Source organism: Calypte anna, chromosome 3 (assembly GCF_003957555.1).
Source record: "Calypte anna isolate BGI_N300 chromosome 3, bCalAnn1_v1.p, whole genome shotgun sequence".
In the NCBI taxonomy this organism is placed as follows: Eukaryota; Metazoa; Chordata; class Aves; order Apodiformes; family Trochilidae; genus Calypte; species Calypte anna.
Window position 1 is genome coordinate 27,843,597 of NC_044246.1, and position 576,716 is coordinate 28,420,312.

Sequence of the window (576,716 nt, forward strand, 5' to 3'; positions counted from 1 at the left end):
CCAGAAAGAGTAGAGATAATGTATCCTAATGTATTCAATATTTGCCTTTGATGTAAGCTTAAGAATTATTCCATATGTTTTACTCCATCATTAAATTAATTTTGGTTGGAAACCATCACACATTAATTATCAAACATGACTAAGCTCCAGTTCTCTTGTTTTCCTAGGTTATTTGATGTCTGCTATGAGAGTGTTACATTGCAGAATTTTGTTTATAATAGCTGTGGCTAACATGTTAACAGTGACTCTGCCAGATTTGCTTGGTATCCGGCATAAATACAGCTCAGCTGTCCACAGAAGGGACTGCATTAGAAGGGAAAGACGAGTCTCGTCAGACTGCACAGGGTCTTTGTTAAAACTTAATAGAATAAATCAGAATCTATTTTTACAAGGAAAGAATCAACTCATTTAGACCAAACATTTTATATACTGCATGGCAATTACTGCAAGCAAATATTAGCTGGAGTAAAGAAGGCAAAAAGCTATTTAAAAAACATTCCCAGTATTACAGACCACTTCCTGACCTAATGCTTTACTTTGTTTTGAACAGCTTCTATGTGAATTTTCAAGAACATCTTAAATAATAGATACGCCATAATTACAGCCCGTGTTTCTTGTGAGAGGAGGTTTTATTATTCAGATCTTGTCATTTTAAGATCAAAAGATTTCTATTTCAGAACTGTCTTCCTTGCTGAGCTCTAGACAGACAGAATGCTTCGTGAGTTGCCAGATCCTTAGCTATTGTAAGCTCTATTACCATTAAACTAAAGACATGTTCCTGAAAAATCCTTTATTAAACAAGCAGTTTATTGCAGTATTTTCCACACTTTTTAAAGTGAGAAGTCCACATTCCCTCTGAAAAAAACTATGGACTATCTTACATGTGTGAAACCAGAGTGTTTTTCATCTAAAGCAAACAAAAAACCCCTTGACTTAAGAGTAGAAGCTCAGTTTTCATCTATTTGCTTTGTATGCAGTTTTTTCCCAATGTTTCATTGCTGATCACCCAATACCTCTGAATGGTAAGCATATGTCTTTATAGTTAAAGAAACTAAAGGGGAAAAAAATATGCTTTTTCTGAAGTTTTTCTTTGCTAATTCATCATTATAAAGTACCAGTCCTATCAAAAACTAAAAGGTTCATAACTCTGAAATCTGTTTCATGAAAAACAGCTCATCCAATCTGCCTCATTGGGCAGATATAGAGAACTTGCCCCTACTCACAGGTTGAGTAGGCAGTGCTCAGATAGTGAGGAGGTAACATTCACAGCTAGTATTTGTCAGTTCAAATTCAAGGCTAAATGACAAAAGCAGTCTGAGTACAATGATGGCAAAAATCACACAAACTTCACAAGCTTCAGCCCAAATATTTTCAAGGGCAAAAATTTCTCAAGAACAATGACTTTATCCTACTATGTGTCACTTCTACTGTTGCTAAGAAAACAGACTGCTTCTAGTTTAGGCTCTCACAAAAGATTTTGGGTTAGAATGGAGATATATTATTTCCACTCACCACCTGTCTCTAGCAACGTGCAACTTTGAACCATTTGCTTATTCCTATTAAAATTCCTGGTAGATTAACCTAAGGCGTTAATAGACATTCACTTAAGAGGGTACTGCTGCAGGAAAAAGTAGCCCATAAGCCTCCTCCTCCTGCAACCACATTCTTTGCCCTCCCCTCACAGCTGAGCTAGCAGCATCAGTTGTGCAGCTGAGGGACAATGCACATCAGGAGGAGATTCAATCTGAAAGCCAGTTCCTCCCAAAAAGATCATTTCCCAGCTGCTCTGGTTCCCTGATCTAGTGCATCACACTTCCTCAGCTGGTGCTGCCACAGTACACAAGATAGGGATGGGATGGGGGCTATTTTGGGGCAAACTAACCATGATCTAAGTGAAGACAGATCTGGAGTCTTTGGCTGTAAACATCATGATCTTAATAAACAGTAAATGAAATTACAGTCCTGCATGATTACTTTCACATTGTGCTAAATTGTGCAGGCTTTAATTACTTTTTACCAAAACTTCTGCAGGTCAATGAAAGCTCACCGAAAGTCAGGTAAAGCTTAATCCAGTGAAACACAAAGCTTTAGAAGAAGGGTGAATGGCAAAGAATGAGGAAAGACATGACAGAGGTCCAATACTTAATTTCTGGAGAATCTTGAAAATAGATCTGATCAAATACTATGAAATAAGCACCACAACCTCATTTTGTAATACAATGTTTGGAATTAACATCTACCTTTTTTTAACTGTCCTGCTGGCCATCTGTTAGCATTCTTCCACTTTCTATTTAAAAAGCCTTCTTATCGTTCATATATATTTTGGTACTTCTCAACTATACTAATATCTCAGTACCCTCAGAGCTACAAGCTTTCTCATACTGCCTTCACCATGTCTGTAACATCCTCTGAAATGCTGAATAAAAAGCTTTAACTGACATTTCCCTAGTTTGAGGTAACAATGTTCAAGCATCCCTACAACTGCCTTTTCAGTTATCCCTAGTGGGCAGTGGCTGTAATCCCTGGAGTCCATTCTGAAATTCAATGCCAAAAGCCTTAAACATCTTTACTACACGAGAAATGGGTTGTCTGGTTATGTGGCAAGGTAAAGTTTAAGCATTGGATAGGTATCTGGTACTACTTGCACTAGACTGAAACACAGTTTTTCCACTGTTTTGAATCACATGATACAGGTCAATGCGTGTGCTTAATAGTAAATCAAGTAAAGGAAGCATCATACAGTGCCATTTGGTGTTGTGTCAGCCAAATGAATATAAAGGATGCATGCCTCACATGTGGTAGGTAAAGAGGTACAAAAGGTCAAACATCTGTATGGCATCTATTGCAAAGCAACTGCTTCCTGACATAAAGTTTTCTAAAACAGGCATGTACTTTTTTCCTTTAATACATGTTACCATTTTCTCTTCTCCACCTCTAAATTATCTCCGTTTTATAAAATAATTATACAGCTAGGATTTGTAGCTGTGTCTGGTAGAAGAAATAGGCATAGAAACAGCAGAGGAAAAAATGAACGTTTGCAGTGGTTGAAGAACATGGATTAAATGGTGACCCCTGTAAAATGAAAATCTTGTGAAAAGGCAGCAGGTCAATGTGAAAGATGATTGAACTAAGGGAATTATCTCTTCCTGAAGACCCAGCAACATACTAAAAGGGAAGATGTGCAGAGGGTGCTGTTCCACACAACACAGCCTGATCAGAGACATTGTTATGTTGGATAGCACAGCTACATGAGTAGGAGTCAGTCAGTTATTAGGTGGCACTGCTGATCTCTGAAGAATACTGCTTCTTCAGAAGGAATAATCCAGGGAATAAATGTGAATCCAGCACCAAAGGAATTGCATTCTTTGATGCATCATTGCTAAAAATTCAAGTTTCTTCAAAACAACTTGCTCCCAGAGATCTGCATGTTGTAGCTTCCCTATCTTTGCAGCTTTGTCCTTCTGCAGCCTCAATTTTTTATTTTCTCTACAGCTAAAATACCATAGCCTAAAACATAGCCGGCAAGCTCCTATCACCCTGCTACACGCTGGAGGGTTCCAGCCCCTCCACTTATTTCAGAATCTGTTTTTATCCCTGTTGCCACATCCATCAGGGCCATGAGGGAGGCCTGCAACCTGTCTCTGCACACTGTAGAGAAGTCATGAGGAGAGCAATTTTAGGCATGAATATCCTAATGAAGATCCTGTGCTGACCTTACACACTTCTGATTAAGCAAAAATGCAAATGTAAAGCAGTTCAGAGCTGGATTAGCATTCAAAGATTTTTAAAAAGCTACTGTGGCTACATGCAGAGTGACCTTTAGGCCTGTTCAAATCTGCTAGAATGCAGATGAGGAAAAAGAAAGACAGTATAAAGACAGTCTCCATCTTTCTTGTATCTTGCAGCCACCATGAAATGAGCCACAGGAGGAAATTAATATCCAAATCAAGGTTTTACAGCTGATCTGGTTGTGGGGCAAGAGATTATTCCGCATCATACCTGGGGATGTCTCTTACAGTGCCTTCCAAAACCAAAGTTAGCTCGGCGGTTGGTTTAATCACAATCCTGCAGTTTGTACTTTCAAAGATGACAAAGGAAAGCTGGTAGGTAAGAATCCAAACGTGGCTCCCAGAAATGCTACCAGGATCCAGGGGGGATCAGAGAATCCTGGGCAAGTAGAAGAGTTATCTCAGGGCCACAGGAAGGCCATTCAAGGCAGCTCTAAGGCATCTGCTTTCTATTGGTTGGTGTTTAAAAAGCAATTGTTAGAAGCAAAATCTTTAATTCCATTAATTAGAGAAAACTTCTATAATGAGGAGATGAAATATGGTGCATTTAACACAATTCAACGGCCTGATCTCTGGTTTGAAGGCTGTATATCAAGACACATAGGTGCCTGAAGGTTGTGTTAATATTATCCTATAAAGAGGAGAACCATCTTTCTCCCAGAAGATTTTCAACAACATTAACAGTCAACCACTCTCTCTACAGTACACACCTTATTTCTAGGAACACAGCAACTGAAGAGACCTCTTGGGTTCTCAAGACCCCAATATTGCAAGGACCACACTGTATTCTCCATTTCATAAATCAGGGATTTTGTTGCTGCTAGAATGGGCTTCCTTTATGACTGGGAACTGTCTTCTCATTTCCAGGCTAAATACATTCATAGCTACATTTCACTCATTTGTTCTGAAGTCTGACTTTGTCCAATTACTTAAGGCCTGGTCTGCATAAATGTATTTATTTTCTTTCACTGAAAAATACTGTTTGAAAAGATACTTAACAATGAAAAATAACGATGCAGGAGGATCCTATAAACCAGATAAGATCCTCTACTGGTATAAAGTGGTCCGACTTCTAATCATAGAATCATAGAATTGACTGGGTTGGAAGGGACCTCAGAGATCATCAAGTCCAACCCTTGATCCACTACCACTGCAGTTACCAGACCATGGCACTGAGTGCCACATCCAGTCTCTTTTTAAGTATCTCCAGGGACGGAGAATCTACTACTTCCCTGGGCAGCCCATTCCAATGTCTGATCACTCTCTCGGTAAAGAAATTCTTTCTAATGTCCAACCTAATGCTAATGCTAATATGTATTTCCTAGGACTTTAAAAGAAACTTTCCATGTCTTTGTTTTCAGGTTAGACATGAAAACAAATTTCTGTACTAAAACGCTATGGCTATATCTGTAGCAAACACACATGGAACTATACTTATGTTAACATTTCTGCCATTTTTTAATCAGAATGCATTAAAAAGAAAAAGTGAACACTAGAAAAAAAACCCACAAACTTCTTCTGTCCTGATTTCTTCATATATTTTGTTAAAAAACATTTCTTTATTCTTGACCATGTCATATCCCAGTGTCTTATGTACCATGTCTATTTTTGTTTATTTTTGCATCAATCAACTATATGTTTCCAAATTTTGGTATTTTTTACCCAATTCATATTTGAAGTTCCAGTATATCCTTATGCAGCTGGCAGTAAAGCATTATGGTGCAGTGTTTCATTTTCTTTCTTTGGAGATAAACAGTAGCTCCAAATACAATAAAATGTTCACAATAATTTCTTCAAGTTACAGTTAAAAAGCCTAAAAACTTCGTTTGTCTCTTAGAACCTACCACTCAGTTTTTAAATCTACTGATTCTTTGCATATGCTAATAATTTCAGAAAGGCTCAGGTACTTATTTTCCAGTACTTTGATAAATACAAGGAAAACAAAAACTTTTACAAAAATAAACAGCCAGAACATTTAAAACCAGTATCATAAAACTGTAAAATGGAGTAGAAATAAATCAATTTCATAATAGTACACATTTTTCCTGTTTTTTAATCCCTACAAAGTTTTATTTAAAATTTCAAAGAATAAAAATCCTCCATACTCTATGCCATTTTAAAATGACCGACTTCACACAGGCTCTGAGGCAAACTCTAAAATAGCACAGTCTGATTCAGAACCAGATCTGAGTCTTGCAACAAAGTTGGCTGCACTGTGCTCATCACAAAATATGAAAATGAATTTTGTACCTTTACATGTAATGAGTCTTCATACAGTAAATATCTTGCTTTATTTCTGCCCAATATGAGGAATACATATTGCGGCAGTGGGATAAATATGTGTGATTGTGATATGAGCCCTTCTGCTTATGAAGTCTGCAAACCAGAATCAAACATTCCTTTATGAAAACAGCCCACACTTTACGGAAAAAAAAAACCAACAGAGCTTTATGAGACATAATTGGGATCAACAGATATTACTGTAGTGCTGAGATACATTCTGTAGGTTTTTAAACCATCCTTTAGTATGCTGTACTAAAGGAAGAGTTACACATGAAGTTATGGTATGAAAAACCATTAGAAGTACCACTTGTAAATATATTTTGCTGAGCTTATCCATCAAGGTAATGAAAACTGGCATAAATTACACTTTCTTTTGGCTCCTTTACATTCTCTCAGGGTTCTACTCTTACCTTCTAAACTACATCTATAAAGACATCTTGCTTAAACTTAATTCAGGAACAGTGAAATCTCTGAATGTCAGAGCTAGATATCCCAGTGGCTGGTACCAAATCTTATACACAAGTCCACTCAGCTCCTCTTCCTCATGACCTAGTCGGTTCCCCTGAAAAGAGCAGGCTGCCAAGAAAACAGACTTGGGATAGACTTAGCTCCAGGAATGAGATGCAAGAAATTCAGTATTTGCATCAGCTTCTTCCGATGGTGCAGAGCAGAGATGAAGGCAAGAAGGGCTACGTGCAGTGTCACTGACATGTCACCGACACGTAGTGGCTCTTCTTGCAGGCACAGGGTAGTTCTCCTTGCCAGGACAGAGCTCAGGCAGCCACGTTACCCAGCTGCAGGTTCAAATCTAATCTGAGGTTTTGAAAATGGTCTGGTATGCTTTATTCATCTAGCAACCTTCTGTTCTTGCAGGTAAGTAAATAAACTTCCCATTATGAAGCCCCACAGCAGCAGAAAAAACCAGAGCAATGTACTTGAACTGCAGAAACCTACACGAGAAATAACCATGTATCCCTTTGTTCTTAGGGCCATGCAAGGAAGTCAGAGACACATCTCATGTTTTGCATCTTTCAGGGGGAGGGCAGCCAGGAAACACTGCAGCTGGTATTCCCATCAAGCGGAACTGTGAATCGGGACAGTAAAGCCCTAACGCTGTCACCTCCGGTTAGGATGGGAAAAGCTACTCACAGGAGCAGAGAATTAAGCTGTAACGTACCAGTCGTCCAGCAGAGAGCAGTATTTCTATATGGAAAAATGATCACACCTCTAACTACTATTTTTCCAACTATTTCTGCTGCATCTGTTACAAAACCTGGGAATCTCAGCCTTTTCCCCTCTGATTAGTTCATAGGTAAATGAACTCATCATCCAATCCTGAACACTTAATAAGATATGGGAAAGGATTATATTAAAAACAATAAATCAAGATTTAAGGCTACATATTTAAATGAAAATTATCAGCAATGAAATAATTGAGATTCCAGAAAGAAGCAACACTAACTTGAATTCTTTTCCTATCTTGCATTCTGCATATTTTACAGTACAGACAGTATTATAACATTGATTACTGTGATGAATAACATAGACAGTTTAGGAATGGCTAAATCAATCCATCATAATCAGGGAGTGGAATCTGAAGTCAGAAGGTGTTGAACATACAGATTTGCACCTGTGTGTATATGAAATCAGTGAGACAATGAGTGTTTCAGTAGACACACGTTAAGAGTAGCTTTAATTAGTACTTCTAGGCCCCTGGCTTTTAAAAAGTGGAGTGGGGAAACCATCTACCATGCAAAAGCAGCTAACTTAGTATCATTCTTGGAGCCTAGCTTTTTCTATAGTTTCTCTTTGCAGTTTCATTTTTTTCAGTAATCTAATCTAATCTAGTTGCATTTATATAGAGAACCTGCAAGATATATGCCCATTTTGGGAGGCTGAGCCACACTGGAGCTACCTTGCTTATCTGGCTTCTACCCTTCCTTCTAGGTTCTAGCTGTCTCTGTGCCTGAGCTTGTGTCTCTACAACGTGATACAGCTTGGATTCACAAACAGAAAAGCGCCCTTCAGTACAAAGATACTGGATAACAGGCAAGTGGCTTGGATGTTCCAGTCACAATACAGAGATGATTAATCTACACGGCTGCTACCCTCTCCAAGAAGATGACAACTGTGATTACAAGATCAAGAAAGAGTTTGGGAATGGGATGCTATGCAAGCAGAAGTTAAAGGAGCTGCTGGCAGCAACAGCTGCGTTTTAAGACTCTGAGCTGACCACTGGAGTTTTAGTGAGCCCCCATAACTGTGTGAGACAAACCTGCTTCTCTCCGATGGCAATGGGTAAAAGCTGACTGGATGAAAAACAAACTTGTGAACTTTATGTATTGTTTTGTGACACTACCATAGATACAAATCGTGTGGGTTTTGCCATACTGCAAAATTGTGATAAAACACACAGCCTGTGGAAAGAGAAAATGGCATAAAATGTATTTCTGCTCTCTGTCTTTTGCTAGAAGAAAGAAATTTGACATGAGAAACCCTCAAAAATTCGGTTGCCTATGTAGACAGCTCTTTAGTGGTCAAGAAAATAAAGGCCTATGCACTTCTAGCTTATCTGCAAATCTTTCTCTGAAAAAAAAATGAAAAATCTATCCATTCTTTTGAAAAAATAGGGTTTAATAACAAGTCAGTGACATTACGTTCCTAATCCTGCAACATCAACTATATTTATTTGATAAAAATACTGTTGGTTTCAATGTGAACAGTCTTATACAAGAGTTTGCAAAGCCAGGGCCTGAGGATATATACAGAAAAGGCAAACAGATGTTAACAAAGATGAGCAACAAAAACATGCAGAAAGAAAAAGAGAGAATAAAGCAAAGTATGAAAAATGGGAGAAAAAAAAGGATTAATAAAGGCATGAAAAAGAAAGAAGACATAGTTTAACTTTATATCTTGTGAACTTCATTCTTCATTAATACATGTAGTGCAAGAAAGCCATGTCGACTTAGTTGCATTTTCTGTTGAAAATAATAACATAATTGTTTTAAGTGTATAGTATTTGTACTGTCATCTAATAATCTAAGTACTTCTAAATGCTGTAGAATGATAAAGGTGAACATTTTTTAGCCTACTTGCTTCTTTCATACTTCATTGCTTCCTTTTCCTTGCACAAAAGCTCCAGTTAAAAAAACAGAAAAAATTACATGCTCAAATGTCAGCTTTTTCAAATTTACAGGTGCATCTGCACCCCCAAAGGCTTAACTGATTTGGTCCAATAAAAATAATAATTGAAATTTTGCCCTGTCTAAACTAAAGTATCCATGTGGTCCAACGTGACCTCCTTTTTCTCTCCTGCTGCAATTCAGTTTCTTATACTTTCCTTAGGCCTTCCTGCTGCCCTAAGGATTCCATCCCACATTGACACCTGGCTTCCCTTAAACCTTCTTTCAGCCTCTCCTTAATCCTTTTTAGATGCTCTGGAGATGCTCCCTATCCCAGAGCACTCTCAATTACATTCCAGTGCACAAACACCATCTCTTGCCTTGTGCTTCTCCTGCTTCCAAACCACTTCACCTCTTCATCACCTCCTTTGTCTTATCACACTCTGAGTACAAATTCTCAGAGGCTGAATATATTTTCTTTCTTACTAACCTGCACAGAATTGAGTGAACCCAGATCCTTGGTTAAGGTTCCTAGATATCATTTTGATAGTACAAATCTGGAAAATGTAGGGAGTTGTTCTTTCAGAGTCTACAATTAGTTAAGGATGAATGTGTTCTAGTGATAGGTGTTCTAAGTGATATGCTCATCCATTTAAGTGCTGGAGTCATATACACTAGGCTAATTCACTTGAGTAAAGCTATATTTAAGTATTTGTAGGATGGCAGCTACATTTCCACGGAGAACTCTATCTTCAACAATTATCACAAACACCTACATGTTGCTACAGGGGAAAGCTTAAGTTAATATACAATGTGTTACAGATAACAGAGACGAGAATGCTCCCAGTCCACAATTCTGAGGAATGCGAGGAAAAACAATCTGAAAGAAAAATATTAAATTACTCTCATATTCCCACAAAGGAATACAAAGCTCAAGAATCCCAGTAATTCAAGGGAGAAAAAAACCCTTTTCAAATTGGTATGCTCGGTGAGTCTGGCCACACATTCCAACTAAAGAGAACTCCACAGATGTTTGATAAGCTTGCCATGCAGTATTTTTTTACTCAAATTTTTGCTAGGTAGAGGATTATTTCAAGTTTGAAACACAAATCCCTTTAAGAGGCAGAAATAACAAAATGAAAAACAAAACTATGAAACTCCAGGACACATGCAAAAAAATCTACTCCAGCAGAAAAGGGGAAAAAAAAACAACTAACTCTTCTGATAAAATCATTTATCATTCTTTCCAGAATACTTTGCAAGAAATACAGGCTCTTGCACTGCCCACAGGGGCTCCATACTCAGTGAAGGTCATGGCTTTATTGATACCTTGTTTTTCCTTTCACCTCTGTAATAGCAAAGATTATATCAGAAAGTTTTAAAAGCAAAATAGAGGTTAGATCCATTTTCGATACTCTAAATTAAAAGAATAAATGAATCACCCAACTGTAGTTAATGGGCAATTAACATAATTCTGGTCCGGTGTAGCTGAAAGATAATGAAAAAGCTGATTGCAAATGAACCAGCAGTAATGTGGGAGGTCATAATAGTCCCATAACTCTGAATGAGAAACCAATTTCTCCTCTAATACTAGATGCTTTGATTGGTGAAGGGCTTTATCATACTATGAAATTTGCCCATGATAACATAAGACATAGAAAAAGGTTCTGCTGTGTAAAGGGTGGACGGCTTACGGAACAGCTACCCTGAGCAACTGCAGGAGCCTGTACTGACAGTCATAAACTAGAGGGTAATTAGGGGTGCAGTGGTGAATAGAGAGGAAAGAAGCAGATATCCAGTGAGTTCACAACAGCACTACAGCAGGGCAACAACCCATGAGGGGAAATGCAGCAAGGTGTCAGACTTTGATCCAGCCTGGAGACTGGATGTGCTGATGCCCTCTAACTTGGCCAACGTCCTCGAGGCAGCATAATATGTGCTCAATTTGTTCTTAGTTAAGGAAGGGGTAATGGGGTGGGATCAATTCCACCCACAGTGCTTTTCTCTTCTCTCCACTTACCATCTATGTCCTGATCCTATTAAAAGCGAAGATCTCGTTCAGCAAACTGTCATCAGATAAAGTAAATTACATTTAATGCTAGTGGTAATGCTCTCAAAATCAAGAGAACAATTGTGTCTAGGGCAAGGACCACCTCATTCCCTAGAATTTTAAGTACAACTGTATTTAGGAGTGTTGTGGCTTTTGAAGGGAAAAAAGGTAATCATGTTAGAACACTGAAACGGTAAATGAATCTATGTCCTAGCAGCAGATGGCACATTAATAGGGTGCAGGCACATGGAAAAGAACAAACCCTACAAAGTTGATTTTTTTTTTTCCTTGATATTTTTCATCCCTCTACCTGTGTCTTTCCTACCAGGCTGAATAAAAGTATGGTATATTTAACAGAGAAGACTTAATCCTAGTGCTAAACTGGTATCATGACAAATCAAAAGGTTATTGCTGCATTATGCAAAATGGAAAAAGGAAAGTGATGGTGCTTAATACTCAGAAATACTTAGCACAACACTTGGGGTAAACAGATCACAATTTACCATTTTAGACAGGCTTTTTAATTGTCTTTTGCACTACTATCTTGTTCTTAAACTGAGTGGTAAAAGAAGTCACTATTTCATATGAGATGACTTTGTCTTTTTGGTGTGTAGGAATGCACACAACCATATTTGTCTACTGAGAAAATAAGTAACAACCTAAGGAAGAGCAGGTAATAACTTTAATCCACTGAAGAAAGTCAACATGCTTTTATCAAAGAGAGCCTTGTCTTCCAAATGTACTAGAGTTCTCTACAGAGATCAACATCCATCTAGATTATGTTAATTCAGTTCACAGAATCTACCTGGTTTTCCAAATGTCTTCTAAAAAATCCTTAACAAATGTTTTAAGAAAGTTGATCAGTGGTGGGATAAAGGGAAAGATCATGGAGAAGTAATTGGTTAATGGACAGGTCAGAGAGAGGAAAAGCGAATGGATTGCTTTTGCCACAGTGTGTTCCACCCTTGGAGTTCCAGTGGGATCTGAATTGGCACTTGGGATAGTCAGTGTATTCCTGAATTATTTGAGAATGTGGGTAAGTTCAGGAAGCTGTATGATGATACAGCATTATGTCAGATAGAAAGGACAAGCAGTAACAAAAAATAAAACCTACAGGGAAACCTTATGAGGCTGAGTGGCTGTGCAATTAAATGACAAATCAAATTTTCTGTAGATAAATGGAAAGCAATGCACATGGGAAAAACAATTCTAACTCCATATATTAATATGATGGAGTTGATCATTACTACTTAGGAGATGGATATGAGCTTATGACAGATAGTCCTATGAAAATGTCAACCTGATGCTTAATAGCAGTCAAGAAGACAAGTCAAATGTTAGAAAATATTAGGAAATAAATGGAGAACAATACAAAGAACATCACTGTGCTGCTACAGAAAACCATTGCTCAACTCAATGTTGAATACTGTGTGCTAAATACCATCTGGTCCCCTTCCTTCACAAAGGATAGAGATAGAACAGAAATTTTCAAAGGACAGCAACAAAGATGATCAAAGCTGCAGAGAAACCTTCATATTAAGAAAAGCTACTCAGCAACTACATCAGGACACAGTAGCACACTTCATCCTGGAAAAGGATGACCTGTAAGGCAACAACAAAAGTCTAAGAATTGATAAACAGAGCAAAGAAAATGGATCTTGACCCTTCCCACATGTGAGCAAGGGAACATGAAATAAAGATACAAAAGAACACATTCAAAATAAACACAAGTGCTTCTTTGTACAAGAAGTCATAGACCTGTGAAAATCATTACCTGGTGATGCTGTGGATGCACGGACTGAAAGGGGAAAATAGACAAGTAGATCAATCATCTACTGAGAGCTACCTAAAATACAGAAACTACATTTATTCAAGATGAAAACAGTTGGAATCTAGGAAAGAAAGTATAGTGCAGAGACAGGAGCTGGGCTAGATGGCCCTTTGGCCATATTGTGATGGCTCTTGTATCATCTTACATTCTTCTAACAGATTGCTGCATCTAGGATATTCAAATGTGGTTGACTAAGATGTGGGAGGAACGATGAAGGAAATTACTAACACGTTATACAATTTAGACAAATGGTAGGTAGCTCAGACTTGATGTCAGCACAGATTAAAGATAAGTAGCAGCCAGAAGAAGGCAATGCACACTTTGCAGAAGCAGGCTCTTTAAGAGAATTATATAGCTTCACATATTTCTTCTTAACTCACATGAATAAAAAAATCTCTTTCTTTGATTACTATAACAGGACATTTCTTCTACCAGAGAGAGACACTTTTCCTCCTTCTTTTCTCAAATGAATTATGACAGAGATCACCTTATCTAGTGATCTGGGACAATTTGCCAGACTCTCCCATAATCTTCCAGTGTAGTCACTACCTTAAAGAAGTATTTATACTTTGTTCACTATAATGAAATCTGAATGATTTCAGATAATGAAGCCAACTGGGAAAGAAGAAAAGGATCTAAATTTGAAAGAAAGTTATATAAAAGAGAATTAAATACATTGTTATAAAGATGGCATCACCAGATGGAGCTGTTATTTGCACTCTTCTAAATTCTCCTTTGCATGATTTTTAAGTCTTTATATATTGCATAATTTTGTGAAATAGTTTCTGTGCTCTAGCCTATGGCATACAGCAGGGGAGTTTGCTTTCTGTCCTACTGTCTCTACCAGAATTTTTACTCTGGGAATTCTTTGGTGCTTTCTTGAGCTTCTGAAAGCAGACGTTGCCTGAACCCTAACTACTCTTTATTCAAAGACACTACATGTACAGTGGAAATAAAAGTATTGTACACTAGAACTACACCCAGTGCCTGTAATGGCAAGTTCTAACATCCACTGCTGTTGTAGCATCAAGACAAGCAGTTTCAGCTGATCCACACATAACCTTATCAATACTCTCTCCTTCCAGCCTTTCCAGAACAGCGCTTGAGACGGGAGCCTCTCTCCCATTTTTTCTTGGTATGGATCTGCTTATTTGTTATCAGCACTCCCAATATGCATTATCTCTGTGCATTGTCAGCTACAACAAAGCCAAAAGAAGAAAAGCTCTCACTGTAAAATATTAAACTTAAAACCCCAGTTATCTGATCAAAAGCTCTGGCTCTTTCCCAGGGAAGAGAGCAGCCTTTAGCTAATTGCCCACAGAGGTGCCCTTTCTTATTAATCAAAGCACCTGAGCATGCTATTCAAGGAATATCCCAGCTTGGTCAAACTGGCCTGGCCTCTGTGGGTTGATGCTTGCAAGGCTGTATTTAGACAAAGCATCACAACCTTTGCAGAAATCATCTCCTCTTTGTTAAATTTTTGTCTCTATCAGACACTATTACAGGGCTTTAAATTCCACTTTGGCATTCTATTTTTAGAACTCAAGGGGGATTTAGATCATGCTCTGACCTGACACAAGCTCCCTGCACAAGGCTGAATTTCATCTTGTGTGCACTCACTGCTGAAACTGCTGACTGTAATAAATTGAGAAGGCTTGTTCTACGTATGTCCTTACAACACGTACCTTAAATGCTGGATTTCCACTATGGCTAAGATTTCACCATATGCTTGTAGCACAATAAAAATGGCAAATATTGTTTGTAAGTTTCCCCTCTTGTCAGCAGCAACTGTGCTTCTTTAGTGACTGAAGAAAATTTACCAAAACTTTAAGAGAATATGTAAAATAAGGATCTCAGGTTATTTACAGCCAAGATGAATGTTTTCTTTTCCACCCTAGTGTACAACCACACTGTTATAAGCACTTCACTTGCATACATTTTTAAACCTTGGCCAAAGTAAACAAGCAGATAAAAGGGCAGAGGGAAGAGGTCTCATGGATATTAAGCTCCTCTGAGGTTCATTAGGTAGGGGAGAGAGACTACTAATATCCCACCAACAGAAATATCCTTAACTGGTATTGAGCAGTAACCAAGACAAACAGGAACATAGTAAGAGATAAATAACATGGAAACTTAGATGCTGTTGATATTGTTGCTCACAGGTAACATGTTAATGTGGGGAAGCAGACAGCCAGGAGATCAAGACCTATGTGCTCACACTGTTTGTTAGCTTTGATGTTTGTGCTTCCAAATACAGGTGCAAACTGGGGAGCAAAAAACAGAAACCCTTAATATAAAAATATTTATTTATTAAGGATTAAAGAATTGGTCCTGACTGTCTTGCCCAAGTTCAACCAGTGGTGGGAACAATTACATACACTGCTTCAAATTGTCTGGTTTAGATAAATTTGTGTGAAGCTTGAGCTGGAATAATGAAAAGTATTCCCAGGATGGTCTCAATTTCATAACTACACATTAGATACAAGCAAAAAAACCACAACACAAAATGAAGCCAAACTCACGGTAGTAGAATAAAGCAACGAAGAATGACAAAACCAATGAAGAAATCCACAATGTATTCGCTTGTGCCTCACAGTAATTAATGCTTTTTGAGATATTAGATAAACTTTTCTTTGTTGTAATAGAAACAGATTTCCCAGCTCTCCTATTTCAGCTCTCAAGCTCCACCTTTTCTCTGCTTTGTCTGAAATTAGCCACATTTCCTACCACTTTAATAAACGTGGAATAGAATTTGGAAATTATCTGTTTGCATCAGTGCTGGCAATGAACAATAGCTCAAATTTTGAGAGTCAAGGCTTCAATAATAAGGCCTGATTTTCTTAGCAATCAGATGCATACACATGCATACACACACACGCATGCAAGAACACCACATGTCTTTGTGAATAGGGCCCAAAACAGCTGCAACCTTCCAGAAATTAATTGGATTCTGGATCATTTGCATTTTTATATAGTTTGCCAACAAAAGATGGAGATAGCAAGTTTATTAATGTGGAAAAAGAGAGAGACACCAAGAGAAAGAGAGAGAGGGAGGGAAAGTGAATGTTTTGGTTGAGTCACTAATCCAAATTTTAATACACACAGTGCCTATTCACCTCATAATACTGCAGCAGATCCTTCAAGGTGGAAATTGATATGCAGGTCTAGATGGCAGGCAGCTGTTAAGGACTCCTCCTGATGCCTAGGGCCTTTACAGTTCCTCATCTGGGTAGGCATTATGATTTTATAATGGCCATTTTCAGACAACACCCAAGGCAATTCTAGGATTTGCTGTCACAATAGACACGCTGAAAATAAAGTCAGTGTAAATAGATTAAGAAATTGACAGAATAACAAGGCAGAAAGAATTAGAATGAATACACAAATGGCAGATGACAACTCAATGTGCTGTGCTGCAGAGATGGGATAAGGGAAGTGGAGCTGGAGGATTTATCTGCTGCCTGTATGCCTTCAACCTGCTTCCTGCCTGCGTGGATGCCTATTTCACTGAAAAGTGAAATCTTTATTAGAAGATTTCTTATCTCTCTTGCTGCTCATTGAAAAACTTCCTTTCTGTTCAATTGGATGTGAAAGCTCCTGATCTGCAGACATCCAAGACAGCTGCAGTTTTCACAGGTAGTCAACCAGTGACTGTTGGGTAAAAGTGGCACCCCCATTTTACTCAGGAATAGGAAGAAAATACTGATTTGATATTCAGAGGACAGAGTGATCCTCAAGTCCTGTAAATGTTGATGTGAACAGTGGATGACAGCATGATAACCAGGACTCTATATTATGTGATTAATTTACAAACCTCTTAGCAATGCTTGTGCTGAGGTGCACGTGAGGTTTAGTGCATGAACTTGTCTGTGGGAACCCTTATTTGATGTCTTCTTTTTGACAATAAAAAGATGGAATTTCATTTATTCACTTTTACTGCAACTCTGAGTTCATGTCTGCCAAAACCAGCTCCCAGTTCTGCTCAACTCAGCCTGAACAACCAAATAATACATGAGTAAACCAGGTACCTGACTAATTCCTGAAATTCAGACTACATCTTCATGTGCAGAATAACTATGAATAGCACATAGTTTGTTGGCTGGTCTCTGTATGATAGATCCAGAGCAAGAACAGAGTTGGAAAACTGGGCAATAACATCCCCAGGAACTTACTGGGTAAAGAAGGTCCTAGAATTGTTATAATATTAAATGTTATAAATGTTATAATTCTATCTCATTCTTCTCTTCATTTGGATTGAGTTACAATCTTTTTTTTCAGTTTTTATACTAAGCATCAATTGACTCCAGTCATTCCCCATAATCTGGCCTTCAAGAAGATGATGGCAGCTATGGCCAGAGAAAGTAGAAATCAAGCATCAAGAATGAAAAGGGCTGCATTACAGAGCCTTACAGCGTGAGGAAGAAAATGGTAGGGTAACAATTATGAAAAGAGGAAGAAGGTTTCCATTAACAACATGGGAAAAGGATGGAAAATATGGGTAGTGGGGGAAAGAACTATAGTGCTTTTGACTTTTTTCCCCAAGTTCAATGTTATCTCATTTTTGAAAGACCTGAAGCTGCAAGTAGATAGCTCCATTTAGCCTTAAATCAATCTTGTTAAAAGGAATACCTTAATTACAGTTAGCTTGCCAGCATTTAGAAACGAGACAGGAACATGGCCAACATTCTTCTGGCTGAATACACAGACACAGCAAGACACATTATGGAATGACAAAGTATCTAAGTGCACCGAGCCCGTATTTATCTAACTTTTGTTAACCTTAGCAGAAAGCCTGCCAAAGAGTTCTCGTAGTGCTGAAAACCCAAGCAAGTCATAGTCTTATACCCAGGCAAGATTTTTGCATGGCACAAATCACAGTATTTGTAATACCTAGGAACTACATAGTTTCCTGCTTCTGAGACACTTAAGAAATGTGAGAAGTGTAAACTTAAAATCCTGGCCTCACTGAAGTCAAGAGGCAACACATCCATGTAACTTCCATGGAGCTAAGAGTAGATAGTTTCCAATTAAAAAGGGAGCTGGTTGAATACTGACTCTCTGAATATGTCTTATTTAGATGGTTTTAAAAAAAAGCATAAGAGGATAAAAACACAGAAAGCTTATGAATATTAGGGCAGGAGTGACAGAGAAACTACAAGGGAGCAAGATTGTGAAAGGATCATGGCTGAAAGAGTGGAGGAGGAAGCTTATTCAGACAGGACTGTAAAAGGAACTAATGAGGTTCAAAAATGTTAAGGACTGAAGATGAGATGAGAATGAGAAAATGAGTATAAAGAACTCAGGGCTATTGTAGGCAAAGCAGCCGTTGTTGCTATCAAGCAGGCTGAACAGAGGGCTATGAGAGGACTGGGTCTTATAATGTGTCTTTGGAAACAGAGTGGTATTCTGTGATAGTGCGTGGGAACTTGGCACAACATTGTCATAACCTTGCATCTGTTCACCTTCTAGCTACAAAATATATTTTGTTCTCAAAAAGCATGAAACATATGTACCTCTGTAATATTCAGCACTTACAGCACTCATCTTCTGTACTTCAAGAGTGCCTTCAGGATGAGAAGGCAACAACAGGGGCTTCTCTGCTTACAGTGAAAAGCAGTATTTCACCTGTTAAAAACCTTGCAATGCTTCTCCAAGCAGAAATACAAATATTAGACTGCTGCTTCACTATGCAATAGAAATTTATTATTTTCTTCTCTGTAATGAGAAAGCACTAATGAAGCACTAATTTAATTCCCTCAGAGGCAGCAAGAGGGAGAAGCTGTTACATCACTAAAAACAAATTCTGGTAACAGAGAACAGTATTTGATATTACTTCTCCATTGTCTTATCAAAACTAGTTTAAATTCCCAATGGATAGGTCTTATGTTACTCCTTCTGGGAGCATCCTCTGTAATTCCTAATACCTTTTTTCTTGATTATGTCCTTGCTTTCAATAAGGTAATTCTTCTTTCTCCTTAGCATTTACATCCTATAAACATTTACAACTTGATACATTTTATCTGAGTTACTCTTTCACTAAGTTACCTACACTTGACTGTGATATTTTTTCTGTGGTAGTTCATCTTCCTGTTCGCCTTCTCTGGATTTGCTTTGGTTTATCAGCTGTACTCTCTCAACATGCTACATCAAACACAGACCTAGTATTGCAGCCAGGCTACAACAGAAGTACAGACAGGGCTATAAAGACAGGGATCAGCAATGCACAGCTTGTGCACACGCAGCCTGAAACGGCGCCACACTTCATTGCAACTGTGTTATGTTGCATATGGATGCTTAATTTTCTGTTCACTATTACCTCTTAACAATATGAAAGAGAGTAGTATAGGGCTATTCAGATGGTTTACATTCTTTCTGAGCACTACTTCAAGGCTAGTAATGATGCAATTTAAAAAAAATCTGAAATCTGAATTGGACTTCTGCCAACTTCACCCAGTTTTATTTTTAAGCTGTAGGTCTGAAGTGTAGGAAAATATTTACCTTTTGCAAGCAATGCTCTGCATACTTTGAAGGAAGGCCACTCAGATCTTAAGCTACCTGAACAGAAGGAACAGTTTTGCTCATTGGAAAACAATTATGATACACCTATGGACACAGCTAATTCAGAGAGGAACTGAAGCTAAAGACTAAAATAAGAATAGTGCATAGGCTTGATAACGAGTTTATACAGCACTCTCCTGGGACATCATCAATCGTACATTTTTGCTTGCAGAAGTGAAAGTTCTGGCACTAAATATGTACATAAGATCTTCAGAAATGTAACTTATCAGGAGAAAATAATCCATAAATAAATATATATGAACAATTTCAAATATAATCCTGTTCTCCCTTTACGTGCATAAGGCAGGATATGCCTGGAACACTATGCAAATGGGAAACATCCACTACAGTGCAGTATTAGTACTTCATCAGTACTGTAAATCATTCTGGGGTAAAAGATGAGAGGACGCCGAGAAGGAATATTTTTTCCTTTACTACCTTTGTGCTGTTCCTTTGCAAAAGAGGGATGCTCCAGCAGCATGGATGATTGCCTTGAGAAGATGTGACAGCAGCCAAGTGCAAATGTACCTATACTTCTGCTAAATTACTTTCCCTCAACAGAACGAACAACATAAGCTACACACATTTGCTTGAGACACATGGTATACAGTCAGATAGCTAGTTTACATGGAGGTCTAATTCACATTCCACTGCATTTCACTGCTGTTATTAAAGTTACAGTTGCTCAGGAAGCAATTAGTCCTTCTTGTTGCAATACACAGGCTGCAAGCACGCAGAAAGCAAAACACAGTCCTTGATCAGTCAACCCTTCCTTGATCCTCCTTGTCAAAGCTGCTTCTACACTGGCTTCCTACCCTGAACATGAGCAGACCAGAGGCAATGCCTTTCAGCTGCGTATTCTCTTTCTTTCAGATAAAGAATATAGGATTAGCTTGACGAACTGCAGATGAGAAACTTACAGTGTAATGCCAGCTAAATTCTGTAGTGTTTAGAAGTAATGGATGCCATAGAATTCACATTATTATTGGCTCTTTAATCTGGTTGGAATTGGTAAAGGTAACACAGTTTCACAACTCAAGCAATGCTCCCCATAGGCTTAGAAACTGGGTTTGTGCATACAGCAGGCTTCAACCAAGCTTGACCCAGTTAGTACCAGCAGCCCAACCCTCCTTTGAATCAAAACTGCATTGCACGGAGTAGTAAGTTTTTATGCCAAAATAATGAAAAACTATAATGAGACACACACATACACACATTCTCATCTCAACATACATACACTGTGTCCTCAGCTTTCTTTTAATCTATGTCTCACTTTTTTAATAGTGACAAAGCACACTTCAGTCATTACTAGAACCATTAATTTAAGTATCAGCATTGTCTCGATGTACTGTTCTCCTACAGTGTCTAGAATGTCCATGCAGCCGTTGATTTAAGAGACAATATCACTTGCTTCCAAGTTTATGAGGCAATAAACAGCTCCCGCATATTGATGAATGCAGAGGTGTTTGCTCAGCACATTTGCAGGGGACGTTTATTATCCAAGTGCTGTGCTTTAAAAGCAAATGAAATTGCAACTGTTCTCATTTTCTTCCGTTGGGGGGGAAGGGAGAAAAATACTGTTGCTTTTAATTTGCTCCTTTACTTTGCCTCCTTCTGTGACTCATTAGAACGACTGACACAGCCATGGACATCTCCCTCATTTGTGCAGTTGACAACTACAGTCATTTTAGCTTTGGTGGCTTTGCATGAAAACTGCTCCTGAACAGGGTGCAACTTCCAGAATACCAGAGAGACATCACTAAGATTATTCCTTCATGCTTTATTATCCTATTATCCCCTACCAAAGGATTAAGCTAGCTCATAAGCATAGCCACTTAAGAGTTTCTAACCCTACAATAATATTAATTCCTCTGTCCATACAGTAAAAAAAGAAACAATTTTTAATCTGCAGATTTGGGATAATTCAAATGTCAGGGATTAAAAGATAAATCTTTGGATTGTACATCTGGCAAAACACTTCTTGGAATCTACACTCCTTTTAAGTATATGATGCTGGGATGGAAGAGAGGGTGGAGAGATGAGATTGATTGCAAAGCTGCATGCCAACTGAGTTGTTACATGGATGCCAAGCAGCAAGAACAAACGGTGAAAAATGTATTAAATTATCAAAAACACAAAACTGATTTATAGCTGCTCTAATTTCTCCTTTGCTCTCTGTTCCCATAAGGCAGGAACAATATTCTCTTATAAGAAAAAAATATATTTCTAGATATTATTAAAATACATACAAGCATTTTTAAATTATTTTATTTAATACAGCTGGGAATGAAAACAGGAAGACAATTGAATGAAAAGTTGGAATATAAAATTGAAGAAGCAAATACATATTTTCCAAAATCCTCAAGATGAATGGATCTTTGAATCTTTTGGCTTGTATGAAAAGTCTTTAATCTGAATAGTAGTGTATCTGTTGTTTTTTAAAAAAGGATGTTTGAAATTTCTAGCAGAGATGATTCCTTGCTTACCCAAAGAATGTGAGAATAGGGGAAAATATTAACTTAAAATATTTTACAATGCTCTTTATCTTGGTTCATTGTTTTTCTCATTATGTTATTTTCTAATTTAAGACTTGGATATGCCAACCTGCATTCACTGACATAAACCTTTGCAGTAATGCCATTTAATTCAATGGGACAGATTTTTAGGACAAACCAGTCATTAGCAATGTTTTGCCAGTAGGCTGTATAAGGTCATTCTTTTTCCTTTAATTTTGAAAAATGCCCTTGATCCATTTGGAGGTATAAATATTAGACTATTAAGAAGTCATGTTTTTAAACCAAAAAACATTTTTTACACTTAACTAGCCCTTATTACTTCACACAGCTAGAAAAAAAAATTCTACTACACTTGATTTAATCCACAGACTTGGTCTTCTCCATTATGGTCTTTTTCTTTCCTACACTCTTTCTCCTCCTTCCTGTTGTCCTGACTTTTCATTTTATCTTGATTTTTGTCCTTCATTCTCATTTGACAGAGGGAATTTATTAAGGACAAGTGAAGGAACTTACGGTTGTCCTGACACCTGTCCAGCCTGCATGGCCTGTGCTGGGGACTGTTCACTGGAAACAGCCAGACTCCAGTTTACTCTGCTTTTACTGTCTCTGCTGTCCTACTGGTATAGGCTACAGGGTAAACCCTACAAATGAGATGGAGAATAGCAGCATCTGTTTAATTTACAAGTCAGGTGGTGAGATTTAGTTTACATCATCAGCTTGGTCATGTTGGGTTATTACAGATAATGAATTATAGAAATTAGAAGGACCAAGTTCAGCCTGAAGCAGGCTCCAGGGACACCTTATAGCAGTCTTCCAGTACTTGAAGTGACCTATGGGAAAGCTGGGTGGGGCTTTTTATGAGAGCATGTAGCAATACAAAGAGGAGTAATGATTTTAAACTGGAAGAGGGTAGATTTAGGTATTAGGAAGAAATTCTTTAGTATGAGGATGATGAGACACTGCAACAGGTTTCCCAGGCAGGCTATGGTTGCCCTTCCCTGAAGCGTTCAAGGCCAGGCTGAATTGGGCTTTGAGCAACCTGGTCTAGTGGGACATGTCCCTGCACATGCATGGGGGCTGGAACTAGGTGATCTTTAAGGTCCCTTCCAACCCAAACCATTCTGTGCTTCTGATTCTAGCATTTGACAGCCTCACTAACTCCTGTTTGAGGAGGTCATTGGGGTGGGACAGGGGTGGCCACTTAAAGTCACATACTTAGATTCTGCTATAACATATCCAAGCTGGCTGCAGAAAGTCTATTCCAGTACATCAAGCAATGAAAGGAGGAGTTGTATCTGACAGTACATACTGGTGATCAACTATAATACTGTAACATATGTATCAAAGACACAGAATTAAATCATAGTGTGTGATTAAATCTTTAAAGAGAGATTTTTTTAAAGACTTGCTTCTTTTATTCCTTACTTGAGTTGTCATTGTGGAAGAAAACAATGTAGCTTTGGTGTCCCCAAATTTTGAGTTTTGAGTTTTCATCTTCATAAATTCTTCTGTACAGGAAAGGTCAAGAAGAACTCCTTTCTTTTCAAAAGATGTTTTCAAAATTACTACTGCTTCCTACTTTTCTTTATGGTTACCCTATTTGATTTTTTTTTTTATCTCAAAGCAATAGGATCAAAGTAAAGTTGTCTCCAGGAAGAGTAACAGTAGCTTTTGACACCACACAGAGAGAAACATCAAGAGGATGCAAATGAGGACAGGGACTAGTTTTTGTCCCATAGTGAAAAGTGGGTGATGCCAATAATGTCAGACAAATCACTCTGAATGTGTGAGTAGGTGTCACTGTCCCACTGAAAAAAACCTAGGAGATACCAAAGATTTTGAGACATCAGGTTTTTTCTGGATATTATATGCCAGGCTCTACAGAAGAAGACTTCAGAATTGTATACTAACAAACAAGACTTTTCCTTCCATATTTTTTCTCTGCTAAGGCTCTAAAACATGAGGCTCTAAAACATACTTAGGAAGTTTTACTTGCAGAAGAAGTGTGGGAAAACTAGTATTCTGTGTCAAGACTATTTGGGGATCCCCAAAAGTCTCATGCTGAGTGACCAGTTCCTAGCAGCAGACATAGATCTCTAATTAATTTTAACACAGATTATTCAGACACACTCTTTTATTGCCTGACAATTTGTAAGTAAGGTCTGTCATTTGCATATGCTGTTTGGCCAAAGGGACCTGTTGGTGTTGGCAGTGATAGGAAGCTAAGAAACAGTTTTCATAAAATGAGAAAGGAGTGATGCAATCAGGTCTGTCCTCTGATGCAACCCTGTACCCCCAAACACAGAACAAACCTAAGTGATATTCACAATTGCCAAGTTTGTCTTCCCAGTCTGTCCTATGCCCCAGTAAGTCTTTGTTGGAGAATTTTTGGAGCAATCCTGCTCACAGGATTGACATGTGAGCAATCCTGAGTACTTAGCGTTAGCCAGAGTGAGGTAAGGGCCTTGAGGCCCAGCTGCAAGGTTTCTAAAAGATCAGCTATGGGCAAAAGATAAGGGAGTTGGCAGCAGAAAAGAAGAATAACAGGATGGGAAAGCATCGCATAGACAGCACATAAACATCTGTATTTAACCAGTCAGATAGTGCCCTGTGGCATATGAAGAATGTGTTGTACCAATCAGCAATATGCTTATATTATCAGCCTGTATATAAAAGGGCTACTGCTACTCTCAATAAACGGCAATACTTTGATTATATTAATCTGCGTGTTGTCCACCGTGCTCTTCCAGACAAAGGGCACCCGAACAGGGACCCTGAATTGCTGGTAGTTGCTTCACGCGAGGGTTTATGTGGACATTGGGAAATGTGGATGGGGTAGGCACTGCTTGGCAACCGCAGCAGGAGCTGGCAGTGAGCTGGCCACTCACCCCCGTGAGGTAGGCACTGCAAACCTGAGGGAAATGCAGACAGAGGCGGCAGTGCCGTTACTAGGAAGTACACTCTCTAAGAGAGGGATTCCTAGTAATCCAAAATAGATCCAGGAGCTGTGCTTTAACCATACTGGTGTTTGCAGCAGTCTCCATTTTTGCGCTCTTCCCGGCAAATGGTACTGGAAGCTCCTCCAACATATCCTCTCCAAGAGAGGGATACATTATGAGACTGGCAGTCTGAAGCAGCTGCTACAGCAGGCTAAAGAGAGAGCCCTGATCCCCACTGTGGGTACAGCTTTCGAGCTGGAAACGTCGGAAGAAACTGGGAAGTCCCTATGGGATGAAATTAGCAAAGGATCTCCGAGTCTGGAAGATTAGCCATGTTGTGGAGACTGATTCAAGACACATTAAAAGAAATGAGAAGTGAGAGGGCAGCAGTAGCCTCAGCATTCGCTGCCTTAACGCCTGATCTACCAGTACTGACGAATGCTGAAACTATAGACTTGACCCCTAAACAGTTGAGACACCTATAATACCCCCACCAGCACCTGCAGGGGCTATACTGGTTCAAGCTCAGCCAACTGGGCCATTTGACCCTGAGGTTTCGACGAAAAGTAAAAATGGGACTGAGAAGCAAAACCAAAAGCGACCAAAAACACCATCAGAATCTTGGAGGACCCACAGGGAGAGAAGCCGGAGAACACGGGCAAGGAATCTCAAGATGCAAACACCCCCACCCCCCCGCAGCTCCCGGCTGCTCTGCCGCCGCTGCCTTCCTCCCCACCTACACCGCCTGATTTATCTTCTCAATCATTGTTGCCATCAATCTGTCCTCTGCTTCCCCTGTCAACACCAGCAATGCCTGCTATAGAGCAACAACACAAGGAAGAGCTAGGATTCAGAGACAAGCAACTAAGGGAACTACTGAAAAAACTGAAAGAACGGGAGACCAAGGATGAGTATACCCCCGAAAAAAAAAAGACCCCTAGTTTTTGCTCTGGGGAACAACCAGAACAACCCAGGGGCACTAATCCATTTTTACCTCCTGATCCATTCCCTCTTCCTGCTCCTACTTCCCTTAACCCTTTAACACCCACTGCTCCACCTCTTCCAGATCCAACATGGGGAGCAGAAGCAGAGTGTGTGTAGATCCATTAACTAGATGGAAGGGAATTCTTCGAAATGCTATAGTTGAAGGAGAAATGGTTCCCAATATGGGTCCAATGGCTTTTCCAGTGATTGTGGGACAAGGAGGAGGAAGTCAAGGGGTTGCATTAGGTTGGAAAATAATAAAAGAAGCCGAAGTTGCCATTACGCAGTATGGTTTGAAATTGTAATTTACTCAATCTCTTTTGCAGCATTTTTTTACTGCTCAATTGTTGACGCCATGACACAAAAATGCTCATTAATACTCTGTTAACTCCTTCTCAACAACTGCAATTTCATCATAAATGGCAAATGCTGCGTGAAAATGTAGCTGCAACTCCTAGACAAACACCGGTGCATTATACAGAGCGCAAGCACAAATGTTACTCGGAGCTGGTCCTTTTGTACGTGCAGATTTGCAGGCATGGTTTCAAACTGAAGTGTTTCAACTTTCATGAGAATTGGTGTATAAAGCTTTACAAACTGTGCATGATCCTGCACAAGCAACCCCCTCCTTTACAAATATTGAACAGGGGGGAGCAGAGCCATATTCAGAATTTGTGGATCGCTAATATTCAGTGATAACATCACATCCCGATTTGTCAGAAGAGATGAAAACAAAGTTTTCTGGTTTGTTAGCATATGACAATGCTAATGAAAAAACCAAATGTGTGTTAGGACTACTCCCAAAAGGTGCTACAGCAGCCCAACTGTTAGAAGCTTCTGAGCGAATGCTAGAAGCAGATAAAGCTGCTTAAGAACCATAATTGCAATATGGTCCTCAATATTGATGTATATTGTGGTGTATGGTGCACTGGTGTTTCATATGGAGATAAAAAACTTGGTTGGTAATTACACTTTGTTTTGGTTTGGGATACTGCACCACTTCATCTTATTTCAGGTTGATTCTACCAGATTTTAGTAGCAGTAACATTTCATTTTTGAATCTTCTGGTGGGTGTTGTTAATTTTTCTCATGTATTGGTGAGGAGTAAGACAAAAACCACAGTCATGAGAATGAGTATGCCTTTTTGGAGGCCAAGAGCTGCTGTGCAGAGAGTGAGAGCTGCCTCTGGTAGAGAGAGCATCCCCACTCCTGTGTGTGTCTTCTCCTTTCTTCTGTTCCCTATTAAAGCTGAACAAGACCCATAACTAGAGAACTCCTTGTGGCACACGGCTTGGGAACTCCTCCTCTTTTCCAGCTATTTAATTTATATAAAGGGGCTTAATCAAGCTTCCCTTTTGCCAGAATTAGGGCTGTTTAGCACATCTAGCACACAGCTAGAGAGGCCATGGTCTAGAGATCACAGGCTTGACTGGCAGCCACCAACACTTCCCAGCACAGCAATACTGTATCCAGCTACAATGCCATGTATGATTTCATTTCAAAGTCCTTTTGCTCCTTGCAGGGGTCCCATCAAGCAATGCATACATTGAAAGTATGAATTCACAGAAAACACTGGCTCCCCACATGGATAAGAGATCTGTGTTAAGGGGGAAAAATAAAAAGGAATCATATCTGGCCTGCTGCTTCTGTGTGATTTTCATATTTATTAGCATAATCAGATTTATCTTTATTCTTATGTATCTCTTGAGAAGCACAGCTGAACAATTACTGTGGTTTTTTTTTTAGTAGTAAAGAAAATCAGATCTCTTAAGCACTAGGTGACAAGGGCTATAGCCCAGCTTGGAGCCTGGGCAGCACTTTGAAACCCAACCTCCTGTGCAAGCAGGACACTGCATGTGCCAGTACACAGGAAAAATATGTCTATACTGGAGTACACTAGAGGCCCTGAAAGGAGAGCAGTGCTTTCCTTAATGAATTAGTACAGGCAAGCTTTGCATGTTGGATTTATTCACTGCCTCCTCTCCTCAAAAACCACCACCACACCCCCCCTGACAACAGCTGCACTTTTGATTTGATGTGTTCTTAATACCATTTGTTATTTCCTGGGCAAAACTGAACTATGGCTCACCCTCCAAAAAAAGCAAAGATAGACCTATAAAAACTATCTTGCTATAAAGGACTCTATAAAACAGTATGCTTTAATTGCTTCCTGGTTTCATCAAACTGTTTAATACTCAAAGTTAACATCAGGTTCACATTTCTTTGCAGTTTTTATTATTTTAAAGCATAAATTATCAGAAGCTACTTATTTTAGCATTTGCTTTTGTGAATGGAGGTAGCATTTGTGTGACCGATTAAGCATTTAAAAAGCAGTACAAGCCACCACAGCTTTTAATTAGTTGCACAAATTATCACCAAGCACCGTAAATTTAATGCCATCTCTTTTAGGATAACAAAATAAATACTGAGCAGGTAATAACACATTTGTATGGATAAACTGAGTATCCTGTGGGTGGGTTATAGTCATTTGGGACTGAAGCATTTGCTTAAGGTGATACAGTCAACTGATAGCTTGAGTTCTAAAACAGAGAGACTGGCAATTCAGGAAATGAAGTGGTCTGGCTTTGTGTAGAAATGACCAGAGGTTTTTTTTTTTGCTTCTCATTCAGAACAGTTTCAGAATCACAAATAAGGTCAGCTGAGCAATTACTGCCTTTCTTTGAAAAAATACATGGAACAGTCTCTGTACTGTACATGTCTAAAAATGTTTTGGTGCTTAGCCAGGTAAGTCTTTTCCTTCAGAATCTGTCTTCTCACAGCCTGTAATATGGCTACTAAAATGTATTTAAAAGTTCTATTAACTTCAAGACTCTTCTGAAATCTGTGTAACAACAAACGGGTATCATTCAGGAAAGAAAGATATTGAGTAGCTTTTGTAGTGAGGCTCTGGCACTGTTTATCTCTCAAATGAGGTACCAGTTCATGAGGTTAAAAATCATCCAAGTGAATTTCTACATTATAGATTCTCACAACAGTCAGATGAAAACTGATGATGCACTGAAAGCCTGCATGCTGCTTACGGTACAATCAATAATAATTAATAACATACTCCAAGGTATCATGTGGTAAACAAAACCATGGCTGATCTCTATGCACAAGGTCAGTGAGTAGTTTAAATGTACCTATCTTTTGAAAAAACAACCAACCAAAAAACTAACTGCCACTGTACACATTCTTCCCTGTGGAGGAGAGGAACATACAAATTAAGGCACTACATTGCTTAAAGTTAACATGCTATGAAAAACAACATAGATGAGTCTGCACAAGCTGAAGCCTTCACCCCTTTTCCTGGAGCAGTCAGCAGTTCATAAGCCACAGCAGAAGCAACACGTGAAACTCTAAATCAGTAATGTTTTTTTCCTGTAAGAAGCACTCTTCCAAGGTCACGCATTTAAGGGAGCTGACAAATGAAGTCTGATAAAACTAGATGCAGCTATTTCGGATGTTATTTGCAGTGTTTGTCTGGACTGACTTCTCTGCCTTGGACTACCACAGAAAGCAATGCGTGCTCCCTCCCACTTCAGCCCATTTCGGCATTGTTACTGGAAGCTCCTCATTGTTACTGGGGAGCTGGGGACTGAGCTGGGTGAGATGCAGCCACACGCTGTTCTACTGCCCCTGCTGGACTGGCCGCAGCCTCTGTCCGGGCATCGGGCTACATCTATCCCGGTGCCTGCATTTGCCTGAACTTGCCCACTGAATTCACTAGGGCACACCACAATTCAGAGGCTTAACTGCAACCCCTGTAGGTAAGAGCTTCCAGATGCCAAATATTATGCAGGATCCCTGATGGGCTCGGCAGCCTATGTCAAACCCTGCGAGGTTGTAGTTACCATCACGCTGCAATCATGTATCTGAACTGCAGGCTACAATCCCACCGTAAGAGCAGCAGCACTGAGAAAAGGTAACAGAAATCTGTGTAGCATGCAATGCTGTCTCTGAACGACAGATGCCTAGAGCACTACAGAGCAACACAGGTACTTTTAAAGCCAGAGGTAGCATCACAAACTATTCTTGTAGGAATCTACCTAATTGCTTTCAGAACTCATATAAACTTCTGGCTTCTACACGAGGAGGAGCTCCAAATTAAAACATTTTAATAAAAGTTTCTCTTCCTGTTACTTTAAATCAGCCCTTTGCTAGTTGCAGCAGCAGCATCTGTTTCTTGGACTGGAAAAAGCCACAATTCCTTGCTCACTCACTTCCCTCTCTCATGGGGTCACAGATCTGGATTGTCACCACCTTCAGTCACCGCTTCCCCAGGCAGAACCATCCCAGTGTAGTTAACTCTCATCAGGAAATTATTCTCTTACTGTAGCGAGACGAACCTCTCTTAGGGCACGGCGCTCCAAGGTCCAACGCGTGTTCTAGCAGAGGTGCACAAAAAGTGCCCTGAGTCTGTTGCCTCAGGGTTGATTAACCTGGCTCAGTGCTACTGCTCCAGAAGCAACGAACCTCTCTACTGGCTTGCTGAGGAGTGAGCTGAGTCTGTGAGTTTGAGCCTCACCTTTTACTGGCCCCCTAATCCTGCTCATGCGCAGTTGGGGCCCACCCTAATCAGGCACAGGTGGGCTTAACACAAGCTCATGCCCACTACCTGGTAATTAGTGGCACCTGGTTGCCTCATTTCACTACACCTTACTTTGCTGACTCTTGTAATTTTTTCTCCACCTTTTTTACTCTGCAAGTTAGGTAGGGGTAGCACACTGTTACCTTTGCATCACAGAAGGCAGTGTCCTAAGATAGATGGCCACCAGCCCAGCAGCAACATGGGATAATGTGCACAACCTTCTGTGACAGGCACCTCCAGACTCCCCAGGCATATACCCTATAAAGCACGGGTTCATTAAGGATTTTCTGCTCCTCTCAGGACCCTCCACTTCTTACCTTTTGTAAAGGGGTGAATACTCCTTGCAGAGATGGAGGTTGTCAGTAAATAAACTGCTTGAGTTAAATTTTAAGTTTGTGCTGGTAACAGACCTATTAGTAGTTAGAAAAATTCTAAGAAATAGCTACAAGTGCCCATTTTTCTTTCCAATTGTTTGGCTTATTTGGTCAAATACACAAAATTAACACTATTATTTCCACCTAACCAAACTGCTGAATGTAAGGAAAAAAGGAAGGAAAAAAAAGGAAAAAAAAAAAAAAAGGAAAAGAACAATCAAACAAACAAAGAATATTATTCAAAAACATTCAAACATTCAGTTGGGTTCCAAGAAAGTATGAGACAGCACTACAGATTATTAGGTTAAAAAATAATAGTAACTTGGAATAAAACTTTGAGTAAAGAAAGGATTCTAACCATTATACCAGCCAAGGTCCAAGTCATACTTCTACAAAGCATTATCTTAACATTGTCCATAGTAATACTTGGTCCTACATTTTGATCCTACAGTAGCCATCTCTTATTAATGAGCTATTTTAGTGGTGGTTGCTTGGCCTTCACATGTCAAATCAAGCCATCACTAACCACTTTTGTAATATTACCAAACAATAGAGTTGCATGATCTAGAAGGCAGGGTGTGATTAGCTATGAATATTCAAAATGAGCCCAATCTTTTGTATTAGACAGAGTATACTTCCTTCAAAATATGAACTTTTCATACCCACAAATGTGCACAGGTCTTTGTCACACTGTGTCACAAACTGGAAAAACAGTGAACCTGCACTCTGTGTGGAAAAAAAGAAATAAGGTTTGCTTAATTCCCCCTACTCCCCTGCCCAGTGCTCTATGAAATACGAAGCAGGTTGTATTAGCTCACAAACTTCCCCAAACAAAAATATACTTTCAAATGTCTATCAAATATTAAAAAACAAAATATATTAAGTGAGGTACAAACTGCAGTAGTTCATTAAAACAAAATTTTTGCTCTTGTTCCCAGAAAGCTTCCGGGTTTTTTTCTTTTTTTCATTGGAACTGAGGGCAAACATTTCAGACTTTAATTACAAAAAGAGAAATTTAATTAGTCATAATAATTCTTAGGATCAGTCTATAGTCAGTCTTTCTCAATTATTTTTGTAATATAGAATTTTCCTGAAGAAGATCCTAGAACATCTTAGATCTAAGAAGACCAAATTCTGTATGTAAAAAAAGCTCCATAAAAAGACTGTAACAGAGTAAACCACAGGCTCTGTTTGAACTGTTCTTGAAAAGAACAAAGTGCAATTTTGCAGCCCGTAGTAGAATAACTTTCTTGTAGATTATGTGCAAAGGGTGGCCCACTTCTACTGCAGCCTATGCAGACTTAAAGAGGGAGTGCAGAGGGAAATGTATTTTGACTTGGGACCATCTTTATCAACTGATCTCTATGCTGGCACACCCCTCCCTCTACATGCAGCTAGCTTCCTGGACTGCTGATATCCTATCTTGAAAGAATTCTCTAAATATTTCCTTCAGTTCTAAGAGTAATAACTCCTTCTTTACTGTGGGAAAAGCAACATTACAGTGAATAAAAGAATAAAGTAAAATATGGTGGACTATGGGCCATGCTATTCTACATAGGCATAAAATAGTCAAAACCTTTGCACCTCTGATAAATACAGAGAAGGTTTCTTTTATCCTACCTCACATGTCAGGTTTGTCTGTATAGCAGAACTGTAACTACTCTCAGGAATATTTTCAAGAGATGTATTTTACCCAGCATCATATCTAATACTTTTGCTCATAAGGCACTTCTCAGTGCCTTACGCATTGAATTACATTTGAATTACTCCCCTTAGACCACCATCCTAAAGCATTACTTTTTGACATGTGGAGCAGGAAGGCAACACTGGACAACAGATGAGATAATTACTATATGGTGATCATTATTATGACCAAAGACAGCTATAGTTGGGAGTCTGAATTTGGGTGCAATGCTATACACCATTTATGTATGCTTCTCTAAGTATTTTAAGGTAAGTATGCTTTGATTTGCTTTCAAAAAGGCATACAGTAACATTTTGTTTCTATGCTTCCACCACCTTTTGGACAAACTGCAATTAGGCATTGAAAGTGCATAAACAAAATGAGTTAGAGAATGAGCTAGAAAGAGAAGCCACAGCAAGTAAAAGCAAGGGCATACCTAGAAGGAAATAAGTTACCATGCTGTCACACATGTAACTTCCATGTTACCTGTAAAATTCCTGAACCCTAGTCAGTACTCATGTAGCTAATATGTCTGTGTGTAAACAGTACAAGTTTATCCTGGAGTGCCTCTTCTTTAATAGTATCGCCCTTTTTGATCCCGCATAACCTCTCCCTCCTTTGGCAAGATTTGCGTTTGCCTCTCATTTTGGGCATATTACTTGGAAGTACAGATTACCCAAGAATATGGACTCTTTAAAAGAATTTTTTTCTCATGGAACAGAATTTTTAAAGTACCAGTTATCCAAAGCACAGTATGTGAAAGAAAATATGGCTAATTCACTCAATCTTGTATCAGTATGCTTGAAGTCTAAAAATCCAATACTCAGCTCTCTTGGTCAGGTTGTAATTTCAGATACTGCTGGGCAGCTATGTGAATCCTTTGCATGTTTATGTGGCCTATCCCCACATGCTGACAGGTTCACACCTGTACATCTGATTAGCAGAAAATGTTTGACTTGATTAGTCAAGTGCAAAGCTCAATGCAGTCATACATTTGAAATTCAAGATTTCCTGGAGCTGTGTTAATAGATTTGAGACCTGAGTGGTGTGCAAATGAAGCAACAGGAGGCACAGATTTTTACAGACAGTATTCCATCTTTTCATGCTCAGGGGGTACCAAATCAGGAACTGTTTGGAAGTGACATATCCCTCCCTTAATGCCTTGGGACGGACAGCAGTTGCAGTCAGAGCTTTTCTGGAGCTTCTTCAAAGGAAAAGTAGCAAATTCATGTAATACTGACAAATTCCAGATTCCTATTGACTACCATCTGTGCATTTGATGATCACTAACAGCCAAAAAGGCATCTTTCAGATTATTCCTTCACATGACTACATTCTCCTTTCAGCTTTCACAAGGCCTTCTATTTGCAGTCTCTAGGCTCATCCCCTCATTTTCTTACTGCTCATCCTTTCCTGTGACTATGATTTCTCCTCAAATTAATGTCAACACAAAGATCTTCCTTCTATTTTAACACTGTCTCAGTGGAGTATTTGTGGTACCACAGGTGTGGATGCTCTGTGAAGTTAGTTTCAGAGTAATGATACACTATTCATGCTTAGCAATGAACTTATGCTTCCGAATGTCTCTTTGCATATTATTAAGGTTAGTGAACCAAAACGATGAGCTCTGTAACCATAAGGAGACCAAGGAAAACACAAGAATACAGGTACAGACCAGATACAGTCCTAGTTAGTGTGGGGGAAAAGTCATGGAAGGGTTGTCACCTATTACTTCTACCTACCAAATATGTGCATGGTATTTTACTATCCAGTAACAAGTCACAGCTGCTTGATCCTGTAGGACCTGCAATATGAAAGAAATTCACACCATGCTGAAGTAACTGCAGTATTTCAAAACTCCATTACTGACAGCATTTCTAAGAAGCAAATCAAGATTTTATTTCCATGCAGTGTACTCTACAGGACATTACAACAAGTAGTCTTGGAAATAAGCTCCACTCTCAGGTACCACACTTAAATGTATTCAGACTTTCAGAATATTGTCCTAAATTAGGTCAGAACCGAGCAAGAATAACAGGACATTCTGGCAAGGCAAAGTAACAGTGGAAGGAAAAAAAAATCAATAAATACAAGGAAAAGTTGAAAATTGCTTTGAGGTAAGGGAGTTATTCCCACAGAAAGACAATTTGCATTGATTTAATTTCTGTCATACTTTGCTTTTGAGTCTTGTAATGAACTGTACTACTCCTGTTCCTTCTAAAGCACTGTCAGAAGGCCTGAGCAAAGTCATGAATAAGCAAGAATGAGAAATAAAGATTTTACCATCTCCATGCCATCTGCGAAATGCAGGAATCACCTACAGGTACTAAAACATGAGCTGGATAAACAGGGGCAGGAGGCTGGAGCAGAACAGAGTTCAGAGACAAGCAACTGAGGTGAGAATGGGGGACTTAGCAGGAAAATCAGAGTTCTTTAGTAACCACTGGCCTTGCAGTACTGGATAAAGCCAGTACTCCTGAGATTTAACACAGGACAAAACCAACAGGACCAACATTAAACAGATTTCTCTCTCATGCATTTTCCTGTCCATTACTCCCTGGGTCATATTAGTTCTTTACCTGCTCATATCCTAAGTCTACTCTCCCCTAGCCCCCTAGGGAAATGGTTGTCTCTTCTTCCTCTCTGCTCCCAAAACTCAAAGGCTTCTTTGAAACCTGCAGGGTACCATTTATATCCAAGCCAACATTTTCTTTAATACAAGAGAACTATTTAAGTGAAAATTCTTAATTTTTGAGAAGATATTAAAAAAATAAATAAATCAGACCTCTGAAATTACAGCACTGTATTTAAACTGAGAAAATCCTTGGGTAGCTGGCTTTCATTTGGTTGAGAATGCACAAGGATCAGTAGACTTTTCCCTGTACCATTTGCTTAAGAATAAAGCAGCCATCAGGAGACTTCACCAAGGTTTCAGTGAATCTGTATTAAGAGCAATGTTAGTTACACTATCATTTTGCCTAGCGCATGGCAATTTCAGAATTTGCTTCTTTTCAGAGCAAAGTAGTGCTTGCTCATGTATGCTTTCAAAATGAAGCCACATTTTTACAAAAAGACAATCTCAAGGACTGACCTTCCTCTGTTATTCACTTTCACATGTTCCATCTTCTTTCTCACATCTTTCAGGACACATGTGAAGGCAGTGTGGTTTGTAAGCATAACAGGAAAGGAAGCGGTGTACTGCTTCTGGAGAGCACAAGCTTGCACAGTACAGTGTCTCTTCCCTCCTGCCACCCCAGTAAGACTGCTTCGTGGATCAGAAGACCTTCCTCAAAAGAGGAAGCATGAGTGCTGTATGGTGCTCCATAAATTGATGTGATGTGGTGGTATACTGAAGCTTTCAGAACTGGAATGTCCTCTCAGGTCAAAATACTGGTGCACATTCAGTGCTGCTTTCATGATTAATCCTTCTCCTCCCATAGGTGATGCAGAGACTTCTCTCACCCAAGTGGTTGCCCTTCCTCTCTAAATTACCTAAACCCCTGTGTCCACTTCAGAAAAATCCTGCCTACCCTCCAGGATATTCAGGGAACACACAGAATCTGTGAAAAGGCATGAGGTAACCTACAGTCATACTGCACTCTCAGAAAGTGTAACCTTGTCAGGTCTCAAACCCTTTTGGCAACCCCTAGCACATCCTTAAAGGAATCATTAGGACAGCATTTAACACAGTGTGGCCTTCACATTGAATGCACTTACCAGAAGTAAAGAGGAGGAGCAAATCCCTGCTGCTTTGCAAAGTGCATGGCCTCCACTTTCCAGAATTTCTGCCTCAGGGAAGCAGGGAAAGTGATTGGTATTTAATGTTACCCGGGAAAGGAGGGGAAGATCACTAGGAAACACAGGTGGAAGTGAGCTAGGCAAAATCAGCCAGCCTAGTGTATCCCACTGAAATATGCAGTGTGCCCTTCCCTGGCTCATTTTATTTGAAGCAGCTGAAGCAGAGTTCACATAAACTGCTGCCCAGCAAAGCCACGGGAAAGGGGCAGCAACAGGCAACTGGTAGGTAGAGATGGCTTAAATCTGAGCTGTATGCAACATGAACATCTGTGGTTTGGTCATTTGTCAGTACAGTCAGTGTTTGCCAATGTGGTCAATGAGGTCATTTGTCAAAGCAAAACTCTGCTGAGTTCCCAGATGCCTCATTCTTTCATGTGAGCCTCCCTAACATAAGTGCGGGAATAAAAATAATGTTCTTGTCACTACAAGAATAAATTCATTAAAGGTTAGAGCAAAATCCAGAACAATTACAAGGAAGCATTTACCTCTCCACAGACAGCATCTCTCAGTTATTTTTGCCAGCAATTTGGAAAACTAATTAAAGTAATGGATTAATGTATTCAGTGTTTTAAACTAATCAGTAATGCAAACATGGTATGGATTTGCTCTTTCTTAGAAAAACTATTTTTAAAAGCCTTCCTAAATTGACACTTTTAAATAAAAATATTTTTCTTGCTCCTTTTAATTATTTCTAATCCAATGAATAATGAAGCTCAGCTTGCTGATACTTGCACGAGTGTGAGAGAGCAGAGGTCACTGAGCTCTGTTGCTGAGGAGGTTCAATAGCCCAGAGTATAATTTTCCAGTAGTTTGATCAAATTTGGAATTATATAGCAATGACTATAAAGCATTAGCATTACAGAGTGACTCCTCTGCTTTTCGCTAGGAAAAAAGTCAGATTCTGATTCTATGATATTGATGTACAAACACGGGTACATTGACTGATACAGAATCCCATTAACTTAAATGGGTCTTTACACAGGCATCTGCCCTGCTCGTGAGAATCAAAAACTTGATGACTGGAACCTAATTCCTGAACAACAGGAGTTCCCATCTCATAACCTCCTTCCTCCTCCATGGCCCATTCCCATGTTATCACACTGCCAACAGTTTCAGGGAATTTGGGAAAACAAAGATGCAAGAATTCCTTTCTTTCTAATCTACCTACTGATTCTTCACTACTGTGAGTGAAGTATGCTTATCGGTAAACAAAGGAACACTTAAAACCAGACTGTTCTGTGGATAAATCCTGGGACTAGATCCCCAGGAGAGCAAGATTTTCATAATGCTTTTTAGATACAAAGTATGTAATGTTTTAAAGTGGCTGACCTTCCAAAAGATTCCAGCACCTTTCAGATGCTGGAATTAAGTTATGCTCAAGTTAAGCTTTGCAAAACAGAAGCCCTTTAACCCAATAGCCAGGCTTGAATACTTTGTCTCAGGCTGTTTTTCACAAACACCACACCTGCACCCTGCTTATAAAATCTGTCTCCTCCACTTGCCTGAGAATGAAACTCAAATAAGGGAAAGAGATCCTCAGTGAAGCTGTAAATGATGAATAGGTATTCAGTGAACTGAACTTTGAAGCATAAAGAACAGAGCAGTGAAAGTCTGGGAAACTGAAAGATGTAGTTTTAATGTAGTGCTATGCCAAAAAAATCAGTTAAAACATTTAAACACCTTTCTTCACTTAAACTAGAATCTTCAATGGAGCAAAAGTGCCTCTGGGGAATGAGAACGTATTCTGCAAGATCTGAAGGCTATGTTGGAGAACTATATGCACTTCAAAGAGTTTCCTTCAATATCACTATTTCAGAAGGTTTACAAAATGTTTATTATTTATACATTTAGTTATTTAAACAAGTGTAATGTATTACTCAGATGAGAACAAAAAGAGTTTGAAAACTTAATTTTTATGCTGTAAAAATAATGTCTGTTGGACTGAAGTTCCCTTTGACGTTCCCTTCTCTTTTTAAAGAGTTTTTTTCACACTAAAGACAAAAATAATGTCAAGTTCTCACCTCTTGGTTGAGGTTCAAAGGATTCCCCCCTCTTTGTTTTAATAATACTTTGTATGGTAAGTATCTTATCAAATGAAGGCTGTGTTTGTCTGAATTTCATTGAAAAATAAGAGAAGAAGTCAGGAGTGAATAACCTACACTGAGTGCTAATTTCTACGTTTTTGATATAACTACTCTAAAGCCTGCAAAAAACCCAGAATCAACAATTGAAAAAATCAATGAAAAATCATATTGGCATAACTTTTCTGTTTCATTATGTCCCATAATTTAAAACTAGCATTAGAAAATAGGAACATATTTTCTAAAGCCAGGGTATCTAGAGGTGTTCAGTGGTCACAGCTGTTACATGTGGGTTGAAGTATGGGACAAAAATGCTAGGAATTTTTTTTTAAGTTTCTGTGTTCTTCAAAAATTCTGGAAGTCCTTTAAATCAACCTTAAAAATATCCTTAAATTTTGCTTCGAGTTACATAATTTTAGCATTTGCTTGACACTGGCCTGAGCTGCTCTTGTTTGCAATTATCACAATGTTACTTCTTTGACCTTCATTTCTATGCTTCATTTTGTACCTCCTAACTAATCCTTTCTCCTTGAAAACATAGATTTACTGTGCATGGGGTAAGCTCCAGTCAAATTAATAGGCTAACCTCTCAAAAAACCTGATCTGCCAGGTGAGACAGACTTAATAAAAAGTGTTAGTAAGCATCTCTCCCATGTCCCTTGGGCCTTTGTGCAGCAGGTCTTTCTAGAAGAGAGGTGGTGCAGGTAAAGCATGTACACCTTTGCTCTCAGTCCACCAGTCTTCCACAGTCTTCTGCATAGTCAGAGGTTCTGCCTGGTGCTCCTGGTTCCTCTGGGAACATCTCTTGTTGTAATATCTGTTGTGATGCCATGTTGTGTATTTAACATAACTCCAGCAAAACCAGAGGCTATTGCTTGGTTTTAAAGTTACCTATATACCAAGGCTGTCAGCTAGACATAGCGCAGGCCAGAACCAAGGCAATGTGCCAATGACACAAAGAGCATTTGCCAAGGCTTTCTTCAAAATTTGACACTGCTCTGGAGTATGGGAAGCAAACATAGAACCATAACAATTTTACAAAAATCTGTTATTGACATTTCTGTACTGAAAACTCAGTGCAGTTCTTTTTGTTTATTGTTGCTCTGCATTAGTTTGATTGATTCAGTCTTTTCATATTTCTTGATGAATTAATGAACTACAGAAGTTCTCTTATTTGGATGTATTTTCTGATTCCAATTCCGAAGAACCCACAAGCTCAATGGTGATGCCACGAGCAAGGATGGCTTAAGTTAACACATTTAATTTAACAATGGAAGCGGCAGTGAGAGCAAACACTACCATGGTTATTAGTAGCTGCCAAGCCACAGAACAAGCTTGTTCCCCACAGGCCTTTAAACTCTTGTCAACACCTCCTCCAGGTTACATAAAGGAAGAGCTGGGGAGAGGTTCAGAATACTGCAAACCTTTTAATTGGGTGGCAAAGAGCACGACAAGGCAGCCCCATTCATGCAGAGCCTTGTGGCTGGAAGGGACCATCCAAGCAGAACTTTCACCTGGGGTGTGAAGACTGATCCACAGCAGCTCATGATGTCTCAAACTAAGTTGTTGCCAAAGTTCAGATACAAAGCTGCCTGCTTTTTCACCTAGACTTAGATCGGAGATTTTACAGAAACCTTTGTTATTTTAGCCAGCTGTTATCCATTTATTAGAAACATTTCAATTGCTTTCTCTGTTGCATGTTGCTGTGGCTACATTAGTTTCATTCTAGTGAAAAAAATACATCAAGATCGGCTTGTTATCTTGGTCTGTGTTCTCAAGACGCCTTTACCCACAGAAACATCAAAATATTGCAATACCTTGTCTGTTACTACACAGTTAAAGGGAGAATGGGTTGTTATTTAGTTTATTATAGTCAAAACAGCCCTAAAGTGGCAAAAACATTTTTTCAAAAATTTTAAGATACAGTAATATCATTAATTTTTAAGTTTGACTTGTCCACAGCTGATAATGCTGATACTAGCTTTAGTATATGCCACAGGCCACAAACTAATTACAAAATAAAAATTAATGCTTTGGTGATTGTTTTGCTTACATTTCTTCTAGTTTACTACGGCAAAAGCATTGTTTGATCTTCGGTGTTGCAGAACAAATGTTATCAGCTATTTTATCAGCTAAATAATTTTGGAACAGAAGATTTTTTCAGCTTCATGAACATTAAGGACTGTGCCTTTAATCTCACCATGCCACTGAAAGGGTCTTAAAATATTATATATTACCAGATACTTATAAACATGAGGTAAGGATTGCAATTTTTAATAATTTAAAGGATGATAAAGTGGTTCTTTCAGTGAATGACTACTACTCATATTTCTCTCATTATGAACTAAAGTATCTTTTTTAAATTACAACAAACTGATGTACGCGCTTGAGTTTGATACAGGTTGTTAACTGCAGGGTTATCAAAGACTGATGACAAAAGCCTTGGTCATAAATAGAACCCTCATATAAACACATCCTAGTGAAAGGGAAAACTAATAATTCCGAGATAAACGTAGGCTTTTATACCCGCCTCTCCATTTTGAGGGCCCCAAACAAAAATTACCTTGATTCTCTCAGCAGGGGAGGGAGGCGAGGGGGAGGGGTAAGAAATAAGATCAACTTTTCAGAAAATCACCACTATTATTCAACTGATGATAACATTTGATTAAAAAGACAAGGGCTGCATGATACCGGCGGGTCAGGCAGCTCGGTGAGGTGCTGGGGGAGCCCCATGCTGCCCCCATGGGGGTCCCGGCGCTCCTCAGATGGTACTGGGGCCCCGCACCTCGAAATGGCCGCGGCTGCCTCGGCTCAGCCAGGGCGGCAAGGGCTGCGCCTCCCCTGTGACAGCAGACCTGGGGCAGACTGCCGACACCTGACACACACTGACTCTGCGAAGGCTTCCAATTAAAGCATTAAACCTAAGCACCATTTTAAGCTTGGAATAACTGAATTGTGTGTTTGAGTGCAGGTGAAATGTTATGAACGGGACCCACCTTGGGCTGCGGGCAATGGCGGCTTCCTGAGCGGCGTCCTCAAGGAAATCCACGATCCTGCCGCCGGGAGGGCTGCACCCAGCTCCCGGCCCCCTGCACTGAGGCCGAGAACCTTCCCGAAGGCGGGCGGGTGCCAGCCCCTGGGAAGGGCCCTGGTCAGGGAGAGCGGCGGGGAGGAAAGGTGGTGGCTGGGGCATGGAGAGGTGGGGGTCTGGCGGCGGTGCAGCTGCATGTGGAGGGAGAGAGAGAGGGAAATTTGGGGTGGTGAGGAAGCAAGCGTGGTGCGGGAGGACAGGTGAAGAGCTGGGCTAGAAGGAGCTCCTGAGCTCCTGTAGAGACTGGTGTGCCATGGGTTGGACCCGGAGTATCCTTGTCATCTCCTTGTCACATTGACTACGAGTGAAAAAAAAGTGGAAAAAAAAAAAAAAAAGTGAAAGCTGGGAACAATCCTCCCACCACCATTTCCAGACAGCAGATCCAGATGTTAAAACCCAGGTAAAGAGAGTGCAGGTTAGAGCAATTTAATAGTTGCACAAAGGCCTTAGTCAATGACTGATCCATATATTCTGTAGCGCCCTTCCAGCCTGAGTTTTGTCACTCCAGCACCACAACCTCTGCCTGTATCAGGGGACAGAAGCTTTTCTGCACTTTGTGCAGTCAGGCTGAAGGTCGGCTGCCTCTGACGCTGGATTTTGGGATGCTCTGGGAGGTAAATCAAATCATCCAGCTCCTGAAGAGTTTGCAGCCAGCAAGAAATCATTGTTCGTAGTGTAAGTGGGTGAATAACTCCATGAGTGTACAGCCATACAGCTGTCAAAGTTTTATGGGTGGAAAAAGAAGCAAACCAAACACATGAATGTTTTAAGCGCTTAACACACTTTGCCTGGACTAGATTAGAAACTGTACGACTAGCAGTAGTGCTGCCAAGTTTGCAGGGAGGTAATAACTTCTAGGAGGAACAGGCCAGGAATGGTAACCTCCTCAGGCAAGACCACAGCCAGAAGAATGTGCCTCGCTGTAGCTGAAGATAAAATGAGCTAATGAATTTAGCTTGAAAGTCTCTTGTCCAAAAGAATATGGATATGAGATGTACATATGCATTAAACATGGGTATGTTTTCTTTCTTAAGCCACATATAAGGGGAAAAAATATATCTCAGCTGATGGTTCACTGGTCAATATTTGGGTTCTGTGTGCACAAGGTATGTGTGCTGGGAGGCTAGCATATGCTAGGCTGATAAATACACATGAGCTGCTTGAGATACAGAATGAGCTGTGGCTGAGCTTAAGTTATAGAGGTCAGAATGTTATGTTCACAGTGTAGCATGGCCATGCATCTAAGTGCTTTTAAGTGAGCAGTTTTATTGATATTTAAAGAAAACTCTCTTTACTGAAAAGACACTATGGAAGAGAAGAGCTGAGGAGGTTATACTTGCTCACTGTAAAGGTTGGTTATTTATGCTTACATGCTCATCTTTTGAAGAGGTGCAGAAATGTCAAATGTGTAACTCAAAGCTTTTTTCTCATTTTTTACCTCTCTTTGACAGATGTCAACCACCTCCACACTGTTAAAGCCAGGAGCCCTTTGTAGTCACTTTTCCCTGCAGGATAAGAACTCTCAGGAGATCCTGCTGTCTCAAGAACTGATGATAAAATCCAGCACAATGAAGAAATCCCTCTGTATATTAAAAGATATCAATAAGAGACAAAACCCAGGCTATTAAAAAATAATGCCTCTGTATTCAGTACTAATGCACAGGAGAAACGAAGGAAGCAATGTGAGAGGCCTAGGGAGTAAATATTAAGAAAGAAAAATAACAAGAGAACAACTTCCCCTGCACTGTGTTATGAGATATGCTGGTAAAACATGTATGTGTGTATTTTTTAGGTGGTTATAGAATATTAGTATCAAATAACTTCTTGTTACAAGTATCTCTGCCCTAACTGCATGTAAATTGTATAGTGCTAGTTCTGCTGATGAAACCTTGAACTTAAATCTCAACATTTCTCAGATACTGTATTTCATTCTGTAGAGAGCTTCATCATTCATATTAAAAAAAATAATCTTCTGTAAGTTCATTGTCAGATTTAGTGGTGATACGACCAGTGGAACATTTTATTTTAGAATCCTCTTAAAGAAAATGAGGTTTAATAATTGACTTTGCATATTTATTATTTTTTGTTTAATATATAATCTGAAAACATGCTATATGTTGTTATTTTTCTTTGTTCTTCTCAGTTGCAGATGTAAATGTAGAACTGATAAGTTCTACATCATGGAGTGCCATAACTTTTTTTCTAGCACGTGTTGTTAACAGTTTTTCATGTTAGATAACCATCTATCTTTCTATTTGCATGGTAATATATAAACCTCCTTTTAGAAAATATTCCATAGCGTAGCTAAAGTCAGAATGTTTGTCCTTCAGGAGTCTCTTTGCAGACCTAGATAAACATTGCAGAGATGCCTGAGTCATCAGGGATTTTCTTTGCTAGCTAGGCAATTCCACCCCGTCACCCTTTTAATGTAAATAACTATCCTTAATTAATGGAAATACAATATATACTAAGTAATGACAGACTAAGTAAATTAACAAATGCAGGGTGAGACACTATAGCTCTAAAAGCACTGAAGATCTCAGTCCTTCATCTCATTAGTTTAGGCTGGTTAAAAACTATGTGAAGTATAAACCTACAGTTTTTTACTGTGTATAGCAGCATGGAAATTAAATACATTTTAGACTTTTGTTAGAAGTAGCTGGAAGAACAAATCAAGTCATTCAGTCATGTGAGTAGCTGGGTTTGGAATGCAGTCCCTAACAGCTGCCTCCTGTACCCACAGCTGCTGACGGTCACAGAAAGGAAGGACAGATGTTGGAACCCCCAGTTTCTGACAGTCCACAAATAAACAACTGAGGGTGAAATTAACAGTGAAGACAATATTAATCCTCCTCCATTTCTGCTGTCTTGGGGATCTGAAAGGTAAATGTAATTAAATAAAAACTGAATTTATCAGGCTGCACATGGAAAATTGTCTTTGTCTTCCCTTGTTCCCTCTACCCATTAAAATCTCTTTTTATTTCCTTTTTCTTTATACCAACCACCAATGAAATGACAACCTCTCCTACCTTGGTTTAATTATTCCTTTCTTTGGAATGACCCAAATGTAAAAACAGAGTGATGCAGAAGAGACATAGGATACTTTTCTTTCACCTGTCTTCATGTTCTGCATTCTGTTCTCCAAATGGCCCCATGTGTTCTCCATTTCCTCCCTCAGTACTTTTCACTCTTGCTCCTTCAGGCTTAATTATCATTTAAAAAAATCTTTGTGAGGGAAAGAAATTTGGCTTTGGAAGTGTAAGATTTCATAGTGAGAAGCCAGAAGGGGGGAGAACCCCAGAAATTTCACAGATTATCCTGAGGAAAATTAAACTTGTGGGTGGTGTGGGGTCACATTCTAGATCTACATAATTCTACTCTGCTAAAAGGGTGGTACCTTTGCCTTTTCAGTTTACTGTTGCTTCTCGTGCCATTTTCTCCTGTCTCCACCTTGTTCATGACAGAAAGTAAGCTTTTTGAAGCAGCGAAACAACTCTTCCTTTTAAACAGGAAGGAACAGAGATGAGAAGGATTTATTTTTTTCTTTGCTATTCTCTTTGCTATTAAACAACTTTGAACAGTCGCTTCAGAACATGAATGAAGCAAAATGCCACCTGTTAAAACAGTGGTTGAAAGAAGCCTACCCCCTGTAAGGGCTGAATCTTTTTCAGGTGGAAATGTTAGTTTTAAATAACAGCTACACTCGATTCTTTATTACTAAAAGGTATTTTCATGTAATTTGTAAAATAAGAGGTGTACCCTGCATTGCACTGTAAAAGTGTTGTATAGGAATCATTAATATGGAAGATAAGCATATGCTTTTGCTAAAATATTTTTATAAGTAAATAAATCTTTTTTCTGGATATAAATAATGGTGTCATAGTAGCAATGTATGGAGCACTGTTCACTGATTTTTTGTGTAAAACAGCAAAAACAGATGGAAGTGCAGAGGCTCTTAAGCATGAAGATGAATTTTTCTTCTGCATCCTTCCTTTTGTGTAGTGGAAAATGTGGTTTTTCTGAACATGTTGTTTTCATGTGTTTCCTTTTTCTTATTCCTTCCCCAAAAGTTTTAAATTCCTAATTGCCTAAAATCCTAATCGTCTGCTTTCTCCTAAATAACAGTGCAGTTTTAGAGTTTCAAATATTGCACCTTTTTTGATGGTACTAGTCTGAATTCTTTATATAGAGTACCTGTGATCGACTCAGCACAAAAATGTAGGATTTTCTTTCAAAACTGAAAACTTCATGTAGGAACACTACCAGCAGCAGCTCAAACTTGTTCAGGATTCACTCAGGACATGCTAAGTGCACATCTCATGAGCACATCTTCTCCAAAGACTTGAGACTTGTGGGAGAGGTGAAATCATATCTAGACAACAGAGGGAACTGAAGTTCTTACATGCTGCCTTTCTTCTGATAAATGTGTTGCAATACTAACCAGGGATCTAGATCATTTACTCTTACTGACAAAGCATAAAATCACATTCAGGTAGAAAACCTTATTATTAACCTTCCCCTGCCACTCTTCCAGTTACCCAGCCAGTTCTTGGCCTGACTGGAAAAGTGGCAGCAATGTTACATGCAGATGGACATGGTTTGGCTGGCTAGCTAGCTGGGTGGTTTTTTTTTTTCCACACCACATTGTCTAACAAGGCTCCAAGCAGTTCAGAAGGATACTATAGTGGTGCCTCTGACAGCTCTCAGCATTTTGCCACAGCTGTAGTTTCCCCCAGAGGACTCGGGGTCTGAATGCTGAAAAGGAAAACAGATGTCCTTTCTTGTCCTTAATAAGAAAGGGATGAGTATCACTCAGCAGAAGGTTTATTTAACAGCTTGCTTGTATCTATGGGGGTAACACCAAGCAGCGAACTGTTAGCAAGAGGTAAGTTTAGTAGGGGTTACTGCTTCCACACTGCTCAGTATCAGGTTGTAAAAGATCATCCCTGAAATGCACCTCCTGTGATGAAGAGGTACAGGTGTGTTATAATTCACCAGGTATTTCCAAATGCATCAACAGGCAAGAGAAAGCAAGCCCTGCAGCATGTGGTGTGGGAGTGATTACTGAATTAGAAAAGCTAGCAGGAGAAATTACTTTTCATGACGCTAGGGAGTCACGTTTCAAACCTGGCTTATGATGGTATATATTTTACCTGTCTCTGAAATTCTCTTACATGTATTAATGCTATAGCAATCTATATGAACGAGATGGGCAGTGTGCCAAAGGGGCTTGTAATTTTCAAGTACCTCCGTACTGTTATTGGAGAGAAGAGGAGGATATCCACTAACAGTGTAATTATGTGGCAATTCCAGGGAAATTGATGATTATTAGCTTTTTATGATCACACTAACAAAATCAATGATCCAAGAGGAAATAGCAAAAATTAGTGCTCGAACAATATTCAGCAACAAGGTATCACCAGGTGAGAGTGGATGTATCTGAAACCAGATAATTCCTGGAAGTGAAATGGCCATCTCCCACCAATTATAACAATGGATGTGCTCTATTAAAGCCTGATCCACTTTAATGGGGGTCTCCCAGGATGAGAGGCCATGTAAGTATGCAATGACACATACAGTATCAAGAAGTGGGTGGGTGTTTATTCTAAATACCCACATCACTGGGGTATTTGCACCTTTAACCAACAGAGAGAATTACAGGTAGTGAATACAGATCCATTTCTTCAAGTTGGTTATTGCTTTAACAGAATCTTTTATCACTTATTTCTAACATCCATCTTCAGTCTCCTGAAAACACAGCACGGAGACTGGATACCTGCATAGTCAGAACTATCATTTGCTTGCCATGTCTTTCCCTCTGAGGCTCCGTGGTTTTTATAAATAATTAAAAACACTTCTCTGTGATGCGAGAAGGCTTTTCTATAAGGACAGCGATTTGCTGCAATACAATAGTGTAATATTTTTTGAAGGTCATAATAATAAAGTAGGAGAAAGAGAATAATAATTATTGCTCTTTCTTGTAATTAGTTTGCTTTCCGATATCCCACACGGCAACTAGAACATTATTCAAGAACACCCATCACAGTGCTTAACAAGATTTAATGTACATTTATTCTTAACATGTGGAACATATAAAGATTTTATACTGAATAAATGAAAGTCATTAAGCCAGAGGAAAAGGAGGAATTTACATCAAGTTTTTTCTTTTTTAACTACATTATCTTGAAATACAAATGCAGATTCTTGTCACTGAAAAATCTTTGAAGTTGTGTTTCTTCCTTTTTTTTTTTTCCTGTATATATTTTTTTGTCTGTAGACTGGTAACCATTTTCTTAAATCAATCCATACGTAACCATTTCCACACCTTGATTTATAAAGCAAATTGTGATCGGCTGCTCTCCCGAAATAGAGCATGACTTTATACATACAGAAACTTGTACATTACCCTCAGTTGTTGGTTTTCTGTGTTGGGTTTTTTCTTTTCTCTTTTTTTTTATTTTTTATTTTTTTTGGAGATATGGCCCAAATGAAAGAAAAAAATAATTCTACTATCACTTTGTAGATACCACATCATGAAAAAGAAACTAAAAACTTTGTATTAAAAAAAAAAAAATGAGGGTATGTTTAATGTACAACTTCTATATACATCACGGCCCTTAGGCAATAAAAAAATATTTTAAAAAATGATTAAAGGAATTGTGAAGAACTGTCATTGCAGAAGGTCAAAAAAAAAAAAACAAAACCACAACAGATGTAGACAAGACAGTTCTGGTGAGGAAGCAATTGATGTTTATCATCAGGTTTTGTTTAAAAATCTCTAACTTGACTTTTTTGTTTTGTTTTGCTCCTGGCCTAATGTAACCATTTCTCCTGAGGAGAAACCAGTATAATTTTGTATTTTTACTACTGACTGACACCCTCCTTTGATCCCCTACACCTACATCACTAGAATCTTCTATTGCACAGAGCTTTGGGTGATGGTATACAAGTTTTTTTTTATTTTTTCCTTATTTGAAAAAATAAAACACACAGGAACTTGGTATGTTGGTTATTTCCACCTTTTTGTTTCAAAGTGGTGAGACTTTTTTTCCATCATACAATGGTTTGCCATAACATTTTTTTTTTTAAAAAGTCACTAGTTCGCTTCCCAAAAAATATGCAATACAAACATGGAAAAGAACATTGAAAAGGATAATCTATGGAAAAAAAAAGTGTGACCTTTGAATGTACTAGACAGCAACTTTGGTTAAAAAAAATAAAATAAAAAGATGTACTTATACACATAGACAGCAAATATTAATTTCATAACTGTTCAAATTAATAATTTCTTTAATTCCCAATTGGTAAGTAGTGAATGGGGCAGAGGAGCAAAGATTCTTTTTTTTTTTTTCCTTCTTCCTACGTTGGATAAACAAGAACAGAAAACAGCCAGTTATATGTGACCCTCTAATCTCCACTCACACGTGCTTGGCTTCTCACTTATGTCATAACTGCCCAATCTGAAAAAGTACATCACAGATGACAGATGCAACCAGAGAGTTCAGGACAGCAGATATTGAGATATCCAGCAAACGACCCTCGTGCAAAAGGAACTCTGAGCGGTTCTCGTCCACTCTCGCCATGGCCAGCAAGGCCTTGGCTGCCCTGCACATCATGTCTACGCTAGGCGGCTCCAGAGGTGGAGGCTGCATGTGCATGAGGTTATGCTGGCTCTGCTGGTACTGGGCCATAGTGACCCCATCCTCCAGGAAGCTTATCAAGTTTCCGATGCTTCCCTTCTGCACAGCTATTGCCCTTGCTGCTAGTGTGTCCCCCTGGGCAAGGTTCGATAAGAGCGCCATGGACATTTCTCGGCAGACCGGGTTTTTGCGGTCCCCAACGTACCTAACTAAAGTAGCGTAGAGTTTCTCCTGACGACTGAACGGGGGGGTGGCCAAGATAAGGTCCACATTATTGTCCTGGATACTGAGCTTACAGAGGGTCTCCAGCACAAGTCTCTGAGGCGAAAGAACTGAGTTGGGCCCCACGGTTGGAAAAGGATCCTGTGCCTCCGCAGACGGGCACACCATCCAGTGCAGCAAGCCATCCAAAATTGGCAAACAGATGCTTTCTGTATAAGCAGACAAGTCTAGCTGCCCAGAAATGTTGGCTAATGTGACCAATGTATTATCCCTCAAGACCTCGAGGCAGTCCCACCACCACTCATCCTTGCTGCAGGCCACCCCTTTGTCCTCCTCTTCTTCTTTCTCGTAAGTCTGAGGCGCTCGCTTTCTTTCTGGATGCTCGTGGTGAAGAAGGATCAACTTTCCCAGGATCAGCACCAAGCCTGGATGTTTGGACATTTCGGTGTCATTGCCAGGCACAAAAGACAAGCTACGAACGATATTTGACACACATATGCAGCGTTTGGCCAAGGAGTCTTGCCAGTGAGTAATGGTGCATAGAGGAGTCTCATCCCGGCTCCTTGGCTCATCCTCCAGCAGCTTAATATTCCGGTGGCTTTTGGCTTGATGGATCCCAAAGGGAAATTTACTGCTTTCTGTTTGGGAACCAGAGTTTGAGTCTTCAGGCAGTGCTCCAGGCCGAGCTGAGAGGACATCATCAATGGTTGCTGTTATACTTTTCTCTTGTTGTTCCTCAGATTCACCTTTCCCCTCGAGGTCCTTCTTTTTGCTTGGAGAGTTCAAGGGAGGAGGGACTTTCCTGCGTGGAGGAATCTCCATCTTGCTTTCAAAGTGAGTCTGGATATGCTCAGTCGTGTCCCCACCACCAAGCTGCCAGTGGAGAAGTCCACTATCAAATTCCTGAACACGTCCAAGTTTGTCAGATCGGTCAACAACAAATAGATTATTTTTCTTTACAATCTTTATTGGCAGCTTGTCAAATTTACTGGCTTGTTTTGGCCTCTCACTTGGATCAGCAATGGCACCAGGAGTGGAAAAAACAATGCTCTTTTCTTCTCCTTCTACCTTTTCATCCTCCCCCTCCTCCTCATCTTCATCAAAATAGTCAATACATTCATCGTTCTCCTCTTTTCCAGTATCCTCTGCCAAGGACTGGCTATCATCCTTCTTGGCTGCTTTGTGATCAAGTGCTTTGTGACCTGGATCTCCCACTTCATATTCCATAAGGATTCCAAAAATGTCAATCAGGCATTTTCTAAAATATTCTACTAAAAGCTCAAGGAATCCAGATAACTGAGGGAGAAGAAAAAAAACATGAAAAATCAGATAAATATTTTTGTCTGCATGGAATTTTAATAGGACCACTGATGCATGCATCTGGTAAATATTTCCCTTCTCCTGCTGTGGACTTACAGCTAGGTTCTACATGGCAGAAGTTAATCAAAGGAAATTCTTCTTAGCATCTCTCTAAACAGTGTATTGTGTCCAACTACCACAGCTCCATTTGCTTAAACTGTGACAGCTATGAGAGGTACAGAACTTTATTCCTACGTCTCCTTTATGCTACAGTAGACATCTGGCCTCTCCACTTTGTCCCCTTGGAAGTGTCTAGTATTCATTTTCTGTACACAGTACCGAAGCTTATAATACTCTTAGTTTTTCTGACTTTGATTATATGCCTTAAATTTACAAATCCTCCTCTCCTCTCCTCTCCTCTCCTCTCCTCTCCTCTCCTCTCCTCTCCTCTCCTCTCCTCTCCTCTCCTCTCCTCTCCTCTCCTCTCCTCTCCTCTCCTCTCCTCTCCTCTCCTCTCCTCTCCTCTCCTCTCCTCTCCTCTCCTCTCCTCTCCTCTCCTCTCCTCTCCTCTCCTCTCCTCTCCTCTCCTCTCCTCTCCTCTCCTCTCCTCTCCTCTCCTCTCCTCTCCTCTCCTCTCCTCTCCTCTCTCTCAGTTGGTTATTGTGCTGTAGGAATCTGCAGTTCAGGGTCTAGGTACCAACATCCTAGATTAATATCCCATCGCCACTGGAATAGCTCGATTTTTGCCTGGTAATATATAAAAACTGTTGTTGGAGCCTGGTGCTCTAAGTCACCCTTCATAAACAGTTTTTCATGTAGGTTTAATCCTCTTAATTAACTTGTAATCGCTTTCTTATGGAAAGGCAGTAGTTGGACTTGGTATGAATTTACCCTCAGTGGCTTTATTATTAATCATGCTTTGTTGTTATGATATATTCGTCCTGATTGTCGAGCTTTTAATAGTCTTTTTTTTTAAATTGTGGGCTAATAGGTTTTCAGCAAAATGCATCCTTTTGTCCATTCTGTATTCTCTTATGCTTGCCAAGCCCTTGAAGAATTAAAGCCAAATAGATGCTTATGAACTGCAGGAACTGTCAGTCATCATACAAGGTTCTGGCTGCCACTGGTAATAAGAGCTCAAGACAAAAGTAACAAAATATATATATCTACAATATATATATTTTAAATGAGTCTGGTATTCTGTGCAATTTACACCGAGTGCATTAATGCTATTTCTCAGAGAATTCAGATGAGATTCAGCTCACTTCAAACACCTGCAACAGTTACACAGCTAACCTCATCATCTAGATTATTTTTATTAACACTGGTCTTTTACAGGCCATTTCTAGGGTATGATTCATCTGACCTATTTTAGATCTCTACTTCAGGGTGAGATGAATCACGCTATAAATATCCCTAATTCTAAAGTTAGGTGGAATGAAATGTACCATTTGTGTCTTTATTTAAAAAAAAGGTCATTATATTAAAAAAATTATGAGTTATACTATTAGTAACCAAGAAATGAATGGAGCAGAGAAACTGAATATTTAATTTGTACAAATTTTAGATCCTGTTTATTATCAGCACACCATCTATTACTACCACCTAACAGGCCAATGGCTAGAGCAGGGCTGAAAAATGCTGGGAGGCAGTGAGACAAAAGCACACACTGCTGAATCCTGGGTTACTTGCATCCCGTGGAAAGTCAATACATTTCAGCCTTTAAATTGTCAAGCTGAATTTACTGGAAAAGGAAACCAAACAGAAAATAAGTAATTACAAAAAAAAAAAAAAAATCCATAGCCTAGTATGGAACTACTAATAAGACAAGTAGTCATCAAAAGATATCCTCAAATCTATTTAGTATAATTTTGAAACACAAGTTAAGCAGGATTAGTAACATATTGCTGTTTTCTGGGATTGTCCCTGTGCTATCATGAGTATGAATTAGCCACTGCTAAAATTCTCATATTCATCCATGTCCTTTCTACAAGAGATCTCCTTCTTTCAGGCTTATTATTTCCCCTATATGCCTAAAGCAATCTTTGGTTGCTTGCTGTTGCCAATCATAAAAAAGGATATGTTGTGACATTAAAATTTACTTTAGTTTAACACATTTTAAAGGACCTCAGCATTTTTGTAGGTATCTTATCTCACTTTTCTTTCTTTGGGAACTTGAGAAGTATACTGCTTTCCCCCCTACCTGAGAGAGGTTGAAAGTAGCAACAGTGCTGTCATCATATAGAAGAATATTAATAGTGTCTAGCGCCCAGGTGCTTTCAGCCAGAAGACCAGATTTAAGTGACATCATCACTCTCCAGGCCTCAGGAGTTACTGGAAAAAGAAAGGAAGAAGAGTAAAACAGTTTTAGTGCATCCTCGGAAATTGTAAATGAGTTCTGAAAGATGAAATTATGATGATCTGAGGATGCAGAATTTAAATGAAATAGTTACTTAGACAATGCTTAAGACCCAAAACCCTGTTTTCACCACTTAGTCCTCTTCAGCTTTTCTGTAACTGCTGCTGAGCCTTAATACTGGAGAATATCTTAACAAGGCCACTGCTCCCAACTTTGCTGAAGCAGAAATAATCACAAAACAAAGAAGTTGACTAAACCAAATAACTGGTAAATAAAGGTAGAATATCCTACACCAGGAGTGTGGGAACTTGAAGTATGTCAATTTGAATATAAGAAATGTAAAAGGAATTCACAGTAAGAAAATAACTTGGGAAAGAAGAGGGGCAGAAACAAACACAACAAATAATCTGAAATTAATAAATGGGCTGTTCAAGGGAAGCAGAGACTGTAACTACAACTGCATGATCTTCCATAGAACAAGAACACAGAAAGCTTTGCCCAGCTAAATGTTATGCCTGTTGTGTCTGGTTTAACAGACATTCTGAGGGATCTTCTGGCACATACCGTTTGGAAATCTGATGCAAGCTTTATTTTTAATGCATTTCCGGAGACCTCAGGTCTGCATATAAAATATTGCTTTCATTTCATTTCAGATTGTCTGGGATGAGTTTTACCTATCATCCTCACCGATAGGTTTGTTATTACATTTTAATTGAAGGTAATCACATTCTAGTTACCATACTTAGCTGTTTGTCAAAACAGTTTTAAAATGTAAGAGAAAATCAAAACTGAACTCCCTTTCACTCAGCCTATTTTGGTATTTGGCTTTTGTTTTGATGCTTACCAATATCTTTTGAGGTAATCTTTCGTCTTGGTTTTAAGACTGGTTGGGATGCTTCTACAGAGCCTGGGGGGAAGGTAATTTCTCGTCTAATCGGCGGTGGTTGGGGTGGAGGTCCTGTGACCTGTGACACTGGAACTGTGGGTATAACCTTTTGCATCTTCATGGAAGGTAGGAAAGGAGACTTGCTTGGAGACATACGATTTTCCAAAGAGCGCTGGAAGGATGCTGGACTTGGAGCTCTAGAGATGTGGTTTGGCATAGAGGGTGGCGTCTGGTAAGATGACTGAGGAGGTCTAGTGATAGGCTGCATGGAGGCTGAGGATGACATATAAGAAGGCTGACGTTGGTTGACATGAGAAGGCCACTGACTCTCGTGGTTTATCCTCTGGTCAGGTACCATCATATCATCAGTGCGATTCATCCCTGGATACGGCGGGGCCTGTGCAGGGCCTCCTGGACCTTGCCTGTTCTGGTAAGGGTAAGGCATATCATTTCGTGTTGGCCACATGTTCTGCTGAGGACCTTCGCTGGAAGATGACGACTGCATGGGGCCACCAATCATCTGGGGAGGTATTCCATGCTGCTGCATTTGTCCTGGGCCCTGCATCCTCTCCCTGTTATATGGATACGGATACTGTCCCTGCATGGGCCTCCTGTCAGGCCCTGTGTAAGCGTTGCTGTACTGGTTATACATTTCCTGCTGCTGGTTGCCATACTGCATGTTGTACATATCCCCTTCATGGCGTTTGGCTGGAGGCCCGTACATGCCATCCATGTGTCGTTTATAGTTCTGAAAAAAAATTTTGGAAAGAAGATGTGTCACTTTCACTCCATGCACAATATAAATATATTGGCTGAAAGCTTGTTTAAAGAGCTGAAGGCTATTAGTTCTGGAGGCATCATGCTGATCCCAGAGTTGGGCATGCAGTGCTGTGGTTAGGCTTGATCCAGTGCTTGCTTTTCAAGTCTCTGTTTTGAAGTGCTTATAACTTAATACTAAAAGGAAACCTATCCTTGGGCTAAATTTTCTTATACTTGCTCTCATTTTCTCCCTTTCCTTTTCCTTTCCTATCTGTCAGATTAAATTCTACTGGTCACTTCAGACATGCATGAAAAGGCAAAGGTTCTCACCAACTGAAATATTTTCACTTCTTTTTTATGGTTAGTCTACTGAAGAAAATCTTAAAAAAAATTCAAAACCACTCAGTGATCTTTTTCAAGGGGACAAGCTCTGAGTCAACTCTTAATATAAACAGGATATGCTGCAAGTATGCAATGTCTGAAACACTGGAACTTATGACAGGCCATAGGCTGCTCACGTAAACTAAATGTATTAGTAGGAGAAAACATTCTGCTGCATTTGCTGCTCTGTATTAATTCCCATGACCACGATCCTGTTTTGGTAATCATCCCTCTTCCCAAGTCATCCTCATCACATTTAATTTACTCTGAGATTATTACAACAAATGGTCACATCTGAATGTGCCATTCTATCTTATGCAGATTCTTATCCTGCTGATCAGTGATGGGTTAAGCAATGTAACTAAGAGCTGCCACCTATGCTTTATTCCCTTTTTGTTTCTCACCTTCTCAAGTGGGGAATGTTGTGCAAGGAGAAGTGTTTTACCCTGGGGGGAACTGAGTTGTTTTAAATCATAAAGCTTGTATGTATTTATGTTGAAGATGGCAGAACAAAAAAATAAAAAAAGACATGTTGCAGTTTGAGGGGGAGGTGGTAAGGTTTGCAGTGGTCCTTAGTTCCTGTGGGAGTTTGTTCCACAGTTCAAACCACACTGAGTGCTCTGAAGCAAAAAATGTGAATTAAATGGGTGATTTTTTGAATATATGATCTATGGCAAATTCAAAGTTATGTCTCCCCTGGAAACTGTAGGTCAGTCATACTGCACAATGTATACTAATGTACTAGAGTTAAGATCAGATAAAATTCTGTATGTATGCATCATGGATCAGTTAGAACAGCTCTGGGATTCATAAATTCATCTTCCAACTTTGGAGGACATAAAACTACAAATACTATATTGTATGAAAGGGTTTTTTTTGTTTTGTTTTGTTTGTTTTTTTAAACTCACTATAGAGCTCTCTGGCTACCTGAGAAATACCTATTTTCAGCCTTACATGAAGTACCTGCTGTTGTAAATTCGACCCTGGGGAACAATTTATACATTAAGAACTGACTTGGCAGTCACCACACCTCAAAAGGTGCTGTTTGTTTTGCCACAGCAACTAAGAGCACTTAAAGTAGACACTTGGGAAGGTAGTGTGTGCCTTCTGAAAGTGGCTCAGCACTCCTGTACAGGTAATGGCAACACAGTTAATGGTGACCAGCCTGGGGGACACCGATGCACCTGAGCTTCCTCCTCTCCTGTGTAAATGTTCAACAGGAGACTGAGGCTGGACAATGCGTGTCCCTCCACACCTAGCAGCAGACAGGGAGTCACCAACACAGGGAGACTTCCATGTTATTAGCTCTCGGGGTAGGAGCATCCCTACAGCAATTGAAAAACCTGGCTCAAAGTGCTTCGTTAGCTGCAGGAGTTCATGCTCCAAGTACCTCCTCCTCAGGTCATTCCCTAGCCTTCAAGTTGCAAATAAAGCTTTGAAAGGGCCATTTTTCACATTCTTCCTCACTATAGTGAGTTTGTATCACTATATATAATGATATTGATATAACTATATATAGTGATATAAACTCACCACAGAGTGAGTTTTAGGAAATTGAAAACGTGGCAGCCTATTCTCTATCAAAATGAAGAAGTGGAAGCCTCCAGGAGTCAAAGGGTGAAGTCAAGGCCAGCCAGGATTCTTCCCTTCATTCTTCACTGCATTTTTGCATTACTGCATTTTACATTCAAAAGTCATTGTACAAAGCATACAAACAGCACTAAGGATGGGGCCAGATATATTTTTACAAATTCTAGCTGTCTCCTTGCTTAAATGAACAAGTAGTTAATATATTCCCTGCATACATTAGCATGGAATATCACAAACTGTAATGTTATATATCTTTCCAATTTCCCCACTAAATCACCTAGACCGCTAGCATAAGCTCATCATAAAGAATAAGAAAACAGATTTTTTGATTGTGCTATTTTGGGGATGTTATGAACCAACTAGATAAGCAACAAATTCTGAAATGGAAATTTATATATATTTTCAGTACAGTGCAACTGAAGATCTCTTTTAAGTCCCCTCCCCACATATCTTAGTAAAAGTCAATCCCAAACTGAAAAGGACTATCTGAAATTGGCCGAAAACCAGCTTACATTTGAATTTTTATACTGTAAGGAAATGCTTTATATTTTTAAGCTAACTTCAATTATTTTATCACTAGAAGTGCATTAATAACATGCAGGATGAAACTCGGATCCTGTTGGAGTCAGTGCTATTGACTTAATGAGATTTTATCCACATGGTATTAATGATATACCTAACAAAAAACCATCTTACTAATTAATAAAATTTGTATTTTCAAAGTTATTACACAGATAGGGAGAATGGAATATACAAATGTTTAAACTGTTCTCAATACTAGTAATATTCTCTCCCCTGTATTTGTACTATATTAGTAGTAGAGTTAACGTGGGGAATGTGCTATCTGATCTTTAATAAAGACAAGTGTCTTATATGATCTACCTCAGCACACTAAATAATTGAGAGTGCTGCACATTTTACTTTTTTCCAGTCTATGTTGGGTCCAACTTGGCTTCATGGCATTAAGTTAGGTCCCTTCAACCTGCCAGCCTAGCAGCTTTCCTATTTGTTTCTGGAATGAGGCAGCATCACTTCACTAGCCTACCAATTATAGTCTCCCAGTCTGCCGGTTGGTAACTTGGGACAGTCACTTGATAAACATCCAAAGCCATAGAACATCTGTTAAAATTTACAGTTTTCCAGTGTAATGAACACTTTTTTGTATGGCTGCATAGCCACTGCTTATCCATATGGGCTGTGATTTTGACCAGAACTACAGTGCTTCTCTGTGCCAAAAGACATACATTGTATAAACATTCTGAATGTATACAGAATTTTGGGGTGACATTTATTAAACAAATGTTATGAATCCAGTTTTTTTTCCCCTCTCCTACCTGCTGCTGTGGATACATTCCAGGCTGATGTCCTCCATATGGTGGCTGTCCTGAGGGAGGTCCTTGTCCTGGATACTGCTGCCCGTATGGTTCATGCCTAAAATGAAGCATTCAAATCAACACTTAGAGCTGCTGGAATTTTGAAGCCATCAGGAACAGCAAAGGACTCTGATGACCGTGGCCCTTAAATATATTTGCCATTTGGAAACAAGGTGAAAGTACAGTGCGATAGGGTCCTGAGCCTGATGTAGTTAAGCTCTGCTGGAGCTAATGGTGGAAGGAAGGAAATAAAGCAGAGAGAAGAAAGGAGAAACTCTGAAATGAAACAGAGATCTGGAAGCATCAGTCAGGAATGCGAACAAGGTACGGTCAGTCAAGAGGTAGGAAAGGCAGCTGCAGTCACTGGGAACCTGGGTGGAGGAGTATCTGATGCACAGCTCAAAGGCTGAAAGTCAAAATTCTTGTGTTTTAATGAGTCAGTCTCCAAACAAGAATATAATCAATAGTTAACTGTTGATTTAAAGTGAAATCGTGATTTAGTCTGATGGTAGCAACAGAAAGTGAGTACAATTTCATTACAGTATGTAGCATTTAAATACATCATCACTGAGTAAAACCAGTACTCATAATTTTGCTTATGTTCATATAATTTTTAATTAAAGCTACATAATGAAGTATACACATAAGAGGCAGACTTGCATTGCACTTGGAAACTTACCTGTGGCTTTTAAGACCTCTGTGGAGCACTACAGTGCAACTGCAATATTTTTAGCACATGTGAATGAAACTTAGGTTGCTGAAATGAAGTACTTGGAAAGTATTAAGACTAATAAATAACACTGTATTGCAGACCAATATGTCAGTAATTCATCTCTGTACACTACTAGTGAGAACGTCCCTACACTTCAATTACAATTATGGAAGTAATATATCAGGGAGAGTCAGAGAAACAGAAGACTGGGGAGCTTGATGTGTTCAAAGAACTACTGGGACCTTATTTTTCCAGAAGCATAGAAAATTCACATTTTTTGAGAATTGATCAGAGTGAAAGCAATAGCTATTCAGTATCTCCTACAATTATGACATGGATCGAGGTAAATTACTTAATGGAATTTAAAAGAACAATATAACTGACATGAGAATAATCTACAGATGTCCAAGATGGTACATGCAAGAAACGAAAACTGAGCAGAGGTTCCTGTATGGTGTACATAGGGGAAAATTTCCTAAATGTTCAATTTGTTAGCCACAGGATAGCCACAAGCCAGGTGAAGTTGTGGAAGCTTCAGAACTGGTGTCATTTAATGCTGCTCTGGAGAACTTGCACCTATAAAAGCTGTTGGCAGGAAGATGCACAAGGCAGGATGTATACACCTCTTCTAAGACCTTTTGATTCTAAGGCTACACAAAGTCAACTGATTCAGCCAAGTCTCTGTCCCTCGTCCCCACAAGAAACTGAACCAACTTCAGTGAAAGCCTAAATGAGAACAACCAAAACAGAACACACCAAGAGGTCACATATTCTGTCTGTGTGCTCTCAGAGCTGGTTATTGCAGATATTACAAACAGAGAAATCGGTGTTCACCTTTGCTGGCCAGGGTAACGATTAGGAGAGTACATGCTTGGGTCACTGTTTGAAGGCACCATGTTGCTTTGACCAGGTGGTCCCATACTGCCTTCAGGACCCAGCCCATGATCCGACCTAAAAAAATGACAAAGGAAACCTCATTCTGTAAAAAGCACTTATTCTCCAAAATTGCCAACAAAATAAATCAAACCATGCCCCTTAAAAGAAAATATACTCTTGATTTATCACCTTCCATGGAACCCTAACTCTCCCTGACTCCCCAGCAATGTGACCTGTTGAACAATATGATTACACTAGTGTTACTTTACATATCTACTACTTCCAACTACTGACTGAAAACTACTCTGCTGTAACACTTAGAAGACCCACACTGTACCACTGTGGCTACCATCAGGAAACAAAAGCAAAGCTAAAGTACACAGCCTAATGAAAGTGAAAGCCAGAGCTGCAAAACCTTCCAGAATACTTAATATAATCTAAACATTCTGAAAGCATTCTGCTTGCTATACCAATGCTTAGACATCCATGATTTTACTCATTTTTTTTCCCCAAAGTCTTTCCCAGGATAAACATAAGAGGAACAAATTTAATTTGTGTACTTCACTGAAAGACAAATTTATCAGGGTACTGATGGCCACAGTACAAGATTGGTGTCCCTACAGCTCAGCCAACAAACTCCAGACTCTCCAAGGTCAGTTCACCAACAGAATACAAACCAGACATACTTTAGCTGTTTTGTTTTTCATAAAAAGCCCACCAACAACTATTTAGGTGAAAACATGGCCAGAAGACTAATTCAAGTGTTATTTATGCTATCCCAGCCAAGCTGCCAGTTGAAGGTAGCTGTCAAACACACTGATCTTTGCTGATCTGCTGCAGCTTGGGTGAATTCTACAGTGTGACAATTCCTCCTCATTTATTTCTGTGAACAGCTAGACTCAAGTCATTACCAGTGGCTGGAATTCCAGTGATTTAGCAAGATGCTAGGAGAAATGGAGGCTGCTGTGTTCTCTGCAAGGTGCAATGGGAAAATGAAAAGGGGAGAGAAAAGATCATTTTCACTAATGGGTTTTGCTTTTTCCTGAAGATTGACTCACCTCCTGTCATAGCCACTTCCATAGGAGAACTGCTGTCGCTGGCTCATGCTCATGTTGGACATTGCTCCAGATGGACTCTGGTTATACATATCTTGTATTCCACTGTTAGGCATTTGTCCAGGGGTCATGAAAGGCTCATTGCTTCCAGGCACTGCAACAGTAAGGGAAATTAAATGTATTAGGCTGAGTGTTTGAAGATATCTTTCTATTAAATGATGTATTTTAAAATAATGTTCAGATCCCTAACTCTGCCAAAGAGAATTAGCTGGTGTCTGACAAGCTCTCCAGGGTCTGATGAAAACACATGAAGCAGCACCACTACCAAGATGATGGTTATAATATTAAGGAGCTGCAAGTGAGGAAAGTAATCTCATCCTACAGAACTGAGCTCATCAGGCACCAGGCAGTTTCTTCCCTGCAGTCTTCATAGCTGAAGATGAACTCACTCTTAAACAGTGCTAAGTATGGACACAAACTGAAATCTTACAAACCAGATGAAAGCACATCTCATAGTCTGCACTACAAAGTTGTCAAAATCAGGCTCTTCTTTTTCCCATAAAGCCTTCATACACACATGTATACCATAATTCAGGTCTGGAAAGGATACTATATCCTAATGTAGCTTCTCAAGCAGGATGGGCATATTCTACAGCTCCAAGAAAGGCACATTGACCACTATCATTGGATATAAATCCCCAAGCAAGTAGAGGATGAGACTCTATCTGTTAGCCTTTCAGAGTAGATACTGCACAGAGGCATTTCTGTTTCAGCAGAATAAATGTGAAATATACAAGACAGGGCAATTAATTGAATCTCACACAGATATAAAACCTAAAGTGAAAGGCAGAGAGGGTTTTCCCCTCCTCCAACTGTGTCCATAGTCCTGGCAAAAGGATGTAAAGGGAAGGTTTTAAAAAAAAAATCACATCAGATTAACTATCTCTTTCAAAGCATCTCTGGACTTCATCACACATCTTTCTTCCCCCGATTGTTGGATGTCGTCTTCCCATTTCTCCCCTTTGCTCCCTTTCAGTTTCTGCTTTCTCAGTTTCATCTCCTCCATCTGCTCTTTTCTTTACAGCCACTGTGAGCCTTGCTTTTATTCTTTCCTCCTACTTTTCCATATACAAGGCATGCAAGACTGATTAATTTTTAAGCACATTTTACAAATATCCACAAAACCACCTGTAGGTTAAGTGGGGGACAAAAGTCAGGTTTGACATTAATTTTGATTTTTGCTTTCTAAAAATAAACAAACTTTGACTGTGTTTATCACCTTTTGTCACGGGTTGTCCAAGTGAGAAAAAAAATAGCTTTCATATTCTGAAAAATATGTAAACTGAGACAGAGAGCATTAGGAGACTTGCTCAGTTCTGCACAGTGAATTCCCAATTCAACCCTACCACAATCAGGCATGTTGCTTCACCACTTCATATTCCAGCACTGAAGTCCAGCATGTGATTTGCAGAGTATCTGTCCACAGAAACGCATGGTGTGGCATAAAATCGAACTCTCTGAATTTATGCCATTTGCTGAAATGTATTTCTACAAGCATTTTTAGGACTCTGTTAAGTCTAAAATAAACTGTGAGGCTGAGAGGGGAAAATATGACCAGACCAAAATGAAACACAATTGCACTTCACCTCTCTCTTTGCTACAAGGATACCATTTTACCAATGGCAAAATCAGCAAAGTAAAAAAGCTCATTCTCAGCAAGGGAACATCTTGAGTACACAGAAGTAGGAAGCAACATTTATGCTCCCACAAAGAAAGTACCTTTTCTCATTCCACCGAAAGGATCTTTATTCGGCTCATATGGCATCCTTCCCATCATATCTGGCATGTTTATTCCCTGCTGGTATGGTGCATTTGGCGTCATGGAGTTTCGCTTCGGGAATGCTGAATCGCTTACATCAGAAAAGGGATCATGGACACTGACTGCGCTGTTTCTAGCAGAGAAAAAGGAGGCATCAACATCATGGTGTGCTCATCAGAACTGTGAAAACAGGCTGGACAGTAACACACTCAGCCCATGATGCTGTGGCACTGCAGGATATGTCTGAGGAAGACACAAAAAACTTCCACAATGGACAACTATTTTAAAAAATCTACACTGTTTTCCCCAAGCTTCTCTGGCTACTTACCTTTGAGATCAGAAGTTTTAATCTAATATAAATGTGCATGTTCCTATTATTCATGTAGAAGTTTAAACACTTCTGAAATTTCAGTAAGCTGTTTTTCTCACTACCCAAAGGCACTGAACTCCACAGGTTAATTATATGCTGTGTCAAAATAGTATTATTTTTATCAGTTTTGTATTTATTACCTTTCAAATTTACCAAGTATCCCATTGCTCTCCTTCTAGAGGGAAGACTAAACATCAACACTTGATTTACCTCCTAAACACCATGGGAAGGGGCACTAACTTTCACTTTCATGGTTGTAGCCAGCTTTATTCTCAAGCCCTTAAAACCTGTCTTGAAAAATAGTTTCCCTGATAATGATCAGATATACCCGTAATGCAAAAGAAAATTTTTTACATAGTGAAAGAAAACTCAGTCTGAATTACAGATTATTAAACAACATTCATGTAACCCTTTCTTCACTATCACAAATAAAGAAAAAAAAGTCTTTAAAGTTTGAAGGGACTGTACAAAGTTTAGAACTCAGCTATGTTCCAGCTGAAGTCAACAAGAATTTTCTTTGCTGGACTTCAGTGGGTTAACAATCCTTAAGGAATGGTGAGATGGCTTCACTTCAGATTATGTTGGTGTGTGATTTACATCACATGGAACTGAAAGGGATCTCTTGATCCATCCAGTTGAATCCTTTGCTATCTCACCTAACCACTGTTACTACATACACTTTTCATAATTTGAATTTAAGTAACACCTTAAATCCACACATTTTTACTACCCTGTTTTTAGTATAAGTGCAATCTAGATCCATACCTTTCTAGTACTTAGACATGACCTAAGCAAATCTAACCAAACTCCTTTATCTTCCTGTTCCCTTCTCACCCCACCAATTTTTCTCTAGAATCCATTACAATTTGATTTCCTCCTTCCTGAGCATGAACATCAGATCTGTATACCAGAGGAGGACAGGGTATGCAAGGAAAGGAAGGTTGTGGTTCTAAATTGGTGCTGCTGGGTTCTACCATCCTCTCTACTCCTCACATATTCATGTCTGGCTTTGCACTGCTGCTCATCTGATCCTTTTTAGAAAGCTAATGCAGCTCCTACTCCTTCTTCCCTTTTCCTCTCTCTTCTCCCAAAAGAAATAATTTTCTGCCTATTTTAAGCCTGAGTGGTTCACCACAGAATCAGATGAATGCCCAAGCAGTCGGGGAAGACTGGCTTAAAGTGCTGTAGAACAAAAAAAGAAACTAAGTTATTTTCATACCTGCCACCCTGCATAGGTGTCATCTGTCCATGAGGTGTTGATGCTGGTGTTGGGGGCTTCAAATCGCCTGGCACTTCTGTCATGGAATTGCTACCAGTAGACTGTGGAGTCTGTGGGCCTTGTAAGGAACCAGAATTAGCTGGGAAGTTAAAGAAAAAGGAAATATTAAAGGGCAGCAGATGAATTCCTGTGGAAATAATAATCATCAAGGAAAGAAATTGCTTCTTTCCCCTATAAGATTTCTTATATCATGCATCTCAGTACTTTGTAACTTCCCAAAAATCCTCTGAGACTAGGATATGCTGTGCACTGATAGTCATTGTCTTTCCCAGAACCATGAATTTAATCTGCTGCCTGAAGCAACATGAATAGAAATCATCTGGATGAAGGATCATTTAAATCAGAGGTCAGAGATACAAAGTTAATTGTCTATAGTTTACAACAGAGTAAATGAAGGTTGTTCTTTGGCACAGCTTCTTTATATAATCCCTAGCACAACACATGTTTATAAGGCAAATTTCCACCAGAAGCTTTTCCTCACAAATGTAAGCTATTATATGAATATAAATTCAAAATGTCATTTACCACTAAGAGGCAGGTATTTCCATGGTGAAATGGAAAAGTACTATCGACATACTGCAACCCTGTACCACCTTTGAGACATCATGGCAAAAGACTGTATTTAGGAAAGCAAAAGGCAATCTGGGGTAAGAACAAAGCAGAATTTGAACAGGAGGCTGTAGCTAACACTCCTAAGAAAACTGTAAAACTAGCAAAGGACATCTTAACAAAACTGTTGATCACTGGAGAGTGTAGCAAGACCAGGTCAGTTCTGCAAAGCATCTACCTCATTTGCAAAAACTTCTATGTTGAGATCTCACAAAGCAACAGAGTACCTGCAGTACTCTCCCCCTTAACTGTGGTAAATAGCTATATTCATTATAGGACAAGGTGTGTAGCAAAGTGTGCAATGTTCTGTTATGATGAGACTGATTAGCGCTAAGGGCATTCATAGAATAGAATCATAGAATTGGCTGGGTTGGAAGTGACCTCTGAGATCATCAAGTCCAACCCTTGATCCACCACCACCACGGTTACTAGACCATGGCACTGAGTGCCACATCCAGTCTCTTTTTAAGTATCTCCAGGGACGGAGAATCCACTACTTCCCTGGGCAGCCCATTCCAATGCCTGATCACCCTCTCTGTAAAGAAATTCTTTCTAATGTCCAACCTAAACCTCCCCTGGCACAACTTAAGACCGTGCCCTCTTGTCTTGCTGAGAGTTGCCTGGGAGAAGAGACCAACCCCCACCTGGCTACACCCTCCTTTCAGGGAGTTGTAGAGAGTGATGAGGTCTCCTCTGAGCCCCCTCTTCTCCAGGCTGAACAGTCCCAGCTCCCTCAGCCTCACCTCACAGGGTCTGTGCTGGATCCCTTCACCAGCCTGGTTGCCCTCCTTTGGACCTGCTCCAGCACCTCAATCTCCTTCCTGAACTGAGGAGCCCAGAACTGGACACAGTACTCAATCTGTGGCCTTACCAGGGCTGAGTACAGGGGCAGAATCACTTCCCTGGACCTGCTGGCCACGCTGTTCCTGATACAGACCAGGATGCCACTGGCCTTCTTGGCCACCTGGGCACACTGCTGGCTCATGTTCAGCTTCCTGTCAATCCAAACTCCAAGGTCCCTTTCTGCCTGGCTGCTCTCCAGCCACTCTGTCCCCAGCCTGTAGCACTGCATGTGGTTGTTGTGGCCAAAGTGCAGGACCCGGCACTTGGCCGTGGATTAAACGAATACATCATAGAAGCTTATGATAAAATACATCTAGACCAGTCTTTACAGAAGACACTGTAGTTACTGTTTCCATATGACTGCTGAGGAGAAACACCCCCCCCCAAGCCCCAAAGATCTAACCCAGTAGTTTTCTAATTTATATAGACATGGCTTTGGCTTGAGAAGCCATGGCTTTGGCTGTCATGTAATCATTTTATAGTGCCTGGCTATCTGCATTCAACAACCAATTAACAAAACTTTTTAAATTACTATTAGATGTAAAACTGGAACAAGCAGTATGGGCTTTCTTCTGTATGTGCAAGGGAGAGTAATTTATAATTGACTCAAAATCATGGAACACTCATCATCTTGACAGGCAGAGCTTGTTTTTAACTGAAAAACACCTTTTTTATATGTGTTTCATTTATATCTGTAACACATGTTCCACTATCTGGAAATCAGTCTCAGCAGCAAGTGCATATGTAAAATCCACATTGTGTAGACCACACTGTTCTTGTCCTCAGCTTTCTGAGGCATGTTTAGATTATGCTCAGATAGTAATAAGGGTCAAAAAAAGTTTAAGAAAAGCTCTCTGATTGCATTAATACAGTAACAACAACATTTGCAACAACTTATGCTACAGCTGAATGAAGGCTATAATAAAACAAATCCATATGACAATAAAAAGATCATCATGTTCACATAAAATGAGCCCTTTATATATATTACCCCTGAGTGAGCCAGAATCATTCTCCTGCCCTTGAGCTTTAAACAAGCCTAGGTTATTTCTAAAAAGCTTGAAAACATTTCTGAATTAAGCTACGCATTGTCACATAACATCTTGTTATATTAGAACCATGTAAGTAAGCATCTGTGTACCCATATATAGCCCTGCATATTTCTCCTCCAGTGGTGTATTAAACAGCAACTGAGTTCTTCCAAATCCTACCTGCACATGAACCTAAAATTCATATGTAAAGTAAACCTAAATAAACCAAGTAAAATATTTCTCCTGTATTTATGGGCTGCATTAATACAGAAACTTTATTATGATTAACAATGTATTTTATATAATCATCTTAGGCAAGGAAAGGTTTGACACCAAAAAGAAGACATCCAGCTGAGAAGCTGCAAGTCAAATATCCACCTGGTCAGTGGTGATGATAGGGTTGGTTATTTTCCCCTTGCTTTTTTTCTAAATGACTGATTATAAACAGCTGAAAAAATGCAAAGCAAATGGTATGATGAAAAGTGCAATGTTTCTGCTTTGTTAATACACGTATGTCTTGATGCCCCTTGGGTCATGGACACTTATACAGAATAGGGACAGCAGGTGTTTAAATTTCTGGAGTAGGTCATCAGTTACCAAGAAGACCCCAGGTGTGGATATGACCTACAAGCAACCACAAAGACAACTATTTCTCTTATACACTCACAGGTAACTGAATACTCCATCTATTTTTCAGAAATAGCATCAATGTAAATAGCAAATTCCTTGAGAAACAATACGGTAACTTTTAGTGGTTATGGTTGGTAGTGCATGTACAGTTTTTTAAGAAACTCAACTTTCAATTGTAGGATGTAATTTTCAGGACCTTTGCCAAGTCTCAAGAAATAATTCTCATGGATATTCCCCTCAAGCTAATTTTGTTTTGCATGTTTGCAGCTGTAACTAGCCAGCTTTTTCTAAGAATATGTCTTCAAAAATATATGGCTCTCTTCTGTTGTCCTCAAGAGAAATATTTTCTGAGTTTTCCAAGCCAAGTTTATATCTGGTCACCTTTTCCACACACAGCACCAATGGTCCCTTCATTGTCTGGAGGAAAGACTTGGTGGTAATGCTGGGGACATGCCTGTGACAGAGAAATTACTCTTGCTGTTCCAGAGTTTATTATTATTTATTTGGTCAAATAAATTTGTGAACTAGCTTGTCATACATTCACTGGCTGGATTTCTGAAGATCCTGTTTGCACTTACTACAAGGTGGGAGTGAGGAGAACTCTCACTGTAGTTCAGATCTCAGGTTGATCTGGGCAATCTTGCACATGGAGCTGAGAACAAGAACCTACAACCCGGAATCCAACCTATACAAGTTCTCATGGTTACAACTGGAGTTTGGAAAACTGGTACCCAGAATTAGTGTATGCTGTAAATTTTCTGGTAGCTCAGTTACTCTTTTGTAGAATGGGAATCATACTGCTTTCCCTCTTCGATGGGTATTGCAAAAGCTGGTAAATGCTTTTTAAGGACTTCAAAAACAGTTGATGTGAAGATGAGAAAAAACAAGGAGTAAATTTACAACTCTCTGAGTCTGGTTGAAAACAATACGAATAAGGGCCACTTGGAAAAGTGAGGATACCGAAAAGCTCTGCATTCAGTGAGCACTGTTTATTCTGTGCACTGAATGACAAAGGCATTTCAAAGAAAAAAATCTCAACATGACTGTGTAATTAAGAGAGTACTGAACTGTATAAGCACAAGGAAACATAATTAAGGTTGCAAAGATTGTATCTCACTTCTGGCATTTCCTAACTTCTGAGCATTTGACTTTGCATCAAAGCAAAACACACTTCAAACAGCTCTTGGATATAGCATGTGCACACAGGTGCCTGCATGCACACATTAAATGCTAAATAGTTACATTCTCTTACACATACATTTTACACACTTTGCTATTACCAATTTTTTATGGTTAAAGAATATGAAAACAACCCTCTTCTCTGTAAGAAAATACTGTATTTAATTTTCCTGTTTCACCTTAATTCTTACATTTGGTTAGCAGCTCTGAAATTTTTACACCAATCTATGGTAGATATTTAATTTTGATAGTGGACATTCTTAAATAGAAACTGTATACTTTTAAAGTGCTTCTTTAGCTTCAGTATTAAACAGAGAACTAAGAAGGAAGACAAACAACCATGTTCTTTTAGAACGGGTAATCTCTGCTGAAATGGTCCTGCAAGTGACTTGGGGATGTCCAAGAAAAAGTACCTAAGTGTACATAGCTACTGAATTCTTTATCTCACATCAACACCTAAGCAACAGAAGTGTTGTAACAGATAGGTAGGGACATGCATTTAACAATAGAAAGTCCTTCCAAAATTAAATAATACTAACATCTTTGTCACTGAGAAGCTGAGTGAGGTCCTACAAACTCTTCCACAGCTCAGTCAACGACATCTGCTGTCCTTGTCATCATGGAATTACAGCACTGGCACAGCTTTTTCCTTGCAAAACCCACGTGGCTTTCAGGAAAGACCCTTTATTTACCAGAACAGTAATATGCAGTTAAAAAAAAAATAAATTTCTCTTGCCAGGAATTTCTACCCCTCAGGAAAGAAAAAAAAAAAAAAAAAGACAAGAAGAATGCAACCTCTTGAAACTCCATTAATATGAGGCCTGACATGCTCTCTAGGATATCCCTACCTTTTGCCAGAAGCTACAAAGGTATACTCTAAAGTAAACAATGGAAAGGTTACTGAAGGTTAAGTACATTCACATACTTCAGAGTGAACAGCCAGCCACCATGCTGGGAAGATAATTTACCCAGCATGAACCCAGTGCCCCAGTGAGGCCGGGCTGGGGGCCACTGGCTGCGGCAGGGCATCCCCCCCAGGGTGGGTCCAGGTGCAAGCATAGGAGCACCTCTGCCTGTCCTCCCACCCCGCCCTCCTAACCCCTCACCCATCCATCTTCAGTGGGGATTCCCTGGCTGTCCTTATGACACGCTCCATGACATCACCTGCCTGCTAATAATAGCTCTGCAGTCAGCCACCCGCCGGCAGAGACGGATGGGTTTGGTTACAGAGGAGCTCGGTGAATGGCTGTGTCGTGTCGCGTCCCCCCTCACCCCGCCATCCCCCTCCCCAAGTTGTTTCTCTGCTGCCAAGGAAACACGCCGGTAACACGCTCTTGGCCAGCTCTTCCTCCTGGATTCCAGCGCAAGCACACGATTTCCCAGGTTTGCTGTCATGAAATCTCTGGTGACATCAGGGCCAGCTGCTGAGTGTTACTCAGGAGCATCCTCAGCCCTACCACTGCGGTCACTCTGTTCAGTCAGTGCACAATAAACGCTCAGTCTGTCATCTCAAGAGCTGCGCACACATTATTGCACGCTGAAGCTAAGAACTTAGAGCACTGCATTGGGAAATAACTCCTTCACATTGATGCTCTTTTGAAATGTGTTCTCCAGCACCCACTAGTGCTTAGCATAATGGCCCCCAGAATGATTTTCAGCTTAGAACTTGCCAAATAATTTGTGCACATATTGGTCAAAACCAGTAATACGCATGATGAGCAGCGCATTTTGTCTTTGCACCCACTTCTAGAAAACACTGAAGACCTTGAAGGATGCTTACACAAAGACTTACAATCCCTCTTTGTCTTATGACGGATTTTCTGCGCAACAAAAGAGAAAACAGTTGACATGGGCTGCAGCACTGACCCAACAACCAGGATGTAAGGCCAGCAAGGGTCCTCTAACAACTAGTTTGTCATAACAACTGGGCATCTGTTGCTGGTCTTCACTGTTGTTCCTTACCCAGATAATTTAAGCTGTGATACAAGGGTCTCAGCTTACTACAAGTGTGTCTCCAACTTGCACAGCCTCAGAGCACTGCAAGCCACACCAGAACACACTCAGGCCACATTCACTTCCTCTGTTTGGGAGTTCTATGAAAGAACAGAAGAGGCTCTGACACTAGTATAATGCCAGAATATTTATTAAAATAGGCAGGTAATCCTACCCCTACCTTGGCTGCTGTACAAACCCTGTACTGAAAAAGTCAACCAGCATGCCACTCTGCTGCTCTACTCTCTCTCCTTTTTTCAACTTTTGATGATTGCTGACACTATCCTGAATTGCACTGTACATAGCATTTAACTCCTTTATGTACCATTTGCCTTATTAATGAGGTAAAAAACAGAATTAATGAGAGAATCAAAAATACAGTGTTAAAAGCAAATGGACTAACACATGGATCCAGACCACTACCTGGCAGTCCCCTAGATTTAACTTACACTTTACATGCTTTCCCTGGATGGGAATCTCCTCACCGTGGTTCTTGCACTGTTTTCTACCATTCCCTCTTCAATTGCATTCTAAAGGTCATCTGTGAGGCATTTTCCCACCTTGCATAACAGTTACCTAGGAGCTACATCCACCTAGGACCTGAATTCTTCCTTTGTACTAAGAAGGCTGCCAGTCCTTCTATTCTTATGCCAGTCCATATATATTCTTATGAGCAACTGAAATACCTAGTTTTGTAAGTTTTATGAAGATGAGGTGATTCTTAAACTCTCATGACCCTGATTTCATAGCACCTGCTGGTTAGAATTGGACAAAATACACCACCTTCCCTTCTGATACAAGTCCTACTTTTTAATCAGAATTAACTTCAGCTCTAATACTGTATCTAGTTCTCTGAAAATGGATTTGGCTTCAAAGTGGCTCTGCCTACCCTGAGCTAACAGCACAAGAGAGGCTAATGGTCGAAGCAAGGACCTTTGGAGGCTGCTTCTTGTTGTTCTGGGCTCCTGTTCCCTCTGAATGCGAAAGAGTAACAGATTATCTAACATACATCGTCAACTCTACTTCTTTTGTGCAGCTAATAGGTTAATGTCAGTATACACTAAAGAAAAAAGAGCAAGAAAAAAAGCTGACTATTAAAGACAACTGGCTTGTGCTCTCTGTAGCATCTATACCTCAGCGGGATTTCATGTACTAAAGCTGATACACACTGGGAAAGCTTTTCTCCATACAGAAGTGCAGTCCATTCAGCGACACGAGCTCTTTTCTCACCAACAAAACAAACCTTGAGATCTTTGCTTGCTTCCCTCTCTTCCAGTCTCTATGTCCTGCTGTGTTTTTATTTTAGAAAAATAGTTTCATTTCTCCTCATGGACAGCTTGCTTGAATGTTATGATAAATTTAAATGAGGATGTTGCCATTTTCATCTGGAGAGTCATGGTGCAAAAGGACCCTCGCAAAGTGCTAAGCCTGACATTTCTTTTCCTTTGTTTCAGATTTATGTATTTAAATAATAGTTCTGCATCAAAAAATTCAGCCAATTTACTGTGAGCATCCCTGAACCAAATACTGAGAGCAGTGTTGGAGGGAAAGGGGTAAAGGAGGAGAAACAGATGAGTTTCCTCTTCACTCTCTTTAACAAGTCTAACAGTTTCAGCTCCCCTTACCAGCCTTCTCAGGAGGTGTCAGGCACATCCAACGTCATAAATTTTTTTCAGTGGTGCACAATCAAGACACTCTATGTTCATTTCATTCAGATAACAGACTTAACTTTTAGTACCAAGTATTCCTCTCCATCTTCTAAACTGGCCTTGCTAAGTAATCTAGTTATCTTCTCTGTTAAATAAGCAACATTAAGCTGTTATAGTTATTGTTAATAACTCCAGGTGTTAACAATGTGAAGGAACCATTAAAGGTATTACACGAAGAGGTACCTAGGAATATTTTAATGAAACATTCCCCAAAATCTTTACAGTGAATCCATCAGACTGAAAAAGATTTAAGCCCTATCACCTTCACCTTTTCTTCTACACTGACAAAGTGCTATTATAACAAATTATCTTGTTTGATATAGAACTGTATTATATGATTATAAAGGTCTTTGCAATTTTCTGGTATCCATGATAGGAATTCTCAAACTGGAGCTATGCAGCTTGGAAACTGTCTATAGAGCTTGCTGGGTCCCTGACTTGCCACTTCCCACTTTCAATGAGTGAACTGCACCAACAGAAAATGAAGCATTTGACACCTTCCTAATAATGCTTTCTAATGCAGGAAACCACTGTAAACATTCCAGGAATTATGTTCTCTTGGCAATAAAGGAAGATGGTCTGCCTAACAGTAATTGTGAATATAGGTACTAACTAAATTATTTCATTGGTCAGAAAAACCTAATACCTAGCAAATCAAAGGAAATACTTCTTCTTCCATGGTGCTCCAGAACTCAACATCATAGATTCATATTACTACACCATTTCAAGCATACTTAGAATGTTATGACTGAAGAATTTTCCTGCTTTCAACATCACTCATAATTATCCAGTCTTGATCCAATCAGACTTAAGCTGACTTAATTTAGAGAGAAGACGAGGTAATTTCAAACACCTCTCTGCACATGCAAAAAACCCATCCAAAATCAAGCATTTCCAATCCCAGTTTTTCAGATGAGAAGACAAAGACAGTGATGCTAATGGCTTATCTGACATACAAGATTAGCAACAAAAGAACAGAGAGTGTGGGTCCAAACTACTGATCTGGCAGTAGAGATACACTCCACTCTCAACTCTCTCCATCTGCTACACATTCTACATGAGCTGTATCAGAGCAACCACCTGAGACCCACTGATCACTCCAGCATCTGCCATCCTGATGCCAACTGAAGCTTTGCTGACCGATAGTTGTTTTGAAAATGCAGCTTCAGAGTCATAGGAAAGAAAAGTTCAAGTTACAGTTCAAGAAAATGATCTTTAGACAAATGGATGCTCCTTTTAGTAATAGCTGCCTTGTATCTAGCAGCACACGGAATACGACTCTTTTTATTTTGTCAACATAACCCTGAATATTAAGGGTATACTGGTGCACATGTCTTTGTACGTTAGACAGAGCAATGACATACTGGACACGTGGCTGCAGATGGCCTTTCAGAGTTAAATCTGACTTGACTGAGGAGATAGTTCTAAGTTTAAAAATAAGATGCTAATGACATATTTATCCCTGTCCTTTGTCCAGAAGTAGAAAGACATGCTTCTAAATATATAAACTGCAACCTGGTATCTTTCGCATTCAAAAAAAATGGTTGTGTAAGAGGCTGCAGTTTTTTTTACTTACCAGGAGATGGCGGCTGAATCTTAGGTTGTTTCTTAGTGTCTCCACTGCTGAAGACTTCTGGAGGGGGCTCCTCCCCTCGCTCAATCTTGCACTCGAAAGCAAACAGGTACTGAATGTATTGTTTTTTCAGGGAGCTGGCCGCGCTACTCGAAGTGCCAACATTCAAGGTGGTTGCCAGCTCACGCCACTTCTTGTTTTTATTAACCTAGTAAAATAAATGGCAGAATCACTGGTTTGCAGCAGAGTTTTTTGTTTAAGTCATGAGAACAAAAAAGGCAAAAAAAAAAAAAAAAAAAAAAAAAAGCAAAAAGCAGAAAAAAAAAAAAAGCACTTAATGTCTTGGATTGCTTTTTTTATTTTCTTCTTTTAACTAATGCCCATTACTCCCACACACAGTAATGCATAGGCAGCATTTACACTTATAAAACCATTAAGGAACGTGCTGATAGATACATAAAAAGCTTTGCTTGTGGAGAGTCTTCTGCATGGTGCATCTTTTAAATGCCTTGCAGTCTTCCAGGGCCTATGCTCTTCAGCTAGCAATCCATCTCCAGCCAAATGCACACTCACTCTGCCTCTCTCCAGCACCCGCACACACCCCATTCTAATTAAAAAGCAGCTTCTAAAAACTAATTTAGAAAGCAATAACAGTGATACGCGGCAATTTAAGCGTTTGAGCATTGATAGGAAAAAGGAATTTTTCTCCAAAATAGCCACCAGCTGTCAAACAGTTCTGCCTGTAATTTGTGGTTCGAGTCCTTTCACTTTAGGGTGTCTTGCAGGGACAGATCAACGATCCTCTGGCTAGATGAGAGACAGAGTGAGGCAAGGCCCCTTAATTAATTAAGGCAGACTTCAAACACACAGGGCTAGTTCAGCAATACTCTGTACTACAGTGCTGACTGCACAACTCCGCTGCACGTCTTGTTTGCAGTGTAAGGCTGAGAATATTGAAAGGCTCTGTTCATGAGTTCCTCAAACACTGTAATAACAGTGATGTTCATTTGTCATCCTGGATAATGCCACTGGCTCACTCAGCTGTCCCACTTGTAGCAGCAGTATTTTTGCTGGAATACCTGATGCCCGGGAGCTCATTCAACCACTTGCGCAATCACTAGATATGATCCAAGGAGGGAAAGAAGCACCAAAATATCCTCTGAGCATCCCAGCTTTTGTTCAGGAAGAAGCTGGCTTCTTGCATGTCACGATGACTGTTACTTGTCCTGAGACCTGAGATTTTACTGACTCCAACATAACTTGTATTGGTACAAAGGTTATCATTAGCCATACTGTTCCTAAGCCTGTGTGCCAGCAAAGGAAACATTTCTTATGTTTCTCTCAGTGTTTAATAACACCGTAACTGCTGCCAGTCAGCAAAGATCTTTTGGGAATAGCATTAATAGCAGGCAGGTTGGCATGGCTAGATGAAGTGGTTTTATTTCTGCAATACATTCTGCAAGAACCCAGGACTTAAAGGAGATGAGATTTTCATAACAGCCCTTGTTGAAGATTGAAATCAAGTTACACAGACCTTTGTGCCTACGGACTTACAGTGGTGCACTTAAGTGGTGCATAATGAGCACATTGCACGATGCAAACAGAAACATTCGTGCCTAAAATGCCCAGTATATTGGCATTTAAAAGAAGACTGCCAACAGCTGCTCTATTCACATTGGGACTCCATCAACTGCAACTTTTCAGACAGAGAATATGCACTCTTGCTGCTCAGCCCCACTCCCTGTCACTCTGGGCAGAACCACGAGATGTGGAGTGCAGCCATTGGAAATGCAGCATTTTAGGAGAGCACCACACAGATGCATTTAAGTAAAACTCAATAAGGCTCTACAGATCACAGTACCTCCAAACAGATAAACACAGTGATCATCCATGTGGGCACATCACCAAAACCAGGAGTTTTTATCTTCTCTGTCAATTTTTACCAGCACTGAAGCACATGTATTTGTAACTCAAGAGATCAGCCTCAGTGAGTAGAGTCTATTCTTTGGCAACTCATAATGTCTGTCACTGCAAATCAACACCGAGTGTCCCAGAATAAAATAAATTTCCATAATAAGCAAACATGAATGACTCTCAAGAATATCCCACCTGCCCCCCATCTTGCTTATTTTTTGATGTTAAGAGTCATACTATGGGCACAATCACGCTGCATGAGGTAGAACAGCTGCAATTTACCTGTAATAAAGTTTCTGAGATAAAAGTAATCACATCTTTATGATGCTGGGGGGCATGAGCTGATCACTGAAAATGCCAGGATAGCATCCCTTGCCCCTATACAGCATGTAACAACTGAGGAGGTGAACTTTATTAGGTTTCTCCGCCTTCTTTTCATAAAAGGAATAGCTAAAATCTCTGGAATTGAAGAGCCAATGATCTAATTTGGTATTTAAAATCCTATGTAGTGAGCAGTACTATTCAAAACAGCACTGAAAAATGGTACTACTTAAAGAGTGCGTGTTATTGATTTTATATTAAACACTGCGTATACATATATTTATCTACATAGCTAAATTTAAGACCTCATCTTCCAAGTACCGAACACCCAGAAACATTCTTAAAACCACAGAAATTATGGGTTTCAGCACTTCTCAGAAGATTCCAGCACCTAGCCAGTTATCCTCTAGATGCAATGGATGCTTTGGAAAAGCATCTGGCAAGGACAGACAACTTTGAATAACAAATCTGAAGCTGCGAATACTGACCATTTTCTCCTGCTTTCCCTTTTGATGGTGCTTCACAAACATTTAGTTTGGGTCTGTGGTGGCCAGTCTGACAGAATTCACAAGTAATGTCTAAACAATCCTTTGCAGAACTTCCAGTCAACTGGTGAAATAACAAACCAAAATTTCTTTCTCCCATCTGACTTTTTTATTCTCAGCTCTTTTTGCTTTTATTTTTCTTCCTATCAGTTAAGTAATTCACCTTTTCCTTGTAATCATCATGTTTGTAAGGCAACCAGAAATATCCTGTAAGCATTTTCCAAACACAGGGAAAGCAAAGCCCTTGCCTAAGAAACAAATGTACTGAACAGAGACACTCAGAGATGAATTGTTTGAGATGATGGACTGTGTTGCAAGAATACATCTGCCACTTTCCTGGAGAGATGAATTGATTTGTCCTAGAGGCAATATCCCTATCTGGGAAGGCTGGATTTTAAAATCTCCTTTCTCTTTCAGCTCTGTCATATGTTTCTTACTCGTAACTTTGATCCAATGTCCATTTTCTCTTCTCTTTTCGTTACTGGATTCCCCATAACAGGTAAAAAATTTATCTGTGTACAGGAATGCCCGAATTTTATTTGAACTGTAGAGTTTTTGGGCAATTATGCAGCCCAAAATGAACTCCAGACAATATTAATCAAGGATGAAACTGTTTTCTTCAACAATGTTGTCAGAGCAGAAAACAAAATGCTGTAGCAGCAGAAAATACTCCAGAAAAAAACAAGAAAAAAAGCATATAATCTTTTCAAAAAGTTCACTTTCAAGGACTTCTCACCTGTGCTAAACCTCCAATCTCCTTGACACAGACATAGAGCCTGAACAGGTCCAGGGGCTTCTTGCCCACGGCTGGCAGACTGGCCACAGGTGTGCCCCTTTCCTCCATGAAGGTGAGGTAACGATCCACCCACATCTTGCGCTCTGGCTCGTTTCCTAGTTCATAGACTTTAGTGATCTTCTCTCCAGTTGTGGTAGAGGAACTTGATTTCTAAATTGCAAGAAGACAAAAAAGAGTTGGGGGAAGGGTGGGAGGGGGAGGGAAAAGAAAGTAAGAAACTCACAACATTGAAAAAGAGAAGATGTCAAACAAACTAAAGCTATCACACAACAGCCAGGAATGAAGGCTACTAGTTCAGGCAGAAACAGTACATTCTGTCCATATACGGAAAATTCAGCTTTTTAAAATATATAGGGGCCCAAACTCCCCATTTTCATATTTCTTTCACTGATCTTAACTTTGGATCCCAGAAGGCAAGTTTCTGATGTTGCCTCATGTCATTTTAAGAAGAGGTAACTTTCACACAGTGCTTTTCATCTGTTTATCTCAAAGTACTTAGTAAGCAATAATTTGAGTAAAATTAAAACCAAGTTTGTCACACACAAGTTTACATAATCCTAAAACCAAACCAAATCTCTCTCCTCTTTACCCCCTGAGAGGGGCTACAAAACCTGAAAGCGTTCCTCCAGAAAATGGAAATGTACAAAAGTAGCCTAAAGCATGACTCATGGCAAACTAGTGCACTGAGAAGTAGTACTCTCTTTAGAGAGTCACAAATGCTTTACTACTTCTTCGTACCACATCTGGCCAAAAAGCAAGGGGAGCAATAGTGCCTACAGTACATGGAGATTAGTGACAATACTCTGTGAACTGCCTATTACTAGCCTGAACTAATAATGCTTGTGAGTAGCTAATACTCTCTTCCCTTAAAAAGGAGAGATAGCTGTCCCACCTGCCTACCTTGTCCTACACCTTGCAAAGAGAATGTGTATCACAACCTGGGGAAAAGCAGGGATGCAGAGCAATTGGAGCTGAACCACCACCAGGAAAAGTGGAAGAGCTGGCAAGAACAAAATTCCTTCTCATGTGGCAGAAATGCAGGAGTGAACTTGCTTTCCTGCTGCTATTTGGGCTTTACAGCTACTGAAAGCTCGTTATCTTGATGCCCTTTTCTTCTCTACATGGAGATGGCAGAAAGCATTGAGGCTGCTATACAAGCTATAGCTTCTCACCATTATCTTTTTTGTGCAATATAACCCTGTGAGCTGGACTCTGTGCCACATGTGGATGGACTAGACTCTCAGCTGCCTCTGACAGCACAGAGTGGCTGTTGCTACTGCAGGGACACCCTCCTGTTTGGAGGTGAAGTGATTTTCTCAGCAGTGGAAGATGGGAGTTATTCAGAAGTGAATACAAGAGGAAAAGATTGATATAAAGCTTTGGGAAAGGAGCCAAATATAGGAAGGGAAACATATCCTTTATGCCTGTATAGTAAATCCTAAATGTCATTGTTGATCGCAGTAGACGCTTGTTGAAACTCATCTAGTCAATCATTCTTTCCCTCCTTTGTTTTTTCCTTACACTGAACAGCAGACAGCACCATTCTAAAGGAAAGAGGATTTTATTTCTAGCTGAACATTTCTACAGAAGACCTCAGCTGCACCTCAGGGATGCTGTAAGAATCAGCCACCTCATCCACGCACCCACATAGGGCTGTTGAGGAGTGGCACTCGACACTATGAAAGATGCAGTGGGGTAGCATTCAACTACCAATGATTTTAAAAGCATTGCCACCATTCATCTTGCATGTTAGCTTGAAAAATGTGTATCTCTGTATCTCTCTCCAGCCATTAGCTGGAACTTGGCAACGCTGGAGAAGAGTCAGGACAAAAAAGATGTGAAACCAAGGGGGGTGACCCAGCAGTTCCATGAGCTATTGCTGTTCTTTCCAGTGAACAGATACTAATTTTTAATAAATTGCCCCCTGTAAAATTTTCTGCCTTGCTTCCTGATACTGTAATTTATTCAGAGTAGTCCTTCCTGCAGACAGATATTATTACCTTTCTTACTTAGAAATGAGGTACACTCCTGAATTTACTTGAGCCAGCTGCAGTTGTGTTACTCCTCTTACTAAAGTCAGAGTCAAGGCTGAATTTGTTTTGCTAATACTAAGTGCCTGTCAGGAAAGTACTTTGACATAAGATCCACAGATTATGCAAGGAAAGCACAAAGTGATCCTGTAATGGCAACCGAGGTACTCAAAGCATCACTCGCTATGTATCTGAGTGTTTAAGAAAATCACTTTGATTTTTTTTTAACACATATACTTTGTCAGAGATCTTTTGGGGGGAGTGGGTGAAAGCAGGGAAATAGTCAAGTCATACCACTATAGTTTGATTTTGTAGTGGGAACAGATTTATGATCACATAGGCTTTAACAGTTGACTAAACTGGAGCTACTCCACTACCAAGTGCAGTTAAGAACAAAGTTACCCTACTGCTCACCAGCATTAATTTTTTAATCTGACACCTATGATGCCAGAGAATTCCAATAAAAACCAAGATAGGAAATTTCAGCTTTTACCCATACAATTTTGTATCTTCTTATATTCTAACATATAAGGCAACAAAATAGTTTCTATTTCACTTTTATTGTAGTTCACGGTTGAGAATGTTCAGATTTACCAACTTTATGGTTTCACTTCTAAATGGCAAGAGTCTCTTTTTCAAATCAGATCCAGAGCAGAGTGGAAACCAGTTAAGAATTTTTCATTCTTGTTTTTTCTACTATACATTTCAAATGATGCTGCTTTTCAGCAGTGTGGCAGCAGGCTCTGAAATGACAGTATAATCTGAAAACTTTTCACAGCTTACCGAAGGTAAGAAGTGTTTCTTACTGTGTGAGCTTTCAGGTTGTCATGCTTTGTAAAATGGGTGCAATTTTCTTCTAAAGTGAAATGTTAACTTTAGAAGAATGCACTGGAGGGAAGAATGTTATACCTCAAGAGTAAAGATCTTTTTCTATTCCCTCTTCACCTATTTTTATAAGTGTAAATATATAAAAATGACAGATGTGTGAAGCTACTCTACACACAAACAAACTTCAGTTCCACATGGGCAGGTTCAGCTGGCAGCTTAAATTTGCCTATAGGTTAACCCGAAACGATCTCATTAGTTGACTGTTAACTACGATGAGTGCATGTCAGGCAATGCTGGAAGAACATAGATCATGGTCTTTCATTCTGTTAAATTTGTTGATAATTTTGATTATAAAAGAATTCTGGTGCAAGCCTGTGACATGCATATGTTTTCCAATTCAGTTGCACCCTGCTCTGTCCTCACTCCCTAGCACTCTTCTACATGGTATGAGCACCCATGTTTAAATGGAAAATTAAAAAAAACCCACCAGAATATGTGGGTTCCAAGACAATGCCCGTATTAAATCTGATGAACACTATAATTTATTTTAAATACACCTACTACCTATAAAAACTGTATTATATACAGATCCTTCTATGGTGAGTCTGCAGATTCCTTCAGAGCAACAGAGATTTCTGTAGGAGCTCTTTTCACATTAAGGCAGTAGGTAGTTGTTTCTCTACATACCTTTGATCATCTATTTTTAGAGATCTACTGTTCACTTCAGTATTACACTCATTACAAAGACCTATTTTACTGAAGAACAGATTATGCATACTCAAGCAGCAAAAACTGCCAAAATGGAATCTCTAGCAGAGGCTTTTGCACGACACAAACCTCTGTCAAGATTTCTTCCTGAAGGACTCTGCAGACCCCTTGCAACTAGTACCATGGGTGTATCCACTGTCATCCTCACAGGTACGCAAGATTTTACTGGGTTTTCACAACCTACTGTTTTACTAATGTTGCAGTGACCCTGCAGAGTTCACACTCACACTTGAAATGTCTCTTAAAAATTTTAAAAGCCACCTAGCCACTGTCAGGGATGCACACTACATGTAAAATTAGCATAGCAGAAGAGTCTTTTTTTCAATGTACCTGAAGAGCACTCAAAACATAACGTTCACCAATTCCTTCTCCACATTTTCTCCAGCCTCACTTCCACATAAAACTGCTGAAAGAGAGGATCCACTTAGTAGGATCACAGGAATACTGAGTAGTGAATGACAGATTATTCACCTTTGCTTTTATTCTCTGCTGGAATGGAGAAGTTGTAGCACATGAAGTGGCCTTGGGATTTAATGAACAAATTCAGGCTGTTTTCAAGTGTAATGAACCACCTGCAATCAATCGTTCCAGTCTACCTCAAGCTGCTGCTGAAGTCAATGAAGTTATCCAGTACTCTTGCCTTCATAGGGAAAAAAGGATAAGCTAATTTCCAGCACTTATTTTTCTATGGTTCTAAAGCACTGTATTTTTCCATATCTGTGTACCAAGAAGCTAACTGAAGCTAAAGTTGCAGCAGCATTACAACAGAAGTTTGAACTTCCTCCATTTATTTTTAACAACCCTATATACTTTGGCATATTTACATGGGAAAAACTGCACATATGTTTATGATGACTCTAGGATTTGTTATGCAGTTCATGCACTGAGCTCAAGAATGCATTATCACTTGATAGCCTTATAGAGGAAGAACTCGATGTGCTGGACAGCCTGTACAATAACTCTCTTGAATCCCTCCAAAAAAACACCCAAAGAAGCAATACCCAAAACATTACTACAAATTGAACTAGCAGAGTTTTTGGTACCACGCTTTCAGAAATGCTGTTAAGAGAAAGATGAGACTTTGTGGGAACAAATAACACCAGCTGCCTTCTGAGACTCAAAGTCGCTGCCAAATAAACACAAAAGCATTTGAGGTAGTGCATTTCATGCCATGCTGCCCCTATGCTCAGGGGGTTCACTAGATGTTTGGTTTTTGGGTGGGTAGATCTTCTTCCCTCCAATTAGCCTTCCTCTGTTTGTCTAGAGACATATTACACATATCACTCTGTGAAAATTAAATTGTTATCAAAGAATTGTTGCTAATTTAAGTGCACATTAACATTGGAAAAAGCTGACATATTCCTCACAAGAATAGGTATCATTATTTCTCTATGTAGAAATTACTATTACTTTTGGTAAAAATAAGAGGAACAACACATTTTTTTTTAAATTAAAAAAAACCCAAAACCCCCAAAACAAATACACCAAAGCAGAAATGAGCAAGCAGATATTTGCTCCCCATCGGCCATAACAGCTTATGTCTGCATTCATTTTTCTATATATGTATATAGATTTTCTATGTGCATATATATAGATATATAGGTGATGAAAATAATTTTTAGCTCCACACATCTCTCAGGTTTTTTGTTATAACAAATAAACATAATTAATCTAAAAAATACTTTTCTAAAAACATAGATGGATCGAATTTTTTTCTACCCACAATCTGGGTCATGTCAAAGCAGCTGAATGAAGCAAATCAGAAACAATTTTGGTTTAGTCTACACCCTGATAAATTAATGATTATATTTCCAAACACACAATTCAAAATTTAAAATGTTTCAAAAATATATATGGCAGCTTTTCCGTGGTGCTGGCTCTACAATTTAAACTTTGATTGATATTAGTTTCAACAGGGGAGAAGATTTATCTTTTTTCTTTTTTTCCCCCTAAATAATCCTAGTAAAGACAAGTGCAGCAACCAGAGTGAAGTCAGTTGTGTGAAGGAGTTTGGGCCCAGAAACAGAAATGGAATTGTCCATAACAACACAGTTGGCATGCTTGGAAGCTGATGCACTACAGGAAGGATGTTTTCTTCACAACAACCGCTGTATTACCAGACAGCACACTTGCATGATGCACACAATTTTACTCAATCTTATTTCAAAGTACTTTTGGGACAAATTTTGCCCTTGGATAAGCATGCTCAGGCCCCACTGAAGCCAGGCAGTGGAACTTACAGTCATGTGTCCGAGAGCAGAATTTGTACCCAGTGTTATAAAGAAAGAAAACTGTTTAGTAGATAAATAATGAAGAAAAGGATTTTACAAAACAAACAAGCAAGCATTAAAATATAATTAATTACAAAAAATTAACAAAAAACAAAAAACCAGAGCCACTTACAGGGCTTGATGGAGTCTTTGGCCAGCCTGGGCTGCTAATGCTATCACTTTCATCTCCATGAAATGAGGAGATGCTAGCAGAGCTTGGGGACATTGGGGAAGGGACTGGCAGGTTGCCTGGGGTTGGGGGCTGAGAAATACCCTGAGAGCTGTAGCTATCCTGTGGTAGAGGAATAAAAAAAAATAATATGACAAAGGCAGGGCAAACTTTATTAAGAACAAAAAAAATACATCCAGTTTAACAGACTGACCAATTTTTATATATAAAATATATATAAACAGAGAGACACATACAGAAAACACACACATATATAAATATATTTATATATATATAAGGTATTAAAATGACATTGATCATTAGTATAATTTGGAAAGTTTGCTGGATGCTTGGCTAAGGTACTGAGCCACCATGCTTATTTCAAGCTCACATGGAATGCTAAGCATGGGTTTCCCCTTATGAAAGAAAGAAAATAAACAAGCTGTTCACCTTATTTTAAATCAAATAAGGCAGGAAAGCAAAATATTAAAGTATGTTGCTGCTGCTGAGGCGGCCAAAACAGAAAGCTATAACTGAAGGCAGAGAAAAATGGCTGCAAGTATTGAAACCAGGAAAGACCCTTCTTTCCCACCCACCTGGCACAGCCGAATCCCCACGCAAGTTTTGGCTTGGGTTGCTTTGCCCCCGCAAGTTAAAATGCCATAAGAACTAGTAACTTTCAGATCCACACAATGAAGGAAAAAAGAAAAACAAACAAAAAAAGAAAAACAAAAAAGAAAAAAACAAACAAAGAGATTGCACATGAATGGAAAGGCATGCAGGAAAGAACAGAAGTGGGTAGGCCAAAAACAGAAGATGAAGGACAAAACAGCAGACTTCTGTGGGCTGCACCAACACCACGTGCGGAGGTGGTAAATACCTTTGACTTGCTCTCGGGCTGGGGAGGTCCTTCTTCTTTGCCATCTGTTTTGAGAGGAAGGGGTAGTTTGGACTCACCAGGTGTCATCATATCTGCAAGACCCATAGGTGCTGATCGAAAACAGGAGAAACAGTTAAGCATGACTGTGTTTGGCTTTGTAGGAAAAAAACACGCTTCCTGCTGCAAGGTCGCGGTGACACGTGAAGCAGAGTAACGTTATCCCACCTCTGTCCTGTTATTCTAGCATCCGGAAACCTGGAAACCTCTTCAGTTGAAGCAAGGAAATGGAAGAGAATGGAGGAGGGGAGAACACAAGCATCATGCAAGAACAACAACCACCACCACTTTACAGAGTAAAAGTCATTCTTCATACTGCTGGTGGTCTCCAACTGTATCCGCATTTGACCACTGTATTTTAACAGAACAACAGTCTGGTTTAATAGCTACTACACCTTCCCTTCAGCAACAGACAAAAGTAAATGAAAATAATGCACATTTGGGTTGCAATGCTGAATCTCAGAAAAAAAGGCTGAATTTCCCAATTATGCTTGTATTAAGGCTGGTGTCCTGCAGATAATTCCTGCCCCTACCGACTTCGGTATGAATGGCTCAGCCACTGTGAGCCTTAACTACAGAATTACAAGCTCTAAACTCCGCTCTGCTGGAGAACCAACTTCTTCCCCTCCTGCCAGAACGAGGTGGGACTATAATGAACGCACAAATGTCTTTCCCTGATAATGGCAAGCAGTTGCTTCCCAAGGGTTGTGAGGAATTCAAAGGGTTTTTTTATTTGAAGATGGAAGTGCTAAGCATAGAATTACTGCTGCAGAGCTGCTGGGTTCCTGGATTTCTAGAACGATGCAAGAAGAAACACTGAGATAAATAGACAGAAAATAGTGGGCAGAGCAGATGCTAGGAGATGCCATGACACTGGATCAATGCAAATAACCAGAGAAAAACTGCAAGACACCAGGTGATTCTTTCCCTGCAGAAAACCACGTGCACAGCATTGCACAGCAAAGACTGGATTATCTTCCCTTCCTCTCCCTTTTTTGCTTCCCCTCATGCCCATCTTTCAAAGAAGATAAGAAAAGAGAGAAGAAGAACGCAGAAAAACCTACATGGCAATAAAAAGGAAATAGCACAGATCCCAAACTTACTAATTTTAAGAAACAGCAAAGCAGCATAGTTTAAAAAAAAGAGCAAAATATATGATCATTACCAGACTAGTGTGCCTCTCTGCAGCATGACAATGCTGGCATGCACCAGGCAGCAGGCTCACAGCATAGCAAACCAAAGACAGGAGAGGGAAAAGAAGCTTTAAAAATACTTCACAGATTGCCCACTACGAAACGATTATTGCACATATTCATGTATTACTATGTTTTAGAAAATAATTAGTTTTAATTACAGCAGTGAGAGCATGAGCAGGACTCTGGTGAATACGCTGGCAAGCTTTGCAGTGCTAATTTGCTAATATCTTTAGCATCACTGCAGGTTGAGACTACGGGTCTGCCAAAAAAACCTACCCAGCCATGTGCCATGTGAGTTTATAACTGTATGCTCAGTGTTCTCAATATTCGACTGCTGGTGTTTTTCATGGGCACATTTCCTTGTTTTTTTCAAAGCACATTTGTAGCCCAATCAAGCCCTTAAAGTCATCACAACACATAAATCATAATTGAGATTTAAAAAAAAAAAAAATTACTTGCAATACTTAAGACTTCAAGAATTGGAACAAAAAGCCTTTTTCAAGTGATGCAGCTGCAGAGAAAAATCTATTGGGATCAGCTAAAAATGCTGTTATTTTTATGTATGTGTGTGAAACCTCAACAAAACAGCCAAGCAACATGATTCTGGCAAGCCAGCATCCACTAAACATTTGACTGGCATGCATTTTGCCCTTATACTCTGTTTGAGGAGGTGGGGCAGCCTGTGACCATTATGAAGGGAAGGATGGCAGTGTAACACATTTTAGTTTTGAATTCCACTTAGAAAAAAGTTATTATATGTACAAAATGGTCAAATGTATGCCCCAGTCTGGTCTCAAATGGGGATGTCTATCTGTTACACAATATCCATTTTAACAGTTAACACATTTCATGCTGTGAAAGAGCTGAAGAAGAAGTCTTAGTTCTAGTTTTAAAGAAAGCAAAGATGACCCTTCTCCTTTAAAGCAATTTTAGAGAGGTTAAACAAAGCAAAGTTAACGATCAGGCTTCTCCAGAATTCTGCATGGCTAAGTTCCTCTGCTGACAGGTCACTGTTACCAGGGTTGGCACATGGTATTTCTCTTATCAAGAACACAGTAACTGTGCCCACTCCTGGTAGTCCTGTTTCCACCAGAATTCCATTATTAAATCTCTTCTCCATTGAGATTTTAGGCTGTCAAGTAAAGGGCAAGTAACTCCAGCCTGCAAATTACCACACATATTCTGACTACATTAATCATGTTTAAAAATCTAACAAACCTGACTCATTTTGACTTTTGAATATATCTTGTTGGCACATGCTAACATATCAGGATTTAGAGACAATTATGAAAAAAAAAAATAGTTTCCCAAATTCCGTTTCACTTCTTGTTCTAAATTATTTACTTCATCTACATCCTTTCTTCCTGGCAGCAGAACTGCCAGGATTTTCATAGCAATTTGCAAGGTTGTCTAGTTTCCCTGTAGCTTTTACCAAAGATGTTTCCACAGCTACTTTTCTATCCACTGCTGAAATGCTGTTTTGTAACTTCTTACAAACGTACTCTCCAGTGATTTGCAAACAGACATTCCTTCACTTTTTTTCTAGCAAAGCAGTGCAGTGAGAACATTGTTCTGACCCTTTTCTGAGCAGTGAAATACTGTTATTGTCATGAAACTGCTAAAATAAGATACAGGCTCTTTCTACGCAGGTACTAATAATTCTGCGTGTGAAGTGCAGACCAAAGGACAAAACATTTTAGAGAGGAGGATAACAGGGAAATCTTGACTCAAAAAGAGTTGGAGCGTACTGTGAATAGATGTCAAGTACTAGCCTCTGGCTTATTATAAGAATTTAAGAGCTAGAATGATTTCAAAAAGCAAGTATGGGTCAAGGTCCTGAATTAACTATTCCACATTGAATTTAACATACTCAAAGGCAGATATTGACATGAGTAAAACTGCAGCAAAGTATTCTTTTTTTTTTTTTGCTAAAGGCTGCTCTGTCAGTCCCAGAAGATGATGAAATACTGTAGGAACAGCAACACAAACATTGTTTTTCTCTTTATTGCTAGTGCAATAACAAATCACTCCACAAAACAGAATATTACATATTACATCCTTTGTAAGACATGCCTTCCTCCCTTCTACTCCTAGCACTGCCCCACTGAAAAAAAAGTAAAAAAAACAAAACAAAAAAGCAAAAAAGCAAAGCAAACCAAAAAGCCTCTGAGACTCATGTGGTGAAATGTGAAGCTGGCAAGAGGATCCCCACTGCTTTTATGCCCAGAAGAAAAACAGAAGAGGCACAACAGCATTTCATGCTGTCCTGCCACAAATGACTGTCCCCCTCGGGGAAAAGCACAGCCCAGGGGTCTCAGGCACCTTATTCTGACAGAGACAACAGGGCCACCTAGGATCTCAGTGCCACACCTTCTTTCCTCCTAGCAATTCTCATCCAAAGGATGAAGTAAGCATAAGTGGTCTGGGATGCAGGCATCTCTATGCCAGGAGCTGGCACACAATGACCATTGGATTACAGTCACTTCTTGTCTGGAGTATAGGTGAGGAGATACTCCAGCTGTTGCCAACTGCTGACATCCTCCAGAAAGTTTTTTAAAATGTTCATTATATAATAGGTCATATGAAAATATGTGATAGAGCAAAAAAGAAACAGTGAAATAAATGGAAGTCTCAATTTTTCAAAGAAGTAAAAATGTAACTAAGCTGCAAAACAGAGACAGCCAATCAACGTTTCTAAAAAATGCTTCATTTCAATAAATAGAATTCCTTTCTCTATCAGACGTTAATCCAAATAAAACCAAAGTCAAATATATTTAATAAATATGAAAAGGTAAGCAATGCATCTATTTTTATCATTATTTTTCAGAGCATTGTTTAATTACCTTAGGGCAAATTATGTAAAACACAATGTTCTAGGAAAAATTAAGTATTACAATGGTAAAAATTCATTGGGGTTAAAAACAATACCCAGAAAATGGAAGGTTTCAGTAGGGCACAGGTAGTGAAATTAGGAAAGGATCCTTGTGGCAGTAAGGAGATTAACGCTGCTTCATTGTTTTGTTCATCTCCAGAGGTAGGAGAGATTATGAGTGTCAGTTTCTGTGCAAGCACAACATGGAATTCTCAAAGATACAAACTCCATGTTACTTATTTTTAAAGATAATTTTCACTAGAATTAACAAGGCTCACAGCAGGAAATTATCTTATTTATGCTGGATTTTTTAAGTTTCCTTTTATTACACGCACACTTAAAACCTGCATTTGAAAAAAACTGGGAGAAGAAAATCTAAAATGTGGAAAATGTGAACTCATATAAGAAATGGATAGTGGAGGTTATACCATTTTTCTGATGGCACTTTGATAATTTTGAATGGATTCTGTAACTTTTTCTTGAAGCTTTCTGTATTGTTATGGATGGGATACTCTATCACAAAGGATATTCTATCAGAAGGATCCATCTGCTTTGATCTCACAATTTCTGTGTTCCTGAATTGCTCTACATCAGTAGAAGCTGGAGACCTGGTGTTTGATCCACAGTCATTTCTAAAGTACCAGGATGCTGAACTGCAACATGATCTTCTTTTCAATTGTGACATCAATTAAAAAAGCTACAGAATAAAAAGGATCCACTGGTAATAAGGAGGTACAAAGGCTAATAGAAGTGTGGCAAAACCAGTGTTACAGCTTTACTGAAGCTCCAAAACTATTTGAAACAGCATCAACAATCTTTCTCTATTTTAGAGTAACACCTAAAATTGCATTTTATTAAAATGAATATAACCAAAATATACCTTCCTCCCTCAAAACAGACAACAAAACTGCACTCTCCAAGACCCAGACAGACCCAGACAAACAAAAAAAAAGATCTTTCCCCTGTTGCTTACCTTAGTTTTTCATTGGCCTCAGATATTCGTGCTCAGTGCATGCCAGCAAACCAACCCATGCCCATATTTAACTCTACAAGCATCCACTAGGTTGCATTTGTTTTTTGCTCCTGCACATGAACTGAACCCTGTTTTATCTGAGGATGTATGACTTTACACTAGCAGGACAAATGCTCAAAAGCCAGACAGCTGAACTGGACTTTGTGTGATGGAAAAAAGCCATTTTCAAGCCTGGAAGCAGTTATCACCTGCAAGTTCTCCACCTCATCAAAAGCAGGGCCAGAGCTGACCGTGAAGTGCTCCCCTAGCTCACGACATTATCATTTTGAGTACTGTATTTACACTTGTCTTGAGCTCAGCCCTCCACTTCTTTGACCCAAGCAGAAGTGGAGTCAGGATAGGGGGAGATGCAACATTCCCAGTGCATGTGCCCCAGCAGTGTATTCGCACCTCATTTTCTCTTTTTGTTCCCCCTGTACCAACACTGTCTGTTTGCTCTTGGAGTCCAGCTGCATAAAGCAATATAGAGCAATCTAGATACATGTCTGCTCACACACAGAGGAAAAGAGGTGCACTGAACTCCTCTAGTTCATCTCACACTTCCTTTCCATTGGGTAATCTTTGAATTAATAAAACTGGAACAAAAGAAAACCTCACAAATGCACCAGCAGAAAAAAACCCTGATAAATGTTTAAATTATTAAAAATCCAATATTTCAGAATGCATAACACAATAAAAAGAGTATGACTACCACATACAAAAGACTGCCAGGATAAATGGCCTCGCATTGAACAGATTTCCACTGTACGAAATAACGAATGGCTGAATTATCTGAACAAAAAACCCTCTGTGAATCTTCCTTTAAACTGGTTATTCCTTAGGAATACATAAATCTTCTTAGGCAGGGCACTCTGCCATCTGTTTGCTGTTGGTTATTTTTGCAGCTCTGGGGGCCAAAGGAAAAGGGGGAAAAATTACTTCTGCTAATAGCAAAACAGAATTTATAGCACAGTTTCAATGCTCAGAAGTAATTTTATTTCAGCAAGCCAGACAAAACACATAACTACACAAACAAAACATAATATTACCTGGGACAGCTCTGGTGGGGAAAAAGCAAGCTATTATCTAATGGTCTTTTCAATAGCTTTTCCCTCGTCATCCAGATGGTGAAGTGTGCTGTCTGGACTAACCAATGGCTTCCAAGCCAGCACTAGAATAAACCTATTTTTAATTTCTTCTTTTTTTTTTTTCCTTATCTCTTATTGTATTTTATATTTTTTAAAATCTCCCTGATTAACAACTTCCTTTTTGTTTCTTTTGTGGATCAAAACCACTACCTTAGTATTCCTGAAAAAGAAGACACTTTTAAGTGTCTCAAGAGCAACTTCATTGCGGAAAGAAACTCACTGCAACACAGGCAAGATGCAATTTAAGTAGTAAGGCATTTCTAGAGAAATAAAAAAACCAAAACCAACTAAGAAAGAAAATCAAATCACCTCAGCACAACCTATCCAGCTTTCAGAAAACTTTGATGCCCCAACAATTAAAAAATGGCTAATGCAATCAGTAAAGCATGCACAAAACCCCCATGACTGGAGTATTTGGGAGGATCTGTTTCAGGGTCACTGAAACTCCAACCCCAATGAAAGAATCTATCTTTACTGAAGTACTGAAGTATTACTTTGATGGAAGATAATTGTTAGGAGTTCAAGCTGAATACCAACTAAAAAGCACATTTGCACAGAATTACATTCACCTGTCTTCACACACAAAGCTGCAAATAATTTTGAATCCACGAGTCATGACATGAAGGATAAATCCAGCTGCTACATTAAATACGCTATTTTTTTCCAAAAGGAAATTATGATTAATTTTCATACACTGATCTTTAAATAAGTAAATGAAGAGAACCTCTATATGGTCATATGAATTTTGAAAACAGTAAAGACGGTCTATCTTTTCAGAACACAGTCATTCTTTTAAATGCTCAGCTTCCAGCATCTTTAAGTCAGAGCAGGTGCCCATCTCTTATTTTTATCCCAGTACCACAATAAATATCTGAAATTGCAATCTTAGGAAATAAGGCACTGAAAAACAACAGTAGCCTGTTAACAGATGAGGTTTTTCTCCTTCCTCTTGCAGACACATACACACACATATATACATATACTTGCTAATCAACACCTTTGTCAAACTGGGGCTGAGCTCTGCTCAAGCTGCTCAGAACATTACACCCATCTACAAGCTGTGCAAAGGACTTAATGAAAAACGTATGAGTTACTGTACCAAAAAACATTAATACCTTAGCCTGGTTTCAAATTACTCCAAACTACACAGATGGGATGAATCAAATGAAGAAGGCTTTCCCTCTGCCACCAGCCCAGGGCTGGTACTGTTAAGCAGATTTATGAAGGAAGGCCACTGCTGAAAGGTTACCCACCATTACCTGTGGAACTGTTCACCATGTTAGATGCCATGCTGTAAGGAGGAGCCTGTGGGTTCATCAAGCCAGAGCTGTTGTTCATCGGCTGAGTGTAGGGGGAGCTGGATCCCATGATACCACTCTGATTCATGGCAGGGAAATTGCCTTGCCTACAAGAAGAAAAAGCAGACACACGATGCCTCATTATGTGCCCCATTGCTGAGGATGCTGTGGTTTGTCACAGAGTACATCTCCTGTTGTTTGCAAATAGCTACGGAGAAGGCAAGCAATTAGTTCATTTTACCTACATAGAGAGCTATTAGTCTTGAATTCATTACCTTATATCTGAGACAGACTTGGACCGAAAACAAATTTCAAGAGATGTATACAGTGTCTTTACACTTTTTCTGCAACCAGCAGAAAATTACAACTCGTATTATTTACCCTTTGAGTAAACATAGGATAAGTGTGATCAGGAGTCAAAATTAGAACCTAGGATTGACATAAAAATAGAAAAAAAAATTCTGTGACCTGCAATTTTAATGATGTAGATAACTTTGCCTGCTGTAGCTTAAAAAAAAAGTGAAATGACCAGAAGAAAAATAGGAACCATGGAACGTTTTAGATTTCTGTATCTGATGTAATCGCACACACCTTGATGCCTGCAAAGCACTTCCAGTGCCAAGGTGCAAAGGATAAATTCAATTGCATGTGAACATTTAGCTTGAGCATAACTTGTGACTATAAGAGGCATTCACACACACAACTCTCAATGAAATCATATACACCAAGCTTCCTGCTTCTCCATTTAAAAGAAAACAAGCAACAACACAAACCCCACAACAGATATCCCCAGTTGCTAGTTTTGATCTAGGGCCCAAAGTCATCGTCATTTATCAAATTCCACTGAAGTGACCAGAGATGTGACTGCAGCACTGAAAAATGTTCATCTTGTTATACATGCCATCTATGTCCAATCTTTCAAGAAAACATGTACATACTATAATTTGTTGAAACAAGAAATCCCATCAGAACTAATTTGGTTTTGAAAAATGATCACATATACATATAATGCTTTCATAACAGAGACTTCAGTTTATCTGGAACACTGCCTTGAATGAAGCCCTTTCCCAAATTATCCTCATCATCAGTTGTGAAGATCTGCAGACCAAGTATTTTTGAAGTCCAAGCCTGATGTACTCTTAAATTCTAATAAGTATCTAAGTAGGCTTTATACTTGACTTAGCAACGTCTACAGATTATCTGAGGCACACAGAAGAAAATAATCCAACCGAAGTTAGCAGAATAGCCCATTGTAATGCCTGACCCAGCTTCAAAAATAACTTCTTATTCTTTTAATCCATAATATAATTATCCACTTTTTACTGGCATAGTAGAAGACTGCACATATGCAGTAAGTATATGGATCTAGACATAAGTATGAAATAATATAAATAAAAGCACAGGCAAAAATATACTTGCTTCTACATACACAGCCTACATCAGCAAATACAAAACTGTTTCTTCAATGTACTCCCTGTAAGTCTATGCTGTTTTTCCTAATGAATAAGAAAGGAAGCAACTACCTCCTTACATACCTTTTGTACCTGTCTGCTTTTTTTCCTCATGAAAAACAAAGCTTTTTATGTTGTCCTACAGACAGGGAAAGCTGCATGACCTGGTAGCAAGAGTTTTGGTAAAAATTCTGTTTTTCATTATTATACAGTATTCAAACAAAACAGAAAATGCTCTAACCAACAACCCTGCATAACTTCAATGGCTCTTGTCTTCATCATATTCATGGCAGATTCTTGATGTAATTGGTAGAAATGGATTTCTTTTTTAGGAGGTACAGGAGAAAGACCATTAAAGCACTATTTGGCCTAATTTTTCTTGACACGTTGTGAAATAACTTCAAAGGAAAAGAGAACGTGTTATCTAAATAAAGGATCTTTTTCCAAGTCAGTTTTGTCCTTTGGTCTCTGAAGCCAAACTTTTCTTCACTCTTGCAAAGAGGCAAAGGCTTTTGTTTGATATGAAGGAGAAGACTGCCATACAATGTCATTTCCCTGATGAAGCTTGCTATGAGTAGTGGAGGGAAAAGATTTAAAATGCACAGTGGTGCAATGCTCCAAGGGAAAATTACAAAGGAAAGAAGAGAATAGCAGGACCATTTGGCAACAACTTTAAAAGATTTCAGTCACACAATCAAGCTTTTCTTATGTAAATACAGTATCTTAAACAACCCCTCCCCCCTTTTGCTGAAAATTGCTGTATTTAACAGATAAAGTTAACTGAAAAGTTACTTCTATGCTGGATAAGTGAGGTTCTTTTCATTACTGGGTGTGGGTACTAGTGAAGATGAACAAAGTGTGAAAGTGCATTTTTACCCTTTAAAAACAGAGTAATAGATTTTGAAAGGTTCTTTACGGAGGAAAGCTGGGATTCTGAAAAAGACAGAAGTCTCTACAGGTATCTATTTCTCTAATAGTCTTCTTTTGCTTTAAAAATACACAAGAGATAGGCAACTTGCAGGTAAGCTGAAATTGGTCCTGATCTGCTAATATTTCAATACTATTACTTCCTATACCATGTATACCTTCTACTATGGGGTAGTTCATTGTCTCAAACTGAGGTACAACTTACTTGACATTACCCACTACGGACATCAATCTCAATTACAGTTCATGAGAGCACACTGCTGTACAACAGCTTTAAATCAAAAAGTAGGAAACTATTGCCAGTTTAGATGGAGACTGGAAATTAAATAAAAGGAATATACCAGCTTTGGCCAGGACAGCAAGAAAATGACTGAAGTCTAAAAAAAATTACTTCCGTACTCAGAAAGACCAGAATGGCAGAACCTAATAATGAAATTTCACCTAGCAAGGCAAAACTTTTCCTTTCATCCTCCTATGTAATTCCACATTTGGAATGGACAGAACTCTCTAGCCCAGCAAAAGACTCAGACATCTCTGGCAAAACTTTGTCCTTCCCCAGCCCCCTGTCAAAGCCCTGACCGCAGCACATGTGAACTAATTCAGCAACACTGAAAGGTGACATCTTTCAAGAGTAAATGTTATTTTATCATGAGACTGGATCCAGTGTGCAGTACAGACCTCCTCCACGTACTGTTCTGCTCTATGAGGGTTTGGAATGGAAAGTTTTTTCAGGGAGAAATAATCAGGTATTACTTCAGCCTTTAATTCTCGCTCCACAGTGGGCCTCCTTTGAGTAAAGGCTGCCGACTGTGACAAATTGTGCTGCATCAGTGCTATAATATGAAGTGCAGTCCATTAAGAACAGAGCTGAGATCACCAAACTCATTTTGATTAACCTCCAGGTCACTAAACACTTATAAATATGTTACACAGCAGCTGCTAAACATATTTATATATGCTTAAGGTCACAGCATCATCTGTTGGTTCTTGGAGTTAAGTCAAAAATCTTATGTTTCCTTCTGTGCTGCTTTTAGTAAAGGCATATCTATCCAACATACTATTTAAGAAGTCGTTGTCTCAAAGCATTGTCTTCCTCCATTTTTATGGGAGGCTAAATAAAGCCCAGGTCTTACAAAAATAGCCTGGCACACATGTAGTGACATCTAATGGCAAAAATTCAACTGGCCAGCTATGAATTCTATACCAGAACCAACCCAGTAGAGTATACAATTTCATGGTATTTACCACATAAACACCAATGGCAGGGTGCTTAGGGATGACACAAGTGACAATTACGAATAATAGGAAGAAATTAAGAAAAGAAAAACTTATGCTGAGTGTAATGAAAAATATCTTCTTCATGGTGAGATGCAGTCAGCCTCTAAGGGAGCGAAAGAAACCTCAGTACTTGACACTTCTGCACACAGACAACACATTGGAACATGTAGTAGTTAAAGAAATCCTGCATCACATAAGAACTAGATGACCTGTCAGGTATTCTCCAGCTCTAACTCCTTCAATACTGTGATCCCAGATCATGAATGTTTCCCTGCTAAGAAGAAAAAGCAGCTGTGCTAATACAAATTTTGGATTATGCTGTCAATTTAAGCATCATCCTTAAGCCTACACATTTATTTTTTCAGCTTTACTGCTACACGTAGATCTCAAAGTACTGGACAAATGGAAGTGATTAAAAATGAGGAGGGGAGAATCTGCTTGCTTTTTGTGTTTTATTTACTCTGTTGGCAATTCAGTAATTCAAAGCACTTGCACTATGCCAGAGCCACTTGTTACACTTGATGAAAGGGCTGCCACCCAGGGGTACCTAGAAAGGCTGGAGGAATGCATGGAGAGGGACCTTTTGAAAGTCAACAGGGACCAGTGCAAGGTCCTGCACCTGGAAAGGACAAGTTCCCTGCAGCAGTGCCAGCTGGGACCTGACTAGGGGGAGCAGCTTTACTGAAAAGCCCCGGGGCGTCTTGGCAGATGGAGCTGAGTGTGAGCCAGCAGAGTACCCTGTCAGCAAAGAGGGCACACAACATCCCAGGAATTGTGACCAGGCACAGGAGGTGGAGGGAACTTTACTGGGTACTCATTAGACCTTATCTAAAGTTTCACGTCCAGTTTTGGATCCTCCAGTAAAGTGGGGATAAATTGGAATATAGCAGAGGGTCCCTTAGATGGTCACACCTTGAGCACTCACCTTGGGGGGCTGAAGGAAAGCTTTTGAGAGGAACCTAACTGACCCCCCAGCACCTAAAAAGAGGTCAGCAAGAATATGAAGATGGGCTCTTCACAGCGGGGCATGGTAGGAGGATAAGACACAATGGGTAAGAGTTAAAACATCCAAAGTTCAAACCTTATGTAAGGAAGCCTTTTTCCCCAGTGAAAATAGCCAGGCATCAGATCTGGTGGCCCAGAGGAGTCACGAACGTCAAACGCCTCTTTTGGTTTTCAAGACCCAACTAGATGAAGCTGTGAGCTCTCAACTGGGCCTGCTAATGAGGAGGTGGGACAATACATCTTTTTTCAAGGTTCCTACCAGCCCAAATGACCCTATGATTCTTGACTGTCAGTTTCATTGTGCTTTTGATAGCCTGGTGTCCTATCAGGTCAAATTCAAAACATTCCCTTTTGAGAAGGTTCTGTTCTGCTCTTTTGTTTTTCCTTAATTTGCAGCCCACATAAAGCCTAATCTGCATTTAATGTTTTCTCTGCAAAACAAGTAGAATCAGATCTAATTGTGTCTTTTGAGCTAATGCAGAAGACAATGCATCTGAAGAGAGGAGATGACACGAAAGAACTGGTCATCATTAAAAAGCAGAAGACAAACAAATTGTAAGAAAGAAGAGCACTGACAATACAAAGGTGCACACAAGTGGTAACAGCTGCCCAACAGTGTCTCTTACACTGAGCTGTCTTCCTTTAACTGGACATGAAATCACTACTAGGTTTCTGTGCTGTATCTGACTGTTACACAGAAGTTCCTCTGCAACCCTTGCATTTAAAACTTGTAGGTATGTGATTTAGTACCTCCTCACTGTTGCCATCTGATGAAGAACTGAACAAATCTGAACTACTTGGAAAACCGACTTCAGAGGGAGGTGTGGTTTAGCTGTGGACAATGGTAAAAGTGGATTATGCTTGTCAGCAGGACAAAAAATGAAGACATAGCTTTTCATTTGCCAACATGTTGAAACTCAAGTTTTTGCTGTGAACAGAGTGATCATGTTCTACAATGTTCTGTGGATTTTCTGGCATGCACCTGACACTGTTCTCATCTCAACCTAAACCTGTAAAATTGGTGCACAGCCTTTCATGCAATCAAAAAAAGTGATCCAGTTTCTGTAATAAGCCATGAGGCAGCCTCAGCACAGGCATGAGTGGAGCACTGAAAGGTGTAGGGAAAAGAAAAAGGGTTCAGAGGTGGAGAGTCTAAAAGGACTGCAGGTAAGAAGAGTCTGGGTCAGAAAAAATGGAAATGGAGGGGAGACCAAATAGAATTGAAGAATGAACAACAAGGGCTGGGGACATTCTCACTAGGTGCCAAAGGTTTTTAGATCAGGAGGATGACGATGGCTGCTCTGGAGAAGGGAGATGAAACAGATGCAGGAAAAGGAGCAGAGAGGAGCATACAGAGAGCTGCTACTCTCAGGGTAAACACAGGAAGGGTCCCTCCAGGAAAAACACGGAACCTCTCAGCCAGGTCTGCCTGAAGGAAGGGAGAGATCCACAGGAGAGCCTGGAAAGCCAGATGCTACCAGAGATGTGCCTTCCTGCAGCAACTCTACTCATGCACACAGCCATGAGGCAAGGTCAGGCTCTGAGGTGGCCACCTTTGCCAGAAGCTGTGTCAGTCCCAGTCCAGCAGTGTGGCACAGCGTGGCTATGCCAAAGGAGCAGTGCTGCAAGGATGAGAGCTGGGATGGGGCACACATCTGCCACAAAACTGCCAGTGAGACACACCTCACACGTCCTGGTGGCCACAAGTTTGCCTCAATTATTATTTGGGTACTTCAGCACTGTCCTTCCTGACCCTTCCTACAACACTCATGTAATGTTGAGGTTTCTCCCAATTATCCTGCCCTGAAAAATTCCCCTGTTACTATGAGCCTGCCACCTGAGCAACTGGCTGATGTGAAAAACAAAAGGCACACAAGCTCATGGAAGTTTGCCATTTCTGCTCCAGATCTTTAACCTACATCAGTTTTGCAGCGAATGCAATGCAGCACCTCAGGGGAGTAATTTGTGTAAACATTTTAAAAGGCACTTTTTTTTTTTAAATGCTGACATACTGCTAAGGTGGCTACTTGATTACAAGCTGTGAAAATGACTGCGTTAGGCTGAACTCACAAATCACAGTATACTGACCAAATTGCCCTGTGCTTATCTGTGCCAGGTCTGCAGCATGACAGTATTTCCTCTCTTTTAAATGTCAAAGTATGATTTGGGAGGTTGTTATTTAAACACACTGACCTGTACAATAACCAGAAGTACTTTATTTAAATCTGTCTTGAGCTGGACTAGCCTTAAGCACTTGTAATCTGTCATACTTTGACACCAAATGTGTTATTATAATGAGAGTAATAGACCCGTGAATGCTTTCTCCCTGGAGAATTTACACATAAACATGTGCATGCAGATACATACGCTCTTTTGTTACAGATTTTTCTTCTTGCTACATTATCAGCTCCCTTGGAGAAGTGAAACTGCTTATGTGGTCAGGTTATATGGGAGAACTGGAGAAGGAAGAGAGCAAGAGAAAATAAACCTCAACGCTGCTTACTTTGCTCTGATCAGAAGTTCACTGGTGTGCCTGTGCAATGTCCAAGACACACAAAATCTGAATATTGGCTTGAGTAGCTTTAAAACTGCATTAAAGAGTTCCCACATAAATAAAACAAACAAATCTAATATAAACATATCCGAAAGTTTAGGTATCCCCTCTCGTTAGCTGCTACTCTTAAAGTGTACTAACCTGGATTTGCCTTTCCTCCTCTGTTCATGGGAAAGCTTGCTACTCACTAAGTTGTTAAAAAGCAACCATGAAAGCTGGTGATATGACAGGTATTGGGTCTGCCACTGGGTTTCTTTCCATTTCACAAGTTAGAAGGAAAAAGAAAATTTTATACGTGTGTGTGTGTGTGTGTGAGTGTGAAAAGTGGAAGCCAGAACTCTGAAATGCAAAGCTTTTCTAAACACATTGTTTTTTTTCTGATTACATAATACTTATGTCTTTAGCATCATAGCTATTTCTTAGACTTCACTAAGAAACAATCGAGCAGGGAGAACAAACTTAAAAATCAGTCGTTCCTACCAGGATGATTCAATACTCAGCCTCTCAGAAAAGCAGCCACAAAAACTCACTCTTTGTTTACATGCTATTGTCATCACATTAACCATTTTTCTCATGAAAGTATATGCCCAATGGGCCTCAGAACAATTGGTGGTCATTTAAAGCCAAATAAAATGCAGGAGTGTCACACCACAACAAACACTGGAAGACAAACATAAGAAACACATGCAATTCATGACTATATTTATACTAATAACAGCACAACTACACAGCATTTGTGTTGCTGAAATCATGCTGAGATTAAAATAACGCTCCCTATCCTATTTTACAGGTAGCAAAAACTAAGGAAGAGATCAAAGATTAATAACGATCCAAACTATGGCCAGAAGAATAATAAAGTAGTTGAATATAGTGAGGAGAACATCGCACACGCCTGCAGAAAAAAAATATAGTAGGCTTTTTTTTTGTTTGTTTTTGCATTTTTTGGTTTGTTTTTTGGTTTCTTCTTTGCTTGTTTTTTAGGTTGCAGCTATTAAATGTTTTTATAAATCTCCTTTTGTGTTAAGCAAAGTTTTTTTTTTTTTGGTCTGCATTTTGTCACCAGTCTCCAAACCCACAGGGACTTCCTGAAATGCCTTTACTGCTCAGCATTCATACAACTGCAGCAAGCTCTCCGAATTTGAATTTATTTGCATAAGAACAAATTAAGCCCTTTGTACTCAGTGCAGTATGAACTGCATGAATACAATATAACACAGAACTAGCCCGCCAAGTCAACTGGCTGGTAGTCCCATCAAAACTCTGCTCTTAGCGACCTCTGTCCACCTTCCTGACAATGTGGACTTAAACAGGAGCTCCAAGGGCAGCAGCTTGTATACACTGTCCCCATCAGACAAAATATCTAAGCAGAGTAGTAATAAACAAAAGAGGGCTGCTGCAGTCAGCCTGGCAAGCAGGAGCATGCTTGAACTGGGTTTGTAGAGAAAAAAGAAATCTGTCCTGTATGGCATGATGCATCAATCTGAACCAGAATGCCAAGAAGGGTGATTTATCCTGGTGTGACTCGATAGCAAAATGGGAATGACTCATATGACTCTCTCACTATGCACCTTCTATTTTTGTGCATGTTTAAAAATAGCTATATAAGAAGTCGGAAGGCCCTATGAACTCTCTCCCAGACTGATTTCTCTAAAGTGGGTAAGAGGCTGTTCCCAGCACTTGAACAGCCAGGAGGTCACCAAAGCGTGGTGCTGAAAAGCTGCAGGAACTAAGGACACACTGCCTGTTTCATTAATTCAATTTCTTCCAGTGGGGCACTGCCTCTGGAGAGGCTTGACCCATGTGTTCCCTCCTCACCCACCTGGGCATGCAGACCTCCTGCCACCTCTCACCACGTTCTTACCATGTTCAGTCTTGTCCTCACACCATTTCTGAGCACCACTGCAGCTCCACGGAGCTCAGTGTGCTGGCAACCGACTGAAAATCTAATAAAATCCTGATCGTTTCATGCCAGCTCTTCAGTGTATCTTTTCACAGTAAAATGTCATCTGGCTGACAGCACACTGAATGCAACAGCATCTGCAGCAAGCATGGTGAGGAAGTTCTCCAAAGGGGTTTCCCAACAGACACATTTTCACTTACCTAGCTTTGCCCAATAGCCTGGAGCTGTTACATGTTTATCAATATTATTACTACCACAATTACCATGAGTCTCGTCACTTTGGCAACCCAGACAGTTTCACAAGAGCAATGTGGTGCATATGTCAGCATGGTTTCAGCTGGCTTTCTTCATCTTTGGCTCAGAGGGTGCCTGAAACCTACTGTGGCAACTGTAACAGCTATCTAATGTGTCAGTGAGGCTGCTGGTCATCAGTAAAAACATCTCATTCCTGTTATGTTACTATTTAATATAATACTTAAAAGGTTACTTGGAAGTCTAGTTAGAAACAAGGCTCCCATCTGAACTTGATCAATACAGTGAAGGGTTCTTCCCATTCTTAGAATCATAGAATTTTCAAGGTTGGAAGGGATCATCTATTTCCAACCACCCTGATAGGGGCAGGAACACCTCCCACTAAATCAGGTTACTCAGAGCGCTGTCTTTAAAAACTTTCAGGGATGGGCCTTCCACCACCCCTCTGGGCAACCTGTTCCACTGTCTCACCACTCTCATGGTGAAGAACTTCTTCCTAACATCCAATCTAAATCTACCCTCCCCTAGTTTGAAACCTTTGTCCCCCTAGTCCTGTCACTACCTGACATCCTAAAAAGTCCCTCCCCAAATATTCTTGCAAGCATTATTTCTCATATTTCACCAGGAAGCACTGCTAAAATTGTTTAATTTTCTCTCAACTATCCTTAAAAAAACTGCTTTAAAGCCTGAAATCTTCCTACCATTTTTTATTCCTCTCTCTTTCTGTCACAAAAATCTTAGGCTGCTCAATCACAGTCTTGTACTTGCACAATGCATGTGCCAGATCACACAGAGCAGTCAGAGAGTCAGAGCAGTCAGGGAATCTGCTTTCTTCAGGAGTCCCATTAAGCAGATGGCAATTCTCCTGATTTGTTTTGTTTTTCTGACTAGTGCTGTGATTTAAAATAGTAGATCTTCTGGCTATTAGGCAAAGAGACAGACAGTGTGAAAATCCAGTTTTCTCATCTGAAACATTTCATACTACCTGAGAAGGCATACACAATCTGAAGTCCTCCCCTTTTTCACTTGTACAGAATAACAATTAAGGAAGTACTGTATTATTAATGCTTTAAAGATCACCTTTTGAGATACAAAATTTCTACGTAACATCCGACGCTGAGGCAGATTGTCAATAAACTACACTGCAGCTTTGTTTCAAAATAATTAGTACTTCTGTTGAGTGCAACAGATCTCCAAAATAATCAAATCATGCTAAAAAATTATCCCGACACAATAATAATCACATTAGAAGTGTCTCCAAGATGAATGAAAATTCTCATTCATGACTGAAAATCACCTTTCCTTTCCAAAATACTCCAGCTTTCACAATTTAAGAATGGCTACTCTCTGAAGCAGGGAAGGAGTAGCACTCTTGAGGTCTGTGGTTAATCTCAAATGGCACGAACAGCATACAGCAGTCTACTTGATTGATGAGTAACCAAAAAAGAAAAAAGTGCCTCCCCAAATCACTGGTTGCCTGCACAAGCTCTGCAGCATGGTGACATCCAGGGCTCCAAAATGATGGATTTACCTTTTAGTGAAACAAAATTCCAGATAAAAATGTATCTCTCTTAGTCTCCCACAAGAAATGGCTTTTGTTAGCTCAGCATGCAAAGTTTCTTCCAATCCTTTTATGATTTCATCAGCAATTTTGAGCTGATCTTTGAAATGCATCTCCATTTAAAAAAACATAATCAGAAAAGTGTGATTTCCAGCTCCTCTCCCTTTACTATAATAAATACATAGAGGCTAAGTTGCACTTCACCCCTCCTAACACATTGTAGAAAAAAGCCAAATATGGTTCTGCTTTGAAAAGTGAAGCATGAGGAAAGGAAATGCCCTCTCAAAAAATCAGCTTAATATAAACTACTATTTCTCAAGAAGTGGGAAGAGGCATGGGTCCTTTATATCAAAATACATCAGTACTAGTTAATAGTTCCCTGAGAAATTATAGCTAGAGTAAGCATTAATATTTGGATTTTAACCCCTCAAATCACAGAAACTTGACGCAGAGAGAAAAAATTCCACCCATTACTGAAATGCTACCAGCCTCAAGTGCAGCAAGCAGGGCAACTATTTGGGGTTCAGCAAAACACTACACAGTCATTTAAGTCAAAAAGCAGTAACACTTCATCCAGCTGAAACTGTATGTGGACTTCTTTTATTATTCTGGAAGCTAAACGTAGTATCTTGGACCACCTGGATATTCGAAGAACACTAGCAAAACACAAAGTGCATCACATTTCAGGGTGATCCATCAGGATCCCTAAAGGAAAGCTGAAATCTAGGAATGTCTGGAGGATCAGGGTAGAAGGAAAAAGACCAGACACCTCGAGAATGGAGAATTGTGAATGGCCTGAATTTGAACAGGAGTAACTATTTCCCTGTGACTGAATGTTAAATAAAAGACCCAGCAGTAAGAGCCTTTCTGCTAGGGGCTTATTTCAAAGGCAACAGATAATGTACCCAGGCACTGGCTCCAATTATGGCTACCAGTCCTATCTTAGCCTAGTTTACTTTGGGGATTTCACAGTTGGCAGCCTTTCATCTAGAAGTAGCCTGGTTTGAATAAGCAAAGAAACTTGAATGGGTACTTAACCTTCCTGCACTCCACTGCACTTCCCAGCAGAGAAGAACAGCACCTCCAAGCTTAAGGGGAAAAGGGAAAACAATGGAAAATATATACTCTCTCCAGGGATTAAAAGACTGCAAGTTTTACTGTAGTGCTTCAAGTCTTCCAGCTACCTAACTACAGCTTTTAAAATCACAATCAGAAATTTAAACTCAAGTTTCAAGCTTAAAAGGGCCTGACTGGAAAATACTGCATAGAGATTGACAGGCTAGGATGTAAAACATCGAAAAGAGTTCTAGTTTGTATTTATATTATTATTCTTTTAAAAAAATTTATTCTCCATTTCCACCTCGTTCTTTTTGCTTGTGACATTTTAATGCACCATGTCCATTACTATATTTCCTCACCAGTACTTTCTAGTCCATCTGTAGTGCTGCATTACCCTGCTGTTGGAGAAAACAGCATGGAAAAAGTGCTTTGCTGGCACCAGCGACATGGACTATGAATTATACATACATAGCAGGAGAGAAATGCTGATGGAAAGTTAGTCTGCCTGCATGTGTGCAAGCATGCATGTAAGCACACACAGAGACTTAAAGGAAAACAGAATGCACATTTTAAATTCATTTACCCTACTTCTAATTGTTTCTCTGCACAACAGAAATTCTCTAGAATCAGTGCAGCTTTTATAGGTCAGTTTTAGAACAGAATGAAAATTTACCTAAATTCTTCTGACCTCATCACAATAAGGCTGTACTATCTAACCAGTGCTAAGCAGTTTAGAACCAGAATCACATTCTAGAATGCCTAAAATTGTGTTAAAGCAATGCAACACCACACATTACTATAGAGACTGAGCACCACTTCTCAGGTGGCATGGGGAGCAGCAGACAATAATGTAAATATCCACCTCAATTTAGCAGCCCAGTGACCAGGACTGAGAATGGTCTGAGCTTGCAAATAGATAAGCTGGATCCCAATTCCTCAGTAATATCCTTAATAAACTAGTATATAGTCTAAATTATATCCTCTAGAATCAATGATGCTCAATTCTAAATTCAATCAAACTGTCAAAAAATTGCTTTAATTTACAAAACTGCAACATGCCATCCTGAGAATCATGTTAAAGTACAGTACACTGAGGTCAAACATTCTGCCTTCAAAGATAGACTGCTCCTCATGTAGGCACATCAAAACTCATTTTACAGTTATCAGTTCAAGTATTGATAACTGTAGCTGTACCAGCAAGAGGCTCATTTTAACATGCAGTTAGATGTTTATTTACAGCCAGCTAGTACTGAATTATGTTTTCCTAAGACCACACTGCTAACAGTATGTAAACCAGCATATCTGCAACTATGTTTTTACTTTTCCATATACTTCAGTGACACTTTCAATGGTTAAGACATGCTCAGAATGGCACTCACTGATAAAAAAAACGATGCTGTTGATGACACATAATGACACATACCTAGCTCCAAAAATGCCTGTTGACTTCAGGAGTCAATCTATTAATCAGTTTTCAGAAGTGTGTACTGGGTACTTACTGTAGGAAACAAAAGCTCACAAAGACTGTACAACACATAGTCCTGAAAAGTTTTAAGTTGGGCATCAACAAACTGAGAACTCAAAAATGGGCTGGTACTAGAAGATACCAGCCAACAGAAGCTAAATTCACTGCCTTTCACATCAACAGGGAAAAATGCTTATATTATTCTCTTAAAACTGTTAGCTTTTACTGAAGGCTTTCTGTGTTGCACATCTGCATAGACTCGTAATACTTACCTACTACTATAAATAAATACATGCGTTGTTGTAAGAACTACAGAGTGATACCGACTTTTTTTCCTTTTTTTTTTTTTTTTTTTTTTTTTTTTTTTGAGCCACCTGGTCCTTCCGAGGCCTCTACTGGGTTCAAAGCTCCAGCAGTAGAATAAGTCCTTGGGTTTTTTGCAAACACAAACCTAAGTTATGAGAAGTCTTTCCCTGCAATTCAGTGGATATATTAGGTCTCCAAAACACAGTCCTTACCAGTCAATAGGCGTGTTGAGACCAAGACAGAAATAAAAAGGAAAACACTCTTTTACAGTTCCTTCACACTGCCTTCCTAAAAATAAGGGGAATTACTACAGAGGGCATTGGAGAGTTATTTAGCATTGCCTGGTGTAAACTGTTACCCAGAGCAAGCTTAAAAATCCTGGGTAGTGTGAAACCACAGATAGTGCCAGTTCAATAAAGAGGTCTGAAAAACACCTTTCTTTTCTTTAGCCTGACATGCTAGATACCATCTGGGAAACATTCGCCTGCATGTGTAACACAGACTAGCACATCTACCATTAACATAGAGCAGGCCTCAAGGTGAGGTCAAAGGCTAACTGAAATGGTGTAAACCTACTATCTTTCACAGCCACTTCTTTTATTTATATGATTTTTTAATCTTTTCTAATTAAAAGGGTGGTGGTCTGCAATTAAGATGATACCTAGGTACAACTGGCCAGCACTCAGATCTTGATCATTCAGTCCTGGGTAACAAACATTGATTTTTCTGCCCCAGTGGAAGTTATTTCATTCTAATGCATGTCATTTAAATTCATTTTCGATAGCTGCTTGGCAAGACAGAGGCAAACCAGTTTGCTATGTCTAAATGAGACCCCTGAGCTGGTGAAGGATGGATCCTGTGGATTAACAGCTGAAGATAAATTTCTCTCCCCCCTTGATACTTGGCTAATGAGTCAACAAGTTGACCTTGAAGAGGATCACAACTAATTTGTACAGAAATACAGCTGTGTAACCATGACTCTGACACAATAATTTAATTTTCTTCTTAATTGTACATAGAGGGGTGTGTTTTACAGTAATAAAAATCCAACAGTTTTCAATACCACAGCCAAATCTTATAAACTAAAGGGATTAAAGGAAAAAGGCTGGACACCACTGATGCCCTTTGGCATAAAACAGTGGATGTCTTTCCAGTTAGATGAAATAGTATGGTGCAAGTGCTCTCCCATTTTGCTTTTTTGCTTTTGAACAGGAGAACCAGTAGGCTTGTGTTTTTGTTTTGCTTTTGTTTTTTGTTTTGCTTTTTTTGGTTTTTTTCATATGCACATACATGAATGATGTTATTAAGGAAAAAACCAATCAACCAAAAACTGCTACAGAAAACTGGTAATTACAACTTGTTTATCATTATGAAGGCAGCAGTAATGTTGGTGTTACTGATATCCTACTGAGGTTACAAGTGAAATAACATGATGGTAGGCAAATCCATGAAACTTCAACCTCAGGTGCTCAGACCTGGCTGTGAGTGAGTCACAGTCTGAGACCTAGTGTAGATACTCTCTCCTGGTCCTTTAAGTTATGATATGGTTACAGAAATCACAGTGGGAAGGGCTATGGTGAGAGAACAGTAGCTTCATTTCAGATGAACGTTTTGCACTGGATTCATAGTGCTCCTAAAATTTGTTCTAGTCACTAGTTGAGATTTTTCAAACCCATGCTTAATTACAGTGTAATAAAACTTTCTTGCAAATCCCACTATAAAGCCCTGTCATCACTCTTGCAGTACACCACCTGTCCCAAGGGGATCATAGTTTAGGGGGCTGCAGCTAACCACCCAGGCAGCTATGACAATACCACCAACAACTCAAGAAAATGGTGTTACACAGCACTGCCGTGAGACAAGAACACTAACAGAGACGGGAGAAAGATGACGCCTGGGTCAGGGGGATGAGGGATTTCATTCCTCCTTGGTAATAAGTTTCTTCCTTTCCTTCTCAGGTACAAGAAAATAGCCATGCCAAAAGCTATGCCAGTGTGTGAGCGAGTGACATGGAAATCTGCATCATACTGTCACAGTGGTGTTAGTAAAAAGAAAATAAAAAACTAGAATCTCCTTGATGATGCAAGTATTTGAGCATCTTTCACATGATTTTCATATTTCTTCAGCAGCCTCATGGCATGTTCACAAACATTAAAAAAAGCTGCCAAGGTCTCACACCAAGTCCAGTTTAAACTGCTACCTACCCATACCAGTCAGGATGGTGCATCAAGGAACCCTGAGCATTACCACAGTTGGGATGTTCTGCAGAAAACACAGGGCACCCCCCAGCCACAGAGTGGCTGGAATAAGCAGATGACATAATATATGGCGGCCTAAAGCTGAATAAAACAACAGCCTCTTTGGATTTGCTCTGTAACACAAATAGGAATCACTGTCAAGTACATTCCTGCCATGTACAAGTATGGAAGAGTTGGAGAAATAGCCAAAAGCCATACACTTTCTCCCCCACAGTGGACTTGAGATCAAAGAGGAAAACAGTGTGCTTGCAATCCCCTGGCATCAGAGGTGTAATAGGTTTTGCTCATTTTAAGTTCATAAATAGTCCTTTTGTCAGTATTTGCAACAGAGAGTCTGCTCAGCCCTTCCATAGGGTACTGCTACACCAGAATGGGCAGTATATGAGGGAAAGGCTCTGATATGGTACAGTTTTGCCCAGGCAAGTCTATTCTTGCTGTATGCTGTAAAGACTATCAAAGAGAGTTTTTCCTTTCGTTACATGATTATAAAGTGTTCTTGCAGCTTCACTAATGGCCCATTTATTCCTTCGTGCCTGACCTATCAGCTTACACCCTAAACCAGACAGACAGAAGCAGATTTTCATAAATCCTACCAGACAGGTCTTTTAAAACAACCAACACAAGCAAGAGACTGCTGGTTCACAGATATCTGCTGGAATATGGCCTATTTCAAGGGAGAGTGGTACAATTTTACTGAACAAGAGCACAAAGTACACTAAATTTATTGTTATTGTTTTAAAAGTTTGCAACTGCTTAGCACTAGAATACACCTGCCCTCCAAACTTGCAAAACAAGAAAGCAACAGATAGAGGAACAGAGGAGCGATTTCTAGTTTTAGATTTTGTCTTGCAATTAGAGCAAATCTAGTGTCCACCAACGCTGGTTGTGAATTATAAATACCTGTATCCCTATACGTTCATCTGTGTATGCATATGCATAAATACATGCAAGATGCTTAATACACACACATAAATATGCCCACCAGAACAGAGCAACCAGCTTTGTGTAATTCTCAAATGTAATGGAACTTCTTGTAACAGGTAAAGATAATAACTACACCAGGAGTTATTTGAGTGTAGGGAAATGTGGAAACTACTTAATGTGAAAATTTTCCCAGAAAATACAATTTCATTGCCAAGTACTCAGGCATCTTCAGAATAACCATGGACAGAAAAGTGCTTTGCCCAAATCCATGCACAAATGGCAACATGCAGTTATGCTGCCTAAAGAGAAGAAGACAGATGATGGCTCCAACCTCTACAATCCTGTTTGCCTGTTGTCTCTTAAGGATGCGTAAGAGGCAGTTATGAGCTCCAGATAACTACAGATTGCTTTAATGCCTCCTTCTGCCTTTCTCCCCCAGCTGCTTCCCTCAGTCTACCCTCCTCTCCCCTTCTGCATGCCTGTGAAGAGAGCAGCCATCAGCACTGTTGATGACAACGTGGGCTGTAAATGCAGGAGTTGATGGGCATCTTCCTTACTCTCTGGCAGAGGCAAGCTGTCAAGGACATGCTGTCTGCCTCTCCAACAGAGCTAAAAAACATACATCCAGCTAAACAATTTTAAGTTGCTGAAGGCCTGTTTTTGATGTGTAATGTCACTGCAACCCTGTGGGTTTTCCTAAAGCCTACAGTACCAAGAACCAAATTGGAAGTGGCCATCATCTCCATTGTCACAGCTGCTTCTTCAGAAGATAATTCAAACACATGGTAACATGATGCCGCCTAAAGTTTAAGCAAAATATTCTTCCCACATGCCATCTTATCCCAGAGGTAAGGGCACAGACAGAACATGTATGCATATACATACACACACACATATATATAGTAGCATATATATATATGCTTCAGAAATATATATATGATTCAGAAATTACAAGAAAATAATTCCTCCTGGTTTAAACTCTTTTCACCTGGATGCGTACCTGCTCTGAGCGGAGTTTGCAGCAGCCTGCATCACTGCAGCAGCCGCCTCCTGTGCCTTACGGTTCACAGTTGGCATGGGTGGGCCCATCCCAGGGCCTCCCTGCTGAGCCATGCCAGGAGAATTGGGGGTCATACTGCTCATGTTTCCAGGAAATGGTCTGCTCTGCATCCCAGCTGATGGCATCCGTCCCAGGGGCATGGTACCACAAGGCTGGCTTGGCCCCTGCCCATGCATCTGGCTGTTGGCATTTATACCCATGCCAGGGCCTGGGCCACTGTAACTTGTGTTGGGCACGCCACTGTACGTCGGTGGTCTGGAGTAGTTTCCTGCACAAAATGATAAAAAGCACAGAGAAAAGCATTAAACTTTCGAGATAATATTCCTATTTAGGAAGTCAGCAGCTGCAGAATGTACACATGTTGCAAGTAAAGTGAATCATGCTGGCCTCAAAGTCAGAGCAACTTTTTCCCCGTGAGGACAGACAGGCAGTGGAACAAGCTGCCCAAGGAGGTTACGCAGACTCCCTCCTTGGAAGTTTTCAAGACCCAGTTGGATAAAGCCACAAGTAACCTGCTTTGATCTTACATCTGACCCCGATTTAAATACAAAGTCAACTAAAAACAACTCTCGAGCACCCTTCCAAACTGAATGATCCTGTGAACCTCATTCCCATGTATCCTCAAACATTTTCTGCCTAATATATGTCATGGGATAACAGCAAATACAGAGAAGTACAGCCTCCAGAGGGTTAACAACAAAACACAAAACCATCTTATGCAGTGAAGACCTATGTGGCATGTAAGAAATCCATTACATAAGCTCAAGGGAGAATCTTATTTTTGTAATTTCATGTTCTCATTCTTCATTCTCCTGTAATTGCAGCAACAGGCTATTCTCACCATCTTCTTGCTCCTTACCATTTATGTCAGAAATGCTTTGGCAGAGACTGGTGAGGATGGCTGCTGGGCCTTGAGAAACAGTCCTGCTTCCTCCTGCCCTACCTTGCCTTCCTGCTAAGTTCAGAGTTGCCTGTGCCAGCAGAAGGGGTGGTAGCTTACAGTGCACCTTCTCTGGAAAAAGCAGTACTACAAGGAGGCTAATATAAACAGGTGCCTTCTGAAGGATGGCATGAAGGTTGTCACTGGAGAAAACTGCTCCACTTGCAGCAGCTTAACTCATTTGGGTGTCAATTTTCCTATCGTGCTGAAAGCTCGAGAAAAACTGAGTGTATAGCATCCAGTGCTACAGAAGCAAACCCAAGCAGCCTGAGAAAGAGAGGGAAAAAAAGCAGGAATATGACAGAAAAGTATTTTAGGAAACAGATCACATTACACTACTTCAGTCATCAGTTTTGACTTGTCTTTATTTCCATCTCATCCAGATTAGTGGAAACACGACCCGTTCCCTCCCTGTGGGATGCCACAGAGCAGAGTTTCCTGACTGCTCTCAGATATTCCCACGCTCGTTCAAAGGCAGCAGCCCTTGGACTCTTCCTCTGAACGTGGAGATCAGCCACGACTCTCCTCAGGCCTCAGCTACCAGGCAGAGGAGTCGGTGGCATGCAACTCCTGTTTGTATTTAAAATAACTACATTCATCCATCATTTGAATGCACACATAATTAATTCATTTGCTCCTGCTGCTGTGCTTTGGCTAATCCTCCCCTCCTCCCCACCTGGTAACTGACTCACTCTGCTACAAGTTCTTCTCTGTAAGAACGTGCGAGACTTACGCTTCTCAAGGAGATGGAGCAACAATTCTCTTATGTTTTAGAAACCAAGTTTCTGCCTGGGGGTCTTGACAGAAGGATCCTGAGTACGTGTTTCAACAGAGATGAAAGGCTTCAGATTCAGCTTTATGCTGACTTCAGATTGCCCTGTCACTTCTCCTCCTCCTTTAGGCTCAGCTGCTGGCAGCTGACTATTTTCTGTTCAAGCCTCTAGCTACTGTTTTGGTTGCCAAGACCTGCTCAAGCCACAGTTCTGATCCAACATTAGTGGCCACGAACTGAAGGGTTCAGTACTTTCATACTGCTCTGCTTAGTGCTAAAGGTTTAACATGTAACTCTAAAAAAAAACGTTGCTCTGGTTTTCCAGTTGCTTTGTGCAAAAAAGACGCTGTGCAGCTCGATGGTGTATATGTGCATTCAAAGATTATGCACAGCCAGTTAACACATTTTATGTACATGCTATTAGTAACACTGCTTCCCACAGTGAAGCAAATTCCCTCCTTAGACAGCAGACCTGATATCCATAATCACTGGAAACTACTGTCAGTCCAATTTACATAAAGCCAATTTGTTTTGTCAGTTAAGGTCTATGAAGTATGGTTCAGCAGTGTGTTTGGAAGAAGCAAAGACCAATGCTAAATAATATTGCTGTTTTGAATCAGGACAAAAATGAAAAAAAATATCTCGTGCTTTGGCTTCCTCAGAATAAGCACAACACATTAAAAACAGTAGAATCTTCCCCACAATAATATATGGCTCAGTTAAAATAGCTCCTAATCATTTATCTCCAGGGATACACGTCTAAGAGCCGCGGGAAGTGGTATCTTTTCAGTAAGGAAAAGAAGTTTTTTCCATAGGTTGTTTTCCCTAAGCATTTCCTCAATACGTAAAGTACTAAAGTACTAGCTATTCTTACACCTTTCCCAGACCACAAAAAGAAAAAAAAAAGAAAAAAAGAAAAAAGAAAAAAAAAAAAGGCAAAATAAAAGCCAAACAAAATATAAGAGGAATTGCCAGGAATGAGGAGTGCCATCTTATTTCCATGTTTCTCTAATAGATTAGTAATTTGTTGGCAGTGGCTTTGACAGAAAACAGATGGATGCAGCATTAAACACAATGAATGCAGCAGATGCTAGGCCAGCCCACATCAGCTGGACGTGTCAGGCAGCCAAGTCCAAGAGCCTACACTTTTCAAGTGGGTACCAGCCTGGCAACAGCGGCTGTACAACACTACTGAACAACTCCTCCCCTCCAAATCCGAGGGATTTTTGATTCCAGTTCCCCCTCATCAGAGTAGAATTGTACCCAGAGATGACGTTTCAAATGCATGAGAAAAATCAAAGCAGTAACCAAAATCAGAAAGAAAGAAAAAAGTATAATGAAGATAAATGTAAAAACCCTACTAACGACCTGCCAAAGACAGATGTTCATACTTACTGCTAAAACTCTAGCCCACTTTGTCCAGGTTTGCTGAACAAAGTGCCCTGATATCTTGCCATTTGTAAGCAAGCTGACAAGAGGGAGATATGAGAACTATTTGTAGTTTTGCTCCATGCTTTAGAGACATAGGTCAGCTTCACAGTATTAAAAATAGGATCTTAAAGTACTTCTAGCATTTTCTGCATGTCTACTTACATTTCTGCATTTCTACTTACTCATGAAGTTTTTCTTGTACAATCAAACTAAATGTATTCTTTTGAATTCCTCTGAAACTATTTTACCTAGAGGACTTAAGTATATACAGCTGATACCTATGTCTTAACTCCACAGGTTGGTGCATATGTGGGTCTGGATTTGGAAGTCCAGGCTCAAGATACTTAGGGCATCTCATCCGTAAGATGCTACCACTCTAATTAAAATCTAGGATTAAAAACAGTGGGAGCTAGATTGCAAAGTGCTTTTGTGAAACAAGTCCAACATGAAAGGTTACCAAGCACAAATACTCAATTCTTATTATTTTAACAGAAACAAAATGGGGGTTGACTTACTGTGAAATTATGTGGTGATTCAAAAATATTCAGTAGTGTGTTATACCAGAACAGAACAGTTTTACTGCTGAACCGAGCAGGAAAAGTTAGGAAGACAGGATACATATCTGACACATTTTACTGAGCCACAGGAAGTTCTTCTCTGCTCTAGTCTCAACTGACTGCAGTATCTGACTCCTCTTCAGAGCACATTTAAGGGACATTTTGCTGTGGCAGCAATTTGATGCTCGGGTCATGGACCAGAGCTTCATTAGCCCCCAAGCTAAATGTTGTCCAAACACAAACCGAAGAGACTGTTTCTTTCAGTAACAACTTCCATTCTTGCTCTGCTTTTTTTTTTATCTTTGGGGACAGGAAAATGCTGGGATTTAATTCAAAATGAAAAGTAATGTTCTGTATGGCATGCTTCTGTGTTGTATCAGAGGCACACAGCCATTCTTTACTTTTGTAGGAAACCATTTCACAGGATTGGACTAGCTCCCCAGTACAGAACTGATTCCTGGGAAAAGATATTCTACTCTTATTATAGATCTGAGTGTCATGTAAACACATGAAAAGAAAATAAATCAGCCATATGCATGAAATGTATCATTCTGCTCTCATGAACTGGAGTCTAATTCCTCCAATCCAAACTTCCTGGTTTAGTCTTTACTATGGTGAGCAGTTCCACTGCAGAGAAAGGACTCAACCCTTAAGAAATTGTTTTCAGGACAGCACACAGGGAAATCTAGCATCCAAACTGAGAACTTAATGTCACAGAAAGCTTTGACACATATACAAAAAATACAAATAGTCCTGTAAAACATAGCCCACGCATAACAACATTCTTGAGGCTGGCCTATTTGAATAAAACATGAAAAGCAAATAAAATCCTTGAGAATTGTTTTAGTTAAATAATATTTAGTTAAATAAATTTAGTTAAATAGTTGCAGCCCAGGTAATTTTAATATACTTGTTATCTTGGAAATAAAAAGAAAATGGGGTAAGATTATTATATATTCATCAAGGCTGGCATAGAATTGTGCATTTTAAGATGCTGTGTTAAGAGCTGCAAACACAGATTACTTTCATTAAAAATGAAAAATGGTATTAAAAACTTAAATTCAGGTAAATACATTACTTTGAACTATCACCATCTTAATCCCCAGATTTTATTAATGGTCCCATTAGCCTGGGGAAAACATAGTATTCTTCTGCTCTGTTACCTGTAGAACTGAAAGTCTGCAGGGCCCTAATTTTATGATGACCAGTGCAAAGAATCACTGGTACTCTCCACGAGCTGGCAGAAAAGCACACTTCTCATCCGTCACACTATTCACCAGATCCTTCTGAAACAGCCTGCTAATGACAGTGATGCTCATTTTCTTCCTGCCCCTCAAGTTCACTTTTTAATAGCTGCTTCTTCCTGACCGCGACCCATAAAATCATTACATAGGCACTTTCATCTACAGAGGGAGGAAAAGAACTGCTGAACTCAAGGAAAAAAGAAAGTAGTATTCGGCGTGTTACTTAAATGCATTGATTTAGTACAAAAACCCTTCCATTCAATCAGTGTAGATGGCCAATGTTTTACTGCACTTGACACCCACTATTCCCATGGTTCGGAATCTCAGCAGCAGCAGTACAACTGGAAGTCAGGATAGCACATCATAAATCCACTGGAATTTTACCAGTTAAGCTAGTTGCTCACTGTGTAAATAAAAATAAGCACTTGGACAGCATTTTACGACCACAGAATGCTTTCTGAACAAAAGGACAGCACCAGTCAACTGGAGTTAGGGAGTTAATCTTCACACGTGGCTATAAGGCATTACTAGCCCCATTTTACAGTTAAGGAAAGCAAAGCAGAGAAATGAGTCTACTTGCCTAAGTTGAAAGATGGTGCAAAAAGGCAGAGCCAAAATTAGAAACGGGGAAATCTTGGCTTGTAGCCCTGTGTTCAGAACACTACAAAAAACACTACACAGAGATTAAACAGAAAAGGACATTGCACAGGGCAGCACGACTCCCTGTAAACAAACATCAAAACTAGTTCTCAGAAATTCTGGAGTCTAAAGTAAGCATTCCTGCTATCATGGGCAAGCCATCAAGTTCTTAGAGCATTTCCCTTTGCTGGCTTCAGTCCTTGCTGAGGATTTCAAGCAATGAAGCAGGCAGTGCTGAAATAGAAAAGCTTCTTTATGTACCTCTAGAAAATATTGCCCCTTATACAGGCTGTGGCTTGACTTAACTTCATTAAACCTCTAAACAGATGCACACTTCATAAAGGTTATCCATTCAAGACAAAACAATAGAAAAGTTCAAGGTTGTCCGATGGCAGAAACCGTGTATTCTATTTTTGTGTTAGTCCTCCAACAATTCTGTCAAACAAGCAAAATAAAAGGAACTGTCCCACTCAGTCTGACGACTTAGTTAAGATTCGCAAACTGTAGGCATCAGAGCTCAACATTATATTCCCACAGTAGCCACTGTATTATTATGCTTGTTAGACGACTTCAAACCCTCACAGTCACCACGCAATTTCAGACTGGCCTTGGGATTTCATCTAAGAAAAGAAGTCCTATTTTGGGACTGGTGTTGTGACCCTTATTCCATGCTTGGTCAAATGTGGTTCCTGAACAATGGCCCTGGCAATGCAACAGATTCATCATTTCCTTGACCACTTTAAGGTCACTATTTTTATACAGAGAAAGGTGTTACTAACAGAAAAAGCTTTTTCCACAGAGGTGCAGCTCCATCTCTGGATGACAGTTTTGTTTGTTCAGTTTTGGTTTTTCTTTTAGGAAAGGTGTTGTGTGAATGTTTTTTGAGTTCTGTTGTTTTGTTTTATATGTGTCGGTTTTTTTCCTTAGAGAAATTACATACCTACCTACATACACAATAAACATATATTCTACAAATATATTTATAAAAATTAAAATATATATTACCAGCAAGCATTTTACCTTGTGGTCCATACTGGCTCATTTGAGGCCCATAAGTACCGCTTGAATTACTCTGCTGAAAGCTACCAATTCCAGGATGTACTTGGCCTCCAGGTGAGGGGTGTGGTGACATGGAAGGTCCAGTTTGCTGAGGTCCATACTGTGACATTTGGGGGTTCCTCTGTATGCCTGCCATAAAACCTAAAGAAAAGAATTGCCAAAGGAAAAATGAACATTTAGGAAACTGTTCTCTCTTTAAGAAACCTTTGACATTAAAAAACACCTTTTTATTTAATGTCAAACTAAAGATATGCACAAACCCACAACAGAAACAAATGTATCAACAACCACAAGCTGTACACAAGGCTCAAAACCTTTTACTTCTATAAGGACAGACCTACTTAGTTACAAATGGCTGCTGATTTTAAAATTAAAGCAACCTTTAGGAAAAAAAATTAAAGGCAGCTATCTGCATTACCTAGTAAGTAGCGGGGAATCTGACTTACTACTTCTGATTGGAGTACTGTAACTTCAAAAATTACATGTTGCTACCAAAATGAATATAGAAATAAAGCATACAGAAATCCACTGTAAATACTCAACAACTCTCCAGCACTAAAATTTCCCTTCATATAAAGACTAGTCATACCAGACAAAAAAAAAAAGGTCTTTTTGGTATGTTTTTGTGCTTTAAGTCCTTCTTCTAGTCTGTCCCTCACACATCTGTACTGCATTCTCTCCTTTTTCCCTTTTGTAAATGTATTAATGAATGCCAATTTAATTTTAGGTTTTTAAACTGCAGCAAGAGATCTAGAGAAATGCTATAAACTCTAGAAGCTCCATCAAAAGGAACAGAACTAAGACTATTAAATAGGAGAAGAATTATTTGTGGCAGGGTTTTACACGTTTTCATGAACTGGGAAAAAACCTGCAATCCTGCCCATGAGAAGCCTATGCAGGAATGCTGGTTTCCTAACATTTTACCCTGAAAGGTTTTAGTGCTGCTTTCAATGTTGGAGAGGATGTGCTGAGGAGACAGCAATTTTTTTTTTTTTTTTTACTGCTGGAGGACATCCACGTTCTTTTCTGTTCTGCCTGAATATTAAATTTCATCTTTGTGCTTCTCAGTGCAGTTAGTATCTGTCGAAGGACAGCATTTGCTCCACTGCCACGGTGCACAGTGTGGCAGGAGACACGATGCTCTGCTGCCCAGCTGGCCACCATCCACAAGCAACTCAGTGTTTCAGCCCATCCTGCAACTAGTTCAGGCACCCAGGCTTTGAGGTCACAGAGAGATGGTATATTATTTAGAAAAGGTGCCTGCTTCTGCCCCTCTCCATTAATTTTAGTGGCATGCGTGTGGGGAGGTGTGAAGTTGAAAGCCAAGAGACACCTCGCCTGCCAGCATTAATTATACCTTTTCTTATGTGAGGGAGGGAACAGAGCTAAGGTAAGAGCAAAATCCACTGACAGTAAGTGGACAACTAGAAGCTGCTGAAGGGAAGATCAGGAATAAAAACAAAAAGAAAGAAAAAAAAAAAGGGAGAGAGGAAAAGATAAGCTGTGAAGGCAGAAAGAAGCACATGAGAGGAGGGAGAGGAAAGCAGAAGGATGACTCTCCCAAAGGGCCAGGATGTCTCCCACTGGTTAGCATCAAACATCACACAGACGAAACACTTGATGCCTCATTAATGAAGAGAGGTAATTTTTTCTGAGTCACATTTAGACACATTACCAAACTCCTAACTGATAAAACTGAGATGCTACAGATCCCATGACTAGACAGCTTAGAGGCTCTCTGTGGGAACCACAGCCCCAAAAAGCACACCCTGAACTCAGAGTACATTTCCTATACTAGAGCTGCTGTTAGTGACATGGTAGGTGACACCGGGTCAATGATCTTCCCACCTTCTGCAGGTTGTCCTCACTGAACATACACAGGTGACCAAGCACTGTATGAAGGAGAGAGTATCCATGATGTAGAGATGAATGGTGCACTTTACCAGAGATCAGGCTTTGAGTCCAGACACACATAAACACTTTTTAAGCCCTCCATAAAACTTTGCTATATAGCATACTTACCCACCCACTAGAACTCCATCAGAGCGACAAGCTCAATGCTGCAAGTTTTAAGGAGAAAAACCAGGAGCCTAGATGATACTAGATAACTGCACCCCCTTGTGCCCAGTTCTTACATGCTACAAGCAGAGTTCTCCTGATCTTTGTGCAAGCCCCCCAACACAGGATTTGATCACACCTGAACTGCAAAGTCAGTGTGGCACCCACTCTAGAGGAAGCCTGACCACACACTGGTACAAGTCATGGACAATGATCAAGGATGAAATGGCAGCTTGGAAACTGGCCTGTAGTGGTTGGAGAACCCTACCCTTCTGCAAAGGGAAGTTTGAGTGACCTTCTCAGATGTATTTGGAAACAGACCCCTCAATTTTTAAAATAGTTCCACTCAGTGCACAAGTCTTATTACAAAGCCTATGTCTTCTGCTGACAGTGCTGTAACTAATTTAGAAACCAAATACAATCATATGTCTGTAAATGCTTGCATTTTCAACACACATACACCATATATATCACACTCATGGGACCTATTGAAATGAAAAATCTTGTAGAGGTCACACACACTAAGGTTTTTATTTATAAAGATACTAAAGCTACTTATGCATCTAGTGCAGAAGCAAGGGTTTTCTGATCACCATGATCCTTTTAATCTATACGAGAGAACTTTCTAAACATTGTGTAATGATAAAGGTTTTTCAGCCCAGTTATTATTGCAGGCAGTACTTAACACCACAAGGATGGATGACACAAAGAAAAGTTTGTACAAACTGCAGTGATTTCCAGTGGTGATGCAGAAGGACTGCTGGTTGTTGAATTTAATGGAGAACATGGATTAGTGGCTAGTAGAGAACATGGGCAACATCAGCTTTTGTCAGCTCTGCTGTTGTCAGGACTCCTGAAGGGAATAATAGTGAAGGAATAGTAAGTGAAATAAATGCTTCCACTCAAATGCCTACTTCTTCAAGCACCACTCAAATGCCTTCTTCTTCAAGCAACTTTTAATTCTTTTCAGATGCTGTGGAATGGGCTGTGTAACATGTGAACAGTCACAAGTAAAAGACATCAGGATCATTTCTTGGCCTGGAGATCGGTGTGGCATGCTTGTGTCCATCCAGATACATTCCCATTCAGTCCTGGTAGTCTTATCTGTATGACTCCTGTGGGTGGTCCCTCATGCTACTTTATACATGTCCTGGACCATGGCTCAGGGAATGCTCACAGACATCAGCCAAAACCACTGCAAAAAAACTGGAAGCTGGGAAAAAACCTGAAAGCTGGACTGGGAAAAGCCAGTCTTTCAACAGCAGAGATAACTGTGTGAAACCACTCAAACTTATGCTCTGGCCTTAGATTACAGGAATTTTGATTAACACAAGATTGGAACAGACTCCCTAACAGCTTTTAATGTGGAACATGAGTTTCAGCATCACAGAAGGTGTGAGATCCCTCTCAAATGACATTGGCTTTGCTGTCTTCTCTTGAGCATGGACAAGCAAACAACTGAAAGAAAAAGGAAGCCTGAAATGCAGGAAGATTATCTGTGCCACATTATCTTCTGTCACGGTCTGTATGGTACACTGAAGCATAAGTTCATGCTAAAAATAGGACATGCTCCAACGTCATTGCAGGGAGCAGAACAATTATTTTAGCTATAGATGGGATATGGAGAAGAAGGTAAAATCAGGTCCTTACTGTGATCTGTATTCCATTACAACAAAGAAGAGTCTGTCCTCATCTATTTCTGTGAAAGCCCAGTGAACACAGAGATCAGTGAGTGAATTTGAAGTATTTCAAATATTTGCAGAGCTCAGATATCCCAGAGAGAAAAGGAGTTCCTGGTCAAGATGTTAACATTCTTGCATCATAAAGAGAAAACAACATCAACTCTAGAAGTTTTATCAGAAATGAAAGGGAGCAGCTGGCATACATTCATTTTTCCCTATTTACAGAGATTTTATATAGTGTTCAATTTCATTTTATAACTGATACAAAAGGAGATAAATTTTCTTTCCAGAAAATTAGATCTCAGACAAAGTTTGCTTTTGTCAAGGAGGGAAGCAGGATTACATTAGAGCTGCACTGGAGTAAAGGCAGTGGGAGTGATTAAGCAGCCAGAGTCCATCTGACATGTCAAACTCTGCGACAGGTTTTTGTCTTCTAAATAAATTGCTAGGGAACAGCTACGAGTTAAGATTTTAAAAACATGCTCATCAGTGAACAAATCTACTCCCTTCCCTGAATATTAGTGATAGAAGAGGTACAGATGACCCTTTACTTGCCATCACAACAAGAGATCACTTACTGAAAAAAAAGCACTTGAGTGGATAAGCTATTTCAGGTGTAGCTGAATGAAGTGAGTCAGCCAGAAGTATTCTCTGCCTTTTTAGTTTTTTCTTTTATACTACATTTAAGTACCTAAAGAATGGCTGTCTTTATTAAAGCCCAGTTTAAAGTTGTAGTCATCTTTGCATTTCTTTAGTGGTAAATTAAACAGTGACATGCTATTAACAGCACACCATAGCTGTAATAAAATATGTCTGCATGTTCAAATAGAACATACACGCAAGGTTTAAAAACAGTCAGGTGGCAGCAGATTTTTCTTCTTTCTGTTTAGCAGAAAGCAATCTCTTTTGCAATAACCACAAAAAAAAAACCCCACCAAATGTGCTGGATGTTGCCATAAAATCTGAAATGGAGTATTTCGATATTTGGCTTGAATACAAAAAAACCTTGCCAGGAAAGCAGGAACTCAAACACAAGGAAGTGACTGCTAAGTATCAAGTAATTCTGTATCAGCTGATGGACAGCAACTGTCTACTGGCACACACTTAACCCACAGTCAATGAGAGGTCTTTTGATTTAGCCAGAAGTAGTGCATTGATTTTCATGAATGAATTAAACCCGAAACCATGTGGAACACTTTTAATCTCAGGAAAACTTCGGAGTTTATGGTGCTAGCAGATCATTGTTAAATTACATATTTGATAAATAAAAAGATACAATCTGCAAAAAGTATTTTGTAAAAAAGAAGTTATATAAGAAAAAATATATCAGGCTATATTTTTTTCTAGAGAGGCATGCTTAGTAACAGAGCATGGGACCAAAAAAACTGAGGAACCTTTCGGAATAAGGAATAAGGAACTGTCCCTTGTTCAAGGGAAAAGGCTAAAGAAGGGGCTAGACTGGATTACTACTATGAAAGTCACAGGATAAGAAAACCAGAACCAGATTGGATGAATTGACTAGCCATAAAATACTTAAGAGAAAAATAATGTAAAATTCTCTACTTACAATTCAGCTCAAAATATTAAACATGAGAAGAGAGATATTCTTCACTACCTATAAGGGAAAACCTTCTGTGTGTAAGGAATCACAAACTTTCTATGCTTGGTATGATAGCAAGACACTGGCCAGTACCCTTGAGAAAAATGAGCAAATGTTTGCATGCCTATGACACAGTCTTTGGCAGACTTTCCCTCCTCAGACAGCCATTAGGGTTATATTCACCATCTCTGGATTTTCACCAGAGAATATATAAGAATTGAGACAGATATAAAGTGGCGACTCCCAAATGTAGCTTGTCCATGGGTAAACAACACTGAGACAGATGTGTCAGAGTAAAGTTAAACAAACAAAAACCTATATTCTGTGCAATGGATTTAATAAAATCTGGCAACCTGTTAGCACAGCAGGATGCTTAGGAAGATCACAGTGAGACTGAAATTCACCCTACCCCACTCATCTCAGATGGCAGGGACAGCTCAGGAAGTCACTGGACTGGTGAGCCACGTCTGGGCTTTTGCCCAGCTAAACATATCCACAGTCAGTACCTCAGAGCACTATGAAGAAACATCCAACAGAACAAGATTCCCACACCAACAGTGTTTCATTAATTGGAAGCACTGGTTACTCTTGCATAAGCCAGAGATACCAGGACTCTTAAATAAGGAAACGGGTTGTCTCCACAGACTGCAACAAGTATCTTCAAATATTGTAGGCAAACCTGGAGCTGAGTGGCTTACAGACTGTAGGAGCTAAAAAAATAGTGTTGTGCTATTGCTTATGGGGGACAGCACTACCTGGACATAATCTACTTTCTGGCACAGGCAAAGAAAGGCATGGTACCTCCCTCAGGCGCTACTTAAAATACACATTAAAAAGGTCATAGTGAGAGAGATTTAGATACTGGGAAAAAAATCTAAGCAGACAAAAATTATACAAATAACAGCAATGAAGAAACTGGGGAAGATTTGACCCGCACAACAGAATACAACCTGAGTAAATCAAGTGAAACCATGTGGGTGGCATAAGAAAATTGGCTCCTAGAGCAAGCAAGCACAATATTTCTTTACATTCAAGATTCCTCAGATCTTATTCTTATTTTCCAGAAGACAGCCCTATGAGTACATGCCCAGGTGGACTGGTGACAGCACATATGAAACTCAATATTCCTGTCTAGTTAATAGGCATGGAAAAAAACCACAAAAAAAACCAATAAATAAAACAACTTCACATGGATTCTGATCCATATTTAGCACAGCTAAGTTACAGCACTGCATGAAACAGTGTCTTTGGATGGCTCTGCTATGAATTTGTTAGATGTGCCCCAAGCAGCAGAACAACACAGTCAATGCTTAGGTATTAGATAAACCAGATGTTTCCTAATTTCCCTGATGATGAGTGAACACTTCTGCTGACAAGCAACTTGGGCAACTGAAGGGTAGTAGCATTAAAAAAAAAAAAAAAGTACTGAGACCACTGACTTATGACAAATTACTTCATAGGCTCTAACAAGCATTTTACTCATATAAAAAAAAGCTAAAAAGATTTTTAAATTCCCATTTCTTTCTCTAATCACAACCTATACTTTTTAAAGATCATGAAGAGTTTTTAGGAGAAATTTCTTTATTCCTTCCCTATTAACCATGAAAAAAACCCCATATGTGATTTCTACATTGAGCTTTTTTTTTTTTTCAGCTTACATAAAACCTTGCCATCTTCTCCAAGGCCATCAGCGAGCCATTAAAAACATCTGAAGTTACCTGGACCAGGGTAATGGTCACATAATTTCCCTTTGGTACCTGGACAATTTATTTTCATGTTGGCATCTGCTAATATCTACAGAACCACCATCACACCCATTCAATAAAGGATGATTCTTCGATTATGTGAAATAGCAGCTATGGAAATTATCACCTTTGCAAAATTGGTGCTTCCTGCAAAGATCACTGCAGTATTTCTCCTTTTCACAAAGGATCAATACTCCTTTTAACAAAAAACACTGGACTATTTTTGTTTTTCTTTAAAAGTATTTTCTTTTGTGCATTAATATCTATCTTACAGCTTCCTCACTGTTTATTTGTCTGACTGCTTCTCTTCTCAATGTGAATAGCTTTGGGGAAGATGGAAACTAATGACCTAGCTAAGGTTTTAACCCAGACCCCCTAGTGTTTTACCAGCTGTGCTATTAGGTTAACTGGCTGAATCTCCTCTGCTTCTCTCTCTGATATTACAAAACCCGGCCTATGTATAGCATGCAATAATGTTTAATTTTTTCCCACCCCTAAACCTCCCTCTGCTACTGCCTAGCCTTGAAACTCATATAATCTATCATTGATAAATTAGAATCTGGGGAAGGATCAGACAGATTACCCAGATGGTAGCTGGGGAAGAAATATCCAACCTTTCCTAATGCAAATCTTGTGTAATGCTCTGTAATGTAAATTTTAAGCGCTATACTGAGGGCTGAGAGGGAAAGAAAGTGGAGATGTTGATCCACAGGCAGACCAAAAATCATTGTTCATCCACCCCTCCTACACATACTTGTTACTGCTACATAACTTAAACAAAATACTTTTACTACAGTGCTTGGAAAATCAGGGTTCCAGTGAATTGCAGCACAAATGCACCCTACCCTGCCCTCCCAATTGCTCCCAAAGAGAATCCTCAATTCCAGTAGCTAGCTTGGGCTGCTAAAATTAACCTGAGCATCAACATGAAAAACCTGAGGAGTCCGTCTGCCTTGCACAATCAACATTTGTCTAAGTTTCCCTAATAACATGCAGGCTTATGAAAATCACGGAGGAGAGCAAAGAAGGAATGGCATTTTTCAATGTGTAATGTGAAAGGCCTGCAGGCTTAATGGTCTAAACTTCAGGTTTGAAAAATTTACCCTCCCTGAAGACTCCTGTTCAAAGGTTCCATGCATCAACTCAGATCTTCCTTTTCATGAAGTAAATATATTGAATCCCATGAGATATACATACATATTTTCTGGACACGACTAACATACACATGATATGTCTTTTCTGTCTTCCATACACATAAAATAAATCACAATATTTTTTCAAAACTAAAAAATTGGTATGTTGTCCTCAGTCCCCAAATGCCTTCATCTTGGTCTTCTTTTACCATGATGTATGATTTGACTGATTTTTTGCTTTCTTGATTTGCAGCTGTTCCCTGATGAGTGTTTATTCTGCAGCCTTTTGAGATCCTTTGGGATGGAAGGAACTATCCAGTGTTAGCTATTTATACATTATATAGATTCCAGCTCACTGCCTTAACTTAAAAACCATAAAAAAAGCATAAAGGCTCTTGTATCAGAACGATTGTTATTTTTAGAAAAGCTTCATAAAAAAGGTTAACTTAGGTACTGAGGGAGAAGAAAACCATGGTGCTACTGAACAGGCAGACCAAAGGCAGGTCCTAGTTTACAGGCCCTGATGTGAAGCTGTCCCAGGGACAGGGATTGTACTTGGTACTTTTACATTGCGCCTGGTGACAGGAACATCAACTGTCACTTTGTCAAGTTCTTCATCAGTGACTACTTGTGGCTTATCTTGCTCCTAGAGCCCAGAGGCAAGGAATCTGACAGCTGCCTAATGAAGTCAGTGGAAACTTTTCTATTGAGAAGTCTCTCTGCTGGCAACTATATATACTCCCTCAGAATAAGTCAATTCTGCTCCCTAATTTTAAAAAAAAGAATCCCCAATTTAGTTTAAAAAATGAAATAAAGATTCATCCCCAAGTATAACAAGATTTAACATCAGCAAGAAGAAAGCAATGACCAGCTGCTAGTATAACAAATTTACTTGGGAGACCTGACTCCGGGCTTTGATTGTACAGATATTATTATCTACTTCAAATCTTACTTCTGCAGTTCTCCTCCCTCCCAAAGTAGCTTATCACATGTAAATCACACCCTTTCTTCCTTTGTTTCTCTTTGCAGATGGCCACAACTAATCAGAGCAACCTTTTACAATCAAGTTACAAATACAATGCCAAAAATCAGTCATGGCCTGGTCCCTTTTAAAGACTTGTTGATAAATTTGGTGCTTATTAAATAGAGAAAACAATGTATCTTTTTGAGTCACCAAAGAAGTTTAGCTCACAGCTCTACCGCATGGCTCTGCCTTCCCATACACAACAGCTCTGTTCTTACGCATCGTGTGGCTCTTTCATCAAAGGACTTGAGATGAAAAAGAGATGTGCTACTGTGACAGTTTCAACTAAAACCTGCTTTTCCTACTTACGATGCACTTCCCTGCCTGTTGAGGACACAATTCCTCTAACCCCATTTTCCTGGGTATGAAGTTTTCCTCCCAGCCTGGCACAGTGTTCCTGCATAGGAGCCGGATGGAGCTCAGCTCCTCCTCACAGACTCACTTGGAGAAGTGCAGAAGAGGCACTCAAACAAACCTGTGGCTTTGCACGCAGTGCATGTCTCCAGCATCTTCTTAAAGAGCCTGAAACACTTCAGTCGACATCAAGTAAACTTATTACCAAGTCTGATTTAACCTTAAGTGGTGTCATCGTTAACTTGGCAAGCAGAAGAATTTTAATGACAAGAATAATTTTATTCTCTAGCTCCTCAGTGCTGTGAATAGATCCCAAATCCCCAAAAGAGAGCAAAAAAGGTATGCTCACAGAGGAAGTCTTTTTAAGACCTGAGAGCAAACTGCAGTATCTTTTTTGTTGCAATAAGTATTCTTTGATCTGTTTTTCTCCTTCTAGTTTCTTTTTTTAAAAAAGATGAAAACAGATTTAAGGGAAAATAATCTCTACCATCAAATGTCAGTATTAAACCATATATCTGATCAGGAATTGTAGGTGCAAAACATCCAATTGGTGTTGTGTCTTCCATGCAAGCAAAAACATTTGTATTTTGTTAGAAGATACATGATAGTGGAATTTATGTGATGTCTGTGTACAAATAAGCATGCCCAGAAAACAGTTAAAGAGGAGAAAAATACCTATATGAAATCTAATGGGCAAATTAGGAAACTGTAGTTACAGGAATTCAGTTGCCACTTTAGTGTTTATAGGGAAGCACAAAGAGAACATCAAAATGCCTGATCACATCCCATCTGTTACTACCTCTTGCTGGATAACATCTTAGCTGCCAAAAAAGCTATTTAAATTTACTACATTGCACGTACTGATAAATATCGCTTCTGTGAAGATCTAATACTAAATAAGGACTAGACCTGAGGATAAAGCTTACAAGCAGTTGTGTCAAAAAGATCCAAATTTTGCTTAGTATATAACACCTGTACTCTTACAAGCCTGCAGTTTCTTACTCCCTGTCCCTGTCTGTGATGTTTTTAATAAAGCACAGAACTGAACAACAATCCTCAAAAGCTGGATCATGTCAACAGTGGAAAGAAATAAAGTTAGAATGGAAAGGATAACATAAGAGAAGAAAAAAGAAAAGGTACTGGGAGGAGTGATGGGGAAGAGGAAGGCTGCTGTTCAACAATTTTGGAGGTGCTTACTCCGGGCACTTTTCACATAGATCTGACAGGCACAGAATGGTGCCATGAAAATGCCTCCAGCAATGGAATACATTTTCCAGCACATCACAGCAGCTGCAACGGCATCAATTCTGCTTGCAATCCATGTCCAAACAGAAAAGTTCTCAGTGGTCCTATTTCAGCATATCTCAAGGACTAATTAAATCCTCATTACTATCTTCTAATTATTCCAGTGCTCTGGGATTTCACTGAGCAAGTCCCCAGTGGTGCATTAGATGAAAAGGGTTAAATAACCTGTGTTGATTTTGAGACTCCAGATCTATTTCAGACCTTTAGCATATCATCAGCATTATCATGAATATTTAACTACACACCGCTGTGAAAATTATAAGGGGAAAACAATTAAAGATTTTTTAAAAATTAATTCTGACCCATATACATTTGCACTAATAAATAAGGCTTCTTTAAGTATCCCCATTATGAGAGTGCTTGCTAGAGTAATAATGTGAAGTCATTATCTATTTCCATTAAATTCAATGGTTTTCAGGAGCTCCCAAATCACTATTTTAATATTAGAATGAAACCCAACATGTACATATCCAACTGCATAAGCATGAAAAAGGCTACTTAAAAGTAGGTAAGTTTTCTAAGCTTTTTCCAAATTAGGTAAGGAAGCATTCATTTCTGCAGGGGTAAAAGTGTCTATTTCACCATTAATTTGACACATGCTCTCCTATTAGCATTTGCATGGGTGAGTATTCATGCCTACAGATGGACATCTTACAAAATAAGAGTGGGAGTATAAGCTGATGGGTAGTAGAGAAGGATTCTTTTTCATGCTGCAGCTTCAGGAAACTGATTTAGGGGGTCAGTTTGTATATGCTGAGTTTCTATTTGATCCACACAAACTATTTCTAGCCCACTGCACAGTTTTGGCTACTAAACATATCCTCAAAGTGCAGCTTCCAAAACCCAAACAAATGAGGTAATTAGGTATACAGCTAAATATAAGGAACTCAAGCAATTATGCACCTCTATTATTTGCCAAATGGTTATGGCAGCTGTGGTATCACCACTGCCTTACCTGTGGGGGCTGATGTAACATAAGTTTTTAAAAAGCTCTGACTTCAATAAACACGCACACAAAAAAAATCAAAGCCCTACTTGTGATCACAATAAAGAACAGCCTGGAGTGGCTGTTATCAGAAACAAACAGCAAAACATGCAGCCTCCTTCCCCTCAAAATCATACCAAGTTTCAATGTGTAGCTTAACTAGTTCTGACAACATTTGCATGTGGTATCCCCAGGTAAAGGTAATTGCTGGGACTCAGCAGCAGTTCAGGGCACGTGCAGGTGAGTGGCCATGGCCACTCTCCCTTCTCCAAGAGAATTCTGACCTCAACCCTGCACAATCTGCTCCCTCTGCCTCCAGAACTCTCTGGCTCTGACAGTCCATTAAGGTGTATGAGAGTTACTTCAAGACCCAGTACCCTCAAGGACATGTAAGCCCTGACATAGGTTATGCACACAAAAGCACATCTAAGTTCTTATTGTCTAGGCAGATGTGTATTGGTAGAACTGAAAAAGTTTTATTGATTGAGCATCAAACAACAGTGGCCATTTACCAATTCTAGGACAAGAACAGAAGTGGGCTGCCTCGAATAGCACACTCCATTTATGCTGAGCCAGGTCCAAATGTTCTACAACTTGAGCAGGATATGAAAATTTTTTAAGTTACTTTTGAAAGTAACTTACTTTGAAAAGTAAGTATATTTATGGTTATTACAAAAAGTATGAAATAAGCTACATAAAAAGAAGCTGCAGAAGACAAAAAATCCAATCCCCCCCCAAAAGTTCCTACGGCTGTACATATGCAGGTTATTGCTCCTCTCCTTCCACACACAGAATGTACATGTAAGAATATGATCCTTGCTTCAAGCTGAAATATATGAAATGAGATGTATATTCTTAGGCAGGCAACCATAAAAATCCCAGATCAGTGCTGAGGAACCATGAAACATACGGTAGAATATAATCAAACACTTCCATAAAAAAATAAGTGTAAACTTAAGGGTTCAAGGTAGTTGGTTTAGTGTCCAGAAGTACTACATATCAGATTCCATCTGTCAATCAAGTATTTGGCAAATTACATTTTTTTCAAGTACTGAGAGCAGATTCTGCTAACGAAGTGATTAGTAGTCTTTTGTCATTCAATTCTCAATCTAAACAAGGAAAGAAATGTTACACAATGCTGAAACAAACATTACCTTATCCTATGAAGGGTCTCTGGGTTTTTGCTTAAATTCTGGTTTTTGCTTTTTTTCTTTTTGAGAGAAAGTGTATCAGTAAGCCAAGAGTTTGAATTACTGTAACAGATGCCTATAGATCAGGTGTCCTTAGCAGCAACGATTTTCTGCTCAGGTTTTTATCAGTAAATGACAAGCACCTTCCCTTTGAGTCCCCTTGGCTCCCCCTCCTTCCTTTCTTCAAGTTCAGTGGAAACCAGTTCAAGCAAGCAAAGGAATCAACTAATGTAACAGCCTTTTTAAAAGGTGAAATTTTCCATTTCAAAGAAGCCTCTAATCAATGGCAGGGTGCAAAAGGGAATGCATGCATGTTTATGTGAGAATAGCACAGACTTTGGAGAAGCTTTGGGGAAACATGTTCTGCAAAATCAATACGACCTACCTAGTTACAAATTTCGTATCTGCTGCATAGAACAAATGGACTTACTGTACAAACCGGGTCATAAGGATCCTGCACATGAAGAGTGAAAAAACTGCAACATATTTCCTCTATGAACATAGCCACAATTCCCACTCCTCTTCACAGAGGAAGAACCAAACTAAATCAACATGTTAATTTTATTTCTCTCACGGTTACTTACTTGCTTGACTTCCCAGTTATGGCAACTGTCTTACCTGCCTCTCCAGACCACACAATGACCCCCTGTTTCCTTTACAGCAGCCACAGACAGGTTCAACACTTCCAGCTGTGTCAGACCTACCTAACTCATCCCCCAAAGCCAGGTGAGGAACACAAAATGCAGAAACAATTATTACTGGGCAGTGTAACATTTTGTGCTAATACCTAGACATGCCAGGAAATGCACAAATCTTTCTGAGATGCTTGGGTCTTTCTTCAAAGCCTCAATCTGATGCATTCCTGCTGCCTTGTTACATTCTATCCCACAAAGCATCATGGTTTTTTTGTACTGGGTACTGAGGCCATTCTTTTTTTGATGAACACATACATTATTCTAAAAATTTTTTCAGGGGAAAATAAGTCCCTGCAATTCTGTATAAAGAATGACCGAAAAGGGAGGAAAACAAACAAGTTGAGTGTGGAATTCTGTGTTTCATGTTCTCATTAATCAGTCTTCCTGGAGGAGAGGACATGCAACACAGAAAAACAGCAAAAATTAAGACTCTCTCCTCTTCTTTTGAGTCCTCTTAGTTCCTCCTGGATCTTATCCCAGAAATTTGTCATTCTGTGAGTTCAACTTGTTTCACTGTGAGAAAACTTCTAGTATTTATGGTATCTCCATATGGCGCTAGTTGGAATATTTCTGGTAGCAAGACATTTTAGGAGGGGCACTTCATAAATAACTCCATGTTTATCACAGTTATCATGTGTGTGTTTTGCAAGCTTGTCACTAGCACATGTTAACCACTGCATGGACAGGATGCCCAGTTTACAGCAGTTGGTCATATGTAGGGCCACACAGCAAAGCTGTGACAACTGTCATGAGCTAGGGAGGAAGCAGGCAAAGTTAAAGGGCTTAACATTTATAAATGGTAACACTGAGAGAGAAAAAAAAAAAAAAAAAAAGCAAAAAAAAAAAGCAGTGTTCTGTTTATTTTTGTGAGCACTTGCTAGGAAGCCCCCTTTTAGAACACTGCAGTTGCCTGCAAGGTTTTCCCTTGCAAGATTTCCACATCTTTGACATAAATAATTGATTTCCTTTTATACTTTAAGATATTTTTATTCTAGAACTGGCCAGAGAACTAGCTATTGTGTCCATACAAAGACTTCAGAGATGAGAATTTTAAGAGCAGTGGGAGAACTGCAGTGCTTGTAGCTAATACTATTCCCATACAACTTAATTCCAAGACAGACAACGAAAAGTTGAATTCTCTAGTACATGACACAAGTATTTACAGCAAACTGCCTTTATAATCTGGGCATTCACTGTATTTTGGAGAAAGCACTGTTTCCAATCACATTATGATAAAACCTGTTATTCACTTGCCCTTTCCCCAGAAAATGAAACCCCCCAAGCCCTCTACAATGAGGACTGTCATTATTTCCCTGGGAAAAGAAAAGAAATACCAGGAACTCTCACACTGCTAATGTGTGACTTAAAGTGAAAGCTGCATTTGGCACCTACTAAAAAAGCCCCAACACCTAACAAACCTCGGTCCTGTGGCATTGGTGACTGGCTCAAGGCAGGGTGGGAGCTGGATTCTGACTGGCTGCCAGGAGGCTGCGGTGGCATCTGACTGCCTGTAACACACAGAGAAAAAAGGGAAAACAGACTTGCTTTTAACATGGAAATGCACAAAACCAAGCCTTGCTGCATTTTTCACCACTCTACATCAAAAGAAAGTTCCAGCTATATAAAGACAGAGCTCAACAGGTCTAGCAATTTTCCCCCCCCATCCTTTTCCTTTTTTAAATTTTTTTTTTAAACCCATGGAATAATATTACATAAACATATTTAGCAACAGGCATGGCAAAATCTTCAATTCCGTATTAAGCGAATTCCCAACCTCACCAACATGATCCAATTTATAGCTGCAGATCTCCTGACACATATTTCTGTTACAGACTTTAGCAAAATCCAAGTCTGCTGAACAATAGGGCTCATCCTGCCTAGCTTAAACTGGCCTCCAGCCAGGCAGACATGGATTGCTGCCAACAATATTACCAATAAAAAATACAGTCAATACAAAAATGACTAACAACAACAGTTTAAAAAGTATTTCAATGAATCAGTGGGCTTAATACTATTAGAATACCCACACAGAATTAGGGAATAAAGAACAATATGTAGGTGCACATGGGAAAAGGGAACGATGTTTGAAAGAAGTCAGACAGAAAAGGTAAAGGTATCTTACTATTCAAATAAAGGCAAAAGAAGATACTTGATTATTAAAATATCCATCCAGAGCAGACACTCATTTTTATAGTCTCATTCAAAAGACACCCATCTGGTTTATCCACTGCTGTCTACCCACCCAAAGAAGAGCAGCACGCAGTGCTGTCTGTGAGGCTAAACACATGAAATCTTTCCTTTCAGTATGACTGGATAGTAAAGCAGTGCTTACTGTACTGATGAAAGTCACTCCTCTAGTTCACCATTCAACGTTATGTCAAAGTTATGCCAAAGCAAGGAGGTCCATGCTACCATCCTTGCACTGCCACAACACCCCATGGGGCTTTGTGCCCAACAACCAATATGCCACAGCCTAAGCAGGAGTAAGAATGAGACACGGATGTCCCCTGGGACTCCTCTCCCCTGATGCTCTGAGATGTGCCTGCTCCTGACAGCTCCAGTGGCTTGAAGACCACCTCAGGTTAGGCAGCGGCTATATACTTCAAGCATTTAGATGCTGTAGTGACGAGCATGGTATAAATAGTAGCAGACAGATTTATACCCTTCATCCTCAGAAACTGCTCAGATTGTTTTCCATTTGAAAGAAATGGAAAGAATAAAAACACCCGCAATAGATTTGTGCCTGCTGAGACTCATTTCCTCCTGCTCAGCAGCCGCCCCTCCGCAGCAGCAGGAGCGAGAATGCCACGACCGGTTCTGGTGCTGGGAGCCCGGCTGGCAGGGGGGGCAGCAGGGGCTGCTCTTTCTTTAGAGAGATGAAGAGCCCCAAGTTGGATACAAATAGAGGAAAGTGAATGTGTCTGCTCTACCCCGTCCACTTCGCAGCCTCAAAGCAATTGGCTCTCAGCACCGACTAGAGAAAGGTCAGGCAGATAAAGAACAAAAAGAAAAATCCACGAAATGTGGAGTATAACCACTGCCTGGCTATTCAGACGAGGTGCATTTGCACTAAAAAACATGACAGTCAACATTACTGGGAGCAGCTGTGACAACTGTCTGAGAGATGCAAATGCTGGACTAGAGGCAGAATTGCTCCTCCAAAAGACCAAACATGCCACTCAGCGCCCGAGGCTTTGGGATCCACGGCCCATTCACGAACTCTAAGGCATATGACAATAACATTCCGGCTTATGTTTTGATATCACTCAAGAGCAGGCTGCCGAGACAGTAAGTGCCTGGATTATAATGAACACTTTCTGCTTGACAGGAAGGATTCAGTGACTCAAGACTGTAAACAAACAGCAATTCCATGTTAACGCGGGGCACTGCCACTTCCACTGTGTATGCCCAAGGCACTGCTATCAGACAGAATGCTTCCAAGTAGATCTGAACCATCTAAGATTTATATAAATACTTGAAGGAAAAAAAAAAAAAGATAAAGGCAAGGGTAGTCCTGACTATACACAGTTCCCAGTGGGATCTCTCTTTAGGTGGAGGCTTGGCAGACTTTGAGACGTACTAATACTACATGGCAGATCTATGCTAGGAAACATATTTTTTAAAACCTTATTACAAGGTCTTTAATTTTTGAAACTGATAACAATTTCAGTTATCTGACAGATGTGCAAGCATAGATAGGGAAAGTGAAAGCCTGTAAGAGTGCATGTATGATGTGTTACAGAGAAATTGTTTTCTTTTGCATTCTCAGGGAATAAAGACTCAGTAGTTTTTAAAATTCCCTGAAATTATTAGACTCTGTAAACAATAATGCTATTTTTTTTGTTGATGTTTTTAAGTTTACTTATGACTTTTTTCCTACGTGAAAAAGAACTTCTAATCAATTTTTTTAATCTTGCAAACAAGACTTAACTCTATGCGCATTCACACAAGTAATGAGATTGCAAAAGATGTGGCCAATTTTCAGCGGCTGCTACAAATGATCCAGGTGTTGGACACAAAACTACCACATCAAGATGTTTTCAGTCTTACAGCCATTTAATCCTTAGAAGTAATCTGAAAGGTAAAAGGAGGTTAAGCACTCCAACACCTCTGAAGACTTGTATTGAACTCTTATTTTGGGTATCTAACTCCTATTGATTGTGAGCTCATGATGGGACTTTAAACCTGTGAGGATCCTATCTTCCATGCTTTTAAAGTTCCTTTGTCATGAGAAGAAATAACCTTAAAGATTTTCCATTTTTCTGTTAAATGATATTAATCCTTATCTTCCATGCAGTACTGTAGTTGGGATTCTTGGAAGTCACCTTAAATAATACATGAATAGACTTTTGTATTTTATTAGGGAGGGAAAACTACTACAAAAGAAAAACATCTTCTCTCTCTTAACATAAATTCCACAGCTTTTTAAGAGGGAATAATAACCCTGACAATTTTTTTCACTGACAGACGGTGGTCTCTTTTGACCCAATGATTCACAGATGGAAGTTCAAACATGGATGACCTTCTCCCATGTTTTGTTTAGTATCATTGCCTCACTGGTGACATACTCCACCTGCAAAAACTCATGCCAAGTGAAAACTATGGATGTTTCACAGTATTTTTTTAAGCAAAGTCACAGCAAATGCATTATTGGATGTAACAAGGACAGATGCTGCCATACTGGTTTTTTTCACCTAGATTTAACAGAGGAGCAAAATGGTGTTCAGATTTATAGTTATTTTTTAAAATCAGTTCTTAAAGCTACTAAACCCAGCAACCTATCTAATATCATGTTTGCTGTTTTAAAAAAAAAGTACAGACAGTTGAAGAGGTGAGAGAATTTAAAAACGCTTAACAGCGCAGCTGTAAGCTGGCTTATTATTTTTAAAATTATCTTAGAAATGCTTTTAAGCATTTTTCATGAGACTTTGAAAATCTATGCTTGAAATAGAAAGGTCTGCACTGCAAAACTGGGAAAGATGGATTAAGGAAAGTACTAAATGTGGATTGCATTTGGCCATGAAATCTGCAGTCAAAGTATAGAAAGTAAATTTCTTAGAGGTAATACAGCACAAAAGAGCAGACATTTGATAGAATATCAAATCCCCCCTGAGGAAGGGTCTTTATGATGAATTATGGTCCAAATCAGTGATGTTTTGAAGCATGCTGAAAGTTCTCTGTTCCCATCACAGTAATGACACTGGAAGATGCTCAGCAAAAATATCCTGTACCAGTCGGACAATACCTCAATAAACTGTGCCTGAACAACTGACTCAAGAAAGAATTTCAGTGCTAATAGGTTCCCCCGGGGAAATTACCAGTTAAGGAGGGAAGAAGGGATAGCAGCACAGGAATTTTAGGACCCATGAGGAACTGGGAACTGGGGGGGAGCAGGGAACTATTCACAGACCTTGTTGAAAGGGGTAAGGCTAGAGGAAAGCCAGAAGTTAAAGATCTTGCGGGTTGTCTTTGGGTCAGTTCTCAGTCTCATGTAGGAATTAGGACGGGATCAACTGCACTGGCTGATTACACAGTAGGGAATCTTAGACAATACAGAAGATGATCAAAATACTGTCTAAGAAACTAATCACCTTTTGGGTTGGAATACCAAAAAAGCAAACATTTCTACTCACAGACCAGAAATACACCTTTTGTAACTGAAGAGCTTGTAGGGTGAGAAATGATGGAAGAAAAGGAAGGAAAACCTGAATATATCTGTTGACCTACAAACGGTTACAACCTACATATGGTTATAACTAACCATTTGATGTCAGTCTGAATCAAAATTATTATTAGGAGGAATCAGGAGAACTGTTTCCAGTAGAGGTAAGAAAACAACACCATTGCTAATGTATCACTGGTGAGCCTTCCCACAGACAAAACCAGAAAGGATAATTCTAGCTGGAATGGGAACAGTGAACAACTACTGGCATGACCTGACAGGAGGCTGAAAGAGTATTATTTCGCATGGTAAAAACTAAAGATGTAATTTTGAGATTTCTTTAAAAAAATATATTTGCAGCTAAATGATGGGGGTGGGGGGGAGACCATGATGTTTAGGGTGATAATCAAAGCATTACTGGAATTTGAAGCAATTTCCTTTTAGGAACAATGAGGTCCAGGAAAACTAGTGATTAAGGTGAAATCTGATAAAATAATGGAATTACATCACAAAGCCTATGTGATAATAAAGGTTCACAGACTGGAAGAGACACTTTGGGTCTTGGAACCCTACATCAGAAATGAAAGATCAAAAATAGGCTTCTATATGGGACTCTTTTAAATGAGATTTCAGGAAATTGGAAGCGAGGAACAAATGATCTCAAAGGAAAGATTTTTTTCTATGGGTAGCATAAAGGGAAACTGGTCATGTGGTTTGTGCTCTCTTTCATCTTACAAAGCCTATAACCCTGTAAGAAGAAAGATTATTTTCTTCCTTAATTCATGCATTGTAACTGAGCTTCCTGTTTTATCAACAGTATTGTTAAACGACTTACTTATCTGAGTAAAAACCAAGGGTTGCCTCCATAGTCCCTCAAATTAAGACGCAAATAATAATTAAACCTTCCTTGTATCCACATAGTAATGTGAGCACAGATGCTTTAAAGATCTAGCAACAAGAGGACCCTTTCAGATACAGCATCTATGGCCTTGCTGGGACACTCTGGGGGAGATATGGCCCCAGAGCCCTCCTGGCCTTAGGAAGTTTTTGGTGGCTGGCTATGTGGTTTGCTGAAGGTGAGATCACAAATGGCTGATTTGTTCCACTGCAGCAAAGCATCTCTATACATGAATATTATCCATTTAAGCCACACTTAGGGATGCTTCCCATTACAAAAAGTTACCAAGATCGTTGCTGGAGCTGTCCCTGATTTTCTCTACTACCTCTTAAAACCTTTGTAGTCCAACAACATAAGATTACCTAATGTACACAAGTTATCACTCACAACCCATGTAAAATCAACAGAAGGTAAAAAACCCAATTTGCTTCTTGTGAAAGTATATAATTCTCAGACTACTAATCCTTAAAAGTTACGCTCCATTATCTTTTTCATATATGTGTTACATTTACCATATCAAGGACTGTGAACAAGTTCCAGAGATGTCACTGTAAGCTAGGTGCTAAATTGCTTTCAAATCTGCATTAAAAATGGGACACTGTGCTAAGGTGGCCTGCTCTGGCTTTTCTCTACACACATGCAAGAGCACAAACATGCTCATTTCATGACGCGAAGCTACCTGTTTGACATGATATAATATTTCATTCAAAGCAAAGTTGACAATGACAGGATGAGGTAGTTATTCAGTATTTTGTCTCATCCTCATTCCCTACTTACAGCACACTACCCAAATATCACTCTCTCTATAGAACAATTCATTATATTGTGGACTTTTTAAAGAGAATTAAGTAACTGAAATTGGGGTCTGCCAAATTAGACATACAATTTTTATTCCCAGGTTGTGTAACCTCTGAGTAAGGTATGAAGACTTTCAACAAATACTCAGGATTATAAAGTGAAATAATTGTTAGTATTGCCTAAATTGACAACAGGCTCAGTGACAAAGTACAGGAAGCAAATATTTTGTGTGTGTCCCTCAGGCCAAAGCTCACTCCGGAAGCGAGGGGCAAGTAGCAGCAGCCACCCCAATAGGATCTGTTTTAACCATACCCATCCAGAAGTTAATTCTGTGTTTGAACAAAAGTAAGGCACCACAGCACTTTTTCCTGAGATTGTGGCAACAAGCCCAAAGCAAGCCATCCATGGCAATGTTCAAAAGGCTGTGACTCACCCAAATAATGAATGGATTTCCAGTAGGCCACAGCAAGCACCTCTCTGCTCCATAACTGTTCCTCCCTGACAAAATTCAAAATCCTACTGCAAAGCACGATGGCAATAAAGCTCCTCAAAATTAAGCACACTTCATTATATAAGTGAAGGCATACATCAGTGTAAATCTAGGGATCACTGCCTCTCTATCTTCAACAACACCTACCCCAGACTTGTAATTTCACCATATAGTTACGAGAAGTTTCATTTCAGGAGATCAAATTCTTTCTGCTTCCACCTCTGCCTATCTCCGGGTTCATTTAATGCATTATTTCCATTAAGCTCAGCAGAGTTCCCAGCCCAGGGTATTTCTGCTGGAGGCTGATCCAGAATGGCGCAGCCCAGGATAGCAACCAGTTAAATCTTTTCTAATCCCTGCATTCAGAAATGGTGGCTCACAGTGGCTGGCATGCAGGAACTGAATAGAGCAGGCAAGCTTGTATTCCTCTCACCAGGCTAAATTAATAAAAACAAAACCTGATTTCTCCTTCTTGTTTTCCTATTCTTCCTGCTCCCCAATATTTTTCTTCTTTCAAACAATTTTTTTTTTTTTTGGGGTTTTGTTTGAGCAGCTTAATGTTTGGCTGCCTTCTGAAGAAATGGGCACAGTGACAGATGAAAGGCCGTATTCATCGCCTAATTCAGAATAGGGAAAAACCGACTGCTGTGCATTTAAGATTCTAACAACCTTGCAATTTTGTATAGCCGTTTTCCCCAACCCGTTCTTTTGAAGAAATCTGCTTTTATTCTGTTAATAACTAACCACAGTTGCAGCAGCATGGATCCGATTAGCAGTTCTTACGCTACAAAGGAGGGGGGGGGAGGGCTGCGAACAGGGTTGCCAATTTGTCCACCTGGGTCCCCAGGAGAAAGATTAGATGAGGCGCTTGCTCCTTTCTTCCCCACTCGCTCGCTGCTCTGCACTAGACAGACCTCTTCAAAGCTCAGCCACTGACTTCATTTTTTTTTTTCTTTTTCCTTCCCAAAGTCTCATTTAACCACCCCTCCACATGTTTTGCACTCTGTGTCACCACATCCCTCCAAAGCGACCGTGTGAATTGGGATGAGAGGGGCTGGGGAGAGGCTGCGGCTGCAGCTTGCCCAGTGCTTTCTCTCGCACCTCAATGGGGCCTCTGAATTGCTTTTAGGTTTTGTAAATTACATTTTCTTAAATTTGAGCAAACTGTTGGAAAAAAGTGAGCATGTTCTTCAGGGAATGATCCAAACCCTGTAACCATACTGTATTTTATTACTCTGTCCTTTTAAACCTTTCATAAAAACGACAGTTTTGCTTGCATTGAGACTGAAGTAGAAGGCTGCAAAAAGCTGCATGGATTTAGTAATTCATAAATACTTGAGACAAGACATTTGTCAAGACATTTGTTTGTTAATGCAAAAAATATATGCTTCAACCACAGAAAAAATATTCTGTAATTCCTTTACAAAATGTCAATTAGCAGAATACAAAATTGTAACTGATGCAAGTGCCAAATATCTAAAGTCTTCTAACAAAGGACAGGGTAATATTTCTTCCTTAGATTCAGCTCATTTCTTACTTCCAGAAATGAAACCTACCCTGCCACACACCTGAAACTTAAAACCTTCAGAATTCTATTTAGGGAGTTAATACAAGTTCCAAAAGGAAGAATTTTTTGCTATCAGTGCTCATTCTCTAGACTGCATTTAGAGAGAGTTTTTCTCTAAGCTATTCCTCATTGCATCTACTGTTTATAAGAGCTTGAGAAGTGCAACAAATGTAGCAGATATACACTTCCAGCACCTAATAAAAACCTTAACTGTTAATTTTAACATTGCCAAATTCTAACAAAATCATGTATCAACTTCCCTTTCTAATACTTGCAGTGTGAAAACTAAAGATGATACTAAAGAAAGGGCGAATGTGAACTGATATTGCTATTTCTTATCCATATTCCTTTTCCCTTAATACAGCTACACATAAGAATTTCTCTGAATAAATATTCATCATCTCGTGGCATTAACTCAAAAGACTAGCAGCAATAGAGTTTCACTCCTCCCTGGCTCCTCCCGACTCTCTCAAGTCCAGGCAAGCAGGTGGAAACTGGAGCAGAGCTGGTATGTGGCAATGAACTATTTTACTAGTTCTGCCTGCAACGTCTCATACTAGTCCATTGCCTGTGATTAACAGGCAAAATCAGTAGCAAAATGTAAGTGCTTTCATTAACACTGTCCTCAAAAGAACAAACTCTCAGATAATCTATTTTTTTCTCATTGCATATTACACAGTTCTGGTCTCAACGGTTCTCAGGGGCGGGGGAGAAAAGGGCAAGCTGAATGCATAAAGAATAAAAGCACCTTGAGGCAAACCTGCTTCTAAAAACCATTTGGTGGGTCTGATCTTCCTGAAGACAAGATCTATCATGCCACATTTCATCTCGCCCGACAACGATAAGCTCCAAAGACCAGTGCAGAAGTGGAGCAATTCTTCATGTATTTTTAATCAACTGAGAACTTTCATCCAGTGAGTTCCCTCCACAAGGTCACACACACCACACACGGCCACGTGCCTCTCGTGCAGTTTGCAAATGCTAACTTCTATGTCAGCTTCTGTTTGGAAGGGGGAGTATCAATGTTAGCAACTCCTGGTTATATCATTTATAAACATGCAGATGTGGATTATTAAAGATTAATGCATTTTGGGATTGGTGTCGGCATTCCGTTTGTCTCACGCCGAAACCAATTCTGTTCTTCATTAGTCAACGACAGCCCACATCACCCTGTTGTGGAAGAGAAATCAAAGGTGCAAGCATGAATTGAGAATAAGTGATGAAACTGATTACTAAGAAACTTAACGGCTGTAATCAATCAACACATCACAATAATTTGAGTCCAGTGTTATCTAGAGATGGGGAACAAACAGAAAAGCTCGCCGCTTGAGTGAGTTGTTCTTTTGTGTTTGTTTTCTACAAACCCATTTTGCAACTGGACTTCCTTAGCTATCTATCAAGCTGTGCTGTCAAAGGGCTGAATCTTTCCACCCACACCTCAGCCTCCATGAATTTAGTCCCTAAGAAGGAGAGTGCTTTTCATTAATGCTTTTCATTATTTAAAAAAATAATTATTACCTGGAGATGGTGAAAACCTCTTCTTTTGAGGTTTGAGCTACCTTTTAGCTGGCCCAGAATTAATCCAAGACATAATTTACAATTGTTCAGGTTCTTTCCTCTAAGGAGGGACATACCACGTACCTGTCTAGTCAAGTCTGACACTAACCATGAAGCATGAAGGCCACTTTAAATATCTCTAATGCCAGTGATAATGGCAGTCCATTGAAAAACTGAAAACTGCAACAGCCTATCCCATCACAGAAAACAGACCACTTACTACATTTATGCTCTGTTTTATCTAGGTATAATAACCATCTGTCAAGAACAACAAAAAATTAATGACAAAAATGTGAGAGACTTTTCCCATTCGCTCATCAATCACTGCTTAGTATTGGAAAGGACAAAGAAATGACAACCTTTTAATTTATGATAACATGCTAATTCATGTTCTATTTGGCAACACAAAGAGCGAAAGAGAATCTATGTTTGTGCAGCCAAATAATGACAGATAAAAGCTCCCAAATGTTCAAACCCAAATATACACCGTATTAAATTTCTTGACAAAAACCTAAGGTCAGGTTGGACCTGAGCAACCTGATGTAGTTGAAATTGTCCCTGCTCATTGCAGTGGTGTTGAACTACATGACCTTTAAAGATCCCTTCTAACCCAAGCCATTCCATCATTCTATGAAACTGTAAGTGGGTTGAGCGAAAAAAAGTCAGAAACAAATGCACAGATTAATGGTTAAATGTAAACAGTAATTGTTCAGTAACAGCCTTGAAGTATATATCTAAAACTAACAACAAACATACCCATCAAATCTTGGTGGCTGTGGTTAAGTACATTCGAATTTTGTTACGTGAACCAGAGCACATGCATAATTATGCAAAGATTTTAATTGGATTTCAACAGCTGTCATACTCTAGTACTGGCTGTTGGGCAATTGCCGGGATGGTGAGAACAGGCCTTGCAGTAATCAACAAAGCTGCCAAACTGGGTATGGGGCAGAGCTCAGCTGTGGGGATGCAAGTGTCACCAATCTGTCAGTCTGGGGGAAGTTTCCATGAAGCACTTCTAGCGTGCTGGAGGACCTTCAGCACTGTGCTCCACAGACCCTGTAGGATCTTCCATCCATGCGACAGAAATACTTGTGCTGGCTTTCACAGCAATGAAACACCAAAAACTAAAATGTGTTAATGTGAAATATAAAGATAGAAAACCCAGATATTAAGCAACTGAAAACACTTAAAACTATAAATCAAAAAACTGCTCATAAAAAAATAACCAGGACACTTTGATTTTGGTGACTTACTATTTATTCTACCTGACGCTTAACTTGGCACTGATGAGAAGCAGTGAATTGATGGTGCTGAAATCTGAGACTGTTCTCACGAAAACCTTACAGGAGGAACTCAAAAAGCGTGGCCCTGTCTCATTTCATCTTCTGCACCTGTTCTGGGAAGACCAGCTCTGCAGAGAAGGATACCCCCCTGATCTCTAGGGCCACACTGCAAGTATGATAGCATTTTTTTGATAAGAGCCTTTTGTAGCATGAGCTTTCTTCAAGAAAACTAGATTGAGACTACTTAAGACTATTCACAAAGCTCTGAGACAGCAGATTATTCATCAGTTGTGACCTGGGCTGCATTCTAATCGGTATCACAGGTTAGATGCTCCATATGCTAGAAGCAATGCCTCAAGCCAAAGCATCTTACAATTTCCTTGTTTATCCTCATGTCAAAAGACAGAAAAACTCTAAATGTTGTTTAAACCCTTTGAAGAAAGGGTTTTAAACTACTGCTATGTGAAACATTAATATATTTCATTTGTAAGCATTCTAGATCTGCAAAACTGCTGAATAGATGTTTTGTGCACTAGCAGTGATTAAGAACATAGCTACGTCAATGGCATTCTGTGTTTTGTTTTTTTCTGGTCCGGATGCCAATGAACAGCATGCATCTTCCTTGCAACAAGCTGTTGCAAGATTTTTGCCTCCGGAGAAGCCAAGGGGGAAATATTGATAAATGTGTTAAAATAATCTTTATAGACAGAGGGGATCAAATCCCTTATGCAAAGATCTTGTTTTGCAATTATTTTAGGGGATCTCTAAAACTTAAAAAAAAAGGAAACAAAAATGTTATGAATTCACTTTTATAAGGTAGTCTTTTAGAAAAGAGTCCATGCCATACAAAATTCAAGTTAGTGCTGGTCAGTGGAGAAATTATGTAGAACAGCTCAATCCAAAGCAAAAGATTTTTCCAAATTCTTATTTAAAAAAAGATGAGTCTGATCAGCTTTGTCTTAACGCAGCCACTTCTGGAAACAATCCAACTTGTAGGTTCTCCTTTTATAAGGCATGAAAAAAAGCCTCACTCCTATTCAGATTTTTGCATTAAAATGTCTTCTGGACTATCACAGACTATTGCTCTTTTTTTTTTCTTCTCTCAGCACTTCAGTCACTCTGTCCACACATTGACTAATATGCACACCAAGACAAGATTTCTGGTTACAGCTGTCTCTAAGCATCCCATTCCCCTCTTGCTCCTTTTCTGCCTGGAGTATTCTGCTGGAATTCTGACAGGTCCTGGATTTCAAGCTAGCTAGCTGATCAATACAGGAGGGGAAGACCTCCAGGTTTGCAGAAAGTAGAGCTGAATCACATCATCACTGAACAGAACATATCTATTGATTTGTATCATTAACAGAATTTAAAAATTGGGGTCTTTTTACCCACAGGAGGGTGCTGACCACTGGTTATCATAAATTCAGATGGCTGGCAATAAGATTTCTAAGCAAGAGTATCCACACATGGAAAATTGTAAATCCAGCTATATCCAAGCTCCTCGTTGAAAGAAGACATCAACACAATTGTAATAAAAACAACAATGCAGGTGATGCTTAACCACGTGAAAATAAGCTTTTTTGATCGGAGAAAAATTAATGCACTAAAATTGCGAGTCAAAATACTAATTTATGTGAAAAAAACTTCTTTACATACTTCTAAAATTACTTATTGGTAATCATTATTAGTACAGCAGATAAAACTGCTGTAGAGGTTTAAAAATAATGGAATCTTTTAACTCATACAAAATCTGCTTGTCCATCATGGGTTAAGAAATTCCTGGACTATCAGCAATCTTCCACAGTACTCTTAATACTAAAAATTTTTGCTGCTTACACCGCAATGGAGAAAGAGCTGACAAAAGCCTTTGGCCAGTGAGATCAAAATTGGGGATGGGGGAAGAAAGGGGAGTTTAGCTTATTTACATTTTTGCTTTGTTAGTAAGCTGGAATGGTTGGAGCAGGAGAGGGGAAAAAAAAAAAAAAAAAAAAAAAGACAGAAAAGTGAAATTAACAGCCACTAAATCTTCTGGCAATAGCAGTGCATTTTGATGATGTGCTGTGTCAGCTTCCACTAATGGTTTAGGGTTGAATTCAGGCACAGTTCAAGACCCAAAGCAGCGCAGGGCTTCACATCTCATTCTTTGGAAGAACATGTACCCTAATTATGAAGATGGCTACAAAATAAAGAGAACAGGATTTCAGGCAAAGCAGAATAACGATCTCCACAACAGGAAATCAGAATGCCATTTTGAATCCCTAAAAATCACAAAAAATAGGATTTCAGTCCTGTAATGAATGTATGTCTGAAGGAGAAGTGTTACCATTTTGAGAGAAAACTCTCCTGAACAAAACCCATTGAAGTTTCTTTTTCTGCTCTTAGGGGTTAATCTCCCTGGTCTATTCCACTAACTCAAATGGAAACAAAGACTGTATGTGTGTGTGCCTTACCAGACAAAATATCCGTCCAGTATTTCAGAGAGCACAGGAAGGAAATGCCCACTGAGCTAGGGACGTGCCAATGTCACTGCTGCCTGTGCCAGTCCATTCCCGTGAAACTCACGGTGTGCGGCAGAAAGCAATGCAGAGCAGGCAGGCTTGCCTTGGGGTGGGGAGACAGCTTAAACAGGCAGTGGAAGGGAATCAGCCATTTGGGAGGTTTAATAGGGGGTGTTTGTTTGTCTGCCCTTCTGATGTTAAATTAGTCTTCAATTTTGTTGCAAGGAAGAGGTGTCGGGAAAAGGATTCATCGCTTCCAGTAAACCCTGGGAAAGCAACACCTTTATTTTAACGGCCTTCCCACCAAGAACCCCCTGCAACATTTTGGCTTTCCCTAGCCATAGCTATCAGCAACACAACAGCTGCTCATTTTACAATGACTTGCTGGAGAGAGAATGATTGAAAGAGCCAATCTATGTCACATGGAGAAGCTGAGGCACAACATCGCAGGAGGTAATAGGAGAGGAATGAGGTCAGAACAAACAAGGGTAGGGCGAGAACGGAGAGGAGAACAGCAGTGAATAAAATCACTGAAGGCGAGACGCTGTACCAGACAATATGTGTTTAAAAATGGCCACAACCTGAAAGCTGCAAACAGCCCCAGAAATGCAAACAAGCTCTGTATTCCTTTTTCACAGGGTCTTGCAAATAGGAGAAAAAAAGCTACCAGAGTCCTAATAATGAAGCCCAACGGTGCAAATACACTTAGGTTGAAAGCACAGTCTAATTCATACGGCTTGAAAGCCCCAGCACCCAGCAGTGTCCCACCAGTAGCAGAGTTTTAAATAGCAGCCTTGCTCATGTCATTTTGTAGCTTGAGAAACACAGCAGCAGCAGCAGCAGCCACACTACTGCAGCTGCCCAGCTCCCCTCCGGAGAGTGCTGCATCAGCTCACTCCTGGGAGTTCACCTTTAGAAAAAGAGCTGCAGAGACCAGGAACTCACCCACGCTGGGGAAAGAGCAGCAGGCAATTTTGATTTAACACCATTCATAAAAATCCTTCCTGAGGAAGAGTTGCTTTTGTGTTACTGCTACTGCAGCAGACCAGAAAACCACCATGCAAAATGGTGGCATGGCTTGTCTCAAGAGGCAGTACTTTTCACTAAACCAGTCACAAAACTGAGCTTTTGGGCTCAGCTGAAGTGATGAAGAGACTCTGACCCTGATCTTTGGGCCCAAACCCCTTCTATTTTTACCCCACTGGGATCAGTTGGTTTTATAAATGTTATTATTTTCCCATACACACTCTCCTGTTCCCATCCTTATCTATCATGGCTACAATAAAGCTATTTTCAACATCACAACGTTCTTTCCCTGTTCAGCAATCGGGCTGCTAAAATGCCAATCCGTTTACTTGTTTGAATCTGACTGTGGGAAAATGTTACCTTTCCAGCTAGCTGGACTATGTGGCTTCACTCAACAACAGGGATGGGACCCCTACTGCTCCTGCCCCACCAGAGCAAGTGCTGCTGGTCAGAACAGCGGGAGAGGGAAGAACTAACTGGAGGGCTCAGGCCATGGTTTAGTATGCAACATTCCTGCATGCACTGAGCTCACTCCCCTTTGCCTAGCTAGTTTAACCTCTGTGTACTAACAGGCATGTACTTTTTACACAAACACCTTTGTATTGAATACTGCAACACATGCTACTCACTTAACCTGCATTTAGTTTACAGCACATCTAATGAAAAGGCATCACTGCTTTTGTTTCTTTTAACTGAGCTCCACATTGAGTTTTCTGTGGTTTTGTAAGCAACTGATGTTATCCCTAGGGTAATGTCAGCACTCGCCTACTCTTAGGAATTCCTCCAGTGTTCAGAATGTCAGAAAATACTAAAAAATTTGAGCATCATCTAAAGTACACACTGATGCCTTACCTCCTGCAAGTAACAAGCCAGATGGGCAGGGACAAGGTAAGAACTGGAGTTACTGCATTCCTTTCTTTTCTTCTGGGTATATTATCAGATTTCCACAAATTTCTGAATTTACATGAATTTACTTTGTGTGACATACTCTGTGGCACAAGAGAACAAGTAGAAAGCATGCCACTGGCATTTCAATTATAACTGGTGAGGCTGGATTCCTAGTAACTTGGTGACCTTTGCAAATATTAAGAAATATCTCATACAATATTCTGTACTCATGTCCAAAATCACATTATCACAACACAGGGTTGGAAAATATCTGCTTTTTCCTGTGAGCCTGACACCACCATAAAAGTCCAAGAGCCAGAACCAATGAAAATACACAGTAAAACACAAAAGGGACCCTCTAAATAACAGAGAGAAATATATGACAGACAATGACACACAAACCAAATACAAAAAATACAGTCAAGTATTAGCATTGGTCAATGATAAAGACATATAAGAAATACATATGTGGAGTCAAGCTCAGAATTCTGAGCACTCTGAGGGCTTGGCAGCTAAAATTTAGTTGGAATTCACTCCTGCTTTAAGTATGCATTTTTTGCAGAAAGGGCCCTGAAAATAAGAGGATTCTCAGAAAAGATATTTATTTGGAGCACAGGAGTATTTTTTACTTTAATAAGTCTGTCTATCAGCTTAATTTTGTTTTTTGGAACAAACTTACCTGGAATACTCGCTGGAGAAATGGGACCAGACCTTGACTGGTTGCTTCCCACGGGAGAGCCAACAGGGGAAGGTGAGGGGCCCCCAGGGATGCCAGAGAGATGTGGAGAAGCATGTGGGGAGAACGGAGACTGTGCAGGGTTGCTCTGCTCCCCTTGGCTGCTTGTAGAGCCTGATGCACTAACAGCTGAGCTCAGGGTTGCTTCAGTTCCAGTCGGCAAGTCATCAATGGATCCAGATAAATCCTGATGAAAAAGGAAAAAAAGAATATTAGTAATCATATGAACTCAGGCCACAGGACTTGAGAGCTGGCATGGCAATGAGGTCCATCTGTTTACTTATTGCAGCAGATAGCTGAGAGTTTGTCTTTAACACTGGTTCACGTAGGTAAATGATGGCAGCAAACGAAGACAGTATGTACAATTCTCTGCTTAATCTCTAATTCTTTCGAGAAAAAGAACAAGCGAGGGCAACAGATGAATTGGAACCAAATTCACTCAACACTGAATCTAACCTTTTCCATCTGGATTAAGCTTTCAAAACTAATCCCACAAATTCTGCCTGAGCATACTAAAACTAATGAGAATGATACATCAGTTTCACTTTCACATCCTATTTCATTTTGGAGTTTGCTACCATTACAGTTTACAAACTTGACTCTTCAAGCCACCACCAAAACAAGAGAAGAAGGGTGTAAAATGTGCCACCCTTCTAACACTGGCATGCAGTTCCTTCACCTTGCAGAAGGGAAGAAGCCCTGCTCTCAGGAGCAGCACAGGACCCACCGGCCACTTTGCAGTAAGAAAGGTTGCTTCTCTATTTCTATCCAACACCAATGTACAACTCACAGTTTCTTTCCAGTTTCATTTGAATACACTGCTAAACAGTTGCTCCCTTTCAGCTCATAACTGCTTCATTTTCCATCAGAAATTTCCTTTGCAGGTCAAAGTACATCTGAATACTAACTATGAATTGCTAGGCATATTTCCTAAAGCTGCAACATGGGAGTTACACTTATTTGGATCTGTGGGAGTAATTTGTTTTTAAACTGTAAAATCAGACATGAAAGATCAAGAATGCTGTGATAATGCAAGTGGGTCAAGGAAAATGTTGATTCCTAAGCATCACAGAAAAATCTCATAAAAACTGAAAAGTGCAAAGATAGCTGTGCTTCCATGACTACCGGAAAGGCACACATTAAGGATCAAGTTACTATTTCTGTTAGTGAATTAAGGTGTAAATGAGAGGCAGAGTTACCTCACACATAAACCAGGTCATTAAATGAACACTGGGGCTTCCAATAACTGGGATGACAGGACGTTACTGGGGCTGATACTGGCTTTGCTTTCCTGGCTCATGTGTTTGCACCGCAAACAACAGAACCTGTTGCCTGAGTAGCACAAAAAGATCTGGCTTCTGCCTGAAGAAAGAGCTCAGCAACCAAAGCTTTACTGTTTTTTGTTTTTTGCTTTTTAATGTTATTTTTAAAGTTGCAGAACTTGGACAAAACAAAAAATGGCGTATTTAGAGCAAAAATACAGCCTGACATGGACTGCCTTTATTAAGTGGGAGGCTCACGGTGAGTCTACCCTAATAGAGAGATATAGACATTCTTCCAAGGCATGGAAAGAAGTAGGATTAACAGTTTAAACACCAATAAAATTCATTAGAAGCCACCTGGAATGCTACATGTTACTTACTCCTTGTGAATAATGGTAGCAAGTACAACTCACTCAACTAAGCTCTCTGATGGACACCTTGCAGACCTTATTTCCAACAAATTTCCACAAATCTCAGACACAACTCCTCTCATCACAAGTTAATTTTGCTTTTTCTGACAAGCACAAAATTGTATGTGCATTTCACTAAGCATATGAAAACGAAAAACTTCACTCTATGCATGGACTCTGCTGAGTAGACTTCCAAATCTTTGCAAACTGAAATTTAATTGTGGAATGGGATATAAACTAAATGTTTACTTTTTTAAAAACTATTAGCTGTAGAAAATGTAACCTTGATTTAACACGTTATGATACTGTATAGCACAATGTTAGAGATTTTTCACAGTAGAATGTATTTGGCAAACAGGTAAGCAACCCCTGTTCTTCCATACATAATGCAATATTCTTCTAAATGGAATCACATTGCCACTGTTGTGATGCGTTTCAAATTCTGCAGGAACTGCTGATAAAACAAATGCTACTGAAGAGCATATAATAAATGCCTGAAAACCAAATGCAGCAGAATAGAATCTATTCTACTACAGGAAAACAAATTTTGCATAAAAAACCAGACAGGCACCCAACTAATAAAAGATACAGAAAACACAGGGCTTTATGTTTAGAATAACAAAGATTTTAAAAGGGTGTTGGGATTAAAGCTTTCATTTGTTTTGGTGAGCCAGGAAGTACTGGAAAAACAAACATGCCAAATAATGAATACCCAACCCATGAAACATTTAGCACTGTTCATGATAATACTGTAAGCTGTTCAGAGACCAAGGCAAAACCTGACTGTTCCCCACGGCATCTCCCCAGATGTCCAAGCACTTGCAGGGACGACGGTGGGGAGAAGGAGCTTTGCTTTTCCCACCAGGTGGCACCGAACTTCACCAGCTTCCTGCAGGAGTGGAGTGACCGACGAGTCCAAAGCATTTCCCCAAGCGCCTGCGTTCCACGAAATCTCCTCACTAACCTGGCTTAAGTCCTTCACAGAAGGGGAAAAGCAAGAGGAGAGGATGCACGATGCCAATCTGTTTAAAGAGTAAAGCCACACCACGCAGCTTGTGCAGGGGGAGGAGGTTGCTGGGCTCAGCACAGCTGCAATGCATTGTGCTCCCCAGTGCAATCACTGTGATTCCCTCCCCAGGCTGGGGAACTCTGCAACCAACTCATCTGTTGAGGGTGCTGCAGCAGCATTCATTCATGAGGCCCATCAAGAAAGCTGAAAACGAGGTTGCTCTCAGGATGACACAAAAGGCTACTGCCTATCTGATGCCTGGGCTATGCAACACAACCTTTACCCCGTGCTACAGCGAGCTAAAATAAGAAATACCAGCTGTCTGGGCAGGGTGGCTTGCAGATCATTACTCTGCATTTTTTGTTCAAATGCTCTTCATGGCCTTACCTAGTCTTCTAAAGGAGAAAGCCTGAGTAGGTGAGCAACTGGGAAAGCTGCAGCACACAAAGGCTTTAGAAACACCTCTGTTATCCACAAAAGCTAATTGGGAAATTAAAGAGAAGGAGAAAAAAGACTATGTGAAGCCCCCGGCCAGAAAGAGCAGAAGTCGACTCACTGTTCTCCTATTATCAGTATTTTAACGCTTGCTTTTACCTCAGTGGAACAGAATAGTAATGAAGGCATGTGCAATTTCCCATCACAAACATTTATTTGTATATAAATACTGTACACTTACACATTATATACGTAAACTACATGGATATACTTGCATTTACTTAGCATATCCGTATGTAAAGCTATTAAAAAGCCTAGTAATAAGAGAAATTCACTGTGGTTTAAGCATACAGCCTAGTTAACAAAGAAGCTCTGTAACTAATACTCCTCTAGAGGACAATTTAGTCAGCAGGACACCAACTCTATTCTTCTTTTATAAGTACTATCAGATCTATGATGCCTGTAAAGAACAGAGAGACCTTACTTACTGCATCTCATTCAAACCAAGGCACCTTCAAGCTACAGTGCTTCCATTTATCTTGTTGGAAAGTTGGCAGGTTAGGTAATTGCTGGGATTCGTTTAAGGGGCTGAAGTCCCCATACCCTAAGGCATGCCTTAAATTTTTCTGGAAAGCCCTCATTTCTTCCAGTAAAATGTAGCAAGTCTAGAACTAGAAATTTCTTTCTATCATGTAAACTGATTATTCTTGTCTATGGTATTGGTATGATTGTATTTTCAAATATGGCACCAATCTAAGAAAAAATGAAAGTTAAAAGTATTTTTTTTTCACGTGTCATGAATCCTTATCAGTTCTGTACTGCCTATGACAGCTTTACATCCCATATTATTCAGGACATCCCAACAAGCTTTTCAAAGTTCATTTCTAGATAATACCTTGATCACAAACTCACGTGTCCCTGCACAGGATTTCTCTCTTTCAGAAAAGTGTTTTATCTCTATCTTCACTTTCAGCCTCACCTTCCACCCATGCACAGCCTTTATTCTTGTCCCTCTGACAAGTACAAGAGCTAAAATGAACAGGATCACATTGTGCTTGTGATTATAATGTTATGCTTTCTTGGTGGTATGATCTTATCAGACTGACAGGACAGCTACTCTTGAATCAGCACACCAATTTACTTTTGCAACATGGCCAGCAAGGGGTAGAAGGAAGCTAACTGCTTATATAAAGCCAGGAAACACATAGTTACTTACAAAGAGAGCACAGGAAAAAAAAATACAAACACCAATCTATAATAATGTTAACTTACTCAAGGAATACACCTAGATCAAATAGAAAGCAAAAAGAAGACTTGAGGAACTTGATAGTACCATCACAAACTTACACACAGAGCATGACAGGATTAGAGCATTCACTGTGGAGCAAAAATTTACGCTGCAAATACTTCACGCAGTTGCCATTTTTGCTCAGGAGTGTTCCCAGCAGACATAAAAATTTTACTTGCTAAATACATACAGTTGGAAAATGATGACTACCTTCTCTGAAATCAATAAAAAGGGAAGGTGTGGAGCAGGTCTAATATGCACACAGCACCTTGCTAACCTAGCTTCTATACTGCTAAATTACATCTTAAGTTCACTAACAGGTTGTTGCGGTCTGGGGTTCTCTCGCAGGGACTGAGCAGGGCACATGCATACAACCTGGGACTTCCTTAAACTACCCAACTATTGCATGTCTGTTCCTTTATGCTCAGCAAGTAGAAGAAATGCAGAGATAATCTGTAGATATTAAAATTAAAGACGCACAAACCCAGCTGGCCTCCGAGAGGCTGAAAACCCTCAGCTCTACCCCATGACCCATTTTCCTTGTGTGACTCCCAGCACTCCACATGCAAGGAACTGCAACAATGAACCCGGGCTGCAGGATCAAAGCCCTGCTTACTCCATTCAGGCCTTCCTGCTGTATTTTCAGTAGGCTGGAGGATGGTGCTACTCAAAAAATGGGATCCTGAATGACATATCCATCTCCCTAACACAAATCACCGCTTTAGAATTAAACTAGTATATACACGCAAATATATTTTACATGTAAGTATGTAAATATGTATTCAAGCAGACATACACTCTGCTATTGTTTTGGAGCCATAGGGGATTATGAACAATATGCTCTGTAATTGAGATTAACTTTGAACAAATGATTTGGCTGACAAACACACATACACACACAAAGGGAAACCCCACAATAGCTCTGTTTAAATTTCAAGATATTTGTAAGACCTCTTTTCATCACAAAGCAGCCTATAATAGCATGTTTCAAGAAGTCTTCCAAAGGCCCTGCTGGTCACATTGTAGAGGCAGTGAGTGAGCTAACAGCCTCCCCAACGCCTGTGCAACTGGAAAAACACATGAGCACAGCAACAATGGGGACCACGAAGAAAACCCTTCAATTTTCTAAAGGCTGCTAGCCCTACATGGGTGTCTTCCTTCCATGCCAGCTCCTTCGAAGCACATCAAACATACTTCACACACATCCTTAAAAATTTCTTTTTTTATTATCAGACAGCAAGGCTGCTGTTATATTTTTGCCCAAGTGCCTTTTAGAACCCTTAATGAAATGAACTCAAGGACAGAAAACAAGGTTCATTCTCTGAATCTTGTCAAGTCAAGGTCTGGAGAAGGAAAAGTAGACAAGACCAGTCCTATTTCAAACACCTCCTTGAGGTGCTGAGCTTGATTTTTAACTAACTTGGAACACGCTACTGTAAAGAGAGGATTTACTTCATAATAAAAGCTTACTTGCAAGAAAAATCCAAACTTGGACAAGAGCTGGGAAGGGGTACGTTTTAGCCAGTCATGGTACTTTTCAGTCTTACTTTATTCCACTTACTATTTAGTGTTTTTAAACAAATATTTAACTTCAACTTGTATGTGCTAAGCTATTCATTCAATCTTATAGATGAAGGAAATTCTAAGTATATGACAAAAACACTAGCTTCTTGCACTAAATTAGGTGACAAAGCACCACTTGCTGGGGAAACAAATTCCCTTCATTCTGCAGACCTCAGATGCTTCACAAAATAACTCAGTTACCGAAGTGTGATGCAATGACTCCAATCAGTAGTGAATATATTCTCTGATATGTCATACAGGGAACTCCCTGAGGATGCAAAATCTTTTCCTCAAAATCCTTGTACTCACTCAAAAGACTGAGAAAAAGTGTAAGCAAAGCACCAGTGCTCTGCCTGCAATCTTTTCAATCTATGGGATCCTGGAATTGCATCAGTCTTCAAGAAGTTATTTGCAAAAAGCCAACTTGGAAAAATAGACCTAAGTCACAGCTTACTACGTATTCACTAAGCAAATTACTGTTTTCAACAGTTCTTATTTGTAATTTGGATATGAAATTCATTCTCACTCTTCAAAAGAATCTCCCTGATTAAAACTGCACAGGAAGTTCCTAAAAAAAGTGTCAGCTAGTCCTAATAAAAACATACTTGCCAAGAGTGGAAAGAGCAAAGCAAGGTTTGCTTCTCATTTTTTTTTAACCAGTTCATTAAAGCTGGTATGAGTTCTGCTGCTAACTTCAACTAACTTGGGCTTTTCTTGAAACACTCACTCAACGAGAATGTTTCATCTACCAAGTGTAAGGTATCTTAAGCGGACTTGCTGCAAAGTCAGAACCAAACAGTCATACCTTTTTTTCCTCCTTCTAATCCTCTTTTAGGTAACTCCTGGTCCTACAATAGGAACACCAGAGCGTACCATGATGAGTTAGTGCAGTGTCAGTGGCTCAGATGACAGATTATGGACGTGAGGTTCTAGGACTACACATACTGCTCAGGAGAGACTGTGGCTGAAGGCACACTTCCTCACACACATGCTCACAGGTTTGAACTTACATCAAGAGTGAACATCCCTGCCACAGAACAGCCTGCGAGAGCCAAGAGACATAGAATCATAGAATTGGCTGGGCTGGAAGGGACCTCATAGATCATCGAGTCCAACCCTTGAACATGAGACACAACCAGCCACCCCAGCTGCCTAGGCAGGACTGCTACCCTAATGAGGAATAGGGTTCTGTTCTACTTAATATGGCAACTCAATGTAGCATTTGATTCCCAAGTAATTGAAAGAGAGTAATTTCTTACTACATTTGTTTAATGACCAAAAAAAATCTCTGTTTGTAAGACTACCTGAACTAAAAATCAAAACTGTTGACCTGTGTATACTGGTGTCCAAGAACAGAACATGATACACTCATACTTATCAGACATGGGATGAGAAGAAGTTGCTAAGATGGATATAATCACACTTCTGTGCATGCACTGATCCACCCTGAGGTCTTATGTGCTTGTCCACACATGAGCTTTACAGGAAAACAATTTAGGTCAATTATAAATTCAAAACTGACACCATAACTTTGAGAGAGCAGACTAAAGCCCAGACAACAGTAGGCCCCTTGCCCATGCTGAGTGCCACTCATGACAGGGTCTGCAACTCCCTGACAGTTAATGGGAAAGGGGCTCCAGATGCATCAAGCAATCTCCTACTGGCATAAAAAAAATGACTAGTTTACAAACATTGCCTTCAGTATGATATAATCCATAATAATGGCCCATGTACTTTTAAAGCAAATTGACAAAGTCTAACAAGGGCTGTAAACAGACACACAGCTTGCCTGACTATAGTACTTTTTTGTATCAAAATAAAAAAGTAAATCTCCAGAACAGAAAAACAGTAATACAGCCTCTCTCATGAACTTCGCTTTTTATCTCCGAAGCAGAATGCTTAGCACATAGAATTTTTAAAAACAATATTGAAAAACAAAAAGCCACAAACCCTTAGAAGTCATTTGCTTCTTCAGTATTCTGGCAAAGAAAAATTCTCATCCAACAACTCCTGCAGCTACAGCATCAGCTATTTATCATTAATAAATCATCAACATTTAAAACAACCAAATCAATGAAAATGTAACGAATTGTCTCTATAAAGAAGATGCATTTGTGCAACAACAACCTAATAAAATTTAGTTGTACTCGTATTACTTCCAGTTTCCTCAGTGCCAATCTTTACCATTTCCAAACATAAAATCCCTTCCACTAAACTTATGGTTCGGGGTTTTTTTTTTGTTTTCATTTGTTTTTGTTGTTGTCTTGGGGTTTTTTGTTAGTTGGTTTTTGGTTTTTATTTCATAAAAAGATAAGCCAGGTGAGACATAACTTCTTTCTTTTGCATCTCTTTGGATTACAACCATTTTCTACATCATGTAGCCTACAGTTACCCCCCCCCCCCCCCCAGGGGAGGACAGAATAAACTGGCAGGATAAAACAGATAGAAAGACAACTGAAAGAAAACATGCAATGATTCAGAACCTTTCAGGCTTTCTCTGGAAAGAGAACCAACTTGTTACTTTGGGGATCACTATCCTGGACCCTTTCTGCAGCAAGCTTAGAATCTGAATGGCCATGGGTCAACTCCCTTGCTTGCCAGCCCAGCCTACTCCCCCTACCTGTGTTTCTGGCCACGCTAAACCCAGCATCACAAAGCCACAAGGAAACAACAGTGTGCCTGCTACTCCCCCTGCCATTACTTACTTGTTCAACTTTCACAGCTGATGTAGAAAGAAATCAGAACAAGTAAGCAAGCAGTGGAGTGCTGAATCCCATGAAAGACAAACATGGATTTGAGCAAAAGCACAGGAGAAACAAGACATTAATAAAAGAACATTTGGGTCAATGCATCTGTAAGAGACCACAAATTTTAATAGAAGCAGCAGCAATATGCATTAGAAATTATTGCTTACTCTCTATTCCATTTACTGTGGCTACCATACTTTTGAAAACTTGCAACACATTCTGTCAGATGTAGACCATCTATCTTGACACTACATATTAAAAAACCTGAGACTTGCAGGTGTGGCTTAAGCAAAAATGAGCAAATACCACTTCAGAATACCCTAACATGAAATGTGGTGGAATTCACACTATGTCTGCCCTGCAGTACGCCCACATGTGGTTGCAGTATAGAGATTCTCACAAGGTCTACGTAAGGTAGCCCATATTGGAGAATCTCTTTAAACACAACCACACAACTTCAACACAGCTTAATGTACCTTACTGTTTACTACTACAGACATACCCTGAGTCACAACACAACTATTTTGCAATTATAAATTAGTATCTTTCCACATGTTCTTCTCAGGCTATCCCACACTGCATTCACAAGGCAACAGCCAAACTGTCAAAAAGTTTGGATCTACAGTATGACCTGATTTGGAGGCTGCAGTTGAGAGAACAGAAACATTGGTCCAACAATCAATAGCACACCAGTCACTGAGAGCAGATCTTTTCCTCCTACAGTAAATTAGGCAAGTTGGTAACAACTTGAGCTGTCCTGACAACCCAAGGCTGCCTACGTGTGGACCATGATAAAGAGTTTTAGCAACTGATGAACCTCCATACCTGTATGCCTGAGGTTTAAAAGCTCTTACCTACACCATTTGCCTCCCTCCCCCCCACCTTTTTTTTTTTTTTTGGCATATTAATACCCTTTGTAAGAGTTCTGTTTTGATAAAGAGGATGTTTCAGAAGGTTACCGTGGGAATAAGGATCTACAAAACACAGTTTTTCATTAGCTTAGGGCTTGTGCATGCATCACACTGTGTCTCTTTCTTCTCTCTCCCACAACACCCTGTAACCACATACCACAATTCAATGAGATGGTAAATAAGACACAGACACATCTTAAACTTCAAAAACACAAGTGTTCCAGTAACTTTCTATCTCTTTCTTTTATGAATCAAAAGCTGAAAAGAGCAGGAAAATGTATACAGCAATAAAAGGTAGAAAGGAATTGGATATGGTAACTTGTCCCAGAGCACAATAATAACTAATTAATTCTTATTTAACAAAACTGGAACAAAACTTGAGATGCGGTGTTATATTGGAGTTTCAGATAGAAATGAGTGGTGTAATGTTCACTGCAGTGAATCCAGCTGAATTTGCCACTACAGATTTATTCTCTCAGCATCACAGAAGAATCTCTCATTGACCTCCTTTGTTTCTCCTTCCCTTTTCTGAACCCAATGCAAATTCAGTGGCATGTAGTTCAATGACCAGTGAGTGGGGCTCTGATGGTTCTGACACTGCTTTGCTCCAGACGCCCCACCATGCACACAAACTGTTTACTCCTTTCTGTGGTTTATTGGCCACAGCAGCAAAACCAAACAATTATGCTTCTAGAGCCATTCATTCAACTCCTCCCACTTCTACATTTTCCAGAAAGCTGGGAAAAGGTTGGGAGATTAAATCCAAGATGATAAAAAAGCAGAAAATAAACTTTCAGATCATTTTAAGCACATGCCAGCTAGAACCAGGCTCCCTCACAACTCCAAGTTCTGGAATTCACATCTCCTTGCAGTAATTCAGTTCTGGCTGGGCATGCTATTGTGCAAAATAATTAAGCAAGAAAGGGAATGCACTATTTTGAGATGATACGGCTTCAACAGATTTGTGTAGAATTCATGTTTCAGAAACCTCTATATAAATTTCAAAAGGCTTTTGAAATCCTAGAAAAGTGTCTCAGCCACAGACTTCTTTTGAAATAATGTCTTGATTACCCCTAGCAGGAAGAGTAACTTGTAGTGCTTCAATTAAGCTTTAAGAAAAAATTCTGAAAGGAAGATACCCTCTCCTGTATACTGCTAAGCATGCTGTCACAGCCTTGGCCAACAAACTACCCTTGGGGGGTGGGAAGAGACACCTCCCAGCTAAGATAATGACATGGATGTCAAGAGTGCTGAGTGCATTAAGCTAAGCTTTATCCAACAGGTTCATAATTTTAGGTGCCCTCTTGAAACCCAGCAAATATGGAGAAATGTGTATGAAAGTGTTAAACCACACAGACATGAGCTACAGAAAAAGTAATTTTCCAGTTACTATTATTCTTTAATTTATCATAGAAAGGAAAGACTTCTGTGGTAAGTTGCAAAAGCCAGGTTTTTGTGAGTTTTGGAGTGCCTGAGCATGGAGGGAAATTGTGGATGCCCCGCATCCTGGATGTGTCCAAGGCCAGACTGGATGGGGCTTTGAGCAGCCTGGTCTAGTGGAAGCTGTCCCTGCCCACGCAGGCATGTTGGAACTAGATGAATTTTAAGGCCCCAAACCATTCCACGATTCTACAAAGACAGCCATCTGTGTCAAGGCATGATTTGTAAAAGCTACAGCTCAAGAATACATTCCTTAACCTGCTGGAAGTCTGGCTGTGTGGCTTGTACATTCGTTTATGCTTTGCTGCAGTGTTCAAGCACTTGTTCCAGTTCCCCATTCCCAGTCTTCTGCACTGAAGACTACAAATACAGCCAGTACTTATACACTGATGTCTTTCTTTAAAAAAATAAAACAAACCTACCTACCTATCTCACAACTTTTTAGATCTACCTGATAGAAATAGAAAACCAAAGCTCATTTTGTTCTGAGTCATTCACTAGACAGACCACCAAAAAAGGAGGAAAAAAGCAGATCAGTAAGCTGGGATCTTCACAAAGTCCTAAAACACTTCTGAGAAGTGCTTGTCAGAACAAACAAATGTACTAAAGGAACAAACAGCCTTATGAATTAAGAAAAGAAATAAATAAAGGGAAAACGTGTGAAAATTTCAACAACGGTGCCAATCTGTTGCAAGCTGTACCCATGCCAGTGAGCGGCCTCAGGGCACCATAGGATTCCTCAGTGCAGTGCCAAGCTTCAGCAATATTGTTATGGTTAGAGAGGAATTTCTCACAAGAGCTAACAAAGGCAGAAGGTCATAAATAAACACAGCAGGATCGCCTTGTCAGTTCTCATTATTAGCGCTGCAGGCACTCGCTTTTCTATGGGCTGCTCGCAGGTTCATTTAAGTGTAAGAGCTCCTCAGAATTTCACATGCTCATAAATAAAGACAGTATTTCTTAAGAAAGAAAGGCACACCTCAGTTATTTTTTTCTTACTATTTTTTAGGGGCATATGCTCATGAACTGCTTGTGCTGCCTGCAGCTGCCCTGTCCGTACGCACCCACACATGCCTCCTGCACAGGCTGAAAGCTTACACGCAGCTAGCCAGGAGCTGCAACATCCTTCTCCACTGCTCTGTGCTGTGCCATGCAGGCTTCCATCTGACTGTGGCTATCATGAATCAGGAGAGCCTTCGTACTGTAATAATGGTCACCAGAATTACATCTGGGCAGGAAATGAGGCCGAGCTCCTAAACTGATCCTGACGTGCATTATACAACTAGGAATGCACAGCTGTGTGGTCATTATTGCAATTATAAAATGACATTTAGTGTTAACTTTCTCTTGTTACACAATTTTGAAACAGAGGGGGGGCAGTACCAGTGACTCCAGGGGTACAAATGTGCAAAGGGAGGGAAGAGTTGTTAGGATCTCATTTGCTGGTCCTGCCTCTCCTGCCAGAAGTTAACAAACTGCCAAGTGAAAAACACTTCACCTCTCCCATATACATAACCTAGCTATTTATATGTATTCATACCTCTACAAATGAGTGAAAAGTGGGCTCTGAGTAAAACTAGATGCAGTTAAATAAATTAACACTATCATGTTGTACTTACTGATTTCAAGCTGCATATGTAGTGCTTCTCAGAATATTAGGGGGAAATTAGAGATCAGCAATGCTATCTCTAGAATATTTTACATTTATTATGCTGGAATAAAAGAATATAAAGACATGAAGAAATCTCGAAAGTCTATGATTTTGGAAACACCACCATTAAATTAAAATCAAGTAAAACACAGGCCTTGTGTTATACATGGGACAACAGCACATGTCCAGCAGTGAGAAAAACACTGCTTGGTCACTATCCCTTCCAACACAAAAGGGGTGGTAGAGAACGTAATTACTTACCTGCCAAAACACTGCTACCTCCCATGAGCTGTACAGAACACAAACGTACTGGTTCATTAAACAGTTGTGGCTAAAATCTGACCAATATTATCAGTACTATAACATGTGCTATCTTAAATTCTCACGTTTAAAGCAAACTGCATGACTGACAAGCAAAAGCCCTGGGGGCCTTGTATGCTTTCTTTAAGAAGCTTGGCAAAATAATTTTCCTTCCAGTGCGCTTCCTGCATCACCTGCTATCAAAGGAAGTGGGGCTGTTAGTCCTGATGTGCTACAGAGGAAAAGTCATGTTCAAAGCACCGTTTCTCTCAGCTGTGCAGCCCTTCATTACACACCATTCATCATTACCCACATCAGGCCTTGCAGGAGCAGCCCTGTCAGTGCAGAATCTCCTCATTTACCTTCAGGAGGCTGCCAGCACCCTGACTTTTGCCTCTCTGCTGAGGTGGGGTTTGTCCTTGGGGCGGTCGGCCATGCTGTGTGCACCTCCTCACAGCAGTCCCACCCTGATGGAACAGCAGCCTCTCCCTTCCACAGGCCGGCACACACAAAATTGCTGACCTTATTAGGCCTTCTTCTACCAGACACACCATTGAAGGTGCTAGGGAAGCACCTTCTTTCTGCACACCAGCCATGGCGTGCTCCTGGGCTCCAGCCAGCCTGAGGGGAAAGAGGTGCTGTAAGTGGAAAGAGCTGAGGTAAACGATAATGTTTCCAGCTGCTCAGTTCCTCAGTTTCCCTCCCACTGGTAGGCAAGATGCCATGGGGGCACGGGGCAGGCTGTCATGCCCTCTGCAAGGGCTGATACGGAGATGTCTCTCTATTTCTGGCCTTGTCCCTGCACTGCGCCTCCCCAGCTCCCTGCCATCTTGCTTTGGGCCTCCAGCTCCCATGCTGGCGCTGTCCCCACCAGCAGCTCCCTCATCAAAATCCTGCCACAGATCCTCATTCCCGGCTGTGGGGCAGAGACCCACAGCCCCGCTGGCACCTCAGGAGTGGGAGCAGCATTGGGGGGCCCTGGGGGGCCTTGAGAGCCTCCTCAGCTCCTGAGCAGGTTCTCTGCCACCTGCTGCCAGCGTGCTAAGGGCTGCACAGCCTCCAAACACTCAAATACAATCTCTCTTTTTTACTTACTCAAATTTTCTCTTTTCCTTCTTACCAACAGCTCATCGTAAGTACAAGAAGCCTGCAGAAAACTCATGTCTAAACTCATGTCTAAGGAGGGGACACAATGAACTATATATTTGAGGCACAAATTCACAAAACTTAACATTTTTGTTCCTCCTTACCCAGAGAGTAAGATATAAAAGAACCAAACTAGGAAGACAGCTCTTTTTGTGAGTCACAAGCCATGAGGCAGGATAGGATGCCTGTGATCTAGCACACTTCTCATATAATCCATCCCTCTGCAGGTGGAGGCTGCAAACAGGCTAATGTTGACTTTTTGAGATCTTCGTGTCTTCCCGACTTAGAGATTTCAAGTATAGGTATTTCTGGGAGCAGGATACCCTAGTCAAAGTGATACTTACATATTTTTTCCTCATTTTTAAATTAATATTAAAAAAGCATTTACCCGTCAAATATGTTGCAATTGATTTATCTTTCTTGATCAAAATACATTTAGTTCTGTAGAAACACACCTGGGCAAGGGTTTTCAGAAGAAAAGATAGGTTTTAGTCCACTCACATTACTGCAGACAGGGAGAATTCCTTTAAAAAGTCAGAAAGTGACTTAAACCAACTGTGGTCATATTTCAGTAGCATGACACTCATGGGTTTTTTTGGCATTTTTGATATCTTAAAACTTATTTTACATAGTTGCACACTTGGAAATATATAAATCATTATAAAAGTGTTTCTAGGGCCTCAGATTAAATCATTAACTACTTTCTCATATTAAGCAGTATATATTTCACTGTCAGAGATTCATTACTATAGAGTTTTTCCCCTAAAAGGAAGAAATACTTTATAGAGTTGGAAAAAGGTTAATTTTACATTTTAAGAGCATGAAAAAAAATACGAAAAACATAGTTGAGGAAGGGAAAAAGGAGCAGGAGGTACATTTGTCCTGAGAGCTATGGAGGTATTTGCTTGTTACAAAATACCATTTGTTATTTTTCAATCAAAGAAAACTGCAAGTAAAGACAAAAGGTTGAACCAAGTAAAAAACTATGAATGTGCCAGAAGATCACAAATACCATGTTAATGTCAGAGTGTTGTGTCCCATTGACTTTTAAAGACTTCAGTTTTGCTTTTTAAAGAGAAACAAGCAGAGAGTAACAGAGAAGGCATCAATAGACTAAATCTATCCTGTATAGCTTTAACATTTTAAGCCTAAACCTCCAAACTATGTCCACAATCACTATCAGTTTGTACCCGACCACTTTGGCCGTCCCTGACACTTGACCTGCTTCTGAAAAGCAAGAAGTCCAATTTAAGTTGGTGTTCCTATGGGGAGGTAATGGTTTGACCCTTCTCAGTCCCTCCACCACAACTCTTGCAATTCTCTAATGATTTCCCTGCAGGGTTCATTTACCAGCTCTGGGTCAAAGACCAGCACATCCACGAAGGCAAGGGGCAGCACGAACACCACATGATGGATTTGAAAGTAAGTGCATCATAAAGGAAACCTCCATCAATTAGGGATGGCCTTTGAATTCAAAACAAAAGGAATCAAAGTGCAAATCATAATGACTACTCCGTTCGCTTTACCCACACACAGATACATACATTAAGAGATGTATTCTAGCCTGGGTGAAAACCCGGCAATCATCCTAGGACAAACAGTCCACCTCCATCCTCAGAAGAGATGGCCTTTTGCTCACTCTGAGCATCTGGGAAGTTGAAGGGATTCACTATTTGATGCCAAGCGAGTTTTTGTTACATCTTAGTATTTCAGTATTACACACACCGTGACTCTAACCAGGAATATTAAGATCTGCTGTAACTAAGAAGTAAAAGTCTATCCAGATCCACTTTCACTTTTTGGAATCTGTGCCTTAATTTACCTTTACAGGGAACAGAAAAAATAGCATTTACAAGTACTGATGTTCTATCCACCCACTGCCATGCATATATTAAAGCAGCTGCTAATCTCCATTTTTTCCAGTGGTCCTCAATATCGATATACACTATGTGGGTTTTTTGGAAGGAAAGGTACATCCAGGTATATTTAGTAGTACAGAAGGAGACAGTAAGGGCATGAAAATATTGACACTGAAGAAATCCAGAGATACCCTGTGCTTGTTCCTAGTGAAACATGGAGAGGAAAAAAGAATTATGCTGCTTATTACCAGTGAACATGCACAGAAAAAAAATATGGGAATGCTAAAAATAACTCTTAAGAAGGTGTTCCCTTTCCTGCATGAAGCAACCAGGCAAGGCCATGTTAACAACTTGGCTGATGCTAGTCTGCAGAAGGCATGGACATGTTTAGTAGTCACTGAGCTCTCACCTAGTGAATTCAGATTAGTTGTAACAATAAGGGAGGCAGCTATAGCCACACATGCAGCTCTTTTGGTGCTATGGTTATTAAGACCACCAAAATTAAAACATAAGAAATCCTAGAGGGACACAACTTATTATTTTTGTACTATGCTTTTAATACATCTAGGTTTCCCTTTATCTGATGTTCCAAATGTGTTTTTTATCATGCTTTTTGCCAAGCTGTTTCAAAATCAGCAATGATTGAGATTTCATAAAAATACTCTAAATTATTCAATCATTCCAAGAAGCCTGAAAAGAATGGACTTCTTCATAGTGTTTTAACATCAGCACCTGGAAATCACAACTTGTTTAGAAACTTTCGTCTGCCTGAGTATCACTCACTCTCTCAAATATTCTGCCCAATACTAATATGCACATATTATTTTCCAGCACAAAAGACATGTCAAACTATATATATATGACTAAAACAGAAAGAAAAACCCCAAAAACTTTCTAATGTGACTTCCTCCAACAACACATTTCTGAGAAAAATAAAGAGTATGATTGGTAAGACCAAGAACAGCCAAATTTAAACAGGGAGCGGAGAGCAAAAATTGAAAAATTAAAATATTACAACAGCCAAACTTTTAAAACCACCTTTTCTTTAAAACTCCCATTACTGAGCCCATCAGCCTTGCTGGCTTTGAATCTTGTGAATTGCTTTCCAAAGCCTTTAGTATTCTCACTTTTATTTTGGTAAAAATGAAGGATAAACAATAGCCCCTGGCACCTGATTGAACAGGGTTTGCCTATGCAATTAAGTTGGCTGAGATTAAGTTCTTGCTACCAACCACACCATATGTGAAAGAAAACTTTTGTTAATAAAAACCATATTGATGTACTTGTTAACAACCTGTACACTCCAGTAATCGAATTTAACCCAGTTAACTATTCATTAGGGCTTCATCAGCCCATTGCCTTCATCTTCTCTACCCCTGCATTATTTCAAAAGAACTGGAAGAGTTTCACACAATCACCACCCTCCCCACCACAACCATTTCACCATTAGGTGAGCTTGGGAAGCGTAGCATTTGAGCAGCTCATTTGAAGTGTTCTTAACTTCATTTTTTAAAAGAACCAAACAGTTTTATAACTCTGCAGTTATCTCAGAGCTTCTCTTACTTCCACTCCATCAGTAAGTGACACTGGTATGCTACAACTGGCTACCACCATGGAGACAAAGTACTCTGTCTGCCCCATCCCTGAACTCATAGGGATAAAACACATCAACATTTCTGTGTTGCTTTTTTTTTTAATAAAAAGGAATGTAGGAAAGAAACAAAGCCCCCCAAAGCGCTCATACCACAATACAAAGTTTTAACAAGTAGTTTTTTTCAATTTCCTCATCAGCAGCATTATTTGAAAGCTGAATTACTAAAAGGCTGCAATTACAGAAAGCCAGTTTTCAGTAAATTTTTTTTAAAGTAGTGATTCTTTCATTTCTTTTCCCTTATTTTTCATCAATTACAGTTCATTTTCCTGTGAGTCGACACAAGGGAGTTGACGATAAAAGCCTGTTGCAGCAAACCTTTCTGGAGGCCCTTAAACCAAGTGATTTCAGCTTATTGTCAGGATATACCACAAACTGCCCTCACCATGGCTCCACCTCCGCTCAAAAGTGTGGTTTTGAGTTATTTCTTCTGGGCTAGTAACATTTTGCTTTTGTGAAGAATGGCTCACTACAAACACTATCGGAAAGAAATTATCCAATTTGCTTATTTTCTTAATTCTACTTGAATTAAATTACTCTGTGTGCACCTCATTTATCTCACACAGACCACAATTTGCTTTTGCCATTTATATAAACAAATTCTGCACCTGAAGAACACCTCATTGATGTTCATCTACAAAAAAAGGAAGATACTCTGCTCGGAGTAGTACCTCTGTAGATTCAGGTGGGAACAGAAAAGCCAACAGCTGTCTTTAATTTCATATGGTGTCTGAAACCATGCAATAATCATACACATTGCAACAGACCTGCTCAACATTTGGGCAGCAGCTCTATGGATTGATAGCTTGTCTGTAGAGATGTGAACTTATCAAGGTTCTGCTTGGCGTAGATATCCAGACAAGCAGTTGGCAGCAAGGTTTCTTCTGCACTAATTACATTCTTTTCCAAAAGTTCACCCTGCCTGGGTGTCCAGGTAATTGCAATTAAGGCAGGAATCTGGTAATTAGAAATTCAAGTGCACTGCCAAGAACAATACACTTCCTCTTAACGTGCTGCCCAGAGAACTAATTCACTTGGAAAGGACAGAAGCTGATGTGAAGTGGCAAAGTAGATGTTGATTAGGCAACGACTACAGAAATAAATTCCCTTCCCTCAAAATCATATTCATTATATCTCATTTATACTCCTGGAAAGTATTTATTACCTTTGAAACATTTAAAATAAATAGGAACTCAAAATTGCAGACCTCTAAACAGCAGCATTTTCTGCTTCCCAGGTTGCTTAGCCCTGTTGCTTAAAATTACTGAAAAATCTTTTTTTGAAGCTGAAAATACACTACTGGTCATACTCCTCTTCAATCTCCCAGCAAAACCCTAAATTTGTTTCATGACTCAGCAATTATTACTCAGAGGAACTATATGGGAAATATCAAATCCCTTACTAATCTCTCAAGTATGTTTAACGCAGAACAACAAATACATTTTTTTTAAAAAGAGTATAAAGTAAAGCCACTCACAATTTAGCACTCTCACTGGACAGAAAGATACTACACTGTCCTCTAAATTTCAAATTTTCAAACAGTACTGCTAGCTGGAAACAAATGGCTATTTTTTTACTCTCCCTGTGCATTTCTTTCTAACTCATAGTTGTTCTCATCAATTCAGAATAACATCTCTATCCCCAATCTTGGGCTTAGCATCTTACGCTTTACACTAGTTTTTTCTGTAAGGAAACACAAAAAACCTTATTCCACTGGATATAAGAAAACTCTTATTGTGTGTATATTTTGTACACATGTACACACATATTTACATAAAGTTATATGAACACAGAGGTTTCTGTCTGAATCAAAGCCCTGGAATCATGAGTCTGGCTTTAGACATGGCAGTGTCTATTCATTTTTACATAGTTGTATAATTTGAAATTCAAAGTTGGAGAGATTTGGGCTGTTGCTGTTTCAAATTACTTTAAAAAATAAAATAATGGGGTGGGGGAGGAATTCCCTCTCTCTTTCTGAATAAAAATCTGTACCAGGTCCATGTCTGTGCCAGATGAGTCAAGGAAAAGGACCCCCTCATTAGAGCACTCTCTGGTTTCCAAATAGCTTTGGAAGACACCACTGCCTCTTCTAATGAGCTACCCAGGCACTACCGAAGGAGCTTCTGCTGCCTTGTCCCGTGATTCACCCACTGGAGGCGTCAATAAACTCCCATCACTGGGACTGATCTTGGGATCAAAAAAGGCCACGAGCATAACTCACATAATCTGTACAACACTTCACAAACAGAGCCTGAAGCAGTGCCGTAAAATGTATATAGAGCCCTGATGGAAAATTATAAAAAGGAAAAGGTGCTTTGAAATTCTCAAGATTTGTTATTGGTTTGCTTTCATAAAGTATTATAAGAGCAGTTCTGCCCCCTCCCACCCCCAATGTTTTTAAGTCTAAAAAATTACTCCATTCTCTCCTGCCCTCTGTTTCCTATTGCCTTAGTGGCTTTCCAAGATTCCTTAGATCATTCCCAGACATAACTACTAAAGAAACAAGCTGAGATCATCAAAACCTTATGACTGAAACACTGAAAACAAAATCAAATGTACAGTTTTCACCACCCACCCCAGAAGTACATCAAGTGCACAGTAAGAAAAGCCTCTGGTAAGAAATTACCTCTCACACGCTGCAGCAAAGCCTCAGGAACTAATAATACAAGAAATAAAACCGCTGTTTTGATTGATGGATCTGTTAGTTTCTTATCGCTTATTTCCAACACCAGCCAAAAATGTTTCATCTTTTATCAGTAACAAAATAAAGTTATTTTTGCCTCAAAATCTAAATTATAAATACTTACATGTATACAAAGCACTAAGCCAAGTGACAGTTGAGGACTAATATTTTCCAAGTGACCTAACAATGTATTAAACAAAAATAACAAAGATTAACTATTACGTACTAACACTCTGTTCCTTCCTATAATTAATTTCAGCTGATCATAAGCAAGGTGTTTAGTTCAGGTATACTGGGTTCTGTTTCAAGTTAATCTTCCCATCTGTACCTATTGCAGATACTTCTTATGGTATGCAGAATAAGCCAAAATTCTCTGATAGGCATTTGAATTGTGATGCAATACAGAAATTAGCTATGGTTTCTGGGCTCAGGTAACACAGGAAGTTTACATATGTTACACATACATTTACACATATTTATATTATATAAACATACTTTTTAATGTATAAAACCAATACATACAATGATGATAAATCCTTTAATGGGTAAAGCTGGATATTAAAAACTACTCACTCTCAGAAATACTTTGTTCTTGTATTGTAAGTGATCTTTATTTTCCCAGGTAAGCTAAAAGGTATTGTTCAAGAAGTATGGAAATCCTCTAAACTGCATGCTGATTTCCTAGTTACAACATGCTGAAAGTCATCAGATGCTTTGTAGATGGGCAGGGTAGTGAAAATAATGCTTTGCAGGGAATCTGGACTAGAGAAGACAAAAAGTTAGTAGCCTTAACCTCACTGTATTTGTACATGCTTACACTGAAGCATATGAATAGCTGACTGCAAACACACAGTAGGAGAAGATAATTTCCAAAGGTGCTTGTGCTATCTGCAAACGAGCAGGGTTGGGCCTCACTCCCTTCCTATTTGCAGGGCTCCACGAGAACCCAGAGAGCAGGAGGAGAGGCCGCAAACCACAAAAACAGCACAAGGATGTAGAAAAAATAAATAAAAATAACTAAATAAAATAATAATTAAAAAAGGTATTTGTCATATTATAAGTTAACAAATTCCAAGCAGATGCCATGTACTTAGAGACATGGTTTAATGGTGGAGTTGGCAGTGCTCAGTTAATGGTTGGACTTGATCTCAAAGGTCTTTTCCAAGCACAGAAATTCTACAATTTCACATGCCTGCCAGGGGAGTGATCAGAAGCTCCCCTGCCCCTTTCAATAACCTCTCTCTCCTCATCTGTGTGCTCCTAGTCTAGGCCCACAGCTTTTGCTATGTCACACCATGCTTTTACAGCATTATATCCCCACTGGCTCTGCATGGATGTTAAAAACCTCAGCAGTGTGACAAGTGTCAGCTGCACTTCCCAAAGCTGGCTGCCACCAGGGGTACTTCACCTTGAGAAGCAAAGCTGCCTGGGTCTCTGGATGGCAAAAGGCACTTTTTTTACATTAAATGTGTTATTACAAACCAAGCCACGTAGAATAAACTTCCTCTTATAGCATCTTTAAAAATGGTTAATAAGGGATTTCTAAGAGTTAGACTCTTCTGCATAATACTCCATAAAACAATAATATTCGAGCACTTTACTGCTTCTTTCTTCAAAGATGCACAGCTTTCCTGTGAGCTGCATCCATCCAGCTAATGGAAAGGAGCCAAGGTGCAACCAGAAGCGCTCACATTTTGAAATCCAAGTGGTCATTTTACAAAAATTGTATTAACCAGCACATAGCAATATAAATCGCTCCATAAACGCAGAAAACTGCCTTATAAACTGCTCTTTTAAAACTAACTTAAGAAAAAAAAATTAAGTTAACAATGGACTATTACATTTACAGCTGCACAGCTGTAAAATAAGCTGCCAGTCTCCAACTAAGATGATGAAAAGCAGCTATAAAGAAATTTTTGTGAACGGCAGAAAGAACAAGGTGATGATTACATTTGGGGGAGCGACTGGACCCCACAGACTCTCCTTCAGTGGCAGAGTACTGCATTGGTCTCAAGCTGGCATGCAGCTCACAAGGCATGATATTCTAGACAAATCCATTACCACTCAAAAATAATGGCTTGAGAGCTAGTATTTTCTGAGAAAAAAAAAGAAAAAAATAATAAAAAAGAATTCAAATGGACAAGTAGCAGCCTTCCAGCAGTGAGATGGGTCCAGGGATAAGTCAAACACACCAGAGAGAATTTCCTCCATTTTATAGTAGTTCGGTCCCAAAACACACAGATGCCTTTTTATTTTCCTAGAATGTCAGCACTGAAATGCAACAGGGTAATGTCCTCCATGAATCTGTAGGGTTTGCTAGATGACAGTACTGGCAGTCTCACCATTTCTACAGAGCCCGAATTTACACATCCCTCCCACTAAACTGAGAAGGTCATACTTTTGACTGACATCCTGGATCATGATGACAAACTCCTTGTAAGCAGGCTGTGCACACCAAACTGCAAACTGGAAGTCCTTCCCAAAAACCTATCTCAACCAGCCCTTTCGCAGAACAGACTCCAAATATTTTTCTAAAACCACATGCAAAGAAAGGCTTGTGTGCAGAAGAATATCACAATGGGAAAATGACTAGTCACCTTCATTGTTTTTTACCAGGTAGTGGTTTTTTTTTAAGAAGATACAGTTTCTAATGACCTTCCCACCCAAAGGGTAAGAGCTTTGTCACTTGTGAATTATTTGTATACTCTTGCTAATTGTATTGCTACACTCCTCCAACTGTTATGAATATTCATTCTATCTCACTTCTCTCTGTGTATACTTATCAACTGTATAACACATATATTCAAGAGACCGTGTGTGTGTGTGTGTATATAGATACATGTGCCTTATATTTTTATGTGAATCTCTATCTGACCCATGCAGACAAAACACACTATTCAGCAGGGGTACCACAGTCTTTATGAATGAGGTTTAAAGGTCTGAGCTGCAACAGAAATTGAAAAGGTTCCAAGTCATATCACCTCAAATAAAAACAGTTCCTTTAACAATGATTTTTTTGGCAAGGATATGAAGTCACCCAGCGTTTTTATCTCATTGTGGCTGTTATTTACTGAACAGTAAACCATGTTTTGTCTTATATATTTAAATGAAGAGAGTAAGATGCCTAAAAGACCTCCTCTTGTTGTGTTTGCTTCTATCTGCTGCTACAGTTTTAAAGCACATTTCCCTTTATTTCACTTTTCCACAAGCCATAAAAAAACTCATTTCTAATTCATCCGTTCGTTCAGCTTAACCTCTCTTCTCAGCAATTAAAGCACTCTGCGCATCCCTCATCTATCACACAGCCAGCTAAATAATGCATTGCGTCCTCCGCTCATCTTTTATCATCCCAAATGACAGGTATTAGCATATCTCCCCAGTCAATTACAGTGCAGCAGAATAATCACAGCATAATTGGGCGAAAGCCACTCTAATCACCAACCCTGCAAACTCGCAGAATAAAAACTGAGTGGCAGTTCAGACAGGCCTTGCTCTTGTCCATGACTCCAGCCAACAAGCTTGGCAGGTCTCCATTTCCTTCTGCCTTTTCTAACATACTCTTCTGGGCTAACTTCTCAGCACATACACATGCATCTCCTGTCATTTTTCTTAAATGAAGACCATGCACATTGATAAAAATTACCCAAAGACTTCTCTGCTAACAACTGCAAAGCTGGAGCATAGCATGGCTGTTTTCTGCCCTTCAGATCATCCACCGAGGCTCAGCTTTACAGACTAGCTTTGACAGATGGGTTTGTTGCTTGAGGTAGAAAGTTTTACATTTCATGTTAGAGCAAGCAGAATTTCTTCTCCTTTAAGTATAAAGGATTTACAAGATCTAACACAGTTAGGTACTGCTTTAGATGGTACCGCTTACTGCAGACATTAGCCTTCTGTTTTCACCACTAGTGAGATGCCCACAAAGAGTGTTTAATTTGATGTCTGTTTAATACATCTAGATTAAAATCTTACATATTTATATTTAAACATAAACCAAGTGTTTCATTTGTTAAACAAAGAAACACAAGTAAATTAGCATCAGTTTGCTGTCTCCTGTGCTCAATCTGAGCAAATGAGAGTATTAAGAGAAATTCTCCACAGCCCTTACATCAACCTAAGAGCAACAGGCTCCTGGCTATGAGCTCGTACAGCAGCTCTCAAACCAGTGGTGCAGGACTAATCCCACTGCACCTCCATGCTCTGGGTTTCAGAGTGGTGTCCCACTGGAGATGCTCCCCATGGGATAGTGGTGGGATCATCCCAGACCTGTGTGTGCTCCCAGGATCTGTGAGACCTATGGGGCAGCCTTGCGTCAGCTCTAAACAGTCTGGGATCCTCTCAAGTAGAAAGTTCAGGGCATGAAAAATGCCCCGGGAAACAAAGATACGCATTTAAAAGAAAATTTTCAACAATATTACTTCAGCACATTTGAAATTTTCAAATATATTACAAACATAGGGAAAGTCTTCTGAAATCAAACAGTCAAATTATCTTCCTTGAAATTCTAAGTGAGATGTACTAAATTTGTGCTGTCATCATCATTGGCAGCAGACTCTGGTTGTGCATATTTAGATGACTGCTCTGTCATTTACCAGTGCAGGCCTAAAGAGAGAATGAAACTCTACTAAAGAAAAAGGGCAATTAGACTTATAACCAGGTCATCAGTGTAGTGCATTCCTGCTGTTTGGGTATGAGCATGTGTAACCACAAGTTCTAGCCACTTTAAGGTTAAACAGAACAAATAAGAAAAATAAAGACTTTCTGAAAGCAAAGTTTAGGCAAGTTATGTACCTGTTTCAGCCTAAAAGGAGACAGATGCTTCCACCTCCTCATATCATATGGTTGAGAGTTTAATCATTGTTTTATCTAGAACACATCATTTAAAAACAGCTTTTAATGTTTCTTCTTCCTACCTCTTCTCTCCAATAACTGTTTTCTTTAAACTACTATCAAATTTCTACAGCAATATAATTCTTCCGCTGTCAACAGAATCACACCAAATACATTTAATCAGCAGTGATCTTCCCATCCTTTCTTCCCAAAATGGAATTGAACAAGACGTGGACTTTATTTTTTAAATTACTTTTACATTCATCTTGTATAATCTTTCATCACATGGTGCTGTGTGCCAGCACTGTTCCATGCAGTGCCACTACATGAACAATTTGGTCTTAGACCGCTGTCGTGAAGCCTGGGAGGGAAGAACAAAAGCTCATGAATTTGTAGGTCCAAGACAAATATCTTTACCCTGTGTCTTTTACAAGACCTGGGCTACTGATCTACACTTTCTTTCCACACACAGGCTGCTGCAGTCACAGCACCAGTGAGAAAGGGGAACTGAGGCTTGAGGATGTTTGATACTAGAATTGCCAGTGGAGGATCTGTGTTTCCTTCCCCTCAATAGAGCTGGATGCCCACACAGATGAAGCTGTTGTTCAGCTTTCCCTGGTGCTGCTTTCCTCCGTGACACTGAAGAGCTTCCCAGGGCCAAAGCCCCTCTAATGCTAAGTATGGTAAAGCAAAAGGCATACCAGCCTTACCTTTCCAGCTCCTTTCATCTGAAGTTGTTTCTCATTCTCACTTTTGCTTACATTATTAAAAAAGACAACAACAACAACAAAAAAAGGCACAGAGTAGCTATAAAAATAAATTTTTAACTGTTCTTAAAATGCTGGTGTTACTCTGTTGAATCACCTTCCAAACCTATTTATTTAATACAGATAGATGGAGGACTCTTTCCAGTTTACCTTATTTATTGCCCCTTATATTGTCAGGCACTGTGCTGCTACCCAACAGGTTCACTGAAAACGCTATGACTTGGAGAGAAGTCAATCAGAGGAAAAAAATGCACTAAGAATTTGCTTTAAATCTTGGCTTTATATAAAACCAACCAACCAAACAAACAAACAAAAACCCACAGCTATTTTGTAAATTTTTCTCCCACGATCATTGATTTCACTTCTCCTGCTCTGTGTAAATCCCTGCAAACTGAATGAAGGGTGGTCAACTAGGTGACAACAGGTAATGTTGAAAGAAGCCACTAAGTCAGATGCTATTAGAGGAACCCTTATGAGGGTCTACAGACACTACTTTTCTTTCTGCAGTATATTTATTGCTCATAAAAAAGTGTTCAATAGCTAGTGAGAAAAGGTTTCTTCATTTCTGCAATATAAGAGAAGCATAGTGACACTGCACAAACCTCACCAACGTGGCCCCTTCATGTTGCCCTATGCCAAGAAATAAATCTGCTCTGCTGTTGTTTTTCCTTTTCATTTTCCTGCTCTCCTCAACACCAACATTCAGCTTTATGGAATCAACAACTTCTGTGCAAAGAAGCAGGCTAAAACCAAATCCAAGTCTGCAAACGTTACACAAGTCTCCCTAATTTCTCAATGGATAAATCTGGAAAAGCCAAGAGGTGAAGGGTTTGGCAGTCTGTGATAGAGAGCCTTCCCAGGAACTGGTGAGGTATTCTGAGGTGGTGCAAGCAGCCTTTTTATCTGCTTCACTTACAGCTTTTATAGCCCAGTTCCAACAGACCTGGCAGAGGCAAGTTAGGGCTGATCTACCTGCTTAGTGCACCACTTTGCTGCCTTTACATAAAAGTGATAAAAAAGCCATAAACATGCACCCAGCTGCTCAAACTCCAGTTGAATCCATGTTTTAAAATTATGATCTGTGATTGTGTGGACTACTGTAGTACAATTCCATCTGTTACAAGGTTGGTAGCTTCTGCTAAGTAGCTAGGGCTAGTAACACCTTCTGCAATAACATCTGCCAAAGGACCTCTTGGTAAGCACCTAATCTAAAGAATGCAATGATGATTCTTAAAATTACACAACCCCAATTCTACAACATTATGTTATACCATGACAGATTTCAGCTCATCCAAGAAGCAAATAAAAAGGCTCAGCACATGGTGTCACCAAAACCCTCAGTCTGAGCAATGTATATTACCTACTTAATGGCACATCCAAACGGGTACTATAGGTCATATTTTTGTGAAAAGGATAATTAATATAATAACAACATGCAAAATCATGCACAAATAAGCAATTTCCATAGGAAATGAGATGCTCTGCAAAGAGTAGCTGTTAAGGAAAGGTCCCGAACTTTGGAAGAAGAAGATGTAATACAAACACCTCAGCCAACATCCAGGAAGAAAAACAGCTTAGAAAAAAAATTAAAATATACATCATATGAATTTTGGAAACAACATTGTCTTTCATTCAAGACCATGATTCTGCAAGCAACAAATGGATCAAGTTCCACCAAGATTTCCTAACGATGCAGTATTCTAATGCTTTCAAGCTGCATGCAAATTTCTATCCAGCAAGGGAATTTGTGTTGAAGTTTAGAAAGCACTAATGTGACACGCTACAGCTGCCTTGCACATTATAAGACACATTCTCCTACACTTGGACAATGCTTGTCTACCAAACTATAAAAATAGAGAGACAGAAACTACAAGACATGGTAGGAGAAAAAAGCATGGGGAAAAAACAGTGCATATATCACCACTGTCAGCTCTAAAGCAAAGATGGAGAATTCTTAAATTCGGTCTTTGCGTCTCTAAATGTTACTCTGCTGGTAGAGGGGATTGCTACAGGGCTTGAACACAACACAAAAGAAAAGGCATGTGATAGAAAGACACCTCTGCAGTAAGTGGCTAGTAAGGAACCATAAACTACTTCTCAAAATATAACTTAAAGACTATTGAGAGTGTGCTGATTTGCAAAGTTTAGTAAAAGAGCAATTTCTTTGCTAGGTGCAAACTCTTCATGCCCTGAGCAGAGATAGTCCCAGAGATACAGACAGAAATACTGTCTCGTCCTTGCCAACTGCACTGGATTATGGTTTAACAAGTTAGGCAGCAGTATTGCTCCATCACAAAACTTTCATCATCGCTAGAGTAATATAATTTATTTGAAAGTCAGGTTCGCATTTGTTTTGTAGAACTTGAGGAATGTTAAAATGCTGACATTTTTATTAAAATACTTTGCTTTTATTCCAACAGATCTTACAGTCCTAACACTTATTTATCTTTTTCAAGAACGCTCTAATAGTGTAATAATTATGACCTATGTTCAATTGACTTGTCAACTAATGAGCCTTCTGTAACCCAAGTAAAAATCCCATAAGCTTTGATAAATTGCATAGATGTAATGTCGCAGCAACACTCAGTCACCACTTTTCCAGAGTGAAACAGAAGCACTGACACAAAGCTGGGAGGATAAATGCCCTCCCTAGAACGTTGTTTTCCCACTGCAGATGTTCATCTTCCTTCTTTCCCGGGGGGTGGGAAAAGAAGAGGGAAAATATGCATTATTTTCCAGCCCTAAAACCCTCTCATCCTGAAAGGAAGGTTGGAAACAACAGGAACCTCTTTTAATTTAAAAAAGAGTTTGAGTGCTAGCTGGATTCTACCATTAACAGGAACAACGCCTCATTTTTTCCATAGATCTTTCAGCATAACCACACCTGCGACATGGGGATACAGTATCTCCAAAGTAACAGTATTTTCCATGACAGAGAAAATACAGTTGTTTTGAGATCTTATTAGAGAATATAATACTCTGCATTTTAGTTACTGCTCAGAGACTGTAAGAAAAACATACATGGTCTCAAAAATGGGATTGAGTTCCCTTTACCACAGAATTACTCCAAGTATCTGAAAAGCAATCAGTTCTACACACAGCTATTCTCATTACCTTTCTAATATGTGAATGAATGAAAGCAGGGATGTGTATTTTTCATTTCTTAGTAAATGCATAGTATCAAGGAAATGACACAACCTTTGGTTATCTAGAATTTTCAAAATCCATGTTATTAAATAACTTACATCATCTTAAAGACAGGTTGGAAAAAATTCTGTTGTTTTCTTCTATAACAACGTTAAAGAAATGAGATGAATCAGTAAAGAACCCAAATTCAGAGAATGGTTACAAAGAGTGTTCTCTCTGAACAGAATTATGACTCTCTCCATGAAACGTATTGCAAAACCTGAATAATTCCCAAATAATATTTTGGAATTAGACACCTGTTAATCACATCAGCTACCTTACAGTTTTCTTGCAGAATGGTTCCAGGTATTAACAAGCTCTTTTTTTGTCAGGGATAATAATATACAACTATACAACAAAAATGCTAATATAGATACTCTTTAAAACACCTTCTGCTTTAAAATATTGCTTTCTTTATGATTTGCAAAATCATATGGATGTAAAAACAGAAACCATTTGTAATACCTTTAAAAATAATTCCTTGATGTCAATTTACTAGGGAGATATAAATACAAATTATTATAAAGTAAAGCATTTTGAAACCAAGAAACACTACATTTTTGCTTTAGAATATACTTCAAACATCACTTTAAAAAACTGTCTTTCCATTATTGTACAATGATTTGAAAATGGGAGCTTTTCTTTTCCTTTGCTCAGCTATGGCAGGTGCCAGCTTTGGGAGGAAGACATGCACCAGAAGTTTGTGCAGGCCTGCTGATACTCTGAAGACTGATACATGCAATACTCCTAAACTTATTATCTTCTTTCTTATAGCTCAGCGGTGACACAGAAGCAACCAGCAGAGCTGTGGGCAATCTACAGTGACAATCTCAGGCTTATTTTATTGTCACTGAAGACTTTAGTATTACCACTACCCATAGTGCCAGTATGCACAAAATGGACCCAAGGTACAGAAACTCCTGGGTTTTGTTACTGCCAACTGAGAATGCACTGCTCTACAGATATGCAGCCAGAACTTTACATACAGAAGCCTTTTCCAAGATCTTTTCAGTGCAAACATGAAAATTCAGTGTGTGCATGAAGAAATACAGAAATTGATAGAAAACCAACTTTAACTTCTCCACATACACTTGCCAGCACAAACTTTGATGCACAGAGAGAAGTAACTTTGAAACACTAACAGGTAACATTGCATTCAAACCCTATTTCCTGTTATTTGAGGGTGCCTCTTGGTTTTGGCTAAGGGTTTTTGTTTTGTTTTTCGGGGTTTTTTCTTTAGTAATAAAATAACAGGGGAGCAAAACCAATTATAGGAACAGGGCAATTTGCTCTTAAACTGATTAGCCTAGATGTCAAAATGGTTGCATCTTCTCTTACTGAAGATCTTTCCAGCAAAGTAAATCCACTCTCTTCTAGACCAAGTGTCATATACAAGTGTACATATAGAAATATGTACACTTAAATCTACTGACTGGTGTTTAAACATAGTCGAGTGTCTCACTCAAACTCTATGCTTTGAGGTTATATGTCCCAGAATGTACAGAGCTTGTCAGCGTTTGGAAAATTAAATTTAGAAAAATGATTACTTCTCAGTTCTCCCCTCTAAGTCACTAAAATATTTAGGCACAAGATAGACTACATCTAGATAATGGCATAAATCAAAGAACAAGACAATGAACTTCCATTCAACACCAGCCCTTCTCTGCACCTTTCATCTCCTTATCAAAACAGGGAGAAGAGATGAGCCTTGAGGGAAGCAAGCCCTGGAGTGAGACAGTCTGAGTCTGCTGAAGTATGTAAGGAGATGATGTTACAATGATTGCATGTATTTGAGTGTAGTAAAAACCATCTTTCACTTCTAAATTAGAACATGCTGAACTCAAATAACTTTGCGGAGCAAATTGGAAGTGCAAGACTGAAATAAGAAGAGACAATTAAAAATTTTTATCTAGGAGAATGATCTGGAAGTAAGTCCAGACCTCACTGGCTTTTTTTTTTTTAGCCTTAAAATTCTACCAGTGGAAAAAACAGAGGCTAACACTTCTCCTCTGCTGAAGCATAGCAATGATCTGGGCCTCACCAAAAGCCCATTCCAGATTTTGCACACTGTGGCCCCCAGTTCTGGGAAGACTTTGCATTTGACACAACTTTGCATTTGACAAAGCCCTCTAGTAGAGGACCATCTCTCACAACTGTTCACATACTTAAAGTTAAGCAGGAGCATGCTGCCCAGTGTGGCACCCTGGCCTTAACACAACCACGACACCCAAACAAAACCCAGCCCGCAGCACGGAGGGTGCCCTGGGAGAAGCCAGCAACACCCCCAGGGGTAAGGTTAATGCTGCAGTTTATCACATAATAATTTGCATTCTGGTGGTGTAAAAAGGTAAATCACCCCATATCCTGTCCAACACCACAAAGCGACAGGTATCCTCGGTATGGTTGTTTTTTATGTGTGTGCACATTTGGGATTTGAAATTTATGTTTTTATCAGATCTAGCAGAAGGATGGCCTTTGCCAGAGCATGATGGAAGGGTATGTATGGAATGCAATCTCCATATTACAATGCCTGTCATAGTTTAGAGTGTAATTACTTTACATCAGAGTAAAATAACATAAACTAATCTCCAAATCCCAGTGAGCCACATTCTTTGGTAAAATGCGTTATTTGCAGTAAGGATCAACAGAGAGAAATGGTTGCAATAGCTGAAGCAGAAAAAAAAGAAGTAACTAGGTGTTGCCAAATCAACTCTTGCTCATAATTACCTGTGATTATTTCACAAGATAAAGTAGTAATTTAGAAATTTCTCCAAAAAGAATGTATTACATATTTTTGAAACATTCCTCTTCCAGACTGAAGATTTCATTGTCTGGTATCCTGCAGGAAATACATGCCAGTGAGTGAGAGAAAACCTTTGCTGGCCTTGCTGACTGGGCTTTAGTGGGGAGAAAGATTTCTTTTTTAAAAAACGTAACTCCTCTTCACCCAACTCCATACATTTTAAGGCAAAATAAACAAGGTTTAATTCTCAAATGCAGAAAAAACACAGTTCTCTTTTACACTTGTTATAAGGGTTTTCTTTGTTTAACTAGAACTATTAATTTCAAATCAGATGGAGATGCCATCACAGCACGTTACCCGTGCACAGATTCTCTCTAGTAACCCCAAAATGTTAGAAGCACCATCCAAACAAATAAGGGCAAATCTCTTCTTAGGAAGGATGTATTTTAGTGTATATTCAAGTCCTAGCTTGACCCTGCTGAAATCAAAGCTGTGATGCAGAAAAATTATTTTGCCATCAATTTTGATAGTAACAGCTCTTGCCGACGTATCTGCTGCTGAAGCACAAGGTGGGGCTGCTCTGCACTGCCCTGCTCCTCACCATGAAGCAACAACCTGCTTCTTCTGCACAGTCTCAGCAAACTAAAGAGAATTTCAGTCCAACTTTCACTTGCCAAGAGAAAAAAATTTCTGAAATGAAGCCTAAGAGCCAACTAGTTACTTCAAATAAGGCTGATCCCCTGGTAAAGCTAATGGAAGGGTCATGGAGCAAGTCAGTTACAATCAAATATTTCAGCACATCTCAGACAAGCAACTGGACCTGTGCTCTGATGTGCATTTGTATTTATGCCTAACAATAATGTGGTTCAAACTATTTTTTTATTCTTCTAGTTCGTTCAACTTTATAAATGTTGCTGCTGTTCCGGCATGAAAATGAAACACACCAAGGCCCAGAAGGTGCTGGAGAAGGTTGGCAGCAGTTTTTGGCTGAAATCAGAGATTCACCTCTCCTATGAAGACAGTCTGAGGGAGAAAGTCTGAGGGTTTGTTCAGCCTGAACAAGAGAAGGCTCTGGAGAGACCTAAATAGCAACCCTTCAGTATCTGAAAGGGGCCTACAGGAAGGCTGGAGATGGACTGTTTGCAAGGGCCTGTAGCGATAGGAAAAGAGGCAATAGTTTTAAATTAGAGAAGAGCAGATTTGCAGATTTAGACTGGATGTTAGGAAGAAGTTCTTTACCATGAGGGCAGTGGAAAGATAGAACAGATTGCCCATGGTGGTAGTTGAGGCCTCATCCTTGGAGATATTCAAGGTGAGGCTTGAAGAGGTTCTGAGCAACCTGATCTAGTTGAGGATACCCCTGCTTACTGCAAGAAAGTTGGGCTAGATGACCTTGAGAAGTCCCTTCCAACCCAAATTATTCTATGATTCTATTAGCACCACAGCTTCATCGAGCTCCTCTGCTGTCCTTCCCAAACATTTCTGCCCAGAACACAATAAATCTAAGCAAAAGAACACTAATTGCATCTGCTATTAAGGCTGCCCAATGGCCCAAAAGGCCTCATCAGATGTGGAAGAACCATTTCTGGCTGCAGTTTACAGGAATCTTTAATTTTGCCTGCCTGCCACCCAGTCACTAGCACATTGCAGACAACATCTGTAAATGCTTCTTGTGATTGAAGGGGGCTAAGATACAGGAATTCAGGATAGAGGTTATACTACAAGTTACGCTGTAAAATATGAAGAAGGTATAACATAGCCTAAGGTCTACAGCTAGTGTTGGAAGCCACTGCCTGTGCAACTGCAGTCGCTTTGCTGTAAAACATCTGAAGAAGAGACATGATGGCTAGATATTTTTGAACACAAATTTAGGATGAGATGGAATTTGAATAAATTAAGGAAAAAAAAACCCTCTCTGTAAGAGATAGTTTGTACAACAGAACATGCCAGTGGGTGAGTGTATGCAAGTCTGAGCTTCTCCCGACTGTGGAGGGGCCCCATCAACATCTGGCTGACACAAGGGAAGAAGGGTGGCTGGAGGTGAGCAGAAAATCCTGAGAAATTGCTTGTAGACATTACATGAATATTCAGGTATGGTATGAACCAACTTATGAAAAAATTACCAAGTCTGCAATTATCCCTGCTTTCAAGTCATGCAAAAATCCTGCCAAAAAAAAAAAAAAGAGAAAAAACACTAACGAACTAAATATGGGTATTTAAGAAATAAAATTATACATATATACTAAAATACACAGCTCTGTGTATATATGTTTTATATTTCTATGTGTATACAAATACAGTGTTGAGCATTTTAATAGAATTGAGCACAAATTGATTTAAATTAATCTCTGAACATACTGCAGAGCCAGCACAGTAATTAACTGTGTTATTTATTAATTACTATAACCATACCAACTGTCCTTTCTCTTCATCTCTCCAATAAAAACAATTCATCTCTAATCCACTACAGCTGCAGAAACTTTTATGAAATGTTACGTAAGGTAATAAAATAGCTCCAGTTTTAGGTCTGCAAGATCTGTTTCTGGCCTTCAGTCATTCGTGTCAGATTATAATCTCCAGTGAAGAGTCTGATGTTATTTCAGCAATCCAATACCTCACTGGCACATGTGAGCACACAGAGAGACTTTTTAAAAATTACATAGCAATATAGCCTGAATAGGAGGTCGATCACTGAACAAGCTAAATCTGCATGAGGAAGAAAGACCAAGGAGGAGAAGGGGGATCTTGTGTGCAGTATCAGAAAAATTAAAAGAGAGCAGTAAAAGGAAGAAGGATCATATAAATGTACCTTAATTTAAAAGGTTTCTCATAATATCTGCTCGCAATTTCTTTCCATTTATGCAACTAGTTCCCTTTGTTATTTTAGTGCAGCCAGTAACGTGAGTGGGCATAAAATAGAGAATTTCTAATAGTGTAGAACAACACAGATATAAACCACAACCACAATGCATTTCTATGTGCTAAGTTCAGCAATGACTATTGTAATCTGTGGCTCATATGGCAGACTTTCACGATTGAGGTGGTATTTATGGGCAACATGGAGCAAAAATGAAGGCAGAAATACATTGATTACTGCTTATCAAATTTACTTTTGTTTTGCTAGTACATTGTTAAATCCTTCTTTGTGCTTCATAGGAAGATACACATTATGAAGATGATTAGTCATAACAAGTTCTTTATTTCATTTTTTATTTAAAATGCTTACAATTAGCTCAACCTGACACCTGCTGATTTCATGCCCTGCCTTTTCCCGTCAAAAGCCCCTTCCTGGCTCTCCACACGAGGAAATCTCATTTATCAAAATTCTGTTAGCGTAAGGGGAAGGGCTATGCTGAGCTGAGCCGTGGCCTTCATTAAACATGCAGAACATAAACTGCTGACACTGTGCACACACAACTTGCAGTACAGCAGAGGAGGGGAAAAAAAAAAAAATAAGAAAAAAAAAAAAAACACGCCACGGTTTTGCAAAGCATTTTAAGTCATACTGGAGTCAGTGAGATTTAATCATAGACCTGAAGTTAAGCGTGTGCTTAACTTCACCAAACAGAAATAGATCACTAAATTATGAATGGAACAATCTATTTCTGTTCCCAGGAACATGGACACTTTGTTCTCCAAACCATTCCCTCAGGGAATGAAAAGGTGAGGGGGGGAAATGCTAACAAAATTGGAGATAACAATTCCTTCTTCAACACAAAATACTGGTCCAGATAAAGGAACTACATGTTATGTTTAATATACCAAGATTAAAAAGATTGGTATCCCTCAGGTTCCACCAGAAAAGAGCAATTGCCATTACAGCTACTAATTTCAACAGGGTACCAAAGGCAGGTACCCTAATTAGGAATTAAGAAAAATTTTTATAAGAGGTAAGCATGAGAACAGAAAAGCACTGAAAATCAACATTAGGACTGAGGGCAAGCAAAGTGGCTTTTTAAATTCTTGCTTCAGTTACTGTTCTTGATTTTCCCCTTTAATTCTCAAAGATAGCTGTGTAATGCTTCCTACAATAGAAACTTGAATTTAATAGGCACGAAGCAGGTGTGTAGCATTTTCCTCTGATCACAAGGAACAAGCACTTAGCTGTAAGAGAGATCCACAATGAGTCACTGCAGGGAGGAATCAAATGCATCACAGGTACATGCAAGCCTTTTTTATTATTATTGTACCAACTGAAAACACATTATCACTTACAGCCCTAAAAAAAATATAAAAATTAAACCTCCTAGTCCTATGAAATATGTAATATCCCAATCATATATGCTTGCAGTCATGCAGTACCATCTGAGGCTAAGGCAGATTCAAACTGGGGGGGGGGGTGGATGGTCAGCATTTCCTTTGTAAGCTTTTTTTGCTATTTATAAGTAAGGCAAGGTAATAATTTCAAGTTGAAACCTTCTCAATACCAAGACAAATTGATTCCCACCAATTTTCAAACACCAGCTAACAGCTATTTTAATATTCACAATCTGAAAAATAATATCATATTAATATACTTTGACACCTCTTAAAATAGTTCTTAAAAGCCAATCTGGAATTAAAAGTACTATGAAATTAATGGTCGGATTCTGCTACCCTTTGACATATTGAATATCATTATATTCCAGAAAGAGAGAATTTAGCTCTGATCAATTAACTCCTAACGTAACACCAATTTTTCTTCCATCTCCCAGAGTTCTATAAATGTAGCTTAGACAGAACAGAAAGTAGACACACAATTGTGGAGATGGGGCATGCACATTGATCATTCGCCAGAAGTAATTTATGAAGGTTTTTAAAACAGACATTCTATACATTTAACAGAAATCCAAAGCTGCTTTCACATTGAAAAGGCTCTAATAGTGTTGTTTTTCTTAACATCACCTGTACAATATAACAGAGTGGCTCAATTCTTCTACCTTCTCTTTGGAATTGTAGATAGTGCAGTATTTTCAGCTTTTTCAGCTTTATTGTGGTCAACAAGACACTGCAGCCTGCCATATAAAGCAGCACACCACATGGCACCATTCAACAGTATATCTAGGTCAGCTTGCATTTTTAATGTGCTCCATTAGCTTTCCCTTGCTCACTGTATCAAGTTTGAACTTCTCCTTCTCACTTTCAAACCTGTATATAACTAAACCAGGCAACACACAGGACCCTAAGAGTATTGTGACCATCTTCAACATTTATTCCATTAAAGACACCATTTAAAATCCTAACTAATTGCCTTAATTTCATGCCATTTCCAAGATTTTTTTCCACAGCACTGTTGGAAAAAATAAACCAACAAACTTTACTGAAAAAAATAAAAAAGCTAAAATAATTAATTCCCTCAGTATTATTTGGGGCAGCTTAACAGCCCTGACCTTGGCAGCATTCTGCACACAGCACAGCTAAAAAACTGCAAGTTAATAAGCACATAAAGAGCCATACCTACATTACTGTAAAGCCTTTGCACGCAATCACATGTGCTATAATGATATTTAGTTACTTAGATGCGACAAAAGCCAGTTCCACATGATTCACTTCATTGCTTCCTTTCATGAACAGCAGTTAACACAATCCTCAAAATACATTTATTAATTTTTAAATTAGTATGTATTCTAACCACTCTTCCCACAAGTGTTTCTGAGGTGTACATCCCCCCATCAGAGCACAGCCCTAGCACACGGACTGATGCTGTAAAACCACTCTAGATATAGATTACATTTGCAGGGGAATCGGTACATCGGTTCTGACACGAGGAATAACACTGTGAGGAAGTTGCACAGGAGGCTCGGGGAGATTCAAATAGATCTTGATAAAGGGAGGAAAAATCAGCCAGTGGAATGAAAACAGACAGTCACGTTAAATTGAATGGTATGAATGATGCTTATTTTGCCTCAGATTAAAACGTTAGAGCAAGTTTTACTAAAGAGACTGTAAATCTGTCTGCTTTCTATTTCAGGTAGTAGTAAGAATCCTGTAGTAAAATCATAAAAACCATAAAAAGCTTATTGCACTAGAAATACATCACAATTGTTTACATGCTAATAATAATAAACAATGTAAAGCACTGCAACTGTATGAAAATCATGCCAAAATTATGTGTGATCTCAATCATTCTATGTAAGAAAAAAATATTGTTAAGATGCAATATAATTAATGTTCACCAAGAAATTAAAGAAATTACCTTGGAAAACAAGATTTCTCAGTATTTTTTAAAGTCAGAACAATTATTAATCAAAATCCCAATTCACTAGAAGACCTTGTCTCACAAGAAGACATTCTTTAAAATTAGCAATGGAATAACTGAAGCTTCAAAATTACAAAATTATGGTTTTTGTAAAAGGTAAAAAGCCCAACAGTCTGAATTATTGTCATTGATTCTTCTGCTTTGCAATCCACAGCATGTCAGCAGTCCTTTTTCTAGTAAAGCACAGCTCCAAAGCATGACACACACCTGACCATGTATCAGGAAAAAAAAAGGGAAATGAAAACAAATATCACATCTGTCTACCCAACAACTTTCTCACGTTCATCTTTGCAATTTCTGTTCTTCCAACCTAGCTTTTATTTTAATGAGCCATCTATGCAATCAGGGGACACAGTCACAGAAAGAAATCTGTATCTTTTTCTGTACATGTGTTTCATGCTGTTAAAAAAATGCTACTTAAAAAGGGGGGGGAAAAAGGAAAGTAATTAAAAAAAAAAAAAAACAATTATATGTGGTTTCCTTGTTGTTGTTAAGTTACAATATGAATTGGAGCATGCTTCCTGTAGCAAGGTGGGGTTTGTTGCTGGAGGGAGCAGTTCTGGTCCCACCAGTTGTGCAATCAGGTAGAATTTACAGAAGAAAAAGAAATCTCGTCTAACCTGCTCTCCTAATCAAGAAGGCACAGCAAAAATATTTGCAAATACTCTGTCCTGCCCTCTTCCCACCCCCAACAAAGAGACCACCTGCCTCAGTATTTGTTTAAAATCTGCAGGTATTTACAGGCAAACATTGTGTTCCAAATGTTAGATGGCTTCTTGGTAAATCTGATACTCCCTTAAAGATCAAACCACCCTGTAAATCAAAGGGGCCACACAGAAGGGTCAGGCAAGCATCACCTGATTACATGTTACCAGGAGGCAGCTGAGCCATGGAAGACCCTGAGCAGCATGCCCAGCCATATCCTGGCAGCCAGCTCAGGCACACCAGTCTCAGGCCACCGAAGTGCATCCACCAGGGAGAAATTTAGAGAATAACAGAATGAAGATGAAGAAAATAAATTATTTTTTGGTGGTGACTTCCATCGCTGCATCGTACCCACTGGTGTTAGTGGTGAGTTCAGGCAAACCCCCCAAGATGATGAGTGTTTCCTGAAAGCAATACCAAACTCTGCACTCTTCCAGCATTTCTAGGGAGTCTAAGAAAGGCAAATTGTACTACAGGCCACCACGTCAAAAAGCAGTGGGGGGAAGCAGGGACTGCTACTCTTGCTGCTGCTGCCACCACAAGAACTGGGAGGTTCAAGGTTGCAGCAATTAATTTCAACAAAGTGGCAACCTATGTCAGCATAGAACTGACCCAACAGGAATACTCAGCAATCAGAAAAGCAAAAGCAGTTGCCAAGCCTTCTTTCTTACCAACCTCACTTCAGCAAAAGCTGAACAGCTGCCTCAACTCACACACACATCTGTTTCTGAAATCTGCATGCTGATTTCTGCCCCTAGTGCTCTCAGAAAGGTGGTGGTAGCTTTAAACCTGTATCAAAACCCAAAGTGTGGCACCATCCACACCTTGGTAACATAAACTGTGCAGGACTGGAGATGAAGGTTGCTCATCGTGTTTATGTATGGCCATAAAGCATAGCTGATGTAGGAAGAAAGCCAGCAGCTGACATCTTTATAGCACTAATCCCAATGGATTGCAGGGCACTGGGCAAACCACAAGACAGCAGTGTTCAAGGGTACTGAGGAGGGCACAAAGCTCACCAGCTGTGCTCACCCCCGGCTTGCCACAGAGCGCTTGGGAGCTCTGTAGAACAAATGTTACCACACGGTCATGCAGACTGCCCAAGTCTAACCCTGAGGCCATCAGTATTTATTCTGAAAACATCTTGAGATGCTTCAGACAAAAAGGAGCATTAAACATATAGTATCGCTAGGTTGGGTCACTGGCAAGACAAGAAACGCAGGAGTATCCAAGAAAGCCTGGGATGCTGTACTGCACAGTGACACTGTCACAGGGGATGGTTCCTTCCTAAAGCTTTGTCTTTCCTGAAACTGCAGTCCAGGAGTGTGGGCTACTGGGCACAAGGAGGATAGAACCAATTACTAATATGCCTTGTAACCAGTGTATCTAGACATTCCATGTTTGGGGGCTCTCAGCTAACATAAGACTTTTTTTTTCTCCCATTCTTTGTATCATTTCTTATTTTCTTCCTGGTGCAAGACTGTTTTGGAACTGTCCAGATCCACCTCCACTGCATAAGGATGCATTAGGACCTCTAAAAAGCCTTCACCTTTTTACATCCTCCCACAGATCTTTAAAATCTCTTCTATACGAGAAGCAGAAGTGAGCTGTGGAGAGTGGGCACCACAACAAAGAGTGCCATTTGGAATGGATTTTAATGGCACACCACACTCTTGTTCTGATTTCACCCTCCATACCCAAGGTGGTTACATACACTTCTCTACGGCACACAGCACTCAGGGCAGAACTGGACCACAGTCAGAACTGTACAGTGGATGGAGAGGAACTTATGGCTCTAAATCCATTACTGTGACTCTTAATTTCTACAAGATTAATTAGGAGTAAGGAAAACAACACAGATATCTTCACTGAGAGAGAACTTGCAAAACATTCAGAGCTATTGATTACATAGGTGAAACTTCTGAAACATGATCACAGTTGCTCTGTTTTGTGTGTCTTGAATTGTCCCAAGTAACATACAAGTGATATGCACAGGTCCAGGCAGAAACATGTTCCAAGTTGTTTCTACTTACTTAGTCATAACCATTTCAAAACACTTTGACACATCTTTAAGGGCACCCTGTTCACTACTATAGCGCCATTCTCAACTCTTGGAAAAACCCAGCACAGAAGGCACCGAGCAGACTTCAGCAATCCTAAAACAGTTTTAAATGATTTGAAGAAAGAAGGTTGGAAAATTTCTTAAGTCATCTGAACACCTCAGGTGAAACAACTCCACAAAAAAACAACAGAAATGGGGAAACATGTAATCCTAACTCTGCTCCAAGTACCCAAACATAAATTACTGGAGGCTAATGTGAATATTATTTTTTTCTAAGCTGAAAGAAACACAAAAGCTTATTTATAACTCCCAGATTCCTAGCTAAATCAACAGTGCACCGACAGATACAACTGAGGACCCATTTCTTTATATTTTCCCGTATACTAAGCACAAACATATACACTACAAGTGTCAACATATCAAGACAGAGATAATTCAGACACTTGAAACCATCCTCTTCTGAAAAGGATTAATTGGCTTTTGAACAATTTAATTTGGCTTTGAAGATGCACCTTTTATTAGCAACCACCAGATGGCAGAAGCAGAGGCTGCTCAGAGTCTTCAACAAAAGAAAGCTGTCTTACACAAGGCATGCATTGAAAGAAAACAATTTTTAATGCCTACTTTTTCTTCTCCTTCAATGGCTTCTTTTCTCCTTCTTTCCAAGAGGTAAGTACTACTTTGTTGCAATCAAGCTAATACAAATTTAAAAGAAAAAAAAAAAAAAAAAAAAGAAGAAAAAAAAAGAAAAAAAATCTCTTGAGAGCACATTTTCTGTTTTCTCAAATGGCATCTCTACTCCATCTCGTAGCTCAAGGCTTCTGTGTTACAGATGCCACTGGAACAACCATTTCCTTCTAGATTTGCACAGTCATAGCTCAGAGTCAGCCACCAAATCTATTCTCTTTGGTGTCCTATCCTCCAAACCAGGAAGCTGACACGTAGCTACACAGTGCAGCTGGATTTCCCCTTGGGATTTGAACTTCTGGTATATTGGATTGTGAAAGTAAGAGGGCTACAGAAGATGCACTGTGACATGCCGAGTGTTGCACTAAAGCAGTGTTTGCAAGGTGAAGGCACACACACACATACAGACACACACACACACATATAATAAGGAAATCTTAATAAACTCAAGCAAAAGTAACATGTTTGGGAGGGGGGAAAAAAGGTACTTCAGTCCTAAACGCATTTGAATCTCAAAACCAGGTACCCTGTATCCAAGAAGGAGCATTTGAAAAATGCATTCCAGAAGCACATACCTAAAAAGACTTAGGAACAGACTCTCCCACCAACTCCCAGAGTTACTAAATTATGAAGACGAGGTCATCACTTTATGCTGTGTCACAAAACAAAAATAGATAGTTCCATGAACAATGCTGAAAGCTCCACCACGCAGACACAGCCACATCATAAATGCCACCCTTGCTGCATTTCCTTAATAGAGCTGTGTCTCCATTATGCTGACTTCTCGATCAAAGAGAAAGCTTTTCTCCTCTATTTGTCTTCTGCAAAGGAAATGTAAAATCACTCCGACAGTGAACACATTCATCAGAAATGAGCTTCTCTTTCCCCAACCCCGGCAACACAGTCCCAGCAACGAACAGGTGAAGCTCTCTTCTACTTCAAGACAGCATGAGACGCAGTTGTGTAGTTAATTCTGCCTCTGTGCATTAGCAAAAACACCACTTGCAAAAGATGAAAGGCTTTCTTCCCTGCCCCCTGTTTTTAAATGACACCTGCAAATCACTAATCCAGTTGCCATTTATTTCCATATGTCAAATTATAATCTTAACTTCTGCAAAGCAACATAATAGTAATGATTAAGCCAATTACATCACAACACAGCTTAAAACGACACACAATGGAAGGATTAAAGCTCACTACCAAATAAGAGAGTCCTGTTCTTGGTAGAGCTCCCCCACTGTGGGAACATAAGTGTCTCTTTTCCTGTTGCACAAAGTTGTGAGCCTTCTGACATGTAGCTGCTGGACTGCCATTAACAAACTTATTTATATTAATGCTGCACACTAAGCTGGGATCACTGCACCTCAGCATTAGCTGCGGTAGGCAGGCTCCGCAGCCGTCTCTGCAAACAGAGCTTATGGCACTTTACACGTCCACAGGCGCGTTGGGACACGTGGACGAGGTGATCTCACCCTGCTTAGCTGAATGAAGCCTCCTCTACCCGACGTTATTTGGGTCAGGTAGGTGCTGACAGTAAAAGCCTTGGGGAAAGGGAGGGAAAGGACAGTAAACTGAGAGCAAATATTTCAAAAGTCAAGCATCTCATCCTGTGGATAGGGCCAGACACCATTTGCAGCCTGTCTGAAGTGTGTACTATCACATTTGACACCATAATTCCAACTGATGCCAGTATGTGGCTCTGACAACAAGAAAATGTGGGTTAAATCTTTCTATAATAACCAACCTTTCAGACTAAGATTTTCCATTCTACCTTAGGGATTAAAATGTTATAATGGAAACGGAGCATTTAAATCTCTTAGGAGGATTTTTTAAAATTATGACACTGTTATTGTTATTTGTTCATTGCCTTGGTGTTTAAATCAGCATCGTTCAAAATGGTTAAACCTTTTAACCTTTTATTTCTGCTCTGTGAATCTTACTCTTTCTTTTTGTCCTCTTCACATCTTTGCATCCCTCCTAATTTTCTCTACCATCTGGGAACACTGGTCCCATCTGCTAAAATGTATCTTCCAATTCCAGCTAAAATAACCACAAAATAAATTGTTACTGTTAGTATTTTACATGCCATCATTAGGCTTTAATGAGATTAATGGAACTGAAGGAGTTTCCAACTTTGAAATACGTTCCTCTGTGTTGACTGCAGACTTGGGCAGATACCACTCCATCTAGTCAATCTTACTCTACATTAGTTTCTTGGCAGCTATGGTTTTGAAGAAACTTTTATGTGTAATTTTATACTCAGCAGAAGAGGAATGAAGCAGGCATAACTTTCAGGTCTGTCCTAGATGACCTATCTGATCAGCTGTTTGTGATTTGCTAGGTGGTCATTTCCCCTATGTCTCTCAAAACACATTACTTCTAAATACTTAAAGAGAAGTATCAGTCAAAAGCTGTATGATTTGGGATTTTTAAGATTTTCTTTAAGTAAACATGCATACAAACACAGGCACAAATGCATCTGTAAATTAAATTGAACACCATGTGTACCATGTTTGAAAACAGCTGTTACAGAGCACTAACAGCTTCCTCGTTATGTAACACTGGATGCTGAATGGTTTTCCTTCCTAATATTTGACCAAAATAAAGGTTTGGACAGCAATGCTATCAAATCTGTGCATCTTTATAACTACCAAACAACTTTCTTTAAACATGAAAAAATATTTACACTCTAAGGGCCCGTTAGGGAAAACTGATCTCACGTAGGCACAAAAAAAGTTTGTGTTAAAATGCCATTCCAACTCCAACAAGTGCCTTATATTTTACCTTTGTTTTGGGAAGACTTATTTTCTTATTACCAGGGTCAGGTGGAGGGAACATTTTGAAGGATAATTGCTAATGGTCTGCAATTTGCACTGTCCTGTGCTCACAGAGTAAGGACAAGATTTGGTACTTCATGGTGTCTCTTCTCTGAGACTTTTGAAAGTGTGAAAAAATAATTCTTACTTTAGAAAATAAATCAAAAGCTATTTTGTCCAAAACAATATGCATATCTTGAATCAAAAGCATCCTGGTAGCTGATTTCTACATGCACTTACCGTCATCATCAAAGACTCAACTATTCAAGGGGAAGACTACATCAGCCAGATCTTCACTTCACCAATGATGCCTACAGTGAAACTGAACAATCTCATTTAAAGCGTTTTCCTGGGAAACAGCCCCATTCACTGCCAGTATCTATAGTTACCATGAAACTAAAACTACAGAGAATTTTAGGCCAACAGGTAACACTAAGTTCTTTCAGCAGTCTAGATATACCCTTTTTCAAAAGCAGTATTTAAGTATCTACAGGCAACATGGCCTGTCAACAAGCCTAAAACTAAGTGGTGTCTTAGGACAGGCAGAATGGATATAGTCAAAAAAGAGTAATCTGCAGTAGCAAATGATGCTGCTTCTTATGCATACAAATGGATCCTACAACATTTCAAGCTGAGGCATATGCTACGCCCAAAACCATAAATACAGCACCCTTAAAAACCTCCAATACACCTGGAGTGTAATTCAGACTAAAGGGTATCAAAGAAAGCTTGATGCTCTTTAATATACATCCTGTTCAACCATGCCATCTGATACTAGCTATACAAAATTTTTTTATTTTATTGCATTTTTAATATTATTTTTCGTTTTAAAACTGTGCTTACAGTAATTTTTGTCAGAATGCCAACTCATTTGTTAATGTAACAGACACTAACATTTATTTATCATAGAGACAGACAGTAAACTAAGTTATTTTTTAAGGGAGAGAAGTAAAGAATGTGCTTTCACAGCATGTCTAAATAAGACATCTTAAATAAATTCTGGGATTAACAAATTTGGGATGACACATTTACCTTTCTTCTTGATTGATAAAACATACACGACATTCCTAGACATAGTTCAGTATATTACATACAGCCACTAAGAGAGTAAAAAAGACGCTGCTGGTTCTGAAATTGAATCTTACAGAAAACTTGATTGGGACTCTGGAGGATGATGTTAGGAGTTGCTGACAGTACTGTTTTGGTTTTGTAAAACTGAAACTTACTAAAAAGCTGAAGCTTAAAAGGTTTGGTAATAAAAAGGAGTTTCAAAGGATGTCCATCTGAAAAACACCTTGCAAGTCTAGCCAAAAAATAAGAAGCCTCTTCCACAGTGTTTTAGTTGTGAAAGCAATTGGCTACGATGATATTTGGTAATATTGTTTACCCACCTAGTCTGAAGGATTATGTAGATGAGTTCACAAGAGCTGACCCTCCAGGTTTATTAAATATTCAATGAATATTCTGTATGCATGCTGGGTATTAAATAAAAACGAGAAAATACTGCAGACTACCACATGTTAAATACTTCAAATAATGCTGGAATGGCTGATTGTTTTTAAATAATTTATTTAAATCACTTTATCACATATCAACATAAAAATGTACAATACAGACACAATGCAAATTCTAGAATCATTAAGTGCTTTTAAAGCTGTTTTATTTCCCTACTGATTTTGCTTACTGTATTGTATACAAACCTGGAGAGCTTTTTTTTTTTTTTTTTTTTTACCATGATAGTAATAGCAGTATGTACGATCTCACCTGCAGTAGTATCACAGCATGTGGACCTTCAGCAGCATGGAACTCTCCACTGCCATGATGTAGCTTACTGTTCTTACAACCTCCTTCTTCCCAGCTAACTGGATATAGCCTACACACAATCTGCCCTGCTTAAAATCATCTGCTGTTAGAGCTCAATTAAAACTGTGGTCATCATCATAATGCTTGCTGGTCAAGGGAACTTGAGCAGTAAGTAGGATACAGCCCATCCACTTAGCAGAGCACATCTTAAGTGGTCTCTCCAACACAAACACACTGCATGCCATACATTGATCTACAATTGAACACAGGGTGATGCAGCTGTTCAATAGACTACTTCCTACTTGAGATTCACTGTGAACAAGGACCATGAACAAAGTAGCTCACTCAGCAGACTGCAAAGCAGGTACCAATTACAATTTCTGAGCTGCGAATCTACAGACCAAGACCAAATCCAGTGTTTGGGAAAGTCCAATCTTAAAAGTTACAAGAAAGCTGATGTTCCATGTTTCCACATGGGATTCTGGCAAGTGAAATTTGCTCACAGGTTTTATACCAAATAACAAGATTAAAGGAGCCTGTGTGTCATTCTCATATTACCACACAAAAGGAAAAGTTTCTGAATTGAGTGATGTAAGTCACAGGATTCCCAATGCTCTGGGTGAAAAGTGGTGTCTTCTGTGACATCACATCCCACAATTTAAATTGATGGGACCTATGTAACAAAACTGCATCAAACTACACACCTTGTGTCCAAATGTAGCATCCTCGGAGGCCAAGACTTCAACCTGAAATTATAAGGAGAAAGATAATTTCAAATTTAGCCACCACCAAGAAACTCTCTCCTGAGCAAGAGATCTCCAAGCAAAGAGATCTGTCAAGGAAGATGTCGGCCTGGATAAGCCCCAGGAAACCTACACAAAGTAGGACACGCTAAACTAGCATCTGACAACAGAAATCCTCAAGACAAGAAACTCAGACAGCATCCCTCACAACACAAACAATGTTTCTCAGCCTAAAAGGCACACAGAGTATCTGTCTGCGTCCCAGAATTTACTGTACTACATTGTTCTGCATATGGAGTTTTGGCTACACTAAAAAGCTGCCCGTGTGACCAGATTCATCTGCCACAACAACCCCCTGTAAAAAAAGGCTGGAAATGCCTGAATTCTTCCCCTTCCATTATCTTGTAGTGAGGCTGAGTACTACGGCACCGGATGGAATAGCACTAATGGAAAACTACAGCAGAGGTCTTGCTTGCAGGCTCCTGTAAGGCCATGAGCACAGAGAATACTTGAAAACCACAGAATTCAGGGAACACAAAATCCCCAGGCAAAGACCATGACTAGCCAGCTGCAAGATACAGTCAGTGTTTGAAAGCTTGAGGAAAGCAAGCTGCTGGGTCACCTAGTGGTGCTCCAAATCAAACTCCTTGCTGATTGCCACCTACTGCACAGATCTAAGAGCTGATGTGCACTGATCTGGGACAAGAGGCTACAGATGAAGAAAAGCAGATGCACTGATTTTTCATTAGACTCCTTAAAAACACTTTACACTTCAGCACCTTTCACCTGGAAATCTCAGTGCTTTTATGAATTCTAATTAATTAAGCTTCCCAATACACCAGTGAAGTAGGAAATGTCATCATCCCAATATACAGACAGACAAGTGAGGCAGAAAGAGGTTAAATCATTTCTCAGTAGTCACGTGCCAATCCAGGGACACACTCAGGAAAAGAATCCCAGATTTCTACTTCCAGGCTCACAGTTTAACAACTAGGAAACTCTCTATTTCTCTGATTTACATCCTATTTAAAATGCCTACTACTGCGTTATAATTTATACAACTAGTATAACTATAACTAATGTATCTAATCTACAGTTTAACTTAGGAAGAGTGAAGGATTTAAAGCAAGTCAAGAGGGAAAAAATGAATGTCAAGTTTCAGCCTGAAGCATGTTATAATGCCAGTTATAAACCTCTGAACAAGAAGGTTTATAATGGAAAGGCTGATAAACTTACAATGATGGCAGCACTTAAATATATTTATGTCATGATCTAGCAACATATGGTATCTCTTAATCTCTAAATTAAAAAAGGGAGGGAAAAAAAGAGGGGGAAAGGAAATAAAGCATTTATAGGAAGGAACTAGGAATAAAAGAAGAAAATTACCCCGAGGTTACCCAGTTGTGACCTGTCCATCTTACTAGGCATGGCAGTGAGAGGCTACAAAAAAGCATCTCATTCAATAGGAGGTAGAAAAGAAAAACCAAGTAAATAAAATCAATCTAAAATTATATATATTAGCTACTTATATTAAGCTTCTACTCCTTTAGGCACTTTATAAATATTAAACAATCAGTCCTGGTGAGACTGATAAATATCCATAATATATTTTACAGATGAAGAAACAGACAGAGGGTTAAGTGACTTGCCCAGGGCCATAAAGAGAATAATCAACCATTGGATTGGAAATAACAGTATGACTGCCTGTCTCAATACAGTGCCCTACGCAAGATGCTCAAGTGGATTCCGAAAAAACTCATTTCCGTATCAGAAACAATTTGGCATAAGGGTTAATGTGGCACTCATCTGAATTGTAATGCTCATTTTCACTGGGCTATCTGTAACTACAAAGACCCCAAAACTTGAATGATTTTGTTCCAAACTCATAGCAAGATGAACCTCTCTTAGGGCATGGTGCTCTGAGGTCCAACAGGTGTTACAGCAGAAGTGCACAAATAGTGCTCTCAGGACTGGTTAGCCTGGCTCAGTGCTACTGCTGCAGATTTGACTGACCTCTCTGCTGGCTTGCTCAGGAATGAGCTGAGCCTGTGCTTCAGGACTCACCTTTTACTGGCCCCCTAATCCTGCTCATGTGCAGCTGGGGCCCACCCTAATCAGGCACAGGTGGGCTTAACACAAGCTCATGCCCACTAATTGGTAATTAGTGGCACCTGGTTGCCTCATTGCCTCATTTCCCTACACAAACTCACTCAGTTTTCTCTGTCCAGTACCGTGTCAGTCACATACTACCAGACCAGGCCCATCTTATTACTGTTCTGTTGTGGGATTTCATTAGGAAAAATGGAGCCTTCTCTGTATCACTGGGTCCCTTCTCTGACTTCCCCCTCGAATCCAGCAGGGCTGCTGACTCCCTGCCAGCCCAAGCCCACCCTACCTCCCTTGCCCTGAAGACCCTTCCTCTTTCTCTTTCCCAAGTGATCCCAGCTGGGCTAACGCATCACCAAGCCTGCCCAGCACTGCCTGCCCATCCCTCAACGCAGCTTCTGAGGTTCCCTACAGAAGCATGACAGACAGCCCCAAAACCCTGCACTGACCCAGCACATATCAGGCAGAGCATCCTTGTGCTCCAATTCATCTGCTTAGGCCACCTCACCACGCAGGGAGCTTCGCTGGCACTGTGAATACATGGGTTGTGCCAAAGTATTCAAAGCCAAGAGAATGCTCATGACTGACATAAGTTTCAAAACACGAGTCAACATGGCAGATGACCAGCACATTTATAAAAGTCAGTCCTCCTTCCTTTCACCAAGAAACTGAGAAGATGAACAAGACATGACATCAAAGAGTAGAGCAGAAGTTTAAACTCATGTAACATACTCTTAGTCTCTTTTACATATAGACACTTTTTTTTAATGCTTAAAAATGTAAAGTTTGGAGAGATAAGAAAATGGTTCAGAGTGCAGCTATTGCTGTAGATAATAATTCTAATTAAAAAATGTTATTGAACAGGCCTGATAATGTCAACTTTTGTCTTTCCAAGAGTGATCACCTGACTCTTCATATAAAAGATCGCAAAGAGACAAGTAACTGTTGACACTGTAAGATACACAATATAGTACTGAAAGAAGATGTGGGATAACACAGAGGTTTTCTCATGCTAAGTTTCAGAAGATAAAAAAACCAAAATGTACAACCTAGGCTGAGAGGACCCCCCTCTAGTGGGAGTGAGAGTGTACTTCAATCAGCCCCCACACTACCCTGGGAGAAAATTTCTTTAAGAATCAAGCAAGGACCATCTTTCTCATAATCATCTTTAAAGTATATAATTTCAACTACAGTAATAAAAAAAAAAAAACCAAAACCAAACAGAGATTGCTTATTGCTTCAAGATGATCAGACATTAATTAAGAACTTCTCATTATATACTTATTTGTGGCAGTTAAACATTTCCTTTTTAGTTGTCTGCTCTGACTGTACATATGTAAATATATTAACTTGGGCAGAGGGTGTGTTTTTCTTTTATAGTGAAAAATTCACTGCATTATTAAAAAAAGCATACTTGGTTCTTAAACAAAGCACTGTTAATTTCATGTCTATATTTTTATCCATATCAGCTACAGTAACTTTGCCTGAGGCACTTCTCTGAATCCTTGATTCCATCCACTTTCCACTCCTCACAGCACAGCGTTATAGTTGAATGAGCCTGTTCGCCCCATATGTTATTTCTGTGTAAAAGCCATTTTTAATCACTGTTCATTTGTGATTTTTTTTTCCAGTTGATCTAAAGAATCTAACAGCCTTTTTGCTTCTAGCAAACAAACCCAAACCACACTACAGTATCCTGCAATTCTGGGCTGGAAAGCTATTGTAAGTGGTGAGGGGTAAATGATGGGGTAGTATTCTAGAGAGTGTGTCGATTAATCATACACTGCTGATCCATTACATGAGACACTATTACTGGTTTAAGCAAGAGTACCCCGCAGCTGGAGCACACCTGTCCTGTCTGGGCAATTCCCCTCCCAGGACTGGCCACAATGGTGCCAAGGAACCCCAAAAGTCCTCCCTAGCACCTCACAAGGCAAACTCCCCACCACCCTAAAAAACCTGCACGGTCTCTAAGATGAGCAGCTGCGGCCAAGAGCATTACTGCTTATGTAGCATTCTATGATTTATTAGTAGACTGAGATAGTATTTCATAGTTTTTCTAATTTTACAAGATGGAAGAACTAATAAATGTGCTTATGTCAGCCTGGAGGATCCCTCACAAGAAACGTGTGGAGTACCCTGAAAGGAGATGGGAAGTAGCCCTGAGTCTCTTTTTGCCTAAAGAGATGATGCTTACTCAGTATTTTTATTTTGCTTTTCTATAAAGAATTTGTACAGCTCCAATTTGACAAACAATACTGTGTCACAACCAAGAGAAAATCATGCACAGAGTAATTTCTGCCTCTCTGTCACAGAGAAATGGGAAAACATAGATCAAAACTTCGAGGAGCAATGCTGAATAATACCTTTTCGGAACCAAGTTGTGATCTTTCCGAACCAAGTTGGTTTGGAACCAACTTAGTGATCAGATGACACAAGGAATTAATTTAATTTGGTCTTCTCCAAAGCCACACTCAGCACTGATTCTGACCTCAGCTCAGTCCAGCTCCTTCTTGTCTCATCAAGAATTTGTTTGAGATAGGATTAGCTGGAACTGAGCAAGAGCCATGGGAAGTGGAACACCCATCGTTAACAGGAGAAATTACAGCTCCACTTAATACCCAGACTGTTATGCAAACAACAGAATGTGAGGTACCAAGTATGCAAGGACGAAGTAACTAAATATCAAAAGACATGGGTCACAGAACTCTTCACTTTCTTTTTTGGGGGGAATCTGAATATAAGCACCAATAATAATTTCTGGTGCATGCCAACTGCCATATAATAACCTGTTAACACTAATACTGAAAAGGATCATCGATCTACATTTAACTACCCAGGCAAAAACTCCCAATAAAACATACACTTTCTGCTGCTCTCAGATGTGGGTCGGAGCTCCTCAGAGCTCATCTAATGGAGATGCTATTTGCAGCTGGCAGGTGAAGGGGGTTACAGATACTCTGGCAAGGAATGCAGTAGACTGGAGCAGCTCTGATCGAGACAAAATATTCTGCACAGGCACTTACAGTTTCTGTGGGTCACACACAAGAATTTGCCCAGCTGGCTGCAAATTTTATAGGCTTTCTATTGTCATTTGTTTGACATTATTATTGTAGGAAAATTATAGCACAGGGCTTCTCTGATACCTAGAGGGCTTTTTGCCAACTGCCTGCTTACAAAAAAGGCATGCCTCTGGCACTTTTAAAATATGTTCAAAACAAAATAAATGTTTATGTTAATACTTGTATTTTGCAATACTCTTTATTTTCCATGTTTTGTAAAGATCAATCAGATGACAGAGAACTCCCCTGATAACAAAATCTGAAAAAAATGAGGACACACAGGTGCTCTCTCCTGAAGTACTCTCAAATCATTTTCTTGATGCTGAGGTGCACTTCTTGCACACATTGCCCAGTTCACAACCAAACTGCTTGCTCCTGTACCCACGTTTGTCCTCTGACCTACATGGGACTTCGTGCCAGGTGGGGAGGGGAGGGTCTGTAGTCCCAAAAACTTACAAATGGGACTCATTAGTCCATGCACAAAGCAAAGCAAAGGTAACTTGGAATATTATTTCCACACGATCTTGCTGATGTCTGTTGGAAATAGCCCGGATAGCCTGAGACAGGGAGCATGCTGTGGTGCTTGGGTGCAGATAAATCCCTACAACCCTTTTCTAGAGCAAATTCTCAGTCTTTAAGGTTTCCCTACCAGCCTAACCACCCACACACCACCAGTTCTGAACTAATCTTTTAAATGAAGGTGACAGGAACTTAATTTAGTTTTCATTTTTCAAAGTCCTTAGAAAATGTATTTCAAAGATGAGTATGGCTACAGTTGTTTGTATCTTTACAAAATCCAGCCTTGCTAGCTGTAGCATCTTTTCTCTTTGCCTTCTTTTTAATTTAAGATTCAACAGTTTTAGAGGATGGTTGTCCTTCTCATTGGAGCAGGGACAATCCTACCTGACCCACACTAGTTTCTGACATTTTCTCAAGGACTTCCTGAGGGCACACACAGCTTTTAATGCATGCAGAACTGTAGGAATAAACTTTGGTAACTATGACAAGCCTTCCTTCCCTTTTTCTCTGCTACCTGCCACCAGTTTTGTTTATTTTTAATAGCATTCATGCATGTAACTTCAGGGTAGGTTTCAGATCTGCAGGAGGGAGAACTGGGCATGTTCCCTGGGCAATCCCTGAGCAAATACACTGAAGACACACCTCTGTTATGACCCTGAGTCTATACCTGAAATAAAGGCATGAGATTCGCACAGCATAAATCTCATGAATTAAGGATAAATCAGCCGAGATTTCCTGACTTTCTATACGAAGTCCACTGAGACTACTTATTCAAGGCCTTTCGGTTAAGTAAATGCCACCACCTCAGTCTGACCTGTGTAAAAGCTGGATACAATGTGACCCAGTTCAGGGCAATTATTCAGTTATCTGACAATCCATTTTTTTCTTAGATTTTCCTTTTAATTTATTTTGCTCGTTCTTTGTGGAACTCTTAGCTCACCAAGTCTAGCAATAATAAAGATCAGTGTTCTAAATTTTGCAGCCACGAATTTTAGCTCCAGAAATACAAATTTAGTAAAAAACGTGATCTCTCTTCAATTGACAGAATAACTTTGTGTGCTACTTTGTGCTAAAAAGCTTTGAAAAGATGTTTCAAGAAAGTACATTGCAGCTGGAATTGCTTATTAATTCTCCTCATTCTCCTTATTAGCATGTACAGAAAACACAGTGGCTCAAGGACACAGCTTGCTGAAGCAGCTTTGTACTTGGTCAGCCAGTCTGAGATAAAACACAATGATGCCTCATGTTCTTAAAAGCTGTTTAGTGGAACGGATCTGTCCTACTGATATTTTTTAAGCTTTTTCTTAAATGCCAGTATTCTGGGGGAAGTGGATTTACAGCAACAATGACAACAAATCATTCACATCTTCAACACCCTGCCCAACACACTTTTTCCCACGTGTTGTTGAGTGACCTGATAGTTTAGTCTCCCACTGCAAATATGTCCAAAATCCTAGGAACAAGGCCAATCCCTAAGAAGCAAAAGAACTAGACTCTAGATGCTAGCTAACTGAAACCAATAACTGTTCAGCCTTGTGAGCTATAATACAAGAGAATTACATATGTTAGAAGCAACTCAGAAGGAAAGCTGCTGTGTGCTATGAGACAATGGGGCAATGCCTGTAACCTCAAAAAGACAGAAATGGACAAACATTATTTAGGTCAGCACTAGGAAACAACCATTATAGATCCCAGATACACTGACATTTGAGGTTGTGTACACCTCTGCTCAGCACACACTCACGGCAGGGGAACCTACAAGGCTGATCTGTGAGCACAGCCCAATTCCTTATATTCTGCAGTAACTTATTCCTCTATAGGTACCATATAAACAGGTGATCCGCAGTGAATCTCATAACATGCTCATAACATGCTCATCTGCTCTTCTCATTAGGAGCTGAAACAGGTTAAGACATATGGACACATATACATGTGTTTTCCCTCAGTAAATACAGACGTAGTTCAAATTCTTCTGTCATTTTCTGCTATACTCATTTTCATATACACACAAAGTTCTTTCACACCACAACGCTACACAAAACAGAGTAACTACACTGAAAATTATCTTTTGATGTTTGACAATGAAGAGATCAAAATTATTATTGTACTTAAACCAAAATCTCAGAGCAGTTGGTATCTAATTTCCCTTAAGAAAAGAGTGATAACTACAAAATTTCAACCTTTCATTCTCATGCTTTCTAACATACGGGAAATCCTGAAAAGCAGTCACTACACCATGTTACTCAAGCAGTAACAACTACTGCAACTGGTAACCCTTTTACTTTGTTACTGCATTTGCCTTTTTTCTAATGCATTTGTATTTCTCACTCTCACGTGCAGAGACCATGATTTCATTTTCATTCTGCACCTCCAGTATTTGGAATCATAAAACCTCATCTACCAAAGTCAACTGCAAAGGGTCTCTACAGCAGCTGTCTTTGTGCCCAATCACACTGTCAGGCTATGGAGGGTCTTGGCTATGGAAAGTACCAAAAAGGGTTCAAGCATCACACTGTCCTCTGCTCACAGAGAGCTGGAGGTTCCCACTGCCACAGCTCAGGGGCTACTTGAATGCCCCCTAAATAGTCCCCTTCAGAGAAGTCAGGTTGCTTAGCAAGGCTACAGGATGCCATCCACCAGCAAATAGGGGGTGGCACTGAACAGATGCAATGACAAGATGCTTTAGATATTACAGAAAGTTCCAGAAAAGCATGTTTTAAAGCCAGCCTCCCCAGAGGAGAGGGTTGTTGCTGTTCAAGGCTGGAACTGCAGAGTACTGCCTGCTCCCTTTTCCTACCTCTCTGCCTAATTACTGCACATACCAACTGTAAAGGTGAAAACAAACACAGACCTAGCTAAAACTGCATGCCTTAACAATCATGCATAAAAGAAGTCAAACAATTTCCAGCAAAAACTGAAGGTAAGTGACCAAGGACAAAATCTTTACAGAAACAAAACTCCGAGTTTCAACTCTACACCATTCTGTCAGCAGCTTTCTTATTTAATTGAGCCTAGTATACAACCAACATCAAAGATACTAAGCTATTTTGTGCTGAAAATATTGGAAGTATGCTTGGAAGAGGTGGCAAACAGAAAGGATCTGTCAAAGGTAACAGATGTATCAAGGGCACCAAGCACTGTGAAGAAGGCGTTAATTATCTATGCTGAAAAAGAAAAGGTGTCTGAAGAACCGAAACTGTTTTCAAAAGATTCAACGCATTTCTATTGTGCTCAGGAGAAAAACCTTCCTGCACCTTAGACAACATCATTTTGTGTATGTGGGTTAAAAAGAGGGTTTTTTAGGTGAGGAAACACACAATGTAGGAGCACGCTGTTTCAGAAACATGGTTTTAACTGCAAAACCTTTAATCTGTCTCACAACCAATTTGAACTGTAAATTGCATTCTTTACTCCTGCTTCTAATGGAATGGGTAACTTGCACAACCTAGCTGAATCTCAAAAAATTCCAAACAACCCCCCCCAAAACAAGCAAACAAACAAACAAACCAGGAAAAGAACAACACCTTTTTGAGCACCTTTCTATGATTTAAGACTATCTCCACAGCATTTTCAGCTCAGTGAGAACTGTTTCATTTTTCCTTTCGCTTTATCTGAAAAAAGGTGGTATATTTTGAGAACAGAACACCAATATGCAAAAAAATTACACCAGGCCAAAATTTATCACCAGAAGACCTACCCTACATATATCTTATGTTCTTATTAACTTTTCTAGACTGTATATGGTTCTAATCAGTCACAACCTAGTTCTGTGTCAGAAGAAGAAACCGATTCTTTATTATACCTATGCTCCCTCTTTCCACCTTTCCTCATAGGACTGCTGAATGGGGACTCTCCAGAGCATAATTTTGAGAAAACCAGTTAACACAAAAATTAGCCTTTTCATCTTCAACAGGAAAATGATAATCTGAACAAATCAGAAAGATGAGCAACAAAACCAAACAAAACCAAAACACAATAAGCGCAAGGAAAACCTACTCTTTTATACAAAAGAAAGCTGAAGTGTATTTCTCTGAAGGTAATTAAAAAATATTAAATGCAAGTCTGATATTGCAAACTCAGCTCAATTGATTTTGCTACCATATGAGTGTTATGTACGACGAACAACAGAACCACGGTGGTCCATGCAACTGTAAATTACATGGGCAAATTGAACAATTGCCAGCAGGGATGTAACAGGCTCTCAGAACCCTACTTCCCCAACCAGACAGAAAGCTCTTTATGTCCCCTTCTCAGTATCATGCCATATACAGGGGGTGGCTAACAGTGACAACATCTGGGTAATTCACTTGGGCATCATCTGGGCATTATCAGATCCAGAGCATGGGCTTGGAAGGGATGGTTTACACAACCAAATAAATATCAACACACCTGCCAAGTAGCCTTGCAGGAGGAATTCCCTGGGTAATCCTCCATATTTCATACCTTAACTTAAAAAGGTAAATCTGTGGGACAAGACTCAGCTGAACTAAGCAATTTTTGTCAATTACCTGAGCTTCTCTTGATATATTTTAGGCTGCATCCCCATCGCCTCCCCATGAGGTACAAAGATTGATAAACACTCTGACTGGATTAACTGCTCTAAAAATTATTCAGATGTCACAGCTGGCCAGTTTTTGACCCTTCTGGTATCAGGATTTAAGAGTTTACTGGGAAAGAACAATGCTCCTGTCAATAACTTCTACACGCTCTTACAGCTCACAATACCTATTATGCTTCCTCAGAACCGAAGCAAAATTGGGCTCTCAAATCTCGTCCAGCTTTACACCAAACGGGGTACACCCCATCTGAATTGATACACGTGAATCTGAATGGGGTAGGCAAAAAATACAAACATTCCCAGTAGTCACTTCAGTCCTAACTGAAGTGCACAGCAATAAAAGCCTAGATAAACTGACAAAGTATTTGTATTTTTTTGCATTTTACTTGTGTTCTATATCTGCTGTAACGGAGCAAAGTGAAGACAAGCCCTGAAACCATGTCCTCCAGAAGCACACTTTCCATGATTCACATCCACAAAGCTTGATTTTGCATACAGGAGTCAAACAATTAGGTTTCTCAAATGCTTTAACTACTTACACAAACTGGGGCTTTTCCTCACCCAAGCAAGAGCACAATGTACAATTTCGCATACCACCTCAGCATTTCACTTTTTTGCTACACACATTAAAAAAAGTCCAAATTCTTCTTTAAGTTACTTCTAGTGAATTGAGGATCACTTATAAAAACCTAATTAATTACAGAATCTTGGCTTCAGAATTCAATTACATGCTAGTATATTAAAAATTCTAGAGTCCATAACCAATGACAATAAAACCGATTATAGAATTTATAATATTTTATTTGAATACTGCAATATGAACTATAAATGTTCTCAGCCCCTTTTCTTACTTGTTTGCTGCAGTTTCTTCATGCAAACAGAACAAGAACCACACTCAGGGCAAAAAGAGAGGAGAATGAACATTGCAAGCTATTGACACATCACCTCCTCACCAACTCTGAATTCTTCATTGTGCTTTATGCCTGTTCTGTGAGTTTTATTCTGGGTCTGCAAGGGTGATTCCAGGTAACTGCAGGATATAAGCTAGCATTTTTTTCCAGCTTGTCTCAGTTTCAGAGCAAGCCCCTTACTCATGCTTTTGTTATTATTCAAAGTAAAACAACAAAACAACTCAATTACTAACAGCCTTCTGCAGTTTTCTAAACTTAGCATTTCTGTACTATAGTGTGCATATCAGGTAATATTCAGTGCAGCAGTGCATGTTCAGACATGACAACCTTGCATAAATCCTCAACTTCAATGATTGTCTTTGAAATGATTTTTTTCTTCATGCACATGTATATTGAACAGCTTAGCCTAAAAGGGGATACAGCAAGCACCCGAGTGAAGATTTTTCTTGCAACTTCCCCCGAAGAACTAAACGCCAACACTCATCCTGTTTCTCAATTACAGTATCTGCGCCAATTATAACAATAAGCTGGCAACCCCAGAGAGTACTCATTTTAAGCTCATTCTACTCAGAATGTAAAGGAAGACTTTTGACTACAATCTCCAAGGTGAAAGGCTAGCATTTTCATTTCTGAACTCCACAACCCTGGCAGGTCTTCTCAACATATTTATGCTTTGTGGAGTCCATTTTGTTTCTGTATTTATTTTTACTGAAGTTCCTCTTCTCCCTTCAAACAGTGGATATACCACTGCATTTATAAGGAAGCCAGCCATAGACAGGTTTTGCTGCAGCTCGTTTGTTATGTCTCCTAAGAGTTTACAAACAGCTGTCCCATGCATCTCCACTGGATACAATTTTAGTCTCCACCGGGGAAATCCAAGCTACTGCTGCCCAAACAACATAAACACAGGAAGATTTTCAATCCATCATTTCATTAATAGGAACATGTCTAATAATATAAGGGGAGGGTGTTTTGGAAGAAAGCCTATTTCAGAGCCTGAAACAGTGTAATTGCGTGGTATTGTTCTTCTGCTAGGCAGGCGCTCTCGCAAACCAGATTTTGGTGCCATGGTAGATTTCAATAAAATGAGCCTTGTTTCTCCAACACAAGTGGCTTTCAAGACCACTGACAACTTTGAATTAGATGGTAAACAGACTAAATAAGACTTGCACAGCACTGGCATTCATCTCCACTTTGAAACAATCAAGTCAGTGCCCACACATATATTTCTAGCATGACCATTATTTCTGGTTTTCTTCAAGCTGTTTTACCTGGGAAACAGCATTAAACACAGCTGTTACTAACCTACTAATTACATTCTCCTGTTCTCTTCCGTGTCAGTCTGTTGCCCGTCCCCAAACATAGAAATATCTAGAAATAACCTTTCTAATGCAGCTATTTCTATGCTGTTACATTTTTAGAGAAAAACACTGCTGTGTCCTTTCTTATTTTGGCACATACACACACTAACTCCTCAAAAACAAAACAAAAAGCAACAACAAAAAACAACTCTCAAAATCAAAACAAAATGGAAAACAAGGCAAGATTTTTTTTTTTATCTGTGGTAAGGAGAAGCAGCTAGTTTTCAGTACTTGTTTAATTTTTTATTCCTGAGTAATAGGTGTCCTTTCATCAAGAGACTCGATTTACAATCATGGTCTCAGATCAACTTTTACCAGTGGGTGTCAGTGTAACAGTATAATGATATAATTGGGGGGTGGGAATAAGGAGAAAATGCAGGAAAAAACCAACTATTAAGTTTTATTTTAAAATGCCACATTTGTAGTAAAAATGCAGAGATTTTTTTTTCCAGAACCTATTTCACAGCAGATTTATTTTGAAAGGATCCTCTAACTTTGTTTTTTGTGTTGACCTGACAAAAGTAATTAGTTCCCATTTTTGTTTTCCAGATCTATATGTTCTGCGTGCATACACACGCACACCAACATGGACATGCAATAAATGCTTGGCATATAAATCTTTTTCATCGTTTTGACAAAGTGAGACTGTATCTTTAATAAAAATTTCACAGCGAAGTTAAGAGGCTCTACGGACCCCAACTTATTAACCTGTTCCAATTTAACTAGTATTACTCAAGAGGTTCAAAAACCTAAAAATAGGTGTTAATCTGTGCAGACTGCCAAGGACTAATCAGTACCTGCCCTGTCACAACTGTCCCTCCTACTCATTAACGCGGGGTGGGGGAAGTACAGCACATGGGGAGGAGGTAAGAAAAGGAGAGTCATGGGGTTTGTGGGTTTTTGCTTGTTTGTTTGCTTTAGTTTATGTTTTCTGGAAGGAAAAAAAAAATATATATAGTTGGTAGAGCTCCATTTGAAAACTTGTTTCCGTGCTAGCAAGCAACGACTTCCTGAAAGCAAGGACTCCTTGAATGTCTCCCAAATCACTGTCAAAGTGATAAAATCCTTTACTTCTACAGAGCATAAAAACAAACAAGCATGAAAAACGCTGGCCAAGTGTTAAGCGTCATTAGATGCATAACGCACTAAGTTTTAAACACGCAACTTTTGTATTTTCGGACGCCATTATATGAATAATCTGGTCTGGTCTTTCCACATCAAAGCAACAAAGGTACATGGTGTCTGTGTTGCCTCCACAGGTATATCCTCTTCCTCACTTGCTTGCTTCCCTTCAGCAAGCTGCTGGTCCTGTGCATTGGAGATAACCCTGGCAGTTACTTGCTCACATACTCAGCTGCCTTTTATTAACATAAACAGAATTACATGCTGAGTGAAAAGCAACCCGAGTTGCAGATCAGAGATTACCGGCTGCTGCAGCTACACGGACAACTGTAGCTCTGCCCCTAAAACCATACCCTAGAAAAGTGGATTAATTTAAAAAAGTCGGCTGGGCCAGCTTGTAACTAAACTCTCAAATAAAAATAAGCACAGAACTAGGTTAGTTTTTTCCGCATGTAACTCGCACTGTCCAGGATATGCTGGATTTTGGTAAAGGGAAGAAATATTTTTCCGAGCAAGCCCTCACGGGCAGATATGCAGGAAGTACTAAAATAATGTAAAACAATTCTGTAGAACCATTGTTAAGAGAAGGAAGTAAACAACGCTGGGTTAAAGGGAGCGGGGAGGGGTGGTGGTGGTGCGCTTTCCAAGCCCCATTTGTGCGTGGCTGAACTGGAAGAGAGGGGAGGGGGGGGGGAGTGAAAAAGTCCCCGCCAGGCCCCGAGCGGCCTCTCCCCCCTCCCATAGCCGGAGCCGCGGAGCCCGCAGCGGGCCGGGCCCGGGGAGCAAATGGCTGCGGCGCTGAGCGCAGCAACGGCCGCCCCGCGCGCCGCTCCCGCAGCTGCGCCCGCGCCCCGCCGCGCGCCAATGGCGGCCCGCGCGCCCCTCCCCCGCGCCGCCGCCGCGCGCGACCAGACCTGTTTTTGTCTGCTTCAGCAGCAGCAGCGCTCCGGCCCGCCCGGCTCCATCCCGCCTCCCGCCACACTCCTCCTCCTCCTCAGCCCTCTTCCCCCAACCCCCCCCCTAGGCCCCCACCCCCCCACGTTCTCTCCCGCCCGGCCTTATTTTCCATCCCTTTTCAACCATCATCCACTCATTTTAATTACGCAGAACGAGTTGCAACTCATCCAGCCTGAAAGTTATATTAAAAAGAGAGAGCGGGCGAGTGTAGGGAAAGAGGACGGGGGAAGGAGAGGGAGATGGAAATAGAAAAAGCAGTTGAGGGTGGAGTTACAGCCGGCAAGGGCACGATAAACAACGCTCCCTGCCTCACAGTAGATTTTAATGCAATGTTTTATTTTAAGCTTTTTCCGAGGTCAGCAGAAACTCTCCGTGTTTCTCCCACTCTCCCCAGCCCTCTCTGAACAACAACAGTCCCTTTAACACACGACCTAAAGAAAAGGCGGAAAGACCCCGGGGGCCGAGCAGACCCCCGGCCTCCCAATGGCACTCGGTCCCCAGGCAGGGGCGAGGCTGGCCTGTGCCGAGCAGGCTCCGCTCCACGAGTTTCCAAGTTTCCGTATTTAGGCCGCCTCCAGGTTTCGCTGCTCTTCAAGCCACTCTCTGGAGCTAAACAAGGGCCACTAAAAGCCGAGAAGGGAGGGGGAAGGGGGGCAGTCTTGGGCAAGGAGAAGCCGCCTGCCATTTGCCTCTGCCCGGTTCTCTGAGGGGAGGGTGCTCGCCCTCAGCACGCAATCCTCCTCAGCATTTATGTGGATTTACAAAGGCACATCTGTGCGTGTTGGAGGGCCAGCCTGACGTGTTTTCTGCTCGCAGCAGCTGCGGTTTCTGAGGAAACAAGGCTGATTTTCTAGTCAGGCTGGAAGGGCTTTTTTTTTTTTTTTTTTTTTTTTTTTTTTTTTTTTTTTTTTTTTTTTTTTTTTTTTGCTTTTTTTTTTTAACCTCCCAAGCGCCTACGTGCGGGGGAGGGGAAGCGGGAACGGCGGGGGGAGGAGAGGCGAGAAGAGACGCCGCAGCGGAGCCGGCGGGGGATGGGAGGGGCGGGCCGGAGCCGGCCGGGCCGGGCCGGGCCGCGGCGCGGAGCTTGCCGGGAATCCGCTCGGGCTGTCTGTTCCCCGGCAGCGCTCGGTGTCGCAATCCTTCTCCTTTCCCTGTTTTTTTGTTGTTGTTTTGTTTTTACTTCAGCCTTTGAAGAGGCGCGGCTGTAGCGCTAGACCTCGGAACTATCGAGGGGTGCCTCACATCGTTTGCCAAAAATCCCTTTTAATCCTGCCAATTTAGGGAAAAAAAAAAAAAAAAAGCCCTGAGTAACTTAAGTCCTCGCACTTCTCGGTCCTGCGGGGCGGATTTTCACGTTTTCTGCTTCCCCACCGCCCTCGGAGGGGGGCAGGCTCCTCAAAAGGTGAACGGTTAAACAGCTCCAATTATTTAAATCGCGGCAGATTCCCAACGAGATAACATTCTGCAGGGGATGCGCACATCTGAGCAGGGCTTAGTCCTCCCTCCCTTCCTCCCTCCCTCCCTCACATTTCCCCAGTCCCTTTTCGAAAACCCGGCCCTGGCAACCAATAAAAACAGATTAATTCCAGTGCCGATGAATGATTAACTCGGGCACTGACACACAGACCAAGGCGGCGGGGGAGGAGAGCGGGAGCGCCGGACGCTGGCGGCCGGACGGGCCGGGCCGAGCCGAGCCGAGGGGGGCAGCCAGAGAGGGGCCCAAGGGGGGAAACGAACGGCCCCCACCCCTCAGCCACACAGCCGCCTCCCCTCTTTCCCGAAAGAGCCCTGAAAACACAGGTTCGCCTTGACATTATTTTTTTTTTTTTTAAGGCCTGTGCTACCTGCATCGTGAAAAGTCAGGGAAATTAATTAATTAAAGCTTTTAAGTCTGTGGAGCGAACCCGGAGCCAACAAGGACACGGCCAGGCAAGATCATATGCTCCACGTTAAAAACCAGCGCGCCCATTCGGCTTCCCCTCTCCTACCCGCCCCCAATAAAACCTCCTAATAAGTAGAGATTAAAGAGGGGGGAGGAGGAGGAGGAAAGAAGGACACAGGGTGGGAACTACTGCTGTGCTGACAAGGGCGGGAAGGAGGAAGAAGAAAGAAGAACAGATAAAATGCACGTGGGAAGTTTTGCTAAATTCGGTTAAATAAGGTACTAATCGACTGTAATACCCAAAGATGTACGGCATGAGAAGCATTCGTGCTCTCTGTTCTGATACGAAAAGTGTCAGATAAAACTTTAATCCCTTGTAGCTGTTTATTTTTAAAATGTCCATTTTCCTGTGCACACACCATAGCAAATTAATTTCACTGATGTTTGGCACTTCAGATCACCGTAGCCAAGCAAGGAATTGATTCCAAGATATAAAAAGATCATGCTAACAGAATTTTCTAACTTGATTGCCTACTATTAGGTACCTATGTTCATATTTAGTCACTGAAATAATTGGCCTAATTTTCAGAAATAATAAGCACTCACATTTTCCATTAATTTCAGATCTTTGAAAATTAGGCCATTACATATCTAAATTTGACCTAGGTTTGAAAATTTTGATTGTATCTCTGAAACAACAAAACAACCCTAAAGTGATTACAACCAAATACTCCTGTAGCTAACATTAATTATGGAGAGACTAGGAAGGGAATATATATTCATTGGGTGATGGCATCTAATGCTATGGAAGCTACATGACAATTGCATTAAAAATACTCAAAGCTCAATCTGAATCTGATACTTAGATTGGTTTCAGTTATTGCCATGGAAAAAAATACTGTAAACAACTGCAACAGAAAACAAAGCCCACCATTTACAAGCGTCAGAATTTACACAAAACATTTGGCCATGTTAATCACACTTAATGCACTTTTCTCATAAAGGAATTTTTTAAAAATCACCTTTGCTTTAAAGGGGAGAAGGACTGCGTGTCCATATATATCTCACTGAATGTAATTAAAGTATTTCTACCTGTAAAAGAGCTGTTTTTCCCACAACTTGGAAATGAACTCTTCCCTAAGTTGAGCAAGGCACAGAGGTGTCTAAAAAGAGCAGTATTAGACATAAAGGAAAAAAGATTCTTGAGAAATGCCAAAAATAATGTTTCTTTCCTCTGCCAGAACTGGAGTCAGTTTTACCAAGCGGAAGCAGTAAAAGCCCTGTGTTTGGGCTCAAAACAAGGAAAAAAGCTTTAGCAAACATGAAACTTTTAGGAAACAACTTTGGATTCTTCTCATACATCGTGCAGTGTGTGTGAACCTGCAGTAGGTATTTGGATCACTTCTCTCGCATCCCTCCCCCTCCTTTTTAAAAGAGCTAAAAAATGCCCCCCTGCAAGCAGTGGAATGTGGAGGCTGAATAGTTTTGTTGTTGTTGTTTTATTTTTAAATTATCCAAGAAACAAAAATCCAGTCCCTGTTCCATCCTCAGCTCCTCATTCCCTTGACCCTCCGATGCAAACCCTGATGGCAGAACGCCCCGGAGGAGGCAGCCAAGCTTCCCAAGAGGGGGTTGGCTTCTGCCTCCCCCCCACGCAAGGCAGCGGCAGCAGCAGCCGCTGCTTCTGCCGTTCGCCAAAAACCAGCGAGCCCAGTGCCCTGCTGTAATCCTTCGGTAATTTCTTTAGCTCGACCTAGGCCCATTTTGCTGGGAAGAATCGGCTGCAGTGGCTTTAAAAGCAGTGGAGCTCCTTGCTGTTAGCGGGCCTCCCAGGCATATGGACTGTAGGAGACAACTGAGGGGTTTCCTCCAGGAATCCTGTCCCAGCCTTGCTGCAGTCGGGAGCACAGCACGCAAGGGCGCGAAGGGCGCCGCGTTCGGGGTGGTCAACGCGAGATAAAATTTCTAGCCACAGTCGTGTAGTTCTTGAATAATTTAACAAAGCTGAAACCCTCAGAGGAAACCTAAGGGTTACCTTGACCTGCTAAATTGTTTGAAAAACCGAAAAACCCAAATTATCTCATCCCCTTCAAATTTCCACATGGTAGTTAACTTGCTAAGAATGCTGCTCTTTGGTGACAAGCCCTTAAAGGCACAGTGACGAATTTCACCCACTATACTTGCTTTCCCCCTAACAGCTTTGGGAAACCCGGTAGGAATGATCTGTCACTTTATATGGTCCTGCAGGCACCCTAAAGACTATCTCACATAATGGTCTAAGCTAAGGGTTTGGGGGAGGGGAGCTCCAATAAGTGAAAGATATGAAAGAAAAAAAAAATCTAGTAATCTTCTCTGATGCAGTGCAAAAAGCACAAATGAATGGCCACAGTCTTTTCGAAGAGAACACCTGCACTTTATCAGTACTTTAATACGGGTAAGTTCAGATATAATGACTTGTAATCAGCAGACGTGACTTTAAATGAGGCAGAAGACACTTTTTTCCAGTATTGTACTATGTGGGCAGTAACAGCTGAAAAATCAAGCAACTGTAGCTCATGTACAGAAAGCAAATGGTCTGTTTATACTTGAAAAAAACAAACATCTAATATGTAGACTGTATTGGCTCACAACCTTTTCAAATGAAAACTACTGCAATGTAGGTATGATCTTCTAGAACTGCCAACAAGGCCATTATGAGATACAGAGCATAAAAAAAAATGCTATTCCTTTAAGTACTCTGTTAAACAGAATGTGACCCCAGTTCCTTGAAAATAAGCTTTCCAAAACTATAGAAAAGCAAGAAAATTCCCTTGCTGGTAACTAAATCTGTTTTCCAAATCTTCCAAAATCCAATAGCAATATTTAACACACACACAATCACAAAGCTCTGAAAAATGCTTTTAAAAAGTTCTAAGACAGCCTGTACTGCCTCATAGGAATTATTCGTATCTTCCATCCTGATGAACTAACACTTGAAAGGAAAAATAAGGTATATATGCATAAATATTTGACATACTGGCCCAATCCTCTTAAAACTTATGAAAATACAGAACATGTGAAAGGAGCCAAGCCAGACAAACACCCTCATGATTAGATGAGTGCTGCTTTCTATTTCCTTCCCTTTACCAGTAAATGAAATTGTCATTAGCTGAGTGTCAGTCCCAATATCATCAATTTAATAAAGCAAGATTGAAACAGGAGACTAAGCCAGTTAATGCAGTCCTCCAAATGCAATCCATATCAGAAAACTCTTTTCAAAGGCATGGTGCTGCTTCTAGTAGAGAAACTAGTAACTAACAGATGGGACAACAACTCTTGAAGAAGAAAAAGCCAACATACTTGTTTCACCATACAGAGTGTTGAAAGCCTACATCTGATAAAGGTATTGGTTAAAAAAAATCATAACTATACAGAAATGTGTATCTCAAAACTCTTTGGTAATGAATAATCAGCCAAAAAGAGTAATAGGTTAGGCAAATACAACCTCGGGCACTTTAAGAGACCAACACTGAACTGTAACCACGCTCCTGGGTACTTCCCTTCCACTCCCACGATTTGAAATAAGTGCTATCACTGCTGTTAACTTCAAGGTGGGAAACACCCCCAAAACACAATTTACTTGCTGATCACAATAATGCACTGTATGCAAGGAAAATCCTGCACACACTGCTTAACTCAGTTTCTCTGAAAACTGTTTTTAAGGAGATGGTGGGTAAAAGTGAGAATTCATGGCCACTGGAGGAAGTCGAGCCTTCTGGGAATGGAAAAATGGGATTGTTTTAATAATAAGAGCAAATAATAAAAGCCAGACACCCAAATAATATCAGGAAAGCCAAGGAAGTTTCAGCTTAGTGATTCAAGAACCTACTGAATTTCTCATCTTCAGCCATGCAATCAAGAGATTTACAAACAGAGCTCTATGTCCATAGTACAGTGGGACCGATTTCTGAAACAAGAAACCTGTAACAAAGCTGATTCATTCTACCAGAATGAAAAATCCTTCATTAGGTTCCCCACAGTTTTCCATAAACATGGCTTTTATATGAAAATGTTAAAGCATAAAAATTTCCAATAATTGTTTTTAACTGGATTTTACAGTTAGAGGTAACTGTTCTTGTACAAATATTGTCTATGTGTGTACATTCTCATTGTGAGTGAAACCATATGCAAGCACAGAAAGCCTAAGAATTTAATTTTCTCAGCAATATCTGCAGAGGATGGAGACAAACATGACCTCCTCTGCAAGCCCTGCCACACATCTATGAAATCAATAGCTTATGGTCTTCCCCTCCAGTTCCTAACCTGAAAATTCTTTTTCTAAGGGACTCCAGGGAGAGGGATAACAGCATGGTTTGTGAAAATATAGGAGAATAACACACCTTAGAGGCAGAATGGCTATGAGTAAATAACCTTTCCTTCCAACCATAAATGCCTCTCCATGTGAGCTCCAAATTGTACTTCTCACTAAATCCCCTTTACCTAAAGGAGAGTTCCAAAGAACATGGGAGAGCAAAGATCTGTCCTCCCAAAACCCCAGCAGCAATCAGCCAGGCTCCAACAGGGTGCAAAGCTTGGTAAATGCTTGAAAATTACCTGTAGGTATTATGTTGGGAAAAAAAAAAACCAAACCCAAAAACTGGGAGAGAAAATCTGTTGGCAGTGCCCAGGCTGTGGTGGAGCATCTCTGGCTCATCCCATGCCTTCAGTATCATTCAACTAGTGACACTCTCTTTTTTTGAGAGTACCAAGCACTAAGAGTTCCTAGTCACAGATCCAGAAAGCTGTGTGTGTCCTTCTTACAGATTATTTTTTTCTTTTTGTCTTGATCACAAAACGTGAGATGTAAAAGGAAGGCCCAAGCACTTAGAGAAGAACATGATGTGAGGCTCAAATGGAGTTCTGACGTGGCCTCGGGGAAAACTTAGCTTGTGTCCTGGAAATTACCTTGTCTTGAAAAGTACTTAATTAAGGAGTCCATCACAAGGCCCTGATCTTTCCTTTCCTTTTGTCCAACACTGTATAGCAAGGAAGACAATCAGCAGCTTCTCTGCAAAAGTAACAGTGAGGGTAGGTGGATACTGGCTGCACAGGGTGAGTAATCCAGAATGCAAGGCTGATACTGCCATTTCACTGAAGGACCTACTCCTCAGAGAAGAGACTGCATCGATCCTTCAGTGACCCCTGGATGGTGTGGTGACTCAGCACTGAGAAAATCTCTACTTGTGAGTTCCAGGCAGAGAGGGAGAGCAAGTGCAATCTCAGAAAATTTAACAGAGGTCCGCTTTTCAGCTCAAGCAAGTAATCCAGAATCCTGGGCAGAGCAACCTGAAACAGGGTCATGTTTGTTTTGTTCATCTGAGATACTGCTGAGGAAATTTTTCTGGCTTTCTGTACTTGCATATGGGTTCACTCAGCATTTCAGCCACCCACCAAGCTGAAAAATGTGGTTTCTTTGGCTCTATACATCCATTTAATATATATTCCCAATTTTCGATGATTTGTAATTCAAGACTTGCTCAAGAAGAGGTCACTCATCTTTGCACTCAATAACATTTGAGCTTTCTGCCACTGATTTGTCCAATATTTATTTTTAACTTGTGTACTTTTCTGGCATTTGAACCATCCTGCAGCAAAAATAACAACAGCTTAATTGTCTCTTTTTGTTTACTTTCATCATGTTACCTTGCTTTGGAAGTGACGGAAGTAGGAGTGGACTTCACAGGTGTGTCTGAAACAACACCTCAAGACAGGACTTCTAAACATGCACATTTGGTCCCAGAATTCAAGAAGATGAACGTCAGTCCTAATACAGTCAAATATTCTTCCCTCACAAATATACCTGATAAGCCAACCACTCAAATACTGATACTGGCACACACACACACACACACACACATATACTGTTACCCTTTTTCATCAGGGAACATGTTTCTGTGCAGACCTTAGGTGGGAATCAGCAGACTTCAGGTGCAGCACAGTTCCTGCACCCAAATTTGGTTCTGTTACCAAGCTGAGCCATGGCAACAATTGGGAATACTGGAACCTCAACACTTTGGTGCTGCTATTAAATAGAGCCCGTAACACAAGCCAAGAAGATGTGTGTGAATGAAAACTTCAATCTTTATTGCACAGAGCCTATGTCCAGGAAGCCTCATACTGAAAAGCCAGCCTTTCAGTCTTGGGAGCCAGTTTGAAAGGTTAAGTTGCTCTGGCATTTGAGATAAAACAACTATCTTAACATTTGCCTTAGGAGAAGGACTGAGCAACTACTAAATCTGGTTATGTTGACTAATTTACATTTGCCTTACCAGAGGAAGAATGTTAGTTGGGAATACCTGCACTAATCAACTAAGTGCAAAATAGAATTTACTCTGCCCAAATAACTGTATTTCCCAAAATTTGCATTCAGCATTATTTTTAAGGTAAGGTAAATATCTCAAAATATTTGGGGTATCTCAGTCACACCCTCCAGAGATCACTGAAGGATCCATGCATTCTCTTCTCTGCCTGAGGAGCAGGTCCTTCAGTGAAATGCCAGTATCAGTGTTATCGAAGTTTTGGAATGACTGCCAATATTTCATTCTATCACAAAATACATTTTTCAGAGGGAAAACCCTTCAGACAAACTGAAGCCATAGACAACATCTTAAAATGAAAAAAACTGCATAGGTTAATCAGTTCCACCAGTTGACATTGTATATACACCAGAGACATTGTATAGGAAGACATAAACAGTTAAAAAATATTATTTTAACTTCACTACCCCCATCCCAGTTACAGTTTTATCAAGAGACTGCAACAGCTTTATAATTTGATTTGTCAAATGAAATGGCAAAATAGATTTTCTTTCTTGTGTTGCTTTTAAGAAAGCATCTTGCTGAATATGAAGACAATGAGTCCAACCTAATCCTGTTTTAAAGTGGTAACAAAACCATAAGACTACACAGCCAGACTTGTTGGGAGTAATAATGAAAACAAACTCTTCAAAACAGGAATAAAATACAAGACAACTTAATACAGTAATGGTGTTAATTCAAATCCAACTGTGACAACTCAGAGCTATCAGGCAGATGCCTTCTTGCCTCCATAGCATTAGCATCTGGGTGTGTCTACAGATACACATTTAAAAAATAATTTCTTAGTCCATTTCTTCAACAGAAACTACTGTTCAAAGAACTTCATGAGTTGAAAGGTGTTTCAGGAAGGAAAGGATGATAATTCCAAAGGTGAAGGACGTTTTACATGAAATTTTGCTTTGGATCTCACAAGCTACGTTTCAGTAGAAAATCATCTCTGTTCTACAGGTTGCATAATTTCACAAAAAGCATCAGACACCAACTTTACAAATACAAAGCTATTTGACTCTCCATTACAGGAATTAACTCTATTTGGCCTGCCTGGATTTCGTTCTCTGTCCTTGCTGCCCCTGTGTTTCAATGCAAATTCTGAGCTCAGTCAGAACACAAACAGTAGCAAATCTTAGGTTACTGGTAAAATAGCTTTATGTATACACACACATATATTGTAGTTCTCTTTAATGGACCTCAGTTAAGATGATACACATTCTTTCACATACAAGAGCTAAAAGTTGTGTTGTGTCTCAGTATCAACTGTGTAAATCCCTGTTACCTTACTGAAAAAACATCCCAACCTCCAAAGGCAAAATCTCAAAACCACAAGTGAGCAAAATGAGATCCACAGAATTCTACAGTGGAGATAGCATCGTCTTCAGCAACGAGCTGTAGCCTGCAAAGTGTGCACGTCCCAGCACACAGTGCTCCACACTGCACCTCCACAGTATGAAAAATGAGGATGGCTGCACTAGATCTGCCACATTTTACAAAAACAAGTAAGTAAAGACTGTGCTTTCCATACAGCATGTATGTGATATTTTACACACAAACCTGTGTAAAAGCAGGTTTTGTTTACATAATGCAGGAAAAAGTGTATTTCCAGCTAATCAGGAAAGACTCCAAATAATACAATCCAGTCAGCTTTCAGTCATAAAACCAGGAAAACTGATTTTCACCATTATCCACAGAAGCTGCTTTGTTTAAAATAATTTTTTTTTTTTCCAAAGTGAGATGCAACACATTAGTGTTATTAATCACTTAAAACCTGCATTACTTTTATCCTTTGGTATGTATTAATGCAGTGGAACACAGCTTTGCAAGACGTGATGATACTGCATTTTCCAAACTTCTTCTCCAGTTCTCAGTGTGTACATATGTGCACTTTCTTTCCCATCTTCTCCCTCCCCCCAGTTGTATTTGGACAGCTACAGTGTGTCAGTGAGTCACGTCTGAAGAAAATTTCTTTTTTTTCCTCCTCTGCTTTCACACAAGCATCTAGAAGAATAAAATGAGGAGGGAAGGTTCCGCTAATGATCCAGTTTGTGTCAAGTCATCAACATCTCAATTTTCCTTTCACACGCTCCCCAACTGGTGCTCATTTAAGTGACCTGTACAAGACTGCAATTCATTCATACTTACTTTTCAGCACACTTTTTAGAAAATAAATTTTCATAAACAGAGATATATTACAAGTTAGATGCTTAACTGCAAACAAAAGTTGTTTGGTTTTTTTTCCCCAAAAAAAGCTGTTGGATGGCTCTGTTTGTCTTTGGAATTAATACTATAACCATGGTATCTGAGCTGTAAATATATGCAATTAACAAATGAAACCTTGCTGGCAGTAACTCTCTCCTGAATTTTTTAAGTACTCTTCCCAAAGTCCCAAAGAACAATGTTTCCCTAATAGTTTAATATTCTGACAATCGCTGTCCCTGAAAACCTGCCCTATTCCACACTTTCTGTTGTACAGCAATAATTAAATCAGTTCTTCAGGGCTCAGTGGTACCGGTGTTTACCTTGACTTCTACATGCAGCTGCTACACACTTACTATGGAACCAGCCATGGCAATGCAGGTTGTTTGCTGGGCTGAGGGCTCAGGAGATTACTCCAATCTAAACTTCAGTTCTGTCTATTCTAGGCAAAAGAACTAACATAAGTCAGTGTTTTGCTCTGCCTTGGATACTAGGGAGAGGGGAAAAAAAAAACCCAAAAAGCCTATTTGTCCTTTATCAGACTGGTTTTGGAAGGGTTAATTCCTTAATCCAATAACTTAAAAAAAACCAATACAAAACCCAAACCCAACCAAACAAAATGATTCTCACCTTGGTATCTCCCACACAACAGCCTCCAAAGAAATAAACTCAACAGTTGTGCTGCATCAGCAAACAGGCAAGAAAAGGAAAGGATAATGGAGAGACAGGCTTGTAAGAAATATATTGCAAGTAGAAAGCTAGCTCATAAGTGGCATGTTAGCCTTGGGGACTTCTCCAGGCCCTGGAAAAACCAGAGCAATTAACAGATAACCACGCTGAATATTTTGTTTGCTTGTTTGCGGTTTGGATTTTTTTTGTTGGGTTTTTTGGTGCTGTTTATTTTTTAATGCTCAAGAACAGAGACTATTCATAATTTGCAGACTTCCTAAAAAGCCAAGGCAGCCGAATAATATAACATTGTTATTTGTACTTGTTAACAACAGCAGCAGCAATAACAGAATAACTGGAAAAGAAGAGACAGTAGGGAAAGGAATATGATGTTTCCTTTCTATGCCAGCATTTGGAAAATGGCCTATAGGGAAACACCACTGATTATTTTTCATAGAAAAAACAACAGAAACCGTGCTTAGTCCCCTACCACTGAGGATTAGCTGCTCAGAGAAAAGATTTTTCATTTTCACACATGCACACGCTTATACACACGCTTGGTTTAGATAAATTTACACAAGCTGCTTTAACTAAACTGATGGGAAGCTTGGCTGCATCTGAAATACGTGTTTATTCTCGTGGACAAAAGGGTGAGCACTGTAAGCATGTTCTTCAGAATTAGACAGCAGTTTTGGACTACAAACTGATCTGAGAAGAGCAACCATGCTTTTATTCAGTCCCTTATTATGAAGCAACCAATAGTGTGACCATGGGAATAAACTTGGATGCATGTGTCTGTGCAGGTGGAAGATGAAAGAGGACACATTTTGATTCTTTTCCCTTTTTAGATTTTAGTAAACACAACTTAAATTTGGGCACTGGCAGAGCTTTTTAACTGTCTGATTTGTTTTCCTGGAAGCATAATTCACCTTCTCTCTCTTTTTTCCCTCCCCCACTTCCCCTCTTCCCTTCCTTCTTCATTTGTTCCCTCTTTCCATAGTCAGATTTAACAATCAGAAGTTACAAAACAAATACATGTGAAAAACCCTCATGACTAGGGAAGCAGAGCTTAGGGGGAGATCATTCATCATGGCTCTGTTTTAGTGTTACAGTTTTCATTATCCACTATAGTTATGTGTCAGCAATAACACATGTAAAAGAAAAAATAAATAAAATCCTGCTCAGTAAGTGCCTTTTTAATCATTTGCCAGATTTAAACCTAAATCAAAAAACTCCCAACAATGATGGCTAAAGAGTCCACATTTCACTCATCCTTCAGTGGCAGAAAAATTCAGTGGAAAAAATCCTTGGAAAGTTGAGCACAAGTCTGATGAATTCTTTGAGGAACTACTAAACTGCATTTCTGAAGATATTTTTAGAGACTCAATACTTAATGTAAGTCACATATGCTCTGTATTAAATGTCACAAAACAAACTTTAATTTTTGAGATAGCAAAATGTCGTAATACGCAAGAATGTAATCTTCTGTAGGAAACTTTTGCTATTATATGCATTCTGAACTTGTACAAGCCTTCCCCTCTTGACTGTATGTATATGATATATACATTTTGCTTAATTTTTAGAAGTATCCTTGTTTGCATATGGTATTCCCAAGGAAGATTAATAGCTTCCTACAAAATACATAACTCAACCGTCTTTTGCCACTCTGCAAGTAAGAACAGCTGTGATTCAGTACACAGTTTCTAAATCATCTTAAACCACGTAGCATTCTCACATTTAATATTTTCCATTGAAAAAACCCAAACCAAACAAATGGAAAGACAAGAGAGTGTTTTCTGTCACTCCATATAACAAGCTGAAAATTTGTAAGTTGATGCAAAGTCTTATCAATTGAAAAGTAAGTACATGAGAATGGCTTTTCAGAGTAGTTCCTGTATATACTATTTTATCAATTACTAGTTCACAATTACATACATCCTAAAACATGGGCTCATATTAAATTCTTACAAAAGCTTTCTATAGATGAAGAAATTAAGATACCAAGAACTTAAGTGAAAGGTAACATTAGAGGTAAATTAAGTTGCTGCACCTAGAACTCTCTGGATGACGAAGAGCATAAAACTTACATGCTTTACTCCATTGAAAAAGCATCCCCTGTCCAACCCCAAAGTAAAACTGTTCAGCTCTTCCTTTGACACAAGTTCCCTTCCTGAGTGAACTGGACAGCCTCTTTATCTACACACTGCCTGTAAACAGCATTTGCATTGCTACTGCCTGGCATGCTGTTGTGGGAACTCCTCTCCTGGAGCGTAGCAGCACGGAGTAACTGCACACAACATGCAGAAAGAAGAAAGAACCATATCTGCCTGTCATGGTGCATTTGCCATTACAGTCATTCACCAGTAAATCAAACTCAGATGTGGGGGCAACCCCCTGTATTCTGTTTTAGTTTACTGTGGAACCTGTCATTACTATAGGTGGCCAGAACTCTGGTTTTACATCTCATCTCAAGGACAGGACCAGCAAAAGGTATACTGTTCCATTATATGCTCCTGGGACATTTATTCACCACAGGTTTAGAGAGAAGGCTGTCACCTACTGAATCACAAATACCACTTGCTAGAGCAGTTTTGCTTCTGTGTGTCACATCTAATCAGCATAGCACAATTCTCACAGCTGCTAGGAAGGCTGATAACATTTTCTTTCAAGGAACTAAAATTTAATTTTATTCAGGCAAGATAGAAGCATTGCTGGAAAGAAAGGCTTTTACTGAGATTTGGAAGAGCATTAACAAAATGTTACAGGACCATATGGCCTTTAGTATTCTGGCCAGGCTTGAGACCATTTAGGGGTAGTCTGAGATGTGGAGGGAATTTCACCACACCGGAAAGATCTCTCTTAGTGAGACTACAGAGCTGGGTGACACACACACTGGCATATCCACACTGCTCACCAGGCCACTATTTTATTTTAAGTATTATCCATATATATATAGATATACATATATATTGCTTTTTTTAAAATAGAATTTGCTATTCCAAACAACTTAGCATGAATGTTCTTTTAGTATTAGCGATAAATCTGCACGGCCTCCGTGCAGTGTGGAACACTGAATCCATGTGGCTAAAAAACTGGTTATGCAAGCAAGGCATATGCTTGAGGGGATGAAGAAAAATTGGCAAGATACAGCTTGCCAAGGCATGCCACACATTAGCTCTACTTTAAAACTGTTAGCAAATTTCAGCATTTGCAGTTCATTTTTCTCTGCAGATACACAGAATGGGATGCATCTTCTTTCAGGAATCATGAGATGCTCTCCCCCATTTCTCCTCTGTTTTGATCATGGGGAAATCAGCAGCCACCTTTCTCAGACAGTGCTATCTCTGAGCTAAGTAACACGATGTCCTTTATTATTTAAAGTTAGGTATTACACAGAAGCAAACATCTTTTGTAAAGCAATTACTGCATATTTGTGCAACATACAGTATTGTTCTTGAAAATGGCTTAAAAGTGAACGAACACATAAAAGAAAGACTGAACACCTAGGATACTGCCATGTTATTTTAAAGAATTGTTTTACCATAAATTGCTTCCTTTTTTTTTCAACCTGTGTTCTGAATTGTTTCTAATTGTAATCCTGGGGATTCGGGAAGTAGAGGGTGTAACAAGACAGTACCAGAAATCTCATGAAATCAATATCACCTACAGTCTATCTTAAGTAAATCTCTTACAATGACCAACTAAACAAAATATGTTCTTTGTTTTTAACATGAAAGAAACTATAATGTTGGAAAAACATTAGTTTCTTATTTACAAGTAGTGTAGTAAGTAGACATTAGGCACAGACCAAATCTATTAATGTTGATCACAGAATGATCACAGTATACAGACATGTACACAAGTTTAAGGCTTGCCTGGAAAAATAAGCTAGAGAAAACACAGCAAGGGAGAATAAGAGAGGGGTGAGGGAAGATGTGGGACTGTTTGGAAAATACATGAAAATACATAAGTAAAAGATGTAGCATAAGATCATATCACCGAATACCAATGTTTACATTTATTTTTTCTTACCACAATAAATTTTTCAGACTCTTCTAAAAAAATTCTAGATTTTCAATACATACCGAGAAAGTTAAATATAAAATAATGGGTTGTTAAAAATTATGCTTTATATATACAGACTTTTTTTCCTCCTCCCCAAGGTTACAATTAGCTTTCTGCTAACCTCCACCAATGGAGTCAGCATAATTACTGATTAGTGTCATATTTAAGCTTCTGCTTTCAAAGTGACCATATATATTTAGAGAGTTGCACCTGGAACCCTGCGAGCAAAACAGGAAAAACAAAACAAGCTCGCTAGTATTTTAAATTAAAACATTGTATTCAACCAAATTCCAGTCTCCCTAAGTTGATCTTGTGTGTTCTTTTAATTTTTTATTTTATTTTCTTTTATTTTAAAGAGGTAAGTGAATTTCATTAACAGTAATGATGTAGATTTTAATTTACCTCCCACTCTTCCATTATCATTCTTTTGAATATTGACACAGCTGCCACTGTGAAGCAGAGGTTTTACCCCAAAGTTTCCAGCGTCCCACTTACACTCCAACTCTGTAAATTTATACTACATAGAGGAAAGTAAAGCACAGGGCATATCTTCCCTTTGACACCATTATTTCCCCCCCAGTATTTCTTCATGGGAGACAAAACTGACCCCATATAACATTTTTGGGGCTGCAAAGCTACTACCCTTGCTAAACACTCAGAAAACATATAATTTACCCCGCAGCATTAGACACGAGTTCAAGCTCTTGCTTGGCATGCATTTCGTATCCCAAGCCCAAGGCATTTCAATGCAAAGCAGGCTTCCTGAGAAGTAAACTAATGCTAATCAATAGATCTGACTCTGTGAAAGGCCTCAGACTGATAAAAGAAGGCATCAAACATGAAGACAGATCATTACCTCCTCTAGCAGCTGTCTATCATTTTCACCATGGTGCAAAACTGTTTTTAAAACATCACTTTAACTCCATTTAAAATGCAACACCATTTCATAAGCAAGCTCAATGGGTTTAGTGTCACAGTTTGCTAGAATTGGTCAGATCCCATTTTGCAGTTGCCAGAAAACATTGTTATTAGACAACAACTAATAATAAATTAGACAAGACTTCCACAGCCTTTTAAGCCTTTACAGAGATACATTTGGATATCACCTTTAAAGTCAGGTACTTTAAAGGTAAAAAAATCTAACCAACCAAAACCCCTCACCCAATACTTTAAAAAAGGCAAAGAGTTTCTTGCTCTATAAAAGGTTTGTCAAGACTGATCAAGTTTTCTCCCTTTGTTTTAAATAACAAGTGTTACCAGAGGCAGCAGTTAACCCTTGAGCCTAGATTCATTCCTGATGGAAGTATTTACTTCTGTGAGCTTTCAGGAATGCAGATTGATTTAGCTTCCACTGTGACAACCAGCCTATTAGTAGAATATTTAAGATTTTAAAAATTTTATTAAGAAGTGAAAGGAGCTACATTAACATTTGGAAGGAAGGGAAAAAAGCTTGCATGAAATTCTACCTCTTTTACAAAAGATTTCTTTAAGTACCAAAATCATACTCGAAGTTGGAGGAGGATGATATCAAGTACAATTCACAGCTGGCTTTGAAAACTGTACCAACCAGTAAAAGTCTAACAATCACGCCAAATATTCAGATTTCCCACCTTCAGAAAGTCTTTAGGTAACCTTTTTTGTAGTAACTTAAGCTCCTGTTTGCAAGTTTGCAAGCACCTTCATAGAAGCAGACAACCAAAACTGATGTTTTGCAGTATAAAAATGATGTGAAGTTCTCACAAGGGAAAAATTCATGTATATTTGCTTTAGATTGCAGTAAGCTTATTTCAATGAATACTTCCCTCTAAAAAACCCTACACAAATCTCAAGATGTGTCATGATTTGTTTAGAATATGAGTACTGGAGGTCATGGATGTTGATGTATGTCCTTCATGAAATACAGGCTGTGTTCTTACAAATGCTCATTCACTGAGGATATTCTACATTCTTCCAAGGTCAGATATTTTTAACACCCCTAAGCACAAAGCTCTGTATGTTACAACATTACATTAGGTCACAAAAACACAACCAAAAGTTAAGATGTGAAAATCAAGGATGCTGATATCAACTGAGATTTGGTCTTCTTTCCCTGTCACCTCCCATTTGTTCATGTCCTAGGGCTGCTACCATTCCCATGTGAAGGCTTTGATCTTATTCTCATGGCAAACCTAAAGGCTTCACTCTGTTTTCCTCTAAATTTCTGTCTCTACAGCTCCCAGTCTCTGTTCTCCCTGTGGCCTCCATCCCCAGGGACTCAAGACCTGCCCTTGCAGTGTCACCCCCTCTTATTTTCTGTGTCCTGCCTTTGCTGCCCTACCCTAGTGCCAGCATCACCTCCAATGCCCACTCCTGCCCCACCCTGGAGCAGCTCCAGCCTCCCCACGGCTCCTCGTCAGACCTGGGTTTCTTCCCCTGACTTCTGCCCCTTCCTCCAGGCAGTCATCCTCTCTTGCCTTTGCAACATCCTTCAAACCCTTCCTTGCAGCTGCTCAGGATTCCTCTGGTTCCCCATCCTCAGCTCAGACCTTACACCCCATCTCTGCTTTCAGAGCAGCTTCCTTCTCCACTGCCAGGCACCGCCCATGGTGCTGTGCACAGGTGAGAAGAAAATGCTTGAAAGGCTCCTTGAGGATCTTTTCTGCACTTGGACAGAGCAGATTAATGTTAAAGACTCAGGTCTGCCAGGTGTGGGTAACATGGGCAGATTTATGGCAAGAGGAAGTCTGAAACCCAAGCCCAGCAGCTCATTTTTAAGCTCCTGCTAAAAACAATGGGACTGCAAGGTCTGTTTGAAGAGAAGAGGTTGTGGCGTGTCACTTTATTTAATATGCTTAAAAGCGTTTTTCCTTAAACTCAATTTTTTAAAAGACTGAGCTGTTTTTGCAAAATTTTCAAAAATTCTCAAAAACTACCCATAAGCAACTTAAACCAGGCACTTTAACACTCGGAAATGTCAAACACCCTGAATATCAGCTCTATCATGCCTGCCCATAATAATTTCCAAATTAAATGTAGATTCTGTGGTTTAAGTTCACCGAAACGGATTTCCATAACCACCAACCAGTAACTCTTCTTTTAATTTAGGAGTTCTGTGTTACATGAATTTGTTCCCAGACTCAGACTGTGAGGCTAGAATCCCAAGAGGCACTCCCACCTCTTCCTGGGGATAAACAAGCCAGCCCTGGGAACATGAAACAAACAGCAAGAAACACTATTTAGCTGTTATAAATTTTAATAAACAGAAGATTGAAAGTGTGAGAGGTTTTTGTTTACTATTACCCTGAAGTGAAAATCAGGGAGGTAGAGTACTTTTTGTGTATTCTTTAAATACAGAAATCTACCATTTTTGCCATTCAATACACTTCCTACCAGACCATCTTTTTTTTGTTTGCATAAATTTTTTCAGAAATCTGGCATTAGGCAAAAATATACCTTCTCATTTATCTAAAAGAGGAATATATCTACAGTAGGGCTACTAATCCTTGCAAATATTTTTTGTGGTCGTTCCTCAGTTTGTGAATCAGGTAATTAAAACCAAGTTGTGTCACCGCCACCCCCATTTTGATCGCCACATGTAAGAAGTTACTGTTCTCTTTGGAAACTTCTTCTGGAGTCTATGTTCAGAATGGCACATTGCTCTTTACTCTTACCCTTCTCCCATTTCTGTATTACTATAAGCATTAACCTCTTACACATAGCTAAATAAGCAATTTTTTACATTTCCAAATACTTGAGTTTACAAGGATATTTATAGTTAAAAGGGCAATCTTAGCTTATTTTATCATTGCAGCACTAACACTTATTTTTAACTTACTGCATGCACAAATGTGCCTGTAAGGTCTGTACGCTGGGTGGGAGAGGATAAAGAGGAGTGTGAGGGCACGTTGAAGAAGTATCTTGGAGAGAGGAAAAGACAATAGAGAGATTACCAAGAAATTCAATATATATTGTTTAGAATGGATTAGTATCAGCTTTTCAAATCCAGGAATTGCTCTGCTCCATCACATAAATGGGAAACGAGGGGGCTGCAAACGATAATCACTGCTCTGAACTTCCCCTTCCTGGGTTAAACAGTCATAAAGGAAAACTGTGTAAATACCATTAGTAGGAATGCAACAAATCTGAAGATCCCAAACTACTCCAGAGTACACTGGGTCTCCAGTGACCCATATTATGATTTTTCTTCCAGAAACAGACTTCCTCCCTTCTTTCGTAGGCTCAAAACCCCAGAGAAGATAAATCTGCCATCTCAATATCAATACTTTGATGTGTTTTTCACTCTTCAGTCCCTCAGCTATCACTCCTTACTCCACGTGGTAGAAGAGTCTCATCTTTTCAAACTTGTCTCTACTATTTTCTATAGCAATGTGGGGCAGTGGAAAAGAGAAGAGAGGTAAAGAAAGAAGAAAAGAGAGAAGGAAAAAGACAGAGAGGACACATAAAGGTGAGTTAGATTTCCACATCATTTATCCTACAAGAAAGCACATGCTTTAATCTACCCTGAGCTAGACAGAGGCATTGTTAGGGTTGCATTTTGTCTACAAAGCTAAAGAAGCAGCGAGTGTATATTATGCTGCTGTGTCAGTCTAGTTTGACCAGTTTCACAAGTTTGCTAGAAAAAGAAGTGTGACATTTTCATTTAGAAGAACATGAGCGAAGCTTAAAAACATGGCTTGGCATGTTGGGAGTAAATGGGATGGTGTGTTTCTGAACAGGAGAGAACCTTGTTTTAAAATCAACTGAATGTTTTAAGAACTGATGACTGATTTGCTTGAAGTTAAAATCTGAATGCAGAAAACTTCACTGAAGATAATGGGAAACAAAGGAGATTGATGTCAAGGGGAAAAGAAAGGTTATATATATTGCAACCTCCTTTCTTTGATACCCACAGCTCATAGGTACACTCCCACGGGAGGGGACAGATAGATCCTACCACTCAGGAGTGGATGCCCCGTACCAGAAACATATCTGTCATTCCAGTGTGGTCCTCCCACATGCTTGTTCTCCTGTTCATGTAAACCAGAGCATGCTCCATGCCACACCAGTTATTAATCCGACTGCACTATTCCAAAGACAGGAGTTTCAGAACGACTTTCGGGGGGGGAGGTAAGGCAGGGAAAGAGGAATGCTAATTTTGAATGTCTATGTGAGTTTCATGTTACCAGGAAATAACTCCACATTTTCAAACCCATGTACACCTTCATGAAGGGCAAATGCAGAGAGGTAAAGGAATAAGCCCCATTCACACTGACAAACCAAAATACAGTAGGTAAGGACCTGCTGCAGGACTTTCTCCCCAAAGTGCCCTGTATGCCCAGGGTGGCTCCTAGAAGGAGCTGAGCTCCCTGAGTTTTTGGGAGAAGTTCCCAGTTGGTGTTTTGAGGCCATCAAGAATGGTGGCATTCCTCAGTGAGGCCAGAGAAGTAGCTTGAACACTCTCTGATGACAGAAGGGAACTCCACCCCAATAGTCTAGTAAGAGACTTTAAATTAATGCATCTAATTCTTCAGTTGACCAATCTCTGCACAAATATGGTTATGCTCTTTGTCCTTTTGTTGTCTGTTACAAATGTCCTTAGGGACTGATCTGCTTTGTCACTATAGGAAGAATAAACTTTTTGACACTGGGGATGTGAAGAGAGGCCGTGGCAATGGAAGCAAGCAGTTTGGCTGAAAACATGCAAGTTGATAGCTGGGTTTTAAGAAGAATGAAATAAAAACACCAGAGCACTGTCTGGGAAGGATCAGTAATAAGGGCCTGGATTTCTTCTACCTTCCTGGAAAGGTGATTGAGAAAGGAATGTTACCTTCACAGCAAGAAGAAAGAAGAAACAGATTCATGTGAACTGAAGGGTGAGTCAAAGACAAAGAATACCTAGGGTGGGCACCACACAAATATGCTGGAAAAATTTTAAAAAGCTGGAACTGCCTGTCCCTTTCACATGATCCTGTCATCAGCAGCAGGAGTAAGAAACTTCTGCTCCCTCAGTTCCGTGTGCTAGCAGCCAAAATGTGCTACCTCATTAAAAATTAAGGATCTGTCACAACAAATCTGAACCAGAGAGGAAAGATTTCCAGAGTTAGGGCTTTCCAGCCCTGAAGAACAGACTTCCTTGATGGGACATGAACCAGTTGTCCATAAACTGAGATGTCTTCACATATGAAAGGAATGATTCCCTAAAAATCAGGAAACAGGCTAAACCCATGATTTCAGGTTTCACATCTGTTAGGAAGCTATGTGGTTTTTATGAGGGTTGCACCCAACTTGTCGACTGAAAAAGAATGAGGACACCAAGACAAACAACACATGGTCTAAAACCTATGCTGCTGCATAAAGACTTCTGAGCCACTGAGTCCAGCTCCTCTACAGCAATCTTTAAAGCCTAGATGGATCTAAGATGTTGTTTTTTAGCATTCATCTTTCTACCTCCAGTTCTTAATACATAAAATGCTGCTACAGAAAGGCTGTATGATTCTTTCATCAAAAGGTTTTTCAGATAAAGTGAAGAAGTTAGTAAATTCCCTGGAGGTAGGAACAGCTCTGTTAAGCAGCTCACTGTAGTATATAAGGAGACAATTTGGAATTAAAAATTGTCTTGCCCACTCCTAAGACAAAGAAAGCATCCGTGGGTTGTTCTCCTAGCTGTATGAAACCAGAAACCTCAAGATCAAAAGACACAAAACAGCCTTCTACCTCAAAAGCCAAGAATCAGAGCAGTCCAGGTCACTATCCTGAACTTGAACTTGCAAATTATAGTTCTTAGTCTTTCTAAATACAGAACAAAGTTCAATTTGCTCTTCCTCTTTAGCTCCATGAACTACCTGGTTTAGGTATCTCCTACACTCCACGGTGTATGAAAATTATCTGTAGGGCAACCTAGCATACTGTTTATGTGAAGGAACTCTAATGAAATAATGGAACAGGTGGAAGTTTTGGGGAGACAAAAGGTACAGAATAACTTCTGGTAATGGTGTGCTGAACTCAGGAGTTGGACATCACATGTGCTCCTCTGAAAAAAATAACATGAGGGGAAAAAAATCTGGTCTCCAGTGATAAAACTGGTGTGCACTTACTATACAGTATCACTTCAGGGGAAGAGAGATTATATATAAAAATATATTTATTCACATTAAATCCATGTGATTTCCCAAGGTATGATAAAATTTAACATCTTGGAAATCAGATGCTGTAAGTAACATAATAATGAGGGATAGCAAAAAGGAAGCTAGAAGTTGACTAGTTCTGAAATACCAGATGTTCTGTTATGAATGGTTTCCAAAACTATTAATGTACAGAAAGCTACTCCTAATCTGCAGAAAAATTAGACTAATATTTTATGAACATCATTAATTACAAATGAAGCGTGCCTGTGAAAAAAAAGTTACAGTACAATAAACGACATAAATTAAAATTATCACAAGATAAACATGACAGGGAAGATAGCTAAATAAAAGAAAGGGCAATTTGGCATAAGTAGAAATGTGGAAAAACTCTGAATAATTGCTGCACTTGAGACGGAAGTGAGAAAAAGTCTCTAAGTGCAGGCATGACCTTCCAGTTGGGGTATTGAATGCAAGACAGTCCCTGTTCAGAGTATGATAATGCAATGTGCTATGTACAGAACCAACTGAATGGATCTCACATGATCTTCTGTGATTGTAACTTAAAGGTTTGTCCCCTGTGCAGGACTGCTCCACCATCAAGGAGTGTGAATGTATGATCTGCTGACCCTGTTGTACTGTTTATTTCAGAGTGAATATTCAAGCATTGACAAATTAACTGTTTCCTTGCTTTCTTTCACCGTTTCTCCCTTTTTTCCCCTTTTTGGTACAGGTGGGAGCAGAGGTCTAAGGGTAAGAAGGTTGCAGAGGAAAGGGTGTGAGGAAAGACAAGCTAAAAAGCATTTAAGCAAACCTAACAACATACACTCTGAATGACAAGTGTTATTTCCACAATAGACTATCTTTGTCACTAGTTTTACAGATGAGAGTGTTTTTTGAAGTAATATAAATATGATGCATACAACCTTAATCCTGTCTCTCCTTCCTCAAACGCAGGCTGCAGGCACAAATGGCTCCTCCTAAAAAGTTGTGAATGGTGAAGAGATGTGTGTTTCAGCCTCTGGCTAAAAAATGGAATATATTTCTACTGTATCAGTTTTCCTTTAAATATCAATAAACAACAGAAGTCCTGGGTGATTCCCTAGCAAGAATTGTTGTTTCTGCTGCTGTTCATCCATTTACGTTGTCTGTTACATTTCAGGTTAAACATATTTTGTTAATTATGCAGCAGGAGAGAATATGTCTTCTTCCATTCACACATTTTTAGTTTAAAAACAAACATGGCAATAGGTAGGGTTTTTTAGTCATTTACAGCCTTTAAGCTCAGGTCAAAGCCTGCCCAGCTAATTATGTTTTATTTCCCTGCACCTACTTCATTATTGCAAAAGAAAGTTGATGATAAAGACCTTTTTCATATACTGCTCAGGAAGAAGCAACTACAAGGCCAGGAAGGACTGCCATGGTGCCATGGAAATACACTAAACATAGATGTTCATCTGTAGCATATCCCAGAATTTAACTGAAAAAAATTAAAACACACGAACATCAAAATACCACTATAAAATATCTGTCAAATGCTATCTTCTGCCTTAATGCAAGCTGCAAACATGTATTCATTTTCTTACTAAAATAAGTCTTCATCACGCTACACTTGGTGGGAAACCTGGGAGAGACAACACTCTAACATGACCACATCCCAGCCACATGACTGGCTTATGGCAGGTCACAAAAGAACTCAATAAAAGCTCTGGGATGTAAGCAGTGGTGGCAGCACAACTGGGATAGGTTTCACAGGAATATGTGTGAGGCCACAGACCACGAAGAAGACCTATCTTGCATTAGAAGGAAACAGTACAGGGATACTTACAACAGGCAAGCAACTTATTCATCCACAACATGGGAATCAAATACCTGACAATTTCATCAACTAGTGTCTCATCTCCCATCTTTTCCTTCATTAGCAAGATGGAGCATCACCGTGACTTTCTATGTCCTCACCTTCACTTTCACCCTCCACTTTTTCTAAGCTTTTTGCAGCTGGATCTCAGCTCAAGCCCTTCCTCCTAAGAAGCCCTTTGGGCTTCATCAGAGCCCAAAACATTCCCATCCTCCCTCACCCACCCCAGAAGCTTTCCTCCTGAGCCCTTCTCCTCCAGTGGCTTCGTGGTGCCAATCCCTTCCCAGCACTAAGCCCACACCTCCAGTAATTTCCTCAGCGTGTTCCTGGGAGAACTGTATCAAGCATTCTGTAATCCAGTCTTGGACACAGCATTTCACACCAAAGACTGATGCCTTGAGGAAGAGAATACCAGTGAGCCAGGAAGACAACTAAGGAGAAAGTAGCCAGTATTTTTAAAGAAACACATAATTGTCAAGCTGTATTTATATAAATCTCACACTTCTCGTAACAGGCTCTGCAGAACACAGCCTTTCACAGAGCACTCAATATTTAATCCTTGGCATTGATATCTAAGTAAAAACCACTGCCAGAGCTGCTGCTCCCATTCCAGTCTCACCTTGGAGAGAAGATAAAGACAAATACGGAATAGTGACATGACCAATGGGAAAGGCCTCGTGCACATGGCTGAGAATATGTACTATGAGCCATCAAATTACAGAGGGAACAGGGCAGCATGCATTTTTAGGGTGCTACTTTCATATTAAAAAAAACAAACAAACAACCTTCTATTATTATTTACAAAGTGACTTTCAGCAGCTGTGGAGTATTTTTATATTAATTCCATTCATGAGCTAGGTGTCACTTCCAGTAAATTTCATTAAATTCTAAATTATTTGTTTCATCTAGAAAAAAAAAATGTTATGAATAGATTTACCATGCTTTCTTCTTGAATCCATCTATATACCCCCCCAAAATTGCTTTGAACTCCTAAGTCCCAATAGTGGAATGCTTAACTAAAGCAAAAAATACTTCTACTGACTAAATGTAAGAACTTGTATCACAGTATAAACTATGGCACAGCTTCCATAGTGCTATAATAATTAGAGTTAACATAATGAAAACCTAGTAAAGAGACTATAAATTCACCATATGAGCACATATGGATGTGAAAAAGGAAATCAAATGAGTTCTCCAGACTAAAATTAGATTCAAAACAGAACAGCGTCCCACAGAAATAGCACAGGCCTAAAAAGTCTATATAAATTTACTATGCCAAATCCAATTTTATCTAACGTTCAGTTTCATCTATCCATGTTTCCACAGTGTATTTAAGGTATTGGGAGTTTAACTATTCATGTAAGCCTGGATTGCAGTGTAGCTACTCCAGACAGGTATTTGTGTTTGAAGCAGACCAGAGCTGGGTTTATTGCAGAGCTACAAAACCATACAGCCCAGTCCATCGAGTTCTGAATTCTTAACCTAGCTTCTGCTCTGAGATTTTGCACTGCTTGCTCTGTTTATCTTTTCTGTATAATTTGGCATTCTTTCTGAGGGTTTCAACACAATTATTCAGTTAAAATACATTTTCTGAATAGTCGTCTTACCATAAAAAAGGAGGACCAAATAGATTTATTTGTTGTTATTGTATATGTATTCATCTAAATATGCTTTTAAAGCAATTCATCTGTGGAAATGAGCCACCTCTCAGCTCAAATAAAAATAGTGTTGAATATGATACTGCTTTTCTTGTAGCCTCTGCAAGTTTCTGCCACAAAATTTTGGTGTAAAAAGCTTGTGAAAGAGCTCTGAGCAGTTTTGTTTTCTTTTTACTCCATCGTCCATGTCAGTTCAAATTCCTGTACCCTGCATCTTCTAACATGCCATGTGCACTGAAGGTCATGTCAACCATCAATTGGGGAATCCAATCCAGCAGTAGCACTGTGTCCATTTTCCTTGTGGACTGCCCCAAAGCTGTTTGCTGCAACAGATGCCAATCATTAGATTGGGATTCTGTTAAAAGTAGCAGGCGCTTCTTTCACGGGATAAAACCAATTTCTTAATTTCTTTCGAGCAGTTTAATTACCTTGTGACTTCTGGGATTTAGCTGCTTTTTTTTTTTTTCTGAGAACAAGTAAAATACATAGAAAAACTACACATCTACTGATGCTGTTGCAAGAAGCACGCAGTAGCTGAGGATGTGATGTTTCTACTAACCAGGGAACCACAACAGGGAACAAGCCAGTTAATTACTACTGCCTACATCTTCTGTTTTTATTGTTTGGATTCATGGCCATCCAGTGTTTCACGAGCATCCCAATATATTCAGGTTCTCTTTAATGTAAGAAAGAAGTACTACTTCTAACAGTTGACTGAAGACTCATTCCTCACCTGTAAGCCCACCTTGCCAGCCCATTTTACAGCGTTTCAGCTCTTGCGCTGCTCTGCCACGCATATACTCCCCGTCATGTTTCTATTCCTGTTCCCTTTCTGAACTTTTTATCTTCTGCTGCATCTCCCCTTCTCAGCAATTCTCCTCTCAGACCTTCCAGGCTCAAAGACAGATTTTGTGCACAAAAGGCTGTTAATTTTTAGGGCAGGAACTATCTCACCACTTTTGTTAGTTAACAAGCTATGTACCCTTGATAGGGGAGGGAAACACAACCTACTACATGGTTTTAAATAACCACTATACTCATAAATTATTTGTAACAGCAATAATACGCCTACACCAAAAAGCAGCAGGAAAGATCACGTACAGCCGTGGTCTCTCACAGTCGTTGATGCCATCTGGAGCTCCAAGGAGCTAACTCAGCTCAGCAGCCTGTGCACACTGAGCTGCACGATGCACAGGAAAATATTTCAGGGCTTGACAATTCCTTCCCAAGCACCACATTACATGAGTAACCATCTTCCACCCGTGCCCAGCGCTTCAACTGCGAGGGCAGAGTTGTTGTCGATGAAGGCCCAGCGAACGGGTCAGCCAGGAGGGGAGCGGCTTTGTCCCCGGCACAACACCCCTCGCTCAGGCTGCACATGCCCCGCACCATTATACTCGCCGGAGGGTCTGGTGGGACCTCTCAGGGGCTACAGCATCTCTCCTGAGGTCCAGAGGCCTCCGGGAAGGGACAGGCCACCTCCTGATCCATAGCCGGGATGAATGGATTAGCGACAAGCCGAGCCAGCTGCCACAAGCTTTATGAGAGCGCAGGCCTGACAGATGGGAGCCCCTCGGAAAAGCCTCCTGACGCAGCCCGCCCGGCCTCGCCCTGACCTTCTGCTCTCCCTGTGGCTCTCGCCCACGCCACAACGGGCACAAAACACACGAAAAGGGGCAGGCACCCATTTAAAAATACAGGAGCCTGGCCCGAGATGGCCGCTTAGGTTCAGCGGCGCCCAGCGAGACACTTTGCTGGAGCCCAGATACTCCCGGTGAAACGCTTTGGTTCCCCTTTGAATTGGTAGTCGCAGGATTCCTAACAGATGACACTTGTTTCCACCAGAACCGAATGATCTGCTGGCATTAAAATTGCACAGACCAGGACTGGAGTAAGAGATGCACGAAAGACAGAAAAGACTATAAACCACAGAGATTAATTCAAACTAATACAGTTACCTCCTCAGCGCTCTCTCTATATGAAAGGGATTGTTATTGAAAAATAACTCAATCCAACTCAATTCAGCAAAAACTGGAACTTTCACGTTTCAAGGCGGATAATGTCCATTTGAGTTTTAAGTCATGAAAAGCACGTGCCTACTCTGGAATTATTTGGTATTTTATCTTAGGAAAACGGTTGCAACAAAACTAAAAATATTAATTTTTTTTACTGGTGCAACTTGTATTCATAAAAATTAAAAATCCTTTAAAATCACAGAAATAAAAAACTGTGTAATAGGAAAATACCTAATTACTGCTAGGAAAACAACAAATCCCGCTGTTGAATGTGCTACGCTTAAGTAGGTGCTATACTTACACACAGCAGTATAAAAAAAAAGCTCAGATCACACTGCTTCTATTTTAGACAGTCTCTCATATTGTCATCTCATATATTGTTATATAGCCAAATAAAAGTCCAGTGGAGTCAATGGCAGCCCTCAGATAAACTGCAAAATGTCTTTGCACCAGATACTGGATATCCATACCTGTAGTTTCTCTCATATTACATCTCCTGAGTCTACACTTCTTTTTTTCATGAGCACAAATGTGATCAATATTTAGAAAGAAATGCTCCAGTTTGCCAGCCTGGTATGTAATAGCTTCTTGAAAGGGGTGTCACATAAATGTATGTTCCAATCTAGGTGTAAAGCTGTGTCACTGTAGGAGAAAGATTTTTAACTCAAAAAAGCTGCCTATCTCTGAGCAAACAAAGTATCTAGAATTTTATGGACACAAGTTACACTTGTACACTGTGGGGAGTATCAACTTTAATTTATCTTTTCATAGGTAAATTCCTGTTAGAACTCAAAATCAACTTTATCATAACACAGAAATCTTTAATTTATGTCAGCAATCCCAAAAATATGGTCCAAAATGAGCTAATGCAGCTTTAAACTAATTTCACAACTTCCTTCACTTGAAAACATATTTAGTGCATAAAAGTCAAAGCACAGCATTAAGAAAAAAGCTACTAAAAAATAGTGCAATGAAACCTGTTTGAAATTTCATTGCGCCAAGCTGTCTAGAATAGTTTATAACTTATTCATCCAGATAAAAACTGGCTATATTATTCACATTTAAGTACAATAATTTTTGTACTCCAATATAACTACATGCCTAGGACAGCTTTCTTATGATGCATTTTCCAAAAATTAAATGAAATAACTGTCTTCAATATAGGGAAAACAAGACTACAAATCTCTTCAGGCAGTGTCCATAAGTAGAACTGGCCAGTACCCATTTCTAAACACAAAAAGACATTGCTTCAGCAAATTACATAAAAAATGTAAACAAAGAGCTTATCAAATATCTCCTGAAAAATAAAACCTATTTCTCATATAAGATTTCCAGTAAGCATAAAATCAAAATAAAGGAGTAAAGATTTTACTCTAACTTTAAGTCTTAGACCAGAAAAAGCAAAATTCTTTATGGTATGTTCAAAAATAAAAACAATAGTTAAATAGATAAAAACAGAGGCATTTGAAATATAAGTAATCAGCACTTTAAAATACTGTTTTTATAAAAAGAAATACAATTCCAAAACTTGTTTTCAACAGAAAAAAGTGTTTATTATAAAAACAACCAACCAACCAAAAAATCTGAATGGTGGGGTTCTCCCTAAAATTTACATTATTTCATTACTGCAACACCAACCCTTTTGTATCAGGAAACAAAGATACAGATGCTCTCAAGACACTTTTATTTTTCATTATTCAACGAGGGAATTTGCTTTAAAGACTTAATTACTTAAAAAATCCTCTAGGCCAGAAAAAGACCTGTTAAAGAAGGTAAACAGTGATTAGGATTCCACACTTAGACTTGTGGGACTTCATCAGCTAAGCCTGAACTCCACGTTTTAGAGACATATTTATGAATTCTATGTGTAATTTATAAATGTAGTTTCTGATATCTGACTGAGCTCAACACTCATGTCTAAATGATTTCTGAAGATATGTCATCTGTAGATCTCAGTAATTAATTTTTTTAATTGTAACACATACAGAATATTAAAGGAATTTATTAATAATGCTAAGTAAATAATTTCAAATGGAAGGGTTTGTGAGTTTTGTTTTGGACTTAGGAGGGGAGAGGGGATATTAAGTGCAGGACATGTCTGTACATACACATTTCATGCCATATAATATTTGTTTGTGTTGACTACTGTCAGACTTAGTACTAACAGATCTGGCCTAACAAATTGGCCACACACCTTTCACATAGAAGCAAGAATAGAGAAACAACTAAAAATACAGTAGCTCTCACCGACTGACATCTCAATCCAGATATGGCCAATGCAACAGCATCACTTAAAGTGCTCAAAGTCCAGATGCACTCTAATTCCGACTGGTTACAGAAGCCTAATTAGTATTGACAGACCATGGCTCACCGTGAAGGCTGTATATCATCTACTTCAAAGACAAATGTAGAGAAAGAAAAGCAAAAACGCAGAAGAGGTGGGTTTGGGCAAATACTGGAGCAGCTATCCAAATAGAGCAGAGCAGATGCAGGTAAGGTGACCAACTTGAAGACTGAGTTCAGTCGATCTATGAAAAGGCCTGTATCATCTACCTGCCTACACTGGTCCTTGGTTTCCATCATTCGTCTGCTACTTCTAGTTCAACATGTCCAAATATGACTTCATCATGCTTGAGTGTCTAAATGGATAAGAACAGGCTTTTTGTGTCATTTTAATAGACTAGGCTTGTGGGAGAACACAAGGAGGAAAGGAAGAGAAATGACAGAGAATGAAATTCCTTCAGGCAGCTCTAAAGCTGTTCTGTTGTATGGCAACTTCATCAGATGCTCCATCGCAACCAAAACTGTACGACAAATGAGCAGTGGCAGTACACTTATGTTCTCTCTCTCACTTTAAGTTCACTGTGTCTTTTAATTACAGCTGTATACAAGAATCCACATATAAAATCACCAAGAACACCCCAGCCCCCTCCCCACCATACCCTAGGTGAAGAACAGTTGATAAAAAATTGAATGAAAATATATAATCAGAAATTCAAGCACAGTTGAGATTACTGATGGATAAAGGACAATGACTCAGCAAGAAGAAAAGAAATGAGGCTGCGTTCAGATTCTTCTGCTGGGCAAATTTTGGAATGCTTCTTTCCACAGGGCAGTACAGTGAGCACCATATCCAGGTATATTGTATTGAGGCAGCAGAACACTGCAAGAGTCATTCACCCTCATCTGCTGAGGGCTGCAGTGACAGAGAAAAGCACCAAGGGCGACTGCATCTCCACAGACAGTAACTACAGATTTGGAAATGCACAGGAAGCTCATGCCTTATGGGAAGGCGGTGTGCCCACAGCTGGGAGCAGGGAGGACACAGATGCTGATGAGGCCACCCTGCCCCAGCAGAACCTCCTCAGCTGCCGCACACCACTCGCAGCACATATGTGACTGTAGCAGCAACAGACTTGTGGTCAAAAAACCTTTTTTAAGGTTTGTTTATTCCAAACAAGTTATGGATGCAAAGAACAGATGGGGAGCAAAAAAAGAAATGGTTTAAAGGAATAAAATAAAAATAAAAAAGGTGTGGGATTAGCCAAAAGCAATGCCAGCAATTACTTAATAAAAACGAAATATTTCAAGTATGATGAGAAGAAAAACTTAGAAAAAGCAAGGTGCACAAAAAAGTATGGTTTTGGTTTGCAGTGCAGATGTTTACGATTTACAATCAATATGGTTTGCTTTTTCATGCTATAAAATGCATACACAATTATGCCCAAGATGTGTGTAAATGTTTAAATATTAAAACAAAACAGATATTCTGGATGTCTGATGTTTGTTTTTGGAAAAAAAAAAAAAGTATTTTACAAGGATCCAAACACTAAAGTGAAATTAACATAAAGCAAACAAACCAGCTTAATAAAATAAAAAGCTCAAACCAAGTTAACCAAAGTCGTTAATGCAAAAGATCCATGTTAGCCAACATTTAAATACCAATTAAATGGGAGAAGACTGCTTGGCAATTACACTTCGAAGATTTATTTCTGCTTCTTCTAGGGTTTAGATTGTCTAAACAAACACACACGTTTCCTTTGAATTCTGAATCCTACATCTCCCTATATAAACTCCCTATGTACTCCAAAATTTCTGATTTCTTCTTCCATTTTGACATTTAGAGAAATAAATATTTAGGAGAATGCTAGCACTGATCTGCTAGTCCTACCTACCTCTTGCCATGGTAAATCTGTAACTAGTGAGACCATATGCTGAATCTCTCTATCTGAACAGGAGACAAAGCTCTTGTCCACCTCTTCACTCTAAAAATACCCCACAGCTTAAAGATCATGAAACACAAAAGGCACAAGATGCATTAGCACAAATTCACAGTGTTTTGCTGACCATAAAAAAGAGTCTTGTATGGATGGAAATGGAACACTGAATAAAAAAACGTATTTGGTAAGAAGGCTTTTTCATGACCAGCCTCTGAGTGATACTGCCTGGATGGAATTTACAGAAAGCCGCATTCTAAAAATACAGAGGCTGGGAACAGCAAAGCAGCTACACGGATCACACTCTTACGGCTCTTACAACCCTTTGTAGCTTTACACTGAAGTCAACTGCTGGAGCACCCATCAACAGTATTGTTCCTTCTCCTACTTCATCAAGAGTATCGTTCCTTCTCCTACTTATCCTGTCTTGACAAAAATACCAGTTTGAGGAGAACAGGTAAAATGTACCAACTACAGGAAAGCAAAGTCAAGTGTCAACCACTGTACAATGCCCTCATAAAAATATTAACACGGGGAAATGTCACCATTAACAAGTGCTCACAGAATCAACCAGTGTAAACATCTCTGGATTTTTAAATTATTATTAATTTCCTATTTTCAATAAAAATTCTCCTTTTTTTCAGCCTACAGGAGATGAAATATATGCATCAGATATATTTTATGTTAAGAATACTAATGAAGGCTGAGCAGCCTGCATGCTACTGATACAGAGCTATCTACTTAAACAACATAAATTCTGCTTTTCCCAACCTTCAAAGGAGGACAAAAAGGAGGGGATAGTCTCATTTGTTTGGGTCTTTTTGCCACCCACTTTAGTATCCCAGGTAAGTCTGCCTTATGGATCCTATACACATAGGATTGCGTCAGAGCTTTTCACTAGGATTAAGGCACAGCATGAGACGAATGTCTTTTGATTGAAACAAAACAGTGCCTACCATACCTTTCTTTCAAGGGGTCAAAAGAGGGAAAGGGATTTTACTAGCAATCCTGGCCTTTTCACCTTTCTATGTTAAGTAACAAGTTCAACAGCCAAGTTACTTAAACTGACAGTGGAAACGGGGATATTGCTTACGATTGCATAGCAATCTTTCCCTTTTTCTGCTGGTTCTTGAGGTGCGTTTTGGGAGGGGGTTTTGGCTCTTCTGAACATGCTGTCACCTAAACAGGTACGTTTTAAAAGAGGTGATTACCTAAGTTGATGTTACAAATTCTTTTCCTCGAACAGGAAGGGCCGATTTGTCCAATACAAACGAGTAACCCAGTTTAGGCAAGATGTTCCTAGACTCTGTCTTGGTTTATTTGCACAGACACAATACTGCTCTGCTAAGGAATCCCTACTTCAAGGCAAGGAAGATCACAAGAAACAGATCTTTCAAGGTGTAATTCCCCTCAGTCTTCTGGTAAGAAGAGCATTTTACATGACAGCATACTTCTCCCTGAAAAACCTTATCATGATTGCTGCAAAGTCATCAGTTATTCAAGTGAGTCAGTTCCTAGTTTGCCTCCCTCATGATAATCCTGAGGCAAAGGTACCAAGTCTTCCCAGGAACCATCAGCTCAGGCAGCTCATGAGGCCGTGAGCAGAAAAGCATGCCTGTGGTTCTGTGAAAAGTTGCAACGTCTGCCCAAAATGGAATTACTATTATTGGTAATAAATGAGCTCTCAATACATAACTACACAAGATCCTTCTTCTGAATACACCACCAGTCCCAGACAATAAATCAGATTTCTAATTCTCTTGACCATCAGAGCAATCTGCTCAAGACCCCATCCTCTAGGTAAAATATCCTAGAAATCTGCTGGTGGGGGTCTGGCAGCATAATTGTCCAACATTTCTGTGAATACCTTGAGGTAAGAACCACCTAGTAGGGGAGGAGAGAAATTAGGCAGGCCCATCAACTGTACAGGATTGTCAGAAGATGGTCAGAAGACATTACAAGATGTGTAGACAGAGAGGTGCTTTCTAGGAGGGATGAAAACACAATAGCCTAACTTTACTGCTTATGCAAGAGCCTTCAGGAATGAGTTTAATAATTTCAAGTTTTCCTGACACATTTTGCCAGGTTTCTGAAAGAGTATTTTCAGCCTCAGAAAATGATGAAGAGTAAATATCTATAGTACAGAGATACTGATAGCCTTCTTTCAGCTCCCACTAAGGCTGAGGGAGAAGACAGACATGCAGCGCAACTAGGGAGCCCCAGAAGTCCACAGCCCTTTCTGGAAATAAATGACTGTGTCTCTTCAAAAAACAGAAAATGCATTTTGTGCAATCCTAACTGTAACCAGTCCTTCCAGAAATGTGGGAGTATGTAAATCAAATTTAAAAAAAAAAAAAAAAAAAAAAAAAGAAAAAAAAAGAGTAGGTATTTTCTGACTGGAAATAGGAACATGCAATAGGACCATTACCAGCCTGCCCTCAAGGTGAGAAGGATGAAGGAATTACCAGTCACCCAATGTTGATAGCAACCGGTACATATCCGCCTCAAGTACTCTATGAAAGCATCAATACTGGATATTAAGTAAGCCAATGGAACACTAAAAGCCTGGAAATTAAAACATACAGGTTTTCAATGCAGCTATTAAACCAGAACTAGCCAGCTTCTCCATCTCATTCTGCAATTTACACAGAAAGACTCACTTCTCTCCCTCCAAATCGAAAGAAAACACTCAGAACCTAGGACAGTCAAGAGATGTTCCTAGGTTCAGTTAGGAAGGTTTAAGCAGTAAATTAAACCAAATAAAGGAAACAGTAATAATAATTCAAAAACCCAAGTTAGTTGGGTTTTTTCTTGTTTTGTTTTGGTTTTTTTTTCTTTCATTTTGGTTTGTTGTTTTGTTGGGGGTTTTTTAATAGTCATTTATTATTGTGCCTTTTATACAAATAATTCTTTCCATGGATTTGGTCAGCAATTTCTTTGAATGGTTGCAAGTGTAGGTTTTATTATAAAAAGCAACCTAAAAAGTAGGTTGGCCTAGAAAGTGAATTTCATCTGTCCTGGCTGTCACCAGTAAAAGATACCTATTCACTTCCTTTCAAGCATATAATCTAGTACTCGGTCTAAAATAGGATTTTAAAGACTTCTCTTATCAGCTTTTAGCCTTACTTCAGTAAGCAGAAAATATACCCCTTCAAGCTGGTGCTATACTGAAATTAGGGAACTGAGTTGTTTTTTTTTTTATAAAAGAAGAATGGGTACAGATATAGGAGATCAGTGCAACAACAGATGTGGACACAGTCTAAATACTTCGCAGTCACAATAATATGTACAGTAAGCACTTGAAAAAAAATCACACAGCATGCAACTTGGGGAGCAGTAAAAGGGTGCTGAATGATTAGTAGAGCCTAGGTTTGATACTGCAGTGGCTAGAAGGCTTCGCTTATTAAAATAAAAAGCATTGATCTGAACAGATTAATTTTTAAAAAATTTATTTTGCTTATGATAGTGTTATTTCAGAAATTTTATTATTTCACTGATATTGCATATATTGGGGGGATACGATTGATATGATATGGTATGATATGATTGATATGATATTATATTGGGGGGAAAGGTTGCCACATTCATGAGAAGTGAAAACTGAGAAAGCTGGTCCAAATGCACAATATGTTTTCAATTAGATTATTTCCTTCACAAAGTTTCCAGCTCAGAGCTCTTTATTAACGATACTGAAGAGGACAATGGCTCAGTTTGCACCAAAACCTGTGTTACTTCCGACATTGCCTACAAATTTCTCACTTCAGTATAAATCCATAGGAATGGAAATATATTCTCAGTTAATTCTAGGACTTGACAAGATCATACCACACATGGAATGTTTTTCTAGTTAAAATCCAAAGCAATATGAATAGTGTGCTATATTCTGTCCCTCAATAGGTGTCCTCGTTTGGGCCAGGATAAAGGTGATTTTCTGTCTTGTAAATTCTTCAATATTTCAACACTACTCATACATACAGGTAGGTTCTTAAAAACCTAAAAGAGTATAGAGAGGACTCTACCAGTTTTACACTTTCCAAGATTCTGGGAGAAGTCAACATTGCTATCCATGCCACTGAGCCCAAAGGGTTTCATTTGTCACTGTGCCTGGTTATAAAACTCAGGACTGGATGTGCAGGAGATTAAAATGCATGCAAGCACAAGAAAGCAGCATATCCATTCTTCAATAAACTGCTCTTCAATGCAAAGATCACTTGAAAGGCCTTGTCATGCATGTGACAGGAGGAAGTATGGCACAAACCATCTCACGGCTTCATGAGGGTTCACTGCAAGGCACAGGTGCACCTCAGCAAGACTGCTGGAGAGCTGGTGACCCTCAGTCCCCAGCACAGAGAAGGGGGTTTCTCACATCCTGAGGACCAGCCACGAGGAGAAAAGTCATCACCATTAGATAGAGGAAACTGCCACTATCAAACTTCTCAAATTTCAGTAGCCCTCCTGGAAGAATTCCATTGCCTTCTTCACACCTGAAGTCTCAGCTCTCCACTGAACATCCTGACACCAGCGCTGGTCCTTCAGTGATAGCACTGACTCTGCCACCCACTGAAGCATAATTTTCTTTAGACAACAACCAATAAGCACCTTGTCAGCCCACCAAAATTCCAACTGTACAGCATGAAGGTTGAACAGCTATTTTTAAAAAAGCTAAACAAGAAGGATGAGTGGTGGTTCAGGGCAGCTACTTCAGGGCAGCTACCACTAATGCACTTAAGCTAATGAATTTATCAAACATTACTGGTTTTACCCAAATTTCACGGTATTTATGGTATATGTTACAGAATTGTCAAATTAACAAAAACGGCTGGCTTTTTCCCCCCAAAATATTATCTCTGTTTGGAACACCTCATTTAGTGCTTGATGTTTACTTTGTTTCCTGCAAAGTACAGAACGTGTAAATTTGCTTTCCACTACTGAGCTCATTTCACATGGACTGAAACCCAACCACAGTAGGTTCCCAAGAAAACCTCCAGTATGAGAAACTAAAATTACATTCCTAGCTGTTACAGACTGACTTTTACTAAAGTGAACTAAGCAACCACTGACATGCTAGTTAAAATGAGCATACCAACCTTTATTTAGGAAAGAGAAATGGGCTATTATAATTGCATTTGATTCCCATGCGCTTACCACATCCATTCTGGAAAATGAAATAAACCATGCCAAAAGACATTAATTCCCTTCAATGTATCAGAAGTACTTTAGAGAAGCAACATAAAGAGAAAGAGGTTATGTTCTTATTTCCAGTCCCCTTATGCTCCTTACTGTTATGAGGATCAAATTCAAATACACCAAGCAGCTATTTTGAATGTATGCTGCCCTAGTGAAACAGTATGAGCACACTGCAGCTACATCCTAACTTGCCTGCCTGCCATCCACCCGTCATTTGGATGGGTAATTTCTCCCCTCGGGACCATATGCAGTGCTTAAAGCTGAGTCACTTTGCCGTATGGCATTATTCTATAAAAGCAACATGGTTTTTCTGGAATCTGACCTAGGAGGGTAAAGGCTTCTACTTACTTGGCTCAGTAGTTGCTAGACATGTTAAAGAAACAAAAAAACAAACAAACAAGAAAAAATACCCTCTCAAATGTTAGTGTAATCCACTTGTTTTACACAACATTCTTCCTATCAGCCAGCATGGCCTTTACACCATTAAGAAGTTCTGAACATTATTCTTGTTATTACCTATATCCAGTTGCACACAAGAAATGAAGACATGCAAAATGCACAGAATAATTACATCACACTAAATTATAGATCTAAAGCCAAATTGCAAATCCACTTAATATCTACTGAATTATACAGATACATTTTATAGTTTTCTTTCAAAATTTGCACTTTCCATCTCTATCCAACTGTGCTTCTTTTCAAACATTTTATACAAATAGTGGGGAGAACACTGGACACCAAAGGCTTCTAATAAATGGCAGGTTGATCCAGGACTAGCATATTAGAAATGTTTACTAATACTTTGGCTTTACTGCAGCTATTTCAGCTTTCTAGCGAATAGTAGGAAAGTAATTATATCAGAATGCTGTATATATAATCACTGTCTCTTTAACTGTGTCTTTCTTGAGAGCAATACAACAAAAGCAAGCCAAGAAAGGAGAAAAAAATGCTGCTAATGTTGTTCAAGACTGAAAGAAACAAAGTATTAGGAACAATGAAAAAACCTTTACCGATGCTGGTAATTCTGCTGATACTAATTTGCTGATCTGTATAGGAAGTACAGTGTTAGTTTACAATCCCATTACACATCACAGGCAAGAGTGGCTTGCTAAAATGATTACAGTAAGAGGTCATCTATCATCACCAAATTCTTTCTGGCCCCTTCTTTTATAAAAAAGTTTTACTATGCACATGAGAAAAGGAATAGAGGAGCATTATAATGTATTTGTTAATGTAGACCTTTGCTACGTTTCCATAGTTCAGACAATTAGCACTCAGAAGGGCTCCAGCCAAAACAGAACATGTGCATGTAGTACAGCCCACTGGCCTTGACCATAGGTATTAAAATATTTGTATCTCCTTTCAATGTCACTTACCAACAGCTTTTCCTCGTCCTTTGAAACATTAACCTCTGCTCTCCCAGGTGATACCAACTGGTCACAGAATTAGACCTGCCTTTCCATACAAAACCCTCACTGAGCTAAGAAGGGAAGCACCTGTTGGCCACTGACTTCTGTCTCCTCGGTGCTCAAATATCTATTACTGACAGCCTGCTCACTCCACCAGGAGATGAGCCAAAACGGGGTGGGGATGTAGGTGTAAAAAGGTCCTGTTGCTCAGAAGCAACAGGAGAGCTGTACCTTGTCCTCCACACCTCATCCCTCGGGTAGCCTCTCCTTCTCCCAACCATCCTCCTGCCATGTGCATTCACAATCACGGGTCTTTGCTAGAGAAACTTCCCCCTTTGAACAGAACATTTTATTTTAAAACGCAAGATTCCATAATGCCTCCTTTGTGGCACACTGAGGAATACAAATAATAAGCTGAGGATTCATATGGCTTTATTATTACAGGGCATTGTAAGACAAACACCCAGAAGAGTTAAAACAAAACAAGAAACCTCTGACTGTAGTTAACCTGAAGTGTTCTAATTAGGAACCTTCCCAGATTAGGTATTTATCTTTTTAACACAGAACAGACAGAACTATTTTTATATAGAAGTTTAAAGACCAAAATGATGCTTACTTATTAATCCAAGTTGAGGGGATGTGAGGGGTGGCACTGAACCAAACCAGACAACACCCCCTCACTTCGCAAGCAACCAATAACCAAAACCAACCCCAACATCTCCCCTCCCCAGCACAGGCACTATCACAGTCCCTAAATGAAGAGTTAGCTTTTTGAAAGATGGATGTCCACCAGGAAATCACGTATGTATTAACCTAGAAAAATATGGCTGGAAACCATTTACTAGGAAAATTTGTCCAAAGTCTGACTGAAGCAAAACTCTGGCTACATGAGAGCTACCCTGTGGAGGTAAACAGTGGAAGGAAACTTCTTTTTTAATACTTTCACCACTGCTATCCCATGGAAAGGCATACAAGGAGCATCACTTCTGCATTATTCTTTTTCTCAAGCATAATTGTCACAGTGATGAATGCATCAGAAACATATATAAACCAATTTCACCATCAAGAGCGTAATGCTCTCCCAAAGCCATGCAGCAGGCCAGTTGCTATACTGGAAGAAGCACTCAGGCTGGAAGGACCATTAGACAGAGCTCTCTTACTATAAAAGCCTACAAATAAATGTAGACTAAAATAAACAGCAAGTCAGATGTTTTATCTGGGGATGTTACCTCATTAAAGGCTATATATGCCAACTCCAATTCAATTTGAAGTAACCTTATGAGGGAAGACATTCCCCCCCCCTCCAACCAGAATTAGATCCACTTGATCATTTTAATTATACTGCATTGCTCTTTTCAAAAGAGTCCTGCGAGCCTTTATAGGCTGCTGTGCTCCCTTTTGAAATTAGCAAATTAGGCTTAGTAATTAGAGAGTCAAAATGGTGTGTTATATTGTTTGGGGGTGACGAGGGATTTAAGTGTTTCATTTTCAGCTATTTTCAAGGTCTGAAGGTAAAATACTATCACTAATCATGTACGTTCCCATTTTCCACCTATGCTGATTAATATCTACACAGTCCACTCAGATAAATTTCTTTGCATCTTAATTAAGAACATTTCAAAGCAGATTCCTCAAAGTTCTGTTCATTTTAAATGATGCTGTAAACATCTTTTAAATGCCATTCACCACAAAAAAAATCCCCAAACTTCTAGGGTATAATAGTAAATACCAATTTATCTCAGAAATTGTAAATCACTATTTTTTTTCTCCTGGATAGAGCAGTCGTCAAATCTTAGGATGTCACTGAAGCCTGATACATCAGTTCAAGAATACAGCTGAATCACCCTTCCTTCTGAGAATGGGCCTATACATCTGTTCACTGTCAAAGAGAAACTTCGATAATTTACATGTCAGTCTGCATTGGTTAAGATTATGCTGCAAGCCCTAAGTTATTTATTGTTGCTATTCATATTATTATTATTATTAATCACACTGCCTCCACAGAAGAATTTAACTGGACAATACCAACACTGGATCTGAAGAAAGCATGCCAAAATTTGGGGGAGGGTGGCCTGAGAGGCCATAGGAGGACATTTATAGCATTGCTTCTTTCATCAGGGTCTCAAGCCTTTTCACATACACAACAACTCATGGGTAGATAATTACTTTTGTATAACATACAGGGATACACATGAGGCAATTGTGGTCACTGATCAGAGCACAAAGAAAATGGAATTAAAAGAACCCTCAAGCCTCCCCACTATTGTTTTCCTGTAGCAGATAAGGTACAATATGTTTTGATATTATGGTATTTTTCAGTTAGAGGAAATCTAGAGCAAAAAATACAAAAGTGATGTTTTATTCCAGTTTTCAATACATCTGTTTTTCAGCAAAGCCACTGACTTTCTGACATGCAATATGGCAGTATTTCTCACAAAATTTACAAAACCTGAAGCGTAAGGTGTTTTAACAGTATTCAAAGTTTTAAAGCACAGAGTATATAGAATTTTTTCCCCTGAAGTACTTTTCTAAGCGGCATTGTATAACGGTAGGTGAAAATGTCAGAGAGGAGGAGGGAACTTCATTCCCATATATAGAATCAAAGAATATAAAATGCAGGAGACAATAAAAAGAAAGCAAGCAAGAAAAAGAGGTATTAAAAAGGTATGATGAATGGCATATACATCCTTGTGATAATTCTTTTCCTGCTTTATTGCTCAGTAATGATCATACAATACTATACTTCATTGATCACTGCTTGAAATCTAAGCTTCATTTCCTTCCCATACGTTAAACACCTTTGACTTGAATTCACTTCATGTAACTTTTCACTACTTTCTTTTTACTGCAAAGGGAAACTGAATATAAATACTGAATGAAAGAAAAAAAAAAGATTCTACGTTATTGTTCTCCAACATCTATAGAGCTAGGAGATGTCTTTGAGGTTCAAAAGTGTCTGTGGCAAAGCAGGGCACCACATCAAGGCACTCTATATATTAAGTGCGTGCCTTGGTCTAGTGATTGAAAACCCACTTTGACCACGAGCTGAGAAGACTGAATGCAGATTTCCTCGTAGCAAATCATTCACTGTCTGAGGAAAGACTGAACCTCCTGTATATTCATTCCCACAAGCAGTCAAACCTTGGGGGCAGGCCAGCACCTGGCCCATCAGCTCATCTGCACCCTCTTTTCTCACAGGCCTCCTGGAAGGATGAAGTCCCCCACGAGTAGTCCCTGTACCTGTAGCATGTACAAGACAAGCATGGGCAGACACTTATTACAGACTAGGACCTAATGCTTTTTGACTGCGTGCATGTTTTCAGATGCCAAATAAACAAATAACGATGCTGGCAGCTCCTTCTACACAGATAAACTCCAGCTGGAAGGACATAATTTATGAGCAGTTCCTCACTGCATATACTTCCCTTTTAATCAACTGCTAATGGTCACCACGGTACTCCCCTTGGACAGCCCCATCTCCTGCTCGCTGCAGAGCACAATGACTCCAAACACATGAAGGCATGTAATGAATCAACACACCACTAACAGCTAATATTCTCTGACAGTTCCATCATTTATTGTGATGAATTCTTGCCTATAAAAACATTGGAGGAAAAATATATTAATTAAGAAAATTATTTTGCTTAGATTGCATTTTCAGCAGTGTGATGTACTCAATGAAACAAAGCACAGCTATCTATAATCATGAAGTTCAAACATATGAAAGAATAGATGGCACTTAAACCTGAAGTTCCTAAAAATCCTTTTCACCGAGTTTCTATTCAGGACACAAGGCACATTGGGTAAGGATTGTAAAAAGGCAAAGCAAGGCTTTTAAGACATCACACGAAGAATACCTTGTTAAGCAAACAAAATCACAAATATTAAGGGGTTATTGGTCCTGTGATTAAGGCATCTGACTGGGATGCAGAATATCTGGATGCAATTCCATCTCTGCCTCTCACTTCCTCTATGACCTTGGGCAAATCAATTAATCTTCCTGTGCCATAGATACTCAGCAGGGATAGTAATAATACAACTTCCTACCTCCCAGGACTGTTGTGAGAAGAAATTCGCTGATGAGGGAGGTCAGCTCCCTCCCTCTTAGGTCATATAGATTAACTTTATTTCCTTTCTATTAACAGAGTACTAACAGCAGCAACCCAACACTGTCTAATTCCTATATACAACACAACTATTTCTGTACTAAAGAACCTGAAATTCCAAAGAAACCTGAAGTCTCCATATTGAAATGTAACAGTAATGGAGGATTATGGACTTGCAGCTTATGACCACCAACCACATATTAAGAAACTGAAAGAGTCAGTAATTTCTAAGTCTGTATAGCATATCTATGTGCATGATGGGAAAAGTGTTTGTGGCTTCTGAGTCAGCTCTATTTCATGTTCAGAAACCATTTAAGCGTATAGACAAGCACAGATTCAAAAAAACTGTAAAGTGAAAAAAAAATTAACTGAAAAAATTAATCTGAAGAGCATAACATACAGGAAGAAAATTATAGATCATAATTAGATTTAGCATATAAAATACTGCTTTTCTACAGTATGTTTGGATAGACAAGGGAAGTGGTTGTTATGCAATATTCTGTTATTCACAGAAAGAAAAACTTTTTAAGCAGACATACAATAATGAGGTTTAGCACTATGGACTTAATGATGTTCAGAAAGTATCCAAATCGTTCCTCGGTTTCTATATTAACCATGAATTTAACAACAGAAAAAAAATTGCTACTTTTTAAAATGGCTCCTCAGTCAACTTCAATGAAGTCGACAAAAGACATAAGAAAGTGACTTATACTTACATGCAAACAAGAAAAGAATAATTACATCATGAAGAGCTTATAAATCTTGTACTTGACTAAAAACCACACAGGCATGTAGGCTGTCCAGGCAGATACAGAATGGCTACACATGAAAGGAAAAGAGGACAGATAACCCTCTGATACAAGTACCACTAAACAGCCTGCCCAAGATTTGAAAGATTTGCATGTTCTTAAACTTTGAACATTATTGTCCAGTGTAGAGCAGTATATACATATAGCTGGAAAATCTCCCATATTATTTCTACTAGGAAAAGTTTCAGTTATGTACAGCTTTTACATTCATACCACTAGTTGAGTGTATGTGGGTATAGGCACAATGCACTACAGAGGCCTTATATATGTGATTAAATTAAGAGTTTTAGAGACTCTTTTGTTTAGAAGAAAAAAAGAAAAAGACTATACATTCTGCAGGCTTCAAAGTGCACAGATAAAATATATTGTGAAGTATGAGAACAAAATAACTAGACAAGAAAAATAAGTAGCCTGTCTAGTCAAAACAACACTTGATATTTTTATAAATATTTATTTTATTGCATACTTCAAAGAACAACACGTTTTAATTTTTAACAGACTGGACAGGTGAGTACCAAAGGAATTCCTGAATACAAGACGAGAAAAAGAAGTGAGGGTGTCTCAAGGTCAGCTTTGCATTTATCCTGTTTTCAAGCCAGTTTGGCCCGTTAGTATAATTCAAAACCTTCAAGTTTTTTTAATTTTCATCCATCTGCCAAAACACTCAGGAGTTCCAAAAAGCAGCCGTAAGTCAACTTAGCAGTACTACCAAAACTCTACCAGTTCAAGGTCTCAAGGATACCAAACCACCTCCTTGTTATCTAAGACGTGCCCTAAGCCAGGGCAATTCTCAAAAGACCTATAAGTATAGACGTGTATATGCAATTGTGTATGTACCCCTTGCCCAAGTCTTCTTAGGAAAATAAACTGTACAAACTGTAATTAACCACTTGCATTTTTATAATAAATTTCATCACACAGGAACAAAAAGTAGTAAGAGTACTACAGCTGTGTTGTATCACTAAAAAAGAAGTCTGTAACGGTTTTATTTTCATTTAAAATTAAGTTTAAAGTATCTTAAATCAGTCACATAAGATGCACTTGGCAAAAAAATACATTAGAATGTTTTAAGAAGTTGGGACTAATTTCACTAAAACTTCTGTGTTCTTCTGAGCTCTCAGCCTCAAGATTAGCTACTCATAAGGAAACATCCACAAATATTTTCTTGCTCACCCATGGCTGAAAACAAGAACAGGAGATGAGAGGAAAGAAAAGGAATTTAAAGCTGCTGAAAACTAACGTCTACCACATGAGGCACAAAATAAGCATGCCGTTGTATATTTGATGAAAAAATAACTGTTATGAAATATTAATTTGAAAAGTGATTAAGCTTTGCAATTGAAAAGCTAACCCTTCACAACACGAAATAATCATGCAGCTTGGGAATGAACACATCCTGTGTCCTCTGGTGCTCGTTATAATTTATGCAACATCTCTACCCCAATACTTCGGTTGCTTAGATATTTTCCTCTTGGTCTTTTGTTGGTGGTGGGGTTTTTGGTGTTTTTTTGCTTGTTTGTTTTGCTTTTGCTTGTTTGGGTTTGCTTTGGTTTTGCTGGTTTGTTTTTATTTTGTTGTTGGTTTTCGTTGTTTTTGTGTGTGTGTGTGGTTTTGTTTTGTTTGGTTGTTGTGTTCTTCTTATTTAATTTGGACTTTGAAAAATCACTGGACTTGTTTGTTACAAGCATCCTGGAAACCCGAAGCAGCAGATATACTGTCCTCATACATTTCCAGGCATGGAATGGTAACACTTTCTTGGAATTACCTGCTGAGGAGAGTGGGATGCTCCCCAGGCTCCAGTGCAGAACCTCATCTCCTCTTTCCAGCAGGAAGTGGCTTCTCTCTTCAAAGCTATTAACAAATTTACTCACCAGTATGAAGTACAATGTCTCTCCTAAGGGTTAAAATTAATGACCTTTCATACAGAACGGGCAACCTATTCCCTAAACTACGAGCAATTAATCCACCAAGCAAAAGAAATGTTTTACAGTCCCATTCATTTTAACTGAATTTCTTCAGGGATATTTAACTTTACATATGAAAGCTATACTTTGTACATGATATATATGCGAGCACATTATTTATTTACAAATCTCAGGCACAGAAATCACAAGTTCAAAATTTTCCTTACAACGAATTTCATAATTAGCCCTTCTGTAGTCAAGGCACATACAGAGATCAGGGATTACTCATTAGAGGAAGGAATTAGGAGGATTTTAGGCTTCAATGGCCTGTACAGACTATTAGCTTGCATTTGGCTATTAAGCGGGTAAGCAGAGTGGTCTCTAAAGCCTCAGTGACAGACAACAATAAATTCTCAAAACGAGACTTAACACCTGCTTTCCTAATCTTAAAGGGAAGGTGGGAAACAGCCGGTTCAGTGCTGGCACGGCACCCCGTCCAGCCGTGCAGGCTGACAGTGTCAGGCCCGGACCGCCCCGCTGACTCCCAGCCAGGGAAGCCAGAGGTCCCGGGATGAGTGAATCAGCCGGGCAACCGAGACCATGGCAACACCACGCCCCAGCATCAACCAACCTCCTCCAGATCTGCACCGCAGCACAGAGGCTCTGCGGCTGCTTCTCTCCGATAGAGGAGTTTTTGAAAACGAAACAAAAGGCGGGGACGCCGGGCAGGCTTGTTTGAGGACTATCAGCCCGGCTGCTTCCGTCGTCTCCCAGGCCTGGGTTTCAGAGATGAGAGCAACAGGGGGATTGCGAATGGCTGATGGAGAAAAGAACCTCAGGTGTATCCCGTCCATGCGTTTTATTTATTTATTCTGAATGCCACCAGCACCCCCACCTTCTGATAACACAAACCACCTTCTGGTAACACCAATCAATGCTTTCCTTTTGGCAAGCCAATTCATTGCTTCAAAGCAGATGGGGAAAATGAGAATAGTCTAAAGAAGGCTTCTCTTTTTTTTTTTTTTCCTTTTATTAAAGCTAAAGTACTCAAAGATGAAGGATAGAATAGCACCTTTACAAAAAATATAGTGTGAGACCCTCAGGACCACTTTGTTCGACTATAGCTGTTATGTAAATACTAAAACGAGGAATTATGATTTCCACTTTTCTCTCCACAGCTCCTAGATCAGAGATGCTCACAGATAAGCAGCATTTACCCAATCAGTGAAATGTTTCCCAGCTTAGAACAGCATTTCATCCTCACTTGGATCAGTAGAGTATTTCAACCAGAATAAAAAGCACCATCAAAAGTGCAACCCTAATTCACAACTATTGCAATTCTGTATCGGCATTAAGTTCAATGATTTATAAGTAATTACACAGATGTAAGACAAAGATAACTCTGATAAATCAGTCCCAGTGCAAATTCAGAGGAATTCTTCCATGCACATATCCATATAAAATATTAAGACAAACCATTAGAGTAAGACACAATTACATATAATTTTAAATACACATTTTACTAGATCCCCATGTTCAATTATGAAATGGAACTACAATTCATTCCTAGATTGTTTAAATATCACTATTGTAGTATACACCTGTTTTCGGGAAAAAAACCCCGAACAACAAACAACTAATAAACCACCATATTTTTGTAATTTAGGGAAGATTAAGACTAAGTACAGTAAATAAAATAATACAGTAAATAAAGAAGCAGAGATTCCAGAGATCCAAGCTGTCCACATCAATTTGTTAGAGAAATAATCTGATTTCCTACATCACATGAAAAGATTTTTGGGGAAATGGGAAAAGGTAAGCTTTTCTGGACGCTGATCAAACAACACCTTACATGTTATTGTAAGGAAACTTCTGTTAGAAAACTCTTCTGGAAGACAGAGTATTTCAATGGGACCACATGGAATAGAGGGAAATTAAAAGAATAGATAGTTCTGGTATTCGTTTAGTGAGACAGCAAAATGCCTTCTATTTATTCCTTACCTTTAGAAACAAACGAGATTTTATAATTAGTGATGTTTTTAGACCTATGGCATCAGTAATCTCAGAAAAGTATTTGTATGAATGAACATTAACTTGAGTGCTCCCTTTTTCTCTCCTGCCTTTTAACTTCAGAACTGCCAGCAAATCGACTGCTGGTGAGAATAAGGGGCTTACTGCACAATTTTGAGACGAGCAGAGAGTGGCACTGCACAGATCTCTCCGCTGCTTTTCAGTGCACATCAATCCATGACCCAAAACTCTTCTGCTAATTTCAACCTTGGACCTTACTTGAGCAATGAGTAGTAATTTTCTGACGTTTTTTCTAACAGGACAAAAGGATTCCAGGAGATAGCAAGAAGCTCACTTCCACTTGAGAACTGATCAGCCTATTTGAACTTGGTTCTTTAAAAGGTAACATTTTCTCATTATAGAAAATTCTCTGAATGTCTCTTTTCAGATCACAACTAAATCATTAGGGCCTGCCACAAAGCCTATTAAAGTCAATTGAAGTCATTCAGAGACTTCAAAGAACTCTGGATCCAGACCTTATGTAAAACATCCAGACAAGGCCCAGCAGCATCTTGCATTGAAGGGAAAACCTATGCCTGCCAGAGCCAGTGGTGTGGCTCTGCAGGAACCTCTGAGCAGAAGAGCTTGGTGCTGAGCAGCCAACACCTACACTGTACCCCTGAGGGAGGACTGTCCTTTGGGATAGCCCAGGGACCAAGTACCTACCTGCTAGCAGCTGGAGTGCATTAGGCAGGCTTCTGGGGAACATTTTTCAGTTTCCTTTCATCCAGCTTGCTCCGTGACTGCTGGGTAGCATGCATCAAAGCATGATAATAGGGCTCAACCAGCAAAGCTGCTTCTAAAGCCTGCTCCTAATATGAGTGGCAATGCTAATAGCCACAGCCCTGCACCCAACAGCTCAAGCAGACACTGCAGAATAAAGGCCAATTTTCTGGGAAGTAAGGTGTTACGACGAACCGAGCAGACTTCCAGGAAAACTGTAGATGTCAGGGAGCCGAAGCACAGCAAGTGCCCTCAGGAAGAGTTCAGCAGATAAAGAGGCACAACTACAGCTTTTGTGATTGCTCAATACTCATCATCTGTACTCAGGACTGATCCTGAACTTTCATCTGTAACAATGAAAACATCAAAAAATTCTAAATCCAAGACTAAAGTTAAGCAAAATTACTTTCTATGAGAGGCCAAGTCCAACTTCCAAATTTTCTACAGTCTGGTAGTAGAAGACCAATGACATCACTGTGCTTTTTCAGGCTTGCACACAATTTTCCATGATTTTTGGATGGTTGGATAATAAAACACGGAAGTTCTCAGCAATTCCTTTTTAACCTTGAGGTGTCTCGATCAGAATCTCAAATTACTTTTAATTTTTAATACTGATTCCAAAACAGTTTGTTGTTGTTGGGGTTTTTTTATATCAGAACTCCATGTGACTTACTTTCAATATGTCAACAGGCAAACACCTGAAAATCTAAACATGCTTTATACAGACTTGAATTTACACTGCAAATAAGAGAATCTAAAGAGGTCATCCCACCTGTAAAGAATTATACATATTCCACTGATCAACCTGATCCCGAAGCTGAAACAACACCTGGTAAAGTTTACTATAAGGAAATTTCTGATGAACTGGAGCATTTACTGATGTTTAGCACTGGTTTAAGTAAACAAACCCTATAGTTAATGCTTTTCAAAAAATGTTACGATGTTCTCTACTCTGAGCAATCACATTCTAATTTGGGGATAACAGCTCCTTTTCTGAGACATAAAAGCAAACCTAACATTAAAAAAGGACAAATTTGTGTTGTCTTTTCATTTGATAAGTGAATGAAATTAAAATACAATTTCATTATGGTTGTGCTACATGAAACAAGCACACAAAAAAACCTCCAGAGCAAAACCAAACTACACACTTCACATAGTTCTGAAAGGACACATCAGACCGAAAATGAAAGCATTATATCCTATTATTAGCTTTGGAAACAAAGCATTTAGGAGTAATTTCAGTTTTTAGTCCGTTACCCTAATGATGGCATATGTAAAAAGAGCACATACTGAAATGTAGTTTGGAAAAGATTAAGAGATTATTTTAGAAGCAAATCACTCCATAAATAAAGCACAAAAGGAACACAGCATCATTCACGATGGACATCTGTCACCCAAGCAGATACCACATCACACATTCACAGCTTAATTCTGCAAAGTGGAAAAACAAGACTTAAAACAACACAGAAAGCCTTACATGCATTAAATTTATTTTTAAATTTCTAGTTACCATAAATATCCAGACACCATCAAGAAGTATAAACATTACATATAGAGGAAAGGGTGAGGAATAAAATGAACAAAGAACAGAAGAGAAAGTCACATGGAAAGTCACTCAGGAAAAATCCTGAGTAGTTCCAGTGTTGCTTTTCTTCTAGTGGGGGGAGGGAATGCAGAGGGAAGAGAAGTCACATTCAATGTCATCTTGACAGTGACCTCTTATTCAAAAACTATTATTTTTCCATCTTGAATAAGAGAGAACCAAGTGCTCTTCATAATCACATAAATGACCTACCACTCTCTAAGTGCTCTCTCTTAAATCAACAAAGAGCTATCGGAAGCAGAAAGTATTGCACACGCCTCCCCTGTTGTCTCAATCCAAGTCGTCAGCACAGTTCCACCTCACCGTAAGAGAAGCCTTGAAAGGCCAGAAACTCTAGGAAATACACTTATCAGGCTATCCTTTCTCCTCACAGCAATACTTTCAGAATTTTGCAGAGTTAAAATGTTAGAGACACTATGGGGGAAAGGAAAAATAAAAAAAGACAGTTACAAGAGAGAAAGAGAGAAGCATGATGGGAGTTAACTTTTTAGGGGAAGGAAATCAATAGCTTTAAACTGGACTTCAACAAGGGTGGGAGGAAACATTTCCATTTTCATTAGCAGTAGACTGTTCCTTATTATGCATTTCAGGAGACCCATGCAACTGACTGACTTAACTTACTGCAGGGAGCTTAACATGCTGCACCAGTATATAAACTGACAAACTCTGCCACCTCTTTCTCCATGGGGATCACAAGAGATTGTCCCCTTAAGGTCAGTAGTAAGGTTAAGGATCTTTATCCCAAAAAAGGGGGAGGGAGGAGAGGGGATGGTAGGTGTGTGGGTGTTTTTTTTTTTCAAGCAAGGATGAGGGGAGAATTCCCATTCATTTAATTGTCTGCTGCTCTTTCCATATAATTAATCAGGGAAAGTACCCAGGGAAAAAGTGAAAATTGTAGCGTGTGAAAGGAAAAAAAAAAAAAAAAAAAGGCAGGGAAGTCCAAAATTTTTCCGACTACAGTATTACCAAACACAAAAATATCTCCCAGAAACGCTTTGCTGTTATGTTGAAATCCATTAGCTCAATAAAAAAGGATCTGGTGCACTGAGTGACTCAGCAAGTCAGACCCCAGACTAAGTCACAGAGGAAGAAAAGGGGCAGCCCACATCCCAGATAACCTGCCTATTTTACATGCTCTGCTTTGTTACTAGAACTGTTCCAAAAAACTCCATAACCTCCTATTCCACCTGTGTAGAACAACGTGATGATCATACATTGTAGGGGGAAAAAAAAAAAGAAGAGTTGAAAAGGAAAAAAGGAAAAAGCCAAACTGCTACTTCTTCCCCTTTGGTTTCTCAAAGGCTTAGTCAGCAGTGATAGCAGTGATGAAAGCTTCACTAGGCAAAATACTGACTCTGCAAGAACTTCCATCCATCCACCTAAATCACCCACAAAAGTGTAAACAAACTCTTCCCAATAGATAGATTGGCAGGAAATTCAAATCCTCTCAAACAGAATAGTTGAACCATGGGTGAGAAACAGCATTTGTTGAAACGCTCAGTGTTCACAGGGCAGCAGTGCACTCCTTGCAGTAACTAAGAGCTGGGGAAAATACAATGAATATGGCAAGCACTGGGATGGCTCATAACTACTTAAAAAACTAAATCTATAAATTCACCTGTACTTCTACAATAAAGCAAAGGGATCAAGTGTACCTTATCAGTAGGAGGAACCAACAAGCGGTGATGCTTTCTTCTGTTTCTACCAGTAAAGAGTATATAATAAGACACAAAGGAAAAGCAAACACGAGAAAACCCTAGGAGAATCCTTGGATCTGACCTTCTCTCCATATTCTCCCTCTGTAATTCTTTTTTCTTTTTTTTTTTGTTCTATAAAATCCTTGCTGGATTGCTGACTGCAGAACACTTACTGAAGAATGCATAATTACATCTCTTTAACCCCTTGCTATCACAATGCATATACTGTGCTTGGATTTGTTGAATGTTTCCCTCCTCCCCAAAAACAAAGAACGAAGAGAATTTGCACAGGCCAGCAAGCCCAAAAAATAATGAAAATGCCACTAATATGGTATTACTGCCAAAGATTCCAACCCATCAAATTAGACTCTCCAAATTATTTCATTATTAGCTGCTTTCATGTATTGCTCCCCACTATGTTTTGTTTCAGAGTGCTCGAGTACATGCATAGTGGAGTTAATAAAATGAAAGAACGTCACCAACAAAAGAACATTCCAGGCCCAGTAGCTTAGTAGCTTCTGTTCACATGCCTTTTCACATGAAACTTGCAGTGTGCAAGTGCAACAAGCCTTTTCTCTTCCAATTTTTCAATCTCTACTCTGGAAGAGCTTGTGAACCTACTGATACACAGGGGACAAGAACAACCTGTGAATTTTGCTCTTCATCCAATGCCTAAAGCAATCAGCATTTCTTCAAATTAATAAGTAATTCTGAATTTTTATAGTATTGGTATGCAATCTCGGGATATAGTATTTATGTTCTCCAAAAATTCAAGAATCAGCATACTGTGAAACAATGCATTATGTAAATAATAAGTGTTTTCACAGACTATAGCTGCTGCTGATGCTAACAGGACAAGAGTTTAAAAAAAAATAATTAAGAAGTAATAGTTAGCTGTTTTGTTTTCATGGACAGGACACCTGAACTCATATGTGTACATGACCACAGTGGCACTCATCAGAAAATAAGGTGAAAACACAGATCCTGACCTAAAAGGCTTAACAAAATACTTTCCACAGACCATAAACTAATGAGGAGTATGGGGGTTTTTTTCCTCCATTTTGTCTGTATTTCTAGCTAGTTAGAGGGATAGCTGGAGGCTAACGAGTCTGAATGCAGTGCCTACTTTTACTTGAAATATAGGTTTCTAAAGGACTTTTTCTTCATTCATAGTATGGTTTGTAAATATATTGTTTTCATCAAGGATTCTACCTGTGGAGAGAATGAGCTTCCAGCTCAGCAGAAGGCTGCAAACACTACAAAGAATAGCTGTGTTTGCTGGTCATATGGAGGAACAGGGTGACAACTGGGTAGAATGAATGTAAGAATTAATCAGCCTAATCCAAAGGTAACTAAAATCAACAAAGCTTGAACTCGGCCCTGAAGCAATAAGGACATGGATAAAAGTAGAGGGAAGTTTACACCCATTTGGGATTCCCACAGCTGTTGTTTATTGATGGATTCGGAAATAACCACCTGTACAGTAGAGATGTTACAGGTGTGTGAGAATTATCTCTGCTTCCATGTGGTATTTCTCTTCTGAATTGGTTCTCTAGAGGTTTGGTTTTTTCTCCTTCCAAATCACTGGTGTCAAATGCTGCTATTGCTGGAAATAACCAATATACTCTTTGAGTCCCATGGTAAAAACCAGTAGTATACAGAGCTTCCTCACGCTGTGTCTTCTGTATCTTCTTCTGCAGCACGCATTATTATAATTAAAGCTGAAGTGGTTTTAGTTAAATTATTTTATGTAAACTGTCACAGTTTTATGAAGTCAACAGAGATATGACAACTTCCAGAAATGAAAGGCATAGTCAAAATATTTTAAAAGGAACAGAGAAAGTGAAAATAGTAGGAACTCCAGAAAAACCTGAGAAAGGAATAATTTTAAGTTGTTCTGAATTCTGCAAATACTGCGCTAAGAAAATTATTGAGTGCCTAAATAATTAAAGTTTATCCTCCTTATTGAAACAGTCCATGTTTGAGAATTTGTCTGAGTTTTAATGTTTAATTAAGGGATTTAAACATCGTTTTAAGTGAAAACTCTGTGCAACCTTAACTATGGACCCACCAGGTCACCTCCATAATATATTCATGTTGGGTGATCCAGGACCTGGCTTTTACATAAGTCAGTTACTACAAACAAGACAGTTCAAATATCAGTCACAAGCATGTGAAAAATCAATTTACAAGGAGATGAAAAAATAAATGTTCTAGAAGATAGAATATGCTAATGAAAATTAGTGTAGTGTTTGCTTTTTGTCCAGGTTTCGGTTTCACATGCAGCGACAGCTGAGACATGTTTATTTAGTGATTAAAAAAGGAAAAAGATTAAGCAGCAACTTTAAAAAGCCCTTTGCAGATAAAGATATGCCAGTTTTATAAGCAATTAGTAATTTCTTATTAATGGAATGCAAAGTGTTTTGTCTATTTTTTCCCAGAATTTGTAGATCCAAGGGGAATGCAACTCAAAGGCTGAAATTCATACTCACAGAATCAGGAGATAAATTTCCAGTCCAGCCTATTTAAAATATGCAGTTGTACAGTATTAATATATATGTAAACATACATATATATATATATATATATAAAAGAAAAACTTTTAAAATGTACATTATTGATACATTCACCAACACTGTAACACCTGAACTCGAGGCTGGGCTGCAAGCTGCTCTTGGCCAAGAGAAGAGACAGGCCTTGTGCTGGTCTCAGGTGGGCAGGGAGTTGGGTTGACCATCCATCTTTCATCTACCCGAGGGCCCTCCCTGAGGTAGGAAGTATATTTCATTTGACTTTTAGAAGCAGTGCTATTTACTGAAGGCATCTGTGGGAGTTACATGGGTGAAAAGTTGCATGCAGGAAAAAATGCAAAGCTCTGAGACACAAAGCTGAAGACAGATGTGGGAGGAGAGAGAACAAGTCCTGCACATACAACCTCTCCATACAGAGACCTGAGCACAGTCTACAGTCCAGCTGGATGGGTGACGTAGATCTCGACATTTTGGTCCACTGTCCAGAAGCTGAAAACTGCATCCCACAAGAGGTACTATTTACATCAACATCACTACATGACATGTATTTAAAAAGGACAAAAATTGAGGAACATCTGGCATTTCCTGAGATGCCCTTGGAAGCATTTAGGAGACCAGGTGCTGAGACAGAGATGAACAAAAAAAAGATGCCAGTAAGCACCCCATAAACAACAAATTTACAGTTTAAAAAAAAAATTTAAAAGGGGGGTAGGTGAGGAGAATGAAAAGTTCCAAGTTTGCTTGTCACCCTCCACTTTTTTTTGAGAGAGAGACCATTTGTGTAAGCAGGGATGACTGAACTCCTGTCTCTACAGCGCTGCATTTGGGTATATGCCTCCTACTAGAGACTAAAATGAAAGCTGTATTTCTGTATTTTAGAGCACTGGAAAAGTGAAACAAAGCCTGCACCTTTTGTTTATAATGATATTTCTACTTCTCTACCTGTGTTTCACCAGCTCCATGTTACAGAGAATGGAAGTGGGAGTAAATATTGTGTCCCTTGGATCATTCTGGATTTTTTGGTCCCTGGTCCGTCAACAATGAGGTGCATCTTTTTTGAAGTCTCCTAACAAAATGCTACACCTACAGAGAGTGGGGTGAGAACTCCAGAAGACAAGACGGGCAAAAAATTAGAATTCAAGACCAAAATACTTCCTCGACTTGAACCTTTCACAACCCTATCAAGGCTCATGTGTGCTGACTTCAGCTTCTGCCTCAATTAAATGACAAGAACAGACTCATCTGCATCCCTTTGTAGAATGCTTCAAAAAAGCGTAATTCTTCAAAAGACAGTTTTAAAAAGAAAAAAAAAAAAAAAGGAAAAGGAAAAAAAAAGCCTTTTTCTATTTTGAAACATGTTAAGTAGGAGCAGCCAAAAATGCTCAAGGCTTCCCTCCAAGTTTTTGAAGACACCGTGGAGAGAAGGGGTTAAGTCCTGAAAAATAAAAGAGCAACAGAGCAAATATGACTACATGTTTGAAAGAGCCTATAAAATGTTACAAGCAAAACAGGAAAGCTTGTGTTAATAATGCATAAACCAAAAAGAGGGGGTAAAAAAACCCCTTCCCATTTAATGGAATAAGGTTTTTATCCTTGCAGCTAAAGCGAAATAAACCATGACTATTAATCTGGCAAGGCCATGTAAGAACGCAATTTTTAAACATTTTCTAACAGGGGACAGCTCAGTAGCCGCTCTGGGGAGCGAGGCCTTATGTAGGGCCGCGCTCGGCGCTAAATACCAACCTCCAGCTCGGCAGAGGCCATTACCCGCCCCGTCGCCATGGCGACGCTAACAGTGCGCCCGACTTCAAAGACAAAGATGTAATTTCAGACTTCCAGCAGCCAGAGGGAGCGGTGAGAGCTCCCTGCCCGGGCGGTGTCAGCTGATGATCAATTATAAAAACGCCCAGGACGGTTTCGAAGCGGCCTGAACCCCCGCGGAGCCCCTCGGGCCTGAGGGAAGGCGCAGAGCGCGGGGTCCTGCCCACCCGTCCTCGCTTCGCGCCCGGCAACAGCGGGAACGGCGCCTACCGCCCTTCCCTTCACCTCCGTCAGGTCTGCGGGGATGCAGAGCGGGATGGTCTCTCCCGGGGCCTCGCTGAATCACCCCTTATAGAGCTGCTGCCGCTGCCCTTGCCAGGCGCTGCTCCGAGCGGCGAGAGGGCGGTGGAGCCCCTTCGCCCGGCCAGGATGAGGGGAGAACCTGAGTTTGTTGAATCAACACCGGTTTAATTTTATGGTGCCACTCCAACAACAACAAAAGCAGTTTTCACTTTTTCACCCTACAAGAAAAAGAGTAGGGATATTTGCAAGATTGGTTCAGTGCAGAAAACCCTCATAGGGAAGGAGAAAGCTCATTTTTAAGTTTTGCCACTACACGGATACCGGCAATACAGGGTAGGAATGCTACAGAAAAAAAACCAGACATTCACTTAGCTTACGCACCATTGTCTCATCAATGTGCTCTTACTAAGCATGACAAAAATATCCACTTTAAAATCAATCTATAGAGCAGGCCGTGTATTCTAGCAATAGCACTGTGTGCTGCCCAGGAAACCACGAATTCAGGCCCAGATGCATTTTGATTTTGAATCCGCTTCTCCGGGTCTCTGGGAGGAAGAGCAGTTCTCACGGGTGCCACGCTCGCCACAGCACTGCAGGCATGTGCCAGAACCATGGTAAGAGTCCCTTTCAGCCTTCTGAAGTTGGGTTACCCTGTGAGCCCTTTAGAGAGGAGACAGAGGAGCTGCAGATAAGACTCTTAAATAATCCAACGCCTGAAGTTTTGGGGTTTTTTAAATGTTAACATATACAGAGAGCTACATGTAATCTAAATGGCATTACCTCCACAGATTACTTATTACCCAGTCTGATGGAAAACTTCACAGAATCACAGAGTCATCCGGGTTGGAAAGGACCTCTGAGATCATCAAGTCCAACCCTTAATTCATTACCACTGTGGTTCCTAGATCACAGCACTCAGTGCCACAACTTGACCCTGTTTTGCAGAAACTGCGATGCTTTGCTTCTCTCTCATCAGGCCATGAAGTACCATGAGCTCTCCTTACCAGAAAGGCACCTTCCCACCTGACCACCCACAAGTGTTCAGAGACCTAAACCCCAAATACAGCAGTACAAAGCATACTGGTTATGCCAGCAAACACAAACACACCACCACCCATGGACATGTCAGCCCTTTAGCTAGCTGTCCCCACCACCCCACATCCCTGAACCATGTTCTCCTGCTCCAAGGCACAATGGGGCCCAGTACTGGCTGCGAGGTTTTGTCACTCTCAATTGCTGGGAATGTGATAATTATAAAAGTTAAAAGACTAAAAAGGTTAGGATTTTTGTTGTTTTCCTTTTAAATAAGATGTTTGGGGGGTTTGCTTGTTTTGGATTTTTTTGGGGTTTTGTTTGTTCGTGTGTTTCTTTAAACCAACAAATAAACAAAAAAACCTTGGTATAGCTGATAACATGTTTTGTTTCCAGGTTACATTTTTAATAGATGTGGGTGGTGGGGACAAAAAAAAGCAGTGTCAGTCTACAGGTCCTTTAATTACTCTTCAAATCTGCAGTTTCATTGCATACTGTAACAAAACATAGCCCTTAGCCTGTGTGGCTAGCTGACTACAGCCTTCTAATCACATCTCCATGGAAATGGAGGTCAAGTGAATAAAATTATTGTACAGGAGGGGAAAGTTTGTTTTTCTGGCAAAAAATAAGTTAAAGGATTTATAGAATTTACTTTAATCTGACCTGTACTACTGTGAATACAGGCATTAAAAAGCAAGAACTAGAAATCACTGATTCTAGCCAGCAAAAATTAAAGAGCTGAACTGTTGCAAAGTATATTTGAGTATATGCATGGGTGCATTTTTCAGCTTTCACAGGATCTGGTATCTGACCTCTGTTTCTTTGCAGAGGAGAAAGACAGCTCTGTAGGTAACCCAAATGGCACCTCTCATGCAGAGCTAAGCACCAGAATAACCCTCTGGCCGGAAGCAGCAAAATACTTCCAGAGCCAAAAAAAAAAGTCCCATACTTCGTCATACCTCAGAATAGGAACAAAAACACTGGTAATCTGATTTCTGATGAGGCAAAGTGTGTAATGAGCCATACAAGAAGACTCAGCAGTCATATAGAAACACCAGTGGTGTATACACACTCTTGCTAAGTCTTCTTTAAAGGAAGAAGCTAAACAAAGGAAAGGAATAAATACAGAGAGAAAATGGACTATGAGAGAACTCAAATGAAGCTGTAACTATGAGATGTTAGTCATTTAAAAAGTAAAACCAAGCCAAACAGCAAAACATAGCACACACAGATTCTAAAATTTTACAGCCTTGTTTCACTAAATCCTGAAAAGCTATACTGAAAAATTCTATAATCAACTTCACTTTTTTTCCAACTTTCATGTAGGCATCAAATAACACAGTAAACAGGAAGGAAAAAATAGGCTTTCATAAAGCTTTCATTAACCTCTATTATTAAAATCTTGACATGGTCTGTAAATTAAATAAACTCCATCTCAACTGCAGTATCACATAAAAACCTGGTAATGCGTTCAGTTCACTAAAAAGGCCTAAAATCAAAAGACAACTGCTTGAAGTATTATCCTGTGCCATAGTGAGCAAGCTCACTAGGGCCAATGTCTGTACTTTATCTATGTATTATTTTATTTACCTATATAATCTTGCTAAGTTATTTTTATTTTAACAAGTGAATCTAAGTATCTCAGATTACTTCTAATCCCTGCATTTCCTTACTTGTCAAAATCAAGCACTGGCCATTGTATAGTCTGCAGTTTGAAAAACAAAACCCAATACTGTTTTAAATCTCTTTCACTACCTTTTGTGCAAAATGCATTGGAAAAATTCATCATCTATGACACTATAAATGTGTATGCAAGTCTACACCTTATCCTAGGGCATGAAACAAGCTTTGTACTCTTAAGTATGTTTTCTACTATATATACAGCCAACCTTACCAAAGCTACTGATGCATAATGTATTACTACATGCAAACATATAAACTCTTATGTATGCTTATGTTACTTTCCAAAATGGCAACTACAACAGTATGGTAGGAGATAAACTATTTAATTTCTTCCCTGAAGGGGAAAACATCCCAAACTCAACACCACACTTTCAGTTATAAATTCATGTCACTTAACTGTTATGTGAAATAAATGATCCAGAATGGCATATTTTCCTATACTGATGCAGTTATTCAAATGTGCCTAAAAAATCAGGTCCTAATTCTAATTTAACACAAGACTCATTTCACAGGTTGAGATGATTTAAAGGGTCATCTGTAATTGTTTGCATGGAAGGAGAGATGAAAAGCCTAAAATCTGGAAACTGAAAGTAGCTTTTCCTGATCTTACCAGCTTTTCTATCTTGATTTAAATCCTATGACGCTTTACCCTCAAAAAAAACCAAAACCAAAAAACCCAAACAACAAAACACACACACACAAAAACAAACAAAAAAAAAACCCCAAACAAAACAAAACAAAAAACAAAAAAAACAAAAAAAAGAAACCCAAAAACCATTTCTAATTCAACTAGGACCCTCTTTATTAAGTCCTGTGGGAGCAGAACTGTGTTTGAAATTGTGTGGGAAATGGCATAGCATGATCTGCACGATTTTAAGGAAAACTGATACAGTGAGTTTAAGCACAGTGCTCTCCAAAGGCAAATACAGAAACTCCCCTCATTTAGTGTTTATGTGCATGTATATTTTTTTAATTATTAGATAATGGAAACCTATTTACCTAATAAATACATTTCAGCAGTTCTCACAAACAACAAAATATTGCACAGATTTCATAAGATCACCCTGAATCATGATCTTCAAGGGAAGACCTCACAGTGAATCTAAGATGAATCTGGGATGTGTGGTTCCAGCAAAGGCAGGAAGTTTTCAGAGACTTAAGCATTACAAGACGTTAAGTTTCAAGAAAACACATTTGAGAGAATTTTAAAAACCTGTATCAGACCTCAAAAAAATAAAGCAAAATATGAATAGTTTCACATGCCACAGGATTGACTTTATCAGGAAACCAATGTAGCACTACAAAAGAAATAACACATTCCAAACACTTACCATGTGCTCTATGGTGGTACCTAAAATCCTCAGAAATTACAGATATACCATCATCAGTCAGACAAAGCTCCACGAAACCCGGCCTAAACTTAACACTATCAACCATGACTGCACAAACATTTGCTTGAACAGAAACATCAAGCTGACCAGGACCACTCAGAAGTGACCATCACATCGAAGACTGGTAACTTCCCCCACTGCCTCCCACCCCATCCATGGAAGTTGCAACAATAGCACCAGAAGACAGGAATGGATGGTAAAACAAAAAGCAAAGCCATTTAACTCCTAGTTCAGATGTTGCTGGTCAGTGAGTTACTGTGTCTAGTCAAGGCTATGAAGCTGAGGTCACATTTCACAACACCTGGCAAGCACAAAGGAGTCATTCTGAAAAAAAATATTCTTTTCTTGCAGGAATACTTGTGGTAAAAATAAAATAAAAAAAACATTCACAGTCTCAGGTACTTCCTGAAAGGGTATTCCAGTGAGTAATACCCTTTTGTCTTACTTTCTCTGTTGTAATCCCAGTGTTCACACAGGCATGTACAAAGACATGCACCAGTGAATATATTAAGCTTGGGAATCTACAGTATGCTATCTATTCAAAATTTACAAATAGCCAAGTAGATAAGACACATGCTTTTATAAACACACTATATATGTACACACATTGTGTAAATTTTTCAAAACCAAAAAATAATCCCCAAATCCAAAAAAACCCCCTTCCCATTTTAGAGTTAGATTCTCAAATGCAGAACCTAAAGGCACTGACTTGGAAATATAGGCCCATTAAAAGGACAGCTAGCACAGATATCTAAAATCCCAAGAAATTATGGATATACCATGAACAATCAGACAACCTGCTATCTGCAGCAGGCAGACCTGAGCCACACATGTAGAGAGGTACCCTTGCTACTACAATTCATGGCTTTGAGTATTAAACTAGCCTTAGGGGCTTTAAGCTTGCCTCTAATTTCAAACTGCAAACTTTGGCAGTTCAGGGGCTACCACAAGCTGAGTTCAGTGCCCTGGCTATGGGGCTGCAGCCTCCAGGGGCTGAAGCTTAAACCACCCAAGTGAAATCTAGTTTTTGAATTCCTCAATTGAAGCCAATACTATGCTGGTATTTGCAAGTATAAAGTACATTGCTACAACTCCTCATGGCTTAAAAAAACACTGCAGTAAAAAGCTACTAATAATTTAATATTCCACTTAGGACAACATTGGCCTATTTAAATTCAAGGTTTTGCAACCTTAACCACTACTGGGATCTATAATCCCTCAGCAGGTTTCCCATGTAAGTTTCATATAGAGGTCAGACTAAATATTTCTTTTTTGCATTTGTAAATTTGCTCAGATATTAAATAGTAGTTTTGCTATTACAGGGATACTGTAAACATTGTAAAGGTAAAGTATTTTAAAAATTTAAAAAGTGACAGAATAGCAAAATATCTTTTTACAATACTAAGTGAAATTAGTTTTTATACTTCAGTAACAACCTAATCTTGTTTTTTAAATAAATATGATCAAGCTACCGAGCAAAACCAAGTAATCCTGTAAAGCACATAACACAAAACAATAAAAAATAGGACCTTCTCTCTACTTTACAAATTTTAGTTTTAATAGCAAGAACACTTAATTCAGGAAACAGTGGTTCAGTTTAATCCTACACAGACAACACAGTTCCAGGGCTCTGCACTACCTTGATTGTCCTGTTCCCTAAAAACAGGACTTAAGTTGAACGTGTTAGTTGACTCTCGGATAATAAATCAGTTTGATCAACTAGAATCACAAAATCATATACATGTTGGAAGGGACCTCAAGGATCATCTCATCCATCCCTTCTAATATTATTGTTTATATGAGATGTCTCAGCATTCTGTTGAGATGAGACTTTCCAAAGCAGGAGAACCCACCACTTCCCTGGGAGACCATTCCAATGTCTGATTGTCCACACAGTGAAAAATTTTCCTCTTGTGTTCAATCAGAATCTCCCCAGGAGCAACTTGTGCCCATTGCCCCTTGTCTTGTCCATGCAACTCCTTGTGAACAGGGAGTCTCCACCTTCTTTGTAGCCCCATAATAACAGAACATCATCATAAGGTCTCCCCTAAGCCTTCTCTTCTCAGAGCTAACAAACCCAGTTCTCCAGTCCTGAAATCCTGGCCGTGCTGAAATCAAATTTAAAATATCCATGACACTGAGTGGGGTGTGATTTTCAATCACACACAAAGTCTAAGTTCACCCCCCCACCAGTAACATCACCCATGTCAGTGACACTGCAGTGGCTTGCAGTGAATTTGAGGCACTGTTCTGACCGGCACCAGGACACACACAGGAGGCCATTTATAGAACCCATATGTGCATTAGTACCAGAACAGAGCACATTTTGCACCTCAGAAACACACTGAAATACATACACTTGGTATTTCTGTGCCTGTGTGTTGTGTGAAACTTGTGCAAGCTACAGGTTTATATACATGCAAGGGTGGGGAAAAAAAAAAATCAAAAACCAAAAAACACCCAAGCAAACTAGCAACTACACTTGATCTAGAATTAAAATTACTTAGAAAAAATAGCATCTTTTTCCAACTCTGTGCATAATGGCCAAGAAAAGCCTTTGAGAAAGCTTAGTCACTTCTTTGCAACTTGAGGCTTTTTTCCTTTTATTCCAGGCTTAAACAAAGTTCACTGGGGCATCAAACTGCCTCAGTTTTAAATTACAGTCTGCACTTTAAAATAGAATGCATGCACCACATGTTCCTGAAGCTAGAGGGTGGGAGTGTTATTCACTGAAAATTGAAGGCTTGTTGAGTCAATAATCTTCTTTCACAGGGTAACAATTTTCAGCTAAAATTTCTTGACCCAAACAAAGGAAAACAAGATCATTCAGTTATTTTACAACATTGCAGAAAAAAGAAAGTGGGAAAGAGGTACACCAGTCTTATGCTACTTGATGTAAAAACAATGGAAAATTTAATTCACAGGTATTACATACTGACATTTCCTTCTTGTTCATGGCTTAACATACTCCCAAACAGTTATTTTCAGATAGAGACACGAATAGAAGTGAATAAACTACAGGGCAGAATTGCAAGCATGCAATCTCCATGTGTACCTATTAACTGGCAGCAGCTTTGCCTCCCAAGAATTACTAAGAATTCATTTACAGATTTTTTTTTTCCCTGAGTCTTTCTTGTCTCAGCAGCAATATTCTAGATTTTTAAATATTACTTAAATATTGAATGAGCGTTCTAATTTGCTTACCTTTCTGCATTATCTCTCCTTTAGTACTTATTTGTCCTTACCTGACGGACTACAATGGTAATTAATATTTACATTACAGTAGTGCCCACAACCTTGATCATGATTAGGGCTTACTGGACTAAGCTCTGTATAAATGTCAGCAGAGTCCCTCATCCCAGTAGTTTAACCTCTGAGAAAAGAAGAGGTATCACCTGCTAACTCTCAACCAGTTTCTCAAATACTGCTGGAAACTGTCTTCCTGGTCTATTAAGACTTCAGCCATTAAAGGCATTTGTTCAGGGAGTGCCAGATGACTTTCCAAGCTACTTCATACTCTCAAAGTGAGACAGAGAGTGTGGATTCCAAACCATCCCATATATTTTCCTCACAGCCTGCACCTGTCAAGATGCACCTGAAGTGATGTTCTTCCATAAACCAAGTATATCTAGTCTTGAGTTTGTTCACTATCAGTTCTTAACAGAGGTCCTCTGAAATCTAATTTAGTACCCCCATTCTACAATAAAAAAGAATGACTCAGAACATCCTTTAGAGGCTCACTGAAATGAGGTCAAACAACTGAGAAGCAGTTAATAAAATCAAGAAGGGATTGCTGATGTACTGTTTTCCACAGTACCTAGCATAATCAAACAGGGCAACTGGCATCTTAAATGTTTATCTGTTCAAACAACACTATGTATTATTTGAGACCTACCTGACACTGAAGCTCATGAAACTACAGTCGTCACAGAACCACAGTCAAACTTCTCAGGCCACAGCACTGCCCAAGCTACAAGCAGCATTTTCCCTCTATTGCTGGCTACTATTTTGTTTTGCATCCTGCTTGCTCTTCCTCTCTGAGAACACCAGTGATGAAGTGATATCACACAACTAATCCATAAACTCAGAATTCTGAGTGACCTAGTAAAGCACAGATTCCCTCAACTCCACATGCAACCCTTCAGCACTGCATCACCTCCAGTAAACACAAGATGCACCTGAGCTAAGCTTGAAGACTCAAACCTTGATTTCTCTGCAGTTTACACTGATGAAGCTGAGGGCTGCCACCAGGCCACCTTCCCTGTGGCCTCCAGCTGTGCGTGCTCAGGCTTCTGGGCTTGCACTCAATGACTGCCTCCAACAGCTCAGGGATGGATCCTGGCAGAGAACTGACCTTAACTGTTTCCTATCTGTCTGGTGCTCTGACTGCTGCAGGACCCCACTGTGAAAACTGGGATCTGCTGTTCCACACCATGTTCACTGACAGCATCTTAAACCCTTCCAGTAAAATCACATAGCCTTTTAGAATATGTCTAAAATTAAAGCTGCTGCAGTCCCCTTTGTCCCCTTTCCTGTAACAGCTTCTGAGTCCCTTCTCCTCTTCTGAGGTACCACTGATGCCCACATAGATACACAGAGATTCAGTCAAAAACTAATCCAGAAAATAGAGTGCTGGTGCAATTCCCCAAGTCAATTCCACTGGCCAGTCCTAGGAGTGACCATGGAAGAGATGGCACAGCTGTCACACTGTGGAACACACAGCAGGACTGCAACCACCCTGGCTTAGAACAGCTCAAAAAGCTGAAAAACTTCACCTGTAGGTTGCAGTAAGAAAAAATAGCAGAAAGCCATGTTTCGAAAGCATGGCAACCTTTGGTAGGCCATTTGACTTCACACCTCAAAACAAGCAGACCTGACACTGGGAAAAAAAGGACCTTACTAAAAATAACACGAAACACAAAGTAACAGCAAAAACATCAATGCCTACCTGAAATTATTCATACTCAAGCCAATTAAAAAAAAATAATTTCATTTCTGCTTCCTGCTCTTTATCAACAGAATCCAAAGTGAACATTTACAAAATTACTCATTAAAGACAAAATAAAACATCAGTTTTCACAGATAAACACAGCTTACTGCTGACACAAGCTCCTTTACTACAATAACAAATTTTCAGATATATCATTCTGAAGATTTTTCCTGTAAGTCTGCTCGAGCTTTCTCACAATAGCAGCAATGTGTGTTCTGCTATTATTCCTTAGGTCTCAAGAAATAAATTCTATAGTAGCTGTTCCTCAGATAATTTCAGCCAGCCCTCTACCCTTTTATTCCTACACACTAACAGGGAACAGCTTCTGCTTATGACTTCCTTTCCTTCACCGAGTACCTAACTCCCATGTTTTCTCAAAAGCTTGAGATTTCCTTCTAATTGTGACCCCAACAAAAGTGCTTGGAGCACTATTCTGTGCAACTTTTCATTTGGGCTCTCAGTGACTCCACATGGTCAGAGACCCACAGGTCAAAGCCTCCAGATATCAGAGCAGCCAGGAGAAGGAAAGCAAGCATTGTATAGAATATGACAGGCCATTAGAAGTAGCTAATAAAGCCCTGTTTTGTTTGTAGCCATTTGTTACCAACCCACATTACAAATTTGTCCGCTTTGAACTTTATGGGAACATTCATGCCAGAACTTTTATATACAATGTGTGAAGGAAATGGAACAACCATTGAGCTGTTTAGCTACACTTAACTATGACACAAACCTGCTAAAAAAAATCCCCCGAAGGATGACACAAGCCAGCATTCAGTGCTGCAGAAAGTGGCCAGCTACTCTTCAAATCCATCAAAGGGAAGCTCTTTTTTTCAAAGCCACATCAGAGAACACCATTCACCATTTAGCTTTACATCTCTTTTGTTGTTTTCAGACACTTGTATAAGCTTGCTATGTAGCTGCTGTGATTTTACACAATGCCCTTAAGAAATAAAAAGATAACGGGCAAATTGTCTAAATACCAGAATACCATGAAACAAAACATAACCAAATTTCATTAAAAGCATAACACCGCTATCATTTCAAGCTTCACTGTACACAGATGATTTACTACTACCCTGAAGAACAGCATTAGCTTAAGAACATGCTTAAGCAGCCATATTTAGTATCTCAAAATGGCCCTGTACCTCGGAATACTGAACAAGGGATAGTGAAGGGTTTCATAAGCAGTCCAAAACAAGATACAGAACTATCTTGCTCCAGGGGATAAATACCATGTTCATAAAGTCAAGCCAGCCATACCCAAAGTAGAGTTATATTAAAGCATTTATCATGTTCACCATACTTTGAATATATGGATTATCCCTAATTTCTAAAACATTTTATTTGGATGTAAGAGGATGGGAAGTTTGCTCACAGTACCAAAAAGAGCCATTGTTGCCACATGTGAAGGATTGTGGTTCTTTTTAAATTTGAAAAATAAAACAAAACCACAAAGCCGCACTCAAAAAACCAAAAACAAGTAAAAAACCCAACCAAGAACAAAAAAACCCAAGCAAAACCAAAACAAAAATCAAAACCAAACAAAAACAATAAACAAACCAACCCAAGCCAAAACAAAATAACGAAATGGTAATACTTCCCATTGCCCTCCATATCCAAACAGCAAGGGTTTTGAGTACTGCTCTTGGTTATGTATCAAAGCTTATCAGTAACAAAGTACCTCAATAACAGCATTTGGGACCAAAGTAAATTTTCAAGCTGTGCTTCCAAAATGGGTAACATTCACTGTTAATAGTACTAGCTTACACAAACCTAGGATAATAATGAGCTACTAAATATACCAAACACTCAGGGACAAAGATAATACCCAATACTCTGCTTAGATACTGTGATGATGGAGGTAAGAGAACATGGTTTAAAAGTAGGACAATTTTTAAAGAAAAAACACAGGCAAATTAGTACATTATTTGATAAATAACTTGACTTCTCTCTACCCTAATAAGCACTGTTCATGAAAAACTAGGAGGTAAAAGGCCCCTATTAATATCACTGCTTTTTAAGGTACGTAGGTGTTGAAAAACCAGTTCAATGTCCGCAGTATGTCCTATTTTTAAGATAACTGCCAGCATTCATTTTTGAGACAGGTTGAGAGAAATTAGTCTTTTTAAAAACGATTTCCTGAAAAACTGACAAATTAATACTAGGTTCAAAGGAAACAGTTTTTTCTTCTCACACCAGCTCCAATAGCTTCTCCTGAGACATGTCTGTCTCAGACCTCATGTAAAGAATTTGTGGCACGTATACTCTCCTACACACCAAAGATGTAACTTCAAAATGCTGTGAAGATGCTTACTGCACTATTTCTAGGGACTGACAACAGTGCCACAAGCCTGAGGTAAAATATACAACATACTACCAGATTGCACAAATACATTTGGTGTTTTGGTATGGTAAACTCTTCAGAAGGATCTGTCAATTGGACTGATACCCAGTGAACATCAGGAATTACCCTTTATGTTTATGATACATTATTCCAAGCCAGAAGGCCACACAGCTTATAGAAAGTTTTAATAATTTAAACTGGACATATTCTACTTGGTTTAAATTCATGCCATTTAAATTCATGTTGCCAACAAGAAAATTCCCAAATCATGAGAGGCAAGGGAGAGACAAGGCTAAGGACTACTTTGTCCATTATAGTGAAATAAGACCTTAAAAAATGCAAGTAGCTGCAGTGTCTTTGCGAAGTATATTAATTTTGCTGTTTCTCCCATAGCATAGAATGCATAGAGCTCAGAAAAACTAAGAAGTGTTAGTCCACAATAACCTCCTAACCAAAAGATCAACCTAGTCCAAGTATCACTATCACTGCCACTCCTACCTTTCTGTAGCAAAAGCAGTAGCAGAATTAACACATTAAACTGACTGATGCTCAGGGTCTTGGTGGCAGTATTCTAAACCAGAAACTACAGAAGTCCTTTGAAAATGGCACAGAAAAACAAGACTCTTCCTCACCAGATTGTTTGGTCTAGGTATGGAATTCCTAAAGCTAAAACATCAATCCATTTCCTCTATGCAAATACACATGTACAAAAGCACAAAACATTCATGCAAAAAAATAACTGCTATTTGGAACCACAACAAGCCTTAGCAAAGTCTACTCAGATACAAACTGTCTGTTCTCATCATGTTTTTAAAAATAGTTTGTGATCAACATTATTAAATACTTCATCTTTCAGTATTTCTCATCTGCTCATCTTGGATGCAACGAAGTGCCACGAAAAGTGCTTTTGTTTTAAAATACAAAACAAACATAAGTTTCTTACTGGTAAGCTCGATGGTCTTTCTTGCTGAATTAGATTCAAGTCTTCATGGTTAGGCTTTCCTGGGGCCATAGGGGGTTGAGATCTGGTTCCATAGCCTTCCTGAGACATGTCCTGGAAGAACAGTTGTAACAGAATTATCAATCTGACTCAGTAATTACGATTAAATTCACATCACAGAAGAGTGAAAATACAACAGCTGAGTGCTGATGGCTTTTTTTATCTGAGGTTTTAAATAGTTAACCTTTCTGATGGAAGTATAAAGCCCACACAGGTATGACTATGATCTGCGCTGTGCATAAAGAAATCCAGGGAACAGAGCAACAGGTCAACAAGCAACAGAGAATTGTATCACTGGAATATGGGGAAACACACAAAACCAAACCTGCTAAATAAATGACACTCTTTTACTGTAAAAGCCTAGCACATACAAAGTGGTCAAAACATTCATCCTACTCTAAGATGCATTCTCAAGTGTTTTGATCAAGTACCAAGCCAGGTGGAAGACTAGACTTGGGAAAACATGATAGTGATCACCCTCTGTAATCAGACTCCTGTAACAACCCTGGATTCACCATCACTATTACTGGCACAACTTCCAAACACTGGCTATCACATCATAGCACACACAACACAGTCTCTGTATCTGCTGCAGGCATCCCGTGTCCAGCAGGTTAGAAAGAAAGTATATTTGATCAAGAGCAGCTCCAAAGCCTGTACAAGCAACCTGGGGACTCTCCTCACTATACAAGCCCAAGCAGTCTTAGGTAATGGCCAAGCACAGCACCAACCACCCCCTATCCCACAATACAAGCATACTTTACACATATGGATACTTGCCCATTGCAAAGCCTTACATGTAGGCTTCTCCTTTTAGCTACTATAGCAGTTTCTACACTAAATTCGAGAAAAAAAGAAAAAAACAAACCAAAAACAAAAATAAAAACCAAAGAAGTCCAATGCCAACTTCAGTATGTGCAACTGGCAGGGAAAGTTGAAGAACCAGTTCTGGACTGCTAGAAAAGATACCTCACCTCAAAGGTTTTTCTTTGTTGTTTTTAAATGGTTTAATTCTCCTCTCCCCCTCCTTAGTTCACTACCAGTCCAATTTGCTTCAGCCACCCTCACACCTCCAGCTCTGGTATGTGTGCACCTGAGACACATACACACTCCTGGTGCAGGGGGTCAGGGGAAGCAGCCCTCTGCTCCACCCCACACCAGCCCGAGCATCTCTGTGTTTCTGCTCATGAAGGGCTCTTCTGACAGCCCGGTGTCCCCATCCACTTTTGCTGCTCATGCAGGGACTCCAGGAGGCAGCTGCTTTGTAGAGCAGGAAAGTTTCTTGCCTCTGTTTTTAGCACTCCTTCTGACAGGGGGAAATTTGTTAACAGCCATACTGTTTCCATTCAGCCCTCTCTATCACTTTGGACTCTCCCAACACAGGGATACAGAAAATTCAACAGGGCTAATCAAACAAATTCCAGCAAACCTGATACGATGTAAACCCGGCAATAAATGATCCTATCCATAAGCCTGTGCCAAGTAAAATCAAGAAACACTTAAAAGGCCAGCACTTCAATGTGGTTACCAGCAGAGGGTAACAATTAGGCTTAAGGGTGACAAAGGCTGATGGCTGAATGATTATTATCCCCTGTGACCCCCCGCGCTCCCCCCCGCCCAGATTTCCACTTGTCACACAGCTCTCCTGCTGCGCACACCAGCAGGTTCCTGTGGATTAACAGTGAGGTTTAAAATCAACAAATGGCACAAGGCCTCCATTCAGCAGCCTTCACCCCAGTACAAAGGAGTAGAAAGGTGCAGGACAGCTTCACAATAGGCAAACAAATGAGCAAACCTCTGCTTTCCTTTTTATTTAAAAATACACGCACGCACACGCGCACGCACACACACACACGCTCTCTCTCTCTCTCACACACATGCAGGCTACTCGTTGTCACTGCACTGGCATCTGTAACAAACCCAGCAAACCCAGCATTTGACTCTTCTTCCTAATTCTTAAAAAAAATACACCAAATAAGAACCACTTGTTAAAACAACAACAACAACAACAACTCCAGAAATACCAAGAGTGCTGAAAAAGCGTAAGTGGAATATTCAATTTAGGACACATCATTTTACAAACACAATTGTTTCTTTTTTCCAAACAGACACTACAGGATTTTGCCGGGAAGCAAAACATAGTTTATATTTTTTTCAAATCAACAGCCATTAATTCCCTACAAAGCACCAAGCATGATTTTTCCCATATGTTTGCAATATTTCAACATCGTTTTCTCCAGGAATTTCCAGGGAGACCAGAGCAGGAGAGAGCAAGAGACAGAATCCTTTCTCATAGGAAATACTGCATGTTGAATGGAATTTACTTTTACCTGGGTGTTTGAAGACTACCTATGAAATGTCTTTTCATACAATGAAGAGCACAAAAAAATTCAGACATGACACCCTTTGTCTTTTTAAATGCATCCTTTTCATAGTGCTTTCCTTTCCGAGTGTGGAACAATCAAATCCATTTGCTCAGTTCTAGATGAGATTTGGAAATAAGTACTGTGGACATCTGTGTTTGTTATGATACAGATACCTGTGTACGGGACTGAGATCACATATTTTTTCTTATGTTCTCCTTAAAGCTGTATACTTGGATTACTGGAAACCTGGAAAGTGGCTCTTGAGAAGAATCAGTTTGCTCTCACTAAGTTGCAGGCATGGGAATCTCCCAGATGAAATATTCATGGGGCTGTGTGTATAATTTTACGTATTTATACATACTCATTGTCCAATAAAAACGATTCATTTATATACTAAACATAATGACAATTAAATAATAGCATATTTCACTAAGAGGTTGGCTATATTACCAAAATAGTACTTAGTAGCATTTTCACTGAGAAACAGAGGACAGAAAATCACTACTGCCTTTCGTCAGAGCTACATTAGCACATTTTCTTAATATACAGGATATTACAGAATAAATACAACAGATTTTGAGAGAGAAATATGAAGTAATCTCACTTTCAGTTTTGAAAGGTCATTTTTTTTCTTAGCATCTAGAAATGGATTTATTTGGGACTGAACAGAGGGAACATGAGGGGAAGCAGAACATGATGCCACATGTTGTGCTGCAGTCATTCTCCACTGATACTGGGGCTCAATCTTTTCCTGGGATTCTTGTTTTTTTTCTTTTCACTCAGTTATTTCATATGTCAATGACATCAGCTATCAAAACAAAGCTTATGATTTTTTATGAATCACAGAAAATCCTTTCTCCCATAGAAGAGCAGCATGTGTGTTAGAGAGAAATCCAGGCTTCTATAAACAGAAGGCTACAAGTTTCCACTCAGAACTTCCCAACTTGGCACAAACCCAATCATATCAGAGCTGTTATAGCACAAACTGTCAACAAAGTTGTAAAATAACTAAAAGCAGGGTTTCCCCCATCAGATTTTAGAAAAGGCACAAGGACAAATAATCAGCAAGTCATAAACTTATACTCAAAATAGCTTAAAATTCAGACTTTAAAACCAACCAACCAAACAAAAATTTATGTTGTGAAACAGGTAAAATGCCCCAAAAAGCAGGAAGGAAAATATGCTTACACATACACAACCTAAAATCTTTATATTGGGTAGGCTGTTCAGAAATTATTATATTTGGGCAATAATAGCAACAACCAATTACTTATCATCCAGAGCCCAGGCTACTTGTTTACCTCTCAGTACATACATGTCTAGCTTACTCTGCAAATTGTGATATGGGTGGCTCAAGATTTGTTTAGTGTAAGGAGCAGGGGAGGAAACAGGATATTTTCTTCCTTCTTATTCTGTTACTGTATTCACCTTGCATAATTTGGAAGTCTCTAATTCTGGTGTGGGATTTCACTAACACAGAGGATTCAAATGACAAAGTGAGCCAATGTATCAACCTCCAAGAAAGTCAAAGGCCCCTCCTTCTTGCCCCCCTACAGCTGTACACATAGCCCCTTAGTTGGTCTTAGTGGCCTTTAATAGAAAATAATTTATGGAAAGCAGTACACTAGGCTTTGATTTGAAAAACTCATTACAAACAATTTAGCTCATGTTCCTGATTCAGTTGGTTGATCCTTAGAAGACTTAAAATGTGAGAGCAATGTAACAAGAGCAAAATTGAAAGCAAATGTGTATTATTTTTTCCCAGATCACTTGAAAATGGAAGTTAGGACCCAGTGCAGCAGCCAAGAGGAGCATACAGCCCTACAATACAAGATTATTTAATTCATCACTGATGGGATACCATGGAATGGAAAGAAGGCAAGTGCTATGCTAGTGGCTGCAGAAGGATACTCCTTGTTGTCACTTAGTCAAGTATCTGTCCATTCTCTGCAGGTAAATACATAGCAGCACATTTCCCATCCTTCCACATTCTTCAGTAGAAAGCTACATTATAACCCTCTGACCCCCAATTTATCAGAATTGCCCCTATACAAACAACTTCTAGCCAAACCTTAAAACCTAACCCCATTACAACAAAGGACAGCCAACCTGTTCAAGGAATATTGTAGGTAAGGGTGTACTTAGAAAAAATGTTATGCCCAGGGGCACAGACAACACTTAAGTCTCACATAAACAACCAACAGAATGCAGCCCTGTGGGGAATGATCCACTAAGGACAAAAGAGCTGAGGCTTGCTTAAATCCTGGGCAGATGGTTTGGAGAGACCCTAAAGGATGCAGATGAGACTCCTGACGAAGAGTCTGGGTCAAGAAGAAATTGATGTATGTCTCTTGAATTTTAAGAATCAGAAATGGGAAAAAATGAAAGAAATTAAAAAGTCTAGAGCCTTCAAGAAAGAGAAATAGGTATCCTGCAACTGGAAAGCACTGTGCACACACCAGCAAGCAAGTTTCTTACTGTACAGAGGGAAGAGATGACTGCAAGAAAAAAATGTTTGGTAGGTTCCAGCACCTATTACACTGACAAAAAAAGAAGAGAGTGCTAACCACTGGAGGTGGAGTGCCAGCGTAGTCTGGTAATCTTCTCCTCTTCAGCATGCTAGTCTGTGTTTACATGATGAAGTGAATAAAACCTGCTCATAACCAGAACACATAAATCATTTCAAGCTACCTCCCTTCCACCACCACAGAAACCTGAATGGATACAAGGAAAGCAGCTGTCCTGAAGTATGGCAAGCTGGCATCTACCTCAACATGCTGATGCTATTTGTTTGCTATTGCTTCAGTGGGGCTGGCAAGCAGCAACTGCTCTTCTTTCAGGTGGTTATCATCTCTCCACAGTCAAGCCAGGGCAGGATTGCATCCTCAGAAACAAAAACACTACTTTGCCTCACCAAGTTGATTTTGGTCTTCATCTTCATTACAGATACTAGAAAGAGTCAAGAGCTTCGGAGAAGTGCCAAAGCAAAAATAGTCCTTTCATTTTTCAAAAGGAGATAACTCATCCAGAAATTATACCTAAAACCTCAGAGAAAAATCCTACCGTGTACCTGGAAAAATCTGGAAAACCACTAGTCTGGATGTCGTAGGTATAGACCAGTCACTGCCAATAAGACACTTCCTCCTCTTATCCCCTTCTCTTCCAAAACACCTGCAGCTTCATTCTAAAACGTACCATTTCCTCGATCTCTTTTTTAAGCTACTGTTTGTTGTTTTTTTTTAAATCTACAGTGGATACAACAGTTTTTGCCCTTCAGCATCCCAAGTATCACAAATGACAACTAAATTCAGTCTTGAGACACTGGAAGGGGAAGAAAAAAAATATACATTGAGTAGCAGGCAGCAGCTGATGCAAAAGTTCCCTTACTAACTTTGGGAAGCAAACGTATTATTAAGGCTCAGTCCATCAAAACTCTTCAGGAACTTATTAGAAACTCAGACTACCTAACTACCCAAAGTTTTTCCCTGCAGAATACACTGAAAGCATTTAAAACACAGATAGGGTCAAAAAAAGCGCTCCACATTTTATAGGAAGAACATTGTTTGGATGTCAGAGCTTCTAGTCACATACCAGGTAACCTGAGCCAACTAACAGGAGAGAAGAGTCAGACTCACTTCCTAAATGCTCTTTTCCATTTGCATGTCTCATCTATATGGCCTCCAGGAGCCACGTTAAGCAAGTGAAGCAGGAAGAGCTCCAAGATGAAATCATTCTCAGAAACCCTTAGCTTGCTATTCTCTTTCTGCCACTACTACATTCCATGGATCACAGAGCATATCAATAGTGGATTTAATCAGAAACAAGACATTCCTTCTGGTTTTCTTCTCTCATACTTGTAACGCACCACATGAAAAAAACAGGCGAGTTTGATGTTTGTATTAACATGTGACTGTTGCACATTGCACAGCCTGATAAACAGCTGTTAGTTCTTCATTTACAGGCAAAAAAGGTAGTTGCTTTGTTCTATAAATGTAAAGTTCCAGTGTGGATTAAGAGATGAGACAGAACCAGAAGAAGTAATCTAAGAAAATAACTTGCAAATACGGGGTAAAATAAGCATTTTATTTCCACAAATTTTCCCATGTTTATAGAGCTTTTCAGACTTTTCCTAAAAAATTCAACAAGGCTGGGCAGTACAACCATGCTTTCATTTTCTACTCCCACTCCTTCCTCTCCCTGCCCATCCTTTCATGGACAAAAACTAGATTTATTTTAAAAAAAGAGTCCTAGCAGTTTTACATGTCCTGTTCTTTCTAAGCATTTCAGACAAACTACCACACTAATGTGATGACTTGCAGACAATTTACAGATTTTGTACCATCCAGCATCCTGCCCTGCCACACTGGTCCTTCCTAAAACTGCAGAGGAACACACCTCGTCAGCAAACCCCGCCCAAAGAAAGAGCTACACCTGACAAAACGCAGGAGAGGGGCAGGATTTAAACCCCTGCCATTTGGCTGGGCTGCTGAACAAGTGGGGAACTGGGTGCCTGTGCCCCACACCTCCTGCTGCCACTGCAAAAGCTCTCCCGAGCGCAGGCTCGCCGGCAGAAATGAGGTCAGAGCACTGCCCACAGCTTACAGCAGAGCTGGAAGCCTGAAGCCAGCTTACAGAATAAGGAGAAAAGCTGCACTGAGAGCAGCTGCTACCTCCAGGCTAATGGAGGCACCCTAGAATGAGACTTCCTCACTTGAGACAGAGAAACGTTTCTTTGGCGTTTTCTTCAGGGCACATCTGCAACTAAACTTCCAGGTAAAAAACAGGACTTCAACTAAAGGCTCATGAAAACCTGCAAATCTGTGAGGAAGGATTGCAAGAAACACCCAAACCATCACTGAGGTTGCATTAAAAAAACACCCAAATAGAAAGCTGTACTATCTCACTTTACTATATTATGTCACAGAGATCAGTGATACCTGCTGACTGACTTACTCCCTAATATTCTAGCATGGAAATCTCTTAAAAGAAATTCTCAAAATGAGGTGTACCTACTATTCTATCAACAGCAAACCCATAAAAGAAAGCACTGAAGTAACATGCAAAGAAGTCTAATACTTTTGGTAAACAAGGTTTTCTCAGCTGGACTCTAATGTTTTGGCTAACTTACTTCTTCGGGATCTGAGTGGAACAGTGTTGCAATTGGAGCTACTGGAGGGAGAGAACTACCTGCATCCTCTCTTTCTCTGGAGTCTCTGAAGACACAGAGCATCTGTGCAAAAATCTTTAAATTCAGCCACCATGTGAGAAAATATCTTAGTCCAAGGAGTGGAAAGAGAACAATAACGTACAGAAGGAAGCAAAAGCAGCTCAATTGGCTTCATAATACAACACTTTAAACCACCAGTAGAAAATAATTTCCTTAATCTTTGAGGTAGAAGAAGTCTTCATCACCATCACCACAACCGTAATTTTTTTGAACTGAAGTATTCCCAAGTGGGTTGGTGTTGGGAGTGGTGGAAGGAGGGTGAAGGGGTGTGGAGAACAAGTGAAAGAAGTGATGAAAACTTGAAACTGAGACCAGACCACTGACTAATCTTTAATACAGAAACAAACAAACAAACAAACAAAACAAAACAAGCCACAAAACCACACACACACAAAACAAAAAAAACAAACCAAACCAACCACAAAAAACCAACCAACAAAACCAAACTGAAAAAAAGAAAAAAAAAACCAAACAATCAAGCAAAAAACCCCAGGGACTTTCATTAAAAGCTGGTAAAGGACTGCTAGGTAATGAAGCAACAATAAACTTCTTTTGTGAAGGTGAAGAAGCATGATCTTTATGAATCCTGCAGGCAGACACTCAAAGCCCACATACAGCTGGATATTTAATTTTCTACCTAAAAACACGCATGTGGAAGATACCTAAGATGTGTGCTGGATAACTAGGGAGAAGTACAAGGAAGATATGAAGACAGAGGTTGTACTCCTCTAGAGCTTGACTTACTCAGACACAGCTCACCAAGACCAACAGTTGTTCTCTCTCCGACAACAAAAACACCAAGCAGTTCTGTCAACACGTAAAGGTAAACTTTTTTTTTTACGTGTTATGGTATTTACTTGCATTTGCTATTTCATTCCTTCTTGTCCATATCTGATATTCCACCAACAAAAACACCCTCTTAAGATTTCTGCTGCATACTCCAAAATCCACTACAGTAGGAGAGAAATGCAGTAAAAAGGAAATAATGGAAAGGATAATGAATACATATAAAACATTTGCTGACATATATTCAGATAACACACTGTCTTAACAAAAAAATCCCAATTCAAAATACAGAAAATAAAAATGAATATATGTACACTAAACATCTTCAATTATTAAAGAAAATATGGGCAGCCAGAAACAATACAGTGGCAAATTTTATGCCAGGAAATACTAACAAACTGATTTTCCCCACCTTTGAGGAAAATAGTGTGTTAATTTAAAGGCCATAAGGGAACACTGCTGCATTGCAACCGGCCATGGGGTGTAATTTACAAGACCACTAAAGTTTGGAATATGTATGTCTCATACAGAATCTTAAAAAACAGAAAACAAACAAACAAAAACAAAACAACCCACCCCCCAAAACAAAAAAACCCAACAACAAAAAAAACCATAAAACCAAACAAACAAGCAAACAAACAAATCCTACCACTCTGATTCATTAGTGCTTTTCAGAGTTTATAACTTTATTATTTAATTCATAGTACTGTACCATTTGGGTTTTAATTTTTTTCTTAAAACAGGGTTTGTGCATTTATATTCTAAAGCATTTGTGTAGACAACTTTGTCTATCAACAGCCATCAGGTGATTCGATCATAAAGTAAAAGACTATTACACTATCAGGTATCCTTTGATAAACTCACAGTTCAGTTTAAGTTACTTATAAATTTCAACAGTACAGATAAAATTATTTCTGGGATATTAAGTTTGCTCTCAGAATAACAGTAAAAAAAAATCATCATTGAGTAATAAGCAGAGTAATAAGGGGAGCAACAATAGTTATGTTCACTACTCTAAAACAAAATAGTTTTTATCAGCTTGCATTCTGGTAGTTTTACTATGAAGTTAATTAATAGACTCCTACACTTATATCTAAATGCCAAGCAATTAATGGCACTGAACTATAAATGGCTTTCTCTTTGCTCTTGTAGAGTTACTTTATAAAGCAAATGCAAGTCTATCACTTCACTGATTTAATTCAGACTTCGTGAGGTTAATATTCACAAGCAATCTCAATATAAAGAACTGCTTTAATTAACCTTCTGTGATTTAAATATGGGGAGAAATTGGAATTTCGAAACTTTAAATACCCCCATAATAACAGCAACAATAATAATACTTTGTGGATCAAAGCCAAACCACGGATTTGAAAAATACATCTGAACAAGTGTATCTTACTGTATTTCTAAACTCATTTAAAAGATTTTTCTCTCACCATAACACACTAAATCCATGATAGATTTTACACAGTTTATGTAGTTGAGATTAAAAATGTTTCCTTTCAGGATTATTTACTTACAAATACTGAAGCTTTCAGTTTAAAAAAAATTATTCAATCCCCACATTTTGCACTAGAATGCTTTCCCAGAATTTTGTTATGGACGGAGGATATCATCTACTGAATCTATACTGATTGTATGTAAGTAACATAAAAACACTTTAAAAAAAATAACGGAACAAACTAGGGCCTTCTTTCCCCCCAAGACTAAATGTTCTCTTTCCCTTTTAACTAAAAGGAGTCTCTTACTGCCAGAGTTTATGATAATCTATGCTGACTTCATTTTATTACATGAAAAACCTCATCAGGACCCAGGCCTTTCTGTGTTGCTCATCTTAAAAGCACAAGAGCTCCTATGTATCTGCTAGGTATAGAATGATATAAAACCAGGATAAAAATTCAAACCCAGCAAAGTACAGGGGGCCGTGAATATTCCTGCCAAGCAGGTTTGCAGTGTGTCCTGACCCATCTCCCTGGGACTGTACGGCCAGACACCACTGAACCCTTAGCAGCAGCAGATGTCTGAAGAGGTGCACTTGCTGCTTTCTCAGGAGCAGAAAGCTGACCTTCCAAACCCCTCCTTCAGCCCGTAAACTGAAAAGCCCACATTCGGCAGAAAACCTTTACCAGATGAACCCAGCAAAAAAACCACACAGACTCAGGAAATGTTCAATGACACTGAGGGAACTTCTAGCTCAAGGTGCCGTACAATTGTTAAGACAACACAGAGGCAAACAGACACTTAAACTGACAGCCCTGTGGAAGTTGATAAAACAGAGATTTAAACAAGTTTGCTGCATTTTATGCATAAACAACAGTACCACAGTGCAAGACAGAATACTTCTCCCTTCCCAGTAGTATCACTTAACAAATCCAAGTTACTACAAAGACAGATGCGTGTATGGGGCAATTACGCATGCTGACTTTATAGGCTTCAGACCTAGTAGACTGGAGTTGATTTTTATTTGGCTAAATTGATCACCAAGTCTGTAAATGCTTCCTTTAAACTAAGAGGGCCAAGAAAGTCTTCTCAAAATATGAATATAGTTTTTTGGGTTTGCTCAATATTCCTTCAGCAAAAATAAGAAGCCTGCACTCCTGTGAGTGTTGCTCTGTGCTATGCCCTCAATTTCATGTTGGTGCTCAGGTGTGACTTTACAGACAATTATCTTTGCTTTTTCTGCCTGACTCTATTCCTGCTAACTGCTTGGCTCTGGAAGATCATTTTCCAAGTCTGACAAGGTAGCACCTATTATAATCTTATAAATACAGATATAAATCAGCTAGGGAAAAAGAGAAAGGTTTGACATATTTCCTGCAATGATTTAAGCAATGCTGAGCAAACAGAGCATGCCCCAAATGGACAATAACCAGCTATTCTCACTACTAGGAGAAGATGTAGCACAACAGGAGTCACAGTTTCACTGAACTCCTGAGCTGAGTATATAACCTCTGCCACACAAACATACAGCCATATGCAGAACACTTATTTCCTATTATAGCAGCATCATGATTATGAAATAAAACTTCATAAAAGTAGAAATCTAACTGGCAAAGACTCCAAATACTCATTTAACCTACACAGGTTCAAACCTCATTTGCCCTTCCTGAAAATATCATGTGCTTAAGAAAGGCTAGAAAAGGATTAATTATTTTTATGCACAAGATCACTATGGTTCCTAACTACTTCATTTGTTCGTTTGTTTTTAAGTAACTTCAAGGTGACAATTGCCTTTCAGAGGTGGTGGTCACTGGTGGCTTGTCTAGAAGTCCGGATTTAAGTCATGGTGTGTGAGTTTGGAAGTCAGATGCTGAAGCCTCCTCTCCCCAAACCCAGCCAACCTTTATTACAGGTGCAAAAAGTCAGTGTTGCAGCCTGCATTTTGCAGCTATCTGCTCTCCCTGAAGCAGGATGGCAACAAAGGTTTCAGTATACCAAAATGGATGCCTTTATGAAGAGTTATACTGTTGTTTTCCCTTATCTCTAATTCCAGGTACCAGAGAAGGGAAGCTGGAAAAGCTGGCAGAAATATGTTTATCTGTACCCCATTTTCAGCCTTTTCTCTGTTCACTACATACAAGCAGCTCTGGTTTTTAAAAGCCAACCAACAAGCACCCATCAGAAGCAAAAGTTCTTGGTGGCATGAATTTGAGTTTGAGTGGTGTGAAGTAATTACTTCTCCCTTGAACCTCTTTACCCTGGAAAGAAAATAATTGCTTGTAAACCAAAACCAAGCCCCAAGCCAAAGTCTTTCAAGACAGCATGAATATACACTGTTCACTAGGCACCTCTGTTGCTGAGGAGACTGAAGCCACAAAGGATTTATGGTACATAGCATGTAGTGATGTCAGCCACTGCCAATGAGAGCAGGCAACAATCTCTTCTGAACATTAAATTTGACTATGAGTTGACATTAAACTGCAATAGCCCACTTCCATGAAGAATACTTTCCTATATGCCTGGCAGCAAATGCTTGATTAACTTACAAGCTTGGTCATTCCCATATTTCCTGTGGTTCATAACACAGCTAATATTAAGTGTAACCACTCATCTAGTGGTAGTTGATCACAGACACACGGGTTAAAATGACAGAAGAACAAACGATTTTTATCACAGCTTTAAGCCATGGGTAACTCTATGTTACTTGCAATGCTGCATATGCTCTAAAAGAAGTTTAAATTAAATTCAGAAACTTAAAAGCCAAGATCTTATCAAATAGAACAACTGCACTAAAGTATAAAACTTAAATTTGGGCTCACTGATGACTGTCTGTATTACTTACTAATGAATTTGGTATTTGCATGTAACACAACTATTCCTAACTTAAAACAACAGTGTTTTGTACAGTGTTACACCCCAAAACAGCTTGAGTGTTAATTAACATTCTATTTATTATACTGTTAAAAGACCTTTAGCAGCTCACATTCAATTTAAAAACAAGATTTCATCCTCACTGTACCAAAATCACTTTAATAATTTGATGCATTCTGCCTCAAAACAATTTGTTCTGTTTTCATGACAGCCATACAGCTTGGACATGAAAACAGATTAATTAGTTTCACATTTTGTTCACATTTTCAAAGACTGTTTCAAATTGGGTAATGTTTTATCTGTCCTACCTTGCACTGACTCAATGCAAGAAACAGATGTCCGTGGAGGAACATTCTCATCATGGTCTCAGACTTGCAGCTGAGACTAGTTCAAACCACTCTCACCAGTTAGGAACAAATCTGGAATTTAGGGCCTCCATTGATTCCAGTTTAGGGAACTGGAGAGAAGCTGCAGCCCCTTGTGGGAATGCCAGTGGTCCCCAGCCCTCTGCCCAGAGAGACCAACTGAGGCACCACGTCCCCCACCTCATCATGCACCCTGCCCTCCTGCTTTGGATGCCTGAGAACACTGAAACAGCTCACAGATTCTTTACTGGCCTGAATGGCATTCAACCCTCCTTAACCCACTCTCAGAAAAAATCCACCAGTTATTTTAGGCTTTCTTCTTCCCATGACACTTTGAGTTGGAAAAAAAATTCATGATGATCAGCAGGTCTTATCCATAGGTAAGGTGCCACACTGGAGGAGAAAACAAGGTTTTGGCCAGCTTTTAGAACATTTTAATATAACTTAACAGTGACAACTTGTTTGTAAAACATTTTCTCCTTTTAAATAAAAATAGACTAAGGGCTGAGCCTGAACTATCTGGCTATTCCTTTGAGGCACTTAAACATAAAGTGGTGACCATACACAAATGGTGTAAACACACACACAGTCTCTTCATACACACTGTTAACCAGAAGGACCAATGCCCCAAAAAAGTGCACTTCTGTGCCCCACCTCATGGACCTGCCATAATTCTTTTCCCCTTTTCATCTCATGCTTGCATGTGAGTAAAGGGATCAGCATAATTCCAACTCTACTCTTGCTTGCAAGCAGAAAGCTTCCAGGAATATTTACAAAAAAGAATGACTTCAGCATAACAGTAGCAGGTATAGAATAAAATAACTGCTTTTGTTTAACTAAACAAGTAAGTCCATAATTATCTTGCAGATGTATTTCATCTGTCAAGTAGTGATATTGTCCCAACTCATAAAATAGTGCATTAAACCTCAAAGGCACAATCCTCTTTCAGTACATATGAACATATGATACATAAAAAAAGAAAATATACAAACAAGGCTGTTTAAAAGCCAGTTGGAAAGCATAATAACCCAAAATATACACCACACTATCTTAACAAAATAATGTTTAATGATGACAGTTCAAGTTTGCAATTACATGACATTATTGAGCAAAATATCACTTCTACTTATGGCAAAAGACTTAAAACTGCAAAAACAACTGAAGCATTTATTCACTTATATGCTATTTCAAGATGAAAAACCCTGCTAAGGGCAACACTGTAGTACTAGTGCAGCACATCCTTCCCTTTTCTTTTATAGAGAAGTAAAGGTAAAAAGAAGCTTAAAAAAAACCACAACCAAGGTAATATCTATATCTACTGGCAATATCTAATCATCAATGAATCTGCTACTGCAATGAATTCACTTAAAACAAAGCTCTTCCTTTAATGTTTTTTACACAGCAGGCTTCTGATAGAAGAGGGGATGACTGGTTCTAGTTTAACAATATGGCTCTATAGTGAACTATGCCAGTACTACCATCAAATCACCTCTTATAAAATTCCTTTTCTGTCCACCGTGCAATCAATTTAACAAAGAACTGAAAAACCTACCCTTCAAACATTCAAATAAATCCCACTCTCCTCCTTCCTGTCTAAGGTTATTAGAAGAACAGAAACTTGCAAGCCACTGGAATAGTCCCAGAAATTATTTTACTTGTTTAGTTTTATGGACAAGATCACATATTGAATTCAAGTGAGCCAAGGAAAAGGAGCAATGGCCTCACACTTCCACAGTATGTGAGAAATGAAGACAAGAACCAAGTTTCAAGGCACAACACTTAAAAATTATACCTGGCTGCAGAAGCTCACTCACATTACATCTAAAAGCAAAAATAAAACATTGTCTGTATGACATTTCCTACCAGTTTTCTCCCTATAATAGAATAACCAGTACATCACACTACAGGGTTGTACATAAAAGGAAATGAGTGGCAAGACACAGTCTGTGATCCATCCCGAATAAACACTACTTTCAGCTTGATAATAGCCAAAACCAGTAGATTGACATAAATCTACATGGAACATCAAGAAAATACAATAGGGAAAAGATTGAGAGGCCCCTTTTCTCCAGACTGGCATCTCTCTTCTCTGTCCTGAAGTAAAACTATTTCAATCACACTGGCATCACAAACTTCTTCACCTCAAAGCTGCTCCCCTGCTACAAGGATGATCAGCTTCCAGTTCATCAGGCATAGAATAGTAGAAAGACTTCAGGACAAAAATCACCCTTTTGTTATGCACTTGGAGACTGACCACAATGTCCTGATCCACTGCTGGGGCTACCACAAAATGCTTCAATATTATTAGAGTGATCTTCTCTTGCATTATGGTCCAACCACTCTCTCCAGGCAAAACACTGCATATAAAGTTTTCCCATAATTCTGGTTAGTCAACATGAGTCAAAAAAACATCTTCAGAGGCCAGCTTTTCCTTCTGAGGCCATCATCCTGAAACAATTGACTTTATACATTCCTCAAAGTTGTGACCATTCAAACTAGGACTACACACCAACGAGTGCAAAAAGCAACAAAATCAATATGAAAAGACAAGGAAACTGTTAATGAAGAATGCAGAAAGCATAGAGGAAATACAGGTGCAAACTGACAAGAGTAAAACCAAGGATGGCAAAGAATGACAGACTGCATGACTGAAACTACCTCAGTTTTCTAACTGACCCTTCCTGAGACAGGGGGAAGAGCAGCCATGGAACCAATCTGGAGATGGGAAAACGGAGTGGGTACCAAGGTGTTAAGAACTGATTATTTACATGAAATGGTTCCATCTACACAGAAATGCTCCAGGAAAAGCCTGTACAATTTAAAACTTGAGAGCAGAGTTCAAAAGCTAAGAGGCTGATCACTACTGAAGAAAAACATAATGAATCAGACATCCACAAACCACAAAGAATTTCAGGAGTGATTCTCACATCAAGGATTATCAACTGCAAGGGTGTGCTGGTGAGGACACAATGTGTTGTCTGAATTTGCAGAATTAGGCAAAATATCCATTTACCCTGAGATGCCTCTACCAGCCATGGAACCTGGATTTACACAGTCCTTCACTATACCCCCAATTCCTCAAAGAAATTTGGCTACACTGAGGCTGGTTTCTTTTACATGAGAATCTGTCCCTGCTTTTCTCTTCAAGCCAGCTCTCTGAAGATCATGAGATACGGAAGGCTTTACTCTCATTTTGCCTTTTCCCTTTTCTACAGTATTCCTCACCTCATTGCACAGTCCTTCACTTTTCTGCAAATTATGTCACTGAATCACATACCAAAAGATAAATCAGGACCTTGTTATTTTATAAGTCCTATATAGTTGGTATGTTTTGTATATTTGTAAGACTAAAATAGTCAATCCATTCAATTGACAATATCTAAAATATGATGAGGTGCCAGAGACAACAAAAAACCCCATTTCAGTTTTACAAACAGTGATACAGAGACATCGAAGATGCTGTTTCTCCTGTCTCTGAAGCTCTTTTACTAGGTCTTTATCTGCCAAGACTCTACCAAAATGCTTATGAACAGTATTTTCAAGTCACAGAGAAATCAAGCATTTAATGCCAAACTAAAAAGGAAGAAAATTAAAGACACAATTTCAATCTTTAAAGTTGCAGTTACATATAATGCAAAAGATGGAAAGTGGTGACATTTACAAGAATATCATGGATACAATTAAGAATTCTATTTCATAAACCATCTAGCATTTTAATGAAAAAAGTTAAGTCTCGATGGAATTTTAAAATGTAGATGAAGAAAAATTAACATGTAATTACACAGTGAAATTATCATAGCTTTATTTTAAAATCAAAGGAGAGGAGCCTCCTGTATCATTGCTACTTACAGCATCTTTTGTTAGTTTATTTTACACACTATTTTATTTCAAGCTAAGATTTCTACATTGCACCAGCATTATTCCAAAATGTTAATCAACCATGCCTGACAAAATTCCCCAGTGACCTGCAGCAAGTGCTGATGCTTCCACTAATACCCAGTCTTAAGCAACTCAGTTTTGCTAGATTTCCCAGGATGGTGAGTATGCTTTAGTTTCATCCTTCCATTTCCAGATCACCTCTCTGCGATGAACATAGCTGAGGCTGCAGACAGAACTGAGCCTACACACTCAGCTGCATGAGCTCTGGACTTCCATTTTGTTCAAGATCTAAACTCCGTGTGTTTCTCCAGGTCTGGGAAGCACACCCACACACTGTCACTTCTGATTTTGGTTAAAAAACAGATTCACTTGAAATTAATTTTAATGGCTAACGTATAAAGCCCAATTCAAGAACAGCAATGGATGCTGAATTACGCAGTTTCACTAACTGGATGTGCAAACTGACAACATTCACACTACATTACACAGCTGTAATATCAATTAATAATATCTCCTAAGAAGATCCCTTGGCAAAACAGTTCCAAAATGGCTTGAATTTATCTACCCTCAGATGAAGTAACATGAAAAACAAAACAAAACTGTAGTGACCATGTTAGATGCAGGAGCTCTCAACAATCTCGTCTTGTGAGGGGAAAAACCAAACCAAACCAAAACACCTAAAGAAAACTTCCAGCTTCCCCTGACACCTGATCAAGAAATGGCTACTTCTTTTTAAAAGCAGATTTAATAGTTGGTGGGGATATATACGTTGGCTTTATTCTAAAAAACTGACACAGAATAAGGCCTGAAAGTGTGTGCAGATGTAATGGTGTGTGTATGTATTCCCGAAGACTTTTCAGAAGGATATTGTCTGATTCTGTGCTTAATTGGTTTTGTTTTTAATGCTGTTCTCTCCAAAAAGAGTTGGATGGGTTTTGTTCATTTCACACAGACAATTTTTACACTTGCAGCTCCAGTCCAATGGTTGGCAGAGGAGGAAGGTGCTTACCTGCTGAGCCTGGTACCTCTGCTGGGCCTGTGACAAGTACTGTGCCTGGGGTGGCAGATGCTGAGGCTGTGGCTGCTGGTTGTAGTACGGCTGCTGGCCCTGCTGGCAGTAGCCACTCACACCTTGCTGACCATACTGAGGCGGGATCTGTTGGAAGAGCCAAGTAAAGCAAAAATTAGCCAAGGCACAAGAGGGTATGAAATCAAGATATATCACATTCATGTGGCAACCTGAGCGGACGTGATAGCCTCAGCTCTGCACTTGATGCAGAAGTCCTTCTTACTCTTACACTCCGCAGTTCAGGCACGCCCTTAGATCCTCTTGCCCAAGCAGTAGGAGTACACCCAAGTGCTCTCTGTAGTTACTCTATTCAGGAAGAGTTTCTAAGGAGAATGCTGCACTTCTGAACATCATGAGACTAAAATGCCAAGCCTTCTAATATGTAAGCAATTATTTTAAATGTTTGCTCTCCACAGCCACGCTACTGAGGCAAATCAACACAGCAATCTTCTTGACGTGATGACCCAAAAGTACAAGTGGGAAAAAACTCAAAAAACCAAAAAAAAACCAGAACTCTCATAGGTAATGAAGAAGGAATGGGTTTTTTTAAGCAATGAAGTACTAATTTGTGTGAAATGTTTTGACTCCTCAGGTTTTTAGCTTTTGTGTATAGATGTGTGTTTAAAATATACAAAGAAAAACCCCTAGGGGTTTTGCAGGTTTATTTTTGTTGAGTTCATTCTCTCTCAGTCTCTTCCTGTCTACTAAGGCAAGTCTTTACAAATAACAAACAAACAAACAACAGACAACAACAAAAACCAACCAATGAAACACAAAATATCCTATTAGAGATCCTATTAACAGACAAATCAGCACATGTATCCTGCACTGAGAACACACACATACAAGAATTTAAGTTAAAACCAAAAGCAAGTCGGTTATGATGTCAGAGGAATTTTCTGCATCAGTTCAGTCTGTAAGCCTTGTTTCTTGAGATATCTGAAAAGCTTTCAACAAGCTGCTGATACTATGTCTGTTCTGCCCCCTTTTTTTTCACCAAACACCAGTACTTAGTTTCATATGGTCCTACACATGCTTACCCGAGGCAATGTCTTGGATAACCAAGCTCATCTGAAATGCTTTTATTTCTGAACTGTTCTTAGTGAGTCTCTGATCCACCAATAAATCTGTTTACTAAACATGTAAACACATACTTGTTCTACCTAAAGGTAACTTAGTACATTTTTTCAACAATACAGTAATGCTTACTAGGTGATAATACAATTTCAAGTAAACATTTAAACACATGTACAAATTGTTTTTACTATAACAACTCAATCTGCTCCTGTGTTAATAGTCCTACTTCTTGGTAATTCCTAACATCAGCACTATAACCTCACCTTTGCACATGTTCTCTTTGCTTGCCTGCTTACTTCACAGGCAGTTAGATGTTTCTGTGACCAATTAACCCTTTCTGACAAATACCACCTCCCTGCTGATGCATAAATAAGGCACTTATAATGCTAACTAAAAAGGGTATATTGGAATATCATCAGGCAAACAGAGAGTCGGAGTCTGGGATCTGACAGAAGACCACATGGTGATTTGCCCCTTAACTGCAAAGGTCACAGAGGCTGGACCAGTTCCTAGGAAATGCTGAGGAGAAACCTATGTTGTGGTCCATCTGGGTTCCAGCAGCCTTCTGAAGAGGAGAGGGAGAGGGAGAAGGAAAGAAGAAAAAAGAAAAGAAGGAAGAAGGAAGAAGGAAGAAGGAAAAAGGAAAAAGGAAAAAGGAAAAAGGAAAAAGGAAAAAGGAAAAAGGAAAAAGGAAAAAGGAAAAAGGAAAAAGGAAAAAGGAAAAAGGAAAAAGGAAAAAGGAAAAAGGAAAAAGGAAAAAGGAAAAAGGAAAAGGAAAAAAAAAAAAGGAAAGAAAAGATCTCCTAACAGGAAAATATGGGCAAAATATTCTGGAGAGATGAAGAAGAAAAAAAAAAATTAGAGGAATTTGAATGCCTGATTGATAGGATGGTGAAAAAACAAAAGATTCATCAGGAACTGGAGCATTTCTAGAATAACGGTACTTGTACAGGAAGGCTGCAGCTCACATGAACATATAAGGATCAGGAGAGTAAAAGTTTAAACTGAAGAGAAGGGTTTAGAACACACAGTTCAAAAGCATGTCATTGCTATGACAAATGAGGGCACAGAGATTCAAGGTTATCACATGAAGATGCCAAGAAGAATCATAGAAAGAAAACAAACACAGAGATGACTGCAGAGTAAATAGGGTGGCATGAAGAAAGTCCAGCAATACATAGCCAGGTACACAAAGAGGAGAGTAGGAAAAAACTTGGATCACTGAAACATCAAACAAAAGCACTAGCTACTGTCATATCAGAAGGCTGGTAAAAGGGAAACAATTAGTAGGTAGCTATTTTGCATCATCCTAGGATACAAAGAAGACAGCTGGTGACAAAGTAACATTATAGTCTATGTTGAATTTAGAAACAAAACAAAACAAAACTCCACCTCACCAAGCAGCAAAAGACTGCAGCTTGGTTGCATCAGGAAGAGTAAGGGCTGAGACCACTTGGCATGGATGGACTACGGCAATGCTGACAGCAGCACACTGAGGGACATCAGCAAAAGCACTCTAAGACTGTTTAGAGGGAAATTTCAACTCCTCCCATGTAGACACAGCAAGTGGACTACAAAGCAGAGACCAGACCATCAGAAAACTGCCAAAGACTATTCCATCCATGGAGCTGCTTGTTAGGGAACCTGCATGAGGAGCCACTGCCTTTGGCTTAGTCCTGAGCAGCAGGTGCCATCAACTTCTGCATCCTACAGCTGGCAGAACCACTTCACATCAGTGACCATGCACAATTCTAGTGAGCATCTGTACAGGAACAATGAAAACCAAGGACTCCACCAATGTTGCACTTAAATTCGAGAAGTTGTAACAACATAAAAAGGAGAAAGCTTCTTAAAAGAAGCTCTAACGAGACAAGTGCAAGAAATAAAATCTGACTGGCAGCATCAAAGCTGCTTAGCAACAACCACATGGAAAGCACAGAACCAATATTCACCACCTATTAAAACCTGAGAAGAGCAAAGAGACATCAGCATGGCTCATTGCAGGTTTCTAGAAGTAAAAAGGCATCCTTCAATAAGCCAACAAGTCCAAATGAGGAAAACAAAATACTGTAAACTCTGGCTCTTCAAATGTACTCAGGCAGGCCAGAAAGAACTGGAGGAGAAGCTAGGAAAGGAAATCAAATAAGTAATGAATCACTTCTTCAAATACATCAGGAACAGAAGGTCTGCCAAGAAGTTTGTAGTGCCAAGTGATGATCAAGGTATAAATGGAGATTCAGAAAGAAATCACTAAGAGTAACAATATTTTATATTTTTTGCAATTGTGTGCACTCTGGAAAAATCTTAGGAGGTTTCCATGCTGGAGTCTCCCTTTGTGAGGGTCTCTATGAGTGTGTCTGAATCTTACAGGACTGTTAATGGAACAACAAACTGACAAACACTAAGAAATGCTCCAAGATCAGACAGTACCACCCCAGAGGTCTAAACAAATTCAAGAATGGAATAGCTGAATGACTAGTGACAGTACACAACCTCTAACCTGTAGCTGCCTTGGGGGGTGAGAACTGGAGTATGGCTTTAAAAAAAGAACAAAAACCAAATAAACATCCAAACCAAAACAAACAAAAAAATGCAGATATTTGAGAATTTAGGACTATAAAGGACTGATGACTATTCTGGATAAACCAGGACAGGTAAGAATGAAGATCAGAATTAGGAAACATCAACACAGCTTCTGCCAAGGAAAATTTCTCTCTGGATACTTCTTGGACTTCCTGGGAAGAGTTAAACACCAAGGTTGATAGCAATCAACAGTGAACAAATAGAAAGCTACAAAGCTGACACAACAATTAGGAGGCAGTAAATGGTAGAAGCTTTTGGGAAGCAAACTTTAAAACAAGAGACAGATGGGATCTGTAGTCACAAAGGTGGAAGATGTTTGAAACACATTACCAAATTACATTCTGAAAGCTGAAAACTTACGTGGGCTCAAGCAAAGACTGGACTGGTTCAGAAAAGATAGATCCTCTGAGGGTTAACAAATATATAGAGCCACATCTGGCTTAGGAAGTCCCTGAACTGGAAATAGCTGAAGGCTTAAAGAGTATTGGGGGAACCATCACATGCTTGCTTTGTTGTGACTCTTCTCTAGGCATCCAATTAACGCCTTCACTGGAGGCAGGATTCAGGGCTGCATGAACCTTTCATCTGACCTGATACAGCCATGCCTATGCTCTGACCACCTCTTTGCAATACATATCTGTGTTCTTCCAGAAAGCAATGAATATTTGGTCGGCAAGGTACAACGTAACAAAAACAAGCACCCTGAAGAGGCCGTAACACTTTGATTGCCAGAAGCTGGGAGACTGCTCCAATTTCTTCAACGTTTTTCCTAGCAACCTGCTTCCAGACACCAGTGTAAAAAAACAGTAGTGGGCTCTTCCTCTGACCTTAGGTATCAGTTCCTTATGTTGCAATTTTCCTCTATATTCTCCCACCAAGCTGCTTAACAAAAACAAAAAACAAGGCAACAATAATCCTGATGCTAGACATACTTTTAAATGCCATACTCCCGTGCAGAGACCCATCACTACTGCCTTAGCTGAACACTCAGTATAATTTCTATGGCTACTTAAATAAATAACAAACAACAACATGCAAATTAATCCTCCTCCTTACTGATGGGGATTACAAGATACTGCTCATGGACAAATGTTTATTAAACAGCATATAAAAAAGCTTAATTAAAATCTCCCCAGAACAAAACAAATCTGAAGCCAATTACTTACAACGCTTTGAATGAATGACCCAAGCATCCTCTGTCTTCATAAGGTAAACCCTCTCTCTCTTTCTCCTTTACACCCACATTTTTTCTGGCCACACAATACAGAAGATGAGAACTTGAGAAACTTCAGCGTGCCTGTGGTAATGCACACATTCTTGAGAGAGTTCAAGAGAGAGTAGACAGAAATTTGAATCTATTTCTAGGCAAGGACAGAAACTAATAATTACTTCACCTCCTATCTCACTGCACAGTCCAAATAGCATTATTTTTGGAGAAGTATGACTGACCATCAGTGATTAAGCCACTCTGAATGTTAACAAGGAAAGGATGAGAATAAAAGAGGAAAAAAATTGGCAGCCAGACTGAAGAGGAAGGAGAAATCCAATTAAACCTATAACTTAGCCCATTATCTTTAATTCTTGCTTGAACAAGGGGTCTTGTGGCAGACATTCTTTGTCCAGGTAATACCTTGAGAGTAATGAAAGTTTTAAGCAATTTTTGCATGCATAATCCATAACTAATGTGGAAGGATCATTAGACAGCATTGCAGTCATTATCATTTTTTTAAAAATTAAAATGTAACAGAATTAATGTGTTAGCATAGGTACACTAATAATGCCAGCAATATGCAGCAACCACACTTTTAAAGCATCCTAATGGCTACCTCTGGTCAGCAACAGAAGAAAGTTTACATGCACCCTTATCACAAAAAGCTCTGCCAAGTCACTTTGAACATGCCAGTCACCAGGACATGCACAATACATGGGAAGAGTCCAGGCAGCACAGGTCACTGTTCCTCCCTCCAAATCTACTTGGTTCCCAGACAGCCAGGTAGATGCTGGATAATGACAGTAGCAGGCAACAGCACAGTTCAGACCTCTTTCACCACAGTGTCATGATAAAAAACTGTGAGGGGAAAAGGGTGTGTTTGGCCCGATGAGCATTAAGCCCTACTTAGAGGGGGAAGAAAAAGTGGTCTCTGGAAGTAGGGGAGGCAGTCAGGGGAAAGGCTGACACTACTTGATTCCACAGCTGACTTTCCTAAGAAACAGTGAAACAGACCTGAACATGGTGGAACAAGTATCATCTGCAAAAAATGTAATCATCAGTAACATTCCATTTTCCTACCAACTATAATACTGTAATCAGAATACAAACTGTATACTGAGTGGGATTCCAAGAAAAACAAACCAACCCCACCTCATACTTCACAACAGGAGTAAAACAGCACATTCCTTCAGTCAAAAAAATGTTATAGCCAAATTTACTTCTAATACTTTTATTGTTACAGTGGTCACTTCTGTAATAACTATAAAGTAAGCTGTCACATAGTTCCCATTAAACTTTCAAATAATACTCTTGTGATTTTCTGAAACATTTACTACTTCTGCCTTAGATTTCCAAAGCCAGACCTCTGCCAAAACACATGCACTACCACACATTTTGAATAGAAGGTTGTAAGGGAAAACTAACCCTTTGGCCTTCATGTACTTAAAAAATATTGGTTTATATCTAAAAGCTTCTACTTTTTGTAAACTCAGGTCTTCATCTATAAATTTAGCTGAATTGCAGAAAGAGGAAAAATGTAATACGCACAGGGAAATCCTCTGGCACAAATTCAGGGTAACACTCTGCCACAGTTAGTGCAGCCTGGTCTTCTGTCCCAGGTCCAGCATACCTGTGCACTCACAGATCTAATGCAGGCTGCAAGTCCTTCTCACTGAATGACACACACACCCCCCCCAAAAAAAAAAAAAAAAAAATCAGATGAAACCAAGTAACAAGCTGGGTGTTAATGTCAAGGCTATTAATAAGAGGTAAATCAGATACTCTGATGTTAAGGCAGCTTATTCATACATTCTATAAATTCTATTACTTCTTATCACTTAACTTTGACCTTTTGACAATACATTGGTCACAATGTTCACCTATGTTACTGTCTTGGACTGCTTGCCTTTACATTGAAGTATGAACTTTAAAATCTTATTAATTTCCTTTGACATATTAACACTGGCCTGACGCTGGCTCACCCTCTGATCCAGAGCAAGGAAGCAAAAGGATAAAAACCATGTTTCTGTGTCACAGCACAATAATCCCCATTTTAGACCTTGCAAGGCAGCGGATTTTGCAGAGTCATTAAATGCATGTCTATGTTGAAGACTGCAGTGCAGTACACAGACCTGCAAACCAGCTCAGATATTGTAAGGAGCCTACACCAAAAGCCGTGCTAGGTTAATTTGCCACGCTCTATAGAAGGGTGAATTAGGTCAGAGGGAGATCCACATCTTGTAAACAGTCTGCTGCTTGTACACAAGCCAGCTGATTTTAAAAAGCAGCTCGAGTATCTTTACACTACACTGCAGTCTGCAATGCAGTCATACCCTGTACTACTGTGAACGTGCAGGACAGAAAGGACAGGACTCCCAACACATGTCTCTAGTTCTCTTTTCCTCAGAAAGTGCACGGCAGCATGGTTACACACCAGTTGTCAGTGCAATGCATATGGCATCAAATCTGTGCCTGTCGTGAGGTGCTCTCTATGTACTGTTTTTTACTGTAGCTTAAGTCAAAGCACCATGAGCTAACCCGTTATTAGTACAGGCAATTTTCCTCTCCTTTAAAAAAAGAGAAAATATGAAAAAAAAATAGAATGTAAAAAACTACCAAGGTTACATGATTAAAAAACTCTCCAGTCAAAAAATATAGATGTTAGGGTTCCAAAAGTAACATTAACTGAGCCGAGCTGCACATATATAGCACCTTCTCTTTCAGATTTATGCTGTCAAAGGCATTTCATAAAATATAGAGGGTATGAAATGTGGCTGAGTTAATGTGGCTGCTAGAATCTTATCATTTATGTTTTCTGACTTCTTAGCTGTGCAACCTTCACATCTTATTAACATAATTTTTTGCATAGACTGTAGTATGGAATAGTACTTATGTTTTATGTATTGACATATTTTTGATGTACTGAGATTTTGAATAAGTTTGCTATTCTTCATGATGAGAGCCAAATAAATAAAGACTACTACCACAAAATAGTCAATCATTTATACGGAAAAGCAATATCTCTCCTTCCAAAAAAGAACACTTTGATTCCCTTGTCAGAAATTGATGAAAACTTCTTCTGCCGTAAATGCTAAATCTATGCCAATATCACAACCACCTCCCACTCCCACCTTCCCCTAAAAACAGCAAGCAAACAAAAATAAAAAATTTGCATGTATTAGATGAGCTAAAATTAGTTTCAAGGGAGAGGTAAACAGCTGAGTCTAGAAACAATAGGAAGAAATTTTTCCTGCACAAGACCCTGATAATGTTGATTTGTACAGTGAATTACAGTTTGAACTAATGCAAAATTTGGTCCTTTCTGCAAATTAAGGGATGAAAATAAAATAATCTCTAGTAAGACATTTTCGTATCAGTATACCCATCCCCTCAGACCAACATCAGAGAGGAGACTGAAAATGTGCAATAGAGTTTTTTTCAGAAGAGCTATTTTGATACATGGTATTAAAAATAGAGAGAAATCATAATGCCTACATACAGACACACTTAAATCATGAGTCAGATAAGGTATCTATTCTTCTTATACTCTGCCTCCCTTTTTTTTTTTTTGTATTTAGATTGATCAAAACTATTTAAAGGAATCATGTAATATTCTTAAGTAATAGATTTCCATTTTACAAACCAACATAAGGAAAAGCACACCAGAGCTGACTGCCACAGTCCAGTTTCACCTGGTCCCTATGGTGTCTCCAATGGTTGGTGCTTCAGTAAAAAGCATGCAGAAAAAACCTCACTGCTCACTGCAATAACAGCATGAACATCACCTACAAAATTCCAGCCATTGAAGTACAGTGCAAAAGCCTGTACTTAACCTGACTTTTAATCGTGTAGCAATTTATCACAGAGCACTTCTTGTGCATCTACGGATGGACCACACAACAGTCTGTGGTGCCCGAATCCTGTATTTGCCATTCATTCTCCAGAAAACTGACAGCAGCTTTGACCACTATTTCTAAGAAAATATAGATAAACATTTTTCTTCAGATGAGTTTTACAGTGCTATTCAAACCTTCTAGAGCAGGGAACACAAATGAGAAGTATGGGTTGAGACTGAATAGCAGGTAATCTAACTGCATGAGTAATCCTCCATTTTTATGCATTTATACACAGAGAGACTTCCAGCACTTAACTACTGGAGACTGAAAAATACCCCTGTAAAACAGCTTTCACTCCACATTTCTTCTGGCACACATTCTTGGTAGAGGGAAGAAATGCAAACATTGTTCTTTAATTGCAGTAGTGAGAAAAGGCAGAATACACACACACCCTGTTTACCATCACTTCCCCAACATGTTGCACATCCATGAGTTTTCCTTCTTTCTTCCAATCTGTTTCACAAGAGAAGGGTGTTTTTTAGTTCATTCATACGCTCCTCCAAAGAGATCAGTCTTGAGGAATACTTGATGCCCTTACCATTCCTAAGTTCAACAGCTTTCAGAGCTAAATCATTTGAGATCATTCCGAGCCTTTCACCGTACCTCTTAAAAATAGCAAGAGAAGAACATAGAAAGACTGGCCCCAGTGATCCTTGAGGTTCTTTTCAATGTGGCATTCCATGATTCTATTAAACATAAAATCTCTTCCACAAGGAACAATGCTGTCTACTCTTCAGCAAGCCATGCCTTCCTCCTTTTCTCACCCAACCTTGTTCACTCACTAGACTATTGGGTTTCACAGACCTTCACAGTGCACACACTCCCTCACCAACAACTGCTTTTCTTCTCCGTTCTTCATTCCTACCCTGCGCCTAGGGAGGAACAACCTTAGGTCACCCAGCTGAAAAGCAGCTTGGCAGGTAAGGACCTTGGGGTGCTCCTGGAAGACACCAAGTTGAACACCAGTCAGCAATGTGCCCTTCCCACAGAGAGGGCTGGTGGTATCCATGACTGCATTAGACAAAGTATTCCAAACAGATCAAGGCAGGTGCTTCCACTCAGCATTGGTGAGGCCACACCTGGAGGACCATGTCCAGCACTGGGCTCCCCAGTACAAGAGACGCTTGGACATACTGAGAGAGTTCAACAAAGGCCCACAAGGATGATTAAGTAGCTGGTGAACCTCACATAAGAAGAATGGCTGAGAGCATTTGGACTGTTTAGTCTGAAGAACACAATGCTCAGGGGGGGTCTTAGCAATGTATATAAATACCTGAAGGGAGAATGCAAAGAAGATGACAGGAACAGAGGCAATGGACATACAGAATCATAGAATTCTCAGGGCTGGAAGGGAGCTTTAAGATCATCTAATTCCAACCCCCCTGCCACAGGCAGGAACATCTCCCACTAGAACAGTAACAATGAGGTTTCCTCTGAGCATCAGAAAATACTTTTTCACTGTGAGGGTGATTGGGCACTGGCACAAGTTGCCCAGAGAGGCTGTGGAGTCTCCATCCTTGGAGATACACAAAAGTTACTTGGACACAGTCCTGGGAAACCAGTGCTAAGTGGCCTTGCCTGAGCAGGGGAGATGGACTAGATAACCTACGGAGGTTCATTTCAACCTCAACTATTCTGTGATTTACCTCAACCATTCTATGATTTAATAATGTGGAGCTGCTGTAAACATACTTCAACCTAATGTTTTAGTACAAAGTTAAAGAGACATAGGGCACACCCTATTTCAGGTGTTTGTTTAACAGAGAACCTCTCTATTTGGACCAGCCACCTTTGGTGAGTTCACCACTTTCCAGTTATCCCCCACAGCTCTGTCTCCCAAGTCCAATTCAGAAACAGTAGAACAGGGGGTTGTTGTTAAACACAAGAAGTCATCTCCAGTTCCAAGCCTTCATTCTTCTAAAAGATACCACACTTCTAAATAATGAAAAACTTGCCATGCAAATGCAGTGGGAAAACAGATTTACAGCTCTTTGTGTTCTCATTATGAACTTCAATCCCTAAATAGCGTCCACAGCATAGGAGGTCAACACACAAAAGAGAAAGGTATGACCTCCTACAGCTATTGTTTAGGTTCAGCAATTTCTGTGACAAATGTAGCCATTTTCACAGTCCAAATTCTGCTAGTTTCTTCTACTACATCAGGATCAAAAATGACTCTCTTCATCTGGACACTGAAAATTCCCCACAGCAAGGAATCCTGAGATAAACAGAACAACTGGTTGAATCAACTGGACAAGAGAATTTGATTACACCTCCACCAGCCCAGCATAATTTATTATCTTGCAGTATAGCATTAACTCTTAAGACCCCATTCCCGTGGTACAGTCCCTCAACAACATTTCTACTGGCATAGGCAAACACTCCAGAGTACTTATGCTTGATTAGAAAAATAAGAAATACAAAGCAACCCCTATCCAAACTCCTACTTCTTAAGACCAGTTTGACCAAACACCATCAGCAATTTAAAAAAAAAAATTAAAAAGAGGAAGATGTAAATCTTTTCTGTGCTGGCTTTTCTTTCCCTTCATCTAAAGGGAACAGACGAAAACCAAGTCATCCTCTTAAATAAGAGTACTTACGTAATGGTCTGAAAGCTGTCTCTTACAGCTGTAATGCAGCTATGACTTCAAATATCACTGCAAGTATATTTAAAAGAAAACTTTCAAACCCTTCCTTGTTGTCACGGAGTTTGGATATTTGATTTATTCCATTTCTATTATTTAATTTGACTCATTACTCAGCACTGGAAAACATCAAAAGAACCCTGACAGAAACACAAAAGACATCAATCTTATAAATTCATGGCTGAAACCATAGAGGGCATCATAATTTCTTACACAATTACTCTTTTATTATACTAAAAATAAGATTATTATTGTAAATTATTCCTCATATCAGTTACACAAGTAAATCCTAGAAACATCTGCTAAATCTAAGTATTTGAATACAGATAATCCAAGTCATGTAACATTATCCTCAAAATGGAACTTAAAAACAAACAAAACCCCTTATAGTCATAATACCACTTATCAAAAATTACCTGTTTTGATTAACTGAAAATAGCCCCCATCAAGCTCATTCATTCAACCAACCTACTATATTTTTTTATTAATAATGCAACTAATCTTACCTCAAATATTGAGCTCTATCCATTCATTTTTGCAATACCTACTGTTCTTTCAAAATATTCAAGCATCTCCAATTTATCCACAGTTGCTCTTTCCCTTTCTTGAAAGTTTTAGCCCCCCCCTCTCCCCTCCAAGATTTGTGGGTTTGGGCTATTATCTGTACACCCATTTTGTTGAAGCATTTACAAAACAAATTCTTACATTCACAATAAAGTGCTTCCTTCTCATTTATGGCCAGACTGAAATAATATCTATCTGTACACAAAATTAACACACAAGTGTATAATTGTAGTTTTATGTTCAAGTGCCCCAATTATGCACTTTAAAACACTTTAAAGGATCCATCAGGAACGTTCAATACTTCCAAACTGTAAAGTCTAGAGGAGTGTCTTGACAAAACAGCTGCATTACGGGCAAATCTTTTTGCTAAAAACAAAGAAACCAATCAACTGTGTTGTTTTTTTTCACTGAAGACACCCAGACCATAAAGAACAGTGGGACCTGTTTAGTGCACTGTATTTTGCCAAAACTAACAGACAAGCATGAAACTGAACAGTGCGTTTTACTTTTAAGTACTAAAGGTATCCCAAACAGCCTTTGTCTTAAGGCTAAGCAGACAAGGAACCCAGATTTCAGCTTGTTCAGAAAGGTGGTTAAGGATGTCTGCTGAGGACCCTACAGCTTCCTCATTTCACTCCCAGGTAATGGCAATCCTCACACACGTTATTTGAATATTCAGTCCTCTGCATTCTCACTTCTCCTAACGAAATACTGTTAAGAAGCAGCCTTTCCCAAAAAGGGCTGCAGGAGATGACTTGTCAGTATTGTTTTTGTTACAGAAATAAATTTCTCTGCACGTGTGGTGGAGAAGGGAAATCTATGTTAACCCATCTAACTCTGCACTAAAATGGATTACAAGTGCTCACATGATGCATTATGCTTTTTCACCCAGACCAGTGATAAAATTGCTGATCCTTACATTTTTAATTTTATTAGAACAATTTAGAGGGTTGGGGTTTCATGTTATTGGTATTTTGGGGAATTTTTTGTCTCCAACAAACTCTGGTGGACACAGAGGAAGGTAAGGACAAAATTATTTTTGCTGTTGCCACTGACAAACCCATATAAAGTTTTTATATTAAGAGGGGGAAATCAGGAATGAGAAAAACAGTAAGCATGACAAGAAAGTAGACACCTCATCTTATTGAAAAGCAACATACAAAGAAAAGGGCTTCTGGCTGACTCTAAGACAGTTCAATAGTGAGACCATGTTAGCAAAGGTTTTCCTCAATAAAAACAAGAAAATAGACACAGTAGCTTACAGCAATGCTTTCTGCAACTCATACAGGATTCAGCATCAGGTGTCAGCTGCACGTAGTCACTGTTGACCATCAACAAAGAGATAAGAGCCTCTTTTGGGGTCACAGTTCTCAAAGAGGGATGACAAGCACCAAGAAGAATGAGTTAAACTGGCAGGTGCTGTTGCAGTTCTCCAGAGGGGCCAGCAGAGCACTAAGCTCTTCTAACCATGATGGAAAAAACACCTGTTCTCAGAAGAGAGGTATTCAAAACTCTTCTACAGAAAATGTTTCATGCAGAAATACTCCTGAGCTCCTCACCTAATCCACTGAGTGGGCTCTTGCCTCACAACTGCCCAGTGCCCACCTCTGCATGCTGAGGGGCCAGGGGAAAAGAAAGGATCTCCTGACAGTAAGTGCCACAAAAATTAGGACTGCTGCTTCTGAAAAGGCAGCAGGACACAGTGGGGGTTGGTCACCTTTTGTGCTCCAATGGACTAGAGCACCAAGACTGTTGGTCTACAGTTCCAAGCCAGTCTGTCTGCTACTCCACGAATCCCACTGGCTTCTCCCCTCATCCAACCTCTCAGTCCCCTCTAACTGGGCTGATCCTCTATACCCAGACACTCCACCACACTAAAATAGCAGAAAATTAACTAACAGCTTTCTGCCAGCTTAGTGCACAGAAACAACTCTGCATGGTCAAACCCAGAGATCACCTTTGATTGACCTTTAGAGGTCCCTTCCAACCCAAATTACCTATGATTCTATGATCATATAAGAGAAGTGGCACTGCTGCAACCAGTTTGGTTGTGTCTGACTGCTGCTGAACTGCACTCTTTGGTTTTGGCTTTCTTGGGCTCTCTTCATCCTGCTAATCCAATTCCACAATTCCCAGATTCAAAAAAAAAAGCACCCTTATAAAAAGTAACAGATTCCAGATCTCCAGAAGAAAGCCTCTTTTTTCTAACAAAGGGAGCCTCTCTCCCTGACTTTCAGGCTTTTTGGGTGTCCTCAAACTCGGACACCTAAATTCTGCCATGAAATTTAACCCACTTTAAGCAGGAAAGCAGTCACCCAGCTCTCACACAGAATGACACCCAAGGGGAAAGCAGTGATGCAAGGAGGGAGGGACAGACAGACACAATTCTCTCTCCTTTCCTTTCTTGCAGAAAGCAGAAACAAAAAATAAATACATTTCAGGGACGTCAATCTGCATGAAGGTAAAGCCACTTTGTAAAATGCAAGTGAGCAATGACCATTTAGATGAGTTCTTGCGTATTATTTGGTCAGCCATCACTTTTCTTTCTTGATAGTGAGATAATTAAACCTACCATTTCGTTTGGCAACTCTTTTTCAGAGTACCAGTTATATTTTACCAGCTACAGTACTGTCCAGGCATGAGCTTCTATGATTAAACTAAGCTTCTGATTTTGCAGTTGCACAACTATTTAAAATATTTCAAACAACAGGTCAATACAGAATTGCAGCTGTGCATAGTCTCCAGAGCACAGAGTTTACATGTTCAGAAGAACAACAAGCAAGTTGCAATTTGATTTTAAAAGGAAATATTTTCACTACTTTGTTGGCTCTGAAGTATAAAAAAATTATCTTTTGGAGAGCATAAAACTAGGGAGAAAAGCTTAGGAAGCAGCACTGTCTGCTTTGGAAGGAGTACTTACCCATCTGCCCTTCTGGCCAGAGGTTTAATAGATTTCTATTTTTATAAAGGACAGAAGGGGAGGGGGCAGCTCCATCAGTTTCCTACAGAAACCCAGCTGCCAAACTGGATGTGCCAAAGGGGAATTTTAGGGAACTTTAAAGAGATAACCTCTGCTGAGACTGCAATGTCAGCTTTGTAACCTCATGACTGGAACATGTGCAGTGAATGCTGGATTGAAAAAGCTGTGCTATGGGAGTTAGAAGAAAGAAAAGGAGAAAACATGAACAGCACGAACTGGGATTATTACTCTGTGACGAGAACGGGACTGCAGCTCAAAAACACTGTTAGTTCACTGTGAAAAAATACATCTATAGAGTAAGCTCACTTTGATTTGGGTATTTATTGATAACCATCCTCTCAGACCTAATATGGTCTCTGTTTTATTCTGATGCTACTGTTCCATTTAGCAGTTCAGTTGCAGCATATTTTAAACAACAGAGTCAAACTGACCTCTGGTTTAAATATTCAGCACAGAAATTGGGGGGCGAGGGTCAAGCAGAGAAGAGGAAAGGGAGAAGAAAGGAGCACTACCAATTAAAAGCAAACAACAATTTAAAAGAATTTAAATAACCTGTTTATTTTTGGTCTAGTCTTTCACCTTTCTACTCAGCTTTTCATTCATGTCAAGAGGTAAAAACAAAATAAATTCCCCCAGTGTAGAATTATCATGGCTCTTTAAATTTTTTAGAGAAAACTGATAAAATTAAAAATTATTGCACGGGCTTCTATTTACTCAGCAAGATCACCATGTATTAAGAAATTTAGTAAGCTAAGAAAGCTGCAAAAAATTTACGATTCAAAATCAAGATCAACATGCAAAACAACATACCCCAAAACAACTTCAATGGTTTATAAAAATGAATTACCAAGGAAGGGGAATAGCATTAGAAGTCCTACTCAGGGATTAAGAAGGTGAAAACAGCCATTTTCACTGAGAAGGAAATTTCTATACTAAATTACAGTAAGAGAAGTCTCTTTTGGGTAAGATCCCACTACAAAACACTTCCACTGTCCACCTTCTTTCCTCCTCTCCTCACTCTGTAGCAGTGTGCTTGCAAAACCTATCCCTTTTAATACATTTAAAAGAGATGGCAAAAGATGATGTCATCTCATTTTCCCTAGAAGAGAAGAAGTAATAAATGCCCTTTTGCAGTGAAAGCAGGAATGCCTTATGATGAAATACAACTGCTCTTCAAAAAGAAACATTTCAAAGTAACAGAAGTGTTAGAAAGGTAAAATAAACTATAATCTATGTTAAAAGTGACCTACGAATCTTTATAATCCAATTCTCTCAGCAGCTCCGATATGAGGTGAACGTCATTAAATTATCAACCTAAGAAAAGAAGCTGTCTTCAGACTTAAAGATACATGTTCTGTTTAGCCTGAAGATTTGGGATTGTTTAGAAAACCTTTTTTTTAACACTTTGAGTTAGTTGTTGTTTGGGGGGGTTTTGACTATTTGCATTTTTTTAAAGAAAGTGTCAACTGAGGACCCTTAAAAAACAGCCCATTTTATAACCTCACACCATAAGGCATACAAGACATACGATGCTATCTTTAACTAAACACTACTTTGTTTCACTAGTGTTTATTCTTCTTTCTTGGAAGACCCGCTCCCTTGAGGAAACACATACTGATTCAGTGCAGTGTGTCTCAACATCTCTCCAGAAGAAACAACATGTAATCAAATAATTAGCACCCAACTTAACCATTCTGTGCATCACAGAAAAAAAAACCTAGACAAGCATGTATTTAAAAGCATTACCTCTTCTACTTTGTTGCCTGTAACTGATCTGAAAATAATCTTCTTTCATCTTCAGGTGAAAAAGAAAACAACTTGCTACACTGTGAGAGGCTCTTCCACTGCTTCTGAGTAAGAAAAGGTTTATAAAGTTGGAAGATTTTTTTGCTCTTTCAAAAAAAAAAGTATTTCTATGATGTATTGTAAATCTTTACCTCCCTCAATTGGGAGGTAGGTTTTTATGCCTTTCAAAATTTATTATGTCTGCTTGACTGTGCTTTCCTGAAGATCCCCTTCAGCTTCTGTTCCAACTAGCAAGTGAAAATTCTCCTAAGTACAGTAATATAAAAGGAGTAGGAAAGAAACTCAGCACATGAACAGGACAGACACAAAGCGTAATGCAGTACATTGCAGAGCCCTACAAAGCACATTAGAGCTGGATTCATGAAATACATGAATTCAAAGTACTTGCTATATAGGTCTTATAATTTATTAAGGTTTATATTATAAATAAAACCATGAAGTCAGTCCCAGTTGAAATGCACACACTTCCAAAGAAGCCCTACAAACTCAGCAAAGACTTCATCCTTTTCTATACATCTTTCCCACCCACATTCTTATTTATTTTCCTTACATGTTATTCTGGTTCCAACTCTACAAACTGCTATGCATTTTTAAAATTTAATCACACAAGTAGTGCCACTGAGCTTAACAGAACCAATGCCACTAGCGTAACTAGTGATGCACACATGAATGTATGAGCTGAGGGATTTATACTGCAATATCCTTGGGGCAAGGAATATGGATTTGTCTACATTTCACAAAGCAGCACATAATTTCACTGGCAAACAGAAAATAAAGATTTTAGGTTTAAAACTTTCATAGGTCATTAATATGAAAGATAACCCCACCGTTACACTATTACCAGCAATCCCAAAGAGGATACCAGAAAGCTCCCAAAAGCTCTGTAATGTGGCAGATTAAAAGGATCTCCACAACCTTTTTGTCTGATGATGATAGTCAGGAGAGCTACTACACAAACTATGATACAAGAAATTTGTGATTAATTGGAAAACGTTTTTCCAACTGCTAAGTTTATTCAGTTAATAAGAAAGGGTAAAAACTACATACAGAGGCACTATCACTTCACTATCAGAGAAATAAGCAACTATTAGCCAGGGAATAATTTTTTCTCTAGTGTTTTAGTATATGTTCAGCAATAGAAATTTACCCACTATTTCTAGGCTTGAACAGTAAATTCAACTCACTGTATGAAGAAAGTGCAGTAAATTTTTTGATAATACAAGAGTGCAGTAGAACCTTGATAGTTATAATTACCAAGAAACTTGTCTTGGCTTTCTAAACCAATAATAAGGTATACAAAGCAATATATACAGAAACAGAAACAGAGGCTAGTCCAGCAAAATTCTATGTTGCTAATTCATTAAGACTGTAGTTTGGTTTCACTATCAAGTAATACCAAGTGTACTTCACTAACTTTCCTAAGATGAACTGATTATTACCATACTTTGGCAACGTGCAAAAAAGGCTATGCTACAGCAGAAATGTGCTACCAGTTTGACAGTTATGATTTTGATAAAGAGCTTTTCAAGTTTATACTAATGTGTTTTTTTTCATGAGCTGAGAATAGTTTTATTCCCTTATGCCAAATAACATTTATGTTTGAATCATGTATCTTTAATGGGTACCATACCACAAAAAGGGAGACTTGAAGCAAATACATGACTTCACAAGAGTAGCTTTACCATCACACAGTACTGTTTTATAAATAATGCTGAAGTAAACAGAATCTGCATATAAATAACAATTCTCATACTGACTGTTAAATACATTAATAGAATGAAGCAGCAGAGAAATGCGGCTTAATTGTATAAATAAACCCTTTGCTTTTACTCTAAATATATAAACAAATTATTTATTTTTGTAACCATCAAAGCATCCAGGCAGATGATTTTTGGTTTTGCCCATGAAGAGCAAGGAAGAGGAAAGAAAAGAAAAAGAGGGGAAGGGAAAAAAGAGACACAAGTGAGCTTCCACACTACTGACAAGGCTTATAATCCAGGAAAATCTGCCATGCGAGCCAAGGTGCAGCAACGTAGTGTTTAGGCACGAGGAGAAATGCTTGTAAATTCCACTGCTCCAATGAGCAGAGACACAGTTTTCATAATTTTATCCTTGTGCTCCACGGCTGAGCGGCTGTCAGGCCAATCACAAGGCACAGGTTCCCATTTGAATGACATATGGGTTCACCCAACCAGAGAGATGTTAGAGCATTAAATACCACAAACAGACAGGACAGGAATACAAAAAGCCAAATTAGAGCTCGCGCTCCGGCAGGGACCTGGCTGCTCCCGCCCAGCCCCTCCGCCAGGTCCCTGGCATTGGGAAAGCCGTGTCCTCAGGGTAACAGCCTCTCACCTCATAAAACTGAAAGACACACTGAAATACTGTACTTCAAAGGGGGGCAGGGAGAATAAGAAACCTTGTATTTTAAAACACTGGCAAACGCAGTATTTGGGGAGAGAGAAGCGAGCAGGAATTACCATTTCCCACAGTAATTCTCAAAAGCACCATGGAAAAGACATTTTACCTTTGTGGAAAGCTGTTCTTCAGACAGAAGTGTTTAACATGTTATATAAACATGTTATGCAGTGAAATGTAAAACACAAGGGGATTTTCATCACATTTATTGCATTTGTTAGCCAAAATGTAGTAGCCGTGTAATCGCTGCTGCTGCTGCAGTAAAACACCTCAGTAATATTAACAAAAAAGTGCTTTCAGCCTGGCTAGTTCAAGGGGAAAGAGATGATATTGAATAATTCAGACCTAAACAAAACAGCAACAACAAAAAAATCCCTAAGAACTGCAGATGAGTGCACACTAAGAGACCACAGGACTGTCTGGCAATTCAATACCCTCTGAAATCCTCTCTCATGAACGAATCAAACCCACAGTCACAGAAGTTACCTCAGACACGGGCTGTCCCCTCCCTGCTCAAGATGGTGGAGCAGCATGACGGACGGCACCAGCTCACTGGAAAGGTTTGGACTGGAGCTGAAGGAAGGATTGCATTAGCCATTTTCAGGCTTTGCTCAATAAATACAAGAAGTACATCACCATAATGGTGTATAACCGAGACTGGCCTTTGCACAGCAGGGTTTTCAAACACAATAGCAGGGAAAGACCTGCACTCAGGCTGTCTACCAGACCCTGCCTCTTTACAGACAACTTCTTGGGTGAGCAGGAGCAGGCACCCTCATCCCTGCTCTTCACCCAGCACCCACAGCTCCTGTCAGATCAGGATACCTGCTAACAACGGTGCCTTTGTGGGAACCTTTCTTCTCAGCCTTTCTGTGATCCATTTTCATTCTGCAGATCTCTCTCTAGACATGGTGTCTGTAGATTTATTTTATAATATAAGCATCATCTTCTGTTTATACTGCATTTTTCCTTCTCTCATTTGTTTTACTCTTCCAGCACTACTGCTGTCAGCGTGGCTGTGCAGAAGATCTGAGAGACTTCACTGGGATCTGCAAGATTCTCCAACAATACACTGAAATGATCAAGAGGGCAGATAATTATTAGACACCCATTCGAAAGAGCTATTTAGATCGAGGGTCCCACTTAATTACTGCAACTATGAAGTAAGCAACAATCTCTCCCAACAAAGGAAGAAATCCACAGTAATCTTAACTAAGAATTATTTAATCGCACATATAATTTATTATTTAAGTGTCTGAATTTTTACTTAACTAGCAAAAAGCTGGTTTTCTTTTTGCTTGGGAAAAAAAAACTTTTTAGAAGGAAGAACTGTTAGAAAAACAACACTAAACCTTTTTTTTATTTTTTTAAAGATTATAGGACAATACCACAATCTGCCACCTTTTTTTTTTTTCAGTATTTTCAAATACATCATCTGGTAGATCTCAGTAAAAGGTTCTGCACATGAAACTCAAGTTTCAAGGTTTATCCCAACAATATCTTGTCACTTCTGAATTTGTTTTGCCTGAAAACTCCATATTCCAGCAGGACTTTCATTTGAACACGCTCAACTTCAATCTCCTCAACTTATTTTTTATGGGTTAATTATTAATAACGTATTTCAGTTTCTTAGTAATTTGCATACACCAAAACAGAGAAAGAAGGCCCCTCTGATTCAGGAAAAACCCCAGACACATCCGTTTAAATATTTCCTTAATTGTTCTTCATTTAAGCAAGCAGTATGTCACCTGGATAAGATGAAGAGCAAGTGAATCAAAGACTATGAAATATATTCCTTAGTTATTTTAACATCTAACAGCAGAAAATTATTTCAAAGCTATGAATATACACACAGAAAAGTGCTGGCAAAACACAAGAAAAGTGGATGTGAAGCAGAACTGTCAGTGATGCTCTCCTTAAAATACTGTCTTAGAGAATGACTCTTGCACCCTCTAGGCTAATCCATTCCCATGCTCTGTGTTGGAAGATGATACTCATATTAAAAGATCCATCAATGCCTGCCCTACCTCAGACAAGGAAAAAGAAGGCAGCACAGCTAATGGGGAGAAACCCTTCAAGCCATAGGCAGAGCATCGCTCTCCTTGCCATTATCTCTCCCCACTCTTCCATGTTAAGTTGGCAAACTGAAATATAACTCTCAATTCAAGAATGCAGAAGCTTTCAGAAGGCTTAGGAAACATGGAAAGTACGGCTGAAGATTAATAGGGTCTTGAAAGCTCAGCAAAGTGTAGTACAGGCAAGAAAAAAACAACAAAACTGATGTCTACGACATACCAAAATAATCTGAGTATCACCTTTTTTCTTAGTTAAAGATTTCCATTACATGGATGCACATTTCAATACCTGATACGGAAATGGGAAAAATCCTGAAGGTTAGTTTGGGGTGTTTTGTTTTTTTAAATAAAATGAAGTATGAAAGTATGACAGAAAAAACTAAAGTATTTACATTTGACTATAATTGTCAAGAATATACAAGTTATAAATTACAACTGAAAAAAATCTCTGAAAAGTAAAACAGTATTCTGAAAACAGAATAACAAAATTAAACACTTTTCAACTCTCTGCTCCCTCTGAAATATTTCTTTCGAAATCAATTCTCTTTCGACAATACTTTAACTATGACAAAAAATGATTTCCTGACTTCCAACAGACTTATGCAGCACAAAGGTAAGTGTACTGAGTTAAATTTATACATTTATTATAGTTTGTTTAATATAGTGTCCATAAATGTGTAGGCACATATGCACTAAACCAAGCCAGAGTAGAATATGACTTTCTTGGATATTAAGATAATTTTAACATGTAAAAATGATGCCCACATCTACAGAGTTCCAAAACATGGATGACCTTTCCTAACACTTTTTCTGGAACATAAGCACCTAGACATCGATAAAACGAACAAATCATTCTCACAAAGTTAATGAAAACAGAGTTACGACTTCACAAAATCAACTGATGTCTTTTCCAAAATTACTCTGGAACCAAAGGCACCAAAGACTTGAGGAGCACTCGTGAGATGTTTTTTTAAAGCCAAGGAGATTTCAGCCAAACCCCAAGCTCTGAAGGGAACAAAGCCTCACAAACTATTGCTTTTCCCACCCTGGAGCAGCAAAGCCTCTGAATGGGGATTCTACCAGGTCTTTAAATAAATAAATATGGCTCATCTAACACTCACCAGCACACACTTAAATCCAGAAGGATTTCTTTTTCAAGTTTTAAGGACAATATCTGACTGCTTGCATCCCCTTCTACTCTCTGACCCAATTTATGTAATGGATGGAAATGGTAAGAGCTCCACCATTGTGAACAGTTGTAAGAATGAACAGCTGTCCTCATCCTTCATCTGGCTGAACAAAGACACACAAAAAGTCAGGACTGCACTCACTCCATCTTCAGTGCTTTTTCAGCTGATGATGGAACAGTACTTAATGGACTGACAGAAAGACAACGACTGAAGAGGGGGTGGAAAGAGGGAAGCACATTAATAAGGCAGTGATGCCTGTACTTCAAAAACATTTTTTATCATAAGCCGTGATACTCACTTATAAAGCTACTTCTAGATTAAGGGTGTACTTGGAAAAATACCCTGTATTTCTGCTTTCAGAGCCAATGAGATAAACACCTAAGTCCCACAGGATGATAAATAAATCTTAGGCATTCACTCAGAAGGAGGAAGGTTTCAAAACTGTACTAAAAAGTACAGTCTACACAGAGAATTTATGACAGTTTGATAGACCTGATTTTAAAAAAAAACCAAACATATAGATAGATGGCAGCCAGTACTTACTATTGCAAAGCTTGGATGGGATTATTTTAATTAATGTTCTACCAAAACTCTTACTTCAATAGCTACTAATTACCATTAAGAACTATCAGCTATATCCACAGATTAAACATTTCTCCCCACCCCAAAGACCCAATTTTAGAAGCTGCTTCTACAACAAATTATATGTTCTACTGTTTATGGTACTATAGAGACCTTTAGATCCTTTTAAATTTGTGGTAAAATCCTTTGATGTAGGCCCTTCAAAAAAAACTTGTTGAACAGATACAAAACAAATGCCTCTTTACTGTATGCCCAGGGTGTGAAAAAATGCCAATATGCTACATAACTTTACAGCAAAATGAGAGGAAACCCAGTATTTGATGCAATCTTCAGACTGACTTAAATCCTGTAGCTTTCTCTTTGTTCCTGAATACACTTGGGAATAGAGAAATAAGAAAGGCCTTGTCTGGAAGATGCAATTTTTTGTAGATTGATGAATGCTCTTTTAAAGGGATATAATTTTACAATCCCTCACAGGTGAGATAGTGGGTTTAATATCTAAAGGAAAGTACATATTTGTCTTTATGTCAACCTACATGAAAGAAAAATCACCGGGAAAGTAACCATAAAATACATGCACTGCAAGGATCCATCTACATTCCTATTTTGTGGCTCAGGTTTGACGTATTATTTGCCATACTCAGAAATGTAGTATTTCTGTATGCATATACATAAATCTTGACAAAAAGATCTTATTTCAGTCATGTTGATCCTATTTTAAAATTTATTTAATACTCAGCTATAAAGGAGAATACAGTTTTATAATTGAAAAGGACATCTCAGTTGAGAAATATTTCAGACTGAAACACTATCTGGATGGATAAAAGAAAAACCTTACTGCGTTTCCCTTAAAAATCAATAGAATAAGACAGATACGTTGGAGAAACTAATAAGCAAATTACAACCAGAACAGAAGCCCTAATAGCTACCCACACGTACACTTTAAATCTCAATCATATTTTCCCCCACAGTATTGTGAATTTATTAGAAACTACACTGAGTACATATAAGATATGCTTTAGTTAAGAATTTTTTCATCTGTTTAAAGATACCCACATGTTTCAGTAAACCATTCCATAGGCTTACAGTTTAAAAAAAAAAAAAAAAAAAAGTGAAACTGATAGTGGAGGAACTGCAATCTCTAAAATCTCTTTCAAGAATGTTTTAAAATCTAGCTTCTTGCAAGACAGAATCCCTCATTTTATACTGCTCAGATGACAAACTTCATGAGAACATATTCGCTATAGTATAGCCAAAACAACAGCATTGTACTGCTTTTCAGAAACAGATAGGAACAAAGAAAAAAAATTAAACCAACCAAATGCTGTATACCAATTATGATTAAAAAGTGACTATTAGCCCAGATAAAATACTTCAGACAAAATTTTAAACAACATTTGCTTTCTCCATCTGCCTTCCAAAAAGACTTACTTCATCAGTGAGTCAGATTTTGGATAATGTGATGTGGTGCCATTTAAAAAGAAAGAGAAATGAGAATTAGGAATAGATTTTATGAAATAAATTCTGCCACAATCCAAGACAGATCTGGAATAGAACAACAAATTCATGTCAAGTAACAGTCTGCTTGATGTTTAGATTCTTAAGACTTATTCAGTAAATGTGAAAAAAATGAACTAAGCTTTCCAAACAGTCTTAAGGAACTTAAGATTCCAGTGCATGTAACACAGTGCAAGAAAATTAATAGATACATCAATTTAATGAAATGATCCTGTGTTTGCCTATTGCTATTATACACAGAAGAGCAATATCTATGTTGTCAGAATGACTGCTGAAACTTTTCCATGTACAAAAACTAATACACATCTACAAAGACAGTAACAAGAGTGCCAGCTGCTAGGGTTTTTACTAATTATTCACCTTCATGATCAATGCTGCACAGTTTCTTCATTCTACCAGAACTCAGGACTGAAAAAACCACTTCAAATAGCAGGATGGAGCAGACAGCATTTTGGCGAGTGTATTTCCTGCACACAGAGCAAGTTCACGAGGCAAGACTGCACACTGACAGCACATTTTCTTTACAAAAAAACCAAGATTTACTAGCCTCTCTCTTGGGAGTGCCTACCTAAACAATGGTTTTCTAACAGGCTGTCAAAGCATGCCAAATTAAAGCCAAAACTTCTTGTGCAGTGATCTCATTATTTCTCACAAACGGGACTGTCGAAGAAAAATCCTATGCTAATGTATTTTTATCATAGTTATCAGTCAGTTGTTCTGAATACATCTGGTTTGAAAAGCATCTTGGCAAAATGCTGTTCTGTAAAACCAGAATAAAATAATAGACACTTATAAAATTATTCTAAACATTTATTAGGTCCAAAATGGAACTGCTGGACTCAAGAGGACAGGGCATTGCCACATAGCTTTGGCAGACTCAATCACAGCCACTGAGATGCCTTATTCAAAGACACGAGCTTCAAGTAGCAAATCATTGCTTATTTTCAAATTGTTCTGACTGTGGGAATGCAGCAAAGTGACCTGAGCCAACTACCAAGTGCCAGAGATTCACCCTTCTCCCCATCTTCCCAGCACACACTACCCACCACTTTGGTTTTTTGCATGGCCCCGGCCCTGAGCTGAGCCATTTCAGTGCTGGTTTACCAACAGAGAACTAAACCTTCTCCCTTCCTTCCCGTCAAAAGTCTCTCATTCAGAGAAACACTCCTAATTAGCAAGGTACTGCACGGACCCAAGGGAAAGCCCCAAATCCAAATTAAATCAGCAAGCCGGAAGGAACAGAAAACTGTCCAAAATTAAGGAAAACTCTGTCCCATATCCCCCTGATTCTGACTAAGATTTGTAACACCAGCTAAATACCACGTAGCAGTAATGTGATTAATGCAAATGTGCTTAATGCATAAAAAACATAAGAAAAATCTCAAAAGCACAAAAAAATCACCGTAACACCCAAGACATTAAATACATATCTACACATCTATACTTAACACAGACACCCTCACTGACTATAAGTAACTAGTCCTCCATCTGAAAACGTAAAGTAATTCATAGCAATATATAAAATATATTGGTGAAGCTGACAGAAATTATCTCCTCAGAAGAGACAGCATGTTAAAACCCTCATTCAAGTCTATGACATAGCAATGAAGCCCATCACTTACTCTCAGTGCTTTAGGACAACTATACACAGAATTGCATTTTGCCTGTTTATCTTCTACCAATTTAGTTTGCTAAATATTCTTCCCGTTTCTTTACTTCCAAATATGTTGTAGCGTGTCTAGCACACTGTAGTTTCTGAAGCACTTGGGTAGTCAACGCACATATATAATCTGGTTTTCAAAGTCATAATGTGCCTTGAGGGATGTGAAAGGTGTTAAGAAAAATAAATAAGGCAGCAAGAGTTTTTCGCTCAGCCAACCAGCCTGAAGTTACATTTTTCTAAGTACTTGTATGTATTCTTAGCCGCTTTTAAGTACGTGTTAAAAGCACAGAAACAATAAAGAATCTGTAGTTTTTCTGTAAGCCATGAAAACCTCTGCAACTCCCTGGTGTAAATGCAGAGGGTAATGGATGAGGAAGAAAGACGGTCACCTTCCTACTGCTAGCTGGATTTGGGTGTTCAGCCTATTTAAGCTCCTCAGTAACAACTTACTTCAGTGGATAAATCAAAAGCAGTATTTAACAGAACCTACAAGTTTGTAACAAAAGCTTGCTGAAACCACTGGCAGAGAAAAGCCAAAAATGATATGAAAGTTAGAGACTACATAAATTATTCTTTAAAACCCTGTTAATTAGGTTATTGCCAGCACCCTCAGGCATAAAAGGCTGACGTCTTATTTGTTCTATTTGAGCCCTGTATGTCTAAATGGTTACAAAACCAAACAATAACATTTTAAATATTTTTTCCTATAGTTGTGTATTTCAAGAATGGTTTTCTGAAAGATGCAACTGTCTTGTAAGTGAAACACCTCCAGAACAACCCAGAACAGATGCAGAAAACAAGGAGGAATGAAGGAGAAAGACAAGCTTAGATGTTTAAAATATTGCCATTACTAAGGATATCAAGGTAAAAACTGAAGGGATAAATTAAGGTATGCTCAATGCTCAAAGCACATTTCTGAAATACCAAATAACAATTTGTCAGAGAACATCTCTTTATCTCCCACAGAGGGCTGCAAGATTATTAATCTTCAGAGCACAAAACACTGCAAAACTACAATTCCCAATGTACCCTGCAGCCCATTCAATTACCACAGGTACATGAGTCCTTGCTAAGAGAAAGATCAGTTTTAAGAATACATGAACCTAGCTCTGTTGTGCAGTTCCCAGCTCTGAAGTGTCTTAGCATGTATTTTTCCCATGCTCTATTCCTCTTGCAGAAAGAGAGAGATTTAATCACCTGAGAGAGGCTGAAGAGTATTTTTGCTTTCCTGTGAAATAACAATATCAAGGTGATACAGCAAATACATAACCACTTTTGGAATGGATTTTGGCAAAGCTTTCAACTGTACTGTACTGGAACAGTAACCTCAGAGAAAACGGCTATGTTACTGGGTTTCCATTGTCACCATGTCCATGTCCCCATGCTGACCAACAGAAGAAACAAATTTCAAGCTGCAATAATGAACTGGCATCTGTGAGCAGAGCAAAACCTCCTGGCCTGGCTCAGAAAATAAGATCAAACCAGGACAAATGTATGTTTCTCCTCCCTGAGTTTACAAACGCAGCATTCCAGAGCCACAAACAGGGAAAATGTCCTATCTATTGCTGTAAAAGAAAGCACACATGGGTGATATAATCTGCGAGATGTGCATCCTCTCCAGGCCTGAGGTCACAGCTACCACATCAGAGTTTCATATGACACGTTACCATTATGACTAACAGCACAACTTCAGCTGAAACATCTCTGGTGGGTGTTTTTTCCCAGAAGATTAAATGGGGGGAAAATGAAAGGAGGTTGTCTGGAGAGAAAATGTTTTGGTTCCATTGTGCTTCATGATGCCAGCTCTGTCCCACTGCCTGGCCCCTCCATCCTGCTCCATGAGCTAAGGCGAGTCAAGGGATCATTAATGGATGGAGCAGAGGAATGTCTGCATTGTGTAAGCACAAGAGGCTCTGGCAGCATCAACCTGACACCAAATCCTCCAAGCTGTCCAATGATGCTAAAAAAGATGCACCTAGTGGCCAACGACAGCAAAGACCCCTTCAGTGTAAGCCACAGGAACACAAACTGTTATGTAAAGGAGCTAATTGCATTTATTGCATCCACTATTTCAACAGCAGAAGGAAAAAGCCGCATTGTACAGAAGACCACTGTTTCTTTCTAGACAAGTGAAGATGAGAAGCACACAGGAACTGCTGGCTATCCCATGGAGAGGACAAGGGGTCACTCATCCAGAAGGGGGCCGACAGCATTTTTTCACACTAGAGCCCCAGTGGGTCAAAGTAAGTTGGATAATAAACTCTACCTTGCAAGAGATATGAACACGTGAAATTTGGTGCCTGTGCCAGTGCCTGATTACTGAATTAACCAGCAGGAATCAGGCAGATGACATGCACCGAATTTACTGCCTGTTACTGTTAAGACTATTAATTTATCTTACAGCAATTTTATTGGCAAAACCTCCTACTCTCCATATCATGCTCCTCTCCTGATGATGAGAAATTATTGGTTAGTTTTTGCTAACTGCTTTCCCATCATATTTCATTTCCAAATATCATTTTCTGTCAGTTTATTCCCATTCAACCCAAAGTGACTGTTGAAGTGAATACAGGAGATCTGTTCACTTTTATAACTGCCTCATTTTGGGAGTAGTTTCCAACTCCGCTATTCCATGAACTTTAAAAGCTAATGAAACTCAAGAAAAAAAAACCAAAAAACCCAAAAAACCCCAAATCACAAACACCAAAATCCAACCAACCAACAACAGCAACAACAAAAGCACAAAACCACTAGTAGATTAAACCTCAGCATTAGAGGAAATATATTCTGCACTTGTCAATAACCAAATCACTTATCACTTTGAGAAAAGACAAGAACTGTTAACATGGGGGAAAACAAAAAATAACCAAAAAGAAAAAAAAAAATAAAAAAAAAATCCAACTAACCAACTAACTCCAAAGCCAAACCACCCTTACAATGTTTTATCTGTACACAAACATTTTGCACCATAAATAGGCACATTCTGTTATTCTATTCTTGCTTATTCTAATCAATTTTAGCATTTAACCAATAGGAGAGGTTGTTCTTTGAGGGCTGAACCCTCATCTCCTAGCACCCACAAACTTGAATCTGCATTGGAAACACCCTCAAAATGGAGCAAAATCCAGTAAAGCTGGGAGGAGGCATGGGAGGGTTAAAAAGAAAATAAGGAATCCCTGGAAATGGTCCTGCGCTGCAATTATGTGACTTGATATCAAAGGTGCGAAAGCTAGAATGAAAATATTTGATGTGACAGCTCTTCACCTCAGTTGTAGCGTGCCCTATCTAAATAGCAGGAGAGCAGATGGTAATTTTCAAGCACATTTAGACTGGAATACAAACCATACTTAAAAATAAATACATAAATAAACAAATAACAGCACACATGGAATAAATAAAGCAAAGCCTGAGTAGGGGGTGCTAACCAACATAGCTGGGGGGAAAAAAAACCACCACCACACAGACAAATTCACAGTCACACAAGCTATCCATCAGATTTGACATTTACAATTTATTTCTAAGCTAAACCACCACATTGTGGAGCAATACAAAGATGCAAGCACTTGCCCTGGCAAAAGCTTTGAAGTTCATTGGTATTAAATCTGGAGCCTGGTAAACTGTGAAAACCCTGTCCTTTCAAATGTAGCAGCTTCTGAATACTTGTTTTGAAAATTTGAAGTGAATAAGTAGACTGCATAGAATTTTTTCAAACACCCACCACTGCCTAGAGATTTATCTAACATTAGATGCACCCTCAAACTTCAAATCATTCTGACAATAAAAGGAATAAATCATTTTAAAAGACTGTTTTCAAAATTATGCTTGCTCCACAGATAATTCTGAATAGTTTTCCAACTGTCCAATCAAATAAATCAGTATCTGGAGTCATGGCAGAGGTGGATTTGTGAGCTATACATGGTCTGTATTTAATTGTCATAGCAAATCCCAGATTTAAAGCACCACTACAGCTGACAGTGTCAAGAACAGCCAACGTTGTTACTAAGAGTGGTGAGTATCCCTGCCCAAGAATCCAAGCTGTCAGGAATATGAAGATATACCTCCACATATGTGTGTATGTATCTATGTACATGTAAATACATATACTATGTCAGAGACAAAATTTAACAAAAGTGGCTCCAGATGAAGAAAACTGACAGAAATACAGGTGAACTGTCCTTAGGGTTCTACTAATCACCAACGTGGCTGGTGGAAGGAGGTGCCCATACACATCTTTCCCAATTCTCCTCATATAATAGGCCAACAGGTTTTTCTGCCAGTAATCTCTTCAGGGTAGCCAACTATTCTAAAAGATGAGTAAAGGACAAAAGGACAACCTTACCACTGACAACTAAATGGACACTGCTACAAATTTTATGCTTAAGTTGCTGTGTTTTTAAGAAAAAACAAACAGTACACCCACTTAACTAAATAATACTTCCAAAACTGTGTTTTAGGCACACTGTTATAAGAAGCCACACACATACAGATGTCCACTCCAGTGTATCAATCTTGAAGGGCTACAAGTAACATCCTATGTCAGCAAATTGTGAAAGAAAACATAAAACTAATCATGCCTAAGTAAGCCAGTGAGCACTCTTACCTTAATAATCCTGACATATTATTCCAAAAACGTGATGCTTCATCCAGAGAAACAGCAGTTAAAAATAACAATTTCCTCTGCCTGCATAGCTACGTATCCCACCCATGCCCCTCTTAGCTCACACCAGAGTCACCGCAGAGCTTCTCTCCCTGCTGCAGCCACGCCACTTTCCTTACCCCACTGTCTCTGGCTCCTGCTGACACCTGCCTGACCCCCTGCATCGGCCATACCATCCCTCCAGCACATCTCTGTTGTTTCTGCTTCCCCTGCTCATCCTGATTTTTAAAGGCCTCCTTGGTTCATCTCCAGACTTTCTCCTACGATGCTGTCGCCTATGACGCAATACAGCAACCTCCCACTACTCTGAAAACAAACCTAGAACCCTGCTGTTGAAAGGGCCCTAAGCTTCTCATTATGACAGTGAGGCACATTTTGACCCTGAATTTATAGGCAAAGAACAAACAAACAACAAAATAAGTGCAGAGATAAAAGGAATTAATGACCCCACCTACAGCACCAGTGGGTGTGTGTATAGCACATGATGTCTAAGAGCACACTTGTTCAAACCATGCTATAATTCCAGCACATTTAAAACTTGGTTTTTGCTTCCATATTTTGCAAGAACATGATTTTTGCTCAATAAACATTATTTGAGTAAAAAGCTATTGAATATGCAGCACCAGGTAGGTATTTTATAATTTATTTGCAAGTATCATGCATTTTGTAATAAATTAGCATAACAGTTCAGCAGCAGAGTCAAAATTTGTACCCAAGCATCCTAATTACCAGGTTTCTTTCTATATTCCACCTCTAATGTGTTATCTCATTTGCTCATTAGTATGTAGTATACATGCATTACTAAAAGCACACACAAATGAAATTATCATAAATGTATAACTACAGTTACATTTTTATTAAGTTTACAGAAATCTGAAAAAAACCTGAACTATTTAAGCAAATCTTACATATAAAAGTGTAATAAATTGTGTATTAAGTTTAATTTATTCTCCAAAATCCCACAGAAACTTCTATAATAAAGAATTATATTTTGCATAAAAACTAGTAGTAACTGTCTAGTCAGAAGAACTAGAGGTTATTACCTGGAATAATAACTTGAGTATATTGTAACACAGCTCCCAGGCATTAAAAAAATATAAAGCCATCTATTAGAAATTAATAGACCTAGACTAAATTGAAATTATTAAATCACAGTTTAATCTAGTGTATTGTTTTATGAATTTGTTTAGCTTGCTTCCTTGGGGTCAGCTTTGGAAAGTAAACTGTTAATCAGACACCAAGACCCTCACTCCCAAAGCATGCCAAGATGGAGGGGAACAGATTCAGAGCAGTGCTCAATACATGTACACTTGTGTGAAGTCTCCCAATGGAAATATGGTAAGGTAAGCTTTTCTTTACTTGTATGGTTTTCATTTCACAGCAACAAGTGAGACTCAGGGTGGACAGCTAACCAAAATACGAAATGCAAAAATCTTCTACCAGAAGTGCCTCACACAAATGCAGGAAACCCCAACAAGTCCACACCTGACATCCTTTCTTGAAGAAACTCTCACTGAATCTTCAGTGTGACACATTGGAGCAGAGAAAAAGAACAGCTCAAAAAAAGAAGAGCTTCAGTTTGTATGGGCTTTACAGAACCAGAAAAAGTCAAATTCAGAGAACAAAAAATGTGTGTACTCCACTCACTGAGTCTCCTGTTGAGAAGTCCTCCCTATGAGCTACAGTTGGTTAGTGCTCCTCACATCCATGCTTGCCCATGCTATGGAGACAAGAGGAGCCCAGAGTCCAGCTTGCCAGCTTGCTGCCATCTCAAAACTAAGTTTTCTGGAGGATGCAGACATTATTTAGTTGGTTTATTTAGGGCTGCTGAGGCTGAAGGGAGACCTTATTGCTTTCTATAACTACCTGAAAGGAGGTTGTAGGAAAGTGGGGTTGATCTACTTTCCCTGGTAACAAGTGACAGGATGAGAGGAAGTGGCCTCAAGTTGTGCCAGGAGAGATTTAGACTGGTAATAGGAAAAATTTCTTCACCAAAAGGGTTGTCAGGCACTGGCACAGACTGCCTGAGGAAGAGGCTAAGCCACCATCCCTGGAGGTATTTAAAAGATGTGCAGATATCCTCAGGGACATGGTTTGGTAGCAGCCTGGCAGTGCTGGGTGTGCTGGGTTGGTGTGGCCAGGTGTTGGTAGCAGAAGAGGGGCTCCAGGGGTGGTTACTGTTGAGAAGCTGCAGAAAGGTCCCCTGGCTCCAAAATCTGGCCCCACCTCTGACTAAGGCTGAGCCCATCAGAGGCACTGGATGACATCGTCCTCTGTGATCAACACACTCCAGAAGGGGAAATTTACTGCTCTAAGACCTGAAGGGCAGAGGAGAGGGGGGGAGTTGAGATAAATATTGGAGCAGGGATACCAAGATCAGTGGGGAAGGAGAGAGAAAAGGTGCTTGAGCAGAGGTTCCCCTGCAGCCCGTGGTGAGATGCCAAGTTGTCCCCCATTGTCCGTGGAGGACCAAGGTGGAGCAAATGTGGACCTACAGATGAGCAGACCCCGTGCCAGAGGAGGTGACTGCTCCCACAGCAGCCATGACTCAAAGGACTCTCTCCTTCAGGAGAGACTGGGATGGAGGGGAGGTGGGGTAAAGTATTTAAGCTCTGGATTTGTTTTCTCTTTGTCCTCTTTTAAATTTGATTATTGCTCAATTAAACAGTTTTCTCATGTTGAGCCTGTTTCCACCCCAACCATAATAGGTGAGTGAACCCTCCCTGTCCTTGTCTCAACCCACCAGCTTCTAGTTGTGTTTTCTCCACCCTACAGTGCTGGGAGAGGTGACCGAGTGCCTGGACACCTGGCTCTTTCTTGACAGCTGGGCCTAAACCACAACACTGGGTTATGGGTTGGACTCTCTGATCTTCAGGGTCCTTTCCAACATAAATAATTCTATGTTTATCCTGCTTATGATTCCAAGTGAGACACAAAATAGCAATTGTGTCCTCTGAACTCTTAACAGTTTACCTGTGGTGCTTTAGAAGCAAGAATGCCTTCCATCTCCAGAAGGTGCTTTCATACTTTCTACTTTAAGTTAAGATGGCAAAAATCTCAGGCATAGAGAACCCATCTTCACAAAAAGCACTCAATTTTGCAAAAAAAAGAAACACATTGCATTATTTTCAGTAATTAAAACTCCTAGCTTCTGAAGGCATAATAATATGCTAGAGGTTTAATAATTTGACCACACTGTTGGAATATGAAATTCAGTAGAAAAAGAAAACCAAATACTCTGACTGCAGTAACACAGAAGGCAAGTGATTTCACATTTATGTCACTCAGTACTTTAATGACCAAGTTAATGTTCAGATCTTTTGGGGGCTATTTTGATTATTTGAAGATATTCTGCAACACTTGAGGGAGACCACAAGTCTTACGTGGCATCTGCATTTGGCCACAGCTCTCCATGCAATGCACTCTCCTTGTCTGTGAAAGTACAGCCCTGGCTATACATGGGTACACTGGACTGAAAAACATTCTCTAAAATTTTTGTTCCACATATTAATTTATACAGACATCATAGCGGAATTACCTCCTTCTAGCATAGAAAAGGCCATAGTTCTTGAGAATTCTTAGGAGGGACCCACATTCCAGTTCACTGCATCCATCTATTCTTTATTTGAGCTCCTTCTCCAAATAGCCACTTTGAAGGACCCAGATTCTTTTAATCAGCCAAATACCATATTAATGGTTTTATACTGCAAAACTGCACAAGAAATTTGCACTCAACTGATTATCCACCATGACCTTCAAAGATTTCTCTGTCACTCCTTTTGCAGAAGGAAGAGATAGCCTGTGAGCAAGACCTGCATCTTAGTTTCTGTATCACAGTGGAGTCTGGTCTTATCTTCAATTAAACTGACAAGCAAGAAAATCTGGTATGTGTAACACATCTTAATCTTGTGTTGCATTGATTACTTTTTGGTTATTCCTTTAAAGAAAAGTTTAGTCTCAGTGACTGGAAATGATTCTGTTTTGTCTTATTATTAGCTCTTGCTTTCAAACTATGCTTGGCAAGTCTTCCTGCTAGCCAGAAAAACCTATTTAAATGTCCACACACACTTATTTAAGCAATTATGTACTTCAACAAATATTTATTCAGTTCTGAAATTTAACATGCTTATTACATTAGAGAAATGGTAAACAGAACACTTCTTTCTTACCAGACCATTTTTTAAATTCACAATTAGTGCTCATTTATATTTGAAGGAATCTGACTCCTTTTAAAACATGTTGTCATTAGTTAAAGAAACCACTTTAAAATAAACTTAATCCACATTCAAAATATCCTTATTAAACAAACCAAGAAATAGCTTCAAGAAGTGAAGCTTCTACTTACAAAATTCTGACAGATGCTGGAGACATAAACAGCAGGAGAGTATTAAGTTTTTCCTCAATTATTCATTTTAGTAAAAAAACTTTTAAGGCATTTCCCAAGCATCATCTATAGGAAAAAAAAAAAACGCCTCCCAGCCCATTAGTTTGTGGACCACTCCCATCTTTGTTTTTGCCTGTCCCTCTGAAAGTGTGTTGTGTGTGTACCACAGGTATGTCTACCATCTATATGGCATCCATGGTCACAGAATTTTACGTTGCTGCCTATTTGAGCTGATTCTTTTCTGCATTGCAATGTATAAATCCAATGATATGGGTCCTCACAACAAAAAAACACTGATTGACTTCTGTGATCTGTGCTTCATCTGCCGTTTGAGTTCCTCAGTGTCCAGGATACATGCCTTTTCCAAGACACACTCACCTGCTCTTACACCACACACACCACCACACACACCACCACACACACACACAGGTTTCAGTCTAATTCCTAAAGGTTTCAGTTGCTGTCAGCAGAAGCTGTTCCTGATCCCAATGCAAGTAACATTCTTAACATTTCTAACTGGTCATGCTGCTTCTTTTTTTTATTTCAGTGGTATCTAGGTGGCACTAAGTAGTACCCTCACCTGCCCTCTCTGCCAGGACAGTAACTCAAGAAGCATTTAATATAATTTGCTTTTGAGTATTCAGTGATTCAGAAATACGTAATATCATTTTTGATACAGAGTACCACTTTCCCTCCCCTTCTCCCCATTCAATCTCTCTAAATAGGTTATAACGCATTTATTTTAATATTCCAATCCTGTGAACCTTCCCACTAGATTTCAAGTAATACCAAGTAGATGAAATTTATAATCATAAATGAGAAATTCAGCTCCTCTTGTTTATCACTCCGGCTACCAGCATTAGAGTATAGGCAGCAATTAAATCATAGGGCTTTTTAACCCCTCCTGTCATGTCTGAGTACCTTGATCACTTTTGTTCACAAAACCATGGTTTTAGATTTCAACGTGTGCTTACATGTTCCTGTCATCTTACCATTTACCCCCACTGCCCCAACTCAGAGCTATTCCAACCCACCCAAGCCAATGTGCCCCCCAGGCAAATTGCTTCTCTGGCTACTGGAGGGAACCCAGCCAAAGAACACCTTCCCTTCATAGATGATAACCAGCTTCTCCAACCAGCTTTCTACACTGAATTGTTCACCCTACCAGCAGGTCACTTCCAGGAACTTTGTTTCTGTCCTGCTTATCAGAAGGAAGGCAAAGCGGATAAAGAGGCATTTAAAAGCCTCCTGGAAACGATGTTCAAAACCCTACCACCTTACTAATTGGAAGTTCTTCCACCACAGCTGACTGACACGACAGCCAAAATTAAGACTGCAGGGTTGGGAAAGGGGGGTGCTATGTTTTTTCCACTTAATGGAAAAGGAGGGTTTTCTTTTAATCTCATGGGATGTTCTGAGACATGGGAATTTCCCTCAGTTATCATTCATCTCACGGGAGTGTGAGCTATGCTTGACCTTTCTTTAGATCAGAAAAAGCCTGTCCAGATGCAGTTTTTGGCTAGAGTAGCAATGCAAATACCACAGGTCCGAAGTCTTCCCCTCCCAATAGCATGGACTTAGTCCACTTACTTCCACTGCCTTGAAACGTCTGACATACTTTGTCATTTTCATTTATACAGGAAAAAGAAGTCACTGCTTCAATATGGTTTCAAGAAGTATCATATTCTAAATCAGTGGTACTCCAGGGTGTCCAAAGGTGTGACAAGGATTCAAGCCCACCAACAAAGCTGGTGATGGTGTCACTGGCTAATGCACTTTAGTGTAAAGTGTAAAGTTTAGTCTTTACACTAAAGTGCATTAGCCAGTGACACCATCACCAGCTTTCTTTGGAGAAAGATTAATGTTTTGGTGGGTTTTTTGGTGGGGTTTTTTTTCCCCAAGATTTGCATGTACACACTTATTTTTACATGATTCATCTTTTCTCAAAGTTATAAAAACTTACTTCCATCCAAATAACTGCCATTTTTTGTAGTACAGGTCCATATTTTCCACAGCCCTACTGTCTCTAAGTTTACCCTGACTGTCTGACAAGCAGAAGGGAGACCTTTGAGACAGATCAACTCAATAACCACACAATTTTCCACTAAATAACTCTAAGAAGGGACAGGTTGTCAGAGGAAGGGCTGGTCACCTCTCCTGCTGCCTGTGAAGACAGCTCTCCCTCCAAATGGGAAGCCTCCTGTGCCTCCACAGTTGGAAACCACTTGCCATAAGGGGAAAATTCACACAAATATACAACCTTACATGAATTTCACTAAAAATAATCACATTAAACCAATGGGAGAGAAAAAGACTGGTGGTGGCATTCCTGAACAATAGCCGAGGGTTTCAAAGGGGCCCCCCAGGCAGTTTCCTCCCTCGGGGTAGGGAGAGCAAACAGAAGGACTGAGCCACGATCCATTAACACTGCTTATCCAGTTACAGTTTCGAGGTTTCCATTATTCACTTATTTTTCCATGAGCAAATACAGTGTAACTAACAATATTAATGTAGCAGTAAGGGCAAACATGTACACCTCTGCCTAGGCTGACAAATATATTTGCAAGGCTCATTTCACCAGCAGCTAAACCACGGAAGTTGCCCCAAGACAGGGAACCTGAAGGGAAAAAAAAAGAAAAATCCCTCAAGGCAACAGCACACAAATACACTGCTGTATGCTGCTTGCTCCAATAAGCACACTGACTTCAAAGGCAGGAAAAATTATGGGACAAGAATGAATTAATGTCCTTTCATCGGGCCCTATCGCCCAATTCATTCTGCCTTTTTCAGCACAATTGGGATTTTCATAGCATATCACATTGCGGTGTCTGAATATCTCCATTTCCAAAACAAGATGTTAACAGCATAGATAAAGAACTCCAGCAAGTGTGTGAAAACAAGACTACACTTTTTTTCTACCACTGTTCAAATATCAGCAACAAATTCTTTCCCAGTGCATGAAAATAATAAAGAAAACGCATCTTTTTAAGGAAAATATAAAGGCTTAGCACTCGTACTGCATCCCTTAGGTGAGCCATTCACTATTTTGTTTACAATTGTAATGTATTTTCTATACCTCATGCGTTACTACATGAACAGTAGTAATGAAAGCAACACAGGGAAAGCAAATACTGTGTTCCAAAAATCAAAGACAGCACAGCAATAAAAACGTGCAGATTTATGTTAGATTCACTATGAAAATATCTCCAGGCTAATCACAAACTGTTAAATCATCCTCACTATTTCCCATTGCTATTGCCTTCCTTTAACAGACGAAGACAAAAAAAAAAGAAGAAAAAAAGAAAAAGGAAAAAAAAAGAAAAAAAGCCATGATTCAAAATGGTAGTTCAGTAATTATTTACAGCCCAGTATGTAATCGTCAAAATGACTGGCAAAGTTCTTAGCACATCAGCTCAGATGTATGTGAGCAAGGCATTCCTTCCCTGTGGTAGGCGGCCCCATGTCAAGCAGCTATGTGCTGGAACTTGTCCTGTGCTACCTGTTCAAAGGGAACTGTGCAAGAATATTTCAAGCTCTGACAGATACCACTTTGTGCAAATGCATCCACAGGAGCATTAGGAAAAAAAGACAGCACTGATGTTTCAGCAACCCTTGTGTCAAGAAAGGTGCTCTCCTGCATTTTTATTGATAGGCAGGAGGCGCATCATCTTTCCTTGTACAATCAGTGCTAGCACTGCCATTGTGCTGCTTCTCCACCAGTGCCCTGCTCCTCTCCACGACTTTACCAAACTCTATTATGACTTTGGACCTCCTTGGACCTTTTGGAGATGCTACTGAAAATGCCAAATAGCTTGGTGAAAATTTTGCAATTCAAAGAATGTAAAAAGCAACCGAAAAAATGCACAATGAAAAAAAAAAAAAAAAAAAAAGAGAGAGAGAGAGAAAAAAAGTGCTGTAATTTGCTGCATTTTATTGCTACGGAATTAACAAGTGCTGAAGTGTGCTGTCCTTTCTTCTCAGCAAGTGATTCTATAAATAATCTTAAATGGTACTTACATGGAAGGATTCCACGGCCAGCAGTCATATCCCTGGTCCTACAGCTGTCACCCAGTGCCTTACATACGGCCGTAAGAACTTTTGGTTCACATATAAAAAGTACTTTTCAAGTAAAGAACATAGTCTTTCTCCACTAAGCAGAACTCATACATGCAATCCTGCATCTTCCACATTCTTCTATAAACAACAGCCCTACAACCAAGTTTCATAGGAAATAACCTAATTTTATCCTCTGGCCTAAAATACCCGTAATTTTAAAAAAGTGCTTTCCACAAAGCAGAAGTTTTGAGAGTTCCTGCAAGCAAAGTCTAAAGTAACTCCGAATACACAACACAGCAACTCACACGTACACAGGGTTCTGATATTTAGTCAGGTTTTTACTGTACTATACAAGACCTTAATGCATGCCAAGAATAGGAACATATTTTTAGATAGTTATAAATGTGAAAGATGAAAATGAGATGACAAAACACAAAAGAGAAAGAAGAAAGAGAAGTCTATTACTAAAGACGCCCAAAGTCTATCTGATCTTTTCCTGGATGTTCAATTACTTTTTGTGGTTATGCTCCTTCAGTAACCCCTCTGTTAAGGCCTAAAGCAATATCAGAAAACATTTCTTGTAATGTGTAAAATCAAAAAAAAAGAGCCATGTACCCACACAGTCTTGGCCTTTAGTGAAACTATGCTTCACCATTTGCTACAAGACTGCAAATTTACTCAGGTCATAAAAACATTAATCTTCATTTTGAAAAGGATACATGGGATTTCTCACAGCATCACCTCAGAAGACTGAAAACCTACCTGCCTTCTCTCCAACATCAGGTGTGATTTTTTTTTTCCTTGGTGAATGCACCAGTCTAAAGTATCATTTTCTGCAGAACTTAAGGTTCATTTAGAAAATAATAGTTTTCTTCTCTAGGACAACTTTGCCGACCATAACAAGAGCCATTAAATGGTCTAGGAAGGGTAGTACCACTTCCTCAGATACACAGGGGATATTTTGGCCAAACACCAGTTAATAAAATGAAACCAAGGAAAAACATAAAACCAGTTTGATTTGCATCTCTCCTATTAAAAAATTCTGCAGTACAATGCAAGAGTCAAAACACGTATCAATTTCAGTGCTGCCACTTAGGAAAGTTAGGAGGAGGGCAGAGGCAAAAGCAGAGGATGAGTCAGAAGGAGCAGAGGAGCTCAAGGCAGAAGTCCTTCTGAGCAGCCCTGCCTGCTTCCTCCCTGCACAGGCTCAATCTGTTCTTGGCATGGACTCTTTTCTATTTGTTTTTACTGAGCACCACTCTCTCTCACAGCACGAAACACATCAGAGAGACAGACAATCCTGTGAAAAGAACAACACAGTTGTGCTAACCTGTCCTGGAAAATATGTTTTTGACAACATGGCCTGTAAAACACATATTACATAGACTCAAGATAAGTAATGTCACCTCTATAATTAAAACAACATCTTCCCTGAGCAGCTATATAAACCTTGTTTGTTTTGATTGGACAGTTGTCTCAAAAGACAAGTTATATTATAGTGTGCCAAGAAATATGCAGAAATCACATCACTGTTCTGTGAAAGAAACTAATAGCATGTAATTTGTCCCTTTGATATAAATACCAAAGCCAGCTTCAATTGCTTTCCAAAAGGTAAGTATGAATATAAAATTCAAATATGCTTTCTAATATTGTCCAGTCACTAGATTGTTTACTACCCGTTACGTGTCTTGTTCTTAATACATAAATGCAAAAAGCATTACTGATAAACAACATCCAGAAGAGGAGGAAAAGGATGGAGAGTAAAAAGAAATAAAACAGACACTGATTTTCTCCCTGCTCCTTTACCCCACCCTCAAAAGACACTGTAAGATTCAGAGAACACTTACCTGAAACTATGCAAGCATTTAAGACATTTGTTCTACTTGAGACAAAGCAACGAGTAAGAAACAGAAATATCAGAGAAGCACCAAAAAATGGATTCACATAAAAATGGGCTCACAAAAGAATAAAAATTAACGGAGTTGTACCTTTAAGTAGCTTGGTTCTTAAATCTTTCTTTCATCAGTCTTGAAAAACACTTTAAGTATTTATACAAGTATTTATAAGACTTTAAGTATTTATACAAGAATCTTTACATGCGCTCAGTTAGTATAGCTATAAAGAGCAATACAATAATGTATAAATAAACATGAGTTTTACAAAAATTACCTACAGAGAATGTTAATAGTCTTAAACATATTTAAGTTATATATATATATTTAAGATTTTATAACTCTTTTACTCCCACAAAAGTCTTAATGCTTTAGGTCATAAAACATGCAAAACTGAAGCCAGGTCGCTGATCAAGCCTTGATTATACTGCATGGGACCCATGTCATTTGAGATTGACTACAGAAAAAAGGCATGGAAAATGCTTTTTGACTTTTTGCAGTGTTTACTATGCTACTGTAAAACTAATTTTTACTTAAGTTTTTCTGAAACTTAATCTAACAAAAAATCTTAGGGGTTTGTGGTTTGGTTTGGGGTTTTTTTGAGAAAAACAAACAAACAAACAAAAAACCCATTGCTGGTTGCAGTAACAAACTAATCTTGAGCTACTGAAACATCAGATATTTTCTGAAAGCTCTTCGTTGTTCCAAGAAGAAAGCTACCTGACTCTGCCCAGGGGTCACCAAAGTGAAGGGTACTGACCTGTGTCATTCTGAAATTCCCTTCTATTGACTTAAGAGGGCTGATTCTGCCTGTGCTGCTATCAACTAAAGACAATCACCCAACACCCACGACATGGCCCCCAAGTGAAATTGTAGCTCCACTGTTTTCACAGCAAATTTCCCACTGATTTCAGGCAGGTTTCACCTTGTTATCGTCAGCCCTATTTTCAGCTGTGGGAAACACACTCCCTATTTTCAAAAAAAACAGATTCTATTGCTTCCCTTGCTTCCTTTCAGTAAGTTCAAATTTATGGACAACTGATAGTATCTTCTGAGAAACTCAGACCAAGACTTAAAAAAAATGCTGAGTTTCCCCCCTGGGGACATTGCAGAAAGTATGGCTGCAAAAATCTAAACATGCATGCAAATGATGGGTCTGGATGTCATTTCACTAGTTCAGTGTCTCAACAATTCTTTGATTATTCTTATTAACATAAGAACTACGACTACAATATTAAGAGTAACAGTTAATTATTCCTTACCTATACTTTAAAACCCTCCTGACACAATCATTATACGGCAGCTGTTCAACAGAGTAATGCGGCAGCCTTTTCTTAAAGCAAGATGCTTATTTTACTCCAAATGTAAATACACTGATGTCTCCTGCTGCCATGTAAAATGAGCTGTTCAAAATTATTTTGTATCTTCCTAGTGAAGCAGCAAACAGCCCTCTGTTCTCTGTTTCTTATCACCAAAACCTATTTTCTACCTAACTCCAGTGAAGACTGACAGCTAATCCTTCAGCGAACCAAGTTCACAACCACATAACTGCTGCTTCCTTAACAGCAACCTTTTTCAGAACACCGACAGACAGGGTTTGCATGTTTTCCTCTCTCATGCCCCCACTTACAAGCAGAATAGCAAATGTGATTACAGCTATTAAATATTCCAACTGAAGTACAATCATTTAGCAGTAACGAAAATATATTTTACTTGGCATAGTACGTTGATGACTCTTACGCACTTTCTATACAAATGCAGGCTGCCATTTACTCTAGGATGGATGTAAAAATTAGCATTTACTGAGCATCAGTACATAGTAATTGAACAAATAAAAATGTCGACCCTGTCTCATTTCCAAGCTCTCTCTCACTAGCTGAGGGATCAGTTCTTTTTCCTTTCCAACCTATGGTTTTTCCGCACGGTTTCAGAGAAATTATAGAAGCTACTGAAATGCTTCCATTTACCATAATAATGCAATTCCACTACTTTAGGGATTTTCCTTGGTAAACAATCTCAGATGACCAGCATTAAGATGAAGAGCTAAGCTACCAGAAAGACCCCAAACTTATGTCAAATTTGATTCTGTGATTATCTGTAATCTGTGCTCACCTCCCTCTATAGAGAGAATTACACTCAATAGAAGGGATAATTCTAAAGGAGACAATACAACATAAAGCCTTACCCTGCCATGAACTAAAGTAGCAGCCTTTTTTTTCAATTTAGTCAATGAGGCTTAGTATACTAAAAAAAAGAACTACACTAAACATTTTCCTACAGTCTGTACAAGCACAGTATTCAGCATTTTCCTAAATCTGAATTTTAAAACCCCATTTCTTTACATGACAAAGACCAGCAACTTTTCTTTGCAATTATTAACACTTGACCATCAAAAGATCCATTTTTGAAAATGACCTTATAAGGAAGACAAATAGCTGTGACTTCTAGTCCCTTTCTCTGATTCATAAAGAAAGGATTCAAACTTTACACATGCAACAAAATATCTCTTCTACTTATTTTATTGACTTTTTTTTTCTTGAAGTTTATAGTAGTTCGATAAAATGACAGATATTTCAATCAAACAAATTTTACTGAGGAGTTATTTTCATTCAAAGTATTTACATGGTTTTAATAGAAGAGGAAGATGTGAAAAGATTCAGCTTTAAGACTTTCAGCCTTTCTGCTTTCTAAGAAGTCCTTTAACTACTAGTAAAATCTCCATCTAAATGCCCAGGGAAAGAAAAAGCTATACAAAATGAACAGAACCCCAAAATAAAATACAAACACCAACAACCTCCCACCCTAAAAATCCTCACCAAAACCCAAAAACATAGTGCTGAAGCACATACTGATCAAAGTTTCACGCTCCCTTTTCGTATGTATGAAGTGCATCCATCAATCTTTTTAAAGAAAAAGCACACCTCAGTGTGTTGTCTTCTGCTGTTGTTTTTTGAGATTCACTCATATTGAATAATTCTCTGTTCCTGCAACATAAATAGTCTAAGAAATGAAAATCCGCTTATTTTCTGTGTCTGCTCCCTTAACTAATACTAACATTAACTGCATATAAAAACTGCTTAGGAATACAAAATATTGCAACCTACTCAATATTGTCTAGCTAGTGAGGGAAATTATATGTACAGTATACACAGAAGACAATAAATGTGTCACGTAATCTGTACTTGCTGCACGAATGTGCTACATTTTAAGGTAATGGTTCAGAGCAAAACATTTAGAAAGCCTCACTTTCTTGGCAAACTTCAATCTTCTAGAATTAAAATTATTTCAGAAAGTAGCACAAACACAACCAGCCACCCAGTAGTAAACACATTTGTGTTTGCTAGCTTTAAAACTCTACCTGCCAAGCCAACAGCCAATTGATTTCCTTGGCGTAAATTCGACATTTCCAATCTGGGACATTACCCAATATGAGCACTGTAAACCCTTTCCTAAATGAGGTAATCACATTGATGCTGCTATAGTTCTGGTTGACTTGCAGTTTCCATTACAATAAATCCTTGCTGCACATTCCCAGAGGTTTAACAACTTCTCTAGCTCTCAAAAAAAAATTTACTCCAAGTTGAAACCTCCCACATAAGACTAAGAAAAATACAAGAAAAAAAGCAGCATATTTTCCTTAAGCCTCAATATAATATGTACATTTTTTTAAAAGGGGAGGTGTGGAAAAATATTCCTCTGAATATTTACAGTTCCACTCTCAAAAATGCAAGGACACTCAAAGTTTTGAATTCTGCTAATTAATATTTTGTTTAAATGTTAAAGGGATAACTAACTGCTTCTTACCCTTTCATCTTACAGCATTTCTATTGCAAAAAAAAGAAAGAAAGAAAGAACAGACTGAGGCTCAAATCTTGTAAATTACTTACGGCAAGAAGACTCAAGGCACTAAAGACAACTGCATGATCAGTACTGAAATGAAAAAGTACCAAAATCCCCCATTTTAAGCAGCTATTAGGAACCACTATTGTACACATCCACACAACTATCTTTCATAAAGAATTTACTATGCATTATAGCAACATGATCCTATTTACACAATGAGCTGTTGTTCCAGTCCATCAAGTACACAAGAAATTTTAATGCATCCTAAAAAAATCAATTAGGCAATGATCATCTGATTACACAGGCACATCAGACCATTCAATTTTTTCAAACATATTCATAAATCCAAGCCTCTGGAGTTTGCTGAAAACTTCCAAACCTATACATGGTTCAAGGAGCTGATTTTTAAGCTTAATGAAATTCAGCACAAAATAAAGTATTACATGCTAGTAAAATGAAAAAACACCATCAGACAATAGCAGAAAAAACCCTTACTTTTAATAGGCACTCTAAGGTATTTCTAGTTTTAGCAGAATTTTTTTTACAAAATAGCAGAAACCTTTCCTACAGCACACAGCACTAAAGCATAGAAACACTTTGACAAGGCACTCAAATCAAAGCTAGAAACTGATTAGAGCATGACTACTTGCTTTACTAAGGTACAAATGGGTTAGGGGGAGAGCAAGAAGTTAAATTAAAAGGATATTATTGTCTTTATAACCAGATCTTATTTCACACCATAGTGGAAATGTATTGCAAAATGAAGCTTGAAGTTTGCAGGTGCTAAAGTACCCCTGCGATATTAGGCTTTTCAATTTTGAACATCACCTCTCTTAATTGCAGGAAGTATCTAAGAGATTAGAAACTCTAAGTTAACCTGGAAAGTGTGCTTTTCTGTTCTTACATATAAACTGTGACATACCCAGAAGTCCTGTGTGAGAAGGTGCTAATTAATCCTAATATTACATTCATCCTGTGGCCCTTAAAATTTGACACAATGCTGTAGAGTTTTTCAAATAGGTTAGCATTTTTGTGGCAACAAAGCCATCAACCATGTTCACATGATTAAATCTGGATTTTCGATACTCAAGCATTGGCGGAGAAAGAAAAAGCACCAACTGGATTCATCACTGTTTCACCACTGTTACCTACGTGGTCTACATATATATCCTCAACCCCCTTTGTCTTTACTTCTGTTATTGGGAAGTAATGAAAAGTTGTCTTCATTTCAAAATTTTTGCTCTTATACAAGGTTTATTTGGTAACTCAGGAGAGCTCAGTTCCAAGCTCAAATGCTTAGGAGATTCGGTTTCTCTCTTCACAGCATCCTTTACAGCCATGTCATTGCACATATCCCACACGTTCTGTACTCTCTTCAACATCCTGCAATTCCCACAGAGAACAAAAGAAAACTTGGGGTTTATTTACACCTTCCTGTTTGGTATTAAGCATGCCTAGAGCAAACACTAGCTTTAAGAGAATGTCTGCAGTGTTAGGTAGATACCACTTTTTCAACAGGTTAGCAAGCTATGCTTGACACCCGTGCTGCAGATCTGTAGAACACCTGATAACATTTTATCTTTTTCATACTCTTTAATCTTTCACTGCTTATGCCAGAGGGCTCCCTGCCCACAAACTCTCTCTCCTCCACCTCTGGGCTCCAGGCTGGAACACATTATTCTTTGCTGCGCATGACACAGACCAGCTGCCTACATCTAGGCAATTATCTTCATTTCTACCATTTCCATTAATTTTAGCCAGATCTTTAAGGTGTTGGTTTTCATCTTTAGCTTTTCAATAGCAGAATCCTGCAGCAGAGTCTGCAAGTTAAAGTCTGTTAAGTCCCATGGTTACAACCTCAAACCACAATGCTTGCTGACAAAGAGCCAGACTTAACACTTCAAGCTCTTCTTCAAAATTCAGTCTCACAAAAAGTCATCCCTTTTCATCCAAAGAAACAGAACCTACACCCTTAGCTATCTTTGGGAAACTGCAGACTGCAACTTAAATTAAGAACAACCTCTCCCACTGATGTTTCCTGCCCTTCCTACAGTGTGGTACTATCTTCATAATCCATCTACCCAATACTCTCTCTGCACAATACTTATATTTGAATACTGTACATGTTTAAAGCCCAGTGCTTCTTAACCAATCAAGATTTCAGAAGTGCCTTGCACTTCTGATAAATTCAATGTGACACTGTAAAAGACTCCAATTTTCAGAAAGTGCTGAGATGTATCTTCTGAAACTTCTGGCAGTATTATTTATTTTATATATATCTATATCTAGAAGTAGGCACATGCTACAGAGCCAATTTTAACAAGCATAGCTAGGCTTTCCTTATTTAATATTCATGTCACAGGAGTAAAAATCCAGCAGGAATCAAACTGTGGCATCTGTGCAAAGACAACTTACCACTCAGCTGGTAAGTGGGCAAATTCAATTTACAAACCTGCATTCCTGCATTTTAATCCTTTGTAGAAAGGTGGTAAATATATGAGCAATATGAAAAATGAACTGGATTCGAGATCATTAGAGGTTCACAAACCAAACACATGAAGCTTTGAGGGCTGTCCAAAATAAAATCATGCCTAGGTGGTGATGTCCGTTCAATAAAATCCAATGTCATTCAAATTATCCCTCTCACTTTTTCCCCAAAGAGCATTACTGCTCAGAACTGTGCTTGCTGCTCAGCCAATTACATTAATGCTGTGAGAAGACAGATAGGGCTGGCAGCAAATCGCTGTGCCAGGGTCACTGCCTGCTGACGGGTAATTTACAATTATCAAGCAATTAGCAAATGAAGTGAAAATTCAACACTCATCTCCACAAAACACAGAATAATTCATTTTAAAATTAAAAATATGTTTTAATAACTTCGTTTTGGCTGCAGCTGCACAGAGAAAAATGAAACCTCCTTTTTTCAATTTCTCCTCCTTTTACAACTGACAAAATGCTTTGCTTTTTGAACCTAGCAACCAAATATAATCTGACATTTCTAAACTAAACAATCTCTTCCTTACAAGTAAGTATCTATTTGAAAACATAAAAGAATAAAAATTTAGAGTTTTAATAATGGTACTATTCAACCAACTACGCTATTTGAAACGGTTATTTAATTAATCACCTGATTAGCATTCTGTCCTGGTGGATGTGTGACAACAAGAATTAGCCAGGTACCTGTCTGCCAGGGAGTAAAAAATTTTATTTTCTTCTGTATATCTAACAATAAATGACTAGTTGCAGATTAGCTTTTTTTAATGTCAGTTGCACAAAACAAATGCGCTTTCCCATTACTGATCAAGTTATTAGTTGTTCTGCTCACAATGAAGTATAGAGTTTCCCAATGCATACACTCAAATTGCCTATTAAAAAAAAGTCTAGTAAAACATAATTTCTTTCATAATCTGTGTTTATCCCTTCCTCTAGAAAAAAATTACTGTATCTTCTGGTAACAATGTATGAACACTGGATTGACATTCTTCACAAATGGTAGGCAAAAAAGGCAGAAGAGGTCACCATCAATAAATGAAATCCAAGTTGATGAAAGGAGATTTGTACATTATGATGTCTCTGATACAAAAAGAAAAATATCTGCCTTTAATGAGCTGGTTTCATCTCTTATATTTAAACCTATCCTGAAGCCAAGAGAGAAAAAGAAAATGAAGAACAAAATATAACAACGCAAACAAACAAACAAAAAAATCAGCCAAAAATATACACAAGGCTAAATGATATCAACTAGAAAAAAAACCAAACTAATGGCACTTGGGAATACTGCTCTTCCAAAAAAGGATACTAGCACAAAGTTAAACTTTTCTTTTATTGTATGGGGTTTCAGATAACATTCACACTGTCAATATATATATTTACTTTTAGAACCAGTCCTTCACCCTCCTCCTACTGCAGAGCTACATATTACTGAGGGGGTTGTTTGGTTGGTTGATTGGGGCTTTTTGTTTGGTTGGTTTCTTTGTTTTGGTGTTTGGTTTTGTTTTGGTTGTTTGTTGGGTTTTTTTGTGTTTGGGGGCTTTTGTTTCGGTTGGGGGAGGAGGAGGGGGCTTGTTTGTTTTTGTTTTTTCTTGCAGCCTCGTATTACACAGGGTCAGCAGGAAGAGAAGGAGAGTAGAGAAACCAAAGCCAACACAGACACAATCCTCCACAAACCTGTTGCTGTGGATACTGCATTCCTCCCATGGCTGCCGGGGCTCGGCCCTGCATTCCCACTGGGTAGCGCTGGGGGCCGGAGAGGCATAGGACTGCCCAGGGTAGGGGCTGCTCTGCTGCGCCTGGGAGGAGGGTTATTGCCCCATGCCGTACAACTGAGGTCTCTTCATCACCATGGGATCCCTTGGGACTGCCCTGTTGGTAAAACACAAGCAAAGAAAGACTTTAAGGTCCAGAAAATAAAAAGTCTTGGAAGGTCATGCTTAAGGAGGGCAAAGTACACGTGCAATTAGCTCAGTGCCTTATGCATCAAAATATCCGACTGACACGATGAACAGGCAAAGTACTGCCACTCTGGTTCTCACGTGAGTTAGATGAGGTTTTGAATGGTGAGCCTGGACTTCCACTGCATTTAAAAAATAACAATAATTGTGCACTCAAACCTAAGGTTGTCTCTCACCTACAGAAAAAGCAGTATGGTAACTGCCCAATAAATTTCCAGCTTAAGAAAATAATTAAGTGTACTGCTGTAAACTGATTACCATCATTGATTCTAAGTGGAAATATAAATAAAACTCTTTGTTTGGAGGGAGAAACAAGTGGTGGGCAAGCCATTTAACCTGAGAAAATGTCTGTTTTCTCACCCTTGAAAAAAGAAAGGACAAATGAAAAGAAAATAAAGCTTCCAACAAGCGCAAGCAGACCAACTAATAATTCAGCGCTTTATACTTGCTATCATGTGGCATTAATAAAATTTCTAGATCGTAAGGCAAATCATAACCCTACATTCCACATCAAAGTTTGGATTTTCTGAGGTCTATTAAGGAGAAAAAATAAACTGCAATCACAGATGGAGGGAGGGAGGGGTAAAACGGTGGGAAGGTTTTATTTTTAAGATTTTGGGCAAGCACTTACCAAAGCACCGTAACAGTTCAGGACGGGGTGTCAACCATTTGCTCAGTATTAGTCTCCATGTTTTATTACTGACAACTAAACTGAACCAGAAAAAATATCACACTTTGTCAAGTGCGAGCACTATATGTTAATATGGCATCCATTTTTTAATTCCTGAGTGCCAGTTACATTCACTGAAGAAAGGGGGGAAAGCCAATTGCAATCTCATTTTCATGGGAGAGGCATATTCCTCCCCAACCTTCTCCCAGGGAAAGAGACCTATTAATTCACCCAGCCAGCCCACCCTCCCACCAGGAGCAGGACTGTGTTTATAGTGTACTGTTGACCAGTCATTTTAAAGCCTCCTATGTAACATGGCTTCTGCAAGTCCTTTTTAGCCATTCAATTCTAATGTAACAGCTGTTATGGAAGTAAATTATACCCACCTCTCATGTCTTCTCATTACTGCTGTGTATACTACCAAGACACTATGGCTTTTTTTCCCTATACACACAAGGTACATGCTCTCCAAAGAAGCTGCTGCTTAATGAACTATGCTATATCGTTCTTACCTTTTTTTTTCTTAAAAGTAACTAACTCAAGCTTTCTCGCTGTTTTCATTGGCTCTCCCCACCCTTACCAATGCTGATTTGCCAAGAATGTCGCCAAAGCCAAGTGAAGATTCTGAATGTGGACAAACTACACCTGAAGGGGTAGAAACTATAATCTGCTCCTCACAATGCACCTCCATTTGCTTCAGGAAGGACTACCCTTTTTTTGCCACCACAGCAAATTGCACATTCACTTCTAATTTTGGGTGGTCATTACTCAGCCAAATTTCTCTTTATTAATTTGGCTTCCTTTGTGGCCAGATTAGAAGCTTCTTATTTTTACCACTAAAAGTCCCTGGGTCATTTACTATTTATATTTAATACTTCCCAAATCAATGGCTCCCCCAACCACTTCAGGCCACCTGACCGTAACAAACACTCTTTTTTATTTTATTTTGTTTTTTATTTTTTTAAGGCCATCATGCACTCTTGCCACACTTTTAACTAAAACCAACATGAACACAAAGGTTCAGCATATGAACTAGAGATTCCCTCTTACATGGTCCCAGGGGACAACTCAAATTCCCTCTTACAGACTTGGATATTTTGTCTACATTATTTCTGTTGTTTTAATGCTCATTTTGTGCAACCACCTGCCACACTGATCTTCTCAAATACAAATCCCTTGTTCAAAGTAAGTCTCGAGTTTCTTTCACAGGATTCTCATGAGCCAAACAGCACTGTCACTGCCACCATCTCTCGTTTCAGGGTATTATTTCCAGTCTCAACTCCCAATAACAACATTAAATTCAAATTTAGTTTTAAATTAATTCTGAGTGTACTATTTTCTGTTCTGCATCCAATGCTTAAACATAATTATAAACAATGCAGATAGCTAAACAGCTAAAACAGCCTGACACGTTCCATTATTAAGACTATTTTCAGGTGCACATAAACTTGCCAAACTTCAAGCATTTTAGGTTGAAATTTTCCAGCCATATGTATGCCTGAGGCTGAAATTCCTCTGGAAAATTCAGCAGAAACAGCTTCAGCTATGTTTAAAATGAGGTCACAGAAAAATACATCGTTTATGTTCTTACATAAACAACTTAAAAAATACCCTCTTGAATACCATGCTTTGGGGCAGAGATTTTTAATTTGCCAGGGTGACATTGGAGGTTCAGGGAAAGGCAGGTGTGTGCCCCTGTGGAGAGAGCACCTGCATGTCACCAGACGTCAAGGGAGCACAGGAGAGGGAAATGGGAAGCGGGGTGAGCAGCACAGCGAGACCTCGCCAGAGGAGTTACAAGGGGTATGGAGGCGGCCTGAATTTACCAGACAAAGAAAGAGGGACAATGGGTTCAAAAAAAGCAGTGGAGACAGAAGTAGGGGCAGGAAGATTGAAGGGAAGAAGAGAAAACAAGGTCAGGAGGTGACATGGATACAGCCCGCAGAGTCTCTGTCCTCTGGACTAGTGACCCCTAAGCGGTGGAGGACGTGTGTAAGTGTGTGTGTACCACGTGTGTGTGTGTTTGTGTGTGTGTAACACAGGTGTGTGTCTGTGTACACATGTGTGTGTACATGTGTACACGTGGTGTAGTGCGTGTAAGCCTCACTGCTACTCCATCGCTCTCCGCCTTCCCTCCAGCCTGCTGTCCCTTTGCTTTTTCTTGTCCTCCCCAGGAGACCTGCCCCTCCTTCCCTCAGGTGACATCTCTCCACTTCAGAAAGGAAGGATAAAGAAGCCTGGGATATTGCTGTAACTGCAATCTGTAGGCGACCCACACAACACTGAAACCAAGAGGACTGTGTTCATGGGGTAACAAGGGAACTGGATGTACTCAGGCCTTACAGTGGGCACTGAAAGTGTGGCATCAGATCAAGGACTGGAGATACTAAATATGACAAGGCTAGGTTGAGAGAGCAACAAATATCCCCCGACAAATTACTGGGACAACCCAGAGAGACCCATCCTGGATGTCAGTGCTGCCTGTTCCCTCGTCTCTCCAAGGTATGAGGGAAAGGACAAACAGCACAAAGAGTACTCTCATTTTATTTAGGACTGGAGAAGACAGGCAGTGAGGAAGCACATTTCATCCCAAGGCTGGTCTCTATAGAAGGTGGAAATTCACCACGCTATTCCTGGACTCCCTTCAGTTAGGATTACCAATTGTCTGTGCAGTGCAGCCTTAAGTTGGAGACACCCACCTAGGACTCAGTGGCTGGCCAACACATTTCTGCCAAGGCAGAACAGCTACATCTTCCCCAGATTCAAGAAAACACTACCCACTGCAGAAGTTCAGAACTGTTGTGAATAAGTTTGCCCTTCCATAACTGATCATGTTTCCCTTTCAACAGGATATAACCGTCTCAGTCTTTTCAAATGGTCCCAACTTTTGCTACTCGAACAGGTAAGGAGGATGGGGCCTGCTCCAGGGGTCAGTCGACCACCAGGCCGGATGGAAGGGGTGTTACGGGTTATTAGCGATCCGAATGCTTCACTTACTGGTATGGGTACTGATGAAGCAGAAGATGAACCGCTACCATCTAAGGCTAGATGGAATGCTGCCTCAGGCAGAACTTGCAGTCTACCCAATCCTGCCCACAATTTTTCACTAAAATGAAAGATTTTCAAATTTTATGGGATTTAATGCATCTCTCTCAACTTGAAATCCTTACAATTTAAATTGCATAAAATGCTTCGTAACTGCAACTACTTTTGAAAGGTTGATGAGAGATGTGCTCTGATGGTGCTTTCAGAAGCTGTATATTCCATCCTTAAACAGGTCACTCAAAATTCCTACAGAAATGCCTCAGTTTCCCAAATGTAAAAATAAAAAATATCATCATCTCTTCACAAGAAAAGGTGATTTTAGAATTTAATATGACCCCGGATCAATACCACAGAAAGTTACCTAACAAAAGAACAAATTTTGTCTTCAGAATAGCATATGGCGAGAAAGACTGGAGCCAAACACATAACAGAAGAAAAAACAGCTGCTCACCCACTACTGTGGTGTCCCATACAGTAAAAGTAAAAATTTAATTATAACTTTTTCCAACTTCAATGCCTGCACAGTTTTCAGCTTTAACATTCTTTTAAAACCTAGAAGTTCCATTATTATAGCAAGACCTCCTTTCATCCACAATGTTTTGGAAAGTTATTTAGGAGTTGTTAGTGGAGAAACGTATTATCTTATATGAAGGGTCCCTTTAACATTCATGAAGTTCCAAACATTTTCTGCAACATCAGTTCCAACAGTTTTCAAAGAGAAGATTTGGGTGACAGGATGATTATGACAAGTGTCAATCTCTTCTTGTTGTAGGGATTAACAACCAACTCTCCATACCTGCTCTCTAACTTTTACTGAAAATTACAACATTGCTGTAAATGCATCACATCCTTCTAAAACCCAGTGAGCATGCACAAACCATGAATGGATGATGTGTATTTTTTCTATCTTCCATACCTTTTCTTGACTTTGTTATGTGCTGTATTGAAAAGTTTAATTTTTATTTTACTGTCATTGCAGTCACCAATATCCAATTTTTTCTCAAATGCTATTATATATATATGTATATATATATTATACACATTAGCTTTTTAAACAATTTAGCTGGTGTTTGTTCGTGCTGTTTGCTGCCACATTCTCCAGGCAAGCCTGAAATGAATTCTGCCTTATGCTTCTAATTCAGCACCTCCTCTTCAACTTGCTGCATTTCATTTAGACTCTGCATAGATCTGCAGTTCCTCTAAATATCTCAGACTTGTTTTTTGCTTCAGTCCACAATCACACTGTAATTTATAACCCCTTTATTACAATGTTTATCTTGTGCCAGAGTCAGATTCATTTGAGCATGTACTATGTGGCTTTATAAGAACAGAGCACTTTATAAGAATCCTTTCCTATTATGCACCTGGTGAGCACATGAGAACACCCAATGGAAGGTTTGTTAATAATTTCAGTAGGGCCAACATTTTATTCCCGGTCTCTGGATTGACAGTCCAACCATTAGGTAGGATGAAGAAAAGCCCACGCTGCCTACAAATAGTAACTGACAACCTTTTTCTGTTACCTGCTCCTTTTTTCAATGTTTTGTGTAAAAGAATGAATAAATTCAGCATCCCTGCTATATATGCATAAGTGAAAAAATGAACATTCTATACCTACTTGTAAGCTCACTATCAACACCATTTTCTGCTCTCCTTCTAGCCCTACATCACCTCACTCTGAATACCCAGAGATTCAATTTACCTTTTCTGAAGTGAGAAAAAAAACCCACCATAACAGTACCATTTTCTCTCGTCATTTAACCAATTTCTAATTATATCTGAGGCAGGGTGCCCACTGGAATAGCCTGAGCAGCAATTTGACCAACATATATCAGTTCTTACTTTGGGACGTTAGTGAAGTTACATACGCATTACACATAGTCTATTAAGTTATCAATGTATGATTCACTTCTAACACCAAAAATTATATTTAACAAACATTTCTGAATATCATCAATGGTCATGGTCTCCAAAGCATAACTTAGCTGTTGAGTGCTACAAGGAACCCCACCACTACAGTCTCAAGGCATGGAGGAGTGGGAGACACTTCACAAAGGTCACAGTGGGATTCGCATGTGAGGAGAGAGCTCTTATACAAGGCAGACAGAGCAATTCACTACAAGAAGAGAGTATTCACACGAGATGTAACTACTGTTCAAGTGAAAGTGTGCTTTTTTCTCCGTTTAAACAAAAAAAAACTGAAAGAAGCCTTGGCTTGGCTGACAACAGCAAATGCTGCAATTTAAAGAGACTATAAGCCACACATCCCAAGAACTAATGCTACATCATTGGCGCCTGAAACAAAACAACATGAACTTAACACTCTCAAGTAGGCTTGCCCTCAAACTCCTAGAGCTACTGAATACAATAACTCTTTGTTTATTCATTCATCTGCAGCCAAAGCTTCTGTCTTCACATTAAAGAAAAAAAGAGAAAAAAAGAAAGAAAAAAAGAAGAAGCCTCTTTATTAATACCAAAGCCTTGAAACCTCATAATAAAGACAGCTGACAATCAGCTACCGACATTCAAGAAAGATGGGCATGGAGCTCTCAGCTCTAGGTCAGGCACCAAGTTACAAATTTATCGCTAGAGATAATCACAAGCATTCACCATAATACAATGACACAGCTGGCATGAGGACACAACTGGGGAAAAGATAATCCATTCCTAGATAATGCCATCATTTGTATGAACATGTACAAGGACTCCTCAGCCAACATTTTAACACAACAAAAGAGTGAGAATCAAAACACAACTCTTGTTATGCGTGTTTTAAATACCCATTTAAGAAAGACGCAAACAACTATTTAAAAAGTATTAACGCACAGCATTAAGTTCTGACTTAAAATCCAACATTAAAGTTCCAACATTAAAATCTGAGAAATGACTGGCAAAAATGCTTCCTGTGTTTTGAAATAGGAAGTCAACTGTCTGTACTTTACTGAAATTTAAAGTAAAAAAAGTCAGTTGCACAAACGCAATAAGGAAGAAGCAAAAACAAAGCCAAGTTCAACAGAAGTCTACGATGAAGGAAAATGCTGTGAATTACGCATATATATGAGCAATGATTAAACAAAACCAGCAGTTTTCCTTGTCTTAAAGATTCTGCATACTTTCTGATTTCAGCAGCAGGGAGACATCAGAAACATTCTTTTGATTTTGAGTGGAAAATTAAGTAATTAAAAAGGGAAAAGAAAACAATAAACACTATGCCCCACCAAAAATCAACTACCACTCCACTAGAACATTTACAAATAATTACACAAGCAAGTGTCTCTGCAGAGTCAGGGGGAAGGACTTGTACCCTGCTTTCCAGTGTTCTTCTGGGTCCTCTTTAACACAACATGAAAACTGGAGGGGCAGCAAATCTGCTATTCTCTAGTAACTGTTTTGTAGACAGACAAGTCTAAAGGACTACTGAAAGAACAAACCACAGTGAACATGGCAAAGAACATAAAACCCTCTTTTTAACAAAGTAAACGAAGTATACATAACTAACCTCTTCAGTTGTCACTAGAAGTGCAGGCAGAGGTTAGGAAAACATCAAAAAGCAATTATACACATAGATCACACCCAATGCCAAAGCAATTTATGTTTCTGACAAGTTCACCTGAATATACAGCTCAGAACTGCTGTCCTTCAAGTTGCCTTTGTCACTTCCAACTACTGACATCCAGGTAAGACCCCAATTGCTCTGAAGTCAATTGAAAGCGTGCCATTTGTCCCCATTATACCTAAACACTCAGCCTTCTTCTATAACCCATTTTTCTAATTCCAAACTTCTCTAACGAAGACTTAGGAATTATCTTTTTGGTTCTTGTATCTGTTTTCTCCAGCTTGGATGCTACATAGAGGAGACCACCTTCTTTTTTGCAAAAAAAAGATCTGGTTTCACAGCAAAAGCATTCCCCAGTGATTCAGAAGTAATTTCTAGTGCAGCAGAATTGAAAAGTTCTTACAGATGTCTTCTAGCAAACCTGTGATCATACAACATGCCACTGATTCCAGCTGCTTCTCCTACCTGCTACCAAATCATGACCAAATCATGATCATTTTGGCTATTTCCACCCACAGTCCAACAACTGAACTTAAAATGACCACATAGGGTGGTTTTGCCCCAGTACAACAGCTTTGGCACTGAAGCATGCAAGACATGGGTATGGTCCTCACTCTGCTATTTCTTCTATCAAAATAGTAGCCCACAGCAGGAGAGCAAGACAGATAGCAACAGAAAACAGTAACTTGAAGATTCCAAGCAAAATTTAACAAGAGGGTGGCTCACAGCCCTAAGGCCTCCTCAGTAGCCAGCACTATGGCTCAACAAGGAAGAGAAAATCCATTCACAAACACAGAAAAACTCTAAGTTAAAAAAAAGAAAAGCCCACCCAGAACACCAGTTCTTCTAAACCAGTTACTTCTATTTTGCCTGGCAATGAGGTTCTAAGCTTCCTAGACAAGTAAACACCTTTGCTCACAGTGCATGGCTGCCACCTGGAACTAGAAAAAAATTCCCTTACCTACTTTGTATGGCTCTTACACAAACACAGGGTTAGATGGAAAGAAAAGGATGTACTAAAAATAGTGTCCATCAGGCAAGTAGCAGCCCCAAAAGGAACGAAGGGAGCTCTGCAGGAAGGCTCCATGCAGAAATTACTGGAGTAGGAGGGGAAAACACAGAACGTCCTGAAAACTAGTCAGTGGCAGAAGGGGGGAAGTCAAAGAAATCCCACATTCACCTCAAAATTTTAAAGAAAAATCCTCCTCAACCTAATAAAATTCAAGTAGATCTGAATACACTTTCTCAGCTCCTTGGCTTTATAAGTAAGCAAAAATAAATGTAAAGGTTAGATGTATTTAATTGCTGGAGAAAGCACTAGCTTACACGGTGACACTACGGACACTGAGTAGAACAGTGTACCTACCCACAGTGAGGCACAACCAACCACAACTAGGTCACAAGCCACAAGTACATACAGTTACCTGCAGGTTTTTTTCATGCCATGCATTATATATCGTTCTATATTAACACACACACACACAAAGGTATGCTGGTCATATATCCTCAGCATTTATGGCAAATTATTAATCAAGTCCCACCTGAAACAATTTGTTAAATTGATTTAATCACTGGGCCTCTCATGTGAAGCTTTGTATAATCAGCATTTCATTTACAAATTAATTGCCTGATTGATCTCAAGAGGCAGTAGCTGTCATTATAGTGCTGTCCATAAACTTTGAGTAGGGGTGTCACAACACTGAATTCTGACAGTATGAAGAAGCACTGCTATTTAAAAATTGAGGGCGGGGAGGTAGGGGGAAACAAATACAGTGATTTCACAGAATTGCTCTTTAGCCGATTGAATGTTAAAACCATTTCCCAGTCGTTTCAGCCAGCCTCTCCATTTTCCATTCATTGAATAATGCACTACTCAGCTATTCAGCCTCTTTTCTTAGAGGCAGGTCCATTTAATTCAATTTTATCATAGTTGCAGTTGCATAAAATTAGTTTGTTGTTGAATATACAAAAGATTTAATCACAGGCCATTCTTAAGGTTATTTGTGGAGGCAGTTTGACTTTCAAACACGTTAGAACGTTTTACCCACAACTTTCTGAAATCTAGTGTTCAACTAGATTTTTGTCGTTGTTTTTAAACTAAGCAAAGCAACCCATAACTTAACAAAACTAATCTTTGAGCTCCTTTAACAAAGCTTTTTTCTCCCCCAGTATTTTAAGCTACGTTGCCTCAGAGCCCACCCAGAGTCGGAAGCAAAGCTCCTGTCCTTGCTCTAGCTACTTATATACCCCATTGCTACTACATTCTTGGAAATGACTGCTGCTGGAGAGGTGGCACAGGCCAGTGGTTTAGGCACTGAGTCATAAGACAGGGCTTCTATTCCTGGCTCAGCAGCTGACCCACTATACAAACATGAGCACAACACTTCACCTTTCTGTGACTGGGTTTTCACTCTCATAATGACAAGTATTATATGCACTCCTAGCAAGGAACAAGACGTAAAGACTTTGGGGAGGCTGATGTCAGTTATTATCAACAAGAAACAGGTCTAAGAAGTCAGAAATGGGCAGGCTAAGGGAGAGAGAAAAACCCCACCTCTAGAAGGTATTTTGGAAGAGAAATTGCACCATGGTACTCTAAACTTTCACAAACCTATCTTCAAAAGAAAAAGGTTCCTGGAAATATCTTTTGTTTTAATAAATAAAATAATAATCAAATTAAAAATAAATAAAAATTAAAAAAAAAAACCACCAAAACCACAAAAAGCCCAAATCCAAATGTCCTTAGGTTTCCGCTAGATCACTTAGAACAGTATTAGTGCCTTTCAGAAACTGACCTGTTTCTATGGTAAGTCCAAAAATAAGTCCCTCATCTTCTCAAATTCAACCTTGTGCACTAGATTTTATCAAGTACTCTTGAATTAAACATTTAAAATTTCTAGGCCATGCTCTGAGGCTACATATTACAAAAAAAGCAAATGACAACTCTTAAAAAATGAAATCAAATCTACTGCCTGTATTCATAGCAGACCTCAGCAGAATGAAATTCCAGAATAAATCACAGTCCAGATAACACTACAATATAGCTGATATTCCTAGCTAAGGGAAAATCAGAAGTTTGGCCACACTGAGAAATGGTTCACAAAAGGTTTTAGGAGTTACATTCCTCTGCACGTCAAGAGGAAAAAGAGCTCAGAAAAAGGAGGAAAAATGGTCCACACTACGTGATAGGAGACTGGACATTAAAAAGAGTGAAAGACACTGACTTTCTGTATTTCTTGGTTCTGGCCTCCTAGCAGGTAGCATTTCTCAATGTTACATTTTTTAACTTGCATAAGAAATGGCCTGAATTAAATTAGAATTAAATAAGAAAACATGGGAAAGCCCCTAGCTAGAGCAAATATATGCAAAATTCCTAAGGATATATTTAGGATCAGGATAATTGGAAGGCAAACTCAGTCTCTATAACAGAAGCTCTGTCACCTCTTCAACTGCCAAGAAACAGCTTCTCTTGTAACGTATTTTCTACATTAAAACTGTTCCTGTAGAGCCTGAAAAACCTTGGGTGTAAACACTGCAAAACATTAATAGTTACCTGGAAACTACTCAGGTAATCTTTTTTACCCTTGTTCCATAACACTCTCTGTATCATGTTGGTTGAACATCATAAAAATCCACTGTCCCAGTCAGCCAACCTATCAGAAGCATCAGCTCAGTCCAAGGGCCAGGTAGATACAGACATCAATCTGGGCTATACACCTGTGCTGCAGAGCTGGAGCAACAGAATTTTGGCAAGTGCTGTGGTTATTTTGCATTTATAATGATCTTGCTAATCAATACAGTCACTACCAGAAGCATGGAACTCACTTCCAGGGAAGGAGCAAAACAAACAAGAATTCACCAGTAGCAGGTAATTTGAAATATTAAAAAAGAGCTTTTTTCAGCAGTTAAAATAAAAATTAACATCAATCCTCTGAACAAACTACAATTATGAGTGGAAATTTTCATTATTGATTGAAAGTGCTTAATAGTTTGGTAATAAACTAGAAGAAACAGTAGACTGAAGGTCAAAGCCCCTGTTTTTGCTTGAGAGAACAATGTGACTAGAAACCATGAATTCACACACATGCTTACATTCACACCAGCTACTTTGTATAATGTAACTGATTCCCAAGTATCATTTTACAATTCTGATTAGGTTTTACAAAAATCTTGTTTATTAAATTGCTTTCTTTAGGCATGCATAGCTGCTAATTTGTTTCCAACTACATCATGTATCATCTGAAAAAGATTATATTGCAAAGGCAAAACAACACTCCTGGGATTACTCTTCATCTGGATTTTAGAATTAAAAGGACAAATATACAGGAGCTATAAATTTCCCTTTAAAGGTGGTGGTGGTGGTGAGAAGATTCTTCAACAGGGTAATTCCAAAGAGAACCGTTAATGTATTTAGCATGTAGCACCCATTTTAAGACACACACATAGCAAGTAAAAACTTCAAAAGTATCAAGGGATCTGTTCAGCTTTAAACTTTTATTTCTACAAGAATAATTTTAAAATTGCTCTTTAGATCAACATATAAGTAATTGTACAAACATATTTTGCAAGGAAAATAAATAAAGGTAGAAAAAAATAAAAGCTCTGGTTATTTAAAAATATTATCAGCTCTAACACTCACAGGTTTCAAATCAACTTAAAAATTAGCAGCTATTTGGAAATTAATCCCAAAGAACTCCACAGAATAGACCTCTAAAAATCTATCTGGATACTAAGATGAAATTCCTTATGGATTACTCAAAAAAACATTCTGGCCTTGGTTTAAAACAGGTAAAAATTCTGGTTTAACCCTAGTGCTTTCACCTACTTTTCCCTCAAAACAGGCAAAACTTCCTAAGTCTTCCCTGCTCTTTCCCTAATCACAATCACAATGAAAGAGACAAATTCTTCCAGAAACACACTGGCAGACTATGAAACATCCTAGAGCATCTCAGCATGAAGACAAGCATGTAATACGTGCACATGGGTGAGTGCAGAAATAGGGAAACAGGATTAATTATGAAAATTTCTGCCATGAACTATCCTGCAATTCAGGAATTGTGCATGTGGATTTAGAAGAGCTACTATCTAGAATTTTAATTTGCCATACAAAGAAGGCATCTGTTTTCGATATATGATCATAATTTTATTTTAATATCACAGTATGGAAAATTAAATTAAAAATCAACATATAAGACATATCAGGTCTGAGAAATATGAAAGCAGGAAGGCTGACCCACTTCTTCAGCATTTCTTATCCAGAACAAATCATTCCACAGGAAACTTGACTATGCCATACTCATAGAATTTCCCCCTCTCTCCCACAGCAAAAAGCATTACTTTCAAATTCTGTCTGCCTAAAAACTCTTGGATTCTTCCCACTTCTATGCCCACTTCTTAATTCCCAGTTCTTAAGGGAGCCAACACCAGCCATTATGTCAAAACACCAACGTAGCTTTCCTAGAAGAAACTTCAAAGAAACTCCCTTTATTCGTTACAGAGGATACTTGGGATTAATGAGACCCCTTTGGGCACAAACCAAGATACAGTACTGTCAGCTTCCTAAAATTATCAAACCTAGAAGGGAATTACAATTAACAATCACATTAAGTGGTAAGAAAGAGAATTAAATTACTGCCTTCATAAACACTGAAGCAGTACAGGTATGGTGAATCTTTCCTGTACATTTGAGTAAGGTATTTCTGAGGACAACAACAATTTGAGGATATTTACATCTAATCTTTCTCCCTTCTCCAAGGCTGCAACTTGCAGCAGCCTCTTCCTGAAGCTTGTGAGTGCTGAAGACACTTCTTTCTGTCAAAATCACTTGGCCTAGTCAGAAGAGGTCATTTAGCAGCAAAGACAGATGTTTCTCAGCTGATATAACTAAAAGGCAAAACAGAGCACACAAGCCCAAAGACTCATTTTAGCAACAGGGTATCTGCAATTCCAATTTTAGGTATTGTTCAATTTAGAAAGATGTTATTCATCGAACACTCATTTGCAAACATCAATTTAGGATTAAAGAGCTGCAGATACCATGTGTAAAATTCTGAAATGTACATTCTATTTATTCTTCAGAGAAAAAGACGTATTTTCTTAAAGTCACATTATTCTCTTCATATGTAACCTGGCATTTCAGCTGAACCTATCTCTTCTGCCAAGTACTATGATTTCTTGAATACATTTTTTCCCTTCTTCCTTTACACTCCTACCTCTAGGTTTTTTTTAGTTGTTTTGGTTTTGGTTTTGCTCAGCTCTCTGACACAGAAAAAAAGAACTGAATTAAAAAAGGAAAACTGAAACTGATTATACAACGGAAATACTGTTGGAGATGAAAATAAAATGCTACACATTTTTAAACTAAATTGCTGAGTTCCCAGGAACAACGGTTACAGAGTTAACACAAAAAATTGTTATTTCGGGAAAGAAATACACCTGAACAACAGACTACCACTTAAAATTAAAAATGGGAATTTTTACACCCAGTACCATAAAAACATCATTAGACTATTTTGACAGAAAGTGCTGTTTCCAAAAACTAGAAACAACAACCCATTAAAATAATCCTGCATGAATCCATTTTACTCACACCAATTCTATGACAAGTTCAGCCTGCAAAAAGCTTGGAGGGGAGGGAAGCATATGTATAAATATTTCCTTTCTGCCCAGTCAGTAACCATTACAGGACAGAGCAACATCTGTCATTAATGGTTTAGGTCTGCCTTACCCTGCCTCATAGCAGAGGGACAGATTAAATGACCTCTTGATGTCCCTTCCAGCCTTGTTCTCCTGTGATTTGGAAGTTATTACATCATCTCCATTTTATTTTAAAACTACCTCTGTTTCTGTAATTTCCTTTTCACTTTAAGTTATAAACCTCAATTTCTGGCACGATCAGACAAAACAGACATTGTAACACTAAAAACATATAGAAATATTGATAAAAGAAAATTTAAAGGAAGGACAAAAAAAAAAAAGGTATGTTTTCAAACCAACCATTTCATAAGGAGTAAAAAAGATACAAATGAAAAACTAATTCTAAGCAATTTATTCTGACAGCTGTAGAAACTGCTAAAATACCGTAAAGAAATGGTTACATATTCTTATTTTTGGGGCAGTGCCGTATGAGGATGGAGATGTGCCGTGTTCTAAGCAGCAAAGAATAGATGGGCAGAAGAGAACCAGTGAAGATGGCCAACATCAAAACACTGCTTGTGAAAATACCTATATACCTCTGTTCAGGTACCCTCTTCTGACTGAACAAGGCAAGAGAGATGACCCCCACCAAACCTATCTTCTACACAACATCACCTTATCTCTGACTGCATCACACACCAGAAGAGCACCTGCACTCTCCCTTCCTTCTGCATCCAATTTTAGTTGCTCCTTGCACAAATTGTGCCTAGCAAGTCAATTATGTGAAGCCTTGTGTGAAGATCAATAAATTTCAGCAATTCCCTAAACAATTAACATTTTGGAACCATTTTTTTCAACTTCATAAGGAAGCTTCTTCTTGTGATCCACAGAGATGCATGTAATTAGAGCCACAGCACAACAAAACTTGAGGAATAATGAGAAACAAGAGACAAAAACTGTCCAACACAGAACTCATTAGACAGCCACAAACTATTCCACCTGTAGCATTGTACACTGTGTACTTGTAAAACCACAAAGGAGGGGGGAAAATGCAGATACATCCAAGCAGCTAGGAACATGAATTTTGATTCCTTTCTAGACCCTATTGCTATCCACAACCCAGGAAGCTCTTAACTGGACTAAGTAATTAGTTTAAATATGCAAGTCCCGTTATATAAAAAACAAACAAACAAACAAAAAAAACCAAACTATGAAAACGTTTAGACACTTATCACATCCAAGGAATTCTTAAGTAAAGTTCAAAGCTGAAAAGGCACTAGAGATTTTGTCTACACTGAAGAAAAAAAAATGCCTAATTATACCAATGTAACTACCTCAATGTGGAAACTTACTTGAGTACCCGTTCCTACTTAAGGTTATGTGCTTTGGAAGCAGGGTAAGATAAACCATGAAGACTACTCCGGTGTAAGAGTATCTCCACAGGGAGTTATATTGGTATAATTATAGCATATAATTATACCACATAGTTGTACCATTAAATTTCCTTCTATAGACAAGCACGAGGTGCCCAGTTCACATACATCTTCTAGCAAAACAAATGGTTATCAAATTCCAATAGAGACACATAAAATACTTAGCTTTTATTTTTGTTTGATGAACCTTCTTCATTTTGAAGTGACGAATTACTTCAATTAATCTTCCTTGCAAATGCTTTTCTCTCTGCTATCCTATACAGTAATAGATTATTCTTCTGGTGGAAGCATCATAAAATAACACTTTGAGAATGGCTGATATCTCCCACACTGATTTAAGCTCTCATCATATAAAACAAGTGGTGGGAAATCAGGTACAAGGAAGGAATAAGGTGCTGTTTACACATCTGACTGTTAGACTCACACCTTTTATAGTACATCCCCAGCTACTTTTAAAAGTCAAGAGCTTCAATAATCTAGTCTCTATCTTTCTGACAATTTCATTCTCACCTCATTTTCTATAGGAGTTAAAACATTTCAGTCAACCTTGAGAAAGCCATGCTTCCTCCTCCTATCCCCCAAACACACTGGGGGAAGAAAAAGTACACTTAAAACCCATGCCACACTAGTTGAACTTCAAACTACAAAAGGCAACCATAAAAGATACACTAACTATAGTACTACAAAAGACTCTTCACAATCTCTTGAAAACAAGCAACTTTTCAGAGGATACTGAGCTCAGAAATCCAAGCTTAAGCCAAATAAACTGTCACTGTTTATAGGAAAGATCCTGGAAAAAGGGAGCCAACTGGTTATGCTATACTCCAAAAAGTGGAACACACTAACAACCTGCTACAGAGATGTCAGCAAAATTATTAATAGCAAATTAGATTTGTGCACTTCAAACACTGTAGTAAGAAAGGTTAAGTGACTGCAGAGATAATTCAGGATTATGGTAACCATTTTGCAAGACACACAGGTCCCCTTTTGCAAAATGTTGTTTTTCTTCTTTAACCATTTTGTAAAAAATGGCATTGCCAGTAAGAGAGCTCTTTGCGGAGCAGGCATCCCATGTTTTCTTTTGTACTTCTGAACAACTTCATCTCTCAGAGTTACACCGGGCTCCATCACTTTCTTTTTAGAATACATCCCCAGCCCTTCTTGTCTGCTCCCACAGACACCAGTTCCCTTGGTGGCGGAGACCCCTCCACTGGGCTTCCCCCCTCCTTGCTCCCCATGCCCAGCACGGTTCCTCAGCCCTGCCACAGTACCCCTTGGGTTTGCTGCCCTGTGACACCCCACAGACAGACTGCTTAATTGTGACACAGACCCAGTGGAACGATGGGTGAGATGGGTCACCAGCACCGGACAAAGAGGACCACCACAGCAGTTCCTTCTCAGAGGGGCCTGCTCAGCTACAGCTGAAGTGCCAGCAATGGCCAAAGGGTTTTCAAGGCACTGTGAAGCAGCACCTATGCAACAGGTCTGCTGCCCTATTTCCAAATCAAAAGCTTGCATCTCTGCATGGAAATTGCGTACCTAAGCGTTAAGGTCAACTGATCTGGAAATTCATACTGATATTTTCCAATATGCCAGTATACCTTGTGTTTGTATATATGCTTGAAAAGAAACACAGACAGTTCTTACATGCAAAAAATTTAACATATCAAAAGAAAAGCAACAGCAGGAAACTCTGAATAGGTATTATGAAAAAGGACAAAAAAAGACAAATGTATCAAGCGTAACAGGAACTGGGTATTAAAACAATTAGTTCTAATGGATTAGCAAGATAACAAGGAAGTTTAGTCCAGAGCTCCAATAGAATTCTGGAGTCATTTGCCTGTATGATTTGAAAACACTATGAATAGTGGAAGTAATTAACTTCACTTGCCCTTCAACATCAGCACCTGAGTTTATCAGCTCAGACTGTCTTTATAGCAAGGGGAAAAACATGTAACTTTCGGAGTATGATTCATTAGACCTGCATTACATGTCTACTTTAGGATGAGATGACTCACACCAAAAAATTACTATTTCTTTACACCAAAGACAAGAAAAGCACACACAAAAAAATCAGGTATGAATGCCTACCATACATATGTATTTTATGATGAGTCCCACCCTAGAAATCTAGTATTTCAGAGACTTGGCCACTTCTTTCCTTATTAAGAGATGGCTAACAATGATTCCCAACTCCAGAGAAAATCGAGAAATGAAATTTCTGCCATTATTTACAGAATCATTTTACACTCAAGATAGTCTCCTGATCAGTTTAAGCTGATACGAGGCTGTACCACTACCAAAAGAGACTGTCCTGCTCTGACCCCCACCCTCAGCTGAACTTGACACACTCTCCCTTTGTCTTACCTCTGTGCTGGAAAGACTGTGCTGCAAGTCAGATCAGCTCAAAGATCTGGCTGAAAGCTAACCATTCACAGGTTTTGTTTGGCAGGATTAGCTTTCAGACCAATCATAGCTGATGCAACTCACCTTATGACACAGGGAAGCAGCAGGGAGCTGATAAAAGGTTGGGACTGGTCTTTTCAACAGAAGTGAAGTCTTAGATCAGCTTCAGAGTCACCCTTTGGTGTTAAGATCTTTTAGCAACACAAAACTCCACAAAAGAAAGCCCAAAGAGTGTAAAAAAGCTATGGCAAAATGCGCAGGTAAACAAATCAGGGTTTTGAGCTTTCTGCCTGGGTATCTACACAAAAGGCACATGCATTTCAATACATATTTCAATACATATTTTCCTATACATTTCAGTGTTACAATCCTTCTCCTGCTGATTTGTTCTTTGTTTCAGGCCTTGATCCTTAAAAGCCAAAAAGAAGAAAAAGCTGCCTTTTTGAGGAAAAGCCACTTGGATCTTATGATGAATGTCTCAAGAATGAACTCGATTTAAAAAATGCTCCCTGCTTATTCCCAAACATTAATCTAAAAATGAAAGACAAACCATACTACTGAATGCTCAGTATCAGATAAACATTTGGGAAAAAATCCTTAGGAATAACAGGGGCTTTTTTAATCATGTTCATTGTCTCCTTCAATCTAGAATAGGATATATAATCCAAAGTCTGGAGAGAAAAATTCTATTTCTACTTATTCCTGGCACCATGGCTGAAACAACTTGCTTGAGTAAGACAGACAACCATATGTGAGTTCACTGACTTAAGACAGTAAAAATGTCATCAGAAATCTTAATTATTTGAACCTTCTGTTCAATCAATGCCATGATCAGCTGCAGCCTTTCATGAAAAGCATCTCCTTTCTTCCTCTGTCTCTTCAAGGAAGACATCAACCCCAAACAAACAACAAATTTAAACTGAGTATTAAAAAGCAGGAGTAGCGAGAAGGAACAGGGTAAGTCAGACTCAGCTTTTTCAAACCTAAAAGATAAAGTAAATACTAAAGGGTAAATCCGAGATTTTTTTAAGGAACGAGTATTGTTACAAATAAACATCTATGTCTTCATAGACACAAAGCAATAGCATTTGGACACTACTGTGCAAGAAGAAATTTGCCTTTGTTATTTTTAACAGGCTTCATTCACCACCTAACAAGCTACAGCCCCTCAAAGAAAATAGGACATGTGGAATAACAAACAAACACTGTTGGCAGCTTGCTTTCCTCTACACCCCCAATCTTCTGAGAAAAATTAAAAGGAAAAGAAATCTGTGAAATGAAATATCAGGTACTATAAAACTGCACAGAGTACACCTAAAACGCGACATTCACTACTTAAAAGAGACAATTACACACAAAGTGTTTCCTCTGCTCAGTTCCTGTCTTTCCTACACTTTCCACATACACAGCAACACCACACTTCAATTTTCATGCTGACACCTTTTCAAATATCTTTTGGGCAAATACAGAAAGAGCGATTTTTAATTACAGCTGCCATGCCAGATAAAAAGTAAATAAAATGTGCACGTGAACATTTACATTCTAGCTTGGTTTTGTGTCCTTTATTTCCCTCTTTTTTCTTCTTTTCCTTAAGTCCACTATTACATAGAAGATCAGCATTAAAGGAACCTGAATAAAGCACAGCACTATCACCCACAGATAACTGTATCATTCCTGTTATACTGTGGAGTCTTGCCAGGATTTGAGGGCCTGCCTGTTTACTTACTGGCAGTTTGGTTTTTTTTTTAATGCAACTTGAACTCTGGTCACTAGAAGTACCTACACAGGAAGCTGGTGAAGGCACTTTCCCTGCTGTCATGGAACAACTTTTGTGTACAGATTCACTGGAGGACAGAGAGGAACAAATGCGAGTCAGAGGGAGGGATGGGTACCAGAGTCACTCAAAAGCTATTTTCTCCCTATATATAGGTCCACAACTGTAAAATGGCAGAAGACTCCAAGGATGTTTTTTCCCATCACTACGATGATTTGAAAAGTGAGAAACATAGGAATTTGAGGATAACATCTAAAGAAGGGGAAAAAGAAGTATCACAGGACAAAGGAGAAAAATGATATTATGATGTTTCCATAAAATAACTTTGGGAAGGAAAGAAGTGAAGCAGTAGCAAATAATCCATAAATTATACTCTCCCTTCCTGCAAAAGAAAAATCAGAGGAAAAGCCTGGAGCAACTATATCCTGTAACACAGATGACACATAATAGTGTTAGTGTCTCCATAAGAAGTAGAATCATCCACCATTCTATCCAGCCAAACTAACAGCTCACCCAGGCACCCCCTGACCCTAGTAAGGAGACAGGATATTGTTGTTGTTGTTGTTGTTATTATTATAATGAGCTGTGAAGAACTCAAGGGAGAGATGGAGGGCTATGCAAGGTTTTCCTGGGACAGGCAATCTCTCTCTGCTGTTAGTTCACAAAGCACTGCATTTGGCAAGTTCTTACTGAACAATCCCTAAGTGTTACCCCAATACATGAAATGATCAATCCGTGTACTTAAGCCTAAAATTTTTGAGTCTCAACTCATCCAGAAAACCTCCTGATTATCACCAGCATTCACACATAGAACTCCTGACAATTTAGGATGTTGTAGCCCTTAGATGCCTAGCTAATTCTTGGTATTATCATCTTTCTCTTTATTTTTAAATGTTGGCAACTATGCCTACACATTCAGCACTTCCAAGAAAACTGTTCTAGAATGCAAGGCAGTTTGCTTCAGATGCTGCCCAATCAGCGCCTCCTCTTTAAAGGAAGAGCTCAATTAAGTTGGAAACTTTTCTTCTGAATGACTTGGTGTGTTTTTTTCATTGTGGCTGGATCTCAGTTAGTGTAATTGCTATTTATATCATAACATTAAAAGGTCTGGTTATGGGGTTTATAAGAAAAGTAAAATGCATTTTTAATACTTAAAAAAAACCACAACAAAATACTTCGTAGCACTATATTCCCCTGTATTTGCATACCACATGTTAAACAATAACAAAAAGAGTCTTTTACAAAGCTAGAGATCTCAAAAATATCAATAAATAGTAGCTCCTACAGCCTATTTGCAGGGAAATCTCTTTTTTGCCAGGATGGGGGGACTATCACAAGCAATGCATGCTAGCTTTAGCATTTCAAATGAAAAAAAAAAAATCGCAAGCCAAAATGTAACATCTAAGACAAACAAATACAATGTCTTTATTAGCAAAAACACTATTTTAAACGCAGGGAAAAAACCCAAAACTGTCACGTAAGGGAAAACACTAGCAATACCGCACATGGTGATTTCTGAAGATGCGAAGGGTCGCACGGGAGAAAGCCTTCTTTGAAAGGCAGCTTAGTGACATGCAGTCAGGACCTATGGCTCGAATTAAACAGAACTCTCCCCGGTCTCCTCGGCCCGTGCCCCCCCGCAGCAGCCCACCTGGGGACCCCGGCAGGTGAGGGACCCTCCCTCGCTATCTGCCTGACACGCCACGGGAATCGCATTTCCTAGCATTACCTCTGGCCGGGTCAGGGATGAACGGCTGTCAAATTCCCCGAGGAATAAAAAAAAAAAAAAAAAAAAAAAAAGGAAAAGAAAAACAAACAAAAAAAAATAGAAGAAGGAAAAAAACCACCCCCCAACCCATGCGGTTTCTCCCCGCGGCAGCAGGTTTCGGTGTCGGGAGCACATGGCTCATCTCCATATGTGAAGGTCAGGGCACTCCGGCGGGGAGGGGAAGATGGGAGCCGCGCACAGCCTGGCCCGCTGCCCGACCGACGAGATTGTTGAAAAGCAATAGATAGCTTCTGGCAGCGGCAAGGGGAAAAATATTTTGATCATGTGACGCTACACAAGCTAACTAGTTTGGTTCATGTGTGAAACTTTTACAGACGCTGCAAACCCCACGTTTGTAATCGGCCCCAGAACTCAGCCCGCTCACCTCTCCTCTCCCTCTCCTTTTCGCCTCCTCTCCGAGGAAACCTCCATCGCCAGGCAGCCCCTCTGCAGGCTGGAAACCCCTCCGGCAAGCGAAACTTGGGTTTGAAACACATTATGGAAAAGGGAACGCACCCGGCCATCAGCTGTATAAACATTCCTGCCAACTCTTCCTTACCGCCCAATACACGGCACCGTCAAGTTATCTGCCTGGCAGGAATCTGTCCGTAGGAAGGAAGACGTTCCGAATGTAAGTAAATCTGACAAGTAAAATTATTTTGCTATTGCTAATATGGAACTAAAGCAGTCCCAAACGTACTGACCAAAAATGTTTTGTTTGTTAAACAGCCTTTACATATGACTATCTGTAAATATCTCAAAATAGTTCTAAGGGACGTGCTCATTGTTCTTGATTTGGGAATTTCAAGCAACTAAGAAACACTGAATTTAAAAAAAATTATAATAAAATTTAAAAATCAAAAAAGCGCTTTTTTATTTTTCCATAAATCATGCCTGAAAGTAAGACATCAGTACTACCACTTCATATAAACAGAAAACCCAAAATATTCACAACATAAATTGCTACACAAAAAAAAACCTCAGAACTCCATACACTCCATCCAAATCAAAGGCTGCAAATAAACCAGCATATTCCTTTGATGCTGTCAAAACAAACCTCCTTATCTTTATTTTTAACTTTAAAAGAATGAAATTTAAGAACTACAAATCCTGTCCTTGTGCTTTCAAAAGAAATTTTCAGAGCTGATGTTTCAGCATCTTGCTTACAAACAAGTAAGTCTGACAAGCTAACCAAATAACATGATGAATGTTGGAACACCAAATCTCAGATCCTATCCAAGCAAACAGAGGAAGGCACAGTGCAGACTGGATACCTTCACACATAGCAAGTGCTTAGGTTGCCTATTCTGAATGACACTGTAATTAAAACTGCATCTCAACCTCAAGTAACCAAATAATGCAAATGTTAAACTTACTTTAACAGAGGGAAACTGAGGTATCCAACAGTGAAACCAGCTACCTTTAAGTCATGCAGTCAGCAGACAGCTATCCAGAATTCCTGCACCAATCCTCTACCTAACAACATTTTCCTGAAGTCACATAATTTATTTATCATGGATGAATTAATTGCTTGTGTAAAGAAGGCACTATTACACTTCTATCAATTTGTGAATTAAGTTATTCCCACTCTGGGAAAGCACACATGACTACAGTTATACTTTAAAACAGGATCTCTCCTTTTGAAATTTTCTGTTTTCTTTCTTAAAACAAAAAACAACCATGCTCAAACTTCAGGCCCTTCTGTAAAAGCCAGCTGTACAGGCATTGTGCTACAGCAAGACAGCCCCCCCTTTCCTGCATAACATGGATCAACTTCGTGCTTTCAGAATGTGACTAAAACATGTTGTGGATATATCTGCTTTGTAAAAAGCTCAGCGAGTTACCTCTATCTTAACCTGTAAATCCTCAGGAGAAGCTACTTGAAAAGGCTGTTATTTTGCCAGTGCAGATCCACTACCACCACAATGGTTTACTAAATATGAAAGGGTTTTTCCCCAACCCTTATTAATCAAGGATGCAATTAATTCCTTGAGCCTAACTATGTAGGTACAACAGAACTTCATTGTGGACCTGGCCACAGCATTTTTGAAGGGCAAATAAATTGATTCAGCAGCTTGGCAAAATCAAAACCATTTTGTAACTAATGCAGGTAAAATCTGCTACCATCTACCAGAACGCCTCCTACAGAAGATGTTCTTATTTTTAATAAGTAGATATCTAAAACAGATGCCAAACAAACCTGTAACAAAACAAAACAAAAACAAAACAAAAAACCTAACAAAACAAAACCAACAAAAAATAATCTTAAACTTAACTGTTCATAGTAAAAGCTTATAATACCCTATCAGTAGCACAACTAACACTACCTTCCTCCCCCACACCCAGGGAAAAGGAAGGGGAATTATAGATGGAGTTTTTCCCATTTTCATAATTTATATTTTTTTTTAGTAAACATGCCGAAGAAAATAAGTAACAAACAAAAAACTCACATTCAATTCCTTAAAAAAAAACAAAACAAAACAATCAGATTAGCCAACCATTCCTTTCCCACCCCTCCAGTGGTCAGAAAGACACTGGTGGGGGTCACAGTAAGTGACATAGTCCTCCAGATGGAAGTATCAGAGGGCATTATCACTCATATGGATGTCTTCATAAACAATTAGCAGATCACAAACCTAAATTCAGTATATTTTCAAGTCTGAGAAGGCTACAAAAGCAGGGGCAGGGAAACAGGACACCACAATGAATCCTCTAATGCAGAATATCATTTGGCAACCAGGCAAGTTCAGGTGCAAAAGATAACTAATAGTTCTTGAAATTGGAAAAAGGAAATTAAAAAATAGATTACATACTTCTACACATGCTAAATCCTTCTGACATAGTTACTAAACCCACTATAATTCAAATGCAAGCAGTAATATCTAAGTTGATCAAACACCTATAGCTCTGTACTGAAAGCAATTCCTTACACAGCTCCTAAACTACACTACAGAACCATCAAAATCTGTCTTAAATACACAAACTTGCCACTACCCATTCAGAATATTAGCAGCCTCATGACTTGGTTTGGTAGCTTATAAGGAAATGGACATTTCAATTCCACATGGAATACAAATGCACAATATATCAACATCCTTTCAAATTGTACCTGCTGAGAACTTTGACACCGATTTCAGACTGGTTTTAATAAACATAAATGAAACATTTTGTCAACAGCATCACAATAACAGCCTTAGGTTAAACAATCCTAAACAGCTGCAGGTGCTTTCAGATGAAGTAAGCTACTTATATAGTATACAAAGTTTACTAAAAGGTACTTTATACCTGAAGTAAGAACAATTCCCATATGAAAAGCAATCTTTAAGCAAGACACAATTGTGATTTCCCTACCACATTCGTTCACTTTAAAAACAAAGACAGTTTATCTGCCAGATAAAACAACTGGACTTAGTGGAAAGGAAGCTTGTGCAGCCACACCTGCACCACCCCCCATCACATACTTGTGCTCTGTACATCACAGGCATCAGAAGGCAAGTTCTGCAACAACAGCTAAGCTCCTGGGCACTTGTTCAACTCCATTTTCCTCAGAGTTTAATTTCTATGAGAAATGCAGTGACAATATAGATGACACTGACTACGTAACTATAAAACAGTGCAAGGAATACTTGAATTTTAGATGACAGTGCCTTTAGTTTAAGGTGACTGTATTGACACAGCAGACAAGTCCCTTGTTTTGCTCAGTCATTTGTCTTCTCATTTGATTGACTGAATAGACGCCTGTAAAGCTTAAATTCTCCCCCGAAGGAATGTGTTCACACTAACAAAGTACAGCCCCAAGACCCTATTTATCTCTGAGACCTCCATTTTCAATTGTTCCAAGGTGTGCCTGCCTGAAGGAAGGTCTATGTTATGTGCCTCAGTTTCCCCACCCTGCACAACAGGAAGATTAGTCTCTTACTCCAGGGCAAGTCACAATAGAAAGATGGTGTAAGGATTAAATGTACTTAGAACTGAATTGTTTTCTCAGTTGTTACTGAGAAACTAAAGGCAGTTAGAAGCAATCCTGTACAAATTAGCCACTTACTGTCCCCAAAATGCACTGTTCACAAATTACATTAATACCTTTAGATACATTCATCCCTCTGGATTCCTCAGCTGCAGTTAAACAACCCTGGGTGAGTTTGGTCCTTTTGGAGCTGGCACATGCTCCAGGTGGATCACTGGATACCACACTCTCAAAACTGACAGTACCACAGAAACCCTTCAGCTCACTTGCAATACAAACACCATAGCACTGTGCCAGTACATCAGCATTTGCATGTAAAACTTAGCATGACCAGGTTATAACTGGGTAACAGAAAAATTTAAAAGGTAGACTTATGATCTGAGTGGCAAAATGTACACCAGATGTACAGAAACTCTTCAGGTTTACAAAAAAAAAAATTATATTTACTTAAAGGTAAAACAAATTTTAAAATTAATTTTACTCTGAGATGATTGGCTCCACAAGATTCTCATGTATTACATTTATTTTCTTCTCTCAGCATGAAGTGATACAAAAACAACATTGCTTAGTACCACTCTTCTATTACTGGTTTTCAAAACAAATTTGAAAACCACCAAGGTATACTTTTAATCTAAGTTTAATTAAAGTCTTCATTCAATCCAACCAAAACATGTATTTAGCACTATGTAAATAGCCCCAAAATTGAAAGAAAAAGTTTTTTTTTTTCCCAAGTACCTTAATAATCACAATTCTAAAATATATTCCAGCAAGTTAGCCTACCACAAACACATGCTACTGAAATTCTTCAGCCTTGAGCATGCATGCACAGCGAGGAGTGTGGCAACACTACTTTACATATCCACAGAGAATCTTCAAAGCCTCCCGATAAAAGGCAATTTTTTAAAAAGTACTGAAATGTATCTACTTAGGGCACAGGTACCACCTTAAAGACACACAGATAAATAAACTACTGCCATTCCCATGTTAACAACAAGATTTTAAAAATATCTATGGTAAAATATTACAAGTGCAAAAGTAAGAAAGACCTATCGGAAGCTATTGAGACTTGTTTTCACTGCATTAATTTCATTTAGTTTTAACTAAAATAATGAAGCAGGATCACCTAACAGACAGTAATTTTCAAAATTTTATGTTGTGTATGTAACTAGTTAAATGCCTTAGTTTTCCTCTTCCCAGACTCGAATCAGAATACCAGAAAGACAGTAATTGCACTATGGAAGCAGTAATACAGCAGACAGGTTTGTATCTCTCTTTATTGTATCATACGCGGGGTCCTGCTGTTCAACATGTAGGCTTAAGCACTACTACAGAAACCAATAAGTGAACACCAAACCACAAAGTGTCAAATATGCAGTCGTAATATATATATAGATGCTACTAACTGAGAATATTGCTATTTGCTGCTTCTAAATAGAAGCTATGTGAATACTAAACTGTTTATTCGAAAAAGCACTGGGAAAAATATATTTTATTCTCCCATTGAGACATCAAGAATCCATTCACCACACTAACAGCTGTTTAATGGCCTTCAGGCACAGGACATGATTCTGCAGCCCTGGCTTAGCCAGAACTCCCAATACAGACCATCTATTTGGCATAAAAAGAGCTGCAGAATCAAGCATACTCCGAGTTTCTCTGCTGCAAAACAGATGACTGATAGACACACAAACTCAGAGCAGCTCAACAGATCTTTTTCCTACCACTTTCTATACCTTATGCTGTACAGGTACTCCTGAAAAGATCCAAGCCTCGTTCTTTCTGTGTAGGTGTATGCAAATCTTATACACGTGCACAAAGGATAAAGATGTATATAAAGCACACACAGAGGCCAGCTACTGCAGTGCGAATCAGTAGTGAAGAATAAAAGGAGCCTCGGGACTCTAAGTATCTATACATTGCCAAGGAATTAATCAATAATCACAATCACTGAATGACAAGGTACTGTGCTAGCACCTCCCAACTCCTCCACAGTCAATGTATCCACATGAGCAATATCCATCTGCTTTGAAAAGGTGTGTCCAGAAACAAGAGGCCTCTTTTCAAGCTCCCATTTCATCTCATGATTGGTTAAGGCAAGTAAATGAAATGGAAGCAAAATCTTCTTAAATAATCTCATCAGCTGGACAAACACAGAAGTCAGTTCAGAGTAGGATGCCACAGTTTCACATATTACAAAAATTACCCATGCTGAGGCAAGAATTTCCTGAACAAGCATTTTGCATGTTGAAGCCTACTGACTGCCCTTTTTCTCTGTTCGAAGTACAATTGTTTCTTATAGGATTAGAGGCCAATCATCATCTGCTTTCCAAAAGACACATGACAAGCAAGTATATTCTAATGTATGTGTATACATATACAGAGTATGAACACAGATAATTACTAAAAAAAAATAAAATAAAATAAAATAAAAAGAAGCCATCAAATGCTGGCCTGAATATCCTCGTTTTGTCTTTCAGAAAAGCAATCAATTTCTCTACTTAATAATACAACATGCACAGAGAATGGGAATTAAACACATGGGAATTAAAAATAAACTATGTAAAAAAATAACTGTTCTATAGGCAAAGTATTTAATATTTTATTTGACATAACCTATTTTAGACAGTAAAAATGTTAATTTAAAATCTAAAAAAATTTCTTATCTCCATCACATACTAGTTAGATTAAAAAATCATAATATAAAGAACACAAATGACTTTCATGAAAATTATTTTTAGGAAATAATAATAATAAATAAATTAAATCAATTAAAGTATGCCCTTGCCAGACTATTCTCTCTAAGCTACATCCTAATTCTCATGATAGAAAAACAAAAAAAAAGGAAAAAAAAACCATCTGTGAGAGGATGTTAACCCATAAATATAAGCAAGTATTTCTAAGGGTCATACTGAGGAATGAATTTACTCTCACTTTTCCAATAAAAACAAAATACTTTAAACAATTTCTGTCATGAAACAACAGAACTCTGAACTAATAAGTACTATGTCTATCTGATGATGATTCTCCTACCTTTTAAAGCCATAAATTCTGAACTGCCTGCATTTAAAAGCAAGCAGACTATGCAAATATTTTAAAATTAATTATGAAAGGTTATGCATATGAGGCCTCATTATCTTATGGCTTCCAGTGACCCTTTTACCAGTGCAAATTAAAAAAGGTAAAAATTAAGACTCACAAAAAAAAAAAAAATTATTTCCCTGGAAGAAACAGGAAGGAAATTAAATAAAAACTAAAAACCTGACAGGAGTGATCTGTTGGAAGTAGACAAACACATACACACAGCTAGCCCCATCCAGGTTTCTGGTTTTTTTCCGGATGAATACACCATTCACAGTATTAGGTGATGTTCCCTCCAGCTCCCGTTTGTTACTTTATGGCACGATCCAGCCGTTTGAAGACCCCAAAAGCATACACCTGCATTCCCGACAGTCCTTGTTGTTAAAAGCTATTAAAAGATTTAACAGTTCTTAATAGAAAGATCTTGTTGAAGGGAAAAGAAAGCCATAAAATTCTAATGCACTACTCCATTTAACACAATTCACTTTCCAACTGAGAATTCCAGCTTCATCTCACACTCGTGTAGAAAAATAATGAGATCAACAACTCCCGATGCTTCCTGAAGTATTCTAACCGCAATTTCAACGAAAAAGCACCTTTTCCCCTGAATATCTGGATTCGTTGCCGAGATGAAACAACCACAACCTCTGACAGATCGGCTTTTTCCATTCTTTGTACAACACACGGCGTTTTCTCACCTACAGCAGCTACACCCAAACAAGGTTTTTTTTCTTAAGAGGCATGCGTGTATCAGGTACCGAGCTAACAGAAATGTAGGGAAATTAGTATGTGGATTAATTTTTATTAATTTCTTTTAATTTCTTACAAAAATCTAATCCCTTGCATCATATCCACAAGCCGCAACATTACAAAACGCTTTTAGGGGCTCGAGCGCAACTTGAAATCCCGAATCCTCGTCCGAGCCCTGTTATTAGAAGATACTCCCTTACCGCCTCCAATTAGCATAGAATTAAAAATAAATAAATAAATATTTAAAATAAATCGATGCCACATAAACCCACGCCATCTAACCAAATCGGGTGACGGCGAGACGGGGGTTGGTGTGGGGTGGGCGGGAGGGAGACACCCTCAGCTTTCCACCGAGCTCGTGACCGGCCCGATGGGTGCAGACACACACCCCCCACCACCACCACCCCTGTCCGCCCTCCTCCCTCTTTCCTTCCCTCCCTCTTCCATTCCCTTCCCTTCCCCTCCCTCCCTTCCTCCCTCCCGCGCCACCTGGCCCCGCCGGCGCGCCTGGCGGGTGTTATTTGTGGCGGGGTTTTCTGTGACTGCGCCGCTCCGCGCTGCTATTTACATCAGCAGCGCGAGGTGCCCAATGGCGAGCGGGGAGCCAATCAGATGGCAGATTAGATGTCAACTCGGAGGCAGCTGTCTGGAGACGGTTGCAGCCGCTTTACCTCCACAATTCAAATTCCGAACCTGGCGGGGAGACCCGGACGCTCCTCGGCACCGGTCGGATAGCGGTGGGGGGGGAGAACCCCGGCTTCTCCAGCACCCTGCACCGGCACCCCAGCTCCAGCCCCGCAACGCCGTTGCGCCTCGGCCCGCCGCCCCGCGATCATCGCGCACATCTATCGACCGATCGATCGATCGATCGGCGGAGTTTACCGAGCTGGGGCACTCGGGGTGCGAGCGGGGGTGGCGGTCCGCCCGGTGCTCGCTCCCCTTTGCCGACGCCAAGGACTTATCTCTTTGGGCTGGTTTTCTTTTCCTTTCTTTTTTTTTTTTTTTTTTTTTTTTGGCTCCCCCCCCGCGTCGCCCTCCTCCCTTTTCCCCGGTTTGGATTTCCGCATGTTCGGGGAGAGACAAACGCAGCGGTGCGCGCGCGCACCCACCACGCGCGCTTCTGCCGGTGGGAGAGTCCCCTGGAGGTCACCCGGCCCAGGCACCCCACGCGTCCCGGCCCGCGCGGCGCGGACCATGGCGCGGGCACAGGCGCGCACACACACGCACGCGCGCTCTTCCCACAGGGAAAAAAAAATTATATATATATATAAAAAAAAATAATAAAAGTAGCCCGGCCGCGGATCTCACTGCGGTAACTCCTCCATTCAGTGACCAACTAATTTGCTAAGAGCGTGCAACGGCGCAACTCGCTCTGTTCAAAACAAATAACAGGTTAGAAAGAGGAGGTGGAGGGGGGGCAAAAGAGAAAGGAAAAAAAAAAAAACCCGTGGCGGATAATGGACGCTATCCCCCGGGAGCCCCCCGGGTCCAACACTCCGATTACAAAATCCACACACACACACACCCCCGCCCCCGTCCCAAGCTGCCTATCCTCCGGGCCCGCGTCCTTCCGTCCGTGGTGTTTTAAACTCGAGTCGAAAAATATTAATCGGGTCTGAGAAAAACTGATTTCGGCAGCGAAAGCCGCACTCCGATGCCTCCAGCCCCCGCGGGGCCGCGCATTGTGCGCGGCTCACCCTGCTACGGAGGCAACGAGGGGCAGAACTGGCCCGGAGAAGGGAAGAAAAAAAAAAAAAAAAGAAAAAAAAAGGGAAAAAAAAAAAAAAAAAAAAAAAAGAGAAAAAATAAAAGAGAAAAAAATAAAAGAAAAAAAAATGAGAGGGGGTTGGGAGAGGGAGAGGGGAGGGGGGGGGGACGGAAAAAAGTGAATTATAAGGAAACTAAGACGTCGACCCGAGTGGCACGGGGCCGTCACGAATCGAGAGCGGGGGTTTACCTGGGTCCTGCTGATGGCCTGCCCGGTGTTCCCGGGGCTCATCGCTGGGTGATTTCTTTGTTGTGCCGCTGCCCAGGCCGGGTTTGCCGCTCCGTACTGGGCGCCCATGTCCTTGCCCATCCCCATGCCCGCTGCTGCCTGCTGGCTTCCCGGGGCCGCCGCCGCTGCCTGAGGCTGGGGCTGCGGCGGGGCGCTGGGGCTGCTGTAGTCGGGGTAGCTGCTGCCGTAGCTCCGCATCATGGGGCTGGGGGACGTGAGCAGCTGGTTCAAGGTAGGGGTGGCCCCGGACGGGTGCTGGTTCTGCCCGGAGAACCGCGCGAAGCCGCCGGCCGCCGCCGCGCCAGCAGCAGCCTTGCCGAGGCCGGCCCCGGCGCCGGGGCCCATCATCATGCCGCCGCCCGGCTGCCGCGGGGAGCTCAGCATCCCGTAGCCCGCCGCGGAGCTCCCGTAGCCTCCGCCGCCGCCTGCCCCGGCGGCCGCCGCCGCTGCTGCCGCCACGGCTCCCGCGCCGCCGCCGCCACCCGCGCCGCCGCCGCCGGGGCCGCGGCCGTAGCCGGGGTAGTGGTTGTACTGGCTGTTGGGGTAACCTTCGTGGGAGTTTTGCAGGGGGTCCATGCTGTTGGGGGCCGCCGTGGGGTGCATTATCCCCATCCCGGGGCTTTGTTGTCCGCCATGTTGATCAAAGCAAGGCCCGGCGCGGCTCGCCGTAGCGCTGCTGGCAGGGGCAGGGGCAGCGTTGCCATAATAGCTATTGAACTCCGAGACACCCACCGCGGAGGGGCCTCCGCCGCCTCCCCCGCTCCCGCCGCCGCCGCCGAGGCCGCCGCCGCCGCTCCCAGCGCTCGGGGGCGGCTGCTGGGGCTGCTGCTGTCCGCCCAGGGGTCCCAAGCCGGAGTGGTCGTAGCGGCCGCCGATGGGTTCGCCCATCTTGCCGGGCATCTCCTCCTCGTCGGCGCCTTTATTCAGCATTTGCTGCGGCTGCTGGGGGGGCTCGGCCTGAGCGCCCAAAACACTGTCTTTTCCTCCATGTTGCTGCTGCTCCATGTCTGCACTGGGCTGAGCAGCGCCGCCACCGCCACCGCCGTTGTTGTTGCTGCCGCTGCCGCCGCCGCCGCCGCCGAGGCTGCTGTTGTTATTCTGCACGGGATGGTGCTGAGGCGGCGGCTGCTGCGGCGGCGGCGGGAATTGATTTAGCTGCTGCTGTAGTGCATGGTGGTGGTGGTGCGGGTGGTGGGCATGGTGGTGGTGGGCATGGTGATGCGGGTGGTGGGCATGGTGGTGGTGGGGCGGCGCGGCGGGGTGATCGCCTCCGACGCTCTTCAGCTTGTGGTTGGGGAGCAGCCCCGTCTCCATGGCCGAGCCCGGGTTGGAGGAGGAGGAGGAGGAGGAGGAGGAGGAAGAAGACGAAGAAGATGAAGATAACGCCAAGGAGCTTCCACCTTCCTTCACAGTCGGCTCCGAGGAGGAGCCGCCGCCGCCGCTGGCGTTGTTGTTGTTACCGGCGGCAGCGGCGGGAGCCGCGTTATTGGCCATGTTCAGCGGCTCGCTGTGGTGGTGGAGGAGATGGTGATCTACATTATTCACGTTGCTGCTGCTGCCGGCCGGACTCCCCTCTCCGACCCCCAACGCGGGGCCCAGTCCGGGAGCCCCCGCGGCGGCGGCCCCGGCCCCCCCTGGGCCCCGCTCCGGGCCCAGGCCGCCCGGTAGGCTCGGGGCTTTGCCCTTGCTGTTGTTCGCACCCGCCGGAGCCGCTGCGATTTGCGCGGCCATGATCATCGCAACATTGCGGGTCCGGAGAAATTAGTACTGATAATAGTAACTACTTTGAAATAAATAAATTTTTTAAATGAAAAAAAAAAAAAAGGAAATTTGAAAAAGTAAAAAATCGACCTCCACCCTCAAAAAAGGGGGGCGAGCAGGGCTGGGAGGAGGGAAAAGAGCGGGGCAGAAAGCGAAGCGGCCAGGCAAGGGACTTGACTGAGCCAACAGTATCCCCTGCGGACCGCTCCGCACGCACCAAATTACAGAATTTTCCCTCCCCTAGTCCGTGATTGAGATTAGAAATGGTAAGAACGCCTTACGGTCTCTGCCTGTTCCTGCTGTGTGATTTCATGTTGAAAGTTTTTTGTTCAGGTTTAAATGAAACTTTTTTCTTTTTTTGTTTTAGTTTTTTTTTTTTTTTCCTCTTTTTTTTTTTTTTTTTTTTTCCTCCTTTCCTCTCTAACCCGGATATGGGTAAACACACGTCTGGCGGAGCCGCGCTGGCCCAGCATGGCATGAGCGAGTGAGCGAGCCAGCGCCGGCAGCCATCGCCCCCTCCGCCCCGATAGCTCCCGCGCACTCGCAAAACGCGGACTGGATTCCGCACGGCTCCGGCTCCCGCTCCGCGCCGCCGGCAGCGGGACGGGAACTGGGGGCTCGGCCCCCTCCGCTGTACCCGCTCGCAGTCGGGTCCCGCTCCCGTACGCGGCCAGGGCCGCGGCCGGCGCGGACACCCTGCGGGCTCGGCCGGCCTCACTCGCATGAGGTTCACTTCGAGGCGAAGGGTCGGGCTGGGCCCCACCGGGTGCCCCGGGCCGCCCGAGGCCGCGGGGGGGGGCTGGGCTGGCGCCGCCGCTGTGGGCCCAGGGTGCTGCCCGCAGCGCTGCCCCGGTGCCGCAGGGGGATGGGGCGGGCGGCAGCCGTGCTCCTCGTCCAGATGTGCTGGATAGAGCAGATGGGTCGGTCAAACTTTTAGGGGAGAGCACGCTGCCCCCCGTTTGTCCCGTGTGTCCCGCTTAAAAGCCGCCTCGTTTCATTCCGAGGGCAGGGAAGCTTTTGCCGTGTCACGTGGAATTAATACTACGTTTCTTGATTTTGTTCTATTTTGTTTTGGCTTTTAAATGTCCTCCCCCTCGGATATTTGTATGCAGACGGTTATAAAATTTAACCTAAAATTCTGTGGCGGTAGCATCTTCGCAATCGTCCACATTGTCCATCTGTCTCCAAATTCTAACAGTCATTTGCGCTGATGATGCTTTTATATATTGGGCTGTTTTCAATATGTTCTGTGCACTTATCTGCAGATCAACAGGAGCTGATCAAGGAGAGTGAGACATTTTTGGTCTCATAATTGTTTCCCCAAACAATGTAATTTCCAGTACACACAAGGCACTCATGAAAATCTAGTAACAAAAAAAAAAAAAAAGTAAATATAAATAACTCTTGTTCCAAATGGAAAGCTGCTGTTGACCTACATTTTTGAACCACCTTTCAGAACCATTTGAAGATTTTTTTTGTAACTACCTTAATACAAATGATACTCTAGTATAAGAACAGGTAATACTATATTCAACAGATGAAAGGATTTGGGGGATCAAGAACTTGGCTATGAGTATAGCAACTAGAGATATTAGCTAACGTTTTTGATACAGTAAGGGTCTGGTCTTAAATTACTATAGTGGTCTGTTAAAGATTAAGCACATTTAAAAATTTCAAAATAGGTAAATAGATGAAATAGCAATTAGGGAGGAAAATGCAGCATATAAAAAAAATATTGTTAGAAGTAGGTAGGCTTTTTGGAATCCACTGTGAAAACATTCAAAAGCAGGAGCATCATACTGTAACATTGAATTACGTGCAAAGATACTGATAAATGTATGAACAGTGTGATTCCAGTGTCTATTAATTTTAGTTCTTTCTGAAAACTCAGAAATATTCTGATTTCCACTAGCGAGTTAGTTTTGAAAAGTCTCAGTGCTCATCAAGTACATCTTATTAATACTTCTGTTACAATTGCTTTTTTTTTTTTTTCCTTCTGGTATTCTGCAAGTGTAAAAATGTTATATAGCTATTAGAAAAGCATAGATCAGGAAAAAAATGGTGAGTAATTCTAGTGGGGAGAATCAGGTGCATACCCAAGGGTCATTACAGTCTGTAACAACAACAATTTGCCATTCTATGCAAACTGCTAGAAAAGGGTATATCATCTTTGTAAGAGAGAATAACAGAACTGTAAGATGAATTCGTGCCAAATAATTTATCAGCTTTTGCCAAGAGAATACTACATCTTTGTTTGTGAGCCTTTTTGACATTTTCTCCTGGATTTTCCTCTTTCCTATATTCAAATGCACGCTAATTATACACATTAAACCACGTAAGTTGATTTTTTTTGAAGGCTTTCATATGCAAATATAAATATAGATGTCTAGTTGTATTTATTCACATGTGTACTCTAAAATAAAATATAAAATCAATTATACATTTATACTTTGAGACATTTATACTCAAACAAAAATGCATACATTGAAAATCTGATAAGATGTACTGATGGTGCCTCAGCTGTGGATCACAATACTTCCTGATGTGCTCCACAACTCTTTCTGATCAGGAATATAACCAACAAAGTTTAGCACAGATTTACTTTGAAATGCTTTCCCTGGGAAAGAAAAAAAGGGATGAGGCTTTAAACTGGAGAGTTTATACTACTAAGTCCTTCTCCTCTCATTTGTTCCAGCAACTCAGCTACAAGATTGGAACTAGGAGGCTATAAAATAGAGGCCCTCAGCACAATGAAATCAGTCTGCTATAAAAGGCAACACATGCCAGTTTTTTCTCCCCAATGGCAGATGCCACACCCTAAAGCAGACAGAAGGCACTGCAGTCTGTGCAAGAGAAGCACAACACAAAGCAACAACGATGGTTCAATTTTTTAGATCGCAAATAATGTTGAAATTCCTTTTGCCGTCTTTGCTCAGATGATGAGTGGTAGTGTTTGTTAAATTGAAACGCTCTTCTCCAAAAGCTCTCATTGTATGCATGAATTATGAATTTATTATAAGATAATGTAAAAAAGCTCTAATTGCCATGCATATTATCCACTGCAAAATGATTGCATTGATATTTGATATCGCAAGTGCGCAGTTTCAGCTTCAGTGCCATTTTCACTCTTTCTTCAGTTTAATTATTTTCTATAAACCAATGTTGTCCAAGCTTGGTTTCCTTCTCTTGATTTCTTTCTGATAAATTATAACTTCTGGTGCTCCGGGATCCCTTTTGAGGATAAACAACATAATTTTCTAAAGTTACTCTTGGTAAATTTTTTATTTGATTGGCTACAACATCCGCACAGACCCCCTAGGCTGCCCATCTGTAGCTTGACCCCATGGAAGTGAGGTGCCTTTCCCAGCAGAATAGCAGCCATCCTTCTGTTTGGTCAGAGCAGTGGCTTTTGAAAGAGTAACACTAAAGCGAGATACAGAAAACGAACCCATATTGTAATAATTCTGAGGTGTTATTTTAGAAGTATTGGGAGAAATCTTTAATTTTTTTGGCAAGGCAAAAATCAAGTCAGAGGTTCAAGAGGCTGTTGCAGCTGACCTGGGTACCCACTAGAGTCTGATAAATCTCTGAGCACCGAAAACCCTACCTATTTCTTGGCCTCTTGTGCTTTATATTTACATCCACTGTGCAGTTTGATTAAACAGTTGTCAAATTCATTGTAATTCTCAATTTCCTTCTCTCAGATTGGCATTAGATTTAATGAGAAAAAAAGAGAACTGTGAGTTTTTATTAAATTATCACTTCTTTTACTAGTTAAACATCCAATCGAAACCATGCTGAAGTCAGTGCAAATCTTTTAATTGACTTCATTAAAGCATACATTAGATCACAAAAAAGTAAGCAGCCAGCTCAGAGCTGTAGCTTTATGCTTTCGATTGGTATTTGGAGCTATAGTAATGGGATTTTGCTTTTTAGATAACACTTATGTGGCCACCATTTAACATAGTAGTGTTTTCATTATTACATAATATTTACATTTCAATCACAAATGTCATGTGTAAACTATTACAGTAGATATCCATCTGATAAGACAGAATCTGTTAGGTGTAAAGCCTGTAGGTAAGTGTAATATTTTTATTTCAGCTGGTCATAATGAACTTTGAAAAAACACATTTTATGCCAACAGATTGTAGCCTAAGACATGTAGAGATTGACACGTTCTATTATTTAATTAAAATCCATTTTTTAGCAGACGTTAATCCTGGGGCAATTTAATCTATTTCTTCTGGCTATGTGTAAACAAAAGGACTTAAAACATCACCATCTCCATCTCAAGAATGTTTTACATTATTTTATTATGGAAATGCAACATTAGCAATATTTTTTCCTTGCTGGATTTAGACTACTTTAATAGAATGTTTAAATGCCTCAATTTTACAAATGAGAATCATCTATTGAAGTCAATAAGATCACTCACTTCCTGAAAGTTAAGCCCTGATTAAGTGCTTCTGTGGACTCAGGCCTCGAGGAAAAACAGCTCTTGACTCTGAACTTTGGTGAGACAGCAGCCCAACCAATTTTCTGAATCAACCCAAAACCTTCCAGTTGGCATTAATAGTAGGGGATGCTGATTTCTGGGTTTACCCACTGGTGAAATTGGAGCAGTTAAGCTGAAATTATGATCATATTTCCACACCCTATGTAACAGTTGTAGAACATGATAGAATTTTTGAGAAACTGAGGAAAAGGCCTTCCTTCCTTTGAATTAATAATTTATGGTCTGGTTCATTTATAAATTAGAAATCTTAAAGGAGATTCAGTACAACAGCAATCCTACAGTTCTCTACCGATGTTTCTTTCCTTTTCTCCTGCCTTTTACAAATCTTTTCTTTGCTGATGTGCAAGAGACACAAGGAGACCAAAAGAAATATTTGCTGTTAGCTACACGTTGGTTGGAGGTCCTTTCTATCATCAGTTGTAGCATGCAGGGCTGACTGATACATTGAAGAAACAGTCAAACTGACAATATGCAGCTTTCACACACATAAAATAAATAAGATCAGTACCTTAGCTGTAAACAGGCTGGATCTTGAAAGTAACAAAAAAACCCCTGGTTTTCTCTCCTAAACTTTTTCCACAGTATGGTTACACATTTTTTTTATATTACAATGCAAATATTACCTATAGCCTGAAGTATTTATCAGTTGCCATTTCTAGGAACAGATTGCTGTGGCCTCTGTGTCTTCACCAGGCAAAAATAATTTGTTTCCAGGGTATTTTTATGTACAACCAGAAATGCATGGGTTTTCATAGGAGATGGTGCTATTTTTTTCATTTTCAAACTGAATTTATTTTCTGTAGTATATATGCAAGTCTAAATATCTGCAAAGGTAACAAAATTATGATTTTGCCTGATGCACTCTTTCTGACCTGTTTCTCTAGGATTTGACCACTCACAATCTCTAATACAGCAGTTCTGAGCCTTTTAGCTGGAGCCCCACCTTTCTCCTTTTCTGTAATAGTTTGTAATTCTCCCCTTCCCCCATCTTATCTTCATTCCCCACCCTTTCACACGTACATGCATGTTGGCTCTCTGGGTAACCCCAAATTCCTGCATCCCAGCTTGCAGCTGCCTTAGCCTCATGAACTATAGTCATACTGTATCACTTACACTGTTGCTTTCTCTCCCAATTAGTTCTACCCTCCAACTTCCAACAAAGTTCACCCTGGTGCCAGTATCCTTTGTCCCCTCTGCTTAGGGTAGACAAAGTGAACTCTCTTGGGAAAGAGGGGGAGAAACTGCAGTGGCTGGCAGAGGATGAGGGAGGAGAGAGGTGAGAGGCGAGATGAAATTTTCCTGAGCCTTCTCCATCCCAACCTGGTACAAGCTGTGCTTTCCCAAAGGGGCAACTTCCTAGTTTGAGAGCTGTTGCTTTGGTACGTTTATCGTTTAAGCACTCCTGTAAACTGAGAAGCCCAGTTACTCCCATTTCACCATCAAGGAAATGAGGCACAAGGGAGGAACACCATGACTGTGAGAACATTTCTTTCAGCCGCAGCACTAGCTTCAGCAGCTCCAGGTGACTGCCACAGCCACCTGCCAAAGACCTTTGGGCCACTGATGCAACAGTCTGTGCAGCTGCATGGTGTGCCAGTAACCCAAGGGGGGAAAAAGAAAACTTATTTTTATCCAGATCCTTGCACTGACTCACCCAACGGCCCAACTGGTAGTGCTGGCATAACAGGAAGGGGGAAGAGAAGGGGCAGAGCACAGGAGGTGCTGCCTGCTTCTTACTGTTTGACCAAAGGGGACGTTTGGGGACAGAGGGAGATGGATAGGACCTGTTTAGCCAGCACTACTGTCAAAAGAAATGTAAGATTATAAACTTTCCAGCAAAGTCCAGCCGAGCCAATGAAAAACATTACTATCCCCATTTTTTGTTGGCATCCCCCTTGCCAGATATTAATGTTTCTCTGTATCTGCTGGTATGGTCTGTGTGTTTACTGACCCTTCTCAGATTAAATGAGCCAGGTTACCAGACTTACTGTTTAAACTGTCTGCATTAGCTCAGACCCATTCACCTAAATAAGATGGGGATAAATTGAGCCAACAGATCTGAGGAGACAGTGGACTTGAGGAGAGGCAATAAATGACTGGTGGGTGGCAGTAACCTCTCCAGTAAGGACAACTTCTTATGTACTGAGGGAGTCCATCCATTTAGGCCTAAATGTTGGTCACAGTGATGCAGAGGCAGTTATATGTCAGTGAAGAGAGTTTATCAATCTTTTGGATGTCTGGCCTAGAGTAGTAAAAGCTTCAGGGCCGGGGGTTTACCATCTTTTATTTATTCTACTCTGACTGCATCACGGGGATCTACACATGTGAAGCCTACGCTGAACAGTTTGTGTACCTCCAGAGACCCAGGCTTTTATCACAGCTGCTGGTCCATCCTAAGTGAACTAACAACACTTGCCCAAGTGTGTGAAGTGTTAATACCCCTTGCACAGGAGGCAGCTGAGGTGCCTGCGATCTCTAGATTCATTGAGAGAGGTAAACTTGGATGAAGATGGTCTATATACTAGCTGGAGAAGAGGAAGTCAAGTCTGTGTTCCCAGGGAGCCAGTGCAGGAGGGAGTTTTGCTCCCTCCGTGGGGGTGCAATAGCTGTCGGTCACACGTGTGGTCCCCACAGAGATGTTGAGCTGCTCCTGTCCTCAGCAAACAGGACGTCACCACCAACTGCCATTCGGGCACTTCACTTTCACATCCTCTGTGCCACAACACCTCTGATTGTTTAAAGCCACAATCAAATCCTCATTACAACGGCGAAGTGTTACTAAAGAAAAGCATCCCCCATGGCTGGGTCCCTGCTTCAGATAAGCTAAAAGCTAAACGAATCTAAGAGAAGGTTGGTTTTCTCTTTTTTTTTTTTTTTTTTTTTTTTTTTTTTTTTTTTTTTTTTTGGTATCCTGGATGTAAACTACTTCAAGATACAGAGATCTAAAAAAAATATAACTATGTAACTAGTCTAGGGCTTGATCTTGGTGGAAATGCTTACTAATTCATGTAGTCCTTGCTCCTGTTAAGCCAGGAAACCTAGTGACAGACATGAGCAGCCATCACGTGGTAAGGATTTGTCTGTTTAAAACATCTGTTTCTTCTTGCTTAAATTTAAAAAGAAATGTTATTAAAATTAGAAAGACCATTTAATTAATCCAAAATATCATCTAGTTATTTAACAAAGACTTAACCATGTGAGTCATCTGCATTAGCAAATCCAGATGCTATAGTCAGAGGCAGCAAAGGCTCAGGGACTGACAATAGGCTTGCTTTGTACACTAATTAATTTGTTGCTATTTGTTTTTCGTTCCAAACAGACCATCTCTAATATTTTCTCTCTCTTGGTGGATTCTAGGAAATTTGTCAGTGAACAAAAAAAATACCAGGATCCCTCTCTCTTTTTAAAAAGGTAATACACATACACTGTTAAGATTTTTCTAATCTTGGGTTTGTCTTTTTAGAGGACTTCATCAAAAAATGAAATGCATGCATATCTTTTGGCCATGTTGCAGCTGCTCTTTTCTCATCCAAAGGATTGTACCAATGTGGTTTTCATTTAACAACACTTAAATAGAAATTGCCACACCATTCTGTAAACTTGCTATGCATATGTCCAAGAAGAAAGGAGCCTAATTTGGGAACCGCTATCCATGGTGATTCTCAGCAGCTAGAAAAATCAGAGACTGCACTCATTCTGGGAAAGGCCACATAATGTGAAATCATCAAAATCATCTTGTCCTTTTTGCTTTTCACTGAAGGGCTGGTTCCACTGAATGGGAATTTTCAAAGTACCTTGTGTCAGAAGAATTAAAGTTCAGCAGGAACAAAATGAGGCCAGTACTAAACATTTTGCTGATTTAATTTTAATACATATCATTTTTATACAGGGATCTTACTTGCACAGCTCAATGGAGCCATGTATTTGAAGAGCACTGCTGATTAATTAGGTTGGTTCAGTATGAATGAATTAGGTGATCTCTATTTTATATCTGTTTTGAAGTTCACTACTCTGAACTTCACCCCATTCAGTGCTTCATCCCGTTTAAAAGACTTATTACTAGCTTTACTTGGGCAGGAAAGGGAATCATTAAAAGCACTGTGCAATTCTCTTGAGTACGGTGGGTTCTGTTACAGATGTATAAATCCAGCTCATTACTCAGCTAAGAGGAACTGACTTTCTAGGTAGGTTTTGAAAACAGAAGGATCAGGAGTTGGCAGGTGTGAAAATTTGAGTTTTTAAGGACCAAGCCTGAATCCAAGTTCTTTGTTCCTGGGGTGATGTCTTTTTTATATGTACACAATGTGTTTCACTCCTATTTTCTTGAAAGGCTGCAGAAACAACTTAGTTCCATTATTTGGAATATTTATCTCAATACTTGAGTAAAAACAAATTCATGTCTCACTTAGAAATGCAACAAATGTGGAATATGCTAGACTTCCCTTTTTGCTTCAGTTTACTTCCAGTTCAGGAGTTCCTTTATCCAGTCTGATGTTAAATCTACTTGTATTAGAAAATCCTTTTTATCTGAGCAAATCTTATTCCTTAGCAATGAATCTCAGAACATTTTGGAGTGATTGTATAAAGCCATTGCTTTTTCTTCATTGCCCACTAAAGAAACATTTATGATTAAATGGGAAAAGGAACTATCTCATTCTCTTGAGCTGGAGATATTGGACTCAATAATACCCTTCATATGTGTATGCTCTATTTCAGCTAACCTGTTAGAATTGCAATATAAAATTGTAAATCAATGGCATCAAACACCTGTGAAGATGAGTAAGATTGCAAGCCATTTCTCAGACAGATTTGGAGAAACAGCTCGCAGCCAAGAACTCTTTTACATGTTCTACAGAATCTCTCCTAAATTACCCCAATAAAGTCACTTGTTATACATCATACTGAGAAAATTGCCAGCTGCCTGATGTCAAGTACTCAGGAACACGATACATAGGGACACTTGGACTTTGAGGTATGTGACAGACAACTGGATGTTAATAAAAATCGAGTTACAGGCTACTCAGATGGTTATTTGCAGAGCTAAAAAATCAGACTCTTCTTTAATAATAATGAAAGTGGATTCTTAAGATTTTGTTCAAATCTGTTCTGTTTAGCTATAACTGCAGGAAATGCATGCTTCTCTCTATAAGATGTTCCTTTACTGATTCCTTCAGTGAAGGTAGGAATAGTTAAACACAGATACTCATAAACACTTCATGGGTTAGAAAGAATGAAAATAAGGAGGAACTTTTTTTTCTTGTCTTTCAGTAATCACAATGGTATCTCTTTTAAGCCTGTCATCTTCTGCTCAGATGATTCTCTTGTAAGGGCTTTCATAATACGAATTTAAAATGAACTGTAGCTTTGTACCTACACATATACATCAGTCAGAACTCTTTTTATTTTGGAATAAACTTATTAAGATTTATATATGTGAAATATCCCTAGACGTAAAAAATGCAGAGTTATTGCCCAGGCATGCTTTTTTACCTTTGCAGGGTATATAGATCAGTGCAATATAAACACGTGGCCAACAGAAAATACAACACAAAAATATACACCACCCAGCTGGTGGTATTTCAGTCCCACTCACAGAGCTGACAGTACCCACTGAACACAATTTTTTCACAAGGGTATTCTCCTGCTCCCACAGAGGACCCCAGAAGGTGGTGGGGGCATATTATTTCTTAGTGCATTAATGCGATGACTTTATGCTGCTCTGGAAGGGTGATGGAAGGTCTGCTGCTGGAAAAGGGACTACAGTGTTACCTAGAAGAATGCAGCTAGGAGGAGTTGAAGAATGATCAAGGAAAGGATTAGAGAGAGGAGGAACTCCAAGGAGAGGCACCTGCACAGAAGAGGGCATCACAGGGGTCAAAGCATCTTATTATGGCTCTGGATTCAGCAGTGTGCAGCAAAAGTTATAAGCGAGTAAGGGAAATGGTGACTTCTTCACTTGGTATCTTTGACTTGAAAATGGTTTCTTAAAGATGCTTGCTCACATATGAATCATGAAGGCTAATTACACAAAATTGCTTGGCCTGTGTTATACCTCAGGTTGTATGACCTAAAGGTATCTTCTGACCTTAAATTTTATGAATCTGCATTAAGTAGCTGTAAGGAAGGAATTGCAGAATAGGATGCTGTTTCACTGATTTGAATTACAACATGTATTTGCATCTTCATTTGCATTTACTGTCTTAAGAATAACTGTAGTGAATGCAGTTGTGGGATGGAGTTGTCACTGTGGGCTGAAAAGAGGTGAACGTGTGTTCTGAGAGACCAAGATCACGTTTACAGGATTGACATCTACTAGCACAGCTGTAAAGGGATGTCAGCACTGACAGGCAAAGCTGTGTCAACAGAAGCCTCTGGTAGAGACACAGATGTACCAGTAAAACTGTAGTTTTACTAATAATGTTTTATGCCAGTGATGGGAGGTGATTTTATTCCACTAGCTGAAAATACTGTTTTGCTAGTGCAGATGTATCTACACTAAACTGCTTAGGAGTTTAGCATTCACTGCAAAGCACTCCCCTCAGTGATTCCTAAACCTATCAATTTTGTTGGTGCTGCCAGAAAAAGGGCATGGAAATTGCCCCAGCAACTGTCAGCTTTGTGGTACCATACATGACAGCATTTAAGAGAATGCAGAGAGAGTTTTAGGAGAAGTCCAGGCTAAATCTGTTGGCCAAATAGTTTTGTCAGGGAGGAGTGTGAAAAGATCAGATTGAAGGAAGTCAGAATAAACAACGAATAACAAAAAGTTCTTTTTCTGAAATTGTTTCTGTCATCTAAACCAAAGGTTTAACAATACTGGCAAAAATGACACTGGAATAAATTGCACTGACCCCATGGTTTTAGTAATTACAGCTATACTGGAAAATTCTTTGTGGTGTAGAACAGCTCTCCTAAAATACCCTAGGGGAAAGGATGAAGGGTGATAACAGTTAGCACTCCATCAAGGAGCGGGGAACGAGGTGGGAACACAACTACTTTGGTCTGCAAGAACAGGCCATCTGTACCAGCCCAGATTAGACTGTGTGACCCACTCTAAAGCTTTGCCTCTGTAAAGTGTATGTGCTCCTTATTCAGCAGTGGCTATGACCTGCATTTCCAGGGAGTTCCTAGGACGTGGGAGTGCACAACTTCAGCATCAGCCTGGCAGTTGCAGTCTCTACTGGGCTGGTGCTCAAACGTGCAATTCTTGCTTTCCACAGTTCATGTCTAGTTGCTGCATATTTTGGAAGGGCATGACCACTAATCAACCTTTACTCCACCTTAATTAAGTTTTGCAATAGTCTATGTCCTTGCTTTTGGGTTTGGGTTTTGTTTTTTTCAATAAACTTCTTGAAGTCTTCCAGTACTCTGTTGCAGCATTTCTCCTTCACTGCTTCTGCAGTTCCAGCAATCATTCTCTTGATCAAAACAGTGACTGGCGGCATGCTAAAGCTTTTACTACATCTGCACCACTCCCACCTCAGCCCTTCTCACCAAGGAATTGGACTCAAAGGCTGAACCTCAGGGCATTAAAACAATTATGAGGCAATTGTGGAAGTGATTGTTGGGAATGTACTCTCAAGTGAGGTAGTGCTTGTGGGGAGCTAGAGGTGAGGGTTTTGGTGAAACAAAGTGCTGCTCCAAGTGCTTATTGTCTCTCTCCCTCTTGTGCTGCTGTGCCATTCACATCTTGTGGTTTTGTTTACAGTGCTCACCCAGCACAGGGCTTTTGTTCTCATTTCCAGCATCAAACTTCTGACTCTTCCTTCACCCATCCCACCATCACTCCTGTAGCTCTGGCCCTCATCACAGCAGCTGTAGTCTCACATGAACACGCAGACAGACATCCCACACCGGACTGCATAGTGCTTTGTTTCATTCCTTTGGGAAAACATGGAGGACAGGCAGCGAGGCAGGAAGGTGAGGGAGCTGGGAGGGGCACAGGCACATGTTGGGGCAGGCGCAGCTGGAGGCCAGGAGAAGCAGAAGAACGGAAAAAAGGATTACAACCTATGCTCTTAGGCTGCACCATGTGCCTCAAACAGGACTGTATTGGCATACAAGAGGCTCAGAGATAGATGAAGATGCCCCTTTGTCTCCATGAAGTGTTCAAAACTGCATGAGCACCTCGAGGAGACGAGCACAGCTGAGAACACAAGACTGGTCTTCGCTTCAGTCACTGCACATTCTCACTTGCCCTTTCTGGGGGATTTGGACTCACTCCGGCAGGGGAGAAGGGCTCAGCTGCCAGTGGAGGCAGGAGCAGCAGAGATCCAAAGTTACTCCTGGAGAAGCTAGCGTAGAGCAAGCTGTGGGAGTGACAGAGGCCCGCAGCCAGGTGTGTCAGGTGCTACCTGACACTGACCTTCCTCACACAGCTCAGGGAAGGGAGATACCGCCCGGGTCAGTTCAGAGTGCGGATGAGTGCGGAGCAAGATGTGCAAGAGCAGCCCGCCCACAGCTGGAGGTTCCATGAAGGCCCCACAGGGCAGAGCTCCGGGAAGGAAGAGACTCCTCTGGAAAATGGCCTCTGGCTTGGACTGCAACCCCTCACTGAGGCACCGGGGCCAGGAATAGGTTTTAGGGCATTTGCAGGAGTCTCTTTAGAGAGACTTGGCTAGAACTGTGCTTGGTGCTGCTGGTGTATGAGATTAAAAAATATATATATATATAAAAAATTTTAAAAAGCCACAGTGGCTGTACCAGTAAACCCAAGTATCAGTTATATTCATGTGTTGTAAATTTCCCCCACGAGAAATGTCATATTACCACCAGGATTCTGGGAGTGTGAACAACATAGATCCCAGACTGCTGTAATACACTTAACATGTGAAATAAGTTAATTCACGTGGAATCCGAAGTTCAGTGGGTATATAAACATGTATCTTTAAATTAATTCAATCCAGCGCAACACAACGGCCTGCGACCCGATGCTGTTCCTAATGAGCCCAGCACACTTTACAAAAACAATAAATCAACCGAAGCGACCGCCGTGCCAGCCGCAGGAGCTGCCAGGGGCACACGGCCGCGCCGCCCGCCGCTCCGCCCAGCGCCATCTCGTGGCCGCCCGCCGCAGGGGCCCGGTGGTGCCCCGTGCCCCGCAGCCGTAGGGGCCGCGGTGCCTGCCGGGATCGGCAGCCATGTCGCGCACCGCAGGCAGTGGGAAGGGCGAGGAGGGGCTTCCGTGGAGACTCCTCCTCCTTCTCCCCAGTCCGTCATGCCTTCCCTCCTTGCACTTTCCCGTCCTGGGCTAATCAGGGTGGGTAAGAGCGGGAGGGCCTCACAGGTGTTAAATGTTTTCCTTTTTTTCCTATTTGGAGTGTGCTGTGCCAGATCATCTGCCACCGCCGGGCAGCCTGGTGCCCCTGGAGCTGTGGGGATGTGTTGTGCCTTAATGGCACCTGCTGGTCTGGTAACACCGGCTTACAGGGGGAGTTTTTGAGGTAATGTTTTCCCCTTTACCTGCACATGCACCTCTTGTTCTACTCAAAAGTTAAGCGTTGTTTTTTTTTTTTTTTTTTAATTACTTTATTTTTTATAAAAGATACGCCATTAAAGCCCCACATCATGGAACTTGGCAAACGTATTGTCTGTAGAGAAATTCTTGTAGGAGTAGGAGTTACAAATCCCACCGTACTCTGAAGGAGTATAAATGGATAAAAAATGGAAAGACTTTAAAAAATGTATTTTGGGCACAAAGATAACAAAAGTGAACGTTTCAAAGAGTTACAAACACCAATGGAAAATCATCAGAAGAATTAAACAGAGTATTGGTTTTATCACACCTCGAGCGCTCTATTTATAAGACCCTTACTATTCTATAGTAAGAGCTCTCAGAAAATATTGTGGCCTTGCGAAATTGCAGACATTTTCTCCTTGGATCTGGAAGGGCCATGGAATCCTTGCTTTATTCTGCATTTGGGAGGCATTTTTTTTTTCCTGATGAAGGTCTGTGGAGCAAGTGGGGAAGAAGTCATGATACAGCTGCTCCAAAAGGCAGCATTGCTCTGTGTTTCCACTGTTGAATGAAGTTAATTGTAAAGCTACGATGACAGTCGTGACAGGTGATGCTTTCACTGGTGTTTTGCAGTCTTAGGATAAACATCTTAATTTTCATAGGATTAAAAAACTTTCCACGTTTGTAGTGAGAGGGTTAGAAATGCTACTGAAATACAGGCCTCAATATCTGTAATGCAGGAAGACTCAGATAGTGGTTGCTTGTTTTTCAGTCTCATAATTAGGATAAAATACTGTACTACGGAAGGTGTCCAACTTCTAATTTTGTAATTTCCTGAGTTTGCACCGCTACCTGAGACTGTGCTTTATCCTAGTTCAGTAGTGGACAGGATCGTCATGCACATGAGAACATGTTGATGCTCACAGAGGTATAAACCTCCTGGTCAGACAGTATTATTTTCCCTCACAGGATGTAGCAGCCCCTCCAGTATCCACACTTCTGAAACCAGAAGCCACTGCCTGGCATGGCCACTTCTCTCAAAACGCCAGGGCTCAAATTTCTGTCCTTGCTTTCTGCCATTCCTAAACTGCTTGTGTGCTGTTTCTTCCCTCATGTAGGCTGCCGACCCTTGAAGTAACAGAGGTGGTTGTACATTGTACCTGTTAGGTACAGTCTAAGTGAAAAGGACAAAGTGGGCTTAATGCTTTTTCCATGATCCTCTGTGTGTACATCTATGTGGATGGCCCAAGACTTCTGCATATCTCATTTTTGAATAGGAAAGAAATATTTCATTTAATGTCTTAGAAAGAAATTGCCTACATGTGTAGAATAGCTCTATACTATACTCTGACTAGAGAGAAGGGCTTTCTCTCCTGGGTTTTATAAAATGTACTCAAAATGGGGCCCAGAGAGAAAATCAATGACTGGAGACACTAGATGCTGATTTAGAGATAGATTACAGATATAAATATTACAACCAATATGGATGTTTGTCCCTTGTATATACTGTCTGTGGTGCCTTAATCTTTAAGCCTAAATCACATCAGAGATTCCTGAGCATTCCAAAATAGGAAATATTACATAGCTGATAAGGAACAGAAAGATTCTGAGGAATACAACTGCCTTCTTGGGTATGTATGGAAGCCATGATTGTAGAGAATGAAAAACAAGTTCATGGAGGTCAAGCTTTTTCCCCTTTTTAAAAACAAGCACAACCTGAAAGATGGTGTAAGTTTGATAATTCAAATAGCTCAAGTGCCTTTCTCTAGGAGTTGGAGGAAAGAACATCTCCATACTGCTGCCACTTACATCTGTTTAAAAATAGACAACACAAAGACTCAATATATTCCTGATGTGTCTTGCACAGTGACTACAACTTTGATGGTTTATGCCATGTCCAAAACAAAAAGACTTCTCATACTTTCTGCTCTTAACAAAAGGTTTTTTCTGAACTGAGTGTACTTGAAAAGGAAAGGGGCAAAAGCACAACTGAAACTAAGCCATATTGTTCTCCCTACTCTAATTCAGCTGAAAGAATATCACTTCCCAGCTGAAATCTTGAGACAATAAAAAAGAGATCCTTCTGTAAGACTGGATTTTTTGCAGACACAGTATGTGAGGAGGAATATTTTCCCCAACATTTTCTTTGTACAGTGTCTTTTTATGTGGCTATCATGTAGATAACAGCAGGGAATTCCACTTAAGTAGATCCTTAATGGATTTAACTAATGGTTTCTTTGTGATGCTCTCAGACAGTTCTCCTGTAATGTGGATCCTCTAAATATTTAAATCCACCATTGAAGCGTTTAATAGGAAGAAAGTCTCCTACCAGTAGAATAAAGAAAAGGCTTTCAGCTGGAAACAATACCAAAGCAAAATCTGATTTGTACAACTTCATCAAGAATCTAAGCCCCCTTACTCTCTGAGGCAGCTGATAAAACAAGGACCTGAGGTGCCAGGTAAACAACAAGCAATCATTTGTATACTGAGACAATCTCTGTCCTTTTCTGTTTTTCTATGCCCTCCATATTTTTGAGTTCTGTTTGTATTGATTAACAGTTTGAGGGAACAGTAAAGCTGGTAAATTAATAGTGCTACTAATTGTTGGTACAGGGTAACTGTCTAAACCAGGGGCTCATGAAATCTTGAAAGTAGTGGATGGGTTAACCTGGGACTCACCTCCTTTTTTGTCTTTCTTCTGACACTTCCTCAAAATAATCTTACTTATTGTTGCATCCATTATCCTCTTTTTTTATTCTTTTTACAAGTGGAGCCTGATGTTTCTCCAGTTCCATAAAATATTTGAGCTGAAAGGAAAAACCTTTTAGAAATCTACTTCATGTATTGTCAAGACCCAATTTTTTCTCTCCTGTTTCTTACTTGGGAGGAACAGTCACTTCAGAAACTAATGCTTCTCTTAAAGCTGTCTTCTTAGCCCTGGATTTTACCATGTTTCCCTTACACAAAGAACAAAATCTACTCTTTTCAATCTAGATTGTTTCTGAAAATGACAAATAATAGAAAAATAAAGGCTCCCTGTAGCTTGCATTCAATGGAACAAAAACATGGAGCTGCAATTGCCCCACGGCTGCTTTTATGGTATGTAAGATGCATCCCCTACCTTTTGAATACTAAGGACTCCTCAAAAGGAATAAATATCACTTTTAGCTAAATACATCTTTTTATTCTTCTCTGCACAGTTTGGGCAGAGAAGTTTATTTCTGCAGATTATATTAATAAATCTGTATTCTGCAATCAATTCACAATCCATATTGTCTAAATCCATCTGTAACTTATTCCATATCTAGCCCCTAAACAGACACTTTTATAAAATTTCCTATCTGTTATTTCTGTGATACAATTAATTTCTGTCTACCAGCCACTTGCCATTACCACATGGACAAGCATCTAAAACCATTCTGATTTTCTTTGTGCACAACTGTGGCATAAATAATACACAATATAATCAAAGTTTCTCACTTGCTATGGGAACTGGGCATCCAGAAAGGATACATTGGACTAACTTATCCACCTGCATTTGGCTGTAATGGGTACGTTCTATAATAAAATGAGCATGCACTTAGGTTTTCCTTTTTATTGCATTTGAGTACTGTTAGGGATAACAGAGAACTATTAGCATGTTCTTCTCACGCTTGTACTTTTATGTTGCATGGATACACTCGAAGGCTCAAATTAAAGGCTTCCTTGCTATCCTGCAGCTGCCAGAAATGGAGTGCCTGTTTTTAAACCAAGTGCCTGATTCTTTGTGACTCTGTATCTCCTGCAGTTATTTAAAGCAAAAAAAAGTCAATGGATAATGACAGTTGGATATTAACATCTATGTAAATCAGTAGAGATGCTGAACTGATTGCATTTTGTATCCCCTTGCAGAGCAGAATATGACTACCTCAAGTCAAAAGTTGGGTGGAAATTATTTCAGGTGAAGGAAAACAGTAATGAGTGATTACACAGGAACTGCTGTTACTTAGATCCACTCAAACTTTTTTATCCAGGTGCCTGTGTATGCTACTTGCATAGTGGTTAGAACACACAATCCAATTATTAAATTCCTAATAAAGGCCATGTAGGCATCTAACTCCTGTTTGTGGCTTTCAAAACCTCCTAATAAGTTCTTACCTATTATTCTAATGTATTTATTATTTTAAATGTTGCCTATTTTATCTACAAGAACAAATAAAGGTTATAGTACTGATTTGGATTGGTACAGGATCAAATGCCTCCAAAAAGAGTGTTATTTTTAATTTTAATTTTTTTTATAGAGGCCCATCTGTGAATTGCTGCTTTGTGCTGACCCACTGTTTATGCAGCTTTTGCCCAAATCTATCACAAAGACAAAGCTCTTTAAATGGCTTAAAAATAGTTTGTAAGTGTTGCAGGCATTCAGTCAAATTAGTCACTTAGTCAAATCATCCTTTCAACTGGTGCTTTCGGCAAATGGTTAAAACAGCATTTAAGGAAGGACCAGGTGTGTGATCTAATGCCTGAAAGCAGCTCATGCTCAATGACATAATCCTAAGAATAAATGTATTGTAAGTGTATGGCCAAACACAAGAGAATATCTGTCATCGAGTAGCTGGAAGTGCCACATGGTTTTTGTATCATTGTGCTTCAGCTGGAGTCACTGAGACTTGTGCAACACTTTCAGCTCCTTCTGAGAAAAATACCCACTTACTTACTTCAGCATTTCCTGGATCCAGGTCAGATGTTTTAAGAAATCCTTAACTAGCAGAAGTAAAATCTTGCTGGATGACTTTTCGTCTAGATGGAAGAAATAAAAATTCACAGAAATTTAAATATTCAGCTTCTATGGCATATGTTCAATGGGTTGTGAGACAGTGCCACTGGCCATGTTCCAGCAGTATAGCTGAAGAGACAGAGGACACTGGGAGTCCTGGGATCAATATCTGGGTCCCTAGGTGGTACACGAAGCCAGGCCTCTTTATATCCTGTTTTTACTACTGTATTAAGATAATATACAGCATAGACATTTGGAAGTAAAAAATGGGAGAAACAAAGTTGTAGCTGTGCTCTCAGAACTCATGATCAATAAATACATACCTCATTTAAAGATTATTCCAGCTTTCTCCAAGAATTTCTCTCGGACTAGCTCACATTCTTCATCCCTACTTCTGTCTTCCCTGAATGTGTGCAGTTCTGTCATTACTGTTTTTCAAGGTAACTTTTAACTGGACTCACTGTCCTTGTCTTAGTCCTTGTTCTTGCTCATCAGAGCTTGTGCAGGAGTTCCTTGTTTGTTGATATTTCTCTTCTCCTAGAGTATGGTGTGTCTCCATTTACAGTTTAAACTAGCACTTAAATGGAGTGTCAGATCACTTCTGGAGACTGGGCCTAAAATAAACGGTTATACTCCATGAAAAGCTGCAGCAACCTTTTGACCCTGCTCTTGCCTCTTTTCAGAGGCATGTTAGGAACAGCTGTGTATACAAATTGAACGTACTCTATTTTCTAACCCTTTACTAGGATCCATCTTGGTGTCTGTGTGCTCGCTGCAAGGCAATGACTGTATAAATCCATCCTTTCCTGCTAATCCCAAAACTAACTTCTCAGCTTTCTTGGCACAGTTTCCTGGCTTTCCCACACCCATTATGAAAATCTGCAGGTGCTCCCCCTCTCTCCTGCACATCACTTCCCAAGCACCCTGCATTATTCCTTTCACTGGTGAGCCCCCTGACCTGGTGAGCCTTCTGTAGCATCCCCTGTTCAGTTGAAATGCTGTTAGTGAGCTAATTTCCCCAAACAGTGAAAAAAAAAAAAGAGAGAGAAAAAAATTCAATGCTATTACATGGTTCTATTAAAATTGGGGAATTAAACGTGGGGCAATGATAAACCAGAGCTCACATGTGCATGGATTTTGCCATTTCTAAGGAGGAGGAGGATTTATGGGCTTCATTTCTCACAATGCTGAGCAATAACTTTTTTGAAAATGTAAACATCTTTAATTTTTTGATGAAAAAAAAAGGAAATTAATTATAATAAGTTGAAAAAAAAGAATGCAGATTGGAACCTGTTTGTGGTGACAGCAGCAATGGTGAATATGGCTCATTCAGCAATCACCTCTTCTGGCAGCAGATGAGGACTGGGATTTTTCTTGGTCCTGGATAATTGCTGCTGTGGATCAAGAGAGTACTGGGAGGCCTCATCTTGCATCAGCCAGACCCAGACTAGTTCCAGAGTAAGAGGGATAGGAAAAAGAAGGGGGAAGGGATTTATCAACAGTCTTTCTTCCAGCAAAGTAAGAAAAGTGCAAACAGTACTACAGCAGAAGGTAGAGACAGGTCTTTCCTGTCTGCCCTGCTACAGCATTTGGATCCATGCCTGGGATGTTCACTGGGAAATCCTTATAGCCTGATCTAGGAGCTGCAGGTAGTCTCACAGTGTGTTTTGTTATTCAGGAGTGGAGGCACTGTTTAAGCAAAGCTCTCAGTGTCTTCGATAGGGAGGTGAGGGTAAGAAAAAGGATCTTTCACTCTGCTGCTATTTCTCTTGACGTGGAGTTCCTATCCTGGTGCATTTCCATGTACATGTCCCTTGGTATCGGTGGAATTAGTGCAGGGGAGGAGCAGCAGCAGTAGGTCCCTCAGGCATGGTCACAGGACAAGAAAGAGATCAACCAGGCACCTGAATTTGTGAAGGCAGTGGAACCTGAGATCTGAAAAGGAATACTAAATGTGAAATTGGGAGGTGGGCTGTTTCAGCTCATTAGTGATTGTTAAAAATAACTATTTCTCCACTATTGTAAACAGTACTGTGTTTGCCATGCTTAAAATGAGATTGAGCAAGATGCTTCTGCACAACCCATTTATTACACATGGTCATCTACAGTCATTGCTTTTTAGGCTGTGGCTTTCAAAGTGTGTGAAAAATACTTTATACTTCTGTGGGTGTATCTAAGTTGATTTCACACAGTCCATCGCAATCACCATGTACAATCATTTGGTGATTATTTGATGTGCTTTTCTAATGTAAGACTCTGAGCAATGGCAGGTATGTCATTTGTTGCTCTTTTTGTGAAGTATCAGCATTCAGCCACTAATCAATTTATTACTAAATGCTCCTTGGAATGAGCAGCTTTCTCCCTGACAATAATCTCATCGGCTGTGAAAAGATACGATCAGGTGACAATGAGACCTTCTCAGTAACACTACAGTAAATCGCACTCAATAGGCGTAGAGTCCTGAGTAAAAATAATTCCATTTTCTATTAACAAGGTCCTTGGCAATTGGCAGCCAGTGCAACAGTGACAATACTGCAGACACTGCTGGAGAAGTGAGTGATTGTTGTCCAAAACAGAAAGTTAGAAAGAAGCTCATTTTAACTGAGCTTTCTACATATACTCATTTTTCACTGCTAGCTCTGACAACCTTTTCTGGGGTGTGTGTGTCCCATTTTAAAGCTCTTTGTTGCTCTGAAACTGTCAGGTAAAACTTAATCCATGGTATCTATTAAGGAAGCTATATCCAACTTACCTCCCTGATACCTAATACACTTTAACAATAATGCACAGAGGTACATATTTTTTTGCCCCCTATATTCTTATCTTGCAGTTAGCATTGCATTTATTTGCAGTATTGGACTGCCATGGTCTCTGTTGGATTAAAATTGACCTCATGGCAGGAAGATGTGACTGTTGGAATGTTTTCAAAAGGGAGAGAGTTCTATATTCAGCTTTCTGTTTCCTATTCCAACATCTCCCATTCTTCTTGCAGACAGCTGTTTCAGAGAGATCCCTTGAGAAGTCATTTTAGTGTACTCAAAAGGTTCCTAAACTCTTTCTGAACTGTCCCACAAAGGGCTTTGACAATCAATGAGAACCTTAAAAATCATTAAATATACTGACTAAAAAAGATGTTCAATTTATGTAAGTGTAAGAACTGCACTTTGCTTGTTGGTAGCTTTTCAAGTCTCCTTTTTGGATGGAAATCCAGATGGATTTCCATAGAGCCTTTTGGAACTCCCAAACTAGGGCCTGTTTTATTCAAGACACAGTGTCATTGTGCCCAAGACTGGATGCTTCTCAAATGTGTAATAGTATTTTAAAATAAAGAAAATATATTTTCCTTTGCATTTCTGCAGATTTAGAAGGGCTAAAGAATTTTTCCTGAGATTTAAAAGAAGCTGCCTCTGGCCAAAAGTGTGAAGGAGAGTTTTAACCCCCAAGGGGATATTTTGAAGCAAGATCTTATCAAACAGGGATCTGTCATGAAAAATTTTTTCTCATCATATCTGTTACTGATGGGTGGTAGGTTCTCCTTTCATCTTCTATGTGAAACCTCCCACAATTGCATCTGAGTCCATCATTCAGTTCCTGGTTGCTAATTAATACAAGGTATTATTTATTGTTATTATTAAAGAAGTGTAGGGCAGCCTTCATCTGTCTGGAGGCTCTCCCATTATATCTGCACTGTGCACTGCTACTACAGCAGAATTGAATATGTCTCAGCTTCATGCAGAGGCACTCTGTCAGAAAACATCTGCTAGCTGATGATTTTACAGAGACTTTATGTACTGTTAAATGGACCACTTTTTCATTCCAAACCATAATTTTCCATGTGGCATCATTTGATCTGTCCTCACTCCAACATTTGGTTTGATCAAGTAATTTCTTCCTACTCAATGTGTGCTGTAACTTCCACTATGGCTCTATATGTGTGTGTGTCTCCTGTCTGTGGATGGAAATTACTGTTGTGCTCCTGTCATGATAATATGGTGGCAGGGCAAAACATAACATTTTAATCAATATATTTTATTTCCATTAGCTTTTTCATCACTGAGCTTTATAGACAATTTAGGTCTGATGATGCCAACTGCTGCCCAGCTACATAGTAGACCACCATGATCAAATGAATTTTTTTCAGAAGTGCCAAGAATACATACCTGGGTACCAGGTTTAGTGAGGAAAAGTGTGTCCTCCATGCAGAACTTCCCTGTGCCAGTACACCAAACGTCAGTATGGAAGAGGAAGAGGAGCACCTTGATCAGGTCACTGCCCTCTGGGGACACATCCATCTGAGCCTGTTCTTATCCCCCTGGGGACTGAGCTGCAGGACCATAGCAGCTGAATGTGCAGGAGCTGACACTGGAAAGGACTCAGAAGAGGACAGTTCCCTCGTTGCCCCAAAGCTGGGGCACTCTTTGCTATGAATTTTTGCTTGGGTTTTCTTGTACCATTATTTTTATATCACCTACCCTCTGCTGAGAATGATTAATGCTTCAAAGCTGTAATTTTCCCATGGTTAGACTTGAAATTACTATGGAGAGTTACCTTGTAGAGGCAGATTGTTTATGTCTGATCTCCATGGGCTGTGGAACGACGACTCTTTGCCTGTCCATTCCTAGAAGTTCTTCCAGCAACAGATCTTTTCTGTACCTGTTGAATCACAACTAGTGATTGGTACAGCTCTTAGTAACAAGATTTCTTTGGTAGCCTTTGGTCAGGGCAACATTTCTAGAGGTTACAAAGAAAAAGATGTAAAGTTTAAATAATACCTACCAATCATTTATTTATGTAAGTAGCAGGAGGGGGGCTCACATTTCCTGAGAAATGTTTTTGCCAATTAAAACACCTGGCATGCAGAGAACTTGTGACATAAGAAACCCCTTGTATTTTGCATATTTAGTGACTCTGACAAGTTTGAGTAGTGTTTATTATTATTAACAATAAATAATAATAGTGCACACTTAGCTCTTTTAATCTTCAAAGCACTTTATGAGCACTAATTTTTTAACTAATCCTTGCAAAAACCTTGTGAAATGGAGAATTATCCAAATATTAGAGGTATTAAGGTCCCTTCCAGCCCAAAACCATTCTGTGATTCTGAGTATATAATTGTGTGCAGTACACCAATTTCCACTAGCTTTTTAACAGTGCACTGATGTCTGATAGAGGAACTGTACATATCTGGAATATCATATACTGATGTAAATTAATGTAAAAGTAGTAATTTCTTATATAAAACTCAGAGTAAATATATCACTTATGTATGTGTATTTCTTTCCAAACCATTTTCTCAAAAATGATCATTATCATTCTAGGTGTGCTTCAGGTAACAGTCAGGGAATCCAGCAGTGATGGTGGTGGGGATGCTGGGGTAGAAGGCACTAAGCTCATTTGTATGTGTGAATGAAAAAGGCTGGTTCCTACTCCAGATATTTTGCAGTTCAAGTATACAGTATGAGAGAACAGATGGATACAACAAAGAGACAGAGACATCACGAGGTTACAGTGAGAGGATTACAATTACTGTAAGAAGTGGTGGTCATAGCACACCAGCTGTTTAACTATTTTCAGACAATTTTTTACTCATCGCAACTGTGAGAGTAAGAGAATAATTTGAAGGAGGATGACAAAGTGACTGGGCAGACTTTTGTAAGGTTTTCACATACAGGAGTAGAGGCATGGGGAAAATGCCTTCATAAGAAAATGGGATGAAAAGCATTTCACCTTTAGTAAAAATGAAGTGAGAGGTAAGGATTCTAATTTACCATATGAAATCAAGATAGATGAGACAGTGATAAGCACTGAAGAGAGAAACTGAAGTGAATTTGGGTCTGAAGTGAAATAAAAGGTAAAGGCATCCAGTGACAGTGAAGTGAGGTGACAGGAGTGAAATGCCAAGGCAGAAGATGACAGGTGTGTTTTGATAGAGCTGTTTGGTGGAAGCTGTTGCAGTTTTATGGCTGTAAGATCATCTGTATTTCAAAGTCATCAATGGAAACCTTGTGTTTCTTGGCTATTCTACAGGAGGCTGCAAGGACAGTCTTCTAACACTGGCTTTCTGTGGCCTCCATGAGTGACATGAACCCCAGTTCTGTGCTTTGCAGCTGTTTTAGTCCTGTGCAGGAGCAGCCTGCACTCTTGTATGGTGTTCAGTTAAACACTCATTGTGTTCACATATGTGCTTTACCACCCAGATGAAACACAGAGAGGGAGTAAAGATTTGCATACCACATTTGTCTCTGATCGATGTGGTCTCCGTTCTTCACTGCTGATGGTAAAGCTCTCTCCTCACACCATTCCCGAGGCTACAGATACTTTGCCAGAATGCCATTCCAGCCCTTTCAGACAGCCTAGGCATGGTAGCTGCTCATATCCACACTGCATACCAGGGTGTAATGTAAACATAGATGAGCCTGTTTTAAATAGGAAGCAGCTTGGTTGCAGTTGCATTGAGGTATGTGAAGATTAATCTGTCCTTTGAAAAATGTAGTAACCCAAATTTGTGTGTTCTTTCTAGTGTAAGCATTTGGGCTTTGATCAAGCAATTCATGTACATGATGGAAGTATTTCCATTGTCTGCAGTGGGCTTTGGATTGGAACCATAATCTGGATGTCTCACATACATATAACTCCTTAATTAAAATTTTCTAAATTGCTGTTGCATAATGAGGATCCCAAACCTCCTGTGAAGTGTTTCCAGTTAAGCCAGTGGAAAAAAAAATGCTAAAGTTACACATTTCTATACTGAATATTAAGACAGGTAAGGAGACAGGTGAATTATTGGTAGATTGAGAACATTAAGTGAATGTCCTGACTTTTGCATGCTTGCAATTTATAAACCAAGTTGCTTTACTTTAATTTTGCCACATTACAAACATATATAAACACTTAAAAAGTTATGCTCAGATTTAAAAATAGGACATAGGACAAAAATAATAAGTAAACATAGCAAGTGCTCCTGCTGTAATTATATTAATTCAGTTTGCCAGATATATGTTAAATTATATGGCTACACATTTTTACCAAGAAGAAATGTATCCTGTGACAGCTGTCCATCATTAGTCACAGAATCTTTTCACACTGACCTGTATGAAAAAGCTGGGGGAGACCTCAGTCAAACCCCCTCTATTGTGCAGTAAAAGCAGTTAGTTAATATTTTAACTTTTTTTTTTTTTTTTTTTTTTTTTTTTTTTTCCAGCAGGAAATACCAGTCTGGTCTCATAGAAAGTGCTCTGACTTGGATTTATATGACCTGCTTTCTATTCCTGGCTCTGTCTCTGACTGACCTTATGAAAGTCATTTTTAACTACTATTGTTTCTAAATGGGCAGAAAGATGCTTCCTGGCAGAATCAGCCAAACATAGGCATTTTCCCCTCCATTATTCTACCTCAGAAAAGTATCCATGAAGAAACTACACACCTCTACACATGCAAATGCTTCTCTGGCGTTTGCCCGTCTCCCTCCTGCTCTCTCTCTTCTGTTCTTTATAGCGTAAGGGAGACAGAGTGGCTAAATAATATTTTTTAAATACACATAGCTTGGAAAGCCTAATTACACATGGAGATTTCTGCTCTGGTAGGCTGAGGTGATTTCTGAAAGTAAACGCAGTGTGGACCAAAGTGAACTTCCAAAAATATATCTAGGCTTACTGTACTGCAACACTCATGATATGATAAGTGTTTTTTGGAAAACTGCCTTCCCCTTTAGCAGAATAGCTTTCAGACAACAGTTCATACACAGCAACACAATGTCATAACTTGGGAGATAATCTTTTATATGTTCCTAACAATATGCTCCGAAATCCAATATTTAAAAGGTTTAAAAACATACAATACCCCCAAACCATCAAATAAGCAGTAAAAGTAACATGAAGAGCCAGACACAAAACCAGACTGAAAAAGATTTCTTATTATTCTCCTCTGTATTACCATAAATGACATGCTATATTTAATTTTACAGTGCCCCTGGACAAATCATCAAATACTTTAATAACTACACAAACATTAATATTTAAATACAAGAGATCCCCTCAGTTACTGAATAATCATAACTCTGGATTGATAGGGTACTAAATGGAAAAATCTTGTTTAGACAGTTGTAAGAGCGGGGAGGGTGTTTAATGAAACAAGTTTGATTGTCTTGTCATCATAAAACTGATAGATATTTGGCACAATTTATTTTATTCTTTGCTGAAAAGAAGTTTGAGGAATGGAACAGTTGCAGTGAAGATTAATTTTCCCTTCTTCTGCTGTGAGAGCACAGTCCTTAAGGTCATTAGCAGGAACATGTGACATAGATTGCACTTTACCCATGCAAGCCCTGTGCTGACTCTTGGAAAATGCACATGTTTAAGAGCTTCAACTTGTATACTTGTGGGATGGGCTGCCTAACTATCACCACAACTAGCTAGATTCATGTTATGAGAGTGAGGAAAATAGATGGTAGAAGAGGAAGCATACAAAGTTAGTGGGCATGGTGATATAGATAAATATATTTTTTATCTATTTAGGAGGGATGTTGATGGTGATCTTAGAGTCTTTTCCAACCATGACAAGTCTGTGATTCTGAGTCCTGGCTGTCAGTGTTTGTTGGACCTGTCTCCTACTGTCCTCAGTGGGAATTTTTTAAAATCCTGATTTTGTGTTGTCACTTCAACTGTTCTGCTAATTAAATGTTCTACCTAACAATGGAAGTTTGACTATGAAAACACAGTAAGAATAGTGAATTGCAAGATATTTCTGATCCCTTAAGCACACACTCAAAAAACTCCAGATGAAACCAATCAACCCAAAAAAACCCCACAAAAAAACAAACAAAAAACAAACCTGAAAGACTTAAATCAAACTCATTTACATAAACTTCTAAACTGAAAGCTTGAGAGTTCACTAGACTTTTGGGTCTCTAGATCTGAGACTATGTTCATGTACATGTACCATGTGTCACCAAGCACACATGACACTAAGCTAATCATATTACTTGTTAATTACTGGACAAAGGCTAGGATCTTATTTGTATCATATACTCAAATTGGGTACCACAGCATTTTTAGCTAAATTCTGTGCTAGGGAAAAATAGGTGTTGTTAGTACATCCTAACGAGAAACAAAATATTAGGGGAACTCCAAATCTATAGACCTAGAATTGGAGCAAAGAAGGTGAGAATGGCACAAGAAGTTAGGATGAACACTGCTGCATAGAGTGAGCAAATCTTTAAATAACTAATTAATTATCTCTGTCTCGACTTTATATGCTTAATCATAATTTATCATTCAGTCCCTGTAACTTCATTAATTTTTTCCTTTTTCCTTGCTATTACATAAACAATAAGATAAAAATAAATATAATATATAAACATTATATATAATATATTCTAAATATAAAATAAATAAAATAAGAAGTTGGAACTGAGTTCTTGATGTTAAGAAAAGGGATGATTACTGGCTGCGATTGACTCTGGGCTTGGTCTGCTTCCACTTCTGCTGCTGCAGTAGTAATGCACGCTCCCTTGAGAGGACAGATTTAGCTACTGAGTGCAACCTCTGTTTCAGAAGAAAATGTAAGGAGACAGCAGTTTCTAGCAATGAAATAAGAAACAAAACAACATAAAACATTTCTCTTCCACTCATTTCTCTTTCCCTTGTTTCAGCTTTTCTTGAAATGGACAACTCATGCCCATCAATGAGATTTTGAGCTGTTTTTATTATCTCGAGTGCATGAGAGAAAACCTGATATTATGCTAACATGTGAACAAGAGAAAATACATTTTTGCCTTTTTTTACTTCACTCTAAGAATCTACCTGCAGCACAGCTAGAAACTAGAAATGCATTCTTGTAAATGAATCTCTTTTGAAGACATTGAAACATTGGTGAGAAATGAAATTCTACAGAACTGCATTACTCCCAAACTCAGTTTGTAAACTATAGATCTTTCCTGTGAAAGTTTATGATAAAATTGTGAATGCCAGGTACTGGAATGAGTAATTGAAGTTTGATTGCAGTTTGATTTCTCCCTTCCCCTGTATGTGTACAGATGTTTGTATTTTTGTACAGAGAGAAACAGAAAGCTACTCTAAGAGAATGTTTCAGTGAAGTCTTCAACCTATTGTTAACAACATGTGCACACAGATTTTCTCATGGCCAAGAATCTTCTTTCCAATAAATCTTCAAAGTCTTTCAGTTTGAAGGTTAGAGTGGCTTTTCCAGTATCACTTAACTGTGCTAATTGCTTCCTATTTCTTGACAGAAACAGAGATAAGGAATGAATTTGTGAAGTGGTGTTTTGATAGGCTGAAGCAATCTCTGGGTCTAGACATAGTCCCAAGGTGTATTGGATGCATGAATGAATTCTTTGTGGGCTAGAAATCATAAATGGAAATGTGAGAGAAGTCCTATGTTCACCAATAATGCAGCACACAACAGAGGCACAACTTTTTTTGAGCCTTCTGTGGAATAAAAGGTACAGATGGTTGTTTATGTGCATAACATCAGCGATTTCCAAAGCAAAGACATTCCAAATATTTTAGAGCTGTCATCACAAAAAGTACTCAGGAGGATGCAGAAAGTCAGAAATTCACCTTAGAGGTATGGAAGATGGTAACTGCACTCTATTTACCACTCTGTTGCCTGTTTGTTGCTATAACCTCTCAGAAAGCACACATTATTTTTCTAGAGCTGGTGGAAATGAGGGAACCTCTGTAACTGGGTTGCCTAAAATAAGCAGCAGTTTAACTATGGGCACCTGATCTATAGCATATGCCAGTGACTCATATAGATTTATCTTCATACAGGCAGGTAATAAAAGAACCCTTCAGATCCCTATTAAGTAATTTCAGGCAAGGGCAAGAAATAGCATCAAAGAAACCAAGACAATAAACATTTCCAGACAATTGTTAGCTAATTAGAAACACATTCCTCTTTTAATCCTAGGAATTAATTGCATGATCAGTAAGAGTGTGCTTGCAATACTATTTGTTTGGGACAGAACTGAGTTTACTCATTGGCACAATGATGTTATTAAGATGTTACACACCATCATTTGGATTATTTTGGGATTATTTGTCTGTGCCCAAACAGTTGTGGTGAATGGAAGTACATCCAGCTAGTGGTTAGTCACAAGCAGTGTTCTAACCAGTTCTCTTCAATATTTTTATCAATGATCTGGATGAGGGGATCAAGTGAGCCCTCAGTAAGTTTGCAAATGACACTAAGTTGGGTGAGAGTGTTGATCTGCCTGAGGGTAGCAAGACTCTACAGATGGACATGGGTTGGCTGTATCAGTGGGCTGGGGCCAATTGTATGAGATTCAACAAGGCCGAGTGCTGGGGCCTGCACTTGGACCACAAGAACTCCATGCAATGCTACAGGATTGGGGAAGAGTGGCTGGAGATCTGCTGGGTGTAAAGGACCTGCAGGTGTTGGTAAACAGCCAGCTGAATATGAGCCATCAGTGTGCCCAGGTGCCCAAGAAAGCCAACAGCTTCCTGGCTTGTATAAGGAATAGCGTGGCCAGCAGCACTAGGGAAGTGATTGTTCCTGGTACTCAGCACTTGTGAGGCCACACCTCCAATATTGTGTTCAGTTCTGGGCCCCTCACTGCAAGAAAGACATCAAGGTACTGGAATGTGTCCAAAGAAGGGAAACGATGCTGGTGAAGGGCCTAGAGCGTAAGCCTCAGGAGAAGTGTCTGAGGGAACTGGGGTTGTTTAGTCTGGAGAAAAGCAGGCTGAGGGGAGACCCTAATCACTCTTTACAACTACATGAAAGGAGGTTGCAGCCAGATGGATATTGGTCTCTTCTCCTATGTTACAAGTGATAGAATAAAAAATGGCCTCAGATTGTGCCAGGGGATGTTTAGAATAGAATTTAGGAAACAATTCTGTTCCAAAATAAAGGGTTATCAGGCTGCCTGGTGAAGTGATGGAGTCACCATCCATGGAAGTATTTAAAAGGTGTGCAGATGTGGTGTTTAGGGACACGGTTTAAGGGTGGACTTGGCAGTGTTGGACTTGATGATCTCGAAGGTCTTTTCCAACTAAAACATTTCTATGGTCTTAGATGTCTAAGGAGTTTTGATCCCTTGATATCAGGAGCATAACTAAAAATGAAAGATAACCAGAAGTCTGAATCTTTTTAAGCAGTCAACCTAGAGGTTATAATACTAGATGCAAATGTTAAAAAAATTCACCCCAAAACTGGTGATAGTAGGGAAAACAAACTAGTACATGGGAAAATGTAACAGAGCTCCCCCTAATGGTAGTTTCCCTCTTTCCCATTTTTTCAAATGAAGCACGTTGCCAATTTTCAAAATCCTCCGTCTGCTGGGAGTGTTTTCTACTATGTGTTAATTGATTTCCAGGGTAGGACAGTTCATACGACTCAGCTATTGTAAATCCTCATAGCATTTTCAACTAGCTACAAGATTCTTCCTTCCCCTCCTAAATGTTAGTGTAACAGCTGTGTAAAGCTGTTAAGGAGACAGTGCCACACTCAGCTGCACAGCTAGCGATATTTCACTGATGGGTAAAGAGATTCCTGTAAATATCTTGCAAAGTTATTTCAGACCCTTTGGGATGGAAAGCTCTGTAAAAACTGAGAAATTGCTATTACGATAAAAGACTGGGAAGAGGAAGAGAAAATACGTTTGTCTTCTGTTTATGAAAGACCAGTTTGGTTTCCCTCATACTGGAGAAACTGCTGAAGAACTAGGAGTGTGTGAAAAATTACCTTTACCCTACTCTAAGTCTGCCAAGGTCAGCAAGACATGCTGTGGAAGTGTTGATTACTCAGGTTAACAGATGCTTAGGAGCTGTTTTAAACCTTATTTTTGGACATAAGCTTTACTTGTCTAAAATGCTGGATAAGGAAGGCATCTGTAATTCGCTCCTTTATTGGCCGATGTCATCTCTTGCTCTTTTTTTCTTTTAATTTCCTCCTGTGAATAAATTTTTCCAAAGTCTTTACCACACTCCGGAAGAGGAAACACCTTTAGATTTAAATGAAGTGGTCTGTTACAACATACTATAAAAGAACTTAAGGTGAAAAGTCTAAGAGGTATTAAGTTGTAAGTGAAATTAGAAAGCACTTCCACTGGCCTTATAATAAGCTGTAGTAGGGTAAGGTTTCATGTTGTAGCTGATCTGATCTACGACTTGCTGCTGCCAAGAAGGAAAATACCAGTCCCTCCTCCCGGTCCCTGTTCTGTCCTCTCTTAGTTGTCTCTACACACTCATCTGTCCAGTCAGCAAGTCATCCAGCCCACAAAAGTGGCAGAAAACTAACCCAGAAGAAAAAAAAATTTGTGTAGTGACCTGAACCAGTTAAGGAAGTAGCCAGTTGAGTGGAAGTGCTAGTGCAGTGGAAAGGATTCAACTACATTCCAGAAATGGGAGTGAGGAAATGGAAGACAGGACATCAGAAAAATGCATCAGAAAAAGGCATCAGAAAAAGTGCCAGATTTACTTCAAGAGCTGCCAGGGCCAGGTGCATGCTGCAACTCTATCCTGAATCCATGTCAGGATCCGAACCAGGCACTTCCTCGTCCTGTCACTTTGGTGCCTGTATTTTCAAGGACAGTATGTCTGAATGCATGGACTATAAGACAGAAGTGCTGTGTTTCAGGTGGGTGTCTGGTATGGACTTAAAAGCACATTATGTGAAGCACTCCTTCCCAGTAGAGGCAGAGCCTAAGTATCTCAGCTTTCACTGGGGCTGCAGGCACTTCCAAAGGGTGCCAGGCTCTGGAAGTAAAAGCTCAATTCCTAAGTTAATTAATTTTAAAAATAATTAACATTCACATTAAAAATTCTCAAAACTTTTATTTCTGCCAACAAAGAAAGTTATCACAGTGAGGTATTACTGCGAGTGACTCTATTGGTACCTATAAGTAATGAGATCATCATCATTTCACATCTCCGTGCTCCAGGTGCTGTAATTGTACCCAGTAGTTTGGATCCTGGTCAACAGCCTTCTTTTATTTCTTGCTGGAAGAAGCTTAAAAGCACAGGTAAACTCAGGACTGTAGTCTTTGGGAGCTTCTGTTTTCAGTATATAACACACCAGTGTGTGTTTGAAACGGACAATACCAAATCTGTACCTCCTTCAATAGATGCTGATGTTTTCAAAATCTTCAACTAAAATACAAACCTCATTTGCCTTAAGCAGACTCTGCTGGTGTTAGTTGAGACGTGTCCTTTCGTATTAATACAGAACATAGATTCCTTTACCGTGTAACTGCATTTCAGCACCCCTTGTCAGGAAGGTGCATGTACGTAAGTCCCAGAGCTTCACAGCCTGAAAGGTTCATTCCTGGAGGGAAGAAGATATGTATTTAGGATCACAGAAATAATTTCTGTATTTAAGCACCAGCTGAACTGACTTTCAGTTTCATCAGTAGCTCACATTCAAATATAACAAGAAGCCAGTCTCAGTCATCACCTCAGTTACAAGGAATGCCATCAAGCTCCAGGAGACCTCCATCCCCACGCTCCAGACAATACAACTGTATCCAGTAGTTTTGAATCTTGATTATTTTCTTCTTGCATCTCTTGCTGGAATGGGCTGAAAATTAACATGTTTCACTGGTGGATTTGATTACTCCCATCCTTCTGAATGAAGCTCATGGTGACTTTAGTCATTTCTAATGGCTGCTGTAAACATGCAGGCAGAGCACTGGTGTACTGCGAATATGGAAAATAATAAAATCATCTGGTTTTGATGAAGGTGTGTAAATTTCTAAAGCATACTTAAAAAACACGAACCAGAAGTTTATTGAAAATATTAAGCAGCTTGTCCTCAGCGAATTTATCGTTTACATCACATTTAAATGTGCCTAGACCAAACATAATAGAGACTCTTCTACAGACACAAGAGCAAAAGAATCACCATGCTGACTCAGATCTCTGCTCCAGTGATCTCAGACAGTGGCTGTTACCGTATAGTTCAAGAACGGTGTCAAAGCTGAAGAAGTTCACCTTCATATTTAAGATTGGATTAAAACCAGAAGCCAGTTTTAATTCGCTTCATAAAGCTGTTACTATCTCTACCTATGATAATTCTGGATAGTTTTGTCTCAGTGCTAAACTAGATAAATTATTGGCATCAGGGACTTACAGGAACAAAAGGCTTCCACTAGATATTACCAGTTACATGACACCATTTCCTCATTGGATTTGAATTTTTCACCTCTGAACTTCATTGTGTGGCATTTTTTTTTTGCATCACAATATAGTGGGAGCAAAAATTCCTGACCTACTTTTTCTGTGCTATTCATTATTTTGTATCATGTAATCCTCTGCCCTCTTATTTGTCTAATTACTTAATTAAGAACTCCTCCATCTACTCAGTTTCTCATCAGCTACTTTACCTAAACCCACAGCACTTATTTTTCTGGTTTCTAAAGTATATGCTACAGACAGGAATAGGAGAAACTGAGGTGATCAAAGCTCTTTTCAGTAGCACAGAACTGATGCGATGACACAGTTTTTTGTCTTGTGGGCTCTTCTAATAATGGTGTGTTGAGCAAAAATCCTTGCTGATCCCAGGTCTACAAGATGTCCAGATCCTGTTCTGAGCTGGTACTTCCCATGAAAGCACAATGTCTGCAATTATATCCTGACATAGAACAGACTGAGAGGGAAAGAATTCTGTGCCTTCTTGCATGACTTCATACAGAAGCACCAGATGCAACCTAGCCCTGACAAAATAATGAAAAGACATTGAGCATTATATACAAAATAAGATCTTGCAAGATGCCTTCTTTGCCATTTTTTTTTTTTTCTAAAACAGAAAGGAGCACACTTCGATAAAAAAGCCAAAATGCCTTTCCTGTCTACAAAACACTTACCTAATAGGAATGAAATAATGACACTAAACTTCTGTCTGTTCAAGACAAAAATCAAAAAGTGTGTGGCTAGAACACTGGTTTTTAGATAGTCTATTCAGTGGAGTTTGGCTATTCAGAACCTTGCTGTTTTCTCAGTTACATGGTGCTGCAGAAGCACTGTGGAGTGACAATTCAGGGCAGTGTAAGAGAGAACAGAATTAGGCCCTCATCAAATATTAATGCATTGTGAAGCTTTCCAGCTCACATACATATCCCAGTGAGAGTAGGAAAGGCCTAGTTCAAAAAATGTCTAGAAATGAGAGGATATGGTTCAGTTCAGTTGTGATCTAATGAAAGATGAACCAAGCTGCTTTGAAGTCTTGTAGGATATTTACCTCAGTTGTTATAGACAGATATGTAGGTGGTATACCTGAACTGAACAAAAGAAGAAGGAAGAGAAATGTCTGTAATAAATGCATTCTCTCAGAATAGCTCCATAAAACTCTTGTCTGAGTAAAGTCCCTACAAACATGAAAAAAACCCAAAACAACAAAGAATCCCCTGCATATTAAACAACTAAAAATAAACAAAAGGCGGTCTAAAGATGGTACCTTGTAAGTGAGAGAATTTCCATGAACTTTCAGATTAGTTTGATAGCAGCCTTTTCTGAACAGCCAATGTTTGAAGGCTCAAGTTTAAGGACAGGTCACTAGTTACCCAAGGTGACTGAGTGCACCCAGAGGTTTTTGAGTCTGTGGTTAAGGGCTTGCTGCTCAGACAGGCTATACAGAAACACTCAAAGGATCCTGTGTGCTCTGCCAGATCTTTCTGACTTATTTATATGAATAAGCTACCAGGCCCAGACTGTGCTCTTCAGACACTACTCATTTGTAGGTCATTCTGCACCTCACTCTTTCCTTATAACCAGGAAACAAGTTACTATTAGCACAGGTACGTGGGACTGTTGCTTTTGTTAAAAACTGAGCACTCAGTGTTGAGAGGGCTTTGGGATGTAACCTTAGAAAATTAGGCTCTGGACCTTAAGGCTTTTTAGGAAGGGACAGTTACGACCCTGGATAATATTATGAACTGGGAAATAAAATACTGACTGCGCAAATACAATAAGATAGAGTCTTATGTTTAAGCTGGTGGGCATCACGGGGAGGGATTTCACCGTTGCTTCTCCTTGTAATGACCACATTGTGAAGGGTGGAACAAAGATGAGTTGGGTTTGGGCCAGTGGCTGCTCCAGGGACTCTCTACTGATGTGCAGAAAGAATGGGGCATGTTTGACGGTCAGTTTTTAATGCTTTGAAGTTAACCATTAACTGCATATGTCTCTGTCAGCAGTGGACAAGTAATGAAATACAAGTGTGTCAGGTTTCTCTGTCTCCCATGTTTATTACCTTCCCTTCAGTATGAGTGGGAGTGAACCAAAAAGTAGTCATGAGATGAACTAATTTCCTCTTTAGGCTTTAATTCAACTTCCTAAATAAATCTAATATCCAAGTTGCTTTGCCTTTGCTGTTATTTTAACTTAATTTAAGTAACTTTGGCTAGCTCACAAAGATGGAACACAGCTTCTTTTTTATTGACTGTGACATGCATCCCTACTGTATTAATTTTTTTAAAACTGCAGTTTGGTTGCCTACCAGCTATGAACAGGGCCCTGGGTATTTTATCCTGGCTACTATTATTTTTCCAGTGACAAAAAGAGACCAACCACATCCAACTACCTAAGTGCCAATACAAACTGTTAGTCGACTGACCAAACATATGAAAGCCTTCATGCAAGCAAATCCTGAGTTAGCCCACAATTATTTATTTTTTATTGGCAACAGCAGACACTGACTGCCAGCCACACTGACTCCCAGTTGGCTTCGAGACGACCTGGCCTCCACAGTTGTTTCTTCCTCTAAAAAGATCATGGTATTCCCACCTGAGAGAACTAGGTGAGTGCGAGTGGAACCAATCACTCAAATTTTCTGAGATGGATAAAGATGGTGCTTGGTTAGGTAGGTTTTGGAGAGCTCTGGATCAGCATATCCTCAGTAGCTGATGATCTGTGGCAGAACCAGGAACCGCAAATTAAGCATTGCAAGTGGGGAGACATATCTTGGGAGATAAGTCATTTCTTCTCTACAAGTAGCACAGATCCCCAAGAAGGATTTATCTCTTGCTTACACAAGCACTAAGCAAAGCACAGGTATGAAATATCCCTGACAAGAAGGTAAGGAGCATGTTGTAAGAAATACCTTTGGGTGAGTGTGATGGTGACAAGCAGGAATTCACAGAGAAACAGCGAGAGAGGACACTGCTCTTGAAGAAGGCCTGACCCACTGCCATGTCTCCAACTCTATTCTCTGTGATGGTGTTCACTGGAGGAGCTCAAAGAGGCTGCTTTAAACTAGCCAGTGAATGCTAGCCATGTGCTTGCTGTTGCAGGATAGCCAGACATCTGCTATCTTCTCGGTAGCCCTGTGCCACAGGTCACTTCCCAATTGTCAGTGTCCTCCAGCTGCTCCTATTTCACAGGCTCCTCTATGAAATTGCCCCAATAAAGGATGGGATACTAGAACTGCAGATGCCCTTTGGCATTTGGAAGAGGGATCTGCAACATTTGATTTTCTTTTGCTTCCTTCTGCTTCCCTACCTTGTTATCTCTGGATGCTGCACCTACCTCTTTCTTGATCCTGCCCCAATACCAACTACTTTGGCCAAAATACTCCCAATTGTCACTGAAACCCCTCTTATATGCTGAACATCTCTGCATGAACAGACCTCATTATCATGTGGCAAGAGGTCATTTACATATGCAAATCAGGTTAATGAGAGCAGAACTGTAAAAGGCTTCATTCCAGAGGCATTTGCATATCTAGCTTTAGAAATATTTGAGTGCTCTGCCCCTAGCTGTGCAACCAGGACACAGAAGCCCTGGCAGTATGTCTTCACTGGTGATTATATCCCAGACAGCTGCCATCCTGGTTTGCAACAGCTACAATCTGAGGTACTGGCTCATTTGAACACAGAGGGTTGTTGTGTAATGTGCACTTCTGCACCAGACTACTAAGAGGCAGTTAAGCCTTGGTCCCTCTGACAGGTAGATATATGCAATTTAGCATGAAGAATACAATTTCCTATGGTGCTGTCACTAATGTATGCCTGGTGTATGATGAATGAGGAAAACAATGCAGGTACCAGGCACGGCTCTCTAGGGAGGATATATTCTGTGTGACATGGCACAACACAAAACACTGCATTTATTCTCTAACTGGTTCTCTTGCTCCCCAGAGTACAAGGAGTGCTCTCTTTTGGATATTTGCAAATCATCCATGAGAGAGCCCCAATTTCCTCCTCTGCCACGGACAGAATAGGCAACTCACTGTCTCTGTTAGATGGGTTCCAGATAACCATGTTAGGTGCCTTCTGAGTGCCTTAATTGTGAAGCACATTTGCACAAAGTGTTCCTTAGAAGATGCATCTTTTGCTGATCCTTTCCCCCCCCCCCCCCCCCCCAGCTATTTTGTTTTCAAGAAGAAATTTAAGCACTTTTTCACTATGAGGCTTTCTCAGGCATTGCTGTCTGCCAGGGACTTCCATGCCTGGTTCCAGAGAGAAAAGGCAATTACCTCATAATTTCTGAGAAAAGCCACTGATTTTCCCTTTGGTCCTGCCCAGTTCTCCTGACTAAGCTAAGCACGTTTCTGACACAACCCAATGGCTAATTTCATAAATGACACTTCTACTTGAAAGAGGTGTTTCTCTGCCATGATACAGATTACTACCTTACACATGGCTGCCAGGGAAATGCTAGGTGGGTAGCCTTGGGGTGTGTAGCATAACCCTAACTACCTGTAAAAAGAGGGAGGCTCTCACAAGTTCTCCAGAGCAAGTTATTGCTGTCCTTGTGCCCCCAATCAGAGCTCAGCACACCTTGCAGTCAGACAAACGGGTACTTTTCAAGGTACTTTGTGTATGGTTTTAGTGATGTCTCTGGATGTGTTAGGCTGGAATGAGTTGGAATCTTTTCCGACCCACAAAGCATAGATTTAAAGCAACCTACCCCATTTGCGCCCTCATCTCTACCTCCACTTATTCTTTGGAAGTCCTGCCTAGCCCCATGTCCACATGCAGGTCATGGAGAATAATTTACCATAATTCAAATAATTGTGTCCAACAGTTCAACAGTATGACTCGTCTCATGCTATTGCCCATGAATTTTCTCTCATTTAGCCATGCACTTCTAACTCTAATGCATCAGCGTGGGTCAAACTCCACTGTAGTAACTCCTTCCTATATTGCAATACTTTGCCTGTAACTATTCTCAGCTCTAATATGCGAGACAAGATTAATTATCTGTACCTATAGAAGCAAGAATTAAGCTTACACTTTTGTCTGTATCTTCTGGAATGAGCAAGTTCCTCCTCTCAGCTGATGGCTATCACAGAAGACTGCTTCTGTCCATATGCAGTATAGAGACACCTTGCCTTTTGCCAGCTTCCTGACATCTCAATGGACGGATACCACCAGCTGCTTTTTATATGGAGTTGGTCTGCAGACTGAAGACCAGATTCTCACACCTTGGAATGAAGCTCAGATTTACCAGGGTGCCCAAAAGACTGCATATGCCTATGCCATGTACCCTATGTGCTCAAGTGTCAGAGGTAGAGTCACCACTGAGCAACTTGCCTTATTGAAAGCACAGCTGGATGTGGTCACGACTTCATCACTGCTGGTTCAGAGCTGTAAGAATCTCCTCTCTTTTAAGAGCACTCAGGACTGAGCAGTCAGCATCCCTGCTGTGCCCCCAGATTGTCACCTTTGGAAGCTGATCTCTCAGAAAAGCATTCCAGGATTTCAGAGCAGAACTGTCCTCCTCTGTTCAACAAATTTTGCCAGCACTCTGGGTTTGATATGAGATGAGAAAAGTAAAATACAAATCGCTAAAATAAATACATGTGGGGCTAAAGAAAAGTGATTTTTTTCCCCCATGTTTGAATTCTACTTTTCAACTGTGAAAATGCAAATTTAAGTACCTCAAACTTACTATCTTTGTTGTTTCTGGAAGTGTCTTTGTTTCAATGAATATCCTCCTTCCATTATGCTCACGTTTAAAGCTCCTCATACAGAATACAATTTACCTCTTTGTGTAGGGTGAGATCAGAAGCCAGAGATTCTGTTTAGTAAATGAAGGCTTAGGAGGTGTTCTGTTTTACATAAGCAATAGTCTGAAAGCAGCCAAACCAGAAGGGCAAAGAAAACTTAATCATTTCTAGGAAAAGGGAGCAGCCCTCTCATTATCATTCACTTGTTGGAAATATATATGGATTTTTTTAAGTACTACTAATAAACAGTTTTTCACTTGCCTGCTCTTCAGGATGATAATATTTCTTCTATATTTTGCTTAAAATCCAGCCCTTCCCATCTTAAGAGCACTGAACTGATTTTATTGCCAATCCTGAAAAGTGTTAACAGGAGTAAATCACCCCTCACATTACTGCTGTTGTTCCCTTGCCCTGAGCCAAATTCACTGCAAAGCACCTCTGACCACACAGCTCATATAAATGTTCATAATAGAGGAAGTGTCCTCCATCTGCTTATTCTCACACAATTAGAAAAAAACACCTTATAAAAAGCTATGTCACTGTAGTATTTGATATATATACATATTTGGTTACAGCTTACTTCATGACATAAGATCAATATTCAGCAGAAAAAGTAATGACAGATATGCAGATGGCAAGAAAGTGCATAACAAAAGAAAAGAAAAGAAAGGAAAAGAAAAGAAAAAAAGAGAAAGGAAAACTAAAGCCATTTGGTGGTGTCAATTTTCATTGTGCACTACATTGCAGGAGAGCTTTTGAACTCTGGTTTGGAGGAGCTTTATTAGAAACCAATTCTCCCTAGTGACCTTAGGAGGCCTAGATGTATACGAGAGCAAGCCAGGTGCCAAAATGAAAGGGGAAAACTCATTATATAGAGGTGTATTTCTGAGGCATGAGCCAAACAGTGAATTGCAGCAAGTAGGATGGCTACCAATAGGCCCAAAATATTCTTTCAAGAATTGAAAGATTTCTCTCTTTTATTTTCTTCTTTTTTCTCTTTTTTTCTCTTTTCTTTTCTTTTTTCTTTTCTTTTCCTTTTTTTTTTCCTTTTTTCTTTTCTTTTTTCTTTTCCTTCCCTTTCCCTTCTTTTCCCTTTCCTTTTCCTTTTCCTTTTCCTTTCCCTTTTCCTTTCCCTTTTCATTTTCCCTTTCCCTTCCCTTTCTTCTGTACTAATTTCCCCTGATTTATTTTATGCTTGTAACATCTCTCTGGGTCTTGTTCTTGCTTCTTCTATGATAACTGTTCCTTTTCTTCCATAATCTTTTGCTCTTCTGATGTCCCCTCTTTCTCCTTTCTAATTCTCATCTCATTATAGTCCTTCTCTGTGTCCTGTTTTCCTCTTTTCCTTAATCTATTTCCCTCCTTTCCTTGCTATCTCCGACTTAAAGTGGCATAGATTCATACAAAAGCTTAGCAATATAACTATAAACTTCATAGAAAAAAGTGAAACAGCAAATGACTATGCATTATGTCAGCTGGGATTAGTGAGCTCTGTTACAGAACTACAGCTCAGCAGCAGTGCCATCACTTATGTGTCTGGAGGGCTGGGAGTTTCATTTCATTTTCAGAGCTCCACTTTTCTCAGTTTTTGCTGATTGACAAAGCCAAAGCTACCTGGTTGAAAATGAAATTATTTTAACAACTGTGAAATACCGCATGACATAATGGCCAACATAAAGCCATCGTTCTCTGTGTTTACATTTGTACTGATTCTTAAAAGCATGCTGTTAACTCAGCACAAAGCTCTGTTGGTCAAAACCAATTCAGGTACGAGGACAACTCTTTTACAGCCAATCATGCTCCATCCCTGTAAAGAATTATTACATCAATCTGAACTGGCATGCAAGTTAAGGCTTACTCCTTGACAGCTTAAATTTACATTGTGACCTACAGACTTATTCATCTCCCACTGCTGAGAAACATAACCCCATGATCACTACAGGCACATCCACACTATCCCAAGAATCAATGGATGCTACAGTGTTATACATATTATCAAATCCGATTGCTTGTCAATTAACCCAGTACAACATCTGCATGGAGGATTTAAATAAGGAGCATCATGCTGTGCTGTGTGGTCGATAAGGTGAAAATGCAGGCACTGGCAAGGCTTGCCATTTGGCCTGATCCCACAGTATCCATCTCTCTGAATGGAAGTTATTCATGTTCCCAATGAACTATGGCTTGTATTCAAATATTGACAAAGCTGGAACGTACAAATAATGTAACATCTACAGTAGGCTGTGGTTGGATACAGCTTTTGGGGGTATCTTGAATGCATAATTTCTCCTTCAGAAGCATGTCTGTCAATACAGGATTTATGGGTGGATTCTTGTCATCTTGGACATAAAGGTGCTACTGAAAAAATTCTTCAGCACATTCATGTACAGCAGAAAGGACACCTTGCACTGCACTGTCTAAACTGAAGCTCTACTAATAAGAAAGAAGCCTGACTAAAATGAAATGAAATAAAATAAATAAAATATAAACCAAAACACAATACAATCTTTTCCCCTCCTCAGAAAAAAAAAGGAACCAATGAGGATAATAAAACGCATTGCATTGACAAACAAGTTGTATCTGGATACTGTAAGAAAACTTAGCTCTTTTATAATTTAAAATAACAAAACTGCACCCATTACAGTGAGACATCCCACACACAATCAGCATGAGCACATAGAACAACTGTCCTCTCAGTTAATTTGACAATAACAGCATTGGCTTCTCAGCTGAAAACATCCCCTGTGCTCAAACAAATTGGTTATCTACAAGTTCTGAGTGAGAGAAAAAGAAATCTCTCCTGTTGAAGGTCTGTAAACAAGAGAGATAAAGTACGTTTAAGGGGTTCCTGGTACGTTCAGCTCAAAATTTAGGCTCTGTGTCAAATAACTTGTTACTGACTTAACCATGGTGAAAGTGTTTCCATTAAGAAATATTTCAATAGAAATAACTTTGGTTAAAACACAGATAAATCTCAGTAGTACCTGCAGAACAAACCTGTGGCATGGTGCTGCTGCATGAGCCAGGCACAATGTGTGTTAGAGGAAAGGGATGCTATCTAAGTGTCTTCCCATTGCTCAGTTTAGAAGGAACTCATGATCTTGAATTTGGGAAGTGAGTATCTACAAAGGCATTGTAAAAAACATGCTACTACTGAATACAATATTATTTCAGGCTACAGACTGACTGCAGGTATCAGTGCTCACATCCACTGCCACTGCGGGCGGTGGGAGCTGTAAGATTCCATAAAAAGTTTGCTTTCCTTCTCCATCTCTCCCTTTCACAAAATATTTTTGACTCATGTTTTAGTCCCACCCCTCTATGTACATTATTTGGAATTCTTGACGTTTATCATATGAATGACATAATAAGCCCTATTAATGCATGTTCAGTCACACTTGAACTTACTTGAAATTTCAGATCTCCCTAAATTTGAGTATTTGGCTCAGTACAGTAGGGCAGCAAACCAAAATGTTTGCCCTTAAACTTCCTAGGTCCACAGGTGTCCAAGTGTGAAGTCTCAGAGGAATCATGTATCTTCAGGAAACAGGCAGCTTAGAGACCAAAGAGCATTTTTTTTTTCTGTGCTGCTTTAACAGTAAACAAGACCACAACCGAGATACTGGCTTTTCACAAATTTGGCTGATTTAATAGGACAGGGCATTTTTAAAACAGAAGCTACACGAACCCTCGTCACCTCTCTCTTTTGCTCAGTGTTTAAAGCTCAGGTGGTTTTGTACATGATAAGGACGTATTTTACTGAATAGCTACTTAAATGTTTTGCAGTGTGCTTACTCCTGGGGCAGACAAAGCCTCTGAGAAACCAGGCTGCCACTGAAAACTAGAAGAGTCACAAGGGCTATAGGCTGCATCTTTTGAAAGTATTGCTATGGTTGCAATAGAGCAAACTTATACCTTCACTTGGTTCTGCCATAAAACTTGGAGCCCATGATGAAGTGGATATTGCAGCCAACCAAACAAGGGGACAGGAGGAGTTGGAAATAGGAATACAACTGCAGAGATTCTGGCGGTCAAAGGACAGTGCCCCAAACTGTGATGTTAGCAATGCAGCCACGTGAGAAAGGCTGGCAGCTCCTCTCAAACCCTGTGGCAACTACTTTTTGAAAGGTGAAGAGTATGCGTATGAGTGTGCGTGCAGATGGGGATTGTTACCTGCCCATGACCAAGGTGAGGAGTCAAAACTGTTAAGAGACAGATGAATGTTCTCATGGTAAAATGATGTAGCAAGACGAACCTCTTTTAGGGTACGGCGCTTCAAAGTCCAACCAGGTGTTCCAGCAGAGACTCACAAGCAGTGCTCCAAACCTACAGCCACAGGGTTGACTAGCCTGGATCGGTGCTGTTGCTCTGAGAGCAACTGATCTCTCTGCTGGCTAGTGCAGGAGTGAGCTGAGCCTGGGAGTTTGAGCCTCACCTTTTATTGGCCCCCTAATCCTGCTCATGCGCAGTGGGGGCCCACCCTAATTGGGCACAGGTGGGCTTGACACAAGATCATGCCACTCCCTGGGAATTAGTGGCACCTGGTTGCCTCGTTACACTACAAAATATAGTATGGGAAAATTTGCTTAATAGGTATGGAAAGATGCAACAGGCTATCTATTCATGATGGAGAACTAAAAAGACAAAGTAAACCTCTGTAAACAATAAGCTCTTCTACTTGTAGATTTTGCATGGAAATGTCTGAGGAAAAACAGGGTCGGAAAAACTCCTAAAGATCTCTCCCATGTCAAACCGAAAAGCTACAGCGTGCTACAAGCAGATAGAGAAAATGGCTTCTCTCCTAGTACAATGCAGTCTATCTAATGAGATACTAACCTGTTAAAGTCTTAAATTACTTATTTTTAGGCAAAAGTAATCATCTAGAGAGAATCATATGCTTAGCTACCGGAACTACACTCCCTCAAAGCAGCACAAGAATACACACCTTGATTTTACAGAGGAAAAGTACCATGGCTCTGTGTGTGTGTCATGGTTTTTAAGTATAAATGGTGTAAGCAGTAAGTACTAATGCTTATCTAAATCACCTTAAAATATACTGAAAACATCCAAGCACAGAAACAAGTGCTTGTGCAAGCTGCATAAGTCTATTTATCCTTGTCTAATTTTAAGTATTGCCAGGCTATACAGAATTGGGGACACAAGTATCTAGAGAGTTAAAAGAAAACAATACCAATGATGGCCATAAAAATACATTTATGTTTCTTTTCCTTTTGGTTCCAGAGCCCCTATAGCACACAACCTAAGTTTCTGCTGCAAGTAGTAAGACCAGAAACAAACTTTTTTCCTTTCAGAAGAAAGCCAAAATTGTTACTTGACTTATGGAATAAGAGCCTTATGGAACTTCTACTAAGGAGTATCAGCATCACAGAAAATAATGAGAGCTGACAACATTGTAATACAAAAAGTGCATTTATGAAACGAGTAGAAATTGCCCACCAGTGTAAATCACAGCTACACCTTGTTCAAAAAGAGCCACATGCTCAATGTCAAAAATGGGCAGAACTCCAAGTAAGATGTGTACTTGTCAATTAGTGGGTGAAATTTAATATGTAAGAGAAGAAACATACTGCACAGGAGAGATGGCTCATGGAGGGCTAACATCCACACAAAAAATCTCCTGTTCCACTGAAATCCTGGAAAAGGTAATGGCGAGTGGTGACTCTCGGATGGGCAGCTTTCGGCTGGCTCACATGAAATGGTGCAAGCAAAGCAAACACAGGGCTCCTCAGGTCTGTCGCACCAACATGCCGGTTTGTGCAGGATCCCAGCCTCAGCAGGCTCGGGCGAGTTTCATAGCATTTAGAACACTCACGAGCATTTTCAGAAAGGAGCTCGAGGCTGAAAAGGCCACTGCCTCAACCCCCACTCCCAAGACAAGACCTGTGGGGTAGTGTTTGAAGCAGGCTGTGTATCGGGGTCCTGTAGGGGAACCATGGCCCTCAACACCCAGCACCCCTGCCCTCTCAGGGGCAGCTGGTTCCTCTCCTTTAAGTGGCTCAACAGATTCCTGTGTTTTTTTCTGAAACCACCGAGGCAATTAGTGCTGAACCTACAAAGCACACCTCGCTTAGGGGTGTTGAAGACAGGTGAAGTGAGGGCAGAGGGCCGAGGGCCGGCCCGTGAGGCGGTAGAGGAGCCCCATGAGGGGTTCTGAGGGAGACACCTCAGCTGGGCCAAGACTTCCTCAAGCTGCAGACCGGCGGTGACCGGGTACGTGCCGGCCTTTAATTGTCGGAGGCCCACTCTCTACCGAAACCCAAGCCTTGCACTCCCACCACCTTTAAGAAAACCGGAGCTGAGCCCCTCCACTGCCCCACACCTTCCCCGCCACCGGAGCGGCGCGTCCCGGCTCCGAGCCGCGCTCCACACACCAGGTGGATCCAGGTCGGGTTTTGCGCGCAGCCGGGCCCCTCGCCGCCGGATCCGCGCTGCTCGCTGCAGGCCGCAGAACGGCCGTGGGGGGCGGCCCGGGCCGGGGGGCGCGGAGGCGGGGGGCCGAGGGTCACCGCCCCGCCTCTCCGCCGGGCAGGAGCGGCGCCGGGCTCTAGTCCCGCCGCCGGACGGGCGTGTGAGAGGGGTGGGGGCAGGGAGCACCCAGCAGCCCCGGGACGGGAACTGTTTCTCTCCCGGTAACGAACGACATTGGAGCCTTCTCGGCGCTGTGTGCCCGCGGGCTGCTCCGCCCCCTCCCTCTGCTGCTGCTCTGCCAGCGGCCGGGGGGGAACGGGGTGCGCAGGCCCCAGGCGAATCGACGCGGAGCCGTCGTTCGAGCCCCTCGTTCAGCCCCGACGGTCGCAAAGAGCCGCTCTGTGGGCTGTGAACGTATATTGTTTCCCTGAGAAGTGCCAGGAGGCAGGGGGTGGGGGAATCTGCCTGCAATTGCTCCACATGCATCAATAGTTGTCAGTAAAATCAAACTGACGTCATCCTTGGGTAAAAAGATCTCTCTTTTGTTCTCATTCCCTCCCACCAATTCTTTCCCCCAGCCCAACTTGAAAATCTGAAGCGAGAACGTTTGCAAAAAATAAAAATAAGAATTCCTCTCCCCCACAGTAATTGCAATGCAAAGGGAGATCTTGCATTAAAAATACTGCTTGGGCTGTGCTAAATTTTAATGAATGCATCAACCCTTTTTATCTCTCTGAGTCAGTTGGGTTCAGTTGTGCCGGAAGGTTAGTTGCATATCCTGGCTGATCTGAAATTCGATCAGCAGAGGGGGCAAAGAAAAAGAAAAGCATTTTAATGGGAATCGATAGAGGAGCATAGGGTCCTGGAAGGAAATAGGTGTTGATTAAAAATGCTTTGTGGTTTTAATTCTTTTATTTTTTCATTTACACGACTTGTTTAACAATAAATAAACACCAAAAGCATCCCGGCAGAAAAGAGCGAGGGCAAGCTGAAAAACAGCTTTCCCAATCACCCCCGTGTTTGTGTTCCAAGGAGGCAGTCAGCAGACCAAGAGTTTGTGCAATGCTGCAAGCTACAGCGCGCAAATTTAAAGCAGTAGGCTCCAAAGGACAGCACAGATTGCTGTCGCACTCCACTTCTGTGCCCGAGCTGTTTAGTAGTGCATTATTAAAGAAACCCAAAACACTCAAACACTCAGCTCCCTCCTCCCAAACCAACTTTCCTACCCCCGGACCCACCCTCCCCCCCCCCCCCCCCCCCCCCCCCCCCCCTTTCCTGTCTGCTGCTGATCCACAGGGATTCCTGACAAACGACACGAAGGGGCAAACCTGTTCTGTTGCAGTCACAGGTTTGTGTACCTAAACTTTCTAAGCACGTTTTCACTGTTTAGGAAATACGGAGCGGGAAGATTCTGTATACATTGCCTGACTTTACATGAAAAAGAGGGAACTGCAATTGTGTTGAACATTTTTTTGCTCAGAAGGAGGTGAGTCAGCTTCCTACTCAAAGACTTGAATCACCCGCCCTGCACATTACAATCAAATCTGGCCTTTCTTCCTTTCTTGTGCTCGTGTACACACGCACATGCACAAATGGGGATTGCAGTTGAAGAGCAGGAAGAAGAACTGCCACCTGGAAGGCTGAAAACTCCTGTCAGGACTGTCTGGTGGCTTTCGTCACAGAAAGAGGGCATTGCTGGTTCACAGTGGTCATGTTTTTAGCTAAATGGGAAACGTTCCTATCAGTTCCAGTTTCTTGTTGAGTTACCATTTCTTCTGTTGTCACCTTCTGGCGTGGCTCTCCTTAGCTTCTCCTAAAGAATTCTCCAGTGTAATTCAGAGCTGTTGCTGTTAATTGTGTTGCAATAGCAGGAGCAATTATAATTTCCATCCTGAGTAAGAAGTGGGAAACACTTTTTCTATCTTTATAGTTTTTGTCCAATGTGTATTTAAACAAAAATGTTTTGAGGCATATCTTCAGGTGTTCTGGCAAATAGTTCCCCTCCATTTTTAATTCAGCATTTATTTACTCCACTGTGAGATCTTTTCATTGTAAGAACACTTTTCCTCTAGAGGAATGACAAAAAACCATAGGTATGAGAGCCAAGTTTGGCACTGACGGATATGTGGGCGGCACCAATGAGTTTGTACAATGTCCTTTCTTTGGCATCTGGCAGGAGACACCAAAAAGGTCTACCAATCCTGCTTTTGTGAGTAGGTTATTTTTAATTGGCTTTTATCCATCTAATAGTTAATCTTCATTTTGGTGGTCTTTGGAGAAAACTGGTGTAAAGGCAGTGTTAGACAGCATGACAACTTGAGGATGACTATTTCAGAATAGTGCTAGGATTTTTTTTCCTATTTGACATAGTTAATTTGTTTTAAAATGATGGTGACAACAATAATAAATTACCTTGTTTCTGCAAGACAAACTAGATAGATAGAATATGGGATATAGTGAACTGCCATTGTCACTTGTTATCCAAACACATGGAAGACAACTGAAGGTCAAGTGTCTCTGTTAGCTCTTCTTAGGTTTGTGCTCATGGATGGTACCAGACTACTAGCCTAGGAGAATGAAGGGCTTCTTTTAGGCTCAGAACAGGTACAATCACAGGATCTTTCCCACAGCTTACCTTACTCTTCACTGCCTCAAACCATTTTTAGGATAGACCACAATTACACCCAGAACCTGCATAGACTTGTGCGCTTGAATTTATTTGTAAAACTAAGTCATTAGTAGTAAGAGGCTGTGGAGTCCTGAGAGGCTGCGGAGGCTGAACTATCTGCTGAGAATGCTAAGAAAGTTGTGAATTATTCCATTTTTATGTGGATAGTTGTGAAATACCACTGGAACATTTAATGTAAGCCAACAAACAGCAGATTACCTGCTTCCATCCTGTCCTAGATTTGATCTATGAATGAATGGCTCTCGAGCCTGTAAAAATGCCCTGGGCAATCCTGTTCTATTATCTCCGCCATTGTTTTTCCATCCAGATACCACAGGGATGAGCACAATCAGCGGAGAAAATGAAAATCAAATTGCCTACCAAGAGCTGACCATATGGGGCAGCTGGTTGCTACTTCCCAGCCCCCTGCCTAATGTCTCTTCCCTGCCTCAGCTGATGTGATACTGAGTGCTAGTCAGTCCCAGGCACCCTTTCCAAATCTGTTTTTATGCTGCAAACAAGCACATTTCCTCAGGTTTTATATTTTTTGAGAATGCCTCCTCATTTCCCTCCAGTCTCCTTGTGCCTCTGCAGGCTACAGCTCTTTGTCTGGTGGTGTGCCTCACCATCCATCCTCAACACCCACCCTCCCACCCTCCTCCCCCACCTTCTTCTGCTCCCTTGAATATGAACACTGGGCCTAGAAATAGGGAAAGGAGGCCAAGAGGAAAATGTGTCTCGCTGAGACTTGCCAGATATCCAAGTTGCATGTGGAGAGGCAGAGTTGCAGCTCATGTGTCTGGCTCGGATGGCAGCATAGACCATTACACATCCCCTCGCCTGTCTTGTACCAGGCAGACAGCACAGCTCTTTGCTCTGACACCTGGAAGGGCTGGAGGGGCTGGAAGAATGGCAGTCACTGCCAGGTAGAGCTGGGGTAGATCTGGTGGCTTAGTTTTGCTGTCTGTGCCCAGGGATGGATTTTATGTTACACGTTAAGAATGAGGAGACAGGGAGGAGGAGAGGTGTCTGCAATCCAATGTTATCAGCTGTCAGGTAGAGGAATGCAGTGCAGGTTTCCTCCTGCCAGCTTATGCCCTTGGAGTCTCTGGTTGTTGGTTTCTGAAGGCTTCTGCAACATGCTGTGTGGTAAGTTATTATTATTTACTCCTAACTTCATGGCAATTCACATGGCCCAGTAAACATGGGATCCCATTGTTCTTGGCACTGTGTAAACTGTGGTGCTGTGTCCTGCCACACAAGGAATTTACAGTCTAAATAGACAAGGCAGGCAAGGGTATGAGGCAGAGGCATACAGAAAAGAAACACCAAAACCCAACAAAAACCCCAAACAAAACCCCAACACCCATGTGCTGACTTAGAGGCTATCTGTTCTTTGACAGTTCCAGAAGAGAGTACAGTTTAAAATGCCTGTGTTGCTAGATAAAAAACACCCTCCTCCCCCAGGCAAATTAACCAAATTAACAGAAAAAAATGTCGAGGTGTGTCTGCCACAGTACCTTAACACATTTAGCTGTGCTTCATTGTTCTCAGTCATTGTTCTCAGAACGTGGAGTGCATAGATTGTGTAATACCTCTGACTATTCTGGGACACCTAGGTTAGCACATAACTCACAGTGGGGCAAAGGAGGAACTCTGCAGTAGCTTTAGCTGGGAGTGCTCTACTTCTCTTGGTTTATGTCCTGACTTTCAGTAGTCTTTGAGAGCCTCAGGGCATATATACATTCATCTATCTAACAGTTTTGAAAATGCCAATGTTGTAAAGGTTAATTATATTTTTTTTACATATTTGCATGGTCTGTCATTTATTTTCTGCAATGGAACTATTTTAACAGCAGTTTCCATACAAATACCACCTCATTTAACTGACTTTGTTGATGGGGGGCAGCTAGCAGCATGTGCTTCCATGAAAAAAAAAAAAAAAAGAAAATAAAAAGAAAAAAAAAAGAAAAAAAAAAGAAAAAGAAAAAGAAAAAAAAAAAAAGAAAATAAAAAGAAAAAAAAAGAAAAGAAAAAGAAAAGAAAAAGAAAAAAAAAAAGAAAATAAAATAAAAAGAAAAAAAAAAAAAAAAAAAAAAAAAAAAAAAAAGTAAACCACAGTTACATTAATAGCATTCTGTGGTAGGGTTGTAGAGTTGGTGAGCATCACCTCTCTGTCCGAAATACCAAGGCTCCTTATTTCTCCTGTGCTGCAGTGGAGTAGCTGTGGAGAGATGGAAGAACAATTCCACATTCTGTGCTGTGAGAGCATTCCTTTCCCACTGGCTGGCTACATCCATGCATGTAGAGCTTTTGATTAGAACTGCTGTTTTGCCTATGGCAATCTTCACAGCAAACATCCTTTGTCTACACATTTGAGCATCTCTACATGATAAGATTGCCACCTTTTATTACAGTAAAAAGGACCTTTCTTCTTGGTAAGCTTTCCTCCTTCCTCTGCTATCCAACCAACCCTAGGGGAAGTGAAAAGGACAGGAAAACTTTGAAAAACATTTCACCTCTTTCTTCTCCTTGGAAGAATGTGGGGAAAGTTTTTGTAAATACCAAGGTTGCCACACATAAAGGGGGCTTACCTGGGTTGCATGAAAATGTGAAACTGTGAAGTATGTACATGTAAACACAAGACACACACAGATCAGTGTACTGGTAAAGTCACATTTTGCTGTAAAAGGAAAATGTTATCCATGTATTTCTTAACTTAAAACTGCTTTTAGTCTTTATTTCCTGTTACATTTAACACCAGGGTCGTGGAGCACTGCAGTGTATTTCAGCATTAGAAGCTTCCTTTTTCACTATGAGTAAGCTTCTACTGTAACAAGCCAAGTTCCAGTGTATTACAGAAGAAAAAATAAAGATATTAAAGTAGGGAAAACATAGAAAGGAAAATGCAGTGGGCAAATAAATAACTTAATCACATTTTCCTTCAACTATGCAACATTACACCAAAGGATCATGTCTGCTAAAAAATACATGTCTGCTGAAAATAAATATTTTTTTTATGAATTCAGGTCACGTATCTTCTTGTCTGTGAGTACTTTATGCAGTCATTTAGCATTTAATCTACAATTAGACTTTGAACTAGGGCTAAAACATATGTGATATGCATTCCCTTGAAAAATACCACTGTATGTAAGAAGCCAGTAACAGTCCCAGTAATGGGACTATGCGTTGGGACAGTCACAGAATCAGGGAGCATAAACATAGATATTACCTCTTAGGCCAGGTAGTTCAACTTCCTGCAAGTGCACAATTGTTCACTGCAGTTGGCCTGCGAGTGCTTTACACTCTCCATCTTCCCTATATTTCTAGACAGTTGTCACCTCACCCTTGTGACCCAGTTTAATAAATCAATCCCCTTGCTCATCTCTTCAGTTTTGTTGCTCTTCTCTGCACTCCGTTTCATCGTGCAGGCATCCTTCTGTTATATAGCTGTCTAGAAGTGGGTGCAGTATTCAGCAGAAGTCTTCCCAGATGCGTAGACAATAATTTTCCTCTTCTGACATTATTCCCCCGCATGTGGAGCCCAAAATTGCATCAGTCTTTTAAACTGATATATTTCCTTGAGAACTCATATTCCATTTGTTGTTCACTGTCACCTATGGATGCCTTTCTGTGCAGATGCTTTCCAGGTTTTGCTCTCTCACTGATTATCCATGTTTCTGATTATTTTCCCTCGGTGTATTCAGTCTAGATTTTTCCAAGTTGAATCTCATTTTATTGCTTGCCTACATAACTAACCTTATTAGTTTCCATTTATATTATCGCTATCCTTTTGACGTTTGCAAGCCTTCTGGTTTATTGTCATTTGTGAATTTCATTAATGGCTATTTACCTCCTTTTCCAGATCATTATTTGAGATATTAAATAAGAACAGGCCAAAAACGTACCCCTGCAGCAAACCAGCTCAATATATCACCTCCCATCATTACCTGTTGCTTACAGTCCTTTGACCACCTTTCCCATTCAGGTCACAGAATTCAGCTTCAAGTCAATTTCAATTAGATTTTTGTTAGAGACTCATTTCAGTTTTTAAAGTGTTTTATAGGATTTAGCTTCATGACCTATTCTCCTTTTCCTTCATAGCACATGTGGGACTGATGGGCCTTCTCCGTATTTCCACAAATAGCTATAATGAGTTAGACAGTAATATGGGGAGAGAAATGGCTGTTTTTGGCTGATTAATTTAGAATGCAAAATTGTCTCTAGTTTTGGTTTTTGTTTTTTTTTTTTTAATGCACTTTAAAGTTGCCATAATTTTCCTTCCCTTATGTCCTGTTGGGTGAAGGTTTTCTCTTGCTTCTCTCAGGCTTACGTTTGCATGAACACCACTATTTTTTCCCTATTGACTTTGGTTATCTGTTAAGCACTTTGTTGGTGGTGTTGCTTTCCTCTTTGCCAACTTTATCTACCTTTGAACATGAGAAATGGCTGTGTCTCCGTCATGTAGATAAAATAAACTCTGTGAATGTGAATCAGTTCATTTTTATTTTCTGTATTTCCATGATGAAAAATGACACAGTGCAGACAGAGTATTCTTGAGACTTTTGAAGCCCACTGGAGTGGGAAGAGACTCAGTGGGTCATGTCCTTATGCACCTACTTTTCTGGTGCATTGTGCTACCCAGGGAGAGAGGAGGCCTTCATGATTATTTGAGGGGCTTACAGTGTCTACTGTATCCTGTAGGATCTTCTGTGGCAGCAGTGTTCCAGGTGCTGCTCTGTATTTCACCAAAACAAATGACCAAAACTGGCCAAAACAAGTGTGTTTCACTAACAGGGTTTTGAAGGAGCAGCTTTTTTCTGTCACGTAAGGACTGGTGTCATAACTGTGCTGTAGTAGGAATATTCTAAGAGCTGAATGGCTTAGTAATGCTGTTGTGAATTTAGCACCTAGTGATTGCAAACAACATTTTGTGGTCAGATGGGTTTTGGCAGCAAGGGTTATGGAGGGGAGGGAAGTGCAAGAGGCAGGCATGAGGAGAAACACTGAAAAATGTTTTCCCTCTTATTTCTTTCCCTGGCTCTTCTTTTTGTCTGATAAATGGTAGAGAAAGCAAGGCCACAGAAAAAATGTTGCAAAAGTCATCCTAAAAACCTCAGCATACTCTGTGGTTTCTCCTAATGCCTTACATTATCAGCCCAAGTCTCACTGCTGCTTGTTACCTTTCCTTTTTTGTTCTTAGCCACTCTTTCCCCTCACTTTGCTTTTATTTCCATGGCCCTGCAGTATCCTCATACCTGAGCAAACCCTTGTCTTTTAGTGAAGGTCAACTGTGATTCCAGAATTACATTTTGAATGGCCCACATTTAGGGCCATGACTTGCTAGAAAAAGGAATTATATTTGGAAAAGATATTCTGAGGTTATCTGTGGAGTCAGGCATATCTACATATCTTTGAGAAGCTAGATTCTTGGCCTGTAAGGGGCAAGAGTCAGTAATGTTTACTTTGGAGGCATTGAATTTTCTGAAATCAGTCTCTGTCTCATTCATTAAAAGAAGAGGAAAATCTGTGACTGACCTTTTATCTACTGATATTAAAAGATCAGTAATGACGTCAGACAGTTACAGTTTTGAGGGAAGGAAGCTATGAAGTCTGGTAGCATATTTATGCTGATGTCTGCTGATTTCTGTTCTTGCCCATGTATGTAAGATCTTAGTGTGATCTTGAAGAATGTACTTGCCACAGTTTCCTCATCTGGAAACTAAAATAATCATACTCTCTCCTTATCTCTCTAGAACTCTGAGGTACTTGGAGCTAGTCAGGTTTTCTGACATGAAACTATGGAAATAAATAATATTGCCATTATTCTTGTTGAATTTTTTGAACACTGTCTATCTTTCATAATTCTGTCCATGGCACCTGATTTTACAGCTGCTGACTGCCCATTGCTTTGTTGAGTTCAGCTGGAGCTGAGAGCTGAGAGACTGAAAGACTCAGCACTGATCTGATTCCTGCTGAGGCAGTGGGAAAGCCATCCAAAATGGTTTTTGTTTTTTTTTTCCATACTGCTTCATGAGCATACACTGTGCAGCTCAGTCTTTTTTTTTCCCCCATCTTTTTAAAAACTAATAACTGTAATTGATATAAATGTGAACTATGTTCCTTTAAAATATTTGTTATAATGTGTGCTGCTTTTTTCCTTAAACTGAAAACCTATCTTTTGGGTGCAATGTGGAGTGATGTTAGAGGGCAATGAGAGGATAGGGTGAGGCAGGAAGGGATGACAGTGATAGCTTGGTCAGGGAGGGCTAAATCCCTACTAATCTTCAAAGCAAGATAAAACTCAGGATTTTTCTTCTGTTTCTTTCCAAACGAAGACCATTGTGTTTCCATCCTTGGCTGTGTCAGCAGTGATAGCCCTTTTTTCCAACATTGATTGTTGACTTCCCCTGACACCATATCACAACCCATTAGTGCTGAAAACTGACAAGCCCAGCTACAACAGCGAAATGGCAAATTTAAAAGAAAATATACAAGGGACAGGCACAGAATGCTATTAGTATAAAAAAGTAGTTGTTTTTTGTCTTAACTCCGTAAAGGTCAAGAATGCAAACATTTTTTCTCAGGCTGACAACAACTTGTTTATTTTTTACACTAACCTAGCCATTCTATTTCTTTCTCTCTTTTTTTTAGTTCAGACTGTAATGTGGGTTTTACAAAAGCAACTGTGTTGAGGTATAGTAAAAGGGATCCCACCTTTAGGAAGATTGGAGGGAATATTTTACTTGTATATCTATGGAGTATGGTCTTTTTTGTAAGGCACAGACATCTCAGAGAAATTAATGGCTCAGCAGTTCCTGGGTTCTGAGGTCTCAACTTCAAGCTTTTATGTTGTCTGTAGAGTGGGATTTGGATTTTTTTCTTTTTTCTTTCCTTTTTTTTCTTTCTTTGTCTTTTTCTCCAGCATTATATGGCGGATGTCAGTGCTCTGGAAGGTACAGTAATAGTAATGGCAAATGTTCCTTCTCGTTGTACAGGTGATTCCCCAGGGGAAGAAAGCAACAGCCTCTGTCATTCCAATGCTGTGTACCCACAGAGATACAAGGCTCCAGCAAGGGCAGGTAACTTGTCAAAACCTTAGTGCCAAGGTCCCCATTTGATGTAACTTTTATGACTGCATGCACATATTGGTCTGTCAGAGACCATGGGACACTGCAACTCAAAAAGCAGAGACCAACAGCTATCTTAACACGTAAGTTTGTTGCAAATGGTTGCACAACAGCAACAGCAATGAGAAATGGGTGAAGTACATAAAGAAAAAAAAGAGACTGAAATTCAAATTACGTAAACAAAAATAACCAAAATTTATTTGGAACCATGTAGTGCAGTGAAGATAAGAAGTTAGAAAAAGTAATGGGTTTGGTTTTGAACAGGTAGAATAATTTGGACTTGATTTTGCAGATTGATAGCTATGTCACAAAGGGCATTCATCTCAAGTCTTCTATTCAAACAAGATATTTATATAAACAATATATATATATTCAAACAAGATTTCTTGTCATCACAAGCATGCATGGGTTCTTTCAAACTCATATCTATGGACATTTTATGGCAGGAGCTGGTCGAGTCCAAGGTTTTTTAGGATGTTGCAAAGTACTGGTTTCTGCCCCAAAATGATTGCAACTAAAACCTATTCATCAGACAAAGGAAATGTTGCTGTCATCCCAATTTAATGGGTGGGAAGCTGTGTCTTACAGACCAAGTGACCTATCCAAGGTCACACTGTGCTCTTCTCTTGGAGAATGATTGCTGTGTACCAAGGTGTGAATTTACAAAGCTGAGCCCACTCTATGGTAGCTTTCTGGGTGATTCTCTGAGCATCTGTTAAAACGCTTTTGCATGACATAGCCCAAAATGGAGTGTGTCGACAGAGAGAGACCACATTAGGACACACAGTTAGAGCAAAGGAACTAGAATTTAATCAGTGTTCTCACATACCATCTCTTTCATTTATTGAGGCTCTGAGTCTGTAACTAAGGAACAGATGAGCTCCATTGTCTTTTATTCATTGCTACAGAACTAGTCTGCCTTTGATGCTTCCTTCATTTTCCTTTCTCTTCTCATTTCTTGACTAACCTGAGGACTTGTTCAAGTACTCAGACACATTTCTGAAATATCTTTATAGTGCGCTGGGATTCAGGCCTAGGTTATATTCTCATGGAATCTACAGTTTTAATTGTGGCTCAGATTCCAGAAGGATTGTTCACAAAGTTTGTTTTTATGGGTTGTATCAGGTATGAAATGAATGAATGGGTTTATGTTGTATATGTAGTTACAGTAATGAAAAGGGCTTTATCATAGCAATCCAACTCCAGTCACTCATGGGCAGTCTTATCCAAATAGTCAAAATTTTTGACAACACTCAAGTATGAAAAAATATGACCTCCTACTTATTTACTCCTGTGAAGCCAAGGGAGCAGTGATGAATCTGGCTTTAAACCTTCTTGCAGCAAATCCCTCTCAGAAAGAGAAGGAAAAAGCATAATGAAATTATGCTTTAGGTAAAGGAGGGGAAAACAGATGAAGGCATAATTATATTGTGACCAGGTAAACTAAGACTAGTTTATCACGTGTTTGCTTAATGCATCTGGGTAACCAATAGTCTGGAACAGAATACAGAGCTTGATGCTAGTTTTTCCTACATGAAGAGCTAGGTTTACATGATGGCTTTGTACACACATGAACTGATTTCTGAGATTTTCTATTAATACTCAGTCATCCCTTGCCAACTTTACAAAGCAGTCATGGGTTCAGTGGCACTAAAGCATGGAAGGAAGGCTCCTCATAATGAGAGTTAGGCAGAGAGGCATTTCTCTGTCTTCTTCAAGGCTCAGTACTTTACCTGAAGTTGCTCATGTCTCAGTGAGCCAGTCCAACAACAACATTTCATGAGATTTTATCTGTCTGGTTAACTATTAGCTTAAACTGTGGTAAAGCTACCACAGTTAGCTTTAATAAAAATAAAAGTCAGACAAAGCCAGACAGAATGCAGAATGCATTAATGTTTGCTTGTGAAACAGTGCCTATAGAAGAATGTATGTCAATGTTTGTAGATGATGGTTGCTTATGGGTTGGTCTTGACTGTAATCACAGATGGTGCAGAGGCCTGGTTCAGTGGTCATGACAGGGTTCCTGCATTTACAGGCAAACAGGTAAATGTAGGTGGAGCTTGACTTGTGTTGTTCTCACTCCCTCTTCTTCTGGGCATCCATACGAAAAGCCTAATATGCTGTTTGCCAGCTGTCCATACTCCTGAACAGTCTCAGTCAGATGTATGCCACTTTGACAGGTATCTAAAATCTGGGGTCTGAGCTGCTGTGTCCTATGCACTCCTTTTGTGTCTCCTGAGATCACGTGGGAGGGAGTAATAGTGCAGACTAAGAGCTCCACACTGTTTCAGATAATGAAAGGAAGCTGGATATCACGGAAGTTGTTATTTAAAGTGTACTGTTTCTCACTTCTGTCAGTCCTCTCTGGGATAAAATATACACAAAGTGAGGGAACAAAATACCTGTGTCTATGAAAAACACCTGGAGCTTTGCTGTACTTAGTTTTCCTTAAGACAACTAAGGTCTCAAGGTTCTTCCACTTTAAAGGGCATGGTAAAACTATGTATATGCTTCAGCAATAATTTTCTTAGGCAGTAGACACTTTAGGTGTAAGGTAAAACAATATAATGTGGTCATTTGTTTAGCTCAGCTTCAACTTTCCTTGCTTCCCTTCTCCCATCTGCAGAGTGGGTGTCCCTCATCCGCTAAACATGTCTTGAATTTGTTTTCAGTGATGTGTGGGCAGATAGTCCATATGTGACACAGCTTGGAATATGTTGTACCTTTATGGATAGCACTATGTTTTGGTGGAAGAAAAGTCTTTCCATGCTTTTGAGGAATTTCCCTCCTCCAGAGATGACCTGTCTGTCATTAAAGCCAGAAGTAATGGTAGCACAAGGGAAGGCAACTAGATTCCTGGAAGATCTTGCAAAGCAGTTAACATGCTGAATACTCTGGTCAATAGGCGTCATGTCCCAGGAAGAGCTGGACTCTAATTCAGCACTGAATTAAATGAGGAGAATGAGCTTAGCATAATTGGCTTTATTGGAAATCTGTCTCTTATTTTGGTTTCTGAGATTTGAGCTCTTTTTGGGACTCTGTCTCAGAGTAACCCAAAGGCCACTGAGCCTTACCATCTTCAATACTTTCATGGCCTTCAAGGATTTTGCTATGAAACTTCTCCCTTGGAAATACCTTCTTTCCATCTTAGGAGCCAAATGCTTCCTTGTAATATCAGTGACATACAAGTCATAGAATCTCAGAATGATTTCTGTTGGAAATGAACCTTAAAGATAATCTGGTTCCAAGCCCTCTGCCATGACCAGGGACACCTCCCACTAGACCAGGTTGCTCAAAGCCCCATTCAGCCTGGCCTCAAACACTTCAGGTATGGGGCATCCATTACCTCCTTATGCAACCTGTGCCAGTGTCTCACCACCTGCACAATAAAGAATTTATTCATAATTTCTAATCTAAACCTACTCTCTTTCAGTTTGAAACCATTGTCCTTCATCCTATCACATGTCCTTCCTTGTAAAAAATCCCTCCCTGGCCTTATTGTAGACCACTTTCAGGTATTGGAAGGCTGCTGTAAGGTCTTCTTGGAGCCTTCTTTTCTTCAGACTGAACAACCCCAACTCTCTCAGTCTGTTTTCATAGGAGAGGTGCTCCAGCCCTCTGATTATCTTCATGGCCCTCTTGACTCACTCTCAACAGCTCCATGGGCTTCTTGTGTTTGGGGCTCCAGAACTGGGAAGTGGGGGTCCCATGAGAGCAGAGTAGAAGGCAAATAAAGGTTATGTATGAAGGTATTTTGCCTGTGAAGGAGAAAGGCAGCTTACAGGTGTGATGAGGTGCACAAACTGAAAATATCTCCCGTGGTCCTAAAAAAGTTAAATCGTGTACTCCCTGTGAAACACCAGCTGATGTGGGAGGGCGTGAAATGGTCTCCCCTTTCTGTTCCCTTTGAGAAGGGCATCCCTCCAGGGGTGCTGCTGCTCCCTCATTGAGTCTGCTGATCTGGCAGGCAGTGAAAAAGTGGAGACATCTGAAGTGGCTTTAAAACATTTGGCTTGGGTGCAAGGAGTAGCCTGGCTTTGGCAACACAGAACTCAATAAAACTAGTGGATTTATTTACCAGCCCAGCTCCTGTGTCTTGATAATACCCTGGAACATACTATTGCCCTTGGAGACTGAGGTTTCTTGATTCCCTTCTGAGAAGAACCAGGATTTTGTGCAAGATAGTTATTTTAGCAGTAGTTAACTTTGAGTTAGTTTTCCTATATCATGTTTGGGCAACTAAGTAATTAGCCTGCTTTGGAAAATGCTGAGTCTACAATGGCTCCCAGTGAAGTGAAGAGAATTACAGACTACTCAGCAATCTGGAAAACAAGACCTTTTGCTTATTAAATATAGAGCTGGGAAAAGAATTTTTGATTTCATGTCCTGAAACTTTCATGTCCTGCACAAGCTACATCTTATCTTTGGGCTGTACATATTTGGTCTTATTGAAGGGATAGCAGATGACTAGTAACTATTTCTGTAAATGACTGATCAGCTGTTACAATGTCCAACAAGTTATTTTTGGTGTTTGTTTATTTTTAAATACCACTTAAAATTGCCTTTAATACTCCCATTCATGTACTTTTAATGTATCTTTAACCTTTGTAACATAAAAATATTGTTCCTTTGTCCATTTAATTTCTCCAGAACATCATGAGTGGCTATGATATATTTGTAGAAGGAATTCTTTGGTTCAAATTATTTCTGACTGCAGTCAGCTGGTGCTGGCTTCAATGCAGCACAAGACTCTCCGTTTGAGAACCCAAATAATGGGGCACTGTAGTCTTCTGGACTGCTCAACCAGGCAGAGAATGGAGCAGGTTCTTTGAATAGCCTTCCTTTGTCCACCATTATGAAATCAAAACCCAAATCTTCTGAAAAACACTAGGCAATAATTCCCATGGGGCTTTCCTAGACTCATCCATCATGGAGAAAATCCAATTTTTCTTCTTTTCCTATTGTACTCCAAGAAGCCTTGTGACTAGCTAGGTCATTATAGCTTTAAATGTTAACTTGACTAAAACATTTTAGATTAGTAAATCCTTTTCAAAATCTAGAATCGTAATCTTCCACGCATACCCTAAGAATAATGGTCCATATGTTTTTTTTAATTCTTAATGATTTTTGAGTGAGAGATGCCTTGCCTATGGTATATCTGATAAATAATATCAATTAGTTGTCTGTTTTAACAGATTTTTTTAAAGGCCTAGGAGGCTTGTCTTCTCACTAGACAGTTGATTCAAGACTGTTTTACTTTGTCAAAGTCTCATTCTTTGGTTATTTATATGGTAATAAAGTGTTTGGCCTAGTGTTTTAGACTATACCTCAGTTACACCAGATTATTAAAATGTTCATTCATTAATTCATTCATTTCCTGACTCTTCCATAATATCCTATGAAGATATTTTTCCAGCCTTGTTTACATAAATTCCCCATTGTGCTTTGCATTTTTATTAAATAAAGGTGGTGTTTGAAATAGCTTGTAAATTGACAGGATACAAATTAGTGGGAAATTAAATGTTAAAGAGTTGGTGATGTCTTGGTGAGCTTTGACAAACATTCTATTTAGAACCAGTTCTGCAAATGTATCATTTATTTTTCTGCTTTTTCCCATCACTTGTTAGAACGAAGGAAATCTGCATGAAAATTGACTGGTTTTTTTTTTTTTTTTCTTTAATGTTTACCTGCTTTGACTGTTTATTTTCTGTGTTCAGTTTTAATGTTTGTCTTGTGACATCACTGTTTATTGCTGGGGAGATGACAGTGATGCCACAGAAGTTACGGTTTGCAAGACTGAATACTTTTCTAGCCTGGGGATGACTAGAAACCTTTCTTTCTTTTGGAACACTACCTATTAGTTGATGGATGTCATTGTCTTGTGGAGACAGGATGAGAGCCCAAAGCCAATGTGTGGCAGTCAGTGCCTGTGTGTTTATGTGTGTGTCATAAAATGGCCACTCTCCTGACAGCTTCACTGCAGAGAACCAACAGTTCCTGATCACTGGAGACCATGTTTCCTTGTCATCCTTACTGGGAACATAGCTTGATTTAGGGATGAGGACTCCACTGATGTTTTTCAAGTGTCTTCTGAATCTGCTCTGTTTTTCTCAAAGGAGTCACCTCTGTCTGTATCAGTTCAAATCCAAAACCTTTCAGGAAATGAAACTCCCCTAGTCCAGTTTGGGGAAGTGGGAAACTACAGTTCCAGGTTGAAGGAATAAGCAGTAATGAGATTAATCATACAGGGAAAACTCAAAATATCTTCCTTTGGTATGTAGGTTTATATGAATGTGAAGTGACAGGAACAGGACAGGACCTTTAGAAGATTTCTAAATAGTGTCTTTTCCAGAATGTTTCTGGAGTTGTTAGAAGCTCCTTCCAAGCACCCCCACCTAAATCTTTCCAGTAGAAGACAGCCCACAAGACAGACAGCTTATAGGAAACAACTTCCTTTGACATAATCAGACAGTGAATGTGATATAACCAGATGTTCCCGGGCAGGATCCAGAGGGACTTTGAGAGGGATGCTGAGCACTCTCTTCACTCTTTTTCTTTTATACTCAAACTCACTTCCCACACCTCAAAGATCTGCTGAAAGTGACCAAGTGGTCAAGCAGCAGCTTCTCACCTCCAGCAAAGCAGGAGGCAGCTGGGTTGCTCCTTGAGTAACCCATGTTTGCAGCACATTGCCACTAGCACCACAGGTGCTCTTCTTGTAGAACGGCCCGGGCCACTCTGGCCTCTCTGCCTTCTCTCTGATGCCTTGGTTTGTCTCTTCTCCTGCACACCATCTGGCTACACTGCAGTCTTTTACCTGTGACAGGCTCTAACCTCTCTCTGTGCTTCTTAAAACATCCAGCTGTGTAGTTCCAATGGCATACAGGTGTTCACCCTTTTGCCTGGTGTTGCTCCTCCCCCTCTCAGATCATGTCATCTAAGTCCATTTGATACCGGTGGTTTGGGTTTCTTTTTCTTGTTGGAAAGTGCTCGTTGTCTTTCTAGAAATATTTTTTCTTTTCTATTTTTTTTTTTAACTGTGTAGGAAGTAAAAATGTACTTGTCCATTTTAGGTACCTTTGAATAATTGCTAAAAATAAAATGAAAAAAATCAGGGCTCTGTTCTGCAAAGTAGTTTTAATCCCCCGAAGAGTAGCATGGTTCTGTCTGACTCCACACAGGCAGACAGGCCTAATTCATCTGTCTGTTGCTTGGTGTGTTTAAGTGATTTTGTAAAACAGTGTTCTCTAAATGTTGACAGTTTAATGGATTTCATTAGTGCCTGCCTACTGGCTGAGGGCTTAAACCTGCCCCCACCAGGGTTAGCTCAGTTGAGTTCAGAAGTGGCTGTGTGGAGGACCACCCTTATCTCAGAGCTGCTCCAAGGGCTGCATCTGGAGCACTAAGAAGGGAGCAGAGGCATCTTCTGCATTTCTGCATACACAGCATAGTGTTGGCAGTGGCTGACATACGCATGTAGTCAGATGTCCATTCATCTTTCTTGGCTTCTTAATAGGCAGAAATGGCCCCAGGGCTCCATTGTATACCCTGGGATACATGGTCTTCCATAGTACCATGCAGGTGAGTGACCTTGCTTCACTATTTTGTGCTGAGGAAATGTCTCTGTTATGCCAAAACATGCTTATGCTTCACCTGCTCTGCCTGTGAGACCTCTAGCTGCATAGAATGTCTGACCACCATCTAAGTCCCATTTCCATTAGGAAATAGTGTTCATGATTTTGTTCCAGTCGCTGCTCAGAAAGTTGAATCACATGAAAGATAGCCTCATCAAGGTAAATGATAGCTGAACTGAGTCTTGGTTCACACTCTGTGAGGTCAGAGTAAGCTTAACTGCTTTGGAGTATGTGTTGGGGGAACATTTTGAAGAGGAAAGCATAAAATTAACAATACAGATTCTTAGCAATTACAAACAAACAAAAAGATGGTCCTAAGAAGTCATGAGTGGTTTAGCTGTTTCATGGCATGTTAGACTGCTCCCGAACCAAAGTGCACTCCAAAAGTAGTAGAAAAAGTATTGGTTTGCTGGCATATTGAAAGTCTAGAGGATGACAATTAGCTGTAATAATTACAAACTGAAGGCAAGTCCTACTGTTAAAAATGGATTCCAGCATTCTGTGATTTCCTCAAATTTCTTCTTTTATGGTGGGAGCCATAAATACACATAGTTTGTCCCCATGCAAAAATAGTTTCTCCCTTTCCCTGAGAAGTGCTATGCGAGATACCTGTATCTGGACCCCAAGCTTTGGCATTATGAGCATCAGAACTGCAGTGTAGCTATGCCTCATGGAGTCCTAGCAACAACAACAACAACAACAACAACAACAACCTCTCTCAAGTTGCTGGGTCCAGTAGGTTCCATCCAGTGCAATGGTCCTCACATTGATTGAGGCCAAGTTCTTTCTTGTGTTTCTGCTCTCAAGTGGGTGCTGTGCTCTCAGGCAGGGGAAGGCACATAAGGGAGCTGCAGTCTCTACCTATGCAGCACACCCTTTGCCTGCAGGCTTAATCTTTCCTACAGCCTTCTGGGACCCTTTTGGTGGTGGAGATGAGGCATTCAAAGTGCTACTCAAAGCCATTCTCCAGCCAAGATGACTACAGAGCTTTTTAAGGCCTGTTTTACTTCTACCACCTCATCTTATGCACTTTTTTTTTTTTGCTCTTTTTTTTCCCCAATAACAACTTCTTCAGGCGTGGTTTGCTATTGAAGCTAGGCAAGAGCAGTGAGACATCTAAGCAGGTCTTTCATACTCCAGTAGAGGTCAGATACCTACTTACAGTAAAGGAGCTAATTCATTACAGCATGATAGATTATAACAGCTTATTTGGAGCCCTATTATATAAATCACTTAAATGTGTATTTACATTCCATTCCTATTAATTACCACAAAGACTGTAATGACTGTGAGCTGTTCCAGTTTATCTTGTAAATATGTATTTAAGCAATTCTGTAACAGGTAATATTTAATCAATAGACCATAACAGATCATTAATCATGCCAAACCTTTGTGTAAAAAGTGAATTTATACTGGTGGAAAGTAATGGATCCTTTGGAGTACCGTTTAACATATTACACTACTCATGTGAAAACTTTACAATGCCACTAATGATACATGTTAAAAGCCTCAGTGTAACCTTCTGTATCTTGTAGGTCTGTATATTGACAGATATGAGAGTATTTTCTTAAGGTAAAGAAGCCAAAAAGTTACTCAGCAATAATTCTTTTTAACATTTGCAAGCAGCTGAAAATACAAGCTCCAAGGGATTGTACCTGCCTTATTCTTTCTTGGCAGAAGAGATGCTGGGAAAAGATGTCTATGTAAAGGGCTTATATGCATACTCAGTATCTGTAGTTGTACCTGAGCGTCATGCAATAGTGTTTTACAGCATCAGTTCTGTCAACAGCTCTGGAAGGGAGAGAAAAATTCCACTCATCCTTACTTTAGAAGTGGGGAAAATAAAAGAGACAGCATGCAAAGAGACAGCAGGACATGTGCTTATAACAAAAGGCTTAAGATCTATCCCTCCTTGCACTGTTGCTTTTAGCAGATGACCATTTTTAATTTAATTGAGTGCAGGCAGGTAATGCTGATGGATTTAAGGAAACTTAAGATATTACGTCAGAGGAAGTGTGTTTATGTTCAGGAGCTAGTGTTTAATGGTAGTATTTTGGTGGTCTTCACTAAGTTCTTCAAAAGACAAATGCAGAAATGGTGGGCATTAGCAGGGAATGTATTTTTGTAAATACTTGATGCACAAGGCAAGTAGAAAATAGAAAGTAAAACCTAAAGAGCTTCAAAGAGCCACAAGAATTTTGTATCCGTCACACAGTACAGAAGTAAAATTTTGTAATTAGAAAGCAGGAAAGGAAAAGAAAGGAAATTTAAGAAGGAAATCCTGCTCACTTTACCTGTACCAGCAGCCTGACTGATTTTAAACAGACTGCTTCAGAGAAGGAGGTGAGCAGGATGTGTCTGCAGAGCTGAATTATCAAGTGAGGTAGCTGTGCCACTGAAAATCCACATGATTAACTGCATGGATGCTTGCCAGACTGTCCTGGGAAGCTGGCTTCAGGCTATAGCTGAAGTCATAGCTAAAAGTTAAGAGCCAAATTGTGGTCATGTGAGTTGGTCTGCTGGCATCATGCAGGGCTACTTCACAGTTAAGGTAAGCGGGGTTGGTTACAGGCTAGGAGCATAATCCTAGAAACTTGTTTGTCCTATATCACCAACATGCCACGCAGTTTGTGGCAAGCAGCACTGCCTGCTCAAAGAGGAGCCATGACCGAAGTGGTAAGAAAGTCATAGTCCAGGACCATAATGTATTGGCAAAGCCTTGTCTAATCCAAGCCTTGATTAAGTTTAAAAAAAAGCATCTCTGTAGTAGCAGTTGTACTGCCTAATAAATAATCAATATGTCCTAAACGTTAGCCAAATGTATTTCTTACAGAGAAATGGTTGTAAAGTTAGGTGACTGCCATAACAGAAAGAAAGTAAAATAAAAAAATAGCTTGTTTAATTCCTCATCTAGTAGGTGTTTATATCTGTAAAAGATTAATCAGTTTTGTATTTTTGCCAATTAGTATAGAAATTTTATGAGCTGGCATGAATATTCAAATGATTTTTTTTTACAGCTATGTTATCAACTCTAGAAAACATGGGAGGCTAATTCTACCCTAAATAGTGTGGAGAAGCTGAGTGCTGTTGTAATGAAGTAACCTATTACAAGGTTATCTTTCATATAAGATTGCTTTCCCTAAGCACCTAAGCTTTCCCCTAAGCATATTAACAATATCTGAAATGCACTTGTAATTATACACACCTCAGAAAAGATTTAAAATTGGTTTCTTTGTCCACATTTATATAAACTCCTCAGTCACTCCATGATCTTATTTTACCTATGCACCGTACAGCTTGTACAAGCAAAATGGAAGGAACAATCACCCATCAGAGAACTGCTCATGGGTGAACTTTGGCTGTCTCTAGTGGCATTAATTTTTCTCACTCTAAACTGCGCTTGACACCCTTGTAAGGTCTAGAGAAGTTTTCCCATCTCTGACTGGTCTACATGGCTACTTGCTACTAACTTGCACTTCAAAGATCATGTACTAGGGAAAAAAATTTCCTTCTTGTAGTCTCAGAAGAATAGCTTTCTGCAGCTTTTGGGGAAGGACTGTTCTTTGCTCTTTTTGTCAGTGCTGGTGAAGTAAGCAGCATGCTTGATGGAGAATTGCAGGACCAGGTACAGGAGCAGAGCAGGAGGTCTGCTGCTTTAACCACATCTTCATGTTGGAACTCTAGCCTCCTTTTGTCTGCTTGCTGACCATATTGATGAACCTAAATGCCCTGCAACACTGCTGCTGTCATCTTTCTGTATACTGCCAAAATACATTGGGTATAACACAGTAAGATGCGTATGCAATTTATTTGCTTCTGGTGAGGTATTTAGTTTCTGGACTGGACATCACAACCAGCAAAACACAATCTCTGAAAATGCAGTCCCATACAGTGGAAGCAGAATAACTTGACAAGTACTGAGATTTTTAGATTAAGATGATAGTAACAATAAATTTAAAGGTGCTATTCCTCTTTGCCTTGTTAGAGATTTGATTCTGTGCTCCCACTCAAGACAAAAAAACCTTTGGTTTTAAGCCCTCATAGAAATTAAGTTTGAAATTTTTCAGCTTTCTCCATTTGGTAGCTAGGTTTGGGAAGGAACATTTTTATCTGTCTCCAGTCTTCCAGGGCTACTGGTTATTTGGTGAAGAGCATTTGAGCTAATGGAGCTCACTTGAATTCCCCCTAGGAGTTAGATTCTTTCCTGGATAAAGACTGCAGGATCAGTTATCAGCTGTTTCTCTGGATAAACTGAATACCCATTGAGCTTTTTAGCTTTTCCTTTGTGAAACCCATGGCTTTTAGAAAGGTCTGGTCATTTTTATTGTGGTAATACTCCTAAATGCCCAGGCACAGCTGAGAGTGGTGCTAATATACACCACATGTTACCTACAGAATTACTGTGGCAGAAGCATGGGGTCCCTGCCCTGAGCACTTCATGCTGTTGGGGTTTTCAAGATGATTCATTGCAGAGTTTTGCTTGCTGGATTTTTTTTCTGAAATGATCTTTTTTCCGAATGTTAATTTTCACAGTGGAACATCAGTTACAAATGTATATGTTATTAGGGCATTTTATCTTATTTAAGAGGACTTCTTAGCACCTCCTTTGGCAGTTTTATTAACCAAAAGTATTCATTTCCTGCTTCGGAAGGGAGAAAGCTGTGCAGTTTGGTTCTAGCTGTAGCAAACTGATAAAAAACTTATATAGAACTTAATGGAAAACCCCTGCAGATTTAAAAGCAAAATGCCATCTCCACCACACAACCCTCTGGGATGATTCAAAGCCAGATGAGAATAGGCTAGCATAATTCTACATCTCTGTATTTTAGGAGCACTTTCTTAAAATCTGAATATTGCCTTCATTGTGAGACTTTTATTAGTGTTGAATCAATGAAACCCATTATAATACTTTTGGATTTAATGCTTCCCAGATCAAGATTGCAGGAAAGTGTGATGGGAGGTGAAGGGAAGTGAGGAATCTGCTGCAATGATGATTCCTCTGTAGTATCACACATAAGGGCAATCTTGCACAAAGCATTTCCTGAGTAGAAAACTTAGCTCCTGAACTCTATTCCACTCCTACAGGCTGGGAGGAAGAAATGGCTTTTCAACTTAAAGGGCGGGCAGTAACTGCAGAGGATTCTCTGTCATTAGAGCAGCTTAGGTCAAGACTTCTACTCAAGCCACATCTGTATAGTAGGCAAACCTGGATAAGATGTTCACAGTGGTCCTTTTGGGCCTTAATGATCTAGGCAAAAATCCTGCAAAGCATTTGCATAGGATACTGTCAGCAGATATGCTTTCATTTCTTAGGGCATTGTGTAACCTGTTTAAAATCCTATGCTGACTTACAAATGGTGGTGTTATTAGGCCCATCTTGTACTCTGCTGATACAATGGAAGAATAAATTAAAAAAAAAATATTCTGGTAAATAAGCTGAGAGAAGACTATAAAGTGCCTACCCTTTCAGCCAGTGCAGGAACGTCACTAACTGCTCTAAACTAACTTCAGTGAAGTGTAGAGCAAGGAAACAGATAACACAAAAATGTATTAATTGCTTTTGTTGCAATATAAAAGGCAAGGGGATTAGTTTTCTGTTCAGCAGAGGAAGGTACTGAGTAGCCCACAGACTCCACATCTCCTCTTTTGCTGTAGCTCAAGAATTCCAAGATATTCAAAACAATTTAGCAGCATCAACAGTGTAGTTGGACAGCACATGAAGTGGCCCAGTGCTGCCCCACGGAATAGTTTCCTGACACCCTTTTGAGACTGCTGCTTACAAGCACGTTGTATGCTGAGAACATTTTTATGGGAACATTCAGCCAAGCAAACACAGATGGCTGCAATTGCCCTGCCCCCTTCCCTTCTCCAGTGGTAATAGACACTTGTATAAAATCCTGTAATTATTGGGGGTAATACTGTATTATCAGGTCAGGCAAGTTTTCTTCACGAAGGTTCACCTGGTGAGTTCCGCGTGGTGATAGATGAGTTCTGTGTTACTTCATATTACTTGGGACTGACGCCAATCAAATCACCGCCTGACTTGTGTACCAGGTAATCAGTCACACCCAGGCTATCTAAAGCCATGCTTGCCTGGGCCAGTCTTCTGGGAAAACAGCTGGGAAGCGTGCCATAGCGACCTTGTTCCTGCGAAACGGCAGGTAAAAGCACCCAGGAAAGTTCAGCCACGCTTTAAGTACGCGACGGTACTTCTGGTGCTTGCAGGGGGGGAAAAAAATAAAAAAAAAAGACTGAAGGGCAGGAGGAGGTTTGGAAACTGAGTGGGCGCATGTGCAGAGCAGCCGCGGTCACAGCACAGTGGCTGGCTTTCAGCTGGGGCAGGGCAGGAATGTGGGATATTTCCCACAGCATCTCCTGGCTTTGGGAAGCTCTCCTCTTCCAGCGCCGCATGTGCTGTGCTGCGCTGCCTCCGAGGGCACGGTCGGATGTTTGCTTGAGAAACAGCTGCGGTGGTTCAACAAGTTACTGCTTGATCAGCTATTTTGCTCCTGCTGAGGTGCAGTAACCAAATCTGTGGGCTCTTCCAGGCTGTTGCAGCACGGAGGGTAACAGGCTTTGCTTCAAGTGTCTGCAGGTACGGACAGCTGCCAAGTCTGAGTGGTGGGAGCAGAGATAAATAGTTAAGGGGCAGTGACTTTTTAAGCAGAGACAGCTGCCTCCCAAACAAATGTCAGGCTGTGCCATAAAAGACACTCAACACCATTAAACATTGGGCTGTCAGCAGTAATTACAGAACATGTTCACACTGTTTAAAAAAATCGAAAACTACAGAGAGGAAGAGAAGTGACATGAAAATTCAAATGTGAAGAAATTAAATAACTACACTTGGAAAAATAAAGTGTTGTTTATGTGACTAGAGGGTGTTGTTCCAAAAAAACCACAATTTAGGAGCAAATTTTGCCAGTGAGCCTTTCATATAGGAAGTGGGAATGATGAAAAGAAATGCTGCTTGGCTCTTTTGCTGTTTGCTCCTTTCTTTCTGAGAGTTGAAAGACAGGCAATCTACACTGTGGTTTTGTAATGCTGATAGTTTGGTACTTGCAAATTAATGTATAACTCACCTGTCTACTTCAGTGTACATATGAGAAATTGCATGGTGCAAATCTACTGCACTGTGGAAGCTAATCAGTCTGAAGGCCATCACTACACCTCACAGTTAATGAGGGAACATCCTTAGTAGAAGAGTCACACTGTTGGCAACATGTGGCTTTTTACCTATGGTCATTGCAAATAATGTCTCCAAGGGTTCAGTCAAAGAAAGCAAGGTAAAATGTGGGTTCTCAAGTGATTTATGCTAGGTGCTTGCTTTCATTGCTAATTCAGCTTTGATTTTCCTCATCCTGTTCATATTGCCCTGCTTGTGTGACTCTTTACAGTGATGGGAAGGCGTGATTGTAAAACCACGGGCACTTGCAGTGCACACGGGAGGGGATGCAGTGCTGTAAATGTATGCTATTTGAGTCACTAGATTTAAAACTGCTTCTGGCTCTCCAAAGAGAGATTCCTTTTGATGCTCTAGCATTCTGGTTCAGATAATAGTAAAAAATATTAAATAAATATGTATATGTAAATTCCGAAGATAAGTGTACAATATTATGGAAGGACTTTTCATATCTTTTGGTTTACTTGCTTAAGTAGAAATACTTTAGAGATGCTTTTTGAGCCTTGAATTCTTGCATTCCTGTAAACCATTTGTGGAGCTGTTTGGGACTGCTTCTCGCCCAGCACCATGGTTTTGGCGCATCTGTCATGGGCTGCCGTGTTCCAACTGGTTTTTAACATATTCACTTGAGCTTCAAGAAGACAACATGCATTCACTTTGGCCACGCTTTGCCAAGTACCAGCACCAGGTACCCACTTTGTGTACCAAACACACCTGGAGTAGAGCAGCCGTGCATTGGCAGGACTGACAGTGCAAGCTGTTACAAATGCTTCTGGCATGAAACCCTATGCAAGTACCCGCCTATGCCTGCCAGTGCCCTGCAGCCTCCCATCCTCTCTTGCAAACAGTATTTAGATTCTCTCAGAAGGACTCTTGGCTTCCCCTATGTGGAGCAGCAAATCCTTGCTGCTGTTTGGAGCAGGATGTCTTGACTGGGAAACACAACTGAAGGCCTCAAGCAAATTGTCTAGAAAGTGGTAAATCAGTTCATTAGCCCATTTACAAAATCAATATATCACACAGGGAGCTGTACAAAACTTGGCAGCTCTGCCTATATCCCCTTTGCACCTGAGGGACTGCTGACTGAAAAAATAAGAGCTCATTCACTCCATCCTTAGCAGTATACAGTAGCCATGGACCTCACCAGGGTCGGCAGAGCAAGCCTTGCTCAGTAGGTTAGCACTTGCCAATTTTTGTGCGTAGCATGTCCAGCTCCAGGAAGATTTTTCTTTAGTGGCACTGGAGGTTCATGTAGAAGTCTGGAGAACAAATCTTAGAAGGAGCGTCTGAAGGATGGGGTTGTTTATCCTGGAGAAAAGGAGACTGAGAGGAAACATTGCTCTCTACAAACAACCTGAAAGGAGGTTGTAGCAAGGTGGAGGGTGGATCTCTTCTCCCATGTAGCAAGTGATAGAACAAGACAAAATGGCCTCAAATTGCTCCAGGAGAGGTTTTAATTAGATATTAGAAGAAAGTTCTTTACTGAAAGGGTTGTCAGGGCCTGGAACAGGCTACCCTGGGAGGTAGTTGAATAGCCATCCTTGGAGGTGCTTAAGAGATGTGTAGAGGTAGTGCTTAGGGCCATGGTTTAGCGCTGGACTCAGTAGAGTTAGGTTAATTGTTGGACTTGATCATCTTAAAGGTCTTTTCCAAACAGAATGATTCTGTGATTCTGTGAAGTAGGTTGGTCTTCCTGAGCCCTGAATGACACAAGTCACACAGCTCAGGGTCACGTAGCGTCAGTAGGGTCTGACGTAGGGTCTGTCCATCCATGACAGAGAAGTAAATCTGTTATTAATTCTCAAGTATTTGGTCTGCTTTCTTTTGTAATAACCATCGTATTAAAAAAACTTATTGCAGGAGAACCTATGTTTCACAAATGCCACCATCCCTTTCTTGTGCAGGATGGCTTACTGAAGCATGGAGCTGGAAAAGCACAACCCCCATTCAGTGTTTGGTAGGCTCCTCTTGGTATTGTGCACTGACGTGAAAGGATATGGCTTTCCTGCTGACTTCAGCGAGAGGTAGGGCTGTTTAAACAGCTTTCCCTGCTGTTGCTTTAGTCATGCATTTCCATGTGCAGCAGGGTTAAAAGCCTTGGCATGCTTCCTGACTCTGTGCTTCACCCTAGTGTTTGAAAGCAGTGGTTGGGGGGCAGTGAGAAGAGGAGGACATTAGTACACAACAAGAAGCCAAAACCAAAAGACCAGCCCGTGCTGCATGTTCCCACTTCTCAGCAACTGTGAATCACATGCGTAAAACACATTTGTGCTCCAGTTGTGCGACTTGTCCTTAGAGTGCTTCAAACTTTTTATAGTTGCTCCCACTTGCTGCAGTGTCACCTGCTGGTGAGATCAAAGTACTCGATAGCACGCTCCCCCGCGCCACGCTCAACAAAGTCACCAAAGCCCTTGAAAACTCCTACAGATGTTTCCTCTCTGAAGACAAAAGGATATTTTTCTCCCCTCCCTTCCTCCTTCACACCAAAGAACAAATCCTATGCCTCGCTGAGTTTGTACCACCTCAGATTAATTGGCACTAATGCAAATGTTCGTGGCTGTGTGGGGGATGTTGCTGAGAGCATAATGGTTGTTGTATTTGCTTGCATGTGGTTACTCCACTTCAGCTGTGTAATTCATTGCTTTATAAAGTGCTTTACAATGCACTACAGCACAGGAAGCTAATCATATGCCGTCACAGACAATACAGCAGAGATTCAGAGAGTTACTGCAGGTCTCCTAAGGCCCATGCCCTGAAGTCCCCAGTCCTTTTTCATCAAAAATCCTCCTCATCAAAACTCTATTTTGCCACCTGGAAAAAACTCTTAGAAGCGCTAGAACGTGCTTTTCTGCCGGTTCCCCACGGGATTCCCTTTCATTCCTTTTTGGTCTAATTCCCCTTCCTGTCACTCCCACCCTGAGTTTCTCTTCCTCTTTTTAGGCATCTTATTGGCAGAGTATTCCAGACAAAGAAACGTGAAGGGGGTACAAGGGTTTCCATTTTAAGGGGGTTATTTTGAGTTGCTTATGTTTCTGGCTGCAATTTTAAGCATTTGATATCAAGCCCAAAAGCAATTTTTTAATTGGAATGTGTAAGCTGAGATAGGTACAAGAAGAAAGATTTCTTAAAAAATTACACTTCCAACTGTGTAATTTTAACAGTTCTCATGGACTGGTGTGTGGTTCTGAGGTATCTCTTGGGTCTTCTGGTGCAATTGATTGTTTCTGGCTGGTGTTCAGAGGGTGTTTTTTGTGTATGAAGACTCTGCTCTCTAGGTACCAAACTATGCTGGTACCAAGCTCTCACTTCTAGCTTCTACCAGTAAGGCACCAAAGAAGACAGATGAGCTCATCCACTGGACAGTTACTATTGAAAGGTTATTGTGGAGGAAAGTAGTAAATTTGCCCAGCTGGTTGCACAAGTTTTTTCTTTAGTCTAGTGTGCTGGCCTAGCAGAAGCTTAACAGTGTAGAAGTTAATAATTTAATTTATTTTCTAAAAATACAAGAAATTATGTTAAAAACCCTACATGACAAGACTATCAGATAGGAAACACTCAAAGGCTAAGGAAATTACAAAATTGAGCTTTCTTACCAAGCCATAATTCTGTCTCCTGGCTTGTATAGTTACAATAAAGTAAAATCAGATTGTCACGTAAAATCTTGTGGAGCTGTTGGAGCTGGGCTCCCACCTCACTTGTTTTGCATTAAGCTGATGCTCCCATACCACCTACTGCCCTAGCACCCATATATTCCCATGCTGCTGGGGAACATTCAGCAGAAGATGTCAGGATGTTATGTACCCTAATTCAGAGAACAATTCTGAGGGACAGTCTGACCCTTCTTATGTGTCCCGTGGTAAATTACTGCTGTGGGAATGACAACTACTCCACAGCTCACTGGGTCATTTGCTTATAAACTTGCTGTGTAGTTCTTCATAGTTGGAGGAGTGTCTTCATAGATAAGCATGCTAAGGACACATCCTATTTTCATTCTCAGGCAGTGGTTAGCATGAAATTCAGTTCCATGAAATGGCGTTAATTCATATTCAGGCAGACATTACTGTTCCCAGCAGATGAATGGTTATAGCCATTTATTTGAGGAGTCATCTATCAGTTTTCCCCATTTTCAGTTAAGGCTGGCAGTTGCTCCTCTGATAAAGTTTGTGTATTTCCCCTACAATGTTTTTCTGCTTATTTCTGATAGGTTTTAAGTGCTAGGGTGAGCTTTCCTTCTAGCTACAAATGCTGCTTTTTGAATTTGGAGCAAATGACAGTAGAACTTAAGCACAATAACAGAAGGCATCTATGCTCCTGTAATTTCACTTGCCTTCTTCCAGTGTTCTTCTGAAACTGTAGCAAAATGTTGAATAGCTTCAGAATTTCATCTTTAAAAAGCAATAAAAGATAACCAAGGACAGTAAGCCACATGAAAATGAGAAAAGGGTACCAGAGCACTCAGAAATGTTCTGGTTCTTTTAGGTTTATTCAGCCCTTTTTCTGTTTGTTGCTTCAACTTAAGTAAATTAATAGAGCTCAAGTAGATTTAATATTTATCATCCGAGACAGGAAGGGTCAACCCTCCTTTCTTCTATATTCCCTCTACTGGAAAATGTAGTTCCAGTAAAATGTCAGCATTTGTGATTTAAATACATTTCAGCAAGAAGATTTGCAAATTGTTATTTCTGCTGTCCCTTCCCCCAAATGTCTTTTATTTTTTTGCTCACGTGGTAAGATCTAAAGGAGTAAAGCACGATGACTTCTGTTTCTACATAACAAGGCTTCAAGTCTGTTTCCTTTTTTAAATCTCTTAAGGTTCTTGAGACTTTGGACAAATTGCTGTATAAGGAATATCAGATTAATAATGGTGGTCTGTGAGACTTGCAGAATCTCTGATCTTGCAGATGATGAGGCATGAGCTAACTCTACAGTTGTCTCACCCATCAAGGGATTTGATAGAAAAGAGGACTTGGGGAATGTTATACGCTGTGAGAGAAGAAAGCTGAGATGTCAGTCCAAGCCATATTCACTCTACACCACTATGACTCTTCTAGGAAGTTGGCGTTGGGGAGGAAAACTTGCCATTTCTTCTTCCTTTTCAGCTTCTTGAAACTGCACATTAGGGCCTAATTTTTTGTTTTGCTTTGTTTTCCCAAGCTTTCTGTGTTTCAATTTTGTTGGAACCCTTTGGCTGCTCTCATCCCTTATGACTCTGGCTCTCCAGCATGCTGAGCGCTGTGGTGTTTGCATTTCCAGGGCCACAGAGGAAGTGATTACCTTAAAAAACAAACAAAGCAGATCTTTTCTTTTGATAGGCGTCATACTGTGAGAAAACTCCAGAGCAGGCAGAGATGTGAATAGCAATGTACTTGTGCATTTGTCCCTCTCTGATCAGTCCCAACTTGCTGAGGAAAGGGAGAACCGATTGAGCTCAGTGCCACAGCTAGGATGGCAAGCTAGTGCCTGCAGGGGCAGCACAAGGGAAAGAATTGAAGTCAATTGTAAATAAAATCTTCCTTTTTAACAGGCTGCAGCTGGAGAAACCAGAGAAGGGAGTCAGTGAGTGCAGTGAGGAGGGCCACACAAACAACTACAGGGTGCAGAAGGGAACAGTGTTTGGTATGGGGCAGCTTTTGCTTAAAGCTGGGGAAATGACAAAGGGTTATAGGTTTATTCTTGGATGGAGTCAGAGATTGAGGATGCTGCTGTCATGATGAATGGAAAATAGCAAAGTCTTCTGTCTCTTCTGAAGAGGTTTTTGGAGGAAGTGGAGGTGATGCAGAGAGGCAGTGAGTATGGTGGCTAGTGAGGGAAAGAGGCACTGGTGGAAAAGAGAGGCTGGAAAAGTTATGATGTTTTGAGGCAGCTGAAGAAGAGGAATTTTGAAGGCTGGGTGCTGTAGTACAATGAGACAGGGGGAAGGATTTTGAGCAGTTGCTGTATGAGGTTAGGTCAAAGTTAGGGTCATGGGAGCCTTTTTACTGGATGGAAATTAAAGAATAAGAAATTTAGAAAAGATGGTGTGGGGATAGCCAACTAAACGGAGGTAAAGGATGTTTGGTTCATGGGTGGCCATAGACCTTTTGTTATCAGTACAAATGGTCCAAAGCACTACTTTCCAAAGATTGCACTCTTTTGATCTGTAAGAAGAGGAAGAATAAAACCAGTCATATTATGGCTTTGAATAGTAAGTGATCCATCCAACAGCTAAAAAAGCACTGCAAATAAAAGCAACTAATTTATGGAGAGTATACAATATACAATTGCAGAATGGCAATCTCTCCCTTTTGCATTTCTCCTCCATATTTTCCCCTAAAAATCTTGAATGTGATTATTAGAAATGTTTCTTAAAAAAATGGTAACCCTTTGCTTATTACTGGCTAGGGAATAGGATCATTATATCTGAATAGCCATTACCAAACACTTAACAAGTTTCTATATTTGACTTCAGTATTCTTCAGGACCAGGTGTTTTTTCTCTGAACTGTGTGTGCGGGGGAAACAGTGAAAGTTTGTATATCTTGTGTAGTTGTTAAAAAAAAACCCCAAAACAACAAAACCCCCAAACCAAAATACTGTCTGAATTTAATTCTGTCATTAGATGATGTGTGTGAGCATAGATACTAAAAGTGCTTTAGGTCAGATCTTACACATAGCTCAGTTTAGAAGTTAGCCAGAGTTCAGAGTACTGCTGCTCTTTTCTTAGGAGGAGAGATAGATGAGGCAATCAGGTGGTCTTGACGAAATCTTGTATCATGACAAAGAGTGCACGAGGAGCTGCTCCCTTGAGCCCATGTGAGCTGAGACAGGAGATAATCTCTTTATGCACTGGGGTCAAGCCTCTCTGCCCCAGCCTCTGCTCATCCAGATGCTTATTCTTTCTGGTTTTGTCAGAATAGTGATGGAGTCTTTTTTCGTCTTCCTCCTCAGTTTTTTCTGGTCTTGCTCTTTCTGTCACGCACAATCCCTCGCAACATAATTGTCTGTGAAACCTCTCTGTCCACATGTGTCTTTGTTTTGGGAGATGGCACGTAGTTATGTTTAGGGTGGAGATCGTTATTGTTTCAAACATCTGGATTCATAAAGAACTTTAATGGCTTTTCTGAATTTATTCTGAATGAGAGGATGAAGTGTTACGCCCACCATCTTCCACTAGCGTTTACCCAGCTCATAGCAATAAAACGACTGGAAGCCACATAACCTGTCAGGCTGCTTATTAAAGAAGATGTCAGGAGAAGACTATTAAACCTCTCAGCTTCAAGGGAGATGTGATGAATGACCTATACAGCAGCTTATGTTGCCGTGTCAGAAGAGCAAAGTTCAGGAAACTCCTTGTCTTACAGAAAGGGGTAGACACTATAGAGAGAGGAACAGAGAAATATTTCCCTGAAGGCAGAGGCAAGGGTTGTCCTGAAAGGGTTGCTGTGACCCTGGCTGCACTTCTCCTTGGCAGCAGACTGTGGGTGCAGGGCTTGGAGGAAGAATCCAGTTCCATTCCTCCAGAACTGGGGAGATTTCAGGCAGGATCATAGCTCATGGCAGCTTGACCTCTTCCTGTGCACCATGGGGTCATGTGTAAATCAAATCCCCCTGCCCTGAGGGGTGGTGACTTTGTGTGGTGTGAATCAATATACGTCCTGTAAGAGCAGCTCTGAAATAGATATCTCTTTAATGTGTGTGCAGAATGTGTGGGGAATTATATAATGTAAATGATAATTTACACATATTGGAGACACAACTGAGTAGTTACATCATCCACCAACACCAGGGGAGTGTACTGGATAAAAAGTACTTAACATATTAAACAGATATAACATTTAACCTTAGATGGTGATGCATGTAAGAGAGACACCATTACTGCTCTGGTGGTAGTGGGAGAACAAGATGCTCGGAGGGTTTGTGATACAGTGCTAACAGGATGTTTCAAGGACCTTGTACCTCAGCCATGGGAGCCCTTCTACTGGATGGAAATTAAAGAATAAGAAATGTAGGAAAGATGCTGTGGGGATAGCCAACTAAACTGAGGTAAAGGATGATTGGTTCATGGGTGGCCATAGACCTGCTTCATATTTCCTTGCTCCCCTGCAGAGATGTAATTTCTGGTTGTTTGTATGGAGGGTCTTAGCAGTTTATGGCAAGATGTTTTTTCCAAAGTGAGACTGAGCCAGTGGAAGAGAGCTGCTCAGCAGCTTGCTATTGAAATGCATTATACATTACATTGTACCACAGGGTTCCATATGGGAAACAAACAGAAGAATTGGCACTCCATTAATAGGAAAAATGGGTAACAATATAGTTTTGTTGGACGTGTCATCCCTGGGCCACACAGGATATTGTAGATAGGCATTAGGTAAACCTAGATAATGTGAGGCAAGCATTATAGCCATTTCACAACCAAAATGTACACTGAAGAGTTAAGGCAGTGTTTTCAAAAATATCTGTACTCAATTTAGTGTGTTCTTTAATCTTAATAGTTTGTTATTTGGAGACGTCTGGAAAGTGAATCTCCTTGAAAGTAGAATATTGTCTAGGCTATCTATGAAGCACTTCATCAACATGGGGCAGTATGGGATTTACCATTGGCATTATGTGCCCAACCCTCTTGCTCTGTGAAGGTCAAAATTTGTTCCTCTCTAGCTACTGCTGAAGGTGTGGGAAACTTGAATCAACCACTGATGAAAAATCAGGCTGAAGTCACAATAAATGCCCCAAATGTGGCAACTGTGTTTGAGAAAAAAACCCCAAAATATAAGTGATGCCTTTTTCACTTCAAGGTGAAAGACGAGTACACTGAAATCAAAGGGAATATAACAGATTTAACTTCTCCACATTGCTGCTCGAAATGTAAATTGTACCACCTCCCAGATAGGTACCACTTCTGATTTTGCCAAATCACTTGACACTGATTCTGATGTGTTCGTGGCTGAACATCTAATACTCTTCCTTGAATGTTTTCCTGTGATATGGAATAACCCCCTGTGTTGTAATTCAGAGGTGCATCATTCTTTTATGGATGTCTGAGCATTCATGTTTGTTCCTGTGTAAAGCCCTCTGCATCAGCTTTAGGAGTCTAATAGTCTTCTCAAAAGAATCACCTCATCAAATGGAGGAAATTGAAAAAGCACCCTCAGCTTTGGAAGATTTTTTATATTGCTGTGAATACTAATTTTGCTATTTAAATTAATGTTCTATTGTGTTTTGTTTTGTCCATTTGTTTGTCCATAGCAGAGACAAATTCTGCAATTAAACCAGATTAGTTCATTATAGATGACACTAATAATTGAACAGAGACACTGGAAAAATCTCTCTTCTTCTTTACAGCAAGTGCACAATTGTCAGAAGGTTATACTGGATATTAAAAGTCACATTACAGTAAAGGAAGTGCATGAATCCTTAATCTGGATAATAGAAGAACGTTGCTGGCAGGAACAAAGGCTATTTCAGAGTCCCAGAGTCTAATGAGTGGTGAGTAGGAGTAGAAACTAAAAAAGAAGTCTGCTTTTGCTATAAACCTATGATGGTGCTATAGGTTTGGCTGAGATATTAGGCTAAGAGTTATAGGGACATTTATTCTTATGTCTGAGGCCAAAAGAGCTGAGGAATATTTATCGCTAGCACTCATATCTAGACTTCCCCTCAGTATTTCTTTCTGATCCCATTCCTGGCAATTAATGTGTAAGAGAGGGACCATATTAATTTTCAATCCAGAAATAAGTGGTACCTTTGTTCTAATATGCATAACTTCAGTGCAGCTGGAAAGATATGAGAGAGAAGGTGACTACCATAGGGAAGCAGGACAGAATATTTTTGTAGGTAAGCTTTAAAATACCTTTTCCACTAGAGCTAAGACTCACTATTTAGTCAACATTCATATTAAGAAATAAGACATAGTATTTCTTCTGCTTTTTAAAGTTACCATTGCTCTCTCTCTTCCCTGCCATGAACTCTCAGAAATTACCCACTGTAGATCCCACTAAGAGGAAGGAAAATTAACCTGTATGTTTTGCTTGAAGTTTGAAGTACCCACATTAAAAAAAAAGAAAAAAAAAAGGCATAAAGGGATTACATCAGCAGAAATGTTGTTATGGGTAACATTTTCACAGATGCCTGTCTGGAATACCAGAAGCCCAGTAACAGCTCCTCTGCTTTTGAAGGTGTGATGTTTTGCATCAGCCTGTCCTCGAGGTATGTGGATGGCTTCCACTGACGTGAGCTGCAGCTGCACAGTGTAAATTAAGGCCTGTGTAATTTATTTCTTACATTAACAGCTGCAACCTCAAATTTACCCACAGTGACTGTTTTTTCTTCCCTAAGACACGCAGCTTTTTCATGCATCAGTACATAAATACTTTCAATGGAAATTTCAGAGATTTTGGAGCCATTTTAGCCTTGGCCACCATTTTGGGGAATGTGGGCATACTATGGTTCTTGAATCTGTGCCTCCCCCCTTTAATGGGCATTGCAGCTATTTGCCTCCCAAAGATGTAATGAGATGCAGCTTGTGAATACCTGGGAAAGTATTTGGAGAGAAAAGGCTTCATATAAATGTCATTTAAAAAATATTATATTTGCCTTTAGAACAGCTAAAATACAGGGAATTCGGTATGCACTAAAATGAAAAATTAGAGGCAGTAATTCACAACTACAGCTTCCCGCAGGTTCAGGGCTGTAATGGAGACAAGGCTCAGGCATCTTACTAGTGCACACTTAAATTTTAAACAGATATCAAAAGAAAACCTGGTGGTAAAAACGTCTGATCTGCTTTATGCAATACCCTTGTGCACAACTAATTGCAGATTTTGGAAGTCTTTTGCCTGACACAGAATTTTGCAGTGGCAGATCTCAAAGCACTTCACAAAGTTCATGATTCTTGCTCTGCAGATCAGGGAACATCTTGGCTTTAAATGCAAAGAGTCACCTGGGGATCAGGGAGTGATAGCTGGGGAGAGAGATCCTGCCTCCCAGATCCCAGAGGAGCTCTACCCAGGAGACTCTTTTGCCTCTCTGAAGAGGAATTTAAAAAGCTCCCCCGTTAGCATTTGCTGGAGCCCTGCTTCTTGCTCCTTTTCTACTTTCTTACAAGTGTTAATATTTCTAACACTGTTCAATAATATCTTAAAAATATCTTTGGCACCCAAGGCATTTTTCACTTCACTGTTTTGTTGTCTTTCTCAAAGTGCTTGCAATGAGTCCTTCTCTTCCTGAGATAACAGTCTTGCTGAGGTCTAATAGTTCAATTCCTTAATATTACTTCTCTTTTAAAAAATACACCAAAAAGAATACAAAATGCCTAGTATAAAACAATATTTTGGAATATAAAGAAGCTTACTTGGGTTAGTACTCCATAATAACATGATTATTTCTCCCAAAACCAGTGCTACTTATGTTGTTTCCTGTTTGAAATCTGCTTTGCATTTTTTTTAAATTTGTGAAATAATTGGCTTTGCACAGCACACAAAAATATTCAGAGACCCCTGTGCATTTCTGCCTGATCTGCTATATTTCCTCTCTCCAAAAGAAAAAGACCTTGGATGTTTTAGACACAGCAGTCAGCATCCTTCAAAAGACAAACTTAAAAATTAGCTCTGATGTGACATAACTAAAATGCTGATCATTCAATTTTTAGCTATTCAGGGTTGATGATAGCTGAAATAAAGCAGTTACACAACTTAGGCTTCTTCCAGAAAAAACATTTAATCACATGCAAACGTGGGCATACATGTAAGGTCTGAGATTTTTAACATTTTCCTAAATTAGATCTTTAGTTTCCTGGGGATGTATTTACAGGAAACTTCCCTCAGCAATATGGGGATTTCTCTGAATGCCAGGGCAAAGGAAATATGAAGCTAAAGTTTATGAGGGGCATCTCAATTCCAATTCTTTGTGGTTTCACCTTAAACATAACTTTGCTTCTTCACTCTGGCTTTCTCTTGTTTGATTTGGAAGAGGTAGCTATGTATTTCCTTAAGTCCTCATTAATGTGGAGAAACATTCTTTTCATGCTCGTAAAAAACAGACGCATCCCAGCCAGGCCCGGAACATATGTGACTGGTTCCATCCTTTTTGCAACATATTGCTGTGTGAAATAAGGAACATGAGACAATCATCACTTTCCAGTCTCTCCGGACTCTGATGCCAGATAGAAGGCATCAATCCATTTTTTCTCTCATCCTTTTTTTAGTCCTTATTCTCCCATACTGATTAAATTTGAATAGCCATTTTATTGCCAATTCTTCTAGCTATGATCATGCCTTATTAAATAAAGTTAAAGGGAAGTAGAAGAATCAGTCCCTTTGCTTTCCTGTTACTGTCCTGAAAGTTGAAATGCTTTACCTTTCTCTTTCTTCTCTTGTTGTTGGTAGCTCAGACGTGTAATTCTTTCATTTAATAATGTTGATGTTGAGGTTTGAAGGTGATGACATTCTAAGAATCCAGAAGGAATTAGTAATTTTGCAGTGCCAAATCTCACTGTGGATGGGTGGGTGCTACTAGCGGTGTGAAAAAAACCAAAACCAAACACAACAAACCAGGCAGCAAAATCTTTATGCTTTTTTTTTTTTTTTAATGCCTCTTTTTCTTTCTTTTAATATAAGGAAGATCTTGAATGTAGGTAATTATACCTCTGGCTGCACAGAAGAATTATCTCAGAACTTCTCATAGGATAAAAAGATCTCTGTGGAAAGATTCACACATTTTTCTCTTTTACTTAACTTTTTCTATTAGTCTTTTTTCAAGCTAAATGTTTTAAAAAGATTTGGGCATGCAGCAGGACATACATAAAATGCACACCTAACCTGTGTCTGTAATTTACCTTCATACATCATATTGTTATTTGCACATGTAAGTTGCACAGTTTACATATGCAGATACAGGGCTCTCGTTCTGCACCTTTGAAATAAGGAGGAATTTTGCCATTGAATTTAGTGATTACCAGATAAAATCCTGTATATACAGGTTAGACATCCAAATTCTTCTGTCTTTCATGTCTAGTGAACTTGAAAATACAAACTTGACTTGGATGCACTGGGCAACTGGATGCATTATCCAATATTTGTCCCTGAGTGAACAGTCATACTCTTATAGTGGGAGAAAATGTCTAGTTCTGGCTCACTGACAGTAAAGAGAGAAAGAAATTTTTACCTTTTTTCCATTGGTTCAAACCAGGAGTGAGTGAATAAATTCAGCTAGGCACATAAAATACATTGAAAGTTGAAAGTAATTAAGTTTGCATTATACGAATAGGATTCAACTCTGAAGAGTGTTCTTTATTTCCCTCTCTTCCTTCCTGATTTATTTACTGACTTCTGGGCAAATTTGTTTGCCATGTGGTGCCAATTGAAATGAAACCAATGAATTTTCCTGACTGCTCAGGGTACCTACTGTCAGAAAATCTGCAGAACTTTTAGAATTAGCAGACACACAAAATGTTTATCTCACTTGTTAGGTTGGGAAAAAAGCCCACTGACTTTCTGAAATCACAGCAGCAAGCTGTAAGTGATGTGTGAAATGAAAAGGCTTTGCTCACCCAGCAAACACAGAAAACATTGAGTAAGCTGTGCCATTCAGACTGGGCTTGATGGAGAGGAGAAAAACAGTTGTGATACAAGAAGAATTAAGTCCAGAATATACCAGCGAATACAGAAAATAAATCAAGTTTTACATAATGTTTTATTTTTCTCTGCAGGGTTTTTTTTCTTTCTGTCTTTTATTTCTTATTTTTATTTATTTTTTTTTTTTACATCTAGGGCTGTGCAAAGCTGGATGGTTCTTGTTTGTGTGACTTGCATGAAGTTTCAAATTTGAAGTGATCATTGGTTTGTGCAATATGTTCCAGTATGTTCTATTGCATCAGGCACTTCATTTTGTTTCTGTCCACGTCTCTGTGTTTTAGTGGGAAACAGCTTTAGCAGGGAGCCTCTTGATAGAAAGCTGCCTTGGAAAATGAGGGCCTGTTCAAGGGCAGGATCATCTGTCTTTCCTGCCTTCAACCTTCCGACTTTCTGGAAAGGAAGGGGGAACATGTGGGGCTTAGAAACTTAAATGAGACTCATATTAAAGGATGGACCACAATGTAAGGTTCCATGGAGACATATATTTTAAGGAGCACACCCTTGCAGAGGATCCAGGTGCTGAATCCCTTGTGGCTATCACCATCATAAAGGGAAAAGGAGGAGAAAAAAGATAAGGTGGGAACCATAGGCTGTCCTCACCACCAGCTGCTAGTATATTGCAGCGGGGACTGAACATCTCTGGCCCTCCCAAATTCTACTCTGTTGCCATACCATCTGCCATCACTACCTCCGCCTACTTGTTGGCTTAACCCCACTGAACACATGTGGTCCTGCTCATGCTGGAATAAGTAGACACAGACTGTTATGTGACTGCTCCATTTCAACATTGAACCAGGACAATATGAATACATCACTAGAGTAGTAGCAGGGGCTTGACACCATGTGAGGATGGTAGGATGGCTTCTGGATGGGATCTAGGTTGCACTGCCCACTTCCAAGTGTGAGGAGAGCATGTGGTTGTCTGTCCATGAAAATTTCCTTTAAATAGTGCCTTGTCAGGAACTGTTAGATTTCAAACTCTTTGTGTAAAGATGTTAAATATCTATAGCTGTCCCAGGATCCAAGCTTTGAATTGGGTCCTTTTTGTTATAATAACTTTTATTTACAAAAAACCTAAGATGTTCTGTTGCGATGGTTCCTAACAGTACAGTTTACAATTTTTTTTTGCAGTGTTTTGGCGAGTTACTCTAAAATACTGTGACAGATGGAGCATCATCTGTCAACAATTCCTATCTGACACATAGTAGAAATTATTGCTATGATGAAGTTATTGATCCTGTATCTTTACATTCAGGAGTAAGGAGGATCTTATATTAGACTGAATAAATCAGAAGTAGTCTAATTTAGAACCCAAAAAGGATTTTACTCTAGAAAGACCCTTAGTGACTGGAGGTGGAAAAGATTTTAGTCTTGGCAGACATAGCTACATAAAAGCTAATTTCTCTTAGTTGTCTCACTGCTTTCTATGATATGCCAACACTAGTATGGATGTATCTGTGAATCCTTTGTGTGTGTTTGCCATGACTGATAATAACTAAGATTTAGGATATTTTTGTATTCAGTGCATTATTTTGTGGGAGCCAACACACTTCTCCATGTAAGATCTTGGAGGGAGGGGAGAACCTGACAAGCCAGGCTTGCAGTCAGACAAAAGCATCATGAAAAACAATTAACAAAAAGGATTTGGGTTTCCAAGAGTTGGCTGGCACAGATATGGGATGTGGCACTAATGTGGCCTAATGTGGCAGTAATTATAGTGCTAATGCCCTCTTATTAGTGCTTAAACCCAGGATACCTCCTGGTTTTAATGACCAGTGGCTTTTATCACTGATTTGATACATCATTTGCTAATACTCTATCTGTGAGTAGTTAATGCTGGAGAAACAAGAAAGGGCTAAGCTGAAGTGATACAAAGGAAGGAAATATCAGGATGTGGCTCTTAACAATGATGTGGTGCATGAATGTACCTCCTTACACTGACCCCAGTACTGGAGAGGATGCACATGCACAAAAGGCATCCAGTGTCAGCCGATAGGTAAGATGCCTTGTTGATAGTATCCTGAAAGTATTAGAAAGATGAGTGCGAAGACTCAGGCTGTTCTCCATGAATTTTTATTCTATTTGTGTGATACTTAAGGGTTTTTACAGGTTACAGCTGAATGAGCCCATTCCTTAAAGCTATCCTGCCTAGTACTTCTAGGAAGTTACCATTTTAATCCCTTCAGCAAATAGGGATGGGTTTTGACACTTCATGTGATTATCCCCAAAGAAAATGTGCAGCCTGAACATCTTCAGCCTTGAGCTAAAGCACCTGTAAACCCTCATCTGAAAATATTGATAGCATGTTTTTCTTAGAGCATTTCTTGTTACGACTTTTGGTTGGGTCCCAAATGCAAAAATATTTTTTTTCTGCTTTCTATTTAGACCATAAGTACACAGGCTCCTCGCTTTTTACGGAAAAAAATTTCAGCTACATTTGTGGACAGGGATTTGGCTGATTCATATTTTTTTTTCCAAACCTGGTCATCCATTTCCAACAGTGAAAGGGAAACACTGTTCATTAGGTGATTAAAAAAAGTTTAGAGTGGCTTGGAACTACACTGAGGTGGATTTTCCTGCCAGAGAGTCTATTAGTAAATGCTTTTACGGAACTCTTCACTCATCCAAATTGAGCAGGTCGTGCATCCGCAGTCTTGCAAAGCAATCATCTGTGAATTGTACATGCAGAAATGTAGGGGAGGCATGTGTGGTGTGTGTTCCAGTGGGACTATTCCCTAGCCACCACTTGCTTTGGAAATTGTATTAAAAAGTACAATTGTTGGTCATTAGGGTTAGCCTTGCAAAGCAGGCATGACAGCATTAGCAGGAAATGCTTCCTTGATTTCAATTATAATGCATAAATTATACTCTTCTTCTGTCTTATCCTTGCAACACTCAGCAAGAACATTTCCATCTTGGTCTGGGGAATAGGATTTTGCACATGGTGTAACTTCCATTGCCTTAAATAAGGTCTCCCCAGTTTTATCACTGAGCACTCACAATCTTCATTATTGCAATTCAGCCAGGAGAAATCAGTTGCATTTAGATCCCAGTAGGCCACAGGCCACATGCAACTTTGAGTTTTGGCTTCCATTTAGCCTTGGGAAGCAGTCTTAAAGCCTGATGTTCAAATTACAAGAACTACTTACACCCCTCTGCCAACATTAGACTGGCAAAAGCAAAGTTGTCCTGGGGTGTGAAGTAGGGAAAGAGAGATATGGGACTAATCATTCCTTGTTATAAGACTGAAGCATCTGTGGGAAAATCCAGTTCCTCTGATTCACTTTCATCTGGCAAAATCATTGCCTGGAAAAAGAGGTTGAGATAATTACATAGTGGAGGTCAGCTTATTATTTGCATTGGTTTATTCATGAAGCACAAGTATGTACCTTGCTCATCTTGTTGTCCACACACGTAAGACTTTATCTTTTATTCATTTATAGTATTCCTCTGGCTGCTTTGGGTAGAAAGAACTCTGAAACCTCCCTGAGCATGGTCTTCAACAATGCAAATATACAGATAAGGGCCTTGATGGGCTTGCGTAACCCTCTTGTGCTGTTGGAACGTCGTTTCTCTCAGTACTTAGACTAATTACTTCTTCCTTTGCTATGATCCTACCTCCATTTATCATGCAATTTAACCTATTAAATTATTGTATAAAATCAGTATTTTCTTTACCTTTTGTATCGAAACATTACTCTGTATGTGTGTGTGTGTGTTTGCATTCGAGGGTTGTGCTGCCTTGCCTATGTTTAGTGTATGTCTGCTTGGTGAATAGATCTCAGTGGAAATGCTTGTGTGCTTGAAAAGGAGAGTTCCTTGATATTGATGCTATAGAAAACAACAATGATTTCTCCAAAAAAAAGGATGTCAAGAATGTTCAAAATGACAAGAAAAACTGATCTATTGTTGAAAAAATACAAGACCATGAATTTTTCTCCCAAGGAAGAAAACTGTTTACCACTCTAGAAATCTGTTCTTCCCATCTTTTAACTACATCATTAATTGGAATCATTCCATATTTACATCTTAATCAGTTATTTCCTTCTCCTCAGAGGAATCAGAAGTTTTCCAAATTTGGTCCTGAACTTTTTAAAGCCTTCATATGCATTATAAAAATGGCTAATCCAGGGAAAATTGTTGCCTGCCTGTCTACTATGCATTCGATGTCAACATTGGAGGAAATGCACCTAGCACTAGTGAAACATTAACACTGAAAGTTTTGCCCCATGGACCATTGACTTCAAATAATTTTAAGCTATGGCATGAATAAAAAGTGGCTTTCAAGGATAAATAATTGGGACTTCATGTTGTAAGTTTACCTTCTGTTAAATAGGATAATAGAGACAAATATTCCTTGCAATCATGAAAAAAATAGGAGACACTATATTCCCTTTACATTTTTGGAGAAACAGAAAGTTTGAATGTGCTGTGTCGTTGGACAGGTGCTGACCAGTGACCTGTAAGTCAAGGGTTGTCACAACTGAAACGTTTTAATGCTGAAATAAAAAAAACTGGCTTTTCATCTCCATTCTTCATAGGCTGTATTTGAATTGGTTTTGTCTGCAAATCTCTGTACTTTCTGAATGTCCTTTTGCTAAAGAAAAGAAATAAATTTGTGTTGTGTTCAAGGAGCATGCTAGCTACTCTATGATATTCCAGACCTTATACAAACTGGGAAAAAAAATCAGTATTTTACATTTGTAAAGCACCTTCTATTTGTATCAGCTCACTGTGAAAAATGAACTCTGAATTACGAAGCAGCCCTATTATTATTCCCAGTCTACTGATGGGTAAACGAAGTCAGTAAATGCTGTGAAATAATGAACCAGCGAGGAACAAAATCCAGGAACAAGAAAAAGTAATATTACATATGTAAGAACAGAAATATTTCCCATTGACCATTTCATGTATCATTTTAATATGTAAGAATGCAGCATTTTCCTTCCCTTTACAATTTCTGATGTGGTAATGTGTAATGTGTGTCAAAACAAGTTTAGACTTTCTTTTTTTCTTAAAAGAAATGAAAGGTAACTCTTCATCTTAGATTTTGGGGACATGAGTGACTGAGTCTGAGAATCTATTATCTTGTACACAAGTGTGCACAAAACCTTCCCCATGTGTGTAGAAAAACCAGGGTTTTTTCCTTTTCATCACTTTCTTGTAGCTGTTCCATCAAGCTCCCACTTGATGGCTACGATTGGTGTGACAAAGAGTTAAGTTATTCTACATTATGTTCTACTGTTTACAAGTGGCTTGGGATATTACTTTGCACTTGAATGTTGTGGGTCTGCCTTCAGCTCAGCGTTTGGCTCTGATGTGTCTTAACTCTTTTCACAGTCAGTGACCACAAATAATGGTCATTGATGCACAGAATCCAACTGTTTGCTCGGCTGTTTCCTTTTATTAAGAAAGTTGTATTTTCTATTCTGACTACTCAGAACATCTTTACGATTTCCAGCATACCTTGTTAATCTGGGAGCAGGAACACATGTGAATTTTGGAGAAGCCAGGTCAGAGATATCCCCATACCCACACCTCACCTCTTGAAACATGGAGTCTAAGTCCAGTAATGCTGTAGTTAAAAGTTGCCTAGAATTGAGGTGACCTGCTGTTCTATTTCTGAACTTTTTCTCCCTAAGTATTGTACTAGATCAAGAGCAAGGTGTAGTATATTACAGAAGAAGGCTGTGTCTATCTTGAAAATAATATGGGAAGCTGAAATGTTGCTCTGTATCTTTCAGTGATAGAACTGTGCTGTTTATTGACTTTACCCATATGGCATCCTGAAGCCTCATTCTTAAAACAGCAATATTCTTCCTTATTTCTTAACATTGCAGCATTATTCTAAGTTTTATAATATCGCCCATCATTGCAGTCATACAGAATTAATGTGCTTTTCCCCACTATTCACAGAACAGGAGACCTAAAATGAAAATGTAATTAAATCGTATGCAAATAAAAGATGCTGCAGCTGACTTCATAAGAAGGAGACTGTCATATCAAATACCATATTGTATTTGATTTCAATATTAACTGATAAGATTAGCAGAGATGAAATTTACCTTAGAAAGGTGAGTCTGCCTAGAGTCACTGGTGAAAGGATTTCAGTGATTTTGCCGTTTTTACTCCCAAGAGCTTTTTTGTTCCTTATCTTGGTGCAGAGAGGGAGCAGCAGAAGGTTTCACTGGCCTGGTGATGCTGTATCTGTGTTTCCATCCAGCCTGGTCCTGATTGAATCAAACGTTGTTGAGGGGGCACGCCAGCCTCCTGCCTTTCTGTGGCCTTGCCAGGGAAGGTCTGGGGAGTTTGCTGCTTCTACTAAGTGGGCTGTGTGAGTGGGTAGCCTGTGGAGAGCATGTGCCCCAAAACCTGGCTACTGCCCAGGAGCTGCTGGCTGCAGTCACCAGGCTGCTTACACTGGTGCAACTTCAGTGCATCTTTTTTTTGCACCATGGCATTGCCTGGTGCTGCCTTGCTGCCAGCCTGAACACCTTGGCTCATGTGCTTCTGACCGGCTGTGTCCATAAACACTTGAGTGGCTTTGCCTTCTGCCTGAAATATCTCGGGAACCTGGTATGAAAGGTGCTATAGAAATGCAGTTTTGATTTAATTTGGTTTGGCTTACAGTTTAAAAAACGAAAACCTTTCTGCAAAGCTAAGGTCCTTGTACAATTATTCCAGCTTGCTTCTGCTGCCTGCAAAGGTACTTGCATTCCCTTTTGGGTCACTGGAGAGTTCCTTGACACATTTACACTCCTGTTCTCAATAACTCCATACCCAGCCTCATGCTGACACTTTCTCTGTTTCTCTCCTTTATATTTATTAAAATTATCTGCTCCACAGGTATTAAACATAACTGAGCCAAGCAGAATAGAGGCCAGTCATAAAAACATAGATGGTTACATTTCCCCCCATTATGGTCTACAACAGGCACTTATTCCTTCAAAAATCTTCAACACCTTAAGAGCCTGGAGATCTGAAGACCCCAGTAGCATCAAGGGTATAAAAAAATACTGCAGAAACTCCATTTTCATATCCCTGTACTTCCCAAATTTTTTGTCATTTTTCCACAATGGTGTTACTCTGCTTGATATAAGGGCAGGCACCCTACAAACCCACAGGGGCTGGAGGCTCTGCGATTCCCAGTGCTATAAACTAACCCATTCTTTGCTAGCTGAGAGAAACTAATGAGGTAGAAAGATACAGCACATGGTGGAATAGAGGACTAAGCTGGGTCACCCTCAGACATTGCTGAGACTGACACAGCTTTGAAAGGGTCTTTTTGGAAGGGAATTTGGAAGCCATTTCATCTGGTTTACCACGGGCTTCAAATCCAGGCTCGTGGTCTGAGGCCCCTCTACAGTGTCAGAGAGACTCTGGAGAGAGAAAGCTCCTTCAGAGGGAGATTCATCCCATATGCCTCAGGTATCAGTCTCAGGAAGGGATGAATCCCTCTCTAAAGGGATTGCTTGCTCTCCACTGAGTACAAAGGGAGCCTGGATGACTACTGTTCTTTTCTACCTGCCTGGGCTTCCAGGGAGTTACAGCTATGGGAGATAAGTTCCACATCTTCATGTCCTCCTTCATGTTGCCATCAGAAATGATAAAACCTGCTAGGGGCAGGATGACAGCCTGCACTTGTGAATGTTACACACCCCCCATTTTAGGAGTACATAATACATCCTTCTCCTCAGTGTCTCTTCATGCTCCTTCCTTCATTCCTGTTGCATCTATAAGTTTCTTTACAGCCTCAAGGCAGGCTGTTAAATGGGAGAATGTTTTTTTTTTTTTTTTTTTTTTTTTGTGAAAACATGATTTCTTGGGAAAACAAAGACTACACAGCTGCAACAAAACCAAAAGACAAGTGGGTGTGTCTATTTATATTTTTAAAAACTGCAGATGTGCACATGAGTGTACACAGAACTGCTCTGATGAGCCACGATACACGAGCTAATCGAAACTGACACTTTTCAGAACACAAGTTGAGATGTACTTGGTTTGACATTATATTTGCAATAAACACTGTAGTCTTGTGCTTTTTTCTGCTTGGGAAATTTCAAATGTGGTATTTGGCTTTCTTTCGAATGAAGGCAAGGTTTCTTTGGAATGGAACCAAAAAAGAAAATTCTGACTCTCAGGGGCTACAAAACTCACGTAGATGGTTTTATCCTGCTGCTCTGTTCTTGACATATTATTTACCTCCCTTCTCTGTACGCTGTACTTGGCAGGGCCCTATCCTCTTGTCATCCATGTGTCAGGGAAGCCTTGGTTCTGACTGGGAGCTGCAGATACCATTCTGTTAAAATTAATAAACAGGAGTAGTGAAGGTTCCTGAAGAGTCTGATCAAACTTACTGTTTTAAAATGTGCCAGTCTTCAAAAACCACTGACTTCACTATCTCATCCCTTATGCCTTTTTATCATGTCTCTGTCATGTGCTGAAGTTAGCTCTTCTCTCAGTCCACTTTCCTCCCCTTGTCACAAGGTGGCTGACACCTTTTCTTTGTTCTTCACCGACTGACAGCTCCTAAAACCAGGCCTGGCTTTCTATACCTCTTCCTGAGAGCAACTGCTGGGTGTTCTGAGAGTATGTGTGGGGGTACAAGCATCCTCTGCTCTGTAAGTTTCGAGTGGTGTCGGGTGGGTGTAGCAACTCAGAAATAGCTTCTTCAAAAGAAAATATGCACTATTCTTATCTTATTCAAAAATGAAAATACACGTTTTACACAGCTTATAAAAGCATGTTTTTTGTAATAACAATTTAATAATAATTAAATATTAATCAGTAGAGGTCTGTGTGTATAGTTCTGCTCCTTAACCTTTAATCCTCCCTTGCAGATTTTTGGAATTTCTCTTCCACCCCACCTTGGGATAGCATTCTCTCCCTGCTTCCACATATTCCCTCACCTGCTCAGGAACTGCAGTATGTGACCAACCCTTCTGATGGCATCCACTCTTTCCTGCTGTACTCCAGACTCAGGATCCTGCTGGGATTTAGCATCTTTGTTTCTAAGCTTAGCTTAGGAAAGATTAAACTGTTTTTAGCATGAAAACAGCCAGTCTCCAGCAAAGACTTTTTTTGTCTTTCTTCCTCAGGGACTGTCGTGTTTGTTAATGTTCAGCCCTTCCTGGTTTCTTCTTTTAACAAGCTGTTTGACTTTGCTGGATGAATTGAGACAGGAGAATGTGTGCATACTGGATACATAATACTCATTAAAAACATGGGTGGAAAGTCCTACCTCCCACCTCATCTCCTTGGACTACTGACTGGTAAACCTGGAGATGCCTCCATGTCAAAATGAGTTGTGGTAAGTTTGTAATTTCAGCTGTTCTCCTGGAACAAACCCTAGTCCCCTCTTCCTGCTGTCTTTCCTTCAAGCTTTCACTTTTCAGGTTAGTCCCCTATTTTTGTAGGTAGTAGCCATACTGACTCCACTTGTTGGAAATCTCATATATAGAGAATGGAGTCTCCTTGTGCTGTAGCCATTTTCCTATTCATTCCTATCCCCCCCTGTCTCCTCTTCCACACCAACAGTCTCTGCCTCTAAACTCTTCTGACCTGAGAGAAACCTGGTGGAGCAGAGTTATGACAGGATAATCCATATTGGGAAACTAACAAGAGCTTTATCTGCAATGGTTTTGAAGTCAAGACAGCAGTGCCTTTGCTGTGGTGGGAGAAGTTTGTAAAAACTAACATTAGTCACATTTATGGAAGTCCTCTTCTCCTAGGAAGACCTTGGACCCAAGCTGCCTTGGTTTTTCAAACTGCTTGAAACAAGTCTTCAGAGAACCCAGTGGTAGGTGAGAGAAGGTCTGATGTGAGGCAGAAAGAGAAGGGGGTCTAACTCACCAATGAGGTACCAAAGAACCTGAAGCAGAATCTGAGACTTGGGAGAAACCCATTAAATGTATTGCTCCTTCTTCCGAGGAAAAAAATAAAAACGGTGAAGAAAATCAAGGGGAGCAAAACATTTCCTTTGCTTTGCATATTATAAAAGGCACCAAATGTAGAAAAGAAGAGGAGCAAGTAGGCTGATAAGAGATTTAATTTCATCCCCCTCAGGGTGCCAACTTTCCAGAGGTAACCTCGTGGTCTGCTGATGTCATTCACACAAAGCAGTTACTTCTGAAGAGACAGGTTTCCTCAGATTTTACCATCTGAAGAAAAAATAGAGGAAAAAAATTGTTTGAAAGGGAAAAAAATTTTAAGGTGTCTGTGTTTTACCAAAAGCTTTTGTAGGAGGTTATTAACTTCAAAAGGAAACTAAATTTATCATAACTTCTCTCTCCCCTCCCTGTGTTTCTGAAAAGAGCACTTGCTGTGATTGTCTGAGCCATTAAGTGCTCCTGGAAGGGTGACCAAATCCTGCGCTCCCATGTCTGTGTACTTACTGATTTATAAACCTTTCTGTAGGTAAAAAGAAGAAGGCGAAATTTCCCCTTTGTTGGCAGGTGGGCTCCAAAGGTTAAAATACAATTATTATGCAGACTCTCAACATGCAGAAAATGGGAAGAAAAATCTGCCTCTAAGATCCATATGAAGGAAACTTTCTTCTCAAGCTCTCAAGAGAGCAGGGACATCACCCCAAAATTCTCTTTGAACAATGGTTCTTGGAAAGAAAGACAAGCTTTAAAAGTAGTTTCCAGAGGTGAGCCACTGATGCCACCTGTTCATTTTGAATGTTAGGCTGGATCCACACAAACCTGCTGCAATATCCATGTGCCCATGTGACATTTAGAAGAAAAACTTTAAAGTGTCTCTGCTGCGGGACTGGCAGAGGGGAGATTTGTGTTTTCTCTTGCATTGTACTAAAACCTGTAATCTGCAGGGGACAGGAAGGTAGCTGAACTGTTCACACCATTGCTGGTGCAATACAGTTAATCTGGCATGAGGCAGAAGGTGAAAGATTTTATAAAAAGCTCCTGCCATGTGGTAGTTGTTTCTAGTGCCCAAATATGCATTTTGTATTAGTATGACATGCGCTGACTTTATCTTCAAGGAAACTATCTCCTCCTACTGTCCTGATCAGGTCCCCTTGCTGCTCTGATCTGTATGAACCTAATCCTTACATTCCTTGGCAAAGCCACAGTTTGGCAAAGCTCACCTGTTCACTGACCCAACCCTTCTCTCCTTGTAGCAGGTAGGCTTGTATTGGGCATCTTAGTGACCTTTTTGAGATGTACAGGTTGAAGAGTACTCAGTCAATGCTGACCAGCTCTGATAGAAACAGCACTGGGTTTGGAGCAGGCAGGGAGAAATGTTGTTTGTTAAACAGACTCATGTGGGTGCTGTCAGCAAGTCTGGGCTTGGTGCTGCAGAGCCCCGCGATACGAGGTGAAACTTCAGGCATTTTCAGGGGCAAGCAAACACTCAGCTGAGCCCGGCATGGTGAACATAGGATGAGAAGAGTTTGGGACACCTTTTCCAGAGACATGGGCACTTCAGCTTGGAGATGTGGCAGGCAGCCAGCACCGTGAGCACTGCCAACCTCTTGGGAGAAGATGTGCAAATGCAGGAGACCAAACTGGCAGGGGCTGTCATGCAGAAGGTACCGTGGTGGTGATGGAACGCCAGGGTAGCTGCTGAGGTACTCACCACCCGTGGGCACCTGGTATCAGAGGGAGTATAGAAAACAAAATAAACTCCGTGCACTGGTTTGTGCTCTCCCGCACTCCAGCTTGTGCCCCAAGCAATTCCAGTGGTGTTACTGGATGAGTACCGGCGCAAGTGACAACCCAGCTTAACTCTGTGTTTTCTGTGCCTCTGAAATAATAGTGGTGCTTAGGAAATGGGTAGTTAAAAAGCCCACATATCCCTGAAGTAACCTTAAGTGCAAAATAAGTCACTTAATTAGCATATAGTAGATACTTATTGTTAAGTAAGAATGCCATCCCCTCCTGCAGGGATTTGAGTTAAACATGGTGATTGATAAATTGTTACATTCACACAGTGTCACTCAGTGATATAATCATGGCTTTTGTAAATATTTAGTCAAGAGAGCAATCCAGCTGTTCCCAGCTAGGTTTCCTCCAGTGTCAGCCAATGTTCAGTGCTTCTGATTTATTTCATGTGTTGTTTAAGCCTTGAGTAAGATCACATTTTTATGAGTCTCGAAATACCTATGGTAATAAATAGTGCGAGTGCCGGAGCTAATGACAACAGCAGAAATAATTATATGGAAAGATATTGCCCAGGGTCCAGAATAGGGACAAGTACTTAACTATTTGTAGCTTTTTCAGGAAAAATGCTTAGCTGCTTTTGTCTAGATCTCCAGCAAGGCAACCCTCACCAGATGCCAATGAAAAGGAAAGCTGAGCAGGAACCATTTTCTCAAAAGGATTCTATTATCTCAAAAGGCTCTGTCATTGATGTAGCTGCTGACAGAGGGCTGAGGTTTAAAGCAGTGTTGGACAAGGAATGAAAATTCTGTTCTCCAAAGGATTTCAAGATTTTGAAATTAACCTTGGGTTCAAGTTAAAATGGAAATTCCAAGTTCTGAAGTTTTTTCTTACAGAGGAAATTTCTAGGTAGGATTCACTCTGACTTAACTGTACTGGTTATGCTATCCAATGCAGTACTAGAATGTAAAATATACAAGTATATTTAAAATGAGAAGTCATTTTAAGATGAAACGCTGACACTGTTAGCTCTGAAGATGTCCAAATCTGACATATTCGCAGTGTTGGAGCCAGGGTTGTGTTCCTTCCCTGAAACACATTTCTGCAAAACTGACAATTTTTGTGAGGCATTTTTGTTTTAATGAATCTACACTTTTTGATATAATTTTTTCTGACCATGTTCTTCTTTGAAGAAACACCCATGCAACTTTTCCTTCACTCATCTGTCTGACTTTTATTTTGGGAAATCTTCAGGAATAGCTTTTGTTCTCATGTCACTTCTTTGTTGAGGAAATGCCTGTCGTGATGTCCTACTCCCAGGAGTTGGAAGTGATTCACAAAAAAAGAAAGTTTAAAAAAGATGACACCCAGTTTGGGTTGTGTTGCGTATTTGAGATAGCATGCTTCACCCACAGGACAAGATGGTAGATGCTGAATTTAACTTATTTCCAGTTAAGAACCTCTTCAGTGACCCACATAGACACCTCTTACTGACAGCAGGGTAACAAATTATCATTACTGCCCAAGTTTCATTTGCAGAAAATTCAGCTTTTTGCAGTTTATATTCTTTCTTGTTCAGAAGCAGATCATAATTAAAAGGTGCTTCTTATTTTCCAGGGACCATGGACATTCTGAAAAGAAATACCATATGAGCAGCACCAGGGTGAGTATCTACAAGAAGGTAAGCTTAGATCAATACAGACACAGCCTTTTGTTAACTTGGATCTTAAACTAGGGAGGGGGGGAATGACACACTCCAGGAAGGAAAGCTAAGTCTAGGAGGTGCCTGAAAGCAACGGTAGCTCACTGACAGAATGAGGTGAGGTCGTCCTACAGCACTGCAGGCAGAGTGAAGCAGAGACTTTTTATTTGTTGAGTGCATGGAAACATCTGAGGCAAAGGAAGAGCTATTTCAAATGGGTATTAGCATGCCTGTTGGTACTCTCAGGCTGATATCAAGGGCGCCCTTGAGCTCAGAGCCAAGTGGAGGTACACCCCCTGAGAACCTGAGGTGACAAAGTGCAGGTGGAAATGCTGTTCAAATGTATATTTAATGGACATGGGGATGAGCAGTGTTCCAGACAGTGAAGGTAAAAAAAAAACCCACACAAAAACCCCTCTAACAATATCTCCTGGTCGATAGCACTAATGGAAAGTAGAACTTTGAAGCTGATAGAATTGCTCTAAAGCCAACAAATTCAAGTGCAGAAATGGGTGGACAGCTAGCAATGCTTGAACCCACTGCCCAGTGGGTCGAGTCTGTTACCCTTTGTGCCTGAAATCTGGGGGAAGTAGAGCAATTAGAGCCTGCTGCTGCAGAATCCAGCTCAGGTTGTGTGGATTATCCTACTAGGACTTTCTTTTAATTTTGTGGTGGCTAAATGGGAGTTACCCAAATCAGTACCAAAGCAGAATTGCTCTTCTGCCATTTTCTTGCAGTAATCACAATTTTTTCCGGTAACTGGAAGCTATAGGGAGAATACTTCTAACTTTCATTGTCAGCAAATATATGTAAAAGGCCAATGGTAGTTGCCTTAGCCATATTTGTTTGTTTTTATGAAGACCCCTTAATGCAGTTGCAGAAGTTTCTGGGCATTACAAACCAGTTCTTGCCTCTGCATGGAAGCTGAGAATTTGGGGGTTGTGGTTTGCTCTTTCTTATTCCCATCCAGCCGTGATGTGAAGTCTTCCCACTCACTTGGTTTTTGCAGGCAAATATTCACCAAGGTTGGCATTCAGCTCACTTAACTGTAGTTATTCCAAAATCACACAGTTATCTAAGCAAGCAGTCTGGGCTGCCTCTGTAGTCAGTGGTGAGACTTGAGCAGGGTGATTCATTCCATCCTCCCAGGTATCACCCTCTGGAGGTTGCCTGACTCTCCACAGGGAGACAGATGGCTAAGGTTAGGTGAGGTGAACCTGAGCCCCAGTGCTCAGCAATAACTGCTTGGCGTGTGCCCAGGACACCTGGGGTTCCCTGGGGAAATCACCCATCCAAACTCCAGTTAGAACTTGCACATTTTAGCATCCAGAATTAAAGGAGCTGATGTTCTTTCTTTCTGTCCAGTGTACTTGTTGGTTTTGTGCAGAGTGGAAAGACTTTGCCCTATGTTTGACCTACACGCTAGCACACAAATACAGCCTTAGATTACATATTCAATATTTTATACATCTGCTGTCTGTGTGAACATGCACATAGTTTCTGCATAATAATATTCAGATATATGGTTCTCTCTGATATTTTATTATTAAAGTGCTGGCAATATGCTCAAAGCTTTACAAAATACAGATAAAGGCAATTCCTGTCAGAAGGCAGTTGTAACAAAGATGAACGTTAGATTCACAGGGAGTGAGAGACCAGAAGATTCTGGCTTCACTTTTTGTTTTCTAGCCTTAGTTCCTCAGAAAATGAGGCTTCTGTGTTGCATTGTGAGTAAGGTGAGGTGAGCAGTTGTCTTACCAGTGACTTTTGGACAGCTGGCTGGCCAGCTTCAGCCAAATATAAGCAAACAGCAAGTTGTATCAAGGATAAAAGCTCTCTGAAAAAAGACTGCTATTTAGAGGAGAGCATGCTCTCAATGAGGAACAGGTACAGTGTGAGGCAGGATTAGGTGCCACAGGATCTACACAGGGATCCTATGTAAAAATCCAAACTTGGGAAGAGCATCAGCTGTCACTGGTGGTGTGCTCATTTCTAGGGAATTGGGCAAGGGGAGCTGTATAAGCAATGTATGGCTAATTTTGTTGAGCAAGAAACATATTTTATGCTACTAGTGTCCTTTATCTTTTAATCTTCCTTAAGAAGGGAAGATTTTAAGAATTCTCACAGCCATGGGGGCAAAACTCACTAACAGTGGGAAGGAGCAGTGAAAAACAGAAGCAAGAGACAAAACAGAGGGTTTGGGAGTGAAAGTGTGAAAGTGAAGAGGAATTCCTGCAGGTCTCTGTTATTTTCCACGCGCAGAAACATTTCGGTTCTCTTCAATATTACATTAAATTTAGGAATATATATTATTTTTTTTAGATATTTTGCTCCTGGCTAGTCTTACCTGGTGAAGGCATCTCAGATTAGCTGTGTTGTGGATTTCTACCCTGTGCTTTGTGATAGCTCCCCATGGCTTTGTAGGAAGTAGTAAACCTCTCTCATCTGCTCTGACGTTGTTTTCAAGGTACAGCTTTATCAACTCATGAGAGGTGCTGCTAGATATGACTGTCAGGAAAAGCAGAGGAAGGAATTTGTTGGCCAAATAGGTCCGTTCCTGGTCTGGGTGTTCCTACGAATAAAACTTTATCAACATGCTTTATCAAAAACAGGCAGACTCAGGGTGAAAATAGTTTCCATCCCTGTCTGCCAATGGTAAGAATTAGGAGTATCTTGATCAGATATGGTGCATGCCTCTGATGCACATGATGTATGTTTTGATTTTAACAAAGTTTCAGACTTCTGTACTAGCTCTTGGCTGTTCTGAAGATGAGAAGAGGGGGATCAGGTTTCTAATTTGAGATGTTCTTATTACATTTCCTTGTTTTTTCTCAGCATAGGGACAGGTAGACTTGGGTTGTTGAAGTGAGTTAAGTGAAGCGGGTGCTGTACTTCTACTCCACATGTAGCCTTAGCTTTCCCCTAGGGCTCCAAGTCATCCCCTGCAATGCAGGTTGTTTAGAACTACATGTGCAAGATGCTCTGGGGATCTCTTTCCATCCCAGCTTGTGGCTTTTTAGGCAAACTCTTTACTCTGTCATTATTTGATTTGAAGGCAGGCTGAGAGACTTGGGTTTTTCAGCCTGGAGAAGAGAAGGCTCAGGGGAGACCTTATGGTGGCCTGAAGGAGCCTGCAGGAAAGTGTTCAAGGCCAGGTTGGATGGTCTAGTGGGAAGTGTTCCTTCCCATGACAGGGGAGTTGGAACTAAGTGATCTTTAAGGTCCCTTCTGTCCCCAAACATTCTGTGATTCTATAATTCTACAATTCTATGATTTCTTCCAAGAAATCTTTACAGAGAAAGCTGAGAAAGAAACTCCCTGGGGGATGGCAGAGATGGTGAGTGGTTTTGGTGTGCCAGTCCACCTTCCCTGCAGCAGCCCTTGGTGAAAGCTCCCTGATCAGTGGAAGAACAAGTTGGGTTACAGACTGCAGGGAGTAGAAATATCTTCCACTTTCTTCTACATTTCCTCTCCCTTCCAGTAATGTCTTGGGTGATTACCCAAGATTGTATCAGCCAAGACATGCTGCACTTGCAATTGGTGAGGTGTATCAGTAGTTTTCATCTTTCTCTAAAACGTGAGGTACTGGCCAGTAGATTTGATTTACAATTAAATCGCAAATCTTGCAGTATATTCCCAGGACCCCAGGAGTGATAAGTCATTTGAGTTGTATTTTTAATAGATCATTATAAATCATTTTTATATTGCTGTAATTGAATAAGGTGCTTTAGAGAAACAGGAGATTGTACATCGCCTGCCCCTAGGAGTTTGCTTGCTAAGTACATCTTGAGGTACAAAAGGTACTTTGTGTAATTTTATGCAGTGCGAGCCCTTGGTGCTAATGACAGTGCTATAAACGTGGCCCATATCCTGAAACAACTTAATGTGTGCTTAACATTGAGGATTTAGCATGCCTCCGGATGAGTACAGTGATTCATGCTGGAGAATACAAAAGGCTACCTTGTCAGTGGCACCACCTGCCCTTCTGCCAGAGATGGCTGCCCTGCCATCGTGTCAACACATCCAAAGCTGTGCCAGCTTCAGCACTGATGGAGCTCACAGCCCAGCATATTTGCTCAGGACTTTGGAGCAGCTACGTGACATCAAACCAAAAGTCCAGCTTGCCCAGTGTCATCTGGGTTTCTGACAGTTTCCAGGTTTCCCTTTCTCTTCTGAGCAGAAGGAATAGGGCAAACACGAAGTGACCCAGCCTCTGGCATAGTATCCCAGCTTCTGACAAAGAGCATTTCGGGGACTTTGTGAGCCAAAATTTTTTTAATGGGCTGATGGACCTGTCTTGCATGAGTTTAAGCTTAAACTGAAATCAATATAGTTGCAGTGTGGTCATATTCCTTCCTGGTTAATTCCACTATGCATTTTCATCTTCCCTTTATGCATCTTCAGATAAAGCATTTTTGCCCTAAAGCTGGGGTGTAGTGTTTGCAAGTGCAGTTTCATAGCAGCTGCACTCCACCCCAGAGATAGGTGCATTTGGCAGTAAGTGATCCTTAGATTTAAATAATCTATAATTCTTTGGAGCACTTTTTGGGCTTGTAAAAGGTGTTATACAAATCAATGAATAATTTTCACTCACCATTGTTTGTAATATATTCTTAGTCCTCATCTGAAAATAAAATCTCTTTTCCTATTGATTTTCTTCTTTTATGTTTTGCCAAATTGATTTTCCTTTTCCTAATGGAGCAGAAACTAACATATCTGGATTTCAGTTACTTCACTCTTTCTGGTTCAGCATCATTTAGGATATCAGAAGGAATAAAAACAGCTCTAAGGAATAGTATTAATTCATTAACTTCAAGGGAGCTGACACTGTTTTAATCCATTTTAAGGAAAAGTGTATCTTCTGGGTTTTAAAATTTCATCGGTGGATTTGTAGGAATTCTCTAAACAAGCATTAAAGAGGCAAGTATAAATATGGTGTTATGACTTGGGAGGGTAAGGAGAGAGAATTAAGCAGAGTTAGGTCAGATTGCTGGGTTGCAGAAGTAAGGTTTGGAGCTCCCTCTGAAAATGTGGACAGGGTTTTAAAGGGTTTTGATGATCTATGTCCATTTCTGCACACTGTGGCCCTTCTACCTTCAGCTGGAACAGGAAAAATGTAAATATTATGGTATTTTCAGAGCAGCTTTGATCAGGAGCAATCACAATTGTCTTGAAATACCCTATTTTTGTCAAAGTATGAACCTCAAACAGGGGCTTGGTTTTATAAGTTGACAAGTACTCCTTTCCATTTAGGAGATGAAGAAGGAGGGCCTTTGAGCATTAGGTATCTCAGAAGCAACTTGAGAACTTCTGAAAAGTTTAGCCTGAGGAAGATGCGAAAGACTAGTTTATTCCATCTAAATAAATAGTATTATCAGCTTCTGAATCAATGTTTATTAAGAACATTGCCTCAGTCTTCACTGGTAAAGGACCTGACCACACCAGCAGAAGGCAAAGTCAGGGAGGGGAAAAGTAAGAGCAGGTTTAAGACCACCTAAAGAACCTGAAAGTGCACATTTCCATGGGACCTGGTGAGGTCCATTCACAGATCCTGAGGAAACTGGTGGATGAAGTTGCAAAGCTGCTTTCTGTTGTATTTGAGAAGTCATTGCAGCCTTGTGAAGTTTCCACTGACTGGAAAAGGGGAAACGTAACCCCCATTTTCAAAAAGAGAAAAAAGGAAGACCTGGAGAACTACAGGCCTGTCAATCTCACTTCTCTGCCTGGCAAGATCATGGAGCAGAACCTCCTGAAGGCTCTGCTAAAGCACATGGAAAACGTGGACATGTCTGGTGGCAACTAACATGGCTGGAGGGAGTAGAGGCCACCCAGAGGGACCTTGACAGGCTTGAGAGGATGGCCCATGCCAGCCTCATAAAGTTCAATAGTGCCAAATGCAAGGTCTTGCACCTGGGTTGGGGCAATCCCAAGCACAAATACCGGCAAGTCAGAGAATTAACTGAGGACAACCCTGAAGAAAAGGACTTGGGGGTTTTGGTTGATGAGAAGCTCAGCGTGAGCCAGCAGTGTGCACTTGCAGTCCAGAGATCTGGCGTTATCCTGGGCTGAACCAAAAGAAACATGGCCGGCAGGTTGAGGGATGTGATTCACCCCCTCTGCTTCTTTGTTGTGATACCCCACTTGCAGTACTGTGTCCAGCTCTGGACCACACAGTACAAGAAGGACATGGAACTGTTGGAGCAAGTCAATTGGAAGGCCATGAATATGAATATGAATATGAATATGAAGGACTGGAACACCTCTCCTATGAAGTTGTGCTGAGACAGCACAGTTGTGCTGGGGTTGTTCAGCCTGAAGAAGATGAGGCTCCAGGGAGACCCTGTAGCAGCCTTCCTGTACCTGAAGGGGTCTACAATAAATCTGGAGAGGGGTTTTTTACAAGGGCGTGTAGCCATAGGATAAGGGTTAATAGCTTTAAACTGGAAGAAAGTAGATTTAGGTTAGACATTAGGAAGAAATTCCTTGGTGTGAGGGTGATGAGGCACTGGAACAGGTTGCCCAGGGGGGTTGGGGATGCCTCGTTCCTGGAAGTGTTCAAGCCCCAAGTTGGATGGGGCTTTGAGCAACCTGGTCTACTGGGAAGCATACCCATCCATGGCAGGGTGTTTGGAACTGTATGATCTTTAAGGTCCCTTCCAACCCAAGCTATTCTATGATTCTGTGAAGAAGGTCAACTCTGATTGGAGTTTTAATACACCCGATGACTATAGGATGATAGTTCATGCTACTGTAGAGAAAAATGATGTTATAAAATACTGAGATGAATTAAATGTTTTTTTAAGTCATCATGCCTTTTGGAATTCAGCCCTGGGTAAAGAGAGGCGGAGAACTGGCTGAAATAATTCTAGAAATTTTAATGTTTATCCCCAGAAGTCATGGAGACAGGAGAGGACAGAAAAAGGGCAGAGGTAGTGTCTATTCATAACAAGCAGAAAAAGCTGAATCCATGGATTTATAGTCAAGTCAGCTACCTGCCAATACATGGAACAAACAATCAAACAATCGATTGTAAACACCTTGAAGGTAACAAGGATATGAGCAGAACAGCCAGCACAGATTTGTCAGGAGCAAATAATCTGAAACCAATCTCTTTTCTTTCTGAGACAAGAGAACAGACCTTGTGGGTATGAAAAAAGCAGTGGGTGTCATGTGTCCTGATTTTAATAAGGTTTTTCATACTCTTTTGCAAGACATTGTCATAAGCAACTTGGAGAAACAAGGATGAGAAGAAACTATTATTTTAGGTCTGTGCACAGCTGTCTGACAAGATGTAGTTGGAGAGCAGTTACCAATGATTAACTATGAAATTGGAAGGGGATTTTGAGTGGGGTGCTATGTTTTCATTAACAGGTAGGATGGTGGAAAGCAGAGGGTTCTTGCTTGGTTTGCGAGCTGGGATTGGCTATGGGACAGGTGGAGAATGGGTTCAGAATGTGAAGTAACTTGGAGAAGTCAAAGGAGTGGACTGGACAGAGTGGGGTGTGGATGGCAGCAAGGCTCTCTTTTCTCTTTTGAGGTAGGAGCATTCAAGAGCATTGGTGCATGGATAGGAGGTGACTGGCTAAGCAGCTCTCTGAAGAGAAGGATCTGGGGCTAGGAATGGATCATCTTAGAAGTTACACTTGAAGTGTGACTAGAAACATGATCTGTGAGAGAAGACTGAACAAATTGGGGTTGCCTAAACTGAAGAGGAGAGAAAGAATGTGATAAATCTTGAAAGGTGGCTGAAAAGCAGAAAGAAATAATAATCTGTCTTCCTTGTCTACTGGGACAAGGGGTAATGGGCTTTAACCTGAGTGAGAGACCTAGCACACATGCCAGCAAGATCTTTCTACTAGTGATAATTGCAAAGAGGGGAAATAGGTTGCTTGGAAGCTTACCAGATACCTGTCCAGAATAATGTGAGTCTAATTCATCTTGCCTTTGGGAGATCACGACAGATGAGAAGACCTCCTGAGGTGCCTTTCAGCTTCAATTTCTTTAATTTAAGAATCTTTTAATTTCATTTTAATTTCTTTTCATTTTAGTCCAGATAAGCCTACCAACCCTATGAAGAGTTAGGATTTTCTCTGTTCCTCATTATTTTACAGAATGTTGTTAGCATTTCGCATCAATTAAAATGGCAGCCTTAAGATTCTCTCCACCTTTGCTCTGCCTTGCCCATTACTCTTGAACCAGTTAAATAAATATGGTTTAACTGCAGTCTACTGAATAAATGTTCTCTCCTTCTTTCTCTGTATGTATGTCTGTACATATATAATATCTATATAAATATATTTGAAATTATGAATCCATTTATCCTAAGTTTCTAGAATTTATTGATTTTTTTTAGCAGTGTTTAAATTACATCCACTTTTATGGAGACAAATCTGTTGAAGAATTAAACAGCAAAGTTTGCTCCAATCTATAAACATGACAGGGGGATGATTTCCTCTCATTTGCTAAATATACAGCTCCTTAGTCGGAGACATAAATAAGAATGTTGCCTAAGTAGGTCAGATTTGAGCTAGGGCTTTTCAAAAGACATGAAAGCACCCACCGTGAATATACACTTCAAAGCCAGAACCCATTTTTTTGTGCACATTTTGTTCCCGAGAAGTTTTCCATCTGTTCTAATGTCATGGCTTTGCCACAGTGGCTTGTCCTCAGACTCTGTATCTCTGGCAACTCATATGCTTTACTTTTTAATGCAGCAGGTAAAGGAGATAATTGGAAGACCTTCAGAGCCAGGGTGGGGGGTGGGAGGGAGGGAAGAGGGAATCTTTCACTGCTAAGTGGAGACGAAGGACAGACTTCCTCTGCTCCTTGTTGTTAGATAGCTAGTTTGATTGGATGCCAGGAGCTGAAAGGAGGGAGTGTGCATTTTGAAAGGCTTTTCGAGGAGCAAATCTGAAATTAAAAGACAGATAATATTTATAGAGGTTAGTGAAGTTCACTCTACCCCGCTCTTTGTAGCAGTGCAGTTCCAAATTCAAGATTCTTGATGGATTTAAACTCTTTTTCATCAGCAACAGTCCGACATGATCTACCTGTCACTATTTCAAACGATGCCTTTCTGACTTCTCTATGTAGCTCTGAAAGGGGAGGAAGCTTCCTCACTAATATGTCACTCTACCCACCCACCCAGACACCCACAGCTTGTTTGAAACCAGCATGGGGAAAGAACCCCACCACACCACGTGCCCTGGATTGAAGAAAGCACTTCTTTAAATACCAGTGTCAGGGAGCGTTGGTCCTGGGGGTGAAGCCAGAAATAAAGCAGTTACTTATCCGTGTATCAAGATTGTATTCAATCTTACAAAATGAGCTGAGCTGTGCTTTTCCTATTTTACCTGCAAATCAGTGACAGCATTACTGTGTGTTATATTTACACAAGGCTTTTGATTTTTTTTGATTATGGAGCACATACCACTCACAGAGGGACTCCATCTAACTTAGGTGTTGCCCTACTCAGTATCCAGTTGGTAATACATCTGTCATGGTCTGAAGAACAGGGGCCTGAGGACATCCAAAGTCTGGGAGTGGCTCTGCAAGGAGCTGGCTGCTGTGCCATGGCTGATGCAGCACTGTGGAAGGTGACACAAATGGCAGGGGATGGGTTGTGAAGGAACCAGAAACCAACTGGGGAAGAGGAGGCTGCGGACCTAAAGGCCATGTGAGTGCACTCGAATGAGTAAGTCCACAGTGGTGGACAGAAGGGCTGAGCTCAGTTGTGTCCCAGAGTTCCAAAAAAAATAAAAGGATAAAAAGTAGAAAACCAAAGAGCAATGTTTCTCCTTGATTCTGCAGCTCAGGATTCTGTTGTCCAAGTTTTGTAACTGAGACCACTATTGCTAGAAATAAATTTGCTCTTGCTTGGCTTTAGGATAGTAGTATTGTACTGCTAAGATTTATGACTAGAACAGAACACTGGAGCTGGGATCTGAAAATATTCCAGAGAAGGTCCTCATTTCTCTTTCTTTTATGTGAATTTAGCTCTTTTAATATCAAAACCACACATCTACAGTTAAAGCTACCTGCCTCCTCCCGAAGTCTCTCACCCTCTGAGCATGCATATCGTAATAAACAGGTACAGTAACTTAAATGAAAGTGAGAAATAAAATTAACCAACAGATGATATCGTGATAAAATACTAATTGATAGTTGAGAATAGATGTGTGTGTTTATACATTCAAAATCAGATATATACAGGGTATTTGTGACTGGATTGTGCTGGCCACTTCGGATGCCTAGCACAGTTTTCTGCCCAGAACTGTGATAAATGAAGAAGTCTCAGCTCTGTGTGTTGGTTGGCTCTATGCATGCCAGGTAAAGAATCTAGATTTGGAACAACACCAGGTCTGTGCCTGGGAGAAGTCTTGCATGAGGCATATAGAGAACCTCTGATGGCTTTGGCATATTGACCAGGCTAGTGCCAAGGGAGCAAAACCTCTTGCTAAAGGTCTGACGGTCTTCTGGGGCTATCTGCACCTTTACACCCTGAGGCTGCTAACATCCACCATTACTACCACCCTCATTGCAGAGAACCTTGGGACAGATAAGCACATTTGGTACATCGCTGCTCACATATATAGCAACTTTTTGGGCAGTATTTGTGTTTGCTGGTCTCTAAGGAAAAGGTAAACTGCCTTTCTTCATGAATCTCAAAGTGCCTTCATGAAACAGACCTAGCAAACCTGTGAAGCACAGTCAAGATTCAGAGCAGGATGCACTGCCACCTGGTTGACAGCAACACCTGGCAGCAGGATATATGAAAACATACTGCCATATACAAAGAAATTAATCTTTTACCCATTACAAACAGAAAGAACAGCATAGGATTTTGCTTCAAAAGACTCGACAATTAAGAGCAGAATGAATATGAGTCATCTGTCCAGCAAAAGCTGTGCCAGATGCAGACACAAAGTAATTCTGCATGTTAATACCACTTATGCAATGCTGATCCTATGACAGGGAACATTTGCTGGTGGTTTGTGGGGTGGTACATGCACATGCATGCATACGCATGAACTTTGGTTGTTCAGTTTGCTCATCTGTCAGCTATTCAACCTAAGGCATTTTTAATATGTCTCAAAGTCATTTGGAAGCTTACAATTTTTTCTTCTCATCCCAGATATTATATGCACACACTGAGCATAAAGCTGGCTAAAAGTTAGGATTTCAGTTTGAAGTAAACGCCATTGTTTTGAAACGTGATGTGTAGTGTATTCAAGCAAGCAAATGAAATAAAGATTGAAGAAATTTCCAGCAGCTGCTCAGGCTCTACTGCTGTGGTATGGAACAGAGAGGATCCCGGGCTGCAGCTCTGCCAGTGGCTCCCAAAACCCCTGGGCTCCAGGGCAGCTCTGCAGATAAGGAGACCCTGAGTGCAGAACTGGCATCCTGAGTCCCCTCCGAAAACTGGAGTGAGTTTCCTAGGGAGCTGAAGTGGTGGCTGAGTTTGGGAAAGCAGCAGCTGTTTGGGAGGGAATGAATTAATGAATTGGTATTTTCTTTTGGTCATTTGGAAATTTTCTGACCAGCTTTGGTACTATTCTACTTGTGGAGTACTAAAGATGCTAAATCCTCTCCTTCTTGAATTGCTCTGAAGTCTCTACCTGAGCATCAGTGCCTTTGGAGATGGAATATGAGAGATGGTATTGCTGATGAGAACAATAAGCCAAAGCACTGTCTGTGCTGGCAGCTCTAGGTTTGCAGATGATTTCCCCAGGGATGTTTGTAGCCAATCACAGAGACCTTATCTTGCTTACAAAGAAGCCCAAAGCAGGAAGCTGGAGTCATTTATACCCCCACCTTTCTCTGCTTTGTAGAAGAGAGGCTCTTGGGCCTTGTGAAGAAGCCTCTGAGGTCCTGGAAGACAGATTCAGGATGGTTTAGAGAAGGTCAAATGTGAGTGCTGTCCAAATTGCTGCTAAATGTGAGCTTGGAGGTACTAAATACAGGTGCCCCAGGCTACTTGTTACAAAGGCAGTAGTAGTGGCAGGCTTGCTGATGCTGTAATGTGATTTACTTAGCTGTTTCCCATACTTACCATGACTTCATTTGCCCACAGCTCTTTCTGTTGTTCAGGTTGCCCAGATTGGGAAATTTGGGAGTGGGTATGGCTCTTGAAACACAGGGCCAGGGTCATGTAGAAAATGCATGTTGCTGTTTGGATTGTGATCGGTTATGTGAATGCAAGAGAATGAGAGATTTTCTTTTTGCTGGCTTGCTAATGGGTGCATGTGTCTCCTTCTTCAGGCTATTGGAATGAAAACACCTGGAAGTGAACTGGGGGGGTTGGGGATTTGGGGAAGGAAAATTAGCTGCCAGTACTAACGGCAGCCAAGTTGAGTAGCAGGAGACAGCAATATGCTAGCACTGCTGGGAGATAGGGAACAGAGGAGCACAGAGGTCAGTGCTATTAAATCTGTGTGTTGTGTGTGTGAGTGAGAGTGGGGCTATTTCAAACTTAGCTATTAATTTTTTACCATCTATTGCTGATTTTTTCATCTTTATTTTTAATAAAAGACATGCATTTTTGGTGAGTGCTTGCAAACTACCCTAGGGGGATACCAATTGTCATTGCATCACTGGATCTAGTGATGATCTCACCAAACTCAAGGAGTTGATCCCAGTGACAGACTCAGGGGAGCAGGATCAGCACCCCAAAGGTTCCAGATCCATGTGACTTCTTTGCTTGGCTGCTCAGCTTGCCTGTGAAATGCTTTGGCTTTAAGCACACAGAACACCAAAGCATAAAATAAATTCAAACTCCTAAGATGCCCAGCTCTAAAAACTGCCAGCAGCAAAGCATGGTGCTATGATAATTAACTTCCATGATGTCAGCTCTGTTATTTCAGTGCACTTTGGGTGCTATGGGAGCTCTGGTGTGATGGACTGAAAGCGCTGCTGGGGGGGGACATGGGTTGGTGAAAGGACTCCCTGGGTTTGGTGAGCATGACAGGGAGCTAGAGGCAAGCAGCTTCTTGAGGAGGAGCTAAATAAGAGTGCTTTAGTGCCTTCTGTGTTCTTCCTGCACCTCCAAACATTGCAGCTGCTCAGAGAGTCTGGGAACTAAGAAGTTTGCTTCTCCTGACTGCTTGCTGTAAACAGTGTGTACAGCAGTCTTGATTATACATCAGCTTGCTGGGCTCACTATAGCACAGTAATTAAAGGGGTGAGAACGTTTTGGAGTGCTTTCCACCACTTGTTGTCTGCGTAATCCCCCTGTGTTTGTCAATAAATAGAACTTTTAAGTTTAATTAATACACACTTGGCTGGCTATCCATTTAAAACCATGCTTCGTGGCCTGAGACACTATCCACTTGTGCTCAGTGTTGCTGGTAGAGCTGGTGCAGTGCTGGAGGGGGAGCAGAGGGCTGGAGCCAGGAGTGCTGGAGAGCCCTGGAGCAGGGAAGCACAGCTCCACATCCTGGGGAATGTAGGTCAGTGGGCAATTCAGAGCACTCTCTGACACAAGCACACAGGCAGTGTGAGAGAAGGCAAAGTAAATAAACAGCTTTTCTCCTGAATGCGGGGCAGCTCAGGCTATTTTAAAAATTTATTTCCAAACGCTGGGTTTTGTGAGTGAGTTCGTCCCAGGCTGGGGTGTCAGAGGGTCAGATGAGTCTTGAGAGAGAAATGAGGTCTCATCTCTCTCTTTGCCCCCTCAAACTTCTTTTGTGTAGGGCAGTTCGAGCCATTGACTTCATTTTTTTGGTGTGAGCTTGGCAGAAACAACAACAAGAAAAATTTGTTTGGATCAGATCAAAAATACATTCCTTCCTTTCTCCTCCCCTCCTGGGATGAAGCAAGCAAACAAATCATGCCATTTAGCACCATTGTGTCATTTGCCCCGAAAGGAGCCATTTCATTTTGTACACTCTCTGAAAAGCAGAGAGAAGTAACAGCTAGAGTTTCAAAAAATTGCCAGAGGACTTGGACTCCAGTCCCAGCTCCAGTGAGCGCTGTTATTTATCTGTAATGGCAGGGTGTCAGCAGGAGCTATTTCAGGCCACCCCTTCACTCCAGAATGCATCCCAGGTTGTTTTTTGAAGGATTTTTCTGTGGGTGGCTATGAGTCTGTGCGGGTAAAGGAGTGATCTGAGCTGCAGTGTGTGGTTCAAATGAGCCCCAGAAGAGCAGAAGTGAGGGTCAGGGAGGGGGGGGAAAGGATTTAACTCAGAGTGAAAAGAGAAGGAGCTGGAACGAACCAGGTTTCCAAGGTTGCATATTCTGCTGTTTTTCCTTCAGTCTCTGTTACTATTTTTCACTGCTCCCCCTACCTCTCCTCATCCTTTACCCTGTGCCTTCTCACCTCCTGTTCCCAGCTCTTTTTTAGTTTCTCAGCCTTTCCTTTGGATCAGGTGCTTTCATCTGGGAAGTCAAGTTGGTGTGCTGTGGTGTAAACTGACTAATGCTCCCTACCAATGATCATACATATTATTGTGTGTGTTGAAGACCCAATTGAGGGTTATCACTCTAACCTTCACAGAGTTTAATTTTTGAAATTTATTTTTAAGTCTACATGTTGAAAAAAATGCTTCTTTTTGGAATTGTTCTTCTGGAGAGGGTTCTGCAGGGTAGAGGGCTTGAGAAACAACCTTTCTCGTGACGTCAGATTGGAGTGAAACAGGCACTTGTCAGGTGTATTTGTCCTATTTCCTGTCTATTACAGGAAGAGAGGAAGTGTTTCCTTAAAGACAATGTTTCTCTGCATTATCTGTAAATGAGCCCAGGATGAGTGGCTCAGCTGCAAGCATCAGCCATGTGCATGTCCACCTGTGCCCAGAGGAACTCCATGCTCTCTCTGCTTGGCCAGACCACTGACTGTTGAACTAGCAACAGCAGGTCCAGAAGATAATCAGATATAATAAAAAAGCTTCATGGCATGGTAGCTGGGCCCATGCTGTGTGACTAATTAGCTTGCTAACCCTGTGGAAGTACTTCCAAAGACAAATTCCTCTCCTCTGGTCTTGTTCTTCCCACATTCAGCTTCTGTGCTTCTCTGGCTTCTGTCCCCTTCCCCATGAGGATAGCATAGCAATGTCTTACATGCCCCACTCTGTGTACAGGAGAGACATGTCACCTCTTGTGCCTTTCCTGGTTGGTCACCGTGACCTTCTGCAAGAGCTGAGAACATCAGCTCCCTCTCAGTGAAATGGAGCAAGTCTTCGCTGCTCCTTTCTTTGGGCTTCCCTGTTATATACAGTAATTATCCACCAATAACTGTATGTAAGATCAAGGAGATGAGTACTTTTTGGAGCTGTGTTTCTTTTTCTTCATGGCAAGGAGAGTGTTACCCCTCTACACATCAATGATCAAAGGAATAGATGTGCTTCTCTTTTACATGGTCAGATTTACTAGCTCTGTCATGCAAAATATGGCTTCTGTTCTTCTGAATCTTTCAGGATTTTTCTGTTCTTAGAAATATCTTAATTTTCATAGTGTGGCTTGCAATGCCTGGCTCTGGCTTTTTGTACCTGTTTTGCAACAAACCCACTTGAGAGGTGAAAAAGGAGGCTCTAAAGCCCAATTCCTAGATTACAGCCTGCACATTATTTTAATTTAAACCTATCTCCCGTTACAACTGAGAATCAAGGTGTAAGTGTGTAAAGTGCTTTGGGAGCCCTGTGATAAAAGGCCCTATAAAAATATAAATGTAAGCAGATGGCAGTCCCAACCTTCCTGGTAGAAGCAACACATAAGCTCAGAGAAAAGGGTGCAAACTCAACCTCTTCCTGGGGTTATCTCAGGCAACAATAAATGCAATCTCTGCCAGAGCTTGCTTATTTCTGAGGTAGACTCCTCTTTTTCTCACCAGTTGCTTCAGCCTCAGCTTCAGTTCAATCAGCTGGGCTGCAGCTCCAAGCACGTTCAGACTTTGTGTGCCTGTTTGAAAGAGGTCTATGACTGTGGCAAGACACCAACAGCAAAGCAATGGCCATAGCTGCATCTCAGCCACTCTGATGTTGATGTCTTCAAGCAAGAAACAGCATAAAACAGCAAGTCCTTGGGTACAGTATCACCAGTTTGTAGTTAAGATCAGTCTGGGGCATGATGGACAGGAATGGGAAGAAGTGAAATCTAATGAGTGAGACATGCAGCGACGTGTTTGCTGAGGAAAAGGGAGAGCTGATCTTTTTCTACTCTTGCCTGTTCTTCTAAACATCCTTTTTTTCCAAAGGATGGATTTTCTCTTATCTAACTAGGCTTTTTTCCCTGCTGTGAAATGTTTTGGGTCAGATGATATTTGCCTGGCTTTAGAAAACTGCTAAGAATTAATTAATCTGTAATGAAATTGATGGGGAAAAGACATACAGAACTGTTAATAGAATTACATCCTCAAAAGGAACAAAAATAAGACAGTTTCCTTTCATTTCTCTTTCTTATAATTTGCAGTCTGACAGATTCCTGACCAAGTTCGAATTTAGACAAAGTGCATGTGGCAAAAGTTGGAAGTGTTGTAATGCTTCCTACTGTGATTTGTATAAACATTTAGGATTCCCTGGAGAGGAATGTAATCCAGGGTTCCCTGCTTACACAGAAACACTCAGAACAATATGATATTTGAAAGAAAAGAAACATTTTTAATTGGATTTGTGCTGGCTATTTTTGAAATACAAAGAAGGCACTTTATCCAGTAAGCTACAGATTTTGTTTGCAGTCACAGGAAATTGACAGGCCTCAAATTAGCCACAGGACAGACCTTGCTTTTGTTCCATTAGCCCAACAAAATGTGGAGGTTTGAAGGAAAAATGCTAATGATAAGAAAAGGCTGTAAAATTCAAGCCCCATGCTTCTCTAAGTTAATGCAAGTTTGGCTGAACGGATCATGTGATTTCCTCGTGCATTCCTCAAATGACAAAAAATTGAAGGGGAAAGTTGTCAAATTTGTCTTCCTTCTCACTTGAGCTTTGGTCTGGGGTGGGGCAGTTGCTGACATGTGCCCTGCATTGCTCACCAAGGAGGGAGCTGCCAAAGGGTGACCTTGGCTTGCTCCCCAGGACCTGCCACCTCACTCTGAACCCTTTCTGCCTTCGAGAGTGACCTTTCCTGTCATCCCTTTTTCCCGTAGCCAGTAGGAGAGGGGCAACTCGAGGCCACTGCTGGTGTTTGCCCGCCAGGCTGTCTCCAGTTCCTGTTTGTACCAAAGACCAAGAGAGGAGAGTGCTGTGGTTTCAGTACTTCCAAGCGGAACCATCAGCAACAAAGGACAGAAAGTTGCACTCCAGAGGGTATATCCAGATTTGCAACATCCCATGGCTTTTGTAGTAAGCAAAGGATGATATTAGAGGCTTTTGATTAAGGTATAAAACCTGGCTTTATTTCTCTTTTACTTCCCATTGTTACATTTTCTCTTTCTTTCCATTGGAATATGGTGAGGTTCATCAGGCCTAATTTTTGTCAGGTGCTGCATTCCCCTTGACAGCAATAGCAGCTGGAGAATCACCAAAATTAAGGTGAGAATAGGCTTCAGAGTAGTTCAGAGTAGTGTAGCTCAGTAGTTGTTGGTATTTATTATTTCCGAATATTGAAAAGAAAGGTTAAGTTTTATTCCTATAGAAGGAAAGATATAAGCTCAGGTTTGCCCTGACTATCCTTTGGCACTTAATGGATAACCAAAAATAAGATTATTGCCACTCAGTCTTCCTTTTATGTACCTAGAGAAAGAAATGGGTATCTTCACAGGACAATCAAAACTGTGTGAGGTCTGTGAGTCCCTCTGAAGGGGACTGTTGCTCTGTTGACTCAAGTGACCTGATGTAGGTGTCTCATCCAAGTACACATAGTTAGGAGAGATGAGTCTAGCCTATATTAACTGTGATAAGTGAAACTCAGGACAGAACAATTTGTACATGATAAGATCCCATAATTGCTGTTTAAGGAAGGTGCACACTTGGATGGTTCCAGTAACTGTTTGACAGAGCTGTGAGCACATTAAGTCAGGATTAATGTAGCCAACTGGGTAGGAATGAATTTTTTTTTTTTTTTTGGAGGAACTTGAATAAAGAGGGCTCCTAGAGACTGAGATTTAAGGTGGGACAAGAAGAAACAGGATGGGAAAGAGGGCTAAGAGTAAGGGTTTGGAATAAGGAAAAAAAGTTAAGTAGCAGGGAAATTATTATGCTTGTATCACCTCATCTTTAAGGACCCTACCCAGAAGTTCTTCAAGAGGAAGGCAATAGCCTCTCTTGTCCATGGATGGTCTCCTCCTTTCCAGGAAGGTGACAGTGAAAACAAGTTCTAGCTAAGATGGGGAGGAATGCAAAGGGGAATGATTCTGCAAGTTTGAGGGGTGACCATCATCTCCCTTAACATTAGACATCCACAGATGTAGATGTCATGGCTGAGCTAGTTGTGCTGAGCTTCCTTTTTAGCCAAAGGAGAGCAACTGTTGATTTCTGGGAGCCGTTCAGATGAACTATTTTAGATGTCTGCTTAAATCAGTGATGAATCCTATCTTGCCTCTTTCTTTCTATTGATGAAAAAAGGAGTTGAAGGAAGTTAACTCAGATGGGGAGTCTATAATTTATCAGATACTATCAAGTGATCTGTGTACTTGCATTCACCTCCATATAGCTAACAAAACTGCCAAACATTTGCTTTTTCTGGACAAATCTTACTGCTGTATAATCCAAGTAGGACTTTTAGGTCCTGAAGGAGACTTAGAAGGGTATACTATTTAAGAAAAGGCTAAATGAGATATTTTTTGTAAATTTGCATTTCCTGATTAGTCATCACTTCCCTTTTAATTTTGAGAAACTGCCCTCTTTAGACATATTCATTTTATTTGGCAGAAGTGCAGATAACTCCAGATGTTGCTGAGTCTTTTTCAGTTTATTGCCTTAGGAAACTGCAGTTGCACCTGAGAGAAAAAAGAAGCCAACCTGGAAGCAAAAGAAAAGAGATATATAATAGCCTTGCTAGAGGGAAAGGAAAATAAGTTTAATTTGTATGCTCTGGATGATCTCTAATTGTTTCCTTAAAGATGAATTAAAAGCCTTTTTTATTCACAAAGAGCTGAGTTCAGGACCTTGTACATCTCTGATTAGAGTTGAAAACATCACTGATAAAGAGTTGCATTTTCTAGCATCTAGCTTAAGGGTCTACAATTGCAACGGAAAACAGAGCACTAAATGTAGCAATTGGCAGATAAGGATAAGTGATAATAAGCTTTGATATTGAGGAGCAATATCCTTGGCTGATATAAGCGGGTGTCAACTTCTGACTTCATCAGATCTGTGCTTTTTCACCCCAGCAGAAGATGTGGCTTCTCAATTCTTAGCCATGTACTGTTGTAATTTTAAATCTGGAAATGTAATGGGTTATCTACTATGGCTTTTGTGCTTTTGAAGCTTGGTGGAGAATATTCTTGCTGTTCTAATCTACTGAGGATAAAGCCTGAGAAAACACTGAGCATCGTGTTTTTTTCATTCTCTGGGATACCTTTCTTTGCTTATATTGTCTGTTATGTCAACAGAGGGTGACAAGGTTAATGACAAACAGACCTTTTCCTCTCCAGACCAGCGGTTCGTCTCTAGTTCACGCTGCTGGCTACTGAAAGTCACTTCACCTAATAAAAAAACAGAAAAAAGAATGATCTTGTGCAGTTGATGGTAGGTAGGAATTCACAAACCTACAACCACTGAGATGGAGCTTTCCCTGTCACTAAGCAGAGTGTGCAGGCATGGAAGCTGAATAACATGCCAAAGCAGTCCTCCGTGACACCTCTGTAAAGCTTGGCAGACTTTTCTGTCCAGGGCTGGAAGACACTGAGATTTCCAGGCTATTATCTTCCACCGGAGTAACATTCAGTCAAAGATAACTTGCACCTTCCGGTGAAAGGACTTCCAAATAAATAAGAGAAGGAGCAGTATCCTTTGGAAACCAGTCCGGCATCACTTCTGACAGATAACAGCGACTGTGATGAAGAGTAAACACCTCAGTCACAGGGTGATGTGAAGCATGCTGATGCACACTGGAAGCAAGCCCACAGAACTGCAGAGCTGAAGGCTGAATCACTGCTGTATCTAATTAGACACATCAGTTAAGATATGCAAGCCTCCAATTGTCTGGGAAAGGCTGAGATTGCTAATACAAATCTGTTGTTGTCCCCCTTGCTCAGAAGAGGTGATGGTTGATAAGATTAGAGAAACAGCATTTTGTGTGAGAAGGGGGTCAGTAGTTTCCTGGCTGCTTGTTGGGGGAAAGGTAGGCTTGGCAGTTAAGTGATGTTACATCACTTCTGATTTGGCCCTCTGAATAATGTCAGGGTAGAGAAATAAATTGCTCATATTTAAAGTGGTGAATAACAGCAGCCCCTTGGTTTTCTAATCTGGTGTAATTTGAATTGGATATGTTATTGAATCAGACAAAATATGTATTTATGCATTAGATTTCTTCAGGATTCCTCATATGTTTTTTAACAAGATGCAGGAAAAATAAACTGAAATGCCGATCTTTTATTCCTAGGTTGTTTGTGACAGAGAGTCAGCAATACCCTGTGCTGAGCATGATTCATGTAAGGTGCAGACAGCAGATACTGGGTTTGAAAAGGGGCCTAATCAACAATCTTAGGAATAAAGAAATACCTTAACTTGAAAATGTTGATTCACAAATGAATGTAATTCTCTGTGTGCTTGAGTTGCTGTTTAGGGGACACTTGTACTGTAGCAACCACATTGAATCAGTTCAGTGTCACTCACAAGCAAATTAATTTGTAAAATCTCACTGCATGTGTATATCTGTGTCTAAATATCTGTAGAAGATTTATTTATTTTCTATTTTGCTTAAATTTTTCCTTTTCCAGTGTGCTCAGCTCAGCCCTGGAGTCTACTGAAATTGAGAGTGAGGTACCAAGGAGGTATTTTGCTCTTTTTGCTAATGTTTAAGGATAAATCTTTCTGGGAGAAGACCATAGGCAGCTGCCAGCCATTTGATAGGCAGAGGCTCCCACAGGTGGGTGGAAGGTCTGCTGCTCTGGTCAGGGGGACAGCACATATCCAAGACACATAGAGCAAGGCAGCAGTACAGAAATTACAGAACCTGAAGCAGGATGGAGGGAGGTGCGCAGGGATAGTAGCCCTTGCAAAAGTTATGAAGAGCAGTGGAAAGACAGGAATGGTGAAGGGGACCTTAGAGGACTGTGGCAGCTCATCTCATTGATGGCTGTTTGGCCAAGGAGTCTCTGTGCACCTCCTCTTTTAGGCATTTTGCTCCAAAGATGAGGGATAAGGGGACACTGAAGAAGGAGGCCAACCAAATTAATTTCCCTGTGAAGACAACATTGTGGTTCTGTAATCTAGGCAGTGTTGAGCATTGCAAGTAGCCTCTTTGTTGTGTAAATGAACACAAGTGTGGCCTCCTTTTGAGAATTAGGATGTGTGTCCATGTTATGGATCCTTCATCAATGACCTGACCTAGAGTCACCCACCCTTCTTTGCCACAATGTGAGAGGCTGCTGCCTCTGCTGCCATGCTTGTTCCACTGCTGATGTGTCCAGGACAGGTGAAAATGAAATGGCTACAGAAAAAAAAATTATAGCGAGAAGTCCATAGAGAAATAGGTGGATAATAGGGAAAAAAGTGCTTCATTTTAAACCTCTGTGTTAGCTAAACTGGTGCAAAGCAGAGGGATAATTAACCCGTCTTGGGAATGGGAAGTGGCAGGGATGATTTGGGCTGGTGGGGGCAGGAACAAAAACTTCTTAACCAACACTGCTGCCAAAGGATTAGAAACACCATAATCTACTCTTAATTAATAGGAATGGGATTAATCTGATGTTGCTAAAAACAGGTGTGCATATGGACACTGGTCAGGTTTGGAGAGTGAGAGCCCTATACTGTCCAATAAATCAGCTCCCTACTGCTGATCTGATCTTTCTCTCTGCCATGAGGGAGTCCAGATGCCCAGCAACCCAAGTGGCTTGCTTTTGGATGGCTAAAAGTGATTTCACCTGAGTGCTACCCTTACCCTTTAAATAGGTCATGTATTGTCCAAGTTTACAAGTAAATCTATTATCTAGCTTGATTATAAACAGATTTTGTAAACACCTAATGTTGGACCTATTTGAATGATGGAAAACTCTTTTCTACAGGTTACGTTGCTAAAGAAATATGATCTTCTTCCATTTTGTATCATTATTTGCCAAATATAGTTTCTTGCCAACACTGAAAAATTATGTTCTGCTGGAGAAAATTCCTTAAATACTTGCCATCTCTCAACATTTCTTCCCTCCTCTATTGTTTCTAGAAGGAATAAAGCTCCAGAGTGCTTTAAGCAAGAACCACCACTGCTTTTCTTTGTCATTTGAACTTGGCTTAACCTCTTTCCTAAGGACAGCTTGCCTTCCCTCTTCAGAGGGAGATAAACTGAAGACATGGTACTGGAAAGCTGGTAGACCTTGCCCAAAGTGTAATTTTATCTAATCTGGCATTGTAGTTGTGATAGTGACTTTATAATAATTTTCATGTTCACTGGGTATAATAACCATATGCAATGAATGTGCTGCCTGCTATACTGCATACAGTAAAAGCCAAGGCAGAATTAAGGTTACTTAGGTACCCATTTGAATATCATTGGAAACTATTTTTCAGGTTTAGGATACTTGGTTTGGAGAGGATTAAACTATCATTTAGAAGACACTCTAAAAGGTAAATACATATTGAGTCATATGGCTATCTTTCTAGAGTTTTTGTCTAGCAATTGTTACAGCACTGTAGTACTGTAACTCAGCATTACTGTATGTAATATATTATTATTATTACCTGACCAGACGAACTGTTGGCTGCTTCTTCAAGCCAGCTGAAGCTGGTCTTTGTTTCCAAGTGAAATCAATGCAGTAAATTCCCAACTGACGAGAAGAGCTGCGTTTGATTTATCATAATTACAATAAAGTTGTCTGTAGGGAATTGCTTCTACTTTTCTTTATATCCTCTTTAGAAACTAGATTTATTTCATTACCATTTTCTTACCTGAAACAACTACAGATGCTGGTATCGAACCCTTAGTTGTTACCTCACTCTTTTAATAACTCAATTTCATAGAATCATAGAATCTTTCAGACTGGAAAAGACCCTTGGGATCATTGAGTCCAACTATCATCCCTCCTCTACAAAGTTCTCCCCTAAACCATATCCCCCGGCATCACCCTTAAACACATCCAAAGATGGTGACTCAACCACCTCCCTGGGCAGCCTATTCCAGTTTGTGATCTTCTTCAGGTAGGGAACTGAAGTATATATTTAAAATAAATATGTATCATTTGTATGCCACCATGGAGACATTTTGGAAGGATTTGGTGTCCAGAAAGTGCAGATCACTTGCCTTTTGATGAGCAGGATTGTCAAAGTGTCACAAGGAGAGTGTTTAAATCTTACTACCTTTGAAAAGATAATTCAGTCCAGTGAATTACTGACTGTTAATTAATTCCTTAGATTCTCCCCCCTTCCCCCATCACATTATGCAGAACAAAAGGGAGAATCCAACCAATTTCCATGTGCCTGTTTTGTACTTTGAAACTTCTGGGTTTTGTTTCTTTCCCACCCTAGCATCAGCATGAACTGTGGTATTTAGGTTTCCCCCTCTTTCTTTCCCATTAGTCGCTCTATTAAATATGTTAATTGTAGTGTCCCAGATTACGAGGAGCTCCTTAAATCAAAGCCATGAGACTTGGTAGCAAGGCGCTTAGCTATGAGCTTTGCTGATGATAACTGCATCATATGAGTATTCATACAGAACTGATTGAGCCCCTGAGGCCAGATGCTAGAGCTGTTTTGTACTGCCCTGGCACCATAAAGCAAACTTGAACAGAGTTTACGTGTCTTCTTGAAGCCTATTTTCAAGTGGGGAAATCCTGCCCCAGTGGCTTTGATGCTGGCTGCTCTGTCTTTTGCAAAACCTTACTGGAAGGAAAGAAATGAGGCCTAATGATCTGGCCAGGAAGGTCCATCCCATTCATCATGCACTGAGCTGAGAAGAGACTGGACATTTTCAGTGGCCACTATTTTTTTTTAAACTACAGACTTGGTGAGGCCTATGAGATGGTTTCATAACAACAATAACAATTAAAAATAAGGAAATTGTTCTTTTTATTACTCGTCCTCCTACTCTACCCAGTTGAACTCAACATCTCATGGTACTCAGTTCTGTATAAACATATAATTTCCAAAGAAACTTGCACTGACAGCTTTAAAATTTACCTTTCTGCATCTGTGATCCTGCTTTCGGTTTTTCCCAGGGTGTATTTGCTGAGTATATGGTATGTCTTAAAGCAGGTACAAAAGAGCTTTATTTGTACTGTCTGTCATTTCAAGTTGGAAGAATTCAGTATCTATCTCACTGCCTTTGCCATATGCAGTTGGGTTTTCTCCTTCCCTTCTGTAATTCTTCTGGGGACACTGTATAATAAGAGTCTCAACTTAATCAAGAAAAATTCAACATGTGGCATGGCAAGAGAGAGCGTCGGGATATAAAAGCAGAAAGCAAACAAACAAGCAGGGCCTTGTGATGTCAGGCTAATAACACATTTGCTGCTGTGCTCTCTGGCTTTCTGGAGTGTGTACTGTTTCTCCTGTACAACATTGTTCTGGGCTTTGTTTCCTTCAGCTGCTCAGCCTGAGAGGGTTTGCTGCTGCCAGGGGAGATGCTGGGACACCAGCAGGTGTCTGGATAATTGGAATCAAAACTCTTTTAGAAAGAAGCAGTTCCTGGAAAAGAAAATCCTGTTCTTAGATTAAAAAAAAATTAAAAAAAAAGAAAAAAAGAAAAAAACTCATCATTTTCCAGGGCCATTAACTGCATCAAATTTCCCTCTCTCTTTCTTAGAGATAAAATTAAGGCACACATGAAGGAGCAATTGTTCCATATTGGAGCAGACTCAGCACGGGGCACGATGTGGAGAGCCACGTCCTGCTACCCTATGGGAAGTAGAGGCTCTTCATGGCACAGGGACCAATACTTGACTCCTGGATTGGCACCACAACCTGGGGCTGGGATTTGTCAGGCCTGGCAGTGCTGCTGCCTGGAAAACCAACGTGGGACAGGTGGCCATCCCTGTCCCCATTCCCGGCACAGTTGTAGCATTTTTTAAACCCCCATCTCCCAAACACTTTTTGAAAGCAAAGATTGACTGCTACAGCAGAGACCGGCTGCTTAGGCACAGATGGATGTGGGTGTCTTGCTTTTTGGGCACCTGGAGGCACTGTGTAGTCCAAAAAGGGACAATGTAGGAAGTGGGGTGAGATGCCCTGGATGGTGGGGATCTCTTCCCACAGAGGGGATGGGCATCTCCAACACCTTTTCTCTTCAGCTCAGGCTGCCTTGCTTTACTGCAATTTCTATGCTTGCGTTTGCTGCTGGATGCACCTGGCCAAGCAGAGGGAGAGGTGCTTTTTCCATGTGATGTAAAATGGATGTGGGGCTGGCTGTGGAGTGGTGGATGAGGGTGATGTCTGTGGCCCAGGTTGTCTCACCTGCTCCCTCCAAGGCTTTGGGAAGGAAGGGTGAGAGGAGAGGGCTGAGCTGCATGTGGATATCAGCTGGAACAGCACAGCAGCTGCTGCTTGTAGAAACTTGTGGTGCTGGGCCTGGAGGAAAGACCAGGACCATTTTAAGACATCCCTTATGAATGAGGTAGCAGGTCAGAGAGGAGGTACAGCTTTTCAGTGGGAAGCCTACCATGCTGGGAATGGGTGCTTGTGCCTTTGCAGCCTGTCCCTTGCAGCAGCAAGGAAGGTATAAGTGTGATGAAAGGGCCCAGACTTGATCTTAGAGGCACCTTGGGACTGGTGGTAGGAGTGGGTTTGAGTGTTAGCACCACAGACACTTGCAGAGGAATAAGTTCTGCCTCCAGTGTGTATGGAAGTTTCTTTGGGTGCTAACTCTTTACATTTCAACCCCAGGGACAAATTCGTTCTCTCTTGAATGTGTTTTTTCCTTCAAGACCATCTCAGTCCTTGACTGAGCTGACACTAAGTCTTGTGTGAGACCTGCACAGCATGTAAAATATCAGGAGTGTCACTCTCATAAAAAGCAAGGTAGCAGTGGTTAAAAGAAATGTCCATGTAGAAGGATAGCAGGAGGGCTGGGCATTTGCAATGGGATGGGAAGAAAAGGGCTTAGTGGCTGAGCATGTAAGAGCCCCATAGCTTTGCAGATCATTTTGGCATTCAGCATGTTTATGAATAATGAAATAAACTGGTGTGACACGAGGGAATAAGCTGTAAAGTGTCACAAAGCACCAGAAACAAAATCCATCCAAAATGCTTCTTTTCTTCTTGAGGAAAACCTAAAACAACTTTTCTGATTACCTGACAGTCCATTTAATCCTCAGGAAACATTCCTTTGTTACAGTTTCAAGGAGAATTACTTGAAATAATCCTTTGTACAATGCGGTTCATTCTATTTTAGTTTAAATCATGTCCCTTTTCTTTTTTGATTTTCATTTTTTAAAGGGGAAAAGAAAAAAGACATCTCATCAATGCCTATGGAAGAGCTAAGGGCAAATCTGAGGTTTTCTGTTACAGGCATTGCCTTTGTGAGGAAACCCTTGCTAAAGAGATCAAGACTGGAGGGGCTGAACAAGAAATAATAATTAAAAAAAACCTGAAGCCCAAATTATTGTAATTATGCAGCACAGACTTGGCTGTCACTTTGTCCCTGGGAGAAGGAATGGTCCTTGGCGAGTCTGTGTCACACCCAGGTGCCTTCAGCAGGCCTTTGTGCTGCAAGTGACCCAGATTCAGGAGGAGATGTGGGATCTCCAGCACACAGGTCTTCAAGGCTTTTGAATGACACATGGTCAAGGAGGAGAACTGGGCTTGTCTGTGGCTGATGCCATCTGCTTGCCCTCCAGCAAAGGTCATTTTCCAGGAAAGAGCCACCTTACCTCTTGGAAAAATGTAGTGGCATGGTGAAGGGAGGAATGTAAAAGGAAAAAGATTCTCATAAATGTAACGTAATTTTTTCTCTGCATTCTGGACGTCGTAAGTTAGTAATTTTAACAACAGGAAAATGATATGATTGGGACAATATTTGCGTCTATGAGTTTGGTATTTAAATGCTCTAATTTTCTCTCCCGCAATCAATTCCAGAGTCCATTTTCTGTAATATTGATATAAATCTTATTCACTTCATAAAAATATGTCAAAAAATACTTTCTCCCTGTTCCCAGACATCTGAGGGCATTTTACATGTACAGCCTGAAGGATGCTTTCAGATGGGGTGTCTTTGTGAAGGTCAGAGAACACATTTTTGGGAAGGAGGTTCTGACCTTTTCTCAAGGATGGACTCAGAAGGTGGTGTCATTTTCCTCTCATCAGATCTCTGCCCTGAGGGACATACTGTTGGACATGGTGACAAACTGTGTACCACTGTCTGTGGCTGAGGTCTGTTTTTCCTCACATCATGTGACTCTGCTCTTGGCTGTACCATGAAACTCACTGCCACCAGGTAGTGCAGAAAATAAGTGTTTAGTAATATTGGGGAAAAGCCAGACCTGTTTTCTGGATGAGAGCTTTCAGAATTACATTGAATAGGACCAAAAATTCTCCCACCAAACTGATGAATGCACTCATCCTCCAAGGAAGGGGATCAGCACCAACTGAGCTGGATCTGGAACTTGAGTTTAACCTGAAGTGGCTGTACAATCATCACCTGTGGGTTTTCTTGCACTTGGGTCTGCAGCACGAGGTCACAGGCACATCTCTGGCTCAGCACAGGTCGCAGTGAAGGGAAAAATTAATTACTGCCTAGGCCACAGGTTACACCCTTCTATTTTTATTCTCTTTTTTTTTTTCTAGCTTTGTGTTCAGAAAAGTCATTGGTTTTTTTTTATTCCTGGAGAAAGAAGCTCCTTTTGATCTATAAATAGCTCCACAAGTCAAAGTGATGGGGCAACCTTAAAAATATATTATGGAGACGTCAGTAGTGACTCTTGCTAAGGTTGTATTGAGGTTTGAACTTAAAGCAGGACTAATGTTCCTTTTTTCTTGCTTCAATGAGTATGAAAGTACAGTGGCCAGGTTTGGCACTGGAAATTTTCAGAGGATGATTGCCTTTGCTGTGTATTACTTTAGGGAAACCTTGAACCTGTGCCCATCCTTTGAGATCTGCTTACACACCGACATGTATGTGTTGGGTACTATTTGCTCAATTTTGAGAGATTCCCCTTCTTCAGAATGGCAGGTTTTTTTGCTACTGAGTAAACCACTTGGCCATGCTGGCTGCTTTCCCCATCACCAGCTGTCCTGGCTGGGACTGGGGCCCTGTGGAAGAGAGAGGTGGTAGCAGGCTGGGTCAGGGCAAAGGGATGGCAGGGGCTGTAGGGTGGAGCGTACAACTGGGGGAAACTCTGTAGCAGAGCATCCAAAGAACAAGGGAGGGAGAAAAATAAAGTGGAAAGCTTTGGGGGGTGGGGCTGGTGCCTTCCCCTGTGAGTGCAGGGAGATGGAGGAGACATGGGGACAGGGGATGCAGGACTAGGCAAAAATCCAGAGTGTATCTTGTAAGTTGCATATTTTCTGAAATGCCGTCTCTAAATAAAAAAATAAACAAATAAAAAAAAAAAAAAAAGAGGCTCCTGGGGGAGTGAACAGCAGTAAGTACAATGTTATTTTTAAACAAATAACTTGAGAAATAATATCCTATTTAGTTCAAACAGAGCAGGAAAAGAACAACTGAAAAGGCAGTTAACATGGAAGGCACTAAATGCTTGTGTAAAGTTGCCAGCACATTATCCTTGTATCTTTAACCAGGGAGGACTTCACTTGCAGAAATGGCTCTTGACAAAGTTAAGTGGCCCTATATATTGTTTGGGAAATTGCCCTTATTTTGTGCGCTTCTTGTTCCTGTAATGGAACCCATGAGCAGAGGATAATTGCAGCAGTCTCATCTGTCAAATAATATTAGAAGTCAACAGCTATAATCTCAGCCACTTGCTTTGCACAGCTTTTCTCTGTATTTTCTGTTCAAATTGTCAGTTGTTACATGTAAGTGTCCCCATTCCCTGTGGCTGATAAAAGTAAAAAGATTTAAGTAAATCAGGAGGAGTGCAGAGACGGGGCTTGGGCAATGGCTCTCAGTGCTAGCACAGTAAATCATGACAACAGCACACTGGATATGAAAAATTACAGTCTGAGTGTAGTGTTACTTGTTACTATTATCGGCAGAGCAGTATGACACTGAATGGTTTGGCTTTGCAGGGATTCATGGAAGCTACTGATTGATTTTAGCTTGTGTGGGTTTGTGCTTTGTGAGCTTGGATTCTAGTTTTGGGAGATGAATGGGTCCCTGAAAAATCAAAATGGAACCCGGCTGAAACCATGTTCTCAAAGCTCCCTTCACCTCACCGTCCTTATTCTGCTTTCCTTTCCCCAGTGCTAGGAAAAGAAATATAGATATGCTTACATGATGTAGACTCCCCACACCACCACCTCCTGGTGAGGCTCTACCTTTGCTTCTGCCTTGCAGGAAGGAGGAATGTATCTCCCTCAGTGTCTCTGCTACTCACAAAAGGGCATGATCCCCATTTTGTTGTCTTTTTGTGAGCATTTTGCAGCTCTATTAGAAGCTGGATCAAGTCTGCCAATGTATTTTTTATGGTGATTGAATAATTATCAATTGGTTGAAGCTGGATTGTGAATAGCCAAAGCCAAATTCATCCTCCTGACTGAAGGGAAGGGGCTTTGCCATTACCAGCCCTCTGCTCAGCAGACAGGGCAATTGGTTCCACAAATAGCCCAAGCCATGCTTGGCAACCTCTCCTTCATGCAGGAGGCAACTCCTCATGTTTTTACTTAGTGGCATAGGTTACATGAACTGCTACTGAAATACTGTGGGAATTATTTCCAAAGGTAGATTTAAGGATTCTTGTTGTGATAGAGGTGTTACACTCTTCATGCAGTAGTATCTTGTACCCTCAGACTGCCTTGTGTAGGTTTACTTTACTCAGTGTTGGACTATCAGCTTCCGAGCTGATCAGAGACATTGTACACAGAAGTCACACCCTCCCGTGGCCCTCAATAGCTTCCCTGTGCTGACCACCCCTTAGTGGTCAGAGCTTGCTTTCTCTGTTTCTCTACTTTTTTATAGATTGCATCCTGGGGCTGTCACAAATCCTTGATGTAAAGCCATAGGATAAGTCCTGTGTAAAGCTCCAGGTACAAAGCTGAGGTGTGTCGCTGCCCATGCTGTGTGACTAAGTTGTTGCTCAGGTGCTCTGATACTGTCAGCTGCTTCCTTCTGCTGAATTTTATCCCCCTGAGCTAGTGATAGGGTGATCCCATCAACCACCTCACATCTTCCTCTGGTACTTATTTCAGTATGTCTGTAGCAAGCTCTTTTGTCTTTCTTTAGTGCAATATTTGTATGTGTACAGCAATACAGGTCATGATTAATGGGCTCTGCAGTCTCCTTTTTTTAATGTCAGAATAATAAAATATCTGGCTCGTCAGATGGTTCGCTCTGATTGTTCATCTAAATGCATTTATCACCAGAGGTAGAGCTAGCATATATGTATATGAATACCATCCTGGCAATTATTGTCAGAACTGACAGCTGATTGCAGGTATTGGAATGATGCAACTTGTTCAAATTTAATGTTACCTATTATGAACTCTACTTCATGATGATAATAGCTGGAAGGCATTGATTTTGTTTTCTGTTACTTATCTCAAGCCCATACATTTTGCTTGCATTATTGACTTTTCTGATCATTTCATGCATCATCTCTTCAGAAGATGTGTAAATCAATGTTGACTGTGCAATGTATGTTGTTTATTAAGCTGCCGCATAGGTTTACACCTTGAAGAGAATCATCAAATACAGTCCACATCACATGTCTTGAATAATTGTTGAGCAGGCCTGGCAAGAGAGGGCAGCCTTGGAGCATGCTGGCGCTGGTGTGGAAGAGTTCAGTTAATTATTTATCTGGGCCACAGTATTTGCATGCCTATATGAATTTTTTATGAAGTTAATTAGCTTTTCAAGATGTTGAATCGGTTCAGTGCTGCAATGATTGCAGCCTGACACACTGGGCGAGCGGCTCGGAGAGAGACTCTTGAGTCACAGACAGGGTGAGAGGTGGTGGGGAATGCAAATGGGATGTGGGTGCCTTTGAACACTTTCAACAGGTGGCCCTTAACACCGCAAAACCGATTGTGTTTGCCGTCAGCACTTTGAACACCCAGCCCAGGAAGGGGCTCAGATTGCGCCCGTGTCTCAGGCAACAGATTTAGACATTTAGGCTGAAATGAAGCTCCACCCACATAAAACCCAAGAGGGTGGAGAGAAAGAGGGACTGGGGAAATTAAAACCCATCTCGTGAGATGGCCCAGGCTGCACAGCTGCTGCACAGGCTATTCACTCAGAGCTGCTTATTCAGACCATGGATAGAAAAAGCCACTCATTGCCTGTCTGCACCAGCTGGGCCCACTGCAAAGACCTAAAACAGGCTCTGTGTGTCAGGGCTCAGGGCTGGGAATTCATCCCAGTCAAAGACTGGGGGGCAAACCCAGGGCCAGGACCATCAGGGACTGAGACTGCAGAAGCTGGTGCTGTTGCTTGCCATTCAATGAGTGTTTGTTTTACTGCTCAGACCAAGGCATGGTGGGTGGGGGGGAACTAAGACCTACCCTGGGCTTGTTGAGGATGTAGGTCTTTTGCCTGGGGCCAGAGGCTGCATCATGGTAGAGTATAATCCTTACACTGTAGGTATTCTTGTCTGTCACCACTGCAAAACTTTGTGTGAGCCATTAAGCAGGTAAATGGGCATCTAATGCAACCTGTTCCTCCAGGCACCATGACAGTGGGGCCTGGCTGGTAAAAAGTTTCCTATGGAGCACCTCCTCCAAGAGGTAAGCTCCCTTCCAAAGGCTTTGATCTCCTCTCTGCTCTCCACTATTCCCATTTCTGAATAATTGGTGGTGAATGTACTAGGTGTAGAAACATTTTCATTCTTTTTCTAGAGGTCTCTTTTCATTGAAAAATTGCATTGTTATGCACAGCAATGAAATGCAGACTGTGACAAAAAAATAATAATATAACACAAGACTGATAGCATTGTAAATGAACAGTTAATATAGAAGAGAAGTACCCATGTCTGATCTTTTCACACATATGATGATTTATTCAGAGAACAAATATTTTAGTATTTGGAGAGAGCCTCAGCTTTGAATAATATCTCAAATTCAGCTACGGAGAAAAGAGTGTCAAATAGGCCATAGAAATCCCATTGAACTAATGTTTTCATAATCTATATTGAAAAAATCTGTGAATATATATATATATATTTAAGTGTCTGAGGGTTAGTTACTGAGCTCATTTGGAGAAATGAAATTTTCACAGATTTAGAAATGACAAAATATAATTGATATTCATGAAGATTAAATGAGATTTGGAGCCAAGTATTGTTCATATTTAAAAGTTAAATAAAAATTTGGCCTCCATATAATTAACAATAATTTTCTTCATCTGATTTTATTGTTGGTTGGCTACAGAGGTCATTCTCTACTGAACAAAATGGGGAAGAAAGAGCCTCATTGGAAACTGTGGAATAGACCAGAAGGAGATGGGCAGATGAATGAGAGAGATTGTGTTGTTTTGGATGTGTTTGTGAGCATAATGTCTCCCTGAAATCCTCATGGAAGTGATGTTGAGCCAAGAACTCAATCAGAGGTACAGTGGTCCATCTAATCTGCTCAACCCCCCTCTACTTGCTTGCATTCAATACTTCATCTGTGCTTTTGAAAATACATTTATGTTTACTGTGTGCTCAATTTTGAGCGTTGTTGTTCCTTATTTTTCCCTTTGAATGAACTCCTTGGAAATCTTAATGAAAACTGAACAAAAGCCCTCACTGGGTCTCTCCTGGAGCAGCTCCATTCCTGCCAACTGACAAGGGCCTCCATGCAGTTTGTGCTTCTAAAACAGTTTCCTGCCTCTCACACTTCCATATCCAGGGATGGAGCTTTATTTAGCCTTGAGTGTTCTTAGAGAAAACTCTTTGAAAATTTTCCTTACTTATTGGACATTCTTCCTCATGCTGCAGACTGAGGCTCATGCTGAACTGTGGTCAGATGCTGGAACCACTGCTTAACAAATCATCCTCCTCAAAACACTTGCTGGGCTGGGTATTATTTAAACTGGGTATTATTTAAGATGGGTATTATTAATATACATATATGCATATACAGAGTAATTGGACAGGTGGGAGGTACTGGACACCCAAGACCCTTGGTCTCATGTATTTTTCTCATCCCTGCAGAGTTTTTAAAAGCTCAGTGTGTGGTGATGGTAATGTTTGATCCTTTGACTGTGATTTCTGGCTGCAGATTCTCAGGATCCTTGCTGAAGAGCTCAAAAAAAAAAAAGAAAAATTGCAAAAGATCTTTAATTTTACTCTTGAAGGGAAAAAGGTTGACAGAAATGACTGCTAGTCCCCTAAATGAGGGGGCTCCTCACACACGCTAATTGTCTTAATTTAAAGCTCTTTTGGTGCAATTCTGTCCAGGTGACAGTGAGAGACACTGAAATTAGTATAGCCAGGGTTTAACCTCATTTCCTAATATTGTACATTGTGTATCATATCTGCCAGGTCTGTATGGGATGTCTTAGATATCCAAGGCTTCAAGGAGCATATAAATCCTATTGAGGGTCTTTTTCTCTTTTCTGCCCTGCAATAGTGTAAAAATCTCTAAGCAAAATAAATCACTGATTATAGATTATTAGTAGAGAAAAGGGACAGTGTCATTAATATCATAAGGTAAGTAGGACCTGAGTTGAACTATTTATTTTTCTCTAAGTTCATATATTCATATTCTCTCACTTAAATAGATTAAGAATTGGTATCCTGGTTACAATCCTCTAACTCCCCAAAAGTAGAAGACTTCAAACTTTTTCCCACCTTCTTCTCTGTTTCTTTCTCAAATGCAGCCTGAAATGGGAAGGTGGGCACTCTGCCTACCCGTTCTCATAATTGGCTGAGATTTTTTGCCAAACAAACACAACTCATAGCAATGGGGCTTTAATTCTTCATTAGTCCTACTGTGAATGTTTTAATATTCCTCTCAACAAATGTACTGTAGGCAGCAGGATAATGCTTCTGGTTTTAAGGCACACAGGCAGGCAGGTGTATAGGGGATTCAGGCTGAGAGGTAACTGTTCTTTTTACAGTCTGGAGTTTGAAGTGGCCTGAGATAGGTCTCTGGGTAACTGAGACCTCCACAGAAAGCAGCCACTGCATTGCTTGTGGGAGGAGATCTCTGCCCTTCTGGACTCCCAGCCAGAGCCCTAAATGGCTCCTAAATGGCACCAAGTGCCTATTCTTGATTAACCCAGTAAAGCCCTCAGCATGCCTGCAGCATTGTTCACATAACCACTGAAATGTGGGTGTCTTAAACTTGAACTTTCAGATAAAAAGCCAACCAAGACAGACATCCAGCTCTCCATGTGTCTGCAGACACCATGTCCCTCCCCCCCCTTCTCACACTCATGCTCATGGTTTGTGACCTGGGCTTCCTGTTATTTTAATTCCTCCTGCTTCCCAGGCAGTTAGTGAGCACAGTCCTCAGGTGGTGTTAATTGGATTAACTCCAACATTTTAAGCCATCATTTAATTTGCAAATGAATGTTTAATTGGCTACTGAATGCTCAGACACACATGGCAAGCTTTATAGGGATGGTATGTAGGGCTGACTCCATGAAGGCACAGGATACAGTGGTACATGGGAGCCTCTCTGACCCGTGAGATGAGCTATCAGGTTATTTGCCAGTATTCATTTATTTATATTTATTGTCTTTTTGCATTTTAGAAGCTTGTTACTGGGGAGGGAAGTTGAAGAAACTTTGCATTTTGCTGGCTTGTTGAAGTGTGCTTTGAAAACTACAAAAATACTGAGCTACCCATGCCCATGTCAACATTGGAGCAGGGTAGTTTTGAATCACCATGTTTCCCTTTGCACATGGGAGCAAATCTGGTCTGGGATGCAAAGTCATATTATACATTGCAAAGTAGCAGGTTTTAGCATTGCTCCCTATCAGGATGTGTGCTCACTACTTATCAGAAAACAGCAGGTATTTGATATTTGACAGGTCAGAAAAATGTGTGACAATCCAGGAGGAAAATTATTTCCTTTGATTACTTCTTTTCTGACTGCTGAGTCTGTGAGATTATTCTGTTTATCTCCATCTAGGTTTGAGGAATTCAGTATTTTCCTATACATTTTTTTCTGTCATGTGGACTATAGCGATATTGCATTGTATTGCTCTGGCTCATTCATTAGTTAGATGATCTGTCATGAATAGGTAACACTTTTATACTTATAAGCTGCAAAAGATTTTTGACCTCCTGTGCATCTTCAGTGACATACGGACTTATGTGACTGACATTGTGTGGATGTGAAGGAGATCAGGTGAGCACACACACAGGAGCACTCTCACCTGTTCTAGAGGAGAAGACCTCTTGGCTCTTTTTGCCAGGGGAATAGGAGACAGACCAACCTCAAGCAGACTGGATGAGAATGAGAAGGAAACAAACCAGGCAAAGAAGCAACACAAGGAAGAAATGAATTTGTTTCCTAGTGTTTACTTTCTGAGTGGTACTAAATCTATTTTGACTTCCTGTCAAAACATCTTCTGATCTGCAGTTAGATGCTCTTTGAGGGGGGGGGGGGAAATGTGACATTTCTACTGGGTGATCACGTTCATTTGAAGTGGAAGTAGGCAGGACACTGGCAGCATTGTCTTACCAAGCAGTGCATGTGAGTGGGGGTGGGGGAGAATTATGTTCCAGTCTACTTGCCATCTGCCAAGCACAGCTTTCTGCAATGCAGTTCCACAAGGGGATGTTTATTCCACAGGATGCAATACATAAGAAATCTTCTGGTGCATGTGTGCCATCATTTTGGATTCTTTTAAACACATTTAGTCCCTAGTTCCATAAACATTTCAGCATGTACATAGGTCTACTCATATAAAATACATATTGCAGAAGAAAGTGGTTTTTTTCTGACTCTACATATATATTTGCTTGGAGAATCAGTTTTCCTCAAACTGTTATGTTTATAAAAAATTAAAATCTAGAGAGGTTATGTTAGACAAATAATATTTTGTTCAAGTCATTTGTCTATTTTAACAGTTATTTATTATTCCAAGATAGAAGTTATTACTACTTAAAAATGTGATGAGAGAGACTCAGGTATTTAGTACCATCAGGGTCAGAGGTGTTCTTTTCAGGCCTGGGGTGCCTATGCATGCTGCTTGGGACAAGGTGACAGCTACCTCCTGCTACCCATCACAACTTGAATTACAGCTGATGTGGGTGCTGTGGGAAACCCAGGGATCCCAATCTCTTCTCTCTGTAATGGGGCTCAGACTTTACTCTGAGATTTGCTGTATGTCAGTGAGGAGCCCTGCCAAACTGTGCCTACTGTAGGAAGTGGTCACGAGCATGTAGAAAAGCCCATCAAAATATGCTTATGGAACTATCAAAATAACATTTTTTTCCTAAACTTCCAAAGGAGAACTTAAATTTTTAATGGAATATGGGAAAATGTCTTTTTTACGACATTCTGATAGCTGTTGCCCCTAAGACCACCCTGAAGAAGGCACATGTGTTGTCCACCATCTAGCCCATCCCACTGTCTTTCAGTACGTACAACAAACTTGGTAACTGCATGTGTGCTTTTGCTGAAGTTACCAACAAGGATATCCCTAACAATGAGGACACAATTTATCACTGGTGGGTTTATTTATTTGAATAGCTTAGACTTCCATTCTCATGAGCATTTTCTGTGGGTGTAGACATCATAAAGCTGGCAGTACTAAATTCATGGCTTGAAGTCCTGAGATTTTTTTTTTCCTCAAAGATGTTTCACATTTGGACTCATAAAATAGATAACAGTCTTTACACCTGCAGATTGTTATTTTTAACTTGAGAGGATACATCCCTAAAAACAAAATTGCTTCCCAAGGAAGTGAAAAATCTTGTTTCTATGTTCAGTCTTGCAAGAGATTTTGGTCATCTACACATTTCCTACCAACTTATTCTTATCAGAAGGAAGAGCTGTCCGGAGAATTTACCCCTTGTTAGGAGCTACTGGCTAGGAAAATGACCTTTCTTCCCTGCAATCTATATATTACCTTTTGCAATAACCATTAAAGAACAGAAGCAGTTACAGGAGAGATAAATAGGAAGGAAGGTGGCTTAGAAGATGAACCATCAGTAGACACTGGCCACAGTGCATTCTAAATCGTTTTGAGTCTGTGGGAAATGAAATTTTTCTGCATAGGAAATAAAAAGAAAGGTAAGTTATGATTAAAAAAATTAAAGATCTGGTTAATTAGATTTACTCATCTTTAGTGGTCATGGGAAATGGAAAGGTGGTGAGAGCAGCGAAGATGAAAACTGCTAATTCTTCAAATGCAGGTGAGGAGCTGTGATAAAACCCAACTTTGTGGTAAGCATTTAAAGGGCCCCTTAATTAGCTTTTCTGGAAAGTGCACTGATGATATGCTGGAATAATGATCCCATATGTTCGAAAATGTCTAGTCATTAGCCAGCATGGTGGCTGAACATACTAATGCATTTGCCTTTTAGACATTTCAAGAGTGTCTGGTGCTGCTGCTGCCAATGCTGGGGAGGTCAGCCCTTTGTTTCTCTAAATCACATGGTGGCTTTCAGGACTGAATCATTTTCTTAGTCAGACTGTGAACATCAGTTCCCAGAAAAGAGAGGAGCATGATCATGTTCGGAGTGGAAAGGGCAGGGGTTCAAGAGGGATGGGGTTTGTTTTGTTCTTTTTTGTTTTCTGTCCTGGCCCTGGTCCACCAAAACGTGCAAGGATCTGGAGCAAATTAGCAGAACAAGTGCGAGACTGGCAGCCAACTGCCCATAAATTAGTGATAGCATGAAAAACAAAAACATTTTTATTAACGCTCTGTTGCTAAAGCACCTTAGATTTTCAGACAGCTGTTCAGATATATTCTAAAATAGATGTCCTCACCCCATCTTTTTACAACTGTGAAACCCAGTATCCTGTCTAACAGAGATGTAGACTTGGACCCTGAGACTGTGACTTACTGAGGACAAGAAATGTCTTGGCTGAGACTTCTCAGCTGTGAAGTTACTGACCCATTCATTAAGTCCATGTCCTAGAAGGCTTGAATAATCTTCTCTAAAGTTATTGGTGCAGTTTTACTTGGCCCAACTCATCATAGGAAATTCTTCTTATTGACTTCATTAGGAATGTATTAAGTTCCAGTTAAAAATAAGAATCAGGGGTAGAGCTAGGTAGAGCTAACCTAAGAAAAATCAGCAGGAGAGTTATTTCTGCAGGTTGGATTTCAGAAAGGTAGATTTGAAGACAGAGAAACAGAGCAGGACTGTTCCAGTCAGTGTGATTAGGAAAAAGTCCTTATGTCAGTAGTGAAGAGACCACAAGAAAATGCAGAGAATAGGCGAGTTTTGGACCAACAAAAGACATGGAAGGAGGAATAGCACAAGTAATTCCCATGTTTTCAAAGCAACCAGGAGATGTTACTGGTTGAGATCAGGTTCAGCAGACCTGATTTTCAGGCAGCAGGAAAAAAAATTTGCAAAGAATATATAGTAAAAAGACTCCTAAGTTTAATATCCCAGAAATAAGCATCTCAAATTAGATTAAAGATAATGTCCACTAGGGTATTTTTTCCCTTCTTACAAGTTTCCTTTTTAAAGTCTAGAGGACTGAGGAAAACAGAGAATCAATAAATGTAAAATAATGTCCTTTTATTGGTGTCTGTTATGGGGTTTGATGGCATTACAGGAAAAAAGGAAAGGTGTTTCTCAGGGTAAATTCTAACACGTTCTTCTTTTTAATCATATTTCTAAGCTAAGGCAGTGTGATTAACCATTCTCTTTGTCCTGTGGCTGCCTGGAATAAAGAGTCTGGCCTCCAGTGGGACACTTTTCTCCACTTATGGTAGAAGAACTCACACTGAGTTCATTTTTTATGACTTCCATAGTCATGTTTAGATTGTGACAGAGAGGGAGCTAGATTAGTTGTGGCCTAGAAAATAGTGTCTTAATCAGCTTGAAATATACATCAGATCAGAATTTCCATTTCCAAAATTTGGAATGAGTTACTCATCTGTGAAGCTGACAACAGCTTCCATGTTTAAGTGCTAAACAGCTTTTATTGAGCCAACTTTTAGAAGGTGCTAATATCTAGATCCACATGTCTTCTATGTTTGCAATGGCGGATACTCAAAAAGAAGCATAATTTGGCTCAAAATGAATTGATATAATGAAAAAGTTCACATTCTTCCTGTGTTGCTGCTGCCTGAAACAGATATAGAGGCAATTTATTCAGATTAAATCATTGCCAGCCTTAGCTAAAATAACTTGCTCTGTGAAGCTTCCTTGTGTATGGAACCAAAGGGAGCTTGCCTGGTTACATCTGTTTTTGTACGTCTTTCAAATATATCACATACAAAATCCAGCATTTGGGGATATTGTGTCATCACTGACACTCTCTAGGGAATTTTGGGTTCATAAACCAACGAAGAGATTACATCCTTCCATATGTGCAGTTTTTTCATCTGTGACAGACGCAATATTGATAATATTCTTCATTGTAATATTTAATGACAATCTTCATTTAATAACTGATGTCAGTATAAGTGAATGCAAAAAGTTACTTATACATGGGAGGCTGGAAAATGTTCTTCATATTATTTAACTGTTTAAAGACACCTTGAGAAGGAAGGAAAAAGTGAAATTGCTTGTGAAAATATAAACAATATGGATTGGCCAGTTTTATGGTAATTGGCAGAAGTGGCAGAGCAAGTATTTGGACATATCAGTTAGGGGCAGATGCAGGAGAATCAACTTTTCTGGATTGAAGTCCCTTTGCTTTTAGCTAATTTATCATAGAATCATAGAAAGTAGGGGTTGGAAAGGACCTTAAAAGGCCATCTAGTCATCCCCCTCTGCCAGAGCAGGGTCACCTACAATAGGTAAATCAGTCCACCAACTTTCTTTGAGACACAAGTGCACTGATCTGTTTCACTCTTCTACTTCTCAGAAGCCTGTCCTCTCCCTAAATAACTCTCCAAGGCAGCTGTTTTGCCTCTAGTGCCTCCTGACTAGGCAACCCCACTGCAAGACCTCCACTAAAGACCTATGTTGTTTTGCAACTACACAAGCTGGGTTTTTTTTTCCCCTTTCTGTTGCTCAAAACTTTGTGCAGCACTTACACCAGTGTCAACCTGTCAGACTGCCTCCAGGATGGGGAAACTTGCAGAGCATGTCTTGAGAAATACTTTTCTGTCTTTTTTTTTCTCATAGTCTGTTGCATACCTCTGACAGAGGTAGAAGAATTTATATCAGCCATCAAGTTTTTGCTCTTTTGGAAACATCATGCTTTTCAGATGTGGCCCTCTGCTCTGATCCCACATGTATTAGAGCTGGGGAATGCAACCGAAGCATTCCTAGTGCATGCTGATGTAAATCCCTGGGGAATGGGGTCTGGGGATTTTCAAGGCTTATTTGCAAGACAGACCACAGTGGAGTAGTTTCCAGGAGGCAAGGTGTAGGCTTTCAAAGTTTTAGGTTGCTGAGTCCAAAAATGACACCTTATGTTTCTGTACTGTGCTTTACTAAATGAAAGATGATCGGAGATTCATCCTCAGCAGATGTATGCTGTGCCAGTGCTGGCTTTTGTAAGGAGACTGTTACTCAATAATTTTCTCCATTTCATCAGAGCAGAACTGTGGGAAACATCACATGAAAGTAATACAGCATATAAAATATATTAAAAAGGTGAAAAATACACCTGTGGGAATTTTCTGATAATTTTATTATCCAAACCTTCAAATTTTGCTAAACTGGGCTGGAAATCTCAGAGGATTGGCTAACTCACAGAATTTCTGCTGCTTCACTAAGGAGAAAATAGGGCAAGCGCACATTTTAATTCAGAGCACTTTGTTGCTTCAGTTTCTAGTCTGTATTTGAGCAAAAGAAATGCAGAGGTATTTGAAGACAAAACTGAAGCAGAAAAGGATCTGCTTTTCTAACCATATTGGCAGTTGTCCAGGTCTTTTAGGTGTTGTAAATTAGGAAAACTGTGTGGCAAGCTAAGGAGCGGCTTTAGTTTACACCACATGAGAATCTGACACGTAGCATTTGACAGGTTTTTGAAATTTAGATTTTCAGGAGAGAGAGCATAAGGCTTCTATTTAAGTACTCAGGTGCAAACATAACCTGAGCTCTTCTTGTCTGAAAATATCTAGCTTTTTATAAGCACACTCAGAGAATTAATGCACAAACTAGCTGGATGCCCTCCTGTATCAACATTATAGCACTTTTGCATAGTCACGCCTGTCCTTGCTGTTCAATGACTACTCCCATGGCCCCCCTTTTAAGCTTAATTCAGCTATAGCTCACTAATTAAGCAACTTTGAGATTAATTTCAGAACCTATGGACTAAAAAGTTATATTCTTTCAAAGCTGAAAGTGTTGCCGGAGGGGAATTAAGTCAGCCCTTTAAATTTTTTAGTAGCATAGCTTTCTGCTCAGTGGGTTTTGAAATACATCTCAAACTCACTTAATTAGTCATAGTGTATTTTAGCCCTAGGAAGTCGTTGGTTTTCTCCAGGCATGGGCACTCACTAGTAAGGCTTCCTGCAAGTGTGCCACTTGTGCACTATGCCATAGGTGTGATGGTGGAGTGCAAGAAGCTGAATGTAACAAATGGGGACAGGGTTTAAGAAATGGGGACTGAGGCACCTTGTGTGATGCTAGGTGTGTAAGGAGGTCCCCTCCCTAACTGTCTTGGATGTCTTGACTGGATCACCATCAGCAACAATGGAAGCCAAGGCAGCACTGATGAGATCCCGTTGCTGCAGTGGGTGTCCAAGGTAATTTTAGGCTTTGTGGGGTATTCTGCTTGAGTCATGTGCAGGACCTCTGCAGGCTCCTGTAGTGTCTCTAATACAGATTTCCCAAATATTCTAGGACAGCTCACATAGCCAGACACCTGTGTTTAGGCAATGTTTTTTTTTTGTCTCGTGTACCTGTACTAATCAAAATTAAATATTTTTTTTTAATCTGGAGATGAATTTTATATGGCAAGACTGCACTGTGGTGTCCCTAAGCACGCGGGGCTCCTTGAGCCGCCCCAAGGTCAGGAAAGGGCTCTGTCTGCTCCTGGTCTGCATAGTGGAGCAGAGATTCCTACTACTTCTGGGCTTGTAAATCTTCCCTCCTTCCAAGAAGAAGCAAAGGTGTTCTGCTAAATTCCTGGATGCTTCTCCCTGTCCTCACTGGTCTGAACTCACAATGATGTTCTCCCTTGACTTTGCAGAGTATTTGGACTAAGTTTTGATGAACTGTGAGCTTATTTAACTGCAGATGCTACTGGCAACTTACTGCTTTTACACTAGAAAGGTGAATTCACACAGTTAAGCATCATCCTCTGTCACAAAAAATACTTGGAACAAATGCCTGTAGATACTACATTGCCCTTCAAAATCAGATACCACTCACTGGTTTTATTAGTAGACACAATTTGTTAATACTCACATTAGACAGTTCTCTCACTGAAGACTAATATTAGTCAAGAACATGCTCATTTTCTAATATCGTAAATACAAACTTGCCTGTCTACTAGTTTTAAGGATACTATTTTTTCATGAGTATTACCTGCTGAATTTTTTTCCTTCATAGCTTTTTTTCTTTTCTAAAACCATGCAGAGATGTTTTGAGAAAGACTGTCAAACACCTGTTTGACCTACAGGCTGGGAATCTTTTCTGCTGGTTCTAAGGTGCCAGACTGAAATAGTACAAAAATACACACAGCCTGAGATGATTTCTTCTGAGTATTGACATTAAGGCTTTTTTGAGCAGAATTTTAAGTTGACCTTCTGAACCTATGGCTGAAGCAGGGACATAACTGATCTGAGAACTTGCCAGAAATTCCTGTCTTTTCTATCCCTATTTCTGTTTTTTATTTTCCCCCAAAGTTTTTTATTACACTTTTCAGTGCTTTTTAAGCAAATCTGTGTTTGAGATTGTCCAGGTCCTGTGCATCTACTGTGATACAGGGAGTAATTCAAGTGAACCAAAGTTTATTTTAAACTTGCCTTCAAATTAAAATGAAGCCTGCTCTAAATAATTCCAAATCATTTCAATGCTCAGAAGTTTTTGAGCATTTTAGAATCTGGGCAAAGTCAGAGAGAGAGAGTAAGGCAACTCTCCCCTCCCCCATTAATAAGGAAAATTCCCTTAAAGAAAGACAAGTTTTGCAGAGTTGTTATTTCAATTACAGCAAACTAAAAAAATAAAAAAAAAAGAAAATCCCCCCAAAACAGTCTAATAAGTATAACTGGAAGAAGGCCAACATTAACAATTATATATAATACTGTACCGACCTTAGTCCATACTGAAAGCCAGATGTGGTCATGAGGATGAAGTCAGAAAAAACTCCCTTTCCTTCTTAAAAAAAACCCTTTCCTTCTTATATGAAGACTTGATAGAGGGGTAGAAAGGATGTTATTGATGTATAAGACAATGACAGTTCAAGACCCAGTGACACTGAGTGGACTGCTGTGCCTGTGCCAGGATTTGCTTAAATCTGAGTATGCCTGGAGTGTCCAAAGGTGTAGGTAGCCTCTGATTGCATCGAGTGCTACCTGGGATACTTACATGTGCTACAGCATCTTTCTCAACAAATCTGACCCCTAAGGAAAGCTGCCTGAATAACTTGCCAGAACTGGTTTTGTTTGATGAACATAATTATTATTTTCTGCTTACAGATGACCCACAAACAGCTTTGAGAATTTTTTCAATTTGTTAATACTTATGTGGCCATAATTAAACTGTTCATTAAATAATTAGCTGCTATGATGGGGTGATGGTATATATTTATGGCATAGGAATAATCTCTAAACTCTGGTGATACTATCCCTGCTCTGTAACTGGGCAGACTGCAGTTTATATGCAAAGATCTCATCCTGGTTCAGGGTGTTCAGAAATATTTGTGATTGCATGGAAACAAAGTAATAATTTGCACTGCTAATAATGTCATAGATGCTTGTCCCAACCAATATTTATGAAGTTTTTGCTTTCAGTTACTGTTCCCACAGCTCTCAGAGTTGTGCCAAACTGCAGGGACATCAGTGAAACAAGCCACTGGGCTTTATCTGGAAAAAAGGATTAAATTTTAAAAACCTGGTTTTGCTTTCTCGATTGCTTATGAAATCATACCACTTATGAGGAGATACTAGATGGTAAAGAAAGAGAGACAACAAAGATAGGGTTGGATGTTCCCTATAGCTCTAGAAAGAAGTATTATGGGTAGAAACATGTACTATTTAAAATCGTCTATAATGTGCATAGACCTAGTAGGTTTTTGTTGTCTCTGGCCAGATCCTGGCAGTCACAGAGTATTATGAAGGACTCAATTAACTATTTCAAGTTAAAGCATAGTAAACACTGACCTTTTGCTATTTTCTTCCCTAAAAGCCTATTTTCAGCAAGGAAGGACTGACTTTTTTTTTTTTTTTTTTTTTTTGCTTTTCAGAAAATGGGGATTGGTAATATTTAACTTTAGCAATTTCTTCCCCTGCCATGCTCCCAACCCATTCTTTCAGGTTTGCTTAGGAAAAAGTGTTTCCATAATTTTTAAATTACTTTCATAATTTTCTCTGAACAAATAACAATGCCCATTTCTTACTTACTAATAAGTGGAACTCAGTTGTAATGAGGAAAAGCAGTATTTGTGTTACAGCACAGCAAAATTTTGATATTTTCAAATTATCTAGAAAGTCCAGTAAAATCAAATGGACTTCCTTTCAGTGAATGCTTTCAAATGAGCAGATCAGTTATCATGTGCAAATAGTTCTATTGGGCTTACGATTTCTTCCGCCTGTGCTGTGCAGCTATTAACATACTTTTTGTTGCCTAAATAGCATTCCAGAAGATGAGCAGGATTTATTAAGCAGGACTATGAGAGCTTTTTAACTTTATCAAACAGTGTTCTGGCTACAGAAGTGTGTTCAGACTGGCTGGATCTTGCCTAACTTCCTTGGAAGCACTACAGTGGGAAGCTGGGCTATCATTGCTATCTTTCCCCTCTACCTTTTTCTTTCCAGGAATGGTAGTGACTGGAATTGCAACTCTCCCACCACAAACAAACCTCTTGCCTCGAGTCAAGGCATACATACCCACTATCTGGCTTAAACTTATCATGAGGGTATCTCTTGCCATTGTTTTAGCTTGTTGAGATACCGGTGGATTTTTTGGGGTTGGTTAAAATAACTAAACCACTTCAGAAAAATAGAGATATGGGAAACCTTATATCACTTTGTTGTGGGATTTCGATTCTATTCTTTCCAGTTCACCAAGTTCTTCGGCACTCTGCCCCTTTGTGCAGCTCACCTGCTTATCCAGCAGTTTTGGGAGGAGTGGCACCAAGTTGACAGCCTCCAGCAGACAAAAAAAAAAAATCATTACCCTTCATCTGCAGCACTGTCTGTGCCCTGCTAAGGGAGTGAGCACTGCCCACTGGTGTGGCCACAAGGCTCTGGCTGGGCAGAGATGCCTCTGTCACAAGTGTCCCTGGGGAGGTTGACTACCACAAGCTTCCCCCAGCCCTGACACTCGGCCAGGACACCAGGGGGTTCTCTGGTCTTAGGGCTTTTTCCCCACCACATCTTCAGGTCTAGATCATGCGAAGTGTGAGCATTCAACTGTTTCTGCTCTTAAGTTGCACTTAAGTTCTGCTCTTAAGTGGCTCTTAAGTGGCTGTCTTTTACCTTTATATGTCTGAACAATGTGTCAAGTTTTCCTTTTGCTTTTCTTTTCCAGACAAAGGGAAAAGTGTGTACAAATTTTATGACTTAGCACTGGAGGGCTAAGGTAGGCATAATTGGGAGCTCTTTGCACTAATTATAGGGCACAATGTTTCACTTCCACCTAACTTGTTCAAATCCAGCCCGGATGAGTGGTAACAAAGAGCCTGGGCTGGCAACCGGCCAATCTTGTGGAGTGCAAGATGATCAAGCTGTTCCTTGTCCCTGTTTCTCCTAATGGATATTTCTTCAAACACCCTCACCAGCCCCCTGGCAACCACTGGCACCCTCAGCCAAGGTACCACCATCCATGGGCGCTGATGACTTCCCTGATCTCCCATTCCCCTTCCAGGAGGATCTCTTTCCTGTAGCACTGTCTGGTTAGGAAAAGCTTTTCCCATGTGAACTTAAACCCCAAAAGTGACTTTGCAGAGAGTCAAAATGTGCCACATCAGGATGTTAAATGAACTGAATAAAGTCCCCAGTCAGCACGATGCCTAAGGATGTGCCTCGTTTTAAATAAAGCTGTCCAGCAGACATCAAATTAAGCTCCCTCTTTAGTATTGTGCTGCTTTCAGATTGGAAAAAACAGTTTAAAGTAGCAGATATTTCAGTTGTGTGGAGAAGGAGATTTTTGTTGTTGTTGTTGTTCTTGTTCTTGTGGGGTTTTTTCCCCCTCTTTTGTAAAAGGAGTAAGTGAATATCTTATTTGTTTGGAAAAGTAATACTCTGGTTAGCTAATCCCTTGTTTTGAAGGATCTTTCTTTTATTAGGGAAAACAGCATCTGTATCTACCCAGCTTAGCTATTTGCAGGTCACTTATCTCTGCAGTGTCTGAGAGCCAAGACTTGTGTGGAATGCTAACATCTTTAGATTCTGATTGAGAATCGCATTATGGGATAAGTTCAATTCCATGTCATAGTGGGAAAGCTGGAGCCTCGCTGAAGATGAGCTGGGGATTGAATCCAAGCAGTATTTATTTTGTGTCCTGGGATTCTTTTTCTCCCCTTTTAACTTTCTGTTTACTAGAGACTTTAGACCTTAATAGCTTATAAAGCTTGAGCAAGGGGGAATCTGATACAATAAACCAAACAGCATCAGTAGGATGGAGAGCAAGAACCACCTGCCACTGCATGAGCTGCAGCCGATGAAAGGTACAAAAAGGAAATGATTGACAGCAGCATACAAACACATGCCCTGACTAGACACAGCAATACAGCTCAATAGCAAAGTTATAGCCTGTGAGGAGATAAAAGAACACAGGCTTTGAAAGTAAAACACTTTGTGAACATAAACTCCCCATATATTGCAGCGAGTCCCCAAGGAGCAACAGTGTGCTCTGTGCCCCTCCTTTGCTCCTGCTTGCTACAGATCCTGCTCTGCAGGCAACAGGAAGGTTCAAACAAGGTCAGGGCGTCTGGCTTCTTGGCAGGAGCTGTCCTTTCTGCAAACTTAATAAATGGAGTCCAGGTGCAGAAGATATTCTTTGCAAATATGTCCTCCATCGTGCCTGTAATGTTTTCCATTGCCTGGGCTGTAGTAGCTCCCAGGTTGTATTAGTCCCCTGCTGGTCAGAAAGGGGTCTGACAATGACCAGTTGCCAAGAGAAGGAACTTAATCAAATTAGAATGCATAAAAATTAACACATTTCTGAAAAACATACCAAGAATTCAGAGCTGCACACAGCTGCATAGAGCCGAGGTCTTGAACGCTCTGCTGCAGTTTTACTTCTTTGTGGCCCATATGGCACATGAAGCTTGAAAACATGCTTATGTTTGAAATAAAATGCTGCTTATTCACCTGGCTAGAAAAGCAACCTTTAAAAGCAAGATAAGATAAAGATAAGACAACAGATAAAGAATTCTCTTCCTTATGTGAAATGAGAGCTCTGAGTAAAATTAACTACTTCCCACTTTTTCCTCCTTTGTATTGCAATGCATTGCATTGTGATGTTCACTCTGAAGCCTAATAATGATACAAATCTCTGGCAAAATTACGAGTTTTGGTCAAATGAACTAGGGAAGAAGAGAGAAATACAAGTCTGGAAGAGACCTCCTTAATCAACAAATGCAATTCTCCACTGTCACCATTAATAACCTTCCTATATTATGACCAGTCAAGCATAGTTTGATAATGAATTGAAGAAGAAATGAAGCTGCTCATTTGTTGAGGGGAAGCAAATTCATAAGTCAGGAAGTTAGGGCTGGAAGGAAAAACAAGAAAGAAAAAGTAAGAGGGGAAAGAAAAGAGTAAAAAATTAAAGAAACATTGGGAGATAGTAAGAGAGCACCAAAAATGAGGGAACAAATAGCCAGAATACTTGAGAGGCATGCTTCCATTCTGATGGTAATCAGTATGAGTTAAATGAACATAGCTTTGAGCTATGCTCATAGCTCAAAGACAGCTATGAGCCTTCTTATTGCATATGAGACATATATACCAGTTCTGATTGTAGTATAACATCCTCCATAATAACTCTGCTATTGCATAACAGATATCACTGCTCTGCTTAATGTAGCACAGGGTCATAAATTTCTGCATCAGAGTTAATCTCCCTCTTAATGTAAGTGTATGTACTTATAATACATACAAATTTTCATTTATTGGTGTTTGCTTCCTGGGAACTCATGAGTTTACTTGTGGAATTGCAAAAAAAGTGGAGTTTTATCCTGAGTTTTACTGAAAACAATTTTGAAGTGTACAACTGGAGACATAAATGGTGTATTTGCACAATTAGTCACACAAAAGTTGTGTCTAGTTTCCTTTAAGAGGTATTATTTCTAGAGCTAGTCAATGTGGGTCAAATTCAGTATTACAACATGCTGCACTACTTTGTCTCTGTGTTGTCCAGTCAAAACCACAAAGCCCCCCCATGGGATTTGGGTGGCTATCCCACTATATTCAATCAACATATTTGCTAGATAGAATTTAATTAGACTTTCATACCATTTGCAGCTTCAAATCAAACTTTATTATTGGCTCACTGAAATGGCAAATACATGGAAAGCTGTGAGCGACTTTGGACAAACTAAATTAATCTAATAAATTAGTCATCCAGCTGTGCTGTGAAAACAGTTTTTTTTCCTGGAATGTTTGCTTTCAACTTACCAAGCAATGCTCCATCTCTCCATGGTTTTGGGGCAATCTGAGCAGAGCCTGGCAATAATATCTAACTCATAGATAGCTTTGTCCTATGCAGAGTGGCTGCTAGGCTGGTCTCAGCAAGCTGACTCTCCTTTGAAAATTGCTCAGGACTTGAAACTGTCTCCTGTCACTTCCCCTCATTTCACTTTAACCTTAACTGATGCCCAGAAGGTCCTGACTGCAGGGCACTGGAAACAAATGTACCAGAAATCCATCCTTCCACAGTTTTACCACCAGGCATTAGATATATCAGAGATCATTCTATTTAATTTATGAAGTGTGAGAATCAAATAACCTATATAAAAATTTATGTTGTGTCTCAAGATGTCCAATCGAGATTGAAATATGTCTGGTTAACTTCCAAATAAATTGACTCCTCCAGAGTTTTCTCTGAATTTTTCTCCCGGGCTAGAGTATGATTGAGTTTTATAGGCTTAACATTGTGAAGTAGCGCCGCAGAGAGAGTAGATTTGAGACATTTGCTCATACCATAGATGTATGCTATGGCTTCAGAACCAGTGAAAAGGACTCAATTTAGGGGGGGGTTTATGACTCTGCTTTGTGTGTAATTACTGATTAAAGTGGTACCATAGTGATACTTAAAGAGAATCAAACCCCATGTACTGAGGGATAGAGACAGTGTTGCAGGAGGTATTTGTGGATGAACTCATGCTCTTCAGCCAGCAGAAATTCAGCTGCCATCCTCAGGCTAACTGGAAAAGGAGCAGAGGAGGTGTAGTTACATTTGAGTCACATTCTCCCAGAGAAGTGGACTTGGGATGCCAACATTTGTGAATCCATCCAGCCCAAGATGGGCTCTAAAAAACATAAGCAAAACATCTATAAAGGCAATTTGAAGCACTGAGCACTCTCCACCAGTGTGCCCCTTTGCAGGGAGCTCTGCAAGCTTCTGGACTATGTGCTTGGTGGGATTCATGGGTCTTTCCTTGTGGCAGAGGCTGGTGCAGCAGGCTGTGCTGGGCTTTAGTTCCTCTCATCTGCAGAGCTAGTGACAGAGCTGAACATGTGAAAATCTTGTCCAATGTGGAGAGTTCTTCTGTATGGGGGTGTATGTTCCCTCTTTGGTGTCTCTTTTTTTGCTGCTGCTATATCATCATGCCTTGATAATGTATATGGCAGCTCTATGTACGAGTGTGAAGCTAGATTTTTGCCATGATGTGCAATGTAGTTGAAATGAGGACAAAATGGAGGAAACATGCAATGCTTGGGTAGCAATGGGGAAATGAAGTGTTGTTAAGGGGGCATCTCCAGCAAAGAAATTGGTTGTATGCACTCTGATCAGGAGATATGAAGAAAAATTCCATTGCAAATTCTTCAGTATCATTGAACCTAAACCTAGCATTTTTAAAGCTCTGTCCATATCTAGCAAACACTTGGGGCAATGTTTATCATACCTTACTAGCTGCCAAAGGAGTCTGTGAAAAGACTGCACCATCTTGGTTTCTTTTTGTTCTGGAAATGGTGAAAGCAAGACTGGAAAACTGGCAGAAGAAGTGTGGTCTCACAACCCATTTTTACCCCTTTCCTTTACTCTTTGGTAAATCTGTGGCAGAAGGTGTTTTACACTTCTGAGAAGAGGAGCAGGAGAGCAGCTTTGTCTTTACTTTCAGATTGTGTGCTGTTTTAGGCTTTAGCTTGATGATTTAAATGAATTTTGTAGGATGTGCAAAACAGCAAAACAGAAACATGTAAATCTGTTCTTTTTGTGAAAATTTACAACTGGCACAATAATTATACTTCCTCAGGGCTGCTAAATCCTGTGTTTTGGGTTTTTTTTAAATTGAAAATTATAACAGATTTCTTTCACTGTGTGTAGTAAATTTGACCTATGATTTTACCTATGTTTTCCTTTATTTTGCTTCAGTTCCAGCCCCTCTACTTTGCTCTTTTCATCAGCTCTTATTTAACTTTGTCCTGCCCTTGATTTTTTTTCTGGAATAATCTAGCTCTCTTGGGCTCAGTCTTCATTAGAAAGGAAAAATAGTTTCCTAACATGTCTTACCTAACAGCCTTGTTTTTTCCCACTAAAGGTGATAAAGGTGATTTTCTTTTCAGACCTGACAATTCTTGTCCTTTCTTCTGAGATTGCTTGCCAGCATGGAGATGCCTTTGTGTTGTGAACCCCTCTTTCAGAGTTCAGCTCAGAACTGGGTTACAACCACCTTGTTGTACCTGGGTGGCTGTTCAGAAACATTTCCAGTGACAACCAGCAGTGGGTTTTTTTGCTTTGAAATGTTGATAACAGCTATTGTTTGGTTCTTCTCATCCTGATTGGGTTCACATAAATTATTGTGTCTGTGTGTGAGGGAGCAAAGGGGGAAGAAAACAGATGGAAGAGAAGTATAGTAGTACCAGGGAGTGGATGAGTCCACAGCACATGGGAAACAATTAGTGCTATAATCTGATTTGCTAATAATCCATTTATAAAACAGTTATGATATACACTTGTAGGAATGTGACTGATAGTAATGACAAGTGATATTACTTCCTTCCCTCCCACTCTGTATTAAGGAACCTTAATTATTTGATGGCTCAAGACTTTGTGGGTGACTCATGCTACAAAGAGTCAGATGCTCAGAGCACATAATGGAGCTCTTGAAAAGCTTTCATGAGGATGGTGGCTCAGGCTACCTCCCTCCCATACATCCCTCTTTGCCAAAGAGTTATTAGGTAATTTAAAATAATTAAAAAGGAAATAATTAAAAGATTTTACACACACAGAAATAGCACTTGCAGCTAATTATGTAAGTCTATCACTCCTAACACTGGAACACTATTACCATTATCAGGGAATTGCCTTTGAATTGTGACGGATAATCCTTTAGTCCTGTGTCACACTCTGGCAAGTGGGAGCTGCTTGTCTAGGTTTATATGGAAGGAAAGAGGTGTTGGGAGCCCATGCTCTAGCCACAACTCTGCCATAAGAAGTTTCTGGTCAGCTTGGTTCCCTGCAGATTTTTACCTAATTAAAATGTAGCAAGGAATGAAAACTCATTCATTTAATCGTAATGTGCTTGCACAGGGTGTTTTGCTAAAGACTCAGGAGTTCCTGCAGGTCCTTGTAGACTTGGGATGTGAGAGTCACTTCCTGACAGGGAGACTGTGGGCATGGGTCATGTTAAATGGGTTAAAAACCAAAATTACCCTGTGGTCTTCTATCAGTAACATGGACATTGCCTCCATAAATGTGGTGATGGGGCTATGAGGTAATAATTTATTGAATCAATCAGCAACACAGAGCTACCTTTCATGTGGATAATGGCAGCTGCTTAACGGTGCAAAAAAAATTACATTGCTGTTTTATGGCAAGAAGATAATATCTTACCCAAATAAAGCCTTTGACACCTAAGGCATTCAGAATCTAATTATTCCGAGTGAAATTTGGCCAAAAAAAAATTGAGAATTGAGGCAAGCATTCTTCCACCTTTGGAAGATACCTGTAATATACACTGCTGCTAACCAGAATGCCCCTAACACTGGACAGTCAACAATAGCTTAATACTAAGCCAAAAGGATATGTCCAGACTGAAACAGCAGCAGAGGGTAACAGTGACAATTGAATTTTTGTATATAATTTGTTATTTTTGCCCCCTAAACCTGAAAGCTGTTAAAAATATTACTTGCCTGTATGTTTCATCTTATTTGAAAAAGATATGAAATAGGTATTGACCAACATGTGATACTTCTGATTCAAACAACTGCATCTTTCTATGTATTTTCTCCTGGCTGAGACAATGTCCCCAGAACTACAAGTGGATCACAGCACTCAGGAAAAAAACTTCTTTGCTGTGACTTTCAAAAAGATTTTTCCTATTTTGGCTGTCTTCAGCTCTGATTGAACTCTGATCTTCAGCTCTGTTTTCAGCTCCGATAGATACTTCTCCACCAAAACACCCTTTGGACTGCAGTGGAATTTCAGTTGGATCTACGGGTACACGGTACCTCTGAAAACATCAAGTGCTTGGAGCAAAAATGTTTTTTGAAATGGTGTGATTAGTTCACAGATTAGCAGACAACCTTCACCATGAGGGGCAGGGGCAGGATCAGACTGCCCCAGCCAAACACAGAGCATCTTGGGGAGCAAGAGCCATCTGTGGCCCTGAGCCTGGCAAGGGTAGTAGTGGGGGACAGAGAAGCACTTGGTCACAAGGCAGCAGCAGATGTGTCCTTCCATATTTCCAGCTGGACTGAAGAGCAGCTGTAGGGTTGTAGCTAATGTGCACATGGTTGCTGCCAGGCAGCTCCATATGGTTCAGGACCATTCAGATTTGAGAGAGGGCTGAGAAGGTCCAGTGGCAGTCGCTGGTACATTTCTTAGAAGACGGTAAAGGTAATTTAAAGGTACTTTACTGTGCCCTAAAAGAAACATTCAGGTAAGAAGCTAATGGGTATGTGGGAGGGAAACCCAGCAACACTGATCTATGTGCATTCATTTTGATTTGGTTTTGACCTTTCCTCCTCAGTTTCCAGTAGTAGAGGCTGGAGTCAAACCTGGCTTTTTGTGTCTGCAAAGTCCTGGTGCTGATGGGTGTGCAGGAGCACCCAACTGGCAAGGCTGTGTAGCACCAATTTTTGCCTTTTTCCCCCTACCTGCCCATTCTTCATCTACAGTGTGTCATATATAAAACTGCTGTGCTCTGGGGCAGATACAGTCTGAAAAATTGTTTCACTGCCGAGGCTTAACAGGAGATTGTGTGGAAGAAGGAGACTGGAAGTACTGAGAATTTTGGAGTACCTCTGAAAGATGTATTGGTGTTCTGACCTCTGGGTGGGGATGGGGTTTCTCAGAACCCCCTCACAAACTGAGTAGCTCAAAAGAACAATCAGCTTCTGTCAATGCTTCCCAGGCTGTCGCTGATGAGCCACTGTTGGTTCAGGAAGCCACTTCCAGTGCTCTGTGGAGACATACTAACCAGAGCCACATCACTTTTGGGTGCTTTTTTTTTTTTTTTTTTTTTTTTTTTTTTTTTTTTTTTTTAAATCTGGAAAGTAAAGATTTCAGGTTTTGATCTGGAAAAAATCCTAAGGGTCTATCCAAAACTTAACTGGGGAATTAATTCCTACTTGTACATAGATAAGTTTTCCAACATAGCAAGTTGCTCATCTGCTAAGTGAGGACAGGTGACCTGCAGCCCACCTTGGTTGATAAAGGGTGAACTGAGCTTTGTGTGAGTCCCATTCCTCCCTTGCCAAAGTGACTCCCCCATGGGTGCTTGCCAGAGTCTTCCTGAATCCCATAGTGGGACTGGTATCCCCTAAAGGTAGAAAGCTCATTTTCCCACTTCAAAATGGGCTCTGGAGAAGTTTGTATCTTTCTGTCCCTTGACTGTAGATGAAGAGCAGGGAAAGGAAATCAGCTTTTGTGAGCACCTGCATAATTTGCATCTCTGGTTGTAATATGGGCTAACAGTATTTCCCTGACATATGCAATGTGTTGTGAGTTATGGATGGATTGTGGTTTCTAAAAGCTAAGCATTATTATGATCATGCAGTACTTTAGGAGTGATGTAAGGAGAGGCTGTATTAAATACCATCATTAATGATCTAAAAGAAAAAAAAGTGAGAAGAGCATGATACAAAATTCAGAGGATATTGAATTAGGAGGACTAGAACGAAAATGAGATAATAAAAAGAGACCTAAAGAGATTATAAAGGTAGGCAGGGGTTTTTATAGAAACGGAGATTCATCCTAGAAAACTGCAGGATAATAAATCTGACGGAAAATAATCTGAAACACATATCTCCACGAGGAAGAAGGAACCTGGGAAGCAGTAATTCTGAAAGAAGTAAGATGATAATGGATAGCCAACCAAGCCTGAATTTGCAATATCATAAAGCTGCAAAATGTCCAATGTAATTTTAAGTTGCAAATGCCAACTATCATGTCACAAAACTGATAATCTTTTTTGGAAACTGTTTATTACGACTGAATGCAAAACAGCTCAAGCAGATTTCACCTTTGAGTAGTGAGTTTTGATCTATTTAGTTACTGCACAGGGCCCTCACTACAACCAAAATACATTTCATGGGTTTCAAGATACCTAAAACCAGTGAGAGGCTATTTTGTTCATGCACTGTGCATGTCACACAGACTCACCATGGTTTTCAGTGGCAGTCCATGTAATTGTGTGAAGTAATGTTGATATTGTTGATAGCAACTATCACACACTTTCTTTTTTGCTTTTACTCGTGAGGGAATGGTATCTATGGGTGGATGGGGACTGAAGGGGAAAGAAGATCCTTGCCCTAGTGTTTTACTGAAACGTGGAAAGAGCTGTTACTACCAAACAGTAGGTCAGAAATCTGCTCTTCACTTGAAATGGGCAGTGGGGAAAAAGTGATGCCATTCATGGCAGTTTAAATGAAAAAAAATCAGTCTACAGTTTAGATGGGCTCAAATCACACAGGCAGGCTATTTGTACATCTCAGATGAAGAGTGAAAACTCATAAATTTGCAGTAGTTGGTGGCTTCTGCACTTCTCTTATCATACCCTCTGTTCCTAGGTCCTAGACCAGCAGTTGTCTATGCAATTTCCTTTGAGCCACAGCAGATGTCAAGACAGCAAAACTTGTTCCTGTAAAGTACTATGATCCCATACATACCCTGGGCTGAGATCGCTGGGCATTTTGCAGATAATGATGTGATGAACCTGTTGCAATAGGCAATAAGAGGTTAGCACAGTAAGGACAGGACAGTTTTGATATGTTCCCAGTAATGGGTATTGCTGAGAGCAACTCCGTAGATCAACTGAGGAACTGCTTTGCTGCTTTTGGTTCCCGTTGTATTTTTTTAACCACTGAAATTTTCAGACCCAAGCGGATTACATTTACAATCTCCGTATTAAATCATCATAAACTTTTAATGCTGGGAATATGACCTGTTCACAAAACCAAATGTAAACAGTAAAGGTTTGGACTGGTTATTGAAATTGCTGTCAGCGTGAATCATACCTTTTTACCCAAGAAATAAGCTGCTGGATTTAATAAGGCAGAAGTTGTGAAAATGAATGTCTCCTCCAAATAAAGCAAAACTAACATTTTACCATCTTCTGATGGTTAAAATTTATGGTGGCAGCTAAGATATGAATGAAAGTTAAATAGTCCTATTAATTTGATTACTTGTTTCCAGAGCCATCAGACATGTGGAAAGTAATATCATGTGGGAAGTGGTGTAAGATTTACACTCGCCTGAGAGAAATCACTGCTCCGTCTATCAGATTTGATAGGTGTCAGAGGGCCTTTTGAAATGAATAATAAGAGGACTGAATAATAAGAAAGATGTGTAGCTGTTCAAAACTTTTAAACATTTGGATGAATTTTTAAACTAATTAAAACAAAAGTTTAAGTGGAAGTTTTGACATATATCTGGAATATGGTAGAACTGCTCAACTGAATGTGTGAATTAACTCACACCCACTGGCATTTGTGAGGATTTTTAAGGTGAAAAAAAAATTTAGGGCCAATCAAATCAGAGGACATTTGACTTGGGTTTGTGCCTGTATCCTTTTATCCTTTTACAGTACAAGAAAACTCAGCCATGTCAGGACCCTGCTTTCCAAGCCTTCATAGGGACCCAACTCATTTTGAGTATGCAAGAACCCTTATATATGATATTTGCTCAATTTATTTTATGTCCAGATTTGGTAAGCAGTTAACTGTAGTCAAGTTCTCTTGTCTGGGGCAGTGCAACAGGCCCCAACTGTTTTAGGTCACAAAACAATGCTGATGAAGAGCCTATTTATTGCTTTGCTAATGCTGATGGCAGAACTCCGCATTGACTTCTGTGGGAGCAGTGTTAAACTGTAAAAGAGGCTTAAAGGAAACAATTGTCCTGAACTGGTGAACACTTGCTGCCTTTCATCCTTTTGCTGCCTTCTGCTGGGAGGTATCTTATCCCTGTCCAGGCACTGGAGGTCACACCTGGCTGAGTTGCTCCAGGCCATCATGGTGCAAGAGCTGCCTGGGTAGCAGAGCAGTGTAACCCAAAGCCCCCTGTTCAGAGCCCACATTTCCCTTGGAAGAGCAGTGGTTGTGGTTCAGCCTGGCATAGAGAAGGGATGGATTGATCTCTTATTCTCCATTTGCAAGGCTCTGTAGTAAAAGACTAAGGTTTAGGATTCTACATCCATTTAACACCTGGCTAGGAATTGGGGGTATATGTTCAGATATTAATGTGACTAAAAAGATATATGCTCAGGTTAAGGTTATTTCAAAAAAAGCAGCTCTGTCATTAATAATTTTTGGTCAGGAGCTCTGCCCGTCATCAGGAGATAAATCAGCTTGCAGCAGCTTTGACAGCTCTTTAAGTCTGAGGCCTGAACAGCTTAATTGGGGAAATGATCAATTCTAAGATGCATAGGCAAGATGACATCCTTGGTGCAGTAAATTCTTTCAGGAAGGAACATGAATAAAATGAATATATTTATGGAACAGTGATGTAATTCAGAATCTTGGCTGTTAGAGACCCTATGCATCTTCATTCCTTTTCTGCCCTGTAGCAATTTTCCAAGCTCCAACCTCACATAACTGTGAATGGTCTGAAAACTGCCCTAGGTGAATGCCGATTTTATAAGAGTGAAGAGTCTTTCCAAACACTATCAATGAATAAAAAATCCGCATTTCCTGGTGAGTATTATGAGTTGACTTTTTTTTGTTTGTTTGGTTGGTTTTTTTTTTAATTTAGGGTAAACATAAGTCCTCAAAGCCTCCTACTTGTGAGTTGCTGGAAAATATTGCTACTTTACAGTGACAACTATGTGCACTGTCTCCATCCATAGTAATATATAACCCATAAGAAGATCCGGAAGTTTCTCAACTTCTGTGCCTGAGCAGCATTTGAAAATACCATGGCTTGGTCTTTGAATCTTTCTGGAATCAATCTTTTACTCAGCTGAGGCCACTCCAACAAGGAAATATTTATTCACCTTTTGGTAAATATATTCTTGCTTCAAGGCCCTACCAACTGGCTCTGCCTCCTTGCTCATCTTCCTACCAAGCAGAGCATCCTGAAGTATGTTCTGTTGCTGCCTGTAACTACCTTGCACAGCAAGGGAACTTCACCAGCCCAGTCATGGGCTGAGTGAACTCAGACAGAACTGAGTGAATAATGGAAGTGATTACATCACATGATTTATTTAAAGGTTGCATGGAATTCCTCACCAGAAAATTTGGACAACCATCTCAGGGTTCTTTGAGGAACTTGACCATGACTTCTTTCTCATAGGAACCTCTTCCCAGTGGTAGGGAGAGTAGAGAGGGTGGCAGGGACAATGTGGGAGTGCCCGTGCTGGGCAGCTGATTGGACACATCCTGAGTTGGGCAACTGATGCAGAAGAAGGACCCTGCCTGTGCAGAAGCAGCTTGCTGAAGAGACTCAAATGTGGTGTGCTGAAATGCTGAAAAAGAAAAAATTGTGTTTGCACAGTGTTGGGCTGATGCCTCCATCCTGCTGTCCTGGGGGCTTCGCTGGGGCTTCTGCAGTTTTTATGGTGCCCCGCTATGGCACCCAGGGAGTCTCAGAGGGGTGTGATTTTTTACACACAACAACTAACAATCTGGCAAGTTTTTCTCTGGACACAGTCATTACATTTTTCAGACACTGCTGCTGGCTGGAATTTACTTTGCAAGGGAGGATGGCTCACATCTTATATATATTGCTGTGATTTCAAATCCTGCCTGCACCAAGTGTTTTTTGTCTCCTGATGAGAGTCATCAGGCATGAGACACACCAGCACCTCTGGAGGAGTGCCGTGGCTCTGCCTTGATGCTGCATCTCAGAGGTAAAGCTCATGCATGGAGGGAATCTGAGCAGGGGCAGGACACACTGGGAGCGCTGCTGCCCAGGGAGGCTGCAGATGGGCTGCAGGTGGTTGCTTGCAGTTCAGTTCTGCTGCTGCTGCTTTTGGCAGAGGATGGTGCTGGGTACCTATGGCAGAAATGGGCTCTGGAGCCTGCTAGGTGTGTATTGAGCAATTTTGGTTTTAAATGAGGTTATTTTCATTCTTACAACGTGCCATGTGCCTGCACATGTTCCTGGGGATGACAAAACACTACAGTAGCCACCCCTAAGTTATCATCAGTGACTTTATGCAGCAGAAATAGCTTCAGGTTATGTGAAGAACATCCATTCATAGCCAGGTTCTTGATTAACCCTGCAGGTTCCCACTGAGTTGTTACGGTGAATAAAGCAAGAGGCCACATGAAAAGCACTTTCATATTGACATAACGTAGAGCAGACCAAGCGCCCTTACTGTGTATTTTGTCAAAATAAATTTCATGCCGAAGTTTAAGCCACATGGCATAAATATTTCCCAGCTAGCAGGCAGTGATCATGAAGCACACACTAGAGTGCATGACTCAGGCCGTGAAAAGAAAAGCTTTAACCATGAACTGTGTGAACTCTAAGGAAAAACCTCCAGTTGAGCTAATATAATGTATTGGAAGTGACTTGGATACCCTCCCATCTGTGGTGTACTTTAATGAAATCTGTCCTCTCCCACTCTTGAATGCATGTGTGAGAGTGAGTGTGTACTTAATAATACTGTGAAGCAAACTCCCCAGGATTAGCTAATGAAAATAGCACTGCAAAATGAATTGAGCAAATCAATACAGCTGGAATTTTGAGCACTGTGACAAATGCAGCAGCCCAAAACTCCTCTCTTCCTCTGCAGCCAATATTTTATATGTGGAAGTATGTGTTACAAACTTCTACAATGAGACTGCTATTTGTAAATTAAAATTCACTCTGGCCAGATGCATCTGCTTAGGGAAGCAAAGGAGGTAGAGGAGCTCTTCAAGTAGTGGAAGATGGGACTGTCCTTGGGAGTTCCCTGTCATGCTTGCCATCACAAGGAAGCCCAAAGAGACCCTCCCGACTGATGGTGGTGTGATTAACTAGGTTCAAATGTGTGAAATAACATAGAGGCTGAGGGAGCTGGGAATTTTTCCAGGGTCCTCATTGCCTTTTGGAAACCTCTGAGGCTTCCAGCTCAGTTGTAAGAAAATGGAACCAGAAGGGAAAGTTACCTACAAAAATAAAAGACTGTGAATGGGCCAAAGCCCCCAGATGTGGGCGCCTTATGTAGTTTCACCTTCTGGGTCTTCCTAAACACATACCCCTGTTCCCTCCAATGTTGCAGGAACCCTCCCTTTGGGGAGTGCAGAGGAAGTTTAAACTTTCTCCATTTCAGGAGGAATTTTTTGGTTTTTTGCACAGGATAAGTGAAACATAATTTGAAATATGAATGTTATAATTAAGGCTAATTATTTTACCATACTTTTGCCTTCATTAGACATTGTGTTTGTAATAATTGCTGTAATCGACCATATGGTTAGTATTAACTCCTTAATTACATGAGGGCAGATGATCCCTGCAGGAGGAATAGATGACTTCCAGGTCTGGAGGCATCATGCTAAATCCTGTGACCCCAAAGAGCAGTGGGGGTTTGGCTCTCCTTCACCTCCCACAAATGAGCAGGAGGGTGAGGTTTTATATACCTCATGTGGCCGAGTGGGTTGAGAGAACCTGTAATTCCCAAATTCTTGCTGTGACCACATCTGACTGTTGCATCTGCAAAAATACATCTGTGCCACAAAATGTGTCTGTGTGGGTGCTCCTTGTTCCTGGAGAGCAAGAGGAGGGAGCTGGCTGAATTGGAAGTCTCACCAGGCAGGTCCATGTGGGCCAAGCCGGGCACTTTTGGTAGTCATATTGTCATGGTTTAGCAGAAATATGAAGCAATTCTGTAGAAAAACTTCTTCTCTATGCATTAGTATTTATGTTGATGCACAGCACCAGCTTCAACCTTGTGCCATCAGCTGTAATTTCGAGGAGCTACTACTAGCATCTGAGTGTGTAATGGTGGTATCTACTAACTAATTCTCTTTTCCCTGGTTTGCTAATAATTCTGTCATCTTGTTGCTAATGATTCCACTCTCAATTTTTTTTTACAGTTATATTATTAAAAAAATCCAGATTAAGTACACTGTAATTGCTGAGGATTGTAGGATATATGTTAATTTTTCTTTTGTAGTGTGCCAGGCTGCCAGAATCAGTTAATCAAGTGTTTTATCTTTCTGTATAACATTTGCAATGTAAAATACTCACTGAGTAACTTCTCACCTGAACCAGTGTTAGGTGCTGTGTATTTTCACTGAGCTCACCTTACTTAGGTTGGCCCTAGGGCCAACCATAGGGCAAAATCTGCTCTTACTGCTGTTTGCCACCCAAATGTTTAACCCATATGCTGGTTTCTTCATTCAATTTCCTTTTTTCTGTTTCCAAGAAAACATACAGACAAATGTATTCACTCACATAGTCAACAGTGATGACGATCAGAGTGAATCCATCATCTCTTCAAAAGCTTCTTTAGTGGAACTGTGGCAAGATTCTTTCTTAGCTTCATGGTGGAAGTGCTGGTCAAGTCCAGAGAGACAGGGGACAGCAAAATTATCCCAGTCCAGACTTACCTGTGATGAAGATCTGTCAGAAGTAAAATTGTGTGACTTCCAAGATTTTTTTTATGCTGTTTTTTCCTTCTGGGTAATATATTGGAAAAACGTGAGGTGAAGAGGGCTTTTTGGTGGCTGCTGTAAACAGGCTGCTTCCCAAATCCCTCCTTTGTGATTTATGGTGATTTGTAAGGAAAGTAAGTGACACCTCTATCTACTGTGGGAAGGTAAATGGAGGAATTTGTCCCTTAGTGAATATGACACAGGGGATATATTTCTACTCCTAGTTGCAAAGATAGGGAGTGGAATGGGGACACCTTTTTGTGGGGTGAAAAGTCAGGAAGGTGTGAATTTTCAGGTGTGTTGAGATAAAACCCCAAGCACAGACAATTTGAAAGGGAACTGAAAATCTGTGACTGAATGCTGGCAGGGCTTGTGCAGCCTTTAGAAGCAAGCTGGTGTCTTACAAAACATACAGAGCCCTTCCAAGCATGGAATAACTACTTGATCATTTTAAATGAGGACTATAAAAAATTACAGTAAGCACATAATAGGTGTTTTGCACCCATGCTAAGTACTGCCAAGAAAATAGTTGCCCAAGTAAATCAATAAAGTATTATTCCCTTCCAAGGTCTTCCTGTCCCAGTCCCTGAACCTCTCATTTCAGAGGAGTACTGAAACCTGTTCAAGATTTATTTTGATGAAAGTGAGTGTCTCTGCATTACCAGGCAGTAAAGAAGTTGTTTCCTGTTTCTCCAGGAGGGTTGAAAAATCCCTCTGAATGCACACTTGCATTGTAGCTATCATAAAAATGTCTACCAGCTATTGGAGACTCCAAATTGGTTTTTTTTTTTTCTTTCCAGAAAACGAAGATTTCAGCCCAAGACCTAGGAATTGCTTCATAAGAAAGCCATCTGTGTTGAGAGAGATGGACTGAATTATCCTGTCATGTAGACTGTTCAAGTTCGGTATAAAACTTTTATGTTCATATTCTGTTAGTAAATAAGCCTGGGTTGAGGTAGCAGCACCTGTTCTGAGTTCGTTTCCTATAAATCAGCCTAGATGTTTAGTATGTTCCTCATTACTGGAGTGTTTGAAAACTAGCAATACACCTGAAAACCAATTTGCTGGCATGAATGTTCCAACAAAATGGTGATTTTTCAGCTCACACTGTCAATTATTGGCAGGAAGCAAACTTTGACTTGGCCCTTGTCAAGGTTAATACAATTCAGTCATACGGCTCCAATCAAGCTATGAAAATGCAGTGTGCAGGCTACGCCATTGCAAGAGCTGGAATTCCACGTTTTTAACACATGCAACAAAATCTTTGCACAGGCACAGATAATCTTTGCACATATATCAAATGATTTTTTGAAAAATTTCAAAGAGCAAAGACATGGAAGAAAACATTCATCTGTTTGCAAAATGTGTGAGAGTGAGAAAAGCTGACTCAGCTCCTGGCTGTGAAAGGCTTGCCCTGCTCTGAGTGATGCTGTGCCAAGTAGCTGGCAGAGCAATGCTGCAAAGGGGAAAATACCTTGCGCTCTGGGAATTGCCCCAGAAACAAACCAGAATGGTATCTGAAGCCAAGACAGTTTGGGGCAGTAAGAAGGTGAGGAGGAGGGGTGCTAACCTGCTTGGAGCAGGGGTTGGGTGGACAAGTTTCTCATCCCTGTGTCACCTCCTGGCAGCCACGAGCCCCTATGGGGAGATGCCAAGTGACCAGGCTTTGTGGACCTCCTAGCACAGGGGCTGCTAGCATCTTCCTATTGAGGAATGTGACATTTTGGGTGAGTCATCTAAACGTTGCATGTCTATTTGAAGCTACTTATTTAAGCTTCTTGCAGACAGCAACTTCCTAAGCCTCATGCCTTGAAGCCTTGACTTTATCTGGATGGGTTTTCTCAAGATACCAAGCAAGGCATGTGACTCTGTGGGATGTGGAGAAGACCAGACTTCTGCAAGTCTGAAATCCTGGAAGTTTTAGCCTGCACAGAAAGTGCTGGGGCAAGGGAGCAAAGTTGCAGCACTTGGAGCTACGATGACTGGATGTGCCTTGTTCCTGTGATTAGTGGGGCTCAGGTTTTAGCATCGCATGCTATGAGCCGCAGGTAATGGGAAGAGTTCAAAAGATCCAGGGCAGCTCTTGTGTCTGTGACTGGGAGGCTCCACCACTAGAAGGAGGAGGATAAAGGGAAGGTGAAAGAGCCAGGACAAAGCAGATTTGCCACAGGAACTGGGAGTGGCTCACATGTGGCTTTTCACTCATTTAGCTTGTGATTCTGTTTTCCAGAGCTGGCACAACACTGACTCTTCTCCATTATCCTGCTTTGTTGAGATGGAAAACACAACTATTGATATTCTTGCATTGTCTAAGCATGGTTTCTTTTTTAAATTGAAATACTGGGTTGAGAGGAAATGTTAGTTGTGATTTTTCTGTTTTACTTCCCTTGCTTAACTCCAAATTCCTCCCTTTTTGCTAAACTTAGAAATAAACCCCTTATTTTTTATTGAGTTCTTAATTTTTGTATCTTGAATAAGCTTCTATTATTGATGTCTATCTTTATGTTTCTAATGTAGAAATCTATCAAGTCCATCAAGAAATGGTTTCCCAAACAGAATTTATTGCTAAGCTGATTATATATTAATATATACAAATGACAAATCTAAAACACAATGTCAAAAAGCAAGAAAATGCAATCAAGAATTTATTATTCTCCTATTACTATTCAGCTCGGAAAATAGCTGCTCTACTTTACCAGAATAACTTCCCCCTCCCAAACCTCACACCCAACCCAGGTTTTCTAAGTGCGTGCCATGGAATTATTTGTAATAAAATATTTTAATATATAATAATATCAGAAGTTCACCATAATTTATCCACATATTTTTTCTCACTCCTGTATTCCAGATAGGCTTATTGTAAAAATTTATTGTCACACATATACATTGTGTACGTGTGTGGGTCTCTAAACTTACTGGTCTCTTTTAGAGATAGAATAAGCATCTTCTGCATTTCATAACCTTGCATCTTATTTTCTTTAGTACCTGTTTTCCCAGCACTGTGGATAAGGTTTCCTCTAGAAATTGTTCACACAAATGCTTCTTCCCAGGAATTACCCTATCCCAAGATTCTATTCAATGTTGTTTGTAATTAAAACCCAGTAATTTCAGTAAAACGCATTTGAGGTAAAAAAATAAATCTTTGCTTTTCCCCTTAGAAGATGACATTGTGCCAAAGCCTTACAGTTCCATTTTATACCTCAGGGCGTAACTGTTCATCAGGCCTTTTTCAACAGAAGGACTCATCCTGCTGACCATTTTGTTACCCTTTATCTTGGGAGACAGAAGGAGATATGGGGAAAGAATCATGTGTTGCAATGCCATTGGTTAGCAACATCACTGCACGTTATATTGATGCCATTATATTTGCTTGCCAAGGAATGCTAATTATGGATGTATTTTGGATCAGGCAGCTCCTAGATGCCCACACAGCAACTGATAAAATGCCTCTCATTTGCACTAGAACAGTTCTTACTTTTGGGAAGTCCATAGCAGCCATAGCCATATATTTTTGTCACCAGAAGCTGGACCACTGCCAAACTGTCTGAGGGATATGGTGGTTCTGGACGTGAGGAGCAATGGGAGCAAAATGGTTGATTTACACACACACACAGGTATGCACATGCACACACACTCTTGAACACATATACGGATCATAGAGCTTCCATCATACACTATACATATACTTGTATATAGTACCATCCATTACTGACAAATGCATCTCAGTGTGTGTATTTGTGTATGCACACACACTTAGGAACCAAACTCTGTGAAGTATCCTGAGCATAATACAGAAATGATCTCCCTGTGTTTCACACAGAGGCAATCACTCTACAAGCACATACAAGAAGTGATTATAATAGTTATTCTATTTATGGAGAAATGTGTAGCTAATATGTAGGAAAATTATTGTTCTCCATATTCTCACTTTTTTATTGAAGAAACAAATCACACAGTAAATTACATCTGATTTGCATGAAATGTTGCATGTACCTAAAGCTCAGCAGGAACCTGGAAAAAGACATTTTTTTAATTCCATAGCCTTTATAGCGATTGGTTTGTTTGTTTCTTTCTTTATTATTATTTTTTTTAATATACATTTCCGAGCTATAATTCTTACTTGGCTTCTCTTGTACTTGGTAAGCCCTCCTGGCTCTAATTTAAGATTTGCAAATTGCCGCAGTGGTTGAGGAAAGAGTAATGTGCACTGCCCAAGAGGAGGTGGAGGAGAAGCAGGAGGCAGTATGTGCCTTCCCCATGGCAATGATGGATGTTGCCCATGCTGAGAGCTGCTGCTGCTTGCTGGGGAGATGAGGGAGGGGAGGCTCCTGAGATGTCAGCTTGTTTGCATCAGCCCAACATGCTGGAGGTTTTTTGGCTTCTCCTTTTCCTCCATTTTTTGCCCCTTTAATCTCTCTGGATGTCACCCATCACATGTCCCCCTGGGGTGCATGCATACCAGCTGGAGGACACACCTGGGCCAGGTCCAGAGAAGGAAAATATGGTAAGTGTGGTGGTGCACTGACTCTCTGATTCCACGGGGTAAATAGAGTCCTTCAATATACAACCTGAAAGACATCTGCTCAAAGCCTAGTCTGAGAGCCATCAACAAGATCTGAGTAGGTCTGAATGAAATTTTTTTGCAATGATTGTGTATTTTCCATAGAAAACCCAATACTTGAATATAGAAACATTTTTGGTGAAGATATACTCTACCAAATGGTTGGGAAAGGGCAGGAGAGGGCGAAGGCAAATACCAGCCGGGCAGCAAAAACCTTTTAGCCTTTATTACTGTTTCTGAGTCCTTCTTCCCCCTTGAAGTCCACATCTGACAGTGCTTCCTGGTTGGTACAGGTCAGCTGATTTTTATTTTCTTCTCTCAGCTGTATCCTTGCTCAGTCTAGGGTTGCTATGATTCACCATTTGTTCTCTTGAGAAAAAGCCCAATACCTCAGGAATCTCCCACCATGTGAAGCACAGTCTGATGAAACAGCTCAAGTCACATAAGAGAAGGGGAGCATGTGTTATTAGGCCTATGCTCCACATTGAAGTAATTTGGGTTAGAGTCACAGGTCTCCCATAGTTAATTGTAGCTATAAGATCCCAGTTTTCTGGATAATGGATTCTTCTGAAAAAAATCTTTGATATAAGTGCAGGAAAAAACAGAAGTGGACAAAACTGTTTCAGTTAAGCTGGTTAAATAAGCAGTGGTAAGGAAGGCAAATCAGGAGGATGTAAACCCAAGAGGACAATTTTGTTTTCTAATTCAGATAAGGACTTAAATGAAAGTCTTAAATTATATCCCAGATGAGAGTCTTGGTTAGGTATAAAAGGCATTGAGCTGCAGGATAAAAATGAATAAATAAATAGCTTCTTGAGAGACTCTTCTCTTGGGGTTTTCAAAAAAGGACTGCTTATATCATAACACAAAAACACAAAAACATCTTGTACAAGTTAATAATTATGCTTAAGGTCTCTGTTATTTTTCAGAGGGCAGGTCCATGGAGAGTGCAGGTTACCCTGGCTTAGCAAGTGAGTGCTTGCTTTCTGATCTGAACTCTGTCTGGCAGCACTTGTGCCCTTGTGCAACTTGTGAGTGCAGTTCACCTGCTTCAGGCCTCCTGATGGTGATGGGTGATGGGTGATGGTGATGGGTGGCTGCAGCACCAGCACTGTGGCTGTTCCTCTGAGTGCCATTGTGCCAGGAAGCTAAATCTGTCCCACAGCTAGTCTTGGTGATGAAACAGAGGAACAGTAGGCATTGCCTCACAATCGGCAATATTTTTAACAAATATCACCTTTTTCTTTCATATGGATTTTATCTGAGGGAACTTATATGCTTGGAGTGCATATGAAAGTATTAAACCTATTTTTTGAGAGAGGGAGAAGGGGGTAGAGAAAGGGCATACCTCTTCATAACCCCTTAAAAATTTTTAACCAGGTATGCTCTACTTCCCTGATGTTGCTGAAAGCACACTGTATCTTGCTAGAAAAACTGTTTAGTATGCTTAAGGACTCAGAAACTAATCTCAAAGTCTATCCTTGAAGGGTGTGATCTATTGCAATTAGAAATGTATTGCTTTGCAATTACTAGTACCACTTGCTTTTACCTACAGGCACATAAATAAATACCTCTTGCCTGTGGATATTTATACCTTCTAAATTCCTGCAAGGAAGCTAGTCCTAATTTCGGCAGATCTTCTGGGGTGAAGCTGATGCCTCTAACTATCCCTTGCATCTGCTGAAAAGTACGGCAAGCAACCACACCTGGGTTTTAACTATGATTGTCACCTGACTAATTATTGTCACCTGTTTGTAGAAGAACTCAGAAAATAAGCATATTTAGGACACAAGTTTGATCTGGAAAATCTAGGGATTGCTACAATAACCTAGTTTTGGACATATTATATGTTTTTCTTTGTTTTTTCACCTGGAGAATGTTAAAGCCCAAACATCTTTTTCATTATTCACTCCTTAGCATTTCTGGAGAATGACGCCAGAGGAGTGGTGAGTCACTCAGATCTCTCCTGTGTTGGACACTCTTTGACCTGCATGTCCAGCAGGTGGTTTAACAAGGCCTCTATGGCAGTATCTTCACCATACATCTGTCCTGATCCAGCAGAAAGAATGGCTGCAGGAACAAGATGTAGGTGGTACTCAGCTCTACCCTGCTTAGCAGCTTGGTGGGAGGGGCCCCAAGGAGGACCCTGAAAGCCACAGGATTCTTGTGAGAGTGAAAGCAAATTAATAGCATGGAACTCATAAAGAGTGCTTCTCTGTCTTCTGTTATTGGTTTCTTCATGGGCTAAATATTTTTTTGAGGCTATTGGCTGAAAGGGGAGGACAAAACTGATCTAAATGAAAAAGATTCCCTGCTCTGAAACCTTCTCTGCATTTTTTTGCAATCTTTGGTAAACTCTTCATCCCAGATTACCATATGCACTGTCAGTGCAATTTAAGGAATGAGGACAAGTGTGTGCAGACAAGAACTTCAGCCCTGAGAGCTTCTGCAGGAAACCACCATGGATCAGACTTTCCCCTCTCCTGCTTCTGGAAGTCTATCACAGTGGGCAAAGACTGGCCCAGCAAAGAGCTGAAATTATCAGCTGTGTGTGTCAGATGCTGCAGGATATGGCAGGGCTTTTTCAGACCCTTTGCAGGGGACGTTTAACCAGCAGACGATGGCATTTGTTGAGAGCTGTGTGGAAGTGAAATGACTCAGGCCCAGCCTCCACTGCCTGCTACCAGAGGAGACAGGAGGCAGCACAAGGGCACTTGTTGGGATTTGTTTGTGTGAACAAAACCTGGCTTTATTCAGCACATGCTGGGAGTACACACTGGGGATCAAAGTGTCTTAGGAGCAGCTAGTTTCTGTGGAGTTGAAGGAGCTCACCTTTAAAATAAGATATAAAAGGGGCAAAATTATCTCCACTCCTTATGGTGACTTAAGGGGACTATTGCTTGCTAACCAGAAACCACAAGGAAATGAAAATGGGCAATAAGGGACTGCTGTGTGCACCATATACTTGTCAGGTTAGTATGTGATGCCAGATTGAGAGGTGGCTGGATGCAGATTTTTTGCCACAGGAACGTGCTGAAGGAGTAGCCTGATGAATTTCAGTCCTGTCTAGTCATTCTTTCTTGCCACTACAAACTCTCAAACAAAGCCATTGAACTACAGCTAAGAGCAATAACACTTTTTTAATAAAAAAGAAATCAATAGGAATTTAAAGTAAAATTTATTACCGTATCCTTTGCAAAGCTATTTCTTGAGTGGGCTGTAGGATCTAGTGAAACCCTGCTCAGTTTTTGCTTTCTCTGTGTTTAGGATGCTCACTTGTCACAAAGGACAGAAACATGTGCTTCTCATATTGTTCCTTATAAATCTCACAGATATAAAAATATGCATTTATTCTCATTAGATTTCACAGGCATACATATGCCTCCACTACAGTGTCACTTGAATCCTATAAAGCAATATAGTTTGGGAGACTATGTCCTGTTTTGAAGAAGGATCATAAAGCAGACTAAAATTTCTTTTGTACAGTAGCAAGAGAGATTTCCTGCTGATAGGAGAATGTAGGAGATGCAAACACAAGAGCAAGGTTAATGCTGGTGGTACACATGCTTTCAAGTTTCTTGCTCAGTTAATCAGATCCTGCTGCTTTTTCCAAAGGGCCTGAAGCTTTCCTTGGGCCATTCCTTGAAGTGGCCTACTGTACTGTGCATTCCCAGCATCCCCCACAAACGGAGAGAGAGAGAAAATCCCTACTCAACTTGAGAGGTGGGGCACCAGAGGAAGGTAAAGTCCATCTCCACTTTGTCCTGCTCTTTACTCTCCCATTTTTCTCCTCTCTTCTGAACAACAGAAAACTACCTCCTGTCCTTTGCAAGCAGGGAATTCCTATACATTTCTACAACCTCCCATCACTCCCAGCAGTGCCATTTGCTTGACATATACATACACAATCCAGGACTGCAGCTTTGCTTGGCTTGCAGCATTACTCATCAGAAAAGAGAAAACCTGCCACATGTCCTACAGTGCTGAAATCTGCTCCTCAGATTTGTATAAACAGTTCTCACATTATTGCAGCCTCTCACACTTGACTGTCTGAAGTACTTAAGTAAATGAAATTTTCATCAATAAAGCTGTCACAGGTGAAAAAAGCCTACAGCCTGTTTATGATACAGTTCAAGATAGTCATTGATTTCTGGACCTACTGTAGCCCTTTGGGGCATATCTCAAAGCCAAGCGATGCATGTGCTTGAGAGCTGGCTTTTGTAGCTGAATTTCTGAACAAGGTGGAACAAGTGCTTTAAAAACATTAGAAGACCTGACTCACAAGTCTGACTTCTCCCATTGAGGGTAATGTGTATGTCCCCTGCAAACAGGTGATTCTGATTTAGCAGCAGTTTGGGTATCTGAAGACCATACAAATAGGCTGGATGCTAGTGTGTGATAAATTGGGGCATGCTTCTGCTGGGCTCAGTCTGGGGAAATTGCAAAATATTTCTCACTAACAGAAGAATTATTGTTATCCCCAGCTTTTTGGTGTGGAACTGGAGCTGCAAGATGCCAATTGGCATGCCAAAGTCACCCAACCCCACCCTGGAAAAGTGGATCAAAAGCCAGTTCTCTAGCTCCCAGGCAAAACTGAGCTTCTCCTTATTTGGGGATATGACTACAGCACTGAGGTCTTGGTAGATGAACACTGTGACTTGTCATACACTCCAAGTTCCAGCAAATGTTGCCCAAGAAACAATGTCAGGTTTGTTGACTATTCTTTCACTGACTAAAAATCCCCATCATATTTCTCTTCCAATAACCTTCCAACATGGAAAGGCTTCTTCTGGTGGAAGCAGTTTCCAGAAGACTTAACTTCTTTTCATGCCAGGCCCAGTAGGGCAAATGCCAAAGGATGCTCCCTTCACCCACCCTGGAATTCTGTGGATGAAGTAGGGTAGTAAATAATGGCAGGAGTTGAAAAGCATGGATAGTATTCCCTGCACTACCACTGACTCCAGTGTGCTGCTTTTCTTTGTGCTTCAACAGACTCATTTGTAGGAGGGGCCCAAATTTTTCTGACTCACTTCTGTAAAGTACTTTGAGATCCTCAGCTGCATTTTATGTTTTATTATTTTTCTGTTGTTCCTAATCCTCTGACACTAAATTATAGTAGGGAAATGAAATTAGAAAATAATGTATGGATTTATTTTTCTTGACTGCACAAAGATACACACATTTTCATTAGACATATGGACTCAATCCTCTTGTTCAAAATGGAGAAACTTAGTACTCTCAGTGAGATTGCTAGGAAACACACAGCTCATACTTTGTCCTCAATTACAGGCTTTGTAGTGAAACTCTGTTTAAAAGCTTTTATGGTTTGTAAAACACATACTATGATGAGAGCTGCCAAAAAAAGAGGTAATGTGTACAGCATAAGTATTAAAAGAGTGTATTCTAAAGCTTCTTAAAATCCTGTAAAAAAAATTAAAGTGTTTTTTTGTTTTTGTTTTGTTTTGTTTTAGCTTTGGAATGTTTATTAGTTACTTTTCTCACCACCTTTTAAGAGTTTTAAAATGTGAGTTTTATCTGCTTTTTTCCCCCTTGCTTCTATAGATTAAAGGTGGGGTGGAAAAAGGAAGAGAAAAGCCCAAAAACTGGAGAAGTTAATAATTGTTTTACTTGACAACCTCAAAAAAATGTAACATGCAAAATGTACAAGAAATGAATTGTTTCTAGGGAGTGAGTGATTTTTCATGTTAAAAAGTTTCAGATAAAACTTTGGCTTGCTCCAACGACGTCTAAAGCTCTGAAACCCATCCCCCCAGGTCACAGCCCAGCATACGCAGAGCCTGGCAATATCATTCCTGCAGGATAATTTGCATCCTGAGGAGCAGAAGCAGTGCAGTGAGTTCAGGTTTCAAAGTGGGAAGCGAGCGTAGGCCCCCAAAATTGTGTATATGGGTTAGTTATAACCAGTCTAGCAAGTTATACAGTTCTGATTTTCCTTTAACCCTTTACTAATGGATGTCTTTAGTTTGTTGAAGAGGTAAAGGCACCATTTCTGACCAGAATGTAATACTCACCTACCTTTCCCTTTTCCACTGTTTCAAAAGAGTACTGCATTGGCTCTGTCACTAGTGGTCAAGGAGATGTAAATGAGCAGTGCTATAGTCTGTATATGTGTATCTGTATATTTCTGTATTTATTTTAAAAAGTTGTGGGGTTTTCCCCTCTTCTAACTTTTAAGAAATCCATATCTTTCTAGATGGGCTTGTTCCCCATCTCTCTCTCTGTTGCTTGCAACATTCTCATGCTGCTCAGTGGGAGAAGGGTTGTGGTAAGTGGTATCCCCATCAGAAAAGAAGGAGGTTTTAATGTTAACCCATTAATTTGCTTCTCTGGCAAGATGCTCCATTTCTTATTCCACTATTTTGTGTGCAATCATAAGTAAACTCTTTGGTCCAGGTTCACAAAAGTCTAGTGAAGCAGATGACACCTGTAAAGGTCTCTCTGTGTCTCTAGGTTTCTCTTAGGCTGACTAGTACGCAAGCACATCAAGGATTGTTATGAAAATGCATGTGTTATGGGCAGCAAGGCCCTCCAATACTGCTGTGTTGAGGAGTCAAAGAAGCTGACATTTGTCCTCCTGAGCTCTGGTGTCAGAGTCCAGGTTTGTGAGAGCGTTGTCATCTTTCACAGTGCTTGCAAATGGTGAAACAGTGTGGAGAGCAGCTGGGAAGTTAGTTTCCTGATGCCACATTTGTTATGCATTGTCCTGGTCACTTCCTAACCCATCAGCAGCTTTGGTTTGAACTGCAAAAGCGTGTAGTTAGTAAAGAGATTCCACTGATAATAACTTGGCTTTCAAGAGATATATTCGAAGAAGAAGAAATGACAAGGGAGGAACATCAGTGCCTCTGTTAGAGTTGCACAAAATTAACAGAAATTAGATCTCTAGTTACTGAAGAGTCTTCTGTACTGAGATAGCTATTAAAATAGAACAATCAGAGATTATGGTACATGAGAGTCTTTTTAATCGTTAATTTGCCCACTTCAAAATGACCATACAGTGAAATCACTGCCTTTTTAAATAACATTGTTTTCCTTAAAATTGGTTTCCCTTTTCAGCGTTATCTTTCTGAAAGCAGTGTGGTGATACTGTTGGGAATTATCTATCCCACACTAAGGGGAGCCTATCTGAAGCTAACACAGTCCTTGCAAAGTGCAAGGTAATTAACCATTCTCCTCCCCCTATTTATCTTGATTTTTGCTTCCATCTAGTTGTTTTTCACGCTTGTAAAGTATAATTTGCATAGAGTTTTAGCACTTTCTTCCTACACAGCCCCTCACTCTCAGTTCTTTCCCTCCATAACATTGCAGTGTGAATTATCTTGGAATAAGGGTGGGTGAACTGTTCTGCCTGAGCACAGTAACACTGAAGACAATGGAGCACAGCATCAGCGATTGACACAATTCTTTCTCTCAGAGACATTTTGTATGCTAATGAACCTCTGATGGCAAGACCAGACATTTTTACTGCTAATTTTGGCAATATCTATCTCTAATTTCCACCCACAAGGATCTTCAGAGTAAAGGAGTGAGAAAAGAATGATGCTGAGTACTGATGTGTCTCTCCTCTTGGCTTCACTCATATTTTGCCCACAGCCAGGAAAACAGAGCCTCTAGACCAAAGCACTTGGCACCTGGTATTTCCTTTCAAGTGCTTCTATGCGCCAGGCTCCTTTCACCACTGGATTTCTTGCAAGAGCTTTTCTTTAAAGCAGTCACTCCTTCCTTTGTAATTAACCCACAAGGCACATCAGCATAGCCAGGAAACACTGATCTAATAGACGTAAGTGGTGATGGTCAAGAACAAGCAGTTACCGTGACACAGTAATGTTGGGCTGGTAAGAAGGGGCTTTGTTGCATATTTTGTACTCTCTGCAATGTAAAACGATGGAAACACAGAGGCAGAGATTCAGATGACTGTATTTACACACCCAGTATCACATGCAAAGCATGACTTTGCTGAGTAGCTTAACAGAAGGTCAAACACTCAGAGCAATTGTTCCCAGTCTTCTCGTAGCTTGAAATCTGTGGCTTTAACATCAGACCTAAAGAAGGGCTTATGAGAGCCACAGTTTGTCTATTTTTCCCAACTAGGTCAGCTGGTTTAATTAGAGACACCGTGTCTCCCTCCATGGCTTACTTCCCTAGGCTACTCAACTGTTTGAACAGATAATCCCAATTCCTAATAATTGCAGCTGCAATATTATATATTTTGAGAAGATAACTCAGCTGAAAATTTAGAGCTGCCAGTTACATTCTCTTGTATTAGTCTCCTGCCATGAGGAATAGTCTGGCTTTTCCTTTCTGCCCTTCTTGTGTGCCATAAACAGTTTTTCTTACCACTTCCAAAGTGTTGGTCTACAGAGGTGTGATTCTACACCAAACCAGCCAGGCTGGTGGGACCACTGTAGAGATTTGTGTATTTTTGTTTAAAAACAAGTTATGGCAGTCTGACTGGTGACTCTACATTTGCAGGTGCAAGTTAATATGATATTAACCAGGTTTCAACTGCTTTAATAATGTTTACACCCAAATCTGGTTCAATTAGCTTGGATTTAGACCAGGATGTAAGAGGGGACATGTTGGTTTGGTTATTAATCAAAGGAATAGGAACCAGCAGCTCTATCTCTCTTCCATCTCAAGCTCTCCAATAGATCAGTGATGTGACCTTGGGCAGATCTGCTGGCATGTTTTTGCCTCTTCAACCCGGATATAATCAATTTCTCAGAATAGATGCAATACTGAACTCACAGGCATTCGTGAAACTTAATTCCCTGCCTGCGGAAAGGGTTTTGGCAGCTCTTAGGGCGTGCAGCTTGGTGGGGAAGGGGCAGGGCTTCTCTGAAGCCTGATTCAGCTCCTTGCAGATGGATCGCTGCCTGGATTCCTAGGTGCTGCCTTCCATTGCAGCAATGGTACCTTGCACTTAACCCTAAACTGGAAAGTACACAGATGTACAAAGCATTCAAGATGACTGGGATACTCCTAACCAGGAGTTTGCTCTCCATTTGCCAATATGGATGGGAAGTCCATCCAACGGATTATTTTTTTTCTTGGATGGAGGGGAAAAAGATACTCTTTCAGAAAACAACTTTTTCCTTGTTTTGACTCCACGGACCAGCTGTAACAATACGCCTGGTACTTGTAGGGAGGAAAGGTTAGAGAAATCACCACTCTGTTAAATTACAGCAAGTGCTGTTGTCAGCCAAGCACAGGTAGGGCTGCTCCTAATGCTCCTGCTGTCAGCACGGCTGCGCCCAGCTGCCTGCTCCCTGCTGTCCATGCATCTGCTGGGAAAGCAGCTCCTGCTGAAGGACTGCTCCCACAGACCACTATACATGGGAAGTACACTATTGTTTACGTTTTGGCCCACACCTTTGGCTATCTGCTGCTGTTGTTGACCAATACAGCCTTGCTGTTGTCCCTCTGCCTAGTCAATCCATTATGTTCCATGAAGTTACAAGTGATAGGACAAGAGGTTGAACTAGGAGAGGTTTGGATTGGATATTAGAAAGAATTTCTTCACTGAAAGAGTTATCAGACATTGGAACAGGCTGCCCAGGGCAGTGGTGGAGTTGCCATCCCTGGAGGTATTTAAGAGTTTTAAGGTATTTAAGACATAGTGCTTAGGGATATAGCTCAGCTAAGGTCTTATCAGTGTTAGATTATGGTTGTACTTGATGATCTTGAAAGTGTTTTCCTTCCAAGGTAATTCTGTGATTATGGAAAGTGTAGAAGTCCTACTATCTATCTCTTCATCTGTGTCCTGGTGTGTCTTTTCTGGAGCTTCTGCTTCACATTTCCATTTATGCTTATAATTTTTCTGGTTTTGTTTGTTCCTCTTAGACAAACTATGGCTTTAAAAGTAAGGGAAGGAACTTACAGGCTCAAAGAATTTACCATGGTTTCATCAGAGCCATATTTTGGTGCACACAAGTACTGTGACATCAGTCTTGCTTTGAAACATCAGAAGGCATCTAGGGAGAAGAAATGTAGTGCCTTTCAATTTTTGCCCCTCAGAACTAGAGATATAGAAATAGAGATGACATTGACATTTCTTAATTGTCTGCAGTGGTCCAGCAAAAGCTTCTTGATCATAACCCCTTGATAAATCAGACTCCCTAGCATCATGCAGGGGTGCTCCAAAAGAGGCTGGAAGTAAGAAAAATAGGATATGACTCTGCTCAGAGCTCACTTATGGGTTTACTTAATAGACAGGACTTTGCACACAATTAACTAATTATGAGCAAAAGTCAGTGCTTGGGGTGAAGAGCAGGCCTTGAAAAATAAGTACTGAGCCTCCTTTGAAGGGCAAACACTTGACACTCAACGTGAACTTAAGCAGGAACTGACTTTCAAAAGAAAAAATGTCACATTTAAGTCTACATATTCTCTACAGACATATTCTCTACATATTCTCTTCAATATTTGGGATTCTAAGCTCTTTGAAGGTAGTCTCTTCACTTCCCCACAAAGCACTTTTTTGTTCACCTTTGCAGTAATTTTCTCTCTTCCCTTTCCCCTTCACCCCCAATCCCATTAATGTTACAAAAGAATTTGCTTCTGGGATGAGATTTTGCTTGCTGAGTTTCTGCCCCAAATTATATTTTACAGATGACTTTGAAATTCCCTGTAAGTGTGCTCTCATTATTGGATAGCTTTGATACAACTTTAAATACAACTGTGCAGACATCGCTGCTATTAGTGCTAGGAAAATATAAAACCTACACAGAGAAAGCAACAGTCAGACCCAAGAACCCCTGTGACAGATAAAAGTAGGAGTGTGTTTCAGATACGGGACCCTGGCCTCGTAAATATTGTGAAGCTCTCTGAAAGATGGCCTCTCACCCTACTCTTGAGTGCCCCTTTTTCTTTTTTTTCCTTTTTTCTTCTTCTTTTTTTTTTTTCCTTCTTTGTTTTTTCTTCTTTTTCTTCTTCCTTTTTCCCCCTTTTTTCTTTTGTTTTCTTTTTCTTTATTCTTCTTCCTTTTTCCCCCCCTTTTTTCTTCTTTCTTTTTTCTTCTTCCTTTTTCCCCCCTTTTCTTTTTTCTTCTTTTTTTTTTTTTTCTTTTTTCTTCTTTCTCGTTTCCCCCCTTTTTTCTTCTTTCTTTTTTCTTCTTCCTTTTCCCCCCTCTTTTTTCTTTTTCTTTTTTCTTTTTTCCTTTTTTTTTTCTTTTTGACATTCCTGTCTCCTGGCCAGGAGTACAGCAAAAGCAGGCCAATAACAATACTACTGAGCTCCATAAAAGACACGTTTGAAGCACATTGACTAGACCCTACTGGCCATGTAAAGACGCCTTTGTTTGGGAGGAAGAGGATAAACCCGGCCCCACCCGGCCCCGGCTGGCCCCACCCGGTGCCGCCCGGTTCCGCCCGGTTCCGCCCGTCGGTGCGGGGCGGTGTCTGCGCAGTGACCGAGGGCAGGAGGGGAGTGCGGTCAGGTGACCCCCATGGACCAATCACAGCGCTCCGGCCCGGGGTGCGGGGTGTGAAATGGCTCCGCGGGGCCGGACCGGTTCGGATTCTGGTGATGCTGCTACTCATGTTCTCTCCTCGAAGGAGAGGAACATTGCTCATTATGAGAGGTTGTTGCCTTCACCTGACTTCCCAGCTAGGAGAGGCTTGACTGCTCCAAGGCTGTTGAGGACCCTCACCAGGAATCTGGACTCGGGTCCTCATCTGCTGCTGAGCCCAGTGTGGGACTTTGCTCCTTGGGAAGTAGTTACCAATTCGGGAGAATGGCTTCCATATTTAGTTGTATTTGTAATTCATTATTATTACCACTCCATTATAACTGTTCTAGTTTGGTGGTGGCTTTCTTGTGTTGGTTTTTTTTCTGTTCCAACTCTCTTCCTTACTCCCCTTTTTATCTTCCTCTGGCAGGGCAATGGAGGAATAACAGAGAGCATCTGTTGCTGGGTTATTGGCTAAAACTCTGGCAAAAGAGAATGTGGACATTCTCTAATGCCTAATCAGAGACATCGAATTAGATGCCTAATGTTTCTTCCAGCAAGTCAAGGCCGTTTTGTATTTTTCAGAAGGCCCAAACAGCTTTTCCCAGGGGGCAAAGTGAACAGGCTAAACTCACTCAGAGGTGGAATCTACTGCCCCAGCAACACCAGGACGGACACTGGCTCATCCATCACCTTTATGGATGGCAGCCCTATGTTTTTGGAGGTGTGCACAAGATACCTGTGCAGAAAGATGCAGCAGAAACTGCTTGTGCCTCCACATGCCCTGCTGCATCTCATAACAAACCCTGCTATGCCCAGGGCTGTGGGGGCTCTCCTGGATGTGGTTGCTGAGGTGGTGGATGAGCAGTTTTACAAGACCAGGAGAGCAATGGTCAAGCTTTTGTTTGTCACCCCAGTTTTGCTTCAGAATGCAAGTGGGAGGTCTTTGGTTTTGCCTTTTTTTGGGTAATAAAAAACTTTTCTCTGTACTGTATGGGGATGTGTATCCCTTGCTGTTTTAAACACTCCTCTTGTAAGAAGTGCTTTGAGATCATTCAGCCATGGAGAAGTGCAAACTTTGGAAGAGATTGCTTTCAGGTTTCATGAATAGGAATTTATGGTTCGCAAATTAAAGTAGGCTGGAAGTTTCTTTGGTGTGCACTTGCAAAAGGACCAGTCAAAAATTTGGAGATCATTTACATGAAGCTTTTCTTGGCAGATTTGCTCTATCAAAAGGATATGTTGTACTGATCCTCAAGGAGGAAGAGGAGCTAAGTATTTCTGAAATTCTCCAGCTACACCATTTTGAAAAGTGTTATTCATGTAATGTGAATCCTTTTTCTCTTAGCATCCAGCCATTCTTTTGAATATTTCTGAAACCCTCACACTGTGTTATTTTGAGAAGAGATATTCACATACTATAGATCACTTAGTGCTAAGCCATTGCTTTGCCATGTCAGTAAAGGCAGAAAGAAGCAGACAACAATATGGCTAGTACAGGTGGAGAAATTGCTATTAAAACTAATCAGAAACAGGATCAAGGGGCCTTTCCGAAGATATTATTTCATCAATTGGGATGCACATGGATTAACAGATAATCTTGTTTTAATAAGCTGATAATATTTTTATTTTAAGGCAAGAGTGCAAAGAACTGGCAAAAGGGAGCTGGAGATTTAATTTACTCAGGTTTCATGGTGCTTTTGCCACAGCAACAAACACAAAAAGGCTGAAGTGTGGGGTCAGCAGGATGGCATAGGGGTGGATGTGCTTGAGTGGATTAAGGGTTAGTCTCAATATAGTCTACAGAGAGATCATGCTGCATTGGTGTGACCTGAATGGAGGAGCGGAGAATTATATGGATGAGAACTGGTCTAGATTGGTTTCTCTTATTCATACAATTTGTGTGAGGCCTGAGGAAGATGAAATACTGTAAAGCAAAAATATTTGCAGATAATGCAGAATCAGGGAGCACTGCCAGTACAAAGGAGCTAGCTGTGTGTATGGGAAGATGAGTGACCTAGATAAAAATAATGAGGAGCTGGACAAAACAGAGGACCAGACTTGGAAAGATCATACTATGCAAAAATGCTGTTCAGGAAAATGCAGTTCATGATAATAGAAGAAATTTGAAGCAGAGGGATTAAAACAGGTGTACACACGTGCAGAAACTTGCAGAGATTTCTGCAAATTGTGTGTAAAGATCAGATTTAAATATTAAGAAATTACTTCCCTTTAGTAATGCAGAGACCATACTTGTACTGTCATTGATGTTTCTGATCACCTGATTTTAAGGAATTATTCTAGTGAAAGACAAAAGTGTAGCAAAAGCAAGCAGAATAATGAGGAGATGGGTGGATGCTAGCTGTCCCAAATAGACCATAGAAATTAGGGCTGTAATCTGTGAAAGAGGAGACTTGAGAGGTGAGATCATTTTGCTCTATGACATTCTTGAGGGAATAGGAAGAATGGTTGATGCCAGACAATTTGAATTTGTGTCAAATACAAGAAGCAGAGGGCACAAATTAAAGTTTTGCATTATATGGAAGGAGTTCCCACAAGGAATTTAGTTTAGAATTCCTTTATGCAGGAAGCGGATAATACACAAGATGCTGAAATGTGCACTCTGCTATATGGAAAGCCCAGTGGGAACACAAATTTTTACTGCTGTGTCCCCCAAAGCCACATCTTTGTCTGAAGAGTGCTTTAAAGGCAGCACCATTCTTCTAGAGAATACAGGAGAGGGCTATAAGAAAAAATAACCTATTTTATTCTCGTGAGAATACTCAAACTGTTTCTCCTGGATTATTGGTAGTGTTTTTGGAGAGGCTGGATGTATGAATCCTTTTGAAAATTTCAGCAGTGAAGGAATTGTTTCCTGGAAGAATCAGTGAAGTAGCTTTGAAATTACACAGGGCTGGAGCAGAAATTATGAGACCCCTTTGGGACGCAGGACTGAGAAGACTGAATTTCTGCTTTGACATAGTTTTTGCAAGTTTTAAAGGATTAGAAATACTGTAGCAGTGGAGATAAAAGGCACATGGCAAAGTCTGTAAGACACAAATGAAATATGGCATTATTTGAATGAGTATAAAAAAATACTTGGATGATGAAAAAAATACTTATTGGGGATAGACCTGATGGTGCAACGGGTACAGGTTAGTTTATCTGTCTCTTTGGTGCTCAAGTGAAGGGGTTATTCAGAGCCTTTGCTGCTCTCTTCCTTCCCTCCCCGAGTTAAATGAAATAAATCTACAGGGTACTGGCTTATTGAAAATAAACAGATGCTTAACTTTTTTCTCCATTAAATTGTGTCAAGAATATTGTATGTGAAGCAAACACTTGTAAAAGCTCTGACTCAAAGAAATGTGTTTGGCTTCTCTTCTGTCCCTTTTCATTAGGGGCTCTGTGGACTTCCAGCATCTGAAGGACTCCTTGACCTGTTAGTGACATCTGCTAGTGTATTACAAAAAACCCCAAAAAACAGCACACATACTGCTTGCAAGTCAGTCTGAATCCAAACCTCAGAAGCAAAGCAGCAGTTGTAAATGAGTCTTTCATATAAAATATAAAAGAACTAACCCTATTACTTTATGCATCCAAAAAATGTAGGCTGTAACCCTTTGATGTCTGCATCTTGATTTTTTCCCTTTCTTCCCTCAGAGTGAATGCACCATTGAGCATCACTTGCTGACACTGAGAGATTTAAATGCACACAGAAAGACAAACAGAAAGGCACCTGGCCCAGTCATTTACAGGGTATATACTGCCATACAGTGAATTATTTTTACACAGGTAATTAATAACAGAGAAACAATGTAGTGACAGTGTGAGTCCCAAGGGAGAAAATTGTCAGTCTATTTATTCTTTTCTAACTAAATTGATGGGATAGTCTGATGCCTTTCTGGATTTCATGCAGATGATGAAACTGCAAGCAAGTTTCATTTAAATAACAGGCAAGTATTCCAATTAGTCAAAACTGGATTCTTATGCCTTGAAATGATGAACTGCACATACTGTGACCTCTGTCAGTCTGAGGTGGAAAAAGCTGCCCAGCAAAAATGCAAAGACATTGATCTGAACATTTTGGGCACCGATTCAAATACATTAATCTAGTATGATCTGCCAAGAGTCTGTAATTGTCTTCTGGATTCCTAGGCTCATGTTCTATGGGATATCAGTTATTCTTTCATATAGACTCATCCTTAGCTTTTAGGGACTTTAAGGGAACTAAAGTACAGTTCTAAGAAGTATGTGGAGGATAACACAAGATTCTCCTCTGTAATACAAGACTGTCCAGTCTTTTGTGAGGCTGACACATTCAGAAATTGCAGCCTGCACGGTGGCTGGAATCCCAGTTTCTGTGGGGGAAGGATTTTGACAATAACAATTTTCTACTCATTTAAAAAGAAGAAAATGGCCAGAGAACCCAAATGCAAACCAAATATCTCATGGATGTTTTTGTCACAAGGCAGATACTCCTTCAGTCCTGCATAAGTTAAAATGAAATTCCCAAACTGCATGTTTTAAAGTGAAAAATGCCATATCTTTTCTGCTGGCTTAACCTTTCTCTCAGATTTTATGTCTCTATTTTTGCACCTGTTTGTTTTCACATCTGTGTAAGTTAAGGATCACCTCTAGTTCCTGCATTTTTAAAATGCAAGCTGCTGGCTGGCATATATGTGGAGCAAGAATCCCCAGAGCACAGTGAGTAAAGAATGATTTTTGCTAAAACTAGCTACAGCTGAATCATGATAAATCATACTATTTCATTGAATTTATCTTCTGAATATTAAATTTAAGAAGCTGTGTCATGTTGAAATATTGAAATATCTCCAATGTAATTCACTGCAATCCATTGTTGGGAGTTTTGAGGGGGAAAGGGCAGTGAGGGAAAAGGTTGGCTAGCATTAGATAACCAATAATCTGCACAAGCTCTTGGAGCTGGCAGCAGAGCCACAGTCTCAGCACTGTTTTCAGCCTGGGAACGATTGACACTCCCTGTACCAGCTATTTGGCTGGGACTTAAGTATGTCACTTGGCACTGAGAGTTGATAAAAGCCCTGTTATTTTCCAGGCTGAGTGCTAAACAAGGCTGCAGTCTTCCTAAACCATTACACGATGCTTATAAGGAATTGTTGGTTTATGTGAAGTAATTTAATCAACCTGATCATCAGATGGATTTGTAACTTCCACACTTTATTCTAATTGTGTTTGTGTATCTGCATGTTACACTTTGGCCCAGTTATTTAGTTCTAATTAATAAACTGGAAACAAGCATGCTATGAATTTCTGCTTCTTTTGAGCACCTTCCTGAAAGGGAGGAGTCTGCAGGGAAGATAAACAGGATGGCAAGACCAGGGGTGTTTTCCAGAGCACCCTTGCAGACTGCTGAAACCTGTGGCTTGAGACAGAAAACACACTGCTGAAGGCCTGGCATCCAAAGCTAATGGCATTTCGACTCATAAGGTTGTGTTTACTGCATCACCTACTTCTGCATTTCTACCCCTGCAGGGAGATTGTTAACATTTGGGGCATAAGCACTGTTGAGAACAGTAAAAGACTTGCTGTTAGTCTAAAGGAATATGTGTGTAACGTGATGTGCTCCTTTGCTGTCTTTGTTCTCAGGGTCCTTTTATTTCCTTGTTCCCCTGTTGCAGGACTTTATGGCTGCACTGTCCATTGCATCCCACTTCATTTAGAAGCTGGTGGATAAAGTCAGCCCCTCCTACACAGCAGGGCTAAAGCTCCAAATATAAGGTTTTTGCTGTGAAAGCCTCAGACTCAAGGGTTTTTTGAGGAGAAAGTTTTTTTTCCTAGCCTACATCTTGTCAGACTGAAATAAATAATAATCTTATTTTTGTTCTATTCATGTACCTTTTATATGTGTACATCTTTTGTCAGCTTCCTGTGTATGGAAATATCCTGTAACTGACAGATGAACCAAGTGTTGTCATCTCTCTCTAGTGCCAAGCCAGTAGCATTTTACATGCCATTTATTGAAGTAAGACTGCTACTTGGCAGAGCTTTGCAGTGCAGCAGTCTTCTCTCGCTGCTGTCAGTAGAAAGGTGCTGACTTTGAAGCAAGCCAGACTCGGGCTTAAATGCACAAGAGGGAGGAGCTTCACAGTGCAGGGCTACATTACTAAATATGACCAAGAAAAGATTTCTTCAAACTTTCTGTGAGTCTGTACTCAGCTCTGCCTTCTTTTGTATTGTCATGAAGTGAAAATTTTTTGAAAAAAAAACCAAACAGAAATGGTGCACATAGTCACAGTCTTTGGTGGAAACATTGTCTGGTCCTTGACGTGCTCCACTAGAAAGCATCTAAGAGAGGTGCACATGGGAGTCTCTTACTTTCTGGTGTGACCCACCACACAGCATGTAAACATCAAGATGCTTGGATCAGGATAAAGACCTCAGCCTGACTGGCTGCCAGGAAAGACCAAGGCTTGGGCTTGGGTATTGGTGTGTGGTCATCCTGCTGTTGGATTTTGAGTGTGCTCCTGGCCCTGTTTTGGCCTGTGTCACCTACTGCTTCTAAATGATGTCTCAGTGAGGTTTGAAGGATGGCACAGGTGGGGATCAGCACCCTTAGGCAATACAGATGCCTAAGGGTGCCTTGTGACACCTGGAGGGGAAGAAGAGGCTGGAGACCTGTGGGAACCCATCATACTGTGCTGCTTCTTCCCTCCCATGGCCAGAGAAGTCCCAAGGAAGTGCTCCACAGGTCATGGACCCGTGTCCCTGGTGGTGACCCCGTTGCATCTCATGCTGTGTCCCAGCCTCTCCTGCTGGTGGTATTGCAACCTGCACAGGTCCTAGATTGCTGGACTGGGGCTGGGCTCTGCCTTGTCTTACAGAGACATGAAACCTCTAGTATTTGTATTTGAAAACCTCAGTATTGGGCTGGTGGCTCTTCTGAAGGGGAGGTCTTACTCTCCTTCGCTCTTGCTTTGACTGCAAACCCCATTTTTCTTTAAACTTGTCCATTTGTTCCCACTGGAAATTTTAACGTTGAATTTCTGGAAGAATTCTTTTACCAGAAAAATACCTGATCAGGTCAAATGCTGGTTTAAGTCTTATTAATTCTAAATGCCTTCTGTGTTTTAGCAGATGTTGGGGTTTTAAAGGCCTCTGGGAGCAATGTATTTTAAGCTTATTCAATTTGGAGAAAAAGAAGACTGTGGCGGGGAATGGTGTCAGTCATAGTGAAAGAGGTCATATAGAAGCTGGAGCTGTAAAGCTCTTGCAGAAGAACAAGAAAGAAATGCAGCATGTAATTCAAGAGGTCTGGAAAAGACTGGGAAGATGAGGTCATGAAACATTGTCCATGCATTCAGAAATCATTGAACTAAAATATGCTCTGTGCTAGATCATAAACTACAAACCAACCGCTCTGTGTTTTAGTGACTTGACTTAAGGAGTTAAATTTTTTTCTCTATTTTTTACTGTTTTTCTGCCCCACTATGGGTTATTTTCTTCATGTCAGATAAACTTTGACACTCATATCAAAAAGGCTGTGATTCAACTTGATAGATCAGCTACTGTGAAGGGGAAGGGGTGGGTAACTGACCCTACTATTGAGATATATGATGCTTATTTAGAGAAATGACATATATTCTTGATGAGGTCCACAAGCATAAGCTGCATGCTTCTCCCTCAAGGTTACTTACAAAAAAAAAAAGAGGAGAAAAAGCTGGGGTTTTTTCTGCATTAGAAATACTATGTACTGTGGGTGAGTGAGAGAACAGATGAACTGTGATCCCACTTGACATATATATGGGGAAGCTTGGGGAAGTTGGGCAGGGATAATAGTTTTAGTGAGCTGATGTTAGAATTTGGGGTTAGGTTTTTGTTTTTTTTTTTTCCTTTCTATATATTCTGAGGATGTCTCTCCTGAAATTAGGAGATCCCCATTACTTCTTGCAGGATTAGAAAAAAATATTTGTGGGAAATAATGCTCCCTGATGTGTTTGGATGATTCTAATAGTTTGAAAGAAAGTCAGGATAGAGATCCATAAACTCCAATAATTTTTTAGACAAGTGAAAAGGCAGTGGAAGGACTTCCTGAGCCATGCCTGAAGATAAGTTGTAAGTGATGAAATGCATCTGCACAGGAACATTCTTAATTGTGATTGGGTAAGAATGCTTAATTATTTATTTCAGTGAAAGTGCCAATTTACTAAAAGAATTTCAGAAAATGAGCTGTTTTATTTCAGTGAACTATTTGTTAACAAGTCACATATGCAAGAGGAAATATCTACTTTATTTACAAAAATGATAAGCATTGATTTTTTTTCAGTCAGAGACAACTTTTCCTTTTAAAATTTAATATGATTTGCATAGAAAAGAGAAACTAGGTCAAATGAAACATTTCAATTGAACACCCCCCTTTTTTTTTTTTGCTATTTCATTTCGCAAAAAAAGGTTCTTTGTAATCTACACTATTCTCTGATTATATGAGATTTCATTTTTGAGGCTGGAAAAATAATTGAAATATCAAATCTTTATGAATATGAAAACTATTTGCTGTGTAGCCTCGTTTTCTAATAATGTCCTGATATCTCTCTCAGAAAGATTACAAATAAGCAAATTTTTCTGCATTTCTTTATGAGAGAAACGTGTTAACCTGACTAAAGACATATAATTTATTTGTTTGTTTTCCCTTGAGCTGCTTTGTTGAAACCTATGGGATGACTTTTAACTTAGAGTTTTCAGTTGCAAAGGAAAGCACAAGTGGAAATTTTCGTTCAAACTGTTCATGATAGCTGAAGAAGATTCTGAAAAAAAAATGTAGCCCTGTCTGCTTTCCATTTGTGTGCATTTTGTAAATTATTTTTACTTTGTCTATTTTTGACAGTATTTAAATTGCTCACATGAAAATCTTATTTAAACACCTTGCTTTTTACTAGACAAAAGTCTCCACACCATCACAAAATAGATTATTTCGAGAGGAGTTCTTAATGAACTGCAAATTGGAAACTAGGCTGTTAATCCTTAACATTGGGTGGAAATTCTTCACATTACTCTTTATTGTTTTAGTGTCATTGGAAATGAAGGTAGGAGAATGTTTCATGAAAAATGTCAGGCACTAGCAGAAAAAAAAAAAAAAAGAAACTAAGAAAAGAGGGTTGGATGCCAGAAAGCTGAAGCAATGAGCAATCTTCATCAAGAGCTGAGGTTTGAATGAGAAAACCTATATAATTTGGGTACAAAGAGTTAATAATTACCTCTTTTTCCTCTGAAAGTACAGAGTGTACCAGCAGGTTTTTGGTACCCAGTTAGTTCTCTACACATACCCAAACTGCATTAATTTTGTCTTTTTCTGGTAGAAATTGAACTGATTTCTGATTAACCACCACCTCCAAAATTTCAAGCTCATCAGTGTTTAGAAAGCTAAGTAAGCTCCTATAAAGAGTAGATAATTAGGTTTTTTTTGTCTGTTTTTCTTTCCCTTATTATAAAGATAGAAAGATGGTATATTCAACTCTCCTATTTAGATGGAAGCAGTTGATTTCCATCAGGGGATGACATGTTAATACTCCATTAGTGCATTATGGAGACATCACACCAGGGCATCGGAGGTAGTGACTGATTTCAATGCAGCTTGTCTATGTGAATAAATGAAAGAAGGGGATTTAGAACAGGTAGGTGTGGCCTAAAATTACTCAATTTTGTGGCCTAAAATTACTCAAGTCCATTGCAAGGCCATTACTGTGCCCATTACAGTCCACTAGCTATGTTTATTCATTAATCAGATGTTTATAAATATGCAAGAAATGGAGAGTGAGCTTCAATGTGTAAGCAACTCATATGCAAGAATCTATAATTAAGGCTACCATATTTCTGAAAGTCATGAGACCTGCTGAGCGTGTGTACCCCAGGTGGATATGTGTTAGACTTACCAGATGACTGCAAAGCCTGGGCAGATACAGCAAAATATTGAAAGATGTCCAGAATGAAAAGAGTATGTCTGGAAAACCCATTTATCTATAGTGGCCCTGCTGTGGTTGCTTCACATCAGTGCCTCAAAGGCAAAACAATAGTATTGTCTTTCTCTGAGAAGATAATTGGGGTTTCAGTCTGCATATGAGACTGATGAAAAGGCTGTGTCTATCCATGAGAAGCTGGGATTTTTGAGTTCCACCAATTCTTGCAAGAGGACAAGGAGGACTTGTCAATCACCTGAGGTACTGCTGTCATGTGTGAATTTGAACTGGTCACATTAGCCACCAGAGGCAACTGCTTGAGGTAACAGGAAAGCACACAGTAAGTTCCAGGAGAGTGATGGGACTCATCTCTGGACACTGAAAGCACAGAAGTGCTTGGATGCTGTTTTGAATCTTTTATTTGTAAAAATGAAAATTATCCTTCAAAAACTGATGGTAGCTTTTAATGTTCATTTCACCTCCAAACTGCTGTTAATTTTGACTGTTCAGCAGATTTATGTTTATGCTTCTGAATTCACATTTGAATATCTGGATTGTGAACAATGTTGACTAGGCCATAGCCTGGTTCTGATATTTCAGTCCCCTCTCTGATTCCTCAGCAGAATAGAAATCAGGCTCTTCCACGGTGCTTCTGTAATACAGTTGTTATTACAAATGATGCCACTTTAGGCAGGATAGACACAAGCAAACTGTAAGCTCAGAATTGCCCATTGTAATCAAATTGGCTATTTTCCAAACAATTCACAGTCTCTCTCCCAGTGTGACCTTTCAGAGCCCTGCACTCAGCACAATAGGGGTATATTACCTCTCATGCACTACTGCTCATTTTCAGAAGAAAGCCAGGATTATTGTTCAAATTCTGTATGATTACATCTGAGCACCTCATTGTTTTCAGGAGGAGGACACAAACCAATCTGGCCACCTTTTGGCACAGAGCTGTGCCTCGTGTTACACAGAGCAGGGCAGAAAGAGAAGGGGTTAAAAGCACACTAATACATATGTGACATGCTGAATGCCTAGGAGGCTGCTATCTCCCAGTTAGTCCTGTTACTCTCACCTGGCTTTAATGATAGTTTCCAGAGGCATAATTAGATGTAATATATGTTGGGCAGCAGTAGGGGGTGGATGGGACAAAGAAGATAACTTGTTTAACATGTTTGCATGTTACATAAACAGGTAAAAGAGCACATGAAATTTGGAGTTAGGAATCCTTTAGTTTAGGGTGCTTGGGCTCTAGGTTGTTTCCACTGACCTGTTTTCTCCCTAGGCTGTATAGCTTCTCTTAGAAATCTTTGAGTTTACATAGATACTTAAAAAAAGATCCAAACAATAATAGATCGCCCAGCAGAAAAAAAAAAAAAAGCTCACCCAACATGAAAACCCCTCCCTAACCATAATTGTTCTTGAGATGGCATCTGCTTTAAAAGTACAACACAGTTCCATCTGAGGTGTAAAAGTAACACCCTCCCCCTTATTTTTTTTCATTTTTTTGCTGACATTGGGAGATACAGAACTTGCTGACCGTATGTGGCTGATAGCTGTAACAGTCAATTCTAAATAGTCTATAAACCCACCTACAATATAAAATATAATTGATTTATGTAACTGGGAACTTTTAGCAATACAATTTTGTGTAATTATGTTTATTTTTCCCTATCTAGATTTGGCTTCCCTGGTGAATCTGGAAGCAGTCTCTGATTGTACAGAGCCACTATATATTCCACCCTTGTGCTTCCCTTGAGTATAAGTTATGATATATCAGCATTGTCTTTGAGGTCTACTGAAGCTGTGGATGAGCAATACACTGAAGAGTGCAGAAGGAATGAAGTTGAAAGGATTCATGAATAAAATGTAAGTGGATGATACTTCAAACCAAAGCACAAATACTGCATTGCCTAAATTGAGAGAAATTGCTTCTTTTACTTAAGTAGTAGAAGTAGTAGTAGCAATAAGCTAGTATTATTGTGGCCTCTGGTCTCAGGTTCAGTTGTTACCTGGGAGTGGCACACAGCTGGAATACCTTCTTTCCACATGACAGTGGCAGTAGAATTTTGGTGAGGAAAATAAATACCCTACTGGGTACAGAGTTTTACAGATCTGTGAGAGAAACTTTGCCAACTCTGAGTGGCCAACCTGCAGCACTTGTAAAAATAAATAAGTTTTCCGTTCCAAAATTCTTGATAAATGGAAAGCACCATTCTCCCTTGGCACTGTCAGTTTTCTCTCTTTTTTTTCAGGGCACTTGATTATTCACACTCAGTATAAAAACATACTGCTTGAGGTAAATATGTACCAAGGCTAGTGCTGTTCTTGAACATAGATCATCATTTTACTTACTCCCTTACATTATTTAACTCTCTTCTGGTGACCCTGGGACCTGGTAATACACACCGCAACCAATAACCATAACTCCATGATCCATATAGAATACGTGAAGGATGGTGGCAAGTATATAATTTATTACCGTCTGTAGTGCTGTGTTATTATTATGTGACTGTTATAGCATTCATAGTTTGACAGATTCCTATTAGCCAATCAGTCAGAGTATGTAGTGTATTATTTTACCAATACCTGATGCATATCAATAGAGTGGTTGAACACTGCTATAAAAGAACAGCTGAATTGGCTTGGGCAGAGTAATGTTCCATCCTGAGTTCTCACCTGAACCATCAGCTTAAGCTGATGGATACTTTTGTAAGTATGAGAAAAATCTTGGTAACTTTCTTCCTCCTGTTGTCCCGAATCCCTGAAAGAAAGTGTCAAAATAGTACAAGAGGGTATTTTCATCGTATTCCCATTCCAACAGCAGAAAACAGAATTTACAGGAAATCTTGCACTGTGAGACAACCTGTTCTCACAAGATTTCCAGCCCATTAACTCAAGAATCAGATTGTTTGGGTTAGGTTTGCACAAACAGCAAAGCTTTTCAGGTGCTTATCCAGAGGCATTGAACCAAATATTTTTAGGTTTCCCCACATACTTAATATATTATGCAAATATTTACTATGTGCAAGCAAAAGAGCAAGATGGGAGAGATTGCCTTGTCTAGGGCAAGCAGAATTACTTCTTGCTGGACAAATAAAGTTACTGGACAGGTAGAGGAAGAGGGAGTGGAGGCGTGGATGTGGGACTGAGGGTGACCATTGGGCTGGGGAAGCTGGGAGCTGATGAAGGGTTAGAAGTGGAGGTGAATCTGTGTACAGCTATGAAAGAGTCCATCAAATTATGGGACATACAGAGCTTCTAAAAGAAAAGGATATGATCAGGGACAGCTGTGGTGCTGGGAAGGGGAGCTGGGAAATGCAACTGCTATGCTGACCCATTGCCAGAGCTCAGTTGACAGCTGGTGGCCTTGGTGGGGACCAAAGCAAAGGTGAGCATGGGGTATCAGTAGTGCAAGGGATGGACACTGCTGCCATTCTCCTGGGAGTAGAATAGCTGGCTGGAGCCTGTTAGATGCCTGGTTCTGCATTTCATCCTCCTGCATTTCTAAAAGAGAGACAGAGTAGACTATCCTGTAATATTTATTTTAGGATTGAAAGGTATAATATTCTAATTAGATAAAATTCATTTTAAGAGCATCAATCAAAATTTAGGAAACTACATAGGGAAAAATGCAATTTATTAATTGTTTTTTCTGTAATTTCTATTGCACAGGCAGTCTGACAGATTTCATGTAATTCATCTATTTTGAAAGTTTTATCTAGCAGTGAAATCAATGTGATCAAACAAATTTTAATCAAGGTATCTGAAAGAAAGCCTTTGGTATATTATAGGTTCTTACTGAATGCATTACAAGAGTACATTAACAAGCTGATGTGAAGTGTAAATCTTTACAGGGAAACAGCCTGACTGTAGAAAGACCATGGGTCCTGCCTCACTCAGTGCCATGACTGACAGTAGCACAGGGAGAAAGGTTTGCACTTAAGGCAGTCCTACTGATCCTGCTTCTGAGGGGTAAGATTAATACAGTATTAGTACAGCTGTGTCTGTTCATGATTTCAAGAATGGTCAAGCAAAGAGAGCATAATGCTCTAGGTTACCTCATGAAGAACAAAGATGCAATCATTAAGTGCTATACAGAAGCTGTTTTTTAAACGTGACTAAGGGAAAGTTCTGTAAACAGTAGAAAAGTTGATGGAAAGAGAACAGAGTTGTAAGAAGTCGTGGGAGGAATGCAGAGTGCTACTAGCAATTCTGAGCTTTTTTTCACCTACCTTTAGATATTTTCATGGTAAGCATTTAGGGATTACAATCACCATAGAATCTTTTTATACTCTATGGAAATAAATAGGCATTTTTAAGGAAGAGATTGGTTTTAACTGGTTTTAGGTGGTTTTTTGTGACTTTATAGTTATTATTCTCATCAGTGACTATAATGTTCAACAAGTGATTACAATTATAGGGGTGTTTAGTTAGAAGAATATTTCCCTCTCATTCACCACAGACAGTAATTTTTTTTCAGTGTATCTTGCCTCAGCTGTTGCATCACAAGATGTTTTATGTGAAGGTGGTCAAGGTTTGAAATAGACTTACAAGAGATGCTTCATTTTCTCAGTGTACATTGAGAAGCATCACCAACTATTTCACATCTTTCTTAAGGAAAAAGGTTGGTTTTTTTTATAAGCTCTGCCAAGCAGAGGGAACTATCAGCAATTATGTAAGCTACCATGTCTTCCACAGGATGTTTAAACATCTGTTTGAGAGGGATTGAGTGGGATTCTCCTCTGCGAAGCTCTCTTTCTCATATTTGATGGCAATTAAGTCCTTGTTCCTCAGTGGTACACTAGCAGTTTTGCATTTTGATATGTCAGAAGATTGAGTGGATATATGGATAGAAGAGTAGAAGATCATCATTACATTATCTCCAGTGAGCCCCTCTGTGAGATAAGTCTTTGCTGGGTGGGACAGTTGGTGGGATTGGTTGTGCTACTCCAAAGTGGCTGCCCTGTCTCTGCTATAGATATGGTAACTCACAGATGTTACTTTCCAGCACAGGCTACTTTCTAGAATAGATATTCAGAGCCTCTGGAAGATTTGCACACTGTGATAGCTCTCGTATTTATTTGGAGCTTGCTGGGTTCTAGCTGACTCTTCTGCAGCTGAAACTCCACAGACAGCCAAGGCATGCCCTGCAACAGTGGAGCCGATCTATATGGTTCACATGCATGCTGTGCTCTCAAGTAAATAGCTGAAGAGATTTTAAGTATCAATGTTTGTCTCCATGATGTGTTGTCATTATTAAAGTAAGTGTCTCAGGAGCACGGTCCCACAGTGAACAGAGAGTCAGCTGTGTTGCTGAATGAAGTCCACTGAAATCTCTGGTTTTGCTTTTTTTAAATTTAATTATTTTGATTCATAAATGTTGTGGAAACCACAGATGGAGAAATGAAGCCTACATTTTTCAGTCTTCATCATAAGCAGTAAAGTTTCAACCAAGCCAGAAGGGGTGCACAGCAATAATCTGGTACTTAATTATTTGTTCCTCTTGTAAAATATATGTCTTAGATCTAAGAAGAGTTTGCTAGGATTTTTCCAATATGATGCCTACCTGCATGGAAACATGCTGCTCAAGAGCATATTTTTCTTCAAAATATTCCCCCCCGAGAAAGTTTTTTTCGGTTCATATAATGCTGAAACTTTACATTTGTTGATGGAGCCAGCAATATTTAATCTGAGTCAGTATAACAGCCCTTCTCTCATGGGAAGTAACTGGGGCCAAATGTTGTGTCCATGATGCAACCCTGAGTAGGAATTAAGGGACGTGGCTCACATAACATATCCTTTCCGCCTACCAAAATGAAACATGTCAGTGTAGGAGGGATAAATGGCAATCTTTGGCTGTCATGCACTAGGATCTTATTATAGACACAGAGACAATGAAACTAATGTGTCCTAAGGCAGAGTTACTTAAAGAGTATCAGAACAGGAGAATGTGTGCTGAATTTCATTTACTGAGACATTTTTTCTGGTGTGTTTGGGGCTAAGTTTCAGCAAACAATACAGAGCCCTGGTCCCTCAGAAATGAAGTGGTGTTTGGACAGCTGGCAACAGAATAAAGCTGCACAGGATCTGCCCACCTATTTTTGAGGCTTCTTTTTGTCAGAAAATGTGTTCATACTTACATGACCCTTTCTATCAATCCTTCACTGAGGTAAACGAAGGCTGGGAAGAACTGAATCCCATGCAGGTTTTCCACAAAACATTTGTATCTGTTAAGCAAATGGTAGAGAGGATGGGAACAGCTCATCTGGAAACTAGTAAGGTCAACTGATGCCATTTTTGAAGATGATCAGATCTGACAGAAATGAGACTCGTTGCATAGCTTAGTGAGAGTATAGAAATTTGGTTTTAGGTGCATTCTTGGATACTGCCTTGTGCCTGTTCCCTCCTGATAGACTGGAGTTTTCACAGGGCCAGTTAGGATGCCTGCATTCATGTCATGACTCTGTGTATAAGCAGTCTGTAGGCTGCACTTTAATGTCTGTGTGGGTGCACCATCTCTCTCCAGTGGCTGACATGATCTATTGTTATGTACAGGAAGCATCTTAATCCTCATAATTAGCACAGTTCTGGGGTCAATGCAGGTGAAGACATTTCATACACTTTTGAAGTTTACTCATGATATTTTCTTCATCTTCTACCCACTTTTATTTTCCCTCTTCTCCCAATAGCTTCTTGGTATAACATCCTCCTTATGTCTCAAATATTACACTGTCGCTAACAGTTATAAAGGGAACAAAACAATCTGAAAGGAGAATTTCCATATGGGAAACCTTTCTTAGCAAGGTATGTTTTTATTTGATTTAAGTCAGGAAAGTAGCTTTAGACATTTAGAAGTAGATCCACATTCTTCTGTTGAGACTTTGAAGTTTTTAATTATCCCAAGAGTTTAAAAAACAAAGCTGTGTAACACCCCATGCACATTGGTCTACATGACTTTTACTATCTATATTAATCTACAAGTCGGAAATGCTGGGCACACTTCAAGTATATGAAAGGTGAGCCCTCTCTCCAGAGTTTAAGCTTTCCATCTACTAGCTTACTGGCATGTTATAATAGTCCTCTCTCTGTCTGATCTGTGGCCTTGATCAAATGACTTAGCCTTTTACTTGCTTAAAAAATGCAAACCTTTTACTTGCACTTGAATCCAGAGAAATTCAATGGTGCCACCCACACATGCAGAGAAGGTGTAGAAAACCTTAGGCCATGCAAACAATGTCCTCTTCTTGAGGAGCCTCATGTGTACAGCTGGCCCACCCTGTTCCTCTGTCAGACATGCTAAGCTTCCTGCTCCACTTAAACCAGTCATTCTAAAACTCCCTCCACCTCTGAACCCTAGTATTTAAGCTGCCCAGTTTCTTTGGGCTGATTCAGATTTGGGGAAAAACAAAAGGTAAGTTCAGTCAGCAGATCTGACTAGGTGACAAACTTGGTCAGGTGTTCTGGATGCAGCCAGGTTGGCACAGGGTGAGATGAAAACCTTGGCAGTTGTCCTGTCTGTACCTAGAGAGTCCGTGAACATACTGCCTTCATCCTTTTATTTCTGGGGTTTGAGCTATGTGCTTAGCACCAAAAACTAAAGGATGCTGGTTCTTCTCTCCACTGACTAATATACTGAAAAGTTTAGAGGTGTGTAGTTTAAACATATTGAGTCTTCCAGAAGATGGAAGTGGAAACTGGTGTGCCACAGTCATATCTATGCTTTTCTTAAAAATTGTCTCAAGAAAGAAGGATATTCAGGTAAAGGTAAGGAATAGAATAATGTATGCAGAAGGAAGAATTGGAAACCTGAAGACAAAATGCAAAAAGCATTTGGATTCAGTAGCAAATGCTTACCTTGAATGAGTAACAGGAGAAATGATGACTGTGAAAGACAGTCCTATATTTGATAAGGAAGGAACGTGTGTGATGGGAAGATATGGGCCATGAAACCAGACAGCAAAACTGCAGCAGCTGAGCTGTGAATAAAGTTGAGTGGAGGAAGAGCACTGCTGGGAATCCTGGATGGAAGAGAATGTTGCAGTGTCAGAGCTCTGGAAAAGCCTCCTGGGTTGGAAGGCATAATCATTTAGAAATGGAAGAAAGAAAGAGGGAATGGAAGTTACTGAGCACTTGGATATTAAAGAGAGTAAGAGTACCATAACAAGTACAAAAGAGCTTGCTTTGTTAGGAAAAGCTTTCATATTGGTTCAGAGTGTTGATACTTATATACATCATGTCTGTGTTTTTCAAGTGTCTGCCATGTAACCCAGTTTTCCTCACAATTCAGAGAAGACCTGCACTTTGCAGGAGTTCAACATGGTTTGAAATAGGCTCTGAGGACATAAGCTAAAAGTTTATCCTATAAAATTCAGCACAATATGTACCTGTAAGCACCTCTCATCCTTCACAGACATTAATCTAATTGCACTTATTATTAATCTGCAATGAAAAGTGTCAGAGAAGACACTGGACACTTTAAGCTGTTATCTCAACCTTCCCTGAAGGTCTATCCAAAAGAGACCCTGAATGTTTGTCATTTGTCAAGGATTTGATAATTGGCAGGAAAGGATGGCTTTGGGCATGTATGTCCCTTCTGTCCCTCCCTCTCCCAAACACTGTGATCTTGTTTAGCTTTGTACTATCAAGTTAGCTTCTTTCATACTTGGTAGGATTCGGCTTGTATATTGTGATGGTGCTGCAGAAGGCATTCTTGTCACCTTGAGCACTTTCCACTCTTTCCTCATGCTGGCTGCTGTTTCCATGGCAGTCTGTGATGTGTTTTATTCAAAGTATGATTTGTGGAATGTTTGCTTAGAACAGAGGAAGGGAAAAATAACTTCTTCAAGGCAGATTGAAAGAAAATGTACTCTAAATTTAAAAAACATCAACCCCTCTCTAAACTTTAATGCCTGGCTCTACTGAATCCCCAATCAATACTAGTTCAGTTTAGGATAGAAGTGTTCAATGACAATGTGAAGGAAGATATGTCAGGTCACAGATACAGAACATGAAATATTTCCACTCTTTTAATTATGACCCAGCCTTACTGAAAAAGAGATGGAGGTGATTTCAAAGCTTAGTGTGTGTGCTTGTGCGTATGTACGCCTGTCTTAGGAATAGCTAATTCAAGTCAAACTTTGGATTCTAGTCAAGACAACAGTTTAACTGCCTGAACCAAATTGGTTCCATGCTCTTATCATTATTAAAAAGAAGAAAAAACCTGTGATTCAGTCTCATTCAGCTCCAAAGAAAAACAATAAATTCTCATACTTTCAAATAACAGCCCACTATGCAATACTTTCCAGTACGACAGACAGAGAAGAACACACTCTGGGCTTAATTCTGCTTGAATTTTCACAACTAACTTTAACATCTGCAGCTTGAGTAATGCAGCTAAAACCCCAATCAACCTCTTCCCCTTCCCCATCTCCTTGTTACAGGGTTACATAGTCAAGCTTTATTTATGCCTGATAGGCAGAGAGATCCATCTGCCTATGCAGGGATGTGCAGCTCCAGCTATAGGTGCTCAGGAGCACTCTGCATCCTCACCAGCTATGGTGGATTATCCAAAAGTCAGTGTTGCCTATACCCATTCCTTCAGCTCAGCCATGACTGTGAATGTTTGAAGTTTTGCAGGAGCTTAACTCTGGTCTTAAACCGAGCCTTTTGCAAGATTTTGAGGTGTCGTTCATTACTATGAAACATCAGGAATTCAAAGGGAGGAGCAAGACCAGAAACAGGTGCCTCCAGACTGTAATGGCAGTGCTGGTAATTGGGACATTTGCAAAACAGTGTCATATGTGCCGTTGCTTTTTACCAATCCACAGGAGCACCTTTAGAAAAATAGAAAATGATGATCTGATTTTTTCCCCCCACTTTAGAGCTGTTTTACAGGAGAACGCGTCTCTTTTCCCTCAGAATGGACATTGTTCAGAAGCCTTTTATAGACAAAGCCTATTTTCTAGGACCACTGACACTGGGACACAGGCATTAAGCAAAAATTAAACAAAGTAACCCCAGATGCAGTGGAATGAACAGTTAAAAGGCTGGAAGATAACATATGTGCTTCTCTGCTTTGGCCCAACGAGGTGACACTCTAATAGGTTTCTTATTCTGCTTTCTTCTGCTGAGAGACTAGAAGACATATGTCAGTTTTCCACCTTAACTGTGCATTTTCTAGTTTGTTTGGATTTATGTCATAACCTTAATGGGATTTAAATGGAATTTTTATATGTGAATAATACTCTGCATTAATGCAAGAACTTTAGGTTGCTGTGCTACCAGCCTGATTTGCATAAAGGTTTTTAAATATGAAAGAAGAATAGCCAGGCTATTGTAGATGGCAAAATGGGAAAAAAAAAAGACACTAGCGTAATAGTAGTAGGAGGAGACAACCACTTCAAAATGTTGGCTTGTGAAAGGGTTAATACTCTGACTCTTAGGTGCAACTGAGTGTGAGAGAAAATCCTGGAGGTCATGTCAGTCATGAATATTTAGTTGCTGCAGAGTCAAGGCCGGATTAAATGGTGAAGCAGCCAGGTCAAAGTCATAGGTTTACACTTTATCATAAAACATTTCCTGTTCTAGTGGTCTGTGGTCTGTAAATGTAAATTGTCTGTGTTGAAACGTAGCTCACAGGACAGTTACATACACACATACCAGACTGGTGTGCAGCAGTGCCTGTTTCCTGTAAATATATGCTATATTATATATTTTGGGAGATTATGTGCAAATTTTAAAGCCAATAAGCTGTCCATGTCTTCCATTGAAAATGTGCTATTATGTGATTACATATTGCTCATGGTCAATAAACTATATGTTGTCCCTCAATGTCCTGGTTTAACTCGAGTATACTGAATAGGAGAATATTTACTCCATTTGTATTATTATTTTTTCAGAAGGACAATTTGGGTTCAGTAGAGTTCAGTAAATTTGTCTTGACAATTTTTTTTTGGCAGCTGTGGAAGCAGCACTGCAGCATATCTGATTCTTGGTCCTTTACCTTGAACAAAACATCATCCTTTTGGTTTTCTAAGCCTGAATTGTGGGCAAGCAGCTCTGAGTTACTGATGGTAGTGCAGTCAGTGAACTTTTCTGATGGCATGTTTTTCATTCTTAGTGTACTATTATTATTTTTAAATGAATTATGTATATAACATACTTGGTATGCAGACTACTCTGCATGTGAATTATAAAGCACGGTCTCTGCTTTGAGGAACTGATATTCTAAGGGCTTGATCCAGTAAACACTTATTCCTTAGTGATTTGCTTAGTTTACTATCATGAGTAATCTGTTGGTCTGGCCCTAATCAGGAAACTTGACAAATAAGAACAATAGGACATGCTCTGCAGTGCAGGAGGGAAAGGATGGGACACAGCAGTACATAAAGATTTAGGAAGAAAGAGGATAAACACAAGCTGGTTTAGATTTGATTTACTTCTCTGTGGCAGTGTCTGTATGGAAATGCTGTAAAGGGTAGAGCTTGGGCCCTGGAATCTCATGTCAGAGTTCATCCAAACTTTACATCTTGCAGTGAATTTAGCCTGTCCTCATGGAAAGTGATAGCCTTGTCTTGACCTGATCATTTTCCTTTCTGATGCATGTGTGCCATCAGTTCTTGAAGCCTCTTTCATAGAATCATAGAATTGGCTAGGTTGGAAGGGACCTCAGAGGTCATCAAGTCCAACCCTTGATCCACTACCACTGCAGTTACCAGACCATGGCACTGAGTGCCACATCCAGTCTCTTTATAAGTATCTCCAGGGATGGAGAATCCACTACTTCCCTGGGCAGCCCATTCCAATGTCTGATCACCCTCTCCATAAAGAAATTCTTTCTAATGTCCAACCTAAACCTCCACTGGCACAACTTGAGACCGTGCCCTCTTGTCTTGTTGAAAGTCGTCTGGGAAAAGAGACCAACCCCCAGCTGGCTACACCCTCCTTTCAGGGAGTTGTAGAGAGTGATGAGGTCTCCTCTGAACCTCCTCTTCTCCAGGCTGAACAGCCCCAGCTCCTTCAGCCTCTCCTCATTTGCAGTGGTCTTTTAAAAGGAGGCAAGATGGAATATATGTGCATAGGTGAAGAGTAGCGGAGAGGGCTGAGGTAAGCTGTGCTGTTTGCAAGCAATTATCTGGCTGTCCAGGATAGCCCAATGCTCAAGGAGAGTGAGGCTTATTCTTCTTCCAAATGAGCTAGCTTCCTGTCCATGGGGAACAGAACTGTAGCAGCCAGGTGTATGTATGACCTTCATGTGCAAAAAGCATTATTAAGGCATGATACTGCTTTGGAGTTTAGTCCTGGTTCTTTCTATCTGCTGCAGAAACAAAGTATGCAGTGCCAGGATGCCAGAACACCAGTCTCAGCTGGGAGTTCTGCAGGATGGGGGGGGTTCGGAGATTTCAGGTGTTGGTACAAATGAACTTAAAGTACTTTATCAGGGTTGAGGCCTGGATAAGCACTGTTTAAATATGGTTAGTTTATGTTGAATAGTAATATTTAGTTTAAGCTTAAAGATTGGGGGTTGCATCTCTAGAAAGAAGAAATCAGGAAAAAAACCCAGGAGGCCTATATGGATCTCCTTGCCAAAATCAAACATAAAAGGGAAACCCACAAAGGCTGGAAGCAAGGATAGGGAACCTGGGATGATTACAAGGAAATCATTTGTGAAACCAGAAATGAGGTTAGAAAAGCTAAGGCCCTTGTGGAGTCAAATGTGGCCAGGGACATTAAAGATAACAGAAAAGGATTCTACAGATATGTCAGAGAAAAAAGAAAAAATGAGAGAATGTGGGGCCCCTCTGGAACAATACAGGTGACCTGCTTGCTGAGGGTTTAGAGAAGGCTGAAGTACTTAATGATTTTTTTTCTTCAGTCTTCACTGTTAATCACTTGAGTCACACTACCCAAGTCATGGAGGGCAATGGCTGGGAGAGTGAAGAACCACCGAGAGTAAGTGCAGATAGGGTCTGGGAACACCTAGAGAACCTGAAAGTGCACAAGTCCAGGAGACCTGCTGAGATACATCCATGGGTCCTGAAGGATACATCCACTGGTGGCTGAAATTGCTAGGCCACTAGCCGTCATATTTGAGAAGTCATAGCGGTCTGGAGAATTTCCCACAGACTGGAAAAGGGGAAATTTAACCCCCATTTTAAAAAAAAGTGAGCAAAGAGAACCCGGGAAACTACAGACCAGTCAGTCTCACCTCTGTGCCAGGTAAAATAGTGGAGTGCAGGTTAATGTGTGCTATCTTTAGATAACTTGAATACCACCGACAGCAGACCCTCAGAAGCCAACCTCTTCAGCTGACTTGCAAGTCTAGTGGCAGAAATACCACTGGAATTTCTTACTGAGGACCTCCAAGCAGGTAATCCCATGCTAAAA

At 40.0% G+C, this 576,716-nt stretch overlaps 1 protein-coding gene across 6 annotated transcripts; it reads right to left on the bottom strand.

Annotated features, from left to right (window-relative positions):
• Window positions 1-47,732: 47,732 nt before the first annotated feature.
• Window positions 47,733-378,458, bottom strand: ARID1B (AT-rich interaction domain 1B). Of its 6 annotated transcripts, XM_030448693.1 has the most exons (22): window positions 376,420-378,454; window positions 345,096-345,290; window positions 295,830-295,976; window positions 277,830-277,940; window positions 194,696-194,737; window positions 147,743-147,986; window positions 131,812-131,901; window positions 116,584-116,763; window positions 109,921-110,248; window positions 91,942-92,087; window positions 84,398-84,507; window positions 83,482-83,640; window positions 77,393-77,602; window positions 73,880-74,084; window positions 64,251-64,389; window positions 62,622-62,794; window positions 60,846-60,996; window positions 59,746-59,862; window positions 58,161-58,257; window positions 54,055-54,844; window positions 53,055-53,185; window positions 47,733-50,848 (listed from the first exon to the last, which is right to left on the bottom strand). In XM_030448693.1, exons 1-22 carry the CDS (start codon window positions 378,193-378,195, stop codon window positions 49,136-49,138), a joined length of 7,254 nt encoding a protein of 2,417 aa, XP_030304553.1. In that variant the 5' UTR covers window positions 378,196-378,454; the 3' UTR covers window positions 47,733-49,135. The 6 variants fall into 6 exon arrangements, with proteins under 6 accessions (XP_030304553.1, XP_030304555.1, XP_030304557.1 ...); XM_030448695.1 differs by lacking the exon at window positions 131,812-131,901 and having other exon boundaries at window positions 376,420-378,458; XM_030448697.1 differs by lacking the exon at window positions 83,482-83,640 and having other exon boundaries at window positions 376,420-378,456.
• Window positions 378,459-576,716: the final 198,258 nt, after the last annotated feature.

Coding starts and splice junctions, on each gene's coding strand:
- ARID1B (XM_030448693.1), bottom strand. CDS start 378,195: ATGATCATGGCCGCGCAAATCGCAGCGGCTCCGGCGGGTGCGAACAAC. Junction 295,977..345,095: donor TGCAGTATCCACAGCAACAG/GTTTGTGGAGGA, acceptor CTCTTCCAACAG/ATCCCGCCTCAGTATGGTCA. Junction 74,085..77,392: donor AGATTGGAGGTTTAGCACAG/GTGAGAAGTCCT, acceptor TTATTTTACTAG/GTTAATAAAAACAAGAAGTG.